This window comes from Schistocerca nitens, chromosome 2 (assembly GCF_023898315.1).
Source record: "Schistocerca nitens isolate TAMUIC-IGC-003100 chromosome 2, iqSchNite1.1, whole genome shotgun sequence".
Lineage (NCBI taxonomy): Eukaryota > Metazoa > Arthropoda > Insecta > Orthoptera > Acrididae > Schistocerca > Schistocerca nitens.
The window spans coordinates 597,340,712-597,917,427 of NC_064615.1; the positions used below are offsets into that span (position 1 = coordinate 597,340,712).

The 576,716-nt window shown below is 43.1% G+C and overlaps 2 protein-coding genes and 2 pseudogenes across 2 annotated transcripts; 1 reads left to right on the plus strand and 3 right to left on the minus strand.

Annotated features, from left to right (window-relative positions):
• Positions 1-26,101: 26,101 nt before the first annotated feature.
• LOC126234509 (proto-oncogene tyrosine-protein kinase receptor Ret-like) lies at positions 26,102-124,472 on the minus strand. Its single transcript, XM_049943203.1, has 10 exons — positions 124,439-124,472; positions 110,416-110,545; positions 99,688-99,805; positions 91,951-92,065; positions 78,420-78,609; positions 57,227-57,353; positions 55,366-55,495; positions 42,426-42,627; positions 27,643-27,821; positions 26,102-26,680 (listed from the first exon to the last, which is right to left on the minus strand). Exons 2-10 carry the CDS (start codon positions 110,481-110,483, stop codon positions 26,337-26,339), a joined length of 1,473 nt encoding a protein of 490 aa, XP_049799160.1. The 5' UTR covers positions 110,484-110,545; positions 124,439-124,472; the 3' UTR covers positions 26,102-26,336.
• Positions 122,343-479,496, minus strand: LOC126235185 (uncharacterized). The gene is made up of 13 exons (XM_049943915.1): positions 479,171-479,496; positions 281,108-281,335; positions 229,963-230,105; positions 213,601-213,742; positions 207,880-208,118; positions 191,309-191,465; positions 177,979-178,067; positions 161,645-161,761; positions 161,460-161,560; positions 154,306-154,494; positions 138,879-139,072; positions 124,439-124,654; positions 122,343-122,365 (listed from the first exon to the last, which is right to left on the minus strand). Exons 1-13 carry the CDS (start codon positions 479,226-479,228, stop codon positions 122,343-122,345), a joined length of 1,896 nt encoding a protein of 631 aa, XP_049799872.1. The 5' UTR covers positions 479,229-479,496.
• On the minus strand, positions 184,974-185,091 carry LOC126238469 (5S ribosomal RNA; annotated as a pseudogene).
• An 8,557-nt stretch (positions 479,497-488,053) lies between the features above and the next one.
• Positions 488,054-488,171, plus strand: LOC126238435 (5S ribosomal RNA; annotated as a pseudogene).
• The last annotated feature ends 88,545 nt before the right edge of the window (positions 488,172-576,716 follow it).

The window sequence follows — 576,716 nt, forward strand, 5'->3', positions numbered from 1 at the left end:
ACTCCTCCGGTGCTCGCGCAAAATTCCTTTTGTCTGCTTACATCAGGGCTGGGCAAGTACTGTTTCGCGAGCGCGGGCGCTCGCAGAAGCCCGAAAGACGTGCCCGCGGCTCTGCCCCACTCTGTCAGCCGTCAGCCAGCAGTACCCCCACCAGCTACTCGCCTAGCCGCGCACGTCACTGCACTGCACGGAGCCACTCGATCCGTTTACTTTCTGTCGTTCCTATCGTCTGTGTAGACATTGCGTTCGGTGTTTGGGATAAAACAGAACTAGTGCGTGGAAAATGTCTGAGGAGTCCTTTGAACCCATACTCGTTAATCCACAGTGGGAAGAAGAGCACTTTTTTGTTGGAACGCAAGGCGGACCTCAGTGTTCGATTTGCAATGCAACGTTGTCTTCGCGGAAGAAGTACAATGTGAAGCGGTATTATCAACTGCTTCACCAGGAGGATAGAGTCGGTCAGAATAATGAAGATAGAAATGCCAAACTTATCGAACTGCAGCAGAACAAGGAGAAAGACGTACTTATAGATAATTATGACATTGATTCAAATGATTACTGTTATTAAAAATATGTTATGTTCATTTTCCGGCACTTTTATTTTCTCCTGTACGTATTTACAGGACGAAAAGCACATCATCCACAACGATGCAGCGATGACAGTAAGCTATCACGTAGCTCTTAAAATAGCTAAAACAGCACGGCCCTTCGACAATGGAAAATTTGTGAAAGATTGTTTTGTTGCTGCCGCAACAATTTTGTGCCTAGCAAATCTTCCTATTTTTGAAACCGTTCCTCTTTCGCGGATAACGGTTTGCAGGCGTATTGAGGAAATGAGACACGATGTGAAAGCTCAGTTGAGGAGAAACAGGATCAAAGATTTGGTTTTCTTTTCATTGGCATTGGACGAAAGCACTGATGTATGTGATGTTTGTGCAGTCTTTTTGTGAGGAGCTGATGCTCACTTTAATGTTATTGAGGAGCTCCTCAATTTAGTGCCAATACATTACACAACAACGGCCGACGATATATTTTTGTGCGTATAACATATAATAGAGAAATACGAGCTATGTTGGGAAAAACTTTCATCATGTGCAACACATGGGGCTCCTGCAATGATTGATCGTAAGTTTGGTGTCGTTGCTTCGATACGAAAAAAGATGAAAGCCGTCGGTGTCCAGCAGGAACTAGCAGACATACATAGCGTTCTTCACCGTGTTAATTTGCTAGCAAAACGTGCCAAACTAGTTGGCGTCATGGATGTGGTTATAAAAACAGATAGCATTCTCAGATAGCACGCTTTAGGACACAGACAATTCAGATCGTTCCTGGCAGATTTCGAGTGTGAATACGGCGATGTTCCATATTTTTATGAAATACACTGGCTGAGTCGAGGTGTTGTTTTAGAACGATTTTTTAGTTTACGTAAAGATACAGCGTTATTCATGGATGCGAAAGGAAAACCGGTGAAATAATTGGACGAGCCAGTTTATTTTAGACCTTGCGTTTTTAACTGACGTAACCAAGCATCTGAATACCTTGAATGTAGCGAAGTGTTTGACACTGTTTTGGGATTCAAGAGAAAACTGCTTTTGTGGGCAAAGCAAGTGTCAGAAATGTCTGTGTACAGTTCCCGAGCGTTGCACTAGTTGTTAGTGAAAACAGTTTGGTACAGGAGAGTCACAAAGAACATTTCGATGTGTTTGTAACGGTTCTATAGTCTCTCGAAGGCATTTTTGATAGTGGACTTGAGAACTTAAATTGGCTGGAATGCGATGTCAACCTTCCTGCGACACCTCTGGCAGTTAACGTTGAAAAAGTGCCTTCTGAAATTCAGTTGGAACTCATTGACTTTCAATGCAATCATATGCTGAAGGAGAAGTTTCGCACTGCAGAAGCCTTGGAAAGCTTCTACAAATATTTCCCACGTGAACAGTTTCCATTGCTTTAAAATTGGTGCTCGTGTGTATAGCTTTTTTTTTTTTTTTTTTTTTTTTTTTTTGAGCAGCATACTTGTGCGAAAGTGTTTTCTCCATAATGAAACTGACAAAATCGAAGCTTAGGAGTAGTCTTACTGATGTTCATCTGTTCATCTGACTAGTGCAATGCGCCTAATGACCAATAATTTCACACCAAATATCGAGATGCTAGTTCAGAATCATTGAAAAAACATCCAGGATGATGTAAATTAATGCCTACATCGTATTAGTACGTAGTACCCCTCCTCTGAACTACACACGTATGTGTAATTATTACGTAACGTTTGCAATACAAATGTGTTAGTTTCTTAATCCTACATCTACATATATACTGCGCTAGCCACCAAACGCTGTGTGGCGGAGGGCACAATTCGCGCCAAAGTCATATCCCCCTTCCCGTTCCACTCGTGGGTCGCGCGAGGGAAAAACGACTGTCTGAACGCCTCAGTACGAGCTCTAATTTCCCTTGTCTTTGAATGATGATCATTACGCTATTTGAAAGTTGGTGGTAATAATATATGCTCTACATCCTCGGTGAAGACCGGATTTCGGAATTTAGTGAGCAGCCCCTTCTGTTTAGCGCGTCGTTTATCTGCAGGTGTGTCCCACTTCAAACTTTCTATGAGATTTGTAACGCTCTCGTGAAGACTAAATGTACCAGTCACGAATCTTGCCGCTCTTCTTTGGCCCTTCTCAATCTCTTGAATGAGACCCAACTGGTAAGGGTCCCATACAGACGAACAATACTCTAAGACTGGACGAACTAACGTATTGTAAACTATTTCCTTTGTTGAAAGACTGCATCGCTTCAGGATTCTACCAATAAACCGCAATCTAGAGTTCGCCTTACCCGTTACTTGTGTAATCTGACCATTCCATTTGAGATCATTTCGAATAGTCACACCCAGATACTTGATGGAAGTTACCGCTTCCAAAGACTGGTAATTTATTTTGTACTCGTACATTAATGGAGGTTTTCGCCTTGTTATACACAGTAGGTTACACTTACTAATATTGAGAGATAACTGCTAGTCATTACACCACGTATTTATTTTCTACATATCCTCATTGATTTGTTCACAACTTTCGTGTGATACTACTTTCCTGTAGACTACAGCATCATCGGCAAACAGTCTAAGACCGCTGTCAATACCATCAACCAGATCGTTTATGTAAATCGTAAAAAGCAGAGGACCTATTACGCTGCCCTGGGGCACGCTTGAAGTTTTGTTTCTGTTGAAGTTAACCCGTTCAGGACGACATACTGCTCCCTGTCTGTTAGAAAACTTTCTATCCAACCGCATACGTCATCGGATAGACCGTACGCGCGCAGTTTTTGTAGCAAGCGACAGTGCGGAACTGAGTCGAACGCCTTTCGAAAGTCGAGAAATATGGCATCAACCTGGGAACCGGTATGTAGAGCCTGTTGTATATCATGCACAAAGAGGGCCAGCTGTGTCTCGCATGACCGCTGTTTCCTAAAACCGTACTGGTTTCTGCAGATGAGCTTCTCAGAGTCTAGAAAGGTCATTATGTCTGAACACAAAATATGTTCCATGATTCTACAACAAATCGATGTCAGTGACATTGGCCGGTAATTCTGTGCATCCGATTTTCTACCCTTTTTATAGATTGCTATGACCTGGGCCAGTCTAGCGGTTCTAGTCGCTCAGTCCGGAACCGCGCGACTGCTACGATCGCAGGTCCGAATCCTGCCTCGGGCATGGATGTGTGTGATGCCCTTGGGTTAGTTAGGTTTAACTAGTTCTAAGTGCTAGGGGACTAATGACCTCAGAAGTTGAGTCCCATAGTGCTCAGAGCCTTTTGAACCATTTTTTTTTACCTGGGCCTTCTTCTACGATTTTTTTTTTTTTTTTTGCAACTTCCACTGACGTAGAAGCCGCAACGCCACTGTGGTCGCTAATACCTTCTTCTAGATTAACTTCCTCAAAAAGATCAGATCTGTTTGTCGCCAAGATATTTAATATGTTCCCATCTCGAGTTGGTTTTCTAACAAACTGCTCAAGGTTGTATGTTGAGATCGCTCCTAGAATGACTTCACACGAATCTTTGCTTCTGCCCCCTGTGATAAACGTGTAATGTTCCCAGTCAATGGATGCTAGATTAAAGTCTCCACCTATAACTAATGGAGAATTTGGATATTTACTTGCTATGTACTCAAGACTTTCCGTGAAACGTTCTGCTACGTTTGTTGCGTCTGTATCCTATTTGTGGCCATTAAAGTAGAACGTGTTACAATGGTTTGAAATTGTAGTTCATCAATATATGGCCAACCGTTACGTGGCACAGGATACACAAACTTCGGATGAGCACGTTTGACAGTTACGTTTCACGTCACACACACGCATTTCGTGCCACATATGACTGGCTTCCCGCGGCTCCCACAGCGGCACGGTTGCCCCCCTTAGCAGTGAGCGTACCCTAGCGGCCAGCGACATCCCACAGCTCTGCTACCCGCACTGTGTGCCCCCACAGCTCCTCAGCGTTGCCCTCGCGGCTCACGGTGCCCGCGGGCAACCAAGCGGGCTGCCCTCGTACCCAGCCCTCAGTTAGAACTTCCTGATGTAGAATTCTCGGCGCAGGCGAAACGATGAACAAATGGGTGTGACTGATGTAAATATATGAATAAACTTGGCCTTTCTAATAACTTTTATAACACTTTTTAATATACGGTTGGAATACACATTTTTAAACAATACTGGCACGACGGAGCTAGACATACGTCCACCCGCTACCACTTATAGAAACAAACAGGTGTAGATACTGGAATTAATCAATTGAAGGTCATATCTCTTCTCTTTTTTGTATCAAAACATTATCTTTCCCACAAGAAAGTCATTACATTGCCTTTGATTCATCATAAATTGTAGTCAGATTTGGTGCCAGTTCACATCATTACCCACCTTACGGCTCACATGAACTTCTGGGCTGTGACCTTTGTCCCCGTTGTGTCGACATCTTGCTGTGTGAAGCATCGCAGAACCCAAGAGCTACGTCGCAGAGCGCCATGATTTTGTGCTATTATAGAGGAAGGTAGTAGGCAGCACTGAGCCAAATTTCTAACTTACGCGTTGCAATGGGAGACAATTACGAGATTTCAAAGAAGTGATCCTTTAATTGTTTTGCACGGTGTAGTTGGACATAATAAGGAGTCAATAACCCAGTATATCGACATAATTATTTCATGTTCGTATGTAAACAGCTACGGAGACGAAAACCTCCTATATAATCAGAATCGCTTACTATAAAATTTAGTATTTCTTATTCTTGTTTGTGCTGCACGATACCGTAAGTCAGCTCTTTACTTCATTTGCGAAATAAATTTGTTATTACTTTTTTAAAAGCCATTGATAATATCTTTATAGAAAAGTCCAGTGACCAAAATTATATTACAAAACCAATAGTCAATGGCCTCTCAGACCATGACATGCAGTTCCTTCTGTTAAATGTTAATACTGAACAGGATATAAAATCTGTTAAATCTGAGCTCAAGAGGGTAATCAATAAGACAAAAATTGATTATTTTGGGACACTCCTCAGAGACATTCACTGTACTGATGTTTACAATTCTCATGGCATGAATGAAAAATATAACACTTTTGCTAATAAAGTGCTTACCTTATTTGAACACTGTTTTCCCCCAAAACTTACCAAGGTTATAGCAAGGTCTACAAAAAAGCCATGGATTAGTCGAGGAATAGGGGTATCTTGTAAAACAAAAATAAAACTGTATCTGTCAATCTGAAACAGTTCCGATTTTGATGCTGTAGCACATTACAAGAAATACTGAAAAATATTAAAGACTGTAGTACGGATCTCAAAACAAATGTATTACAAGGAAAAGATAGTCACATCAGATAACAAAATAAAGACAATATGGGATATAGTGAAGGAGGAGACCGGTAGAACCAGACATGAAGAGGAACAAAGAGCATTAAGAGTAAATGATACATTGGTGACGGATGTGTATAGTGTTGCAGAACTTTTTAATAAACATTTTATAACTGTTACCGAAAAGATGGGGTTGTCAGGTTCGGTAGATGCTGCTATGGAATACCTCAGACCAGAAATTTCAAGCAACTTCCATAATATGAATTTGACCCTCCCTACCCCAACAGAAACAATGTCCATCATAAAATCTTTAAAATCAAAAACATCTAGTGGGTATGATGAAATATCAACAAAGTTAATTAAAGAATGTGATTCTGAGCTAAGTAACATATGAAGCTATCTGTGTAACCAGTCATTTATCAGTGGAATATTTCCTGAATGGCTGAAATATGCTGAAGTTAAGCCACTGTTTAAGAAGGGAGATAAAGAAATAGCATCAAATTTCCGTCCAATTTCACTGTTACCAGCATTCTCAAAAATTTTCGAAATGTACAGTCGGCTTTATAACCATCTTATCTCAAATAACATACTGTCAAAGTCACAGTTTGGATTTCTAAAAGGTTTTGATATTGAGAAGGCTATCTACACTTACAGTGAAAATGTGCTTAATTCATTAGACAAAAAATTGCAGGCAACTGGTATATTTTGTGATGTGTCAAAGGCATTTGACTGTGTAAATCACAATATCCTTTTAAGTAAATTAGAGTATTATAGTGTAACAGGAAATGCTGCAAAATGGTTCAAATCTTATATCTCTGGCAGGAAATTAAGGGTGTTATTAGAAAAGAGACATGTATCAAGCTATCAGGCATCATCCAACTGGAAACTAATTACATGTGGGGTCCCACAAGGTTCCATTTTGGGGCTCTTACTTTTTCTTGTGTACATCAATGACCTTTTATCAGTAACATTACCAGATGCCAAGTTCGTTTTGTTTGCTGACGATACAAACATTGCAATAAATAGCAAATCAAGCGTAGTCTTAGAGAGATCAGCTAATAAAATATTTGTGGACATTAATCACTGGTTCCTAGCCAATTCTTTGTCACTAAACTTTGAAAAAACATACTACATGCAGTTCAGAACTTGTAAGGGGTGTCCCACGAGTATATGTCTAACATACAATGACAATAAGATAGAAGAAGTGGACAGTGTTAAATTATTGGGATTACAGCTTGATAATAAATTCAACAGGGAGGAGCACACCACAGAACTGCTGAAGCGTCTTAACAAATCTCTGTTTGCAATGCGAATTTTGTCAGACATAGGGGATATAAAAATGAAAAAGCTGGCATACTATGCTTACTTTCATTGCATAATGTCATATGGGATTATTTTTTGGGGTAATTCATCAAGCCAAGCTAAAGTTTTCCAGCCACAAAAACGTGCAGTAAGAGTTATATGTGGTGTGAACTCAAGAACATCCTGCAGAAGCCTGTTTAGGCAACTAGGGATACTAACTACTGCTTCCCAATATATTTATTCCTTAATGAAATTTGTCATTGAAAATATATCACTTTTTCAAACCAACAGCTCAATTCATGGAATCAGTACTAGAAATAAGAATAATCTTCACAAGGATTTAAAGTCACTTAGTCTTGTACAAGAAGGTGTGCATTATTCAGGAACACACATTTTCAGCAGCCATAAAAAGCTTAACAACCAATTAAATTCAGTTTAAGAGAAGCCTAAAGGACTTATTGGTGGCCAACTCCTTCTACTCCATTGATGAATTTCTCAGTAAAACCAACTGATTTGTATATATATATGCCAGGAAGTTTCATATCAGCGCACACTCCGCTGCAGAGTGAAAATCTCATTCTGGAAACATCCCCCAGGCTGTGGCTAAGCCATGTCTCCGCAATATCCTTTCTTTCAGGAGTGCTAGTTCTGCAAGGTTCGCAGGAGAGCTTCTGTAAAGTTTGGAAGGTAGGAGACGAGATACTGGCAGAAGTAAAGCTGTGAGGACCGGGCGTGAGTCGTGCTTCGGTAGCTCAGTTGGTAGAGCACTTGCCCGCGAAAGGCAAAGGTCCCGAGTTAGAGTCTCGGTCGGGCACACAGTTTTAATCTGCCACGAAGTTTCATAATCGTAGTTTGGTTTACATCATGTTGGAGGGCCAGTTGCCTGGAGCTTGTAGTAGGGTTGGTCTCAAAGAACACGGTCCTCCGAATCTGGTATACGCACAGTCAGCCGCCTCCCTGCACCTTCGACTTTCTGGCTGGTGTCTGTGAGGGTACTTGTCTTGGTATAGTCGTGTTGCCTGTCGACAGTTTCCACCTGCTTACCTGTATACCAACACCATCCCGACTTTTTCCCAACATGAATACCGGACCATTCTGCTGTTTACCGTACGCTGCGTCAGTCACACAGCATGCAACACACAAGTAACACACGGTATTTGGTCAGAGGAAATTTCATTTGTCAGTGCCATCTACCTTGACTACGACGCATTTCCGGACACATGTTCGTAGGACCTTTTTCCTACATTTTCAGTCAGGAATCCGCCCCTATGGTTTGTTGGTTTTATTAATGTTCACCCTGTGTATGTATTTACATTTCGTAACTTTTATATTTGTTTACTGATTTAGTGGATGTAAAACACTGTTAACTGCCAGGATACATTTTTTTAAAAACAGATAGGATGCACATCTCTCAACTTGGAGCAGGTAGTGGCAATCCTGAGCTGAGATTGTATACAGCAGCGACTGTTTATTTACGCAAATACTAAGCTGTTTTTCCTTCACATTGCACTCTCTGTATGGCATCCCGATTTTTTTGGTTCCCAAACGCCCATTCTGGACTACCGAGCCACTTGTTGAAGGTAGTTTTGGAGTCGGTGCGTCTGTCTGATCGACATACGTGATTTCCCTGGTTTCTGGGAGGGTACTATTTCACTGTTTTTATCTGAATCAAATTTGCCGCCTGATAGTACCAGCCGAAGAATCGAAGCCTCTGATTGCTCTCTGTGTGGATGGGAACTTGCTTGAGTTCAACAGAATTCCATTCAGATTGCAACCTCATTTGCTAGTGTCCATCTTAGCCGAAATGAAGTTCTGTTGTGTTTATAATTACCTCCATGGCGGAGTTGTTTATAGCAAAACCTTTAATAAGAACCTGCAGCACCTTGGGTAGGTGTTGTCCTGGTTTATGGAAGCATGATTAACAGTCAAAACCGCGAAGGTTAGTTTGGAACAGGTTGAGCTTTCTTTCCTAGTTCATCTAGTTTCTGCCACTGATAACAGTGCTCAAATGTAATTTATAATTTGTCACTCCTGTAACGCCGGAAATGCATATCCTCCTATTTCCATCTATTGTACTATAAATGTTTTCCTTATTTTGTCACCTGAAGATATGACGTTTCTGTCTCTTTATATATTGTAATTGTTTTACTGTTTGTATATATATGTATTTACGCGTTTATGTCGATGTATAATTGGTTTGTTTTGTAAATATTATTTGTACACTCCTGGAAATTGAAATAAGAACACCGTGAATTCATTGTCCCAGGAAGGGGAAACTTTATTGACACATTCCTGGGGTCAGATACATCACATGATCACACTGACAGAACCACAGGCACATAGACACAGGCAACAGAGCATGCACAATGTCGGCACTAGTACAGTGTATATCCACCTTTCGCAGCAATGCAGGCTGCTATTCTCCCATGGAGACGATCGTAGAGATGCTGGATGTAGTCCTGTGGAACGGCTTGCCATGCCATTTCCACGTGGCGCCTCAGTTGGACCAGCGTTCGTGCTGGACGTGCAGACCGCGTGAGACGACGCTTCATCCAGTCCCAAACATGCTCAATGGGGGACAGATCCGGAGATCTTGCTGGCCAGGGTAGTTGACTTACACCTTCTAGAGCACGTTGGGTGGCACGGGATACATGCGGACGTGCATTGTCCTGTTGGAACAGCAAGTTCCCTTGCCGGTCTAGGAATGGTAGAACGATGGGTTCGATGACGGTTTGGATGTACCGTGCACTATTCAGTGTCCCCTCGACGATCACCAGTGGTGTACGGCCAGTGTAGGAGATCGCTCCCCACACCATGATGCCGGGTGTTGGCCCTGTGTGCCTCGGTCGTATGCAGTCCTGATTGTGGCGCTCACCTGCACGGCGCCAAACACGCATACGACCATCATTGGCACCAAGGCAGAAGCGACTCTCATCGCTGAAGACGACACGTCTCCATTCGTCCCTCCATTCACGCCTGTCGCGACACCACTGGAGGCGGGCTGCACGATGTTGGGGCGTGAGCGGAAGACGGCCTAACGGTGTGCGGGACCGTAGCCCAGCTTCATGGAGACGGTTGCGAATGGTCCTCGCCGATACCCCAGGAGCAACAGTGTCCCTAATTTGCTGGGAAGTGGCGGTGCGGTCCCCTACGGCACTGCGTAGGATCCTACGGTCTTGGCGTGCATCCGTGCGTCGCTGCGGTCCGGTCCCAGGTCGACGGGCACGTGCACCTTCCGCCGACCACTGGCGACAACATCGATGTACTGTGGAGACCTCACGCCCCACGTGTTGAGCAATTCGGCGGTACGTCCACCCGGCCTCCCGCATGCCCACTATACGCCCTCGCTCAAAGTCCGTCAACTGCACATACGGTTCACGTCCACGCTGTCGCGGCATGCTACCAGTGTTAAAGACTGCGATGGAGCTCCGTATGCCACGGCAAACTGGCTGACACTGACGGCGGCGGTGCACAAATGCTGCGCAGCTAGCGCCATTCGACGGCCAAGTTCAAAGTTAAATCTCTTATTTCTAAATTGCGTAGATTCAAGTAGCTTTTGAAATGATTGTTGAGGTAGCCCAAGACTAACCTTATTTTATTGAATTTCGAAGTGCTTCAGAAACAAAGTTCAGTATTAATTTCAGTCACTAAATTAAATTTCAATTATACAGTTTTATTAATTCTTTTCCTAAATTAAGTCAGAGTGTAGCGAAATTTATTACTTCTGACAAACATTCAGTTTTCACACAACACGTGTCAACCTTCAGTTACCACGCTTTTAGTGCTAATTATACGTGCAATAACCTTTCTTTTTCAGTTATTATACACTCCTGGAAATGGAAAAAAGAACACATTGACACCGGTGTGTCAGACCCACCATACTTGCTCCGGACACTGCGAGAGGGCTGTACAAGCAATGATCACACGCACGGCACAGCGGACACACCAGGAACCGCGGTGTTGGCCGTCGAATGGCGCTAGCTGCGCAACATTTGTGCACCGCCGCCGTCAGTGTCAGCCAGTTTGCCGTGGCATACGGAGCTCCATCGCAGTCTTTAACACTGGTAGAATGCCGCGACAGCGTGGACGTGAACCGTATGTGCAGTTGACGGACTTTGAGCGAGGGCGTATAGTGGGCATGCGGGAGGCCGGGTGGACGTACCGCCGAATTGCTCAACACGTGGGGCGTGAGGTCTCCACAGTACATCGATGTTGTCGCCAGTGGTCGGCGGAAGGTGCACGTGCCCGTCGACCTGGGACCGGACCGCAGCGACGCACGGATGCACGCCAAGACCGTAGGATCCTACGCAGTGCCGTAGGGGACCGCACCGCCACTTCCCAGCAAATTAGGGACACTGTTGCTCCTGGGGTATCGGCGAGGACCATTCGCAACCGTCTCCATGAAGCTGGGCTACGGTCCCGCACACCGTTAGGCCGTCTTCCGCTCACGCCCCAACATCGTGCAGCCCGCCTCCAGTGGTGTCGCGACAGGCGTGAATGGAGGGACGAATGGAGACGTGTCGTCTTCAGCGATGAGAGTCGCTTCTGCCTTGGTGCCAATGATGGTCGTATGCGTGTTTGGCGCCGTGCAGGTGAGCGCCACAATCAGGACTGCATACGACCGAGGCACACAGGGCCAACACCCGGCATCATGGTGTGGGGAGCGATCTCCTACACTGGCCGTACACCACTGGTGATCGTCGAGGGGACACTGAATAGTGCACGGTACATCCAAACCGTCATCGAACCCATCGTTCTACCATTCCTAGACCGGCAAGGGAACTTGCTGTTCCAACAGGACAATGCACGTCGGCATGTATCCCGTGCCACCCAACGTGCTCTAGAAGGTGTAAGTCAACTACCCTGGCCAGCAAGATCTCCGGATCTGTCCCCCATTGAGCATGTTTGGGACTGGATGAAGCGTCGTCTCACGCGGTCTGCACGTCCAGCACGAACGCTGGTCCAACTGAGGCGCCACGTGGAAATGGCATGGCAAGCCGTTCCACAGGACTACATCCAGCATCTCTACGATCGTCTCCATGGGAGAATAGCAGCCTGCATTGCTGCGAAAGGTGGATATACACTGTACTAGTGCCGACATTGTGCATGCTCTGTTGCCTGTGTCTATGTGCCTGTGGTTCTGTCAGTGTGATCATGTGATGTATCTGACCCCAGGAATGTGTCAATAAAGTTTCCCCTTCCTGGGACAATGAACTCACGGTGTTCTTATTTCAATTTCCAGGAGTGTAGTAGTTGTCCATAGGACTGGCGACCGTAATTTTCTCCAAATCTCAAATGTCTAATTAATGGCAATTAATTGTTAACGTAACGACCGCACATTTACTTTCTTTATTAACTTTACCATTTTCTCAAAATTAATTTCCACAAATTTCATTTGAATTTTTCCTTTCATTTAGATGTAACCCTTTCTTCCCTCTTTACCGACAGATTAACTTCGGTGACGATTGCTTTTCCCAAATTTTCATTAGGTACACGCGGTTTAATTTTTTACTGTTATTAAGGTCGATAAGTGAGGGGGAGGTTACACGTGGCGACCTGGTGACAGGACAATCCTCAGATTTGAGGTTGTTCTGGACACGAATTTTGTATTGTGCAAATCTCGTAACAAAGTACTGGTTACGAACAGGCCGTTACGTCAGCGAGAATAAGTGGTGGGAGTAATCCTAATTATATTTGAGATTTGGCATTTATATTGGAAATTATTAAAATGAGTGAAGGCAACAATTACCAAAATTTGGTAGACTTGGATACGGAACAATCGGTCGAACAGTGGGAAACGCGCAGCGCGGTACCCATTGTTCAGGGGCAGGCGGCTAGCTTGAAAGACGTGACCGCCGAAACGCAACGAAGAGCAGAAATGGAATTCCAAACATTAGGAAATGTTACGGAATCGGAAGTGATAATCAAATCTGAACCCCTTCATGACGAATACGGAGGGACAATTAAAGAGACACCCGCTACGAAAGTAAAACCGCTGGTTTCCGGGAATTTAGCTGATTTATTGACTGTTTTGACTAACGAAATCAAGGCTCAGTCTAGCAAGATAGAAACTCAATCGGCAGAAATTAAGCTGAGTACTGGCTAGGCTCCATAAAACTGGCAAGACGGCACATTGGTAGTAAACAACATAAAGGGTTCTGACAGTAAGCTGGCTGATGCACTGAGTCGTATGCTTAGTGAGGTCCTGGAGGCCCCTGAGATCATACAATCAGATGATCATCATAAATGTAGTGTAGCTATACTAACAGAGATCCCGTCCTTCTTCGCGAATTTAGAAGAGCAGCAGAAGTGGCATCAAGTTCTGAATAATTTTAGGGGTCAGCTTCTTACTGGGAAGAAAGTAGCTGAGTATCTTCTTAAGAAACGTCTCCCATGTTATTGTACACATTACGAGGGGAAGATTTGTCCCCCTAAGGCGTTAATCCCGGCGGTGTTTACTTTCATTGTGCCTTGTGTGGAGATCATTTAGGGACCTTTAAGGGCATTATGAACATTAAAGAATATCTTACGCGGCCATCTCTTAATTCAGATGTTAAATGTAAGTAAATTGGTCAAGCAACGTCAGGAATGTCAGGCGGCCACCTCAGAGCCGGGAAGAGAGGTCAATGAATAAATTGTTTGTCGGTTATTTAGGGCGGCTTCCAAGCACTAAAAGTGGGAATAAGTATATTATGGTTGTGGTGGATGCTTTCACCCATTGTGTCTTTCTTTTCCCAAGGAGGAAATGACTGCAGATTTGGCGAGTTAGTACCATGGTAAAATATTTTCTCACTTTGGACATCTCAAGACATTAGTCAATGATAATACACCTACCTTTACTTGTAGGAAATTTAAGAAATTCTGTTTAGCTAATGCCATATCTCAAAATACTACCATCCCATACTACGTTCAATCCTTGTTTGCAGTATGTGTTAGTTGGAACGTGAAGTAACATGATTATTTATCATAACCAATCTCAGAGTATCTGGGAGAAATCTACAAGTCGAATGTCTGGACATATTTAAGAGACCCAGAGTAAAATGATTAATAACATTCACTTTGCACACAGGCGGGAGGCCTGCTGGTACACTGACCGCCGGCCGTTGTGGCCGAACGGGTCTAGGCGCTTCAGTCTGGAATCGCGCGGCCGCTACGCTCACGGGTTCGAATCCTGCCTCGGACATGGATGTGTGTGATGTCCTTGGGTTGATTGGATTTAAGTAGTTGTAAGTTCTAGGGGACTGATGACCTCAGATGCTAAGTCCTATAGTGCTCAGAGCCATTTGAACTTTTTGATATAATGACCGTATGTGGCCTACCTCGTTAGAGATTGGGGATCTTGTTTTTGTAAATAATTTTTTGGATCCACAGCATGGGAGCAGACAAAATTTCTTCCAAACTCTGTCTAATTTTGTTGCATGTATCAGGAGGCTTGAAAATATGACAGGGAAATGCTACAGATGAATTTAGAAACAGTGGGTGTCAGTAAAGTGAAATGGAAAGAAGACAAGGATTTATGGACAGATGAATATAGGAAATTGTCAACAGCAGAAAAAAATTGTGTAACGGGAGCAGAATTCGTTATGAATATAAATGTAGGGCAGAGAGTGAGTTACTGTGAACAGCTCAGTGATAGGGTTGCTCTCATCAGAATTGACAGCAAACCAATACCGAAACAGTAGGTAGTTCATATGCCAACATCGCAATCAGAATATGAAGAGACAGAGAAAATATATGAGTATATTGAACGGGTAATTCAGTAGGTAAAGGGAGATGAAAATATAATAGTCATGAGGGACTGAAATGCGGTTATAGTGCAAGGAGTAGAAGAAATGGTTACGGGAGAATATGAGCTTGGTATTAGGAATGAGAGAGTAGAAAGACTAATTGAATTCTGCAATAAATTTCAGCTAGTAATAGCGTATACTCTGTTCAAGAACGACAAGAGGAAGAGGTATACATGGAAAAGGCCGGGAGATACGAAACGATTTCAGTTATACGTTATGATCAAACAGAGATTTCTACATCAGATACTGGATTGTAAGCGTACCCAAGAGCAGATATAAACTCAGATCACAATTTAGTTGTGATGAAGAGTAGGATTAAGTTTGAGAGAGCAGTCAAGAAGAATCAATTTGCTAAAAAGTGGATATGGAAGTACTAAGGAGATACACTTGAAGATCTCTGAGACTATAGATACTGCGATAAGGAATAGTTCAATGGGGAAGTTCATTTGAAGAAGCATGGACATCTCTAGAAAGGGCAGTCACAGAGATTGGTAAGAAAAACATAGATACCAAGAAGATAACTGTGAAGAAACCATGGGTAACGCAAGAAATACTTCAGTTGATCGATGAAAGAAGGAAGCACAAAAATGTTCAAACACTTTCAGGAATACTAAAATACAAGTCACTTTGGAAGGAAATAAATAAAAAATGCAGGAAAGTTAAGGCGGAACGGCTGCACCAAAAATGTGAAGAAATCGAAAAAGAAGTTTTGCAAAAACAGACATAATTTCTGATGGGATAGCAACAATCAGTGAATGTATAATGCTACTTATAATCCGTCTTGATTGCAAAATTTTTTATTCATATGACCGGTTTCGGTTCATTCAGAACCATCTTCAGATCTGTAACGATAATGATACTAATTTACTATTTTACGGAAGCAAATCTTTTTCATCCTATCTAATCAACATCAAATGTACCAGAACGTACCTGATATATCAGTTACAGAAGTAACCTGTCCAAATGCAGCAACTTTCACATGCTGCGTCACATGAAATTGGTTGGCAGACTGCACGTCATTTATATTAATTATAACACTATTACCGACATGTGGCGTCTGGTACATTTGTTACATTCCATTTGCACATACTGCATTCGGTAGATTTTTTGATTAACTTTTATCTCCAAAAATACTTAATTAAAATATGTAGATGTCAAGGTGCCCGTAGTGAACGGATATACGTGTAAGTAGGTGATGAATATTTATAGGGAGATAAAGAAGAGGCAAATGAAACAAATAGTAGGAAGTCAAGTCGCAGTTAAGAGGAACAACAAGAAAAAATATGTGGCTCTCACTTACAGTGGAAGAATTACAGATAAGATTGAAAGATGATTTCGTAAATCCGACGTTAAAATGGGGTTCCGAACATATAACACGTTAAAATTGAAGCTCCGACACAAAAATGTATTAGCAGGAATAAATTTCAGGATTCAGGTGTATATAAGATAAAATGTAATGACTCCTGTAAACAATATATAGGGCAGTCTGGTAGGAACTTTGAAACGAGGTTCAGGGAGAACACCTACTCTCAAAACAAAACAGCTTTTGGGGTGCATATGGCTGCCACAAAGCACTTAGTCACGAACATTGAACACAATTTAGACATCCTGCATAGAGCTCATAAGGGACGGTTTCTTAACATTTTGGAAGAAATTGAAATATACACCCACAAAAATAAAGATCCGGATTTAATTCTCATCGAGCAAAGCGAATTCAATCATAATGCCTATTTTAGCATTTATGACGACTTACTAACATGACAACTGTTGCGTGTGGAGATGCAGGTCGAGGGATGAGAGATGGTGCGTGGTGGAGAAGCCGGAAGATACGTACAGCGTCTGGCGTCGTTGACGGGGCCCTCCTGCGCGGCCCTCTTGCCCACGGCGATGGACGTCAGACGACTGGGTGGATCGCAGCAGCAACACCGAAATGGCGGGAACCACGGAAGCAGACCGTAGAGGAAAACAAGTCCACACCAGCGCCATAGTTATATAAATCGCCCTATGTTTTTTAGATCGTATAAAAATGATAATTTTACTGTTTCTTAATTTTGATAAGTACAGATTTTAACCTTGACATCTACATATTTTATTTAAGAATTTTTGGAGATAAAAGTTAATCAAAAAAATCTACTGAATACAGTATGTGCAAATGGAATGTAACAAATGTACCAGACGCCACCTGTCGGTAATAGTGTTATAATTAATATAAATGACATGCATTCTGCCAACCAATTTTATGTGACGCAGCACGTGAAAGTTGCTGGATTTGGACTGGTTACTCCTGTAAATGAAATATCAGGTACGTTCTGGTACATTTGATGTTGATTAGATAGCCGGCCGAAGTGGCCGTGCGGTTAAAGGCGCTGCAGTCTGGAACCGCAAGACCGCTACGGTCGCAGGTTCGAATCCTGCCTCGGGCATGGATGTTTGTGATGTCCTTAGGTTAGTTAGGTTTAACTAGTTCTAAGTTCTAGGGGACTAATGACCTCAGCAGTTGAGTCCCATAGTGCTCAGAGCCATTTGAACCAACTTTGATGTTGATTAGATAGGATGAAAAATATTTGCTTCCGTGAAATAGTAAATTAGTATCATTATCGTTACAGATCTGAAGATGGTTCTGAATGAACCGAAACTGGTCATATGAATAAAAAATTTTGCAATCAAGACGGATTATAAGTAACATTATAGAAAAAGAAATTGTTGGAAAAATTCAAACAACCTTTGGTGTAATTAAAAACAAGAGTGGTAACATTAAGAGCGCAATGGAAATTCCACTGTTAAATACAGTGGTTAGAAAGGATAAGTAGAATGAGTACACTGAGGGCTTTTATTAGGGGGAAGACTTGTCGTCTGATAACGTGATAGAAGAAGAAACAGGAGTCGATATAGAAAAGATACGAGATCCAGTATAAGAATCAGATTTTGAAAGAGCTTTGGAAGACTAAAGAGCGAATAGAGCAGAAAGGATAGATAACATTCCATTGGAATTTCTAAAATGTTGGGGGAAGTGGCAGCAGAACGATTAATCACGTCGGAGTGTAAAATGTGTGAGTCTGGGGATATACCATCTGACTTTCTGAAAAAAAAACATCATACACATAATTGAAAAGATTGCAAGAACCGACAAGTGCAAGAATTATCGCACAATCAGTTGCATCCAAGTTGTTGACAAGAATATTGTACAGAAGAATTCAAAAGAAATTTTAAGATCTGTTAGATTACGATCAATTTGGCTTTAGGAAAGGGAAATGCACCAGATAGCCAATTCCGAGGTTTCGGCTGATAATGGGAGCAAGACTATAGAAAAATCAAGGCACCTTCGTAGCACTTGTCGAAGTGGAAAAAGCGTTCGATAATATAAAAGGGTGGAAGATGTTCGAAATTCTGAGAAAAATAGAGGTAAGCTATAGAAAAAGACGGCGAATGTACAATATGTACAAGAACCAAGAGAAAAACAATAAGACTGGAGGATCAAGAACTAAGTGCTCAGATTAAAAAGGGAAAGTACAGGGATGTATTATTTCGCCCCTAGTGTTCAATCTATACATCGAAGAAGAAATGTGGCAGATAAAAGAAAGGTTCAAGAGCGGAATTAAAATTCAAGGTGAAAAGATATCGAAAATAAGATTCACTAATGACATTGCTAGCCTTACTGACAGTGAAGACGAATTACAGGATTTGCTTAATGAAATGAACAGTCTAACGAGTATAAAATATTGACTGTTTATAAATCGAAGAAAGACAAAAGTAATTAGTTCAAATGGTTCAAATGGCTCTGAGCTCTATGGGACTTAACATCTGAAGTCATCAGTCCCCTAGAACTTAGAACTATTTAAACCTAACTAACCTAAGGACATCACACACATCCGTGCCCGAGGCAGGATTCGAACTTGCGACCGTAGCAGACGCGCGGTTCCGGACTGAAGCGCTTGGTACCGCTCGGACACACCGACCGCCCAGTAATTAGTAGCAGCAGAAATGAGAAAATCGAGAAGCACAACATTAGTGTTGGTGATCACGAAATAAATGAAGTTGAGGAGTCCTACTCTTAGGCAGCAAATGATCAATGACGGACGGAACAAAAAAAAAGGCAGAATAGTGTTGACAAAAAAGACATCCCTGGCCAAGAGAAGTCTACTGATACCAAATGTAGGCCTTAGTTTGAGAAAAAGACTTCTGGGAATGTACGTTTGGAGCATAGCATTGTAGGGTAGTGAAACACAGACTGTCAGAAAACCCTAAAAGTAAAGAATCCAAACATTTGAGATGTGGTGCTACAGAAGAATGTTGTAATTTAGGTGGACTGATAAAGTAAGGAATGAGGAGGTTCTGCAGAGAATCGGCAAGGAAAGGAATTTATGGAAAACACTGACAAGAAGATGGGACTCAATGGTAGGACATCTATTAAGACATCACGGAATAGCTTCCATAAATAATATAAAACGTGCAAGCTCTACTGTGAGATAAAGAGATTGACACAGGATAGGAATTCGTCACGGGCAGCATGAAACCGATCAGAAGGCTGATGAATCAGAAAAATGTCAGATTCTAAAGATGACCACCACGGCAAGGGGTACACCCTAGTCCGTCGCCTTGAGTTAATGCTGCCTCGGATCAGCTCGGCCTCAGTTGTTCTGACCGATTACAGGAGGATGGGCATCCAACGGCGGCAGCTGGCTGTAACGTGGGACATGGATGCTGCGGCCAACTGCTGGAATTAGATAGCTCTTTGAGAGAAAGTCTGCGTTGCCTGAGAAACACGACGCTAGAATCTGGGGAGAGACAGGCTTGGTATTACTTCTGTTGTTTGGCGTCGACGGAAAACTGCAGGCAAAGGGCTCTGCTGAGCCATATGGACCTCCTTGCCGAGTATCTTAACGTGTAGACTATACGAGAAACTATTTGAAGTTATCTACTGTGCTGTGGGGCTCTTACGCTGTATGTTCCAGGCTCCATTTAATCTCAGTGTTGCTAGGAGGCGTTTGACGATCGTTACATTCCTAAATGTTTTTTGTTTCACTCTTATTTATTTATATTGCCTTGGGGTCTGTGGTTAATTCATCAGCGTTATGAACTGTATCTGTAATGTGTACTCAGCATAAAAGCAAGCTCAATTTTCCTTCCTTGAGTGAAACTGTGTGGAGATTCTGGTTCACATTATATTTACACACTTTTTTATATCCTTTTTTATAGGAATTTCACAAAATCAAGCTAAATACACTGCTGACAGTTTCTGTCTGTTATATCACAAATACTCAGGTTTACTGAGCTCGAGCCTGAAATGTAATTTAGGGACATTATTTTGGCTAGCTTGTTTACGCAGTTAGTTGAAGCCAGCCGGGCATGGGCTCTTAAGTTTATTTGTGTCTGTGTTCTTATCGTTGCCATTTGTTTTATAGTTTTCTTCAGCAGAGGCTCATTGCTTGCTCTGAGCTTATAACTAAATATCTTAATGTTCGATAGTGCGTTTGTTAGTATGCAATATCTGGTAACGGAAATTTTTTCTCTGTGTTTTAAATAATACTGTGCTTTTTAATCTGCGTCGAAACAGAATCACTGGAGTCAGGTGAAGATTAATAGTTTTCTGTCTGTAGGTAAATTGCTCAATTTTTAATTCCAAAATTGTACTGTTAATCTGTATCCATTTATTGAAGTTTCTCAGAATTGTCAAAGACGTGCTACAGAAATTTTAAAAAATTTGGAGCACCATTTTTATAAATAAATTGTCTTCTCAGCAAATGTTACTTTCCTGAACCCGGCACCTTACCAATCCCAAAAATGGTTCAAATGGCTCTGAGCACTATGGGACTTAACATCTTAGTCATCAGTCCTCTAGAACTTTTATCAATCCCAGATCCTCGCTGACTAAAGCACTTCAATGGCAGTGAAGCAGTGACTTCTACTGCGAGAACCCTTCATAACTGATGATTGTTCAGATAGTTGTTCAGATGTTCAGGTGTTGAGATGTGTGTTGGGAATTACGAAGACAATGATCTAGTTAGAGGTGGATAAGTGGCATCAGAAAACATGAAGTTCTGACATGGATGGAGGAATCTGGAATGGAGTATTATCTAACTGTCGATATTAAATCGCTGGGGATGTAGGTGATGGTATTAAATAATTTCAAGAAAACTTCATTAACATTACCTGGTTGTTTATATCTGCGCTGCTAGGAAAAAATGCAGTACCCTCAGGGACAAGGTTGTTTTATTGAGAAGTGATGAGTCAGGTAGTTCATCATTGCAAAAGTATAGGACAACAAATTCAGACGAAATGAAACATACATGTCAAAGCAAAGGGTGCCCAAACAGTGGCATCAATACCTGATGTACCCCCTCTCTGGCGGCAACGCAGGCCTGTATTCTTTCATACCAACTACGTAAAAATACCAAACGTCATCCTGCGATAGATTTTCCCAAGCGTCTTCCACCTTTTGTTGCAGTTTTTCGATGGTTTTTGCAGGCTGTGGAAAACGTGTAAGATTCCGATTCCCCACAACACATACGCGTTAAATTGGCGAAAGATCCAGTGGTCTCGATAGCCACGATAGTTATTGGACACCACGAAGAGCACGTTGGGTCGCAACATCCGTATATGGAAGTGCATTGTGACCCCACACCATGTTGCCTGAGATGGGTCCTGTGTGAGTGAGAGGAAGCACTCCGGAACAGGCCGCTCACAAGGTCAAGTGTTTGTCTCTGATTCGCTTAAGGACAGGACGTACTCTTGTCACTGAAATCAGAGCACCATTCCACATTCCAGTCAACACTTCCACGGCACCAGAGCAGCCGTGCTTGGCGGTGTCGTGATGTCAGTGGTAACTTGGCCGGAGACGCATGTGACCTTAGTCCTGCCGCAACCAGACGCTTCCCAACACTGCTTGGTGACACAACAGGTACATGTGCCCCAATTTCGGCCTTGGATGATGTTAGGCAGTCCACCGTTGCTCGCAGAACGTGTTGATCTTTAAGTGCGTCTGTATAATCCGAACGTCCAGAACCAGACATACAGGTGTAGTAATGTTCGACAGACCACTGATAAAAGCAGCGAGACACCACGATAGGTTGCCCAACATGTTCAGCAATCCGTCGGTACGTCCACCCAGCTTCCCTCAGGTCCAAAATGCGAATCCAATTAAATGGCTGAAGGAGTACGTACTCGCTGGCAGGGCATCGTTGTAGCTTAGAATGAATGCTGCAAACACTGTTCATGTACAGTTAATAGCCGCAGAGTCAAAACAGAGGGTGCACAGGCAGTCCTCCTGAGCGCCATCTGACCCCCGATGACCGTGTCAGATGGACCACTAACACTACAGTTCTTCAGTATCCACATATTTTGTTATACCCTCATGACATTTAACACAGTCCTTCAAGGCGTTGCTTCCTTTCGGCAGCCTTGGGCTTCAAGATATTGCAAATTTAATAGATTATATTCTGGAGAGGTCCTTATATACACATCACAAAAAACTTTTGCATCACCCCAGTCCCAGAATTCCTGAAGATAGACGTTGACTGTGGACATTGTATCACAGACACAGTCTCTTTCAGACATGTCACTAAACCCGTCCAAAGATGTAAACAACCATGCATGTGCAGCGCCTATTAAAAGGAGGGGATCCACAACCGATCAGTTCCAGTCATTCCACCATGAACGAGGTATCCAGCTCGTGTTGTCCGTAGTTCAACAATGCCTAGAAGGTCAATACCGCGGTTCGATCGCGTCTGCATTGTTACTTTGTGCCATGTTGGGCTCTCAACAAGGGAAGTGTTCAGGCGCCTTGGAGTGAACCAAAGCGATGTTGTTCGGACATGGAGGAGGTAGAGAGAGAAAGGAACTGTCGATGACTTGCCTCGCTCAGGCAGCCCAAGGCAGACTATTGCAGTGCATGACCGCTACCTACGGATTACGACTCGAAGGAGCCCAGACAGCAACCCCACCATGTTGAATAATGATTTCCGTGCAGCCTCAGGACGTCGTGTTGCGACTCAAACTGTGCGGAGTAGGCTACAAGATGCGCAACTTCACTCCCGACTTCCATGGCGAGGTCCATCTTTGCATCCACGACACCGTGCAGCGCGGTACAGATGGGACCAACAACATGCCGAATGCACCGCTCAGAATTGTATCACGTTCTCTTCACCGAAGAATGTCGCGTATGCCTTCAACCAGACCATCGTCGGAGACATGTTTGGATCCAACCAGGTCAGGCTGAATGCGTTAGACACACTGTCCAGCGAGTGCAGCAAGGTGGAGGTTCCCTTTTGTTTTGGGGTGGCATTACGTGGGGCCAACGGACGCCGCTGGTGGTCGTGGAAGGCGCCGTAACGGCTGTACGATACGTGAATGCGATCCTCCGACCGATAGTGCAACCATATCGGCAGCATATTGGCGAGGCATTCGTCTTCATGGACGACAGTTCACGCCCCCATCGTGCACATCTTGTGAATCACTTCCTTCAGGATAACGACATCGCTAAACTAGAGTATTCTCCAAACATCAACTCTATTGAACATGCCTGGGATAGATTGAAAAGGGCTGTTTATCGACGACACACCAACCACTCTGAGGGATCTACGCCGAATCGTCATTGAGGAGTGGGACAATCTGGACCAACAGTGCCTTGATGAACTTGTGGATAGTATGCCACGACGAATACAGGCGTGCATCACTTCAAGAGGACGTGCTGCTGGATATTAGAGGTACCGGTGTGTACAGCAACCTGAACCACCACATCTGAAGATCTCGCTGTATGGTGGTACAACACGCAATGTGTAGTTTTCACGAGCAATAAAAGGGCTGAAATGATGTTTATGTTGATCTCTATTCCAATTTTCTATACAGGTTCCGGAACTCTCGGAACTGAGATGATGCAAAACTTTTTTTTATGATTGTAATTATCATAATGCTGTGCAACTAAAAAAGCGGTTTGTCATATCAGTGCACCATGAACGAAATAGTATGATAAGTAACAATGTAGTGGTTGACCAGAGTAATAAGGGCTGCCTGAAAGCTATCAAGACCCAGACAGTTCTAAAACAGTAGAAGTCTGTTTTATGATGAAGAGTCTCAATTTCATTTATTTGCAATTTCCTAGACTTAGCTAAGACTATAAAAATGGCTCTGAGCACAATGGGACTTAACTTCTGAGGTGATCAGTCCCCTTGAACTTAGAACTACTTAAACCTAAGGACCTCACACACATCCATGCCAGAGGCAGGATTCGAACCTGCGACCGTAGCGGTCACGCGGTTCCAGACTGAAGCGCCTAGAACCGCACGGCCACACCGGCCGGTTGCTAATACTATAACCTTCACGTAATAAAAAATAAGTCAGTTGGCTAAATAGGGAATTTCTTGCTGGAGCTTACTATTGTGCGACTGTTTTTCAACATTTTCTTGCTTCCCGCCGAAAGACAAAATCGCTGAACTTCCCGCGTAATTTCAACTATAAAAGGTAATGGACAAATGTTTTGAGTGGTAGAAGAATGAAACAAGCGTATGTCGAGGTTCTACTTTGAACGTGGCCTCACTAATAGAATGTAGTTGCTAAGCACATCAATTTGATCCATATTTCTATATTTTTGTGTCACATCAAATGTCCTACATTTAAGTTGAACACTTTCGTAGCAAACTGCTCCCCCACAGCTACAGCTGGCAGAGTTTTAAGAAAATTCTCACAACCTAAGAACACAATCCAAACTTGAAAAACAGTCGCCCCCTCCCCCACTAAACTCCCGCGTTGCATATTTACTTAGTAATCCGAGCAGTCTCCCTTCTTTCGTGATAACGTAATGATAGTACTTTTCTTTAAAGTGAAGCTATTACCGATTCTGTTGCAATATATCAGACTGAAAGGACGCTTCCGTAGAAGTTTCCCTGGGTACTGTTCGTCACTCCACCTGGCAATATTGCCTCATAGCGATACAAACGTATGTTACAGCGGCCATCCTCATTCAAACTGATTTAGTGCTGCACTTGAAATTAAGAACAGCAAAGAAAAAAAAAACATGCATTCTGAAACCCTTTTCCTACTTATTTAGCAAATTATCTCAGAATATTCACTTTCATCTAACATATTTAGGAAACGTTATTCGTTCTGAGCACATAACTGGCAACTTTTTTGCAAGTTAGTGAGACTGTCTTTTCGCAGTCACAGCGTGTTCTGCAGCTGTGTGGAGCACTTACGTTTAAGTATTGTTTTGCACCTTTTTATGACAACGGACATTCCTTACATTGATTTGATATTGTCTGAGTGTGTGTGTGTGTGTGTGTGTGTGTGTGTGTGTGTGTGTGTGTATGTTTACATCTCATGCCTAACTTTAGCATTGCATAATAGCCTGGGACCGAAACTGGTCGTGAAAATTGTAATTCATCGTAACTGGAGCTAATTTTTTTTATTCATTTGCACTTCTAGTTCATGAAGTTAAACTTTGAAGGGTTTCAGGAAAAATTACTTACAGTAGATACGAGGCCATGAGAAATATTTTATTTTTGTGGAGTACGACCGTGTTATAGGTTAAAAATGCGGTTCCTTTTGCACGCAGTACCCGTAAGGAGTTACATTCGCCAAGTTTTTCCTGAAAGTACATTTCTGATTGAAGCGCAATTCTGGAAACTCCCCATAATACAGATCTCTGGCCGTCAATAACTTTCAATATATCTATGGAATGTATACGAACAGCGAACTTTCGTTTCGATAAACCGTCCAGAATAACGTGAATAACGAATTTGATGACAGAATGTGAGGAAAAGGAAAAAATACGATTACTTTAAAAACAAAACTATTCTTCCTATAAAGTTAACGCTTGATTCATTTTATTTGTAACACACTTTTTTTGTCTAAAATGTGTAAGATGCACTACGTGCTTTTCACCTTTGAAAGCACACTTACCGAAAATCGTAAGTCTTCCGTGAAAATTTGCTTACATCGGATGCCTGTGAATATGAAGTACCAGTATCCAGTGAGTGTTTATTCGACGTAGAAAACATCACATCTGCTGTTGTTCCTTTGGGAGTGAACAGATTGTCACATGAAACAGTCACTGACAGGAGATACGTGTAATAGATATGTTTCATTATATGTCATGGAAAACAGCTTTCATACTTTATACAATTATGATAATTGCAAAAAGGTGACGGAATGTTTCAATAAAAAAACGCAGTCTTCTGATGTGTAAAACTTTATTTAAAAAAATGTTCTTCGCATGTGTAAGGGCAGTATGTTGTCCAATAGGTCACACACATGTACGCAGACATTCAGGAGTAGCAACTAACTCGCAATAAAATGGAATAGACGCAGCCTTTAAGAGAATAAGGTTGTAAAGAAACCTTATGACGGCATAAAACGATTGTATTACACCTTGACTGATCTCACCCGAATCGTTTCTAGAGCTCCTATTTCGTGTTCCTTCCCTCTACAACGTCGTCATATTAGAGGAAGAAGGGCTGGAGACCTCACTCACAGCCGTGTAGGAGACGGCACTGTTCCCACTATCTGACTTTGATTTTTCTGCATCACTTCTTCCAACCATGTTCATGTAGGGTGACAAGCGCGCTTTGCTCTTGACTATTCGTACAGGACTCAAATAACTGTTCCCCACAGTACTGAAAAGTGAAGACTCTTCCTGCTTTTCGGTCAAACTGGGCAATAGACCTTCATGGAATTCAGTTTGTTGCCAGGAATCACTGGGTGGCATAATGTCTTTGATCACATCCAGTGGTACTGTCATCATTGTTCCGTGCTCTAGGCCATCAGTATCTGAAAAACATGAAAATATAGTATTAGATACACATAATGCAGTGTTACTAAATACTTCATATGTAATAACAGAAAATTAAATAAATATCCATCATTAGCCAATGTTGTAACTGCTAATTCTACGAGGGCTATTCGGAAAGTAAGCTCCGATTGGTTGCGAAATGGAATCCACGATGAAAGTCAAAAATGTTTTATTTGAAACATGTAGCTACATCTTCCAGCTACTTCACTACATAGTCGCCGCTCCGACTCAGACTTTGCCGTACTTTAGTACCAACCTACCTATACCCTCCTCATAGAAGGTAGCCGCCTGTGCTTTCCGGCAATTCTCTACGGTGGACTGCAGCTCGTTGTGTGCGCTAAAATGTCTCTGTAGCCACTGGTTCACGTGAGCGGAGATGAAACTCAAAGGGAGCCAAGTCAGGATTATATGGTTGCTGGCCACTCACTTCCGATCAAGAATGCTGCAGGAGCGTTTTCAGTGTCCCTGCAGTGTGCGGCCGACAACTGTCATGAAGAAGGAAATGCGTGACAGTTACGTTATGTGGGCTGAATGAAATCAGGCAAAATCTCTCACCAAGCAGTCGTACTTGGTGGGCATCTTTACGTGCTCACTGTGTGCTCAGAACTGAAAAGAGTGACGTGACATCATCGACGGGCACACTAGAGACACTGATTAACGCACCTGTGCAAAGCTTCATCGGACTTTCGTTGTGGTTTCCATGTCGCGATTGATCGAACCTTACTTTCCGAATAGCCCTTGTATCTTGCAGTGACGTAAGAAAAATGGAAATCGTTTATGATGTTGAACAGTATACGAAAATTCAGTGAAACTTTCAAACTGTAATTTATTTTGTGTTCCTTCATTCCAGACACGGACACACACACACACACACACACACACACACACACACACACACACTCGCGCACGCACGTTTCAGCAAACAGCATTATGGACTTACTTAGTTTATCTTGGGAGAGAGTCGTTGAGTTGAAGTAAGCGTAGTTTTGAACTACAAGGGCATCCAGGTTCAGATATTCCACTGAGTCTTCTAGCATCTTCTCAAACGTGTACGTCAGTTCCTTAAATGAAGGACGATCGGACGGCTCTTCCAGCCAGCAGCGCCTCATCACTTTGTACCTGAAAAGTTGGTCACCACAAGTAGTACAAGTACTCATCCACAATGGAGGGAAATTGAAAAATGTAGTAGCCAGCTACGTAGTAGCGAAACTTAGTTCTGTAGGAACGTAGCTTTTAGTACTTTACACACGACTATTTTCCGGGTTTCCCAGCCTATGTCATCAGTTTTATTAAATAGGATACGTCCTAAATGTTACAGGTGATTATTAATACGTTTCATAATAGGCAAAATAATGGTCTACCTGTTCTATGAAGTAATTTAACAATTGTGTATGCTCCTATTTACACTTAATTTTGCGCTTTTTAGACAATTAATTATAGTGAATGCTTTTGGGTCTTTTTTCTTAATGACTAGACATCAACTAATCTTAGTAAGTTCTGGGTTTTGACGATTTGTTTTGTTACATATGTTGGTTACCTTTAGTTCTGATCCGTTAGTTTGTTATAGAGGCGATATTTGAGAATCAGCTGTGAATGCTCAAAAGTAGTTATGGCTGAAATAAATGGTGCAGTGGTGGCTCTATGGAGACGTTCCACATAAAATTCTCAAATAATGTAAATGCTTTTGGAGACTCAAAAGAAATTAGGTATCTCTTGGAAGAATATACTCCTACGACTGCGAGCTGGTACATTGTGCTCACTCCATTCCTCGAGTTATCTACGAGACAGTACTGATCACGAGGTCTGGAGCGTCATGTTTTGTGCAGAAAATCTCTGTATAGGAGGAGCGCGTAACGTTACTTTAGTATTAATACTTAATATTTGTGAAGCCAGTACATTAGCAGTGTAATAAATGTCAAAGGCATTGCACGCTTTCTACTGTTCTCAGTAACTGCGACGTCAAAATAAAATAAAAAACGAGACAGTTGGGAAAAAACCGGACAGATGCAAGTAGAACTTGAGCTCTGAGGGTTCCAGACAAACTTAAACATGTGTATAGATGTTATGCTATAGGTTTTGATGAGTGAGTTCCAGAGTTCCAAAATATGTGACATAAATGGCCGTTCTTTTGACTGGATTGACTTTGAACCTTAAATTTCTTACACCGCCAATGAACCGTAGACCTTAGTATTTGACATAAATTTCAACTTGGTACCTCAACCCATTCCTGAAAAACGGGCTCTTAACAGACGGACAGACGGACTAACAACGAAGTGATCCTATAAGGATTCCGTTTTCATCGACTGGGTCACGGAGCCCTAAAATGTAAATAAACTATTTATTATTTCGAAAGCCTTAACTGTTTAATGCGTATACCCCACTGTGAGACAAGACGGTCAGTGCCTTCACGGAAAAATATTTGCGGTTGCCTACGGACCATGATTGTACCCAGGAGTGCAACTCTTCTTTCGAAGCAAATCGATGGCCACGAATGTCTTTCTTCAGGACTCCAAAATATGCAAATCGTCTCAGAAGAGATCGGGACTGTAAGGAGGATGTGTAAGGCCTTCTCGGCGAAAGTTCTACACTTTAGTCGAATCATTTCTGGCAACATGTGGGTGGACATTACCCTGCAACAGAATGATTCCGGCCCTCAACATTCCTGGGCGTTTGGACTCGAAAAGCCGCTTCAGTTTTTACAGTGTCCACGTACCTCTGTGCGTTAATTGTGGTGCCGTGTTCAGGAAGTCAATGAGCAGCGGACCCGTGCAGTCAAAGAAGATGGTCATCCCGGAATTGTCGTGCACGGTTTCGCGTTCTTTAGGTGAAGATGAAGCCACGTGCTTCCATTGTTGGCTCTGACAATTTATCAACGGCTCAGAATCACGACACGGTGTTATATCTTCCGTGACAAAACGGGACAGGAAAGAATATTCTTCATCGTGATATCGTTCGAGGTGCTGCAGTGATTTAGTTAATTTGTTCATGTATCTCCTCTGCCAGACTGTTGGGAGCCCACTACGCACAGATTTTCCGGAAAATCACATACTCTGCAAAATCACTTTGCGTCACGAGAGGTTTACTGTTGAAATTGCGAGAGAGCACTTTCCGGGAAGTGTCGGACAACATATTACTTCTTCCCAAATACGTCTCGCGAAACGACCACGACGAGATATTCGAGAAATTAGAGCTAACACAGAGGCTTACCGACATTCGCGAGTGGAAAATGGAAGGGTGGATCAGTTAGCGGTACCAGAAGTACCATTCGCCACACACCGTTAGGTGGCTTGCAGAGTATGATGTACACTCCTGGAAATTGAAATAAGAACACCGTGAATTCATTGTCCCAGGAAGGGGAAACTTTATTGACACATTCCTGGGGTCAGATACATCACATGATCACACTGACAGAACCACAGGCACATAGACACAGGCAACAGAGCATGCACAATGTCGGCACTAGTACAGTGAATATCCACCTTTCGCAGCAATGCAGGCTGCTATTCTCCCATGGAGACGATCATAGAGATGCTGGATGTAGTCCTGTGGAACGGCTTGCCATGCCATTTCCACCTGGCGCCTCAGTTGGACCAGCGTTCGTGCTGGACGTGCAGACCGCGTGAGACGACGCTTCATCCAGTCCCAAACATGCTCAATGGGGGACAGATCCGGAGATCTTGCTGGCCAGGGTAGTTGACTTACACCTTCTAGAGCACGTTGGGTGGCACGGGATACATGCCGACGTGCATTGTCCTGTTGGAACAGCAAGTTTCCTTGCCGGTCTAGGAATGGTAGAACGATGGGTTCGATGACGGTTTGGATGTACCGTGCACTAGTCAGTGTCCCCTCGACGATCACCAGTGGTGTACGGCCAGTGTAAGAGATCGCTCCCCACACCATGATGCCGGGTGTTGGCCCTGTGTGCCTCGGTCGTATGCAGTCCTGATTGTGGCGCTCACCTGCACGGCGCCAAACACGCATACGACCATCATTGGCACCAAGGCAGAAGCGACTCTCATCGCTGAAGACGACACGTCTCCATTCGTCCCTCCATTCACGCCTGTCGCGACACCACTGGAGGCGGGCTGCACGATGTTGGGGCGTGAGCGGAAGACGGCCTAACAGTGTGCGGGACCGTAGCCCAGCTTCATGGAGACGGTTGCGAATGGTCCTCGCCAATACCCCAGGAGCAACAGTGTCCCTAATTTGCTGGGAAGTGGCGGTGCGGTCCCCTACGGCACTGCGTAGGATCCTACGGTCTTGGCGTGCATCCGTGCGTCGCTGCGGTCCGGTCCCAGGTCGACGGGCACGTGCACCTTCCGCCGACCACTGGCGACAACATCGATGTACTGTGGAGACCTCACGCCCCACGTGTTGAGCAATTCGGCGGTACGTCCACCCGGCCTCCCGCATGCCCACTATACGCCCTCGCTCAAAGTCCGTCAACTGCACATACGGTTCACGTCCACGCTGTCGCGGCATGCTACCAGTGTTAAAGACTGCGATGGAGCTCCGTATGCCACGGCAAACTGGCTGACACTGACTGCACAAATGCTGCGCAGCTAGCGCCATTCGACGGCCAACACCGCGGTTCCTGGTGTGTCCGCTGTGCCGTGCGTGTGATCATTGCTTGTACAGCCCTCTCGCAGTGTCCGGAGCAAGTATGGTGGGTCTGACACACCGGTGTCAATGTGTTCTTTTTTCCATTTCCAGGAGTGTAGATGTAGATGGTGTGAGCGATACCGTGACTGATACCGTACATGAGCTTAATCGGTATGCACTCAAGACCAGAAGGATCGTGTTAGTGTCACTATCCTAAAGTACGGGATCAAAGTATGAATATTAAACACTTACTCCTGATTAGGCAAATGGAACTAATCAGTTAATTCTTTTTGCATTTGATGTGGCCGACGGTGGGCTTGATGGGAGGCACCATTAGTTCATGGGCGGTTCATCGGAAAACCACAAAAGGTTTTTTCTACTATATTTTCGCCGACGGACTAAAACCCAGCCGAGGATTCCAAGATGGCTACACACAGAAAAGGCTGAAATTTTTGTAATGTCTTCCTAACATACTGATCTCGACCAGACTTCAAAATTTTTTTATATCTTTGTCCGTTTTCGAGAAACACAGGTTCAAAGTTAACCCCACTTCTACATGTAAAATCCAGTAAGATGCGAAATCTAAAGAATAAATAATTGCAGAAAATTGCTCCAATTTTAAAGGTATATTCTCTAGGCGTTTTTCTAGAAAAGCCATTTCTACGTTTTTAAAATTCTTTATCCGTTATTGAGAAGCACGCTAAAAAATTGTTTTTTGGTTACGAAAACTCAGCCGCGGATTCCGAGACGGCTGTGTACAACAAATGGCTGTAATTTTTTTACGATATATTTCTAAGATCCTGATCTCGAACAAAGTTGAAAATTTTCTTGGTATCTTTATCCGTTTTCGAAATACAGAGGTTCAAATTTACTGTACCTGAGCACGTAAAATACGTACATAAGATCCGTTGTGAAGCAGAAACGCAGTTTATAAAGTGACGTATCACAGAGAAATAAGATTTAAAGTGCCTCCGTTATCATTTGTGAACCCCATGTTGTAGTACTGAAGCACATGCAAAATATTTTGCACATTAAATCAGATCTGCAGGGTAAAATTAGTTTTGCGTCACCTCAGTTTCACGTAAGTAAACTGCCTAAATTTTAATGACCAATACATTTCTTTTAAAATGAGTGACATGTCCTGATGCAGTAAGGGAAAAAAGGGAACAAGCGGGAAAATGATCCTATCGGAGGTCGAAAAATGCTAATACTTTCCCGTTTATTTAAAAGACTATCTGAAAAGTGGGTTACCACCTGTTTCATTCTACCGTCCTTAGCACCCTTAAAATTCTCCCAAAATTTTTGGTATGCGAACATATTTCCGCTTTGTATGCTGAGAGAGAAGAATACAGTGGCAGTGGCAAGGAGACGGAAAAGTAATGAATCTAGAAGATACTATCTTGTGGTCGTGTTGTAGAAAGAGCAAAGGAGACACCAGGAGTGAGAGAGTGAGAGAGAGAGAGAGAGAGAGAGAGAGAGAGAGAGAGAGTCCCAGTAGAACGTAGTCGACAGTAACGGAACAATGACAGGAAAAGAGTGAAGGAGACAGTGCCAGAAGCGAGGGGAGGGGAAAGGGGGGAGGTGGAAGGGGGGAATGGGTAGGTGAGAGGGAGGCGGGAATAAAGAGCAGGTAAAAGCGGAAGTAGGTGAGAGCCAGTGATAATAAGAGACAGAGTGTATGATAAAGACAAAAAGGAAGAGAGAAGTGGTGACAGTGAGAAGAGACAGCAGCAGTAGGAAGAAAGGAATGAGATATTAGCAGTAAGAGAGAGCATGAGGTATATAATGACACTGAAAGGAGACGGTAGAAGTAGAACAAACCCAAGGGGACTGGACTGTAGCTGAGACAGGAAATATGACAGAGAGACACAAAGAGATACTGACAATCTGTCGCGCTGAGTGAGTGAGTGAGTGAGTGAGTGAGAAAGGGCAAAGAGGAGAGAATGGCTATGAGCGACGTGGTAATTCACTAGTGGGTGGGAGTGAGTTACGGCTAGGGGAACTTGAGGGAGTTTGAGGTGAGTTGCATGATAAAAAAAAGGGCGAATATGTTCGCATGCCAAAATTTTTCGGAAAAATTTTAAAGATACTGAGGAAGGTAGAATAAGGCAGCTGGTATCCCACTTTTCAGTCAGAGTCTTTTAAATAAACAGGGATATATTGGCATTTTTGGTGCTCCAATAGGAGCATATTGCCGCTGGAGTCTTCCTTCTCCTCCGTCGGTTATTTCCCTAATGCCGGTTCCAACGCAGCAATGACAGAATGGTTAGTTTTCTCTTCGTACATCCATATTTAAATTGGATGATGGTGGGACATCAGCTGGTATAATTTTTATTAAAAATGAAACTCCTCCAGCTGCAGTAGCTAGTTACTGCCTGCCATCCATATGGAAGACGTATTGGTCTCACCACGGACTTTTAGTACTCAGCAACACACAATTGATTTCATCAAAGTGTACGGGCCTGAAGATGGCGTTGATACAACGTCGAAACTAGTAGCCAAAAAATATGAAATCTTAAGTACATTTTTAATAAAAATAAAGAATGGTCAATGGAAACGATGAGCTTGTGCTTGCCGACTGCTCTCTTTTAATGATACCCGACCTTCTAGAATAATTTATTCCACGTAAACACACCCGCACGTGACATTACTATGTTCGCCGTACACAGCAGATATTCGGCCATGAATTTCACTCCTTGACACTCCTGCAGTCAAAACCTGCACAACACCTCGCTGTTCTCTGTCCCGGTCTCCATAGTGAAGTCTACGCACACAAGACTCGCTGACATCAAGTCGAGCTTGTCTAACAGACGTAACAGACAAATGGCACAGCAGTGAATGTTCGTGCTTTTCCCTTCTGATTCCAAATAGAGCGCATTTCTATACAAACACCACACCTACCTGAGTTACCAACGTCCGTACGGCGCTCGTTATATAGCCTTCCTCATTTTCATTTGATTACCTCTGAGATTAAAACGCACCCTTAGGCCAAGACTAATCTCATGCGAAATTGAAAATGATTGTCCGATCTAAAATAAACTGGCAGATGGAAAATGTTACGCCATAAACGCCCTGACCGAATGTTATCAAACAGATACGCCTGTGTTTCTTCATATTTTCCAGGTGAATCGAATATTCTGTTGTCTATCAGGCATACGTCTCGGAAACAAGCCCGAAATTCAGTATTTATATTTCTGTGAAATATATAGATTAAAATAATATCTTTCTGAGAGCTATTTCCAGTGCAGAATGAAGCCATTCGAACAAATGAAGAATGATTTGAGTACATAATGATTGCTGGGTATGTAAATAGTTATTGCAACTTTTCAGCTGCAGATCGCAACATAACATCCGCAGAAGGTCGAAACATTGGCATGAGGCTCATGGGACCGTCGTACCGACAGATCGCACAGGAAGTTGGCTGTAGATGGACTCTAGACAACAGTGAGGCAAGGAGAGCAGATGTAGTCCTTCCAGAAGAACTACACTACGAGAAAATGCTAGGAGGGTTCTGCCTGCTCTGACGAAACACGGATAACAACAGCTGAGATCCAAGCAGAGGTTACAGGCAGTGAGTGACCACGGATCGCCACGACCAGATTATTGTGAGCTGTGCTGAAATCTCGAGTTGGCATGCATCGTCCGACACCGACACCATACCAAAAACAACAAGGACTGGTCTGGTATAGAATAATTGTGAACTGCGTCATTGAGTGGCATTCTGTGGTATTCATCAATGACTCTCACTTCTACACATGGTGGTCAGGCCGACGCTAAATGTCCCCGAACTGATGAAATGTCACAGGAAGCAGTGGTGCTACATACCAATGGTTTTGTTTTTTTGGTGACTAAACTCTTTTGAAATACTAAATATTTTGCGAAGTCTTAAAGTAAGCAAACCATGGTTTTATGTTCATCATTTAATTATAATCACTTACATCATCCAAAAAGAGATACATTATACATTTTCTCTTCTACAACAATATACAAATCATAAAATAATACAATACACAAAATAACGCTGTATTGATTATAGTGTAAATTAATAAAATTGTTTCCATTTAATGGAAGGTATGAGAGTATGGAATGTCGTCGAATTAAATCAGGTGATTCTGAAGGAATTAAATTGAAAAATGAGACACTTAAAGAAGTAGATGAGTTTTGCTATTTGAGTAGCAAAATAACTGATGATGGTAGAAGGAGGGAGGATATAAAACGTAGACTGGCAATGGCAAGAAAAGCGTTTCTCTAGAAGAGAATTTTATTAACATCGAGTATAGATTCAAGTGTCAGGAAGTCCATTCTCAAAATATTGGAATGGAATGTTGCAGTGTATAGAAGTGAAACATGAACGATAAACGGCTTAGACAAGAAGAGAACAGAAGATTTTGAGATGTGGTGCTAAAGAACAATGCAGATGATTAGGTGGGTAGATCACGTGTCTTATGAGGTACTGAATGGAATTGGGGGGAAGGGAAATTTGTGGTACATCCTGACTACAAGAAGGGATTTGTTCATAGGATACATTCTGAGGCATCAAGTGATCACCAATTTAGTACTGGAGGGAAGCGTGGGAGGTAAAAAACGTAGAGAGAAACCAGGATAAGAATACAGTAAGGAGATTCAGAAGGATATAGGTTACAGTAGTTACTCGCAGCCGGCCGCGGTGGTCTAGCGGTTCTGGCGCTGCAGTCCGGAACCGCGGGACTGCTACGGTCGCAGGTTCGAATCCTGCCTCGGGCATGGGTGTGTGTGATGTCTTTAGGTTAGTTAGGTTTAAGTAGTTCTAAGTTCTAGGGGACTTATGACCTAAGATGTTGAGTCCCATAGTGCTCAGAGCCATTTGAACCATTTTTTTACTCGTAGATGAAGAGGCTTGCACAGGATAGAGTAGCATGGAGAGCTGCATCAAACCAGTCTTCGGACTGAAGACCACAACAACAAAAACATCAAATTATTTTAATTTTTGACCAACTGAACGCCTGGCAGAAGACAGTTGAAGATGCAAATCAGATTCAGCATCCCGTCTATTGCTGTATTTTATCTCTGTAGCTATATATGCTGAGAATCCCACACAAGTTTGTTGCTGCGAACGGGAAAAGAACAGTTGGACCCAGTGTAGCAAGTTGTGTGTATTCATCACGAACTCTTCACCAAAACTCACCAAATGACCTCGTCTTGAGCAATGGTTCCATGCTTGAATCTGATATCATTTCTAAAAAGCATTCGTAGATGTAATTTGATGTATTTTCTAGCTTCTGCTAATTTCTTACAGAAGGCTCCTGGCCCCATGGATTCTGTTCTTCAGAAAAATACATCTCAAAATATGCGCACATACCATAGAGACACTGCACTGATTCTTCAAATATTTCATTTGGTACTTCTGCAGTCTCACCAACGAACACATTCAGTGTGAAAAACCTATCTTGTTTCTCTCTTTACAACGCAAACAATCCACAAATCTGGTTTTTAAGGCGGTTATTTTGTTATTAGTATTGATACTGTTGTTTGTTTCCCATGTAAACATATATTTATTTCATTAATTTTTTGAAGTATGTCTGCCTAAGAAACTAGTCTGAACAATCAAGTCACATTGCTCAAACGGTCTTTTGATTTAAAAGGAATGCCACTCATGAAAGTTTGTAATTCAGCTCTTGGTTCGAATAATCTCGTTAAGATCTTGCCCCGAGATAACCATCTATCCTCGGTGTGAGGCAGTACGGTAGTGTTTTATGTCTGTTCCTATAACCTTCGCACAATATTGACAACAGTCGTCACTGCAGAGGGTGGGATTTAACGTAACTGATTATTTTCACTGATTCATCGAGAACCAGTTTTAGATCTGCCAGTTTCTTCTTTAATACAAGTGCTTGTCTATGCGGGATACAAGGCCTGGAACTGCAGCTTGGCTCTTTCCTTTTAATTGGCGACACCCCTCCTGCTCGTTCACCAGCCATTGCCTTGGCCCCATCTGTTCAAGTATCTATACAATCTTTCCAATCGAGATAGTTATTTTTTACAAAAACTCCCAATCGTGTTAAAAATTTATTTTTGGGTAGTTTTAGTTGGCAGTGATGCGAACGTAAGTAAGCCGTCTTCCCATGAATGTTGATATGGGTTTCGTACAATTATCAGCCGGACGGCCAGTCCAGCAACATCTGCCGACTCAGAATTTGTTGTGTTGAAGGAACCAAATGGACCTCGTTTGATACAGCCTACGAGATCATTAATTCGAAGCGAAACAATGTCGTTTGAAAGCGGCATTGCAGGAAGATGCTTCGCACATCTTCCATTTGGCATATATTGTGTTATGCTTGCCACATGCGGTTTTCGTAAGTTCTCAGCGATAATATGCACTCCAGCTGCATGTGCAGTGCGATAGCTGATCAAATATGATGCGTCTGTGGCGTCGTGACTCACAGTTTGGGTCCCATTCTTAATAGTATTTTGACTTCTTAATAATTGTTCTTTCTTACGTGTAAAAATTTCTTCATTTTGGTCTCTGAAACAGTTTCTAAATGTCGGCTCATCTTAGTAGATACCATGGAAGTATTCGGAAGGTGCTTTCTGCGTAAACATTCAGTGAGGTGCACCGTTAGAAACTAAATCCAGAGTTGACGTAAGACCTTTTCTTTTTTCACATTTAGTAAGTCTGTAGATACCGTATTGTAGGCAAACACTAAGTTTGAAGTGGTTGCATCATCTTTTTGAATAAAATAGACTCGATCAGAAATTTTTGAGGTTGGTACCGTATCTTCCAGGCAAACCCCCTTTGAATTTTCGATGAAAGATTTTGTTACAACACCTTTAAACAACGTTCCATTCTATCTTTAAAATCAACAGTTTAATTTTAAAATAGAACAAACACAGGATAATATCACCACAAGATACAGAGTTTTACAACTGTAGTCCACAACGAACGCTAATCGAATATCGGTGAGCCGAGGGTGATAACGCAGAGTCACCGTGCTGAATTGGATTCGCGTTGCGACCGCGAACTCGAGTAGGAACTGTATTCTGTGCTGCATGGCACAGGTTTATAGAGCCCTGGGTGCTCAAGCGTATCTAGCAAAACAACAAAATCCTTCGAGGCTGTTCGAGGTTTTTATGGATGAATAAGAGATGGAAAGAGCGTATTGGAAAGTTCACAGCGTGTATAGGTGGGACAGTGAGCAACGTGAGAGAGGAGAGAGAGAGAAAGAGAGAGAGACTTGCATGCACTTGTAGCGATGAGTATCGTGTCGCCACATACAGGGAGACAATTACTGAACTATACGAAATAAAATCGTCGTAACTTCTGAACGGTTTGCGTTAAGACGATCAAACTCCACGTTTGACCGCGGGGCATGGTGGTAATTAGTATGCGCACGCATGGTTTGGTTTAGCGACGAAGCCCACTTTCATTTGGATGGGTTCGTCAATATGCAAAACTGGCGCATTTGGAGGGCTGAGAATCCACATTTTGCGATCGAGAAGTCTCTTCACCCTCAACGGGTGACTGTGTGGTGTGCAGTGTCCAGCCACGGAATAATCGGTGCGATATTCCTTGACGGTGCAGTGACTACAGAACGGTAGGTGAAGATTTTGGAAGATGATTTCATCCCCATTATCCAAAGTGACCTTGACTTCGACAAGATCATGTTCCTGCATGACGAAGCGCGACCTCATCGAAGAAGGAGAGTGTTTGATGTCCTGGAGGAGCACTCTGGGTACAGAATTCTGGCCTCGATTGGCCGCCATATTCTCCGGATCTGAACACATGTGACTCCTTTTTGTGAGCTGCTTTAAAGTCAAGGTGTACAGCAATAACCTCAAAACCATTACTGAGCTGAAAACAGCCATTCAGGACGTCATCGACAGTATCGGCGTTTCGACACTTCACGGGGTCTTGAAGAATTTCGCTAATCGTCTGCATCACAACATCGCCAATGATCGTAGGCATATCGAACATGTCATAACCTAAATTCGAATATCTGTAGTGACGTTACCATGTAGACTAATGTGTGGATGCTGTAGTTTGTAACTAATTTACTTTTTTTCATATAGTTCAATAATTATCACGCTGTACCTACTCGTACAGGGTCACATGACCAGGGTACCAAATAGCATATACTAGCAGGATAATGTAAGACCCCCACTGCAGATCACACCACCGACGCCTTCAGGAATGTACGGACCTTGAATGGCTTGTCAGGTTTCCTGGTCTGTCACCTATAGAACACGACTGGACGTGATGAGAAGACAATTACTTTCATAGCAGGCTACAGGCAACGATTTTTATGAACTGACTCAGCATGTGTTGCTGTGCCAATAATTTTTATCTGAAGACATCTTCGGGTGTCACGAGCAACTCAACTAATCTTTTGAGACCAGAGGTTGGTCTCATACGAGTATTTTACAGAAATCTCCTTTCTTCTATTAAAAAAAATATTGGCACAGCTATGTATTTTAAAACGCAGTTATTTACTTTCTTGAAAGCTAACCATTAAAGCCTACACGAAATATTCCTCTAGACGACTTTCACAGGCCGTTTCCAGCCATGCCACAATCAAAGCAAAAGTGGGTTCGTGACCGTGCGGGTCATATCTCATACTGATGATCGTCGACATCAGTTACAAATGGAATGTAAGTTCAATCATTAAGTATCCATTGTGTGGTGAATCTCTAGAAGGTGTGATAAATGACTACTCAGTTTCAGTCAGTGTACTCACAAAACTCTTTACAGGGTTTTTGACTGTAATAAAGTTGTTGTCAAAGTGTGTGGTCGCTTTTTCACTGTGCTTAACATGACATGTCCATGTTTAAATGTTTTTGGTATCATTGTCAAACCTTATACCTAGCATGACGTTACACAATTACACTATATGATCAAAAGTATGCAGACACCCCTATACGGGACTGAGCACTAGATGTCACGAGATGCGAACCAGACAGTGTAAAAGGAGGCGGGAAGTATTGGGTTGTGAGTAGAGAAACAGTAGCAGCAGAATGGGTTGGTCAGAAGACCTCAGTGAATTCGAATTTCGACTAGTCATTGGATGTCACCTGAGGAACAGATCCATCAGGAAATTTCAACCCTTCTAAAGCAGACTGTTGGTGACGTGATTGTGAAGTGGAAACGTGGAAGAACAACCTTCTCTGTCGACGGACGGGGACGGTTGAGCATTGCGAAGGGTGATTGTAAAAAAAATCGTATGAACTCAGGGGAAGGAATCACACGTGAGTTTCAAAATTTTACCAGCAGGCCAGCAACGTAATGACTGTGCGCAGGGAATGAGATACAGCTCCTCATAAGCCACGCATTTCTGTAGTCAGTGCTAAGCGACGGTTGAGATGAGGTAAAGAGCGACGCCATTGGACAGTAAATGACTGGAAATGAGCGATTGGGAGTGATGAACCACAGTACAGCACATGGTAATCCGATGGAAGGATTTGAATTTGGCAGCTGCCTGGAGAACGTCACCTGCCGTCACGTGTAGAGCCGACAGTAAAGAACAGAGAAAGGGTGCTACTATGTTGGGGAGTTAAACGATATAATCCCTTTTACCACTTCAGAAAAAGCTAAATGGCAAAGGATATTAACACATTTTATAGCATTGTACGAGGGTAATCCCAAAAGTAAGGTAGTTTGGCTCTGAGCACTACGGGACTTTAACATCTGAGGTCATCAGTCCCCTACAATTTAGAACTACTTAAACCTAACTAACCTAAAGACATCACACACATTCATGCCCGAGGCAGGATTCGAACCTGCGACCGTAGTCGTCGCGCGGTTCCAGACTGAAGCGCCTAGAACCGCTCGGCCACACCGGCCGGCCCCAAAAGTAAGGTCTCCTATATTTTTTTTTAAAGTACAAAACTCTGTTTGTGTGGCAGTTGGTGACATTGTTATGTGGAGTGCTTCACGCTCTGTGTGTAAACATGTGCACGCCGCGCTGAGGTGCTCATTCTTGGCTTGGCAGCCTTGAGAATGGAGCTCCCTTTGGTTGTTACTGCCAATTGCACATTGCGCGCAATTATTCGGCTTTTGAACCCCAAGGGCACTGCGCCGATTGAAATCCATCGGCAATTGACGGAAGTGTATGGTGAGTCGTGCATGGATGTCAATTTTCGTAAGTGGTCTAGAGAGTTTGCAGCAGGTCGGACCGAAATTCACGACGAACGAAGGAGCAGGAGACCGTCAATTTCTGCGGAGACAGTGTTGAAGGTTGAGCCACTGGGACCACAGTTACCGCTGACAGGTACTGCGAGACTCTGAAAAAACTCAAACGAGCAATTCAGAACCGGAGAAGAGGGATGTTGAGTATGGACGTACACATTCTCCATGACAACGCTCGCCTACACATCGCCCGGCAAACTATTGCTCTCCTGCAGCAGTTTCAGTGGAACATGATGACCCACCTACCCTATACTCCTGACTTGGCGCCCAGTGACTATCACCTGTTCCCTAGGTTAAAAGAACATTTGGCCGGAAAACGATTCAGCTCCGACGAGGAGGTGAAAGTAGAGGTTCATAACATCCTGGCGGCGAGCTGGTATGACATGGGCCTTCAAAACGTGCCACAGCGTCTGCAAAAATGCATCGAAAGAAACGGTGATTATGTCGAAAAGTAGCTAAATGTTCAAGTTGTAAACTGATGTGAACTAGTATAGAAATAAACTTATAAAAAATAGGAGACCTTACTTTTGTGATTATCCTCGTATATTTGTAGAGTAGGGGAACAGTTCGGAGACGATGGTTATTTGTATCAGCATGAGAATGCAGCTCTCATAAACAAGGGTCTATGAGGCATTGGGCTTTGGGCAATAACATTCCTGAAATGGACTGGACTGCGCAGCGTCCCTACCTGAATTGAATCGAACACCTTGGCTCGAGACAGCAGCGTTCGTGCACACTATCCTCTCTGGTTTAAGCCCTTGTGAAAGGCCACCACAGACAGACATCTCATTGAAAGTGTCCCCAGCACAGTTCAATAAAAGCGAAGGCTAGACGGGACCCCATATTAATGTGCGCTAGTTGGTGTCAATATACATTTGATCAGATAGTGTGTATCTGGCTGTATGCATTGAAAGGTCTCCTTGAATAATAGCGGGAATTTAACGTGCATCTAGGACACTCACAGTGCGGGCGAGCAGCTGTCGGGCCGCTCCATGCGGTAGCCGGCCCTCAGCAGGCTGAAGAGCTTGTGCAGCGCGACGCCGGGGTAGGGCGAGGCGCCCAGCGTCACCAGCTCCCACAGCAGCACGCCGAACCCCCACACGTCCGACTTGCTCGTGTACACGTGGTCCGACAGCGACTCGGGCGCCATCCACTTCACCGGCACTACGAACACAAAGGCGAGTGTCCTCACGTAAGAGTAAACTGGAAAAATACTTACAACATTTTACAGCATCTCACCTATAAACTTTGAGGATCGGTAGGTCAGTGGGCATCTGCTAAGACATTCAGAAAGAACTGATTTGGCTCTAGTACGAGCACTGGAGGGGAAAAGGAAAGCTGAGGCAGAGTACTACCTGAATCTGCAAATCTGTACATTAGTTACAGGAAGTAGACAGAAATACACTACTGGCCATTAAAATTGCTACAACACGAAGATGACGTGCTACCGACGCGAAATTTAACCGACACGAAGAAGATGCTGTGATATGCAAATGATTAGCTTTTCGGAGCATTCACACAAGGTTGGCGCCGGTGGCGACACCTACAACGTCCTGAGACCTGACATGAGGACAGTTTCCAACCGATTTCTCATACACAAATAGCAGTTGACCGGCGTTGACTGGTGAAACGTTGTTGTGATGCCTCGTGTAAGGAGGAGAAATGCGTACCACCACGTTTCCGACTTTGAGAAAGGTCGGATTGTAGCCTATCGCGATTGCGGTTTATCGTATCGCGACATTGCTGCTCGCTTGGTCAAGATCTAATGAGTGTTAGCAGAATATGGAATCGGTGGGTTCAGGACGCTAATACGGAACGCCGTGCTGGATCCCAACGGCCTCGTATCACTAGCAGTCGAGATGACAGGCATCTTATCCGCATGGCTGTAACGGATCGTGCAGCCACGTCTCGATCCCTGAGTCAACAGATGGGGACGTTTGCAAGACAACAACCATCTGCACGAACAGTTCGACGACGTTTGCAGCTCGGAGACCATGGCTACTTTTACCCTTGACGCTGTATCACAGACAGGAGCGCCTGCGATAGTGTACTCAACGACGAACCTGGGTGCACGAATGGCAAAACGTAATATTTTCGGATGAATCCAGGTTCTGTTTACAGCATCATGATGGTCGCATCCGTGTTTGGCGACATCGTGGTGAACGCACATTGGAAGCGTGTATTCGTCATCGCCATACTGGCGTGTCACCCGGCTTGATGGTATGGGGTGCCATTGGTTACACGTCTCGCTCACCTCTTGTTCGCATTGACGGAACTTTGAACAGTGGACGTTACATTTCAGATGTGTTATGACCCGTGGCTCTACCCTTCATTCGATCCCTGCGAAACCCTACATTTCAGCAGGATAATGCACGACCGCATGTTGCAGGTCCTGTACCGGCCGTTCTGGATACAGAAAATGTTCGAGTGCTGCCCTGGCCAGCACATTCTGCAGATCTCTCACCAACTGAAAACGTCTGGTCAATGGTTGCCGAGCAACTGGCTCGCCACAATGCACCAGTCACTACTCTTGATGAACTGTGGTATCGTGTTGAAGCTACATGGGCAGCTGTATCTGTACACGCCATCCAAGGTCTGTTTGAGTCAATGCCGAGGCGTATCAAGGCCGTTATTACGGCCAGAGGTGGTTGTTCTGGGTACTGATTTCTCAAGATCTATGCACCCAAATGGCGTGAAAATGTAATCATATGTCAGTTCTAGTATAATATATTTGTCCAATGAATACCTATTTATCATCTGCATTTCTTCTTGGTGTAGTAATTTTAATGGCCAGCAGTGTATGTAAGCACAAAAAAACATTACCGTGCCCTAAACGGTGTAGGCAAGCCTTGCCACATAAAACTGATCTCAGTCGTCTCGGAATAGGTAAATACAAGTCCTGTATAGTTTTCAAAGGAATCTTATACCGTTATTCCTGCTAAATATTTGCAAGTTCGATGATGTAGTTGGATCGCAATCACTCACCCTTCTCTCCAAAACAGACCATGAGGGCTCAACAATCAATAATACTGAGACCTGGTGACAGTGACGGCTAGGATACGAAAATTCATCCTCGTGGTCACAAAACCAGTCTTGGACTATGCGACCTGTGTGAACAGGTTCCCTGTGGAGCACAGCGTCACCATTGGGGAGCAAACATTTGTATCATGGGACGGACCTGATTAGCCAGAATGACCCCACAATCCTTGGCAATAATGAGACCCTGCAGAATACCCATGCGACCCATGGAATACCACTATTTGGCTGCTCATACCATTGCTGAGCCCACGCCACGTTTCACTCTTTGGACGTAAACTCGGCCAGAAGTTGGAAACAGTGTGAAACAAGACTCGATCAAAATGACATTCCTCCATTGCTCCGTAGTTCATGTTTTGTGGTTTCAGCACCACTTTTTCTTATTATGCGCATTTGCATCACTGATGTGTGGTTTTTGAATTCCAGCTTGCCCTTCAATTCCCTGCTTTTGGAACTCCCTGCGTGTTGTTTCGGCGCTGACAGGGTCCTCGAAAGCGGCATTCAGTTCTGTAGTCACTTTAGCTGTTGTCTGCCTCTCACTTTCCATCACAATCGTCTTCAGTGAGCACCCGTAACGATCACTCAACTCACACTTTCGTCCGCGTTGTGATACAGTGGATGATGTTTTACGCTTTTCCTGCTTACGGTGTAAATCTTCGACACGGCGCTTCTTGAAGCACTGGACACTTCCGCCACTTTGGTTGCGGAAGCACACACAGTACCAACATCAACAACTTGCTTGCGTTCGACTTCAATTAGCTCCGACATAATGCACTCACAGCTATACACAACACTATTCTGACCACGTCTGGCAGTTGCAACGTATGAGAACATCGAACAGGTGTCATCCATGGTCAAACACAACAGCGCACCCTGCAGGTTTGGGTGTCATCTGCATTTATGTTCATTCCTCGCAATGTTTCCAAACTACTGTCCAACCCCTCTACGTAGAAATAGCAAGATTAGCACATTGCAGGAAAAGATGGAGGATAGCATCAAACCAACAGAAGGACTACTGATAAATCTTCCGGGTTGTGTGGTCGGGCTCCACGAAACTTTTCCATTACTAACGTTTCGTCCAGAGATGCGCTGGACATATTTCTTTCTTCTTTCTTTCTGAAAAGTATTATCTTTGGTGACCACGTCTAAACTTGTACCATGCCCCTTTTCCACAGCACACAACCTTTTGGGTCAAATTGTAACAGCCGATAGTGGGTCCACAGCCGATTATATTGAGATAGAGAGCCAATGGTCGAAAGTGAATATTTATTGTGTTATGGACAGACACAGCGTACACAGCATAACAACGTAGCGCATAGTAATTGTTCAAAGGGACAACCGTCAACTTCAGTGAACGTATTGGGACGGCGCATGCAGCTCTGGCGCACTCACCCAGGGTGTCTGTTGTACAATGGAATAGGTAGTGTAGTCTGTGTATACCCATAACACAATAAATATGCTTTCCCGACAGATGGTTCCCCATCTCAATATAGTCGGTTGTGGACCCACTGTCACCTGATTCAATTTGACCCAGAAGACATAATGTATGTGTTCCCCTCCGACGTCCGTCTCATCAGTGGGAAAGACTCAAAGGGACCAAGGGCAGCTCTGAAGATGTCCAGCTCAGCTGTGGACGAAACGTTAGCAATGGAAAAGTTTCATGGACAACGACCATGCAACCCGAAAGGTTTCTCAGCAACTAAGACACCAGGTCGTGAAAGCCATCATTCTGTAACCGAAAGACGGATGCCTATTTTATGACCCACATACATTGGATCTCATTTTGATAAGGTAAATACGATTTCTTTAAATGTTTTTCATGAAAGCGATAATGAATAGCACTAATTGTACAAAAATTATATTTGGTAAAGGCATCAGGGAATAAAATTTAGGAGCAGTGTACAAACGTTTTGGGGTGAGCCTCATAACATGCCACATACTTTCGCGGAATTGTTGTCCAGTGCTGTCGAATATGGCAGAATTCTGCTTCATGTCGTGAAGCCTATAATTTATTCGAAAACCAGCTAAACTCTAATGGCAACGAAAATAATGTTTTAATGTGCCTCCATGCGCCCTAAGAATAGAAATTTCAAACTCGACAGCTTGCTTGCCAGTCAACGTTAAAAGGTGCAGAGGTCCCATCATATTGAATCCACCACTTGCGGTTCACAGCAAGCTTTTCTATGTCCAGTAGTTCAGTAAGTGTGGTATGTACAGTTTCATGGCAGCCTGTTACATTTAGGTGTACTGGTTGATATACAGGTCCTAGAAATTGATAATCAATCATTCCAGCCATTGTTTCACATAGCATCTTTGTTAACAATACATAACATCAGTCATATGTGGATTCTCACTACTTCAAATGTGACTGTTACTATTGCTAAAATAACTGGCACATTTAAAGCAAGCAACATTTCTGAATAGACGTGTACATTGGACTCAGCACAATCACCCTTTTAATATATAAATAAATAAATAAGATTTCCTAATATCATTCGAGTTGTGAAGTACGGTTGCCCTAACGGTGGCGCTTTCTAAAGGTGGTACGCGTGTAACCCTACAGAACCCTCCAAAACTAAACATGACATGTGCCCACGGCACATTACATAGCACACATGTGCTATAGCGTGAGTACTGGTTGACACTGGACTACTAAACCTCTCTATCACCAAATTCTCAGTTTGTTTACGTCATGCTTTCCACCGCCAACATTCGCAGAAGAAGACTCCCTTTCCTTCGAAGGTGTGGGTTCAGTAACGCGTATTGTGAATGCCTAATTTTAGAACTGCAATATTCACTGGTACGACAAAGATAATTATGTTCCGTTGCCCCTTGTTTCACTATAACACACAGTCAGTGACCTCAAAGAACGCGTAATCCTTGCTGCGCTCAGAACTTCGCATGTAAATAACTACGAGTACTAGTAAACCACACTAAAGGCTTAGAAAGCAGAACCACTACTAAGAAGGGCTAGACAGCATCAACTTATTGAATGGTTGTGTTTTCTATTGACTCATGATGGTCGGAGATGAAACTATTTCATCTTTGGGCTGATCACAGTGCTCCTGACTCATAAGCATAACCAATTAACGACGGATTGAAATGTTAATTCTTTGTTTATAACGTACCGTTCTTGATAGATTCTCAGAGAAATCTTGTAACGTCACGTATATAACACTAATAAGCACAATTCTACAAACATTTATATAACTGGCGATCAAAAGGTTTCTGTTTGAGGGCGTTGCTGCAGTATGTATACAACCTGTCGCTATTCCGCCGCGAGTGTATAAACACTGACGTTTAGGCAAGGGATCATTGTGACATTATTGCCTTTCCTGCGTGCGTGCAGTAAATGCAGAAATGTGAGCTATGGCAACGTTACTACCAAATGCGTCCGTGCGGAACCAACGTCCTGTTATTCGTTTCTTGGTTGCCGAAGGGCAAATACCGGTAGACATCCATCGGAGAATGAACAATGTGTGTGGGCAGCATATCTTTCGATGGTGCGCCAATTTCCGAATTGGTCGTGATTCGCCACAGGACGCCGGTCGATCTAAGAGGCCAGCCTCATCCATTACGGCCAGCAGGCGGGCGGATGGTGCGATTTCGGCGCACCGGCCCATAACCACTCGCGCGCTAGCAAAGGATCACATCACGACACAAGCTTCGGTAGCGTGCAGTACATTATCGGGCAGGAAATAGGCTGCCGTAAGGTCTGTAGCCAGTGGATAACTCCGGCGCTGAATGACGAAGTAAAAGCAAACCGGATGGCTGTTCGTGTGAAGCGCTTGATGCGTTTCAATGCACGTTCCTTGAGCGCTTTGTCACAGGCGGCGGAAGCTGGTGCCACCACTGGGAACCAAAGTCGAAAGGATCGACGGTGCTGTGGTGTCCCCTCCTTCCAAGAAGTTCAGGAGCCAGCCATCTGCTGGAAAGGTGATGCTCCCTCTGAAATGAAATGAGCTTACGGCATTGTGGGCCGGGCCTTGCGGCGAAGTTCGGCCGCCGAGGGCAAGTACTTATTGCATTCGACGCCACATTGGGCGACTTGCGCGCCGGAGGTGGGGATGAAATGATGATGAGGACGACACAACATCGAGTCTCTGAGTGGAGAAAATCTCCTGCCACAGCCGGGAATCGAACCCTGGCCCCTTGGCGTGGTAGGCTGTAACGCTACCGCTCCGCTACGGAGGCGGACGATGCTCCCCTATTGCTTATTGATTTCGAGGAACCCGCTGTCTCCATCACTGGGGAATAGTACAGCTCGACGCCAGAGACATTACGGCGTGCAGTTAAGGGGAAACGTCCGGGAAAACTACGACAAGGGGTGTTGTTGCTATAACGCACTCCCTATGTAGAAAATGCCATAACACAGAAGTCATGCTAACTCAAGTTGGAGACACTCGAACACCCGCCCTACAGTCCTGAACTCTCTCCATTCGATTACAACACTTTCTGTGGCTTAAAAAAGGCCATGAAGCGTCGAAGATTCCCGTCGGACGTGGATGTGAAGCCAGCAGTTCGGGACATCTTCCCGTAGCAGGACACGATGTTTTACAAACGGGTATCCTCAACCTGGTGCCTCCGTTCAACGATTGTCTCAGTGCTCACGACGATTATCTTGTTTGGCATACCGATTAGCGATTTTATGACCTACGAACAACTCCTTCTGATTGCCCCTTATATCATAAGAGGGAATACTGTACGATTATCAGCCGTAAACATGAAAGCGCTCTGATTTCATAAACAGCGTGACATACTTTCCATTCGCTTATAAGATTCTGGGATACACTTTTGCCTATATAGTGTGATCCTGTTCAAAATGGCTCTGAGCACTATGGGACTTAACTTCTGAGGTCATCAGTCCCCTAGGACTTAGAACTACTTAAACGTAACTAACCTAAGGACATCACACACATCCATGCCCGAGGCAGGATTCGAACCTGCGACCGTAGCAGTCGCGCGAATGCAGACTGTAGCGCCTAGAAACGCACGGCCACTCAGGCCGGCTGTAATCCTATCTAAAGATTCAAAATATGAAACAAAAAGTCTTGCCTGACCCCAAGCAAGCACAGTTTTCGAACCTTCGTGAGATGTTCTAACTGTTAGCAGTCTTTCGTGGCCAACCTACCGCCAAATGTGCTGTTGTAAGAGATCTGGAAAGTGTGGAAACGGATTTTTGGCAACTGAACGTTTGAGTACGTATTCGGCACCGAAATTTATACGTTTCCCAGTCCCGGCTTGGCAAACGGTTGTAAGTTGTCACAAGAGTTAATGATACTGTGTTTTCTGCTGGAGAGTAAACACATGTCAGTAGAAACATTACTGCTGTCTGGAAATGCGTATTGTGGTCGTCACTGGGATTGAGTCACGTAGATTCAAAGAAGTCATGTATCTCTCCAAAAAGAAGAATTATCAGCTCTTCTACGTCAGGGAAGGTGTAATACAAGGTCCAAATGACTCTGGGACTTGTTCACTCACAATCAGTTACGGGGAGCATGCTGTTCGCGGTAAGCCAAAGAGGCGGCTTAGCCTGGTAGCATGTCTAGCTTTACGGCAACAAACACTGTCCTCTACAAAAAGGAAACAGTCATCAATGGTAACAACCCGATGCAGAATATAAAGTTGGAGGAATATGATTCTAAACGTTAACATTTCGGGAGACATAAAGATCCTGTGAGACTGACACTGCCATGCTCAAATATTCTGCAAAAAACTGCGCAGTTTTCCCCTGTCGAAACCTTCCTCAGCTGTAAAATCGCTGGTTACCAAGCTCGTCGTGAATTTGTGACAAGACAGATCAAAACACGGCTTAGTTCGGTGTATGCCCTTTCCTGACATTCCTCCTAACAAGTCCCACAGGCAGTACAGCATCCTGTTAGTGTGGAATCAACAACATTAGAATATGCGTATACACACGTTGTGTTTTTATTTCGGATTGTATTGCTGTATGCAATGCTCACTGTATTTGATTTCATTTGTTCCATTTGCTCCATGCAGCTGTTCGTATATTAGAATATGAAGATGGACTCTGGTTTTAGTTGCCTGGACTGATCATCTATATTCTGAAAGCAAATCCACCGTGGACCAGAATGATTTTTTACTCTGTAATTGATTGTGCTCTCATTTGAACATTCCTGTCACATTAAAACTGTGTCCTGGACCCTGATTCGATCCAGCGACCTTTTCGTTTCACGGGCAAACGTTCTGCCGAATGAGTTATGCAAGCACGACTCGTGAATGAGGGAGCAGACGTGCCGCTAGAAGTGACCCTGCGACGGTGTACCATCAATCGTACTTGGATAGAAGCAGCACAGGATCCACATAGACCGGAAACTGTACTGTCAATGTTCTGGTATAGACTTTTCGAAATGGACGAAACAGTAACGTACAAATATGCCACATGAGGAGGCACAAGACCTAACAAGCAGGAATCTGATTCACTTGGATCTTCGAGTCTCTCCGTGCGCGGAAGTGAGAGCATTAACATACTTGATGTGTAATTACATACTGTATATGATAAGAAATAATGTAACAAAAGGCTGCGGTTTCCACGACCAAATAATGAAAGAAATATGAGAAACACTAACAAATCAGAAATTGTGACCGTTATATAAACCATACATATACGCCATAACATAGAACCGGGAACAAAGTCAAATCATTGGTAGTACTAACATTCTAGCGAAACCTTTCTTCAACTTATTTCTAAAATGAGTTCCACCTTTAAGACACATAAATCTCACCTCATCGCAAAAGGCGTTTTAGATTGCAACCTAAAAACACAAAACAGTGGCAATTGAGGTGAAACATACCCTTTACGACTCCGTTATCGTTTACAGTTTCTGTTCTCTTAATGTTTTTCATCGCTTACGGTAAGATTTTAACAAAAAGTTTAGTTATAAAACTCAAATCGTCAAGAGGAAGTCAGTTTTATATTTTCGTTTCTTTTAAATTTCTTTCTTCGCTTTAGAATATGTTATTTGTATTAATGGAAGAGAAAAGCATTTTAATTTATTGGTGTGAGAAAAGAAATTTCGCTTCATTTTATAATATAATTGTGAAACTAACAAAAACGCAGGATTTTAGTTTTATCAGCATATGCTACATATCATTTACTCCACGAATAAGTACTCATTTTCTTTATAAATACCATGTCTAAAGGAAAACATAATTGCCAAAAAAACTACTGAAATTACATACCGGAAATCATTTTTGGAAAATGTAGTGGAGAAGCTCGCCGATGATTACATAACTGGAGAGAGAAAAAAGAAAAATGAAAAAAGATGTATCGGATCGACAGAGAAATTGTGGCAAAAGGCACAGTTTTAACCTGCTAGAAATTTTCAATCTGCCTTGTTTCAAGACGTCAGTCTACCTCCATCTCTTTTTGACTTGTGTTAATCTTTTCATCCCTGTATATCTTGTACACTAAACCTCCTCGATGATGCATATTACATCCATTTTTATGTACTTCTACTTCATACACTCCTCTTCCTCTCCGTTGTCATTTTCAATACTAACTTGATTCTTTCTGGTTACCAGAGCATATGTCGGACTAACACTTCCACTTATTTGGTAATCTTTTCCTAAACTCGTTTCTTCGTCTGGTAGCTTCTCATTTCTAATTATATTTTGGCATTATGTTGATACCTCTTTAGAAACACATTTCAAAAGGACCCTGCGTAGTCTTCTCTACGTTACCCTAGTACGCATAACATTTCCGCAATGACATAACCACTCGACGTTTAGTTTCACTATTACTTTCCACAATTTCATATTTGAAACGTTTACAGATATTTCATTGACGATACTTTCCTGAAGCCACACTATTGATTCAATACCTCTTCAGTTTTGCGTTATGTTTCTGTATGTTATTCTAGTGAGGAATATTCAACGATAAGTCCACGACAAACACCTGTCATTTAGAATTTCCATGGTTTTCCTACGCATCTTCGAAATAACAACGTGGCATTTCATGAACAATGCCTGTGGCTTTTTCATCCCACATTTTCTTCACCTGGGCCAACATTCAGTCTCTGTTGATTAGACACTGAAATCACTATTTTTTCGTAAGAGTGGCGATTCTTTTACTACAACACAACTCTGCTGTTAACGCGTTATGAACATCATATCGAGGAACTTAGTTTTTACACCTCCTGGTTTAGTAACTCCGGAGGTACAGGGTGACAATTGTTGAACTAGACGAAATAAAATCTTCATATCTTCTAAACCGTTTCTTGATGACGTTCAAACTGCACTGTTGCTCGCGGGGCGTTATTGGAATTAGTATGCGCATGCATGGTTTGGTTTAGTGATGAAGCTCACTTTCATTTGGATGAGTCCGGCAATAAGCAAAATTGGCGCATTTGGGGGACTGAGAATCAACATTTCGAGATCGGGAAGTCTCTTCACCCTCAACGGGTGACTATGTGGTGTGCAATGTTCAGTCACAGAATAATCGATCCGATATTCCTTGATGGCACGATGCATACCGAATGGTACGTGAAGGTTTTGGAAGATGATTTCATCCCCATTATTCAAAGTGCCCCACTTCCACACGATGTGGTCACACAAGACGGAGCTCGACCCCATCGAAGCAGGAGAGTGTTTGACGTCCTGGAGCAGCACACTGGGGACCGCATTTCCGCTCTCGGGTACCCAGAGGCCACTGGCAAGGGCCTCGATTGGCCGCCATATTCTCCAGATCTGAACACTTGCGACTCCTTTTTGTGGGTCTATATTAAAAACAAGGTATACAGTAATAACCCCAAAATCTTTGCTGAACTGAAAACAGCCATTCAGGAGGTCATCGGCAGCATCGATGTTCCGACGCTTCAACGGGTCATGCAGAATTTCGCTATTCGTCTGCGCCACATCACCGCCAATGATGGCAGACATATCGAACATGTCATAACCTAAAACCGAATATCTATAGTGACGTTTACATCTTGAATAAAGTGTTTGCATTCCATAGTTTGTAACTAATTTACGTTTTTTTCATATAGTTCAATAATTGTTACCCTGAGCATGACCTATTCTTACTGAGTTATCTATTCTAGAATTGTCAAGTGCAGAATTTCAAGCAGCATTTGTGACGCTCCAGACAGTGATGCTGAAAAAGCATTTACTCGCACATGCTATGACTGACTATGTTACGTACGGATATCTGTGCAACAGACATCTGTCAGTCAGCTAGCTGAGACGCTGGGCCAACTTCCACCTGCACTAAACTGGACACCAGCAAAGAATTCCGAGGACTACTCTACCACGGTGATCTTCACGGGAACTATCAGTCCTAAGACCCTAATTGCTGATCCCATGGAAGTTAGGGGAAAACAGTTTAAATTTGTTGACGTTTATTGTTCACAGCGACTACTAGTTATTGTATAGTAACTCTATTTAATGAAGCAATGACGTACACATAATTTATTCACTTGTAAACGATGACGACGTCTTAGTCATTCTTAGCCTTGTTCTTGATGTTATACACCCAGTAATCCGTCCTAAAGAGTATTCTTGTGAAAATGTCCGTTAACTGACACCTCATCTACTGGAGTAGCGTACAGCCAGTAGATAACATAGTGGTAGTAAGGTCATCGGTCCCTGTTTGCTAAAATGCCAGAATCGCTTATGCTCAGATAAATCATATGCAACTGTGACTTTGAATAAGGTCATTAGTCCAAATTAATTGGTTTCTCACACAGACACCAATTTACATTCGTTGAAAGAATCTGAATGCAAAATTATTAAATGATTTACTACTGAGAATTATATTCCATTGGTATTTATAGAATGTTTCTAATCATAATTTTACTGCAGGAGATCTTACCCAAGTATTATATGTATATATATATACACTCCTGGAAATGGAAAAAAGAACACATTGACACCGGTGTGTCAGACCCACCATACTTGCTCCGGACACTGCGAGAGGGCTGTACAAGCAATGATCACACGCACGGCACAGCGGACACACCAGGAACCGCGGTGTTGGCCGTCGAACGCTGGTCCAACTGAGGCGCCAGGTGGAAATGGCATGGCAAGCCGTTCCACAGGACTACATCCAGCATCTCTACGATCGTCTCCATGGGAGAATAGCAGCCTGCATTGCTGCGAAAGGTGGATATACACTGTACTAGTGCCGACATTGTGCATGCTCTGTTGCCTGTGTCTATGTGCCTGTGGTTCTGTCAGTGTGATCATGTGATGTATCTGACCCCAGGAATGTGTCAATAAAGTTTCCCCTTCCTGGGACAATGAATTCACGGTGTTCTTATTTCAATTTCCAGGAAAATATATATATATATATATATATATATATATATATATATATATATATATATATATATATATATATATATTACTTCTGCATGAATGCATGGTTTCACGGCGATATGAATTAATAAAATTTTCTCGGGCTTCCAGCAGCGTCAGGTGGTTAAAATCCCACGAGCAGCGAGGAAGAGAGCACTAGTCACAGCTTTCAGCACTGCTATATAACGACGCGGCCACGGCGACACAGCAGTCAGTCTTACCACTTGACAATGACTGAGGAGAGCTCGATCGAAAGCTCGTGGGATTTTAACCATCTGACGCGGCTGGAAGCCCGAGAAAATTTTATTAATTACTTATGCATTCTCCGATTATTCGGAAAGCACCAAATTTTTCTACAGTTTTCCTGTTAAGGCAAAAACAATGACCATAACTGAAGCATAATTTGACATAATTTTTGTTTCGAACAGTAGATTTAGTGTACGTTTCTCCACTGCTTCAGCATTTTGATATTTTCCCCTTCATGTCTACGCGTCTTCTTGTACATTTCACATATACAACATTAAATACAGTGGTAATGGCTATTCATACCTCTCCCTTTACTCTTCTTCAGGTAGGCATCGTCTTCGTAGACGTCTCTGGTGAGCCCAAAATCGGATATTTTGCAGACGCCGCCCGAGGCTACCAGGACGTTGCGTGCAGCCAAATCACGATGAACCAGCTGACAAGAGAAACGTTTATTAAAACCACATACAATCATTTTTTCTGTAGTCTTATGCACAACATGCAATATTCTGAAGCTGCAGTTATCTCAAAGTTATTAGAGTTTATCTTAGCATTAAATAATTTTAAACTGCTAAAATTCAGAAAGATGTTCTATACATTCTTGATACATATCATGATTGAGACGACAAAAGTCAAGCAAACGAAATGGAGTACAGATGCTTGCCCACTTCGTATTAAATGAGCACGTTTTCTACATATTTGTCTTATGAATTGTTTATCCTTCGTTTAATTTCCTACCCTACACCAGCTCCCGAAACATACTTATTTTTCTTATATAGACGTCAGTTTCCTATTACTACTACTACTACTACTACTATCTAAACATACTTCTTTTTCTTATGTAGACGTCAGTTTCCTATTACTACTACTACTTCTACTAGTATTTCATTTCATTTCATTTTGTCTCATTCATAATGAGACTAATTTTTGGCACTGTATATCTCTATTTTTATGTATTTGGACACATCCCGATAAGAAAGTGTCAATCGAGAGGGAAGACCAAATAAGCGACATTCGCGTACATTCATACAAGTGAACTATTGTATTTTATACTAGATATTTCCAGTTCTTAAATGTGTCCTCTCTGTCTTCTGAGCTCTCCAGACAGGAATTGTGGACATCAGCCGATGAAGTAGAGCAATCAGGGAACACTCAATTTATTCGGTACAACAACTTATATTAGTTTACTAGAGCTTAGCGTGGATTCAGAATACATTCTATGGCAACAGTGTGAACTGTATTCCTTTGAAACTTTAGTCATTTAATTCTGTCCCTTATCAAACAACAACAAAACAATCCGGTTGTCAATTCTTTTACAACTAACACAGAATAAGTTCGTCAGATGGATTGTAATAATATGACGAACACATTACGTTCTTAAAAACTCTAAAAAGATGTTTATACCTTGGATAGCAATTATTTTCCTTTTTTTCTAGCAAATGAGAGGCTCTTTAGTTCATGTTCGTGAGTACGTCTGGGCAAATGTGTCTACAGCAAATACCTATAATTTTCATTTTGAACGGGTGTGAAATTTCAAGAAGAGTTGAAATTTTTTATCGACACACCGCGCAATGTTGGCAATTGCATTTCAAGGCGACCATCAAATGGCTGACGAAAAACACAGTGGAGTATGCGACAGATAACAGTGATACGTCTCCAAATACAGCCTACAGCTTAGTTCTCAATACGTGGAATACCATTTACGCCTTACTGTCAAGTGAAAGAATTAATGTCTCCTGTACTCACTGCTTCGTGGCTAACATAGGGAGCTCAACTCCAGATCAATCTCTTACATGAAATGCCGAGCAAAATGGCCAGAAGAGGTTAGCAGGTACTAGAATTCCTCAGTACGTCTCTGATATAAGTCCTATTGATAATGATTTTCTCCTGAAGATGAATGAAAAATGACGTAGAAATGCATCAGTAACTTCACAAGTACAATTTTTGCTGTAGGACAACTTATTGATATTCTACCAAAAATTATTCTCCGTTGTGCATATAACCACCGCTTTCCACGGCTTATTTTTTCCAAAGAAAAGTCAACGGATAATAACACTAACAAAGATACTGCTCGTCTGAAATGGCCTTTCTTTGCAAGACTTCATAGTAATAAATCTGTAACAGAAATAATTACATATTTTACTTGTTGTATAATAATTCTATATACCTTCATGTCGCTGAGGTAAGCCATGCCTTTAGCGATCTGCCAGGCAAAGTTGAGGATGTCCCGAGGGGTGATTCGGCTCACAGGGGCGGAACTCAGTTCCAGATGTCGAATCTTCCGTAAGTAGTTCCTGTAGATAACAGATAATTAACCGGTTTATATTGCAGAGTAATTCTCTTTTCGTTAGAAACAATTTTATTTGACTGCTCTTAAAGCTGCTAAAATTCAAAAGTATTTCAGTCCTTTAGTTTCTTATAAGGATTATCGCACCAATACACTTAAAATGTGGTCCACATCACGTTTTCACAAATTCGTAGAATTCAGATGAATAACATCGCGCAGCGAACATCTATTTTGTCACATAAAATGGTTCAAATGGCTCTGAGTGCTATGGGACTCAACTTCTGAGATCATTAGTCCCCTATAACTTAGAAGTACTTAAACCTAACTAACCTAAGGACGTCACACACATCCATGCCCGAGGCAGGATTCGAACCTGCGACCGTAGCGGTCTCGCGATTCCAGACTGCAGCGCCTAGAACCGCACGGCCACTATGGCCGGCTGTCACATAAAAGCAGATGCAATGGGCAATAACAAAATTACAAAAGATGGACACCGCATAGTTTCAGTATTGTGCAACTATGTAGCTGGAGTGATTGCGTATAGAGTTCGAATTTGGCTTCGTTCTTGTTTCACAAGCAACTATGATCGACTATACAGAAATAACGCTCTTCTATACTGAATTCCAAGCAACAGGAAAGTTCCCTTTGACGTATTATAAGAGGCGATATAAATCAAACTGACAGCCAGGAGAGAACAGTCGTATGACTTCTCAAGGGCCTGAAGAAAAATTACATTGTATTCAATAATTCTTTTTACATGGAAAAAGAAACACTCTGGTCGTAACAGACTTGAGCCTATGCTTTACCTATTCAAGCTGAACATCAAAGACAGCCGAGAGGATTCGAGCAAGGTAAAAATCAAAAGAACGCATTTAGATTTTTCGAAGGATATACAGACTCACATCTATGTGTCTAAGTGATGGGGGGAGGAGAGGGGGGGGGGCGTTTGGAGCAAATGCAATAGCCCAGTGTTTAGTGGCTCTATTGTTACTTTTTCTTCTAGAGTCTTTGACAATACGCTGCGCCTTCATCGGAAGACACTCTTTGCTATCAGGTGTCTATGGAATGCTTAAGTTCGCATTGTCACGGAAATGCTATTCCATCAGACCGTAAACTCAGACGCGTGATTCCCAGGTATGTTGATGAATCAATAACATACAGGTCGTTGATGCAGAGAGTGAGCGCTTAATGTTTTTAAAGTCTTTCACAATTACCAGATCTCAGTCCTACTGCGCAACCCTCGGACTAGCTCCAGTCAATCGATGTCTCGCAGCCTCCTCATCGATTCTGTGACCGGGCGAGCTATCTCACTGATTAAGGTATTGGACATGCAATGGACTGCAGTGGCGTTCATACCAGGCGATCCACATTTGGGCTCTCTCTGGTTGCTCTGAATCGCTTGAGGAAAATGATGGAGTGGTTTCTGCGAAGAGGACTCGGGATTCGAAAGCAAACATTTTCATTCGGGATTGGTATATAACGATACTACTCTTTACTACAAAGCCACTTCGGACAGAATGTTGAGCGAAGAGGAAAGGGAGACTCTGCATTATATGAAGTAGATTATAGTAATAAAGTGGCCGTGGAATGTATTCGCTTAGACCTGAGACCAGCTCATTACTGCAGTGTTTACAATAAATTTGTTAAATTTTTTGTAGAGCATCCGTTTCAATTTTCCGTTAACAAAATTCCATCAGTCCACATGGTTTTCAGCAAGGAATCTAAGATAGTGCGCCAGGTGTTGAGAGGCGTCGTTTGCAATTCTAATGCTTTAACAAGGTACTAGTATCGCGTAATGTGAGAGCCAGTAGGAGCTAAAGAGGTTTTCCTTCTTAATTCCTGGGAACTAAGAGAATCTTCATGTTCACCCATAGGGCTTCAATTGTTGCTGCCCGCACATGTTTTCTACTACGGGAATATACACTGGGCTGGCAAAGTCGCGGGATACCTCCTACTATCGCGTCGGATCTCCTTTTGTCCGGTGTAGTGCAGCAACTCGACGTGGCATGGGTTCCACAAGTCGCTGGAAGTCCCTTGCAGAAAATAGTGCCATGCTGCCGTCCATAAATGCGAAATTGACGCCGGTGCAGAATTTTGAGCACCAACTGACCTCTCGATTATGTCCCATAAATGTTCGATAGGATTCATGTCGGACGATCTGGATGGCCAAATCACTCGCTCGAACAGTCCAGAATCTTCTTCGTGTGACACTGCGCTCTGTCATCCATAAAAATTCCTTCATTGATTGGCAACATGAAGGCCATTAATGGCTGCAAATAATCTCCAACTGGTCGAACATAACCATTTACAGTCAGTGATAGGTACAGTTGGGCCAAAGGGCCCAGTCCATTCCATGCAAACACAGCCCACATCATTATGGAGCCACGACCAGCTTGCACAGTGCCTTGTTGATAACTAGGGTCCATGGCGTCGTGGGACCTGCGCCATTCTCGAACCCTGCCATCAGCTCTTACCAACTGAAATCGTGCAGATCTGAGCAGACCACGGTTTTCCAGTCGTCTAAGGTCCACCCGATATGGTCACGAGCCCAAGAGAGACGCTGCAGGTGACGTCGTGCTGTTAGCAACGGCACTCGCGTCGGTAGTCTGCTGCCGTAGCCAGTTAACGCCGAATTTTGACGCTCTGTCCTAACGGATACGTTCGTCGTAGGTCCCACATTGATTTCTGCAGTTATTTCACGCAGTGTTGGTTGCCTGTTAGCAATGACAAGTTTGCGCAAACTCCGCTGCTCTCTGTCGTTAAGTGAAACCCGCCGGCCACTGAGTTGCCCGTGGTGAAAGGTAATGTCTGAAATTGGATGTTCTCACACACACTTGACGCTGTGGCTCGCGGAATATGGCTTTCCCTAACGATGTCCGAAATGGAGTGTCCCACGGGTGAAGCTCCAACTGTCACTCCGCGGTCAAAGTCTGTTAATTCCCGTGGTGCAGCCATAATCACCTGGAAAGTCTTTTCACGTGGATCACCTGAGTACAAATGACAGCTCCACCAATGCATTGCCATTTTATATTATGTGTACGCGATATTCCCGCCATTTGTACACGTATATGTCGTTATCCCATGACCTTTGTCCCATCAGTGTATTCGCAGTGGACCACGATCCTTTCTACTTAGTTTGAAAGATATGCACTGCAAAAGATGCGATTTTGACACTCTCGCCATATTTTTTACAATGGCAGTCGCATATTCAAAAAAATGGTTCAAATGGCTCTGAGCACTATGGGACTTAACTACTGAGGTTATCAGTCCCCTAGAACTTAGAACTACTTAAACCTAACTAACCTAAGGACATCACACACATCCATGTCCGAGGCAGGATTCGAGCCTGCGACCGTAGCGGTCGCGCGGCTCCAGACTGTAGCGCCTAGAACCGCTCGGCCACTCCGGCCGGCAGTCGCATATTCATAGAAGCCATTCAATAAAAGGCAGTCCGTCCTTTACATTTCACAAAATTGAAACAATGACGTTACAACCGAGGCCGCAGTACTTTCATCCATGATCGTAGGGCTTCAAGGCAATGCTAATTCAGAAAAAACGAAATAATTGCAGTGAGACAGCATTTTCCATTTATCTCATTTTGTTTGTGGTTCTTAAAACTAGAAACGAAATAATTTCATCACTTTTTAAGATGTGTTAGCTAATAAAATATTATTTCTTCAATTTCTCCTTTAAACAAATTTCTTCATATTGTTTCATAAAATATTTTATCTTGAATTTTCTTCTCTAAGCATTTACTTACTTCGTAGAACTCTTTCTTACGGTGTTATGTGGATAAAATACGTCGACGCTGTGAAATGCCGCCAGCTGCACGTAAATGTAGCTACGACGAACTCAAATTGCACACTGTCCAATAACGCGACACACTTTGCAGAAATGTGTTGCTAGGACTAACAAGGCCATGAATCCTCACAGTCCAGAAGTACGGGACAGAGAAAAAAATTGATTAAAGATGTACGAAACAAAGATAAGCTACGAGAACAGTGGACATTTCTGTATCCTCTTCTGCTTTATGTTAACAAATTTTATTTTGTATTATGTAATTTTCAAGGACAATAAGCTTAACATCAAATGGAAAGCTGTTGAGTAAATTTCTATGAGTTATGTTCCACTTCTTTGTAGATTTGATTATTTAGGATGGACGATGATGAGATTAACTATCCTTTCGTACTGCATTATATCTGTGGCAAAGACTAAACAATTGCCTCTAAAAATGGTTCAAATAGCTCTGAGCACTATGGGACTTAACTTCTAAGGTCATCGGTCCCCTAGAACTTAGAACTACTTAAACCTAACTAACCTAAGGACATCACACACATCCATACCCGAGGCAGGATTCGAACCTGCGACCGTAGCGGTCGCGCGGTGCCAGACTGTAGCGCCTTTAACCGCTTGGCCACTACGGCCGGTCAATTGCCTCTAATGACCTTTATTGACGGCGTGATGAAAGTGAAAAAATGTAGCTAAAAGAAATCGTGTAATTAGTGTCTGAAGCTTTCTCTTACTGACCACCGATCCAAATATACCAGAAAATATCTATGAGGAAAAACATGTTTCAGCGAACACTATAGGTAACATGGATTCAGTAGTGGTAGGCGGCTGTACATTCTCTCATAGCGTTCGTATTCAATTTGATTTACTATAAGGCAACAAATGTAGTTCTTCAAATTCACGCACAATAAAAATAGGTATGTTGTCGTAGTACAGTTGCAATGCGCGCCAGAGAAGACTAACGACAACGCATTGACAGAGAATGCAAGGGTTTAAGTTTTCGAGCCCTTGGAGTTACCGTTTCTGAAGAAAGAGGACAGAGCGTTTCAGAAGACACTTAAATGGCAAGTAAACTGTACTGGTATATTGCCAACGGCATTTGGAAGAGATTAGGACATTTTTTCGAAGGTTCTTGAGGATAATGCGACTGCCATTACGTGCGTTTCCATTAACGACGATTTACCTCGACGAATTTTCCTCCGTTCACTCTCAAGCATAAACAGCCAGCGCTCGGGCTAATCTCGGGGCTGGAAAGGGAGGAACGTCTCTCTCAAACAGTTGCTGAGGCGGCTGGAGGGGTGGACGGTGAAGGAGGCGCGCCTGCCGCACTAGCCGGCAGCGCAGCAGCACCGCAGGGCAGACACATCTGCGTCCACTCACCTTCAAAGAGTCTAACAATGTAAGAAGTACCTGCAGGCAATCGTCGACGTCGTACTGGCTGGAAGCTAGGGTTGTATTTTCTCTGATTTTTCAGTGTTTTTACTGACTTGATGCCTCCATCTGTCTGTCACTATGGTGTGATATTTATTTCTAATCCGTAACAGAGTGAGGTGGCGCAGCGTTTTGGGCACATCTTCAGAAACTACAGGGTCCAGATCCTTGTCTGTGCATCCTGATTGAACTTCCCCCGATTTTTCTAAATCGATGAGCGGTAATGCCTGAGTCCAACAAACTACCAACTCTCTCAATCAGAAACTAAAGCAATATCTTCTGGAAGAAAGTTAAGGAATTATTAATGAAACATATTTTTTATTCTGTTGATGAGTACCTGAAGGTAAACTTTCATTAAGTACTTGACTTTATAGCCTCCCTCACAATGCTCAACAATGCTTATAATTACTTTTTATGTCTGCCATCCGCTTTCAGCAGAATTTCTATTTGTCAGGGTTTCGTAGAGTTATATAAAAATAATACGATTGCAACAAGATCTATTAAAATATTAGCATGTATCTTCTATATTTTAATATATTAAAACACATGCTGAGACTTAAGGCATTCATGCTATCTAGCTACCATTGTATATTGCAGAATATGTGCGCTGAATTTTCAAGTACATTTTAATATACCGGGTGATCAAAAAGTCAGTATAAATTTGAAAACTCAATAAACCACGGAATAATGCAGATAGAGATGTAAAAATTGACACACATGCTTGGAATGACATGGGGTTTTATTAGAACCAAAAAAAAAGGCATGCTTGGCCTCCCAGATCCCCAGACATCAGACCGTGCAATTATTGGCTTTGGGGTTACCTGAAGTCACAAGTGTATCGTGATCGACCGACATCTCTAGGAAAGCTGGAAGATAACATCCGACGTCAATGCCTCACCATAACTCCGGACATGCTTTACAGTGCTGTTCACAACATTATTCCTCGACTACAGCTATTGTTGAGAAATTATGGTGGACATATTGAGCATTTCCTGTAAAGAACATCATCTTTGCATTGTCTTACTTTGTTATGCTTATTATTGCTATCCTGATCAGATGATGCGCCATCTGTCGGACATTTTTTGAACGTTTGTATTTTTTTGGTTCTAATAAAGCCCCATGTCATTCAAAGCATGTGTGTAAATTTGTACAGTCGTGCTCAAAAGTATCCGAACGACCTGAATTGCATTTCGCCTGATTCGCATGCAACTGGCATAACTCAGCTGTGTAGCAGGTCCTCTAATCGCTCGTTGGTACAGTCGTTTGACTATTGAAAATGGTTCCAACAAGTCACCACTAGAAAACACTGCTCTGTATCGCAATAACTCAAGATCTAAAGTAATACCACGATACTACAAATATCAGGAAACACCTTATCACAGATAAGACTGTCCTTAAGGCATGTAAGCTCACATTTATTACAATAAATGACATACCTGAAATGTTACCACTCTCAGTATTACGTCAGATAGATAATGCACGTAGTAAGTTCGTCGTATTCATGATTTAATCTTGGAAGTAACATACCGTACTTATTATTTAACACAAAATGACATTAAAAATTTACAGAATGAGAGCACCTGCCCGCGAAAGGCAAAGGTCCCGAGTTCGGGTCTCGGTCCGGCACACAGTTTTAATCTGCCAGGAAGTTTCATTAAAAATTTAAGTTATTCACAAGCAGATAGTTGAGAATATGTATGAACTTGAAGTGACACGACGAACCGTCTCGTTCTGCATATGGATTCAAACCCAGGTAATGCAGACTAAGCAAAGATTTCGTGACTGACGGAGACTGTCATTCCCGATTAGGCATACAGGGAGTGGTATACCTCGATTTTAGACAGTATCAGTTAACAAATATCAACTTTAAATTACATAACGCAGACATTTTTAACGGACGCGAATTCCTACCCTGTCCCTGACAACGAACTACGAGAGAAGTTAAATATTGCTTCTTCACAAGTAACTTACTTGAAATGTCGTGAGGTAAAGCTTTGTGTTGGACAGGGATTCGAACCCAGAACCTAATCGGATTGATATCGAAGCACAATCAACTGTGACATACCGGATTTTCTCGGCAGAAGCTAGATGTTTTAACTGAAATGACGAGACGAAACATTAATTTTTTCCTTAACAGGACTCCAACCCGGCACCTATCGCTGTTATATTCTAGAGAAACAGAACGTTAAATATGGGTTTGTAGCAACAGCAACGACATGTGAGCATGTTTGAACTAGAAATAATGTGACGAAGAGTTCAGTGCTGACTGGGAATAGAGCTCCTTACATATCGTTGTTGACTACACACAAAGAGACGTCAGTTACCGAATTTTTCTCCACCAGCAGCTCGGATAACATCTTGAACTTACAGTGATCTCGCAAATAGTTCTGTCTCTCACTGGGAGTCAAAAACGTCAAATATCGTTAGTGTTGACAACGAATAAAAATACATTAAACATCAAAATTTTTATCCACCAGCAGATAGGTGTTCTCATGCTAGAGCTTGATAATACAAAATGAAATCTTTAGTGCCGGACCAGGATTCGAACCCATTCACGCGCAACATGTGGAGATGTTGAGGAATCTGCAGTTTTGAACAAACAACAAATTGTAGCCGAGCTGTATTGTCACGAAGGGATCAAATTCTGCGTTAAGGGCGGTCTGAGTTGCGTTCCCAGTTCAGAACCAATTTTATCGACATACAGAAGCTCAAATAAAAGATGGAATAAGTGTCCTGTGACCCTACATAACGTTTGTTTCGTAACTAGAAATAAATAACTAGTATAAGAAACGTTACTGGTGATAGAGTTCCTACATGTCGCCACTCCAGATTTTATTGTGGTTAAACTAACGTCTACTTGGTAGAGAAGGAATATCATTTTTAATGTGAATTTCAGACCACAGTGCCATTATATCTTCTTCACTTGGTGTATGTTCCAGTGAGAGAGAGCACTGGCAAACAGTCTTCGCTACATTAGGTTACTTAAACCGGTGTCACTCTGAACTAGAATTTATGGTCAGCGTCTAAGTGTAAAGTCAATGAGTTGAATGCGAGTTTTCAACTGTGAAATACTTTCCTACATTATAGAAGCGAATATTAAATCTGAACTAATATTGCGAAAATTTTGTACTTGGATAGCTTAGAATGAAAATTTTTCTGTTTATTGCAAAGGAGAACAATTGATTTGCTAAAGCATTGTCTGTCATACACAACTTGAAATAGGTCATGTCGACCAAATCATATGGAAGAACTGACAGCGACGAATATCAGAAGGCCGTAAGATCTCTTGCCTTTTGGTTTGGCAGTACTCGATAGCCATTTATAGGCGCAAGTAAATGAAGAAAGGCAGCGTGTTTTTGTTATCAAGTAACGTCTTCATCAATTACTTTAGTTTTAATGTAATCTTCGAGTAATTGCTGATGTTTGATATTAACATGAAAAGGATTCCGCAGACAGGGAAAGAACCTATTCTTGGGAAACAACTTCTACGAGGGCTGTCCAGAAAGTAAGTTACGATCGGTCGCGAAATGGAAACGACTACGAAAATCCGATAAAGCTTTGCAAAGATGGGTTGGGCAGTGTCCCTAGTATGACTCTAGGTAGAATTATGTCACTCTTTTCATTCCTGAGCTCTTAGTGAGCGCGTAAAGATGTTATAGAAAATAGTGTCTCCCGCCAAGTACGAGGGCCTGGTGAGAATTTTCCCCTGAAGCTATGCAACCAACATTACATAACTGTCGTGCGGTTTCTTCTTCAAGACAATTCTCAGCCTCATTCTACAGGGGCAATGAAGATGTTCCTGCATCGTTTCAATTGAAAATGTTTGGTTACCCACAATACAGCCCATAATTGTCTCCCACTGAGTTTCATCTCTGCTCAAACGAACCGCTGGCTATGAAGACAACATTTTGGCACAGACAACGAGCTTTAGGCCAGCGTAGAGAATTGGCGGAAAGCACTGGCGGCTGCCTTCTATGATGAGGGTATTGGAAAGTTGATACAACGCTACGACGAATGTCTGAGTCAGAACGGCGACTACGTAGAGAAGTAGCTGAAAGGTGTAGCTAACTGTTACAAATGAAACATTTCTGATTTTCACTGTGATTTTCATTTCGCGATCAATCGTAACTTACTTTCTGGACAGCCCTCGTATAATGACCAAAAGGCATTAAATGATCTTCAAGCACATGTGTTCCAGCAGCGGTATGAAGAAAATGATAGTAATAATGACGGTAATAATCGATTTATCCGGTAACTTCACACTTCACAGTGGATTTTCTCGAACTAAGAAATTTGCTGAATTTGTGAAAATTTCAAAATGGCTAGCCTATGATGCCTAGAAGAGTCTTCACATCCTGCTGACATGAGAATAGCATAATCTCCGCGTCAGAAGCTTGCTTCTAGTTAACCATTGAATATACTCGCATTTTTTCCACCGTGACTAATTTTGTAAGCTAAGCACATCATTCGTTACAGCACACTACTGGGGCTGGGAAATGTGGCCGCAATGGTCTGATGGAACAAACTATCACAGGTGCAATGCGTGGGTTCAGGCATTTACTTTTAAGAGACACGAACAGATTTGCTTTACCTCTGGTAACCTCAAGAGAAAGACGTTATAATCCAGAATCCGCATTAAACATCACGTTCCTTCATTACCAACTGGGCAGAGCCGGTTTACGTTGGGAAATGACATAGCGGAAGTCATGGTAAACAGAAATACAGTCGCCAGTTAACTTACTTACATTAGAAAATTTTATTTTATTTGATGAACCGATAGCCATTTAAAGGAACAGGACTCTTATTTTACTGGTACTTGATTGAACTAGAGACGTTGAAAAATTTGGTGCTGGACTGTGATTAGAATTCGTATCTCCTCTGTCGAGGATCTGAATCTCTCGGAACAGTATAGTTCAATCATTTCGTTCCTTTTCCCAAGACTGCAATCTTCTCTAGGTCTCCTCCAAAGGTAAGTATGTGGGTCGGATTCTGATCCAGTACAAATATATTCATAATATCATATCAAGCCCCATCACGTGCATACCGGCCTTCTAGTGAAAATTAACGTGCATTTTTAATGTCTGTTAATGTGTTGACAACAATCGCATTAGGTGCCGTTATTTCTGGTCAAACATGCACACATCTTATTGTTGGTGAGTAAGCAGCTGATACTTAAGCTATATTCGTTGATGCACGGTAGGTGTGCAGTTCGATTGTCGCTTAGGCACGAAAGTTTGTATCCTTATTTTAGATTCAAACACCTAGCAGCTGGTATGAAAAACCTATACGCAACATTTGATTTTACTTAGTTAACAATCCGATTATTTGTTGGGTTTTTATCTCCGTCACAGAACTCCACATCATGCACTTCATCGTTAAATGCATGCACACTTTGTTACTTCAGAACGGAGGTATATCAGACATCTTTCGTGATTAGTTAACAGGGACGAAAGGGTCTTGATAGGAGTCCCGGTTTATTACAAAACGGTTTATTCCAAAAATTGTCGTCTTTTATTGTCAAGTTTAGATTTGGTTACTAGAATTGGCAAAAGTTTCGGTAATTCATGACTCTTCATTGCTATTTCTCAATAAGATATGATTAGATTAGATTACATTAGATTAATTCTTGTTCCATAGATCATGAATACGACATTTCGTAATGATGTGGAAAGTGTTATTTTAATGAAAGATTTCTGTACATACCATGATTCAGTTTCTTTGCAACAATTTTTTACTCTCTCTCATTCTTTTTGATTTTTATCTCTCTCTCTCTCTCTGTGTGTGTGTGTCACACACACACACACACACACACACACACACACACACACACACATTCTTTTTTTTATTTTTATTTGTTTGTTGTGCTCGACTATCAGCGAGGCACGAAAATTTCTGGGAATGAGTTCTTAGTTTTGAGCACACTTACGAAAGTAATATAAAAACAACTATGAGAGTTACTGATTTATGATGCTTAGTTAGCAGTCATTTCTGAGTATTATTAGTAACTACGCTCCAGTCCCTAAACCTAGTTACAGAAATGCGAATCGATGCATTACGTATTCCAGGCCGTAGCAGCACCGACTTGGAGACGCCAGCTATGGTCACTTCCCAGCCCGCTGTAGGATCACATCGGTTCGTCTTTTTCCTGCTGGTACTGTAACTGAGATTTGGCAACAAGGCAGGGTATATTTGGCAACTCTGTGATCGACGAGTTACTTCCTGGTGTGCACGGAAATAAGCCTCAAAGTTCACTTGATTTTACCTGTCATTTCCATTGAATAATCTGAGTTATTATCGCTTGAGGTGTAATAAAAGTTTGTAAATTTACGGTTTTCAGCCCAGGAAAGTCGTTGCACGTGGAAATCGCAACTAATCGCGTCCTTTAAATAGCGGTTTACAAGTTCTAGCAACCATTGGCCTATACCTCTTCGCCAGCTCTTTGGTAACGTGCTGACCCGTGAAAAAGCGTCTGTTATGGTTCGCAGTTCCAGTCTCACTGACTGTAACGTTTTTATCGCTTCTGTGGAAGAGCTACAAGCAGTCAGATCAAACATCGATAAGGAAATCGTAAGAAAATACTTTCGGCTCATAGTGCAATGGTGGAAAAACTTACAATGCTACACAACAGGAAACGCCGCTTTCCGCTGCTGGCAAGCAACTTTTGGGTTCTAGGAATACGTAACTTTATTTATGAAATGCCACATTTTTATACCCCTTCAGTATGTCACAGCATACCAATTAAACACAGACCCAATCAAAATCTAAATGAGTAGTATTTTACTAATTCGTGTCCATAGAGGCACGCTTGTGTACAGATACTCAGTTTTATTAAAACAGACTATCGTCGTAAGGGTATCGTGGGTAGTTTTATTTCATGTCTTATAATACAGTGCACAATTTTCGTACGTTTTCCTTTAGTGTTGTTAAAACAATAGTAATCATGAGAGAGATATTAATCATCAAGGATATATGCGAATTCTCTGATGTTATCTATAACCGTCTGACAATGCACATGCAGTTTATTGATTACTTGCATGTAGAAAACTAGTTCTGGGTTAAAGCTGTCGAACAAGGTTTGAAGAAGAATAAAATGCCACTACCACAGGACAGCTAATGTAGAAAATACTTTTCTGACCTATTTTGGCACGATGCGCTCCCCCCATACATAATACCAAAGTTTCGAGATGCATCTGCTGCCTGGCTGTCTATCAAACCTGAACAGAACCAAATGTCGCAGAAGTTAGCCCTTTTTTGACATGCGACTACTTTGGGTTGAGAAGTGAAGGGAATTATGTTCAAAGTTCCATTACATTGATAACTTTAGTAGACAGCAGAACTACGTTTTAAAAAACGTAGCAATGAATGTATTCGAACACGCGTCATCTTATCTACAGTGCGCGACACTTACCATGAACTCAACAATTCCTCCAGAACTTCTGCATTCCACTGCGCTGTGAGATAATGCATATGGACAGGTCTAGACTTCTGAGAGACAAACAGTTATAGTTTTTTTTTTTTTTTTTTTTTTGCACTGCACGACGTTTTCAACAAACAGAAAGCGCAATAGAGTAGCTCAAGTGGAAAGGAATACTTCCTATTTAAATTTCTGCATCCATCACTGTTGGCTGTTCTGTATAGGTGGCAGTTATGTGATTTTATTTCGGTGATTACAAAATAGAGTCGAATGCATGCACTGGGTAGCCGAGGCAGCTAGTTCATGGTGATTCGGTCAACCAAGTAAATGAATTTACTGAACATGCTACAAATTACTACAAGGAGCCTGTGTGTCAGAATTCTCATCCAGTGTGGCACAACGGCGTTACGATAGAAAAATGAGTTACACAGAAGAGTATTTGGTGGTCTGTTTGACTGATGATAGGTTCATATACCTACGGTCTGGGTTCGATTCCAACTCCTGTCAATGATTTTATATAGGGAGAGACAGATTCCATTCTCTTCTGGCTACACCAAGTGAAGAAGATATAATGGCACTGTAGTCTGAAATTCACATTAAAGATGATATTCCTTCTCTACCAAGTAGACGTTAGTTTGAACCACAATAAAATCTGGAGTGGCGACATGTAGGAACTCTATCACCAGTAACGTTTCTTATACTAGCTATTTATTTTATTTGAGCTTCTGTATGTCGATAAAATTGGTTCTGAACTGGGAACGCAACTCAGACCGCCCTTAACGCAGAATTTGATCCCTTCGTGACAATACAGCTCGGCTACAATTTGTTGTTTGTTCAAAACTGCAGATTCCTCAACATCTCCACATGTTGCGCGTGAATGGGTTCGAATCCTGGTCCGGCACTAAAGATTTCATTTTGTATTATCAAGCTCTAGCATGAGAACACCTATCTGCTGGTGGATAAAAATTTTGATGTTTAATGTATTTTTATTCGTTGTCAACACTAACGATATTTGACGTTTTTGACTCCCAGTGAGAGACAGAACTATTTGCGAGATCACTGTAAGTTCAAGATGTTATCCGACCTGCTGGTGGAGAAAAATTCGGTAGCTGACGTCTCTTTGTGTGTAGTCAACAACGATATGTAAGGAGCTCTATTCCCAGTCAGCACTGAACTCTTCGTCACATTATTTCTAGTTCAAACATGCTCACATGTCCCTGCTGTTGCTACAAACCCATATTTAACGTTCTGTTTCTCTAGAATATAACAGCGATAGGTGCCGGGTTGGAGTCCTGTTAAGGAAAAAATTAATGTTTCGTCTCGTCATTTCAGTTAAAACATCTAGCTTCTGCCGAGAAAATCCGGTATGTCACAGTTGATTGTGCTTCGATATCAATCCGATTAGGTTCTGGGTTCGAATCCCTGTCCAACACAAAGCTTTACCTCACGGCATTTCAAGTAAGTTACTTGTGAAGAAGCAATATTTAACATCTCTCGTAGTTCGTTGACAGGGACAGGGTAGGAATTCGCGTCCGTTAAAAATGTCTGCGTTATGTAATTTAAAGTTGATATTTGTTAACTGATACTGTCTAAAATCGAGGTATACCACTCCCTGTATGCCTAATCGGGAATGACTGTTAGTCTCCGTCAGTCACGAAATCTTTGCTTAGTCTGCATGACCTGGGTTTGAATCCATATGCAGAACGAGACGGTTCGTCGTGTCACTTCAAGTTCATACATATTCTCAACTATCTGCTCGTGAATAACTTAAATTTTTAATGTTATTTTGTGTTAAATAATAAGTACGGTATGTTACTCCCAAGAGTAAATCATGAATACGACGAACTTACTACGTGCATTACCTATCTGACGTAATGAGAGTGGTAACATTTCAGGTATGTCATTTATTGTAATAAATGTGAGCTTACAAGCCGTAAGGACAGTCGTATCTGTGATAAGGTGTTTCCTGATATTTGTAGTATCGTGGTATTACTTTACATCTTGATTTATTGCGATACAGAGCAGTGTTTTCTAGTGGTGACTTGTTGGAACCATTTTCAATAGTCAAACGAATGTACCAAGGAGCGATTAGAGGACCTGCTAGACAGCTGCGTTATGCCGGTTGCATGCGAATCAGGTGAAATGCAATTCAGGTCGTTCGGATACTTTGGAGCATGACTGTATCTCTCTATCTACATTATTCCGTGATTTATTCAGTTTTAAAATTTATACTGACTTTTTTATCACCCGGTACTTAGCTGTCTAAGATAAATGTTAGGTAGTTGCTGTCATTGCTAAACATCCGCTGTTGTTTGCAAACAGCCGGCCGTGGTGGCCAAGCGGTTAAAGGCGCTACAGTCTGGAACCGCGCGACCGCTACGGTCCCAGGTTCGAATCCTGCCTCGGGCATGGATGTCTGTGATGTCCTTAGGTTAGTTAGGTTTAAGTAGTTCTAAGTTCTAGGGGACTGATGACCTTAGAAGTTAAGTCCCATAGTGCTCAGAGCCATTTGAGCCATTTTTTTTTGTTTGCAAACATAATATGTAAAAATGAAATTAACATCAACCCCATATCTTTGTGGTTACAAAGTACAGGATTTCTGGCATTCAAATAAACAAATAACAATTCGATTCTTCGTAAGGGACATAGCCCAGTGCGCATCCTATCCGATCTCGTGCTCCGTCTGTAATGACATCATTGTCGAAAAGACATTAACCGTACACTTCCTTCCTTGCTTTTACATCTACATCTACAGTTATACTCCGCAAGCCACGCAACGGTGTGTGGCGGAGGGCACTTTAGGTGCCGCTGTCATTACCTCCCTTTCCTGTTCCAGTCGCGTATGGTTCGCGGGAAGAACGACTGCCGGAAAGCCTCGATGAGCGTTCGAATCTCTCTAATTTTACATTTGTGATCTCCTCGGGCGGTATAAGTAGGGGGAAGCAATATATTCGATACCTCATCCAGAAATGCACCCTCTCGAAACCTGGGCAGCAAGCTACACCGCGATGCAGAGCGCCTCTCTTGCAGAGTCTGCCACTTGAGTTTGCTAAACATCTCCGTAACGCTATCACGCTTACCAAATAACCCTTTTAACGTACTGCCGCGTGGGATTTGCCGAGCGGTCTAAGGCGCTGCAATCATGGACTGTACGGCTGATCCCGGCGGAGGTTCGAGTCCTATCTCTGTTATGGGTGTGTGTGTTTGTCCGTAGGATAATTTAGGTTAAGTAGTGTGTATCCTTAGGGACTGATGACGTTAGCAGTTAAGTCCCATAAGACTTCACACACATTTGGACATTTTTAACGTAATAACTCAAATCAAGTTAATAGGTATTAACGAAGTCCGATATTTAGTTGTTCAGACTAAAATCAACATATTATCAATTAACCATTAATGGTCGCAAGTGTGTTGTTATATTAACGCCAATTTTCTTCCCATTTCTTCTTTGCTACGGCCATGACCGCATCGCGAATCAAGTTATCCTGTTCGTAGGAGTATCAGAGAGCACGGATCCAGGGAATGGCGCACAGCCGCATCCCTGTAACTCGGCGTAAGATCCTCACAGACAGTGGCAGCAGGCATGTGTCACTGTGTCACGCACTGTCATTGACAATCTGTTGCAAACCTGACAGGATTTGTTGTTGTCGCTGAAAGCAGTTCTCAACCAGTCTCCAGGTGAACATTGCGAAGGGAAATGTATGCGACGTACGTTTGGAGTTGTGTACCCCAAAGAAAGCCATTGCTCACAGAAGCACATAAAACTGGATGTCTTTTCAATTGGGCAAGCTACATGGAAACTGGACATTAGTAGACTGGATACGTGGAGTAGGATCCGACTAGTCGCGTTATCCTTCCTTTTTTTCCTAAATAAGAGAATTCTTCAACAGTTTTTGTGCTAGGGTGGTACAATTTCGATATAGGTATAATTCCGATTAACCTAAGGTTTCGCGTCATTTGTCATTTCCGTAGTGATGGTAGCCCTTGCCTTTGTGTCGCGTTGCAGAGCGGAAGATTTCTGCAGCTACTCCTGTCTTTTCCTGAACACATCCGTTTGTGCTATAGACGTAAAAAAGTTTTCTTGTTGAGAGATAAGTGAAGTTTTATGCCCTCTTATAAGCTGACTAGTTTCAATGTGCTTGTAAATTCTATATTAGTGAGGTTAGAAACCTGTTCCGAGACGTTTACAGGGAAAGACTGTGTGACATATGCTGTCATCTCTTGGCACAGTTCAGTGCTATTTACTCGTGATTTCACTCTCGCCAACAGCACATTTTAGATAAGAAAAAAGTACAATTTCGATAACGTAGAACAGCTTCGATCGATGCAGTTCTTTAATTTAGTCCGTCAGGACTGGTTACTGTAAACATATTATACACAATTACTACAAGTAAGTTGTGTACATTGAAACAAATTCTCTCTCGCGAGTTTTTAAAGAAAACCATTTTTTTCCTTAGATGCCTCAAAACGACCAGAAAAGATACACCTACAATAAATAGAGTCTTGCATGAAGCAATAAAGAGTGTTATGGACGGCCATTGGAACCTTCGAGTTGCATCAGAATTACACAACCTTCCTTTCAGCACTCTGCATGGTAAAGTTACCTGCTGGTTCCATTACAGAGATGAGTGAATCGGGGTACACCACTGAAGAACTGTTTCTGACCTGGCTTCGCACTTCACGAAATACAAAACAGTGGGTAATATTACAGCTTTTATTAATGACAATCATGGCAGCCACACCAGCTTGGATGTTGTAGAGTATTTTCGGGAACCTGGGATAAAACTTTTGGGATTCCAACGATACGGTACACTTGTGCTACAGACATTAGACAGAACTTTATTCATGTATCTAAAGGCTCTATCAGAGAAATGCAACTTAGTGGATTCATCGTAATCCCAATGAAAGCATTACAAAACAAAGATTCTGTACTATTTCTGGAGCAAAACTATATATGTTGGGTGTGAAATCAAGGGGTTCCAATGCACAGCATAATGCCCTTCTGCAAAGACGTTGTTCCCGAGGAGAAATTTGCACCTTCACCTTGTTCGTCACTAGTATGTCATCATCCCAATTCCCATCAGCAAGTAGGTGTGTTGTGAAGTCTAACATTTTGTTCGTTAATGTCCTTTAGGATGATCTTCTTGACAACCGCTGATATTGCTACGTGGTGATCGCTTAAGGCTAATTGATTTTTTATAATCTCCCTTACCATTTTCAACACATTCATAACAAGATTGTAAGTTATATACAGTGTGAACCAGGACTCCATCGACAAATATTCAGTGGTGGTAATGTGGACCAAAACAAGAAAAAAAGTGCGGTAAACATTGGCATCAAAAACCATACCTTAAGACCTATGAGTACTTGTTCAACTTCGATACAATGAATACATATCTTCTACTGCGAGTTCTTGGAAGGAGGTACTGTGGGCCAAAACAAGGAAATGTGTCCCGTAAACATGGGCTCTAAAATGCATACCTTAAGTGGAAGAGATGTGTTTCACAGTAGCGAAGATTAACAGGTGCTCATAGCTCTTCAGGTATGCACTTTAGAGTCCATGTTTATTCGACATTCTTTTCTTATTTTTGGCCCATACTACCTCCTCTCAAAATACAGAAAGCAAAGTGTTATCAGTAGAAGAGATGTGTCCGACAGTAGCGAACTTGAACAAATGCTCATAGCTCTTATTTTAGAATCCACTTTTACTAGACACTTTTATTGTTTCGGTTCATAGCATCGACTCTGAAATTTTATCGGTGGAATTCTGGTTCATCCTGTATATTTTCACTGGTACATCATTATCACCTCGTGGTGTGGTATTTAACTTGTGTAATGATAGCTGCTGTTGGTTTCGTTTCAGCACTGACAAAAGGATATACACCGACGAGCCAAAACATTATGACCACCTCTTTAATAGCGTGTTGCTCCATTTTTCAAACACAGTACCGCAGCGATTCTGCTTGAGACGGGTTCTACTAGGCCTCGGTAGGTTTCCAGAAGTATGTGGCACCGGATGTTCACTCACATGTCGCTAAATTCCCGAAAATTATGGGGCGGTGGTTTGTGGACACGTAGCTGGCGCCCGATGAGTGTAACACTGGGTACATATCAGAGGCATTTGCTCATTAAGACATCAGTGAGTTCAGTACCATGCTCCTCAAACCAATGCAGCACGATTCTGACCTTGTGTCGGAGTGTTGTCCTGCTGAATGATATCATCACCATCAGAGAAGACTTCAACTATGAAGGAATGCAGGTGGTCTGTAATCAGGTTCACGTACTTCACAGCTGTCGTGGTGTCTTCGGGTACTACCACTGATCCCATAGAAGTCCAACTCAATGTACCCCATTGTATAATTCTGCTCTCACTAGCCTACATCTGTGGCACGATGCACGTTTCAATCAGCCACTCGCCTGGGTGACGGCGTTTAAGGACTCAGGCATCCACTTGGAGTGACAAGAAATGCAATTCATTTATTACTCCACGGTGAAAACTCAGCGATGGAGTGCCCACTACAATGGCAACTGACGATGTCGTTGGGTCAGCACACAACACATAGGGATTGTGTGATGTGGAGCTCTATGTTCAACAATGGCGATTGAATGGTGTGCTCCGAAACACCTGCGCCTGCACCAGCACTGTACTCTGACGTCAAATCTGCCACAGATCGCTGCCTATCCTGGCTTACACAGTGGGGGATCCTCCTACCTCTATGTTTTGTGATGAGACGTTCACGTCCAGTACCATGCGGCCTACACGTTATTTCACCATCCTTAAATCACTTTCGATAGGTGTTCACGACAGTTGTACGCAAACAGCCGACCAACTTCACCATTTCAGAGATTCTCGTTCCAGTCACAGAGAATCAAAATGTACCCTTTGTCAAAACCGCTTATATCAGTGGATTTCCGCATTTGCGGCTCGTATCTTGGCTATCACTAGCCATTCCTCTCTCTTCCGTTTACATTCTTTCCTTACGGCGTCATGTGCCTGCAACACCACCAGGAGGCATTCAATCTCGCGGCTGGTGGTCATAATGTATTGGCTCATCAGTGTAGATACTGTACTGCTTGTATTTTCTGATATTGTTACCCACTTTCCTATTTCCATTTTGTGTCATTAATCTCTACTACTGGTTTGTCCATCTCTTTCTTCATACTTTACAATTTTTTCTCATAGTGTTCAAGGTTCTAACATTTCGAGTCGCGAACATAATTCGTCAACCTCTTCCTCAAAGCCTAACGGAATCAATCAATACTTGCGTATCTGAACCGGTGACTGATAGCCTACGGAAATTTTTAAAAATAGGGGATTGTCACGAGATTATTTTGACGGCAGCACATCATATGTATCCACATTCTTTTGTGGTTAGTGAAATGGTTTACGCACCAAGTTTCTGCACTACCGATTTTTCTATGTTTAGGAGCAGTTTCCTACCTCGAGGTAAGAGGGCGCCCTGCAGCGATCTTTAATCATCCGCCGTCTTTTTTTAGAAAAAAAAGCACTCCGTCTGCAGGCTACAAGTGGCCCATCGGGACCATTCGATCGCCGCGTCATCCTCAGATGAGGATGCGGATAGGAGGGGCGCGTGGTCAGCACACCGCTCTCCCGGTCGTTATGATGGTTTTCTTTGACCGGAGCCGCTACTATTCGGTCGAGTAGCTTCTCAGTTGGAATCACGAGGCTGAGTACACCCCGGAAAATGGCAACAGCTCATGGCGGCCTCGATGGTCACCCATACAAGTGCCGGCCATGACCGACAGCGCTTAACTTGGGTGATCTGACGGGAAGCGGTGTATCCACTGCGGCATGGCCGTTGCTGTCTTTTTTAGAAAACCGTTGACAAAATCATATTCGTACGTTGTGCCAGAAGTTTTCAGTTGTCACATCCCACAATTCTTATCCAAACGCTTAGGAATAACTGAAACAAAATCCAAAACATTTCGATTATCAAGAAGTTGAAGATTGTTATTACTAATCCGTGTAAACTATAGCAAGCAGAGAAGGAGAGGAAAAGTTTGGGGACTATTGATCAACAGAGAGACAGTATGTTAGCTCATTTACACTGGGATGGGAATAAATGTAGGAAATGTGGGTTGATTGTAGCTTTATGGAAGGAACAAGGCAGTAATATGTTTAGCAACATCAATCAACCTTGGAGCCGGATAGCTAACTATTGGAAAAGTTTTTTTTGTCACATTGCGTTGGACTTTCGCACGAACGTCGTGAAACACCTTCGACGCTGCCTCTGCACAACATTGAAGTCACGGATTGCTGTCCTCCCTAGCCCTCGTCCGGTGTGACCCTGGCAGCGTCCGTGAGGAAATTGGACGAGGCCCGCAATCAGCTTTTACGAGAGTCAGAACGGCCCCTGAGTCGGCCGTAGCCCCGCCGACTGAGCGAGCGGGGGAACGGCGCTGCGCGGCCCGCAGTACCTGAGGGAGCCGTGCTCGGCGAACTCGATGATGAGGTAGAGCGGGCCGGCGGGCGAGGTGCAGGCGCCCAGCAGGCGCACCACGTGCGGGTGCGACACCGCCTTCAGCAGCTCGTACTCCGACAGCAGCGCCTGCTGCTCGCTGCCGCCCGCGCCCTCCTTCAGCGTCTTCACCGCCACCGTCGTTGCACCTGCCAGGCCGACATCAATTACTCGTTTCTAAATTACTGAAATTCAAACAACGGGAAGAATCCAAGCACATAAAAATGCTAACAGACAAGCCAAATATGATCTCAGAAGAAGAAAAGAGAGAACATGGGGACTAATTAAAAGAGAAGGAGAGGATAAAGCTACATGAAATCCAAGAGATTTCTACAAATCAGTTACGTTCTTCAGAAACGGATATAAAATATACTACATATGTACACTAGTGGCCAATAAAATTACTACACCAACAAGACATGCAGATGATGAACGGGTATTCATTTCACAAATATATTATACTAGAACTGACATGTGATTACATTTTCACGCAATTTGGGTGCATACACCCTGAGAAATCAGTACACAGAACAACCACCTCTGGCCGTAATAACAGCCTTGACACGCCTGGGCATTGACTCAAACAGACTTTGGATGGCGCGTACAGGTACAGCTGCCCATGCAGCTTCAACACGATACCACAGTTCATCAAGAGTAGTGACTGGCGTATTGTGACGAGCCAGTTACTCGGCCACCATTGACCAGACGTTTTCAACAGGTGAGAGGTCTGGAGAATGTGCTGGCCAGGGCAGAAGTCGAACATTTTTTTCTATCCAGAAAGGCCCGTACAGGACCTGCAACATGCGGTCGTGCATTATCCTGCTGAAACGTAGGGTTTCGCAGGGATCGAATGAAGGGTAGAGCCATGGGTCATAACACATCTGAAATGTAACGTCCACTGTTCAAAGTGCCGTCAATGAGAACAAGAGGTGAGCGAGACGTGTAACCAATGGCACCCCATACCATCACGCCGGGTGATACGCCAGTATGGCGATGACGAATACACGCTTCCAATGTGCGTTCACCGCGATGTCGCCAAACACGGATGCGACCATCATGATGCTGAAAACAGAACCTGGATTCATCCGAAAAAATAACATTTGCCATTCGTGCACCCAGGTTCGTCGTTGAGTACACCATGGCAGGCACTTCAGTCTGTGATGCAGCGTCAGGGATAACCGCAGCCATGGTCTCCGAGCTGATAGCCCGTGCTGCTGCAAACGTCGTCGAACTGTTCGCGCAGATGGTTGTTGTCTTGCAAATGTCCCCATCTGTTGACTCAGGGATCGAGACGTGGCTGCACGATCCGTTTCAGCCATGCGGATAAGATACCTGTCATCTCGACTGCTAGTGATACGAGGCCGTTGGGATCCAGCACGGCGTTCCCTATTACCCTCCTGAAACCACCGATTCCATATTCTGCTAACAGTCATTGGATCTCGACCAACGCGAGCAGCGAAGTCGCGATACGATAAACCGCAATCGCGATAGGCTACAATCCGACCTTTATCAAAGTCGGAAACGTGATGGTACGCATTTCTCCTCCTTACACAAGGCATCACAACGTTTCACCAGGCAACGCCGGTAAACTGCTGTTTGTGTATGAGAAATCGGTTGGAAACTTTCCTCATGTCAGCACGTTGTAGGTGTCGCCACCGGCGCCAACCTTGTGTGAATGCTCCGAAAAGCTAATCATTTGCATATCACAGCATGTTCTTTCTGTCAGTTAAATTTCGCGTCTGTAGTACGTCATCTTCGCGGTGTAGCAATTTGAATGGTCAGTAGTGTTTGTTATAGAAATAAAGATTTGGAAAGAAAAAAGGTACGGAAATTTGGAAGGAATATTTTGAGGAGCTTCTAAATGTTTAAGACGAAAGTAAAGAAATGGAGGGACAGCATAAATATCAGAACGTAATTCCTTAGTTGTATTGTCGACAATGAAAGAGACAGTAAAAGCACTGTAAATACTAAACAACAACGAAGCTCCAGGGTGAGATGTAACAGCAACTAAACTACTTAACAAGGGAGGAGATACAATTTGGAAACAAATGCACGAACTCGTGACCAACATTTGTGTCGAAGAAAGAATTTCAGATTCTAGACTGGATGGGCACAACGACAATGGTACCGATCCATAAAAAGGGCGATAAACAGGAATACAGTACTTATAAAAGCATCTCATTAATTAGCGCAGCCAACAAAGTATACTCCAAGATTCTCCAGAAAAAATTGGAAACATTTTTGAAAGAAGTAACAGATGATAAACGCGCGGGATTTCTGAAGAACAGATACACCACTGACCAGATATTTGTACTGAAACAAGCCGTATTAAAATAGTCGAAAATCAACAAAATATTGGCGTAATTCTTTGTTGATTTCAAGAAAGCCTACGATAATATACAGAAAAATGCTGTGAGAGAAAATGTCAAACTTTGGAAAAGCAAAGAAGGTTACGAACGTTGTAAACGTTACACTGGAAGGCTCGAAAAGATTAGTGGAAATGGATGAACACTGCAAGGCTTCTCATATAAAAACAGGAGTCAGTTAAGGAGATGGTATGTTATCCCTCTTATTCAACATTATAATAAACTAAGCACTACGTGCAGTAAGAAAGGCAGAAGAGGCAATTCGTTTAGGAATAAAACTATGTTTACTGGGCTTTGCAGATGATGTATTACTAATCACCGAAAATCTGGTCACCTGAAAATACTAGCAAGAAAGCTACCTAAAAAATCAAAGGACGATGGATTAGAGTTAAATAACGAGTTACCAGAATTCATGAAGGTATAAATAAACTATAAAACAAAAAGGCGGAAAACGCTCCAGGTTAACTATATGTTTGAAGAAATAGGTGAACTTAAATATCTGGCCGTGCTAGCAAACAACAGAAATTATGAGAGCCAAGAAATAGAATCGAGGAGCAATGCGCCATAGAGAGTGTCATAGTCGCTCAAAAATTTACTGACGGTCAAAATTTTTTCAAGAGGAATCGAAATAAGGATACATAAAAAACTCTAATCAAACAAATACACACATAAAAAAAAGTTTTGCATCATCTCGGTTCGGAGAGTTTCGGAACCTGTACAGAAAATTGGAATAGGGATAAACATAAACATCATTTCTGCCTCTTTTATTGCTCATGAAAACCACACTTTGTATGTTGTACCACCATACAGCGAGACCTCCAGAGGTGGTGGTCCAGATTGCTGTACACACCGGTACGTCTAATACCCAGTAACAGGTCCTCTTGCATTGATGCATGCCTGTATTCGTCGTGGCATACTATTCACAAGTTCATTGAGGCTCTGTTGGTCCAGGTGTCCCACTCCTCAACGGAGATTCGACGTAGATCTCTCAGAGTTGTTATTGGGTCACGTCGCCCATAAACAGCCCTTTTCAATCAATCCCAGGCATGTTCGATAGGGTTCATGTCTGGAGAAAATGCTGGCCAATCTAGTCGAGCGATGTCGTCATCCTGAAGGAAGTCATTCACAAGATGTGCACGATGGGGGCGTGAACTTTCGTCCATGAATACGCCAATATGCTGCCGATATGGTTGCACTATCGGTCGTAGGATTGCATTCACGTATCTTGCAGCCGTTACGACGCCTTACATGACCATCAGCGGCGTACGTTGGTCCCACATAATACCATCCCAAAACATCAGGGAACCTCCACCTTGCTGCACTCGCTGGACAGTGTGTCTAAGGCGTTCAGCCTAACTGGGTTGTCTCCAAACAAGTCTCCGACGATTGTCTGGTTGGAGACATATGCGACACTCATCGGTGAAGAGAACGTGATGCCATCCTGAGCGGTCCATTCGGCATGTTGTTGGGCCCAACAGTACCGCGCTGCATGGTGCCGTGGTTGCAAAGATGGACCTCGCCATGGACGTCGGCAGTGAAGTTGCGCATCTTGCAGCCTATTGCGCACTGTTTGAGTCGTAACACGACGTCCTGTGGCTGCACGAAACGCATTATTCAACATGTTGGCGTTGCTGTCAGTGTTCCTCCGAACTATAATTCGTAAGTAGCGGTCATCCACTGCATTAGTAGCCCTTGGGCGGCGCGAGCAAGGCATGTCATCGACAGTTCCTGTCTCTCTGTATCTCCTCCATTTTCGAAAAAATTCGAGTTGGTTCACTCCCAGACGCCTGGATACTTCCCATGTTGAGAGCCCTTCTTGGCACAAAGTAACAATGCGGACGCGATCGAACCGCGGTATGAACTGTCTAGGCATCGTTGAACTACAGAGAACACAAGCCGTGTACCTCCTTCGTGGTGGAATGACTGGAACTGGTCGGCTGTCGGACCCCCTCCGTCTAATAGGTGCAGATCGTGAATGGTTGTTTACGTCTTTGGGCGGGTTTAGTGACATCTCTGTACAGTCAAAGGGACTGTGTCTGCCATAGTCAACGACTATCTTCAGGAGTTCTGGAAACTGGGGTGATGCAAAACTTTTTTTGATGTCTGTATTACTATATCGGACAGAACTATGAAGAATAGATAAGTCTACAGAGAGAAAGAGGATTTTGAAAATAAAATCTCGTGAAAAACATTTTGAGTAGCTTATGAAGGTGGAGAATGGCGAAGGAGAAAGAACTGAGCGCTCAGGGCGAAATACAATGAGCCAGATGCTGTTGCGGAAGCTACGACAAGGAGACTGAGATGGGCCGTCCGTGGCTATAGGAGAAGGAAAGATCAAGATTGAGAGAAGTGTCAGAGAAGAAAGATGGAGAGACGAGATGGCCAAGGATGTTCATATAGTTGGAGCGAGGGAAGAAGATGCCAAGGAGAGGGAGGAGGCTATTTGAAAAGGCCAAAAACCGACTGCAGTTTTTGGGATCAGGAGACTAAGCACCGAGAGAGGTGGTGCAGTGGTTAGCAGACTGGAGTCGAATTCGGGAAAACGACGGTTCAAAGCCTCGTTCGGCCAGCCAGACTTAGGTTTCCCGTGGTTTCCCTAAATCGCTTAAGGCAAATGCCAGGACAGTTCATTTTAAAAGGACTACTCCTTCCTTCCGTAATCCGAGAATGTGCTCCATCTCTAATTATCTCGTTGTCAACGGGGCGTTAAACTCTAGTTCCCCTCTCCATTCTCCCCTCCGGCCCTAGGCACTAAGTAAGTAAGCAAACAGCATTGAATATAGCTGGACAGCTACACATCAGCCTAAAACAATTTATGACTTTTCGTCAGCAATAGCCCAATATCATTGTTTTTTGGGCACACTCCACATCTGACTGTAGTTTTTATATCATGCACACCTTTATCACACTGTAATTTGCATGAAAAGTGGTTTAAAATTCATTGTGACATGTAAACACTTCTTTATTGCATAGGAATTATATGAGCGCTTTTTGAAGTCGCAAACACAGAACCACAGTGAAAATATGATTTTTGCGCCTTGCGTAGTGTCTCTAGTACGCCCGTCCATCGCGTCACGTGGCATTTGTCCGTTCTGAGCACGTAAAAATGTCTAGAAGAATAGCGCCTCCAGACAAGTGTGAAGTGCGTGTCGCAATTTGATTCCTTTATGCTGAAGGGTGCAATGCAGCTGAAAAACGTAGATTAATGAGAAATGTGCAAGGTGAAACTTTCAGGAATGACAGAAAAGTGCGGTAATAGTACAGGAACCTGAAAGCATGACGTAGAAGACATTCACGTTGCAGGGGGTCAGGAATGGGCCAACTTATTCGGCGAGCGGATCAGGCGATTCGAAAGAAACGTCGGTTCAGAATTTTTCTGTTAATGATTCGTTTTCCAAAATTTCAAGGTTGTTGTTGTTGTGGTCTTCAGTCCTGAGACTGGTTTGATGCAGCTCTCCATGCTACTCTATCCTGTGCAAGCTTCTTCATCTCCCAGTACCTACTGCAACCTACATCCTTCTGAATCTGCTTAGTGTATTCATCTCTTGGTCTCCCTCTACGATTTTTACCCTCCACGCTGCCCTCCAATGCTAAATTTGTGATCCCTTGATGCCTCAAAACATGTCCTACCAACCGATCCCTTCTTCTAGTCAAATTGTGCCACAAACTTCTCTTCTCCCCAATCCTATTCAGTACTTCCTCATTAGATATGAGATCTACCCATCTAATCTTCAGCATTCTTCTGTAGCACCACATTTCGAAAGCTTCTATTCTCTTCTTGTCCAAACTGGTTATCGTCCATGTTTCACATCCATACACGGCTACACTCCATACAAATACTTTAAGAAATGACTTCCTGACACTTAAATCAATACTCGATGTTAACAAATTTCTCTTCTACAGAAACGCTTTCCTTGCCATTGCCAGTCTACATTTTATATCCTCTGTACTTCGATCATCATCAGTTATTTTGCTCCCCAAATAGCAAAACTCCTTTACTACTTTAAGTGTCTCATTTCCTAATCTAATTCCCTCATCATCACCCGACTTAATTCTACTACATTCCATTATCCTCGTTTTGCTTTTGTTGATGTTCATCTTATATCCCCCTTTCAAGACGCTATCCATTCCATTCAACTGCTCTTCCAAGTCCTTTGCTGTCTCTGACAGAATTACAATGTCATCGGTGAACCTCAAAGTTTTTATTTCTTCTCCATGGATTTTAATACCTACTCCGAATTTTTCTTTTGTTTCCTTTACTGCTTGCTCAATATACAGATTGAATAACATCGGGGAGAGGCTACAACCCTGTCTTACTCCCTTCCCAACCACTGCTTCCCTTTCATGTCCTTCGACTCTTATAACTGCCATCTGGTTTCTGTACAAATTGTAAATAGCCTTTCGCTCCCTGTATTTTACCCCTGCCACCTTCAGAATTTGAAAGAGAGTATTCCAGTCAACATTGTCAAAAGCTTTCTCTAAGTCTACAAATGCTAGAAACGTAGGTTTGCCTTTCCTTAATCTTTCTTCTAAGATAAGTCGTAAGGTCAGTATTGCCTCACGTGTTCCAGTATTTCTACGGAATCCAAACTGATCTTCCCCGAGGTCGGCTTCTACCAGTTTTTCCATTCGCCTGTAAATAATTCGTGTTAGTATTTTGCAGCTGTGGCTTATTAAACTGATTGTTCGGTAATTTTCACATCTGTCAACACCTGCTTTCTTTGGGATTGGAATTATTATATTCTTCTTGAAGTCTGAGGGTATTTCGCCTGTTTCATACATCTTGCTCACCAGATGGTAGAGTTTTGTCAGGACTGGCTCTCCCAAGGCCATCAGTAGTTCCAATGGAATGTTGTCTACTCCGGGGGCCTTGTTTCGACTCAGGTCTTTTGGTGCACTGTCATTCTCTTCACGCAGTATCGTATCTCCCATTTCATCTTAATCTACATCCTCTTCCATTTCCACAATATTGTCCTCAAGTACATCGCCCTTGTATAGACCCTCTATATACTCCTTCCACCTTTCTGCTTTCCTTCTTTGCTTTGAACTGGGTTTCCATCTGAGTCCTTGATGTTCATACAAGTGGTTCTCTATCTCCAAAGGTCTCTTTAATTTTCCTGTAGCCAGTATCTATCTTACCCCTAGTGAGATAAGCCTCTACATCTTTACATTTGTCCTCTAGCCATCGCTGCTTAGCCATTTTGCAATTCCCGTCGATCTCATTTTTGAGACGTTTGTATTCCTTTTTGCCTGCTTCATTTACTGCATTTTTATATTTTCTCCTTTCATCAATTAAATTCAATATTTCTTCTGTTACCCAAGGATTTCTACTAGCCCTCATCTTTTACCTACTTGATCCTCTGCTGCCTTCACCACTTCATCCCTCAAAGCTACCCATTCTTCTTCTACTGTATTTCTTTCCCCCATTCCTGTCAATTGTTCCCTTATGCTCTCCCTGACACTCTGTACAACCTCTGGTTCTTTCAGTTTATCCGGGTCCCATCTCCTTAAGTTCCCACCTTTTTGCAGTTTCTTCAGTTTCAATCTACAGGTCATAACCAATAGATTGTGGTCTGAGTCCACAACTGCCCCTGGAAATGTCTTACAATTTAAAACCTGGTTCCTAAATCTCTGTCTTACCATTATATAATCTATCTGATACCTTTTAGTATCTCCAGGATTCTTCCATGTATACAACCTTCTTTCATGATTCTTAAACCAAGTGTTAGCTATGATTAAGTTGTGCTCTGTGCAAAATTCTACCAGGCGGCTTCCTCTTGCATTTCTTAGCCCCAATCCATATTCACCTACTACGTTTCCTTCTCTCCCTTTTCCTACTACCGAATTCCCGTCACCCATGACTATTAAATTTTCGTCACCCTTCACTATCTGAGTAATTTCTTTTATTTCATCATACATTTCTTCAATTTCTTCGTCATCTGCAGAGCTAGTTGGCATATAAACTTGTACTACTGTAGTAGGTGTGGGCTTCGTATCTATCTTGGCCACAATAATGCGTTCACTATGCTGTTTGTAGTAGCTTACCCGCATTCCTATTTTCCTCTTCATTATTAAACCTACTCCTGCATTTCCCCTATTTGATTTTGTGTTTATAACCCTGTAGTCACCTGGTCAGAAGTCTTGTTCCTCCTGCCACCGAACTTCACTAATTCCCACTATATCTAACTTTAACCTATCCATTTCCCTTTTTAAATTTTCTAACATACCTGCCCGATTAAGGGATCTGACATTCCACGCTCCGATCCGTAGAACGCCAGTTTTCTTCCTCCTGATAACGAGTAGTCCCCGCCCGGAGATCCGAATGGGGGACTATTTTACCTCTGGAAAATTTTACCCAAGAGGACGCCATCATCATTTAATCATACAGTAAATCTGCATGCCCTCGGGAAAAATTACGGCCGTATTTTCCCCTTGCTTTCAGCCGTTCGCAGTACCAGCACAGCAAGGCCGTTTTGGTTATTGTTACAAGGCCAGATCAGTCAATCATCCAGACTGTTGCCCTTGCAACTACTGAAAAGGCTGCTGCCCCTCTTCAGGAACCACACGTTTGTCTGGCCTCTCAACAGATACCCCTCCGTTGTGGTTGCACCTACGGTACGGCTATCTGTATCGCTGAGGCACGCAAGCCTCCCCACCAACGGCAAGGTCTATGGTTCATGGGGGTCAGCTCTCTATATTATCGAGAGTGAGAGACTTCAGTACCGAAAACTCTGTGCCAGATGGGTTCCCAAGCTGGTGACCGACAATCACAAAACAAAGCGAGTGGGCACCGTCTTAACGGTTCTCCAGCGCTACGAATGATGAAGGAGCAGATTTTTTGAACAGAATTATCACAGGGGACGAGACGTAGGTCCATTTCGAAAATGGAAAAACAAAAGAGCAATTCAAAAAGTGGGTACATTCTCACTTCCCGAGTAAATAAAGAAATGCAAGCGAACCTTCTTCATCAGAAATTGTATGGCCAGTATGTTCTGGGACTGAAAAGGAGTTTTGTTGGTGAGATTCATCGAACGTCGCTCGACCATCGCTGCAGCCTCATACAGCGCGACTCTTTAGAAGAAGCGAAGAGGAATGTTGTCATTAGGCATTGTCCTTGTTCTTGACAATGTTCGGCTGCACACAGCAGCTGCAACAAAGACGCACCTCCAACGTTTTCGTAGGGAAGTGTCTGATAACCCAACACGCAGCACGAGAATGGCTCGCTCATATTTTCAATCCTTTGCTCACATGAAACACTAGTTACGGGGACAGCATTTTGACATACACTCCTGGAAATTGAAATAAGAACACCGTGAATTCATTGTCCCAGGAAGGGGAAACTTTATTGACACATTCCTGAGGTCAGATACATCACATGATCACACTGACAAAACCACAGGCACATAGACACAGGCAACAGAGCATGCACAATGTCGGCACTAGTACAGTGTATATCCACCTCTCGCAGCAATGCAGGCTGCTATTCTCCCATGGAGACGATCGTAGAGATGCTGGATGTAGTCCTGTGGAACGGCTTGCCATGCCATTTCCACCTGGCGCCTCAGTTGGACCAGCGTTCGTGCTGGACGTGCAGACCGCGTGAGACGACGCTTCATCCAGTCCCAAACATGCTCAATGGGGGACAGATCCGGAGATCTTGCTGGCCAGGGTAGTTGACTTACACCTTCTAGAGCACGTTGGGTGGCACGGGATACATGCGGACGTGCATTGTCCTGTTGGAACAGCAAGTTCCCTTGCCGGTCTAGGAATGGTAGAACGATGGGTTCGATGACGGTTTGGATGTACCGTGCACTATTCAGTGTCCCCTCGACGATCACCAGTGGTGTACGGCCAGTGTAGGAGATCGCTCCCCACACCATGATGCCGGGTGTTGGCCCTGTGTGCCTCGGTCGTATGCAGTCCTGATTGTGGCGCTCACCTGCACGGCGCCAAACACGCATACGACCATCATTGGCACCAAGGCAGAAGCGACTCTCATCGCTGAAGACGACACGTCTCCATTCGTCCCTCCATTCACGCCTGTCGCGACACCACTGGAGGCGGGCTGCACGATGTTGGGGCGTGAGCGGAAGACGGCCTAACGGTGTGCGGGACCGTAGCCCAGCTTCATGGAGACGGTTGCGAATGGTCCTCGCCGATACCCCAGGAGCAACAGTGTCCCTAATTTGCTGGGAAGTGGCGGTGCGGTCCTCTACGGCACTGCGTAGGATCCTACGGTCTTGGCGTGCATCCGTGCGTCGCTGCGGTCCGGTCCCAGGTCGACGGGCACGTGCACCTTCCGCCGACCACTGGCGACAACATCGATGTACTGTGGAGACCTCACGCCCCACGTGTTGAGCAATTCGGCGGTACGTCCACCCGGCCTCCCGCATGCCCACTATACGCCCTCGCTCAAAGTCCGTCAACTGCACATACGGTTCACGTCCACGCTGTCGCGGCATGCTACCAGTGTTAAAGACTGCGATGGAGCTCCGTATGCCACGGCAAACTGGCTGACACTGACGGCGGCGGTGCACAAATGCTGCGCAGCTAGCGCCTTTCGACGGCCAACACCGCGGTTCCTGGTGTGTCCGCTGTGCCGTGCGTGTGATCATTGCTTGTACAGCCCTCTCGCAGTGTCCGGAGCAAGTATGGTGGGTCTGACACACCGGTGTCAGTGTGTTCTGTTTTCCATTTCCAGGAGTGTAGATAACAATGTACAGACCAGCTTAGAGAAATCAATGAAAGCCCAGGCGACTGCCCTCTATGATGAGGATATTGGAAAGTTGGAACCACGCTACGACAAACGTCTACTATGTAGAGAAGTAGCTGCCCGGTATAGCTAAATACTGCAAATAAATCATTTTCGATTTTCATTGCTGTGTTCATTCGCGACGTCTCGCGGGTTAAGTTGAAACACTCTGAAGATCTGTCTCGTGGTGTTCGTCCGTGATCACCAACACTTGCAGATCACCGCTACCTGCAAATTACGTACCCGAGGAGATTGCAGCAGCACTACGCGCAGTTTGCCGGAGGAGACTCGGAACGCGCGCGATAACGTCAACAACACTTTCAATTCGTACCTTACACACCCCAAATAAACACGATACGAAACCAATGAACACTACATAGACACAACAAAACGTGAAATGGTGGCAGAAACTCTGTGCTTGGCTGACAAACCACACAAAATGTGTGTGTAACGACAGCAGCAGAAGCTTGTTAACGGGACACAAGCAAAGAAAAAACACATCAAAAACCGCAAATAACACACTAAATAACGCGATATATAGCGATTCCCAGTCAGAAATGTACAATAAACAGAAAAACAAACTACGTTTCGTTGTTTGTAGATGCCAAGTCGCAGACTGCTTGGTAGGTGGAAAGCTACCACCATACACATTATGTGAGGTATGTAAACAGATGTATATATCGACATTATTTCCAAATTAATACAAAACTAAAATCTTTAAACATATCGTACATGGACAACATGCAATGCCTAAACTCCGTGACATATGTCTCAACGTTCTACTGCTGTGGAAACTACTGTAACATACTTAGCACTTAAAAATCGCTCCGTTTTCAAATAATTGCTGAAACATGTCGAGGTAAAACAGAACTATAAAATAGTGTCTTGCACATGACGGAATTCCTCTCCAGGTTTCTGTTTAGCTTCGTAAGGCTTTGTCTTTCATTTTCTGATTCCCTTGAGTCTCAGCTCACACACGTTCTAAGGTAGGGCCAGCCGCGGCGTGCTAAACCTAATGCATTCAGTGTATGTGGGCCACAGTTAATTGTTAGAGATGAATGGGAATGACAGAGGAAGGGGATGAGTGTTGTCAGGTCGCATAAGCAGCGAGTACTGCATATTTGCTATGAAATGACGTTGCAGTATCAAACAGAAAGAATGTAAAGATTTAATTGACAATGAAAGAGCAAAAACTTACAATGATCGACAGGTAGGATTCATTGTTCTGTATATCACAAAGCACTCTGTGATGAATTTGGAGGCGTGGAGGACGTGAAGAAATTGATGGTAGGAATAGTGAAATTTCTGAAGCGGTAGCATTATTCCATTGTCAGGTGCAACAGTTTACAGTGGAACTGAACGAAGAGTATGGAGATTCCACATATTACTGTAACATCAAGGGGCATGTCTGGAACGATTTTTCGACTTAAAACTCGCTATCGTAGAATTTATGAAGGAAAAATGAGCGCAGGAACGAAAACTAGAACACCCAGAATGGAGTGCAAATTGACTGCACATGATCCATAGTAAGACATCGCAAGGTAACTTCTTTCTGATTTAATGTGGACACATTTAAAAAGAAAATCGCGTTTTATAAGGGACACATTCTGACAAAGACAGTCTTGTTTGCTACGTTCACTGGCGTTAACGAAAACCTGACGTCTGGGGAATTCGTTGTGGTCTTGAAAGGATCACAAGAAAAATTTCATAAAGATTTTGAGCACACTGTCAACCTTACACCAGTTGCCCAGCTGTTTCCGAGACCGTTTGCCGTTTCAGTTGAAAGCGTCGCTATTCATGTGCAGATGTAACTGAATGACCTGCGAGGTAATTCCCGTCTTAATGACAAATCCTTTTAGCTTCAAACTGTCCAGAACGTGTACATTGCTTTCCTCAGGTAGAGTTTCCAATCTTTATAACGAGGTTGGAAAAGTGCTACAATATTTTGATCGAAATATTTGTGTGAAATACAGTTTCTCGACTATGAAACTAAATAAATCAAAATTTTGTGGCAACATGAGTGCGAAAATCAGTGAAATTGTCTGCGTTTTCTTGTGTGCCAACGGTCTGTACCAGGTAAAAATTATGCCTTCAGCGCGCTGAAAATAATTAATTAATACTGAAAATTTGTTTTGTTTGTGACCTATGTTGTTGACAAATGTGAAATATAAAACCAAGTAGTATGCAGTGCAAGTGTTCTGCCATTTAAATGTGGCGCGTTCGCATTTTTCCCCTCATCCTCCTCCTCACGGTCAGAGAGAGTGACGTGGCGGTGGGGAAAACGTGAAGCGAGGCTGGGCGCTTTCGCACTCGTGCCCGGGAACGGCCTCCCCTGTTCTAAGGTATACAGGTGGTACAAACGTTGTCCTCACCCGTGACGCCGGCGATGTCGATGGCCCTGGCGCGCAGCACGCGGCCGAACTCTCCCTCCCCCAGCGTCTTCTCCAGCAGCAGGCGAGAGCGCGGAAACTCCCACTGCGGGTCCACCTGCAGCACAGCCGTCACACTTACTGGAGGCTGCTGCCTTGTAATCATATCACACACTTCCACATGTATAACACGCATAAACCAATACGTTCAGTTAGATGTAGATAACAGTAATAATGAAACTGAATTACTGGCTTTACTCTCACTAATACGATACTTATTAGCTCTTACAGCACGGTGGAATAAATAAGATGTTAACTAGATAATTTTGATCTCCATATACTTCCTATCAAGCTGATAAAAGTGCATAGCGATGTATTTTAAACTCAAATATTGGTAACCAGCACATTCGATATACTTTTTGTTCCACAGAACCATTGTGAGCGGATCTACATCTGCATGGATACTCTCTAAGTCACACTTAAGTGCCTGTCATATGGTTCATCGAACCACCTTCACAATAATTGTGTATTATTCCACTCTCCAACAGCGTGCAGAAAAAATGAACACGTATCTCTTTCCATGCGAACTCTGATTTCCCTTATTTTATTATGATGATCGTTTCTTCGTATGTACGTTGGCGTCAACAAGTATTTTCATCTTCATAGGAGAAAACTGGTGATCGAAATTTCTTGAGAAGATCCCGCTGCATGACCATACTATAGTTGTATTATTACTAATTACAGTAGCTGTAGGGTATGCCCTAAGCTATATACTATTTATTGCCTATAAAAACCGAAATATACTTCACAGACATTTAACTGAAACCATCTGAACAACATTACCAACCACGCCTACGTTTTAATGAGGTCCACCCCAAATTCTGTATCATGTCCGTCACGTGACTGAATGACATCTATGATACTGCAACTATTTCCTTCGTGGGGGTTTGCTCGATTCCTCTCTCGGGTAGAATGTTTCTGGCACGGTTGGCTTGACTGTTGTCGAAGAGCGCTACTGACCCTTCCCTCCCGCCTCCCCATCACGTTACTTTCAAGTCCCCAGTGAGCGCAGCATCTGATACACTGTCCTTGTTTTCTACTTCCTCTCTCCCCTACCTACCACCACTGTGTAACACAACGAAATTTCCTGATTACTACTGAGTAACTGCTTCGTTTACTGTCCCTTCTTGTCGACTTCCGGTTGCTTAGTGGTGTTTGGGGAAGCCGTGCCGGGCCTCGTATGGTAGACGCCTGCCCACTCCATTCCCCCCGCCCCCTCCTGCCATAGTACCGGAAGAGCTCCACATGTGCTCATCTCCCATCATCCCTACCTGCCGTCTCCTTGCAAAGAAAGATCAGTTTTCCCCATTTGCATTTTCTGTTTTGCTATAACTTTGGAAGTATAGTTTATATTTCCCTTTCATGTTACCCTACAAAAATAAAAAAAATTAAAAAAGCGAGAAAGTGCTTAAAGTTGTCAGCACAGTTGACTGCCATTTCGAGGACCCGCGTTCGATTCCCGGTACGTCAGGGATTTTTACTTGGTGGGAGGAATGATGCAGGATGCACTCAGCCTCGTGAGGCCAACTAAGCGGTTGCTCGACCGATTAGTAGCGGTTCCAAAACAAAAAACCCGACAACGACCGGAAGAATGTTGATTATCAAACAGTTCAATTCGCGAGTTTTTGTAAAAAAAGTAATTACTTACGATTTGCTGATATGCGTTTTCTCACATCTGGTCTGGAGATCGCACAACCGCTTTTATCTCTGTCATATAATCACATCTTGGTGTTATTGCCTTCCACACAAAGATGTGATTATATGGCAGTGATAAAAGTGGTAGTGCGACCTCCAGACCAGATGTGAGGAAACGCATATCATCAAATCGTAAGTAATTACTTTTTTTTACAAAAAATCATTAAGTGAACTGTTTGATAATCTGTAACTAACAAAACTGTATCGTTATAGATCCCACTGATGATGTCTTAGAACAGGAGAAGGGGAAACGCGTATGGGATAAATAAAGTAACTAGCAGCAGGTAAAGGCAGTTTTATTTACAAAACAAGTACTGCTGCTCTTGGTCGTTAAGTGAAGGTCGTTGGCCTCTGCATTGTCCATGGTGAGAGGTAATGGCTGAAATTTGGTCTTGTCGACGCACTCGTGACACTGTGGATCTCGGAATATTGGACTGCCTAACGATTTCCGAAATGGAATGTCCCATGTGTCTACCTTCAACTACCATTCCGCGTTCAGAGTTGTTAATCCCGTCGTGCCGCCGTAATCACGACGGAAGCCTTTTCACATGAATCACCCGAGTACAAATGGCAGCTCCACCAAAGCACTGCCCTTTGATACCTTGTTCACGCGATAACACCGCAATTTGTATATGTGCATATCGCTAACCCATGACTTTTGTCACCTCAGCGTAGCCTGTATACAGGGTCATTCAGCTGCCACTGCCGCTGTCCTTTTATGCAACCCGCAACGTTCATTAACCATGCGTAAGTTTTTCGTATTCTGTCGCTCGCTATGCACAAACTACTAGAGTACAGAAAAAATGAATAGGATCTTTTTTAGAAAATTTAATGGAGTTAAATTTTTACGAGAATACGTTTTCGCTGGAGGCCATGGTTTTAAAGCTATTCAAGAAAAATGTCAGAAGTGACCTTTAAATGCGCCTTCACGCCTACACTCATTCTCACCAGTCTGTTTCTTGCTCGTAGCACTCCCTCCTAACAATGTACGAAAATATCCGACTACGCGAACTATTCCCGATATTCGACCGTTTTTGTCTCTATTTATTGGCTATCAGCATAGTCGACTATTTCTTTATTGCTATTAATTTGAACGTTCCCGGGTAATGAAAGAGAAACGACTTCTGTAAGATTTACAATAAAACTAATTACGTTGACAATTCGATCCAAACTTAACCTTTACAAGCACAGTAGTTTCGTAGTGAGAGTGCATGACGAATACAACAATGCCAGTGTCTATTTTATGCTGTTAAAATCTCACAAAATCTATAAGTAAAATTTACAGAAACATCACTTTTATAATTTCTAAGTGCTCGACTAAGCTGATGTCATAATAAGATCAGTCAATGAAGGCCAGAAAGATCAGATGCGGGAAATAATTCGTAATAATTCGTACAGTCCCTAATTTTTGTACATTCGTAGGAGGGAGTACCATCAACAACATACTATAAGAGAGTTTGATCGGTGGGGGTTGAGTGTGGGGTCACTTTAGTATATTTTCTTGAATAAGCCGGAAACTGCGGCCACCAGCTGAAACGTGTCCTAGAACAAATTTTAACTACGGTACATTTTCTACAAAAAGGTCCTGTTCATTTTTTTATGAAGAACCGATAGTTTTCGCTTCGCGAGCGTGAGAATATGAAACTCCGCGCGTGGTTTTTGAAGACCAGAAATAACACTGTAGGCTGCATAAAATGACATCGGTAGGGATAGCTAAATCAGCCTGTATAATTATTACTGCATAGACTTATGCTACCTTAGAGTGTTGTGTTAAACTATTGTTCCAAAAATTCTTTCTAAGGGAGAAGGTTTTCTTACATATGTATCGACGAAGACATGCATGGATGCGTGAACCGTTATTTCAGGCAAATTCTGAGGCGAAACAATGCTTTCTACTTGTTTACGTACTAGAAAACAGGGCTTTTATTTGAACACTTTACCTTTTTCCTGTTAAACACCACCATATCTTTTTCGGTGTCAATTTCGTGGTGGTAATGATTCTTTCGACTTATCGAATATGGTAGATAATTTCAGAAAAGTATCCGAAAGAAACAAGAATAAGTGCAATAAAAATTAAACAGATACACACAAACTGTACACAGCCATATAACAAATTATTTTGGACATCGGAAAATACGAAAATTATAAAATATCGTTAAAGGATAGATCACTTCAAGTACAAATTATATTTAAGGTAAACAGTAAAGAAACTCTTTTTTGTAAGTATTATGTCATCTTTATTTTTTAAACTCTTTACTTACTCTGGGAAATTACCGGTATCAACGACCAATAATTCACAGTTCTTTTTCATATTATTCATCGTTTTTATGCTACAACTGAATTACATTTTATTTATTAATGTAACTTAAAAGTAAAATTGATAATTTTTCTTCAATATAATTAATAATTTTAACCAGGTAATCTGTGAAGACTCGGTAGCTTTGGCAAGTTTCAATATAGTTCTTGTGAACAAGTTTTAGTCCAGTATCCGGATGGGGGCAATAGCTTTAAAGCAGGACCTAAAGTCACCACACACTTCATAACTTTTTACAGCTCTCTCTATCCTGTTGTCCGTCTTCATGTATTACTTCTTCCTCTTCTTTCCTTCAAGATTCATTTCCACTTCATGCAGATGCAAATTATGAGCTCCTTTTCCTTCCTCAAGCATTCCACAAAGTTCTTTTTTTTTTCAGTGTGATCTCCAATAATGTTATTTACTTTGTTGTGCCACGCTGCAATGGCATTCGTCGTTGGGTGGATTTTTCCGTATCATTTCCACACTGCGATGGGAATATCACAGTTCTGTAGGGAGGTATACACAAAGAAGTCAAAAAACTGAGGGAGCCTTTCGTTATCAGGAGCTTTCGCATGAATCTCAACTCAGCCACTACTTACGTCCGCTGGATTTACAGATGCCAGCGCTACACCATGCTGAGGTGAAGTCTTAAATCTTCGTTCTGACGGTAACCGTCAGTAAGATCGAGATAATGAATATTTGTCTAGAAGGTGATAGATTAGAGGACAGGATAGACATTTTTAATGGAAGGAACGAAAAAGAAATCTTGAAAAAGTCTTCCATTTTTAGGAATGTAACATATAAGAGCTTCAGCCAACAGTTTGCACAAATCTGCGCCATAAATGAATGCGGAATCAGAAGGCTCCAGCGGAAAATTCTTCCTATTGTATGTGCCGTGCTCTTATTAAGAAGAACATCACCTATGTTAGCGTGTTTCGTCTGATTAAACAAGCAGTTTATTTACCAGTGGCGGCAAAGAAAAGTGAATGTCGATATTGACGCAGCTGTAATATTGACCCTTAAAAAGTTTTCCTGTCAAATGAAATAAGTGGGTGTTATTTCCATATGAAAATCAATTTCAATGTAGTTCTTGGGCTATTGTGGGTTCTCCACGTTTGACGCCACTGATAAAGCAAGGTGCTTTTCATGTTTGTCTGAGTGAGATGTAACAAAAATCTTATCTTTATTATGAAGAGCCCTCAGTTCATCCACATATATCTCTGATAAGGGCGCAACACTAGACCATCGCAGACATATGTATCTGTAATAATCACGCGGGAGCGACCTCTCAAGTCACTTGAGCAGCGCATCCATGTTAATAAGGCGGGAACGATCGACAAATCTCCGGTGTCCGCAATTATTTACACAATCGAAGGCTTTTACATAATCTATAAAGACTAAATGCTTCCCTGCATTACATTCGCACCTTCTCTCTATTAACTGCTTCGAACGTTCACTACTCAGTATAACTTAGTGGGTGCTATTAGCCAGTCATTGAGCGATTCACATCTCCCTATCTCAGAAAAGCTCCAGGACAGGCTTTTTTTAAAAAAATAAAAAATTGCATTTGCCGAGTAATTGCATTTACTCCTATGGAAGTAGTCCCCTCGGCCGTCTATATACAGTAGCCAACGTTTCTGAAGGTCTTGCTAGCAAGCGAAGGAATTTTCAACTGCGATGCCTCTGAGCTCATTTGATATACCACGCTGGACATCTGCGATACCTTGATGAAGTTTTTCTGTCAGCCGCCCTTTAACTTGTGGAAACAAGAAAAAATCGCAAGACTAGAGGTGAGGCGAGAATAGCGGATGTGGAATGGTAATAACGGAATGTCTGGCCTGATACACGGTAACAGATGGTGTTGCATTTGGATGCCGTAAGAACCAGTCCTGAGAATGCTACAAATCATGGCGGCGACGTCGGATTGCCTGTCACAAACGTTTCAGGACTTCGATGTAAAAAGTTTGGTTCACTGTTTGACCTAGACGAATATAATCATGGTGAACTAATCCTTTATTATCAAAGAATGCTATCAACACTGTCTTTGTTCCCGTAGGTTGTCGTTTGAGTTTTTTTCGAGACTGGCGGTGCAGAACTCCGCCATTCAGCGATATAACGCTTCGTTTGAGGGTCATACTGGTAGCACTAACTTTCATCACCACCAATAATCTTCGACGGAAATGAGGTATCACGTCTGGTTCTGTCCAGTAGTTCCGCAGGAATTCTCAGTATTTCCTCTTTCTGTTCGTCTGTTAGTGTGTGAGGGATGAGTTTTGCATTAAGTTTCCGTTTCCCTCAATCGTCGCGTAAAATCTTATGACACATATCATTATTCAAATTAAGTTATTCCGGTATCTCACGCACAGTTGCATGACGGTCTTCTTGCAATAACTGCCTTACACGCTCCGCGGTATGTGCTGTAGATGGGCGACGAGCTCTGGGATAGTCTTGCAGCGATTCTCTGCCTCGACGAAACCTTTCGTGCCACTCGAAAGCACGACTTCTTGAAAGTGCCTCGTCTGCACATGCTTACGTAATCATTGTCCACGTTTCACTAGCGGTTTTCCCGAGCTTAACGCAGAACTCTTTGCTCACAATTAGCATACATTGCGTCACCGTAATTAATGCGCCAACAACCCAAACAGTTTGTTGCTAAGCACAGCCCTGCCACCTAGTGAGTTTGCGCGGGAACGTGGCCAAGGTCATTACGAGGACGCAAATACACCAGGTGACATAAAAACAATTTCTTTTCCTTTTTAGTGTAGCAAACTCGTAAATAATTGAAACTGCGTGTCGGGCCGAGACTCGAACTCGGGACGTTTGCCATTTGCGGGCAAGTGCTCTACCAACTGCGCGTCGTCCTCACAGCTTTACTTCTGCCAGTACCTCGTGTCCTACTTTCCAAACTTAACAGAAGCTCTCCTGCGAACATTGCAGAACTAGCACTCCTGAAAGAAAGGATATTGCAGAGACATGGCATAGCCACAGCCTGGGGGATGTTTCCAGAATGAGATTTTCACTCTGCAGAGGAGTGTGCGCTGATATGAAACTTCCTGGCAGGTTAAAACTGACTGGTCGTGAGTCGTGCTTGCGTAGCTCAGTTGGTAGACCACTTGCCCGCGAAAGGCTCAGGTCCCGAGTTCGAGTCTCGGCCCGGCACACAGTTTCAATCTGCCAGGGAGTTTCATATGAGCGCACACTCCGCTGCAGAGCGAAAATCCCATTCTGGAAACGTCCCCCAGGCTGTGGTTAAGCCATGTCCCCGCAATATCCTTTCTTTCAGGAGTGCTGGTTCTGCAAGGTTCGCAGAAGAGCTTCTGTTAAGTTTGGAAGGTAGGAGACGAGGTACTGACAGAAGTAAAGCTGTGAGGACGGGGCGTGAGTCGTGCTTAGGTAGCTCAGTTGGTATTGCACTTGCCCGCGAAAGGCAAAGGTCCTGAGTTTGAGTCTCGGTCCGGCACACAGTTTTAATCTGCCAGGAAGTTTCATATCAGCGCACTCTCCGCTGCAGAGTGAAAATCTCATTCTGGTAAGTAATTTTTATAAAACCGGCCTGAAACGTTTCTGCCAAATTTCTCCGCTCGCGGCAGAAGTGAAAGACGAAGACGCAAGTTGTGCGCCTCACCAGAGGTGCTGCTGCTTCAGCTGCTGTTGGCTCGGGCTGCCTCCAGTAGTCAGCGGGTACTCACCGGCGGCCTGTCGTCGTGCGGCAGCAGGCAGTGCGCGCGCTGCACGTAGTCCGAGGCGGAGGCCGCCGCCGCGCCCGCCGCCGCCAGCTTCCGCTCGCACTGGGCGCGTCTGCACAGCCTGCGACACCACACACAGTGCGTCGCGTCAAAACGCTTCACTGCAATGTCCGCAGCGCGTCCGCTACTCGGACGACATTGTTCTACAGTGGTAAAAATGAATGATGTATATGGCCGAAACTTTAACACTGCACGTTGCGGCCCAGAAAGATGATCTCAGTAGATTGGTTGGTTTGCAATGTAATTCTAGCCCATGTTCCTACCGTGAGAGGGCAGTTGTGTAGTATGAGCCAACCGTGTCACCTTTAAACATTGCACTACCTGCGCTGTGTGTCATTACAAGTGTTGTGTTGCTTCAGGATGGTTCGGACAACAATCGGAGGCTTCATACAGTCACTCTGATGGAGCTGGGAATGAAACAGGTAGACATCGCTGTGAATTAATTTGATGTCTCTAGAATATGGAGCAAGTTCCTAGCGACAGGATCAGTTGAGGATCGTCAAAGAAGTGGCCGCAGAAAAAAAATAACAGGTGTGTGGGAACCATGTCTGCGTATTACAGTATGAGGTAACGGGCGAGTTGTGGCGTCCTGGAAATATTATATGTTCAGAGTTGGGGTGGCCGCTCGGCCAGCCGCGGCCCGGCAGCAAACATGTGGTGCCATACGTTAGCCGGACGAGAGGGGTAGCCTCAGCGCATGGTCCAACCGCGTGGCTGGGAATTCCGCTGTGACGAGGACGGTGCTTTGTGTCGATGAAGGAGATGTCTATTCCGGGAGTGCCAAAGATGGCGTACTTTGAGAGACCTTAATGGCAACATTTCACACTTCGTATAGAAATTAATAGTAGCCAGAGGAATCATGATACCTCAAAAAGAAACATGTATATTACCATTATTTGCACGACGCTTCTGATGGTGTAATCGGATATTCAATATCTTTATTAGTTTAAAGTTTAGTATCTGACTGTAAATTAGACAAGTAACACCCAGCAACGAATTTCCAAAATGTAAACACTTCATCCGATTTTGTAGATCGACGTGTCTTTAGGAAGCTATTAGTGTAAACCTAAATTGGTATAAATTACAGGCATGTAACTTGAATAGTACATGAGTTATAAGAGGTCACCGTGGCCGATTACTATCGATCGCGTCAGGCCATAAGTACACCACAGCTACACGAAAAACCGGTAGCTGTATGCTTATAAATATACTTATTCATCTATGCCTTTTTTATATCTGATATATACTATTCATGAAGAAATTGGTGAAATATTTACTGTGTTTTTGAAAGCACGGAGACATTAGGCTCCTGGCCTACCTTCTGCTTCTTTTCTTTTGATATATGTTTATTTAATTGTTTATGTATTTAATAATGTGTGTTAGAGCATGTTTATGGTCCAGCCGTGAGAATAGTTATTTAATTTCAAGTTATTTAAATGTAAATCCAGTATTTCGTATGTACTTAAATATGTTTGTGGGTGCGTTAGCTTGAAGACATGGCGCGAGCGCTCTAGCCAATCAGAGCGCTCGTGAATGGGGAGGAGACTGGATGGAAGCGGGGAAAAGCGTCGTTTCGAAAGAGGACAGGGAGTTCTGAAGAAGATGGCACACGACACGAAAAGTGCTGGACGCAACGGCGCGACGGAAGCGGAGTCGCGGCAGAGACTCGGAGAGTGTGGAGCCGTTCGCGTGGTCGCGTCAGATAGAAATACTTCGGAGTGCCAACTTGCGCACTTGTGAGATTTCCGTGGCTTCTGCAGTGAAGACGTAGTGTGCGTTTAGAAGTGAATATCTCGCGAGCTAAGTTGTTGTACATAACTAATTACGTGCAGTAGGAATCTATTGTTTCCCTGTTATTCAAGTGATGTTTTATTCAATTGCTGGACCACCGACACCAGTAAGAGTTTTGCAGAAATATACCAGTTCTCAAAAGTACTCCTACTATCGCACTCATCATTTTAAGTCGTTAAGACAGTACCTGCAGATTTTATTTAATTGCAATCTTTCATTTATAAATTTATATGTTACATTCATAATTCGCAATTGCCGAGTGATATAAACCTTCGACCATTCGATTCATGTGTGTATTCCTATCGTAAACTGAACAATCAGCAGTATTTGGTCTGTAATGCGGCAACTACGTATCCCAGCCTCTAGACAATGAAACCAGCCAAAACTTTTAATATTTCAACTCAGAGTCGGAGGGTGCGTAGTAGTCTGAAATCCCGCAACAGAAAGCAGGAATGCTCAACACAATGCCACACTTCTACGACGATAGTTCCAAACAGATACAGGAGATCACTTGTCAACACAAGCTACATAAAATAGGCTCCATAAGCAGAGATTACGTCCAAGAATACCTCTCAAGGATCCTTATCTGAATAGTGTTCAAAGAGGGGCTCGTGTCGGATGGTTACGATACCACTCTTCGTGGTATAGCCATAAGTGGGACACAACGCGCTTTTATGACGAGATCCGTATCATTCTCCGCCCTGGGAACACTGATATTCCTATGTGGAAAAACGAGGACAAAGTTTACTCCCTAACTGTATCTTAGATCGCCACCTTATCAAGGTGGTTCAGTTAAGTTTAGTCCACAACCGGTAGCTGAGTGGTTAGAGCGACAGAATGTCAATCCCAAGGGCCCGCGTTCGATTCCCGTCTGGGTCGGAGATTTTCTCCGCTCAGGGACTGGGTGTTGTGTTGTCCTAATCGTCACCATTTCATCCCCATCTACGCGCAAATCGCCGAAGTGGCGTCAAATCGAAAGATTTGCACCCGGCGAACGGTCTACCTGACGGGAGGCCCTAGTCACACGACATTTCCAGTTAAGTTTTGGGGCAGAATCATGTACAAAAGCAGGACACTCCCTTGCGCCACTACAAGCGAGAATGACCGGTGTGAAGTACTGAGACGGCATCCCTGCACGGATTGTGGCTCCATTTGGTGAACATATTGGAGCAGCATTAACGCTTATGGACGACAATGCACGCCTCCCCCACCCCTCATGACAGTCTTGTGAACACCTTCCTAGTGGAGCACAGAATCGGTTCGATGGAATGGCCTCCATGTTCTCCATATCTCAGTTGCATTGATAATGTATGGATCATGTTGAAACAAGCGGTTTGTAATCTTCCATCCTACCTGAGACCTTACAGTGCATCACCGGTCGCTGTGGAGGAATGGGACAATATTCCACAGGTCAACCTGGACAACTTGGTAAGAGTATGCCTAACCGCATTCAAAAGTGTCTCCAATTATGAGGAGGACCAATTAGCTCAAAAAGAATGTGTTAAGCAAGATGACAGTGAAACAATTCTGTAGCGTTTGCACTGGAATCTTTTGTAGGGCCTTGTTTGTGTTTATCAAGTGGAAATGTGTTTATCTTCATTATTTTTGTTTTCTTATGATTGTTCCTTACAGAAAAAATTACCTATCTTTCCTATTACGTCCATTTTGACAATAAAGCAATATGCAGCATGTATTATCACCACTGTATATTAACAAATAGGCAAATTTTTAATCTCAGTGATTTGAATCATGCCATTTTGATTAATAAGGGGATAGCGCCTACTCGCCATTACCGATTTCATCAAAATTTATGTCATAATCAGGTCACGCAGGTCTTGGCCAGAAATGAAAGTGACGCAAGTGGGAGCTCCATATCATCAAGCGTTTATACAAAAAGAAAAAAAATAGCGTTTATGGCGCGGGTTGGCGAAGCGTCAGCCATTTGCGTTAGTGTTGATTCCCGGCAATGGGACGATAATCCGAGATCCGTGGGGTAATCAGAGGGTCGTGAGGTCGAGTCCGTATGCGAAATATCCTTCTTTTTTCACTTTTTACGTTACTTACACTACAAATAAAACGAAAATTAACAAGGTAACTTACTCGTCTGCAGCTCAGTAGGCTATAGCCCTTTCTGCAAAATTATTGCCTACAATCTGTGTATGGCTGTACTGGTTCTTTTGTACAGCGGATTTAAAACACCGTGGATAAGTACGCGGCAAAATATAGGAATGTCGTCTTTACTTCGGCAACCCCAGGGAAACTTACAACAGCCTTATATAAAGTTTTTTGACTCATATGATGAAACCCTACGTGCAGAACATAATTCTTCTGTTAATTGTCTCGTGGGGAAGACAAACAAATCCACAATTATCCGACGAGATTTTTCAAGACGAAGGATTGCTGTCATGTAGTATTAAAATGATTCCCTCGAAATGCACTCATCTACTGCTGCCCTGCGACGTCTATGTTTATTGTCAGTTAAAGAACTTGATCAAAAAGCTTTAAAACCGCTCATCGAGAGAGAAAAAGAAGTCACATCCCAAGGAGATTGCATCAAAATACATTCCATTGTACACCATCAGCTGTCTTCTCCATTGCTTGACGAAATGATGCGTTACGCGTGGTTAGATGCCTTCTATGAATGTAAATCAAGTTTGTTTTTCTATAGAAACTTTAAAACAAATACGTAATTGTAAAAGTGCGGCATTATAACGTGTGCAAGATGCCGAGAAAAATACTCCTTCCCCTGTTTCTAACGATGAACATCCCCCCCAGCACGTGTAAATCGTCAACTATAATGTAAAAGAAGTATCTACTTTTATATACAAAATTATAGTGCGCACCTTATATCCCTTCTTGGAACTTTGTTTCGAATCACAAATTTTCCTTTACCTTGTGTTTTCATGTCTTTTTATGAAAATATAAATACAATATACTGAGCATTATTTAGATTTTTTTTTTTTTTTTTTTTTTTTTTTTTTTTTTTTTTTTTTTTTTTTTTTGCTCTAGGCCAAGCCCTCCATATACTATAGATGTGAACTAAATCGGTGACGACAAGTAGGCGCGTTCCCCTTGTAAGTGGGGACTCTTTTTCTACTCCTTTCCACTTTTTATGTTACAGTTTGTTTTAAGTGTTATTCCTCTTTTTCTGCGTCTAGTGCTATACCACGTGAAAGTGTGCGCGGAAGTTTTCCAAGTATTTGCGAATCGTGTAACTGAGTAGCGATACGGGAGCCCCAAAATTCAGGTATTCGGCTGTGGGAAACCATCTGAAAAATCTCAACCAGACTGGCAGACACATAGACTCTCGTCGTCAATCCACCGATTCGGGTTCGCCTGCTCAAACACCGGTACTGACGTTTTAACGCTAACCGGGCGACTTAGTTAATGATGTATCCGATATCAAATATAAATCTTTATATAACATCTATGTCGTTGTGTGAACATTATGTAAAACAGAGCGCCATATTAGATGTAAGAGAGGATCTGATGGCTCTAATCTTACTAGTGGCTTGTAAATAAATTGATAAATTATAATAAAATAAAAATATTTCGACTGAATCCGATTAATTAGGGCTTGAGATCCATGTTGATACTACCGTCTATAAGACCGATTTGGTTCCTGAAAAAAACATTTGTGGGCGTTCTACATCTTCTGGGTGAAAACAGTTTGTCTCCTTCCTTCCTGATGGCTTTATCATTCATCGAAACATCGGGAGCCACACGGTTGTACTACTGCGGTTCGACAAAAACGTGGAAGCACTGTGAGAATAGCATGCTTGAACGTAAATAAAGCTTGTAGGTTGCTAAAAACCATACAACAGCCAAGATCGCATAAAATATTTCTTTGTTTAAGACAGCCGGTTTCAACAGACTATGCTGTCATCTTCAGTTAAAATCTTTTCGTTGTAAAACACGTTCATTTTACGCTGACTTCACGCACAAGAGGTCAGCCTAAAATCAACGTGTTTTACAACGAAAAGATTTTAAGACATGAAGATGACAGCACAGTCTGCTGAAACCAATCATCTTAAATAAAGAAATATTTTATGCGATCTTGGCTGTTTAATGGTTTTTAACAATTAAACAACTCGCCCTTCAGTACTCTCAAAATGAGAAAATTCAACCTGCAGGTTGCGCTGTTGTATTTGAATCTTCTTAATACGTTGCAAGTATCAGTCGTGGCCAGAACAATGTTCTGAGTAGTTGTGAGCTCACCATGTCGGAGCTAAGTGAATTCAGCCGTGACGAATTGGTGGATGCTTCCGTAACCAAAGGAGCCGAAGTGTTTGGTGTTTCAGTAGGCACCGTATCGAAGATTTATACTGCATAGAAGGAAACCGGAAAAAAATCATAGGCCAAGACACAACGCGGACGCAAGTGTGTGTTGTGTGATCGTGGCGGACGGTCAGTGAAAAGGATCGTGCTGAAAAGTAAGAAGACGACAGCTGCAAACATCACTGCAGAAGTGAATGTCGCACTCGCAAACCCTGCCAGCTGCAAAATAACACGAAGGGAGCTGCAGAAGCAAGAAATTCCAGGGCGAGATGGAATTCCAAAACCACTCGTCAGTGATGCAAATGCTCGTAACAGAAAAGTGTACTGTCTATGCCATCTAATGGAGCAATTGAAGGAAATCATTTGGTTGGGGCAGTTTACGTCCCAAGACTGAAACATGGTGGCGTTCAGCGATAATTTGAGCAGTCATATCGTTTTATTCCGTGAACTCAATGAATAGTCTGCGATGTCGCATTACTGCCAACGATTGTGTGACCATTTTGGCTGATCAGGTCCATCGCACGGTAAAATGTTTGTTCCTCAACGGTGATGCTATGTTCCAAAATGACACAAACCCTGTTCACACAGCTCGCGTAGTCCAGAACTGGTTTTGTAAGCACGAGGATGGTTTATCGCATCTTCCTCAGTCACCACAGTCACCAGATGTCAATGTTTTTGAGCCTTTGCGGCCTGCTTATGAGAGAAGGGTGCATCGTCGGTATCCGCCTCTATCATCGTTCCCTGAACTTGCCACTATTTTGCGGGATGCACACAGAGACAGTATTTGTTCATTCCGACGCGACTGTAATCTGTTTTGAAGGTCAACTGTTTTCCTACACCGTATTATGGATAGCAATGTTTTTTTTCCTTTTTTTTTCTTTTTTTTTCCACAGTTCTGTCCACCCCGTGCATCCTGCATTATTCAACAAATCTCTGACACTGTAAACATTGTTCAAAATTTCTAATTAATTTGTTGGCGTCTGCTATTTATGAAACCTGTTTCTAAGTTACTATTTCTTGTGTGCAATATATTTCTACTGAAAGATTTTACAAAGAGCTATTGTTATGTGGGCTGTTGTTATGGCCGGTATCTCGTACCGGGTGGTTATAAATAATTAAAGTGCGGCTACTCACAGAGGCCCAGTGTGGGCTGCAATTAACGTATGACAGTGAAACTTGGTAGATATTCTACTGCGTTAAAGAGGCACCGAGTTACGCTAGAAAAATAACAGTTCCAATTTTGACCACCAGGCGCAAATCTGGCGCTGTGAATACAAGAAAGACAGAGAAGTGTTTCTATACGTAATGGATTAGGAATGGGACGTTGGCAGAAAAGATCACTGAAGTGAGAGAGGAGTAATGTCGATTTTATTATTAACCGCTGCTTCCACAGTTTGTTCAGTATGAGCAGTGGAGAGATTTGCACCCTTACTTGCTTACCTAACTTCCTTATACTGGCCACACAAACGGCAGCCGGTCCTTGGCTTTCCACATTTTCCTGTCATCTGCATCTTCATCTCCCAGACCCAGTATCTGCATGTCTCCAATGGTATCATCCTTCCATCTCATTCTCGGCGGTCCCAGTGATCTCTTCCCTTCACGTTCTCCATCCATCACAGACTTCACTACCGTGTTCTCCCCTCTCCTTCTCACATGTCCGTACCATCTTAGTCTCTTAATTTTCACACTGCCGCGCGGAATTAGCCGAGCGGTCTTAGGCGCAGCAGTCATGGACTGTGCGGGTGGTCCCGGCAGAGGTTCGAGTCCTTCTTCGGGCATGGGTGTGTGTGTGTTTGTCCTTAAGATAATTTAGGTTAAGTAGTGTGTAAGCTTAAGGACTGATGACCTTAGCAGTTAAGTCCCATACGATTTCACACACACATTTTTTTCACACTCTCTGCGACGTTTGGCACTGTGTATAATTGTAAGAGTTCTCTGTTTTTTCTATTTCTCCACTGTTCATTTTCTTCACTGTTGCATATACTCGTATTTTTCTCAGTACTTTATTTTCAAAAGTGATGAGTTTTTCGTATGTTTTCTTTGTCAGGGTTCATGTCTCTCTTGCATAGCACACTATTGGCTTGATGATGGTCTGATATATTCTTATTTTTGCCTGCCTAGATAGTAACTTCGATCTTATGCTATTTTGCATAGCTCCTAGACACCTTCCCACAGCTTGAATTCTTGTTACTATCACTTGTTCTATAAGGTTTTGTTGGTTGATGTTGACACGTTAATATGTTTGTCTTCAGTATTGCTAGATTTTCGATTTTTAGATGGTTTGGTCCTAAATGAGCTCTTCTTCCTACTACCATGAACTTTGTTTTACCTTCATTTATACTTAGACCTACTTCCTTAGTTTCTTCCAATAGCACAGTCCCCATTTTCACCAGGTCTTACGAGTTCTTTCCTATCAGCACAATATCATCCGCAAAAATTAGGACATTAATCTTTTTTCCTGTGGTGACTCCTGCACTTTCACATGTTACTCTCCTCGGGGTGTTGTTGAGGACCAAATTGAACAGGATTGGTGATATAACATCTCACTGTCTCACTCCTGTTTTTACTTCAAATGCTTCTCAAAACTCCCCCTGTACTTACACTTTACACTTTGATTCAATCACACACATTTTAGTTAGCTTTATAAGCTTTTCAGGTATCCCATACTCTGCCATTATCCTCCACATTTCCTCTCCTACTATGCTGTCGTGTGCTTTGTTGAAATCTATAAACAGGCAAAAGTCATGCTGATTGTGCTCCCAGTTCTTATCTAATATTTGTCTTAGTGTGAACATTGGGTCGATTGTTGATTTACCTTTTCTGAACACTGCTTGTGCTCTGTCTAATATTTCCTCAATGTATAGGTTGAGCCTGTTCAGTATAATTCTTGATATTACTTTATAGCATAAGAGAGCTATCCCTCTGTAGTACTGTGTCAGCATTTTGTCTCCTTTGTTGTATGTGGGACATACAGCAGCAGTTTTCCATTCCTCCGGCGTTACTTCATTTCGCCGTACCTCTTTTATTGGTTTGGCTAACCATTCATGTATCTTCACTCCCCCTTCTTTGATGAACTCTGCTGATATCATGTCTATGCCAGGGGCCTTCCCATTTTTAAGTCTTTTTATTGCCTCGTTCACCTCCATCAGAGTTGGTTCTTCGACTAATGGTTGTGCGTTCTGATAGTTTTCTGCCTTGTTTTCATTGTTGTAGGTATCTATCCTGTTGTTCAGCAGTTCTTCGAAGTATTTCCTTCACTTCTCTAAATTTCCTTCATTCGTAGTGATCAGTTTTCCATTCTCGTCCTACATTATCACAAACTTAGCTCTGTACTCTTTCCTGTAGCTATTCATTGTCCTGTAAAACTGTTACCAATGTTTTGGTTATAGTCCCCCTTAGCCTCCTCTGTTTATACACGAATGCTCTTTTCTCTCGCCTTATTATACTCTTCATTTCTTTCGTGGCTTTCCTCTATGTTGTTTGGTTTTCATGGTAGTTATTGTTCATCATTGCGTGTCTGGCTCTCTTCCTGTCCTGTACTGCTTTTCTACATGTGTCTTTGGACCATTTGTCCTAACATATGTTATTGCCCATTTATGTTTTTTCTCTGTCAAAACATGGTCTATTTGGTTCCAGTTAATCCATCCGGTGACATCAACGTTACTTTATGTATGTCTTTATGGAGGAATGATGTACAGTACTTGCTATTTTCATGTTTCAGCCGCGCGGGATTAGCCGAGCGGCCTATGGCGCTGCAGTCATGGACTGTGCGGCTGGTCCCGGCGGAGGTTCGAGTCCTCACTCGGGCATGGGTGTGTGTGTTTGTCCTTAGGATAATTTATGTTAAGTAGTGGGTAAGCTTAGGGACTGATGACCTTAGCAGTTAATTCCCATAAGATTTCACACACATTTGAACATTTTGAACATGTTTCAGGCTGTGGCGAAGTTGATAAGCCTTATACCATTGTCATATGATTCGGTGTGAAGGGTGAACATGTCTATATATGGCTGCCGTTGCTGTTCTTGTCCTATTTTGGCATTTAAGTCTCCCAGCACAATTTTGATGTCATACTGTGGTAAACTGGAATACATCTGGTCTAAGGTGTCACAGAATTCGTTTTTTATGTCTTCCTTCTTGTCCTCAGTTGGGGCTTGGACATTCATTAATGGGGTATTTCTATATTTGCCTTTGATTATGATGTAGCTTGTTCTTTCATTGACATTTCATAGTGTTATCACACTGGCCATTATTTTATTAAGAAGCGCAAATCCTGCCGCAGATATATGGTGACCACGCTTGTTTCCGCTGTGTATGATCGTGCAGTTTTTCTCCCTGTGCATACCTTGTCCCGGCCATCTTATCTCCTGTAGCGCAGCAGGTGGCCAAAATTGGAACTAAATTTTTTCCATCGTAAATCGATTCCGCGTTAACGCCTTAGAGTATCTACCAAGTTTCGTTGCCAGACGATAATTACAATCAACACTGGACCTCCTTCAGTAGCTGCACTTTAATTATAACCACCCGGCACCACCGACACACACAGTTGTAAGGAAGTCGTGATGGCAGCTGAGCGTGGCTCAGAGCCACGCTGTCGCACTGACCTGTACCTCCAGTAGAGGGTGGCGACGGCGGCGGACAGCAGCAGGGCGCTGCCCGCCACGACGGCCATCACGCAGACGGCGCCGCAGCTGGCGCGGCTGCCGGTCGCAGACACCAGCGCCACCGGGGACTCTGCAACCAGCGACCGATGCCCGCTTTTTATCTCGCGTTCCGCCCATTGGTATACAATCTATACAAAATCTTCATTCAGTTTCTGATTTTTACCAGCATTAGCCGCGTGGCTGCGCAGCGTTGCTTGTGCACACAGTCTAGTTAGATTACCACGGCCACCTGACAGAGTCCGGAGGGACCTCCATTCACTGCTCAAGAAGGGCAGAAAGCGAAGCATTTAAATTGTACCCTTTTGAAACTTAATTGCATAAATTTTCTTATTGCTATTACTTCGGGAAAATATGTGGACCCTCAGAAAAATCGCGCTCAGACAAATTGCAAGGATTGAGGCCTGCCGGCAGCGGTGGCCGTGCGGTTCTAGGCGCTGCAGTCTGGAACCGCGGGACTGCTACGGTCGCAGGTTCGAATCCTGCCTCGGGCATGGATGTGTGTGATGTCCTTAGGTTAGTTAGGTTTAAGTAGTTCTAAGTTCTAGTGGACTGATGACCTAAGATGTTAAGTCCCATAGTGCTCAGAGCCATTTTTTTTTTTTTTGATTGAGGCCTTCTGTGGAAGACAGACGAAAGAAACAGCTACGGTATTTTTCCCGACGGAATACTTGCCACTCCGAGCTGTGAGGAAGGTGTGGTGCTGTATGACGACAGATTGTACAAAGCCTGATACGAAGTGTTATTGTTATTAAGGGCACTGTCTTACAGGTTAGGTGCTATAACATCTGAAGGACAGCCTGAATAACAATCTGCGGCTCTTTGCTGATGGTACTGTTGTGTACGGCAAGGAGTCGCCGCTTAGACACTGTAGGAGGATACAAGATGACTTAGACAATATTTGTAGTTAGTGTGATAAATGGCAGTTTGATCTAAATGTAGAAAAATGTGAGTTAATGAATATGATTAGGAAAAAAATCCCGTACTTTTATCATACAGAATTACTAGTGTACTGCTTGATACAGTCACCTCCATTAAATACGTCGCACAGCAGAAAAAATTTATTGTGCAAGCTGAAAAATTTGATTCAAATTCCATCAGGAGAGCTCGTAATGGCAAAGATTGAGCTGAACCAGTGTGCCAATTATTATGTCAATATGGCGTACAGCCAATGCAACAGACTTCGGGACAGGGGCAGACAGAAATTAACCACCACTGTACTACTTAGCAAGGCACTGTGAGGTAAAACTGCGTAATTATGCAGCCGAGCCCCGTTACAAAGTCAAAAATCGACAGGAAAGCCGAGCTCGACGGCCTAGAACCATACTAAAAGTTACAACAGCGAGGCATGGAGCGCTGACAGGTCCGATGAAAGGGAACCAATATAGTCATGTACTCAGAGTCACTGCGTCGAAAGCTGGGGCTCAGTGCATAAATAACACAGCTTTCGAAGGACAAGAGCATTCTGACGTTCTTCCATTCCGTACGTGTCGAAGAATCGTAGAGAATGACAGTCTAATGAGTTTCAGTCAAACCATGCTGAGCTGTTGGACGATGGCCAGCCTACTGCCTCTTTGCTGACTTCAGCACTGGGCAGTCAAACTTGATGTATACCAAAGACGTAGTCTGCCACTGCTGCCGGCTGGCTCATCGCGGATGAGAATACTGGTGAGCAGCCAGCCCTCCTCCTCCACTGGGTCATCGCGAATGATTTATGAGCTGCCTTTTTCGCACAGACCAGGCAAGGAGTGTCCACGCAACCTCGTGGACGACTTGTGAACATCTGCTGCAGTCTCGATAGGTCCATGGTGGATGACTATGACCTCTCTGCACGACTACCGCTAACTTGGACCACTGCCGGCAGACACCATCTGAGCATAAGACGGGCTGATCGTCGAGAACGCTGTGAGCCGGACAGCGGTCATCGGATCATGTCAAGCGGACCGCGACTGCTTCGCCCGATGCCGACGCCCGCTCTACAACGCCAGTAAGGTAGCAACGTCTCACCGCGCTGACGAGGCGTCAGCATTCCTTTGTGGCACACGCGTCTGTGCCCAGCTGCGCTGTGGTTCCGAAGAACCTAAAACCTTTGTAAACTCTGATATACAGGACACAAAATCCCGTCTCAGGCCTGCGCTCATTTTTGTGTTAATAATTGGCAACCCATGCTGTACAATCGCAATAAAGTCATGAGATGTTCAATTGACTCTTTCATTAGAACTTGTTACGCTTTTCGGGATTACACCCATCTTCAGACACACAAAATTCAATTCCTTCCTAACCAACTAGGCGTACAGCCATGACAACTCAAAGAAAGTGTCCAATAACATAATTGAACATCTCATGACTTTATTGCGATTGTACAGCATTGGCTTCCAATTATTTTGAAATGGATTTACAGATGACGCTATCTCACTGACGCCTCCAGGCCTGCACTGGACTACCGGTTTTTACACTTTGTTGGTGAATTAAATAAAAATTTAGTTTCTACAGGAAATCATATAAATTTCTTAGCAAATGCCTTTCCGAGATTGACGTCTGAAATACTCCTCTGTGATACATACAAGAGGGAGATTGAGTCAATAGTTAAATCACTGAAAACTAAGGACTCTCATGGTTATGATGGAGTGTCTAGTAGAATATTGCACATGTTAGCCCTGTATTTAGCCATATTTGTAATTTTTCCTTTAGGAATGGTCAGTTTCCTGAGCGATCAAAGTACTCAGTAGTAAAGCCGCTTTATAAAAAGGGAGAAAGGGATAATGTAGATAATTTTAGACCTATTTCTATGCCATCAGTGTTTGCAAAAGTTATCGAAAAGGCTGTGTATGTAAGGTTAATTGATCATTATATATCACACGATTTGCTATCAAATGTACAGTTCGGCTTTAGAAGTCGTTTGACAACCGAAAATGCTATATTCTCTTCTCTCTGTGAGGTACTGGATGGGCTAAACAAAAGTTTCGAATGCCTGGCGTATTTTTTGATTTAACAAAAGCATTTGACTGTACAAAATTGTTAAGGCTCTCGTGGCCACTTGTTGACAAACTGCCTATTGTCTTCTGTCACGGGTTATTCGGCCGACGTTCATCTAATGATTTTTCTGACGTTTCGCCAGCACGAGTGGCTGGCTTTGTCAAAGCTTCACCTTCCATTGCCGGTGGTGAACTGGAGCCGAGCTCGCGGCCGCAATGTCCCTGGCGCGCCATACATTCCCAGAGTGACGGACAGAATCAGCCGTATATTGCGCAAACATGGCGTAAAGACGATTTTCAAACCGACAAGGAAGATCAAAGAGTGTCTTAGATCGGCGAAGGAGAAAAGAGACCCACTTGCAATGTCGGGAATATACCGTATACCATGCACATGCGGAAAAGTTTATGTCGGAATGACTGGACGATCCATTAACACCAGGATCAAAGAGCATAAGCGATATTGCAGGTTGGGGCAGGTGGAGAAATCGGCCGTGGCAGAGCACGCACTGAATGAGACCGACCACGTAATAAAATTCGCCGACACGGAAGTTCTGGCTGTAGAGGAGCACTATCACACGCGCTTGTTCAGAGAAGCTGTAGAAATACAAAAACACGCGAACAGTTTGAACAAGAAAGAGGAACGCCTGAAGGTAAACGGATCCTGGCTTCCCGTACTGCAGCGAACGACCGTCGCAGGTAGCAAGAGGAGAACCACACCGGAAATGACCACGGAGAAGCCCTCGGACGTTGGCGCGCCAGGTACATATAGTCTGCGGCCGCGAGCTCGGCTCCAGTTCGGTGTCTGGACATTTGCCACGCCGGACATTTGCCACGGTTTTACCTGCTTCGAAGGGTTCGGTCCCTTGTCTCCCCCACCCCCCTCCTCCTCCTCCACCTCCTCACCTGCCCGCCCAGTTTGCTTTCGAAGTTCCTGACGTGACCATCAGTATGGAAGTTATTACAACGAACAAGGGCAGGCCTCCTGCTCATTAGAAAGGTTTCGCGTATCTTAAACAGAGGGAATCTAAAGAAGGTGTTGTTACATGGATGTGCTTACGCCGAAAAGCGGATCATTGCAAGGGAAAGCTGCTTTCGAGGAACGGAGAAGTGTTGAGCGTATTAGAACATCTCTGTGGACCACCTGACGATGCAGCTCTGAAAGTGAGAAAGCAAGTGGAAAGAGCGAAGAGAAGGTCTCGAGAAGAAACTACACAGTTATCGGAGATATACGCGGATGAAATGGGAAATCTACATAATAAAGTTTATGACTTTGTTACAGTGATGCCTAATTCAGAATCTATGAAAAGAAACAATCGTCGTCGATGGAGTCAAGAGCAGGGGAACCAACAATAGCTTAAGAACTCTTATGAAATTGATCTTCATGAAGATCTATTAAAAATTGGAGATGGCAGTAGTTTTCTTCTGGAAGACGATAGATTAGAGACGAGAATAATGATTTTTAGTGGAAGCAAAAGAAAAGAATGGAACATTTAAGAGATGCAGCAAGCAGTTTGCACAGATCTACACCATACACGTAGACTTAGGAGGCCCGATCAAAGAAACAAACATTCTTCCTACTGTATTTGCACTGCTCCATAATAAGAAGAAAGACACATATGTTCGTTTGTTTCGTCTGATAAAACAGGCAGTGTCTGAGTGGTGTCCTAAACAAGTAAAGGTGGACTTTGAGGCAGCTGCGATATCGGCCATTCGTTAAGTTTTTCCCAGAACTGAAATAAATGGATTCTGTTTCCATATGAAGAAGAGTTTATGGCGAAGAACTAGAGTTTTCGGTCTAACTGGGGAGTACCGCTAGAACGAGGATTTAAGACTTCACATCAGCAAGTGTGCAGCGCTGGCGGTTCTAAAACTGGAGGACTAAGCAATGGATAGATTGAGATTCATGCAGAAGCTCCTTATAACGAAAGGTTCTCTCAATTTTTTGACTACTTTGTGGATAACTGGCTAGAAAATGATGATATCGCAATAGAAATGTGGGACTGTTACGGAGAAAGGCACCGAGCGACGAATGCTGTTGAAGGGTGGCATAACAAAACAAATAGTATTATTGGAAACCCTCACCCTAAAATCAACTATTTGGTGAAGTGCTTGAAAAAGGAAGCAGAGTTCACAAACTGCATGTACATGAAATTGGAAATGAATCTTGAAGGTAAGAAGAGGAAGAAGAAGTACTTGAAGCTGGACGACAGGATAGAGAGAATCGTAAAGAATTATGAAGGGACTGGCAACATTAGGCCTTGCTTGAAAGCCATTGCCCATATTTAGAAACTGGAATAAAATACGTTAAAAATAATTTATTAAAAACTATGAAGACCACTGAGTCCTCGCAGGTTACTGAGATAAAATTATTAAAAGATTGAAGCAGAATTATCGGGGCTAATATTAAGTTGTAATTGTAAATAGAGTGTACATTAGTTAAGCGTGTTTAGGCTGATTTTACACACGCCAGAATGGTAGATGGTCATTTATCATTTTCACGGTCCAAAGCCTGTGCAAAGTGTGATGTGAATCAGCCTTTAATGTAAAAATTAAAAAGTGTTTCAAGCCTCACAAAAGTATCCCTATTGTTGTCACGTTAAGATAAATTTTTTCTACCTTCCAATATTATGGTCATACTATTAAATAATTGTGAGTTCTAAAATAATTTTCTGAAGCTTCAGAATCGCAACTATCACCTAAAATATCATGGTTTCTTAAACTGATAGTATACGCTTCCGTAAAAGAAAATGGGAACTGAACCTTTGAATTGCAACTAAAATTGACATCCCAAAACTGATCTGATGCTAAGGTTAACAATTTTGGCACTTCAAATATTTTTTATTTACGTTCAGCTGCAAACATTTATAGTAGATGTAAATCTACTTAAGTACATTTAGATATAGTCCTTTAAAAATTAAAATTTCTTACTAAATTGTTGATTATCTTTAAACAGGTCAGTAAAAGCAAGGAGCTTACTACTGAAAATTAATTGTTACTAAAGAACATCACAAACAAATGTATTAGACCTACTTTTCTTATACATTAGAGACTTTTTGAAAAGATATTTGATCATTTCCTCTCTCACTGACAGTGTAATTTCAGTTGCTTTGCAACACTAGGAATATCTATTTCTAAATTATGTTTGCAGTTGTTCTCATTTCGAATTGTGGAATATTTACTTCGTCTTCTTTGGTGGAGGAATTTCGGAAAATGCATTTACTAACTCCACTTTAGTCGCACTGTCATCAGTTACACTACCGTCGCTGTCGCGCAGTAAAGGTACTTACTGAGCCTTTCCGCTGGTTTACTTAACATGGGACCAGTGTCTCTTTGGATTTTCCGCCACATTTCTACAGTGAGTTTCGTTGTGGAAACTATTAAATGCATCTCGCATTGAAATCCGCACCAGATTTCGAGCCTCAGTAAAACTTCACTAATCTTGGAGATTTTGCGTTCGTCTAAATTATACGTGCCTTTTGCGGTGTTCCTGCAACAGCTTTCTGTTGTGTTTCGTGTACCATGGAGGATCAGTTCCTTCTCTTATTAATTTATTTGGTATGAATATCTCGAGTGCTGTTGATACTATTTCTTTGAACTTAAGCCACATATGGTCTTCATTTACATAGTTTGGAAGGATTGGAAACTATCTCTTAGAAAGACGTCACCCGAATTTTTAGCTGCTTTTATAAATAGATATATTTCGCGTTTAGTTTTGGTGAATTTCTTTGTTACGGAAGTGAGCCTCTCTACGACTGCGTGTTCACTAGTCCCTGTATCCGTCGTGATGCTCAGGATTATTTGTGGCTAAGAGGTCAAGTGTGTTTTCGTAACCATTTACAATTTGAATGGCCTCGTCAACTAATTGTTAAAAATAAATTTAAAAAAAAACATTTAGAACAGTTATGGAAGTTGTTTCCTTTTTACAATAGGGTATGAAAAGGTATTTTTGTCAACATGCGGAAGGTAGATTGAAGTAACTGCCAACTATAATTGTATGAGTAGGGTACCTATTTGTGATGAGACTCAAGTTTTCTTTTCTTTGAACTGTTCAGCAACTGTTTCATCTGAGACAGGGGGTCGGTAAAAGGAGCCAGTTATTAATTTATTCCGGTTGTCGAATATAACCTCTGCCCATACTAAGTCACAGGAACTATCTGCTTCAAAGTCGATAGTGAGCTTACATTATTTTTCCTTAAGTTGTCCTTCTTGTTTCTGTTCTAGTGCAGATAATTACGGCTTTTCCCTCCAGAACCTAAGATGTTTTCTCTGTGACCCTGTAAATACCAGAGCTAAACACTGTAGAACAACAACGTACGTTACAAGCGTAGCATTTTGTATTACTTCATTTCCTTGTTTCTAACATTTTAAAATTGTAAGCCGACTTTAGATGACATGTCAATCATAGATATTCTTATCTCTATTTAGTGAACGTGTTTTCAGTTATGTTTTGAACATTGTCCCGCTACACTTTATTAACTAATGTTTTTAGAGAGTAAATTAATATGGAGTATGTCGTTCTTCTTTTCAAACGTTCACAAACCCATTTATTCTTTCCCTATTGTCTTTTGAGTATGCAGTTGTAGTAATTAAAGTAGGCACAAATACAGTGATAAAAAAAGAAATGATTAGCGTACATTTGCATTCTCGTTTCATCCTTCCTTTCTTGTTGCTCCCATGCCGATGGAGTGTTTCTATCGCAATCAGTAAGCGTGAAAGGAAGCTACCGTACAGACAGAGGAATCTGTATTTATACTTGACAGAAATAATTACATACTGACATAATCGTCGATATTGCTTTCGTTTCCCACAAGTTATAAATATTTCGATTTCGGGAAAGAAGCTCTGTATTTGGCCATGATGTCGAAGAAGAAGGTCCCTTACGTACTGGTTGTATCGAGTAAGATGTGGAGAGGGCGGTTTGAAAGCGGACAGAGGTAGTGCAGGAAGGGCGTCCCTTACCTGAGGGATCGCTACTCAAGCTACCTGGCGAAGGGGCAAGTGTGGCAAATGTCCGGCGTGGCAAATGTCCGGTGTGGCAAATGTGCGGCATTCCTCCAGTTCACCACCGGCAATGGAGGGTGAAGCTTTGACAACGCCAGCCACTCGTGCTGGCGAAACGTCAGAAAAATCATTAGATGAACGTCGACCGAATAACCCGAGACAGAAGCAAATAGGCAGTTTGTCATTTGACTGTGATGATCTCACAATATTGCTCCAGAAGTTGGACCATTACGGAATAAGGGGAGTAGCTCACAATTGGTGCGCCTCTTACTTTAACAACAGGCAGCAAAAGGCATAAAATGTTGATAATGGCTGTGATGTGGGATCTAAGTGGGGTACTGTCAATTGGGGGGGGTGCCCCAGGGATCAGTGTTGGGGCCGCTCCTGTTCCTTATTTATATAAATGATATGCCCTGTAGTATTATGGGTAACTCTAAAATATTTCTGTTTGCTGATGACACTGGCTTGGTAGTAAAGGATGTTGTGTGCAACATTGACTCGGTTTCAAGTAGTGCAGTACAGGACCTCAGTTCATGGCTTGTAGAAAATAAACTAACGTTAAATCACAGTAAGACTCAGTTTTTACAGTTTCTAACACACAATTCAACAAAACCTGACGTTTTAATTTCACAGAATGGGCATATGAGTAGTGAAACTGAACAGTTCAAATTCCTAGGTGTTCAGATAGATAGTAAGCTGTCGTGGAAAGCCCACGTTCAGTATCTTGTTCAAAGACTTAATACTGCCATTTTCACTATTCGAACGGTATCGAAAGTGAGTGTAACTTCGACACGTAAATTAGTCTACTTTGCTTATTTTCATTCACTTATGTCGTATGGTATTATGTTTTGGGGTAACTCTTCCCATTCTAGAAGGATATTTTTGGCTCAGAAACGGGCGGCTCGGGCAACAAGTGGTGTGAGTTCACGAATCTCTTGTCGACCCCTGTTCACGAGTCTGGGTATTTTGACATTGGCCTCTCAATATTTATATTCCTTAGTGTCGTTTCTTGTTACCAATATTAGTTTATTTCCAACAATAAGCAGCTTTCACTCGGTTAATACTCGGCAGAAATCAAACCTCCATTTGGATCGGACTGCCTTAACTCTTGTGCAAAAAGGTGTGCAGTATACTGCTGCATCTATTTTCAATAAGCTGCCACTCGAATACAAAAATCTTAGCAGTAATCCACGCGCTTTCAAATCGAAACTGAAGAGTTTCCTCATGGGTCACTCCTTCTATTCTGTCGAGGAGTTCCTTGAAAAATTAAGCTGATTCTCATTGTATTGCTGATAGCGTTTTCTTAAACTTATGGACTGATTTTCTTTCAGGTTCATGAACATTTATTTTTATCTGTTATTACTTTTATGTTGTAAGTTCATGTACTGACACGTTCCATGACCTTGGAGATTTGCTCCTCAGTTTGGTCCTACGGAACTTGACATGTAAATAAATAAATAAAAATAAATCAATAGACTTAATGATAACCCCAGGGCCGAGTCGTAACGTTGGTGTCAAGAAGTGGCTGTGACACGTAATGTTGGTGTCACAGTAGCTGTCACCTCAACTCTTCGGTGGGAGTAAAGCTACGTCTACAGCGCTGTCTAGCAGTACCAGCACGATGTACTGTGGTGAGTGAAATCTGTTTCTTCATTGAAGACCTTCTTTCAAGTGTGTTGTTACTGTGGGCTGTGTCAGTTCTTAGAGATATCGCAGCTCTCTTAAGTTGTCGTTTGTTAAACCAGAGGAGTCTGTTGCATTGTCATTGTTTAAAGACAACTTAGAGAAACATATCGGGTGCCAGTTAAGTGTAAATTTTGTAAACTTTCTGAGCATGGGCTACCATGGCTACTAGGCTGTGCCACTCACTTACGACACTTGTTGGAGGTTTGGACACACGGTACAGGATTGTTCTGAATCGCGTTGAGCAGCGATATGCTGGAAATATTAGTATGTAGTCAGTGTTGATGTGTTGAGGTACACTTTTTGCATTACGTAAAATGCTAGACACACTTTCCGCTACTACGGGTAAGACTGTTGCCGCTTTGACAGAACAGGTGCGAATACTATTAGGGTTAAATTGAAAGCAACAGCAAATAAGGAAAGGTCACATAGGAAAGGAGAAATGAATTGTGAATAGAGGCGCCGCATACTCTTTTGAGACTGCGTTATCAACACTTGTCAGAGTTTGAAATGAGCCTCATCATGGATTTCCATTTCGCCAGCTGGTCCAATCGTGCATTATCAAAATTTATGGGGCATTTGGATGTGACAGTGGTCTGAGACTGCATTAGAACGTGAGGGGAAGGAATATTCGGGATTAAGATTCCAGTCGATCACATCTGACCAACGGATTGCGCACCAGTCACATCATAACCCCTTCATATCTGCACCTGCCGTCCTAGAACAAGTAATGGATTCCCTTGGAACATTCTGTCATCCGTTCCATTGTTCATGGACTTGCAGCAGCCAGGCTAAAAAGTACCGTTCCACATATGGGGTGCCGTTAACACACAACATAAACGTTTGTGTCCAATGTAGTGCTGTGAACGGGAAGCATGGACCGCTGATGAATGGTGTCGTACTGTCTTAAGTCTGCACTATTGCGGATGGCCATCATAAGCGAATATGGTAGCGGCATGAGGAGAGATCCCATTCTCCCAATGTTTTGGAGAGGCACAGCAGTATTACTCTTGGGATCATGGTGCGGAAAGTCATCGGTCACGACTTCAAGTCACTGCTGGTAGTGATTGAGAAAATTATGACGGCATAACGGTACAATATGAACATGCTGCGTCCTCAAGTGTTACCTATCATGCGTCAGTATCGTGGCGTCTCTTTTCAACCGGACAATGCTTTTCCAAACGTCATACCTGCCTCTATGAACCGTCTGCATGGGTTTGAGATACTCCCGCGACCAGTAAAATCCCCAGATCTATCCCCTGTAGAACATGTGTGGGGACAGCTCGGACTTTGTCAGTATCCGGGACTCACACAAAAGTTTTGGGCCAGCTTGCCAAAGGAGAGGATAGAACGGCTTTTTAACACCTTTTCCAACTATTGCATGCCCCCAGACTAGAGGGGGTGCAACGTCATACAGATAAACAGACTCATACTTCCAAGTTATATTTAATTTCACTTGATTTTTTAATCAGTACAGTAGCATCATACCGAGCGAGGTGGCGCAGTGGTTAGCACACTGGACTCGCATTCGGAAGGACGACGGTTCAATCCCGCGTCCGGCCATCCTGATTTAGGTTTTCTGTGATTTCCCTAAATCGCTCCAGGCAAATGCCGGGATGGTTCCTTTGAAAGGGCACGGCCGACTTCCTTCCCCATCCTTCCCTAACCCTATGAGACCGATAACCTCGCTGTTTGGTCTCTTCCCCCACACAACCAACCAACAACCAAGTAGCATCACCTACCTTCCCAACGCATGAAATTTCATTGCGTTTCCTCCTCCCCTTCTGGTGCTTCAGTTTTTCTTGTCAGGAAGCATATTTTGAGATGAGCAGTTTCTGTTAATGTACTAATACAGATAGACCAGAGATTTCTAAACTTTTTCTCATGGACACACCGTTCTAATAAATACAGTTTCACGAGACACTCTTCCGCTAATATTAATAAAAGAGATTCCGTTGTAACAAATAACCTACTGCAGAAATATGAGTTTTAGTATTTATTTTTTAAGTACAATATAATTCTACATTAAACACTTCTTCAGAGATACAAGATCTTCTAGTGCTATTATGAATTCAATGACTCGTGTGGGGTTGATGAGCATTATGAATCTGCTTTGTATTTGCCCGGATGATGGATAAATTCACATAATTCAAATGCTTGCCCTCATCTATCTTTCTCAAACTTATATTGGTCATACAAGAAAATGCACTTTCACACGACTGTGTTGCAGACATCTGCAGCAAAGCGATAAGTGCTCTTTTTTTCGTAAGTAAGAGTAATCTTTTTGAATAGAAATCCAGCAGCTACCTACATCTGATTCATGCCACTTAAGTTCTAGAGTGTGGTTGTTCTTCACTTCTTCCAGTTAGTCGTCGTCAGCAAGTTGAAGTTGATAAGCATTGGAATTCAACACAGCGATCTCTCGTTTAATGCATGATCTATGGGTATGCATATCAACTTTCTGAGCTACTAACAAAAGTAAACGACTTTAGTCTATCATGTGGATCATATGCCAATCTCATGAAGTCAAACTCATGATAAATGATTGAGGAGCACAGGTCCAACTAACAGGCCGGTTAAAGGAAATGGAAGTCGTGCATTATTTCACCTAACTTTGGTGATCTATCTGCGGCACGGGAGCCTGTGAAGATGAGATAAGAAGACGGATCATGCTATAACGAGTGGCTGAGAAAAAGTTCATAAAATATCTGGCAGAACAGAGCGGTAACGAACAACACAGAGACATAGCTTCTTGAAAGACTCGTGTTTTTCATCTTCTTTTACGGCTGCGATACGTGGATTCTTCAGGCGAGAGACAAGCATCATATTGATGCAGTTGAACTTTGGTGCTGGCGCAGGATGTTTCGCATAAAATGGAACGAAAAAAGACCAAATTATTCAGCAACTTAGTATCTCTGGGCGTCTTTCTTTTCATGTTAACCAAAAAGTTCTCCTTTTCTTTGGCCATATTGCGAGAAGAGACGGAGAAAATCTATAGAAAATAATCATGGAAGAGAACATCTAGTGCAAGAGACCAAGCAGCGAGCAGGTGGATAGGTCGCATAATGAAGATCTCAGGTCTACCTCTTCGGTAGGCTTTATGAGAAGCTGCTAACCGTCCGGGATGGAAATGCTTAGTTCATGGGACCACGGCACTCAGCAATGAGCACGACGTTTGATGATGGTTACATTGAACAAAGAGGAGGATGTTTTGTATTATTTTATCACAGGTTTTTCATTTGTTTTGCTTTCTGAATGCACTGCTCCCGCGACACCCTTGGTGCTACTACTCGAAACCCAGGGGTGTCGGAACACCCCGTTTGGAAAGCTCAGTGGAGATTGCAAGGGAATACTCGACATGATTTTAAGATTGCATAAATTGACTATGAGATTGTCTCGTCTTTACCCTCAGATGCGATTGTGCGTGCGCTTACTGTCTCAACACTGGCAGATGAGTCAGCAGCTGTTCTGATGGCTAGAAAAGCGTGGTTTGACAGGGTCACATTAGGCGACGGCTGGTGGAGCCCAAAGTATGAGTAATCCTGACTACGGGACAACTAGCCTGACACTCTGAACATGTGGTGGAAAAAACCCGACCATTTCAATTGACCAGTAAGGGTAGCAGCCATGATCTAATCAACTAATAAAGAAAACATAGAGTAAGGGAAACTGTAAATAAACGCTGAGTCAAACCAGTGACAGAAAAACCAGTCACATGGTTTTTAAGACAAAAAGTAAGACGAATGCGAGAGTAAAGATGTGCCATCGATACCAGCTATTAAATGTTAAATGTCTTGAGTATAAAATGATCTACAAAAATTAATAACTCACTAACGCCTTAAGCGATTTACAGTAACTTAGTATCAATAGATAGGGCTCAGTGGGCACTATTCAACTGTTCTAATGGATTTTATGTAAACATTTCGTATTTCAAACCACAGGCCGTAATGTATATGCCGCACATGTAAAAGTGAATTTTCTGGCAAATAAAAATGGAACAGTGCAAGTAGCGGCAGCATTAGTAAATAGACGAAATTAGAGATTATGACTGTGATCGAGTTTAATTGTTTAATATTTATTGATGGTATAACGACTCAGCGTCCATGTGAGCGAAAATACTATTACTGATAAACCAATTAAGTTATACAAAAACCAAGAGCAGCATTGATAAGCTGACGAAATTTACGTCCAAATTCATGTGTAATATGTCTATATAACGTTAAATTTGCACTTTAAAAATGTTTTAGAAAGTCGGAAATACTCGAATGCTATGAGAGCGCACAGTGGCTGCAGCGCAGGCGGCTTACCTGAGGACGGCGCAGCCGTGGTGGTGGGCGCGCCCTGGCCCTGTCCCTGGCGCTGGCCGGCGCTGCGCGCCTCCCCCGCCGCCGCCCCCGCCCCCGGATCGTCGCGGCCGGCCCTGGTGTGGCACCAGCAGGCGGCGCGGCTGCACACGCCGACGCCCACGCAGCTGTACAGGCCGCGCCTCCCCACGCCGAGCTTGCCCGTGCCGAACGTCAGGTCTGTCGACACACGTGCCGTCGCGTACCTCAGTTTACGGAGTTCTTTTTCCCCCTCCGTGCTACGGTGTGATCATTTGAGTGACAGTATACAGCATTTGTTAAGAGAAGGGGCGAAGCAAGAGTATGGCATCACCATTTCACTCACTTATATTGAGTTACAGACCGCGCTAAACACATCCATCGAGGTCCTCATAATGCCTTGAACAATAAAGTTATCCATTTTGCTGCTATGTGGACGAGTGCCCCAAAGACATGACACTGCAATTAGACGCCTGTTTTCACCATATCCATGTGTCTAATGCGACGATCATCTGCTAGCTGCAAAGCTGTGTGCGGTTTCTCATCGTTGAAAAGTCAATAAGACATTTTGGCTGTTCTCGAGGAATCTCGGACTTCAGTCCATGTTTGCCATATTACTGGTGCACACCAACAACGAGTATATTTATTTTTACAATGTACGTTTTTATAATTAAGTGCAGGCACAGAACAGTTTAGTGGATAAACAAATGTAGCTGTAGCCCATTCACTTATCCTTGACCTGAGGCTGTCTCAAATCATTTTGAATGTCATTATACAGAGGGGTCCAAAAAATGTATCCACTGTTTAAAAGCCCATAACTTGCAACTAATTGACGGAATTGTCTCATTTTTGGTGAAAGTGTAGCTTAAAGTCCAACTTAAAGGTATCACTGTAGGTGTTCGAAATGGTCACCATTAACATCCACACACAAACGATGCCGCCGAACTGCAGCACGAACTACTGACTGCAACGTGTTCAGTTCGATATTTGCACATGAATGTACGATGGATTATCGAAGTTCATCCAATGTGCGTGACTTTTGTCGATAAACGAATTCCTTTAGTGTTCCCACAGGTAAAAGTCCACAGAAGTTAGGTCTGGGGAACGTGGTGGATACTCTACAACACTTCCGTCTGGAACCACATGACCGCTACGGTCGCAGGTTCGAATCCTGCCTCGGGAATGGATGTGTGTGATGGCCTTAGGTTAGTTAGGTTTAAGTAGTTCTAAGTTCTAGGGGACTGATAACCTCAGAAGTTAAGTCCCATAGTGCTCAGAGCCATTTGAACTCCACAGCACCTCTACGGTCTATCCATCTTCCTGGTAGATTTTCGTCGAGATACGCCCTAACACGATTTCGGTAGTGGGCTGGGGCACCATCTTGTTGAAAGTAAACTCTTCCGTCTCCATACAAGTCCTGGGTGGCAGGTAAAATGGATGTCTGAAGCTTCTGAACGTACACCTCAAGAGTAACTGTGCAGTCAAAGAAGAATGGTCCTATCAAGCCCCAGTAATTGTAGCGATTTACTGTACCATTGCGTTTGAACTGTGCCTCATCATACCACACAGTCATCTCTGCAAACTCTTCATCGTTGCGCACCATGTTAGTAAACCACTCGCAGTACTCCATTCTGCGATCTGGGTCGTCCTCGTTCATTCCGTGTAGCAATCGTGGGATGTAGCACTTCCACTTTGCTGTCTTCATAATTCGCCGAACACCTGAGCGACTCACTCCAGTTTCACAGGCACACTGCCTCACAGACTTCTGTGGTGAGGGAGTGAATTGTTGTAACACACGACGGGAGTTAGCTTGACTTGTTACTGTTACAGGTCGTCCAGATCGTTGTTTGTGTACATCTTTAACACAGCCTTCGGCTTCAAATTTGTCTCGAATGCGACGAATTGTTAAACGTGTCGGTGGCTCTGTTTGATACTCATTTCGCCATTGCCGTTTAACCTCATTAATGTTTTCGTACTTAAAATACCACTTCAAAACCGACTTCCCTTCATCGAATGTAAGCCTTGCGCCAGCCATGTTTACTCGATTAACTAGGTGCAACTAAGAACAAAACACTGACTCTGGTGGCTGTCATCTGACAAAACAAAACAACGCAATACACGGCTTCTGTGGCGATTGCCGGAACTACAAACTAATATACTGCCAAAGATGAGACAACTCCGTCAATTAGTTTGCCAGTTATGGACTTTTAAACAGTGGATACATTTTTTTCGACCCCTCTGTTTTTGTGTAGCTCCAATTACTGGACCACCTTCTTTCAGTTTTACACTAAGCATGATTATTGGTAGTACTATTATTATTATTATTATTATTATTATTATTGTTATTATTATTTCATTTATTTTGTTAGTGCTCCGTGTGAGCACTACCAGAAGCTTATAACCATCAAAACAGTTGTTTTCCTTCTTTGATTTAAGCCACATGTTTTTCATCAATGTATTGACTAACTTCGTGACACAACTTATTTCATGATAACAGATACGTTCTTTGTCCGTAAGTAAGGTGAGCCTTCTACACACTGTTCCAACCGTCCTCAACAAATGGCAGGAATCTCTTCACACGGGAAAGACATTCTGGGCAAGAATGAACGCTGCGTACGAAACAGGTAGTTTATTGTTTGTTGTATGGAGGGAAATACGTCGTTTCCTGAGCTCATCCTGTAATAGTTTCATTAACGTAAGTTGTTCAAGTAATTAGTCAGACACTTACATGCAGCTGTATTACTAGTGGAACATACTTGTATTCACAATCATCATAGCTGGATTTAAAGACCTTATTACTGAATCATTCGCTTAGGACAACGGCAACAACTGTTAATGTTTATGTCCATTTCAGGAGCAATGGCTCCATCTCTAAGAAAATGTGCGAAGGAGAAGAAGAAGCCAAAAATGGGTCATTTGAACAAGATAAGATAATCCTGTTCAATTGATGACCTTTGAGGAGCACTTTAGAAGGTTTCGCAAGAAAATTGGTCGATGTACGAAGCTGCTAAACATTCCTAAATTCCATGGAGTAGTTAAACAGACTATGTAGACCGCAGTGAATGTGACAAAGACAATGTGACTGCTGGCAAAATGGGAAGGCTGTTTGTCCTTACGAGTGAACTGAAAGTTAGGTTAGTTAAATTTATAATGCAAATGTGCAAGAAATGAATGTGAACCCAATAACCCACTAACCATTCTAGCGCAATAAAATCAGTGCCTAAGGTAAAACAGAAGTCAAAGAACAAAAGAAATTATGACATCTGTGCCACTTGTAAAGAGTGCTGCAGCTGTGGAAAGAATAAAAGTGCTTGGATTCAGTGTTGTGTAATATTTGTGCAAATGTTAGTAACAGTGAACCGACGCTGAAATGAATGAAAAATGCGTTAAGTGAACTTAACAGAGCAAAATAAAATTATCACGGAATTAAGCATATCATCATGAAGTTAAGTATATAGTATCACAGAATTAGATATGCTACAACGAAGTTAGGTAGCACGCCCACTTCGTTTACTACATTTTATAAATTCAAGAGTTTTTTAATTCTCAACTGTTGTTTACCATAAGTTAGCAGAGCGGTGTACCGGTCTTTTACAAGTAAAATATAAAATTTCTAGAATGAATATTTGTTTTGCTTTTCCATTTACAATCCTCAGCGTTACAATGTTAGGTAGATTTACCCTATAATGTTGCGGTTCATCTGGCCATTTGGCATCATTTGTTCGTTTCTAACCTCAGAATGTCCCAAATGTCACTATAACTGTCGTAAAGATATCTTGGCTTTGCACATCTACCAGTTGTAGGCTGTACACATGTCCTCACGATTTTTTTGACGTTTGTGGTATTGTTGTTTCCGTTCTCGAGTCGAAGCTGTGGCGTTTCGTCCATTTCGAACCATTCATTTTTCTTACTTTTCCACAAAACTGAATTCTGCTTTGATTACTGTGTGCGTAACTTCTTTTCTATTTTGGACTATACTTCTTGCTTGATTATTTATGTAGATTTCGTTTTTTAAAAGATTTTTTTGAGCCAGCACATTGTGGATGACCTTTCTCTCTTTCCTAATTCTGCTAATAATCATCTCTGAGAGAGAATAAAACAGTCGTTTGCACATAGACGCACAGGATTTATGATGGCTATAGTGAAGAATTTTGGTATTTGTGGAAAAAACTTTTGTGTGGTTTGGAAACCTAGTTCCATTTCCCTAGTTCTTGCTTGTGGTGGTAGATCCCTACTGTCTTCCTCTCAGCATACACTATCTCATCAATGTTTTCAGATTCATATATTTTCCCCCATTTTATGCTAGACTTATTGTTCTAGTCGTTTTAAGATGGATAATGACAGGATCTTGTAGTTCACTGTGTACCGAGATGCCACATAATTAATCACCCCGTAGCGTTTAATTTCTTTTGCAGAGGTAGAATAAATGCTTCCAGTCATATTTTAGTTCCTGTTTCTCCCAAATGATACTATGGTTTTATGAGACATGTCTATTGCTTCTTCAGCAGCAAGTCTCCAAGACTCTGTTATCCTTGAGTCATCATCATCATCTTCTTCTTCTTCTTCTTCTTCTAGTCATTATTATTATTATTATTATTATTATTATTATCATTTATTAGTTTGGCCTACTGAAGAAGACATGCAGTAATTTACATCTTTTTTGTTCCTGTGGTTTTTGATTCTTTCCCTATGTTTTGAAAGTTTTTACTTTTGCCGTGAACTTTTCTTTGTTCCTTATTTCTTCCTTGGTTATTTCCATTTCCCTCACGTCCACTTTAACTTATTTGATCGAATTCATTGATGTTTTTCAGTTTCTGTCAAAAAGTTAAAAATTGTTTTTGTTATTCTTTCTCACCTAGCGTTTTTATGTTTCCATCGAATTCAACTCCTCTCGTACTCATTGTGTCTAGTATTCATTCTATGATTTCGTAAACTTCTTTATTACTTCTTAGATTACGTTTCCCATTGTCAAGTTGTGCTCTCAGTGTTTTTCTACTTTTTCCTTTCTTTCTTTTCTATTTCACCTGGCTGTATTTAACAAAATACAGTCTGAAGTATAAAAGCATTCTGTTGTAATGATAATGTAGTACTGCTGGAGTTTTTCATTTATGGATAAACACTTCTTGTTATACAAGTTCTTTGTTATTTGAAAAGCCACTACCATTTTCCTTGCCCTTGGTATATTAGCTTCTTTGTCCACAGGTTTCGGTTGTATTACTTCACGTAGATATTTAAATTACTATTATTTGTATTTTCGTTTCGACTAGCTTACGTCCGATTCAAGTCAACGCTAGTTACGGTTCTCATGGGTCAGCTGAGAAGCGTGCTTTAATGAAAGGGACTGTGATAAGTGTGTATAAAATGTATTGTCTATTTGTATTTTTAGAGTTAATCAAAACCCGTTGTGGTACATATCGCCAAGTTTACCATGGCCGTACGATGGATGAATCACTCTCAATAATGTCTTGCGCACTCATTCCATCAAACACAGCGGGGGATTTTACTGGCAGTGACCGACGTCACCTCTGCCTCGCTTGGTGGTCAAACAGTGACGACGTAAATTCCTTCAGCCAGCTACATTTGACTCGGCTGCGTCAGAGCCGAGCGCCAGCACAAAATTTTGTTAATATTTCCGTTACAGCGGCGCCCATAAAAAAATTAAATGACAATAATCTGCTGCATTGGCTGTCGTAAAATGAATTAGAGTATCCTTTCATTTTGTCTTCCTCACTAACACACAGTTTCGGCTGTGTAGCCATTTTCAACTGTCTGAACTATATGATAGATGTGACACCGTTAAAACTCAAATGTAAAATGATATTATTTGTTTACCTGACGGAAAAAAACTAAAATAAAATGAAAGAGAATTTACGTGGTGTAACTCGTCTTCGGATATATTTGGGCTACAGTCAAAACTGAAGCAGCGATACGTTGTGAAACTGCAATTGTATTGCCTGATAGGCAATAAAATTCGAGATGAATTGAAAAGTGTCGGCAAACAATAACGGATGACTCTGTATAATAAATTATTTGATTATATTAACTGACTTAAAAATAAACAACATGGCACCAAGTATTTCTTGAATAGCTGTGACGTAATACATCACTTTCAAGTCTAAATAAATACTACTCCTTCTTTCCCTTTCTGGCATTCTTTCATGTATTATGTCACTTTCCTATATACACTAAGGTTACTGAAATTTGTACAACACGCACAGCGTATCTAGTAGCTCTATTTTATAAAATAGTCTATGTCAAAGCAAAGTAATCTGACGCGAATAGCTAAGTCTCTCCCTGTGTGGGAGTCACATGAATTGTTTAGGATCGTAGACATTCGGACATATGGAGGTTTGGGTCGGTCCTGGAGGCGTGCTCGGATTACTGAAGTGGTTAATGTGAACGCTGGCGATAAGCGGTCAAAACCGGGTTCGAATCCCGGTCCTACACAAATTTCCTTATGCTCCTAGTAACTCGTATAGCAGTTGTATAGCCGTATTCGCAATTTTCCATTTCATTTCGTAACTTTATTTCATCTCAGACCACATGGTCAAGAGGTGTCCCTGTTCATAGCCCAGCACTCTATTATACTTGCAAGTGGTATGTTACGTCATAGCAACTCTGAATCATTCATAATCAACGAATCTACGGACATCCAGCAAGAGTGGTTTAAGGCAGAAGGGTGACAGTAATCCAGCTAAGTGACGGTTGATTCTAGACTGAGATTCATTGGAGTAATTCTGAGAAAATGCAATTATTTCACTTACAAGTGCTGTTAGTCGGTCTGTAATTCCAAACAATTTGGGTAAACGGAAGACATAGCGGAAAGTTATAAAGAGTAGCTTCATTCGTAAGATACAAGATAAGTTAGTATGAAATTGTCACGGATATATTCGAAATAGTGAATGAAAAACGCTACCAGAATGGTGTCTGTACTTCTACATTTCACCCTTTATCGACCATCGCTCCCTGTAAGCGTGTTCTTGAGTTTTTTTTACCCAATTACCTTCGATGGCCAACTGCCGAGTGCCTTTCACGACTTCACTCACCTATTGCTTATTGCTTCTGAGATCTACCTATTTGATGCGACTCTTCAGAACCTCATACAATCAAAGGTTCATTCTGAGGTGTAAAAAAAAAAAAAAAAGAGAGTAAACATGTCATTGCCGTCGAAGACTTCTCGTCTCCATTTCATTGATAGTGATTGGCTGAGTAATTGGTTTTAGCCGCCTGCATTTCTACGTAGCACCACTGGAAATGTTGCTGAATTGTACTCCTTTCAAAATTACTAGAGATAGCGCTAGAGTTCATAATTATTTTTATACTTAAGTATGTTTTAGGTATAGGCTGCAGGGAGAGGCGTGTAACTTACAACATGTTTAAGAACTAAGAGAGAATAATAAGAATGGAAAAGAAGAATGAAGCTCTTGGATTAGAAAGGATGTAACACAGAGATAATGTTTTTCACCCCTGCTATTCAATCTGTGCGTCTATGAAACAATGACGGAAGTAAAAGAAAGGCTCAAGAGCATCATTAAAATTTAGGGTGAAGGGATATAACAGATAAGATTCGCTGGTGACGTTGCTATCGCCAGTGAGAGTGAGGAAGAATGACAGGGCCTGTAAAATGGAATGAACTGTCTAATGAGTACATATTGTCAATTAAGAGTGAAGCGATGAAGGATGAAAGTAATGAGGAACACCAGAAATGAGATTAGCGATGAACGTAACACCTAAACTGGGGACCAGGAAGAAGATTAAGCAAAAGAATTCCGCCACTTTATAACGTGGTGCGAGGGTTTATTGACCGTGTGTCCCCTTCTAGAGAAATAGCTGTTGCAGTAGTTTGTAAAAGACATTGATAATGGATGGCGGACTGCAGCTCGCATTCCCATTTCCCTGGCCCATACGACTCGGTTCAGATACGGATTCCTCGCTGACCAGACCACGAGATACAAATCTTCACTATCGAGAATTTCGGAGAGAAAATCCCTTTTATGTAAGATTCCATCTGATAATTTTTGTTTTACTCCAACACATATCAGGACTTTCTGCGCTGTTTTTTGTGGGTTTTTAGTTACTTTATTTCTCACATGGCACTAGCAGTTATATATGTTCATAGGTTGATGTCTACGATGCATTTCACAACTTAAATTACTTTATTTATCACATGATGCTAGCAGTTATATATCTTCATAGTTTGATGTCTACGATGCATTTCACTACTTTTTTTTATGCGGACTTGTGTCTGTTGTGTATTACGTGTTCAAACAATTATTTCTTTTCATATTGTTGAGATCTAGCAACTATAGAGGAATCACACTACTATGTACAGCTTATAAGATGTTTGGCATGTTGTTACTGAGGCGACTAACACTACATGTCGAGAAAGTACTGGGATTCCAACAAGCAGGTTTCAGAAAGGGAAAGTCATCTGTAGACCATTTACGTACAACACGGCAAGTGCTAGCAAAGAGCTGGGAATTCCGCAAAAATGTTCATTGCCTTTTTGTGGACTTCCAAAAAGCATATGATAGTGTGAATAGATAAGCAATATGCCAAGAACTCGAAAGGGCTTAAGTTCCCAGAAAACTCATAAAACTGACACAGATTTGCACTCAGTAGACAACATGCATGGTGAAAGTAAATGGAAACATATCAAAGAAGTTCAAGGTGAGGACTGCAGTGCGACAAGGAGACTGCCTCTCCCCTATCCTGTTTAACCTGGTACTGGAGAGACCCCTGAGAAAGGCAGCAAGCCTAGAGACAGGAATACAGCTGGGAAGAAGGATGAACACCCTGGCCTATGCGGATGATGTAGTTTTAATAGCAGAGAAAGAGCAAGACCTGGCTCAGATGACAAGAACATTAATGGAAGAGGCAATGAGAGCAGGCCTGAAGCTGAATGCGGATGAGACAAAATACCTCGTAGTTAGCAAAGAAAATGTTGTCAGGCCCCTGAAGGTGGAGCACAAAGACTTTGAAAGGGGGAAAAGACTTTAAATATCTTGGGGCTATACTCAATGAAAGGAACTACCGCACGAATACAAGCAGGAAATAGGTCAATGTTTGCTCTGGGAAAGCTGTTAAAGGCCCGGCTTCTATCGAGATCCTCAAAGACCAAGATCTACAAGACAATAATACAACCTGTAGTGTTATATGGAGCAGAGACCTGAACCATCACCCAAAAGATAGAAATAAAACTCCTGACATTTGAGAATGCCATCCTCAGACCGATGTTTGGGCCAGTGAAGGATGGAGATGAGTGGAGGAAAAGAAAGAATTGTGAATTGAAGGAGCTATACAAGTCGATGGGCATCGTGGCAATGACCAAAGAAAGAATACTGAAGTGGTATGGACACGTAAGGCGTCGAGAAGGCCAGATCATCAGGCAGGTAGTGGAGGAAGGTATTAGAGGCAAAAGACTACGGGGAAGACCACCACTCCGATGGACTGATCAGGTCAGAGAGGATATGAGTACGCTGGGGCTGACTGAAGAAGAATACATGGACCGAGGGTGTTGGAGTAGGCCGATTGGTGAGGCCAAAGACCGACTGCGGTTTGTGTGGCCAACGCAGTAAGTAAGTAGTATTGTTGTCTTTAGTCGTTACATATGCATTTTGCGCATTTTGCAAACGAACGACAGCTAGCTTATAATCACAAGACTGAAGGCGCCAACTCCAGCTACTTCACGGCATTTGAAATGGTAACAGGTTGGCGTTATCTTCTGCAGCTTCAGTCAGGAGCTAGCGTATTTGTAAACTTGAACCACATCGCCTGACTCAACAGAGATGATATTCCATTGAAACTATGTGTTCAGCCACATTACATTTCCCCTACTAATTAAAAATCATTTCACCTGTGTTGAATAATTTAACGTAAATTACTGCATTTAAAAACTCACAAAGTTAAACCAGAAAGTTTTTACTGCCTTTACATAAACGCCACTTTTTTAAAAATACTGATTCGAGCAGCGTTGCACTGAGTCCTTACTTTCAACTATACTATGTTATGTGGATTTGTCTGTACACAGGATGGGTTTGCTGATACGTTTTGTAAGTAAATGTGTTTCTTCTGTTTACATCCACTGCTTTCGAGATAATATCATTTAACTGCATTCTTTTGAACTGAATCCTTTGCCAAGCAGCCCAGAATCGCAGTGCTCAACGACGCTTCATCGTGTTCAGTTAAGTAATCCCCTCTCTAACGATTGGACTTTTGACCTTCCCATAATCCGTTCGAAGGCTTTTAAATTGAATTGGAGGTCTACTTACACGTGAGATTAGCTTCAGACTGCGTTTCTGTTCCACAGATTTCATTTTGTTGTCACATTAATGGTGTAAACGGGTCTGTGTAGGCCGGATACAATGTACTGCGTGTGTTAGTTAAAGAAAAAAAAAGTTCAAATGTGTGTGAAATCTTATGGGACTTAACTGCTAAGCTCATCAGTCCCTAAGCTTACACACTACTTAACCTACATCATCCTAAGGACAAACACTCACACCCATGCCCGAGGGAGGATTCGAACCTCCGCCGGGACCAGCCGCACAGTATTTAAAGAAAAAAATGACTATCTTGCTATAGTTGCAGTACTTCATTTGTGTACCTCTCGGCGTTCACAATATTCTTTTGATCACTATCACCAACAAGTATTTCTCCTCTTGCCAACCAGACTTGATGCCTCTACATACCAGATCCATTCACCACTAAGATTGTCTCTTTCTATGGTATCCCTGATGCTGCACTTACAGTCACCTACCCTAAAGAGAAATAAAGGACAAAATTCATCTGTTAATTGAAGAAGAATTCACATAAATCCACTAATTTAAGAGTTCGTCTCTGTTGTTATGGGCGAAAAATATATCTGACGTCTGTAATTCAGACCAACGACTGTGAGTGCAATACTCTGCTTGTTCATATACTGAGACGCCTAATACAACAACCGTAGCTCTGCGGACATAGTAGGATTTAAGCCAAATATCGTTCTAGTTGCGTAGTGGCTACTCCTCATGATGTCCTGTGCTACGAAGAAGACATTGGTTGAAGTTTCACTTCGTGCCATATACATCTTTGCTCAGAGTCCTATCTGTGTGCGAGAGTTTCAGAGGAAAAACAAGTCCCAAATGGATTACAGCAACTACAGAGGCATATCACCAGTCATTCGCCCCGCACTCCACACCACATTGGGACAGGAAAAACTCTCTAATATATCGTACCATGCTAAATACCCTCTACCATGCACTCCATATGTACTTCACAGTGATTTGCAGAGTGTGTAGATTCATCAGTGCTTTCTGTTATTATGACCGAACGCGGTGGCGCAATGACACTGGAGCCGCCTTCGGGTGGACGATGGTTCAAATCCCCGTCCGATCATCCAGACATAAGTATTCCGTGATTTCCCTAAATCGCTTAAAGGAAATTCCGGATGGTTATTTTGAAAGGGCAAGACCGATTTCCGTGCCCATCCTTCCCGAATCCGAGCTTGCGCTCCGTCTCTAATGACCTAATTGTCGACGGGACATTAAACTCTAATCCTCCTTCCTTCCGTTAAGATTGTATCATTTGCCTGTTCGATGCAAAGAACACTTCTTTTATACACTAGCAGCATAATTCCGATTCGTGGGGAAACCTCCACGGTAATTCATAGTGATTATTCACCTCTTCTTTCATCATTTCTTCTTTTTCTATTACTTTGGCAAAAATTTGGGCTGCTGTTATTACTATTCATCTTTTTTTTGAGGAAATCTCGGTAATAGTCAAGAAAAAGAATTTTAAGCGTACTTGATCGATACTTTCCACCAGCAGAAAGTCAAGAGCTCTCAAGAACAACGTGTTTGTGGATTCGGGGGTGAGGCCACTCTTATTGCGGAGAGGGTGAACAATGCGTTGGTGGAAAGGGGGGCAGGAGGTGAAAGTGTGTGTTGCTGTTTAAGACAATAAAGACGAGTCAAACCTTTTTATGTGAATAGCAGAGACAGACTGATTCAAAAATAAGAAAACGATGTTTCGAACGATTGTATGTGGCGATCATATTCTGAATGTTTAGCCCATTTTAAATGTCAAAGTATTTATGGAGATGAAATTTATTGAATCATGTATTACATTATATTACTGACAGATTAGGCCTGTGACCATTTTAAAATGCAATTAAGTCGGTGAAGTCTATGCGTCACATTTAAAAACAGTTTAGTGCTATGCTGGAACAGAGACTTTCTCTCTCACTCACTCTCTCTCTCTCTCTCTCTCTCTCTCACACACACACACACACACAAGCGCAATAATCTTCAAATACAGACTTGCACATCACGTACTGCATACGTCTACGTCCATCGTCTCGTCTGATAATCAACTACTGCGTCTCACCTAGTTTTGTCTCCCTCGGCCTAGAGAAAGCCGGCGACCGTCTATGGCTCTCCGGTCTCCTTTTCAGACTCTAGACTCTAGGCTCTAGACTTACTTCCATTTAGTTATGTCCGTCTCATTTGCGCCCTTCCTCTCTAACCACCAATCCTCTATTACCATTAACAAAACCGATTCCTGTACCTTGTCTCACTGCAGGACCCAAGGCTCCGTCCTCTCCTTTATCTCCTCTGCACTGCAGATATGACCAAATCACATCCACCAGTCTACCTCCTTGAGTATGCTGATGACATCGCCTTCCTCGCTCTCTACCCTACGCTCAAAAATTCCAGTGATCCCTCCATGACTTCTACCTGACAATTTACGATCGTTCTATCCAGTTAACTAATGAACTAAAATATCTTGGACTAACCATTGCCCGGCAACTGACGTGGATACCTCGCCTATTAACAATCCAACAGAAATCCCTCAATAGACTAAAATTAATAACAACTTGGGGATTGCACCTCTCTACTGTACTCCACACATATAAAAGCTTGATGCCATACACCCTTTGCTATGCAAATGTTGCTTGGATATCCGTCCCACCCAAGTTCTATAAATCCCTCCAGGGCATGGAACGCCGAGCACTTAGCCTCGATTCCCGTATCCGTTTACCTTTCCCCAAAAGGATCATTTACCAAAGCATCAGTTTTGGTCCTCTCCTCACACACATTGAACACCTCTGAACGACCAACACCATCCGCAAACTCGACTCCAATAACCCTATAGTTTCCCCTCGACCTTCTAATCCTCATACGCTTCTGCGCTTCTACTGACTCACCCCACCAGCCCCACGCCTACATACTCTGTGCGTACTCTCCCAGAGAAATGTCACCCAACTCCCTCTCCCAGACAATGTGATCTGCCCCGATACTTATCCCTCCCACCAACTTTTCTCTACCTATCCCACTTCATATCAGGTCTACTCTTCCGCTCAGTGCAACCCTACCTCTTTTCTCTTAATACCACTACCCTACTCACACACCACACTCCTCCTCACCCTTTTCTTTCATACCTTTGCCTTCTCACTATCAGCCCCCTCCTCACCAACACCTAATTTCATCTCGATAGTTTCTTACCTAACAGACCCCTATCTTTTCTATACACATCCCTCAACCACTATAGAATGTATTCTCTCATCCCGAAATCCTTCTCTCCCAGTGAAGGTCCTTCCGATTCTAAGTAAATAGTTCTTTTTTTTTTTTTTTTTGAGAATTGCACCTTCCTGCAGTGTTGTTTTAAAATGTACTATATACTGTATTTTCGATTTTTTAGCTGTTCATCCTTTGATTTTTTTAATTTAAAAAAGAAAATATGTCCACGATTTTACATTTTGTTTATTTTTTTTAAACCATGTGTAACGTTTCTCCTTAAATAACGTTTCTTATCGTCTCTGTTAGCTTCAAAAGTGCTCGTGACTGAAGTGGGAATATTGTACTCTTGGCAGCCCACCCCCAGCCCATATGGGGCGCGGAGGGTGAAATAACAATAAAGGAACGAAAAGTACTGCATACAGGAAAGCCGTCTGTAAAACGTCAAACAACAGATTTGCTACTGTTTGTCTTGCATATACCGTATTCACTAATTTTGTGTTACAGATTGGCAACAAAGATGCAAACCGCAAACACCAGAGACTTTCAATTTGTGAGCGAAGGGGAGCAAAATCGACAAATAAGTGGCTTTGCGCTACTATCAGACTGTTAACAAATTACATAAGTTTTCTGAGTATCGTACCGCGTCATAATGTAAAAAACTGTACTGGAGGAATCATCCTTTCGGCCAGGGTTGCAGTGGCATTTTTCTGGGTCTACTGGTTGGTTCAAAAAACTTTTACGCCAGCGGACTCTGGCCGCGGCAGCCTACGCAGTTATAGTTTATTAATGAGCTGGCAGCCTCCCATGTAGGCTGGGACAAGAAGTCAGTAACACCGGAGCGAATACATGTAGGCGAAAAAGATAACCAATTAACCGATTTGTAGGCAGTCGTCAGGAACAGCAGTAAGTGAACGTTCGTAGGTACTCACTGACACAATCCTGGGGACAGAGGGCAGAGATCTGCTCCAGCGGGTCGCAGAAGCCGTCCGGGCAGTGGTGGACGTCCGGCGTGCAGGTGGCGTAGTGGGCGATCAGGTCCGTCGAGAAGTTGGCCTCTGCGCCCCGCCACGCACAGCCGCCCAACGGCGCCACCTCGGGACGCGCCGTCGAGTTCCTGCCCTCGCTGCAACACAAAGTAGTAAAGTCGTACGACATGAACGGCGGGGAGGCCACGAATGGCTCAGAGACCCCTAAGGGCAGGTGCAGCAGCCAAATTCGAAAGGTTCCTTCCCGCCTGCAGGTACCTTTCTTTCGCGAATTACGAGGGAGGTTCAATTAGTAATACAAGACGTTTTTTCTCGGTGAAAAAAAAGAAATTTGGTGTGGGACATCGTAGAATATTTCAGCTTCAGTCCTTATCCTTATCCTTGTATATAAAATTCTCGTATCACAGTGTTAGTTGCCATACTCCTTCGAAACGGTTCGCGATCGATCTGATGAAATTTGACGTGTATATTCGGTAGGTCTGAGCATCGGTCGTAATCCATTTTTCATACCCCTAAGTGATAAGGGTGGTCCACCACAAATTTTTTTCTTATGTTTTGGACAGAACTTTATTTTTTATTTTTTTATGATGTGGCATTAAAGAATACACGTAACCCTAAATTTTCACCCTTCTACCACCAGCCCCTATTTTTTTATAGTGATTTTAGTAATTTCATAATTTTCAACCCCGGTCGATAACTGATCAATTATCATTTAATTAACGGCTCCATCGATTCTTATGAAATTTTACATGTATATTCGGTAGGTCTGAGAATCGGTCGTAATCTATTTTTCATACCCCTAACCAATAAGTGTGGTCCACCCCCAAAAAGTTTTTCTTATTTTTTGGACAGAACTTTTTATTTTTATTTTTTTATGATGTGGCATTAAAGAATACACGCAACCCTAAATTTTCACCTTTCTACCACGAACCCCTATTTTTTAATAGCGATTTTAGTAATTTAATAATTGTCAGCCCTGGTCGATAACTGATCAATTATCACTTGATCAGTTATCCCCGCCAGGTGCCTACCGGTGACAGTCTTTCACTATTCGATAGATAGGTAATTGAAGAAAACGTACCAAAAGCAACGACTAGGATATACCTCTTTGAATCGAAGTAACTAGACCGAGAAGTTTAACTAGGTAGCATGCGTCATTCGCCAAACCGACATTTAGGCCTAGCGCACACGCATCGATTTTTATCGTACGGAAATATATCGTACGATCAAATTCTTTCAGTGGAACAAAGAAGTTCCTGTGCTCTCCTTTGTTCCTCTAAAAGAATTTAATCGTACAATATTTTTACGTACGATAAAAACCGATGCGTGTGCGCTTGGCCTTATTCATAATGCTTGCGAACACCTTTCGACACGAAACTGCCGCTATGTTTGTATGCTCATGGACGAGCCGCGTATCGGCTGCAATTGTTAAATCCGCCCGATCGACCGTAGAAACGCTAGAACTAATAGTGGTCGATACTGCCGGACTTCCCCCTAACCCTATTCTCACTCCTTAGACAGTTTTGGGCCATTATTATTGTTTGTGTCATGAGCTCCCACCAACAACGGCTATTGTGTTACACGTTTACATTGTGTTACACGTATATACTACTCTTATAGACTAGAGATAATTTATATGGCAAAACAACATTTGCCGGGTCAGCTATAACATATAAAGATTCTCAGAGGAGAAACGAAGTTCGGCGGTATACGTTGTGTTACACGTATAGATTATTCTTATAGACTAGAGATAATTTATATGGCAAAACAACGTTTGCCTGGTCAGCTACCGAGCGAGGTGGCGCAGTGGTTAGGCACTGGACTCGCATTCGGGAGGACGACGGTTCAATCCCGCGTCCGGCCATCCTGATTTAGGTTTTCCGTGATTTCCCTAAATCACTCCAGGCAAATGCCGGGATGGTTCCTCTGAAAGGGCACGGCCGACTTCCTTCCCAATCCTTCCCTAATCCGATGAGACCGATGACCACGCTGTCTGGTCTCCTTCCCCAAACCAACCAACCAACCAACCTGGTCAGCTATAACATATAAAAGATTTTCAGAGGCGGAACTAAGTCCGCCGGGTATACCTGGTAGTTCCTACAGTTTCACGAAGTTCTGATACGTAGTGGCTCTATACGTAGGCTCCCAAGTGGCGTCTGCAGCGGAGGTGCTTTCTTAGCAGAGAGCAGTTATTGAATTTCCTTTGGCGGAAAACCAGAGGATCGCAGACGTTCATAGGCGCTTGCAGGATCTCTACGGGGATCCGCCATCGAACAAAAACACGGCGAGTCGTTGAACGATGCATATGTCAACATCGCAACGAAGTCGCCCAAACCTCTCCGATCTCCCCCGTGCCGGCTGGCTGCACACAGCTGTGTCTCCTGTAGTGCTGGAACGTGTAGACACTCATTCAAGATGATCGGCGGAATACAATCAGACACCTCGATGCTCAACTGGTCGCATCTGTTGGTAGTGCTAACACACTTGTCCACCAGTTGGGGGTACTCAAAGGTGTGTTGCCGCTGGGTTCCTCGCCATCTAATAGGCGACTTTCATCTGATTGGCCTAATGCACTCCACAGGAGGCAGTACGTGGATGGTGGGGAGGTTACTGATGCAACAGGACTTTGGCTCCGACGTCGACCAGTAGATGGTTCAAATGGCTCTGAGCACTATGGAACTTAACATCTGACGTCATCAGTCCCCTAGAACTTAGAACTACTTAAACCTAACTAACCTAAGGACATCACATACATCCATGTGCGAGGCAGGATTCGAACCTGCGACCGTAGCAGCAGCGCGGTTCGGGACTGAAGTGCCTAGAACCGCTCGGCCACAGTGGCCGGCTCGACCAGTAGAGTGGCACCATGCAGGCACAGAGGCTCTGCCAGTAAGGTTGCCTACGGTCGTCGCATTGAACGGAGATTATGTTGAAAAAGAGAGCTTTGAGGGCAAAAGATTCGGGAATAATATGGGGTATTGGAATCCTGACTAAAACCAACTTTCTTTCAGCAAAAATATGTGTTACATTACTTATTGCACTCTTCTCATATGAGATCCGTGTGGGTGTTTCTGTTAAGGGTAATTGTCTGCAATGGGGTTGGGTACAGCGTAGTATTGGGTCCGTGTTGCAGATGATGAAACACGGAAGAGGGTGAAAACCATTGCCGTCACACAGCCCACTCCTCTCGAGATCACCAAGAGGGCAACGGAGCTTAACGTCGCCATCCGACGGGCGGATCCAGCCAACAGTGTCGCTTGCATTCACTTCAAGAGACACTGCGGAGATGTTTATAATTTAATCCAGGACGTTGGGGCTAAGATTGGCGATCAGGGCCTTCACTCCAACACTCCTTTGCTGTAAAGGCAAAGCGGAGAATGTCAACAACGTGCGTAGTACCCGGACGGTCAGCCATCCAAGTACTGGCTGCGCCCGGTGGTGCCCAACTTCGGTGATCTGACGGGAATCGGTGTATACGCGTCAGCACGATCGTTGAAAAAGCAAAGAACATGGTAGATGAAACACGAACCCATACTGTGCACACTGGGACATCGTATTCTCGCACTGAAAACTAATCACTGCTGCGAACTAGCTACAGTGACTCACATTCTGTGTAACACCTAATTACCTCCAAAAAAAGAAGCTGCAGGCTTGGAATTTCTTGATTCAAAAAATGGTTCAAATGGCTCTGAGCACTATGGGACTTAACTTCTGAGGTCATCAGTCCCCTAGAACTTAGAACTACTTAAATCTAACTAACCTAAGGACATCACACACATCCATGCCCGAGGCAGCATTCGAACCTGCGACCGTAGCGGTGGCGCGATTCCAGACTGTAGCGCCTAGAACCGCTCGGCCACTCCGGCTGGCGAATTTCTTGATTGTGTCACTCTTCAATGTGATATATTTTTCCCAATGATTGATTTGGCGGAGACTTTGGTTGTAGAAGTCTGCATTTTGCCTCTTCACTGTCCACATCGAAAATTCACCTCGTCCTAGTTCTAGAAATGACTGTCAGGAAATGGTTTATTCATAAGGGGAAATATTAAGTAGTCACTTGGTGCCATGGCTGGAGAAAAAGAGGTCTGGCGAAAAAAAGCATAAAGCGTAGAAGCAATATATATGTGTATGTCCTGTATAGAATGGGCAGGGGGCGTTGTCTTGGAGGAGAAGCACTGCTTTGAACACCTCGCTGCGACGCTTCATCTTGAACTTACCCATAAACTCTTCAGGAAATTTTAGTAATATCCTCCTGCGACGGCCGGCCGATGTTGTCGAGCGGTTCTAGGCGCTTCAGTCTGAAATCGCGCGACCGCTACGGTCGCAGGTTCGAATCCTGCCTCGGACATGGATGTGTGTAATATCCTTAGGTTAGTTAGGTTTAAGTAGTTCTAAGTTCTAGGGGACTGATGACCTCAGAAGTTAAGTCCCGTAGTGCTCAGAGCCATTTGAACCATTTGAACCTCCTGCGACGGTTTACTCATTAAGAGAATAATCTTTTAGCGCAACACGATGCAAGTCCCAAACAGTAACACCATGTTTCCCGACGATGGCTGAATCTCCGTTTTTTCTCAACTCTCATCCATGGAGATAAGGAGGATAAAGTATTAATCTAGACTAGTCTCACGCGCCTGCAACATTTCCGCTGTTGTCTTGGTCCGCGGAACCTTTTGAATAGGTATGAGCAGTCGCGAAAACTAGTGGGCGCCACCTTAATGATATCCAAAACGTCGAGCCGCTTGCTGAAAACTGCTTCTTTTTGACTGTCGCTTTGATTGTGATACAGCAGTCCTCGAGCATCAGGGCATCCTCTTCACGGAGAGGCAGTCCGCTACTTCGTTTTCATCGTCCAGACTTGTTTGATGACACTGGTAGCGTCTGGGCCGCATCATCACTTTGCCAAAATGACACTGCATTGTTACGGTACACTTCTGACAGCTCAGCGTAAGTTGCTGCAGCGTTGTTCCTCTTCAAATGGAGAAAACTAATTATTAAACAAGACTATGCTTTATCAACGGGCTGTACGATTTTGTTTTGGCTGCTACTTTTGCGCGGGAATACACAATAAATTAATTTTGGGGAAAGACACAGCTACAAAATACATATACACATCAGGTTTGTCTTCTTGTTGTTACTAGTTAGAAGTGACGTTTTAATAGTGTGTTAATGTTACAGTTCTCGCCACCATTAACATTCCGTGCACTTTATTTTTTAGATCAATTTTGACGACGATGTACAATTACTCATGGCACGCGATTTTTGTATGAAGATACGAGAACGATGCACCCACATATGTTATAGATGCTCTTGAAACTGGGCCATACTCCAAGACAACAGTGCTTGAAAGATACATTTTTAAAATACAGACCTATGGAATTACGTCTTCTTCAAATTCATCGAAGTTGTGGTATTCACCGAGAAGAGAATAAATTAACAACGTTATTTTGTCTACATCTACAGCGACACTCCGCAATTCACCTTACGACGCTGACGGAGGGCAATCCGTACCACCACTGATCATTTCCATTCTTGTTCCACTCGCAAATAAAGGAGATAGTTAAAATTGCATGATTGCCCTTCCCATGATGGTACTGTTTTAGATGGAGAAGATGTAAAGTCTGTTACTGTTGTATTTCCGGTAAACTGCAACCAGGCCATTATCCGAGAAGATGCCGTTGGACTGGCACGTCTTTCACAACGACTGCAAAGAGTCAGCAACAGCGGGTGCCGTAGTCTAAACCTTCGATCTCGCTCCTGCCTCCGAAAAATGAGACCATACCATCCGGCGGATTGTTAGTAAAATAAAACAAATGCAACAACCGATGTTTTCTACTCTAAGACAAAAGCATTCATTGTAACACAGCAGTTACCAAAAAAACTGTGCTGGTTTCGCTCCTCAGTAAGACTTCTAGTTTTTCTGCTATCTAATGGACTGTAATTAGACGTAGTGAAAGCCACCATGCAGAACAATAATAATGGGTAAGGTATATACCCAGCAAGAGACATACTATGATTAAAAACAGTGAGCTACACTACAAATAAGCGACGACGGTCCTTCAAAAGAACACAATTAATAGTATTGTACTACAGAGAATATTCGCTAAAGAGCACACTATATATAAGGCCAGAACACTAAAGAAAAGATGAATATGAAGTACTGGAATGCAGTAAACAGAAGTATTGTAGACAAATACAGCTGAATGTTCTTTAGACGCCTTGGTTTCAGAGATTAAAAGAGTTAAAAAGTTTTAATTTTCACAATCCGCATCATATTTAATCACTGATAGTTCCCAGTTATCTACTCCGAATACACCTATGAAGTAGTCCCTGCTGTGGATATCGCAGAAAAAATAGTAATCACATTTTCCTCTCATATATGCAGTATCGAAACCAGAAAATGTAATTCTTAGAACAATTAATCAGATGTTATCTACAATTACACACTAATACGTCAACACCCTTCATCCTGATTGTGTATTGTAAAAACAATAATAATTTTTTTAAAAATAAATCCAACCTTGTCCTGAAAACTCCTTGAAAACACCAAAATACTAAGAGATGGTTGTATGACATATAACCAGAAGTTAAAAACCTTTAATCAAATTAAAATAAACTACTAATCAACGGCGCAGTCACGGGCAGGAAACCCTTTGCAATTTATGAAGCCTTCATCATCCGCATACAGTTGTAAAGCTACTATTATCTCGCTAACGGATCTGCCCTCTCATTGGATATTTTGTGGATTGTCATTCTCAAGTGTATGAAGAACTCTTAAGAAAAATGATCCTTCACGCCAGTTTGTCTGTGTATATGCTCGATTACTAAGGACACTCACGTACAATGCTTTGTACCGATCGCAGTGTGATGGTACCTAACGTATATGCCAATAACCCGCTCAGATTTTAATGCTGACAGTAACACAATTATACAAAGAAAGTATATGTTCAAATTGTTTAGTTCACGGTTTCAAAAATAGTAATTTACAATTACTAGCAGTATTTCCATGACACAAACGGTCCTCCATTTAGAAATATCACGAATAACCCTCATTTATTACCTTGCCGTCTATAGTTACCACCACTAAATTAAATATAAAAATAGAAGGACGCAAAACGGACCCAACCCCTCCCCTCACGCATCGGGTTACCTGGCGTCATTAAAAGGCTGATTCAAAGAGTTGACTCAAGGTTACTGAAGAATTATTAAATAAAAATCTCCATACTATAATAAACACAACACGTGTACACTGATGAGCCAAAACACTATTATCACCTACTTAGAAGCTTGATTGTCCGTCTTTGGAACGTAATACATCACTGATTCTGCGTATCAGGGATTCGACAGTTTGTTGGTAGGTTTGTATGACATATAACCAGAAGTTAAAAACCTCTAATCAAATTAAAATAAATTACTAATCAACGGTGCAGTCACGGGCAGGAAGCCCTTTGCAATTTATGAAGCCTTCATCATCCGCATAGGTATGTGGCATTGGATGTCTACGCATGGGTTATGTGCTCTACGTAAATAATGGGCCGCATTTGCGTACGTGGTTAGGCGCCCTACAGAGACCCAGATGGGTTACATAACATTTACATCAGGCGAATTTGGTCACCGAGACCACAACATGAGTTCACTATATTTTCCTCAGACCACTATACCTCAATTCTGGCTCCGAGACAAAGACAGTTATACTGCTGAAATATCACATCGCCGTCGGGAAAGACATCAAGTGTGACGGGATGCAGGTAGTTCGGAGCTATCAGCTGCGGTACCGCAGGTCACACGCAAGTGCAGAAGAATATCTCCTTTAACATAATACTGCTGCCACCAGCCTGTGTCCGTGGTGCACTGAACGTTTCGTGCCGCCGTTCATCTCGATGACGGCATTTGTGGAGACGACCAGTGACCTACAGTAGCAAAAATGTGATTGCCCCAAAGAGCCTAAACGTTTCTATTGATCGACGGTCGAATACCGATGGTCCCCTGCTCACTGCAATCGTAACTGACTTATGTCGTCTGGTCAACATGTGATTACGTAGGGATGGTCTGCTGCGGAGCACCATGTTCAACAATGTACGATGAACGGTGTGCTCCGAAACACTTTTGCGTGCCCCAGCATTGTGCCCTTTAGGTAGAGATGCCACAAATCAACATATATCCTATTTTACAGAGCAGACAACCCTCCGAACCCTGCGTTCTTTGAAGATCCATGAATGTCCAACGATTCAGCGTCTACTGGTAGCTTCACTGACCTTTTATCTCTTTCAGCAGATGCTCACGACAGTAGCACGTGAAAATTTGACCAACTTCGCCGTATTCGAGATACTCGTTCAGGGGTTCTGCGTAATAATAATGTGCCCTTTGTCAGAGTTGCTTATCTCAATGGATTTCCCCATTTTCAGCCCATATCTTCCGTGTCTGCTCCGCTTACGTACTTTTTTTACCGCGTCACGTGCCCGCGACGCCACCAGGCGGCATCCGACGTCGCGGCAGGCAGTGGTCATGATGTTTCGGTGCGCAGGTCAACGTTCTGTTGCAGTGGACGAACTTACAGCGGTGAAGTATGATAAAGGTAGTTACCTGATTATTTTAAAAGAGTGCAATCTGATCGAGGTTCAAATTCTTCGATAATAACGACATGAAAGGTAAGGTGTCCATGTACTACGCCTGTGGTTACTTTACAGCTGTTCTAGATCTACTGAAATTATCAGATGGCATATGGCATCACTGGTCGGGATACGGTGTCTGGGGTGATTCGGAAGCGTGGTGCATATCTTTCTATTTGACGCTAAATCGGCACTGGAGAGTCGTTGGAGACGAGATTAAATGACTTGGACAGCATAAACACCGTCCCCAACTGAAGAAAATCTCCGACACGGGTGAGAAACGAACCTGGAATCCCGCGATCTACAGGCAGTGACGCTAACCATTGGACCAAGATCTGAGGACCTAAAGGTAGCGAAAAATCAACACTGTCACCATCTATCAATGTTCTTTGCTATGGACATAGGAACAAGACAAACATCACTTTTGTCACGAGAGGAGAGTAAAGAACGAACCGCCCAGCAATAGCTATCCTACCAAATGTTCCAGAAAACTTTCAGGAACGCTTAAAAGAAGCAATGCAGTATGAATCAGCTAAAACAGACCACCCCAAGTACATCTAGAATGGATAAATGTATCAACGTGCAGTTTCCACCAAGCTATAACGGACAATTTCGAAGGTAATTTTTATAGTTTATAGTTTCCGAACTTTTTTTATAATGTTTGCAAAGACAGATCGTGAGTGCTCGGTACGATTTGGGTACCTTTCAGTACACAGTCATACAGCTGCTCTAATAGTTTGGCGATATTCGCCATAAACGATATTCACTTTCTCAATTGTCGTATACGTTGTGAACGTCTCAATAGCGTTACTACCAAGTAACCTGATTGCTACAGAAGCAGAACACAGGCTGGTGGGTTTCAAGAGCACAGGTAACACAGGAACTGTACCTCAATTAGGTGTTTGATTACAGTTGCTATAATGGGGCAGACGTTTGTGGAACCTCTCCTCCTGACGGCAGGACAGTGGTTTGCGGTGCTGTTAACTTGATAATATTTGATCAAGTGCCATACATGTTATGTCACTGAAGATCTCTTAGAAACTTCTTTCTGGTGTCACAGAAAGAAGTATATTCTTTCTTTAGAAAAAAGGGACTATAAAAGATAAAAATTACTTTCAAACATCAGGAAACTCAACATATTTTCCGCTATAACTTGGTGAAAATCACGCCTCGACATATTTATTAATTCTGGATATATTTGGGGTGGCCTGTCTTAGCTGCCTCTGCCTATAATGAATAATTTAAAAACTGGGTTGTTTTGGAAATCAGCCTTATGCAAACACAATTAGTTTATTTTTATATTTCCCCAGATTTGTTTCGACACCAATGTGTCATCTTCTGTGGGTTAAATTTTATTTTCTGTAAAGTACAATATCACATTTGTAATAATTTAACTACTGTAGGCCTAAGAATTACAATATTTCCAATTTGCTTCGTTTTGTTTGGACACTCACCCTAAAATTACATCGTTAATTGAACTGTATTATTATACATCGATTTTAGTGTTAGTTTTCGCCGGGTTTTTTTTTTTCAGCATGTCATCTGCAAACTAGACATAAAGAAAATTATTGCGTATTTGTGGAGAGCTGTTTCGAGGTTAGAGGTTATGTACGTTTCTGTTCATACATTTTCCGTCCTGTATCGTGTCCCTGGTTGTTGTCTCAGTCAAGATGACAAATTGGTGTCGAAACATGTCTGGGGAAATATAAAAATAAACTAATTGTGTTTGCATTAGGCTGATTTCCAAAACGACCCAGTTTTTAAATCGCAAACACGGAAGAAACGAAAATGAGTATAATGAATAATATGCCAAACAAAGTATTAATAATCAGTTTTATTTCTGTAAACAGCATTTTATTTGCTCATAAGAAGACTGTCAAATATTAAAAATAGGCGTATTTATGATTTGTTTATGTCTCACGTGTCTTTTTATGTTGTTTTACTTCAAAACTAACGTTTTTGAGTTCTCTATGTAGAAAAAATAAAGAAATATCGTGTAGCCATTCAGGTCGTTTATTCTTAACAAAAACGTATACATCATGGCATTATTCGGATGCGATGCTTCAGGCCTTCTCAACTGAACGGCTTTAAGTGTTGCATTGTACAGCATATTGCGTGTTCGCGACTGAATACTCATTTTGCCATCGTAGCACTGCACACTGAATGGGAGACAACACCGCCTACTGCGAAGTTGGGAGGGTTGCCACCATTACAGGCGTCAAGGTTTAACAAAAATAGTTTCTTAAGTAAGGCATAGCCCGTTGTAGCTTCGTAAGTGTTTCATCCATCAGCAACTACTAGTCGTCTGGTTAGTGTAGCTGACTCCCGATCACAAGGCCCCGTGTTCGTTTCCCGTCGGGTCGGGGATATCACTGCTCTAGACTGTGTGTGTGTGCGTGTGTGTGTATGTGAGTGTGTCAGGGTATGGGTGTTTTGTCTTCACGATCGGATCGACGATGCACAAGTCTAATAAAAAGATTTGTACCAGTCGGTCCAACTCCCCAGAAGGGAAGTCCCGGCTAAGAGTGCTACATGAACATTTCATTTCATTCTTTGCACTAGCAAACCGGATTTTGGGAGTACAAAAGTGGAGCCTTCATCATCTAGTTTTCACGTAATCTTTCATTTAAATTACAATCGATTTGTACTTCTGCTTACTGATTCTTTTTTGCTTTTAAGGGACTTTGGCCAGTTCTCATTTTTTTCGAACTCTTGAAATGCACTTTCCCACCTTTGGCTTGTACTAGTGAACTGTTTTCGTAATTCTGCTATACCCCGTCCTACTTACCCGCTCCTTCCTTCATCAGTTCACACTTTCCTACTTGCTAAAATGTTATCAATTATCGATCTCAGGAATTTCATCTCTATGTAGATTTTGTGCTTTTTTGGTCATCTTCGCTCCCACAAAGAAGTACTGCTGCAGCCATAACTTTATAAAACTTGAGATGAGGTTCTATTCTAGTTTTCCCTTTCACATTGCGTTTAGTTGTTCCTCACTTAGCTTAGAATATGTTTAATTTTAGCTGCTTGTGGTAACTAAAATTTCAAAATCATTTGACTGGCTTATTGACAATAGTAATTTTTAGCTCTATGTATCTTCTGCCTTTTTGGTCTTTATCCTCGTTTCGCTCCCTTAAAGAAGTGCTACTATAGCCGCAGCTTCACAAAGCCGGAGAAGACTTTCTCTCCCATTTTCCCTTTCAGAATGCGTTAATTAAAATTGTCTGACTGCCTTCTTTTCATAATTATTTTTAATCTTCGTAGGTATTTTCCTACGGATCCCATGTTTTTTTTTTGTATCGGTACACTGTAGGCAGAGTGGATTGCGACTGATTTATTTATTATTAATTTGGTTATTGATTATTGATTCACTGTCTTAAGCAGCGCAAAGCATAAATTATTAATTACAAGAACGGGATATAATGAAAACTGCTGAAATATCCCTTTTCGAGGTAGTGTGGATTTTTTATGATTTTACTTAGCATTTTCTTGCTTTGAGCGAATCAGACTCATCGATTACTCCATTGAACTCAAATTAGCAGCTGTGTCGCATTATATCAACAAGATAACTGAATCTTACACTGATTTCACTTCTTTCAAGTTAAATGAACAGATTATATCTATCTATAGACACAACGACAAACACAGCCCAGAAGCACAAGACTCACTCCTGAATTCTCATTTATTCAAGACAGCAGATTTTTTATTTACTTTCGCAGCAGACTGTACCAACCGAAACTTGGGAGCAGCAAAAGCCGACCTGTGATACCGTAAAATACCATTGGCAAGTGGCTGCAAGAACATCATTGATGAACCTGAGACAGCTATGGAGGCAGCATCTCTCTGAACCAAGCACACTGTTGCCACATAAACCGTGTTAGTCATAGACGACAGTTCGGAAAATTCGCTTCCTTATGGTGCAACTTGGACAAAACGACACTGTATAAATGACAATGTGACAACAGCGTGCGTTCACTGTCGTTGGTCGAGGACAAGGCTTCTTGTTGTAGCCAGGTGAGAGGAAAGCGAAGTTAGGAAAACTCGCGTGCATCTCACGGACATTTTCACCCCCTCTGCGTTGAGTTACCGCTGCGGGCCTATTTCGCCACACCTCCGAGGTCCGATGTTTGGGGTAACGCAAGCCACAGCTGCCAGCACTACAGCAATGTCGTACGGTCATCAGTCGTGGCCAGCGGAGCCGGACACCCCCGATCAAATTTCCACCTGAAACGTGACGGTCCGTTTTCTCGCCCTGCTCGCATGGTCGGAGGCCCCATGGTCGCCGAACTCCAGCTCCAGACGATGCACGACAACGCCACATATTTGCTTCCATCAACATATCGAATGGCATGTACCCTTGTCAATGGGATGAACCTGGTGGCATCTTGCTGGCCGATCCCAAATTTCCACTTCTTGAACGTACTGGTAGCGAGCAGCACACCATCCCCACCGACAGAAGATGGCATCGCATCCACGCAGTGGCAGCCAAACAATATCCCCTGCCCCCTTCCCCCCCCTCCCCCACCCAAGGAGCTTCGAAGGCGATGTCACCACCGTTACTTTTAGAATTATATCAATACCTTCAGCTGCTGACGGCCGTTGATATATATCAACGGGGACAGGTGAAAATGTGTGCCCCGACCGGGACTCGAACACAGGATCTCCTGCTTACATGACAGACGCTCTATCCATCTGAGCCACCGACAGCACGGAGGACAGCGCGACTACACGGACTACCTCGCGCACGCCTCCCACCGACAGCACGGAGGATAGCGCGACTACACGGACTACCTCGCGCACGCCTCCCGCGAGACCCACATTCTCACCTTGTATGTCCACACACTACATTCGTAGTGCCCCACCCCAACACACTCATTAGTCGTGGAAGACATTCTTACCAAGTCCCGTAAGAGTTCGGGGAATATGTGTGCATCCGTACAGAATAATGTCATGGCCGGTATTGCCAGAACTATATACTTATATGGATATGGTATGGTAAGAATGTCTTCCTCGAGTAATGAGTGTGTTGGGATAGGGCACTACGAAAGTAGTGTGTGGACATACAAGGTGAGAATGTGGGTCTCGCGGGAGGAGTGAGCGAGATAGCCCCTCAGTCGCACTATCCTCTGTGCCCTCGGTGGCTCACATGGATAGAGTGTCTACCATGTAAGCAGGGCATCCCGGTTTCGAGTCCCGTGCGGGGCACATATTTTCACCTGTCCCCGTTGACATATATCAACGCCCGTCAGCAGCTGAAGGTATTAATACACTACTGGCCATTAAAATTGCCACACCACGAAGATGACGTGCTACAGACGCGAAATTTAACCGACAGGAAGAAGATGCTATGATATGCAAATGATTAGCTTTTCAGACCATTCACACAAGGTTGGCGCCGGTGGCGACACCTACAACGTGCTGACATCAGGAAAGTTTCCAACCGATTTCTCATACACAAACAGCAGTTGACCGGCGTTGCCTGGTGAAACGTTGTTGTGATGCCTCGTGTCAGGAGGAGAAATGCGTACCATCACGTTAACGGCTTTGATAAAGGTCGGATTGTAGCCTATCGCGATTGCAGTTTATCGTATCGCGACATTGTTGCTCGCGTTGGTCGAGATCCTATGACTGTTAGCAGAATATGGAATCGGTGGGTTCAGGAGGGTAATACGGAATGCCGTGCTTGATCCCAATGGCCTCGTATCACTAGCAGTCGAGATGACAGGCATCTTATCCGCATGGCTGTAACGGATCGTGCAGCCACGTCTCGAACCCTGAGATGGGGACGTTTGCAAGACAACAACGATATGCACGAACAGTTCGACGACGTTTGCAGCAGCATGGACTATCAGCTCGGAAACCATGGCTGCGGTTACCCTTGACGCTGCTTCACAGACAGGATGTTGCACTCGACGACGAATCTGGGTGCACGAATGGCAAAACGTCATTTTTTTCGGATGAATCCAGGTTCTATTAACAGCATCACGATGGTCGCATCCGTGTTTGGCGACATCGCGGGGAACGCACATTGGAAGCGTGTATTCGTCATGGCCATATTGGCGTATCACCCGGCCTGATGGTATGGGGTGCCACTGGTTATACGTCTCGGTTACCTCTTGTTTGCATTGACGGCACTTTGAACAGTGGACGTTACATTTCAGATGTGTTACGACCCGTGGCTCTACTCTTCATTCGATCCCTGCGAAACCCTACATTTCAGCAGGATAATACACGACCGCATGTTGCAGGTCCTGTACGGGCCTTTCTGGATACAGTAAATGTTCGACTGCTGTCCTGGCCAGCCCATTCTCCAGATTTCTCACCAATTGTAAACGTCTGGTCAATGGTGGCGGAGCAACTGGCTCGTCACAATACGCCAGTCACTACTCTTGATGAACTGTGGTATCCTGTTGAAGCTGCACGGGCAGCTGCAGCTGTACATGCCATCCATGCTCTGTTTGACTCAATGCCCAGGCGTATCAAGGCCGTTATTACGGCCAGAGGTGGTCGTTCTGGGTACTGATTTCTCAGGATCTATGCACCCAAATTGCTTGAAAATATCATCACATGTCAGTTCTAGTACAATATATTTGTCCAATGAATACCCGTTTATCATCTGCATTTCTTCTTGGTGTAGCAATTTTAATGTCCAGTAGTGTATAATTCTAATTTCGTTCCAGACGGCTGCAGGTCGGGGTGTCTGTTCTTTCGGACACCATATCCAGATAAGTCGGGTTTTGTGCTTTGAGAGAGAGGCTACTCACTGCAGGTGGTTGACGGTGTAGTTGCGGGCGCCGGTGCCCAGGCCGCAGAAGGCGTTGCACTCGGCGAGCGACTTCCTTGTGGCGCAGGGCCTGCCCTGCCTGGAGCCGTTCTGGCAGGCTTCGGAGGCGCCCTCCAACACGTAAACCCTCACCGTTGCTCGCCCCTCAGACCCCCACGTCACCGTCACGCTGGAACAACAAATGCACACGTAAAACACTATGAACCTCTTATACTGGCCAGTTTCTCTAAAACAATGAGCCATCAGTAAAGCAAGACCAACAGGTGAAAATGAAACATAATACCGCGATATTACCTCATCTCTGTATGGTGTCATCTTCACACAGACTAACAGGACAAGATATCAGTCACTCACCTATAAACTCAGCTTGCAGGCAGAGTCAATATTTCTGAGTTTTCGGAGAGCGTTTGACACGATGACCTATTGTACACTCCTAAAGAAGGCCCGAGCGTACGGTACAGGTTACACCATATGTGAATAGCTCGAAGAGTTCGTAAGTAATAGAACCCAGTACCTTGTCGTCGACGACAAGTGTTGATCGGAGACAAGGATATTGTCAGAGGTTTCTCCCGCAACAGCGCACGGGTATTAAGCACATGCTTCGTAGAATCTTATCCCTGGAGAGAAGACGATGCTCTTTTCGCGAAACACTGTTGTGAAAATTTAGAGAACCCGAATTCACAGAAGACTGCAGAACCGATTCTGCTCACGCCGATGTATATTTCGCCTAAGAACCACGATGACAAGATAAGAGAAATTAGAGCTCGTAAGGAGGCGTATAGACAGTCGGTGTTACGTTGTTTCGATTGTTAATGAAACAGGAAAGGGAATGACTAGCAGTGGAACAAGGATGCCGGGATGGTTCCTTTGAAAGGGCACGGCCGATTTCCTTGCCAATCCTTCCCTAAACCGAGCTTGCGCTCAGTTTCTAATGACCTCGTTGTCGACGGGACGTTAAACAACCACCAGTGGAACAAGGTACCCTCCGCCATGCACCATACGAGGGTTTGCGAAGTATGTTTGTAGATGTCAATGTAGATGGCACGAGCATACTGATCACTTTTGAGTGTTGCACTAGTGTAGAACTGGTACCAGGCAGTCATGTGACCCTCCAAAATGGTTCAAATGGCTCGGAGAACTATGAGAGTTACCATCGGAGGTCATAAGTCCCCTATAACTTAGAACTACTTAAACGTAACTAGCCTAAGGACATTATACACATCCATTCCCGGCGAAGGATTCGATCCTGCGTCTGAAGCGCCTAGAACCGCTGCCAGCTGTGGCCCTACACTGCTGACGTATTTCATGGTAATGAAGTGGTGAGTATGTGCAGGTCGATTGTGTGGCATCGTCACAGTAAGAGCGATATGCACAGTGGTAGAAAGAAACTTTCATGTTTACGCATGTCCATGACCACACCATGAATGGAGTCACCCGATTTATTTGTGTGTCAAAGAGGACTGTCCAACGTGTCTACAAAGAATGACTGCCAGTCGCGGCCATGAAACACGGGATAACACTAATCGTAAAAGGAATCGATTGCGAGTGTCACGCCTTGTCAATGACAACTAGAAAGGAATTGTTAATGTTAGTAAATGCTGAGATATTTCACCAGTTACAGAGCTAACATTGCGAAGGAGACTGCAAGGAAAGAACATTTGGCGCAGTGTATCTAGCAAAAGGCCATTGCTCGCAGCGGTAATAAAGTTGGGCGTCTCCATTGGGCCAAACGACACAGAAGCTGGACCGCAGCTGAATGGAGGTGTGGACTGTGGTCCGAAGAGTCGCGGTTTTGCCTGTTTTTCAAATACATTCTAAGACATAAGAAAACGACGTGCCACGAAGGAATTATCCTAATGGGATGGAAACCGCTATATGTGATATACATGTGCAGACAAACAAATGATTACAATTTCAGAAAAATTGGATAAGTGATTCAAGGGAAAGACCTTTACAAATTGTGCAAGTCGGTAACACGTTGATCCACCTGTGGTCCTTGTGCGTGCAGTGTTTTGGCCTGGCATTGATTGATATAGTCGGATGTCTTCCTGAGGGATATCATGCTAAATTATGTCCGACTGGTGCGTTGAAATTCCCGAGCTGGTTGTAGGTCGCAGCTCATAATGCCCCAAAGTAGTCCTGCTATGAAAAGAAATGGCACCACAGACCATCTCTTCTTCTTGTCGGGCGTATGTCGGGCGACAGTCAAGTTGGTAGCTCATCGATGTCCATCTCGTCTCCAGACACGTCCTCGGTGGTTATTGGGGCTCTGTTCGAAACGGGACTCATCACTAAATCCTATTCCAGTCAATGATATTTCAGGCCGTAGACGTGTGTGAAGACGCCTCAGACAGCGCTGAAGCCGGCCTTTAGGGCCGAGCGGTTCTAGGCACTTCAGTCCGGAACCGCGCTGCTGTTACGGTCGCAGGTACGAATCCTGCCTCCGGCATGGATGTCTGTGATGTCCTTAGGTTAGTTAGGTTTACGAGGTTCTAAATCTAGGGGACTGATGATCTCAGATGTTAAGTCCCATAGTTCTCAGAGCCATGTGAACCATCTGAACAGCGCTGGATACCAACACTGCTGTCGCCCGTCGAACGTCCCGACAGCCACATGATGGTCTGGCGTACCATATCTTTCCGTAGCAGGATCCCTCTGAAACGTTATGAGCAGGGCCCCCCAAACGGCTCGCGATTTTGACGATTTAACGTGCCAACTGGACGGAATTTGGCACGATATCCCTCAGGACGACATCCAACAACTTTGTCAATCAGTGCCAAGCCGAATAACTGCGCGCATAAATCATCCAATTTTTCTAAAATTGTAATCATTTGTTTGTTTGCACATGTACATCATATCTACCGATTTCCGTCCCATGCGAATAACTCATTCGTGGTGCGTTAGGAACGCGTAGTGTGAGTAGGGTGTCACTTTTATAGTGACCGACATTTCGATCCTTCTGCTGGCATCATCTTCAGGATTTCACTGGTATCATTGAATGGCTGATGTTTTTTGGGTGTCCTCGTATCGTGACTTGGGCTCACTAATTCGTAGTACCGTGAAAAAGAACAAGGATGTTTATTTAAACATTTTCGGCGAAACAGTGTTGCCCTTTCTTCCGCATCTTCATGATAAGTATGCTGTGGACTCTCTTGTACTCCGAGGTGATAACAGCCGTGTTCACAGGGCTGAATATACTCAGGCAGCCTATCGTGCCTCTATTGGCCCGCTAAATTATACAAAAACAGCCTCAGATTCTTTTATTGATTCATTCATTTATAGTGGCGATGAATTTACGTGACCTGTTCCCTGGATGCCCGCAGCAGGTGTTAATACAATTATATGTAGTACAATTGTTAGAATTTTATGATATTTTCAGCATAGTAATAATAATAATAAATATAATAATAAAAGGAAAAAGATTAATTACTGAAAAAGTAAAAAAAACGTTAAAAATGTACTAATTCTCAAAATTAATTCTAACTTAAAACTTCTGTTACACAGTAGACCGGATCCGTGCCGGTCCCTGCAAAAGTGGAATCACAACACTCTCTTTCCCGTTAGACGTGCTTTTGAGGAACTCAGTCGAATTCGAGTCGCCGGGTCATAAGGTGTCTGGTTATGTCGTTCACAACTGCCCAGAAATCACGAGGCACACCACGTACTGCTAACTAACTGAGTTTATCTGTAGCAAAAATAAATAACATGTGTCTTCCAGTTACACTTTAGGGCAGAGGTACAGCAAGAGAAGTAATCTTCCCGAGCGTATTTGTGGGCAGCTTCTTGAAATTTCTATACCTAGGTAAGAGGCATCATGCGCCGGGACTTACTGCACGGCACGAGAGGTAAAGGTGCAAAACATATGACGTGACTTCCTTGTGACGAATATGGCGGAGACCATTCAGAGAGAGATAGAAGGGAAATCACCCGAAGAAAACGTGCGGATAAGCACATTCTGCGCGTGTAACCATCCGCAGCAGTAATTCTTTGTAGTCGTGGGAGTAAGTCAAAGTTTAATTCAGTTTCATTGAGATAGATGATGTAGCATTGAGAAATGGGGTGAGTCTTCCTGACACTACAAGAACACCGCTGTCCTTCCCGTGAAAAGATTTCTTTATTCTGATTTTTGGGATGCAGACCAAGACTGACGTAGTAGCCAGACATTTACCATATGGTATTTAAAGTCTGTCATTGCAACTACGAAGATAAGCTTTTTTATATCACCGCATGCGTTTAGGTTTATTCACATAAAATTTAAAATATAGTTTTGTGGTCTGGAATAGTTTACTTTCTAGATCTAAAACAATTCGCTGTGAGAGACACACATTTGTTTACGTTCTCCATGTCACGCGGACGCCTGTGTGTGCGTGTGTGTGTCTGTGTGTGTGTGTGTGTGTGTGTGTGTCTGTGTGTGTACGCGCAAGTGCGCGCACGCGTAGTCATGGCAACTTATCTGATAATTGTGTTTTCACTATTTGAAAGTGTTCTGTTGATATGTATTCTGCCATATATCTATTATGTGATTTTATTTACGTTTATTCATTTAATATGTAAGTGTGATGGATTAGTGTGTGTGTGTTGTAGACATAGATGATGGGTAGTTGTGAGGAGGTGGGCTGTAAACCAAAAGCAACTTATGCCAAAAATCATAAGAAATGCATGGGAAATGCGCAAACAGATGATTCTTCCAGATTTAAACAGAAGTCAGGAACGAAACGATGTAATAGCAATCACACTTGAAGAGCTTTTCCGGGTAATTGTATTAAACCTAGAAAGCAAATAAATACCGTAAATGTGTGCCATACCAAACCACTAACAATCTTTAATGCTAAAAAAACAACACGCGTGTGGTGATATAAACAGGCATTTATTAGTAGTTACAAATATATACTTAAAACACCTGTACTAATGCACCGATGAGCCAGAGAAACTGGTACACCTCCCTAATATCGTGTAGGGTCCCCGCGAGCACACAGAAGGACCGGAACACGACGTGGCATGGACTCGACTGTCTGAAATAGTGCTGACGGGAACTGACACCATGAATCCTGCAGGGCTGTCCATGAATCCATAAGAATACGAGGGGTTGGAGATCTCTTCTGAACAGCATGTTACAATGCATACCAGATATGCTCAATAATGTTCATGTCTGCGGAGTTTGGTGGCTAGCGGAAGTGTTTAAACTCAGAAGAGTATTCCTCGAGCCACTCTGTAGCAATTCTAGACGTGCGGGTGTCGCATTGTCCTGCTGGAATTGCCGAAGTCTGTCAGAATGCACGATGGACATGAATGGATGCAGGTGATCAGAGAGAATTCCTGCGAACGTGTCACCCGTCAGAGTCGTATCTAGACGTATCAGGGGTCCCGTGTCACTCCAACTGCTCGTGCACCACACCGTTATCAGCTTGAACAGTTCCCTGCTGACAGGCAGGGTCCAAGAATTTGTGGAGTTGTCTGAGTACTCCTACACGTCCATCCGCTCGATACAATTTAAAACGAGACTCGTCCTAATGGTTCAAATGACTTCAAAACTATGGGACTTAACACCAGAGGTTCAAATGGTTCGAATGGCTCTGAGCACTATGGGAGTTAACTTCTGAGGTCATCAGTCCCCTAGAACTTAGTCCTACTGAAACCTAATTAACCTGAGGACATCACACACATCCATGCCCAAGGCAGGATTCGAACCTGCGACCGTAGCGGTCGCGCAGTTCCAGACTGAGAGACTCGTCCGACCAGGCAACATGTTTCCAGTCATCAACAGTTCAATGTCGGTGTTGACTGGCCCAGGCGAGGCATAAAACTTTGTGAAGTGCAGTCATCAAGGTTTCCGAGCGGGCTTTCGGCTCAGAAAGCCCATACCGATGATGTTTCGTTGAATGGTTCGCACACTGACACTTGCTGATGGCCCAACATTGAAATATGTAGCAATTTGCGAAAGGGTTGCACTTCTGTCACGTTGAACGATTCTCTTCAGTAGTCGGTGGTCGCATTCTTGCAGGATATTTTCGGGCCGCAGCGATGTCGGAGATTTGATGTTTTATCGGATTCCTGATGTTCACGGTACACTCGTGAAATGGTTGTACGGGAAAATTCTCACTCCATCGCTTCCTCGGAGCTGGCAGCAGCTTAGTATGCCGCTCTTCAGCCTACAGACTTTGTTTTAAAAAGGTGAAGATAATATATAATAAAAACAAGTGATAAAATCGGAGACTTAAATGGTAACATGGCGAAAAAATCGTGGAACTTAAAACATAGAACAAAGGGGTGATGGTGCTAATAAAATACATATGAACAGACATGTAAAATAATAGACAGACAATTAAAGAAACACGGCTACAGTCTGGTTTCTATTCGCAAAAGACATAAAGTTCACACCCAGCGACAGCATGGTTTCTGTTTGCAACACTTGGAAAGACGAAACAACACTGAACAGTCACTGGAACACTGCACTAAAAGGTTGGCAAATATGACATACCACAGCCGAGAGCAGGTGGGGGGATACTGGACAGATGATGGGAAAATAAAAAAGGGGGGAAGGAGAGGAAAAGCGAAGGGGGGGGGAGGGGGGAAAGGAGCCGGTGGAGGATGAGGACCCATAAGAAGGGTGGGGGGTACTGGGCAGATGCGACAGGGAGTGGGGAAAGCAGAGGAGGGGAATACAAAAGGACTCTGGGGGGGGGAGAAAGGAGGTAGGGAGAGGTTAGGCAGGGAGGAACACAGCTAGGGAAAGGACGGCGGAAAGGAGTGAGGGGGGGGGGGTGAGGATCAGAGTTGATAGGAGGGATAAGTGGAGGGAGAGAGGGCATCATCTGGGAGGGGCAGTTGATGGAAGCCACCTTGGGAAAGGAGATGAAGGGTGTAGAGATGGAGGGTAGGGGGGACACAACAGTCAAGACGTGGGAGAGGGCGGGAATTGCAGAGGAGAGGAGCAACCAGGGGAAACGCGCTAGACACTTGTTGTCTTATATAGGCGTTTCCGACCGCAGCGCCGTGTTCTGCCTGTTTACATATCTATGTATTTGAATACGCCTATACCAGTTTCTTTGGCGCTTCAGTGTAGTAAAGCAAATACGGATACAACGTTGACACATATGAAGAATTTACAGTATGAAATACGGATTAGCGACTTACTTGTAGGCAGTCGTGTTGGGATCGAGCTTGTCCGGGTTCTTAAGGAAGATGATCCCGGCGACCCTGGTGACGCCGAAGGGCGACGAGTCGCCGTCCGGCGGCTGCGGCGAGACGGCGGCCAGGCGGAAGGCGAGGCGCGGCGCGGCGGCCAGCAGCCGGAGGTTGGCGGGCTGCGCGAGGCGCGCGTGCGCGTTGGCGCCGGCCAGCACGGCCGCCTCCGCGGGGTACGACACGGCGGGCGCCGGCACCCGCTGCGCCGCCGCCTGCGGGCCCTCTGCGCGCACGCGCACCTCGGAATCCGCCTGCAACACACGTTGTCTGTCAACAGCCTCTTCCTTCAAACGCCCGAATACAGGCTGATTCAAAAAACATTTACGCACATGGCACAAGGATCAGTGATCACACAGGAACCGTGGGTCCCAGTCGCCACGAGAATAGGGTACGATCACGAGATCGAGGCTTCACAGACAGTGTCCTCTTCACCGATGAGGCTCCGTTCTCACTCGATGGTGTGATGAACGTTCATAACCTGCATACGTGGTTGGACGTCAACTCAGATGCTACACGTAACGCATGTTCACAAAGCAAATTTACCCGTAACGTGTGAGCTGACATAGTCGGAGTCTACGGACACACGTATCTCTTATTTTCCTGCGAGAGGCTCTGCCGGATATGCTAAATGATGTCACCATGCCTATTCGTCGCCGCATTCGATTCCAGCACGACGGCGTCCCGGCGCATTTCAGCACACAGATCAGGGTACATCAGCAGGTAACCTCTCCAGGTCTTCGACTGGTTGCGGTGGGTCAGTCGCATGGCCACCGCGACGACCCAATATGATTCCAATCGATTTTTTCGTGTGGAGATATCTGAAGGGCCTTGTGTATGAAACACATGTTACATCGTCGGAGGACCTAGTGGGCAGGATTGTTGTGGCAGTAAGATGTCTTCGAGGTACACCAGATATCTTTGTGGGGGTGCGCCGTTCAATTCAACGTCAGTGTCAGGCGTTTATTGATGAATCTCGACAAAACTTTCAGCATCTCCTCTTATTTGTCGCATGTGATAAATAAATGAAACATTTAGTAGCCCCAGATGGCCTTTGCCATCGCCGGTTCCTATGTAATTACTGATCCTTGGTGTATATCCGATGAGCCAAATCACCCGGTACGTAGCTAGACAAAAAGTGATACACCCAGAAGTCATGGTTGGATGTCAGTATAACTTTGTACACGTGCACGCCATCAGCAGGTATCTTAATTGATTAGAACTGCACGCTACGGTCGCAGGTTCGAATCCTGCCTCGGGCATGGATGTGTGTGATGTCCTTAGGTTAGTTAGGTTTATTTAGTTCTAAGTTCTAGGCGACTAATGACCTCAGAAGTTAAGTCGCATAGTGCTCAGAGCTATTTGAACCATTTGATTAGAACTGCAGTTCTTTGTCTTAGGTAGAACGGCCTCCAGAGTGCAATGTTTGTGTTTACCGTTGGTACCAGGCCTGGTACAGTCTACATGGGTCGTAAACAGCGTGGGTTGTTGAGAGATAATTGTGGAGAACATCATATTCCGCGTACTCACGTAAGGCAGCGTCATCAGCAACTGACGTGGTTTGAAAAACGCCTCGTTGTTGGTCTCCCTTTGGTGGCTGGTCGAATCGTGCCGATTTGTGTAACATTTGAAATTGACAGCGATCAATTTTTGGACTGCATGGGAACGTGAGAGCAGGCATACTCGTCGTCAACGTTTCGGTAGATCAGGTCTGACCACCGCAAAGGATGATCGCCGTATCGTGCATCAGAAACCCTTCACATCTCGTCCCACTATCCGAGAACGAGTAATGGACACCCTGCAACATTCTATGTCATCCCACACTATTGGTTGGAGACAAACAGCTGCCGGACTATGGAATTATTGTCCCATGCTTTCGCTGCCGTTAACATCATAACACAAATGGCTGCCATTGAAGAGGTGGCATTACCGGGAAGCATACGCAGCTGATAAATAGCGTCGCATTGTATTCATTAATTAATTGCGTTTGTGCACTACAATGGATAACCGTCGTTGGCGACCATGCCAGAAATCTGGGGAGATGTCCCATTTTTCCATTGTTTTGGAGGGGCGCCGCTGTGTTACCCTTGGCATAGTGGTGTGGGGATCCATTGAGTATGGCTTCTGGTCATGCCTGGTAGCGATTATGGGGCCTTTGACGACACAACTGTACGTCACGAATATGCTGCGTCGTTGAGTGTTACTTCTCAAGTGACAGCTTTGTCATCTACACATGGCACCCGTGTCTAACACCTGTGTGCATGTTAGCCTTCCACGGCCACTGCCATTTTGAATTATGTGGAGGTACTCACGTGGCTAGCAAGATTCCCAGGTCTGTTCCCAATAAAAACGTGTGGAAAAAGCACAGGTGTCAACTCCATCCCAGAGCTAATATCCATGAAATCGAGGACCAGTTACAATAGTTGAGGGCCAGGTTGCCTCAGGAGAGCATCCTACGGCTTTATGACACCTTTCGCAGCAGAGTCAGAGCATGTATCTCGGCAAGATGGGATGTAACGTCACACTCCTAAGTGGACTCTTACTCTTAACTTCTTTTTAAGTTTGATTTTAGTTATCGATTTTACCTAGGGAACGCCGTAGCTGTTTTCGTAAACTACACTGTAGGAAATATTGCAAGCAGCCCCATGATTTTTGAAATGATTTTATTGTACTGTTACCTGTTTCGGGCCTGACCCGTCGTCAGACGGTAGCATCGACTTCTTTGCAAGTTTTTCATCTGCGTCCTCAAATATAACGAAGTTATTATGATTACATAGATTTACACTTTAGGATAATGGCCCAAAACATTATGGCCACTCACTTAATAGCTTGTTCGTCCGTCTTTGGAACGAAATACATCATTGATTCCACGTATCAGGGGCCCGACAGTTTGTTGGTAGTGGGTGGGGTATGTGGCATTAGATGTCCACCAACATGTCGTATAATTCGCGTAAATAACGGCCGCTGTTTTGCATATGCGGTTATGGCGCCCGATACCGACCCAGGAGGGTTTCATACGATTTAAATGAGACGAATTTGGTCGCCAAGACATCAAAGTGAATTATCTATAATGCTCCTCAAGCCACTGTAGCATAGTTCTGGCTCCGAGGCACGGAAGATGGCATCGCCGTCGGGGAAGATATGAAACGTGAAGGGATGCAGATGTCAGCATGTCGTCGATTACTACCACAAGTCCCATGCAAGTGCAGTAGAATGTGTCGTGTAGCATAATACTGCTCCCACCAGCCTGTGTCCGCGGTGCGTTGAACATTTCGAGCCGCCGTTCACCTCAATGACGGCGTTTGTGCAGACGACCTGTGACCTAATGTAGCAAACATGTGGTTCCAGCATGAAAATGTGGTTCAACCGAAGACCCTACAGGTTTTCATTGATCAATGGTCGAATCCCGATGGTCCCCTGCCCACCGTAATCGTAATTGACGATGTCGTTTTGTCAACATGTAAAATTGTAAATTTGTGGTAAGATCTTATGGGAGCAAACTGCCTAGGTCATCGGTCCCTTACACACTACTTAATCGAACTTAAACTAGCTTATTCTAAGGACAACACACACACCCATACCCGAGGGAGGAGGATTCGAACCTCCGACTGGAGGAGCTGCGCGGACCGTGACAAAGCGCCCCAGACCGCGCGGCTGTCAAAATGTGATCACGTTGGGGTGCTCCACTGCGGGTCTCCATATTCAACAATGAACGATGAACGGTGTACTCTGAAACACTTGTGCGTGCAACAGCCAGAGATGCCACAGATCAACATGTACCCTACTTTACAGAGAAGACAAGCCTCCGTACCTTATATTCTGTGAACAGTCGTGGATATCCAACTACACTCCTGGAAATGGAAAAAAGAACACATTGACACCGGTGTGTCAGACCCACCATACTTGCTCCGGACACTGCGAGAGGGCTGTACAAGCAATGATCACACGCACGGCACAGCGGACACACCAGGAACCGCGGTGTTGGCCGTCGAATGGCGCTAGCTGCGCAGCATTTGTGCACCGCCGCCGTCAGTGTCAGCCAGTTTGCCGTGGCATACGGAGCTCCATTGCAGTCTTTAACACTGGTAGCATGCCGCGACAGCGTGGACGTGAACCGTATGTGCAGTGGACGGACTTTGAGCGAGGGCGTATAGTGGGCATGCGGGAGGCCGGGTGGACGTACCGCCGAATTGCTCAACACGTGGGGCGTGAGGTCTCCACAGTACATCGATGTTGTCGCCAGTGGTCGGCGGAAGGTGCACGTGCCCGTCGACCTGGGACCGGACCGCAGCGACGCACGGATGCACGCCAAGACCGTAGGATCCCACGCAGTGCCGTAGGGGACCGCATCGCCACTTCCCAGCAAATTAGGGATACTGTTGCTCCTGGGGTATCGGCGAGGACCATTCGCAACCGTCTCCATGAAGCTGGGCTACGGTCCCGCACACCGTTAGGCCGTCTTCCGCTCACGCCCCAACATCGTGCAGCCCGCCTCCAGTGGTGTCGCGACAGGCGTGAATGGAGGGACGAATGGAGACGTGTCGTCTTCAGCGATGAGAGTCGCTTCTGCCTTGGTGCCAATGATGGTCGTATGCGTGTTTGGCGCCGTGCAGGTGAGCGCCACAATCAGGACTGCATACGACCGAGGCACACAGGGCCAACACCCGGCATCATGGTGTGGGGAGCGATCTCCTACACTGGCCGTACACCACTGGTGATCGTCGAGGGGACACTGAATAGTGCACGGTACATCCAAACCGTCATCGAACCCATCGTTCTACCATTCCTAGACCGGCAAGGGAACTTGCTGTTCCAACAGGACAATGCACGTCCGCATGTATCCCGTGCCACCCAACGTGCTCTAGAAGGTGTAAGTCAACTACCCTGGCCAGCAAGATCTCCGGATCCGTCCCCCATTGAGTATGTTTGGGACTGGATGAAGCGTCGTCTCACGCGGTCTGCACGTCCAGCACGAACGCTGGTCCAACTGAGGCGCCAGGTGGAAATGGCATGGTAAGCCGTTCCACAGGACTACATCCAGCATCTCTACGATCGTCTCCATGGGAGAATAGCAGCCTGCATTGCTGCGAAAGGTGGATATACACTGTACTAGTGCCGACATTGTGCATGCTCTGTTGCCTGTGTCTATGTGCCTGTGGTTCTGTCAGTGTGATCATGTGATGTATCTGACCCCAGGAATGTGTCAATAAAGTTTCCCCTTCCTGGGACAATGAATTCACGGTGTTCTTATTTCAATTTCCAGGAGTGTATTTAGCGGCTAGTTGTAGTTTCACTATCCTTGTACATTTATCCGTAGTTGCTCACGACAGTAGCACGTCAACATTCGACCAACTCGCCGTTCTCGGGATTCTCATTTACAGGTTCTGCGTAATAATAATGTATCCTTTGTCAATTTCCCATTTTCAGCCCAAATCTTAGTAGGGTGATCCTCCCTCCGTGTCTGATCCGCTTACATACTTTTGCCACCGCGTCTCGTGCCCGCAAGATTACCAGGAGGTATCCAACGTGGCGGGGGGCAGTGATCATAATTTTGGCTTATCAGTGTACATGCTCTAAAAATTGTACTTACTTCATGAAAACCTCTCCTTTACACGCTCATATTATAAGACAGAGGTCTGGTTTTCTTTTACAATCCATGCTGATCTCTGATATGCGCTAAATACAAGATGACGGATACATTTGTTTACATAAGCTGCTGATTTGATGTGCAAAGCACGTGATATGTATACAGATATGGCACACTTCTGGAATTAATTTACGCAAATTATTTAGAAACATCCTTTTTCAATATCAATATGACAATAAAGAAAAAGACAAACAAGAATCACATATTACAGACCCAGTGTGGATGACACACTGATCTTATTTAATGGCACAGTATAAATTGATTACTTTGCAACGGAGCTTTATAATCTCTACCAAAACTAAAAATTTACTGTTCATAATGAAGCTCATAATGGCAGATATTTCTTGGGTATAAAAATTAGTAAATACAGTGGTAAAGATAAATGTAAAATATACAGTAAATACACTAAATGGACGTCCCAATTGACAGCTCATCCTGCCACCCCAAGCAACACGAAACAGCATATTATAGGGCAATGCTCAACAGAATGGGAAAAATCCCTTTGGACATTGGAGATAAACTACAAGAGCTAAAAATAGCCAAACTAATAGCCCACAATAATGGTTACAGCTCTGACAGCATCACTAAACTTCACAATACATTAAAAACAAATACAGTAACAAAGATAGCTCTAAGTCCAAATTACACAGCAGTTTAGCACAAACAGCTCCTCAAAACTCAGTGAAATGTGTCTTTTTTGATGAAGTGTCATAACAGATTGCAAACTTCTTCCGTGCCAAAAACATCAAAATTAGTTTTTCCTCAAACAATAAAATGAAAGACAAAATTGTTCACAATATAAATTTACAAAAAAATTAATTACACCACAGGTCTGTCATTTATAAACAAATTTTTTCTGTTTGACCCAGATTTTTCATTGACCAATTTGGTAGGAAATTCAAAGTATGATACCGTGAACACATCGATACTCTCAGACTCAACAACGTACATGAGTCAACATTCGCTGCCCACTTTGGCCAACATGGAAACACAGCATCGATGAAAACTTTTAGCTACCATATTATGCCAAAAAAGAAGTAGAGGTAAATTTGTAGGACTAATTAGAAATAAACAGCCACATTCACACTAAACCCGACTGTATCGTTAATGACCAACTAAAATTACAGAACAAATGTAGCTACAAGCTTCCATACAACACTTATAATTTGAAATACTAGAACTAATAATTAACTGTCAGAGAGAAAATTCTTCATTGGCCATTACTAACATCTTTCAAGCCTAAGTAATTAAATATATAACCATAAAAGTTATCTGTATTACGAGGCAGTATCTTTGCATTAATTCCAGAAGTGTGCCCTGTGTGTGCACATATCAAGTTCTTTGGCACATCAAATTAGCAGCCGGTAAAAACAGATCTGTCCATCATATTGCATTTAGTTCAGTTCATTGATCAGCGTGGCTCGTAAAAGAAATCCAAATCTGTGTCTTATAATATGTAAAGGAGAGATTTTCACGAAGTAAATACATTGTATAGAGTATGTATCAATGTAAAAGTGTGTAAAACTATGTGGTCACAAAAACTTTGTTATATCTTAGGACGCAAACGTGAAATCCTTTGTAAATTATTCAATCACGAAAACTTTCTTATATTTTAGGGCACAAATGTAAAACTGGCAAATAAATCAGTGCTACCGTCCGACTATGTTCTCAGGCTCGGAACTAGTAACGATACAATAAAATCATCTCAAAAAACTTCAGGCTGGTTGCAACATTTCCTACAGTGTGATTCCATTTTTTAATTTAGAAAATAACAGCGTTCATGAAGTTTCATTTCGTTTCCTCTTCACTTTAGGGGTGTTCACGTTTTTTGTCAGGTTAACGAAATGATACCGATAAGCTGGTGGGCTTAAGATCGGGTCTTGAACAAACTGAGCACTGGAACCCATGTCTGGAAGCGTCACCCAGCGACGCCACCGAGAGTCGAGGCTACAGGGGTCACTCATTCTATGGAAAACACGACTTTATATGCTGTCTGACCCATAGCCGAACTCCTCTAAATGGGCAGTGTGCCATCGTTAACCCTGCTAACACTTTACATGAACTTGTGGTGTATGGTATTTTTTCCCATGTAGCGACACCTTGCTGTCTGAAGCATCGCTGAGCCCGAGTGTAGCAACACAGGACGCCACGCCTTTTTCACTATTAAGGAGAAACGTTGTAGGCACCTCTGAGCCGAATTGCAAACTTCTGCGTTGCAGTGGGAGTCAATCACGGGGCTTCTAAAAAGTGATCCTTTAATTGTGTTGAACAGTTTTGCTTCATGAGACATAAGTTTTTGAACTTCGTTGTCACAAACACCGAGATACACAAGTGAATCAAGACAGAATAATTCCGAATGTAGCAATATTTCAAGCTACATGTCAGTGATTTAAAATAAGTTAAATCTACTTTTCCGATTCTGACATTATTGCATCATTTCTGAATGTGTGTGTCTTCTGTACAGTGCTAAAGAGTAAATGAATATCAATCATGGAGGGCATTGTGAGGTCATGGAGACTACAATGTGTTGTACTCCCATTCTGGTTGACCTTCATTGCCAGTCTTCATATGCGTGTTTCAGTTAGTCGGTCACTCCTTGTCCTCATGGAATTCAGTCTTAGAACCTGTAAAAAAGTCATCTGCCAGATGGCCATCATGAACCAGGAACAGAAAATATATACCAAAAATCGCTTCTCAGTTCAATACACCCTTGATTATCAACGATACTTCCCTGGCCAGGAGCCCATCACTATTAATCAGTGAGTTTAATGAATTTTCTATTAACCTACCGGCTACCACTGTCCCTCCAGACGAATGTACGGGTGCTGTCATTGTCGAAATTGAAGCGGGATTTATCTGCAATGAACACATTCCCATTTGTGACCAGCCTCGATAACTCAGAACCCTCAACAAACGAGATTGCCTCTGTATAGATATGAACGGGACTGATGAACGTTCGCAATATACATCTACTGGCTGCTCCGGGTCTCGGGTTTGGGAGGAGGGCTGTACAACTCCTTAGGCAGTGTTAAGTGCCACAGGCTATTGTCTTGTAGACGTTAGATTTCATTGTGCAGTTAAGATGATACATGAGTGTTGTTTTAGAACGGCATTCCTTGGTCTATTATGTTATTCGTGCAAACATTCTTGTACTTCGACCCCGTCGTCAATGGCTTGGTATGACACTTTTTGCACCTTCGATACTTTTCAAAAATGTTCAAATGTGTGTGAAATCTTATGGGACTTAACAGCTAAGGTCATCAGTCCCTAAGCTTACACACTACTTAACCTAAATTATCCTAAGGACAAACACACACACCCATGCCCGAGGGAGGACTCGAACCTCCGCCGGGACCAGCCGCACAGTCCATGGACTGCAGCGCCTTAGGCCGCTCGGCTAGTTCCGCGCGGCTCGATACTTTTCCGACAATTCTGTGTTTATGACTGGCATCATAGTTTCGGAGATCCTCTTTGTTCTCTTTGTCACTCCACGTTTTATGATTTGCTAATAAACTGTCTACTGCTGTTGACAGAGTGCAAGCACGACTGACACGCTGTGGGTCAAATGGACTGTTTTTATTTACTTTTGAATCGCTTCCTATTTGTAACAGGAAGTTCTTCTATAGGTGACGGCATATGATTGATTCCCGCTGCCACAGGTTGAGAATTCGAATCGACAGCGCCTCATCCCATGCCAGCCATTTCAACGCAGGGCTGTACCAACTATGCTCGGCAGCAACCAGTTTCAGCCATTACCATGGGTGTTATATGGAAACCACCAAGAAGTATCAAAAGCTGGTTCTTTACAGATTTGAATTGTTGACATGCTGGTGTAACTCATCTTTTATTTTCTACTGTGTTATGCAAGGCTGCCCTTCTGTATAGACCACGTATAGACCACGAGAAAAAATTTAAAATTCTTGCAAATAAAATGCAGATTTTGATCTGATGACAGCAGATGCCACCTGGAGGATAGTGGATATTCTTATAATGGCTTCCACGTCGTCCACCAATAGATGGTGTAGTGGCGTAGTCATCAGAGCGCCTTCGGCATCTGCCTTTTAACAAGGAATGCACGTGGCCGAAAGGCTAATTGTGGCGCAAACGTGTGGAACAAGCACTCGTGCTTCCTACAGACAGTTGAGAGAATTTGAGAACGGTCAAAATGCGACCTTCCGAGTGGTGGGACGGTTGTTCCGGAAAACTGCAATAGTTGTACGACGTGACACGTCTATAGTGCAGTGTTGCTGGCAATTTTGGGCACCTCAATAGTCACAACATTGTGGACGAGATACTGCAAGCACACGCAGCACTTGTTTCATTACTTGATGTGCTATTCCTCAATTTGATTGTGATGAATGTGACGTGCTCTTCAAACGAGATTTCTTGAAAGTGTTTAACACGTAGGCCCACTGCGAGCTGTTAACGAGTGGCTGATCATACGGAATATGCACCCCGAGATGTTAGTGGCTCGAAGACTATTTTAGTAGCAGAACCCAGTACGTTGTCCTAGATGGTGGGTGTTCACCAGGCACAACGGTATTGTCAGAAGTAACCCAGGGAAATATAAGCGCTCTAATTCTTTTCATCTAAGGGCCGATCAAAAAGTTTCGGTTTGAGGGTGTTGCTGCAGCGTATATGCAGCGTAGCACGACTCAGATGCGGCTATATAAGCACTGACATGTAGGCAAGGGATTACAAAAGCACCGGCAGATATCCACTGGAGAATGAAGAACATATATATAGCGCAGCATGTCTGTCAAGAACCACCGTTGTGGAATGGTTCGCAACAACGGGGACTGCTGCTTCATGACAACGCACGTTCCTGTGTAGCAAATTCTTAATGGAGAAGTTATGCCAACTCATGTGCGAGACATTCGTGCACCCTCCCTATGCTCCTGATTCCCCATGCGATTATCACACCTTCGGCCCATTCAAAGAAGTCGTGAAGGATCAAAGAAGATGTCCAGCGAGCATGTACGGACTTCTTCACGCAGCAGGACCGGTGTTCTACCAAACAGATGTCTTCAACCTTGCGCGTCGGTGGGATGATTGCCTCAATGTTCACGGCTATTTTGCCTGACTGGCAGAGCGATTCAGAACTGTATGGCTTCATATCGGAAACTTTTCGATCGCTCCTTATACATAAATGATGTGAAGGATAGGGTGAGCAGCGATCTGCGACTGTTTCCTGATGGCGCTATGGTATACGGGAAGTGTCGTTGAGTGTCTGTAGACGGATACAAAATGACTTAAACAAAATATCTAGTTGATAACCCTGTAATGGTCGAATACAGTATTAGATATTTGCTGCTTGACACCGTCACTTCGATTAAATATCCAGGTGTAAGGTTGCAAAGCCATGTGAAATGGAACGAGCACGTAGGTAGAAGGGAAGACGAATGGTCGATTTCGGTTTATTGCGAGAATTTTAGGAAAGTGTAACTTATTTATAACGGAGAACGCATACAGAACAGTAATGAGACACATTCTTGATTAAAGGAAGACATCGTTGCATTAAAGATGCATGTTGCTAGATTTGTTTCCGGCAGGTTCGATCAACATGCGAATATTATGGAGATGCTCCGTGAACTCAAACGGGAATCCCTGGAAGGAGACGTGTTTTCCGCGAAACAATATTCAGGAAATTTAGAGAACAGGCATTTGCAGCTGACTGCAGGACAAGTCTGTTGGCGCCAACATACATTTCGCCTAAGGATCACGAAGAGAAGAGAACAGAAATTAGGACTCGAACGAAGACATATAGTAAGTGGTTTCTCCTTTGGTCCATTCGCGAGTGGAACGGAAATGTAAACGACTAGTAGAGGTAAGAAAGAGTATTGTACCTTAGTACAGATTTCACACTGACGTCTCTAGCCAACCCTGTAATAGAAATTTAATATGTTTTCGTATACCATTTTAAATTATGTCAATCACTTTTTAGTGCTGCAGTTTTTTTCTGAAATTACAAAACTTAGTCCTGAGAATTACTGTCTTTCCAAATGTGAAACACGTCCCAAGGACGTCAAAAGGACAGATCGAATTTTGTTGTACGGATTCAGACGACAGGGTGTGGGACATTAACTATGTCGAAAATGACGACAGCTCAGCTTTCCTTAACAATGGTTCAGAGGCTGAAGAACCTCTCCGTGGCGAAGAGCTTTCACCCTCGACCTCCTGCTAAGACAACTGTGAAGGTTCTCATTCGACACTTGCCACGAACCTTGGAAAACCTCAAAAAATACCAACAGGTCACATAGAACAAGACGAACAACGAATACCGCACAATCTCAAGGGCCTTCTGATCGCCCTGAACACATTTCAATGATTTTTTTTTAACTACAGTACCCGCCAGTACCCTGCGAAGATTTCGACACCGATGGCAACGAGATTCGCGTGACCGCCACTGATGAAAATGGGAAAACTGGAAATGGACAGATGAGGATGTTTCAGTTTCGTACAACCAAAGTAAAAATGTCGAAAATTGAATCCACTAGTTCGAATAAACGAGTGCTCAACTTCAAAATTCATGGTTGATTTAAAATATTGAACTAATTCTATTTCAAAAAAGTACGGGTAGCTATAATAATAAGCAGAAATTATATTTTCTTGAAGAATTCATTGCCTGTTCAAGCTTTTTAGTTCATATTGTTATTTATAAATTGAGGCAGAAATTACTTTTGTTCAAATGTTATTTCTTAGAAATTTATTCTTTCAGAAAGAAGTTACCAAAAGTTAAAATGTTTTTTTCTCAAAAATACCCGTGCTATGTCTAAATATCCCAGTCCACATCAGTATATGCCAACTCACTCCTAGTGGTATCCCTACCAACTACTCACCTTCGTGTAGCTGGTACAGTTGCAAGCTTGCAGGAAAAGTGTTTTTGTGGTTATCTAAATACGTATTTAGTTAATGGAAGCAACATGATTTTGTAGTCAAAAAGTTAAGCAATCGGAGGCAATCACCGGAATCTGTCCAAGTATTGTACAAAAACATAGAAAAATCAAAAACCAAACTCTATGCCAACTAGCCCCTGCGTCCGCTATACACGGAAAAATCACACATACAAAAATCTAAGTTCAAAAACTATCAGAAGACACAGGGCGCGATAAACTTTGTGAGTCACACTTAAATCACATATGATTGGCGCGCAAGGTACTGCGGAAAACAGAATATAAGAAGTGTTACCTCCAAAAATCACGCCCGGTGGACACGTTTCAGTTATGAATACTGTTAGCCCACAAAAGGGTGCTCGGGCTGATCCGCGGCGTCAGTTCATAAATTTTGTGTCGGACATTCTTCACGTGCCTCGGAATTCTGCCTTCCCCATCGCTCTATATGTACTCTGTCACGGGACTTGGTGTTGACAATAATGAATCAATTTGAAAAACTGCAATATTCATTCAGTGTGCACTAGACGGAAAACTGATTCCACTCACATATCACCTCCTAAAGTTAGTACAGCAAAGTGTACACTATTCTGCACGTTTCATTTTTTGCACGCTTCCAGCAAAACTGTAAAATATCTTTGATAGCCCCCAGGTCTTCAAATCTGAGTAGCAAGGTTTCATTGCCGCACATCCCTTCTATCCTGTACACTAGTGAGAACTTTCCTCTGTAATGTATTTTATTCGTATACTCTTTCGGAGGAGAAAATTGGTGGTTCAGATCTTGTGGAAAGATCCTGTCACAGCGAAGAAGATCTTTGTTTTAAAGATTACCACGGCAGCTCGTTTATCATATCCGTGACACTCTCACGCCTATTTCGCGATGAAACGAGATCCCCTTCTCGGAACTTTTTCAATGATTGCAGTAGCACTGGGACACACGGTCGCACGGAACTTGATAAACAAATAAAAATAAAATAAATATAATTCAAGACATAAAGGAATTATTGATATTAGCTGCCAGTGAGTGTTGATTTATATCAACGGGGCGAGTTGAAAATATGTGTCAAACCGGATTCGAACTCAGATCTCCTGTATACTAGGCAGATGTGCTGAGCGCAATGCTTTCCAGACACAAGGGTCACTATAAATGCACGCACTACTCTAGAATGCATCCGATCAGATCAGGATTCTCAACTTACACAACACTGCTGGTGTAGTGCCCGTGCTCATTAGGGTGATGTCGTCAGTCATACGACCACACCGCCACCTGAGAGATCGATCCGCCGGATGCGACTCTCTCGATAAACAGAACAGAAGAACGGCTGTGTTAGCCAAAGAGTACACAGCCAGTGGCAGTATTTATGCTCGCCGCGAGGCCACCTCATGTGCAGCAGGAGAGTAGTGCAGTTGTGCCAGTCTACAGTCGTAGCCGCGCTAAGTGGTCAGCCAACGACGAGGTTAGTCAGTTATCGTCTGCAGCTCAGCCATTGCTGCCATCAAGTTTTTGTAGCTCATTTGTAAAGTTCCGTAATAGTACTACAGTAAAGTCAACAGTACTAAGTTGGCAGTTATAAACAATTCCACTTCTGTCGTGCTGACAGCCAAGTTTGTCTTGAAATTCACCGGATTCCACATTCAAGATTACGAGAGATTAATTCGTCACTGCAAGATTTGTAATTTCCAAATCATGTCATTCTACAGACGCTTAGTCTAGTCGCGTCTTCCATAATTGTCAACCAACAGATCATGGACTACAAAAAATGTTAAGTAATAAATACTTTCTTATTTTGTACTCCTGCTAATTAATTGTGTTTTCCTGTTGTAGCTGCTAAGCAGTCTTGGCATAGTAGAACCCACGTTTCCACCTCCTTGGCTACCTCACATTTGCTACCTCATGTCGATGGACTCGGTTATGGTGGAAGATCGAGAGCCATCAATTAGCCTCATTACTCGCGGCGTCTCACCGATTATCGTAAGAGTTCGAGCTTGTTGTGCATCTGCACTGAAGAGATCGTTAACTATCATCACCTTAATTATAAAGGTTTTTTGGACATTCCAATGATTCCAGCAACCCATTGTGTCCATGTGGCGCAGTGATCAGCGCATCTGCCTACTAAGCATTAGACCCATTTCGTATCCCACTCTAGCACAAATTTTCAACTTGCCCCTTAATATAAATCAGTGCCTACCGGCAGCTAATGTCTTTAATTTCTTTGTGTCTGCTGCAGGATCAAAATGGTGTCTGTTCTTTCGGACATGTTCGAAATAGACAGAAACCAGATATACTCTACTGGGCATTAAAATTGCTACACCAAGAAGAAATGCGGATGATAAACGGGTATTCATTGGACAAGTATATTATACTAGAACTGACAAGTGATTACATTTCCCCACAATTTGGGTCCATAGATCCTGAGAAATCAGTACCAAGAGCAACCACCTCTGGCCGTCATAACGGCCTTGATACGCCTGGACATTGGGTCAAACAGAGGTTTTATGGCGTGTACAGGTACAGCAGCCCACGCAACTTCAACAGGATACCACAGTTCATCAAGAGTAGTGACTGGTGTATTGTGACGAGCCAGTTGCTGGGCCACCATTGACCACACGTTTTCCATTGGTGAGAGATCTGGAGAATGTGCTGGCCAGGGCAGCAGTCGAAAATTTTCGGTATCCAGAAAGGCCCGTACAGGACCTGCAACATGCGGTCGTGCATTATCCTGCTGAAATGTAGGGTTTCGCAGGGACCGAATGAAGGGTAGAGCCACGGGTCGTAAAACATCTGAAATGTAACGTCCACGGTTCAAAGTGCCGTCAATGTGAACAAGAGGTGACCGAGACGTGTAACCAGTGGCACCCCGTACCATCACGCCGGGTGATACGCCAGTCTGTCGATGACGAATACACGCTTCCAATGTACGTTCACCGCGATGTCGCCAAACACGGATGCTACCATCATGATGCTGTAAACAGAACCTGGATTCATCCGAAAAAAAACACGTTTTGCCATTCGTGCACCCAGGTTCATCGTTGAGTACACCATCGCAGGCGCTCCTGTCTGTGATGCAGCGTCAAGGGTAAACGGAGCCATGGTCTCCGAGCTGATAGTCCATGCTGCTGCAGACGTCGTCGAACTGTTCGTGCAGATGGTTGTTGTCTTGCAAACGTCCCCATCTGTTGACTCAGGGATCGAGACGTGGCTGCACGATCCGTTACAGCCATGCGGATAAGATGCCTGCCATCTCGACTGCTAGTGATACGAGGCCGGTGGGATCCAGCACGGCGTTCCGTGTTACCTTCCTGAACCCACCGATTCCATATTCTGCTAACACTCATTAGATCTTGACCAAGCGAGCAGCAATGTCGCGATACAATAAACTTCAAAGTCGGAAACGTGATGGTACGCATTTCTCCTCCTTACACGAGGCATCACAACAATGTTTCACCAGGCAACGCCGGTCAACTGCGGTTTGTGTATGAGAAATCGGTTGGAAACTTGCCTCACGTCAGCACGTTGTAGTTGTCGCCACCGGCGCCAACCTTGTGTGATTGCTCTGATAAAGCTAATCAATCGTTTGCACATCACAACATCTTCTGCCTGTCGGTTACATTTCGCGTCTGTAGCACGTCATCTTCGTGGTGTAGCAGTTTTAATAGCCAGTAGTGTATATTTCTTTTACTGTCCTCTTCACCGTAACGTGTTCAGTAAACGTTACTGACATGATAGTTTCCCTTTCTGTACTGATGGCACAGTTCTTGTTTGTGAGAAAATCTCGAGGATCATTTACAGTTGCAGCTCTACTCTTCCCCTGCTTTTTCCCGCCTATGCTTAGCTCTTGGAGATCAGTGCATTAAAATGATGGTGAATGTGACACAGTGTGAGTAATGGAAGAGCTTGTGCACGGCTACTGGGCAGCGGCATGTCGGTACTCACGTAAACTTGTGGGTTTGCGGCGTCCTGCAGCCGCAGCACCGTCCGGTAGTCGCCGCCCGCCAGCTGCTCGTCCCGCGCCGCGAACACACCTGCCGGCAGACAGTCGTGAGACGAGTGGGGAGGACTCGCAACCAGACAGAGGGCGTGCAACAGGCCGAGGCGGATGGCTCTCAGCCTGGCAGTGAAGTGGCTCGCTTACGTTGAAATGCGCTTACACTACACGATCAAAGTATTCGGACACCCCCACGTAAAAGGGACCACCACATGTGGTCCCGTCTGAACAAGAAGCAGGGGGGGGGGGGGGGTTGTCAGTCTGAAGAACTCAGTGGCTCCGAAAGCACGCTACCCACCTGAGTAGCAGATCCAACAAGAATATTTCACAGTGAACACATAGTACGTAGTGGGGGGCAATCACACTGTTGTAGAAATAATTCAATAGCCAAGAACGCTTAAATACTGTTTACTGGATAACCGGCTTCAACACACTAAAGGTGCCATCATCGGATCTGTGAAGATATAACATGAGAGGTTTGAGTGAGGGCTTACATTAGTTACACGATATGCATTACTGTTAGTACAGTACCACATACCTGAATGTAGATTAACATTTATAAATCATTTGGATATAACGATACATGAGGCAGACCAGCTGATATAACATTCATTGTCACAAAAAATAAAGAACAACTGCTCTCATGGTCATTCTTTTCCATAATATATGTATAACGACAGCCACAGGATAAAACTATTTGGTACATGACCGCTGCTCGACTAACAACGGTCGGCATCACACTGCCCTATTCCGCGCAGGTATACCTGCTGCGATTCTAGTGGCTCACAACCGGCCACTAGATAGCGCTGTCACAGCAGTGCACACACAGTCCCACGGTATAACCACTCATTACTACTACAATACGACTTTACTGTTACTGCTAATCGAATACCCATGCAAAGAATACTTTCGCATACAGTTACTGTACATACTATACATACTATAAAGTACATCAATTACAGAGTAAAAACATCTGAAGCAAAGGGATTATCCATATTAGCGCCATACAAAACTACCTTATTATAGTATGTATAGTACGCACACTATGTGTAGTATGTACACTAGGTGTATGTGAAAGTGTTCTTTGCATGGGTATTCGATTAGCAGTAACAGTAAAATGGTATTGTAGTAGTAATGAGTGGTTATACCGTAGGTCTGTGTGTACATTGCTGTGACAGCGCTATCTAGTGGCCGGTTGTGAGCCACTAGAATCGCAGCAGGTATACCTGCGCGGAATTGGGCAGTGTGATGCCGACCGTTGTTAGTCGAGCAGCGGTCATGTACCAAACAGTTTTATCCTGTGGCTGTCGTTATACATATATTATGGAAAAGAATGACCATGAGAGCAGTTTTTCTATATTTTTTGTGACAATGAATGTTATATCAGCTGGTCTGCCTCATGTATCGTTATATCCAAATGTGTTATAAATGTTAATCTACGTTCAGGTAAGTGGTACGGTACAAATAGTAATGTATAGAGAGTAACTCACGTGAGCCCTCCCTCAATCCTGTCATGTTATTCCTTCACAGATCTGATGATGGCACCTTTAGTGTGTTGAAACCGGTTATCCAGTAAACAGGATTTAAGCGATCTTGGCTTTTGAATTATTTCTACAAGAATATCTCATCCCGTCTAAAGCTGCCCATGTCAACTGTTGTCAATGTGATTGTGAGGGAACAACTGCAGCTAAACAAACAACAGGCCCACCTCATGTACTGACGGACATAGAACGTGGAGCACACCGGCGACTGGCTGTAAAAAAAATCACAGCGGAAAGAATCATTGGTGAGTTCTGGTGTGCTACGAGCAGTTCAGCTAGCACAGTGACTGTACACAGGGAATTAAAAACTATGGGGTACAATGGTCGAACAGTTCCCCATAAACCACGCATGTCAACGCTAACAGGCGCTTGAGGTAAGTATAAACAGCGAAGTCATTGGACAGTGGATGACTGGTTCAAATGGCTCTGAGCACTATGGGACTTAACATCTTAGGTCATCAGTCCCCTAGAACTTAGAACTACTTAAACCTAACTAACCTAACGACATCACACATATCCATGCCCACAGCAGGATTCGAACCTGCGACCGTAGCGGTCGCGCGGTTCCAGACTGTAGCGCCTAGAACCGCTCGGCCACTACGACCGGCAGTGGATGACTGGAAACGTTTGATTTCGAGTGATGAATCACAATATACCCTGTGGTAATACGATGGAAAGGTGTGGGTTAGGCGAATACCTGGGGAAGTTTACCTGCTATAATGTGTAGTGCCAACAGTGAAGTACGTTGGAGGGTGGGGATGCTTTCCGTGGTTCCCGTGTGATCTTTTTATCACTCTTATGAAAATGCTAACTCCGGAAATACATAAACACATTTACAGTACTGTGTATTGCGTACAGTAAAGGGACAGTTCGGGGACGATAACTATAGCAGCATGCGAATGCACACTGTCATAAAACAGTATTTGTGAAGCAAAGGTTTGTGAATAGTAACTTTCCTGACATGGATTGGCCGTCCTGGAATCCCGACCTAAACCTAAAGGAAAACTTCTGGAATGAGGTAGAAAGTTTTCTTCACTCCAGACCGCAGCGCCCAATATTACTGTCTTCTCTGGTTTCAGCTCTTGAGGAATCATGAGCTGCAAGTTCTCCAGAGTTATTCAGACACATCATTGAAAGTGTCCCCAGCAGCGTTCAAGCTGTAATAAAGGCGAAGTGTGGACACAGCACATATTAATGTGCACTAATATGTGACCGGATTTTTTTTTAAGGAGATGGTTTACTTATCAAGTAGTCCTCTTTCGCTTCACTACAGTCGGTTTACGCAATAAATACACTCAATCCTGAAGCGCAACTCTGCAAGCTCTGCAAAATATCATGTTCCCAAACATCAAATTCCTTAGAGATGATGTAGATGGAAGTTAGAAGAGCACCAAATCTGGTGAACTGGCTTCAAGTCCCATCCAGTTGTGTTTAAAATCTCTTTGTTTTTCCATTTCTAAAACACCAACGTGGACAGATTCCTAATGAAACATGATCAACTTTCTCTCTTTTCTTCTGCACCTACATATGCATTACCACTGCTGCAGCCGTCGTGCGGTGCCTGGCTACAGGGTGCTTGGCACAGCATAATCGTATCCCCTCCATCTGTCTCACTGCGGACTATTCACTGAAAGAAAGGTTATTTCTCCAGCTCTCTATGTGAACAAATATAACTTTTTTACTGAAGTCATTTTGTGAAATATGTTTTTGAAGGAAGATTTTGAGGGGCTAGGGGTGTTACTTTGTAACGTCTTCCTCAACAGTTCTTTCGGGATCCCAGTGACACTTTCGCTTTGAATGAATAAGTTTTTGACTATTCCAGTGATCCAGCACGGTAAGAGTCCCGGACCGACAAACACGGCTCATAACAACAGAAGATTTTATAATAATCTTCTTCGCGAGTGGATTGCACATTCTCGGGAATATTCAAGTAAATCTTCAGATGAAATTTGCCCTCCCCACGGCTATAATTACGTTCTCACTCCAACTTGTCTCGCTCTGGCCCAGGTTGTAATTGATTCCAGTGGCTGACCGCCAATTGTTTGCTAAAATTATGTCAGATCGTTTCGTCTACTTGCATTCACTCACGTTGATGTTCACCTGCTACTCTTTGCATCACGTCCTTGACACTTTCAGTACAGCTGCATTACGAGACTGTTTCCTCACGTTTGCCGGCCGGAGTGGCCGGAGTGGCCTAGGCGCTACAGTCTGGAGCCGAACGACCGCTACGGTCGCAGGTTCGAATCCTGTCTCGGGCATGGATGTGTGTGATGTCCTTAGGTTAGTTAGGTTTAATTAGTTCTAGGTTCTAGGCGACTGATGACCTCAGAAGTTAAGTCGCATAGTGCTCAGAGCCATTTCCTCACGTTTTTACTACATATCATACTGTCGCGTGCGAAAACCATTATCTGCCAGGTCGTTAACATGGTACATACCGTGAACAGCGAAGGTACTGTCATAATTCCTTGAAAAGTACTGGAAAGCGATTACGGTTGTGACTGTCCCTCCCCTATAAGACGATTTACTTGTTCTGTTACCTATAAAATTATCAACCCAGTCGCACAACTGTTTTGATATAGCGTGGGTACAACTTTTATTCATCAGGTGACGGTGCGGAACTACAATCCAGTCCCCTTGTCTCCAACTCTTGCACAATAGTCGCCAGTTATTGTTCCATCTAGTATAACATAATCAACAACGAGAATGTCACTTGCATGTCCGTAAACGTAGTCCATAGCCTTTCCAGAGGATGAAATTAATTTTGGCGTTCACAGCTATCAGTTACCACCAACGCCTTTCTTTTGCGTAAAGTGGAATATTTACGTTTTAGCGACAATAGCAAACTGGCACACAAAATCGACTGTATTATTTTCAAATCTGGAAAATAACAACTGAGAAAAATGGAATTCCGCAACACTGGACAAGGGCCCTAAGAAATACAATGCAGTTGTAATAGAAGCGGGGAATAAAATAAGTAAGAATGGCGTTATGACCAGCCAAGGAATTAAACACATTTCCCATTTTATTCCATTTATACAGGGTAAGCTTTTTTGCCTCGAGTCAACAAATATCGCAAAGACTGCTCATCGGATTAAAAAAAGGCAAAACATGTGTTCAGTATTTTTACAAATTGTATCCAACGATGCCAATGCTCAGTCCCCCCCCCCCCCCCCGCCGCCCCTTCCCTATCCTCAGGTGGTGGGCGGGGGCAACTTTGAAACCTTAAATGGGAACATCCCGTTTTTATTGAAGACTCGGATCCTTCGCGAAAAAATAAAACTTTAGCATGTGACACTTTTGTCGTTGCGAGACAGATGGCGGCAAATATACAGTTAAGTTCGAAAACGGTATTATCTCGAGAAAAACGCATTGGATCAGAAGCAGAAAAGAATTTTCTCCGTTATAACGTCAACTAAGTCAGCTAGTCTCGTACTGCAGGTGCGTTCTACGAATAATCTCCACAGCTTTAACACTTCACAGTACAGAAAACGGACCACTTTTGTCATTTCCTCCTTGGTGCATACATTATCTGATCAAAAGTGTCTGGACATCTGTTGGTGGACATTAATATGAGGCGTGTCCTACCTACGCATTTCTGACGGCGTGACCTCTGGCCACTGGGGTGAAAAGGTATTCCATGTCCATATCATGAATGTTGTTGTCCACGAACCATTTGTAACGAAGCAGGGTTGCCCACTGCTATCCTGTTTTGGTTTTACACTCCTTCAGTAACTTAGTTAAGCAATGAACTTTTATTTTATTTTTTTTTTTTTCATTTTCACTACTCAGATTCCGACTACAGATTCTGTGGCCTTCAGCCACATAGTACAGAATTCAGAAATAGTTAAAATAAAATTCTCCTAGTAAAATCTATTATTTCAGTACATTCTAATGTCTATTCTGAAAGTAATGAGCTAATTAGTTTTATTGGAAATGCATCCTATTAAAAGTTATGAACAATGACGTATATTGTGCAATACATATTAAGTAAAATTCGAGTGAGCTAATAGATCGAATTCAGCTATGACTGCATCCAAAAGAAAGTCTATATTTTACTGATTCCAGCAAAGTGTTTAAATTAACCTAAAGTATATTAGTTAAATAGACATTAAGACTTGAAATCTCTAGTCTGTATGACTTTCAGTGCCAATTGTGACCAAACAACTAAATAATTCCGAGATCTGTTTCGATACTTTTGCTACCTTTATTTTTCTACGTAAAATGACTCCAGTCTCAGCTTTGTAAGTGCATTAATTAAGAATTAAGTAAATTTGAATAAGTAAAAATTATTGTTCAAGAGGGCTGCCATGGTTATAAGTCGTGAATTCCCACTGCGGATGCACGAGTTACTTCCGCCTATTTAAATTGATACAGCTCACTCATATTATTTAAGTAATAAAACCCAATAGTTAACTTCAAAACCAATTAGAAAGGATCATTTTAACCCTGGGAAATTATAAACTATAATATATTAACAGAAATAGTCAAATATTCAAGCGCTCGTCTATATAAGGTCCGAGCTGGTGCAGTTCTCAGTTAGTTCTCGGTCAGATTCTCATGGAGCAAAAGTGCGCACAGTCGGATAATTTTTCCGGTCGGTACCAAAAAAGTGTAATTGTGAACATTGTTAAAGACTGGAAGTGTTTGACCTACCTAATGTGACGATTAAGTGTAAGAGGCCTGGTCACATGAATATTGTGTGTGTGAGTGATAACAAATAAATCACACTGTGGTTGTCATAAATCTAGGATCCTGGCTTCTTAATTTCAGTGTGATTTAGGTGAGACGGACGCAGCTACCGGGAAAACAATATTGAATAAGCAAAGCAAGGTAAGTCGGGAACACTGCGCGCTATCTACTGGGTGAGGAAATGTTTCAGTACATCCGGTTGTGACGTGAACTTTAAGTGGCACTAAAACAAGGATACAGCCCGGCACGTTACACATTGACTCACTAATGTTGCTCTATGGCAGGGTGCAATGTCATGCTGATAGAAACGATCTTCGTATACAAATTGGTTTTTTTTATAGTGCGCAGTACAAAATGGTGTAAAACGTGCTCATATCCTTCCGAAATTAGCGTTTTTTTGTACTAAACAGCGGGGACAACATCCCAATCGCGAAAACAAGCCCATACCGAAACAGTACCTCCTCCTACTTCACTGTTGGCACTACACAAGATACACTACACTACACTCCGTCCCAACAAGCCATGAAGGACCAACGGTACCGACCGGCCGCCGTGTCATCCTCAGGCCACAAGCGTCACTGGATGCGGATATGGAGGGGCATGTGGTCAGCACACCGCTCTCCCGGCCGTATGTCAGTTTACGAGACCGGAGCCGCTGCTTCTCAACCAAGTAACTTCTCAGTTTGCCTCACAAGGGCTGAGTGCACCCCTCATGCCAACAGCGCTCGGCATACCGGATGGTCACCCATCTAAGTGCTAGTTCAGCCCAACAGTGCTTAACTTCGGCGATCTGACGAGAACCGGTGTTATCACTGCGGCAAGGCCGTTGACCACTACACAAGATGGCAGGTAAAATTCTTCAGGGATTCGCCAAACTCAAACTCTTCCATCGGATTGCCACAGGGTGCAGTGTGATCCATCACTCCAAATCACTCGTTTACAGTCATCTACCGCTCAGTGGCGTCTCTCTTTACATCATCTCGAGCGCCGCCTAGCATTCACTACAGAACTACAGATATGTGTGGATCATGAGCAGCTGCTCCACCATTGTACCCCAGTCTTTTTAACCCCTGTGCACAGGCACAGTGCTAACTGGACTGTTGGAAGTACTTTACGAGTAATTACATAAGCTGATCTTACGTGAATTTTTTGTCTCCATCCGTCGCAGTGCTCCATGTTCTCTGTCAGTCAGAACGTGAGGTCTGCTTGGTTCTTCATTTAAAAGTGGTTGTTCGTTCGTGTTTCCACTTCAGAGTCACATCTTCAACAGTCGTCTTGGGTATCTTTAGGACTGAAAAGTCCTTGATGGATTTGTTAAGTGACATCCAACGGCTAGTCCACGTTCGAAGTCGCGGAGCTCTCTTGACCGACCCAATTTTCTGCTACTGCTTCTCCGCTGACCACAGAATACTCCTCGACTGATATTATACTGGTGTGTCCGCATTAAACACGGGTGTCCGGATACCTCTGACCAAGCAGTGTATGAACAACGGGGCACACATAATGGAACGCCCTGAAATCAGTATGAACAGATGTATTCATGACGCAACACAGCTAATGCACGAGGACGTCAGTGGGGATAAGACTCGCCATTTTTGAGTCAGAGGTATCAGTCAATGGATCTGAAAAAGAAACTGGCTGTCTTGTCTTCCTTGTCTTTTTTTTTTCCTTTCTGTAAAGAAAGAAAAATAACGCAGAGACCTTCGCACAACTTATGAGTTATCAGATTCAGATAATGTTGCGGCATAGCTCTGCAGAGTGAGTTTCTTTACTGTGTGTTTGGCACGTTACATTAAAGCCTAGTTTACACGACGACATTGGGTTGCGCCACTCGTTGCGTGGAATAAGTTGAAAGCAAACGGTTTCATATTTGACTGTAGTACAACGACAACACTTCAGTTTCGTAGTTTTGTGGGCTCCTGACTCACGTCTGAAATGAAAGTCTTAGCAACAGCACGTGGCACAAATTGTGATGGAGTTAAAGCATGTTGCGTGGAATCGCTGCATAAGAAAAAAAAATAAGAAACGTGTTTTGATTCGTGACTCGATTGCTCAGCATCCTTGATGAAATAATTTATAATGGAAGACCCAAGAAGTTTATTTAATTATCTTAGAATGTCACCAGAACTGTTCACGTTTCTTCTAAACGGAGTTAATTATGCGATAAGGAATAAAGATACTGTAATGCATGAAGCACTGTCTCCAGAACTGAAATCACATATCACATTGCGTGCATTGCAACCGAGAACACTCGGCATGGAGAAGATGCGGTTTTAGTTCTTGATGACGCTTTTTCATTAACACTAATGATTATTAAAATTAACGGTAATAATTATTGACATTAACAGCAATAATTATTCGAAGCAGGCTGAATTAAGAAGCGAATGGTTTGCAGACTACTGTCTTGAAGATAGATATGCACAGTGGCAATATTTCAAAATTAAAACACATGTGGATGGGGAGCACTGCGGCGACGTTTTAAATAGATGAATATTGAATAAGGAATGCAGCTTCTTGATTTGTGCAGCCTTACCTCCTGTCAACAATATTCCTTAACAAAGCGTCGGCCAACTCGAACGATGGGATTTTAGTCTTGAAGACGAGAGCATTTCCAGGCTACAATGACACTTACTTAATTTTCCTTAATTCAGTTGTATATGTGCTCCTAATTCAATAAATTTTGCCCTGCAGCTCAAATATTGTCAAACCATCTGTGTTCGGATCGCACATGACGGGCTCAGAAGCAGCAATATGTTGCTTATGTTTGTAAGCAGCATCACTGAAACCCCACAACACATATGCAAAGCATAGATATTCAAAAAGCGGACATTATTCTCCGTTCCCCACCTCATATTTCAGTTTGTCTACACTCTGCGAACATACCTAATCTCAAAACTCAAGCAACTTTTTTTTTTTTTTTTTTTTTTTTTTTTGTCATCAGTCTAGTGACTGGTTTGATGCGGCCCGCCACGAATTCCTTTCCTGTGCTAACCTCTTCATCTCAGGGTAGCACTTGCAACCTACGTCCTCAATTATTTGCTTGACGTATTCCAATCTCTGTCTTCCTCTACAGTTTTTGCCCTCTACAGCTCCCTCTAGTACCATGGAAGTCATTCCCTCATGTCTTAGCAGATGTCCTTTCATCCTGTCTCTTCTCCTTATCAGTGTTTTCCACATATTCCTTTCCTCTCCGATTCTGCGTAGAACCTCCTCATTCCTTACCTTATCTGTCCACCTAATTTTCAACATTCGTCTATAGCACCACATCTCAAATGCTTCGATTCTCTTCTGTTCCAGTTTTCCCACAGTCCATGTTTCACTACCATACAATGCTGTACTCCAGGCGTTCATCCTCAGAAATTTCTTCCTCAAATTAAGGCCGGTATTTGATATTAGTAGACTTCTCTTGGCCAGAAATGCCTTTTTTGCCATAGCGAGTCTGCTTTTGATGTTCCCCTTGCTCCGTCCGTCATTGGTTATTTTACTGCCTAGGTAGCAGAATTCCTTAACTTCATTGACTTCGTGACCATCAATCCTGATGTTAAGTTTCTCGCTGTTCTCATTTCTACTACTTCTCATTACCTTCGTCTTTCTCCGATTTACTCTCAAACCATACTGTGTACTCATTAGACTGTTCATTCCGTTCAGCAGATCATTTAATTCTTCTTCACTTTCACTCAGGATAGCAATGTCATCAGCGAATCGTATCATTGATATCCTTTCACCTTGTATTTTAATTCCACTCCTGAACCTTTCTTTTATTTCCATCATTGCTTCCTCGATGTACAGATTGAAGAGTAGGGGCGAAAGGCTACAGCCTTGTCTTACACCCTTCTCAATACGAGCACTTCGTTCTTGATCGTCCACTCTTATTATTCCCTCTTGGTTGTTGTACATATTGTATATGACCCGTCTCTCCCTATAGCTTACCCCTACTTTTTTTCAGAATCTCGAACAGCTTGCACCATTTTATATTGTCGAACGCTTTTTCCAGGTCGACAAATCCTATGAAAGTGTATTGATTTTTCTTTAGCCTTGCTTCCATTATTAGCCGTAACGTCAGAATTGCCTTTCTCGTCCCTTTACTTTTCCTAAAGCCAAACTGATCGTCACCTAGCGCATTCTCAATTTTCTTTTCCATTCTTCTGTATATTATTCTTGTAAGCAGCTTCGATGCATGAGCTGTTAAGCTGATTGTGCGATAATTCTCGCACTTGTCAGCTCTTGCCGTCTTCGGAATTGTGTGGATGATGCTTTTCCGAAAGTCAGATGGTATATCGCCAGACTCATGTATTCTACACACCAACGTGAATAGTCGTTTTGTTGCCACTTCCCCCAATGATTTTAGAAATTCTGATGGAATGTTGTCTATCCCTTCTGCCTTATTTGACCGTAAGTCCTCCAAAGCTCTTTTAAATTCCGATTCTAATACTGGATCCCCTATCTCTTCTAAATCGACTCCTGTTTCTTCTTCTATCACATCAGACAAATCTTCACCCTCATAGAGGCTTTCAGTGTATCCTTTCCACCTATCTGCTCTCTCCTCTGCATTTAACAGTGGAATTCCCGTTGCACTCTTAATGTTACCACCGTTGCTTTTAATGTCACCAAAGGTTGTTTTGACTTTCCTGTATGCTGAGTCTGTCCTTCCGACAATCATATCTTTTTCGATGTCTTCACATTTTTCCTGCAGCCATTTCGTCTTAGCGTCCCTGCACTTCCTATTTATTTCATTCCTCAGGGACTTGTACTTCCGTATTCCTGATTTTCCCGGAACATGTTTGTACTTCCTCCTTTCATCAATCAACTGAAGTATTTCTTCTGTTACCCGTGGTTTCTTCGCAGCTACCTTCTTTGTACCTATGTTTTCCTTCCCAACTTCTGTGATGGCCCTTTTTAGAGATGTCCATTCCTCTTCAACTGTACTGCCTACTGCGCTATTCCTTATTGCTGTATCTATAGCGTTAGAGAACTTCAAACGTATCTCGTCATTCCTTAGTACTTCCGCATCCCACTTCTTTGCGTATTGATTCTTCCTGACTAATGTCTTCAACTTCAGCCTACTCTTCATCACTACTATATTGTGATCTGAGTCTATATCTGCTCCTGGGTACGCCTTACAGTCCGGTATCTGATTTCGGAATCTCTGTCTGACCATGATGTAATCTAATTGAAATCTTCCCGTATCTCCCGGCATTTTCCAAGTATACCTCCTCCTCTTGTGATTCTTGAACAGGGTATTCGCTATTACTAGCTGAAACTTGTTACAGAACTCAATTAGTCTTTCTCCTCTTTCATTCCTTGTCCCAAGCCCATATTCTCCTGTAACCTTTTCTTCTACTCCTTCCCCTACAACTGCATTCCAGTCGCCCATGACTATTAGATTTTCGTCCCCCTTTACATACTGCATTACCCTTTCAATATCCTCATACACTTTCTCTATCTGTTCATCTTCAGCTTGCGACGTCGGCATGTATACTTGAACTATCGTTGTCGGTGTTGGTCTGCTGTCGATTCTGATTAGAACAATCCGGTCACTGAACTGTTCACAGTAACACACCCTCTGCCCTACCTTCCTATTCATAACGAATCCTACACCTGTTATACCATTTTCTGCTGCTGTTGATATTACACGATACTCATCTGACCAGAAATCCTTGTCTTCCTTCCACTTCACTTCCCTGATCCCTACTATATCTAGATTGAGCCTTTGCATTTCCCTTTTCAGATTTTCTAGTTTCCCTACCACGTTCAAGCTTCTGACATTCCACGCCCCGACTCGTAGAACGTTATCCTTTCGTTGATTATTCAATCTTTTTCTCATGGTAACCTCCCCCTTGGCAGTCCCCTCCCGGAGATCCGAATGGGGGACTATTCCGGAATCTTTTGCCAGTGGAGAGATCATCATGACACTTCTTCAATTACAGGCCACATGTCCTGTGGATACACGTTACGTGTCTTTAATGCAGTGGTTTCCATTGCCTTCTGCATCCTCATGTCGTTGATCATTGCTGATTCTTCCGCCTAAGGGGCAATTTCCCACCCCTAGGACAAGAGAGTGCCCTGAACCTCTATCGGCTCCTCCGCCCTCTCAAGCAACTAGTGTCGCCAAAGTTGGAACACGCCGAAAGTGTTTAATTTCACCAACGAGTTGCGCAAACGCGCGGCGCGCATGCGCCGTGGCCGGTGGCGCAGTTGCCTGCAACCTAGTGTCGTCGTGTAAACTAGGCATAATACTAGTATACAGGGTGTTACAAAAACGTACGGCCAAACTTTCAGAAAACGTTTCTCACACACAAAGAAAGAAAATATTTTATGTGGACATGTGTCCGGAAACGCTTACTTTCCACGTTAGAGCTCATTTTAATACCTCTCTTCAAATCACATGGAAACACACAGCAAAAGAACGTACCAGCGTGACTTGAAACACTTTGTTACAGAAAATGTTCAAAATGTCCTCCGTTAGCGAGGATACATGCATCCACACTCCGTCGCACGGAATCCCTGATGCACTGATGCAGCCGTGGAGAATGGCGTATTGTATCACAGCCGTCCACAATACGAACACGAAGAGTCTCTACATTTGGTACCGGGGTTGCGTAGACAAGAGCTTTCAAATGCCCCCATAAATGAAAGTCAAGAGGGTTGAGGTCAGGAGAGCGTGGAGGCCATGGAATTGGTCCGCCTCTACCAATCCATCGGTCACCGAATCTGTTGTTGAGAAGCGTACGAACACTTCGACTGAAATGTGCAGGAGCTCCATCGTGCATGAACCACATGTTGTGTCGTACTTGTAAAGGCACATGTTCTAGCAGCACAGGTAGAGTATCCCGTATGAAATCATGATAACTGGCGGTGAATCGAGGAAGTACAGTACATACTGACGAAACTAAAATGAGCTCTAACATGGAAATTAAGCGTTTCCGGACACGTGTCCACATAACATCTTTTCTTTATTTGTGTGTGAGGACTGTTTCCTGAAAGTTTGGCCGCACCTTTTTGTAACACTCTGTATTTTACTGTTAATGCGGAAGGCGGCGATACGTACTGCAGCTGATGATCGTCGTGACGAATGTGCCGTTGATGGCGCTGGAGGAGCAGTTGGCGGCCAGCAGGCCCCGCGAGTCGTTGAGGAAGCGCCAGCTGTAGCGGTTGACCGCGGGCGAGTCGGCGTCCTGCAACACCACCGTGCCCAGCAGCTCGCCCTGCAACAAAGGACGGCATCGCCACGTCGCCACCAGTATCTCGCCCTCCACGCACAGCGGTAACTGTGCTCGTTTTTTTCTGTGTCCTCTTGTCACAGAAGTTCTCATCTATTTAACAATGAAATTCGTCAAACAGCCGTGCTATTGAGAAGTTATTTTATTTTATTTTATTTCCTCTACCAGTTTCGGTAATTCATTCCCCATCTTCAGGCCTCATATGCACATCTCAAAAATAATCGATATTGGCATCTGGGGGCGTATGTTTCTGGATGTCGTGAATTCGTACTTCAAGTGTTTCCTTCGAATACTTGACTGCAAGTCTTGACTTGACTTGCAGTGAAGTCTTCGAAGGAAGCACTTGAAGTACGAATTCACTACATCCAGATACATATGGCCCCAGTATGCCAGTATCGATTATTTTTTAGAGTTGCGTATGTGGTCTGAAGATGGCATAATGAATTGCCGAAACTGATAGCGGAAATAAAACAAAATAACTTGTCAGTTGCACGGCTGTTTGACGAATTCCATTGTTAAATGTTTGACTAGACGCTGTTCCATGTCCACAACGTATCAACATAGATTGAAATTCTCGTCGGTCACTTGCACGAACTATCAGCTTAATAAATCATGGCTGCAAAGTAGTGACACCAATTATTTGCAGAAAAAAGGAAAAAAACTAGTAGATGTTGACGTCAGGGAAAAACAATTTGGTTTCCGGAGGAATGTAGAAACACACAAGGCAATACTGACCCCACGATTTACCGTAGAAAGTTGAAGAAAGGCAAACTTACACTTACACTCGTATCATTAGTACACTTATAGAAAGCTTTTGACAACGTTGACTAGAAAAGTTTCTTTGAAATTCTGAAGGTAGCAGGAATAAAATAAATTTAGCGATATCTTACATCCAACTTGTACGGAAATAATACTGCGGTTACAAGGATTGAAGGACATGAAAGGGAAGCAGTGATTCAGAGGGAGTGACACAGTATTGTAGTTTACTCCATTGTTATTCAATCTGTGCATTGAGCAAGCAGCAAAGGAAACCAAGGGCAATTTAGAAAGGGAATTTAAGTTCAGGGAGGCAAAACAAAAACCTTGTAATATGCCGGTGACAGAGTTATTTTGTCGGAGACAACAAAGGACATGGTAAAGTAGTTGAACGGAATGAATACTGTGTTGAAAACAGACTGAAAGATAAAAATCAGCAAAATCAGAACAATGGTAAAAAGATAAAAAATTAAACCAGGTGACGCTGAGGGAACTAGAGACAATAAAAGTAGTAGTTTCGGCTTACATGCATTTCTATACTCGAAGATACGATTTTACAACTAATTTTAGAATCCGTTAATAATAAATTAACTAGAAGAAGAATCATTCGAAAAATACTTGTTCAGTTAAGGAATACACAGCTATGGAAATTAAGAAGTAATGAAGAAGTATATCGCCACATAGAAAACGTAACTGAAACGCTACGGAAGGAGCGACTACTATTTTTTGGGCATTTATATGGAATGAACGGCAAAAGATTAACCAAACAGATTTTTAAATTCTTTGGGACAAGAAGTCAAAAACAGCTTGGAATTCAGAAAGTTAGGAAAGATTTGGAAATAAACAACATAAGTGAAAAAGACGCAATGGAAAGAGATATTTTTAAGAAAAAAGTGCTAAAAATTGAAAGATTCCAAGGCAGGAGGACGAAGAAGACAGATTCAAAATGGTATAAGGAGAGATAAAGGATACATGGTGAGAAGGTGAAATAATACTGGAGGAAGAAGAAAGAAGCTCAAAGGAGGAAGCATTCAAATTGGTGCGTGGCCCTTGGAAACGGAAAAAGAAAAAATTAATTAGAGCGCGTCGCCGTTGAAACTTTCACACAACAGTTATCCAGCAACCTGTCGTGAAACACAAAATTTAACAACTCCACAACTGCAGTCTTTCCTACTAGATGTTACGGTGATGGCCAGATTGATTGCTGAATAACGGAGAAAACGAAATACCATATGCCAAAAGCCACATGAGAGAAAGCTGATTTAAAAATAATGAATTAGACGCTGGTCTGTAAGTACCTTCAGTTTCATTATAAAAACTTCAGTGAACTGGTATCGAACACGTGTATGTGCAAATAGTATCCTATATGCGCTAACGAAAAAATCGTGTAATATTTGAGGACCTTCACTGAAGATATCTTATAAGTAAGGCGAAACGTATCTGAGTGCACAAGTTAAATAAAAGACTTAGTGCGCAGAATGCAAAAGATGTTTTTCTTTTAACTACTGCAATTTACCATATACATGTTTGCGAAAAAGGCTATACAAAAATTAAGGCAGCCCCGAATAAAATTTACTAACTAGCTACAAATTATGCCAGTGAGACATGGATTTTTAATGAGAAAAACCTTCAAAAGTTCAGTGCTGCTCTTGAAAATTGCAGACTTACGGTACCCGTTGAGAATTACTGGGAGGAAAAGGCAGACAAACAAATGGACTATGTAACAAGCTGTAGTAAACGACAGTAAAGAAAGTGAAACGGATGAGGTCAGCAGATGTAGCCAAGTGAGAGGGTAGTGAAGGGATCAAACAATTTTTCTGCTGGATTAAAGTCATCTGAAAACACGATGAAGCAAAAACTACGCGTATGCCTGCAGAAAGAAGTCTGGAGAAGGCTTGATATGACGATATACTTCACTCATGACGCAATGAATACCACGTATCACTTCCAACTCTGTATAAATGGGATACGAAGCACTCAGATTCAGCAATTTGAACTTATAAAAGGCATGAAAAATGGTTGGTGATTCGAAAAGAGTACGTGGTATGAGAGTTTATTAAACGCTGTTTAATACATGTTGTTTACAGGGTGACAATTACTGAACTATATGAAAAAAAAACATAAATTAGTTACAAACTACGGCGTGCTCACACTTTATTCAACATGTAAACATCACTACAGCACTACAGGTATTCGGATTTACGTTATGACAGCAAGGGGAAACTACAGCCGTAATTTTTCCCGAGCACATGCAGCTTTACTGTATGATTAAATGATGATGGCGTCCTCTTGGGTAAAATAGTCCCCCATTCGGATCTCCGGGCGGGGACTACTCAAGAGGATGTCGTTATCAGGAGAAAGAAAACTGGTGTTCTACGGATCGGAGCGTGGAATGTCAGGTCCCTTAATCGGGCAGGTAGGTTAGAAAATTTAAAAAGGGAAATGGGTAGGTTAAAGTTAGATATAGTGGGAATTAGTGAAGTTCGGTGGCAGGAGGAACAAGATTTTTGGTCAGGTGATTACAGGGTTATAAATACAAAATCAAAAAGAGGTAATGCAGGAGTAGGTTTAATAATGAATAAAAAAAAAATAGGAGTGCGGGTTAGCTACTACAAACAGCAAGATAGACACAAAGCCCATTCCTACTACAGTAGTACAAGTTTATATGCCAACTAGCTCTGCAGATGATGAAGAAATTGATGAAATGTATGACGAAATAAAAGAAATTATTCAGGTAGTGAAGAGAGACGAAAATTTAATAGTCATGGGTGACTGGAATTCGTCAGTAGGAAAAGGGAGAGAAAGAAACATAGTAGGTGAATATGGATTGGGGGGAAGAAATGAAAGAGGAAGCCGCCTTGTAGAATTTTGCACAGAGCATAACTTAATCATAGCTAACACTTGGTTCAAGAATCATAAAAGAAGGTTGTATACCTGGAAGAATCCTGGAGATACTAAAAGGTATCAGATAGATTATATAATGGTAAGACAGAGATTTAGGAACCAGGTTTTAAATTGTAAGACATTTCCAGGGGCAGATGTGGATTCTGACCACAATCTATTGGTTATGAACTGCAGATTGAAACTGAAGAAACTGCAAAAAGGTGGGAATTTAAGGAGATGGGACCTGGATAAACTGAAAGAACGAGAGGTTGTAGAGAGTTTCAGGGAGAGCATAAGGGAACAATTGACAGGAATGGGGGAAAGAAATACAGTAGAAGAAGAATGGGTAGCTCTGAGGGATGAAGTAGTGAAAGCAGCAGACGATCAAGTAGGTAAAAAGACGAGGGCTAATAGAAATCCTTGGGTAACAGAAGAAATATTGAATTTAATTGATGAAAGGAGAAAATATAAAAATGCAGTAAATGAAGCAGGCAAAAAGGAATACAAACGTCTCAAAAATGAGATCGACAGGAAGTGCAAAATGGCTAAGCAGGGATGGCTAGAGGACAAATGTAAGGATGTAGAGGCTTGTCTCACTAGGGGTAAGATAGATACTGCCTACAGGAAAATTAAAGAGACCTTTGGAGAGAAGAGAACCACTTGTATGAATATCAAGAGCTCAGATGGCAACCCAGTTCTAAGCAAAGAAGGGAAGGCAGAAAGGTGGAAGGAGTATATAGAGGGTTTATACAAGGGCGATGTACTTGAGGACAATATTATGGAAATGGAAGAGGATGTAGACGAAGATAAGATACTGCGTGAAGAGTTTGACAGAGCACTGAAAGACCTGAGTCGAAACAAGGCCCTGGGAATAGACAACATTCCATTAGAACTACTGACGGCCTTGGGACAGCCAGCCCTGACAAAACTCTACCATCTGGTGAGCAAGATGTATGAGACAGGTGAAATACCCTCAGACTTCAAGAAGAATATAATAATTCCAATCCCAAAGAAAGCAGGTGTTGACAGATGTGAAAATTACCGAACTATCAGTTTAATAAGTCACAGCTGCAAAATACTAAAGCGAATTCTTTACAGACGAATGGAAAAACTGGTAGAAGCCAACCTCTGGGAAGATCAGTTTGGATTCCGTAGAAATGTTGGAACACGTGAGGCAATACTAACCTTACGTCTTATCTTAGAAGAAAGATTAAGAAATGGCAAACCTACGTTTGTAGCATTTGTAGACTTAGAGAAAGCTTTTGACAATGTTGACTGGAATATTCTCTTTCACATTCTAAAGGTGGCAGGGGTAAAATACAGGGAGCGAAAGGCTATTTACAATTTGTACAGAAACCAGATGGCAGTTATAAGAGTCGAGGGGCATGAAAGGGAAGCAGTGGTTGGGAAGGGAGTGAGACAGGGTTGTAGCCTCTCCCCGATGTTATTCAATCTGTATATTGAGCAAGCAGTAAAGGAAACAAAAGAAAAATTCGGAGTAGGTATTAAAATTCATGGAGAAGAAGTAAAAACTTTAAGGTTCGCCGATGACATTGTAATTCTGTCAGAGACAGCAAAGGACTTGGAAGAGCAGTTGAACGGAATGGACAATGTCTTGAAAGGAGGATATAAGATGAACATCAACAAACGCAAAACGAGGATAATGGAATGTAGTCAAATTAAATCTGGTGATGCTGTGGGAATTAGATTAGGAAATGAGACACTTAAAGTAGTAAAGGAGTTTTGCTATTTAGGGAGTAAAATAACTGATGATGGTCGAAGTAGAGAGGATATAAAATGTAGACTGGCAATGGCAAGGAAAGCGTTTCTGAAGAAGAGAAATTTGTTAACATCGAGTATAGATTTAAGTGTCAGGAAGTCGTTTCTGAAAGTATTTGTATGGAGTGTAGCCCTGTATGAAAGTGAAACATGGACGATAACTAGTATGGACAAGAAGAGAATAGAGGCTTTCGAATTGTGGTGCTACAGAAGAATGCTGAAGATAAGGTGGGTAGATCACGTAACTAATGAGGAGGTATTGAATAGGATTGGGGAGAAGAGAAGTTTGTGGCACAACTTGACTAGAAGAAGGGATTGGTTGGTAGGACATGTTTTGAGGCATCAAGGGATCACAAATTTAGCATTGGAGGGCAGCGTGGAGGGTAAAAATCGTAGAGGGAGACCAAGAGATGAATACACTAAGCAGATTCAGAAGGATGTAGGTTGCAGTAGGTACTGGGAGATGAAGAAGCTTGCACAGGATAGAGTAGCATGGAGAGCTGCATCAAACCAGTCTCAGGACTGAAGACCACAACAACAACAACAACAACATGTTGAATATGTTTGATATCATTGGCGATGAAGTGGTGGAAACGAATAGCGAAATTCTGCGTGACCTGCTGAAGTGTCGGAACATCGATGCTGCCGATGACCTCCTGAATGGCTGTTTTCAGCTGAGCAATGGTTTTGGGTTTATTACCGCGCACTTTGTCTTTAATATAGCCCCACAAAAAGGAGTCGAATGTGTTCAGATCCGGAGAATATGGCAGCCAATCGAGGCCAGTGGCCTCTGGGTATCCCAGAGCGAGAATGTGGTCCCCAAACTGTTCCTCCAGGACATCAAATACTCTCTCGCTTCGATGGGGTCGTGCTCCGTCTTGGATGAACCACATCTTGTAGAAATCAGGATCACTCTTTGTAATGGAGATGAAATCATCTTCCAGGACTTTCACCTACAGCTCGGTAGTCACCGAGCCATCAAACGATACCGCATCGATTATTCCTTGACTGGACATTGCACACTACACAGTAACCCGTTGAATGTGAAGAGATTTCTCGACCGCGAAATGCGGATTCTCAGTCACGCAAATACTCCAGTTTTGCTTATTGATGAACCAATCCAAATGAAAGTGGGCTTCGTCGCTGAACCAAACCATATTGACATTCTAATTCCCATCATGCCCCGCGGCCAGCTGTGCAGTTTGAACGTCCTAACGCAAATCGTTCAGAAGATATTACGATTTTATTTCATTTAATTCAATAATTTTCACCCTGTACCTCTAAGTTTTTGCTAAGGAAAATTGTTCGGACAGATTCTCCAGAAAGTGATGGCATACGATGCATGTAGCACTCACAAACCACTCTGACAAAAGGTTCGACTCTTTCTGATTTACTAGATTTCTTTCCTAATGAGAAGCTTATCAATAAAGAAACATTTCCATAACTTTGACTCGCATTTCTGTTTACATTGCGTGAACCGTTGTTTCACTCATGCCGTGGGGACGAACATCCTGGTGTAGGGAAAAGTGAAAGTTGTTGATTTTATTTAAGATTAATACACTACAATGACTTAAAGTAGTGAATTATTATCGTCTTATATTGATGATTTTAATTACATTATATGATTCTGAAGATAAGGCCGCTTCACCTGTAAGTGCTTTATTTATAGGCACGACCGGTTTCGCAGCATTTTAGCTGCATCAGCATGTGCAATAAAATCAACTTAGGTTCGAATCGAGAAAAGAGAATGGGATAATCGAGCATTCATAGCAATTTTTCGCTAAAGCAGCTGAAGCAGTCTTACCTTCAAAATGGTCTGCCCTGACTTTAAAGTCTGCTGCAAGTACATTATTACCTAATGCGTTATTTTACGAGTCCTGCGAAGATAACTACTCATTGGAATAAAAGAAACTGACAAATACAAAGCTATTTAATGTACTGGATTCCACTATATTACCTACAAGATAAACAATACTCCCTGGCAGATGGCTCGCACAGATTCCTGTTATATGAACTATGTGCTAATTTTTGAGAGAAAACAAATGCTGGTATCGACAAGGAACATAAAAGACTATATGTAATGTGAAAAAGTTGGCAAGCTAACTTTAAAAATAGTTCTTTTGAGAACTTTCTAGAACTAACATCACACATCACATATTATTCTTATAACATCGTTCTGTCCTTTAAACGCGAAATCTTTAAGTCAGTTAACTGTTATAGAATTCATCAGAGGAGGTAAATTTACAGAATAACCTAATTTATTCATTTTTAATTTACCTCTATTTATAACTTAATCTTGCTGCGAATGCAGATGATTTAAAAGACTTCATCAAGACTAAGGTGTAGATTATTCTATCGTGATCTGTACTAAAAGCAAATTTTTCTATATTTTGCATTTCATTGTTTAAATCAATACTTTTATGTTCTGGCGCTTTGTAAAAAGATCAGATTATGTTAAAATTCACTTCTGTCCTTGAAAATCTGGAAAAGTATTATTATTTATTGTATCGTTAGGAGTTGATAGACAAAGGTAAAGTATAGACCGAGGTGTATTCCTGTCTGACCGAGGTGGTACAGTGGATGAAGAGGTCTGCCTGTAGGTCTACAAACAAGAGACAGTCTCGCGAGTCCCATTCGGCTGCTGTTCCGTTACTGCTGTGTGGACTCGATGGCGGTTATCCTTTGCCATTCTCAAATTCAGTGGTTGTAGAGTACGACCTGCTTCTGTCAAGTGTCTCACTGTATTATCAGTGTGCCCTATTAGAGCCAAAGTGCCACGACATGACAAAACGTTCTGTCGCTCTAGAATTCACGTGCTCATTTTGCCCCTTTGACATCGACGACGCATAGCAGCACACGCTATCACGTTTACGCTCGGCTTAACGCGGCCGCGGGGCGGTTTGAGCTCGCTGAGTCCAGCGAGTCTCGCCGTGGCTTTAACGTGGGACTCAGCCACCGGACGGCGCGCTGTTGGCTCGTACGTGCGTGGGTAGTCCGTAGCTATACTCACTTATTTGCGAGCCATGCTCTGCACGTACTGAGTACTGATACGACGAAGGTGATACAGCAATCTCCATGAGAAAGGATCATACATGAGTTCACAATATTTTACACGCTTTGTACGATAATTCCGAAAACTGTCCGTTATGTAACAGGTTCGTAGTGAGAACTGACAGAAAGGCGCAGGTAGGCATGCACTGGTTGATAGGTAGCGCAGCGTGGTGCGAGTCCGGACACAGGCAAGAGTAGCTAGCGAGGAAGTACGGCGTAGAGCTGTCTTTCTGACTAGCAGACGACATATCGACCTCTGACGTTGTCGGAAGATGCGGGGAACACGAAGTTAGCCGAGTGTCAAAAGGGCAGCAAGCAGTTTGAAGGGCGTTCCTCGGTCGAGTGTCTGCTGCCGGTCAGTGCGCGATGAGGCGATGTCACCATCGTCCAAATTCAGATCCTGCAAATTATACGGCCGCCGCATAAGTAAAAGCCATATCAATATACAGAACGGACAATGACAGACGTACTTCCTAGGAAGTCGTCTAAACATCCACTCACTTTAGATATTGTGAAACACATGAATGTAGATCCCAATTTTAAACGTTAATAGCAAACGCCTACCGAGCTCTTCAAGATAAAACGTAAGCAGACAGTGGTTGGAGAGCACCACCGAAAAATAGTTTGAGTTATGAGCTGGAATGTTGATTCGGAGCGTTAAAAAACTAATTTTGGTGCAAAATAAATTTTAAAACCTTGAAAATGGCTGGATGCAGCAGCCGCGGAGCGGAATCTTTGTGAGGGTAAAGTGAAATATAACCAGTCATTTGCAAAAATGAAAGGTTTATTCATACCCTTGACCTAGGTTTCGACGTCTTTAAAAAATGCCTTCTTCAGAAGAATCAGTGGTTATATTGGTTAAATGATATTGTGGAGATACGTTAAAATTGTAGCCATGATGCATCAATCAAAGATCAAATTCACCTCCATAATAGTAAAAGCGTGCAAATTATACTGACTGTCATTAGCCAGTATTTCACAAGTGCATCTAGTTCTCTTAACTTTAACGTACCTGCACAACGTTATGTAACCAGCATAGTCTCTGATACTTTTCAAGAAGATTTTTTTTAAAGACGCGAAACCTAGGTCAATGGATTTGAATGAACCTTTCATTTCTGCTACTAACTGTCGGAATTTCACTTTACCCTCAAGTAGCAAAATAAATTGCAAAACAAGAAACTTAGCGACAGTACTACATAGCAGACTATAGTCATCTGTAGACATTTAATTCTCAGTAGATTTAAATGTTGCTAATGTTGACTATTTCGCCGAATAAGATGCAAATAACTCCAAAACCAAAGACATTGCAAAAAAAAAATTAATGTCACCTCGGAAAAGCAGGAATTCCAGCCCAGATTCATGCATAATACTTTTGCGCTAAATTTCATGTAATTTTATTCGTTATAAGATCGTATGCAACCAACGATAGACACGTACGAATGCATGTTTTCGCGGCGATATCCGTTAGTAAAACATTCTCTGGTTTTAAGCCGCGTCAAGTGGTGTACTGCCCACGAGCTTTCGGCAGAGATCTCCTCTGCCAATGTCAAGTTGATGACTTGACAATGGTAGAGGAGATCTCTGCCGAAATCTCTTGTGCAGTACATCACTTGACGTGGCTTAAAACGAGAGAATGTTTTTTTTAACGATAGACATTACGCTATAGTGTCTTATACAAAGACAATGACACTGCTATTTTCAATAGCTGAATCACCGTGCAAACGCGAATCAAGTAGAGCTTTTACATGTGTAGTTTATATGGTAACATGTACAGTGAGTGTAATTTTGTGGATTTTGCAGCGACAGATGGAGCCTATATGACGGCAACGGCCGTTTGGGCTGCGGGCACTTCGCTTTGAGAGGTCGGATGTATGACGATGAGCGGCGTGTCAGATGCGACTAAAAGTGTTCAAAAATTTTCGGGTGACAACTCTAGGTGTAGATTCTGCAAGAGTTCGGGAACTCAGAAAAGTTTCCAACATTTGCACTTTTGGAGTTTATCTGTGAACAGCAGAGCAGCGTTAGAATTATGAAAATTTGTGGTTAGGTTCGTGGACTTTAACTCAGAACTGCAGCGTTGTGTTTAGAGACTTGAAATTTCAGCACGTGTTTGTGGACTTTGAAAAGCTATCCTCAACCGATTTTTCGTATTTTAACTTCAAACAGCAGCGTGGGGGGCCGGATTTAGTGCATTCTTCATCAAGTAAGTAACTCACTCTTTCTTTATGCACACAGTATTAATCAAGGGCTGAATAATTATTTTCATTACTCAGCAATACCCAGCTTTAGTTAACGACGTTTATTCCTTTCATCAGCTGCAATTTCATAAAGTAATAACTGTTAATGCAATAGGTGTGGGGCCGACTCCTAGACGTATATTCGACGCGAACGAACTTAAAATTCAGTCACGCACTTAGTTAATCCCATTGACATACAGAGACAGTACGACGAAAGATTTAAACGTCACAGTGGCGTATTCTAACTAGGTATCAGAGACGGCAAGAAAGAAAGAGAGAACGTTTTATGCTGATTAATTTTCCAAATAAACTGAACACTATTCTGGCATCGTGTGGGAAACAACTCTATTGGTTTCGGGAAAGCAAAAGAAGTCTAAATTCAGATGACACAGTCTAAAGTCTACTCGCTCTAACTCTACCATCCTTTGTTTGCGGTGCAATGTTCGAGCAAAATAATTTGGTACATGTGTAGATACGCATATTCATTCTCCGTCCTAAGCGAGTTTATCCCCACTATTATCATTACTTTGCTGCCACCTGCTGAGATTTGCGCTTTGTGCGTTATAAGCAGCTGTCTCAGTTGTCGATAGCTACACTGATTGTATTATCCGGTATTCCACTGAGAGGCAGCTGACCGTCGATTTATTGCTGAAACTGGCATATCATGTTAATAAGATCGTTTGCAGACACGCTACCTGTTACTGAGAATTTAAACTTTTGAATAGGCTTTTGCTGTTGAATTTCAACTCCTGTAGCGCGCAGTGGCCGTACGCAGTGAAATCCTCACCGCTGCCATTGTCCCGTCTCCTAACAGTCTATCCGCACAGGTACAGGACAAGTTATTTTCTGTGCTCTCTAAATAGAAAATTCTCTCATAGGAACATCAGTTTTAAATAAGCAGCTGCAGTAGCCTAAAGTGCTTACCAAGAAGTAACAACTGTGACAGCAACACTCGTAAGTTAAAATGTGAACACTTCTATATCATAGTACCTTAATTACAACGTATTAAAACACAGGAAGTAAGTATGGCACAAGGAGCTACAACAAGGTTTTAAAACCTGTTTAAATTGGGCAAGTTGTACAGAACCACATATCCTCGAAAAAAAATGGTTCAAATGGCTCTGAGCACTATGGGACTCAACTGCTGTGGTCATAAGTCCCCTAGAACTTAGAACTACTTAAACCTAACTAACCTAAGGACAGCACACAACACCCAGCCATCACGAGGCAGAGAAAATCCCTGACCCCGCCGGGAATCGAACCCGGGAACCCGGGCGTGGGAAGCGAGAACGCTACCGCACGACCACGAGATGCGGGCACACATATCCTCGTTTATTCATTTTTCTCTAGATACAATATGCCGTGTGGCTAACGCCCCCCGTCGGCTAGGCCGTTCGCCTGGTGCAAGTCTTTCGAGTTGACACCACGTTGGCGGCTTGCGTGTCGATGGGGATGAAGTGATGATGCGAAGGACAACACAACACCCAGTCCCTGAGCGGAGAAAATCTCCGACCCAGCCGGGAATAGAACCCGGGCCGTTAGATACGACATTCCGTCGTGCTGACCACTCAGCTACCAGTGGCGGACTTTCTGTAGATGATACCGCATACTAATTCAATTATTTAGGCTTCTTCCACGACTTGCTTCTGTGAATTTATTCTGGCCACCGCTATGTACAAAGAAAGCTGTAAATATGCTGATGTGTGTGTAATTAAACTAATCTGACAAGGACACTACACGGCAATCGGATTTTTATATTTTTTTTTATATTTTAGCACACAAAGTTCAGAGCTCAAATACGACACTCCCAAAGCAACTTGATGCAACTCTCAGAAATTCTCGAGAAACTGAAGTTTTTCGAATGTCTTTAATACCGTAATATAAGATCGTTATTTCGAAGGGGCTGTGTGGCTCCATGGTAGAAAGTCCACCTGCTGCGTAGGTGGCCCGGATTCGATTCTGGAAACAGGACATATTTTTAAACAAATATCCAAGTTCTACGAGGAATTTCATGAAGCGTAAAATACATGAAGATAGTTATCTTCATTAACAATCTTTTATAAAAGATTAGTAATCAAGAATTTATATTGGTAATGAAACCTGGGTTTCTGCGTACGATATGGCTTTTAATGAGTGAGTTTTACGAGAATCAAAATATGTGACATAAATGGCAGTATCATTTAATGGAATTGACGTTTAAAGACTGAAATTTTTACACCACCAAAGGACTATAGACCTCAGCATGTGGCATAAATTTCAATTTGATATGTTTACCCGCTCCTGAGAGAAAGGTGTCTTAACAGACCGACGGACAGACTCTTTGATAACAAATGACAAAAATATTTTTCGTGTGATACAATTACAAATGACAGTTTTCGGATTTTCCCGTTGTTTGTGGTGTAAAACCCTGCCTATTGGCAACTGTTATGATTCAAGGTCAACGGGAAGTACACTGTAGGTTCTGATGAGTGAGTTTGCGAGTGCTAAAATATTTGAGATAAACGATCGTATCTTTTGACTGTATAGGTATAGGTGTTTCACTTTTTTACAGCTAAGGGACTATAGACCTTAACATAAGACATAAATGTCATCTTGATATGTCTATCCGTTCCTGAGGAAAAGGGTTTTGTAAAATCAAACAGACAGACGCTTAGACATACCGACAACAAAGTGATCCTACAAGAGTTCCTTTTTTCCGACTGACATATGAGACCATAAAAATTACAATTGTATACGTGTTGATCAGCATATATTTGATGACATAGGTGTTTCAATTGAAGGAAAAGCAGCGAAACAAATATCCTATACGAGATTCCAACCAGCAATTACCAGTCTCGATCGCTACCAGTTCTTCTAAAATCTTTATGCATTTAACGTATCGCGGAAATACTTGCGGAGCATGCGCCACTACTCAGAAATCTGCGTTGGCCAGGAATCGATCCGAAGCCACCAACATGACAAGCGAGCATTCTCCCATATAGCCACACTGCACTTCGAAAAAAGGATCTTTAACTTCAAAGTCGATTTTCTTGACAATTTTTGGGAGTTTCATCGAACTGCTTTGGAATATTGATATTTCTGTTATGAACTTCGTGTACTATGAATGTAAAAAAAAATTGCTAAATTCCAGTTACCGTGTTGTCTCCGCTGTGAGCCAAACTATGAGACGATGAATAAAATCTTCCGCAATGGCTGTTAAAATACTTTTGTTAGAAAACTACCGGTTTCACATCAGTAGAGATGATAAATTTACTAACGTCACGGCAGACCGTCGCCACTGCACTCCTTATGAATGGCAAAACCCACGGCAGAAAGTACCAGGAACCATTAATTAGCACGTGATCCGGCAGAGGAAAATCATCACCTCAAAGCACCGTTTACAATGTCAGAACTTACTGCAGCCATTTCCAGCTTGAAGATTAACAGAGCTCCTGGTATCGATGAACTTAGAGTCGAGCAAATTAAAAACTTTGGCAGTAATACCCTACAGTGGCTGCTAGATTTGATAAACGCATGTGTAGAAAGGCTCCATATTCCAAAGGTGTGGAGGAAAGCCCGAGTGGTTGCACTTCTGAAACCAGGAAAGGACTCTGATGATCCAAAAAACTTCCGATCTGTGTCTCTTTTTGTCACTGTTTTAAGATCTTGGAACGCCTGACGCTAAGTCGCATGGACAGCGTCTTGGAACAACAGATCATCCCACAGCAGGCAGGTTCCCGACCAGGCAAATCGTGCTGCGGTCAAGTCCTGTACCTGACTCAACATATCTAGGATGGGTCTGAGAGGAAAGAGATCACGGGAGTGGCATTCATAGACCTTTCAGCTGCATATGATACTGTAAACCATCGGAGGCTCCTTAGAAAAGTATATAATTTGACAAGAGATTACCATTTAACATCTCTGATAGGTACTTTCCTTCATAATAGGAGATTTTTCGTCTGTCTCCAGGGCAAGAAGAGCAGGTGGAGAAATTAGAGGAATGGCCTACCTCAGGGAAGCGTCCTCGCCCCAGCTCTGTATAATATAAATACAAATGACCAACCAGTGCCAAACATCACGCGCCAATTTATGTATGCCGATGGCACTGCAGTTGCAGGCCAAGGTAACAATTTTATGGATGTAGAGGAGAAATTAACCAGTACCTTGGAAGCTCTTTCCCAGTATTATGAGGCAAACCACCTAAGGTCGAACCCTTCCAAGATGCAGGTCTGTGCATTCCATTTAAAGAACAGGGAGGCAAATCGTGAATTAAATGTAATATGGGGAGGTGAACGTCTCGAGCATTGTAAAACGCCCAAATATCTTGGTGTCACGTTGGATCGCACACTGACCTATAAACATCATTGTAATGCCACAAGGGAAAAAGTCTCAACTAGAAACAACATCATCAGGAAACTAACCAGCGGGTCCTGGGGTGCAAACCCAAAAGTCCTGAGAACTCCAGCCCTTGCGCTCAGTGTGTCAGCCGCGGAATACGCCGCTCCAGTATGGTCTGCATCAACACACGCGAGAAAAGTTAATGTTGCGGTGAATGAAATGGCACGGATTGTTACCGGATGCTTGAGGCCAACCCCAGTGCACAACATGTACTTCATCATGGGGATCGCACCGCCCAACATACGACGTGACATCGCTGCCGAAGCCGAAAACACCAGCCTGCTGACCGACGGCTTTTTTCGAGGAAGACTTTCCTCTCACGTACCTGAGCCCTGGAAGGGTCGGCTGCAGAGAATCGTTTGAAAAGATGGGAAATCGACCTGAGAAACCCCCATAAAGATGTAAAAGAAGAACTAGCGCCTGGTGAAGACCTACCATACACAGTCTGGAGAACCCTAAACCGTATGAGGGTAGAAGTGCCAAAGTGCAAGACAAACCTGCAGCAATGGGGTTTCCTAAAAGAGAATGAGAACACTCTCTGTCTGTGTGGTTCTGTCCAGGATCCTCAACACCTGCTTATCTGTCCAGATTTAGATCAGCCCTGCACAATGAATGACTTCTGGGAGGCAAATGACAAGGCCATACTGGCTGCTGATTTTTGAAAGTTTGAAGTCTAGTTCAGGACACGGAAAGTAAGTAAATCAGTAGAGATTCATCTGCAGGTGGTAGCTTTTCAAAAAGTCATGGTGCGGTGAAGAAGATGCTTGCAGTCAAGTCCCATCGTTCATGTCTAGGTATGGGTCTTGGCTATAAGCAACCACTTTGTCGCGCCATGATTTTTTTAAAAGCTACCACCTGAAGAAGCATCTCTGTTGATGTGAAACCGGTAGCGACTTTTTAATAAAAAGCCTTTTAACAGCTAGAAGATTTTATTCACCACGTGCAGTTTTGTCTCCGGCTGCCCAACTTCTAAAACAATTTATTAAACTCTGAGAACTATCAATGAAGGCTTTTACGACCGGCTGTAATAATTGCTGATGCGTCTTGTGGGCTGTACGGCCGTAGTCGAAGAAACTTTTCATCTCCTAACGTTCCGTCCAGAGCTGTGATGGACGTCGTCGGAGGTGCTCTTGGCAAGACTCATCGTCATCTGGAGAACCTCCGTAGACGCCCAGCGCAGCTCTGAACGAAACGTCAGTAGCTGAAAAGTGTCTTCGACCACGGCCGTACAGGCTGGAAGACTCATCAGCAACTCTGAGGGTTAGAATCGTGATTTAGATGTACGCACCCCGCTATTGGGCAGTACCTGGCCTCACCTTGTGCAGGAGTCCGCCAGGGCGGCTGCTATAGAGATGTCCGTCGTTGATGGTGGCGGGCGCGCTGTCGCCGGCGTCCAGCACCTCCAGGGACAGCGCGGCGCCGGCCGCCGCCATCCGCCGCCACTGTGGCTGCTCCAGCTGCGGGTCCTCGCGGTCCAGCGGCCGCGACGTGAGCGCCTCCAGCGCGCCGCCCAGTGCCGGCGGCCACGAGCTCACCGACACTCCGTCCAGTGAGGCTGCGCACACCACACACCTGTGCCTGACGGCTGCCAGCAACTCCTGTGCACTAGGCTCCCAAATGAGAACAGGAAATGGAAAGAGAAAGGTGAGCAGTCACTGCACGTATCGCTGAAATTCATCCGCGCGCATAAACTCTGTCGCCTGCATAGCAAAGATGCATGGCGTAGGTTTGTCTTCAGATACCGAAAAGCAGAGCACTATGCCTATCGTCACAGCGTGGAAGCGCTGTAACAAATATGTATTAAAAGACCGTACGAAGAATCGCAGCTTGGGCGCGGGGGAGGGGTGGGGTCTGTGCTCGGTACCTATTTAAGCTAGGAACATGGGGTGAAAATCTTTTGTTGAGGCCCGGACCAGCGGCCATTTGTATAGCCTTTCGAATATCCGTCTCACTGTAACTATGTTACAGTATATTATGCAAGTTTTGAGCGACCAACTCGAGCTGACGCCCAGGCAAATTGTGCGAATCGATTAATTCCTTTTGTAAAAGATTTTAATTGGGCTGAAATGAATATTCAGCAAATGGGACCGTTTGTACGTGCACCGTTCGGATTTTACGTACTAAAGCACTCAGCGTCGTTCGGATTTTACGTGCAAAAACAGTCACCCTTAAATAACACCGGATTCGAACGACACTGATGGTTCAAATTTGGTCTACCAATCTATCGGACCTTGGTCTAAGATAAATTCTAACCGTTTGAAAAAATCTTGCATCGTTTGGATTTACGTGCAAAAAGAAACGTGTTTCTCTGGGAGGTTTTTGAAGCGTACCACTTCCATACTTTAAACTTGTACGAATCGGTTCAAACTTTGCACAAAGGTAAAGGAATGGATAAAGTGAAAACTACATCTTTTTTTATCCAATAATCCTTATCTATTGTCGAGATGCGGTGGTTTAATGTAGAACTAAATGTCGCACGTAAAACGCATTCTTACGTGAACTGAATGGGCTGAGAGTGTTTAAAGTGATCCAGATGCATTAAAAAGCATTTTAGGGTAAAATTGAACACTCGATTTCAAAAATGTAGTTCCACTTGGATTTTACATGCAGAAAATACGTTTTTTGTCAGCGTTTTTACGTGCGTCACTTCCATGTTTCAGACTTGTGCGGATCGGTTCTCATTTTGTAAGAAGGTAGACAAATACGTGTAATTAATGGTCCTCTAGGCGTTTTGTGAAAACTTTATCCATTGCCGCGATAATAAAGAAAAAGCTGTACCGGATCAGGTCGAGGCCCGAGTCAACTAAAATCTACATCGGTTGCCAAGCTCTTGTGGACTATTATTAGAACTGTGGGAGAGTAAAAGTTGGGAACCAGAATGAAAAATGCTCCTAACATAGCACACAGTGCCCCTACTTGCCCAGCGCAGTGAGCTCTCCTAGCTGCAATGTGCTGGCACACTTGCAGCTTGCAATTCATGGATTCATAACTTAAAATCCCTGATCCTGCGCCCAAAATCCACAATATCCGCCAACATTCGTGTAATAGCTAAAAGAGTTTGGGGGTGAATTAAAATCACGAATATGTCAAGATGTTTTAATTCCAATGTCTCTGAAGGTGCCAGATAAGTCGAAAACCTAGTTCCCTTGTTTTATAACCCCAGCTCTGGCCAGGACATACTCGCCTTTTTTGTGCTATGATAAGAGCATTTTTCGTTCTAGTAATACCTCTGTCGTGATAGTATGATCTTTTGCGAGGATAATGACGTCTGTTAATGAAGTACGTCACATAGTGTGACAGCGATGCCATTTGACATGCTGAACCAGGTCAGAACATACCGTAGTCTCAGTGGGTTCGATCCGCATGGTATTTCGAGGCTTTGTACAGAGGACACAGCCGCGCGGGGTAGCCGAGCGGTCTCAGGCGCCATGTACGGGTCCGCGCGGCTCCCCCCGTCGGAGGTTCGAATCCTCCCTCGGGCATGGGTGTGTGCGTTGTACTTAGCGTAAGTTAGTTTAAGTTAGATTAAGTAGTGTGTAAGCTTAGAGACCGATGACCTCAGCAGTTTGGTCCCATAAGACTTTACCACAAATGCGAAATGCGCAGGACACAATAAATGACTGTACTAGACCAGTACGAGATCGGTCAACAGAAAACACTCTGACACACGACCACCAGCAAGTATTAAGTGGATTATGGAATCTGAAGACGCCTACAGTACCAGCACCTGCCACAAACGTTGCGGTTTCTCTGCAAACAGTGTTCCGAGGCTCGGGGCAGCTGCTGTTTATGCTCAACGTACAGCAGTGTGCAGACCGCAGAGACGGTACCCATTAATTCGGAGTAGAGCAGTCTGCAGGCCATTTCACGTGGTGTTCAGTCGGTTACGGCTTGGTGCAGAGACGGTGAATAAACTTCGCACAGTTTCGTGCATGTTGCCGAAGTCGACCGTTATCTCGCCGCCTGCGCAGCTTGCATCGCCACGCCGAACTAACGCTGATGTGCATGAGCCACGAAGTCGTAGTGTCTGCAGGCTCCAAGCGATTCCTGTGCACCTAGCGCTGCGTTGTGAAGTTATTAACTGCCATGTTTCCTTAAATGCGGGGAAAGAACCACACGGACGTAAGTCCCAGTCGGTAAGTGCTCGTCCGCTTAAAAGCGAGTGAGGCCAACCCGTGTAGGTAGTAAAGGGTGGAGAACGATTACCGCTCACTCTGCTTAGCCACGCACGTGCAGTGCTCCAATGTGGATCATTAATGAAGAAATTTCCTCTCCACAGTCGAATCCCGCATCACTTTAGAGAATTATTCTTGTCCAACAGTCGTCTAACTATATCAGTCGCATGAAACAGTTTGGTGGGGATATAAAGTAAACGTAAACGGGTGTAATATTTAATGTGGACTATTTTGAAGAGAATGAAGTTGAAGTAGGGGAATAAATACTGTTCTTAAAAAAAAAAAGAAAAAAGAAAAAAAAGACCTTTGTTAATCGAAAACTCTTCGTATGTTTTGGTCATCTTTATATGTCAAATGTGGTGTGGTTAAGTTTTATGCTGTCTTGTAACACTTCAGTCACCTTTTCAGAAAATTTAAAATGTTCTCTCATTTATTGACTTTGGCCAATGTCTGAAATGTACTGAAGTTTCGAACGGACAACCGTAGAGGAACAAAATAATCACCGTTTTATTTATGAACTGTCCTGCCATTCACCTGACGTGTTTAGGTAATCTACCAATAGACCATACAAAAAAACCTGGAAATATAAGTCTAGTCTCTTAACTGCCAAGCATTTTGTTCAGAGTCCAAATTATGGCTTTCGTTACTGGAATACTGCCATTTCCAGCATATTTTGGAACATGACATGTTGAAAGAACTGGCTAGGATCATAACGTTTACGGTACAAAGATTCATCGCCAAAAAAAGACACTTAACTAATATATTATATGTGGCCCTGACAAGCAGCCAAGCATTTGAGCTGTCTGAACACATCACGCAACCTCGTATCTACTGATACCTCTTTCCTCCTGGCTTTCCAGAAATAATGGTAAATATTACACATAGCGCTGAGAGTTCCTAATTAATTTCTTTGGGATTAGTAGCTAGCGGTCAGAAACAAATATTTAGTCTTTTCTTTATGGCAAAAAGCTGGCAGCAGCTTCTCGGAATTACGACTGTCAACCTCACTAAATGCACTGCAACGGCTCATAAAATGTTGCCGCTCTTAAATATCCACGTTGTCTGTTGTACAATGTGACAGACAGCTAGGACTTTACCATCCACTTCCTCTTCTGTTTATATTGACTTTTGGCACACCAACGACTTCATGTAACACCGCAGAAACAAGTTCACCGTGAAGGTCGATGTAGAAACACACTGTCCAGGCACATTAATGTGACAACCTGACAAGAGCCTGAATAACCATCTTTTGCAGCGCGGTCGTGAGGGAAGAGAGTCAGTGAGGTTTGGTAGGCAGCGACAGGGATGTGAAGCCATGTCGACTGCAGTGCCGTGGCCAGTTGCAATAGGTTTCTCGGTTGAGAATCCGTAGCGCGTAGATCCCGATCGATTTTGTCCTGAAGATTCTCGATTTTGTTTAAATGCAGGGAGTTTGGTGACCAGGAGAAGCGGTAAATTCAGCCTGGTTTTCTATGAATCACGTACGTACACTGCGTGGAGATGGTCTCCAGCAATAGACACATACTTTTGTTGACCCACTGCGCCTTCCAGAATGACGAGGTCATCCAGGAAATGCCACGAAAACACACCCCAGACCATAACGCTCCCTCCTCCGGGCTGCACCATACCAACGATTGTTACTGGGCGTTTGCTTTCAGACGTTTCACGCCGTACAGGCCAATGGATAACTGTCCGAAACAACATAAAATGTGATTCATCTGATAAGGCTACCTGTCCACTTATGGTATTGGTGTACAAATTCCAGCACTCGTCGCTGACGAACAGCGGTCAGCATGGGTTCATGAGCCAGGCACCTGCTACGGATACCCATTCGCAGCAACGTTCGCTGAACGGTCGTTAAGCAGACGGTTTTGGTAGCCCCTTGGTTCACTTGGGAGCGCAGTCGGTCAACAGTGGCATGTCTATTTGCTCACATCTCCGCAGCCGTCGATTACCCCTGTTATCTATGGCCCGTGGTGCACCATAGTTGACTTGATGCAGGTTCTGGATAAAGCCAGTTGACCAAGTTCTGTATACTTTAACCGCGGAGGCAAATGAACAGTTTACGAACTTAGCCGTTTCAGAAATGCTTCCACTCTTTGCACTGAAGCCACTGATCATGTCCTTTTGGTCATCAGATAGATCGCTCCCTGTTTCCTCATTACGACAACGACTGCACTGTTATCCCCTCTACTCTTGGTTAGTGCACGCAGACGTCGAACACAGTCGGGGGCTACAATAATGTTACTGGACCGCGTATACACACTTGTTTCACATGTAATGCTCATTCTATACTTCGGCCGCCCGGAATATTCATTTCTGAGCATTGGTTCCTCGTCTCAAAATAGGTTAGCACGCTGTACTGCCTGTATAATTTCGACCGTACTGATTTGTAGCATCCTACACGTGTCTCGAAGGTGGGAGGTACCAAAACAATTTGTGTGACAGTGTCCGATTTCCAGGCAGACGATTCGAACCTCTGCGTTGGAAATATCTTCATGTCGCGAGTTAGACCGTGAAGGGTTCTCGTTCACCAGATATTGCGTAAGAGAAATTTAGTCCGGTGTCTCTACGCAGTGTCTCATGTAGTGACGAGGAATGCTGGTAGTGATCACTCAAACGCACAGGAATGCAGAGTTCGTCAGGGACAGCCTAGAGGAAACGCTGTACGGCAGCAGCAGTTTCACTTTCTCCCTGCGCTGTCATCCATCGGATCTTTTTCCGCGCTACCAGTGGTACACAATTGATTCTCACTCCTCTCTCCTATTCTCTCCGCCTAACCTGAGTACACGTGGCTTCGTTGCCTTCCCCCTAGCAGAGGGGACAGCAGCTTGCATGCTGCTACAGCTGCAGGACACGTACCGTTGAGGCCGGCGTACAGTCGGTGGCAGCGCCCCGTCCCCAGACGCAGACACAGAGGCGGCGGCCCCAGCGTCCCGAGTGGCGTGCCGGCTGGCAAGTTCTCCAGCACCCGCAGCGTCGCCTGCCGCCACAGGCACGCCTCCTGCAACACACACCACACCAACTCCACAACTCGCACTGCACTCTTAGAGGGTTACAATTATTGAAAAATATGAAAAAAACGTGAATTACTTACAAATTATGGCGTGCGCACACTTTATTCAATATTTAAACGTCACCACAGATATTTGTATATAGGTTATGACATGTTCGATATGCCTGCCATCACTGGCGATGATGTGGCGCAGACGAATAGCGAAATTCTGCATGACCCGCTGGAGTTTCGGAACATCGATGCTGTCGATGACTCCTGAACGGCTGTTTGTTGCTGTGCGCTTTGTCTTTAATACAGCCCCACAAAAAGGAATCGCATGTGTTCAGATCCGGAGAACATGGCGACCAATCGGGCACATTACAGTGACCTATGAGAACTGCAGAGCCAGAATGCGGTTCCCAACGTGCTCCTCCAGTGCATCAAAAACTTTCCTGATTCGTCTTGCATGAACCACATCTTGTTGAAATCAGGGTCACTTTGAATAATGGGGATGAAATCGTCTTACGTACTGTTCGGTAGTCACGGTGCCGTCAAGGAATATTGCACCGATTATTCCGTGACTGGACACTGCACCCGTTGAGGATGAAGACAATTCTCGATAGCTAAATGCGGATTCTCAGCCCACAAATGTGCCATTTTTGCTTATTGACAATCCTTCCAAATAAACGTGGGATTCGTCGCTAACCCAAACCAAGCATGCGCATACTTCACTCATGCTCATAAATTAAGGATAAATGCAGAATGTGGTGCCACGCAACGTGGCACTACACAAAACTGGCGCTAATAGCATTGACACGTAGGGAACACACACGACACAGATCTGTAAGTCCACTGTATTGGTGATAAGTTGAGAAAACCGTCCGGAAACACACGTGCTGCAAAACGCCACTGTTTCCTGCGCACGTACCCCGACATTAGTATGGGATATGACCACCGCGCACACGTACACAGGCCGCACAACGGGTTGGATTACTCTGGATCAGGTGGTCGAGCAGCTGCTGGGGTAGAGCCTCCCATTCTTGCACCAGTGCCTGTCGGAGCTCCATAAGTGTCGCAGGGGTTTGAAGACGTGCAGCGATACGTCGACCGAGAGCATCCCAGACGTGCTCGATGGGGTTTACGTTTGGAGAACAGGCAGGCCACTCCATTCGCCTGATATCTTCTGTTTCCAGGTACTCCTCCACAATGGCAGCTCGGTGGGGCCGTACGTTATCATCCATCAGCAGGAAGGTGGGACCCACTGCACCCCTGAAAAGGCGGACATACTGGTGCAAAATGACGTCCCAGTACACTTGACCTGTTACAGTTCCTCTGTCAAAGACATGCATGGGTTTACGTGCACCAATAATAATCCCACCCCACACCATCAAACCTCGGCCTCCATACAGGTCCCTTTCAAGGACAATAAGGGGTTGGTATCTGGTTCCTGGTTCACGCCAGATGAAAACCCGGCGAGAATCACTTTTCAGACTATACCTGGATTCGTCCGTGACCATAACCTGGGACCATGTACACAGGCTCTCCTGTGACCAGGGGTCAGTGGAATGCTCCTTGCAGGTCTCTGGGCGAATAAGCCATGTCTGTTCAGTCGTCTGTAGACTGTGTGTCTGGTGACAACTGTTCCAGTGGCTGTGGTGAGGTCAGGTTTCCTGTCTGCTGGATTTGTTGCCATAATCTTGAAATCACACTTTGTGGCAGACAGAGGGCCCGTGCTACGACCTGCTGTGTTTGACCAGCCCCCAGTCGCTCTCGTATTCTACCCCTCATAACGTCATGAATATTTCTTTGAGCCATTTTCAACACACAGTCACCAGTAGCCCGTCTGAAAACGTCTGCACACTTACACGCTGCACCGTACTCTAACATGCACCAACACACCTCTGCGTATGTGGACTGCTGCCAGCGCCACCATGCGATGACCGCAGGTCAAATGCACCGCATGGTCATGCCCCGAGGTGATTTAAACCCGCAAACTGCCCACCAGAGCGTTGTTTCGCCGTGTATCAGCATTATCCTTATTGTATGAGCTTGAGTGTAATTCCCATCATGACGCGCGGCCAACTGTGTAGTTTTAACGTCCTAACGTAAACTGTTCAGAAGTTATGACGATTTTATTTCATATAGTTCAATAATTGTCACCCTCTGCCTACTACTCGGTTGTGCAATACTTAAGGACAAAAGTAACTTTTGCAAGATGTGTCACTCCCAACTAACATTGCTCGATGAAACTTGGACCATACAGAAAAACAACTGCTACACTATAGTACGGAAGATTGTTGACAGAAATATGCAATAGGACGAACAGGAGTGACACTGTTATTCAAAGTAAATAATTACACTAAAGTCACCACGATTCATTATGGTCCCCTAGACATTACAAAAGGCGGGACGTGGTCCTGAATAAGGTGTGTGATCATGACGGACGGAAATGCATTCTCTGCAACGCGCTCCCATGCTGGCCAGAAGGTGGGTAAGGAATTCTTGTGGTAGTGCGTTTCATCCCTCCAACAATGCGTCTGACAATTGCCGGGTGGTCATTGATACATGTGAACGTGCAGCAATAAGTCTCCATATCCCATTCCACATTTGTTCGGTAGGATTTAAGTAAGGCGAACGGGCAGGCTAGTCCATTCGCCGAATATCCTATTGAACCAAGACGCCTTCCACCTCCACAGTTCGATGCGGCCGCACTCGTCATCCACAAAAGTGACGTAGGGGCCGTATGTACCTCTAAAAAGACGCACATGGAAAAGCAGTCCAGTGTAAAACTAACGTTGACTGGTGAGTTTTGCAGCCCAGTATGTCCAATAAACATCACGAGACAGCTACTTTCGTCGTTATGTTTTGCCTCTCACCGAGGCAGCTGACATTCGTTTGTGCGGATTCGAGCCACCCAGGGATAACTGGATCTTTTTTTATTCACACGAAGTAATGAGTGCCATCAACTAGGGATCTAAATTTGATTCCATATTTCTAATTTCCAGAAGGATTGTGACATCGTTCATCACAAGCGTCCTCTAATGAAATTGTGTGCCTCTGGAGTATAGTCTATATCAAGCGACTGGATTCGTGATTTCACAGTTCGTAGTTTTTGACAAGTCATCTAGTGAAATCGAAGTGATATGTGGCTTTCCTAAAGGAGCATTACAGGGCTTCTGTTCTTAACCTATATGCATTATTTAGGAGGCATTCTGAGCAACGATCTTAGTTTGGTTGGAGATGATGCTCTCATTTAACCTTAAGCAAACTCATCAGAATACTAAAAAGATACACAAATTATTTAGACAAGATATTTGTGTGATCTGGAAATTGGCAGTTGATCCTCAACAATAAAAAGTGTGAGGTTCTCCAAGAGAGTACTAAATACATTCTTTTAAATTTCGGTTACACTGTAAGTAATACAAATTAAAATTTTGATTCAGCACAATACCTTAGGTTTACAATTATGTAGATAACATTGTGGGAAAGGTGAAACAAAGACTACGTTTTGTTGGTGGAACCCATAGAAGAGGCAAAACAAATCTTCTACAGAGACTTCCTATACTGTCCTTGTCATTCTCTTCCCAAACAGTGCTGGGTGTTATTGGATTCTTATCAGGCAGAACTGACAGAGTAAGTACAAAAATTTCAGAGAACGTCAACTCGTTTTGTATTATTATGAAATAGAGGAAAGAGTGTTGCGGATATGATAAGCGAGTTCGGATGGGAATCATTAAGCGTAAAGTTCTTTTGGATGCATCTAAATCTCTTCAAGGAATTCCAATCAGCAACTTCCTACTCCGAATGCCAAAATGCTTTCTTGATTCTCACGTACATGGGGAGAAATGGGTATCGCTATAAAATAAGAAAAATCAGAACACGCAAGGCTAGATTTATGTGTTCATTTTTCCCACACACTATTCTTGAGCGAAACGATAGAGAAATTGAAAGTGGTTCTGCTATCATATGCCAAGCACTTAAGTATGAATTTACGAGTAACCATAAAGATGTAGATGTGCTTTTCACCGCCAGTTTTTCACCTGCAGCGGGAACAAATGTGGTGGCATGAATTCCAAGCCACCAGATACACGCCAGTGTCCTGGCTTAAACTTTAAACCTCTTGCCAGTGTCTGAGGGGAACTCTAAGCTCTTTATATAAGTGATGAGGATTTCCAAAACTCCTTATATTCTTTATAAAACTGGTGAGGATTCCAAAACTCCAACGCCCATCGCTCCGCGATTTCAGCATATTCAGATAAACGCAGTCATGCTTCATCATAAAAAAAGGCTAGCAGTTGTGGATCAACCTTTCCGCCGTGCACAGATTTCAGTATGTAGTTGCAGCAGCGACATCAGACAAGACTACCTGAATGGGTCAGTCGATGCACTACTATTACGTTGCAAGGTGTGGATTTGAGTTTGTGCCCAGGTCAGTGACAGATGCCGCTAACATACCGCTGTGAAATGCTAAATATTGAAACAAATTTCTCGCATTTCTTCCTTAGATCCGTCATAAGTCGTCTAGTTAGTTTCCCGGTTGGAACGAATACGCCACTTGTCAAATTGTCCGCGCAACCCACCGGAGTATCATACGGTTCTCAGAAGTGGCTTTCTGGGGTACTGGAAACCGCGCAACGCCGGGAACCGTTTCCATCGCGCGTGTAATACCCTCTAGTACAGATCGCGGAAGTAACTGTGCTAAGTGTATTAGGCAATGAAACACATGAATTAACACACGTAGCGTTCTCATCTCTGGACGAAAAAGCATATCTACTAGCAACTTTGAGAAACCTCGTCCTAAAGACGAACAGAGAATGTTAGATACATCGTTAGTTCAGAATAGAGGACAATACCACATCTAAATTTAAAGATGTCTTCTTTTCAGGAAATAACACATTCTCTTAAAATGAGAAACACTGTACTTCATACGTAGCAGCTGTCTATACTGAAGCACTCCCGCTGGAGTAAACAAGTGGTATAATAATAATAATAGTAATAATAATAATTTCGTTTGGTTCAGCAGCCTGGTGCAAGTGTTTCAAATTGGACACAACTTCGGCGATTTGTGTGTCCCTGACATACCACAATAATCCTCCCTGGGAAAGATGATACGCAGTTTAACTTGAAATCCGAATCACGCGTCGTTACTGGCGATTCTTCAAGTCAGTTAGAGGAAAAGGTTAGGTTAAAAGTAGACAAAAAAATGTCGGTGGTTTGACCGGGAATCGATTCCGCAGTTGCTAAGTTTGCCAGCACGCGTTTTACCACTGGAGCAGACCCGACGACCGAGGAGTGAGGATTTATGATTATAAGAGGTGACAGGAGGCAGGCTTCCCCACAGCTTCTTGTTTCAACCAACGTGGCTTACTGCGTCTCGCTGTACTCCTCAACCTCCCCTCTGCTGCCAGTTGGTTGTAATATCTGTCAAACATTACCCTTTATTCTCTCTTTGGCCTAGTACCTGGAATAAATAATGTCCTCATGTGTTGATGTGCAGATCTACTGTTATTCCAGAATGAATATACTAGAAATTTGAAACATTTGAGTAACAGTGGCTACTACCTCAAAGCACCATTTTATTACTTTTTTTATTTGAATTACTAGTGCCTTTCGCATGAAAACACCGATGTTATTGCATAACAAGGCCTCTAGGTGTATACCTGGGTACTTCTACTAATGTAGCAGTCATTTACAGGGTTCAAGGTAATAGTCAGCGCGAAGATCATTCTACGTAATCGTACGAGACGTGTGTTTCTTTCCATAGCGACCATGTTGAGGAAATCATAGACAGGGAAAGCAAACACATCTAAAGTTATTGCAGCACGAATTTCTGTTTGTAGTACCGCTTTTATGACTGGTTTAGAAATGAAACCGCTGGGGCAGTATGTACTTTTGACACAAATTTATTATATTTTAGGTTCATTTTTGCTTGTTACTTAGAATTACAATTTTTTTCGGTATTATGAGGTAATGGTACTTTCGAGATGTGGGACTGAGTGCGAAATTGCTTTCAAACATATCACATGAAATGACTGGCGATTGAAAACCGAGAAAACCTTATGTCCCAGTGGTCTCAAAGTGAAAACGCGTCCTTAAAACAATTGATTATTTACTTTTTTTGTAATTTCTACTTGTATTCGTTGTTTACTATGATAGTAAAGATTAATTTTGTGAAAAATTTTAAAATAATATTTTTTTCGTATTGGTGGGACTCAAAGGGTTAAGAGAAACAACCATATCAGAAAGCTCCAACTAAGTAGAACTGTTCCTGTGCCTTTAAAGTTGTGAGATTTTTGATGTTACTCATAGGGGAGACTCCTGAGGACGGAGGAGAAACAAAGAAAAGGAAGGTTAAAACTTGAAATTCCGTCAACGACTTGGAGAACGATGGAAGAACAGATGCAATCAAAACAATTCTGCTGTGTATTAATATTCGCTGAATTAATTAGTGATGCGTATCCAGAACTTAATGAAAACTCGGAGCTGGATCAACTTCTTTTTGTATCTTACGCAAATCTAAGGAACCCAGAAGTACAATAAAACCATATTCTATGGCTACAGGCTTTTTAGGGCACTGGTAGCACATTACTAGGACGGTAGCAGGCGTAGAAAAAAAGGATTTAAGGTTACGATTAGTGTAATCATCTTAGGCTTAACAAGGACGATGGTGGTATAATCGGTGATTTATAAAAAGGAGATGGAGCGAGGACGGTAAATCGCAGAATCCCCAAATCAATATGGTCAGTACGGGAATTGAACTCTGATCTTCACGAGAGTTATTATTTCACACTCAGAATAATTATTGCGTTTGGACCCCATTTCGCCGACTAGTGTCTTTAACCTATTCCAGTGACCCTCCTGCGGAAAGTGTACCTAAAGTTTAACGTGTCGACCCTGACGAATATTCATATAATCGAGAGGTGAAGATAGTTAGAAGGCAGATTGAAATATTCCGTGGCACGATAGGGATTCGAATCCGCGACCTTCCGTTTTCCAGACAAGCGCTTTGCCACCAAATCACCAGGACAGACATTTCACTGCTAATATAAGTTCCCAGTCGAAGGATCATATGCCGGTGGTTACTAAAGCTACCGATAATTTGTAGTTAAAGTAACAAACAAAGTGAATAAATTGTTGGACTGAAAGAGTATGAAAAATGTACAGATAGTGAGTGACTATCTAAAGCTCGGAACTGGATATGCTTTTAACGTCTGTCTACCTTCTCGCAGAAAGGAGACGTCGAAGATGTTACCTTACCGGCCAGCATTTCGACATTGATGAATGCCTATCGAACACGCTATCGGCCACCACCCCGAGTCCAGTTCATTCGTCAGGGCAGCTACATCATCAACGTTTTGTGGACGGGTAACTTATTTGCGAAGGAGATAGTAGACACGAAGAAGGGAAAGGATGTATTGCATACCATCATAAATCACTGTTGGTCATTTACTAACTTGTTGGATTTCAGCTTACTAGAATATCTAACGATGTGAATGATTTATTTATACTTATTTTTGCATTTAGAACTCTTGGAACTCCCGACATCCAATAAGCGTCATGGAAGTTTATAAAGCTTTTTAATTTTTATTTATGTAGATTGTAGTGTCCTCATATTAGCGTCTACTTTTATGCGATCAGGATGGCTGGACCTTGGAAACACGCCTTGCATGTTATGAATTTCTATCCGAGTAACCGTAAACACTAGCATATACGCAACAAATTTAGAGATGTTCGTTAACTCTTCAGCTTCCATCTGTCCTGAAAATAATGTTACGGTAATGCGTCATTAAAGTGTCAGAGCGACATCAGTTCTTAAAGAAAATGTAACAGAGAATTTGCGTATTCGTGACACATACTGCATTTTGTTAGATGGTTCCATTTAATAGTTCAGACGACTCTTATTGAAGTAAGCATACAACGATGACACGTTAATTTTGGCGTGGAGCTGTGGAGCACATAAAACATAGATGATAAAACACATAAAATTAATAAATATTGTTATTCATTCCTTTAAAACGAGATACTTTGACTAACAAATATATGAGTCGAGCTATTTTCTTGTGATTCGCCGCCAGTTTAAACAGGGAGACCTTTCGGTGAATCTTTCTCTGGAGGATTTTTGATGTTACTGGAGATTCCGTACTACAGAAACTCATTTGTGGCGAGGCATTCATAATGCAGCAGCAGCCAGGGAGTAATTTAGCGGTTAGCTTTTGTTTTTTAATTGGGGACTGTTTCCATTTCGTGGAGCGGCAACTTCATTTCTTAGTTGGCTGCTCATCTAGGGTGGCTGGAATTTTCAGTAAAAGAGGACGAGGGATGTGTGCAGAGACAATGAAGGGAGAAACAGAAGATTCGCAGGACACAGAATTGAGCGACATGTTAGCTCCGTGTAGCACCCGCCGCCTAAACTGGTGAATAAGTAGGCACTAGCCGAATACTGCATGCTACACCTTGTCGGTCACTCGCAAGCTTCTTCGTTTCCGACGAGCAGCACTAAGCTGCGACATCTAGAGGCGGCACTGAAGTATCTGACGTTTGGAACCCAAACTGAGTAAAATCTTCAACACCGGTTCCATGCTGTTGTCTCGTATAATGAACATAAAGCTGTCATCGACTTGAAAGTACTTTAACAGACAAGGTTTTTCTGGAAGCGGTATACTCTTGCCTCCTACGATCTTTGAACTGATTTAACTAGCTATTACAGGGATATTTACACTTTAACTCAGAACGACGTCATAACTTGTCATTCATGAAACCAACGAGTCATGTCCAGAGGTGAACGAAGCGACACGTGACAGAAAAAAATCTAGTCCTCAACCCCGGACCTTGTGATTTGTAGTCACACATCACTTAGCAACCAAGACACACAATGAAGCAGTCGTCAACCGAAGATTGGTTTTAATAGTACACTGGAGGTGGTCGTTCCCTGTTTCCCTCTGGACTTTGAACAGACATTCCCAGCCATTTATCGAAGAACCTATAGTGTAACAACACTGAACCAGGTTGCAATTTGAGGTTTTTCCACTTAGAAATTATTATCAAAAGTAAAAGAAGCGACAAGTGACAGGCGAAAACAACTTCTTTATTACTAAGCGGCTATCCTGGAACTCGGAACTCTAAGCGGCGACAGCTAACTTGTAATGGCTTCCAGGGTAACAAAAATTAGATTTTCAATATATCGCATGGTTATTGACCGAAAATAAAATTTTTAAATGCTATCGTAAGGAAAATATTGAGAAGCGTAATCATATTTTAAATATTTAACACAATAACACAAGTATTACAGTTGGAAGCTGCGTATGTATCTTGAGGCAGACTAGCTGACCCGCAAATACCCGGACTTAATTCATCCAGTATTTTAGAATGAGAGCAATCGTTAAGAAACTTTTTCTTGTTCGCAACCACCACCAAACAATGAAGTAAAGCAAAGTATATCACATAATACATTTTCGCTGTCTATGCAGTAAAATCCAGCATCAGACACGACGTTTTAATTTATTGCTTCTTTACCAATGACTCCATTCGCAACAAAATTTGTAGACAGTATCCACATATACCACTGTATGTACCTGCCAAATTATTTCATTTTATGACACATAATTCTGAAGATTTGACGTTATAGACATTTAGATCTGTGAAAAACCAGTTTGTGCTTCAAATGGCGCGCAGTATAACTTCAGCATCAGACGTCTTTTAAATTGGTACTACTTTACTACTAACTCTATTCGCAGTACACTTTGCAGATAGTTTCTGTATATATCACTGAATGTACCTGCACAATTATATCATACTACGACACACAGTTCAGGGGATATGGCGTCGTAAACATTGAGATGAGTAGAAAGCTTGATATTGCTTAAAATGAAGCTCAAATTACCTAGACTGTTTTCATCCAGTGTTTCATAATGAGAGGACTTAGTAACTTTCAACAAACTTTAAGCATGATTTCAAAACTTTCCTAAACTTTTCCTCGCTTCTTGGTTAACATCAAATATTTAAATCAAAAGTTTGACGCTGCTTTATACATGGAAGTTCGATTCTGTAAAAAATCAGGGTTTACTAGGTACTAAGATCAAAAACTCGGACGCCTCCAATTGCAATCCGACACTTTGCCACGTAGACATTTAGCAACCGAAGATAAAAAACTTGACGCGACAGAAATCATCCAACAGGCAGCCAACATTGTGTGGGATCCCTGTATCCTCGATGAAGACCAACAGTTCAATGCGATATTACCTCTCAACTGCCGGCCGGGGTGGCCGAGCGGTTCTAGGCGCTTCAGTCTGGAACCTCGCGACCGCTACGGTAGCAGGTTCGAATCCTGCCTCGGGCATGGGTATGTGTGATGTCCTTAGGTTAGTTAGGTTTAAGTAGTTCTGAGTTCTAGGGGACTGATGACCTCTGAAGTTAAGTCCCATAGTGCTCAGAGCCATTTCAACCATTTCAACCTCTCAACTTTACTAGAACACGTTTTTCAATATATCCGAGATACTATGCATTATTTCAGGTTGTTCAGCATAAACATGACAAAACCGAACTGTCTCTTTAATGTTTAAATTTAGATCCCGTACCGCGATAGAAGGGAACAATGTAATAAGACACCTAGGAATGTCGAATGAATATAGAGATGAATATAAATTCCCAGGAATACAAGACTAACATAATCAATAGTATGAAAGCACATTTCAAACATCCCTTTGCAAAAGAAAGCGGAGGTGAAGAAGAAGAAGAAAAACAAGAAAAAGAAGGTGTGCACTGAATATACTTGTCGAAAACTGTGGATCGCTTACAACGATGACACAACAAGACGAGATCGAAAGAAATGGAAAAGAAAGGTATTTACAATCGTGCCGGACTGTCTTTAAAATCCATTTTAAAGAGTTATTTAAAAAAGGAAAACATTTCGTTGTAGAATAAATTATTTTTAAAGATCTTGTTACCAAAATTTACTTTCTGCTCTTATCGTACAATACAGTCATTGACAAGAATCTGGTACCCTGATAATTACGACAAGACGGTTCTAGACGAAATTAAAATGTAATAACATTAACATAAAATTCCGAGCTCTCCATTACGCAGTAAGTACAGGCACACTACGTCATATGGCCTACAAATTTTTCGAATGACTTCGAATGTTGATTCCCGTTGTTAGAAGTTAATCGGAATGGCTTAGTCTTTACTTCGAAGTTGAATGTCGTAAGTTGTTTTCATGTGCATTCACCGCCATTTTCAATACCTGTGGTAGGTTCACTCGTCTTACTGTACCACTATCATGAGATATACTTCAAAATGGTTCAAATGGCTCTGAGCACTATGGGACTCAACATCTTAGGTCATAAGTCCCCTAGAACTTAGAACTACTTAAACCTAACTAACCTAAGGACATCACACACACCCATGCCCGAGGCAGGATTCGAACCTGCGACCGCAGCAGTCCCGCGGTTCCGGACTGCAGCGCCAGAACCGCTAGACCACCGCGGCCGGCAGATATACTTCGATGAGAGCTTGTCCAGTGCGACGTGTTAATGTTTTAGTCGTTTTAGTGCTCATCAATCCGAAGACTGATTTGATGTATCTCACCACTGTAATCTATCCCGCGCAAGTCTCTTCATCTGTGCGTAACTACCGCAGCCTACATCAGTTTGAACCCGCTTACTGTAGTCAAACCGTGGTCTCCCTCGACATATTGTACCCGTCACACAACTCTGTTACCCCACTGACTAATCCTTGGCGCCTCTGTGCGTGTCATATCAACCGATCCCTTCTCTTACTCAAGTTGTGTCATAAACATTTTTTATACGATCTATCCACTGATATTCAGCTCATTTTCAGAAACTTCTGTTAGTTTCTTTTCCAAATGGTTCGAAGTCTAGATTTAACTTCCGCGCGAAGCTAGACGCCATACAGCCGTGCAGGGTAGCCGAGCGGTCTCAGGCGCCATGTACGGGTCCGCGCGGCTCCCCCCGTCGGAGGTTCGAGTCCTCCCTCGGGCATGGGTGTGTGTGTTGTCCTTAGCGTAAGTTAGATTAAGTAGTGTGTAAGCTTAGGGACCGATGACCTCAGAGGCCTTACCACAAATTTCCAAATTTTCCTAGACGCCATACAAATACCTTCAGAAAATACTTCCTAACACTGAGATTTATTTTCGATGCCAACAAACTTCTCTTTCCCATAAACTTTTTTGTTGCTACTACCAGCCTGAATTTTATATCCTCTCTGTTTAGATAGTCCTTAGTATCTTTTACCGGCCAACTAACAAAACTCATCTACTATTTTTAGAGCTAATTTCCCAATATAATTCGCTCAGCATTGCCACATGAAAGTGGACTACATATTCCATTACCCTTGTTTACTGTTATTTATATTAATCTTTACCTACATCTACATCTATCTTCGCAAACCACCTTGTGGTATGTGACGGAGGATACTTTGTGTACCATTTCCCCCATTTCTGTTCCAGTCGCGAATAGTTCGCGTGGATAACGGTTGCCGTTCAGCATCCATGTGGGCTCCAATCTAATTTTATTTTCATTGCCTTTTCGCGAGACATACATAAAAGGAAGCAATATAACCTGGCGGAAAAAATCACTATATCAAGAAGGAGTTATGCGACATAAAACGAATGTTGGTAGGCGTGTTTCTACATTTGAGAGATAATGTCTATTCAGATTTCATCGTAGTAGCATAAGAGTGGCACCAGTAGCGCCACTATGAGGATACAAATCAGGTTTGCTTTAACTACACGCTGTAACGGTCGTGAGCTTTAGTTACCTTTGAGACTGTACATGGTGAGATGATTTAGTCAAGAATGCCCTTAAGGGCCGCGCGGGATTAGCTGAGCGGTCTCGCCGGCACGGTAGCTCAGCGTGTTCGATCAGAGGGTTTAGCTAGCCTCTGTAATAAAAAAACTGAGTGAACGGATCAACGAACAACCAGAACGGGTGTCATCGGACGTCCGCCACGAACAAATTCAACGAACAATGTAGAACAAAATGAGACTTTTTTTTAAAAAAAAGAAACGGTCTAAGGCGCTGCAGTCATGGACTGTGCGGCTGGTCCCGGCGGAGGTTCGAGTCCTCCCTCGGGCATGGGCGTGTGCGTTTGTCCTTAGGATAATTTAGGTAAAGTAATGTGTAAGCTTAGGGACTGATGACCTTAGCAGTTCAGCCCCATAAGTTTTCACACACATTTGAACTTTTTTTTTTTTTGCGCTTAAGGCGACAAAGACGCCATTATCAACACGTGAGTTTGAATGGGGTCGTGTAATAAAACTACTAGAAGCTGGATGCTCCTTCTGCGATATTGCAGAAACAACTGGCAGGATTGTAGCCACTGGCAGCAGTGGTCACGAGAACGTACGGCCGCAAGAACCCCGGGCTCCGGAGAGCCACGTGCACAGAGGGAAGAGCATAATGTTCGACGTATGGCTCTTGCGCATCGTACAGCATCTGCAGCAGCAAGCGAGCAGCATTTGGCACCACAGCGACACAACAAACCTGTTGCAAATCGGTAATTTCAAGGATAGCTCCGAACCAGATGCCTTACAGCACGCCTTCAACTGAACCCAAACAACCGCCATTTGCGTTTTCAAGCGAGAACTCACTGGAGAGCAGGGTGGAGGTCTGTTGTGTTTTCTGATGAAAGCTGATTCTGCCTCGGTGCCAGTGACGGCAGCGTGTTAGTTAGACGGAGACCAACCTGTCTGCGTGCTAGACACACTGGATCTACAACTGACCTTATTGTTTAGGGAGCGATTTATTATGACGGTAGGAGCACTTTCGTGGTTACCTTACGTGTGCGTGACTGCAAAGTTGTACGTCAATCTGGTGATTCTGCCTGTTGTGCTGCGATTTATGCACAGTATTTCAGGGGTGTTTTCCAACAGAATAACGCTCGTCCACCTACCGCCGTTGTATCCCAACATGCTCTACAGGGTGTCAAGATGTTGACAGGGTGTCAAGATGTTGACAGGGTGTCAAGATGTTGCCTTGGCCTGCTCAGTCACCACTCTGTGTCCCAGTGTCCCATCGAGCATAGTGGGACATCATCGGACTGCAACTCCAGCGTCATCCACAACCAGTATTAACCATCGCTGTATTGAATGGCCAAGTGTAACAGGCGTGGAATTCCATCCCACAAACTGACATCTGGCACCTGTACAACACAATGCATGCACCTTTGCAAGTTTTTATTGAACCTTCTGGCGGTTACGCCGGTTATTAATGTACCAGCAAGACAAATTTGCAATAGATTATCTCGCACTTACATTAACCTGTGATCTTGCGACGACAATCACTCGCGCATATTACCTAGAGAAATGTATTCCTGAAATTACATTATTCTTCATTAATCATTTTTTGGTGTTCCGATTTTATTTCCGCCAGTGTATCTGCAGGCTCTTCTAGCTACGTACGCAGTCGGAACTTCAACAATAAGCCACACCTTGATACAGAATGCCTCTCTCGCAGAGTCGGCCACTGGAGTTGGTTGATCATCTCTGTGACGCGTTCGTGCTTACTAAATGATCTTCTCTGTTTCCTTTATCAACAATATCTTGATGGAATCCCATACCAACGGTCGGAATTCAGGTATGAGTAGAACGAGTGTTTCGTAACCTGCTTCATTTATTGGTGGACTAAATTTCCGGAGGATTCTACCAATGAATCTCAGTCTAGGATCTTCATCACTTACGATTAGTTTTATGTGGTCGTTCCATTTTATATCGGTTCGTACGCATATTCCTTGGTATTTTGTGAAAATAACTGCTTGCTGTGATCGTTCTGCAATTGTGTAATCATGCAATAAAAGATCTTTCTGCCTGTGCATTCGCAACACTATACATTTGTTTATGTCTATGGTCAACTACCACTCCCTGCACGAAGCGCCGATCCTCTGCCGGTCATCCTGCATTTCGCTACAACTTTCTAGTGTCGTGACTTCTCTGTATACAACAGCATCGTCCGCGAAAAGCCTCACGTTATCTGTTAGGTTAAATAAAACGAAAAGTAGTGGGGATATAACACTATCCTGGGGCACGTCCGAATTTACTTCTACGTCTGAAGACTCCTCTTCATTCAGAATGACACGCTAGAAACTCTTCAGTCCTGTCACACAGTTGGTCTTATATTCCGTACGCTTCATTAGGCGCCAATCTGGAACTGTATATCATACCTTTCAAAAGTTAAGGAATGCTGCATCTTGCAGGGTACCTGTATCTACCGCTTTCTAGTTTCGTGGGCGAACAGAGCGAGATGGATTGGATCTCACCATCGTTGTTCTCGGAACCCAAGTTGGTTCCTACACAGAAGATTTTCGGCTCCCAAAGACGTCACAACAAACGAGCGTAAACTATGTTCCAAAATCCTACTACTGACCGACATCAGAGTTATGGGGCTATACCTTTGTGAGACTGTTCGACTACTTCTTGAAAACGGGAATGACCTATGGTTTTTCCGATCATCAGGAAAATTTAGCTACTCTCTGCTGCTACGAGAGGGGAAAGTTCTTCCGCATAGGCTATGTACAATCGTATTGGTATCCCGTCAGTTCCAATGGTCTTCCCTCTGTTGAGCGATTTCAGTTGCTTTTCGATATCAGCGGTTTTGAAACTTCCTGGCAGATTAAAACTGTTTGGCGGACCGAAACTCGATCTCGGGACCTTCGGCTTTCGCGGGCAAGTGCTCTACCGACTGAGCAACCCAAGCAGGACTCACGACTCAACCGTTTTGTCGTTCTTGTGACGCTTTAAAAAAGCACTGCAGTGCGATCTTCCTCTGCGAAACAGTTTTAGAAAAAGACGTTTAGTATTCCAGCATTTTCTGTTTCGTACTCTGTTTCACTGCCATTATGGTCACAGAGTGGCTGGAAAGAACGCTTGAGTAGTTTACTGACTTAACATATGACCAAAGCTTCTTAGGACCTTCTGTCAGGTCGGTAGTCAGAATTTTACTTTAGAATTCATTGAACCTCTTTCGAGACACTGTATTAATAGTGATTTCGAATCACCCCGAGTTTAACGTCTTCTTCGGGAGGAAGGACCACCAAAAAGAGTGTTCTGACCACGAAGCACAGTAATCTGGATATTTGTCTCACAATGTATTCTACTAACGGAAATCTCTCGAGATTCCTAGCTCGGAGTCAAACGTCCCCGTGTAAAAAGGTGACCGGGAGCGTAGCCTGCTTAAAGACGAGGCAGCGCAGTGTTGGCTGGATAGTGGGTACGTCACCTGGGGCGGCAGGCTGCAGGCGCCGCTGCCGGCGGCCACAAGACGCACGGTCGCCACAGCCCACGGCGGCGGCGGCACGTCCACCTCCGCGTCGCCTACGCCGTCTTCCATGGCGGTCACCGTCACAACGACTTCGGTATTGCCTGTAACCAAACATTAGTCATCACAACAGGCACACTGCCACCACAGGTTAACAGCTACCTGCACAATTGCTTAGACACACACGACGACCACTGGTTTACTTTTGTACTCGTATATCGAATTATAAGGAAACTGCATCGTTAAATACAAGTGTCATACCTCATGGGAGTGAAAACAGTGAGTGAACAACCTATAAGGGTGGAATACACACAAGAAGCCCACGATTTTACTCATGCTGGTTTAGTACGATACAGTTCTCAAGTATTGACAAGAAGTCGAAGTTCAAAATTTTACAAACATGTTGAATACCATACGAGAGCGCCAGCCGCCTAAAAGCGGCGTTAGGGCAACCGGCTAAGTCACCAAAGTACTTGTTTTGTTCGTACTGCCTTGAATTCTCGACCTCTATTTATTTATATTCCTCAAATTATAAACCAAACTTTCACACAAAGTGTAGTATTGTTCAGAGATAGCGATGCCACACCGAAGTCGACAACGCAAATCGATAATACAAACATTACCCAGGTCTTACTGCAATCCCCAAAGACGTATCGGAGGCGCTCGTGAAGACCACGCCTCCCTTCTCAGCACTGCAGCGCCATCATACTGAGGTCAATATAGAGCAGAGCATGGAACAGCTCTGCCCAGTTTGTGGTTCCAGCTTCAGCTGTCAACATCATCCAGTAGGACGGAGTTAGGCGAAGTCTATTTGAACGTTTTACTTCAAGAGACTATTTGTGATTGCATGCATCGAGTGATGCTTTCATAGTCAGTGACAGTTGTAAGTATTCTACGCTCTCCTGTGGCAAAGAACTGTCGCCAGAATCTACAAAGCAGTCGCGAACAATTGTGGGCCGCTGGCATGACGCATTGCCACCCATAAAAATTCCATTGTTGTTTAGAAACATTGAGTCCACGAATGGCTGTAAATCGTCTCCAAGTAGCCGAACATAACATTTCCAGTCAAAAATCGGTTTTGTTGGACAAGAGGACCCTGTCCGTTCTATGTAAACACAGCCGATGGAATTGTGGTACCACCACCAACTTACACAGTGCCTTGTTGACAACTTGAGTCAGCTCTTACTGACTGAAGTCAGAATTTATGTGACCAGACCATGGTTTTCCAGTCGTCTATGGCCCAACCGATATGGTCAAGAGCCCAGGAAAGGCGATGCAGGCGATGTTTTGTTAGCAAAGGCACTCGCGTCGGTCTTTTGCTGCCACGGCCCACTAACGCCAAATTTCTAAATTCTTTCATGATCTGTATAGTTTTCTTCCTGTGTAGGCTGTCGTACTCTTGCTTAAAATCAATGTACAACTGAAGTAGTTGCGTGTCATACTCATAAAACTTCTCTAGCACTTGTCTTAATAAAAATATCTGATCCATCGTGGATATGTACCTCCTAAATCCAGCCTGATAGTCCTCCAATATTCCTTTTATCATCCCTTCAAGTCTGGAGGCTGAAATTTTACTAAGTATCTTATATGTTACGTCCAAGAGAGTAATTCCGCGATATTTACTACATTCTGACTTTTCGCCTTTTTTATGTAACGGGCAGATAATTCCCATGTTCCAATCGTTAGGCATTACCTCATTTAACCATATTTCCTTTTACAATTCCTGGACTGCATCCTCCATTTTCTTTCCCCCATATTTTAATAATTCGGCCTCTATGCCATCTCCTGCTGCTTGATTATTTTTAGGCTCTTGATAGCACTCTTCACTTCATCTAGCTCTGGTACTACTTCCTCTTCCTGATCCTCTACATCTGATTCCTGTTCAGAGTCATGTTTCCTTTCATTCTCAATCACGGTTCCTTCTTCTTCAACCCCTTCTTTCCAATTCGGTAAAATACTCTTGTCACCTTTCTAGGACTTTGCTTTTATCTCCAATTAGATTTCCGTCCTTACCCTTATAGAAAACTGCTCGTGGTTGGAAACCTTTCTTCAAATCTCTTGTTCTTTCATAGAACCTTCTGATCTCTTTATTGTCTCCCATTTCGTCCAGCTATCCTTCTCCTTTCGTGCTGCCTCTTCTTTACCCTACAAAGCTTATCCGCTTTTTTCCTCTTATCTCTGTGTTCTCCTGCCACTAACCTCGTGTTCCTTTGCAACATTCTCCGTCTCGCTTCATTTCTCTCTTGTATTACCGTTAAGCATTCCTCGTCGACCAACTTAACCACCGTTTTGCGTTGTACTTTCCCCAGTATCTCTTCTGCAGCTACGCTAATGGCAGTTTTAACGACTCCCATTTAGTTTCCACATTATCTTCATTCCCTGTGTTTCTCCCTGTTTCCAACATCTCTTCTAATTTCTTTCTATATTCTTCCTGTGTTTCCTTCGTTTGGAGTCTTTGTATCTTGTGTTTCATTCTAATCTTCTGCCTATTGTAATGTGCCAATGTGCCGTCTAGTGAATTCCAGGCACAGTCAAGGCGCAACGGTAGAGAAAGTGGACGCTTATGCCAACTGTGGGCCAGAATCGAAGGCAAAGCGGAAGTGCTCCCGCCTGGTCGCAGCTAATTTAAAGAACGCTATGCGGGAGACAGCGTCTGGCTTGTGCTGCACTCTGACAACGAAATAACAAAAGAATTAAACTAAATAATATTGTTATGTGTAGTAAAAATATAAATGTAACATTACTTTAATATATGAAAATGACTGTAATTGAATATTGTAATGCTATGGTATGTTTAATTGTAAATAGAGAACTTGGCGTAATGTAAAATAATGTTGAGGTGTGGGGGGAATCTCCGAGAATGAGAACAGTGTACAGAGTGGCGCGTAATATTGGCGGGAGAAGTAAGTTGGTGTAGCTCTGAGGCAGAACGAATGTTAAGTGGCGTAAAAGTGACTGCCGGTGTGTGCTGCGGTAACGTTGCTAACAGATCATTTAGAAGTGAGCTGAAAACAGATATGGACTTCGTTTATCGTATAGCTACAAGCTAAATGGACACTAAGACTCATAAGACGCGGTATTTCGATGGAGATGGGCTGTGAGCTCAAAATAGTACGGTTTCCCACTCTGAGGTACATGACACTGCATGGTGCAATGCTGTGTTAATTGCGACGAGTTGATTGTGCCAACGGCGAGGTGTGAAGTAACCAGTAGCCGCATCCAACAGCGTATTGTGATCTCAATAACTGATGAAGTCCATTAGTGAGCTCACTTCGGTAGCAACGAAATAGAAGTTATCTTACAAGAGTATTATTATGAACAGTGGTTGTTATACCGACCCCATTACCAGTACGTTTATTTTTGTGAATCAGTTTGTGTAATAGTCAAACAAAGTTCTCTACAGTGTGTAAAGTTTGGGGGCAATAATAATATTGTGGTTTAAATTGCATTCCCCGAGTGTAAGCAATTATTTAAACGAAATAGCTCATTATTATCCCATATCCAGTGATTTCTATGTGCTGCAACATCAGTGAAAAGTTATGGTGAATGAGTATCGGAATAGCTATATTACAAGAGAAAATAGTCGGAATTAACGCCGAAATTGCCAGCAGACGTCACTTCATGCAACGGATGGAAGATACCAGGTACTGTGCCACCTTAATTACTATTCAGCTCGTTGTGATGGCTTTTCAATACATTGCCATAGTCAAAAATTACTCGGTGCCGTCCGAGCAACGTGACTCTCAATTAGTGTTTTCAGTAACTATATTGACAAGCAGATCTATATTGTTCTTTAATTAAGCGTTCAAGGAAATTGCTGCCACCACAGTACACATTGTGCCTTCAGCACAATGCAAGCTGAATAACATTAAATTCAGTAATTACAATTTGTGTAGTTTACATTAACCTAAAACAAGCTAACGTGTTTATCATATGTGTTTATGTATTGTGAAACGGTTTCAGGCTGTGGTATTGTTGTAAATGAATAATGTCCTCCGGCTAGGCAATATAAAACATACAGAATTAAGTGCTCCATGTTCAGTCTCTTCAAAGAGATTATCAGTGCTACTAATTATAGACGTAAAAATAAGTTTTTTATGCGCCATTATCATTATTTATTCCAAAAATTCCGTGTAATAGTTGGATCACCATAGGTTGTCTATTCAAACCTATTACACGCGAGAGCCGCTTTCCGGAAGTCCGATGCCACATGGTCTAATAATAATACAGTAAATTCGGTTAGTGGTATCGCACTATACCTAATTCCATCTGCCCCTCTGCAGCTTCTAACTTTCATAATATCTGATGCATGCCTTTTGTCTATGAGTACGTGATCTATTTGGTTTCTTGTGTTTCCATCTGGTGATACCCATGTACACTTCTTAATATCTTTCCTTGGGTGGTAAGTGCTTTTTATTATCATGTTCTTCCCTCTGGCGAAGACTATCAGTCTGAGCCCATTATCATTACTGTCATTGTGGAGGCTTTCATTTCCTATTATACTTCTATATACCTCTTCTTTCCCTATTGTTGCATTTAGGTCTCCAAGTATTATTTTCACATCGTGCCTTTGAATTTTACCAATTTCTTCTTCCAATTTGGCATTAAATATATCCTCTGCATCTTTGTCTGCCTCCTCCGTAGGGTCACAGATATTCACTATTGTAACGTTAAAAAATTTTGCTCTTATCCTTAGAGTACACATTCTGTCACTTATTGCCGTAAAACCAATTACATTAGCCTTCATAGACCTATGTACAAGGAAACCAGTGCCATAAAGGCCTGTATCTCCACCGCTATACATCATTAAATGTTCCCCCGACGCTATTGTTCCTTGCCCTTTCCATCCAGTTTCATGTAGTGCTGCTATTTTCACTTGATACTTAGGCCTACATAATTTATTCCCAATTTCTTGTAGCTTGCCAGGCCTCTTGAGTGTCCTCACATTCCGGGTGGCTATCCGAATATCCATGTTCCTTTTCTTTAACCGTTTTTCTCGCCGGGTCGTCAACAGGCAATCCTTTCCGTACCGGGGCATGTGTATAGTATCCGCAACAACACTTTTTTTCCAGGGTGGGTTTGTTAGCCTTACGCCCAACCTCCGACTTGGAGGACCTGGACTTTTTAGGGTTTATTCCCCAAGGAGGGTTGGCCTCTCTACGCCTATAGAGCCCCCCCCCCCCCTGCCCTAGGTTGTGGAACACACTTTGTCTCTCTCCTCCATCGAGACCAATTCGGCTTGGATGACCCGGCCAGTAGCTACGCTACGGCCGGCACAGCTCTCGACTTCTTCAGAGGGTGCAAACCCTCCCGCCGGGCACTGAAGGTGCCTACTATAAGGTGGTGTCCCTTGGGAGGGAAAAAAACTAAATACATGACGAAAAACTCGAACGCAGTACTGGAAGCTTGTAGTGTGTCGCCTTATTTGGCTGCACTAAAGCCGGTGCTCAGCAGCCTGCGCTCTCGTATGGGTTCAACAGGCTCGTAAAGCTTTGAACCTTGATTCCTCGACAACACTTGAGAAGCGCCGTGTACCAGAGCACCATTGTTTACGTCTAATTATGACTCTTCTGGTGAAAGCTTTCTTGTTAGAATTAAGAACTGCGTGGAAATACTGGGAAACACGCAACCGCTAGGCATGAGGCCGTGTTCACAAAGCGCGCCGGCGGCGTACAAGGCGTTTCATATTTCCGGAACGAGCAGCGGCGAGGACAGACTAGGGGAGCCGCCTTTGCACTTCTGTATAAAATCTCTTAGAAGTCTCCCGTCTTTTTAATTGTAGTTATTATTCTGCCTTCGGCCACTCTACTCCTTTCACAAATACCTTTGGAATGACGTGGATACATCGTTACTGTTTTAATTTTTTTCCTAAGAAAAAAATTATCTGACTGTTTTGATATTTCAGACTAAAATATACATTGCGCATAGTCTCCTGCGATAAAACAGCAATACGAAGGGGCAGTTTTGGCCTCAGACATCAGTATGACATACAGTCATGTAGTAAAAGCAGCCTGATTGTGTGCACCGACACCTTCAGTATCAAATATGTTGATAAAGCTTTCTTCAAGTGGTTATCTACAGCCGATAAATATTTGGAAAAAATGATTTTCTGCGCCGACAGTTGTCCAGAAATCACAGGAATAACGTGGGCATTTTCAGTTAAAAATTTCAACTGTGATCTGAGGCTTTCCCGGCGTATGCGCCGTTTGATGGGTTCTCTGGTGTCCAGCGGGATACGATCGTCGAATACCCGTGATATTTCGGCATATAACCGTTCCGCCGTCATCAGGTGGTACTCATGCAACGATGTGTCCAATTTCAGCCGTCCGCTGTGGCCGAGCGGTTCTAGGCGCTTCAGTCCGGAACCGCACTGCTGCTACGGTCGCAGGTTCGAATCCAGCCTCGGGCATGGAAGTGTGTCATGTACTTAGGTTAATTAGGTTTAAGTAGTTCTAGTATTTATCCCTCGCGGGTCCAGGTGCGATACCATAAAATTAGAGGAAATGTACCATGAAATGCGAGGAATGAGGTCAGTTGGGGGTTCCCACATACTCAATCCCGAGAAAAGCTTAAAAATTATGCTCTGGCTGCATTCACTTTTAACCCACCCCCTCCCCCTGTAAACTACATGGGTTTTCGTAACACATACTTCAACAAAGGCGACATAAGTATTACATAGAGGCGCCATATCGAAGCACGTAAAAACCTACGTATCCCAATCCATAACTGTGTTATCACACATGCACTCGAATATAGAATTACGGTTAGTTCTCACAAGCATGTTATTCCTTAAATATTAAGCAAAAGAATCAGACTTAAGCCATTCCCAAGAGTGTTTTCTAGGAGATTGGACTTATGCCACGTATATCGCCTTTAATAGTGTGAGAGGGGTGTACTCGAGAGATATGGCGTTAGGAAGAAATTGTTATATTATCGTACACATGAGCAAAGCTACCTAACATCAGACCAGGACTACTTTGTGCAAGAGGAATGCTACCAGAGCTGTGGTGATGCTACTGTAAGCACCAATAAGACTGTTACATCTCCTTCGGCTACTGATCTTGGTGCTTACTCACTCATAAGAAGCTTGCTTCTTCATGTGCATATTCGTGCAGCAGGGCGTGGGTGATACCTCATTGTATCAGCTATCGTAAATATGCATTTTAGTTTTTCCTCACTCTATTTCCTAGTGAGACACAGCCGTACCCATCAAAACCAATACTACTGCTACTAATAATAATAAGCATGACTAACCTGGGAAGTGTGATTGAGGGTACGAGCGTTTCTGATTTAAAAAGCTGTATAAAGTACATTAATTTCCTAAGAGACAGAACAGCAGTCTCCTGACCGTTCTACTTGGTTTATAAGCAGCTCGAGCAGTGCATACACACTGACGCTGCCTTCTTAGGACAGCAGAATAGTGTAGAAGGAAGTAGTTTTATCACTTTAAAGTTTGTCACCGTAGTGATTGGGGTTGGAAACTTGTGGGGTGGTTGTATGTCTGATGTTGGACAAATATATCCTCTGTTAGTGTATTAAGAGCGTTGCGTTCTGCACAACTATTATTTCAAAAACAATATGGCTTTAACAATATAGCATTTTAGGTGTAGAACCGTGCAACCATAGAGGTTTATGCTCTACGATCATTTTTCTCATGCTGGCGCGTTCCTGGTACTGCCTCCGGACAGTGGAATAATGCTTCAGAATTCATAGCACTGTTGATTTACATGAAATGTTTCAAAATCCATCTGTCTGGAGCTCCATCATGTACAAATCACACGTTTCTTCTTAACTGTCTGTTATATCACCGCAGTGCCCTCATGTCGTCTATACAGCGATAAGAGGTGCTACCTTCCTCGACACGCATGCATTTGGAGAGATCTTGCGCATTTAGGTGGGTGTCTTGCGTAAGATTGGTGTTACAGGGAGGATTCGTCAAAGACAATGTGGAAGGGATCTGTCAGTATCCGACTTCATCCTACGAAAGCGAGAATACTGTGTGAGACCCATCCATCCAAGGAAAGATGGTCCATCTTAATCGTAAATTCTGCACTATAATCACTGCGCTGGAAACATGTATATAAGCTAACTGCACCGGTATAGGACACCGTCTGGTATACTTTGATGTATATGGTGGAATGGACGTACTGCACAGTCATCTCTCTGCATTCACAATCTAGTATATGGTACTTGCAAAACAGTAAATCGTCCCACATCAACAATGTCTTTCCTATCCTATCCTCCCAGAGCTATTTGAACCATTTGAACTGGTAGAAAAACAAAGTGTACGGTGGTGTACAAACCTATAGCCGTACACTGCTTGCATGTGTTCCAGCCAAAAAAACAATGTATTAAATTGCTTATGAAGGACCAATACAGAAACCCTCTCGTGTGATTGATAGTCTGTTGGGTATGATCTCCCTCCAGTACAATCGACAAAACTTTACGCAGATCTGTGCAAGCAACCTCGAGCCCTAGCGACCTGTTCCAGTGGAGCGATACGTGTGTATGTAATACACTCGGTATCAACATGCTGACAGTATTTGTTTTTTGATATGTTGGAAGAGATAAATGCGGTAAAATCTTATATGAGGGTCTACTACAAGTAATGGTACAACTGGTTAAAGTTTGGATGTTCTCTCAGAACTATGCCACTTTTGCTTATAATAGAAATCAGCTGTATCTATTCTCATGGTATCATGAGTGTTTTCATTATTATAGTCATGATTGCGTGTTTAAAAAATAGCTGTTACCGCAAGTCCTGTGCTATTTCGTAATTCATAACCTCTAATTATAAAGTAGACACCATCGGAATTATAGCTCATTGTGGAACCTAGAAATGGTAGTATTTTTCCCGAAATGTGAGTGTATTTCCTGAAACAGGCTGTAATGATCAAATTGCTTACAGAACTATAAGGCAAGAATCTGCTGTATGACAGAAATTACAGACATGTCGGCATAGGGGAGTTATGGAGTAAAAATGTCAAAACAGGTTCTCACAATTTGTTTCATAAACGGAAGTGTGATACAGCTTCGTATTGATAAAATGGGACTTGTCATAGTATAAAAAACAGCAACGTTCTCTTGAATTATAGGTCCTCGTTGTTGAACATAAAATGATTTTTTTTCCGACATGTGAGCTAAAGTGAAGTAATGGTATGGAAGATTGTATTCTCTAATGTTATTTCATGTGTTTGAAATGTTTGTAATACAAACGTGCATGGCAGTTTATTTACGGCCAATGATTTGAACGTGAGAGACGCTCTCAGATCGAGTAATTTGTGCATCAAGATGAAAGAAATTGCTTAAGATAGATGTTTTTCTTCAGAGTTTAAATTCTCGCTTTTTCTTTACTCTGATGACAATTTCGGAATAACTAGGTCATTCCGTGGTAATCGATAGTTTTCACATCAAAACAGTGGAAGTTTTTTTCCCAGTTTTACGCAGGTGAATATTTGTAGGGGATGTATAGCCTGACCTGTGAATTCTGATCATATGTAATCGGCAGAGATGCACTTCGTTGGATGTTGCGAAGTATTGAGATGCTAATTGTATCCTACAGTCAGACATAAAGACTATACTGAATTAGCTGAAAATACTTAAAAGAAAATGGACTGCGCCCATTTTCTTGAAAAGAGAACCTTTAGTATCATTACGATTGTGTTTTCCTTTTTAACAGATGCTCGATTATAAGAGATGCATTGACTTTAAATACAATTGTTACAGTGCAGTGTCTCATACTCAGAATGGCGGGCATTTGTGGGGGCAGTGTGGAGACAATCCAGACTCTGTGTGTGTGTGTGTGTGTGTGTGTGTGTGTGTGGTCGCCCCAAGGCAGCTGTCAGCTGTCCCCCGACCAGGAGGCAGCGTGTGGGGCAGGGAAGTGCTGCTAAATTTTGCTTTTGTGTTGGAGGACTGTTGCCTCAAGGCGGGCTGGGTGCCGCTCGTCTGCTGTCGGCTGAGAGGTAGGCTGCAGATAAATACGCTGCACACCATTTGAAAAAGCCTGCGTCCTCCTGTATTTGGAGGGAGGGAAGGAGGCGAAGGGATGAGGGGAGGTAAGAGGGCCTCTAATTTCAGCAATCTGTGATCGTACATTGAGGAGAGCACACATTCAACTACCGCCACTCTGCCGTCTTTTGAGACGACGATTTTCCCCTGTACATATGTTGCAGTATGACCTGTTTATTAAGAGTGCTGGTTTTTCTTCACGACAATTTCGATGTGTAATTAGAGCAGTGAATCATTTTCCATCAGTTGTGGTAGCGTGTATTGGCTTCGATTAGCTGGGCTGCAGGGTGATTGTCGAGAAGGCATCTCTAGCGAAGTCGTAAGTCAAACAACGATAGGTACGGTCCTCAGCTGTATGCTTACAGGTAATACATTCATTAAACTCCTCCATGTCCAACACCAGCATCTCGTCAGTTGAATATATTTCCCGCAAAAATAAATAAATAAATAAATGAGGATAGTACCTCCCTCTGCAGCCTTTTTCCCCTCAGTTTTTATGTGAAGAGAATAATCAAAATTACATCACCAGAACAGGACAAGTCCAGCTTATAAGCAGGAATGGAACCCCTGCCTTACGAATTTTTGTGGGTCTCATAGTCGCTCTGGCGCTCTGCAGCGGTACAGCACACATTTGTAGGTGCAGCAAGTAACTCCGGATCGCATTGGAGACTTTGCCAGGTTGAATGTTTTCTTTGCAAGCATGTAGGTAAGGTGCTGTCAAAATACTTTACGTGTCTAGCAACTAACATTTACAATAATAATAATCATCCTAATAATAATAACATTCCCGAGTGCCAACTACCTATAGTAAGCGAACCCAGTGACTGTAATTTATCATTGATAAAGTGTTCACGCATACCGGCAATTTAGCGCTGCATATACAGAATGTTTCACACTTCCTATTGCAGGCGTCTGTGGGTTGTAGAGCGTACTTACAAGGGGACCGTCAGACCTGTTAATCACGGATTTTGATGAGTCTTTGGTACGTCATAGAGAGACCTGTCCTGAGAACCTGGACAGCGCCTTTTCATGTGACAGGCCCTAGTTTCCGAAGTATGGATTATGTTTTATGCTTCCCTTCTGTACCTGTAACACTGACATTAGTTCGGCAAAGCAAGCGTAACGCAGCGGCTAAGATTCTCGGCTACCACACTGATAGTATACTTTCAAATCATGCCTGTGTACTTTCTTTTCAATTTCAACCTACAGAATATTACTAAATAGTAACCTAAATGTCATTCCAGATACTGATGAAAGTATCTCATCTCTAATTTTTATCTCGCTTATGTAACAAACCAGCTGCTTGTGGCAGTCGACGTACAACAGACCCCTTGCGGAACAGGTAGCGACAACCGTCTCTGTGGAGAAAAAAGATACGAACAAGGTCAGCAAAGTATACTATAGCTGTATCAGGGAAGATGGTCCTTTACGTTTTCTGATATGTGCAAGAACCATTCTGGAAATTTGGTCAAATTGTTCAAAAAAGAGTAGACGAGTTTACTCATAAATTGAAACATGTAATTTTGACCTGCACGAAAACAGGGAAGTTCGTGAATGCACTGTATGAAGCGTTTTTAAAATTTGTCGTTCTTATGTACGTGCAACAAGAAAAATTTCTGTAAGTTACTAATTCACGGGGAGGGCAGACTGCTCACACACTTCACGATCAATCCACTATAGATGACAAGAAAGCATGCACATGCACCGTAAAAGTTATGCCACTCAAATTTACTCCACTTTACCAACCCTGTGACGTTCATTTCTGCAGGGTAGTTAAAACTACCTCTATTTTTTTTTTTGAAAAACGTTTCTTACTTCGAGTAAGATTCCATAAAAATACATTCTTTAGTTTTATATCAGTTTAGTACACCTGCTTTCACAGAAACGAGCAAATATCCGCTTTTCGTACTGAAGATGATCGAATAGAGAACTATCATTTTTACTTTAAACGATCTGTGTTTCTGGTGTCGCTTCCGAAAAACGCGTGCGCCTGTGAGCCCGTAGCCTTCATTAAATTTGTGTGGTGCTCTACAAATTTGTGTTTCAGTTTTTCCTACCATCAGAAATACTATTCTAGCACAGCAAGCGATTCAAGTGGTAGCGAGTAAGACGATTCTGTAATCTATTCCGTAAGAAACGGAATACACATTTGAATAAAGTTAGCTACATTGATTGTTTTAGTAATTAAATTACTACGGCTAAAACGATTACTTCTGAATAATCCTGCATGACATGGTATTTACTGTTCTTCTGTATGATGAAGCGAGAAAAAAATTAAGGGCATTGGCAGGATATGTACCCGTACCACCATCGTGGTAGTGAGGCTTCGCCACTCCGCTACTCTCGCTTGGTCGAAAAGTCGTTTACATTATGGATGCAACTCGTTTGCATAAAACTTACATATTTATTATCTCTGGAAGTAGGGTCCTTCGCATGAAAAGCCGCTAGCCAGTCACTCAGGCCACGTCCTTCTACAACATACATTAGGCTCACCAAAATCCGTGATTAACAGGGATGATAGCCTCCTTGTTAATACAGAAAGTTTTGATGGGGGATCAATGTCCGGAAATGTACTGTTTGGGAGTAAAATAAGTTTAGAAATCGGATTACTTTGAAATCTCTGGCTTCGCGTAAAGTAGACAGAGCAGGGAATGAGCTCTGGCCTGTGCGCTCTACAGAGGTCCACGGCATGGGCAGTGTTTCGAGGACTCATCGTCGAGTTCTCTTCTACCTGCCGAAGAACGTGCACTTCAAAGACGAGTTCAGTGCGTTCGTGTAACACCACAGTCAACCCTTCTAGTTGGGAAAGCACCATTTTCTTGTAGCCGTATCGGATGAAAATGACAAATTTGGAAATGTGTGGCAAGGTCTTATGGGACCAAACTGCTGAGGTCATCGGTCCCTTAGCTTACACACTACTTAACCTAACTTTAACTTACGCTAAGGACAACACACACACACTCACATATCCGAGGGAGGACTCGAACCTCCGACGGGGGGAGCAGCGCGAACCGTGACAAGGCGCCCTAGACCGCTCGGCTACCCCGCGTGGCGAAAATGACATGTGGTGTCATAACAGTGAACGACGACGGCACCCTCTCTTCAATTTGTGTTCGCACCGCGAAGCCGGAGGTCTTAAAGTGATCCGATCTTCAAACTTGGATTTCATATCGAAACAGTACGTTTCGGACGTGGGTTCCATACCAAAACCTTATCTACTAAGTCCCTTCTACAATCTCTGGAAGCCTGTACCAAGAATTTTGAAACATCCTGTGTATGAGCCTCGCATGACAATAGCAGCGGCGCTACGAAGCCGTATACAACGACCAACCAGAATGTTATGACCACCTACCTAATAGCCGGTATGTCCACCTTTGACATAGGTGACAGCGGCCACGCGTTGTGGCATGGCAGCAGTGATCTTTGTAGGTCACTGGAGGGAGTGGGCACCATATCTACACAGACAAATCATCTAATTTCCGTCAGTTCAGGGGAGAGGGGCGATCAGCGGTGACGCCACGTTCAATCACAGCCCAGACGTCTTTGACCCGCTGGACCTGATGGGACACCAGTTCGATTTTACACAGAGTACGCGAAGGAACTTGCCCCCCTTCTTGCAGCGATGTACCGTAGGTCTCTAGAAGAGCGCAGCGTTCCAAAGAATTGGAAAAGGGCACAGGTCATCCCCGTTTTCAAGAAGGGACGTCGAACAGATGTGCAGAACTATAGACCTATATCTCTATCAGTTGTAGAATTTTGTAACACGTATTATGTTCGAGTATAATGACTTGTCTGGAGACTAGAAATCTACTCTGTAGGAATCAGCATGGTTTTCGAAAAAGACGATCGTGTGAAACCCAGCTCGCGCTATTCGTCCACTAGACTCGGGGGGCATAGACTCGGGTTCCCAGGTAGATGCCGTGTTTCTTGACTTCCACAAGGCGTTCGACACAGTCCCCCACAGTCGTTTAATGAACAAAGTAAGAGCATATGGACTATCAGACCAGTTATGTGATTAGATTGAAGAATTCCTAGATAACAGAACGCAGCATGTCATTCTCAATGGAGAGAAGTCTTCCGAAGTAAGAGTGATTTCAGGTGTGCCGCAGGGGAGTGTCGTAGGACCGTTGCTATTCACAATATACATAAATGACCTTGTGGATGACATCGGAAGTTCACTGAGGCTTTTTGCGGATGACGCTGTGGTATATCGAGAGGTTGTAACAAAGGAAAATTGTACTGAAATGCAGGAGGATCTGCAGCGAATTGACGCATGGTGCAGGGAATGGCAATTGAATCTCAATGTAGACAAGTGTAATGTGCTACGAATACATAGAAAGAAAGATCTCTTATCATTAAGCTACAATACAGCAGGTCAGCAACTTGAAGCAGTTAATTCCATAAATTATCTGGGAGTACGCATTAGGAGTGATTTAAAATGGAATGATCGTATAAAGTTGATGGTCGGTAAAGCAGATGGCAGACTGAGATTCATTGGAAGGATCCTAAGGAAATGCAATCCGAAAACAAAGGAAGCAGGTTACAGCACGCTTGTTCGCTCACTGCTTGAATACTGCTCAGCAGTGTGGGATCCGTCCAGATAGGGTTGATAGAAGAGATAGAGAAGATCCAACGGAGAGCAGCGCGCTTCGTTACAGGATCATTTAGTAATCGCGAAATCGTTACGGAGATGATAGATAAACTCCATTGGAAGACTCTGCAGGAGAGACGCTCAGTAGTTCGGTACGGGCTTTTCTTAAAGTTTCGAGAACATACCTTCACCGAGGAGTCAAGCAGTATATTGCTCCCTCCTACGTATATCTCGCGAAGATACCATGAGGATAAAATCAGAGAGATTAGAGTCCACACAGAGGCATACCGACAATCCTTCTTTCCTCAAACAATACGAGACTGGAATAGGAGAACCGATAGAGATACTCAAGGTACCCTCCGCCACACACCGTCAGGTGGCTTGCGGAGTATGGATGTAGATGTAGATGTAGATGTAGATCGGGTTCAGATATGGAGAGTTGGGGGCCAGGAGATCAACTGTGTTCCTCGAATCGCTCCATCACTCTCCTAGCCTCGTCACATGGCGTATTATATTGGCGCAAAAATGCCACAGCCGTCGGGAAACGTGATCGTCATGGAAGCGTGTACGTGGTCCGCAAACAGTGTACGATATTCCTTGGTCGCCATGGTACCTTGCACGAGCTCCACTGGCCCACGTGAATGTTCCCCAGAGCATAATGAGCCGCCAAAAAATTGTTCAAATGGCTCTGAGCACTATGGGACTCAACTGCTGAGGTCATTAGTCCCCTAGAACTTAGAACTAGTTAAACCTAACTAACCTAAGGACATCACACACACCCATGCCCGAGGCAGGATTCGAACCTGCGACCGTAGCGGTCTCGCGGTTCCAGACTGCAGCGCCAGAACCGCGCGGCCACTTCGGCCGGCAATGAGCCGCCACCAGCTTGTCTCCGTCCTGCAGTACACGAGTCGAGGAGCTGTTCCTCTGGAAGATGACGCATTCCCGCTCTCCCATCGGCATGATGAAGAAGGTATCGGAATCCATCGGACCATGCACGCTATGCCACAGCGCCAAGTCCAGTGCTGATGGTCACGTGCCTATTTTAGTCATAGTTGCCGATGCCGTGGTGTTAACATTGGCACATGCACGAGTCGTCGGCTGCGGAGACCCATAATTAGGAATGTTCAGTGCACTGTGTCTTCAGACACACTTGTACTTCGCCAAAATAAGTCTGACGCTAGTTTAGGCACAGTTCGCCGCCTTGACTTCTGGACGCCATTTCACCTCGGTTTCACCACATAATGAAGACACTCACCACAGCACTCCTCGAACACCCGACAAGTCGTTCATTTTCCGAAATGCTGGTGCCGAGACTCCGGGCCGTCACAATCTGCCCTCCGTCAGACTCAGATAGTTCGCGCGCCTTCCCTATTCTACACACGGACAGCACGGTCACTGATACTACACGTGCCGTGCGTGTGTCTGACCAGCAGTCATTCCTCGCCAGGTGAAGCCGTTATGTCCTGGACGGATTTATATCGATAATAGGTCGGCGGTCATAGTTTTCTGAGTGATCAGTGTATACGTTACCTAGAGTGATTACGTGTGTTGATGCCAAAGTGTGACATCCACTGTTGACTGCGATATATTTCTCGCTTTGGTGCCAGGCATGATGTAGAGGAAGAATTTTCGATAGATTGCTAGTAAGAAAACTTAAAATAAATAAATTCTGCCAAGTAGACTCGAAATAATTTTGGGGGTGAAACACCATCATTTTCGCGACTCCTGCCAATCTTTTGAACCTACTCTGCTCATACGGAACGCACTTCATCTCTGTCGCTGTGTTGACAATAGAATAGATATAAATCAGGTAGGTAAAACGGACCAACAATCAGCTGATCTTTAGGTCTACGAGGGTCGTTCAATAAGTAATGTCCCACATTTTTTAAAAAATTCTTCCTCTACATCATGCCTGGCACCAAAGCGAGAAAGTCAACAGTGGAGATCACAGTTTGGCGTCAACACACGTAGTCACTCTAGGTAACGTATACACTGATCAGCCAAAAACTATACATAGACAAACGTCCTTTTTTGTGCTTCACATTTGATGTTTGTGCTGTGCCCCGGTGAAGTTTCGAACCGTTCTGGCAGATGACAGAGCCGTAGTACAGCGTCGAAATGGCGTCTACATACGACTCACGTTACTGTCAGCGTGCTGTTATTGAATTCTTGTGTGCAGAAAAAGAAACCGTGCTTAACATTCATAAACGTCAGTGTGCAGTGTATGCTGAAGCTGCAGTTGATAGGAGTACAGTTGAGAGATGGGTAAAGAAAGTTACAGCCTCAGAAAATGCAGAAACACAATTCCATGATCAGTCACGCTCGGGAAGTCCTGTCACAGCCACTGCTCCAGACATGTGAATCGTGCGGATTCCATTATTCGTGCCGACCGGCGCATCACAACTCGACAGTTGGCTCTACAGTTGCCGGTCAGCATTGGAAGTGCGACTGCAATGATCGAGACTCTCAGGTATTCAAAGAGGTGCTCACGACTGGATCCACGACCAGCGGACCACAAGAAAGGCCATTTCATCTGAATTGTTGGATCGTTTTGAGACCGACGGACAGGCCTTTCTGTCACGGATCGTTACGGGGGACTAAAGCTGGGTGTACCTCTCTCCGCCGGAAACAAAACGGCAGTCCATGGAGTGGCATCATCCTCATTCACCACAAAGGAAGAAATTCAAGACAACCCCCGCTGCGGGAAAAGTCATGGTGACAGTCTTCTGGGATTGTGATGATGTCATTCTCGTGAATGTGATGCCAAGAGAGTCAACGATCAATTCGTAGGCTTACGTGAAGACTCTCAATAAACTCAAGAACCGTTTCCGACGTGTTCGATCGTGCAAGAATCCAGCAGATATCTTTCTCCAACACGATAATGTACTTCCACACACAAGTCTGAGAACTCGAGAACACATTGCCAAATTTGGTTGGACATCATTACCTCATCCACCCTACAGTCCAGATCTGGCACACACTGACTTCTATCTCTTTAGGTAACTTTAAGATTCTCTGCGGGGAACACAAAGATGGCGAGAGTGGCAGTCATGCAGTGAAAACGTGGCAACGCCTACAGGACAAGAGCTTTTCCCAGCAGGGAATATGTGCTCCTCCACAACGTTGGCTAAATGGTTCTGAGCACTATGGGACTCAACTGCTGAGGTCATAAGTCCCCTAGAACTTAGAACTACTTAAACCTAACTAACCTAAGGACAACACACACATCCATGCCCGAGGCAGGATTCGAACCTGCGACCGTAGCGGTCGCGCGGTTCCAGACTGTAGCGCCAGAACCGCTCGGCCACCAGCGGCCGGCCAACGTTGGCGTACGGCCATAGAACGTAATTGAGATTACATAGAAAAATAGGACATGGATAACACATGTTGACGTAAATGGTCATCAAATTCTGACTCTTAACAATAAATATCTTCTGAGGAAAAAATGTGGGGCATTACTTATTGAACGACCCTCGTACATTACAGTTCGAAGTGTGCCGGCAATTTATGTATTTACCGTACTCCGCACTGTTTAGGCACCAGCAGGGCTGAAAGAGTTCCATAAAAGACGATGAATAAAACTAATGGCCTTTGCGAAATATGCACTACTGACCAGAGGCACGCAGCACATGTTCGGGTTGCGATACTGGTCGAGCATGCTACGGGTTCTTGAATACATCAGCCACACTGTATAACGTCCAGGCTCGGGTCCAGAGTGTCATAATCCATCCTTCCCCCCCCCCTCCCCCCCCCCCCCACACACATACACCACAACAACAAAATTTTACTAAAACGTTTTATATATTTACGTGTATTGCTTTGCAATTTTTTAAGGCAACTTTCGGAGATTACAGTATCATGAGGACTAAGAGTCTCGAAAACGGCAAAAAATTCCAGAAAATTACTAGCTTCGTTAAACACAGCCTATTTTCCAGTTGCATTCCTGACTGTCAGCTGACGTGGGGTGGTTTGCGTCAGGACTAGCAGTAGAAAACATTGCAGCTAATAGAAGGCCGATCACACCTACTGCCAACAAGAAATCTAACGCCGTTTGTGAGTCCACAAGTAGAACTGGAAAACACAAAGGAAATTGAGGGAAGGCAAGGTAGGAGGGGAAAGATGTTCCCCTAAGAAGAAAAGAACACAAAGACTGAATTTCACCAACATAGTGGAAACGACAGCACGATTCAGTATCCCCCCAACTTAGATGGTCGTTTAGCCATAGGCTGCGGATCTGTATTCAAACTCTTAGACCTAATTGGAATAATAATAACTGTGAGTGCACGTTTCGATTTCATACTGCATACATTATGATGTTGATAAAGTTGTGGAAGTTTCCTGCTATTATATGGTAGTTTTTAAGTGAACCAGGTAGGATACACGAGCTTGCATAAAATGGTTATACCTCTTTAAGTTCTCAGTGAATTTCAGTGAATATTTTACTGCATATAGTGTGTATATTAAGCAAAATTTGTGCAAATTTTCTTGGTTCTAGTTTGTCAAATTAAAAAAAGATATTTAGTTAATAAATATTAATTTATTAAATATAAAAATATAGACCTATTTATGTACTGCTTTTTCATATTATCGTGGTTCTTCGTTGCCAAATTCTAAATATAAAAGTAATTAGTTAAAAAATATTAATTTTAAAGATAAAAATATAGTCCTTTTTATGTAAGATTGTTTCAAAAAGTAAAATGCTATTTTATGAATCTTTACATGTTGTTTTTATGGTATATTCTTGAGATTTGTGGGAAGAATATGTCTTTAGCACAAATAGTTCATCTGTTATAATATTTTTTGTTTGACGAAGAAATTATTTGAAAATTTTGCTTTCTTTTTTCTCACAAAGCATGAACTTTAAACATGTAAATGTTGCAGAAAATATAGTGTGGGTTATTTAAAATAGTTTTGTCAAATTCCAGTTTTATATCTCTTGTAGTTTTTGAGAAAATGTTTCTTAAATAACAGAAAATGTAGTTCTTAACAATACTTATTTAAAGAAATATTTTTATTGGTTTCGTTGCCTCAGGACATTTCAGTTCCACAATCATTTTAATTTGCACCTGATGTTGCTCTTGGCTTCTTTGAAGTCTTTTCTCCACTCTTGTCTCTTTTGAAAAAACCTCTACAGATCAATCTGCATAGGAAATTCGCTGTTCACCAGTCTGACGAAGAGCTTCGATGGTGTTCATTCCTGACTTCATTCCAGGTCCATAGGAAACGTTTGTCCCGCTTGTGCCACCACTACTGAAGCACAAAGCTGCATCATACAACCCAGTTTGCATAAAAGTGGTTCAAATGGCTCTGAGCACTATGGGACTTAACATCTTAGTCATCAGTCCCCTAGAACGTAGAACTACTTAAACCTATCTAACCTAAGGAGCCGGCCGGTGTGGCCGAGCGGTTCTAGGCGCTTCAGTCAGGAACCGCGCGACCGCTACGGTCGCAGGTTCGAAGCCTGCCTTGGGCATGGATGTGTGTGATGTCCTTAGATTAGTTAGGTTTATCAAGATTTTAAACATGGCTGCAGCAGCAACTGTTAAAATTCTTCACGATAAAGGATGACAGCCAGAAACAGTTGCAGGATAGAATTTTTTTTTTTATTAAAATTCTTGACCACGGTTTCGGTACATATAAACATACCTTCATCAGAAGTAAAACTTCCTGAACAGAAAGACACATTCATTAGAAAAGCCATGTCAACGAAAGTGAGAAACAGAAGCTTAAGTAACAGTGAAATTACTAAAGTAATACAGGCACAAAATCTTTAGTACTTACTAAAATTACATCATGCCATGGAGAATAATAAAATAATTATGCCAAAGGCGTCGTCAGTAATTTAAAACATCATCTCCATTTATACGACATGTGTAATGGGCACAAGATCATAGCGAACAGTTTAACATCGTTGCTTCGCCTATGAACTATTGAGACACGAGTGTGAAAGCACTAAGGCAGACTGTTTCGCCGCGAGAGGGCACTTGCATGTGCGAGACTCGCGTATATTAAAATCCATAAATACATACATAAGCGCATCAAAAAATATTAAAGGTTGTGTTAATTCAAACTCTGTCTTAATAATAAAACGTATCAGGCCAATTAAAGACACTTATGTAAAATAAAATAAAAATATAGAACCAAATTTGCCTGTGTCCTAGTGTCAGACGGATAAAGCTTGAGCTTGGGAGATCTAACGAGAGAGGGCACAAGTGTAATGCGCGAGAGTCTCGCGTATCGTAGGCATGAAATACATACTAGCGAAACAACCAAAATGTTATAATAAAATGAAACCATCTGTCATTATGAATAAAACATAGTAGTCATTTAACCACACATACACATTAAAATACATAACTAACAAACATCACAATACTTAGAATCCCAACAAGACAGGAAAAGCGCATTTCACCGGCATCAACAAGTTAGGTTTAAGTAGTTCTAAGTTTTAGGGGACTGATGACCTCAGATGTTAAGTCCCATAGTGCTCACAGCCATTTGAACCATTTAACCTAAGGACATCACACACATCCATGCCCGAGGCAGGATTCGAACCTGCGACCGTAGCAGTCCCGCGGTTCCGGACTGCAGCGCCTAGAACCGCACGGCCACCGCGGCCGGCCCAGTTTGCATAGCTTTCGGAAAACCACAACAAGATTCACTTCATATAGGGCACGGCTTATGTTGCGGTTTGGCACCTGTTGAAGGTTAAGCATACAACTAACATGTAAAACACATTTCTCCTGCGAATTTATGCAACAAGGAAGCCAATACTGCCACTTTCGTAGCTTCTAGTGGGATTACCGTGACATATTTGCAAAAGATATGTTTCTTTATCTCTAAGTCGGCCAGCCCCGCAAAGCTTTTTTGTCAGTAAATTTCTAATATTTGCCCAAAGACATGTGACATCAGCTTACCTCCATACCTCCACTAGACACAACATAGTTTTTGTCACATTTATGAGCAGGCACGTCATTGTTACAACCTTGACAACAGTTTGTTAGAACAGTTTGTTACATCGATAACTTTACTGGTATCAAATGATGTGATAGCAACAACACCAAGATGAGAGGTGTGGTCACATGTCTACCATGCCCCATGGACAACTACACAAATGTCATTCATTCCATCATTTGTTTACACAGCTTCTTATGTGACAATTCACTTACATCTCTCAGGTTTCTTAGAATTTCATCATGTTAATTGAAAAACTTGGATGGTAGTGAGGGCGAATCCAGGATTCCACATAATAATTCTGTACTACCCTGTCCTTTGGCAATACATCTCATACCATAAACCATTCTTAAATTTATATCATAGTAGTTGGGTCTTGAAGGCTCTGAAGTTCTTGTTGAATTATATTCATTGCAACTTTACTCAACACCAACTCGCTACACTGACCAAACCTAACACTTTTATCCTCTACTATGGCAGCTGAACAATATTTAGAACGAGTCTTATTATTTGCAAATGTGGAAATAATTCTATACTAACAATATTACCACAATTTACAGACTGGGATTCCACAGTAGGTCTATTTGAATTTTCATTCAAATTACAATGCTTCATTCTCGACGTGCTTGGTGGAGGAGCAATAACGTGTGGAACTGTTTCTTGTGACAGACTAGTATTTTTATTTTCATTATCTTTACTGGTTGCTGCGTGTTCTTTCGCTCTAGTGTACATATTACCCTGAAATTTTTGTTTAGGAAACAATTTTTCAGTACATGGTGTTATAAAAGACTAAATACATTTACACAGAGGACACAAGCCACAGCACGATTCCAAATACAACACTCTTCTGTTTAAAAGCTCAGACGCCATATTAAAACAAGTGCATGTCGTTATACGTAAAACAGGTTAGGCACACATCTGAGACGTAAAACAAATTTCTCCCTCGAATTTATCTTAAAAATTGGCGTAGATATTCCATTGAAATAAATGGACGTGGTAAATAGGTGATTTAAAGAGACTCTTGCGTGTCTAAATTAATTTTTTGTTGCTAGTTATGCAAACAGACACAATAAAGTGGACATTATCTAACACAGAAAAGAATGGGGAATTTTTTGACGTTTAAATCTCAAAACGTCTTTTTTCAAAAGATATCCTACTTGGTTCTCTCAAAATAATGCTTTTCACATTATGTATTTATCTGAACTTTGGTTTCTTGGAACTTACGCTGAAGCGATGTATGAAGCACAGACGTAAACGTATTATATAAAATGTTTTAATTCAATAATGATAATATATTGGTACTGGTTTTAAAATCCAAGGTATCTGTGGCTCATTAAAAGCGAGAGTGACGGACGCTCCCCGCATCCACCCCAAACCGAACCCTATTTCCGCACCTGACAACGTCTGCCACCATATTGCACTCTCGAGCCCATATACACTGAAGCTATATCATCATATCGACATCAAATGGTCAGTGACATAGAACCTACGCTAGGGAGAATATTCGTATCACACCTTTCACCTCTGCCGTGTTCATTTCCCGTGGCGAATCACTGTCGCAGACAGATTTGCTCATAATGTGGATAGCAGAGTTAGCGATCCGCCACGAATTCCTTTATTGTGTCAACGTCTTCATCATCTCAGAGTAACACCTGCATGCTGCGTCCTGTAGGATCGCATGTTCTGTCCTTAACCAAACACTGTGTTCGACATAACAAGATGTAGTCTTGAGATAAATGGGAATAAAGTACAGACTGAGAGGAGAAATTTAAAATTTCAGAAAGTGGTATTAATAAAAGTCGAAACTCAAAAAAGATATGTCAGTGTCAGGAAGGGTATAAGACAGCATTATAGTTAATCGGCCCTGTTGTTTCACTTGTATATCGTGAAAGCAACGTCCAGCAAAGCAGCCTTTGTTAAATTCACGGGCAACATACCCAAAAGTAAAGACTTAGACGTACTTAGTTGTATGAACAACATTCTTAGAGCAAAATATGGGTTGAGGGCAAAGGCTGAAGCGAAGTGTTCAAGAGTAATGGGAAGAAAATTGGTACTATTTGAACATCAGACTTGCGAAAACTGCAGTAGCAGTGAAATAAACCTATCTAATGAACAGGTTTACAAAGAACGGCCTAGAAAAGAAAGAACTAATGAGCAGGTTTACAAAGGATATCCAAGGGGAGGAAGTAATCAGAAGTAGGTTACTTCGTAACCTCTACTTACTGGGTACTGGGCACAAAAATATTTCTTATCCAACAGGTAAAACCCTGCAAAGCTGACTGCATCAAGGAAGTAAATATTCGCTGTGACGTCCTGTAGTGCATGTTCAGAAGCAGACTTATGTAGATGAAATAAAGCTTCCGTCAGCAAGAGAAATTTTTTGGTACCAAACAGTGACATAGAATTAAGGAAGGAGTTCTTGGAAATATCCCTGAATTGCAGCATTGTATGTAAATTGGATGTGGATCAAGGAGAAACCAGATAATAATAAACTGGACGAAATTTACTTTTGGTGCTATAGAAAGATGTAAAATGAAATTAAATGTGGAACGAAGAGCTACTAGAAAGAATTGGCGAAAAGCGATGAGAGACATAAGGAGGAATCTCGTATGGCATCCAGGAATAATTAACTTGTCCCTGGAAGTAGTTATCCAGTCGCTTTCTCATTGTCGACTGCGTACAAACCACTGTGTATTGTATACTGTATTTTCGAGAACCAGCGTCAGGTATAAGTAAATTAGTACGAAATCGACAGCTCTGACACACATTTGCATATATTACGAAATTTAGCAGAAGCTTCGAGTTCTGTATGACTGTTTCCCTTAATTTTAGTAAGAGTAATACATTAAACAGGTTATCGATAAAGCATGGTAGGCGATTCATAGATATGAAAAGATTGGTTCAAAAAAGGAAGATTTGGTTGTCAGGATAAAACGTGTAAAACTGAAACATGTAAAATATCAAACAACGGTAAATGCATTTCCGATTGTGATCCAACTATTGTTACCTACTAACCGATTAATCTGGTAAGAGTGTGCTACGAGCTTGCATGAAGATTCTTCCCGATCGTCTCTTCACCACTATTCCTAAATATTCTATGAACGTAACTATATACATTTCTCAAGTTAAACCATTTACATCAAGTACACGTATTTATACATTTATTTAGATTATTTCGTGCAGTCGTAGTAAGTAGAAAACTTGTTGAGGGGGTTTTATGTTTCTTATTACGAAGGTCCTACAGAAACTATGGGCATCCTCTAACAGGAGAACGAAGCAGTTCAGCCCGCAGCAACGTGTACGCTACGATGTTCAAGCGCCATTTAGCAGAATACTGAACGTGCCAGAGCTGTATCTGCTTGCTTCTTTCACTAACAAATAATATAAACGACATATTCACGGGGTGACATTTTGATTGACACATAAGTACTTTCCACCATGTCAAGACTTCATCTTGTGGAGTTTCTGTGCTTAATTGTTGATTACCGTCTTATAGATCTCGACGATTGTACAAATAGCTGCTATATAATCTTTCATTTTACAGATTGAAACAGCGAAATGGAGTTCCTCAGCTCTAAGAAATCTCCTACTTATTCCTAACAAGCCTGTTTACATTAGAATGTCATCAAATCATGTTAATCTCTTTCGTCACATTTATGAAACTAATAGAGAGGCACATATTTGTTAGCAGATTACACAAACGTAAAATGAGATGACAGTTTGGAAGATTTGCTTTAATTACAAATTAAGATAAACTGTGCATTACAGAGATATCTTGGACTCTTTGCAAGCCAAAGGAAGTGCAGTATTTTACACCCCGCGCATTCCATCGCAAGAGGGGCCGCCTTCTGGGGGGTTTACTGGCTGGGACAGTAATTACGAGCATCGATCTTAGGGCACAATTTAGAGCGTCCTCGTCGCTAAGAACAATTGATGGTCTCTCCCTCAACTTTTAGTGGAGATATATCTCCGGTAAAGGCAATACTGATCCCAACATGAGAGTGGATGAAATATAAGTCTGTAGGCGACAGCTTGCGGAATAGCCAGTCGCACCGAATGAATTTTTGGATATGGAAAGCAATAACAAGTGTAATATAACGTGATGAAGAAAACTGAAAGTTAAAGCTTAATAAACCGTGTCCCAAATCTATCGAAACTGCAATTTTCCATGAAAACAGTACACCATAGACCGAACTGATGTAATTTCAGCTATCCTTTAATGAAAAACACAATGTTGATCCTCGAAATACCTAGGGTCTGTCGAGTAGTAGGAAAACACTTGGTCACCTCAAAACTTCAAATTACACCTTTTGTTCCATTAACTACAGCTCGGGAAGATGAACATCCTATGTGTGGAAATTGTTTATGCTAAGTTGTAAACATTCGATGATATCATCGAAACAATCTTTGTAGAATTGACTATTGAACGATAATTAACGAAAGAAACACCACGTTTGTTGTACAGTGGAAGTGCTCAAAAACTTTTTGTAGTGGTTTAGAGCGATTATTATTATTATTATTCTTTACTTTCTCAGACGTTAAGTCTGGTTAAAAATGGAAAGTGACGCGGACCTTGATCAGGCGTCACTTCCTTTTAACTGTATGGTATGTGTTATATTGCATTTAGGAACTTTCGGGTAATTGAACATGTATCAATAATTACTGATTTCTGTAGTTGTATATATACGTTTGGATGTAGCTCTATTGCATTGATGTACTGGTGGATATTGTGTGGTATGACTCCTGTAGTTGATAGTATAATTGGTATGATGTCAACTTTATCCTGATGCCACATGTCTTTGACTTCCTCAGCCAGTTGGATGTATTTTTCAATTTTTTCTCCTGTTTTCTTTTGTATATTTGTTGTATTGGGTATGGATATTTCGATTAGTTGTGTTAATTTCTTCTTTTTATTGGTGAGTATGATGTCAGGTTTGTTATGTGGTGTCGTTTTATCTGTTACAATGGATCTCTTCCAGTATAATTTGTATTCATCATTCTCCAGTACATTTTGTGGTGCATACTTGTATGTGGGAACGTGTTGTTTTATTAGTTTATGTTGTAAGGCAAGCTGTTGATGTATTATTTTTGCTACATTGTCATGTCTTCTGGGGTATTCTGTATTTGCTAGTATTGTACATCCGCTTGTGATGTGATCTACTGTTTCTATTTGTTGTTTACAAAGTCTGCATTTATCTGTTGTGGTATTGGGATCTTTAATAATATGCTTGCTGTAATACCTGGTGTTTATTGTTTGATCCTGTATTGCAATCATGAATCCTTCTGTCTCACTGTATATATTGTCTTTTCTTAGCCATGTGTTGGATGCGTCTTGATCGATGTGTGGCTGTGTTAGATGATACGGGTGCTTGCCATGAAGTGTTTTCTTTTTCCAATTTACTTTCTTCGTATCTGTTGATGTTATGTGATCTAAAGGGTTGTAGAAGTGGTTATGAAATTGCAGTGGTGTAGCCGATGTATTTATATGAGTAATTGCTTTGTGTATTTTGCTAGTTTCTGCGCGTTCTAGAAAGAATTTTCTTAAATTGTCTACCTGTGATAATGTAGGTTTTTTATGTCGATGAATCCCCTTCCTCCTTCCTTTCTGCTTAATGTGAATCTTTCTGTTGCTGAATGTATGTGATGTATTCTACATTTGTGGCATTGTGAACGTGTAAGTGTATTTAGTGCTTCTAGGTCTGTGTTACTCCATTTCACTACTCCAAATGAGTAGGTCAATATTGGTATAGCATAAGTATTTATAGCTTTTCTCTTGTTTCTTGCTGTCAATTCTGTTTTCAGTATTTTTTGTTAGTCTTTGTCTATATTTTTCTTTTAGTTCTTCCCTAATATTTGTATTATCTATTCCTATTTTTTGTCTGTATCCTAGGTATTTATAGGCATCTGTCTTTTCCATCGCTTCTATGCAGTCGCTGTGGTTATCAAGTACGTAATCTTCTTGTTTAGTGTGTTTTCCCTTGACTATGCTATTTTTCTTACATTTGTCTGTTCCAAAAGCCATATTTATATCATTGCTGAATACTTCTGTTATCTTTAATAATTGGTTGAGTTGTTGATTGGTTGCTGCCAGTAGTTTTAGATCATCCATGTATAGCAAATGTGTGATTTTGTGTGGGTATGTTCCAGTAATATTATATCCATAATTTGAATTATTTAGCATGTTGGATAGTGGGTTCAGAGCAAGACAGAACCAGAAAGGACTTAATGAGTCTCCTTGGTATATTCCACGCTTAATCTGTATTGGCTGTGATGTGATATTATCTGAATTTGTTTGGATATTAAGTGTGGTTTTCCAGTTTTTCATTACTATGTTTAGATACTGTACCAATTTAGGATCTACTTTGTATATTTCCAATATCAGTAGTAACCATGAGTGGGGTACACTATCAAAAGCTTTTTGGTAATCAATGTATGCGTAGTGTAGTGACCTTTGTTTAGTTTTAGCTTGATATGTCACCTCTGCATCTATTATCAGTTGCTCTTTACATCCTCGCGCTCCTTTGCAGCAGCCTTTTTGTTCTTCATTTATAATTTTGTTCTGTGTTGTATGTGTCATTAATTTCTGTGTAATGACTGAAGTTAATATTTTGTAGATTGCTGGTAGGCATGTTATGGGGCGATATTTAGCTGGGTTTGCTGTGTCTGCTTGATCTTTAGGTTTCAGATAAGTTATTCCATGTGTAAGTGTATCAGGGAATATGTATGGGTCTGCAATGTAACTGTTAAATAATTTAGTTAGATGTGAATGTGTTGAGGTGAACTTCTTTAGCCAGAAATTTGCTATTTTATCATTTCCAGGGGCTTTCCAATTGTGCGTAGAATTAATTGCTCGGGTGACTTCATGTTGCAAAATTATCACTTCAGGCATTTGTGGTATCATCTTGTATGTATCTGTTTCTGCTTGTATCCACCGTGCATGCCTGTTATGTTGTACCGGGTTTGACCATATGCTGCTCCAGAAGTGTTCCATGTCTCTTATGTTTGGTGGATTGTCTATTTTTATGTGTGTGTTATCTATCGTTTGGTAAAATTTCTTTTGGTTTGTGTTGAATGTTTGGTTTTGTTTCCTTCTATTTTCACTTTTTTTGTATCTTCTAAGTCGTTTCGCCAAAGCTTGTAATTTTTGCTTCTTTTCATCTAATTGCTCTATTGCTTCTTGTTGTGAGATTTTACCTAACCTTTTTCGTTTTTTGTCTGATATTTCATTTCTTATAAATTGTGTTAGCTCTCCGATGTCTTTTCTCAGTTTTTCTATTCTGATCTGTAGCCTGTATTGCCATGCTAGTTTTGTGGGTTTCTTCTGTGAGTTGGTTGGTTCTGATCTCTGCCTAGTGTGTATATTTAGTGTAGTGAGTGCTCCTACATAAACCGGTAGTTGTAACTCTTCCATAGTTGTGTATTCATTTATTTTGTTGTGTATGATTGTGTTGATAGTTTTTATTGTTGTTTCGACTTGTGGGCTATTTGGTGGTCTATGCAAGAATGGTCAAATGTCTGTATTTGTGTCTTTGTATTCTATATATGTCAACTGAAATTTTTCTTCTATATCTAACATGTGTGTCACTTCATGTTCTATTTGTGCTTGTGCTGGTGGCTGTCTTAAGATTTCATTTTCCTCTGATTGTTTAATTGATGCGTGTTGTTCTTTGTTTGTTTGCTCTGGGATGTTTGAGTCCATTACTGTATTTTCTTCTTCTTCTAATTGCACATTATTTTGTTCCAGTATTTGTTGTACTTGTTGTTTGATGTTTTCTAATTCTGACTGGGGTATCCTGTTATTTTTTATTATTACACGAATCTGATCAGCTAGACGTTGTTCTGTTAAAAATTTTAATTCTGGGTATCTGGTAATAAATGTTGTGTATACTTGTGTTCTGTATCCAGTTGTGTTGGTTCCTAGGTTTGTTGCTTGGTAATAACAGAACATGAGGTGTCGATTAACTTCATCTGACCATCTCATCCTCTGTCTTTGTTTTCCTTCTAGGGTGGTTGCAGGAAGCATATCCTGCAAAACACCTCTATTTGGATTTAAATCATTTTCCAGTTGGCTAGCAGTGTCATTACCATTGTGGGCGGGCATAGGGTTCAAGCGCCGTCCCCGACAATGACGGCGCTTGTCCGCGGCTTCTTTAGTTCTGTCCTGAACCAAGTAATCACACTAAAAGGGGGGTTAGCCCTATTAGTGGTTTGTTCTTTTCGTCGCCTTTTACGACTGGCAGAACATACCGGAGGCCTATTCTTTATTATTATTATTATTATTTTCAAATGTATTTGTGATATATATGTTGGACATAATGTTTTTCTCCAGAAATTATCACAAATCGAATCTTCCATCTGCTTTGCCACAGTGTGCCCATGTCAATTTCCTTCGTTCCCACACATTGCTTGAAAAATTTAGATCAGTAACTGTCCCGTCAGTTAATAATTATTCTCATTCTATGCGAACGTAATAGGTCGTTGCTTGGAATAAGATATAATAAAGTCTTCCGAATACGGAATTGAGCACCTTGCTGAAGACTGCCGGCAGCAGAAAGCGAAACATCTGTTTTTATCGTCTGTTTACAAGACTACTAGAGTAGATTACTAGGCGATCTTTCATGCTCCATACTTACGATTGAATGAATCTATGATGGGAGATCCTCTCACAACGCAAACGTACTTTTCGTTAGTCGACGAGGGGCGTCAGATAGCGAAACACGGACATAATACAAAGAGTAGATAGCTAATACTGAGTGAACAGGTAAGAAAGGAAACAGTTTAAAAATATGAAAAAGAGCCTTTCCGTTGTCAGGTGATTTACTGCCCACGTCCAAACACGAAAGTGAATTACAAAAGAGCAACGCAATCTACCAGCCCTGGAGAAAATTTTTAAATTAAAGTCCGAGAACAGCGAATAGAAAAAAAGACCAGAGGTTCAGGCTGCTGTGTGACTGGAAACTTACGACTAAAGCGTAACGAAGTTCTTATTTAATTTCGCGTTTGAATAACTAAGAAACAAAAACATTAACTTTTTCTTCTTTTTTCCTCTTTCCACTCATGGTTGTAATCAACATTTTTCCCGCGTGATTTTACTTGAGTTTCCCACGGTCGCCAGAAAAATGTCTTCCACCTTTTTAATAACGGGACTCCCACAATTATGCTTTTTTTGCTGAATATTTCTGTTGCATCAGCTTTCACTTTCTTGGGCCATATGATTGCGACACTTGAGCTGACAGTAACCATTCTGAACATGAATATCTTCAAGAATTACCCGAGTAGAGAATTCGATGACAGAGGAGGAGGAGAAGGCGTAGGCAAATTGCAGCTCTCGATATTCCGTGTATGAGACTGGTTTATGAATTCTGAGACAAAGTTGCTTCACATATTGCTGAAAATAGTCTAACTAGGCGGATGCCTTGATGCTTTACGACAGAAGTAAGACAACGTTCCAGCACCGAATGGAACGGAAGTAACTGAGCCGTGGCGCGAATCGATAGGTCGTGTCACGCTCTCAGTAACACTCATCTTTGGCGAGAGGGCGTGATTGGCGGAGTCATAGGCCGCGCCGGCAGCGACGTCGCGCTCTTGAAGTACGGTTGTGGGACTGGGAGATTGGTCGAGGAGCAGAGGCGGGAGTAGGGTCGCAAATCCACTCGGTGTTGGGTCGAGTGGCCTCATATTCTGGATCCGTGGTTCGTCACCGCAGTCCCTCCTAGAGGACGCGAGGCGTGCTGGCCGTGGCAACTTGGACGAATCAGAGTGGAACCGACTGCAAAGAGCAAGTCGTAGCAGCGTTCTTGTAGACAGCGGCTAGCAGAGAAGGAGTCCTATCACTGTAGGTCGCTCTCACACCGACGTCAACTTGCGTTTTCTGGCAGCTTGCCGGATTTTGTTAGGGCTGACCACGTTTTGAAACTTTTCCGGTAATAAACGTCGTTGTGTCGCAAGTTTTGGTCTCGATGCAAGAAAGTTTGCTCTGCGACCAATTATTTCAATCTCTTCAGTGCTTCTAACCGACGGTGCTGTGTATTTTGTTCCTCGTGTTGCTGGCTGGGACAGATCTGATTTTCTGGGGTCGAACAAGCAAGTTTTAGACAGCACTGTGCAACTCAGACTCCCTTAGTATCACTGTTTTTTGTAACTGTTTTAAGGACTGTTATCTTTTAAAATTTGTAGTTCATAAAACAGTTCTGCAATGCACTCTCTACTAGTGCTTCGTTTGAATAGGCTGTCTGATTCGGGTAATTTTTGAAAGGAATTTGTGAATTAATCCTTCTCCTTTCTGGTGAGCTGATGCTAGCTGCCTTTCGCTTGGCACAGTAAATCGCGGTACAGCAGGCCCTAGTGATTGCTCACACGGCCGAGCCGGTTCGGGTGCAACGGATGTCGGCATTTACCTCACTTGTTAAAGAACTTGATTTTTATCAAGCTATTAATTCTAATGTTACTTGAAAGCCTGTTCGCTCATTATTGAACTGTTGATTTTAGAGTACTACACTAACTCAGCCTGTGTCCTCTGTTCACGTGCGAGTGCACTTGGATTTATTTTTATTTAAATCATTCGGGTCCAATTGGAGTTTAAATACTTTTCTAAATTTGATATCAAGTGTTAAGCTTTCAGTTCTTGAAAGTTTCTGGCAGATTAAAACTGTGTGCCGGACCGAGACTCGAACTCGGTACCTTTGCCTTTCGCGGGCAAGTGCTCTACCAACTGAGCTACCCAAGCTCGACTCACGCCCCGTCCTCACAGTTTTACTTCAACCAGTACCTCGCCTCCTACCTTCCAAACTTTACAGAAGCTCTCCTGCGAACCCAGCAGAACTAGCACTCCTGAAAGAAAGAATACTGCGGAGACATTGCTTAGCCACAGCCTAGGGGATGTTTCCAGAATGAGGTTTTCACTCTGCAGCGGAGTGTGCGCTGATATGAAACTTCCTGGCAGATTAGGTCCCGAGTTCGTGTCCCGGTCCGGCACACAGTTTTAATCTGCCAGGGAGTTTCATATCAGCGCACACTCGGCTGCAGAGTGAAAATCTCATTCTGGGTTTCAGTTCTTGTCTAAGCGTGAGTGTGTCCGTTAAGTCTCGGACATCTTGTTGTCAAATTTTGGTGCGTGTCCATCTGTACCATCTGATTTTGTTGGTTATATACCTTGGGGTGCGCGTTTTGCTCACCGTTTGGAACACATATGACAATTAGGGGTTATTGGGAGTTGATTACATTCAATTTCAATTAAGTTTTCAGAGAAAAGATTTTCTTATTGTTACTGGCAGTATCTAAGGTGTAAATCTGATAAGTCATCACACGCACTTTTATCTAATTTACGCCTGTTTTACAATGAAATGCTCTCGATCTTGCCTGACCAATCTAGCATATGAAGCGTCCCAATTAGCCGATGGTCTAGGGATTGAAACTTATTCGATTTGGCTTCAGTTGACATTTTTCATTGTGTTGTGAACTTATGTATATTTCTCAAGGAATTAGGCCCTTGTAATAAAATGTATTTAAAATTTATTTATCATGAAGTGCTTTTTGTCCAGTCCTTCCATCGGCAAGACAACCAAGCGGCACGCCGTGTTTCAGTAAGAACTAGCCATCTTCCCTATGACAACACAGTATTTCCGCCTGGCGGTTAAGCGCACACTGAAATTATGACTTTTCTTTTAGTGTTAGTGACAACACAACACTTGATGTAGATGGAACACACCGACTATAAGAATGCTCTCGACGATTTGGCTGGTGACAGCTGCTGGATCGATAGATATTTAAAGTTATTGACTGGTATTGATTTCTCTCTTCTAGTTACTAGGTCAGCTAACTGACAACACTGTAATTAATGCGTCTAAACGTCAATAAATACGATTATTTCAAACTCAGTTACCTATAACATTGTTAACTCTGCGTGCCACTTCAGTTCCTGTAGAGGCAGATGGGCACAACTTATTGTCTGCCAATTAATGTTGGCAACAACCACAAAGCAAACGATATTGGTCGACGTCTTTCGATTTGTAAATAGCTCCCACCAGCCGCGTTGCAGAGACTTAAAAGGTGACAGCGCCTACTGCTCATCCCCGATTTTGTCCAAATTAACGGTATGTGCAGGCTTGGCCAGAAATGAAAGTGAAAGAAGTGGGAGCTTCAGATGGTTAAGGGTTGAATAGCGCTGGCGGGAGACGCAATTTCCAGGCAGCGGCTGGAAGTGGAAAGAGTTCGGAACGGTGATTCAAGGGTCGTGGAGTCGCGTACGTAAGCGGAAGTTTTTGTCAGTTTTTACATTACTTGCAATGCAAATAAACCGAAATAACGCTCACTATTTTGTATTTATTAGTATTTTCATGATGTCCATGTAAAGGAGAGGCAAAGGGAAATTTGGAATTGCAAATAAATTTCCAAGAAAGGTTTGTATTTACAGCGTTCGCGTCTTACTCTGGAAGAAACTTTCAACGAATGGTTGTAATTAAAGCTTACATGCGTATTCCGCTAGTTTCATTTTGATCTTCGAGCAGTTCCCAGCAGCTGCACCAACTATCGGACGTTGGAGTTGGTCTTTCGATTGCTAGTTCTCGACGGAGTAACGTGAATTTTTCGAGAATACTAAGAGAACACAGTGAAAAAAATGGCTCTGAGCACTATGGGACTCAACTGCTGTGGTCATCAGTCCCCTAGAACTTAGAACTACTTAAACCTAACCAACCTAAGGACATCACACACATCCATGCCCGAGGCAGGACTCGAACCTGCGACCGTAGCAGTCGCACGGTTCCGGACTGCGCGCCTAGAACCGCGAGACCACCGCGGCCGGCAAGAGAACACAGTGACAATGTAGTCAAAAATATTGTGTCGACCGAAAATGTCTGAGTATACAAGTACAAATATTGATGCACCTGGAACATCGAAAAAAGAACAGGAATGCTAACACAGCCAAGTGACGACTGAAAATGGCGCTGGATTATACCGGGTGATCAAAAAGTCAGTAAAAATTTGAAAACTTAATAAACCACGGAATAATGTAGATGGAGAGGTAAAAATTGACACACGTGCTTGGAATGACATGGGGTTTTATTAGAACAAAGAAAAAACACCCCATATTGCTAGACGCGTGAAAGATCTCTTGCGCGTGTCGCTTGGTGATGATCGTGTGTTCAGCTGCCACTTCCGTCATGCTTGGCCTCCCAGGTCCCCAGACCTCAGTCCGTGCGATTATTGGCTTTGGGGTTACCTGAAGTCGCAAGTGTATCGTGATCGACCGACATCTCTAAGGATGCTGAAAGACGACATCCGACGCCAATGCCTCACCATAACTCCGGACATGCTTTACAGTGTTGTTCACAACATTATTCCCCGACTACAGCTATTGTTGAGGAATGATGGTGGACATATTGAGCATTTCCTGTAAAGAACATCATCTTTGCTTTGCCTTACTTTGTTATGCTAATTATTGCTATTCTCAACAGATGAAGCGCCATCTGTCGGACATTTTTTGAACTTTTGTATTTTTTGGTTCTAATAAAACCCCATGTCATTCCAAGCATGTGTGTCAATGTGTACCTCTCTATATACATTATTCCGTGATTTATTGAGTTTTCAAATTTATACTTACTTTTTGATCACCTGGTATTTTACATCTTTTGGCCGAAAGCGATCTGATCGCATCAGAAGGTTCCGCTGTAATAACTGAAGAGCACATCGAAATTGGAAGTTAAATACACGAGTCTGGAACCGAGCGACCGCTACGGTCGCAGGTTCGAATCCTGCCTCGGGCATGGATGTGTGTGATGTCCTTAGGTTAGTTAGGTTTAATTTGTTCTGAGTTCTGGACGACTGATGACCTTAGAAGTTAAGTCGCATAGTGCTCAAAGCCATTTTAAGTACACGAGAAAGTAGTGGAACTTTTATCGGATTGTATGTTTGAGTGGGACGATGAGTCAATTTTGTGCGAAGAAATTGACGATCGAGATGAATATAAAAAAATGGAGGGTTACTCTCGAAAACTAAAAACAAAATTTTCCGCATATAGACTCGAATCCACGACCTTCGGATTACCGTTCTGTACTCTTTCCTCTGCGCCAACCTCCACGAAGCTCTTTTGTCATTTTCATTTCTGTCCAAATCCTACATATATCATAGATTTGAACGAATCGGTGATAAAGAGTAGGTGTCGTCGTCTTGTTAGTGTGTATACAACACCATTTGTCTCTTCTCATTTCATTTGCGGATACTAGACGGGAATAATAGCCATCACGATGTCTTCATACGAGTCTGCGTATCTTCAGTCTTACCGTCATAGTCGATAAACGACATGTATGTGTGAGAAAGTAAGAAAGGTCCTAAGAGCAACCACAAACGAGCGTTTCCCGAAGCATTTCTGAGACAATTTCGCGCTGACTCCAGAAGCGCCTGATCAGCCACGCAGCTTTTAGCTATCTCCAGCATCTATACGGCTGTCTTGAGTTTCAAGAATGGCGAGCACTACTCAAGAATCGGTCTGTCGTGAATATTGAAAACTAAGTTTTTCGTGGATACTAGTGAAGAGATGTCAGTAATTTTTGTAGTTGGTACTGGATCAGTTATTGCTTGTTGATATTTTAACAAAAAATTATGTCATATTTTACGGGCATATATCACATTTTCATATCATATACAACTCTTTTGCGGTTTTCAACTATTCTCCAAATCCTTGGCGTTGTTGTATAGAATTTAATCGTCCGTAATTTGCTTGAGGGACCTTCCAGGGTTGTCTGCGGCCTTACTTGTCTACACTGTGAGTAAACGGTAACGGTCTCATCAAATTTCTTTCTGGTCATCCAGACTTTACTACCCTTTTTAATGTCTTCCCTATTGTAGACTGGGTATCGTTGTCTGAGTTTCTCTGGTTTGCTCGCTATTGATATTCGGTATAGAATCAGCTCTGCAGCTGGACTGTGTATTCCTTGTTTTCTGTAGAGTACCAGAACGACTCATCTAGTCCTCCCCGTACAGTGCAGCAGGCTACGGCCTTGCGTGTGCTTGCGGGCTCGACTGGTCGGAGTACACGTAGCATAGAGCACAGTCTAATAAATCATGCCACAGAGCTCCACCAGCTTCCCCCGTCCCTTGCGTACACATTATCATATATCAGCTATATGCTCCTAGAAACACGTGTCTTTTGTGGGCGAACGAGCAAAGGCAGGAGTGTAGAAACATGCTATATTTGTATCCTGCTACATATATAATTATCTTTTGTGAAACGCAATCAGCTTTTCTTATCAGTCTTCTGACTGGTTTGATGTAGACCGCCACGAATTCCTCTACCTTTTCATCTCAGAATAGCAATTCCAATCCACGTCCTCATTTATTTTCTGGATGTATTCCAATCTCTGCCTTCCTCTTCTGCTTTTACGTCTACTGTTCCTTCTAGTACCATTGAAGTTATTCCCTGATGCCTTAACAGATGTCCTATCACCCTGCCCCTTCTTCTCTTCTGTTTTCCATATGTTCCTTTCTCGCCGATTTTACGGAGAAACCTCTTCATTCCTAACCTTATCAGTCCCCATAATTTTCAAAATTCGTCTGTAGCACGACATCTCAAATGCTTCGATTCACTTCTGTTCCTGTTTTCCCACAGTCCATGTCTCCCTGCCATATAAGGCTGTGCTCCAAACGTACGTTCTAAGAAATTTCTTCCTCAAATTAAGAACTGTTTGATACTAGCAGACTTTCCTTGGCCAGGAATGCCCTTTTTAGCAGTGCTATTCTGTCTTTTATATCCTCCTTGCTCCGTCCGTCATAGGTTATTTTGCTGCTAGTTAGGAGAACTCCTTAACTTCATCTACTTCATGATCACCAATTTTAAATTTCTCGCTGTTCTCATTTTTGCAACTTCTTGTTACTCTAGTCGTTCTTCGATTTACTCGCAACCCATACTCTGTACTCATTAGACTGTTCATTCCATTCAGCAGATACTGTAATTCTTTTTTATTTTCACTGACGATACCAATATCATCAGCGAATTTTAACACATATCATTTCACCTTTCATTTTAATCCCATTGTTGAACTTTTCTTTTAGCTACATCGTTGTTTCTTCAACGTATAGATCGAACAGCAGGGGCGAAATGCTACATCCCTGAATTACACTTTTTAACACATACACGTCGTTCTTGGCCTTAAAGTTTTATTGTTCTTTGTTGGTTCTTGTACATATTGTGCACTATCGGTCTTTTCCTAGAGCTTACCCCTATTTTTCTCAGTCATTCGAACTTCTCGCACCATTTTACACTATTGAACGCTTTTTCCAGGTCGGCAAATCCCATGAATGCTTCTTGATTTTTCTTCAGTCTTGCTTCCATAATCAACTGCAACGTCAGAATTGCCTCTGGAGCCTTTACCTTTCCTAAAGCCAAATATCATCGTCTAACACATCCTCAGTTTTCTTTTCCATTCTTCTGTAAGTTAGTCTTGTCAGTAACTTGGGTGCATGAGCTGTTAATCTGATTGTGCGATTGCTAACTCTCGTAATCTTCGGAATTGTGTGGACGATGTTTTTCAGAAAGTCAAATGGTATATCGCCAGTCTCATACGTTCTACGCACCAACGTGAATAATCGTTTTGTTGCCACTTCCCCCAATGATTTTAGAAATTCCAATGGAATATTATCATTTCATTATGCCTTATTTAATTTTTATTTAATTTTAAGTCTTCCATAGCTCTTCTACATTTTGATTCTAATACTGGATCCCCTATTTCTTCTCTATTGACTACCGTTTCTTCTTCTATCGTCACGTCATCAGGTAAGTCCTGCCCCCCTCCCCACCCCCCCTCGTAGAGACCCTCAATGTACTCTTTCCACCTCTTCTCTCTCTCCTCTGCATTTAACAGTGGACTTCCGTTGCACTCTTAACGTTATGACCTTTGCTTTTAGTTTCATCGAAGGTTGTTTTGACCTATATGCTGTCAGTCCTCCCGTCGATCACTTCTTTTTCGATTTCCTCACGTTTTTCATGAAGCCATTTCACACTAGCTTCTCTGCACTTCCTATTTATTTCATTCCTAGATCACTTCTATTTCTGTATTCCTGAACTTCCCTGATCGTTTTCGAACTTCCTTCTTTCATCAGATAACTAAAGTATTTCTTCTGTTTCTTTGCAGGTAACTTTCTTGCGTCTATGTTTTTCTTTACAGCTTGTGGGATTGCCCTTTTTGGGGATTTCCATTCCTCTTCAACTGCATTGGGTACTACGCTAGTCATTATCACAGTACCTGTAGCCTGAGAAGTTCACGGAGTTCTCTTCATCCCTTAGTACTTCCGTATCCCACTTCTTTGTGCACTGATTCTTCCTGACCAGCTTCTCGAACTTCGAAGTACTCTTCATCATTACCAAAATGAGATCCGAGTCTATATTTGCTCCAAGGTATGCCTTACAATCCAGTATCTGATTTCGGAGTCTCTGTCTGGCCATGATGTAATCTAATTGAAATCTTTCCGTATCTCCCGGCCTTTTCCATGTATACCTATTCCTCTTGTGATTCTTGAACAGAGTATTCGCTATTACTAGCTGAAAATTATTTTGGAACTCGATCAGTCTTTCCTCTCTCCAATTCCTACCACCAAGCCTATATTCTTCCGTAAAACTTTCTTCTACTCCTTCGCCCAAAAACCGCATTCCAGTCTCCCACGACCATTAGATTTTCATCTCCATTTACGTAATGAATTATCTTTTCAATATCGTCGCATACTATATCTCTTCGTCTTCTGCTCGCGACGTCGGCATGTATACCTGAGCTGTTGTTGTCGGCATTGGTTTGCTGTCGATTCGTATGAGAACAACCCTGTCACTAAACTGTTCACAGTAGCTCACTCTGTATCCTATCGTTCTATTCACAACGAACTCTACTCCTGTTATACCATTTTCTGCTGCTGTTGATATTATCGTATAGTCATCTGACCCATGTATCCTTGTCTTTTTTCAGTTTTATTTCACTGACGCACAGTATATCTTTACTGAGCTTCTAATTTTCGGTTCAAGATTTTCTAGCTTCCCTAGCATTTACAAAATTCTGACATTCCACATATCGACTCGTAGAAGGTTGTCCTTCCGTTGATTATTCATTCTCATGGTCACCTCCCACTTGGCATTCCGCTCCCGGAAATCCGAATTAGGGACTAGTCCGGAGTCTTTTGCCAATGGAGAGATAATCACATTTTCTATTATAGACTACATGTCCTGTGGATACTCATTAGTGTGTTTAATGCAATGGTTTCCATCGCGTACTGCATGTACATGCTGTTGTTGATTGCTGATTCTCTTGCCTCTTAGGGGACTTTCCCACCCCAAGGGTGAGTGAGCGCCCTGAACTTCCACCCACTCATCCGTCCTCTTTGGCAAGGCTGTTGGCAGAATGAGAGTGACTTCTAATGCTGGAAGCCTTTGGCTGCCATTGCTGATGATTTTTATTCAAGATTTAAGCAGTGATGGGACCGAGAACAATGTGATTTGTAATCATAGACTCTACGTCTAGAAAACAGGTGCTACATAGTATTTGGAAAAGTATATTTAACAGAAGTGACATCAGTCGAGACCATATACAATGGCGTAAGAGAAAACGAAAGGAGCACGCGTTTTTGCCTTTTAAATAGGAGTAACGCTGAGGTTTTTCTTGATCTATGATAAGTACGGTACAGAAAAGTAGTCTTTTTATCCAAAACAATGGTAAGGCAAGACTACAGACACTGATAGTTAGCGCCCCCTCGGAGTCTTATTGCTTCATGGAGTGACACACGAGGGCAAATCTGCGAAATATTGTTCTAGGCGTTGAAAGAAAGTTGCAGTCAAAAAAAGCATGAGAAAATGCCACAGAAAAGACACACATATGCGCAGCGGAACATAGTGACTGTCGTGAAACGAAATTCTTTTATTGCAGTTCTCCACCCCGTGTCTCCGAAAGTGTAACCACTGATTTCGACTTACTGACAAATCATCATCAGATGAAATGTTTGAAAGGAAAGAAAAACGGGTTAGTACAATACTAGGAAACTGACTGCAAATCAAACTAACTGCTATATACAACCAGACGTACTTGAAAACGTTACATGTTAACTAGTCAGCAAACCAACCCAAGGCAGGCGCTCACCGTGAAAGCGGATTTGATCTCTGATGGGACTGAAACAGTGCAACGCTTAAATAGAAAATATAACATTAAAAATATTAACAATATAAACCAATGATACGAACCATTGTCAGAATGAAACCTAGTAAAAAATTACGTAACTACTGGTTTGAGTCAGACAGGCGTGTACTAGATGCAAGACAGATGGTCACCTGCAGACACGATCCGCGAGTAACGTATTAGTAGCTAGCGTTCACGTGTGTACACATAACGATAACAAACACAAACTACTGTTACATCATGCTACTGTTAAAGGATTTGAAGCTGGCGTATAATGAAGGTAGAAAGGAAAAGACAAAAATATACGGATATCATAACTGATCAGAAAACACTTCGATAAAGGATTTGAAGAAATTGCTTTGTGCATTTAACAAATTTTGTGGTGTATTAGAGAAAATTTTAATCTCTTAGAGCGTTATTTTATTCATAGTTGTTATTTTTCAGTAACTGTAATATACAGGGTTTCTCTCCAAAGACTCGTCAGGCAAATTTTCTCTTGTGGTTCGGCAGATACTTGCAATTTCGTTTTTCCAACGTCTAGCTGGTGTCAGACCAAATAAATTCTGCTCTCATGTATTTCATACGATGCCCAGCGTCGATGGAAAGCTTCCGTTTGTTTTATTTTTAAAGCGGCGTTTTACGTGCCTATTCGACAGAGCAGTCCCAGATTACTCTAGGGCAATATTCGCTTTAACGATGTGCATTAACAGGGACAGTGAAACACCAGGAGTACGCCAGCAGAGCCGCCCTGGCCCGCACTGACTGCTTCCGCCATCCTGAAGCGCTGCTAGGTCGCTGCTGGAGAACTGATTATTCTTTGTTTTACTGTTACTGTTAATACATATCCGTGAAATGAATGTCGGACTAGACTAAAATTCCGATTTAAGAATCATTTTGCTTGTAACGGGAAATAAACCAACGCATTCCGTCGATGCAGGGCGTCGCATGAAAGACATGATGAGCAGAATTTGTTTGGGCTGACACCAGCTAGACGTTGGAGAAACGAAATTGCAAGTATCTGCCGAAACTCCAGAGAAACGCGTCTGACGACTCGAAGGGGGGACATCCCATATATTTCAGAATAATCTTCAGTCTGGGTTGCAAATATATTTTTATTTCGCTTTACCAGTTTCCAGAAGTTAATTTGTCAGCTTAAAGTGTTTCTGCTGTGTTTAAGCCAGACGCGGTAGGAGCCGCGCTGAGTGGCCGCGCGGTTTGAGGCGCCATGTCACGGATTGCGCGGCTCCTCTCTCGGGCATCGGTGTGTGTGTTGTTCTTAGCATAAGTTAGTTTAAGTAGTTTGTAAGATTAGGGACCGATGACCTCAGCAGTTTGGTCTCTTAGGAATTCATAGACACATTTCAGACGGGTAGATACGCAACACCACACTCCAACCACTCTAGTGCGGCGCCACACTTAATATGGTCAGTGGCTTTCTAGATGTCGCATATATGCTTCCGCTATGAGACATTCATATAGGCCATTTATTCCGCAATAGTTACGTTTGTCACGACATAGAGCGCCGAATCCCGGAAGTATCTGATGCATGCTCCAAGCAGACCGCAGCTGCACATTAATAGGCTGAGCACAATATTTAAGAAACCGCACGCCTACACTCGGCCAGTTCCAGCAATCGGCAAGTTCCCGTTAGTTAGCTTTCAGCTTCCAACAGTTGTCGACCAGTTCCCTATAGCAGTTACCAGCAATCTACAAGTGCCAACCAGTTCCCGTCATTGGATAGTTAACGCCAAATGTCAAAGATTAGACGAAATGACTGAGACTGAACTAAAACACTCTTATTGCAATCCAGACGGAGCTTCAATGTTAAGGGGTAGTAAAATGAACACGAGACACATAGAATAAAAGTAAGTACACTCTTTATTACTTCAACAACAATCGGTATAGCTGTTAATCACTTTATCCCACTGTGAGATAAGGCGGTCAATGCCTCATGCAAAAACATTTGCGATTGGTTACGAAATGATATCGTACCCAGGTATACACCTATTTGTCCGAAGCAAATAGTCTGCCACGAAAGTCTTTCACCAGGGCTCCAAAAACGTGGAAATCAGATGGGAAGGTATCGGGACCGTATGAAGGACGTGTATGGGATTCCCAGCGAAATTTCTGCAGTGTAGTCGAACCAATCTTGTCAACATGTGAGCCTGCCCACACCCTCCCTACAGTCCCGATCTCTTCCCATGTTATTTACATGTTTTTGGAGCCCTTAAGACATTCGTGGCCGTCGATTCGCTTCGGACGATGAGGCGCATGCCTCGGCGCAATAATGGTTCTGTAGGCAACCGCAGACACCTTTCCATGAACGCATCCTCCGTCTTGACTCACAGTGGGATAAGTGTATTTACAGGTACGGCGATATCTTTTGAAATAATAAACAGTTTACATACTTTCCCTTATTGATCAGTTAGTTATCATCTATTGTATTGATTAGATTGTGTCTGAACTCTACATCAGCGCCTTCTCAGAACGCAAAAGTTGAGTATGTTTTAATCTAGATTTTTAAAATAAATGATTGTTCGCTTTACTCACGTGTTACCGCAATTACTCTCTTTTAGATATGTTGCTTTGTGACTTAAAGCGTCGTAAACGCATGTAGGCCACATTCCTATAGCGACGGAACTCTAAAACTGGGTTCGTTTCCTACTACCTTTCTTGGGCGCCTAATTTCTTGGGGAGTAGAACAGTATACAAATGGTGTGCTTTAATACTCGATGACAGATGTCCAAATGGTTTACACATCTTACTTCATGTCATCATTTTTTTAAATAGAACCAAAAGCTGTGTGATTACTATCTACGTTCCATGTGTTTGCCTTACATTTTCTTTGCGATTTAAGATTTACCAGCTTTATACTATTTCGCAGTTAAGTGTAGTCTTCAGTCCCAACAAACAGAGCGTAAGTATGTTCAGTGTCAATACCTCTCCTCGGCTGTTCAGCTGACGAACTGCCACGTACAATATTCAAGTGCATATAAGTATGTTGTTGTTGAGGTCATTATTCCGAAGACAGATTTGATGCAGCTCTCCACAACGGTCTATCTTGTGCAAAAGTCTTCATCTCCGCATAACTACTGCAACCTACATCCATCTGAGCATGCTAACTGTACTCAAATTTTCATCACACTCTGCAATATTTACCCCCACACTTCCAAATTTACAGTTCCTTGATATCTCAGTATGTGTCCTTTCATTTAGTTAAGCTGTGCCATAAATTACTTTTCTCCCCATTTCGATTTGGTACCTCATCAGTTATCTAGTCAACTTTCTACTTTTCGGCATTCTCCTATTGCGTAGTTTAAAAGTTAAACATCTTTTATTCTTCAGTAGGCTACACTCCAGCAACACAATAAACTGATGCTCGATATCAAAAATTTCTCTTTGCTTTTACCCATAACGGATACAACGTCTAAGAGGTCGTGGTTACAGTCAGTGTGAAAATTACGGCTCAACCGACTGTGCAAAGGTGCTTGAGCCGACATTTCCCTGCTTCTCTGTTTCAGAAATGCCTTTTTGTTATTTTACATCACCTCTACTGCGGCCATCGCCATGTACAGGGCTATTACAAATGATTGAAGCGATTTCATAAATTCACTGTAGCTCCATTAATTGACATATGGTCACGACACACTACAGATACGCAGAAAAACTCATAAAGTTTTGTTCGGCTGAAGCCGCACTTCAGGTTTCTGCCGCCAGAGCGCTCGAGAGCGCAGTGAGACAAAATGGCGACAGGAGCCGAGAAAGCGTAAGTTGTGCTTGAAATGCACTCACATCAGTCAGTCATAACAGTGCAACGACACTTCAGGACGAAGTTCAACAAAGATCCACCAACTGCTAACTCCATTCGGCAATGGTATGCGCAATTTAAAGCTTCTGGATGCCTCTGTAAGGGGAAATCAATGGGTCGGCCTGCAGTGAGCGAAGAAACGGTTGAACGCGTGCGGGCAAGTTTCACGCGTAGCCCGCGGAAGTCGACGAATAAAGCAAGCAGGGAGTTAAACGTACCACAGCCGACGGTTTGGAAAATCTTACGGAAAAGGCTAAAGCAGAAGCCTTACCGTTTACAATTGCTACAAGCCCTGACACCCGATGACAAAGTCAAACGCTTTGAATTTTCGGCGCGGTTGCAACAGCTCATGGAAGAGAATGCGTTCAGTGCGAAACTTGATTTCAGTGATGAAGCAACATTTTTTCTTAATGGTGAAGTGAACAGACACAATGTGCGAATCTGGGCTGTAGAGAATCATCACGCATTCGTGCAGCAAATTCGCAATTCACCAAAAGTTAACGTGTTTTGTGCAATCTCACGGTTTAAAGTTTACGGCTCCTTTTTCTTCTGCGAAAAAAACGTTACAGGACACGTGTATCTGGACATGCTGGAAAATTGGCTCATGCCACAACTGGAGACCGACAGCGCCGACTTCATCTTTCAACAGGATGGTGCTCCACCGCACTTCCATCATGATGTTCGGCATTTCTTAAACAGGAGATTGGAAAACCGATGGATTGGTCGTGGTGGAGATCATGATCAGCAATTCATGTCATGGCCTCCACGCTCTCCCGACTTAACCCCATGCGATTTCTTTTTGTGGGGTTATGTGAAAGATTCAGTGTTTAAACCTCCTCTACCAAGAAACGTGCCAGAACTGCGAGCTCGCATCAACGATGCTTTCGAACTCATTGATGGGGACATGCTGCGCCGAGTGTGGGAGGAACTTGATTATCGGCTTGATGTCTGCCGAATCACTAAAGGGGCACATATCGAACATTTGTGAATGCCTAAAAAAACTTTTTGAGTTTTTGTTTGTGTGTGCAAAGCATTCTGAAAATATCTCAAATAATAAAGTTATTGTAGAGCTGTGAAATCGCTTCAATCATTTGTAATAACCCTGTATTTCTCTGTCCAAATAACAATACTTGTGAAATGCTTGTAGTGAATCATTCCCTAATCTTATTCCTTCACGATCTGATTTAATTCGACCGTATACTTCTTTTAATTTTGTTGATGTTGATTCTCTAAACCCTTTAAGACACAATCCACTCCATCCAACTGCTCTTCCATGTTCTCTGATAGAATCAGAGTTGACAACAAATCTCATTGTTTTAAATTCTTTTGATTTCCTTTCCAAATTTCTCTTTAGTTTCTTTCACATCTTTCTCAATATACAAGCCGGGAATAGGCTACAACCCTGTCTAAATCTCTTCTCAACTACTGCTTGCCGTTCATATCCAACACCTATAGCTGTAATCCGGGTTCTGTACAAGTTGTAGACAGACTTTCGCTCCCTGTGTTGAAGGACGTGCTACCTCATAATTTCACATATGTCGTGTGTAGAAGTTAGTTTGATTTGTAATCTAGTTTCCTAGTTCTTTACTAGATAGTAGACTAAAGTTTAAGAGAATCGGCGGACAGAATAAAGGTGGTAAGTGCTGTGCCGCAGCTCATAGCCCTCCAGCATAACAGCGGTGCACCACGGGTTGCCTAAGCCAAAATTTGCAGGGGCTACAACAGCGAACACCGCCGCAGCAGTTCTGAGCGCACGCCTCGCCGATAGTCGGTAGCGGCACGGCTCCAAGAGTGAATAGTCAGTGCGGACCTACTCGCTTCCGCAGGATCACGTATTCGGAAACTGATCCACCATATACTGGCTGTTCAACAGTATCTATGTAGGTCGGCGCGTGACTATAGCGGGGCCGGGCGAAGTGGCCGAGCGGTTCTAGGCGCTTCAGTCTGGAACCGTATGACCGCTATGGTCGCAGGTTCGAATCCCGCCTCGGGCATGTGTGTGTATGTGATGTCTTTAGGTTAGTTAGGTTTAAGTAGTTCTAAGTACTAGGGGACTGATGACCTCAGATGCTAAGTCCCATAGTGCTCAGAGCCATTTGAACCATTTGACTATAGAGGGTGAGTTCTCGACGGGCTTTGCTTAGGCGGGCGCTGATGACCGTGCAGTTGAGCGCCCCACAAACCAAATATCATCATCATTATTGTCCCGATAGCTGAGTGGTCAGCTCGACGATTGCCGTCCTACGAGCCCGGGTTTGATTCCCGGTTGCGTCGAGGATTTTCTCCGCACAGGGGCTGGGTGTTGTGCTGTCTTCATCATAATTTCATCCCCATCCGGCGTGTAGGTCACCCAGTGTGGCGTCGAATGTAATAAGACCTGCACCAAGGCGGCAGGACCTGCCCCGCAAGAGGCCTCCAGGCCAATGACGCCAAACGCTCATTTCATCATCATCACCGTCGTCGTCAGGACTTGGCTTCTACAGCACGGATCTCTCGGAATTTTGATACTTTGGCTCATCACAATGTTTGTATAATAAAAAACAATCAGAATGAAATTTTCACTCTGTAGCGGAATGTGTATTGATATGAAACCTTCTGGCAGATTAAAACTGTGTGTCGGACCCAGATCCGGACTCGGGACCTTTGCCTTTTGCGGGCAAATGCTCTACCGGCGGAGCTACCCAAGCACGACCCGTACTCAGAGCTCCACTTCCGCCAGTATCTCGTCTCCCACCTTCCAAATTTCACAGAAGCTCTCCTACGAACCTTGCAGAACTAGCACTCTTGAAAGAAAGGAGGTAGAGCACTTGCTAGCGAAAGTCAAAGATCCCTAGTTCGAGTCCCGGACTGGCACACGGTTTTAATCTGCCAGGAAGTCTCATATCAGCGCACATTCTGCTCCAGAATGAATATTTCATTTTGTAAACATCCCCCAGGCTGTGGTTAAGACATGTCTCCCCATATCCTTTCATCTAGGAGTGAAGTTTGGAAGGCAGGAGACGAGATACTGGGGAAAGAGGAGCTGTGAGGAGGATTGGTCAGTCGTGCTTGCGTAGTTCAGTCGGTAGTCACGAAAGGCAAAGGTCTCGAGTTCGAGTCTCGGTCCGGCACACAATTTTAATCTGCTAGGACGTTTCATATAAACGATCAGTTCTTCACGAACCGATACTTTGAGTTTACTAATTGTGATGCAGTTCGCAGTGACTGACAGTCTATTAGTATTGCGTATCTCACCCACTTCAAAGGCAAAGACTTAATTGTGAATTATTACTTGTGTTGTGTAACTACGCTCTCAAGAAGAAGAATTAAAGTTTCATGTTAATTTTCCAAGTTTTTGGCAGACTAACATTTTCTCTTCATTGTAGTATATCTAAATCTACGGACGTGACCACTGAGGTATTAATATACTTATATGAGACATACAACAGGCTGAGAAGTTGACATCAGAGAAAACGGCTACTATCATCACCACTCCACCACATGTCTCCACACCTTCGTCTCATATTGACTTATTGGTAGAGGGATTCCAGGCGTTCGACAGAAAATTGGAGCCGTATGCCAGTTACGTCGCCCGTCCTGTTCATCACCCACGGGATCCCACGAGATATCTAGCGGCGGGTGCTTTATTCCCCTCCTACGACGGTCAGAAATCTATCATCTCTTGCATGAGCTCAATCTTAACGTCGAACCTCATGCTTTGCCTTGTACTAAAACTTCGTTTGCTGGGCTATTTTTATGCCCAAGTGCTTGTGGCTACTACCTACAGCTTTTCAGCTGCAATAAACAAAAAAAGTAATATAGGGAGTGGATAGTCCATTTAGAAGGCCTCTTTAGGGTTTTCCATTTCCGGTGTTTTAATCGTGAATGCAAACAATCTTAGGCTGTATCTCTGGTTAGGACTATGATTCTCATTCACTCTCCAGATGAAGGACTCCGGAATGATCTATCTTTAGCTGCATACCTTCCCCTTATCGGCAGTAGTGCAGGATCCATCGCAGGTGCTTGCCACCTGTCCATCTCGCCTGATCAGACACAGTCCCGTCTCAAGTTGGCCTACATCGTTGGCCAAGACCACCTCTGGCAAAGGCATCATGGTTGGATGGTGCACCGAGCAGTTACCTCTCTCCAATTACCTTTATGTGATAACTGTTTTGTAACACATCAGTGCTAACAGTGCTACTTTCGTAGGGCAAAATGCACAGCCTGTGGAAAAAACGGACTCAAAACTGAAGTGTACCGATAGTCTATAAAGATTGTCAGTTATACCCGAGTAGACTAAAGGGATTCTGATTCGGACGATTTTATCTGCATCTACACTCCTGATGTGCTCCTTGTCTAGACCTGTCTCCGTATCTCTTATAGGTTATTAATATTGGAAGTTACAATCAATACCACCCCAGTTGTTTTTCAATATGATAATGAGTCTTCAGTCACTATTGTGTATTGGGAGACATATTGTCACATGGTCTCCCTTCCACTATAACCTTCTTCTAAGCAGCTGTAAATCTATTATAACGACACCATCGTGGTGAAGGGTCAGTTCAGAGTTCGGGTTCAGTACCAAGCAGTTTCCCTATCAATTCACATCCTCATGGTCGACATTGTGGACCACGAACATTTTGTGTTTGGGTCTGTTCTGTGTCCTCGAACAAACTGCATTCTACCATTAGTGACAAGCTTCTACCTGTGGACCTTCGTTCAAAATACAACTCAAATTTATTGCTTCCATCAATCGGCGTCACAGATTTTGAAGCACATGTCTCTTTATTGCCTTTGGTGAGGCAAAGGTTATTTAAAGCATAGAATGTTCCCATTGTTCTGGGTTACAAGCTTGATCTTGAGCTGCAATACCTACAAGAGGAAGGAACTCTGGCACCTGTTACAAGCAGTCAGGTGGGCCACACCTACTGTGACCATTGAAAAAACGTAGAGATCACTGAGGGTTTATGGAGACAAGAGAGATGCAAACAAATACAGAGGAATATCGCTACAAGAGGTCGGATAAAAGGTGCTGTCAAAACTTTTGCTCAAGAGAGTAGAAGAACAGGTAGAAAGTACAGTTGACGACTACCAAGCGGGATTCAGGAAGGGGAGAGGACATATAGAAATGATATTTATCCTGAAGCAACTGATAGAACATAAAACCTTAAAAAACAAAAAGGCAGTAATAACCTTCATGGACTTCACAAAGGCATATGACTCCATCGACAGACAGACTCTTGTTAGGATCATGAAGAACAGAGGACTAGATGGAACTACATGAGAACTTATAAAAGACACAAAAGCAAGGGTGAGATTCAGAGGAGCAGTGTCAGAAGAACTTGAGATCAAGACTGGTATTAAACAGGGAGATCGATTGTCACCATTGTTGTTCAATACAGCACTGTACGAAGTGATCAGGCAGTGGAGAGCAATAAACGAGGAAATGGGAATACCAAAGATCCATGTGGGGGACAAAAAGGACAACAGGACTCAAGTGGACTGCCTAGCCTTTGCAGACGACATAGCAATAGTAAGTGAGACGGAAGAAGACGCGAAGACACAACTCGACAACTTAAGTAAGGTAGCCAGAAAGGTAGGAATGAGGATCGCCTAGAACGAGACAGACATTAAATACCACTGCAGGCTGGGAAACAACGGAAGGCACTGTGCAAATGGTGGACAAATTTAAATACCTGGGCCCGAGTTTGGTGAGATTTCTTTAAAAGTGTGATGTATATTGCCTCAGTGGCTTATTGAAATCTTTCATGTGTGGCAATTCTGACCACGCTGTTGCAAGGTCTTGTGTAAAACTGATGTCAGGTGGTCTCTGTTATCATTCAGCGAGTGCTTGTAGTTGGTTGCTTCCACAACAGGAATCCTTTGTTGAAGGCGGTGTTTTAACCATTTGTTTTCATAAGTTTACACTCTTAAATAATTTTCTATTTGTTTTATGTAACAAATTTTTAAACTCGAAGTTCGCTTCCACTGGTTGGCCTATTTAAGCACCTTACACTACACAGCCTGACATTTATTCTGTGGTCCTTTTATGAGTAATTCCGTGTTTCTTTTTACGTCTTTGCTTTTTGCATAATTCATTTTGATGCGTTTGCGATTAACTGAAGTAAGTAAGTAATCTGAATAGAATAGTGTAATCAAAGCACAACGTAAGGTGATTCTAAAGCTTAACGTAAATTGAACGCAGCACAGAGAGGAACAGCTGGGAAACATTGGAAGGAAATATGGGCAGGATGACAGGACCTTTGTTAAGATGTCAAATAATAACTTCCATAGTGCTTGATGGAGCAGGTAAAATTTTAATGGAAGGCAAAGATCGTAATATATCCTACGAATAATAGAGCTCTTGCGTGCAAGTGCTACTGTGAGATGTCGAGGTTGGTATTTTACTTTCCCCTTTTTCTCTTTTTCTGAACAGAACATATTATTACGACTTGTTAAGAGGAAGTAATTGGTAGTAATACTGTTTGTGTGGCCCAAGACTGAATCAGACAGTAATTTTTAAAAAATGAAAAGAAAAAACAAAAGAGGTACACATCTCCAGGGGACTAACTAGAAGAGAGGTATATTTCGAAAACCACAGTCGTTATTACAAACCCTGTGTTGCGAACTGGGGAGCGGCTACCAGGTAGAAGCGGCCAGAGCTGGAGTCGAGCTGCAGCCAGGAGGGCAGCGAGCTGTTGGCCCGGAAGCGCGCGGCCGCGGAGCCGTCGGCAGGCAGCGCCCGCAGCTGCAGCAGCGTCAGCGGCAGCCGCGACTCCGCTGCCAGGTCCAGCGGTAGCGCCGCCGTCACCTCGGCGGGCGTCACGTACACCAGCGACGCACCTGCACAACACGTGTTCTGTCACACAGGCCAGCCGTAACGTAGCGCAGCACCTGAACACTCGTACTCATGCAGCATATTGCAACAGATCCTAGGTTTCTTTACACCGGTGCAATACATGAAAGCAGTAAGAGGGGCGTTCAATTAATGCAACGCATTTTTTTTCTCAGCCAATATCGAATGCGGAATTTGTTGTGGGACATCGTGGAATACTCCCGCTTCAGCGTCTATGGTTTCATGCAGTTCCGGCGGGTGACTACACAATGCGCAGCCTTCAAAATGGCTGCGTTCCAATCAGAGTAACACATAGGAGCTTTCAGAATGTCTACGGAGACCTGGCAGCGAACAAAAGCACGGCGAGTGGTTGGGCGAGGCGTCTGTCATCATTGCAACAAGGTCGCGCAAACCTGTCCGATCTCGCGCGTGCCGGCCAGCCGAACACAGCTGTAACTCCTGCAGTGTTGCAACGTGCGGACACTCTCATTCGACGTTATCGACGGATCACACTCAGACGCCTCGCTACTCAAGTAGATGTCTCTATTGGTAGTGCTGAGAGACTAGTCCACCATTTGCGGTATTCAGAGGTGTGTGCGCCCACCTAACAGAAAACCATGAAGAGCGACAGAGGACCATCAGTGCGGAATTGTTTGCGCGTTGTGAGGCTGATCGCGATAATTTTTTGTCTAACATCGTCACAGCCGATGAAATGTGTTTACATCACTTCGAACCACAAATAGAATATTAATTCATGGACTGGCGCCACACCACCTGTGCTCTGGTCCGCACCGATAGCTGAGTGGTCAGCGTGACGGATGGCCGTCCTACGGCCCAGGTTCCATTCCCGGGTGGGTTGGGGATTTTCTCCACTCATGAACTGGGTGTTGTGCTGTCTTCATCATCATTTCATCCCCATCCGGCTCGCAGGTCGCCCAGTGTGGCGTCGAATGTAATAAGACCTGCACCAAGGCGGCCGGACCTGCCCCTCAAGGGGCCTCCAGACCAATGACGCCAAACGCTCATTTCGTTTCTTACCTCTCCTCCGAACAAAAAGTTAAAAGCGTGATCCTCAGCCGGTAAAGTCATGACGACATAGGACTCTGAAGGGGTAATTCGGTTTGAAGTCATCTCTACTGGTGCAACGATCAACTCGAAAGATTTTAGCGCTACCCTCGGGAGATTGAGGAAACGACTCCAGAGTGTTCGCCACAAGAATGGAAAATGGTTCAAATGGCTCTGAGCACTATGGGACTTAACATCTGTGGTCATCAGTCCCCTAGAACTTAGAACTACTTAAACCTAACTAACCTAAGGACATCACACACATCCATGCCCGAGGCAGGATTCGAACCTGCGACCACAGCAGTCGCGCGGTTCCGGATTGCGCGCCTAGAACCACAAGAATGGAAAGAACTTCTCCTTCTGCAAGACTGCCCAAGGTGTCACACAAGTTTGCGTTCGCGAAAGGAAGTCACAATATTTCCCTGGATTGTTCCTTCTCATCCATTCCACAGACAGGATCTCGCACCTTTCGACATCAGCTTGACTCATTAAGGACGTATTTCGAGGGATTATGGGGAAGCTATTGATGCAGAACGACGTTGCCTCTGACGTCGACCAGTAGAATGGTACCATGTGGCCATAAGGACCCTTCCTGTTAGGTGGCGTAAGGCCGTCGCATCGAATGGAGATTATGTTGAAAACCAGGGTTTTGCAGCCAAAAGTGGGGAATAATATCGTCTATTGGAATCCAGTATAAATCCAGCCTGCTTTCAGGATGAATATGAATTGCATTACTTGTTGAAAACTCATTGCAATGAAACCCAGCAACACACTTGAACAGCACAAATTTTCTGATATGACCAATATTGCTCCGTTAACAATGACATGCTTCGTTCTATCTGGTAGTGAGTTCTCTGTCCAATCACTACGCTTCGTCTATGTATGGTAAGCCCACATTTTGGTCACTTCGTGCCCGAACGGAGCAGTATCCAATGTTATCCGAAGAAGGAATCACCATGATCGTCGCTACCTACTGCCTTCTCGATCAAACGGACAAACATTTCCACAGTTTTAGTGTTCGATGAATCTGAATTCATTCCTACTGAGGAGGATTCTGGTCTGCAAAAGGATGAAAACATGCTTACATAGGGAGCTTTCCGATAAATTAAGAAACCCGAGTGGCTCCCGGCTTAGTGCAAGCCTTCTGTAATTCACACCATTTTCGCGGTTTAAAACAGTTCAGTAACATTGGTTCAAAATAAGAAGCTGACATAAACCAGATTAATAACGTATTTCTATAGCACATTTGTATAGACTGTAGAAAATGTATCATAAAAAAAATTGCTTCTGGAGTTTTTCATAATTCAAGCTCATAATTCACAGTTATTCTGAAACGCTGCTATTTGTAATCCAAAAGTGTTATTTAAAAGGCTTGCTTCCTTTTTGCAAGGCAACAAAATTTACTTATACACTCCTGGAAATTGAAATAAGAACACCGTGAATTCATTGTCCCAGGAAGGGGAAACTTTATTGACACATTCCTGGGGTCAGATACATCACATGATCACACTGACAGAACCACAGGCACATAGAAAAAAAATGGTTCAAATGGCTCTGAGCACTATGGGACTCAACTGCTGAGGTCATTAGTCCCCTAGAACTTAGAACTAGTTAAACCCAACTAACCTAAGGACATCACAAACATCCATGCCCGAGGCATGATTCGAACCTGCGACCGTAGCGGTCTTGCGGTTCCAGACTGCAGCGCCTTTAACCGCACGGCCACTTTTTTTGTTTTTTTTTCTTTTTTTTCGTTTTTTTTATTTTTTTACACCCTAGCTGCAAACAGGCGTTGATGTACTTCATTGGGGGCATGTTGAAAATGTGTGCCCCGACCAGGACTCGAACCCGGGATCTCCTGCTTACATGGCAGACGCTCTATCCATCTTTTTTTTTTCTTTTTTTTTCTTTTGCGGGCAAGTGCTCTGCCAACTTTTTATTTTTTTTTATTTTTTTTATATATATGGACAAAAGGCGTCTTTCAGGTACAACAAACAAAATTAGAAAATTACAGCCGTAGCAACAACAGAACAATAGTTCTTTCTAAACTATGAAAAAGAATTTGAAACTAATAGTGTGATGATAGATAATAACGAAAGAAAAATGTAACCAAATCCCGCACGCCATTCCATGTGCATGGCCCCTCGGCGTACAGATTTCATGTTCCAAATTGTTACAACATTTCGCGGCGTGTGGAGCCCCATGTCGGCGGTCATCCTCTGCCCGGTATACTCCCCAACTGTGAGGGGGGTTGTCGAAGACACTGCGCAAATAGTTCGCAAATAGCTGTCGGTATCGGGGTGTACACTCAAGTGTGCTATGACTGTCCTGGAGAAATTGCCAGTAATCAAGCACCATCTTCTCATCATCGCGAAAGAGGTAGTATATGGACATGCCTTTAAACCATGTGAGAGCGTGAGTCTTCGCAGGTGGGAAATAAGTATCCTCTGCACAAAGGAGGAGCCGTGGCTCAATTGTGCGAGGCGCGATACGTAGGTAGCAGGCGAGGATCTTCTGCACTAGCAGCCATACGTCTAACGCCGTTCCACATGTTAAACGGTGTTCGTCAGTATCCACGAGGTGGCAACGTGGGCAAAGGGGAGAATCCGTCATCCCTATAGCGTGCAGCCGTTGTCGTGTTACAACCTTCCCGTTCACCACCTGGTACCACGCGGCTCGTACCCGCGTGGGGAGGAAAGGCTTCTGGACCGCTCTCCACACTGCCGACCATAGGGTCGTAGGGCTCTTCCTCTCAATCACATTCCGAGGTATGGACCTTAGCAGCAGTCTGTAAACGTCTCTCGCCTTGGGAGTGCGAGTGTTTGGAAGGTCTGGGTGCACGTAACTATATTCAAGAATAAATGCCGAGAGGTGCGAGAGTGGAGGTGTAATGTGCGTAACCGTGACAGGTGGCAGAAGAGACGCCGGCAGCAATTCCTCTAACAGACGTCCCGTAAGGGAAGCATCTTTGTGGGTCCACAATTTCATCATTGTGCACAAGTATAACGCTGTAGCTCTTGCTCGTACATTTATAAGTCCCAGTCCGCCATCACGCGGAGGGAGGGTGAGTGTTTCGTAGCGGACTTTGAATAGGTGTCCGGCGGTAAGGTAATATCCAAACGCTGCTTGCAATCTGTGTGCCATCGCTGTCGATATCGGTAGGACCTGGGCCATGTGGATCATCTTAGTCGCCACGTGAAGGTTGAGGTATTCCACACGCTGTAGGAGGTCCACCCGTCGAAGTAAGTTCCGGCGAACTTCTGTGCGTATGGCCTGTAGTAATCGTGCATAGTTCATTGCAGCCGTGCGGCGCACATCCTGTGTAAATGTTATGCCCAAGAACCGGATCTTGTTAACTAGTGGGAGTGGGGCTAAAGCGTCCTCCTGTAGTCCTCTCCCAATCGGCATCGCTGCCGACTTGGCCACATTCAGGAGGCTGCCCGCTGCTAATCCATATCGATTGATCCATTGTTTCACCGATCGTACCTCGTCACCAGATCGGACAAGTAATAGAAGGTCATCAGCATATATCCTGCAGTGAAAGGTGTGATCCCTCAATGACAGTCCCGAGAGCCCGTTTTTCAACCCTCCGACAAGTGGTTCGAGTGCGATCGCGTAAAGGATCATGGAGAGTGGGCATCCTTGGCGAACTGACCGTCGGATCGGAAAGGGACCCGCAATTCGTCCATTCACCAGTACACGGGATGCAGCTCCACGGAAAAGGCGCTGAAAGATGTCGAGAAAGTCAGGCGGGAAGCCCATGCGGGCCATAACGGACAAAAGGAACTTGTGGTGAACTCTGTCAAAGGCGTGGTCGAAATCAATGGAGATCAGAGCAGCCCGAACGCGACAGCATGTGGCGATGGCTATTAAATCCCTGCATTCGCTGGTTGCCGTTTGCATGTTGGTCACTCCGCCCTGTGTCGTTTGCTCCATTGAGAGGAGTAGGGGCAGAACCTGCTTTATGCGGCTGGCGAGTAGTCGGGCGAAGATTTTATAGTCCGAGTTGAGCATTGTAATGGGCCTGTAGTCCTCGACCGTTCGACCTCTGGAAGGCTTGTGTATCGGTATAAGGAGACCTTCCACGAATGCAGGTGGCACGTGGGAACCGGGGGTCATCAGTTCTTGGTACATGCTGATCCATCGGGGCATCATTAGATCGCGGAAAGTCCGATAAAACTCGAGCGGCAGTCCGTCTGGCCCGGGAGATTTGTTGAGTGCTCCCTTGTTAAGCGCGTCCTCGATGTCGTCCCGTGTAATTCCATCTAACAGCGTCGCCGCTGCTGCATTGTCGAGGGTGTGCGACACGTGCTGCAGTATGTCGTGATCGTCCGCTTCCTCTTCCTCTGTATTCACCTCGTCGTAAAACTGGCGATAGTGATCTGCAAAGGCTTCTGTAACCGCGGCCTGAGTCATTACGACCCTACCCCCTGGCAATACGAGGTTCGTGATCAGCTACTGTCGGCGTCGGCGGCTGTCGAGCACGATGTGATGCATAGACGGGTTTTCTCCTTCCGCTCGGTCGTGACGTCGCGATCGCACGACGACCCCCTCCAAACGTTTCCTCGTAAGAGACAATATTTGACCTTTAATTCGGCGGCTTTCCATTTGTCGGTTTGGAGATGGTGGTTGGCCGTCGAGTTCGCGAAGCATCGTGTAATAAAAGTCCAATGTGTGACGATGCCAAGCTGCGATATCTTTACCGAATTGAGTTAGCACACGCCGAAACGCTGGTTTTGCACAGTCCACCCACCATGCTAGAGTCGAAGGATATCGGGGAAGACGACGTTCGCAATCCAGCCATGTGTTGGCGATAATTCGACGGCATTCCGGGTCTTGAAGATGTGCCACATTCAGCTTCCAGGGTCCTCGGCTGCGCCATATTCGCTGCTGTTGTAGAGTGAGTGTGCATATGAAAGCGCTATGATCGGAGAAGGCAAGCGGCCAACGTTCGGCGTCCAAGACTCCCGGCGCTAGAGCTCGTGAGACATAAATGCGGTCTAGGCGACTGGCCGAGTGGCTAGTAAGGTATGTCGGCCCGGGACGGTCACCGTGCACTGTCTCCCACGTGTCAGTGAGAAGCAGATCACGAACCAGGAGCCGAAGTTCTTGACAAGTCGAGAAGTGTGGGACTTGGTCTTTGGGGTGGAGCACACAGTTAAAGTCGCCGCCGAAGATATATTGATCGTAGCGGCTGATAAAGAGGGGGGGCGATATCCTCCGAGTAGAACAGCGATCGTTCGCGGCGTTGGTCAGTTCCTGATGGAGCGTAGATGTTAATGATGCGTGTGCCCAGTGCTGTGATCGCCAGCCCCCTTCCTGACGGAAGGTAAGTCACTTCTTCGATGGCAATTCCGTCGCGCACTAGTATTGCCGTACCGCTGCCATTTCGGTCCGCCGGTGACATATGTGTCACGTAACTGTAGAAAACGGGGAGGGCCGCTATATACACTTCTTGCAACAGGGCAATGTCAACATCCGAAGAACGAAGCATCTCACGCAGCAACTGGATCTTCAATGCCGTTCGTATCGTGTTGAGGTTAAGCGTGGCGATACGATAAGCTTGTTGCCGAACCGCAGGTGTTAAATTATCCATTAAGACTGGAATTGCCTATGGCGCTTCTGACTCTATTGACACCTCCGCATCCCCACAAACCTCACCTGCCGTCCTGTCTAGAGACCCGGCGCCAATGGCGTGGGCCCTGTTGGCGTAACTTGCATGGTTCCGTCGTCGTCGTGGTCATCCGCCCACGTCGGGGAACTCAATGCAAGATCTGCTTCCCTAGCGTCCTCAGGACTCGGCATGGATGCTTGCACTCCAGAAGGTGGTGGGCAGCATCTGTCCTGCATATCGGCATCCGATGTTGCCACTGTAGGTATATGTGGTTTGTCCTCAGTTCCGTTCGGTGGTGCCACACTGCAGCAAATTGCGGCTGCCTCTGTGGTAGCGTCGTCATTGAAGGTGGAGTCTTCGTCCTCTGGAGGCTGCGTCGCATCCCGTTCGGAAGTTGCTCTACGCCTCCGCTTCCGTCGCTTCGGGGAGCGTTGCTTCCTGGAGTGTCCTTCTGTGTCAGACGACGGCAAAGATTCCCGACGTTCCGGCACAAAGGCAGCTGTAGGCACAATAAGCGAGTCTACGGCCATGCTATCGTCATGTATGTTGTTATCCGTCGACGGGGGCGGCGGCATCGGAATTGAATCCGTAGCTTGTGGAACGGGTGTGTCTTCATCGCCCTGTATTGGAGGATGGAGCCGCGACCCAACAGTGGATGTCGGCTGTCGTGGTGAAGTGGTAGCTGTCGTGAGGGCTGCTGCATAAGTCACGGGAAGCAGCGTCGGCTGCGATGGCGGGTCTGCGTCAGCCGGCGGCAGTTGCGTGATTCGACGTTGGAGACATTCTGATCTAAGGTGTCCCTCCTTCCCACAACCAGAGCAGGTCTTTGGTTGCCCATCGTAGATGACGATGGCACGGCAGCCACCGATAGTCAGATATGAAGGTACATGTCTTTTAAGTTCTATTCGGACCTGGCGGACTCCATTCAGCACAGGATATGTCTGGAATTGCGTCCATTTTTCCGCAATATGATCATGGACCGTGCCGTAGGGGCGCAGCGCTGTCACGACGTCCTCCGCCGGTAATTCGAAAGGAAGTTCGAAAATTCTGATCGTGCGAAGTCCCATGCCAGAATAATCGACGTGTACAGTCCCCACATTGCCATCAGCATGGCAGAAACGGAGGCCCTGTTTCGTGTCCCGAAGGATCCGTTCACATGTTGCGTCGTTGATGATCTTGACATATACGATACTACACACAATGGACAAGTGAATGCCGAGAATGTCGGTCGCCGGGATTTTAACTTCTTCTCGTAGAAATCGTTCGACTTCGAGTGCTTTGGGCCGTGCAAATTCGTTGCGGAACGTAAATTTGAGCGTCGATTTTCTGTATTGGTGCGCCATGGTGATCTATATGCTGAGTACGACACGCGCGAAACGGCCGAGTACGATGTAAACAACACAAACGCTCGCTCCGCGGCAGGAACACAAACAGCGCGTCCTCACCGCAGCACAACCAAAGGCCAACTATCTTCGGCCGGCCAGTCACATAGACACTGGCAACAGAGCATGCACAATGTCGGCACTAGTACAGTGTATATTCACCTTTCACAGCAAATGCAGGCTGCTATTCTCCCATGGAGACGATCGTAGAGATGCTGGATGTAGTCCTGTGGAACGGCTTGCCATGCCATTTCCACCTGGCGCCTCAGTTGGACCAGCGTTCGTGCTGGACGTGCAGACCGCGTGAGACGACGCTTCATCTAGTCCCAAACATGCTCAATGGGGGACAGATCCGGAGATCTTGCTGGCCAGGGTAGTTGACTTACACCTTCTAGAGCACGTTGGGTGGCACGGGATACATGCGGACGTGCATTGTCCTGTTGGAACAGCAAGTTTCCTTGCCGGTCTAGGAATGGTAGAACGATGGGCTCGATGACGGTTTGGATGTACCGTGCACTATTCAGTGTCCCCTCGACGATCACCAGTGGTGTACGGCCAATGTAGGAGATCGCTCCCCACACCATGATGCCGGGTGTTGGCCCTGTGTGCCTCGGTCGTATGCAGTCCTGATTGTGGCGCTCACCTCCACAGCGCCAAACACGCATACGACCATCATTGGCACCAAGGCAGAAGCGACTCTCATCGCTGAAGACGACACGTCTCCATTCGTCCCTCCATTCACGCCTGTCGCGACACCACTGGAGGCGGGCTGCACGATGTTGGGGCGTGAGCGGAAGACGGCCTAACGGTGTGCGGGACCGTAGCCCAGCTTCATGGAGACGGTTGCGAATGGTCCTCGCCGATACCCCAGGAGCAACAGTGTCCCTAATTTGCTGGGAAGTGGCGGTACGGTCCCCTACGGTCTTGGCGTGCATCCGTGCGTCGCTGCGGTCCGGTCCCAGGTCGACGGGCACGTGCACCTTCCGCCGACCACTGGCGACAACATCGATGTACTGTGGAGACCTCACGCCCCACGTGTTGAGCAATTCGGCGGTACGTCCACCCGGCCTCCCGCATGCCCACTATACGCCCTCGCTCAAAGTCCGTCAACAGCACATACGGTTCACGTCCACGCTGTCGCGGCATGCTACCAGTGTTAAAGACTGCGATGGAGCTCCGGATGCCACGGCAAACTGGCTGAAACTGACGGCGGCGGTGCACAAATGCTGCGCAGCTAGCGCCATTCGACGGCCAACACCGCGGTTCCTGGTGTGTCCGCTGTGCCGTGCGTGTGATCATTGCTTGTACAGCCCTCTCGCAGTGTCCGGATCAAGTATGGTGGGTCTGACACACCGGTGTCAATGTGTTCTTTTTTCCATTTCCAGGAGTGTATTAAAAGACATTACTGCATCGAACAAAACATGATAAACTACTGGTCATTAAAATTGCTACGCCAAGAAGAAATGCAGATGATAAACGGGTATTCATTGATATACTAGAACTGACATGTGATTACATTTTCACGCAATTTGGGTGCGTAGATACTGAGAAACCAGTACCAAGAACAACCAACTCTGGCCGTAATAACGGCTTTGATACGCCTGGGCATTGAGTCAAACAGAGCTTGGATGGCGTGTACAGGTACAGCTGCCCATGCAGCTTCGACACGATACCACAGTTCATCAAGAGTAGTGACTAGCGTATTGTGACGAGCCAGTTGCTCCGCCACCATTGACCAGACGTTTTCAGTTGGTGAGAGATCTGGAGAATGTGCTGGTCAGGGCAGCAGTCGAACATTTTCTGTATCCAGAAAGGCCCGTACAGGACCTTGAACATACGATCGTGCATTATCCTGCTGAAATGTAGGGTTTCGCATGGGTCGAATGAAGGGTAGAGCCACGGGTCGTAACACATCTGAAATGTAACGTCCACTGTTCAAAGTGCCGTTAATGCGAACAAGAGGTGACCGAGTCGTGTAACCAATGGCACCCCATACCATCATGCCGGGTGATACGCCAGTATGGCGATGACGAATACGCGCTTCCAATGTGCGTTCACCACGATGTCGCCAAACAGGGATGCGTACCATCGTGATGCTGTAAACAGAGCCAGGATTTATCAGAAAAAATGACGTTTTGCCATTCGTGCACCCAGGTTCGTCGTTGAGTACACCATTGCAGGTGCTCCTGTCTGTGATGCAGCGTCAAGGGTAACCGCAACCATGGTCTCCGAGCTGATAGTCCATGCTGCTGCAAACGTCGTCGAACTGTTCGTGCAGATGGTTGTTGTCTTGCAAACGTACCCATCTGTTGACTCAGGGATCGAGACGTGGCTGCACGATCCGTTACAGCCATGCGTATAAGATACCTGTCATCTCGACTGCTAGTGATACGACGCCGCCGTGATCCAGCACGGTGATCCGCATTACCCTACTGAACCAACCGATTCCATATTCTGCTATTCTCGACCAACGCAAGCAGCCGGCCGGAGTGGCTGAGCGGTTCTACGCGCTGCAGTTTCGAACCGCGCGACCGCTACGGTCGCAGGTTCGAATCCTGCCTCGGGCATGGATGTTTGTGATGTCCTTAGGTTAGTTAGGTTTAAGTAGTTCTGAGTTCTTTTTTTTTTCTTTGTTGATTTTCAATTCCCCCCGAAGGGGGCGGGCTGGCAGCAGCTTACTACGCTGCTCTACAGCCTACAGACTTTTTTTTATAAAAAGGAAGAAGAAAGAAACAAGGAAAAACAGGTAATAAAATGGTGACTTAAAGTGTAAAATGGCGTAAAACTGCGGAAAGTTAAAACAGAATGCAAAAGGAGTTGGCAATGTTGTTAAAATACACAGGAATCAGACAAGTAACATAGTAGACACACAATTAAAAAACATGGCGACAGTCTGGTTTCTGTTCGCAAGAGATAAAAAAAGCACACCCAGCGACAGTATGATGGCTGTTCACTACACTTCCCAAAAGACACAACACGGAGCACACACTGGAAAACCACACCGTAATACACTGCACGAAAATGGCGGCACAAAGATGGCTCTCCCGATCCAAGGCATAAGGGGGGGGGACCTGGAGTAGGGGGAGAGGAAAAAACGATAATGGGGGGGGGACCAAGGAGGGAGAGGACTAATAAAAGGGGGAGAAGGGCAGACGCGAGAGGGAATGAGAGGAGGCAGAGGAGGTAAATGTAAAAGGACTCAGGGGAGAGAAGGGAGCAAAGAGAGGGGAGGTGGGGAAGAAAGAGGAGGGAGGGGGGGGGGGGGGAGAGGGAGCCCAGGAAAAGGACAGAGGAAAGGAGGGGGAGTGAGGATCAGTGTTGATAGGAGGGATAAATGGAGGGAGAGAGGGCATCATCCGGGAGGGGGAGTTGATGGAAGCCACCTTGGGAAAGGAGATGTAGGGTGTAGAGATGGAGGGTAGGGGGGACACAATGGTGAAGACGTGGCAGGGGGCGGGGATCGGAGAGGAGAGGAGCAACCAGGGGGTGAGGGGGTTCAAGACGGCAGGAGGTGTAGAGGATGCGGATATGTTCGAGGAATAGGAGCAGATGGGGGAAAGGAATGAGATCATAGAGGATCCGCGTGGGGGACGGGAGGCGTATACGGAAGGCGAGGCGGAGTGCATGACGCTCAAGGATCTGGAGGGAATTTGGGGGGGGGGGGGCAGATATCCAGGCAGGACTGGCATAACAGAGGATTCTAAGTTCTAGGGGACTTCGACCTCAGAAGTTAAGTCCCATAGTGCTCAGAAACATTTGAACCAACGCGAGCAGCAATGTCGCGATACGATAAACCGCAATCGCGATAGGCTACAATCCGACCTTTATCAAAGTCGGAAACGTGATGGTACACATTTCTCTTCCTTACACGAGGCATCACAGCAACGTTTCACGAGGCAACGGCGGTCAACTGCTGTTTGTGTATGAGAAATCGGTTGGTAACTTTCCTCATGTCAGCACGTTGTAGGTGACGCCACCGGCGTCAACCTTGTGTGAATGCTCTGAAAAGCTAATCATTTGCATATCACAGCAACTTCTTCCTGTCGGTTAAATTTCCCGTCTGTAGCACGTCATCTTCTTGGTGTAGCAATTTTAATGGCCAGTAGTGTAGTACAAAAATGGTTCAAATGGCTCTGAGCACTATGGGACTCAACTGCTGAGGTCATTAGTCCCCTAGAACTTAGAACTAGTTAAACCTAACTAACCTAAAGACATCACAAACAACCATGCCCGAGGCAGGATTCGAACCTGCGACCGTAGTGGTCTTGCGGTTCCAGACTGCAGCGCCTTTAACCGCACGGCCACTTCGGCCGGCAGTGTAGTACTTTCCCAGAGCTAGAACATTAGGCAGTTTTCTCTCCAGGACGAATGTTCTCGTATAATCTCGAACTGGGTCCGCAGTTCTTATTGTGATACTGACACTGTGACCCACATCTGTCCAGTCACCGACAGTTTAGTTACTTTCGTTTTCCATCGATCATTTTGCACGGTAAATCGTAAAGATCTGGAACGTTTCATTTGACATTAATTTGTACATACAACATACTGAACATTTCTAAGTGACTTCAAAAACCAAGAAAAGGATAGGGATATATATATATATATATATATATATATATATATATATATATATATATATATATATATATATGGTCCATTGATAGTGACAGGACCAAATATCTCACGAAATAAGCATCAAACGAAAAAACTACAAAGGACGTAACTCGTCTAGCTTGAAGGGGGAAACCAGATGGCGCTATGGTTGGCCCGCTAGATAGCGCTGCCATAGGTCAAACGGATATCAATTGCATTTTTTTAAAACAGGAGCCCCCATTTTTATTACATATTCGTGTAGTACGTAAAGAAATATGAATGTTTTAGTTGGACCACTTTTTTCGTTTTGTGATAGATGGTGCTGTAATAGTCACAAACGTATAAGTGCGTGGTATCACTTAGCATTCTGCCAGTGCGGACGGTATTTGCTTCGTGATACGTTAACCGTATTAAAATGGACCGTTTACCAATTGCGCAAAAGGTCGATATCGTGTTGATTTATGGCTATTGTGATCAAAATGCCCAACGGGCATGTGCTATGTATGCTGCTCGATATCCTGGACGCCAACGTCCAAGTGTCCGGATCGTTTGCCGGAAAGTTACGTTATTTAAGGAAACAGGAAGTGTTCAGCCACATGTGAAACGTCAACCAAGACCTGCAACAAATGATGATGCCCAAGTAGGTGTTTTAGCTGACGTCGCGGCTAATCCGCACATCAGTAGCAGACAAATTGCGCGAGAATCGAGAATCTCAAAAACGTCGGTGTTGAGAATGCTACATCAACATCGATTGCACCCGTATCATATTTATATGCACCAGGAATTGCATGGCGACGACTTTGAATGTCGTGTACAGTGCTGCCACTGGCACAAGAGAAATTACGGGACGGTGACAGATTTTTTGCACGCGTTCTATTTAGCGACGAAGCGTCATTCACCAACAGCGGTAACTTAAACCGGCATAATATGCACTATTGGTCAACGGAAAATCCACGATGGCTGCGACAAGTGGAACATCAGCGACCTTGGCGGATTCATGTATGGTGCGGCATTATGGGAGGAAGGATAATTGGCCCCCATTTTATCGATGGCAATCTAAATAGTGCAATGTATGCTGATTTCCTAAGTAATATTCTACCGATGCTACTACAAGATGTTTCACTGCATGACAGAATGGCGATGTACTTCCAACAAGCTGGATGCCCGGCATATAGCTCGCGTCCGGTTGAAGCGGTATTGAATAGCATATTTCATGACAGGTGGATTGGTCGTCGAAGCACCATACTATGACCCGCACGTTCACCGGATCTGACGTCCCCGGATTTCTTTCTGCGGGAAAAGTTGAAGGATATTTGCTATCGGGATCCACCGACAACGCCTCACAACATACGGCAGCGCATTGTCAATGCATGTGCGAGCATTACGGAAGGCGAACTACTCGCTGTTGAGAGGAATGTCGTTACACATATTGCCAAATGCATTGAGGTTGATGGACATCATTTTGAGCATTTATTTCATTAATGTGGTATTTACAGGTAATCACGCTGTAACAGCATGCGTTCTCAGAAACGATAAGTTTACAAAGGAACATGTATCACATTTGAACAACCGAAATAAAATGTTCAAATGTACCTACGTTCTGTATTTTAATTTAAAAAACTTACCTGTTACCAACTGTTCGTCTAAAATTGTGAGCTATAAGTTTGTGACTATTACAGGTCCATCTATCACAAAGCGAAAAAAGTGGTCCAACTAAAACATTCATATTTCTTTACGTACTACACGAATATGTAATAAAAAATTGGGGTTCCTATTTTTAAAAAACGCAGTTGATATCCGTTTGACCTATGGCAGCGCCATCTAGCGGGCCAACCATAGCACCATCTGGTCTCTCCCTTCAAGCTAGACAAGTTTCGTTCTTTGTAGTTTTTTCGTTTGACACTTATTTCGTGAGGCATTTGGTCTGGTCACGATCGTGTGTGTGTGTGTGTGTGTGTGTGTGTGTGTGTGTGTGTGTGTGTTATTTAGTAGTATTCATCCTCCATCTTTTACACATTCAATAATAGAAACAGAAGGAGTTGTCAAGGAAAAATGTTTTCAGTTTCTTTTCAAATTTTTCTCTTCTATCTGTCAGACAATTTATATCACCGCATAAGTGATCAGAAATTTTTGCTGCAGCATTGTGCACCCCTTTTTGTGCTAAAACAACCTTGATGTTGAGTAGCGAACGTCATTTTTCTTTCCGTTATTATAATTACGTACATAATTGTCCTTTCTGAACTGTTGTGGATTATTTACAACAAACGTCATAAGGGAATATATATACTGTGAAGCAGTAGTCAGAATGCCCAGCTAAAACAGAAGTCTACAAGATGACTGTGGGCGAGCACCACATATTATTCTTACAGCACATTTTTGAGGAATGAAGACTACTTCTTAAAGATGAATTACCATTATTGAGTCAAAATATGCAAAATATGTCATCTTAATGATTTGTCTCTCCACAAGATTTTCAATTCTTTTAAGGAGAAATGTGGTTGAAGTTAGTTGTTTTAGGAGTTCCAAATTGTGCTTTCCAAGTGTAAATTCTCGACGATAAGGACGTCTAAGAATTTTGAAGTTTCCTCCATTTTCTTGTTATTTTCTTACCATGTATTAGACTTATCATTGGTGTAGAACCTCAGTTGTGCAGAACTGAATTTGTTGTGCCTTCTTAAAATTGAAGGGGAGACAATTCACAGAAAAACAGTCAATGATACTTTTAAGAACATTGTTTACTATTTCTTCTTTTTTTGTGTGTATGCTTCGAGTTATTACAGTTCTAGTACCATTTGAAAAAAAGGACTAATTCTGTTTGTTGTGTATTGGACGGAAGATCGTTTACATATGAGGAACAATAGTGGACCTAAGATTGAGCCTTGGGGAACCCCATTAGTGGTTTCTCCCCAGCCAGAATTACGTCCCTGGACTATAATGGTTGAATTACTGAGTACAACTTTCCGTATTCTTTTTGTCAAATATGACTTAACAATTTGTCGGTTGTACCATTAATTCCGTAAGACTTACACGGTGCTATTTTATTATGTAATGCTTGAAAAATCTGGTGAATGAATATGTAAATGTCATTCTCATTAGAGCAACTCTTCCGAAACCCTATTTATGATTTGTTGAGGATATTATTGTTGCTGAGGTGAAATGCTATTCTAGACTACATAACCTTCTAAAAAAACTTTGGAAAATGTCAGCAGTGAAACAGGACAGTAGTTATTGACATCTCCATCGTCTTTCTCAAAGAGGGCTTTAACAACAACATACGTCAGTCTCTCTGGAAAAATGCCATGAGTTAGTGATGCATTACATATTTCAGACAAGCCTGCGCTATTTATATGGGAGCAAATCTTTAGTACTCTATTGGAAACGCCATCAAAAGGAGAAATCAGAAGGAGAAATTGGTCTTACATTCATAAGATTCAGTTTTTATGAGTTAATTTTTCAATGTACTTCTGTAATTTTTTCCCTTGAACTGTTTGTCCCTTTGTTTCCTATTATATTTAGGAAATGATTATGAAATACATTTTCTACCTATGAGTGATCTTTTATAGCCCTTCCAGTAAGTTCAGAAGTGATGTTATCCTGTTCTGTAGCGCGTTGTACTGTCTCTCGTTTCACTAGATTCCCTACAGTCTTAAGTCTGTTGCCGAAATTATTTGTTTCTGATGTTATGTGTATGTTCTTTGATTTTTAATAACCTTCCTTAATAATTATGAGTAGTTTCTGTAGTGAGCAACAACTGTTGAACTTCTAGTTGTTCTTGGCAAAAGATATATTTCCCTGTTCCTTTCGCAAGATACGTCAATTCCTCTAGTAATCCAATGCGAGCGAATATGACTTCTGGATATGCTGCATAACACCTGCCTGCACACGTTGGCATTCAGCGGCTGGAAGGTCTCGTCCAAGTGTATGACACGTATATGGCTCATAATTAGGCCTTTTTCTTCTGGAAGCGGTACACCTGTTGCATATACTAGCCTAGCAGTACTTTTGTCAGGAATTTGTGACAGACGGAACTGTAGACCACGGTTTGGGAAACGGTACGTCAGCCAGCTTAAAGGCCTCTGCAGACCACGACGTACTGGCCCATATCGTAGGCTTAAGTTCAACACTATTCCTTTCAATTTTTGTTTTCAACTACCTCTGTTTCTTTCTCCTCACACGTTGTGAGGAAACCATCTGAGTAATAGATAGTGGACATAACTCCCATTCATAGAGATGCTAGCGCAAATGTGACGCCAATGCATAATGATACAATTTGTCGCAATATTTACATCTGGCTTCTGTTTTTCGTCGACAATTCGTGCTCATTCTGATTACATACGCTGCCACCAGGCCGCGTTGCTGCAGAAGGCTTGATAACTACAATGGCCAGAGACACATACATACCTGTGGAACAAGTAAACAAACACGTCATCGGACCAAATGCTATTAATAAACCTAAACATGGTCCATTGTAGGCTGTTATGTGATTTTTATTTAATAGTGCGATTAGCTGATTTCGATCATTTGTCATTGTAATTTTAGCAGATTCTCGATCTTTCACTTCATCTAATAAGCGTTACCCCATATAGGAGTGTTTCACTACCGCCAGGGCACAACGATTTTGCGGCTTTCAGGAATTAAAGCAACCAAATTAACCTGGTATAAAACCATTTATAACCATGTTTATTGTAATTAAAGCGTTTTACCTGGTGTTCTTACATCTATAGACTAAGATGAAGGATTGTGTGTGGGGGGGAGGGGTGAGAAATGAGAGGGGATGCTAGCGCATTGCCCGAAGGGGCCACCGAGTTTGACGTCTTGTTCACCATCAACACTGCAGCATGCCCTCACATTTTGACACTCTGTGAAATGGTTTAAAATTTAATCCAGGGCATTGACGCAATGTCTGTTGATCATTAAATTTATGCCGCCACCTGTTCTCCGCCTGCGGGCCAAATGCTAGCCGTAAAAATTTGTGAAAAGAGCGGCATTCGCACTGGCTGCCTACAAGCAGTGCTGCTTCAAATGACATGATGATAATTAATGTTTCAGTAACATATCATTTCGTTTATCATGGATTTCTCAAGGACTTATTCACGTATTTTCTAGCACCGTACTATTTGTGTTTGACTGGTTTATTTAATTTTTAATATCTTTCCGTGGAACTGTATTTCACATGCTTTCAGATCATACTTCTCCAATTTTTTGCAGTCCATGTTTTACTGTCATAAAATGCCATCTTTTCACCAGATATGCTGTATTGGAAGCTTATTCCTTAGATTTATGTCAATATTAGATATTTTCTGTTAAAGATATCTTTCTTCGCCTCTTCCAGTTGCTTTTTACACATCCCTTGCTTCGGTCACTAGACATAAATTATGTTGATTTCTTATCTGTGTATCCCTGAATTTAGATCCTACCAATGTAACTATAACCCCTACTATCAGCCTTTATTACTTCAGTTTTTCCTTTGTATATCCCCAAAGAAAATTCTGACATTCACCCAATCTCGCTGAAGAAAAGCACTTCTTTTTACATTCTCAAATTGACATTGGATCCTCGCAAGATATATACAGTAGCTAGAAGCTAAACAGCACATAAAAAGAGCCCCGCACAAGTTATATAAAATATCTCGATTCTAAGATTCCAGTTTATCGCTTTGCCATATGGATGTAATTGTCCTTGTTAAAATAACCAAAGACAGATTAACCTTACGAAACAGGTAGCACTTAATAAACGAAATTGTGGTACACAAGGGGTTTTATTTACTGTAGAAAGAGGTCGTTTCTCATTCGTAGGGTTATCCGTATTTCGTTAATTGAATTCCATTGTACCTAGCGCGAGCACGAAACAAACGCAACAACATCGCTCTCTGAAAACGTCAGACTATTCGAGAGGAGGAACCATAGCCACTGACCAGTAGTAGTAAAATCCCTTGCTGATGTACGCCTGTGCCATTCACACGAGGGATTGGCTAGTCCACAGATGCACCTTGCACCTTGCAACTGTTCCGGTATTTCGACACAGTTCATAGCTGTGGATACCAGTGACTTCTACAATGTATCTGATCTGACGCCTCAAACGGCTGCACCAGCTTTCAACCCTACAAGACACCAAAAATATCTTCTCTGGTAAGATAATCTGTATGAGTCTACTAACGCTGTATTGCTATGACTCCACTGTCTCCTGGCGAGCCGGCCGTTGTGGCCGAGCGGTTCTAGGCGCTTCAGTCTGGAACCGTGCTACCGCTACGATCGCAGGTTCGGATCCTGCCTCGGGCATGGATGTGTGTGATATCCTTGGGTTAGTTAGGTTTAAGTAGTTCTCAGTTCTAGGGGACTGATGACCTCAGATGTTAAGTCCCATAGTGCTCAGAGCTATTTGAACCATTTTTTTTTCTCCTGGCGACTTCAGTAAGATCGTGATTGTCGGAGAAGAGTTGCAAGGATTACAGACATCAGTTAACTTGGAAATCTGTTCTTAATATGACGCCAATAGCCATATAGAGAATGTAAAATAACTATGTTTATAAAACTAGGATTTTTTTTAGGAGAGATAAAAAGACACTTATGTGACAAAAATGACATTGGTACGCCATTTCCCCGCTAGGGTTATACGAAGATTCTGATTCTAGTTTATACGGAGGTTTTGACTCTAGTTTATACGAAGGTTTTGTTTGACTCTAGCGAGTTCAGAGACGGTGTTCAAACTGCACCGTGATGAATATTGTTTTAGAGATGTTGCTGAACATGTAGTCCGTTTACTTTAACCCAAGGACATGGCATTTTAATACGCTACTGGTTGCTGTGAAATCAGATATAATACATACTAGCTATTATGATTGTTCCACATGTCAGATAGTGTGACTGCTTGGTATGGCAGACTTCTAAACAGTCTTCTCAATATAGAGCAGCACCACACTTTACACAATCATCCAGTTGCAACGTCGTGGTTTCTATGAACACGTCCTCCAGAAATAATTTTCACTCACACGTTTCCTCTCTTAAAAAAAATTGTTCCTCTACTGGAAAATCTGCATTTGAATCAGTAGTATTATACGAATCCAACAGGTGGAACAAATATTTTCAGCATCAGGATTGATTGAAAAGTAGTTTATCAGTCAAAATTCGATATATTGGCACTTGTTTGATACAAAAGAGCACTGCCGAGCCCATACCAATCTTCAGTTCTAGTTTCAACACTCACACATTATCAGGCACCCTAATAGCCATTTTATGGTAAGGAGTCTAACCCGTTAGCGAAAGGATTACCAAACAGATTATCTGTGGCAGAAAGCTCCCTCAAATATTATACAATTTGCCCGCTGCAAATGTTCAATTTGCTGTCACGGCTTGTGTAACCCGCTACATGGATTTTGGTTATTCAGAAGTCACAGTTTACATATTAAAATCGGAGTTTTTGTCACACGTTCGCTTCCACTTGGCGGTACTCCACGATCAAATTTTAATCATCATTCTGCAAAATTATCACCCCTGTTCAGAGTCCCTTATATTCTTATCCGAACACGGTGATGGCTGAGTTCTGAACTGACTTTTTAGACTTCACAAGACCATTCCTTAGTCCACAAAATACGAGCTACTTTACTGTAGTCTACTTGGCTAATATACATCATAGCCAATCAGATATCAGTGATAAACCGCGTCATTTACTTTTGGCCAATTGCAACTTAAAGGCTTGTATGAAAATTAACTAAATGAAAAAAATTATAAAAGCCGCAAGTATCAAAGTAACTTCCTCTTTAAATAACAGCATTATCGTGAAACGTTCCTTGTTTCCTCAGTCCCATAAACCGGCTAGTTTGTTACAAAATTCCTCTGATAACACTTTTTCTGTACAATCACAGTTCTCACGTCAACGTGTACTCAGTTAATAGGAATAACAATATTCATTTAATACCTTACTTGCCATTTACATCATCATTCACAGTGATAAACAAAATAGTAATAATTAATGACAGTCGTAATAATCACAATAACTCCCGTTTCCTTTCTAAAATATGATTTGACTACTTCATAATTTCATAGTACGTAACAAGCTGACACCTCTCGGCCACAGTCATAACTACTTGCAGCTAGATACTGGATCAGAACGCATCAGTCATGTGATAACTATGACTCATTGTGTGAAGCTATCTGTCCGCTACCGTCTCTTACATAACAAAGGTGCGACATGAAGCGCTACGCCACACACTTCCGTACAGATCTTCATTTGATGCGATTGGGTTAATGGACAAGTACCATATACGTGCTAATGATTGTCTAACGCGCTTAAAAAACACAGGTGTTACACGAATAATGGCTGCAGCTTTAGATAAATTTGAAACCAGATCTTCTGAAGTGTCTCATACAACTAAATGTGCAACCATATCTTCTGAAGTGCCTCATACACCAAACAGTTCATCTTCTGCACCAAAGAAGGCCATAGGAGTGAGGTCGGGATAATGTGATGGTCATGGTACGGACCCACACATTCCAATCCAACAACTAGGGAATAGATCGTCTAAATGTTCTCTGTCACCGGATAAATGTGGTGGGGTTCCGTTATGCAGGAACCTGACTGCTACCGGGACATTCACCAACATTTCTGGTAATACTTCACGGAGAAAGGTATGGCAACTTCCTCCACCGAGCGTGTTAGGCAGAAGATACGACCCAATCAGATGGTCGTGGATATTGGTAGCCCACAGATTTATGGTACATCTCTGTTGATTGAGGAACATACGATTTGCCGTAGGATTTTCCGACTCACAGGCATGGCTGTCGTAGATGTTAAATATTCCTTCCCTTATGAAAGCAGCCTCGTCAGTAAACAAAACACACGTTTGAAACTCAAGGATGTTTACAATCTTGTGTAGATACCGTTTGCAGAATTCCTTGTGCCGAGGACAGCCATCAACTGATAGGTCCTGTTCCTTTTGAGAGTTGAATGGATGTATGCCCATATCGTGCATGACTATTCACCCATTAGCGTTGGAGGTACTTCGTTCCTTGGCTATGGATTGTACGCTTGCACTGGAGTTGTCCTCAATTCGCTGCAACACAGTTTCCCGCAAACACTGTAAGGTCTACCAGTTTCCCGTCGGTCTGGTCGAATGAACCGTGTGTTATGAAGAAGGCCGTCAAAACATGTTAGACATGTGCATCGCCACTTCAGTTGTGAGGCTTTTGTATTTAAAGTCACCACCGGTTTCTGGCAAAAAAATGTCCGTCATTATGCGCTATTAATCGTGCGCAGCGACTCTGAGTGCCACGATGATACGCAGAGCGGAGGCGGCGACCACGGAGTGCTCAGATGGTTCAAAATGGTTCAAATGGCTCTGAGCACTATGGGACTTAACATCTGAGGTCATCAGTCCCCTAGACTTAGAACTACCTAAACCTAACTAACCTAAGGACATCACACACATCCATGCCCGAATCAGGATTCGAACCTGCGACCGTAGCAGCAGCGCGGTTCCGGACTGAAGCGCCTAGAACCGCTCGGCCACAGCGGCCGGCACGGAGTGCTCTGCGCTCCCTTGTGGTGGTCGCCTCCGCTCTACGTATTCTCGTGGCACTCGGGGTTTCAGCGCACGACTAAATGCGCGTAATGACGGACATTTGTTAGCCGGACACCGGTCGCGAATTTAAAAATAAAAGCCTCAAAACCGAAGTGTTGATTTCTGCACCTATTGCGATACTGACCTGCGGATGTTCCTCCAACGGGATTCTTTGCATCAAGATATTATTTGGTAACCTCCTGCTTGGAAGTCGTCCTGCATAAGGGCGCCTTCCTTTCAGCTGTTGCATCGTGGCTCCCCACGCATGAGACGCATATCAGCTAAATCGTTTACTGCATAATCAGCCCTCAAGAACTCGCAAACATCAATAGAATCTTTCACGCAAACAATAACAATGTAATTGTTTATACAGGATGTGGACATCCCTAGCAGTAATGAAAAATTATCCTTCATAGCAGTAAGATGTAACTGTGCTGAAAATCAGATTTCAGAGTACATATGTCGCATACAAAGCACTGAAAACAACTGTGAACGTTGGCCTAAGGTAAGTATAGAGGGGAAACGGAGCGCCTGTGACATCTGTGTTACCTAACAAAAGTTTTTCTTTCTATTTCTTCTAATAACTCTACAGACGTTTTATGAAGTTTCCTGACAACTTGAAACTGCGTGCCGAATCGGGACTCGAGCCCGTGTCTTTGCGTTTCGTAATCAGTGGGCACACGGCATGACCCATCTCACAGTTTCGTCTCTCTCTCTCTGTCTCTCTCTCTTTTACTTTGCAATTTGTGGTCTCCTCCACATCTTTCTAGATTAATGAAACAAGGACACGGCGAAGAAACTGCTAAATTACACAGCAGCGGTTGTATTCAGAACGAATGTATGGTCATCCCATACATTCTTTGGCGGAGTGTAATATCTGTTATGAAGTATTTTTCTGTGGAAGCTGTGATGCACCACAGCTCTAAGCCTAAGTGAGTAGTTCTTCTGGGTATTACACCGTTATTGCGCAGTTCACGGGTAGCACACTCCGTAAATCAACAATACGCAATACGCAGCTTGCATCCTGCCGGTGAGCAATCGATATCTGCGTGCTGTTAGCTGCACGCACTGAGCGGAGTCTCCTCGAGTGTTGCTGACGATAGCTCTATGTGGCTGTGCTCAACACTTCTGCATTGCGCGAGGCATTAATCGACCACACGCATGCGGCCTGTAAATTACGACCTGTTTCAAGATACTCGCAGTGACGCCTAATCCATTCTTCTCTGCCCGATATCCAGAAGAGCGGCAGTTCCCACTAAACAAGGTGAGCTGCAACACGTTGTCAGGATGCTTACCGTGTTAATAACGTAGCTGAGCAGCCTAAGCGTTTGTTGCTCAACAGTCCTGAATTATAAGGTTATTTCTGAAGAGTTTACCAGTTAGGTCACTTATTACAAGGCACAAATAACAGTTACGAACGACTAAATTATTCTGTTTATTTCATTTTTGTTCATATCGAGCACTACTGAAAAGTATTTCGTAGGATAGTGTCGTACGTAATCTATTTAGCAGATATGCTACATTTCATGCCAAGAAATTTAAGTGCTTGTAAAGGAGCTGTGGTCATCAGTCTTCTGATTAGTCTGATGCAGCTCGCAACGAATACCTCTCCTGTGACAACCTTTTCAGCTCAGAGTAACACTTGCATCTTACGTTCTCAATTATTCACTGAATATATTCATATCTCTGTCTTCCTCTACAGCTTTTACCCGCTTCCGTTCCCTCTAGAGCCATGTAAGTCATTCCCTGATGTCTTAACAGATGTTCTACCATCCTGTGCTTTCGTGTTGTTAGTGTTTTCTATAGATTCCTTTCCTCGCCGATTCTGCAGAGAATCACGTCATTCCTTACTTTATCAGTCCACCTAATTTTCAACATCCTTCTGTAGTACCACATCTCAAATTCTTCGATTCTCTTCTGCTCTTTTCCTATAGTCCATGTTTCACTACCATACAGTGCTGTACTCCAAACGTACTTTCTCAGAAATTTCATCCTCAAATTAAGGCTACCAGTAGACTTCTATTTTCCAGGAATGCAGTTTTTGCCTGTGCTGTCTGCTTTTTGTATCCTCCTTTCACCGCCCGTCATATGTTATTTTGTAGCCGAGGCAGCAGGATTCCTTAACTTCATTTACATCGTTATCACCAATACTCATGTTAAGTTTCTCGCTTTTCTCATTTCTGCTATTTCTCATCACCTCGTAAACCTTGTTCTATACTTATTAGACTGTTCATTCCATTCAGTAGATCCCGTGATTCTTAAATTTCACTAAAGATAGCAATGTCATCATCGTATCTTATTGATATCCTTTCACCTTGAATTTTAATCCCACTCTTGAAACTTTCTTTTATTTTCGTCATTGCTTCTTCGATGTATAGATCGAGCTCTAGGGTCGAGAGTTTACATCTATGTCTTACACCCTTTCTAATCCGAGCACTTCGTCTTACAGTCTTATTGTTCCCTCTTGGTTCTTTTACATATTTTCTGGCTTCCCTACCATGTTCAAATTTCTGACAATCCATGACCCGACTCGTAGAACGTTGATTATTTTGTCTTTTTCTCATCATCACCTCCCCGTTGACAGTCCCCTCCTGGAGATCCGGATGGGAGACTAGAGCGGAATCTTTTGTCAATGGAGATATCATCATGACACATTCCAGTTACATTCCAAGTGTCCTGTGGATACACGTTATGTGTCTATAGTGCAGTGTTTTCCATTGCCTTCTGCTTGGCGTTGATCTTCACTGATTCTTCCGCCTTTTAGGGGCAATTTCGCGCCCCATGGGCGAGAGAGTACCGTAAACCTCTGTCCGCTCGTCCGCCCTCTCTGGCAAGGTCTTTGTTGACAGAATGAGAGTGACTTCTGATACCGAAGTCTTCAGCCACCATTGTTGATATTTTATACAAAATTTAAACACTGACAGGTTTCGAACCTGGGACCGAAAACATATTAATTACCAGTCAAAGACGCCACCCTCCTTTCTTTTCCTTTTCCTTGACTTTGTTCGTTATTCTTCGTGGCATCTGGGCTGGTCGGGCGTCACATTGCACCTGTTCAAGTTCACCGTTGATCCCTCTGACTGAACCCCTGAGCAATTGTGCCGGCGACCTTGGACCAAGGGTGCGATTTTACTCATTATATTTAGTAATAAATGTCAGTACATTCAGTTATTATAAATACATCAGTCTGAACAGTCAGTGTGCTCCCTGCCGCCGTTGGATAAGCAGCTGCAGCAGCAAGTCGTATACTCCTAGCTCACTCATTTCTTACATAGTTTAATTCTTAATTTCTTTGCGTGTTTTTGGTACTTGCATTGTTTGATACATAAATTTCGGGCGTATTATAGTATTTGAGAGTTGTAGCATCGCGTTTTAGTACCTGAATAGTGTAAATTCGAATAGTCGTTTGTCTTTTGTTTTTGTTTTGAACGGCCAGTGTCGGTTGGTCACAGTCAGTGTGCTCCCTGCCGCCGTTGGATAAGCAGCTGCAGCAGCAAGTCGTATACTCCTAGCTCACTCATTTCTTACATAGTTTAATTCTTATTTTCTTTGCGTGTTTTTGGTACTTGCATTGTTTGGTACATAAATTTCGGGCGTATTATAGTATTTGAGAGTTGTAGCATCGCGTTTTAATACCTGAATAGTGTAAATTCGCGTAGTCGTTTGTCTTTTGTTTTTGTTTTGAACGGCCAGTGTCGGTTGGTCACAGTCAGTGTGCTCCCTGCCGCCGTTGGATAAGCAGCTGCAGCAGCAAGTCGTATACTCCTAGCTCACTCATTTCTTACATAGTTTAATTCTTAATTTCTTTGCGTGTTTTTGGTACTTGCATTGTTTGATACATAAATTTCGGGCGTATTATAGTATTTGAGAGTTGTAGCATCGCGTTTTAGTACCTGAATAGTGTAAAATCGCGTAGTCTCCTTCCGCTGCCGAGCAGTGTGTCAGCAGTGCGCAAGTAGCAGCATTACTGCATTTACTAGGCAATCTTGTATTTTAATAACCGTTTAAATTTTGTCGATTTGTTTGCGCTCTCTGTAGATTAGTTCAGACGTTCTTTGCAAAACAGTTTTTAGCATGGATAGGGACTGCAACTGCTGTGTTCGGATGCAGGCTGAGTTGGCATCCCTTCGCTCCCAGCTTCAGGCAGTGTTGGCTTCGGTCACACAGCTTGAGGCTGTTGCCAATGGGCATCACTGTGGGGGTCCGGATGGGGGTTTGTCGGGGACGGCCAGCTCGTCCCTCGCATCCCCCGATCGGACTAAGACTGTGGTTGCCCGGGATACTGCCCGCATTGAGGCTGATCCCTCACCTGTGGTAGAGTGGGAGGTCGTCTCAAGGTGTGGCAGGGGGCGAAAGACATTCCGGAGGGCTGAACGGAAGGCCTCTCCAGTTTGTCTGACGAACCGGTTTCAGGCTCTGTCTCAGGCTGATACTGATCTTCGGCCTGACATGGCTGCTTGTCCTGTTCCAGAGGTTGCCCCTCAGTCTGCAAGATCCGGGCGGTCGCAGAGGGTGGGCTTACTGGTAGTTGGGAGCTCCAACGTCAGGCGCGTAATGGGGCCCCTTAGGGAAATGGCAGCAAGAGGGGGGAAGAAAACCAATGTGCACTCCGTGTGCATACCGGGGGGAGTCATTCCAGATGTGGAAAGGGTCCTTCCGGATGCCATGAAGGGTACAGGGTGCACCCATCTGCAGGTGGTCGCTCATGTCGGCACCAATGATGTGTGTCGCTATGGATCAGAGGAAATCCTCTCTGGCTTCCGGCGGCTATCTGATTTGGTGAAGACTGCCAGTCTCGCTAGCGGGATGAAAGCAGAGCTCACCATCTGCGGCATCGTCGACAGGACTGACTGCGGACCTTTGGTACAGAGCCGAGTGGAGGGTCTGAATCAGAGGCTGAGAGGGTTCTGCGACCATGTGGGCTGCAGATTCCTCGACTTGCGCCATAGGGTGGTGGGGTTTCGGGTTCCGCTGGATAGGTCAGGAGTCCACTACACGCAGCAAGCGGCTACACGGGTAGCAGGGGTTGTGTGGCGTGGACTGGGCGGTTTTTTAGGTTAGATGGCCTCGGGCAAGTACAGAAAGGGCAACAGCCTCAAAGGGTGCGGAGCAAAGTCAGGACATGCGGGGACCAAGCAGCAATCGGTATTGTAATTGTAAACTGTCGAAGCTGCGTTGGTAAAGTACCGGAACTTCAAGCGCTGATAGAAAGCACCGAAGCTGAAATCGTTATAGGTACAGAGAGCTGGCTTAAGCCAGAGATAAATTCTGCCGAAATTTTTACAAAGGTACAGACGGTGTTTAGGAAGGATAGATTGCATGCAACCGGTGGTGGAGTGTTCGTCGCTGTTAGTAGTAGTTTATCCTGTAGTGAAGTAGAAGTGGATAGTTCCTGTGAATTATTATGGGTGGAGGTTACACTCAACAACCGAGCTGGGTTAATAATTGGCTCCTTTTACCGACCTCCCGACTCAGCAGCGTTAGTGGCAGAACAACTGAGAGAAAACTTGGAATACAATTCACATAAATTTCCTCAGCATGTTATAGTCTTAGGTGGAGATTTCAATTTACCAGATATAGACTGGGACACTCAGATGTTTAGGACAGGTGGTAGGGACAGAGCATCGAGTGACATTATACTGAGTGCACTATCCGAAAATTACCTCGAGCAATTAAACAGAGAACCGACTCGTGGAGATAACATCTTGGACCTACTGATAACAAATAGACCCGAACTTTTCGACTCCGTAAGTGCAGAACAGGGAATCAGTGATCATAAGGCCGTTGTAGCATCCCTGAATAAGGAAGTTAATAGGAATATAAAAAAAGGGAGGAAGGTTTATCTGTTTAGCAAGAGTAATAGAAGGCAGATTTCAGACTACCTAACAGATCAAAACGAAAATTTCTGTTCCGACACTGACAATGTTGAGTGTTTATGGAAAAAGTTCAAGGCAATCGTAAAATGCGTTTTAGACAGGTACGTGCCGAGTAAAACTGTGAGGGACGGGAAAAACCCACCGTGGTACAACAACAAAGTTATGAAACTACTGCGAAAGCAAAGAGAGCTTCACTCCAAGTTTAAACGCAGCCAAAACCTCTCAGACAAACAGCAGCTAAGCGATGTCAAAGTTAGCGTAAGGAGGGCTATGCGAGAAGCGTTCAGTGAATTCGAAAGTAAAATTCTATGTACAGACTTGACAGAAAATCCTAGGAAGTTCTGGTCTTACGTTAAATCAGTAAGTGGCTCGAAACAGCATATCCAGACACTCCGGGATGATGATGGCATTGAAACAGAGGACGACACGCGTAAAGCTGAAATACTAAACACCTTTTTCCAAAGCTGTTTCACAGAGGAAGACCGCACTGCAGTTCCTTCTCTAAATCCTCGCACAAACGAAAAAATGGCTGACATCGAAATAAGTGTCCAAGGAATAGAAAAGCAACTGAAATCAATCAACAGAGAAAAGTCCACTGGACCTGACGGGATACCAATTCGATTCTACACAGAGTACGCGAAAGAACTTGCCCCCCTTCTAACAGCCGTGTACCGCAAGTCTCTAGAGGAACGGAGGGTTCCAAATGATTGGAAAAGAGCACAGGTAGTCCCAGTCTTCAAGAAGGGTCGTCGAGCAGATGCGCAAAACTATAGACCTATATCTCTGACGTCGATCTGTTGTAGAATTTTAGAACATTTTTTTTGCTCGAGTATCATGTCGTTTTTGGAAACCCAGAATCTACTATGTAGGAATCAACATGGATTCCGGAAACAGCGATCGTGTGAGACCCAACTCGCGTTATTTGTTCATGAGACCCAGAAAATATTAGATACAGGCTCCCAGGTAGATGCTATTTTTCTTGACTTCCGGAAGGCGTTCGATACAGTTCCGCACTGTCGCCTGATAAACAAAGTAAGAGCCTACGGAATATCAGACCAGCTGTGTGGCTGGATTGAAGAGTTTTTAGCAAACAGAACACAGCATGTTGTTATCAATGGAGAGACATCTACAGACGTTAAAATAACCTCTGGCGTGCCACAGGGGAGTGTTATGGGACCATTGCTTTTCACAATATATATAAATGACCTAGTAGATAGTGTCGGAAGTTCCATGCGGCTTTTCGCGGACGATGCTGTAGTATACAGAGAAGTTGCAGCATTAGAAAATTGTAGCGAAATGCAGGAAGATCTGCAGCGGATAGGCACTTGGTGCAGGGAGTGGCAACTGTCCCTTAACATAGACAAATGTAATGTATTGCGAATACATAGAAAGAAGGATCCTTTATTGTATGATTATATGATAGCGGAACAAACACTGGTAGCAGTTACTTCTGTAAAATATCTGGGAGTATGCGTGCGGAACGATTTGAAGTGGAATGATCATATAAAATTAATTGTTGGTAAGGCGGGTGCCAGGTTGAGATTCATTGGGAGAGTGCTTAGAAAATGTAGTCCATCAACAAAGGAGGTGGCTTACAAAACACTCGTTCGACCTATACTTGAGTATTGCTCATCAGTGTGGGATCCGTACCAGATCGGGTTGACGGAGGAGATAGAGAAGATCCAAAGAAGAGCGGCGCGTTTCGTCACACGGTTATTTGGTAACCGTGATAGCGTTGCGGAGATGTTTAGCAAGCTCAAGTGGCGGACTCTGGAAGAGAGGCGCTCTGCATCGCGGTGTAGCTTGCTCGCCAGGTTTCGAGAGGGTGCGTTTCTGGATGAGGTATCGAGTATATTGCTTCCCCCTACTTATACCTCCCGAGGAGATCACGAATGTAAAATTAGAGAGATTAGAGCGCGCACGGAGGCTTTCAGACAGTCGTTCTTCCCGCGAACCATACGCGACTGGAACAGGAAAGGGAGGTAATGACAGTGGCACGTAAAGTGCCCTCCGCCACACACCGTTGGGTGGCTTGCGGAGTATGGATGTAGATGTAGATGTAGAACACAAATGTTTCAATGTATCTTTATGTACATTTGCTATAAGATAACGTAATTTGACTATCGAAACTAAACAGTCGATTAGTAGGGTAGGTGACGACACTTGCGGCCTGCTGTCGTGACGGCATGACTGGTTGGTGAACTTGATTGTGTGTGGACACGAATAAAACATTTAAATTAAAATGTGCACCGTACCAATACGAATTGCAGAAAACAGAGTTCATTATTTAGTAAACTGTGAACTGAGTACTGTGTTTTTATTCTTGGACGATCTACGTTCACGCGTGCGCAATGGACACAGAGCGTTGGGTCCTTGATGAAACAATGCATGTGCGTGATATCAGACTTCAACCTTACGAAACTTGTGGTTTGATGTGAATGAACTGAAAATGTCTCGCGGGTACCATGGAGTAGGACATCGTATAGACAAATATACTCCGTAAATACAAGAGTGCTGCGTTTTTCGCATTGTGCACACTATGGAACTGCAGTACCACGCCATGAAGCTCCCGACTACATTTGCGACAGTAAGAGTCTTACCGTTATCCTGAAAAGATACATGAGGAATCCGGAGAAATTATTTTCAACGCAGAATCGTTAAAAACCGATTTCACGCGTCATCATTGCTACACTAATGCTATCCTCTCACGGAAGGTACAAACTCACGTTGACAAGGAGCTGGTGACATCACAGCGGAGAATTTCACGTACCACTACACTGTGAAGCGATAAGTAGAGAATCTGCATGCCTGTTGGAGAGGAACGCAGCCAATGAGATGCGACATCGTCTTAAGTTACAAGCAGAACATGGGAGCCACCGTATTGTATGGCGAAAAACATCGTATTTGGTGGGCTTCCTTTCTCACAGAGTATACGATATGAATATAAGCTGTTTCAATACATCAGCAAATTGAGGATCTTTCGAAATTGTGCCATTTTATCTACGATTTGTTATAATAAAATGACAGGAAACTACTTACCGGTAGGTAAAGACTCCCTGTAGTTGATATTTTTAAGTACTGTTACAACTTGCGTGCCACGGCACAATGATGATCTATCAAAATCGCATCTTTTTAGTACAATTTACATATTAAATTTCAAATAATGGTATTTGTAGATATAGTCTTTGCGTAGCATTTACTGAGGCCTGGTTATAATGTCGAAGTTGTAGCGTGGTGGACAGCGTTGTGAGTGCTGGAGTTGTGAAGAGGAAGGTCGTACGTTCACGTCCACTTACTTCCAAATTTTTTTCGCCTTTTGTTTTCTAACAGATCCTGGGTCTTTCTTATTCATTTAATACAATTATTACGCCGAGAGTTGTCATTTATTGTAAATAATATATCTGCTGCAATTCTTGTTCCAACGACTGGAATATTTCCCCACTAGCCTGACATCTTAACGCGACTGCCAGTCTGTCTGAAAGTAAACACAAGCTACACACTGGAAATTATTGCTATTTTGAAACTATATACACTGATGTGCAAATTTAAAGTAACAAACGGAAATTTCGCAAAGTTTGCGTTTATTTTGCCACAAAATAGTATAAACAGGTGAAAGCAAACCAGAAATAATGCCAAGAATACATAACGTAATCAACTGCAATATGCAGAACAATAGAAGAAAATAGTCTTTGTTTCTTCGAACTTAACAGATTTGCACACACTTTCCGGCAATTGGTTAATGTGCTCACTGTTGGGTGTGACCATCTCTGGCATCAAGTACTCGTGCTCTATGAGGTCGAGTGTCCTCGTCCATCAATACGAAGTCTGGCCGCACGGCACCAAGCAAGAACCGTTCTAGGAGTGCCAAGATCTTGTCACGTTACGTGACAGCAGTTAAACCTTTCCGATTCACCCGTACAATTTCATGAAGAGGTGTTCCAGTAGTGAACATAACCCCTGCCTACACTATTAGCGATCCTCCTCGATATCGGTTTCTTTCCGCAATGTTTGGGTCTCAAAATCGTTTTCCACATTTCCTTCAGATGCGAATCCGTTGAGAATCAATATCCAGACCAAATCGGGACTCATCTGTGAAAATATTAATGACCCACTCTTCGAATGTATAGGTGGCATGTTGACGACTACACTCTAGACATTCCCTACTGTGAAGATGCGTCAGGGGCACACATACAGCAGGTCTCCGACAGTAAAGGGCACTCTGTCGAAGCCTCCTCTACACGTCTGCCTCGATACAACACGTCCAGTGGATGCCGCGAGATCCGATGCCGGTTGCTGCGCAGTACTAAGGTCGTACCGTCACGCCCTTACAGCCAAATAACGGTCCTCTCTTTCTTATGTCACACGTCGTCGGCCCTGCGCTGGTCTTCGGGGAACAATTTCGATCTTTATTAACTGTCGCCACATCAGAGAAACAACAGAACGACTCACGTTAAGCCATCGGGTGACTTGAGTTTACGACTGTCCTGTTTCGTTAAGCCATCGGGTGACTTGAGTTTACGACTGTCCTGTTTCCATTCTTCCTATGGCCCTCCATGGCAGAGAGTCTGGTAGGCGTCTTCTCTGTGCCATACCGCGCAGCCTATGATCGTGTACATAGCGACTGTGGATGTGGCGCTGTCCGACAAACATTACCCCGTTTGATAGGTGCCCTGACGTCGTTATTGGCGTGGTTTTCCGTGGACAGAAATGCCATCTTCCGTGCAGAACACGATCGTACGAACGTCTGTTGACAGTTTGCATGATTATATCGTGAATTAAACACAGGACGGGGAAACAGCGGTTTCTTAATTTAATTGTGGATACCAATGAATATATATATATATATATATATATATATATATATATATATATATATATATATCTGTGGGATTATGGACTGGCTCATGTTTCTATCTTGCCAGTAAATATCTTTCTCAGTTATGGTGAGCAGCTTCAAAAAAACCTCCTCTTCCATTCGAATGAAATTACAAAACGAATCTCGAGCTTTAAAGCTTAGTGAAGAAGCACATTATTGTATAGCATTGATAGTCAAGACAACATCGAGAATATAGATATTATGAATGTACAAACTAATATTAGTCGCTATAAAAACAAACTAACACCGATCGAACAGGCCTTGAAGACCCAACAGTACCGACCAACCACAGTGTCATCCTCAGACGATAGGCGTCACCGGATGCGGATACGGAGGGGCACGGGGTCAGCCCACCGCTCTCCCGGCCGTTGTCAGTTTTCGTGACCGGTGTCGCCACTTCTCAGTCACGAGCTCCTCAGCTGGCGTCACGAGGGATGGGTGCACCCCACTTGCCAACAGCACTAGACAGACCTGAAAGGTGACCCACCCAAGTGCTAGCCAAGTACGACAGCGCTTAATTTCGTTGCTCTGACGGGAACCGGTATTAGCACTGCGGCAAGGGCGTTGGCACATTAGACGCAATACCTTAGCTATATTCAACTGAAAACCGAAAATGGAACGAAAATTCAATTGAATTAACGAATAACTGCTAATAGTAAGCACCTCACATCGTTGTACAGCATTATGCAGTGTTCCTTTATCAGCAGGTCGCTGTTTAAGCAATCGACGAATCTAGAATCTTCTTCGCAGTTTTGTCCACTGTCCTTCGACAACCGCTAACAGAATTAACGCAGCTATTTTACGCGCGTCAATTTTCGTAAAGAAACTATGTGGTTTGCGAGCCAAATGAAGCCGGCAACGTCCGCTGAAGAGCGCTGAGAGTGCAAATCGTGTTAACCAACTCGTCCCGCGTACCGATGGTGCCATCTCTGGTGAGGTCGAAAGTCCTGTCCGCGTGCACGTCACAACGTTAGCTGCCTCGTATCGTGTGAGGATGGCTTAACTTGGAATTCCACAACGAGGTGAGTTGCAGCCAGAGCGGAGATTTCTCAAACGACCTATTAAATAGGATTATGTTTTCAATTTCAAAAGTTGTGTATAGGTTGCTGTTTAAAATAAAATGTTGTTCCACTTGCAATATTGTCTCAGATCGAACTGCCGCAAAGTGCTGATATATTAATGTAGTGTTTGCTCCGCATCCTCTTCCCGCCCGTTGCCGCGCCTCTATCGCTCTATCCCTCCCTCTCTCCACCTCCACACCCTCAATCTCCTTCATCAGGGCAATTTCCAACGCGTCCCCCTCCCGGATGACGAACTTCGCCGTGACATCTACCCTTCCTTCCAACCACACTCCTGGAAATTGAAATAAGAACACCGTGAATTCATTGTCCCAGGAAGGGGAAACTTTATTGACACATTCCTGGGGTCAGATACATCACATGATCACACTGACAGAACCACAGGCACATAGACACAGGCAACAGAGCATGCACAATGTCGGCATTAGTACAATGTATATCCACCTTTCGCAGCAATGCAGGCTGCTATTCTCCCATGGAGACGATCGTAGAGATGCTGGATGTAGTCCTGTGGAACGGCTTGCCATGCCATTTCCACCTGGCGCCTCAGTTGGACCAGCGTTCGTGCTGGACGTGCAGACCGCGTGAGACGACGCTTCATCCAGTCCCAAACATCCTCAATGGGGGACAGATCCGGAGATCTTGCTGGCAAGGGTAGTTGACTTACACCTTCTAGAGCACGTTGGGTGGCACGGGATACATGCGGACGTGCATTGTCCTGTTGGAACAGCAAGGTCCCTTGCCGGTCTAGGAATGGTAGAACGATGGGTTCGATGACGGTTTGGATGTACCGTGCACTATTCAGTGTCCCCTCGACGATCACCAGTGGTGTACGGCCAGTGTAGGAGATCGCTCCCCACACCATGATGCCGGGTGTTGGCCCTGTGTGCCTCGGTCGTATCCAGTCCTGATTGTGGCGCTCACCTGCACGGCGCCAAACACGCATACGACCATCATTGGGACCAAGGCAGAAGCGACTCTCATCGCTGAAGACGACACGTCTCCATTCGTCCCTCCATTCACGCCTGTCGCGACACCACTGGAGGCGGGCTGCACGATGTTGGAGCGTGAGCGGAAGACGGCCTAACGGTGTGCGGGACCATAGCCCAGCTTCATGGAGACGGTTGCGAATGGTCCTCGCCGATACCCCAGGAGCAACAGTGTCCCTAATTTGCTGGGAAGTGGCGGTGCGGTCCCCTACGGCACTGCGTAGGATCCTACGGTCTTGGCGTGCATCCGTGCGTCGCTGTGGTCCGGTCCCAGGTCGACGGGCACGTGCACCTTCCGCTGACCACTGGCGACAACATCGATGTACTGTGGAGACCTGACGCCCCACGTGTTGAGCAATTCGGCGGTACGTCCACCCGGCCTCCCGCATGCCCACTATACGCCCTCGCTCAAAGTCCGTCAACTGCACATACGGTTCACGTCCACGCTGTCGCGGCATGCTACCAGTGTTAAAGACTGCGATGGAGCTCCGTATGCCACGGCAAACTGGCTGACACTGACGGCGGCGGTGCACAAATGCTGCGCAGCTAGCGCCATTCGACGGCCAACACCGCGGTTCCTGGTGTGTCCGCTGTGCCGTGCGTGTGATCATTGCTTGTACAGCCCTCTCGCAGTGTCCGGAGCAAGTATGGTGGGTCTGACACACTGGTGTCAATGTGTTCTTTTTTCCATTTCCAGGAGTGTATAACCTGGCCTTGTTCCCCCCCCCCCTCCCCAGGGCCCCCTTTTCCTCTTTCCTCCTTCTCCCAGAGCGGCTTTTCCTCCATCCCCCCCCTGAGACCCTGCACCCCATACTTGCCTCTTTCCTTCCCACATCCCTCCCTCCCTGGCCCTCTTCAGCGCGACCCCCCGCTCATCTCCCCCATCTCTTCCCCTCCCTCCCTTCTTCAGGTCTCCCTCATCTCCTAGCGCCTGGCAGATCCTCTGTATTGATCATCATCAGTGTGCTACATCAGTGTTGTGTTTAGTGCCGTTTCTCGTGTGCGTCAAGAGGTGTGATCTTAATTGTGTACTGCCTTGAGGTTTGCCGTCAGTGTTACGTTATGTGCTATGCCATCCGTCGCTACCTTTATGCTCCAGTCATACTGTGCCTTGTGTTCTTTTAACCGTCGCAGTGTGGCTTTTTGTGTGGGCTACTTTTAAACAGTTTTTTATCTCCATTTTACAGTCACCCCGTCTTTTGTCTATTGCCTTCCATCATTTTCCCCCTTTTTTATATCTATGTTCACCTTATTCTCTCCTTTGCTGTTTTTAAATGTCTTCTATTGTTTTGTTCTATGTCTTTCGGCTGAAGGGCAGCGCCTATGCTGCTGCCAGCCCGCCCCGATGGGGAATTGAAATACAATAAAAGAAAAAAAAAAATCCGCATCCTGGCACACGCTACGTGGACTTTCGCATGCCGGAGATCGTTGCCATCAGTGTCTCGTGTGTGTGACGTCGTTTTGTGTTTTTAGTGTCCGCCGTCACGCTTCTACGTTCACTTGTGTCGTCGGATTCATCAGTGATATGTGCGCCGTGTCAACGTCTTTTCAGTGTCGTTATCGTCGAGTGAGAACGGCACCGTGTTTTTGTGTATCTGTGACCACTATTCTTTGCCTGTCACTATGTTCATTCTGATTCTCCATTCTGTGTTCTGTTATTGTCAACACTATGGCTGAAGAGCGGCGTAGGATGCCGCTGACAGCCTACCTGATTGTTTAGGTATTAAAATAACAATAAAGGAAAAAAAAACTCTGCATCCTTGACCTTCCGCAAACTCGATCCTCCTCATCCGCTTGTCTCACCAATCCTCTCCCACCCCCGCCCGCTGCCGCGCCTGTATTCCCACGTCTCACCCGGTCTCCATCTCTCCACCCTCCTTACCCTCTCCCAAGGTGGCTTCCGCCAGTTCCCCCTCCCTGATGATGTCCTCCTCCCCTCCATCTACCCCTCCTATCAACTTTGATCCTCCCCCCCCCCACTTCCTGTGTCCTTTCCTTTAGGCACCCTCCCTCCCTTCTCTTTCCTTTTGCCCTGTCCCCTTCCTCCACCCCTCTTCCCCCGGGCTTCCCTCCCCCTTCCCCCTATCTCCCCTGCCCATGGCACCTGCTCTCCTCTCCCCTCTCCCTCTCCCACCCCCCCCCTCCTCCTCTCTTGGCAGGTGGAGGAGGAGGAGAGGAGGAGGAGGAGGAGATTAGTGTTTAACGTCCCGTCAACAACGGGAGGGAAGGATGGGGAAGGAAATCGGCCGTGCCTTTTCAAAGGAACCATCCCGGCATTTGCCTGAAGCGATTTAGGGAAATCACGGAAAACCTAAATCAGGATGGCCGGAGACGGGATTGAACCGTCGTCCTCCCGAATGCAAGTCCAGTGTGCTAACAACTGCGCCATCTCGCTCTGTTCTTGGCAGGTCCCTGGACTCGTACACGGTTAGTGAACATTCGCGCGCTGGAGATCAACGCTTCGTGTTCTGTGTGTGCCGTCGTTTTGTGCTTTAGTGATTCAGTGTTATTCGTTTTGTGCACCTACGTTCACGTGTGACAATTTTCGTCTCTGTCTGTGTCCAAGTGTCTGACCAATTTTGTCTTGGACTCTACGCCCGTGAACGGCACCTTGTATTTTAAAAAAGTGTTTGTCTCCGTTTATATGTCCACCATCTTTTTTTCTCTAATTGTCTTCATTTGTATCTTTTGTGTTTCTCTGCGGCCGAAGAGCGGCATAGTATGCTGCTGCAGGCCTGCCTGTAAACAGGTTTCAAAATAACAATTAAAAACAAACTCCGCATCCTTCCCTACAATTTTTCTGTCAGTTTGTAAAATTTCCTGTAAATTCAGATTTCTCACGTAATAAGTAATTTAAATTCTGATGTGGGCAGATTCGCAAATCCCCACTGTGCGGCGTGCGCGCGAACCCATAAATGTGCTTTGTTCTGACTGACAGAGAACCGCAGCAGGCGCTGGCAGTTGATTTATGCGTGTTCGGGTCTGCTTTGTTTTGCATATCAAGCGATTTGCCTGGTTGGTTCGAGTGACTGAGGTCCTCTCTCTCTGGTTACGTACTTAAATAACAATATGCGAAATATACTTGTGATAACTATACTAAAGGCCACGTAATGATGTTTATTTAATTCTCTTGTTTCTGCTTTTTGTATGCTTGAATAAAGTTACAGGGTGAGTATACAACTGCAGCTTTATTGGTTTTGAACTAGACAACAAATTTAATTTCTTCTTTTATTACATAATCCCGCGCGGAGAATAAGCTTGCCAGGCCACATTGCTAGGAGACCAGTCACCTCTCGGGCAAAAGCCGTACTTATGGGAAGATCTGATGATACCCTTCCAATTGGAAGACCCAGGAAGCGGTGGGAAGATGAGTTACAGAAAGACTTTGCCAGCTGGGAGTCCGTGACAACCGGATCCACAGTGCACAAGATCGCCATCTATGGAACAGTATTGTGAGGTCGGCGCATGATCTACAGGATCCTCGATCGACGATTTGATTGATGATTACAGAATTCCACACGTGGAGTTAATCACTCGCGACTAACACACTTAATCATTCTGTATAAAATAACGAAATTTGGTCGTCACTTGATTACATTGTCATTTATGCTATATAAATTTAGATCCACCATTTTTATTGTTCCTTCTAGTTCATAATGCGTTTTGCACCAGCATCTTGGTTTTTCTTTTTTTATCATTTATCTTTTCCTCACTTTTCTTTCGGCAAAAGGAAATCGCTATGCACAGCCACCTGCATAATGGAAGTAAACGAAAACCAGCGTTATAGTGTAGTTCAGCAGAGCACAGACTGTCTCCAACACTGATCGGGACAACGCGAATTACAGACCTGTTCAGTCTGTTAGAATGAAGCAGGCCGGGGTGGCCGAGCGGTTCTAGGCGCTACAGTCTGGAACCGCGCGACCGCTACGGTCGCAGATTCGAATCCTGCCTCGGGCATGGATGTCTCTGACGTCCTTAGGTTAGTTAGGTTTAAGCAGTTCTAAGTTCTAGGGGACTGATGACCTCAGATGTTAAGTCCTATAGTGCTCAGAGCCATTTGAACCATTTCTTAGAACGATTCGAAGGACTGTTTTATGCTCTGGTCTGCGCACATCGACACGACTACATAGGCTCTCATCATGGGAAGTAGCCCACCGAACCACAGCGACGTCATTCGCCATTACGAACCAGTACAAAACCCTTTAAATGCGAACATTTTAGGTTGGCCTTGACAGCTTCCCTTACGGATATCAGTTCACAGAACACATTCCAACACCGCGTTTCGTGAAGAATATGGGCAAGGGAACATCTGGATGTAACCTAGATCAGTGGCGTTGGATTCTCTTCAGCAGTGACGAGGGTCTCCGACGGCAGTAATACGGATTCATGAGGCAGGTGGGTCAGTCGTATTTTAATATCGGATGTCGGACGCCTACCGAGGGCAATGGGGCCTATGCATTATCGGGACAGGATTGTTCACTCTATCTTGGAGCACAAAAGTCAACATTTCGGCTATAGGCTCGTCCTTGAGGAGAGGAGCACAAGACGCTAACTTCGGGATCACTTTCTTCCAGGAGGCAGGAAGCAAATGAATGGAATGGCCTGAGGTCTCTGTTGAAACGAACCGAAATGAGCCTACTTGCGCGCAGTTGAATCTTTCATGCTTGAGCTGTATGTCGATCACCTTCTGAACAGCATGCCAAGGAGGATCCAAGCCCGTTACGATGCACAGGATGCAGCAACGCCGTACTGCATCCCACTCAGCAGAATATTTTAGTTTTAAAGATGCTTTCCAAAGGACTGCTTTTGTTTTGGTTATTGTTTTGTTTTTGCATCCAATAAAGTTCATTTTTTTGTTTCAAAATACATAATCCTTCCTCCCTGCTGCCGATTGATCTAAGGTTACACTGAAATGTTTCCATTATATCCCTTTCAAGGTACTTAACGTATGTCATTCCTGCTCCTCATTATTTTATGGTGTCTGAAGCAGACCTCGAGAAAGTACAAGTGTGTCAATGTGTTTCAGCGTACTCCTGTTCTTCCGCATTCTGTAAGTCAATTAGAATGAACGATAGCGTTCATAAATGTTCGTTTCTACTTTTAGTCCCTTGTTTATCTGGGGAAATCATGTATTTTTTGTTCTTTGAGTGAAAGATAGCGGGTCTGCTAACATAGCTTTGCCAGTCCTAAAATATTAGCGCCTGGACAACCTGTACAGCTGGTTCGGTGTGTAGAAAACGGCTGTTTTCACGCAAAGTTGGTAAGGGCACTTGAAACTTCTTAGTGGAACATCTCGCTTCACAGCCACGAGCGGCGAGTGGAGTGGAAATCGCCTGGAGAGGAACTTAAGGGCCAGGGATCAGGTGAGACATAGGTAGACCCGCTCTACTACAGATTTTGTGCTCTGACGATACTCACATTCTTAACTTAGCACGTTTTTAGACTGTTTAATGCTTTTTCTTTCAGTGACTATATTTTAATTGATGTTTCAGTGTTCAGATATAAGCAAGTCAGACATTTATAAGCACTTCCGTTCATTTGCATGAGTGGTTTGTTTAGAAGACCATTGAGTCACGAGTAACCGTCAATACGGAGGAAGTGGACACGCTTCTTCCTACAAACCATTTTTTCTGTTTCGACGAATAATTACCGGGATCCAGTGCAGTTCACGCGATTGCGAAATTTATAGCCATTTTCGTGTTACAGAACTTAAGAATTCTGTATCCATTGCCAATGTGCAGTTAATGAGTAACGTATATCACGATTCCAGTTTGGTAATTTGTATAGCGCATCGCTTGTTAAATACTGAGTGATAACAATTAAAGTTAAACTTTCAAAACGCTTTAGAAATAACACCACTGGTCAGAACGACGTCGAATTGCAACGGAATATTATCGGAGAAGGGAGAAAACGTATGGCAGAAGAAAAAATAGTGTGTAAATTGATCAATAAATGGCTCTGTATGTCTCAGAATAAGTAAATGAAAACATCTGTTATGCGCACGACCCATTGAAGTTGGTATAAACATGCAGGGTACACGGTTTTTCCTACTTTCGCGTCGGCAACGTTCGCCATGACTGTCTCAATGCAGGATCGAGCTCTGCATGGAAAGCTATATAAGATGAATGATGACTGTGCACACGTCGCTCTGCAGAAGTTCCGGACACTGAAGGCGTTAGCCCGATTACTGCCGTGGGTCTGGAGAAAATAATTCGGAAATTCGAAAAGACGGGTTCTTTTGGTGTGCAACCTGGTAGAGGGAGGAAACGAATTGATTCGCCGTCAGTGGAAGCAGCGGCCACAGCAGTGCAGCAGGAGACGACTGGTGGTGTGCAAACGTGTAGCGCACGGAGAATTCCCCGAACATTAGACGTACGCATGAGCACGGTGCGTAAAATCCTACGAAACATCCTTCTTTGCTATCCATTCAAAATTACCCATGTGCACGAGTTGCTTCCTGTTGACCTGCCAGCAAGAGAGACCCTTGCTTTAGAATTTCTTGCTCATATGAAAGTGGACAATGATTGGCCGTGGAAGATTTTGTGGACTGACAAACCCCACTTCCATCTGACAGGATATATCAGCACACAGAATTGTCAAATATGGGCAACTGAAAATCCACACGCAAATCAGCCAGTAGCACTTCATCCTGAAAAGGTCACTGTGTGGTGTGGGTTTACGGCATCATTCATCATAGGGCTATATTTTTTTTGAAGAGACAGGTGCTTCCCTTCCCTGTTACCTGTACCGTCATCGGTAAGCTCGGGGGGACAGCCGAGGTTGTTAGTCAAAGCGGGCTGGGTCTGCAAGTGTTGGAACGTGGAAGAGAAGATGCTGCGACCACTACTAGAGCGTCTGTGCCAAGCAGAGGTCTTAATGGCTGCGCCTGGTACGGGAAATTGGCTCTACTGGTTTTGGAAGGACGTGACGGGCCTAAAGCATCATATTGTACCGCTGTTGGAGCAGCAAGAACACTGCAATGCGGGAAAGAGGGATTTGGTTGGTGGTTATCTGTAGAGTGCTGCACAGCTCTGTGTTTGACTGACTACCACTCGAAGGAGGTCAGAGAAGTAGCCGGTCCTACATGACTCTCATAGGTCACGCACTCGCCCCGCCCATTTATGTTGTCCGGACTCCGGATATGCGCATAGCCGAGCATGACCGATCCTCGATAAAAGTTTCACCTTGTCTCGCTTCACTCCAATGTGCTGCACAAAACCAATGCCTGTCTCTCTCTCTCACTCTCTCTCTCTCTCTCTCTCTCTCTCTCTCTCTCTCTCTCTCTTTGTGTGTGTGTGTGTGTGTGTGTGTGTGTTTTTCTCTCTTTTGTAATACAAAAGAAACATTTCCAGGAAACGTTACGTGAGACAGTCAACACCACACAGCACGTAGAAAATAATTTGATGTTTAAGTAGAAGCACAGAAAAAAGATTAATCGTTTTAAAACTGAAGATTTATTCTGTCCGTCATTAATAGGGAAGTATGTACACATCAAGTAAATATTATCCCTGAAATCTAGGACATGACTGTCTTCGTAAGAAAAATATACGAATAACAGTTATAGCAATAGCTTTTCTCACTTATCACTTTTATTAAAACTTCCACAGTAACAGAAGATATTATTCGTTTCAAATTGCAGCATTATATTATATTATATTATTATTTATATTGGATGTGGCATTAAATCTGAAACGCTAATTGCTACATAACGTGCACCTAGATCTATTAATTATTTGCCTAGTTCATTTAAACCTTCACCACAAACAGAATTAAAGGGTCTTACACCTTTACCGTACATTGCAACACATTTGTTGTTATACTACTTTTTATTGCTGCCTGTATCCCTGAAGGAGCTGTGTCAGTGTGAGATTTCTGAAAACTGTGTTTCTTTAAATGATTCGTTCCCGACTCGAAACAAAATAATGTAGACCAGTTTCCGCACGGTGTGTACTCATTGGAGTTGCTGTTTTCGTCTACAACCGATAGAAATTTATTCCACACATCGGTTTCTATGTGTACGCAATGGTTTCAGTCCTTTTCGTATAACACTGGCTACCTCACGCTACATTGCTATAGACAGACAAACCTGAGCTGGTTGTATTTGAGCACAGATAAAGACATGTTAAATGTATGTGGAATCAAATATTGTATTGTATTGTAGAAACGACGGGGAGGCTCCTTCCCCGCCGCAGCCGCAGTGGTCCACAACCCCACGACGACTACCGCAGTCCACTTCACCCCTCCGCCGCCCCACACCGAACCGAGGGTACTGTGCGGTTCGGCCCCCGGTGGACTCCCCGGGGAACGTCTCACATCAGACGAGTGTAACCCCTATGTTTGCGTGGTAGAGTAATGGTGGTGTACGCGTACGTGGAGAAATTCATTGCGCAGCAATCGCCGACATAGTGTAACTGAGGCGGAATAAGGGACAGATGGAAAACCGCCTAGAAACCATCCACAGACTGGCCGGTTCACCGGACCTCGACACAAATCCGCCGGGCGGATTCGTGCCGGGGACCAGGCGCTCCTTCCCGCCCGGAAAGCCGTGCATTAGACCGCACGGCCAACCGGGCGGGCGGAGTCAAATATTACTTAGGATTCCATCATGGCTTCTATGCTCGGCCGCCACAGCCGGTACGTGCATCGTATCCTGCTCGGCTATGCTCGGCCCACCACGCATTTTGCGCTTGCTTGCTCCGACTGTAGCCAGCAACCAAGACGGAGTCAGCTGGGATCCCTTGCAGCCGCGCAGTTTCTAGAACCAACGGGCACGTGGGGCAGTTGTGGACATCGTCGACCAGAAAGGCAGTCGGTGTCTTTCCCTAGTAAGAGAGAATGACAGGATACGCAGAAGACTAGTTTTACTAATACTGTAAAAGCGGGGCAGTAGGATTGTGATGTACTGGCCTGCAGTGATACTATGTCAGCTAATAAGTGGTCAAATTCAGAGCTGTGTACGGCGAGCACTGAGTACAGGGAAAGACAGTGTGTATGTGTTTTGAGTGCAACGGTTCATTACTATTATCGTATTACAAGGCGTGGCCGTAACAGCAAAATTCTCTGTCTTCTATGGTGTTTCTTCACACGCCACTGACATGTGTTAACATTCCTCAAAACGAGAGTTCTGTACATTGTTTGCAACGCTGCGGGAGTAATACATATTGTATATACAGCACCTGTGAACTCTGAATTTTTAGTGAACACTGTTGTTCATAGCAGACGTGCATTCGTAGCACGGTTGATTGTAGTAGTAGCGAGTAGTTAGTGAAGGTGCTGTCCTGCAGAGGTACACCTTATTCTGATTTGATTCATTTACTCTACTATGATGAGCTGGGGCCCGAGTGTAACGTCTCTGGGCTGAGAGTGAGAATATTTTATTCTGTATTTGTTATCCTCGTTTGATGGCCCCTTTAAGTGTCACTAGGTCTGTATCTAAAATAAAGTTGATGGTACAGAATCTTAAATTTATTTTGCGATTATTTGATGCCCAATTTGTACAAGTACTAGCTCTGGGTAATATACCATTGATCTGTCATTATCGTTTAACATTCTGCTCTTATAATTCGTTTGTGTAATTTTTGCTATTAATAAACGTTTTGGTAAAATAATCCCACACCCGCACAGCCACTGCTCCTGCCTGAGACCGGACCACACTCCACCCAAATCCTACCGTACAATTATTAACGATGCTCGGAGCCTAAAAAAATGGTTCAAATGGCTCTGAGCTCTATGGGACTTAACTTCTGAGGTCATCAGTCCCCTAGAACGTAGAACTACTTAAACCTAACTAACCTAAGGACATCACACACATCCATGCCCGAGGCAGGATTCGAACCTGCGACCGTAGCGGTCGCGCGGTTCCAGACTGTAGCGCCTAGAACTGCTCGGCCACCCCGGCCGGCATTAAGGCACCACATATAAAAATACCTGCATTCATACCCGTTACACCCTGTATTTCTAATACCTACATTAATTTACACTGAAAATTTTGACATAAAGCGAAAATTGGTTGTTCATAGGCCTGAGCTGATGCGGGTAACGTCACATAATTCCTGCTTGTTGCCAGACAGGGGGATCGTTAACACGAATGACGAAATACGAACATCCTCGTTATAGAGGCCAGGCCCACATCTGTCATGTGTACGGCAGTTAATGACTAGCTAAAATGTCAGATTACCAGTGCTGCAACTGTCGCGAAAATTGAATAGCGTACCTACACTCCAGAGACTCACATTTTAATCTGGTAGCAGTGACAGCAGCGCCGTTAACATTTTGTAACGGCATACGCAGCGGTAACGGAGCACCAAGGATGACAACTGTCAGTCCGAGTTCGCTTCTCTACGCCTGCATTGCAGACGTGAGCAATGATATTCGGCAACTCACCGCTACCACATTCATCTGACTGCATCACTCGTTTCACGAACAATGTGAAACTCAAATTACCATACGAAACAGCATGATAACGAAATAGTAATTGAGGAATGCAATGACACAGCTCCATTCACAGAAAGGATAAAATGTGTGTCACTAGCAACCGACACCATATTTCTGACGATTTAATAAGTATGAATGGGCGTGTAGTCGTATTCTTGTTTGTTCTAAAATCAGGAATTGTATCCATTATACAGAAAATACAAGTACATGCACACGAATAATGTATCCACTCACCGCCATTACTGCAATAAAAGGGAAGCTACTCAACAGAGAGAAAAAAAAAAGTAGTTTTAAACATGGGTGTTTCTCAGCAACCGTATATAAGTTTCAACATAGGAATAACACAGCGAACCGGTTGCAAATAGCTGTTTGGTACATTGACCTAGGTTTCGAGACTTCTAAGGATGTCTTCATCAGAATGAAATTTTGAGAAACCCTATAAGATAATACATAGCAAATCAAGTATGACAAAAAGCATTAACCAAAATGACGATTGTCATGACGCACAACGCTTACTTACGTAAAATTACCCTGCGGGGAAGCAATGGTCCGAAATAAGAGTGGATATGCTCAAGTCAAAAAGATAAAATGAAATATGGCACGTGTGCCTAGCTAGGAACATCGGATTGATCGGCCCAGTGCCACGAAAACAATATATGTTGCATCGGCTATCGGGCACGGACCACGACATTGCTCGTTTGAAAAATTATGACAGAAATAATTGAAGAAAAAATTTAATTTGATAAACAAACTACAAAGGGAGAGAGCTTAATGCGTGTTTGAAATGCACAATAACCAAGGAGATAAAGTATAAGTAAGAGCCATCTATTACGCTTTACAGATATTACTATTACGTTGAAGACAGAATAATATATAAAAATTATACAAACAGCTGTACAGTCCAAAAAAATATATGCATGAAGGTAACTTTAGTAGTACACATATATGAGATTCGAAGAAAATGTTTCTGAACCACAGGCAGGAAAATATCGTAAAAAATAGAGGAATCTAAATTCTGCGAGTGGTAGATTAGAACCACAGAAAAAATTTTTGTTACGGAATTGTAACTGTTCATTGAGGATGAGGCCATCGTTCTTAGAAACATGCTCGAAAATCTCCAGCGATTCGAGTACGTCGAACATACTACCTTTCTTTTCTCTACATAAAATGGAAATTTCTTCAACGCTTTTCGGAATGTGACCGAAAATTAACCGATGGGCAACAAAAATGGAGTTGTATACATTAGTGCCTCTTTTTCCCAATAAATGTTCCTTTTACCTTACATTAAAAGATCTTCCAGATTGTCGTAAATAATAAATGAACACGTATCACAAGAGATTTTACACACTCCTAAACTGTGTGTAGAAGCAACTTGGACCTGAGATTGTGAATGAGATTTTTTTGCAAGTCATTATCAGTGGAAAAGTTAACTTGGCATCCATATTTTTCAATTAGAATACTACGAATTTTGTACGAAATACGGCCTAAAAATGGAATCGAGGAAACATTTTTGTACTCGTTGCTGTCAGTAACAGCACTGATGCCTACAGTGCCCAATTTAGCGTCAGTTCTAATTTTGAAGATCTTGTCAACCAACGCAGGATAATACGCGTTATGAACTGCAGTAGTTTTTATTATATTCATTTCTCCATTAAGCTTGTTAGATGACAAAGGTACAGAAACTTCACGATGAATTGAAAACTGCTTTTTTATGGGAATGAGGATGCACTGAACTATCGGGCAGGTCTGTATGAGTGGCTTTTCGTGTCAATAGCAATACTGAGGTTCAAGTAATTAGCTGACTATGGTTATTTTCTAATTCACAAGTGAAGCTGATTACCGGCCGGTGTTACCGAGCTGTTCTAGGCGCTTCAGTCTGGAACCCCGCGACCGCTAGGGTAGCAGGTTCGATTCCTGCCTCAGGCATGGATGTGTGTGATGTCCTTAGGTTAGTTAGGTTTAAGTAGTTCTAAGTTCTAGGGGACTAATGACCTCATATGTTAAGTCTCATAGTGCTCAGAGCCATTTTAACCATTTTTGAAGCTGATTTTTTCATGAAGACTATTAAAAATTTCAAACAAGTGCTGAATTCCTTCCCCGGAACCACTATATATAATCCAAATGTCTACGTACGGAGAATCAGCAGCTGAAAAATTATTGAATTTCTCTTCCATTGAATTAATGAAAATTTCGTCCAATATGCCTGCCAGTGGGATTCCCATTGCCAGGCCGTCAGGCTCATGGTATAGTTTGCCATTGAAAATAAAATAGTTGTATTTCACTACTATTTTTAGCAAACGAATTAAGTCAATGATTTGCTCATCAGAAATATATTTTTTAAAAGTACGTAGGTTTTTTCCATCATTGTCAATGATTGTTTGAACCGGTACGTAATATCTAATGAAAGCTATTTAGTATCCTGATCACGCTTCAGATCTTTGATTTTACTGACTACATTTTGGTTACTGACGACAGAGTAGTTATTTCGAAAAACAAAGCATTTGTTTTATTTTTTCGTGAAAAAACCTTGCTAACTCATGATATGCACTGTTCATACTATTCACCATAGGGCGTATCGGATGGCGAATTTTATGTACTTTAAATTGGTATCCCAACCTGGGGCCTTTGGATTCACATATTAATACGAATAATAATCTGTTTGTTTATGAAACGGTTTACGCAAATGCGTAGCGCTGTTTTTTTTATCATAGGGGCGGCTCCTCATCTAGCTCCGAAACATGAGTCTCCTCAAAAACTTAATGTTCTAGACACGCATTCGTTCTGACTGCAACAATCACAGCATTCCCTTTGTCAGATTTCGTTAGAAGGGCATCCTTTTCTTTCAGTGTTATATTAATACTTTTAATAAATTTATTTTCATAATCACATTGACAGAAGCTTTTAACTGCATGTTCCTTAAGAATACTACATACATCATAAGCTACCCTCGTTTGTCGAGAACCATCTGTTTTGACGCTATCAGAACCTGTTATAAGATCTGCAATCATACTTTCTACTACATTTTTGTCTGATAGGTTAGGCAATACACTGTATTTGTCCTTTTTTCAATACGGTAGTTTCTTCTGGCGTAAAAAAAACTATTTCAGTCTTGTGATTCTTGAGTTTCTCCCGGCGTATTTGATAATCAAAATATCTACGGGTGTGCTGCCGGTCTATAGTGTCCAACGGGCACAATATTTCGGCGATCATACATGTCGCCATCATCAGGTGAACTGACGGACTGAGCTCCTGTGAACGTGCCGGCACGGAGATCCGTACGCTATGGCTGCTCAGAGGGAACTAGGTTCGGTCGCGGCGGCGGCCGATTTAAATACCCTCCGCCCGCGGCGCGCTCCCTCCGCCGTCCGCGCCCCGCGCCACGGTCGCGCGGTGGAACAGATTGCGACGGCGTCTGAGATGACGTCGGTGTGATGGCTCTGTCCGCCGTGGTCGTCACAACTATATGTTTGCTCGATTTACTCTTGATTAACCCAATCGCTGGTTCCCAAGCCTTGCTAAGATCATAGCCACAGTCACGGTTTATGTGGTCGTCATTGGTGCGAATTTCGATGGCCTCTCTAACAACGCTGTCCCAGTATCTCGACGTCTGTACCAGAATCCTCGTGCGGTCATACTCCATAGCGTGATTTTCCGACAAACAATGTTCAGCGACCGCCGACTTGCTCGGATACATCAGCCGAGTGTGCCTCTGGTGTTCACGGCATCGATCCTCGACGGTACGCATCGTCTGACCAATATACGTCTTGCCACATTGACACGGAATCTGGTACACGCCGGCCTTCCTCAAACCGAAGTCATCTTTGGCGCTTCCCAACCAGTGCTCGGGTTTTATTCGGAGGACAAAACACAGTTCCGACCCGGTGTTTCTTCAGAATGCGGGCGATTTTCCCCGAGAGTGCGCCTGTGTATGGAATAAATGCAGTGCCTAACTCCTCCCTAGTGACTGCATCCATCTCAACAGGTTGTGCTGCAGTGGTTGGGTGGAGAGCACGTTGAATCTGCCACTCTGAGTACCAATTTTTTTTTCGAAATACAGTTCTCAGATGTTCCAATTCCTGGGGTAGACTCTCTGCGTCAGAGATTGTGCGCGCCCTATGAACTAGAGTTTTAAGTACCCCATTCCTCTGTGAAGGGTGGTGGCAGCTGTCTGCGTGCAAATACAGATCAGTGTGCGTTGTCTTCCGATACACCCCATGACCTAGGGTGCCGTCAGCCCTTCTCTTGACCAAGACGTCAAGGAAAGATAATTTACCCTCCGTTTCAGTCTCCATAGTGAATTTGATGTTGGGGTGTATGGAGTTTAGATGTGTAAGGAAGTCAAGGAGTTTATCCATATCATGTGGCCAGATGACGAACGTGTCGTCCACGTAACGGAAAAAGCAAGTAGGTTTCCATACGAATGAAGACAGGGCTTCCTCCTCGAAGTTCTCCATGTACAAATTCGCTACCACCGGTGAGAGTGGGCTACCCATGGCGACTCCCTCCGTTTGTTCGTAGTGTTCTCCATTAAAAAGAAAATACGTGGAAGTCAAGACATGCCTAAAAAGTTCAGTGGTCTTCTCGTCAAACTTCTGACTAATCAATTCTAGTGACTCTCGCAGGGGTACCCTCGTAAACAAGGAAACGACGTCAAAACTCACCATGATATCTGACTCATCCAACCTGAAGCTATCAAGGCGTTTAACAAAATCCACGGAATTACGGATGTGATGAGGGCATTTACCCACATAAGGACTTAATATTCCCGTCAGGTATTTGGCCAACAAATATGTAGGTGCCCTGATGTTGCTGACAATGGGGCGTAATGGTACCCCCTCTTTGTGAACCTTCGGGAGTCCATATAGTCTAGGCGGTACCGGACCTTGGGGTAACAATTTCTCAGTGTCACCCTCCGGTAAATCTGCGTCCTTGAGAAGCGCCCTCGTCTTGTTGTCCACCTTCTTTGTAGGGTCAACGCTGATCTTCCGGTAGGAATCGTCATTTAGCAGGCTCTGCATCTTATCAGTGTAGTCCTTATGGGAGACAACAACTGTAGCATTGCCTTTGTCAGCCGGTAAGACAACAATTTCAGGCAAGTCGTATATTGGTCAGACGATGCGTACCGTCGAGGATCGATGCCGTGAACACCAGAGGCACACTCGACTGATGTATCCGAGCAAGTCGGCGGTCGCTGAACATTGTTTGTCGGAAAATCACGCTATGGAGTATGACCGCACGAGGATTCTGGTACAGACGTCGAGATACTGGGACAGCGTTGTTAGAGAGGCCATCGAAATTCGCACCAATGACGACCTCATAAACCGTGACTGTGGCTATGATCTTAGCAAGGCTTGGGAACCAGCGATTGGGTTAATCAAGAGTAAATCGAGCAAACATATAGTTGTGACGACCACGGCGGACAGAGCCATCACACCGACGTCATCTCAGACGCCGTCGCAATCTGTTCCACCGCGCGACCGTTGCGCAGGGCGCGGACGGCGGAGGGAGCGCGCCGCGGGCGGAGGGTATTTAAATCGGCCGCCGCCGCGACCGAACCCAGTTCCGTCTGAGCAGCCATAGCGTACGGATCTCCGTGCCGGCACGTTCACAGGAGCTCAGTCCGTCAGTTCACCTGATGATGGCGACATGTATGATCGCCGAAATATTGTGCCCGTTGGACACTATAGACCGGCAGCACACCCGTGGATATTTTGATTATTTCAGTCTTATTCACAATTCTATTGAAAAATTTATGCTCAGACTTTTGAATACTACTAACAGGCTTTTTACACGTAAAATGCTCTTAAGATTAGTCAGTTTCTCTTTGTGTCTTTTTACAATATAATTCTTATAGTTAACTAACCCGTCATTAATAAAATCCCAGAATGAGATGAATATACGTAATAAAAACTACTGCAGTTTATAATGGCTATGATCCCACGTTAGTTGACAAGATATTCAAAATTAAAGCTGTTGACGCTAAAGTAACCTGACAGTAACGAGTACAAAAATGTTTTCTCGATTCCATTTTTAGGCCCTGTTTCGTACAAAATTCATCGTCATCTAACTAAAAAATATGGATGCCAAGCTAACTTTTCCACTGACAAAAACCTGCCAAAAAATCTCATTCACAATCTCAGATCCACAGTCGCTCCTATACACAATTCAGGAGTGCATAAAATCACTTACGATACGTGTCCATTTATCATATACGACAAACAGGAAGATATTTTAGTGTCAGATAAAAGGAAAATTTACTGGGAAAAAGAGGCACTAATGTATACAGTTCCACTTTTTGCTGATGATCGGTTAATTTCCTGTCACAACCCGAAAAGCGTTGAAGAAATTTCCATTTTACGTAGAGAAAAGAAAGTTAATAGACGCTACGTACTCGAATAGCTGGAGATTTTCAATCATATTTCTAAGAACGATGGCATCATTATCAATGAATAGTTACAATTAGGTAACAAAAATTTTTTCAATGGCTCTAATCCACTCTTCTCAGAATTTTGATTCCTCTATTTTTTGCTATATTTTCCTGCCTGTAGTTCAGAAAGACCATTTTCTTCGAATCTCATAGATGTGTACTGCTACTAAAGTTACTTCATGCAGATATTTTTTGGATTGTACCGCTTTTTGTATATTTTTTCTATATTATTCTGTCCTTAACGTAATAGTAATTTCTGTAAAGCCTAATAGATGGCTCTTAGTTGTACTTCATCTTCTTGACAACTGTGTATGTCAAAAATACATTAATCTCTCTGCCTTTGTACTTTGTTTTTAAAATTCACTTCCTTTTTTAATTATTTCTGCTCTAATGTTTTAAATGGGTACTTGTCACTGTCCGTGCCCGATAGGCGGTACAACTTGTATTGTTTTCGTGGCAGTGGGCCGGTCAGTTTGATGTTATTCCTAGCTAGGCTGGAACATATTTTATTTAATTTTTTTGTCTCGAGCATATCCGCTCTTAATTCTGACCATTGCTTTCTCGCAATGTAATTTTACGTAAGTAACCTTTCTACGTCACGACAATCGTCTTCTTGGTTAATGCTTTTTGTCATATTTAATTTTCTATGTATTATCTTATACCGTTTCTCAAAATTTCATTTTGATGAAGACATCCTTAGAGGTGCCGAAACCTACGTAAGTGTACCAAACAGTTATTTGCAACCGGTTCGCTGTGTGATTACTATGTTGAAACAATAATGTGTCTCTTCACAACAGTTAGAGATACGGGTTTTGGAATGGAGTAATGGAATGTGGCCCTAACAAATTCATCGGTAACACGCCAGCAGCCCGTTTCCTTTACGTCTGGACCTCTCAAAAGTATTTCCACAGCGCACTAACCCTAAATCTGCTACTCTCATCCCCGTATGCAGACACAGTACTAAAAGCAACTTGACAACCAGTTCCAAAAAAACTGAAGCAGTCACACTGAAGAATAATATTTCTATTGCAAGAATTTATTATTACTATTTTATATCATTCTTCTGAACATTAGCTGATATTAAAATTAGATTAGAAACATGAAATGAACCTCACATTTTAGGCTCGCACGTATAGTGCTTGCCTTGAAAAGAACAAGAGTAATTATATCTTCAGTGTTTTGAGTTTTGAAATGTGCATCTGACAGGGCTGAGCTGGTAGTAACGTGTACATTGTGAGGCACCTAACTTTTTCACTCAAATGACTTTCAGCCGTCAAATATTTTAAAATCTTGTTTCGCCAAGATGAACAGTGACCAGGGGCTCGTCAAACAAATAACAATGCATCCTCGCAACATCGTTAGTCACCTAGAATTAGGTACCAACTTCGGTTTTTTTATATGGAGTTACACAATTTTTTCCACCAGATGCCAAGGAGATATATTCACTGATTTATAGCTGCCTAGTAGCGAAACATACCAGGTGAGGTGGTGCAGTAATTAATACACTGAACGCATTCTGGTGAGGAGATGCATTAAATTTCACTGGAGTAATTGTCTTGAAAGTTTCTCGCAGTTTCTCGTGCTATTGATTGGGTGGTACTCTGGCGTATCCTCGGACTTTCACTATATTTATCCAACTTAGTTGGCATTTCATTTCTTGAGACTTCTGTTTTTACAGAACGTTGAAAAATGTAAAAATGAAACAAATCGAAGAAGCTTGCAGCATATGCACGACTACATAATAAGACGTAGAAGTTCGAAGAGTTAATTCATTTTCTTAATCTTCATTTGAGTCTCATAACCAAAAATTAATGAAATTGCATGTTATACGAGTCTTTGGCATTCCTGTTTATAATTTATTTGCCAAATGATTCGTCTGTTTCGTTTAAAATACACTCTAGGACAAAAAAGATACAACGCGAAGGAATTATCCGAATGAGACGAAATTCGATGTATGTGATGTATATAGACAGACTAACAAACGATTAAAATGTCAGACAAACTGGATGATTGATTCAAGGAAAGAGTTTCACAAATTGAGCAAGTTCAAAAAATTTTCAAATATGTGTGAGTTATTAAGGGACCAAACTGCTGAGATCATCGGTCCCTATACTTACACACTACTTAAACTAAGTTAAACTAACCTATGCTAAGAACAACACACACACCCATGCCCGAGGGAGGACTCGAACCTCCGGCGGGAGGGGCCAATTGAGTAAGTCAATAAAGCGTTTGTACAACTCTGGCCCTTAATATCCTGCATGAATATCTTGCTATCCTGCATAAATATCTTGGGAAAAGCCGGCCGAAGTGGCCGTGCGGTTAAAGGCGCTGCAGTCTGGAACCGCAAGACCGCTACGGTCGCAGGTTCGAATCCTGCCTCGGGCATGGATGTTTGTGATGTCCTTAGGTTAGTTAGGTTTAACTAGTTCTAAGTTCTAGGGGACTAATGACCTCAGCAGTTGAGTCCCATAGTGCTCAGAGCCATTTGAACCATATCTTGGGAAATTCTGTCCGATCGGCGCTTTAGATCTTCACAATCTCGATTTGGTACCGGTGACCTTGATGGTCAATTTAGGGTTTGGCAAGCACGAAGATAAGCAGTAGAAACTGTCTTGCAGAAATGTAAGCCCAGCATGGCTTGCGGTGAAGGGCAGCAGTACTGGGTGTAGAATATCGTCGACGCACTATTGCGCTGTAAGGGTGGTGCGGATGACAACCAAAGGGGTCGTGCTATCAAAATAAGTGGCACCCTAGACCACTCCTGCTTGAGGGGCTGTATGGTGGACAACAGTCGGGTTGGTATCCCACCGCTGTCTTGAGTGTCTCCGGACACGTCTCCGCTGGTAATCGGGGCTCGACGCGTTATTGACTTGGTCAATTTGTGAATTTTTTTTCTCGTGAATCAGTTATCCAGTTTTTCTAAAATTATAATCAATTGTTTGTCTGTACATGTACTTCACTATCGATCTACCTTCCCGTTTAGGTAATTCCTTCTTGGTGCGTCGTTTTCTTTGGCTTATTGTGTAAAGTTTACTGAAAAAACTTTATGCAGATTTTTCGTTGATTTCTACACTTTAGATCTTTCTCGAAGTGTTACAGAAAATTTCTACTGTAGCAGTCTCGTCTCTTCAAACGCTGGAAATTGATATTATTAACCGTCAATGAAACTGGAGCTCAAGTAGAGGAACTTAATTATTGTTGATGAGAACTCACACTGGCTCACTTTTACAGGAATTATTGAATTACAGATACCACCCGTCAGCTTTGGGTGATGACGTCATTAAAATGGACATAAACCACGCTTGTTTTGAAAATCGTTTATTTCCTGCCACAATCACACACAATATCTATAAGAGATTACCTGATCCGGCCGTCGCCAATAATATTCAGGTTATAAGACGGATGCAGTAGTTGACCCTGCAGTAGTTGACTCCACTTAACAATGTGGCTTTCTCAATCGCTGGAGAAAACTACTGCATCCGTCTTATGATCTGAAGATTGTCATATATGCATCCACAAGTATTCGCATAAACATCAAGATAATTACACATTCGTGGAACTCCGTTCTTAGTCTTACCTCAGTAACGAGTTCTAATTTTAAAGGTTGTCCTGTGGCCCCCAAGAGCCCCCTTGCCTGGTAAATTACGCTAGCAGCTTATCGTCCGACCTGTGTACTGAACCACGAGGCAAGCCGAGCTGACGTAAAGGTCACGCGCCGTCGAGTCGACGCTTCGCAACACGAACGCTGCGGGGTAAGAGCAGAGTGCGACCTGCAAAACGATCAATCACTTACTTGCCACTTAGTCGCGCTCCGACACTTTTCGCACGCTATAAATACTGATCGATGGTCAAAATACCAAGGGAAATGAGCAGTTCACAGCGTAAAATTACACTTCAATGAGGCGGTAGCATCCTTTTGGATCGCATCTACAGTGGATGGAGGGTGCAACCTAACAAACAACATTCAGGCTGCGGAAGATGACCTGCAGTTCCGTCTCCTTCTATTTTCTTACAAATGTCGTTATTTCCAAACGGGCAAAAATCACTCATCTGAGTCCATTCATAACAAGCGCGTGATGTGACACTCGTTCGCCAACTCATAAACTATCACTTTGCACCTAACCCATACTGCGAAAGATGGTCTGCAGTTCTGTATCCTTCCATATTATTAGAAACGTCACCGACCATCGCGACAAAACCAAGAGTAACTTCCTGTTGCATTCAGTGGTAGCTTGGGCCGAAACACCAACATTAGGAACTGTATGTCATGACTCAGAAAACTCATACGTTCAGGGACAGTGGTCATCATATGTCAAACATGACAGAGCTAACCTTGTTCTAGCACATCGCACGCAAGCGCAGCAAACGGGGACACTAGAAGCACTAGTAACTGGGTGCCAATGATAAAGCACGTAGTGACACAACACCAAATATCCTTCCACCAAGTGCGTGTCTGTCACGTGCGTGGGCTGCGTCATGTAATAATATCTGCACTTGTCGCTACGACGGCGGGAAGCCAAGCTGTGTGAACTGCTTCGGCTTACAGCCAGATTAGACTTCCATCTCCTCAGACGAACGAGTCTAGAGAAATCGGAAACTGTGCGTCTCATACGTTCACGGGTCCCTACGTGCCCGGTCTTATCTGAACGTCCCATGCGACGGACGATATCACCATACAGGCAACCACTTCTTTTCTGAGTAAGCCATCTACTGTCCGGTTTGACACGACCCGCCTCGAACTCCTTCGTCATTTAAGAGTAGCACTTGCACCCAGAGTCCTCAATTATTTGTTGGCTGTACTCCAATCTGTCTTCCCCTGCAATTTTTGTTCCCTACAGCAACATTAAAGTTATTGCTTTATATCTTAACAGATGTTGCATCTTTTTTTCTCTTCTGTTTGTCAATATTTTCGACACTTCCTCACCGATTCTCATTCCTTAGTCTTCAAAATCCTATAGAACCGCACTGTACATTTCACAAGTGGTCCGCTTTCGAACTTTGTCAACCGCATCAAAGTTCGTCGATTGAGAGTTCGAGACACGTTGCGTATCCTCTGTGCTCTAAAAGTTGTCACATCCCAAATTCAGTGACTTGGCGCATTGGTTAAGACAGAGGAGTGGTATTCGTGTAAGCGATTTGCTTGTAGGAGTACAGCGTGGGAGTCCCTGTTAAAAGTCGTCAATGCATGTCAATGCATTTTTCTGATGTTTCATTCGATTTTCGCAGATCCGTTTTTGCAATGTGTAACTGGGGTCAGCCGAAATAAACATTGCTTATCACGTATATCATGCGATGCCCAGTGTCAACGGAAAGCGTCAGTTTGTTTCACGTTGCAAAAAAAAAAAAAAAAAAAAAAAAATTGGCCCATGCCGAGTGCTACCGCCATGCGGCACCGTTTTTCAGTCACTGCTGGAGTACTGATTATTCTCTGTGTTTTATTTTTATAACCATAGAACAAATGGCCCATTAGGCTAACTTGGGGACGATCTATCGATTGGCCACGTAAAATTCTACTTTAAAAATAGATGCCGCACGGGATTAGCCAAGCGGTCTAAGGCGCTGCAGTCATGGACTGTGCGGCTGATCCCGGCGGAGGTTCGAATCCTCCCTCGGGCATGTGTGTGTGTGTTTGTCCTCAGGATAATTTGGGTTAAGTAGTGTGTAAGCTTAGGGACTGATGACCTTAGCAGTTAAGTCCCATAAGATTTCACACACATTAGAACATTTTTTTAAATAGTTTTGCTTGTGACGGGAAACAAACAGATGCTTTCCATCGAAACCGAGCATCGCATAAAAACTAAATTGCAAATATCTTCGATACACCAGAGGAAACGGACCTGATGACTCTTAGGAGGAACACCGTCTATGAAGTGAGACCATTTTTATCTGGGTTTGCTCTACGTGTCGTCATTAATTAATGTGGACCTTCTGAGACCATATGGCGTATATATATATATATATATATATATATATATATATATATATATATATATATATATAATGTGTGTGTGTGTGTGTGTGGTCGGGGGGAGGGGGTACGCGACACTGTGAGGCATAATTCCATTTGATATAAGTTGTGGATGAAGGGAAGACTTGACGGGAATGTTCTTCTTTTTTGACAGTCTATCGAAAATGAAGGATGCAAACAAACATACTTCTTGTTGCACCATAGTTAACTACAGTTCAAGAATAAATAGCTGTGCAGGCAAACTGCTACACACTTTATTAACAAATATGTTGATAGAATGCATATTCTGGAATGTAACCTAACTTCTAGACATCTGAATCAACTCTAGATGAGTTTTGTAAATTAAGTTGTAAATAATCCAACGCAGTCTCTAAAGAGTGTCTGACATCTTAAGCGAACAGACACGAAGGAAATGTATGAGACTGGAAACGCCTCTATCATGTAGCAAGCAGAAAGGATCATTTACTGTATTTAGTTGAAAGTTTCCATAGTATGTCTTCTGACTGCGAGGAGGAATCCCAATTCATAAAGCTAGATAATTAAAGTCGAATGGTGGCCCTACAGAATGTAGATCAGGTTCCCACCAGTAACGCTGTTCGCGTGTAGCGCTGCACTTATTTCTCAATGTAGTTCCGCTATTAAAATGAGATGCAGCTTATCTTCTTGATTGAGCTTAATGTACAAAGTTTCTGTTGCAGTACAGAGAAGCGCTGTTACAAAGGCGATTAATACTTGTGAAGGAAATTGATATATCTCATCATAGAGCACCTCGCCCTACAGTTAAGAATTAGCCGAGACTTCATAGGTGTATAGCAACTTTGTGGAAAATCAAGTGGGCGATAGGTGAAATAGAACGGTAATTGTTTCAGGCACATGTTTCTAAATCGCACTTCCCGTCGTGAAGGAAGGAAAATTACGGATTAATATCCCACCGACGACGACGTTATTAGAGGAGGTTCCCTTATGAAGTTCGTACTTTAGCGTGTAATCTGATTATGCAAAATACTGCTTCATACACTTCCAGAGATTACCGTGTCTCCTTGTGAAGCTTTATTGTGCCGTAACAACACACAAGATTCAATATGATTTTCTCGAGAGTATGTTAGGCCGAGTTTCTACTGCTTGTGAAATGCCAAAAGCTCTATTCCTTCCGGTCACCATGTGGCCTACAAAGTCGTCACTTTCGAAAGTTCAAATAAATGGAGAAACGACAAAAAGATTGTGATGTACAAAAACTTCGGTCAAAAAGTTTATATGTAGCTCTAACCAATAACACAAAGATCACTCATAAAAGTATCAGATGAGACATTGAAACAATTCTGGCATCTTCCCTCTCTAACTCTTCTGTTCTCCTTACATTATGTCAGATGCGCGTAGTCCACTGTTATCATTGGCCTCGTCAGAGTCTATGCCGTAATAGACTAGGAAACTTTATATCTGAGCCAGCATGCAAATGACAGATCTGTAAGAGAAAACATTCTCATTAATTTCCAGGTTTCTTTTCGGTCACCAGCTCTACCACAAAATTTCCTCAGAAATTTCCAATGATACGAAGCTCGATCCCTACTGTTTCCAAGATGTTTAAAATGTAGCTCAGCCAACTCAGTTCACATTTTCGAACTTAGCTTAAAACACCAAATTTCATTTTTAATTTAGATATACACTTTTCCTCAAATGTTGACCTTTACTGGCTTGAAACAACTATCGTTTCTATTTACGCGCATTATGGAGTGACTGGGTACCGCGAAACTTGGAGTGCACTAGTTGTGCAAACGTCCCATTTTCGATAAAAAGTCGATTCATTGGCTTCTGAATTTAGATTTATCATTAAAAATACCAATACAGAAATATATTCCTCTCTCTCTGAAAAGCCTGTTTCACTTAAACCCATACGCAGTGATATACACTGATCAGCCAGAATATTACGACCACCGGCCTACCGTCAATATAAACCGGTGCAGGCGACAGCAGCGTCACCTGGCGAGGAGTGACTGCTAGTCAGACACACGCAAGGTGCGGACAGTATCAGAGAGCGTGCTCCCCCTGTGTGGAATGGAGAACGCGCGATCTATGAGTTCGACCGAGAGCAGATTGTGATGGCCCAGAGGATCGACACAAGCGTCTCGGAAACTGCACGACTTCTTTGGTATTCGAGGAGTGCTGTGGTCAGTGTCTTCGGAATCACGTCCAGACGTCTTGGGATTGGGCGGCCGTCCTTAATTACAAACGTCGGACGTCGTAGACTGGGCAGACTGGTAAAATAGAGCAGGTGGCGAACTGTGGCGGAACTAAGATCAGACTTTAATTCTGAGCAGACAGTGCACCCAACACTCCGAACGATGGGCCTCCGTAGGCACCGACTCGTGTATGTGCCAATGTTAACATCACGACATCGGTACCTACGACTTAAATGGGCACGTGATCATCGGCGCTGAAATTTGGCGCAGAGGTAGAGCGTTTCAGCGTAAGTAAGCTGTTAAGGTTTTATGTTGGTAACGCCACGTAGCGCTCTGTATGAAAATCACTGACTGAGCTGTGTGCAGTCCTTGGCTGGTTGCCGGCCGGGGTGGCCGAGCGGTTCTAGGCGCTTCAGTGTGGAACCGCGCGACCGCTACGGTCGCAGGTTCGAATCCTGCCTCGGGCATGGATGTATGTGATGTCCTTAGGTTAGTTAGGTTTAAGTAGTTCTAAGTTCTAGGAGACTGATGACCTCAGCAGTTAAGTCCCGTAGTGCTCAGAGCCATTTGAACCATTTTGTGGCTGGTTGGACTCATTGTTGGAATATTCACTTGTGTAGTGTTGGGCAGTTGAATGTGAACAGCGCATAGCGTTGGGCAGTTGGAGGTGAGCCGCCAGCGGTGGTGGATGTCGAGAGAGAGAGAGAGATGCCAGAGTTTTGAGCGGACGATCGGGACGTGTGTCCGTCAGAAAAAGGAAATTTGTAATTATTTATAAAAAATGGTTCAAATGGCCCTGAGCACTATGGGACTCAACTGCTGTAGTCATCAGTCCCCTAGAACGTAGAACTACTTAAAGCTAACTAACCTAAGGACATCACACACATCCATGCCCGAGGCAGGATTCGAAACTGCGACCGTAGCAGTCGCACGGTTCCGGACTGCGCGTCTAGAACCGCGAGACCACCGCGGCCGGCTAATTAAGGTAAATACATTGTTTTTTCTCTATCAAAATCTTTCGTTTGCTAACTATCCCTATCAGTAGTTAGTGCGTTCAGTAGTTAGAATCTTTTGTTTAGCTGGCAGTATTGGCGCTCGCTGTATCGCAGTAGTTCGAGTAACAAAGATTTTAGTGAGGTAAGTCATTCATGAAAGGTATAGGTTATTGTTAGTCAGGACCATTCTTTTGTAGGGATTGATTGCGTTGCGCTAAAAAAAAATATTGTGTGTTAGTTTAGTGATGATCAGAATAAGTAAAGAGAGAACTGTCTGAGTACGTTCAGTTTTACTCAGCTGTCTTTGTATCAAATAACGTAGAAGTTTACCACAACAGTAATTCATAATTTTTCTAAGGGGACGTTTCACCTTCTTCATCATGCCGATGGGAGGGCGCGAATCCGTTGTCTTCCAAGGCAACAGCTCCTAGACACGTGTTCTGGGCGATGGAGACAAGCTGGCGGTGGCTCCATTATGCTCTCGGAACCTTCACTTGGGCATTTATGGGACCAGTGGAGCTCGTGAAAGGCACCGTGACGGCCAAGGAGTATCGTACACCACTTCATGACAATTGTTTTACGACGACAGTGGCAAGATAATGCGCCTTGTCACAAAGCCAGGAGAGCGATGGAGTGGCTCGAGGAAAACAGCGGCAAGTTCCAATTGATGTTCTGGCCCCCAAATTCGTCGGATCTGAACCCGATCGAACACTTCTGGTATGTGATTGAACGCGGCACCAGAGCTCATCCAGAATTTATGGGAGTTAGGTGATTTGTGTGTGTAGTTGTGATGCCAACTCTCTCCAGCGACTCACCAAGGCCTCCTTACTTGCACGCCATGACGTGTCTCTGCTGTTATCGGTGGCAAAGGTGGACATACCGGCTATTAGGCAGGTGGTCATAACGTCCTGGCTGGTGTATGTGTATCAGAATTTTTTATCAGCTTTAGATTGCCTTATGGTGACTAATTATTCTAAAATGTACACTTTGGAGTACCCGTTAATATGTTTTGCGACAGATGGTCGATTTGTGGAAGACAAAAATTCTTCGTTAAAATTTACCGACGTAAAACTTGGCATGCCGAGGAATTTTTTTAAATTTTTTCTCAATATTTCTTCTACCCACAGACAAATCACTGAACCAATGCGAATCACCAGTCGAAATGCTGCGTGAATTGTTAGCATGAGATTAACTACGATTTACTGGTATCCCAAGCTCCATGTTTATAGGTCAGCGTAATTAAGGAGTTTTGTGAAACTCGGAAAGCTTCAAAAATAGGGCACAGCGATTTCAATTTCAGAATAGATTATGCCTCATTCTCATTTTATTTTGATCATGCGAGTCATGCGATCGTTCAGATTCAGACACGCCAAGAGACTGAACAATTCACAGAACGCCAGTGAGGATGCTAAAAAATAAGTGTGCAACAAAGGGCGCATGAGGAGTCAGGCATCGAACTAAGATATAAACAGCTACTCGAGCCACCAGTACCTCACTTTTCAGACATTCAACCGGTTCAGCGTACTGTCGGATGTAGCCTTTGACCAAAAACATAATTATGTGCCTTGTCCCTTCATATAGAGCAGTACACAAAATATTTGTTTTCGTTTCTATTATTTTCTGGAATGTAATTTGTGTGACACATAGCGTAGCGCGACGTATAGATTAGGTTGAAAGCTGGTTGTGAACTGACGGAGGCAACGACTGTGATGTCATGAGAATAGCTAAACTTCTCGCCATGGCACGAATTTTACGCATATTGGATTTCGATGAGTTAATTGTGCCAGCCCCTTTGATGACATTGTGGGTCAAAGCAGACTAGTGGAATACGCGGCAGTTCCTGACAAGGACGATATGATCAGTCATCGAAATAAAATGCAGAAAAATATTTAGTCGTTCCCAATGTCTAATCAATAACGTCTAAAATTTCGGAAAATCAGACTTTCATCTCAATATGGCCATATTAAACTAACAATTATATTAAGCTTGACAGTAACTGATTTCATGAAGATCGTTTTAATCAATTTTAATGTAATAAAATTTGATTGCGAAGACAAGCTGCGCAAATATTCATATGGATATCGTGTTATCGTGTTACCTTTGGCCCTGAAAGGTAACACTCAGTAAAGAATTACCTTTACAACATACAAGGAAAACATTTCCGCCTGATGATGAAGAGTTAGTTTCCCTGTCTTTCTATATACACTGAAGGGGGAAAAAAAACGCACTCGAAAAGATAAGTAATGTAGTGCAATCAAATTTTGGGAATAAATTTGTCTAGCTAAGATATTTAAGTGATTAACAATGCAAGATCACAGGTTAATGAAAGCGCGAGATTCGCCATTGCAAATGTAAAAATCTGGTACATTAATAACCGGTGTAAACGGCAGAATGTTGGATGCAAGCATGCAAACATACATGCATTGTGTTGTATAAATTTTGAATGTTAGTTTGTGGGATAGGGTTCCATGACTGTTGCACTCGTTCGTCAATAGAGGGACGGTTAATGCTTTTTGGGGGGCCAACAAGAACTTGTGACGTCAAACTGGTAGGCTTGTCCGCCACACTTCACGAACGCTCGCTCCGGGCAGGGCCCATGGGAAATCAAAATGTAATGGAAAAGGTAGCGACTAAAGGTCTTAATTTTGTCGCGGGCTATCGAGAACTTGCATGCACTTAAACTCGCAGTCTGTAATTATTAAACTCGTCTCAAGTAGTTGTTCCCTGCCGGCCACGTTTACTAGCACTCGTTTAGAATGATGTGACACTTATGTAGGCGAACATTATCTTGCGGTAAGTACCCACTAGAATGATGCTCATTCATGGGGCAGCACAACAGGCCGAATCCCCACATAGATTTACAATTTGACATTTTGGGTGCGTGGAATAACCACGAGGGTGGCTCTGCTGTCATACGAAATCGCCCTCAAATGGCCTCCATCTAACCAACAAAAGCCCATCACTAACAATGGGCAGAACCAACCTTTATCAAAAAACGCTACTGATCTGCACCCTGCCCTCCAATGAACTATCATTTGACACCATTGACGTCACAAATGGCAGTCGTTTGGGACAAGTGGAATGGACGCTACTGGGCGTCTGGCTTGCAGCTGTCTCTGAAGTAACAGATTTGTGACAATTCGTTGTGTCACTATGGTCCCAACTGGTGCTCAATTTGCTGCTGCGGATGCAGTACGATGAGCCAGAGACACACGCCGAAAACGATGGTCTTCCCTATCGGTAGTGCCTCGTCGTCGTTCGGAGACCGGTCTTCTTGCGACCGTACATTCTCATGACCACTGCAGTCATGTACAGTGGCTACATTCCCGCCAAATCTTTCTGCAGTATCGCAGAAGGAACATCCAGCTTCTCGTAGCCCTCTTACACGAATCGTTCAAACTCAGTGAGGTGTCGATAATAGCATCTTCGTCGCCTTAAAGACATTGTGAACTAACATCAACTCATCGTGTCCAGTTTCAATGTAATTAATGCTCATGACCTTTGCCACATGTATTTAAAGCAAACCTAATTTGCATCCTCATAGTGGCGCTACTGGCGTCGCTCTTATGCAACTGGCGCAAAATCTGAATAGAAACGCGCTTACCAACTTTCGTTTATGTCGCACAGCACCTTCTTGGTGTTGCGACTTTTTCCCGTCAGTATATTTATCCTTTATCACCGCCAAACAAATTTGCCTTTCTAAGTCTTTCTAGTGGTGTACCCTGCGGCAGTGCAATGCTTCATTCCCCTGGCGAAGGCAACTGCGGCTCACCTAATATGCGGCGTCAGCTGCGGGGAACGGCCCAGCCGCCGCCCACGCTACGCCAGGCTGCGCTGCGCATGTGCTGCCCTGCTACAGACATTGCGACATCTAACCTCTCATTTCGCTACGACTGCTTGTTTAATGCAACAAGCAATGCTCGTAGAAAACTTCAGAGCTATGCTACTCCAAAACTAAAACTCCAAGACAGTAGAGTACTCGGTGAATAACGTTCGATGTGCTGAAGATTAATCGTTGTTAGCAATCTCCCCCTAAAACGAGAGATACCTCATACAAATCCCGATCCGCCATCCCGATTTACAGCAATGTCCAAAAGTCAACACAACTATGTAGGAGAATAGTCCCTGTTTCGAATATAGTCCGGTTTAAAGTAGTTGGTACTTGACAGCAAGTCAAGTACATGACTGCTCCCACTACCATTACACCAATGGGAGTCTCCACTGTCGGTGCCCAGTGTGTTGACACCTCGACGGGATAAGATACTGTCCCCACCTAATCCCAAGTAGGAATCTTTCCGGACACGAAAATGTCGGCTGTATCAAAAATGGAACTCTGGCCCCAGTTCAATTTAAGAATTATTACATGATGTTTGTAGGAAGTGAACACTTTGAAACTGATACTTATTACGAAGTAAATATTGCTAGCATACCAAACGCAGTGCGATACGTGATTTCGGAAAAAATGGTTGCTGAGGTATTTTAGTAACCAACGAAAAGAAATGTATTTCTGTGACTTCTAAGGTTTTCGAGGTACGACGTGAAAAGTAGCCTAAATGGGAATATATTTGTAAGTAGGCTGTTTAGGTTTTCTTATTGGTAACGCCACGTAGCGCTCTGTATGAAAATCACTGGCTGTGCTGTGTGCAGTCTGTGGCTAGTTTGCATTGTTGTCTGCCATTGTAGTGTTGGGCAGCTGGATGTGAACAGCGCGTAGCGTTGCGCAGTTGGAGGTGAGCCCAAGTAGGCTGTTTAGGTTTTTATATTGGTAACGCCACGTAGCGCTCTGTATGAAAATCACTGGCTGTGCTGTGTGCAGTCTGTGGCTGGGTGGCACTGTTGTAATATTCGCTATTGTAGCGTTGGGCAGTTGACTGTTAACAGCGCGTAGCGTTGCGCAGTTGAGGTGAGCCGCCGGCAGTGGTGGATGTGGGGAAGTGAGATGACGGATTTTTGAGAGCGGATGATCTGGACGTGTGTCCATCAGAAACAGTACATTTGTAAGAATGGATGTCATGAACTGCTATATATATTATGACTTTTGAACACTATTAAGGTAAATACATTGTTTGTTCTCTATCAAAATCTTTCATTTTCTAACTATGCCTATCAGTAGTTAGTGCCTTCAGTAGTTTGAATCTTTTATTTAGCTGGCAGTAGTGGCGCTCGCTGTATTGCAGTAGTTCCAGTAACGAAGATTTTGTGAGGTAAGTGATTTCTGAAAGGTATAGGTTAATGTTAGTCGGCGCCATTCTTTTGTTGTGATTATTGAAAGTCAGATTGCGTTGCGCTAAAAGAATATTGTGTCAGTTTAGTGTTGATCAGAATAGGTAAAGAGCGAAATGTCTGAGTACGTTCAGTTTTGCTCAGCTGTTTGAAAATCAAATAATGTAAGAGATTTATCAGCACAGTAATTCAACAATTTTTCTAAGGGGATGTTTCATATTCTATTAAAAAAAAAAAAAAAAAAAAAAAAAGAACATTTAGTCTGGCCTTAATTAGAAAAAAAGGAATTTTTGAGATGACTAGAGACACTACTCAAATGTGTACCACGCGTGAATTTAACATTTTAGAGTTTCGTAGAAAATAGAGCGAGTAATATGATTTTTCTACCGTCTCCGAGAGTGCAGCGCTGTGTCGCGGTCTGAAACTCTGAGCCTTAATCTGCAGTTAGTCGCGCGAATTTAACAGGTGCAAGTCTAAAAACTTTTCTCGTCTCCATTCCATTATGTCGTAGTCCTATCTCAGTTTTTAGCTCATGGGTTTACAAAGAGCCCAGGTGCTTGTAAACTTCTTTCAGTGGTGCAAAAATTGTTCAAATGGCTCCGACTTAACTTGTGAGGTCATCAGTCCCCTAGAACTTAGAACTACTTAAACCTAACTAACCTAAGGACATCACACACATCCATTCCCGAGGCAGGATTCGAACCTGCGACCGTGGCGGTCGCGCAGTTCCAGACTGTAGCGCCTAGAAACGCTCGGCCACCCCGGCCGGCTTTCAGTGGTGCAGCGGGACTATGGGTGTGAGAACGAGCGGCGCGACTAACGGAATGTTAAACGTCAGAACCCTCTCTCTGTTCGTCCGCGAGCCCAGAAAGCAGCAGTACCGACGTCCAGGTTGATGGCGTGTTCCTTGGCTTCCGGAGGAGTACTGTACCGCCGCCTAAAAACTCTCACCATACTGGGGCTCTGACGCACTTTCGACTTTCGCGGTGACCCATAAAGACGCCATTTGTTGGATTGGCGTTTCAGTTTTGGCTTCGTGACATTCGCTTCAGAACTGTTCCAGAGATTCGACAGGCAGTAGACCGCTCCATTCGCACCATCAACAGAACAGGCACTGCTAACGGAATACTACGCCTTCTACATCGCTGGCAACGGTTCTACACAACGCTGGTGACTACTTTGAAGGACAGTAAAAGGTACAAACATGCAACTCTTTTGTATCGGTTGTTAGTAAATAGTTGCCACTATTTAATTTCCAACCCTCGTAGTTCGAAGAAAAGATCTCTGAATAATTTGCTGAATTATCAGAAAAATTGCTTTACTGTTTTTGATGATCGTTTGTGATTTATCTTAAAATGTATCTATTGTTCAGAATACTTCCATTCTACGCTCTTTCTTGCACCCTAGGTTCCCTTGTCCCTTTATTAGTGATTTTTCTTTATGCCATTGGACAGGAGTCTTACGTGGGCTAACCCCCACGGAAATGATGTTACTATCTCCCATAGTATCACAGAGTTCATTATACAAGTGTTGATCTCGAGCGCTGCTTCATTTTTTACTATCCCAAATCACGAAGACATCGAGCGATGCATTGTCATATGGTGGCACATTTTGTCACGGTTCCTCTTTGTTTTTCATTATATTGCAGATTGTTTATACTCATTGATCTTTACGCTCAGGTCTTATACTAGAGCTCCATTACCCGAAGCTTAGTCTTAGCACACCATGTCACGTTTTTATACATACTGTATGTTATACAGGGTGTACAGAAAGTCCGGGAACACTTTCAATTATTTATTGCACGTGAACTAAACATTGTACAGATGTAATAAATACTGCATTTTAAAGAAAAACTCTCAAGGTTTTTTTTTTTTTCAAACATTCAATATGCGAACCTTGACTGGCCCGGCAAATGTCAATACGGTAATCGAATTCTTGCCATACCCGTCGCAGCGTGGCATCGTCGACCGTGGCAGTCGCTTGCCGTATTCTCTCCCGGTGCTCTGCTACATCACGTAGTAGAGGCGGTACATACACCAGATCTTTAATGAGTCCCCACAGAAAAAATTCACATATTCGTTGAACAGCTGTAGCACACTTGTTTTTGTCAACTCCAGCTCGCTCCGCACCTGGACTCGCAATGTTTGCGACTAGCGCTGACTACCGCCAAGTTACCAAACTACGCTGTGGCGGTATACATGAAAAAAAACCTTTCAGGGTTTCTCTTCGAATTGACATATGTATGACATCTGTACAATGTTTGGTTCTTGTGCAATAAATAATTGAAATTGTTCGCGGACTTAATGTACACACTCTATTATGCAGTATTGCTTCAGAACATTGTACGACTCCCTTATTATGTTATCTGAACGTTATAATGCTGCAAAAGTATAGGGGTACTTCTCATTGCTTTTATGCTTCCTTATGTCGGTTGCTATATCTACTGTATATGGAATTTAAGCTCGGTCATGTGATAGTGGACTTAAATCACTATATTTCAGGTCATTGGAGACACTTATGAATCACTTAAATGGTCTTTCAAGAGGTCTTTATTATTCTAAACACAGAACTTGGGCACCGTGGTACATTAGCACCTAGACTTTGCATTGCTCTGCTCTGGTTATGTAAAACTGTGACCTGTACATGGCATCGATGAAAGATATCATAAGTGAACTTCTGAAAGTTATTTCGTTGATATATTTTCTACATGAACACGGCACATAACTGGCTTCAGTACATGTATTTTAAGTGATATAATGAACATACAAGACTTTCTGTTATTATTTTATGAGGCTCTAAAATTTTAAAAAATATGTAACTTCTTTAACATTAAACAAAACTTTATGTAATACACTCTGGCTTGCATTACTTCTTGTTATATGTACAGACAAATTGTATAATTGGATTGTATAACTTTTGAATGTTGTTTTACCCTTCCACATTATATGGTACAATTTATTCCGTCACTATTACGATGGCGCCTGGCGGTTGGATCGTAGCAGATGTGCTGTTTACTTTAGAATCTCACTTTTCATGTAATTACTGTACGAACATGAGCATGTATGTATAGTTGATGCAGTATGCATGGCGTTTTTATGTAACGTTTGTTTTATACTTGATATGCCGATATACTATGGTTTTCATGTTCTTGAATTGCTTTTTTATGACGTGGGATGGTATAATGAGCGCATGGACGTTGAAATGTATTGCATGAGTCTGTTGCATACATCCATGTTATTTAAAAATGTATCATACCCAATTATACAGAGTGTCTCGCCTAACTCTGCCACCTCAAATATCTCTGGAAAAATAGATATTCGAAAACGGTTTCCACCAGCATTAACGTACGGCAGGGGCTTAGGAAACCAAATACTATGAGAAATTTTAAAATGTAAATACTGTTATCAACACAGACGTGTGTTTTAAATGGACACCCCCTATTATTTGATATGCAATCAATAGCATGAAAAATAATAAAAATAGTGGCGTTGGTTGTATCGCAATACCTCAATTACATCCCGAGAAATTGCGAAGCGAACTTGACGCTTGAAATAAGCACGTCCTGAAACTCAAGCGTGCACCTCACGCTGCCTGTGTCAGGGGATCACGCAATGAGATGGTATGCACAATCCACAAAAATAAACAAGTAACACGTCCAACGCAAAGTTACGTTTTTCAAATTGTAAATGTACGTTTATTCTAGCGAAATGACAACTAGAGCCACAATTAGAGATACCACACTTGAATTCGCTTTGCTAAACACACTTACTAGTGCCCTGTTGTCCACAGAAACTGTATCGTTGTGCATTACATCCAGCATAGAAAATACACCCACATCTTGACCGATGAAACTGTGTCACGTCAACATATGTTCCAAGTGCCCTCCGTTTGCATCAATACACGTTTGGAGACGGGTAGCGAGACAGTGTTCAGGGATTGTAGAGTTTCTACAGATATTGCCGCACACGCCGCAGCAATACGATGTTGCATATCCACTACTGTCGTTGGGTGCTCTTGATACACTCTGTCTCTCACAGCGCCCCAGAGATACAAGTCTAAAGGCGTCAAGTCGGGGGACCGTGCTGGCTGTCCCACAGTACCTCCTAGCCCCATTCACCTATCTGGAAATGTGGCATCCACAACGTCTCTGGCAACTTTTGCATTGTGTGCGGGACATCCATCATGTTGGAATCACACCACATTAATAGACGAGTTTCCAATCCTAGAACCTCCATGAGGAGCGCTAGTGTGTGTTGAGGAAATGATGCACATCGCTGACCATTCAATGTTCCACGGGAAAAATAGGGACCTACAACACAGTTAGCAATGATATCGCATCAAACATTAACACTCCACTGTCGTTTATGAGCAACTTGGCGAATGTAGTGGGGATTTTGCACGGACCAGAAGTGCATGTTCCGCAGGTTCAAAAATGGTTCAAATGGTTCTAAGCACTATGGGACTCAACTACTGAGGTCATAAGTCCCCTAGAACTTAGAACTACTTAAACCTAACCAACCTAAGGACATCACACGCATCCATGCCCGAGGCAGGATTCGAACCTGCGACCGTAGCGGTCGCGCGGTTCCGGACTGGAGCGCCTAGAACCGCTTGGCCACTCCGGCCGGCCCGCAGTTTCACATTACCAATATTTGTAAATGAAGCCTCGTCCGTAAACAACGTATTGCTTAGGAATACTGGATTACCTTGCAACTGATGAAGTGCAAAACGACAGAATGCAATGCGGGATTCAAAGTCATTCCCGTACAGTTCTTGATGCAGTGAGATATGGAACGGATGAAACCGATGCCGATGCAAGGTTCTGCACACACTACTGTGGCTCATTCCTGCACTTCGTACAATATCTCGTACATCCACCGGAGGATTGTGCGGTACAATAGCCAGAACAGCACTTTCGTTTCCATTGCCAGTCGCTGGAATTGTACGGCGACGTTTTGTGGGAGACCAGCTTCCTGTTTCCGTGAGTGTCTTGCAGATGTTGCCAATGGTTCGACGTGACGGACACACCAGATCTGGGTAGCGTTCCGCATACAGTGTCACAGTTGTGGTTGCATTTCTGTGACATTCGCCATAAATTACTGAAGGCCGACATATCGACTAGATGATGGCAAATGCGACAAGCCACAAGGAAACAGGTTTTAATGTGACAACATATGTGAATTACGTTACAGTATGAGAGCAGCTCCGCAGACCAGATTAGGAGACACTTGTACACTGAAGACAGAGGGTGCCGTGGTGACATTGTTACGTTTACGGCAGGATAAAGGCGCCAGTGCAGGCAACCCCTGCTCTGGGCACAGTACTACATGCGATGCATTGCGTCAGAAACTGTGACGCCGTTACTATCCTTTACAAGCCACATATTTCAGAACTTGTGAGGTTTAGAAACATGAGACCAAATCTGTTACCACTAATTGTACCTCTAGTTGTCATTTCGCAACAATAAACAATATGCGCAGGACATTCTGATACCGCATTATTTGACACATTGTAAGAGGTGGACCGGTTCAAGTAAGGTACAACTCAAGAAGGAGCTAAACTTTCCCCCGTTAGGAGTGCCATCAATGAAATATGAGCCAATGATGTGTTGTCATACAATACCACACCATAAATTAACGCTCCACTGACGAAGTAAGTCAACCACATTGCGATGCAACCAACGCCATTATTTTTGTGATTTTTCAAGCTATTGATTGCATATCGAAAAAAAGAGAGTGTCTGTTTAAAAATTTTCTGTTGAAAGTAGTATTTGTTTATGTTTTAAAATTTCGCATAGAATTTGGTTGCCTAATCCCCTGCCGTATGTTCATGCAGCTCAAAACCGTTTTTGAATATCTATTGTCGTTCCAGAGATATTTGAGGTGGCAGAGTTAGGTGAGACACCCTGAATATGAAATTATTGTGCTTACAATTACGAACTATGCTTTACAGATCAGAAGATGGCAACTTAGTTTGCTAAAACCAGTAATCCAAATAAATGGTGGAAAATAGCGGTGTTACCGGTTCGAAGTATACTTCTAATTTCACCAGCAGAAAGGGGAAGTAATTTCTCTTGAGAATAGTGTGTGTCATTCACTGTTAATAGTAATTTTTCTCATAATTAATGCCTTAGTAAAACTGTACAGTTTTACTAATTCTGTTTTTAATCATTGACGCTGAGATAATTATTGCACAATCTACTGTGACATATCAAATTAATCAGCACGAAAAGGTCATCTTCCTATGTAATTAGTTTCAAGCTAACAGTAAGGCTGCAGAATTTGTATACTTACACTGATGCAAATCCGAACCTAATGTACGATAGTTACGCATAGTCCTGGCCGAGGATACATAACGGCTGTCCAGAGACTCAAGTGGCACTTACGACCTATGGTTGCGCAGCCGTACGTTTCAGTTCGAACAGGATCTTCGCGCGTATGCTGTCGGCACTCGTAGTAATTTCGTTGATGAGGTGCAGTTTCGACTCAGATTTCATTCCACGCTTTCTCGGACTTTGCTGACATTTTAGAATGCGGTTCCGAGAACTTGAATGATTTTCAGTAGTGTATGCTTAACAGGTATTGTACTGTATTGTTACTTTCTTCTTCTTCGCGGATGGATCACTTAGGACCACGCGTAATCAACATTTGTTGGCCTTCCTTTTCGCCCAGTATTCCTTCATAAGCAACGAATGGGCTAGCTTTCGTTGCGTAGACCATGTATGTCGGTTAGTTTTTCTCTCTTCTTCCTCAAAACCCCGTGTGTTTGTGATTTTTCTGATTTCATTTCTATCACGTAGATTTGGAGACCCTAATTCTCTCAGGTCTTTTTCCGTCTGTTTGTACCAGTTCGGTCTTGTAGTTTTGTTCTTTAAAAATGTATGGATTTTGTGCGTTAACCTGTTTGAGTCCATTCTTTCTAAGTGCCCCATGAATTGGATTCTTCTCATGCGCATTGTGTCTGTTATTTTGGAGATATTTTTATATGATGCGTAGAGAGCTTCGGGTCTAATTACTGTTGTGTAGTGTCGTATTTTGCAGTTCCACGAGAGACTCTTTTTGTTGTAAATGTTTTTTGTTAACTGAAACGCCGTCTCCATTTTCTGGACTCTTGATCTGACAGATTTCTTTTCATTACAATTTTCTGCAATCCATTCACCTAAATATTTAAATTCTTTTACTCGAGAGATGTAGTTATTACCAATTTTGAGATCAGAAGGTGCGTCTTTGACGTCAGTCATAAATTTTGTTTTTTCAAATGAAATTTGTAATCCTATTTTAGCTGCCTGTTCTTGTAATAATTCTAGCTGTTTCTGTGCATTAGTAATGTCTTGTGCGATCAGTGCCATGTCATCAGCAAATGCTAAACAGTGTAATTCTATGCCCTTATGTCTTGGTCCCAGTCTGTGTGCTGGTGCACCTGCTTTTTTCCATTCTCTAACAACTTTTTCAAGAGCACAATTGAAGAGCACTGGGGACAGTACATCCCCTTGTCGTACTCCTGTGTCTATTTCAAATTCTGTGCTCAATTCTCCCATAAATTTTACTTTGGATTTGGTCTCCGTGAGTGCTTCTTTTATGATGTTTGTTGTCTTTTGATCTAGTCCAAATTCTGCTAATACTTCAAAAAGGGATTCTCGGTCTATACTGTCATATGCTTTTTTAAAGTCGACAAACGTGATGACATAACTTTTGTTTGAAGTACTATGTAAATATTTCATTGAGTTTTTCAAGTTAAGGATCTGCTCTACGCAAGATCGACCTTTTCTGAACCCACCTTGGTATTCGCCTAGTTTTGAATCCAGCTGAGGTTCTGCGCGGTTTAGTAGGGCTTTAGACAGAATTTTGTATGTTATTGACAATAAAGAGATTCCACGATAGTTGTTGGGGTCTGTTTTACTTCCTTTTTTGTACAGAGGATGTATGATTGCAGTCTTCCAATCTGTGGGGATTTTTTCAGTTTTCCAGATTTCATGTATAATTTCTTTGAGTTTTGCAATAAGATTTTCTCCTGCATTTTTCCATAATTCTGCGGTGATTTGGTCTTCTCCTGATGCTTTGTTATTTTTCAGTGACTGAATTATCTCTTTAATGTCTTGTAAACTTGGTGGCTTTGAGTCTGGGTTTCGTTGTGTACGATGGAACTCAAATTTTTCTGCAGGCTTTTCACAATTCAGTAATTTAGAAAAGTATTTTGCAAGAATTTCACAGTTTTCGGTGTTGGTATGAGCAATTTCCCCATGGTCATTTTTGAACTGGAGTGATGGAGGAGAGTACTTTGTTAATTTTTGTTTGAATACTTTGTAGAAATTTCGGGAATTGTTTTTCTTGAAATCATTTTCTATGTCTTGCAATTTTTTGTCTTCGTGTTGTTTACGGACTGTTCGTATTGCTTTTGTGACTGTTTTCCTGGTATCTTTGAGATCTTCCAGGGTCTTTTGATTTTTGTTGCACAACCAATTTTGCCACGCCTGTTGTCTAAGATTTATCAGTTGGTCACACTCATCTGTCCACCATGGGTGTTACATTTATTTGTCGCTCGTTGAATTGTTGTCACTTATATTTATTTCCTGATTGTCGAACACTGATTTATTTTGAGTGTCAAAGTTCAGTTTACACTTTATTTGAGATCAGAAATAACTCTACATACTTAAATTTTTATTAAGCAGATTTGGCGCAGGACTGATCGTGTCTGGGAAACGTCCACTTGAGGCTCATTGTTCGCACCAGTAACTATCACTGATCATATTCCTTAAAAAATACTCGGTTATTTTATGACCAACAGATCGTTTCGTTTACAGCGATTTGTAGTAGCGGGGCCTATCACCATCCAATCATTTAGTTACTGTGCACTCTTGGGAACTTTGTTGCAACTGTTCTATATATTGAACAGACCGTAACATATGCGACCAGCTCCCTAATCCCATAAACGACGAATAGCCGAGAAAATGTGTTTGCATCGTAGTACAATCAGCGAAATTCGAGCTATGTTGTAGGTTACACGCTGAGGTGACGGAAGTAAGCGAGAAATGATATGCGCATTTACAGATGGCGGTAGTATAACGTACACAAGATACAAAAGGGTAGTGCATTGTCGGAGTTGTCATTTGTACTCAGGTGATTGGTGTGAAAAAGTTTCAGACCTGCCGATGGCCGTACGGCGGGAATTAATAGACTTAGAACGCGGAATAGTAGTTGGAGCTACAGGCATGGGGCATTCCATTTAGGAAATCGTTAGGAAGTTCATTATTCCGATATCCACACTGTCAAGAGTTTGCCGATAATACCAAATTTCAGGCATTACTTCTCACCACGAAGAACGTGACAGCCGACGGCCTTCACTTAACGACCGAGAGCAGCGGCGTTTGCGCAGAGTTGTCAGTTTTGACAGACAAAAACACTACGTGAAATAACCGTATAAATCAATGTGGGACGTTCGTCGAACGTATCTGTTAGGCCGATCCGGTGAAACTGAGCATTAATGGGCTATGGCAGCAAATGGCCGACGAGAGTGCCTTTGCTAACAGCACGACATCGCCTGTAGCGCTTCTCTTGGGCTCGTAGCTGTATCAGTTCGACATTGTTGGTGTAGTTGTGGTCTTAAGTCCAAAGATTGGTTTGATGGAGCTCTCCATGCTGCTTTATCTTGTGCTAAGCTCCTCATCTCCGAATAACTACTGCAACCTACATTCTTCTGAATTTCCTTAGTTTATTTATTTCTTGGTCTCCCTCTACGGTTTTTACCCCCAGCACTTTCCTCAAATACTAAACTGATGATCCCGTAATGTCTCACAATCTGTCCTATCAACCGATCCCTTCTTTTGCTCAAGTTGTGCCACAAATTTCTTTTCTCCGCAATTCTATTTAATACTTCCTCACTCGTTACGTAATCGATCCATCTAATCTTCAACGTTCTTCTGTAGTACCATATTTCGAAAGCTTCTGTTCTCTTCTTGGCTAAACTGCTTATCCCCCATGTTTCACTTCCACACATGGCTACGCTCCAGACAAACATCTTCCGAAAAAACTTCCTAAAACTTAAATCTGTATTCGATTTTGACTAATTTCTCTTCTTCAGAAACGCTTTTCTTATCATTGCCGGTCTACATTTTATATCCTCTCTACTTCGGCCATCATCAGTTATTTTGCTGCCCAAATATCAAAACTCATTTACTATTTTAAGTGTCTCATTTCCTAATCTGATTCTCTTAACATCACTTGATTTAATTCAACCATTCCATCATCTTTGTTTTCCTTTTGTTGGTGTTCACCTTACATCCTCCTCCAAGAACTGTCCATTTCGTTCAACAGCTTTTCCAAGTCCTATGCCGTCTCTGACAAAATTACAACGTCATCTGCAAACGTTAAAGTTTTAAATTCTTCGCCCTGAACTTTAATTGATTCCTATCCCAAATCTTTCTTATGTCCTTTACTGCTTGTTCATTGTACCGGTATACACTGAATAACATCGGTGATAGGCTACAACCCTGTCTCACTCCCTTCTCAATCATTGCTTCCCTTCGACTCTTATAACTGCCTTCTAGTTTCTGTACAAATTACAAATAGCCCTTCGCTCCCGGTATTTTTCCCCTACTACCGTCAGAATTTCAAGGAGAGTTTTCCGGCGAATATTGTCAAACGCTTTCTCTAAGTTTACAAATGCTATAACTCTAGGTTTGCCTATCCTAACCTATCTTCTAAGATAAGTCGTACAGTTAGTATTGCCTCGCGTGTTCCTACATTTCTCCCGAATCCAAACTAATCTTCACCTACGTTGGCTTCTACCAGTTTTTCCATTCTTCTGTAAAGAATTTATGTTAGTAATTTGCAGCCATGACTTGTTAAACTGATAGTTCGGTATTTTTCACACCTGTCAGCAACTGTTTCCTTTGGAATTGGAATTACTACATTCTTCTTGCACTTACGGTACCACCATCAGTATCACTGAGGCACCTGAGCCATCCCATCGACGGCAAGGTCCATTACTGATCCTAAGTAAACTCCGCCCGAACAGGACGTTAAGGCCGAACGGTATCGACCGGCCGCCGTGTCATCCTCAGATCACCGCGTCACCGGGTGCGGATATGGAGGGGCAAGTAGTCAGCACACCGCTCTCCCGGCCATTTGCCAGTTTATGAGACAGGAGCCCCTACTTCTCAGTCAAGTAGCTCCTCAGTTTACCTCACAAGGGCTGAGTGCACCCCACTTGCCAACATTGGTGACACTAGGTAACTGGAAAACCATGGCCTCGTCAGATGAGTCCCGATTTCAGCTGGTACGAGCGGTTAGTAGAATTCAAGTGTGGCGCAGACCTCACGAAGCCAAAGACCCTGGTTGTCAAAAGGGACTGTGCAGGGTGGTGGTGGCTCCATTATGGTGTGGGCTGTGTTTACATGGAATGGACTGTTTCCTCTGGTCCAACTGAACCGATCATTGGTTGGAAACGGTTGTGCTCGTCTACTTGGAGACCATTTTCAGCCATTCACGATGTCCCCTAACAACGATGTCATGTTATAGGGCCACAATTGTTCGAGATTGGTTTGAAAAATATTCTGGACAATTCGATTTTGCCACCTCGATCGCCCGACATGAACGAATATTTAGGGGACGTAATCGAGAGGTCAGTTCGTGCACAACATCCTGTACCTGCTACATTTTCACAATTCTGGGTGGCTGAAGAGGCAGCATGGCTCAATATCTCTCCAAGGTACTTCCAACGACTTGTTGAGTCCATGCGATGTCAAGTTATTGCATTAAGTCGGGCAAAAAGAAGACCGACACAATATTAGGAAGTCTCCCATGACTTCTGTCATCTCACTGTATGTAACATTGCGGGGTAACGCTTACGTCGTAAGAGCACAGCCATGTCATAAATGTGCTTCAACTTTCATTTCAAGGAATCGAAAATAATTGCGAGTCACAGGAAATGTTCATATAAGATCGATCAAATGTAATCATTCCACATAGAAACCTTTTCTGGCCCGAACGATCCGGCGAAATGAAACGGTTTCTGCAAGACAATTGTGTATTTCCAGCAAATTACGATCCGAACGTTCAGAGAAACTGATCTGTACGCCAAACGTTCGTTAATGACGAGACTGATCCGTTTACTCTAAAACCGAGATCGTCCACAATGTATTATGAATAAACACAGGTATGTGGGCTTCGTAGAGAAATCCGCCTTGAAACTGCAGAATGACTTTCGTCTCACAATTATCTGGAACGAAAATGGAAGGCTTTAAAATCACAGGAACATAATGGAAAGTTGTTTTGAAAGAAATTACCGCCATTTCACCGCAAATTATTATTCATTTATTTCAAACAATCATGATTTCGGATTTATAGTCATTCTACGAGTAAAGGGCAAGTTCAAATGTCTCGAAATGTCCGACCTTTCTAAATGACATGTCATCGTCCAAAAACACATATATCTGGTCTTATACACCGGTCGTCAGTATATTAGTACACATCAAAGATACATAAAGTAGCTGGCATTGTGCACAGCAAATAAACATTAATCCAAAGAGAATTAAATGTGCATTTGAGAGCCATTGGTTCGCTGTGACCTGCACTCATTACGTCCATATATCAACTGCGGGTAAAATTTTTCGAAAATGTTCCCTCACGATTAAAAAATCATGGGAAGAAGCACTGCACTGCACGCATTTCTCTAGCAGTTACTTCTTTAGACCTTCAATTTACTGTGACTGTGTACTAAAATATGCCATACTGTTGTGTGAGGACTAGCCGTTTCCAGATTGCACCGTTTGTTCGATCTCGATGAATTCTTTAACAAACTGAGTTACTCAATATCAAAATTTACGACAATTCTTTCCGTTCTACGCGGTTCGGTAGTTGACCGCCATTGAATAAGTAGTAACAAACCTTTCATCCACACGATAAATCGTTGTCATGGTAGGACTCGTCCTATTCGTTCGCAGTCTTTCGTCGGACTACACTTCATGAACACATTCCATCATGCTCGCAGCCACTACTCTTGGTTATAGTCTTAGTTCGACATTATCTGTGAAATCCCATTTGTGTGTTAAGGAAATTATTAAATACCCTGTTTTTTGCATTAAACAGAAGTGGCAACGTTATAATTATCATAACGTTACAATTATCATTGCGCAAAGAATTTAATTACATAACGATGTCGGACGATGTATAGGACCTTTCGTATTTTTACTTATGTTTAATTTATTAAACAGTGTGCCGAAATTGCTACTGTCTTTATGAGATCTGGGTTTGCAAAGCTGTATAGTGAAAGTTGCGTGTTAGACGGCATTTTCAATCTTGCTGAATTTTTCTTTAATTCGCGATTCGATCTTTGACCATTTTCGCAAAGATGTTCCGTAAACAGTATCGATAAGGTAGACTGTTTAAGCGGTGTCTCGCTCTGAGGCAATGCCGTGCAGCGTTTATACCTTCGTCTGAGTTCCGGTACTCTTTCAGCCAATGAGAGAGCTTAACTGTTACCTTGGCCACGCTTTCTAGTGACTTGAAATCAGACTTAATCTCCGGTCGTTTAGAGACAAGTTGTGGCACTTCAGAGGTAGTGGCAGCAGATCGGAGATTCGATGTGATCGTTTCACTTATCTGCAGTGATTCCTAATAAATAGGATTTTGAATCACATCATTTTAGTGATATTCATATCTAACAGTTATTCTGCTATTATTTCGCGTGCTAAACTGGTGACGAATTATGGAGGCGGACTGATATTTAGGCATGAGATTTTACAGAGATTCCGAGTCACTGTATTTTTCGTAAGTTGGAAGCTAGTTGCTGCATCGTGTCGTACTCATTCAGTCCGAAGTACAGTGCACTCAGTTTTGTCATTATCTCTTGCCCTTTAGGTTGTTCTACGTTTTGATGGAAATCGAGTTTGCAGAACTTGAATATTTGCGATTGGTATAATTTCAACTGCCTGGCGCTCCAGATTTTCTCTGCATTGTGTGTAGGCATATATGTTCCCATTTGCACGAAATTACTTGCACCGAGCACGATAATGAGCTTTTCACTACTTCGTAACAGCTCATACGAAGCAACGTCATTATTCAAGTAGTTTGGAGAGGTGTTACCAGCAATTTGCAATTATCATGTTAAAGGACGATGATTACAATCAAGGACCACGACCCCATTGTACCGTGCTCCGCTATATGTTGAACATTCCCACACTATAATTTTAATTAGATATTATGAGCGATTTTTACAATATTTGATGTTTAATTATGCAGACTGTGCCTGCCAATTCCTAGTTGTACGATTGATTGTAAGTGGGTGCTACTGTGACTATACCTTTTCTATCCTGGATGTTACTGGCTCATGAGTTTTTTGATTACAAGACAGACTTTCAATAAAAAAAGGGTCTTGCTATGGTAGTCCAGTTTCTAAACCAATATACCACGTATAATACGGTTTTATTCATATCACCTTTGACATTTTTTTTCTGTCACGTAATCTTACTCCTGTCAACCGAATATAGCTGCATGATATGGACACTGTCCTCGAGTAATATGTCCACAAATCACCGACCGCTAACCTCATCTGCGGCAGACCAAGTTCTACGGCCAGAGTTGTACGTTTGTCCTTGGACGCAGTTGTCTTGTGCGAATACTCGTACTGTTCCGCTTCACTTATTTCTGGCTACTGTTTGTGGGATTTGAGACACAGAGTCTTACACCCAGATGCGTTCCATTTTGCATGGCGTCTTTGATGAGTGTGCCAAACATTTCGTTAACACGTACGCTGACATGGGGATTTCCCGAACCAAAATATTGACATTATGTTTTGAAGCTCCGTTGAAACTACGTGCAGCTCTTATTCGTAACCTTCCAGAGATCCTACTTCTGCTGCAACAGAATGCACGAGCGCTGGGTGACAGTGTTTTGTAAAATAATTATTTCACACATTCTCATGCACGGTTTGATTTTTGAACATGTTAGGATATTCTACTTCCGAAAGAAACCTTTTCCAACATCGCTATTTGGAACAAAAAGCAGAGAGCGTATCTTTACTATTTCTTCTTCTTGCACTCTTTCCCGTTCAGATTAAAAATTGTATTTATTTGGTTCTAAAGGAAATCTGCAGTGGTTCTCAAAAAAGATTCGCATGAGCAAAAATGGAGTAAAGGCGAATATGTACTGCTCAGGAGGCCATAGCCTGGAGATAAGACAGACGACCGTGAACAAAATCGAAATCGAATCAACAAGAACGAGAAGAGATGGTTGAGAAAGAAGCACTGGACCCAATACAAGAACATTCTGTTACAGTTTTAAACATGGCTGCGTTGTCAGCGACCGTTACAAAGTAAAACTAAAGCAATAACAGCCCTCCGTCGCAAAAATTGAGTCTTTTTTGACCTAGGTTTCGGCCACTATTAAGAGTGCATTCATCAGAAATAAATCATTCAAACTGGCATGTCACGTGTAAAATAAACCGCAGCTCCACATGTGTGAGCAGCCCATAGTGGCCCGCCATCTATGTTTCCTATTTTAAAATTTTGTGACTAAAGCTTTATCCCTTGCTATTTATTTTATACGTGACATGCCAGTTTAAATGTTTTATTTCTGATGAAGGCTCCCTTAGTAGAGGCCGAAACCTAGGTCAAAAAGACTTAATTTTTACGAGCGAGGGCTGTTATTGCTTTAATTTTACGTTTTGTTACTTATTACACTCGCTCAAAATAAAAAATAAAGAAATGGAAATAAAAATCTGGCGAGAAGGATTCGTGCATTGGGGGTTCCGTACAAACTTAATTATGTGTATGGATAGCACATTCATTACGGGGATCGGAGATCTCGATGGTTTCTGCCTATTATCGACATCGATACGGGCAAGATATAGATCCCAGGAAGTAAAAGGCTGTCGAGAACGTTTTAATTTCAAGTTTGAAGTCCATCCCAGACGACGAAATAAATATTTTTAGCAAAAGACATAATATTTTAGCAACAGGGAACACAACACTGATGTAGGGCCACAGACCTCGATGCAGACTATGTACGAGGGTCGTTCGTTTAGTAATGCAACTTTTTTCTGAAAAATAGGTTGTTTTTAGTGAAGATTCCAATACAAGATATTATTCCCCACCCTTTGGCTATAATCTCTGTTTTTCAGCATAATCTCAGTTCAGTGCCTGATTGCATTTTATCAATGATAAAGTGTGCAAGTAGAACAACAGTTTAGCGTTGCATATAAGGGATGTTTCACAAGTTCTATTGCTAGCTTCTAGGAGTTGTAGAGCGGACTTACTACAGAAAGTTTTGGTGAGGTAACCATGTCCGAAAACGTACTGTTTGGGTGTAAAATAAATTTGAAGTCGGATTACTTTCAAATCCGTGGCTTCACGTAACGCAGACAGAGCAGAGAATGAGCTCTGACATGTGTGCTCTACAGGAGTCCACGGCATAGGTAGTGTCTCGAGTACACATCGTCGGGTTGTCTTATAAGTGACGAAGGAAATGCTCTTCAAAGTCCAGAGTCCAATGCGTTCGTGGAACACAACAGTCACCCCTCCTAGTTGGGAACTAAAATTGGCCGAGGAAAAAAATGTTACATTACGTATTCAACGCCTCTTGTAGAAAAATACACTCCTGGAAATGGAAAAAAGAACACATTGACACCGGTGTGTCAGACCCACCATACTTGCTCCGGACACTGCGAGAGGGCTGTACAAGCAATGATCACACGCACGGCACAGCGGACACACCAGGAACCGCGGTGCTGGCCGTCGAATGGCGCTAGCTGCGCAGCATTTGTGCACCGCCGCCGTCAGTGTCAGCTAGTTTGCCGTGGCATACGGAGCTCCATCGCAGTCTTTAACAGTGGTAGCATGCCGCGACAGCGTGGACGTGAACCGTATGTGCAGTTGACGGACTTTGAGCGAGGGCGTATAGTGGGCATGCGGGAGGCCGGGTGGACGTACCGCCGAATTGCTCAACACGTGGGGCGTGAGGTCTCCACAGTACATCGATGTTGTCGCCAGTGGTCGGCGGAAGGTGCACGTGCCCGTCGACCTGGGACCGGACCGCAGCGACGCACGGATGCACGCCAAGACCGTAGGATCCTACGCAGTGCCGTAGGGGACCGCACCGCCACTTCCCAGCAAATTAGGGACACTGTTGCTCCTGGGGTATCGGCGAGGACCATTCGCAACCGTCTCCATGAAACTGGGCTACGGTCCCGCACACCGTTAGGCCGTCTTCCGCTCACGCCCCAACATCGTGCAGCCCGCCTCCAGTGGTGTCGCGACAGGCGTGAATGGAGGGACGAATGGAGACGTGTCGTCTTCAGCGATGAGAGTCGCTTCTGCCTTGGTGCCAATGATGGTCGTATGCGTGTTTGGCGCCGTGCAGGTGAGCGCCACAATCAGGACTGCATACGACCGAGGCACACAGGGCCAACACCCGGCATCATGGTGTGGGGAGCGATCTCCTACACTGGCCGTACACCACTGGTGATCGTCGAGGGGACACTGAATAGTGCACGGTACATCCAAACCGTCATCGAACCCATCGTTCTACCATTCCTAGACCGGCAAGGGAACTTGCTGTTCCAACAGGACAATGCACGTCCGCATGTATCCCGTGCCACCCAACGTGCTCTAGAAGGTGTAAGTCAACTACCCTGGCCAGCAAGATCTCCGGATCTGTCCCCCAGCCGGCCGAAGTGGCCGCGCGGTTCTGGCGCTGCAGTCTGGAACCGCGAGACCGCTACGGTCGCAGGTTCGAATCCTGCCTCGGGCATGGATGTGTGTGATGTCCTTAGGTTAGTTAGGTTTAACTAGTTCTAAGTTCTAGGGGACTAATGACCTCAGCAGTTGAGTCCCATAGTGCTCAGAGCCATTTGAACCATTTTTTGATCTGTCCCCCATTGAGCATGTTTGGGACTGGATGAAGCGTCGTCTCACGCGGTCTGCACGTCCGGCACGAACGGTGGTCCAACTGAGGCGCCAGGTGGAAATGGCATGGCAAGCCGTTCCACAGGACTACATCCAGCATCTCTACGATCGTCTCCATGGGAGAATAGCAGCCTGCATTGCTGCGAAAGGTGGGTATACACTGTACTAGTGCCGACATTGTGCATGCTCTGTTGCCTGTGTCTATGTGCCTGTGGTTCTGTCAGTGTGATCATGTGATGTATCTGACCCCAGGAATGTGTCAATAAAGTTTCCCCTTCCTGGGACAATGAATTCACGGTGTTCTTATTTCAATTTCCAGGAGTGTAGTACAAAAAAAAAAGTTGACTGGTGTTGCACGAAATTCTAACTCTTGAGATTACAGATGTTCAGAGAAAGAAACAGTGGGGCATTATTTACTGAACGACCCTCGTAAAACTAAAAAAAGCACTTTTCAATCAACACAATGCTTTCATTTTTGCTGAATTAAAAAGTGTGAACAAGTGCCGCAGTTAGTCCCATCTGTCAGTATTACTACATAAACCAGTACACTTACACAGTTACTGTGAAGTTCTACAAAAACGCACTCAGTGTAAGAGAGAATAAGACATTACAGACAACGAGAGGATTGGGAATAAATTACAGTGAGAGGCGAGTAGTCTGTAACATCTGCAATAACAAAGTGGGAGCAATGGAAATGGATCATGGCAGACTAGTTTGTATCACAAATGATATTCGACAGGTGCAGTTTCTATCCATCACAGCCCGTTTATATTTCTATGAAAAAATAAACGACTATAGACATTCTCAGTACGGTGGAAGGGGAACCAATACCAATGCTGAGATTCACGCATAGCATTCCTGGCAGGAACTGATGAGGATTAGAAGAAGTATTGGATCAAACAGATAAGCTACTTTACAAATAATCTGATGAACAGAAGACAGTAAATAGCTACAAGGTAAAGATCAAAATTGGGTAAACACAGTGATCATAACCTGGCATCAAGAAAGTAATGTTACTACTGACGAAATAGGTATGATATCAGAACTAAATTGGCGCAAATGAAGAAAGTTCGATTTTACAACAAAGGAGGACTACTGGTATCAGACTTTGAGTAGATATCAAACTTGGACAGTCGTAAATGGAACAATATGAAACAAAGTATTTCATATTGGTGCTACAGAAGGTACTAAATGAAGAGAGAACGGAGAAGAGGTTTATGGAAACTGTTGTCGTAAAAAAGGCATAACAGTGGAACAGACGTTTTTTTCTTCTTTGTTTTTTAGGCCTCTCTTCCGCAGTCTCCCTTACAAAGGCGCTCGTTTTTCAGCTCATTGCACTATACTAGTCTCAAGAGAATAATATAAGGAGCCGAAAACACGTGAGTGAGCACTGTTTATGATCTCCTTAAAAACGACATGTAAACAAAACCACAGTTCTTACAGTGACCGCTGGCGACGCTTTTAAATAAATCGAAAAACATTTGGTCTAAATAAGACTTTATGCAGTCACAAAAGACAGCACAACTGCCACATTATATGTACTGGAACATGTTCTTAAGATATCGAAGAAATAGAAACTTGACATCCATAAAATGCATAGAAAGTCTGTATAGAGATAGAGAGATTGACTGGATTGGTGATGAGGCTGTATGTAGTAAGAGCCCAGAGATAATGACGGAGATCATAACGGAGGAAAGACCAAGACGCACAGAGACGCCCACGCAAAGCCCCCAGCACTTTGTGTAGGGATCGAGCTACACGCTTTGCCTCGCTCCTCCACTCGGTAAACGCAGCGCAAAGTGCGCGTGGGTGCGGAGCCAGCCGCCCCTGACCTTTCTGGCCCATCCCTTCGTTAGTGCAATGACGTAAGTCATGGGTTTTGGCTATGGTCCGAGTGAGGGAAGTGGTGAGGAGGGTGTGATTGTGACCTCCACCCCCAAAGTGCATTTCACTACGTACGCCCCCTTAGTTGAGTGGTCAGCGCGTCTGACTGCTGTGCAGCGAGCCCGGGTTAGATTCCGGGTCGGATTTTTCTCCCCTCAAGGGCTATGTGTAGCGTTGACTTCATCATCATCGACAAGCAAGTCGCCCAATGTGGCGTGTACTGAAAATATTTGCAACTCGGCGGCCCAACGTCCCCAAGTGGATACTCCCTGTCATCAATGCCATTTCATTTTACTACAAACCGTTCCTGTATTCACGTACATCAAAGGCCAGATTACTCTGCTAACATCTGAAGAATAAAACAGAATGAATACTAGAATCTAAAAAATGGACATAAATTCCTCAAAGATAAGAGTAGTGTTCAACACACGACAGGTTGCAATGATTTCCTGAGTGCTAACCTACCTGGACGAGCTTCCTTCCGGACAGACTACAGAAAACATTCCAGACAGGTGAAGGCGACCGCCCATGGGCTGACCGTACCCACTACCAACGGCAGATCCGACACGACTAGGCAGTAGACTGGCAGAGCGAGAACACGCCAGACTATTCTGTAGGAAAATACAGAAATCGAAGAGCCTCCGCCAAGAAAAGAATAACATAATTTTCCTCGAATATGAGTGGAAACAACTGAAAGAAACAGTATTCCCCGTTAGCCACACACTCGCATGCTCGTTGCTGGCATATCTGCCAAATTATGATAGTGCTGACTGCACATTTTGTTTTTCCACAGAGGTTACAAAATACGTGGGATTGGTCCTAATATCGTGAAGGAACTCCTTTAGCTCAGAGTATTGCAGCAACTCGAAATGGTATGCACTTAACAAGTCGTTAGAAGTCCTCTGCAGAAATACTGTGCCCATGCTGCATCTATAGCCGTCAGTAACAGAGAAAGTGTTGGCGGTGCAGGATTTTGTGTAAGGAATGACCCCTCAATTATGTCCTACATATGTTCGATTGGATTCATGGTGGCGATGTGGGTGGACAAATAATTCGCTCGGATTGTCCAGAGTGTTCTTCAGACCAATCGCGAACAACTGCGACCCCGCGACCTGACGAACTGTCATCCATAAAACTTCAATCGTTGCTTGGGAACATCAGGTAAATGAAAAATTTTAGAAATTTGTAATAAGGTTTTCGGGGCCAAACTGCTGAGGTCATCGGTCCCTACGCCTACACACTACTCAATCTAATTTAAACTAACTCACGCTATGGACAATACACACACCCATGCCCGAGGGAGGACTCGAACCTCCGACAGGGGGAACTGCACGGACCGTGACTAGGCGCCCAGACCGCGCGGCTACCCCGCGCGGCTGAGGTCCATGAACGGCTGCATATGGGCTTCATGTAGCCAAACATAACCATTTCCAGTCAATGATGGGTTCATTTTGACCAGAGGACGCAGCCAGTTCCAAGTAAGCACGGAGCCAAAATCAGCTTGCACAGCGCCTTGTTGACAACGTGGATCAATGGCTTCGTGGGGTCTGCGCCACACCCGAGGCCTACCATCAGCTCTTACCAATTGATATCGGAACTTATCTGACCAGGTGACGGTTTTCCAGTCATCTAGGATCCAACCGATATGGTCACGAGCCCAGGAGACGCGCTGCAGGCGATGTCGTACTGTTAACAAAGTCACTCGCGTAGGTGATGTGCTGCCACAGCCCATTAACGCAAATTTCGGCACACTGTCCTAACGGATACGTTCGTCGTACGTCTCATATAGCATTCTGCGGTTATTTCACGCCATGTCGCTTGTCTGTTAGCACTGACAACTCTACGCTGCTCTCGATCGTTAAGTGAACACCGTCGGCCATTGCGTTGCCTGTGGTAATAAGTAATGCCTGAAATTTGGTATTCTCGACATACTCTTGACACTGTTGATCTCCGAATATTGAAATCCCTAATGATTTCCGAAATGGAATGTCCCATGGATCTAGCTCCAATTACCACTCCATGTTCAGCCTCTGTTAATTTCCGTCGTGCAGCCATAATCACGCCGGAAACCTTTTCACTTGAATCACCTCAGTACAAATAACGGCACTGCGAATGCACTGCCCTTTAATACTGTATACGCGCGATGCTACCGCCATCTGTATATATGCATATCGCTATCCCATTACTTTCGTCGCCTCAGTGCATACCGTGTAAATTATAATGTTGCGAAACTTGTTCGAATTTGTTACTACTACACCTCTTAAGACAATTACATGACACATGCAGCCTCCAAATTTTCGAATGAGTGCTTTTCACATAGTGTATTCCTCTGGTTTCCAATTTTATTTTAAGACATGTCAGTCCACTTCCGTAGCTCAGCAGTCAACGTGTCTGGCTGATATGCAGACGACCCGACTTCGATGCCCGATACTGTCAGGGATTTTTGCTTGGTGGGAGGACTGAAACGGAGCGCGCTCAGCCGCATGAGGCCAACTGAGGAGCTACTTGACCGAGCAGTAGCGGCTCTAATCCCAGGAAACTCAACAACGGCCGGGAGAGAGGTGTGCTGACCCCATGCCACTCCATATCGCCTCCTATGACGCCATTGGCGGAGAATGACACAGTGGTCGGTCTTGAATGACCCGTATGGGCCAGAACGAGGAGCTTTGCTTTTTGTAAAAGTCTTATATTTTATCGTTTTTATTATTAAAATCATGGGGCTCTGAGGCACATTAAAAGTGGCGATGATGCCAAGGTATTTATGGCGGAGGGGGGGGGGGGGGAGGGGAGGAAATGGGGGGCGAAGGGAGACAGTAACAAAATGACTCCCCCTCACCCTCACCAACGAAAAGAAATCTGAATCCGCGCTTGATGGCGGCAGTAAGTAACAAGCTCAGTTTGGAATGGACAACAACTTTTTCTTCAGTCTGCAAAACTCAGAGACATTTACAACATTTTGGCAAACAGAAGAAATTATTTCGGTGAAACTAAAGTGAGGATTACACTTGAAGAAAAAACAGTCTATGAGCGGGTGAGAAAAGTAATGCGACAGATATATTATCTACGAAAGTTTTTATTTTTTTCATAAAACAGTATTTTCCCTTCAGAGTAGTTCTCATCGGCAGCTATACAACGCCGGAGACGTTGTTCTCAGTCGTTGTAGCAGCGCTGAAAGGCTTCAACTGTTATGGCCTTTAACATGTCGTCGCATTCTTTTCAATGCTCTCCAGAGTCCAAAAATAACGTCCCTTTAATACATTGGTTCAAATGGCTCTGAGCACTATGGGACTTAACATCTGTGGTCATCAGTCCCCTAGAACTTAGAACTACTTAAACCTAACTAACCTAAGTACATCACACACATCCATGCCCGAGGCAGGATTCGAACCTGCGACCGTAGCAGTCGCGCGGTTCGGGACTGAGCGCCTTAACCGCGAGACCACCGCGGCCGGCTCCTTTAAGACATTTTTCAATTTCGGAAAAAGAAGTCATAAGAAGTCATATCAGGTGAACAGGGGGCTGTTAAACAACAGGAATGCGTTTTGGGGTCAAAAATTCCTTGATGGGCGTGGCTGTGTGATATGGGGCATTGTTATCACATGATGCAGCATCCAATTGTCTACAATGTCTAGTCTCCCTCGATTCACCCTTCTCTTGAGCCTTTCAAGGAAATATTTATAAAACACTTGGTTGACAGTTTGTCCTGGAGGGACACTCTCACAAGAGCACGCACACGTGCAATGTTTTCGTCGGTTTTTGGATTTGAAGGTTTCCCTGAGTGAGATTCATCTTCAACGTGTTCTCTGTCTTACAAAAATGATTTGTGGCTGCGAAACACTTGTGCTCTTCATAAGGAATGTCCCCCATAGGCCTGTTTCAACTTTTCAAAAGTCACACTCGCTGATTTCTCAAGTTTAACACAAATTTGGTGGCGTACGTTGCTTTAAATTTCACTCTTCGATTTTCGTAACACGCAACAAAAAAACCACTGATAGCGCTCTCGAAAATCACGTGATGGCTGTAGGGATCTGAAACTCGGACTGAGCGTCTGGAAGGGTAGAACGCACAGGCCTACACAAGCAGAACAGCACAGCGCTGCCAGATCGCTCGCAGTCCTGTCCGTCTCATTACTTTTCTCACACACCTCTTAGAAAGCACAAGTCATTTTTGTGCGATTTAGATTTCTTTCCTGAGAATAATAATAAAAACTGATCGCTGTTTTTCCCAAATGTTTAAAAAAATATATATAGTGGCAATAGTTACAGTAGGAATTGTGTAGCAAAAAAGTGTACTAGCAGTACTATGTTTCGGATATTAGGGGCGAGTGTGAAGACGGCGAACTGAAGACACAGTGCGACTGCTCGTGACGACACTCCAAACGCGTTTATAGCAGAGAAGTTGGAATATTGCTGATAGCAGTAAATATGGATAGTTTTGTTTCGATATCTGTGGTATAGGTATTGATAACGAGTGTTCGTGTGGAGGTCAGCTAGTCAGTTCCTAACGTAGACGCAAGCTCTAAATAAGGAAGCCAACTTTTACCTGATGCATACGACCGATGGCAGTCCGCAACCACCAACGGACCACCAAGTACGCAAACACCGCTGCCTTGACTCAAAAGGAGATCACGGCATGTGCTATAATGCGATTTCCCAGGAACTTCGCTCAGCGGAAAGAAGGGTCAAAATAAGCGCACACGTGCCTCGGCTTATCGGTAGACACTCGACCGTTTCTGAGAAGACGACCGTCAAAATTTTGGAGGTGCTGTATGTCTCTTTAAGTGAGTAAACAGTTCATCCAAACGCTGCTTCACACTCCTGCGCCCCGTATTCCAAACCCGATTATTATTTTTATTTTTGTTTTTCCTTTATCTACCCACGTCCGTCGAAGATTGCTACCCCAATGTTTCTCAATGTACATTGATATAACGTTGTTCCTATTCGTCTGGTCAATGAAATAAATAAAAACTGCAAATGAATGAAAAAAAAAATTTGAAATTGTATTCGGTGCAATCTGTGTAGTGTATCTTGATTTGTAATCAACTGCAAGCGCCAGTTTTCGGAAAAGTGATCCGTGATGTGCGGTCTTCTGCGAAATTACTGCCAACACGTTAAATCTTCAGCAGTGTTAATGACGTTTCTTTCTCGAGTGAGATTCGTATTAAAATATGTCGCTGTGGTAAACCTGTGTTCGCGCGGTGCTCGTGATGTTCCGAATTTCTATGTTTCGAAGGTTTCTGCGATCCGAGGGAATGGCCAAAATCTTTGTGAAGAATTAACATAAAAATATAACGTAAGAACTAAGATCTGATATAAGAATATGAGAATTTAAAGATTGTCACTCCACAAAATACTACACACACACACACACAGTAGTATCTTTTAGATTTGCAATCTTTTTAAATTCACATATTCTTAAATGAAATCTTAGTTCTTTCGTAACACGCAACAAATATATATATGAAGGGCCTATTTCAATAGTGGTACAAGTCCATTTTTCTTCATTGTGAGATACAGAGTCCTAAAGTTAAATGAGCGCTGAAAAATCTGGAATTGAGGTACCAGAAATATCGAAGCATACGGCTTCTTGCTAGAGATGAACCTTTCTTTCTGTTTGTTTGGATCATTAACTGCAGAAGCATTATAGGCAGAAAGGGGAGGTAATGAACTTGTACTACTATTGAAATAAGCCCTTCGTATATATACAATAAATGGATGATTGGATGATACTTACTGTGAAACCATTCTTATATCAATTCTTAGTCCTTATATAAGGGGCGTTCAAAAAGAAACGAACCGGAGGCATAGTTACAGAAACCAGTACCTGTATATTTGAATTACTGACCCTGGCTGTTGAGACACTTGTCCCACTGTGACACAAGGCGGTTAATGGCTGTCTCATAAAATTCCCGGGGCTGCGATGTTAACCAGTTCCACACGTACAGCTGGACGTCGTCGTCCAAGGTGAATCGTTTGCCCCTCTGAGCCTTTTTAAGGGGACTAAAAATGGCGTAATCACAGGGAGAGAGGTCCGGACTGTATGGAGGGTGACCGACAACCTCCCATTTGAATTTCCCCAGGAGTGCCGCGACTGTGTTGGCCGTATGAGGCTTTGAATTGTCGTGGAGCAGAATGACCCCACGAATGAGATTGCCTGGCCGTTTTGATTTGATCGCTTGGCGAAGGGTGGTCAAGGTTTGCGAGCAACGCTGGGTATTCACTGTTGCCCCTACTGCAGGAAGTGAATCCGAGAAAAACGTCAGCATAACCATCCCTGCATTTGTGTGTATGGCGACGTCCAGCTGTACGTGCGGAACTGGCCAACATCGCAGCCCCGGGAATTCTATGAGACAACCATTCACCACCTTGTGTGACAGTGGAACAAGTGTCTCAACAGCCGGGGTCAATATTTCTAACCTACAGGTACTGGTTTCTCTAATTATGCCTCCGGCTCGTTTCTTTTTGAACGCCCCATATAAATGAATGATACTGTGAAAACCAGTTGTAATTTTACAATTAATATAACGCCCTCGTATTCCCTTGCTGGTAAGAAACATTCGTATAGTAATCTTCTACGGACGTGAGGGGATAACTGAAAAATAAACAAATAAGTAAATACACACAATAATCGGGTTAGAACGCGGGACGCAAAAAGTGACAAGGCGCTAAAAGACGTCTGAAGTACATCGAAAAGTTTGACGGTCGTTTTCTTAGAAAGGGTCGAGTATCTACGGATAAACTGAAACACGTATTCGCTTACTTTGGCTCCCCTTCCACTGAGCGAAGTTTCTTGGAAAATTGGGTTATGGCACATGCCGTGTTTTCGTCAGTCTCCTAGTACGTTCAGCAGTGCACTCTTCCACTCAGCCCGACATACATTAGAGGCCAAGCCTAAAAAAAAACATGGCTCTGACCACTATGGGACTTAACATCTGAGGTCATAAGTCCCCTAGACTTAAAACACACACATCCATGGCCGAGGCAGGATTCTATCCTGCTACCGTAGCAGCAGCGCGGTTCTGGACTGTAGCGCCTAGAACCGCTCGGCCACAACTGCCGGCGCCAAGCCTCACACCACGCGGAGTACACTTCTCCGAAATCGTGTCAGGTGACAGCGGCTGAAGGCCCCTTCTCCTCTATTCGGCGGCACTAGAGGAACTCTCGCCCTCTGCAGGGTGCGTTCACAGCCAGGGCGCGCCACAGCGGTCAGCAGCGCAGCGCACTTTAAGCCGTGGTGGGTCAAACTACTGCAGGCTGTGAGCACTTGGCTCAAATGTGACTAGAACTATTTAGATGGAGATCACAACACAGCATGCCTGGACGATGTGCACCTGCAGCTCATAGTCTTCTTTTGGGCTTTAACTGAGGTCCAATCGTTGACATGGGGATATGAGGCATCGTAATGACTGATTGCACAGACAGTTGACTGAAGAATAATGACAGCAGAACGAATGGTGACGAGGTGGAGGGAGGACAATAGCCCTTTCATCAGCACTGAGTACACCAGGAGAATATCGTACGGTTGTTTGACTCGCTCTTATAAACACAGAGACAGAGCAGAAGTTACAGGCAATGTCACAACAAACTGCTGAGAACATGTTAGTGAAAACTGGGTTGATATCTCGAGTTGCCATGCGTCATTACCAACAGCAGCAGAAAATGGCGGCATGGAGTAGAGCCAGAGTCAAGAGGGACATCAAGGGGCATTCTGTGGTGTTCAGCGATGACTCTGGCTTTTGTTTGTGGAGATCAGATCGACGCCAAAGCGTCCCTAGAGGAACTGGAAGCAGAGATTCTCCAGAGTCTGCATAGATTTTTTTCGTTTTTCTTTAATCGAATTTTATGTTGTTCACAAATTGCAGCACCTTCTAAACTTTTTACCCGGACTAAGGCCATAGAATTTCTGGAATTTACTTCTGACCAAAAAGCGATTCTGGTAGCTGGAGTCCAAGGTCTTTGTTAATCATGCCTTTTGCGTTCTTGTGGTGATATTTCCATAGAAGCTTTCATCCTCTAACACATATTTCCTTACATATAACCGAGAAGTGAAGTACCAGTTTTCATAGATTTAGCTCAAAATTTTTTTAATATAAAGAAATATTTTCTTAAAAATTTTCAACCCCTGTTTCACCCCCTCAGGGGTTGAATTTGCAAAAACAGTGAAACAAGTTTTTTTTTATTTCTGTCTGAGAACTCAAAAACAAATTCTCATAGATTTAGCTTCAAAAATAATTTCATAATGAAGTACTTCATGAAACAGTTATCCCCTATTTCACCTCCTTAGAGGTTGAATTACCAAACGCGTATTTTTTATTTGCAACTGAGAAGTCAAATATCAGTTTTCATACATATAGCTTTAAAAATATTTTAGTAATTCTTTAATAATGATTTATTTTCAAAACAAGAACTTTCATCCACTACCTCGTCCCAATAGGGACTAAATTTCCAAAAAGGCTGAAACACATATATCTTTATTGCTAACCGAGAAACCAAATGCCAATTTCGTAGGTCTAACTACAAAATTGCCTTAATGGCGATATATTTCCACAAAGACTTTCTTCCCATAATTGACCCCTTTCGATGTGGTATTTCGAAAAATCGCTTCTTAAACGACGCCTACAGTATAATCCCTACATATTCTCCAAATTTCAAGTTTCTATCCTTAGAGGCTTGGACTGAGCGATTATGAGTCACCCAGTGAGGACATTCGCTCCCAGGGGACACCGCCTTATAGTAGGCACCTTCAGTGCCGGGCGGGAGGCTTTGCGTGCTTCGGTGAAGTCGAGAGCTATGCCGGCGGTAGCATAGCTACTGGCAGGGTCTCCCAAGCCGGACTGGTCCCGACAGAGGAGCCAGACAAAGTGTGTCCCACAACATAGGGCAGGGAGGGCTCTAGAGGCGTAGTGAAGCCAGCTTCCCTAGAGGAGTAAACCTCATACAAATCCTGGTCCTCCAAGGTGGGGGTTGGGCATGGGGCTAATAACCCCATACTGTAAAAAAAAAAGAATATTACCGAAATTCAACAGAAGCCTCGGAAACTGGATGGAAAGCATGTATCACGACACCGGCAAAGGAAACGGATAAAGGATCTAACAGTAGCATCATGGAATGTGAGGACAATGCTTCAGCCTGGAAAAATGAAAGAAATAGCCAATGAAATTTTAAAATTCAAATATGATATTGTAGGGCTACAGGAAATAAGATGGCAGGGGAATGGGCAGATAGATAAACCTGAGTAATCATTGGTATACAGTGGACCAGAAGAAAGAACAGGCCAACTTGAAGTAGGGTTTATAATAACTAGGGAAGTTAGGAAAAGCCTTCTAGAATTTGAACCCATAAATGAAAGGGTGTGCAGACTCAGACTAAAAGGTAAATTTAGGAATATATCAATAGTTAATGCACATGCACCAACAGAGGAAAAAGAGGATATAATTAAAGAACAGTTCTACGAAGACTTGGAATAAGTACAGGGCTATTACAAATGATTGAAGCGATTTCATAAATTCACTGTAGCTCTATTTATTGATATATGGTCACGACACACTACAGATACGTAGAAAAACTCATAAAGTTTTATTCGGCTGAAGCCGCACTTCAGGTTTCTGCCGTCAGAGCGCTCGAGAGCTCAGTGAGACAAAATGGCGACAGGAGCCGAGAAAGCGTATGTCGTGCTTGAAATGCACTCACATCAGTCAGTCATAACAGTGCAACGACACTTCAGGACGAAGTTCAACAAAGATCCACCAACTGCTAACTCCATTCGGCGATGGTATGCGCAGTTTAAAGCTTCTGGATGCCTCTGTAAGGGGAAATCAACGGGTCGGCCTGCAGTGAGCGAAGAAACGGTTGAACGCGTGCGGGCAAGTTTCACGCGTAGCCCGCGGAAGTCGACGAATAAAGCAAGCAGGCAGCTAAACGTTTGGAAACTCTTACGGAAAAGGCTAAAGCAGAAGCCTTACCGTTTACAATTGCTACAAGCCCTGACACCCGATGACAAAGTCAAAAGCTTTGAATTTTCGGCGCGGTTGCAACAGCTCATGGAAGAGGATGCGTTCAGTGCGAAACTTGTTTTCAGTGATGAAGCAACATTTTTTCTTAATGGTGAAGTGAACAGACACAATGTGCGAATCTGGGCGGTAGAGAATCCTCACGCATTCGTGCAGCAAATTCGCAATTCACCAAAAGTTAACGTGTTTTCTGCAATCTCACGGTTTAAAGTTTACGGCCCCTTTTTCTTATGCGAAAAAAACGTTACAGGACACGTGTATCTGGACATGCTGGAAAATTGGCTCATGCCACAACTGGAGACCGACAGCGCCGACTTCATCTTTCAACAGGATGGTGCTCCACCGCACTTCCATCATGATGTTCGGCATTTCTTAAACAGGAGATTGGAAAACCGATGGATCGGTCGTGTTGGAGATCATGATCAGCAATTCATGTCATGGCCTCCACGCTCTCCCGACTTAACCCCATGCGATTTCTTTCTGTGGGGTTATGTGAAAGATTCAGTGTTTAAACCTCCTCTACCAAGAAACGTGCCAGAACTGCGAGCTCGCATCAACGATGCTTTCGAACTCATTGATGGGGACATGCTGCACCGAGTGTGGGAGGAACTTGATTATCGGCTTGATGTCTGCCGAATCACTAAAGGAGCACATATCGAACATTTGTGAATGCCTAAAAAAACTTTGAGTTTTTGTATGTGTGTGCAAAGCATTGTGAAAATATCTCAAATAATAAAGTTATTGTAGAGCTGTGAAATCGCTTCAATCATTTGTAATAACCCTGTATACTGTGCAGTACCTAAATATGACCTGATGCTAGTAATAGGAGATTTTAATGCAAAAATAGGGAGGAATGAACATCCGTATGGAGTTTCTGGAAAATATTCACTACATGAAGAAAACAATGAGAGTTGGAGACTTACTTTGCCAATTCGCAGCAAGGAATAATATGATTATTAAAAGTACCTGCTTTCCACATAAAAGGATCCATCTGGGTACTTGGAAGTTTGCAGCCAATGGAGTAGTCAATCAGATTGACCATATTTTAGTGATTGCACGCCACTCCACGTCAGTCACGGATGTACGGAGCTGCAGAGGACCAAACTGTGATTCAGACCACTTTTTGATAAAATCAGTCTTGAGAGAGAAACTGTCACTAACAAATGGCAACAGAATGGTAAAGATGATGAAATGGAATACAGACAAACTGAACATCCCTGATGAAGTAAAAAAATACCAAGTAACACTAAGCAGAAAGTTGAGCGATGAAGAGACCACAGTAGGAATAGATGAAAGTTGGAACAGGTTTGAAAAAGCCGTTAAGGATGCTGCAGAGGAAATAATAGGCATAAGAAGGAACAAAAGAACCCAGGAGTGGTTTGATGAAGATTGCAGGTCAGCAGTAGAGGAAAAGAACAGGGCAAGAACAAAAGTGCTACAGAGAGAAACCAGAAATAATGTGGAACAAAATAGAGAATTAAGGAGAAGAGCTAACAGACTGTGCAAGAGAAAGAAAAGAGAGTGGAATAACAAGAAATTTCAAGAACTAGAAGAACTAAAGGAACAGAGTGAAATAAGAAAGTTCTATCATTCCATAGGCAAAATGAAGAATAGATTCCAACCAAAAACAATGGCCTGTTCCAGTAAAGCTGGGAAAATGATAAGAGAGGAAGAACAGATAGTGGAAAGATGGGCAGAGTATTTCAAAGATACACTAAGCACCAGCCTAGAAGATGAAGAGACAGCTGCACAGGAGGGAAGAATGGAGCTGGAAGTAGACAATGAAACCAATGAGGCAAGAAAACCAACACTACAAGAGGTCTCCCAGGCTGTGCACAAGTCAAAAAACAATCGAGCCCCTGGGGAAGACAGCATAATAGCTGAATTAATAAAAACTGGTGGTGAGGCTGTAATAAAGGAACTGCACACATTAATATCAGATATACGGGAAACAGAAACTATGCCAGATAATTGGAAAATTGGAATAATAGTCCCCATTTATAAGAAAGGGGACAGAACAGCATGTGAAAACTATAGAGGTGTAACACTCCTAAGTACAGCTTATAAGATCTTCACAAGTATATTAAACGAAAGGATACGGAAGTGTGCAGAAGGCGTACTAGGGGAATATCAGTGTGGCTTTCGACCAGGCAGAGGAACAACTGATCAAATATTTGTGATAAGACAAATGATGGAAAAGTTCTATTAATATGATATAGATCTGCATTTCTTATTCATCGATTTCAAACAAGCCTTTGACAGCATAAATCGGCAAGAACTATACAGAGTACTGAAAGAAGTTGGTATATGTGCTAAATTAATAAGACTAATCAGAATAACAATGACAGAGACAAGAGCAAAAGTAAAGGTCCTTAGCAGAACAAGTGAAATCTTTGACTTTAATAAAGGTGTGAAGCAAGGGGATAGTCTCTCCACTGTCCCATTCAACATAGCCCTGCATAGTGCAGTAAATAAAATCAACAAAAGAGGCACCATATTTATGAAAACTAGCCAGATATGTGCATACGCTGATGACATTGCTATAGTAGGAAGAAATACCAATACACTCCTAGAAACATACCGGGCAATGGAAACAGAAGCCTTAAAAATTGGCCTCATAGTAAATGAAAACATAACAAAATATATGGTAATGTCACAATCTGAGGCCAGAAGAACCTCTAAAAACCTAAACATCAATGGGAAATGCTTCAATGAAGTGTCCTCTATTAACTACTTGGGAGCTCTAATAACAAATGATAACAGTATTGGAAAGGCTATAAGGGAAAGAATACAAGCAGGAAACACAGCTTACTTTGCAAATATGCAGCTTTTCAAAAATAGCCTTGTTACAAGAAAAACTAAACTGCTAATATATAATTCCCTAGTCCGCCCAGTTATCACATACGGCTCAGAGGTATGGACGTCGACAGAACACGATAAAAATACTCTAAGAAGCATTGAGCGGAAAATACTACGCAAAATCTATGGGCCAATAAGGGAGGAAGAAGGCTGGAGAATACGCTACAATGCCGAATTACAAGAGTTAATACAAGGCAGGGACATAGTAAAGAGCCGGCCGCAGTGGTCTCGCGGTTCTAGGCGCGCAGTCCGGAACCGTGCGAATGCTACGGTCGCAGGTTCGAATCCTGCCTCGGGCATGGATGTGTGTGGTGTCCTTAGGTTAGTTAGGTTTAAGTAGTTCTAAGTTCCAGGGGACTGATAACCACAGCAGTTGAGACCTATAGTGCTCAGAGCCATTTGAACCATTTTTGACATTGTAAAATTTGTGAAATCACAGCGAATATGATGGCTAGGACACTTGGAGAGAATGGCAGAGGATAGAATTCCAAAGAAAATTTATGAACCATTCAGTTAGGCGAAAAGGGAGGTCTAGAAGAAGATGGATCGATGAGGTAATAATGGATATCAGCAATATGGGAGTCCGGGGGTGGAAAAGAGCAGCAAATAACCGAGAAGTGTGGAGGAAGATTGTTGAAGAAGCCAAGGCTCACCAAGGGCTGTAGAGCTACTGAAGAAGAAGAAGAGCAGTGAGTACATTGCCTTGTATAAATGACAACTGATTTGATAATCATTGAAGATAGACCGAATGCTGGACAGTCCCTGGCAAAAATGGTAAACGTGTTGTCATACACTTCATGACCAGGGTACCAAATTGCGTACCCCAGAAGAAAAAAGTGGGTTGCCGCACTGCAGTTCACACCACAAACCCCTTGAAAAATGAACGGACTCTTGACTGACCTGCCCAGTCCACTGTTTTGTCAGCCATGTTTTGTGTCTGGCATGTGATGGGTAGACCAGCCACCAGTCAGCACTCTTGATGACCTGATTCAGCATGTGTTCCAGGCGTGCCAAGAAATCCCTCCATATGGTATTCGAAGACTATTTAATTCCATATCACAACGAATACAAATGTGTTTTCGTGCCTATAAGAATCACACCTGGTACTGATTTCGGTAATGAGCATGGACTGGAATGAAAGCTTAATCATATAATATCCGTAATAAGATAAGCATGTTCAAAAAATCGATGTTTCATGATTCAGCGTTTTCCATCCCCGTCTCTATGTTCGTCCTTTAATGCTTACATTTGCGCTTCGCTTTGTACTGAAGCTGGTTCATGCAAACATTGCATAATTTCGATATTTCGCCTTCTGTTCTATATATGTACCTACGTAGTAAACAAGAGCTTAAAAATAAATAACAAACAATACGTAGCGATACTGGACAAACGACTTTTCACTAGATATTATCTCGGTATCGATACAATTTTAGGTATTATTATTGCTATGAATTACCAAGGCTCTACAATATACAGTAGTAGTCTTGTTACAATTACAGACCAAGTAAAATTTTATCAACTGCCTCTATGTAGGTCGGCAGAATCGGCCGAGCGGTTCTAGGCGCTACAGTCTGGAACCGCGCGACCGCTACGGTCGCAGGTTCGAATCCTGATTCGTGCATGGATGTGTGTGATGTCCTTAGGTTAGTTAGGTTTAAGTAGTTCTAAGTTCTAGGGGACTGATGACCTCAGAAGTTATGTCCCATAGTGCTCAGAGCCATTGTTCAAATGGCTCTGAGCACTATGGGACTGAACTTCTCTATGTAGCTATTTACTAGCGCGCAAGACTGTAAATATGACTGTGAAAGTAAATTAACAGTGGCCAAGTGCCGATATTTTCGACGTTCAACTTTGTGATGTTCGAAAAAGCTTAAGTATCAGGAAAGGAAACTAGTGCTACAAATTGGATTCATTATCAACGTCTGGTTTTGTAACTGTTAATCAGTTTCCCTCAGCGTTACCAGGTTTTCAACTTGTCATCCAAGTTGCTGGCTCGAGAAAGTAGACAAATAGAGAACACAAGTACACATTGCCTAGGTTCAAGAGGTAACATAACCTATTGCTTGCCACGTCATGTGCATTGTAAGTCATCGAACCCAATATAAGTTCCTTGGAACCATAGTGCTACCTTGAGATGTTAACTGCTTAAGTTGCACCCAAATAGTACCACATAACGCGATATGATGATAATGAGGTGCCGCAAAATGCTGAACTTTATCGTCAAGGCGTTAAAAACAGAAAACCAAGAGCATTCTGACACACAGGTAAAGCAGTTCATATAGTTGTCATAAGCGTTTACATGTTGTCACCTTATCGAGCAGCAGGCTAATAGCTACATACTTTCATCATAGACCGTATCATTGAACGTCTTTTGTAAATGTGAGAAAATAAAACGCCTACAGCCGTCCTTATGATTTTATTTATTGTGTTGTAACTGGTTTCGGCGCTTCAGTGCGCCATCTTCGGGCTGTAGTTGATGCGGAAGGGGTTGATACGATCCCTATATATATCGGATCAGTGGCCAGCATAACTGGATACCCCAGATCATCTGAAAACGTAGATGTCAGCACACGTATATCAACTGCCAACTCGTTTGTTAAGGTGTGTGTCCCAAGCTGTGTTACACGTAATTACTGTTGGAACATCCTGTCCTTTTCACATTCCCTAGAGTCGCCGCATATCTGTGTTCCATAAATAACTAGCAGTTCCAAAATAGGATTATAAAGCCTTCCGGTTGCAAATAACTGTAGGTGCAACTGACCTAGGTCTTGAAACCTACTAAGGGTGTCTTCATCAGAATGAACCTTTTGATAATCAGTAAAATTACATTGCGAAAAATCAATGGTCAGATATTAGAGCAGCTATGCTCAGTCAAAACTAAAATAAAATGTTCCAGCCTTTGCCACGTGCGTCTAGCTAGGAACAACATCAGACTGATCGGCCCAGTGGCCTACATTGCTGCCACGAAAAAATGTCAGTTGCTCCTAACAGTTATTTGCCACCGATTGGCTATATAATCCTGCGTTGAAACTAGTGTACGGTTGCTGGGTAACAGCCATGTTTAAAACTAAAAAAATTAAAATAAAAAAAAAAACGATTCAGAACAGTTTACATTTGGCGCAAAGACTGGCCACTGACCCTCGATACACACAAATTTCAGTACGCAAAACACGAATAGAGCAACGGCAAGCAGTTTCTAGGGTCAATAACAAAAGTCGAACGCCTAGGTTTCCGGTGTAATTTAAGACAGAATAACCGAAATCTCCATGTTGTGGGACAAAAGGCCATCTGTGAATCATTGACAGAATACTAAAGAAGTTTAAGCACGCTATGATGCAGACCGGCTACCAAACACTCTTCGACGGCAGCACGGAAGCGCTGCAAGAAATGTCTGAGAAGGACGCGCGTGTTACCGAAGTTTGGTCGGTCTTGATGCTCGGCTCCTATTTGAGCTGGGAAAAGGGGGTAAAAAATTTTTGAATTAGCCAATATCAGCAGTCATTTATGTAGTCATTCGAACATTCCTATAACTGTAGTTATGTTATACAAGCAGTCATTTGTGTAGTCATTCAAACATTCCTCTTACTGTAGTTATGTTATACACTACTGCCCATTAAAATTGCTACACCAAGTAGAAATGCAGATGATAAACGGGTATTCATTGGACAAATATATTATACTAGAACTGACATGTGATTACATTTTCACGCAATTTGGGTGCATAGATCCTGAGAAATCAACACCCAGAACAACCACCTCTAGCCGTAATAACGGCCTTGATACGCCTCGGCATTGAGTCAGTCAGAGCTTGGATTTCGTGTACCGGTACAGCTCCCCATGCAGCTTCAACACGATACCACAGTTCATCAAGAGTAGTGACTGGCGTATTGTGACGTGCCAGTTGCTCGGCCACCATTGACCAGACATTTTCAATTGGTGAGAGATCTGGAGAATGTCCTGGCCAGGGCAGCAGTCGAACATTTTCTGTATCCAAAAAGACCCGTACAGGACCTGCAAATGCGGTCCTGCATTATCCTACTGAAATGTAGGGTTTCGCAGGGGTCGAATGAAGGGTAGAGCCACGGGTCGTAACACATCTGAAATGTAACGTCCACTGTTCAGAGTGCCGTCTATGCGAACAAGAGGTGACCAAGACATGTAACCAATGGCACCCCATACCATCACGCTGGGTGATACGCCAGTATGGCGATAACGAATACACGCTCCCAATGTGCATTCACCTCGATGTCGCCAGACACGGATGCGACCATCATGATGCTGTAAACAGAACCTGGACTCATCCGAAAAAATGACGTTTTGCCATTCGTGCACACATGTTCGTCGTTGACTACACCATCGCAGACGCTCCTGTCTGTGATGCAGCGTCAAGGGTAACCGCAGCCATGGTCTCCGAGCTGATAGTCCATGCTGCTGCAAACGTCCTCGAACTGCTCCTGCAGATGGTTGTTGTCTTGCAAACGTCCCATCTGTTGACTCAGGGATTGAGACGTGGCTGCACGATCCGGTACAGCCATGCGGATAAGATGCCTGTCTTCTCGACTGCTAGTGATACGAGGCCGTTGGGACCAGCACGGCGTTCCGTATTACCCTCCTGAACCCACCGATTCCATATTCTACTAACAGTCATTGGATCTCGATCAACGCGAGCAGCAATGTCGCGATACGATAAACCGCAATCGCGATAGGCTACAATCCGACCTTTATCAAAGTCGGAAACGTGATGGTGAGCATTTCTCCTCCTTACACGAGGCATCACAACAACGTTTCACCAGGCAACGCCGGTCAACTGCTGTTTGTGTATGAGAAATCGGTTGGAAACTTTCCTCATGTCAGCACATTGTAGGTGTCGCCACCGGCGCCAACCTTGTGTGAATGCTCTGAAAAGCTAATCATTTGCATATCACAGCATCTTCTTCCTGTCGGTTAAATTTCGCGTCTGTAGCACGTCATCTTCGTGGTGTAGTAATTTTAACGGCCAGTAGTGTAGTATGTTATAGTATGTTTGAACGGCGACCCGGAGTTTGGAAAATTATGCGAATCGATTAATTCGTTTTGCAAAAGATTTTAATTGGGCTGAACTTAATGCTCTGCTAATGGCCCCATTTCTATGTGCACCATTCGGATTTTAAGTGAAAAACGCACAAAAAACACATTTTCCTGGGAACTTTATGAAGCGCGCCACTTCTCTATTTTAAACTTGTACGAATCGGTTCAGACTTTGCACGAAGGTAGGTAAATGGATAATGTCAAAACGAATTTTTTTTATGCAGTAGTCTTTATCAGGTGTTGAGTTACGATGGCTTAAAGTCTAGCTAAATGTTCAACGTAAGAGTCGTTCTTATGTGAAGCGAATGCGCGGAAATAGTTCAAAGTGTATCAGATAAACAAAAAATGCGTTCCAACGAAAAAATTGAAAACTCACTCTCAAAACTCTAGCTTTAATCGGATTTTGTGTGTAAAAAAATTAATTTTTGTGAATTTTTTCTCGTGCGCCAATTCTTTGTATTAAATTATGTGCAGAAAGCACATTTTTTTTTGGAACGCTATTGAAGCGAGCCACTTCTATACTTTAAACTTGTGCAAATGGGTTCAACCTTACGTGAAGGTAGATAAATGGATTAAGCCAAACGAATTTTTTCATCCAGTAATCCTTATCCGTTGTCGAGATATGATGGTTTAAAATCAAGATAAATGTAGCAGGTAACAACCATTCTTATGGAAACTGAATGTATGGAAACGGTTTAAAGTGATTCATATGAACAATAAATGCATTCTTGTGATAAAATTAAAAACATTCTTCCAAAACTCTAGCTTCATTCATATTTCACGTAAAATATTTTTGTTAGGTTTTTTACGAGATCACTTACATATTTCAAACTTATGCATTTCAAAATTTGTAAGAAGGCAGACAAAATCATGTAATTAATGGGCGTCCTGTAGTTTTGCGAAAATTTTATCCGTTTTCACGATATAAGCAGCTTGATTAGAAAGACAATAAAAAAAACTTAAACCGAATCTGTTGTTGCCTGAGGCAACCAAAGTCTACACGGGTTACCAAGCTATAGCGGCTTAATGTTAAATTCATGGTAGAGTAAAAGTTGGGAACCAGAATGAAAAGTGCTCCTCTCAAAGTAGAAAAAATGGCGAATATGCCCTTGGTAGAGTAAGGGATGTAAAAGAAGCTTAAAAGACGTTCAAATCAAAAGATCTTGCTGTATTCCTGTTTTTCACGAGTTAACCCTACCTTCCCAGCGCAGTGAGTTCTCTTAGCTGTAAGGTGTTGGCACACCTCCATCTTGCAAGTTATAGTCTAAAGTTCCTGATTCTGTCCAAAATCCACAAGATCCGCCAGCCTTACTAATAAATATATAATATCATGCGGTTTAGAGTATACATGTAATAGCCAAAGAAGTTTTTCTGGACGGTTAAAATTTCTGAGGATGGATTTGTTCCTGGGGAGGGCGGGGGGGGGGGGGGGTATGACATCATGTATCTTATTACTTTAGTCTAAAATAGCACGAATGTGTCAAGATGTTTTGATTTAAATGTCTTTGAAGCTGCCAGATATTTTACATCCCTAAATCGCAAAATCTGCTCAGGATACGCCTTTTTTATGATATGGTAGGAGCATTTCTCATTCTGGTTCACTATTGTTTGTTAATGGGATATTCTGCGAAATAGGTTAAGCGAAGGCGTAAAGAAGATTCATAGAACAGCTGGTTGTTTCGTAGTGGGTTTGTTTAGTCAGTGCGAGAATGTCACAGAAATAGTCAACAATCTCCTATGGGAACCACTGAAGCAAAAATTTTGGATGTCACGAACACGCCTTCCTATTAAAATTTAGAGTGCTAGTGTTTCAAGACGAGTTAAGAAATATATAATTCCTTCTGAATGCGCGGCATATTTAGAAAAAAAAAAGATCTGTACGAAGTGATTACAAATTTACAGTGTCAGTAGTGAGGGTGAGAAACTATGATAAGCACCCTAGCATTCGAAAAGTTAGAGGAAACTTAACACGAACGGCCTTACCGTGACTCGAGATTCGGTGTTCACGATCTACATCCCACGGTTTTGTCGCAACATTATACATGGATATGTGTATAATTCCAATACATACTGTTATGATGACTGAACTAAGCCGGTAATATTTGAACCTGAATCACGTGGGATTTCCTGCAATCAGGGCTAACAGTGCCAGGATAAAACATTATGTAAGCGAATGTGATAACCACGCGAGACCAGTATATTGCCGATTAACAAGGTTTCATCCGAAACATGCTGGCTTCTTCCGCTGCTGAATCTTCTAGTGGATTTTTTATGCTGACAAAATCTATCGCTATGCTATATTCTGACAGCAACTATTGGTCTTCATTACCAGCGACCTAGGCATCATTGCTGAGAGGAATGATACATGAGTCACAGTATATAGGATGAACCAATTTTCATAGGTCGTAGTACCAGCTAAAACATGAAAAAAGTGTCTAGTAACCACAGGTTCTAGATTGCATACATAAGACCTATAAGAACTAATTTTCGATACTGTGTAACACATCTCTTCTGCTACAAGCCCTTAATGGTAGGCGTAGATAAGATTCATAGAACAGCTTGTTGTTTTTCGGTGGGATTGGTTAGTTAGTGGGAAAGTTCTTTGTTTTTCATGTTTTGGGAAGATATAGGGACCAAATCAAGAAAACAATGTCCAGTAAACATGGGCTCTAAACTGCATGTCTTAAGGGCTATGAGCACTTGTTTAAGAGAAGAGGTGTGTTTCGCTGTAGCTAAGATAAACAAGTGCTCATAGCTGTTAAATTCCCGCTTCCGAGGCCATGATTGCTGGATTTTTTCTTGTTTTTATCCATATTAACAACTCTCAAGATATAGAAAGCAAAGAGCTTTCAATAAGAGAAATGTGTCTCATAGTAGCGAAGATGAACACGCACTCATAACTCTTACGTATGAATTTCAGAGACCATGTTTACTAGAATTTTTTTTTCTTTTTTTGCTACTCATCATCACCTCTGAAAGTTTGTTGGTGGAGTTCAGGTTCAAATTGTGTACAAATAAGGTTATTCAGCTAAGCTGTTCACCTCAGATATTTCCGGAACCGTTTAAGATATCTTAATATGTTTACACCGAGTGACTGCAAGAAAGTAGTCTCTTTTCATTCCTATATTAACTTCAGAGATATCGATCGGTATCGACTTCACTTTTTTAAAAAGAACTATAGTAATTTCTGCTGCTAGTATAGTAATTCTAAAAGATACAAATCCAATGGCGTTTCGCTCTTCAGAATCCGTTTACTGCTTTCCCGTAAGACATCATTCGGTTTGACGTTCGAAACAGATAAATCTTAACCTCTAATTAATGTTATTTCTCCGAAACCACTTCCCAAATTTCGGATACTGAAATTCGGTTGAATTAGAGTCTTAGATATGAGACACTAACATGAGAAATTCAATATGAAAAAGTAACATTGATACAGATAACTCTGTAATTAATATAGCAACTATAAGGAACTAAACGTCGTTTAATGAGGTCTTTCTTACAAGTCATCTGGTTAAAAATAGAATTAAGATATTTCAAGCAGTTTCAGATATACGAGTTTAGCTGAATGACAGTGTATAATGTGAAAGATAAATGTTCTCAGTGTTCCCAGAGTGAAATTTTCACTCTGCAGCAGTGTGCGCTGATATGAAACTTCATGGCAGATTAAAACTGTGCGCCGGTCTCGGCAAGTGCAAGTGCTTTACCGACCCTTTTTCAATTTTCTCCTTAAAGAGCGAACGCTTTCCCATTATTTTTTATTTTTACTTCATTTTTTTTGTTTTTATTAATTACAGTTTCTCAATGCTTGAAATAAGAAAAACATCTTCCTTTTTAATTATTTTTTTCCTTTTTTAATTTATTTGTTTATTCCTTTATTTATTTGTATTTTCTGTTTGTCAGTGGCACAGTCAGCTACAGGGCAGAGGAGACAAGGTGGGCAGGGATCGAGTCCCGAGGCCTGGCCACAATGCCTCCGTCCTCACGCCGGCGTGCTGCACCTTCACAGTGCTCATATAAATTTTACTCATTTATTATTTAATTTTCTTGCACATGTATACACTGTAAAAACAAAAACTATTCTACCCATCGGGGACCCTGGAAATCCCGCCATTCCAAGGTGTAGACGCGTTATGTTTCATTCCGAATCGGGCGAGCACCTGCCACGCCGGGAACACGACAACTTTGTTGAGGCGTGGTAGAAAGGCTGTTAAGATAATTGGCAAAATACGCGCTATAACGGGAACTGCGCGCAAATTCCGCTTGTGCAGTCTGCAAGTATTCCCAAAAATCAAGGCGCGAGTGACGAGCATTTCCGTATAGATATGCCAAAGTCCAGCCCTTTATCCAGAGAACCAAGCCGTGACTTTGCTACAGGAAAATATTGCACCGCTGGGTAAAGAAATGACTCTGAGTCAATAACATGTGGCGGCACTCACGGAAAACACGCGATCTTTTGTCGTCTCAACAACTAGACATGCGCAACCGCTACACACTTGAATCGGTGATGATCATCGTCGACGCTATGACAGACAGCGCACAGGGCAGGCATCGCCAGTCCTATGCCATTGAGCTGCTGATTAGCTGGATACTTCCCACTGGTCGTATAATACCGAGTCGATCTGACATGCGTCGGAAAGAAGCTGTGATGAATGTGCCGCCAAATGACAATCCACAGCAACAATGGGAACTTGCGTCCTACGACATTACAGGCACACTACGTGGGAAAAGGACATAGAAATCCTTTACCAGCGGACGGCGCGTTCGTGGGAGTTCGGCGCGAGCATAACTGAGTCCCAGAGCAAAGGCCGCGATGTGTGCAACCGCGGGCCTGGTGCTAGCGACGGGGACCGTCGGGGAGAACGGCACTGGCACAACGACGGCAAGTAAATGGTGCTTGATGGAGGTCTCGAGACTGCGCAATTGTTTATACTTTGTGGCGATGTAAAGTGCTGCAGTACAATAGTGGACGTTCGTAAGACGAAGCCCTCCTACACGACGGGGCCGAGTAAGTGCGTCACAGCGGACTTTAAAGATGGACCCAGCCGTCAGCAAAAATCTGAATGCCGCTTGAATACAGCATCCTATCGTAATTGTCAGCGGCAGAAACTGCATAACATGAACCATTCAAGATGGCACATAGGCATTCAGGTAGCCAACACGCTGCAAAGGATGGAGGCGGCGTAGGGAGCTGTGGCTGATCATGGTACGGGTAATTCTCATACCTTGACGAAAGTTGACCGCCGCTGTACGGCGCGTTGACGACGTAAAGGTGATCCCTAGACTGCGGAGACGTTGGACACAAGGCAGGGGCACCAGATCATCCGGGGATAGCCCGAGACCAATAGACAGCGCCGCGGATTTGCGCTCATTTATCACACTTCCATCCGCTTTCCCATGAGCCGTTATGGTGTCGAGGACCCGTGCGACCCCCCCCCCTCCCCCCCCCCCCCGAAAACGAACCAGAAGCACAGAAGGTTACCTGCGTATGCACATCGGAAGGTGTAACCGAGTAAGGAGAGTCCAGACAAATGCGTCGCCAGCAGGCTTATGAGCGTCTCCAGCGCCACTGCATGAAGGTACATGGACAGGGGGCAGCCTTGTCGGACCGATCGTTTAATCGGTATCTGACCAGCCACTTGCTCATTGACTTGGAGCAACGAATGCGGGCTGCTAAAGAGCTAATGAACCAGGTAGGGAAGACATGGAGCACCCTGTCAAACGCGCTTCGTTGCACAAAGTCTGCACGCCTCTGCCAGCGCAATCACGTCACGACAGTCTCCAGTTGCTGTCTGGACGTTAACTGTGCCACCTGGCGAACGTTGCGCGGTGGAGAGCACACGTGGTAAGAGGTGTCTGCAGTGCGCCACCAATAAAAGCGCAAAAATCATGAAACAATTATTTAGTAAGGTTATACGGCAGTGGTGACCCGTAGTAATTCCAGGCGTCGGTTTAGAAACGGGAAGAATAGTGCCCTCGACAAAAACTGGCGGAATGCAAGCTGCAGACATGATCAGTTCATTATACATCTCCGTCCATCGTGTAAACATGAGACCACAAAACGCACGATGAAATTCAATAGTGTGTCCGTCGATGCCTGGTGACTTGCACAGCGCACCCCTGAAGATAGAAGATGTGATCTCCTCGGAGGTGAAAGTTTAAATTAACGTAACTTCCTCCTCAAGCGGAGAGTGCGTGGAACGTCCACGGCTACAGGATCCTTGTCCAGGACGGCCCCATCATCAATACGGTAGACTCGGCGACAGTTGTCGCCAAATCTATCGACTATGCCGGCTTGGCAGGTGACCCGCTGTGCACGATCTATGAGTTCTGTGACTAATTTTTGTCTGCCGTGTCAGCGATCGTGCACAATGTGATGCATATGACACACCATATTAGGTCTGCGGGCACACACCACAATCCCCTGTAGTTTCCGGCGAGTAATCCCTAGTAGCTTCGCCTTAACGATGCTGCGTTCAGCTTGCACTTCTGGGGAAGGTGGTTGGCTATCAAGGTTGCGGAGGGCGCTAAAGTAGAAGTCAGTAGTGTGTCTGTGCCAAACGACCACCTCCCTGCCGTAAGCGACGAATGTGCGCCGGAGCATCGGTTTGGCACATTTCAGCCACCACTCCGCCACAGATGCGTAGGATGAGAGACGCCGCATTTTGCCCACATCTCAGTGATACGTTGGTGACAGTCAGGATCCTGCAGATGATGAGTGTTGAGTTTCCACGGCGCTCGACTCCTCCAAACCTCTTGACGGGGGAGGGGCAATGTATATATGTACTCGCAGTGGTCAGAGAACACCAAAGGCCAGCGCTCTACAATGAGCACCGTATCGATTAGCCTACGGGAGAAATCAATGCGGTCTTACCGACTAGCCGAGTGGCTCGTGTGAAACGAGCATCCCAGGTCGTCTGCGCTCCATACCTCCCCGGTATCCTGTAGTGCTAAATCAGAACAATGAGATGTAGCTCCTGGTACGGTGTAAAATTCGGGTAGTGATGTCTCCGGCCGAGTACGCAGTTTAAGATATTCATGTTGACCTAAGAATAGTGGGGCAATCTCCTCCGCATAAAATAGTTCTCTTTCACGCTGACGGTTGGTATCAGAAGGTGCATAGAAATTCATGACATGTTGTTGTTGTGGTCTTCAGTCCTGAGACTGGTTTGATGCAGCTCTCCATGCTACTCTATCCTGTGCAAGCTTCTTCATCTCCCAGTACCTACTGCAACCTACATCCTTCTGAATCTGCTTAGTGTATTCATCTCTTGGTCTCCCTCTACGATTTTTACCCTCCACGCTGCCCTCCAATGCTAAATTTGTTATCCCTTGATGCCTCAAAACATGTCCTACCAACCGATCCCTTCTTCTTGTCAAGTTGTGCCACAAACTTCTCTTCTCCCCAATCCTATCCAATACCTCCTCATTAGTTACGTGATCTACCCACCTTATCTTCAGCATTCTTCTGTAGCACCACATTTCGAAAGCTTCTATTCTCTTCTTATCCAAACTAGTTATCGTCCATGTCTCACTTCCATACATGGCTACACTCCATACAAATACTTTCAGAAACGACTTCCTGACACCTAAATCTATACTCGATGTTAACAAATTTCTCTTCTTTAGAAACGCTTTCCTTGCCATTGCCAGTCTACATTTTATATCCTCTCTACTTCGACCATCATCGGTTATTTTACTCCCTAAATAGCAAAACTCCTTTACTGCTTTAAGTGTCTCATTTCCTAATCTAATTCCCTCAGCATCACCCGACTTAATTTGACTACATTCCATTATCCTCGTTTTGCTTTTGTTGATGTTCATCTTATATCCTCGTTTCAAGACACTGTCCATTCCGTTCAACTGCTCTTCCAAGTCCTTTGCTGTCTCTGACAGAATTACAATGTCATCGGCGAACCTCAAAGTTTTTACTTCTTCTCCATGAATTTTAATACCTACTCCGAATTTTTCTTTTGTTTCCTTTACTGCTTGCTCAATATACAGATTGAATAACATCGGGGAGAGGCTACAACCCTGTCTCACTCCTTTCCCAACCACTGCTTCCCTTTCATGCCCCTCGACTCTTATAACTGCCATCTGGTTTCTGTACAAATTGTAAATAGCCCTTCGCTCCCTGTATTTTACCCCTGCCACCTTTAGAATTTGAAAGAGAGTATTCCAGTCAACATTGTCAAAAGCCTTCTCTAAGTCTACAAATGCTAGAAACGTAGGTTTGCCTTTTCTTAATCTTTGTTCCAAGGTAAGTCGTAAGGTCAGTATTGCCTCACGTGTTCCAACATTTCTACGGAATCCAAACTGATCTTCCCCGAGGTCGGCTTCTACCAGTTTTTCCACTCGTCTGTAAAGAATTCGCGTTAGTATTTTGCAGCTGTGACTTATTAAACTGATAGTTCGGTAATTTTCACATCTGTCAACACCTGCTTTCTTTGGGATTGGAATTATTATATTCTTCTTGAAGTCTGAGGGTATTTCGCCTGTCTCATACATCGTGCTCACCAGATGGTAGAGTTTTGTCATGACTGGCTCTCCCGAGGCCATCAGTAGTTCTAATGGAATGTTGTCTACTCCCGGGGCCTTGTTTCGACTCAGGTCTTTCAGTGCGCTGTCAAACTCTTCACGCAGTATCTTATCTCCCATTTCGTCTTCATCTACATCCTCTTCCATTTCCATAATATTGTCCTCAAGTACATCGCCCTTGTATAAACCCTCTATATACTCCTTCCACCTTTCTGCCTTCCCTTCTTTGCTTAGAACTGGGTTGCCATCTGAGCTCTTGATATTCATACAAGTGGTTCTCTTCTCTCCAAAGGTCTCTTTAATTTTCCTGTAGGCAGTATCTATCTTACCCCTAGTGAGACAGGCCTCTACATCCTTACATTTGTCCTCTAGCCATCCCTGCTTAGCCATTTTGCACTTCCTGTCGATTTCATTTTTGAGACGTTTGTATTCCTTTTTGCCTGCTTCATTTACTGCATTTTTATATTTTCTCCTTTCATCAATTAAATTCAATATTTCTTCTGTTACCCAAGGATTTCTATTAGCCCTCGTCTTTTTACCTACTTGATCGTCTGCTGCCTTCACCACTTCATCCCTCAGAGCTACCCATTCTTCTTCTACTGTATTTCTTTCCCCTATTCCTGTCAATTGTTCCCTTATGCTCTCCCTGAAACTCTGTACAACCTCTGGTTCTTTCAGTTTATCCAGGTCCCATCTCCTTAAATTCCCACCTTTTTGCAGTTTCTTCAGTTTCAATCTGCAGTTCATAACCAATAGATTGTGGTCAGAATCCACATCTGCCCCAGGAAATGTCTTACAATTTAAAACCTGGTTCCTAAATCTCTGTCTTACCATTATATAATCTATCTGAAACCTGTCAGTATCTCCAGGCTTCTTCCATGTATACAGCCTCCTTTCATGATTCTTGAACCAAGTGTTAGCTATGATTAAGTTATGCTCTGTGCAAAATTCTACAAGGCGGCTTCCTCTTTCATTCCTTCCCCCCAATCCATATTCACCTACTATGTTTCCTTCTCTCCCTTTTCCTACTGACGAATTCCAGTCACCCATGACTATTAAATTTTCGTCTCCCTTCACTACCTGAATAATTTCTTTTATCTCGTCATACATTTCATCTATTTCTTCATCATCTGCAGAGCTAGTTGGCATATAAACTTGTACTACTGTAGTAGGCATGGGCTTTGTGTCTATCTTGGCCACAATAATGCGTTCACTATGCTGTTTGTAGTAGCTAACCCGCACTCCTATTTTTTTATTCATTATTAAACCTACTCCTGCATTACCCCTATTTGATTTTGTATTTATAACCCTGTAATCACCTGACCAAAAGTCTTGTTCCTCCTGCCACCGAACTTCACTAATTCCCACTATATCTAACTTTAACCTATCCATTTCCCTTTTCAAATTTTCTAACCTACCTGCCCGATTAAGTGATCTGACATTCCACGCTCCGATCCGTAGAACGCCGGTTTTCTTTCTCCTGATAACGACGTCCTCTTGAGTAGTCCCCGCCCGGAGATCCGAATGGGGGACTATTTTACCTCCGGAATATTTTACCCAAGAGGACGCCATCATCATTTAATCATACAGTAGAGCTGCATGTCCTCGGGAAAAATTACGGCTGTAGTTTCCCCTTGCTTTCAGCCGTTCGCAGTACCAGCACAGCAAGGCCGTTTTGGTTAATGTTACAAGGCCAGATCAGTCAATCATCCAGACTGTTGCCCTTGCAACTACTGAAAAGGCTGCTGCCCCTCTTCAGGAACTACATGTTTGTCTGGCCTCTCAACAGATACCCCTCCGTTGTGGTTGCACCTACGGTATGGCCATCTGTATCGCTGAGGCACGCAAGCCTCCCCACCAACGGCAAGGTCCATGGTTCATGGGGGGGATTCATGACATATGTGGAATGTATTGTAAATAGCATACCCCTGGCAGACGTGAGATACATGACGTCTTCAATTAGGGTGCCTTTACGTACACCGACCCTCCACTGGACAAGGTGATCGCCATGAGAAGCATAGAAGTCGTATCCAGCTATCCGATGGTATCCAGGGTAGCACTGCTAAACGCACCTCCCTCCTGTACCGAAACAATGTCTAGTTCTGAAACCCACATCATTTCTTTCAGAAGATGGATCTTGACCAGCAGACGGATGCCGTTGACATTCTCTGTGGCGATACGGTATGCTGGAGCTGTTCCCTACCAGAATGGGGGCAGAAGGTCGCTCTTGATGCTGGGGCACCCAGCGGCAGGCGCTGCTGGTGCCCCTCGCACGGCGCCGAAATTGGCACCTGCAGGTCGCCTACCCTAATGGTGGAGACTCCTGTATGGGATCTGCTGTTTCTTCAAAATCCTCACTCATCGCCCGTGGTGGCTCCATCGCCGTGGTATCCATATGTTCGACGACTGCCGACATATCCAGATCTGCTGGTATCGTGCCTTCTTCTGTAGAGGTTTCAGGGGCAGGAACATTCCGTTCCATCGATGCGAGAGCTAGTGTGGGCGACTGTTGCACGGACGGACTGACGACGCCGTCGCCCACGGTCTCAGACGCTGTAATGTTGATTTCCTCGACAAGTAGTGTATTATCTGGATAGAGCGAAGAGTCTCGTTCCGACGTCGTACGGCGCCTCCTTTCGCGTCGTTTTAGGGATCGTTGTTTACGCGATCGTCCTTCCACATCCGAAGACGGGAGGGAGTCGCACCGGTCAGATAGAAAGGCCGCTGTCGGAACAATCGGAGCGTCGGTCACGAGCGCAGCCAGAGAACCGTCAGAATTGGGGACATCTTCAGTCATCTCGTCCGAAACCGGTTCAGGAAGAATCGGAACACTATCCATCAGCTGTTCACGTGATTCCGAGAGCTGCCGCGCGCCCGGTGGCGACTTAAACGTCGTCGCATATGTGATCGGAAGTTCGTAGACGACGAGAGAAGTACCACTCCTCCAGTTGGTAGATTCAGATTTAATGTATCCCTCTTTACCACACTCAGAACAAGTACGTGGCTGTTCGCCGTACATGATTACGGCTCGACACCCACCGATGGGCAGAAAAGACGGACCATGACTGCGAAGATCAATTGTCATCTGACGCACTCCGTTTAAGAACAGGGAACGAGCGGAAGTGGGCCCAACGTTCTGCCTTATGATCATGAACAGAGCCGTATGGCCGGAAAGCCTCTATGGCGTCCTCTGCTGGTACCTCGACTGGCAGTTCGAACACGCGAATAGTTCTAACGCCTAATCTCACCTATTTCACTTTGACCAGCCGACGTTACCGTCAGCGTCACGGAAACGGAGTCCCTCCTTGGTCGCTTTTAAAAAGCGCTCGCACGCAACATCATTGATCATTTTCACGTGTTGCTGAAAATCGAACTGCGGATACCCAGAAGTTCCGATGGAAGGATCTTCACCTCCTCAAGGAGGAAACGTTCCACATCTAAGACCCTTCAGTCGTGCATATTGCGGGCAAAAGTTGATTTCCTGAACTTATTTGCCACGATCTCGGTGCGCGAAGCCCGCGCGCATGCTAAGTCGCAATATAACAAACACGAGCTCACACGCTCCGCAGGGGGAAGTGCGGCACGTCTACTCCGGGCGGCCGCTAAAGCCATACTGCAAGCACAGCTCACGATCTGTTCTCACGGCTTTACTTCCGCCAGTATCTAATCTGCTACCTTCCAGACTTCACGGAAGCTCTCCTCCGAACTTTGCAAGGTTATCACTCCTTGGAGAAAGGATACTGCGAAGACATGGCTTAGCCACAACCTGGAGGATATTTCCAGAATAAAATTTTCTTTCTGCTGTAGAGTGTGCGGTGATATGAAACTTCCTGGCAGACTAAAACTTTGTACCTGACCGAGACTCGAATTCGGGACCTTTGCCTTTTGCGGGCAAGAGCTCTACTGACTTTTTTTTTCCTTTCGCGGTAAGTGCTCTACCGACTTCCTTTTTAATTGTGTAATCTGTCTGCCAGTTCCCAAAACAGAAGTTCCTTGAATGAAGTAAGTAAATGAGCTCTTCTTGAAACAAAAGATGATCTCTTTCTTATAGAGAACAAAAAACATCTATAATATGAGCAAGATGTTGCAGATAATGAGAAAACAAATAAAAATCTCTACAGTTTGAAAATGAAAGACGACGTTCTTCATAAAATAAACACTATTTCCTGAAAACGTAAGTGAGTATACTTTCTCAACATCACTCTTTTTTTTAACCAGAGTGCATGAGAAAGAAAAAGAAATAAGGCTGCAGATGCAGAGCCATTCGTGAATAAACATGCGTAAAGAAAAAAATTTAGAAGATGAAGGGAAAAGGGAAGTTTAAGAAACACTTGCTGCGCCATGCGCCACATTATCGCACCTTCAGAAGAAAGTCCGTTCCATCGTTGTAAGGGGGACGTGGGATCGTCCCCTTCGGTTAACGCGTTTCCTCGCGTTCCAGCTCCTGGGCGGTTTGGTGAAAATACTCTGTAAACTGTTCGTGAAAGTGGCCCTATAGTGTCGATGTCGGCGCAGGGTGTGGCGTTGCACTTGGAGGCGTGCCCAGAAGTCCGCCGGAACCACGATGCTGTGCCGGAAGACGTAGCTGATGTGATGGAGTGCTGCTTGGAGAATGGAAAGGAGATCGAATCAGGGTAGGACAGACGAGATGAGGGGGTACTCGAAGGTAGAAAGCCACGATCTTTTGTACAAGGGTTAAGACGGCTACTGTTGCCGTAAATCTGTATCTTTGACATTACACTTGAGGCACATGGATGAGTCCAGCAGCCAGCTGCGCGATGCGATGTGATTTCTGTCTTGTAGTATACTTGTCGTTGCCAAGAAAGTACCACGTCGCGGTGGTGTCAGGTGTGGTATGGCTGACGCATAGTTTTCCCAATTGTAGGCCATGAAACATGGGGCTAACGTGCTCCGACGGGGTACTGGGGTGGGTACAGTCGGAGAACGCGGTAGATGTCGCGGGTGGTCGTCTTCCTGGTCCTGGAGAGCTCGGTACATATGTAGCTGTATTCCAAAAAGAACTGGCTAATGTGTGACATCGGAAGTGGAATATGTGCCAGACGTGGGAGGGCGTCTCGAAACAGGTGCAAACTCGGTGTTCAGTATTCCACTGAGACTAGTATTTTTGGCTTTTCCATAGCCGAATAATAGTATTGGTGTAAAGTGCCGTGGTCCTAGCTCTCACGTTAACCACATCGAGGCCACCATCCCGCTTCGGTAAGGTGAGGGCATCATACGGGACTTTGAAGATGTGTCCGGAACATATAAAACACCAGGAAGCCGTCTGTAGTCTGGCTGCCATTGTCGCAATGTTGGGAAGAATCTGCGTGATGTGGGGTACCCAGGCTGCTAGATGGGTATTGACGAAGGTGACTTTAGCACATATCCAGCGGGAGTAGTAGGTAATTCCGTATGTTTGCCCGGATGCGTTTCAGTAGGGCCCGAAAACTGACCGCCGAGGTGCGGCGAATGTCTCGCAAATACTCCACTCCAAGACAGCAGAGGATGTCCACAAGTTGAAAGAGTGCTACACTGTCTGTGCGAAGACATGGCGCCTGATTTTACGACGTTCATAGCGCTTCCCGTCCCTGCACTGCAACGGGTAATCCATTGCATCGTAGCTTGTGCGTCGGCCGCTGAATGTACGACGAGGGCCAAGTCGCTGCACAAGCTCGGCAGCGGAACACTTGGTCCTAGGGTGGAATACCTGCCAAGCGATGCCGTAATTCGCAGATGAGTGGTTCCATCGCAATGGCATAAAGCACGGTCGACAGTGGGTAACCCTGTCGTACTGAGCATTCGATCCGTATAGGCTCTGTAAGTCCGTGGTTGACGTGAAGCATTGACGTTGCTCCTCGAAGGAGCGGCCTAATCACCTGCGTGACGTCGGGGGAATCGCCAACCGGTCCATCACTGCACTGAGGAATGCATGACTGAAATGGTCAAACGCTTGCTGAAGTCGATGGAGATTAACACGTCAGCAGTCGCGAGTGTGTTGCCACAGTGATCACATCTCGATAGTCACTGGGGGCAGTCTGGATGTTATTATCGCCGCCTAAACATGTTTGTTCATGGGAAACATTTTCTCGTAATACATGTTTGAGTCGCACAGTTAGAAGGCGTGTGAAAATATTCAGCTCAGAATTTAGTAACGTGATCGGCCGATAACTATCAAGCCGCGTTCCTCCAGCAGGTTTCGGGACTGGTATGAGTAAGCCTTTCATGAACGTTGGTGGTGGGAGTGCCGCGCCGGACAAAAGTTCCCAGTACATGTCTCTCCATCGTGGCAACATCAGATCTTTGAAGGCGCTGTAAAACACGACCGGTAAACCATCCAGGCCGGGAGACGATTCAGTGATACCTTGGCCACAGCGCCAAGTACATCGTCGGTAAGGAGGATTGCTTCAAACGGCTCTGAGCACTATGGGACTTAACTTCTGAGGTCATCAGTCCCCTAGAACTTAGAACTACTTAAACCTAACTAACCTAAGGACATCACACACATCCATGCCCGAAGCAGGAGTCGAACCTGCGACCGTAGCGGTCGCGCGGTTCCAGACTGAAGCGCCTAGAACCGCTCGGCCACTCCGGCCGGCAAGGAGGATTGCTGTCGTGGCGTCTAGTGTACGATGGATCTCCTGAGGAACCTCAGCAGTAGCCTCTGCACCTGCCGGTACTTCTTGATAGACACATCTGTAGTGCGTTGTGAAGGCATCGGCGATGGGAGCTTGCAATATCAGCCATCGCCCATCAGGTATGTCTAAAGTTGACATTAAGGCCTGTCGGCGTCGGTGAACATTTTGAATGATACGATGCATAGAAGATTCATCACCGTTAATCCTGTCTTGGCCGCGTGCTTGTATAATGGCTCATTTCAGACGGCCCCTGGTCAAGCTTCAAATTTTCGCATTAAATCGTTGAGCTTCTTTTTGATGGTCCGGGAACAGGGGATAGTCCATGTGCTCGCGTAGAGCGTTGTGTTAGAAATCTGATGTGTGGCTCCACCTAGCTTTGGCTTTGCCACATTATGTCAAGGTGCGTCTGATGGCCGGTTTAGCACACAGTATCCACCATTGCAGGGTGGTCTCGTAACGCATGATGCATTTAACACTAAGGTATCACATGTCTGTGACTGTTGTCGACATTCTGGGTTTCACAGAAGTGTGATGTAGAGTTTCCAAGGTCCTGCACTGCACCACATAGGTTGAATGTACAGACGTAGATGTTATGATCCGAAAAGGCAGACGGTCAACATTCTGCGTCGAGAAGATCGGGTTTTTGAGCGTAAGCGATATATATTCTATCGCGTCGGCTAGCGGAGTGGCTCTTGCCGTGTGTATGCCCTGAATGGTTCAAATGGCTCTGAGCACTATGGGACTTAACATCTGTCATCAGTTCCCTAGAACTACTTAAACGTAACTAACCGTAGCGGTCGCGCTGTTCCAGACTGAAGCGCCTAGAACCGCTCGGCCACAAAGGCCGGCTGTATGCTCTGAGCGGTCATCTTGTACCACTATCCGAGTGTAGGCGAGACGAAGGTGCGGACAAGGAAGCGAAGTTCCAGACGTGTGGTGAAATGTGGTATTGGTTTGTACGCTCGAGAACACAGTTAAAATTTCCGCCCATGATTGATCGTATCTGCCGAGAAATACCACTGGGAGCGATCCCTTCGTTTATCCGTGCCTGATAGGTGTAGAGATTTATGATTCAACTGTTAGGGCCACCCTTCACGCCGTTGGGAGATGTGCGACATCGGAAACTGCAATCCCTTCTCGGAGGAGGACTGCTGCGCCCGTGTGTTCCATATCCGCCGTGGTGTTGCACGTCTCGTATCAATAAGACCCGGACCAAGTTGCTGTCCTCAGTTCTTGTATCAGGGCGATGTCGATGTCCGCTGCTCTTAGCGTGTCGAGGAGAAGATGAAGTTTGACGTGAGAGCCAATATTATTAGTGTTGATGGTAGCTATTCGCTATGCCTGGTGGGGGATCCGTGCTGTCGATATGCCCATAGCTGGCGAAGGTTGTCGTGGAGGATTGTAGAAGTCTGTAGTGGTCGCACGAGTCGTCGTAGGAACATCCTCCATTCTAGTGTTGGTCTAATGATGGAACAGATCTCATTTCTACATTGAGTGGAGGTGGTAAATCCCCATCTTCTGCCCATGAAAACGGTCCGTCAGTTTCAACATTGGTGAGAGGTAGCACCGCTGACCGAGTCGGCTGTATCGCTTCGGCGATAGCGGGTGTGCTATGTACCATGGCTTCTAGGCGCGGTTCTTACTCATAATCTCTGTTGGACGGCTCACCGTCTTGTGGAGAACGCGTCTCCGTGGCAGCAGAAAAAGGTTTATCGTGTATTCCGTCAGATTTTTGCGCCGCCTCTGCGTCCTATGGTGATGGCTCAGGGGCCGATTCTGATATCTTGTGGCGTTTCTTTCAGCGTTTAGGCGACGTCTGCCTCCGGCGACGTGTATCTGTGTCTGAGGAAAGAAGAGATTCGCTTCGTTCCGGTACAAAAGCCACGGCTGATATTATGCGGTCTTCAATCTACACAAGACTCTCGTGGGTATCCTTGTGAACTTCGAGCGTGGGTGTGTCCGAACCATGTTCGCGGGCGACACTGCCGGTGGGAAGGACCTGCGACGCCTCCGAGTGTATCGGACCTGAGAGACGCCCATGAACTCCGTCTTGTGAGGGCTGGAAGTGCAGTGTTGCCGCGTAGGTGATAGGAAGGGCGGTTGTTGTTCGGTCGGTGTTCGTATCGTCGTGCCGTAGTTGTCTGATGCAGCGTTGCGTTCATTACAGACGTGACCTTCTTTTCCACAACCGGAACATGTTTGAGGTTGTCCGTCGTTAATAGCCATTGCTCGGCAGCCGCCTGTAGAAATGTATGATGGCACGTGCCGTTTGAGATCTATTCTCACACCATTAAGCACCGGGTACGTCGTAAATAGTGCCCACGTCTCGGCTACATGATCGTGAACTTATCTATACGAATTAGCGTCGAGATGACTTCATCTTCATGCACCTCGGAAGACACTTAGAAAACGTTGCAGGCAGCGTCGGAAGTCATATTAACATAAACGGCGCTGCTAATGATCGATAGGTGTATGCCGATGAGATCGTCACGGGAGATCTTAACATCTTCACGTAGGAAGCGCTCAACGGCCAGTGCTTTGGGTCGTGCGTATTCAGTCAAAAAGGTGAACTTAAGAGTGTTCTTCCTGTAAGAGTTTGTTCGACTAAGAAACGTGCTGACGTGGAAGTAAACAAACACTCCGCGCACGCAGAGGCGTGAACGGCCGAGAGCGGTCCGCACTGCTGCCCTGCCAAAGACAAACTGTCCGACTGAGCAACCAAAGTACGATTGACACCCCGTCCTCACAGGTTTGAAGTCTGGAAGCTAGGAGACGAGGTATTGGACTCCATGCTATTCATATGACAGATTCACCATTGAGCCCTCAGTGCCAAACTCTGGACAACGATGAACACCGCCACATATGCTGCCCTCGGCAGAAGTGTGGCGCCTGGCGACACAAATGATCGCTTTGTTTCTTCGAATGAACCATCTTCCCAGCGGGACATACTACCCACCTACCAAAACGATTGCCGTAATGTGGCCTCGAGGACAAACAGTGCTTTATTTGTTCGGAGATGGCCCACCGAATGTAATGGACTTTTGGACCTTTTTATAGGAACGACATCTAAAGATCATGAGCAATCCGAAATACCGACAATATTTCTCTAACTTTCTATGGAGTGTGTTTCTTCGAATGAACCATCTTCCCAGCGGGACATACTACCCACCTACCAAAACGATTGCCGTAATGTGGCCTCGAGGACAAACGGTGCTTTATTTGTTCGGAGATGGCCCACCGAATGTAATGGACTTTTGGACCTTTTTTATAGGAACGACATCTAAAGATCATGAGCAATCCGAAATACCGACAATATTTCTCTAACTTTCTATGGAGTGTGTTTCTTCGAATGAACCATCTTCCCAGCGGGACATACTACCCACCTACCAAAACGATTGCCGTAATGTGGCCTCGAGGACAAACGGTGCTTTATTTGTTCGGAGATGGCCCACCGAATGTAATCGACTTTTGGACCTTTTATATATGAACGACATCTAAAGATCATGAGCAATCCGAAATACCGACAATATTTCTCTAACTTTCTATGGAGTGTGTTTCTTCGAATGAACCATCTTCCCAGCGGGACATACTACCCACCTACCAAAACGATTGCCGTAATGTGGCCTCGAGGACAAACGGTGCTTTATTTGTTCGGAGATGGCCCACCGAATGTAATGGACTTTTGGACCTTTTTTATAGGAACGACATCTAAAGATCATGAGCAATCCGAAATACCGACAATATTTCTCTAACTTTCTATGGAGCGTGTTTCAAGAGTCACCGCATAGCTGGTACGTCCCGAGTAGGGGAATTATCGATGCGAAGAAAGAACGAACGGTGGATACCATATACTTACGAAAAGATATGCCCGGGTGACAATGCAAGAGGGGGGGGGGGGGGAGGGTTGAAATACGGTTCTTTCTTGAAGTAATGAGAGAATAATGTTAAGTTTGCTAGCTTTCAAGCAATACAGAAATATTATTTGTGTTGTGACAATGAAGTGATTGATACTGAAATTTAACTTCACTTAACTGTTACATGTGAACCAGGACTTGCTTTAATTTTGAAAGATATTCATTGAAATTTCAAGCATTCTTTGATAAGTACTTTTTTTCAACATAATTTTATTGTTTTTCGTTTCCGACGTATGTTTCAAAAATGGCTCTGAGCACTATGGGACTCAACTGCTGAGGTCATTAGTCCCCTAGAACTTAGAACTAGTTAAACCTAACTAACCTAAGGACATCACAAACATCCATGCCCGAGGCAGGATTCGAACCTGCGACCGTAGCGGTCTTGCGGTTCCAGACTGCAGCGCCTTTAACCGCACGGCCACTTCGGCCGGCAAACGACGTATGTTTAACTTTCAGAAGTTTACTACTTATTACAATGTTAATTTTACGTCAGTCTGGGTTATAGTTATCCCGTTCAGCTTATATATGTATATACATAAAGAAATTGTTAATCTCATTTTGTAATTCCAACAAACAGGTAGTTTTTAGTTTTCTATTGTTCCTGTTTATTTGCAAAAAAGGCAGTAGAGCACTTGCCTGCAAAAAAATAAAATAAATAAATAAATAAAAAGGAAAACATAAAATTTATTCTTCCCTTAAAAATGGTTAGGTGACCAAAAAACAAAAAAGAAGAAAAAAAAGATGACACAGTGGCTAAGGCACGTGCCTCGTAAGCAGGAGATTAAAAAATAGAAAAAAATGTCGGTACAGTACATGCCCACGAAAGGCAAAGGTCCCGTGTTCGAGTCTCGGTCCAACACACAATTTTAATCTGCCAGGAAGTTTCGTTCTCACTGTTATGAAATTAAAATATTTTTCGACTATAGGTACTTATATGTAACTGGACAGCATGTGGTTATTTGTAAAGATGAAAATCTTTAATATTATGTAAACAGATTCTTTGCGCTCTCAAATATCAAATAATCTTAAAGAAATAACTAGATGTCTAAAAACCTGTTACCAAAAATTGTGTTTAATACACTAGCTACGCTGTTGACTTTGAACAAAAATTTAAAATGAAGCCTCTTCATTGCCTGACATTTGGATAAAATGTGCCTAGATTTTATCAATCTCTAGTAAAATTGTGGCTGAGTGCTAAACTTCATGAGTAACTTCAGTCCAAGGTCTCCTGCTCTTGTGCCATGAGTCTTTCCACTATCGCAAAAATCCCCTGAAGTCTCTTCTGCCCTTTGGACTTTTTCCTCAAACTGTGTAGCATTCAGCTGACAGGCATTCTTTCAATACCGGCACTGTATTTTTCTTATATTTACTGTCGTATTACGGTACTAATTTGACTTTTGGTGCTTCATAAGTGAGTCTAATTTCGAGCAATTTCTGTACGCAACTCAGGCAGTGCATTTCTGATACTTGTATTTTGTAATCTTGTTTCCGTTCCGCATATTAACGAAACGCCATTATGAGGCTTACAGAAAAATTTCTTCCAACCTTTATTTTTCTGATATAGTCCCACAAACGTGGTAAAATAATTTTATTAACTGGATTTTTTAAAATATATTATTTGTACAATAATTTTTCTCGCTCCTATTTTTCTTTTTTACTGCTGCAGTTATTATCTTTTTTGTGAAGACGTGTACGCAACATTCTCAGAATTTTGTTGTTCAATGTAGAGAGAGAATGTTGAATATCTTTCTGTTTTCTGATAAAATTATTTGATCGACTGCAAATAAAACTGGTTGCGCTAAAATCTTAAGTCAGTCCTCTCTGACATTTTTATTTCCATAATTTTACTGCTTAATCTACACATAGGTTGATAATGGTTTGGGAGAGGCTTCATTAATGGCGTATGTTAAAGTTTCCAGATTTAAATGAAACTTCCTGGCAGATTAAAACTGCATCCAGAAACAGGATTCGAATCTGGGATGCGGACTCGCATTTGTCCGCAAAAGGCAAAAGTCCCAGGTTCGTGTACCGGTCCGGAAGTTTCAAATCAGTGCACTCTCGGCTGCACACGGAAAATGCATTCTGGATCGTTGTTCATGACCATAGAACTCATACAGTAAGATGGAGAGTCTATGTGAGCAGGGTATGTAAAATATTAAATACTCTATAGGTAACTTAGAAACTTAAAGTACCTCGTTTAATACCAGTTTCAAATTGGGAGGGCTCAAAAAAAAGGTACACACAGGTTTTATGGAGGAGCTGGGTTCATATGGGAGTGCTATTTCATGTTTACTGTGGTTTCTCCAGTTTACTTAAGACGAATGCCATTTGATACATCCGACAGAGCATTTCTCGATTATTTCCGTCCTTAAATTAAGACCGAGCCAGTGCTCTGCCCCTCTGACAATTTTTTGCCTTCCAGGCTTTTAACTCTAGCCTTCGTGTCTTCTTTTTTGAAATGAGGGAGGGCGACAAGTTCAGCCGTCGCCTCATCAGCATTATTGGGCGCTGCTCTGCAATGATGAAAGCTGGCGCCAGGACTGGTAAGAAGGGTACGAGACAAGACAAGACAGCCAAGGCGAACCTCGCGTCTTCCTCCCTAATGGCGACACTATCGTCGTGGCACGATATGGGGATTAGGTGCCGGTGGAGGGGCTGATGCGTTCCGAAATTGGGTATCTCGTGCTACGTAGCTACGGCCGTGCTCGCTACAAGAAGCTTTCTGCCCAGTATGACTTTTTTACTCTTGATGGTGTTATGAAAAGAGCAACACACGATACAAAAATGAATCACAGAATTACATAAATACGAGGGCGTGCTGAAAAGTAATTCGTTCGAATTTTTTATGTGAGAACTCTTGAACATTATTAACATATTACATTTTTATTCTCCTTCCTCTACAGATTCATTTCACTACATAGTCACCATAGACGGACATTTTTCTCCCAGCGAGAAACCAGTCTCTGTAGAATGTTTGACATCGGTGACGTAGCCATAACCTCACCTCTGTTTGCACCGCTTCATGACTGTCAATGTGTTCTTAAGGTTTCCGAAACAGATGAAAATCGGATGGTGCCAAGTCAATGACAGGGGACCTAAGGCGCCGGCCGCTGTGGTCGAGAGGTTCTAGGCGCTTCAGTCCAGAACCATGTTGCTGCTACGGTCGCAGGTTCGAATCCTGCCTCGGGCACGGATGTGTGTGATGTCCTTACGTTAGTTAGGTTTAAGTAGTTCTAAGTCTAGGGGACTGATGACAGATGTTAAGTCCCATAGTGCTTAGAGCCGTTTGAACCATTTTTGAACCTAATGGAGATACTGCAGCGCCCGTGTGTGATCTGACATTGTCGTGGCGAAGGAGATGGTGTGTATCAACTTGTCGAATTCATCCATTCTGTTTTCTGAGGGTTTCTCATGCACCGACATAGTTACATTACACAGTGCCATGTTACACTCTACAATTCAGGGCCCTCTAGCGACAGAGTGTTGCAACTTGCTTCTGCGAAGCGGGAAAGTCGACCGAGTAATACACTCCTGGAAATTGAAATAAGAACACCGTGAATTCATTGTCCCAGGAAGGGGAAACTTTATTGACACATTCCTGGGGTCAGATACATCACATGATCACACTGACAGAACCACAGGCACATAGACACAGGCAACAGAGCATGCACAAATGTCGGCACTAGTACAGTGTATATCCACCTTTCGCAGCAATGCAGGCTGCTATTCTCCCATGGAGACGATCGTAGAGATGCTGGATGTAGTCCTGTGGAACGGCTTGCCATGCCATTTACACCTGGCGCCTCAGTTGGACCAGCGTTCGTGCCGGACGTGCAGACAGCGTGAGACGACGCTTCATCCAGTCCCAAACATGCTCAATGGGGGACAGATCCGGAGATCTTGCTGGCCAGGGTAGTTGACTTACACCTTCTAGAGCACGTTGGGTGGCACGGGATACATGCGGACGTGCATTGTCCTGTTGGAACAGCAAGTTCCCTTGCCGGTCTAGGAATGGTAGAACGATGGGTTCGATGACGGTTTGGATGTACCGTGCACTATTCAGTGTCCCCCCGACGATCACCAGTGGTGTACGGCCACTGTAGGAGATCGCTCCCCACACCATGATGCCGGGTGTTGGCCCTGTGTGCCTCGGTCGTATGCAGTCCTGATTGTGGCGCTCACCTGCACGGCGCCAAACACGCATACGACCATCATTGGCACCAAGGCAGAAGCGACTCTCATCGCTGAAGACGACACGTCTCCATTCGTCCCTCCATTCACGCCTGTCGCGACACCACTGGAGGCGGGCTGCACGATGTTGGGGCGCGAGCGGAAGACGGCCTAACGGTGTGCGGGACCGTAGCCCAGCTTCATGGAGACGGTTGCGAATGGTCCTCGCCGATACCCGAGGAGCAACAGTGTCCCTAATTTGCTGGGAAGTGGCGGTGCGGTCCCCTACGGCACTGCGTAGGATCCTACGGTCTTGGCGTGCATCCGTGCGTCGCTGCGGTCCGGTCCCAGGTCGACGGGCACGTGCACCTTCCGCCAACCACTGGTGACAACATCGATGTACTGTGGAGACCTCACGTCCCACGTGTTGAGCAATTCGGCGGTACGTCCACCCGGCCTCCCGCATGCCCACTATACGCCCTCGCTCAAAGTCCGTCAACTGCACATATGGTTCACGTCCACGCTGTCGCGGCATGCTACCAGTGTTAAAGACTGCGATGGAGCTCCGTATGCCACGGCAAACTGGCTGACACTGACGGCGGCGGTGCACAAATGCTGCGCAGCTAGCGCCATTCGACGGCCAACACCGCGGTTCCTGGTGTGTCCGCTGTGCCGTGCGTGTGATCATTGCTTGTACAGCCCTCTCGCAGTGTCCGGAGCAAGTATGGTGGGTCTGACACACCGGTGTCAATGTGTTCTTTTTTCCATTTCCAGGAGTGTATATGAAATGCCTCAACTTATATTGAAAACAGAATAAAATATTCTGAGGCATTACTTTTCAGCACGCCTTCGTTTCTATGAGAATTCCAGAACACACTTTCACCTTAAATATGGTGAACAATCTTGTAACAAAATGCCTTTCTCCATTGAAAGCATCACTGATTCAGAAAATGCCTGATCATCTGAAACTCACCTGGAACGCTTCCTTCTTGATATCACTAGTCATGAATAGAGGCAGCTAGATGGAATCCGTTTTTCTTGTCTGTCTAGAAGTTTATGATTCATACACACCTGCTATTGGTGAAGAAACCGAGCAAGGTTTGTGACTACACCGATAAAACTCAGCCACCTACAATGACATAAGTAAGTTCGCGCCTGACAAGCGAAGGGTGATGAGTCTTTCTCTGTGGATGGCATAACACTAAACTCAGATTCCTTTGCGTGTTGTACTGATCTTACAGGAAACATCTTACATCTTTTCAAGTGGATTCCGTACATTTACTTGCTACTAGACGTAATCAGGTCCGACACTGTATGACGTTGAAGTATTATGTAGACGCGCCCATCTTTTCTAAAACAAGCTAATTACAAGTAATGTAGCACAATTTGTACTATTATTTGTCTTACAGTAATTAATTTGCTAAAATATTTTGAATAGTATTGTAAACGGAATATGCACTGTCTGCGTGCAAAAGCGTGAGAACTGTAACATTTACTGAGAAAACACGAAAATCGTTGTTTGTATCAGATATGGTAACTCCTGCTAGTAACCGTCATTAAAAGTAGGATTTGCAATGGCTGTGATGACCGCTCTCGTTGATCTCATAAGTACAAGGTGACGATGCGAAATTACCAACATTACCAAGGCAAACAATACGAGCTGCGGTGTGCTCATTCTCAACACCATCTGAGCTGATAGCGCAGCAGAATGGCTGTAATTATGCTTATTACCAGAAGAGAGCAAATCCACTGAACTGCTCTCACGGTATCAGCTTCAGAATTACAGAACAGATTCAGATGAGCTTTGTTTATACATGTTTAGCATTTTATTCACCAGAGTCATTGTGTTGTTTTCTGTGTTCCTGGAAGAAGAACTCAATAGCTTCCATCGTTGACGGTAACTCGTGTAATACTGATGACAATGTTGATGCCAGCAAATTCACGCGAGAGCAAGCGTATTAACATTCAGAGCGTAATTTCTGCAATGCACCTATGCGGTTGTTAGAGCAGTTTGATTTTATTTGATACATTCACATGGTAGAACAGTAATCCATTTATTAGCATTTACTTAATGCGCTATTCTCATAAATGCTCCTGCAATATTATGTGCTTTCGTATAACTATAGAATATGCCTGTTGATATAGGTCTGTAACTTTGTAACACTCTTCTTTAATTGTTTACAAATATTCTGCAATCGTGCTAATATGAACGACCAGCTGCAAAACTAAACCCTATTACGGTTAAATGCCTCCTAGAGTGGCGCCTCCTCCTCGCCAGGTTCAGCAGACTCCCGTGGAGTAAGCGTCCTGATGATGACCACAACTGTGGTCGAAACTGGTCACCTGTAAATAAATAAACGTCTATGTGCGGTTGGAACTGTCCTATTTTTCCCAAAGATTTGTTACAGAAAACACGAATTTTGACTGTGATCGTGCAATGATCATGTACCCTTGGATCTTTTTAAAGCAATCGGACTTCACGGAAACAATTTTTAAACAGAAAGTAGCCAAACTGCAGATGAGTACACGTAATAATGTTGGAATAAACGAGTGCTCAAATTACGGCTAGTAAAATTACGATCGCCATTACGGAAATGTGCTATTTTGCACAGTATGACTGTTGGTTGAATTAACTACTTATTTTTCACTTGCTAATAACCACAACAGAAAATATCCATTTATCCTTGATAAACAGGTTAAGTAATTATCTTTGTTTCAGCAAGGAAAATTAATTTAATGAGTCATCACCTCATAATAAAAGATACTTTCTGAATTTACAGATTAATTATGGGGTAATTGATTTAACGATCCAAGTGCAATTTTGGAATGATAAAAATGAACAGAACTCGTAACTAACATTTACCAATATTACACTAAAATTCAATTAAGTACTCGGAAAAGCAAATTATCTCCTGTAAAATGTTCTAGGTAATTCAGTGCCCGTTAAATATTTTAAATTAACGTGGTGTACTGGGTCAAAGAGACACACTTAAAGACCGTGCCATGCACCTATAATTTAAAATGCTGTTATAATATACTCACTAGGAGGTATAATCTTAAGTTCAGGATTTAACATAGTGAGACAAGTATCGCAGCTAGAACCAGTGTATATGTCTTAAGGCAACGAATTTCACGGCGCGCAAATTAGCCAGACTATATTCGTTCAGCGTTTGAGAAAGAGAACATTTAACAACTTGGAGCAAACTTTCAACATAATGTCAAATTTTTCCTAAACTTTTCCTCACTTATATACTTAACGGCAAATATTTGACACATTAACCTATCTGTAAAGTAATCAGATTTCTGAACCTGTTTTTCACGTGGTGTTAGAGTCTTCAAAGAACCAGGAGTGAGGGGTTTACTGGTCACAACACTAAATCAGTAGCCTACCTTCAGGCGAGGAAGAGGTGGAAGAGGTGTCTCGTCGCTGTCGTCCGCTTGTCTTCACTACTTAAACAACTTAACACATGGCTCTCCTGAATAACTGCGGTATACCACGGAGCTTACGTCGCCTTTTCCATCTTCCAAGAGACGGAACCAATCATCATCCGAGACTGTTTCCAGAACTTTTAGCAGCTATGACGCCTCGCTCAACCAAGAGGGGCTTGCGGCTTGTCATTTCCTGTACGACTGCTCCAGTATGCTGTACGGTATTCCACTGGTGCGCACTCCACCTCTGATTTTCTTGCTCTTCTACCTCAGCACCACAGAGGGCCTACCCCCCGTCTTTTACCATATGCTTATCCATTCCTATACACGGACCAGCAACATCCCAATGTCCAATATAAAACGGCACAGTACCTATGCACTATTTCAAGAAGATACACAACAGTGTGATTCATTAACAGGAGCCATCAGTATAAAAAGGCATATATCGATAAAAATATTACTTATGCACTATTGTATGTAACATATTGTTTTCGTGTTACAACTGTATCATTTGATTCGAGGTTTTTCACTAAACTGCATTCCTCTAAACTAACACTGTGCTGAACCAGCGTTGCTTCAATTTGTACAGCGATTAATTGGCACCTAACTGTTATTCTAAACCATAGTTAATTTCAGGTGATATTTGCTTCTAACTGAAAGAGGTGAAATACTCTATTGGGTCACCATTAATCTAGCCCATATTACTCCGACTGACATTAACAGTGCCTAACAGAGGTCTCACGTGTTAAGACGCATGTCTGAATGTGCATTTTTGAATAACGGATGGGCTACATACTATAACTCAGTTGGCTTAAGGGACTGGGCTTTCTCATTACAGAATGGCCAATTTTTCATGGAGTCACTGATTTTTTTATTTTTCATCTCAGCTATTTTTGTAAAAGAATATTAATTTTACACCAATATCTACATAACCAACAAAATGATGATACATTGATAACTTCTTATTGCATAAATTATCTATGCAACTAAATTGAAAGGGTGTTTTTGATAGCTACACGTGTGTCGTTTCTTTCATATTGGAAGCAATTTCAGTGTCGCGTATATATTTTTTGTTTTTTCCGTATTTACAAATTGCATACGTGATGAAATAATTCTGAAATTGTTCCTACGTTATAGTATTTTGGCTGTTTTCGTTTAGAAATAACTTTTTGGTGCACAAGTTACTGTAAGTGCCAACTTGCTTGCTGCCACTTGCTATTTCGTTTAGTTCTTTTTACAAAAGTTTGTTTGCTTGTTGTATACAGTCCAGGATGTCCTTTTCTTATCATCTGAATCGTGAAATATAATAGTGAAATGCGCAAACAAATGTAAAGAAAAGGACACGCTGGACTGTGTACACTGCTTTGTTATATCGTGTGTGTGTGTTGCATCAGTTAAGTACGATCACTCCTAGCATATCTCTTATTTATTTTAACTGATCCACAGATGTTCTGTAGCTAACAAAACCTGCTAACATTGCGATATTACGCTGTAATAAAGTAGATGGTAATAACATTACTTTTATTCATTGGTTCTTTTATATTTGCTGTTTTTATTCATCTTATTTCGTGTAGACAATATTTCCGTTATCTTTCTATTTTGAAACTGAATAAAACATTCCCCGTTTATTTAAACCTACATTACTAAATGTTCCTAAAATTTACGACTACGGTTGATACCAATTTTCTGTCTCCCCCCCCCCCCCCTAATTGTAGTAGCGTCAGTATAGGGAGTAAAACATTACCTTTTGTACTAATTTTGTATGTGGCATACCACGGGAGACTTTATAATCGTAATTAACTACGAGTAGTACATACACTATGAATTGTGACGTCCTTTGAATAAAATATGGAGTGCTAAAATTTGCGAGGATTAGTGACAATGTAACATTCCCCACCCCCTTTCGGTGTTCTAGGGTTAATGTGTGTCAGTTTTGTTTTGAGGGGTTCATTCTGTTTACGAGACGAAGCGCACATTGCCCCTAGGAGAACGACACACTCTGCTGTGGAAGGACGAGGCTTACAAATCCGCCCTAATTAGCGCGGCTCTTCTCCTCCCACACCCCGGCAGCAGGTGACGCCTTCCATTAGTCAGCAGCCAGCAGGGGGCGCCGTCTCCCTGCCTGCCTGCACGCAGCCCCAAGGCCCAGAGCTGCCACGCAATGTTTGTTTTCTTGTGCTGCAGGCGCCGATCTGTTTGGTTCCGCGTGAATCACTGCCCTCTGACAATCTCACTGCTACTTCCCACAGACAACTGAATCACTTTAGACAGATAATCCTGGAAGTTAGGTTTTAAAGCATTCTGTCCCTGTCGTACTCCAGTTTTAGGAAGCAAGTATTTTTCTTCCTCCAAGTGGTCTGTCGGTCAGTACCTACTTCAGGCCTCGGGAAACAATGGCTGTCTTCCGCCTTTTCATGCGGTCTGTCGGTCACTGCCCTGCTTAAGAAAAAAATGGCTCTGAGCACTATGGGACTTAACATCGATGGTCATCAGTCCCCTAGAACTTAGAACTACTTAAACCTAACTAACCTAAGTACAGCACACAACACCCAGTCATCACGAGGCAGAGAAACCTGCTTAAGAGATTGCTGTTATTGTCGAACTATGAATAAAGTTTACTCGATGTTTTTTACGGTGTTATAGTCTGTCTTCGTTAACTGTGTTTAGTAAAAGTAAAGTTTATTCTGCATTACAGAACAGATACATCAATGTGCAAATTATCAGATACTTCAAAACGTTACATTCGATTAAGGATACCACTGGATATAAAGGTTGTAAAAGATTACCTTTTACACCGTCCCACAGGAGTGTAGGGGAAGTCGAGACGAATAACATGCTACAGGTCACTTGCGATCTATAAACCCGGGAAACAGCCTCAAACTGGTCTATAAAACCCACCTAAGCTACAGCGATTGCGCGCTACTCGATACTTTCAATATCTTCTCACTCTACATCTATTCACTTCTGTCATCTGTTTCCGCTTCCAATGCTGAACAGAGAGCGGTTCTGACCGCCTTGTTTCATTCCTGGATAGATTGGGACAAGGTGCACTTTGAAGAACAAGGGCAACTAAGAAGTTTGTGGATGGAAAAGTAGGAGCTATGGCTTTGAAACTCGGCATTAGGATCGGCGAGTGGTGTACAAGTGCCGTCCGGAGTGGCCGAGCGGTTCTAGGCGCTTCAGTCTAGAACCGCGTGACCGCTACGGTCGCAGGTTCGAATCCTGCCTCGGGCATGGATGCGTGTGTTGTCCTTAGCTTAGTTAGGTGTAAGTAGTTCTATTTTCTAGGGGACTGATGACCTCAGATGTTAAGTCCCATAGTGCTCACAGCCATTTTTTTGGTGTACAAGTAATTCCTTCCAATGACGCAATAGGGGTTATGGATGGGACATAACAGTGGTCAGTACAGCAATGTACGACTAGCTGACAGCGTTACAGCATTGAGATTATCTGTATCTGCCAATACAAATACACTATGTGATCAATAGTACCCGGACGCACCCAAAAACATACGTTTTTCATATTAGGTGCATTGTGTTGGCACTGCCAAGTACTCCATATCAGTGACCTCAGTGGTCATTAGACATCGTGAGAGAAGAGAAAGGGGCGTTCCACAGAACTCACGCTCTTCGAATGTGGTCAGGTGATTGGATGTCACTTGTGTCATACGTATGTACACGAGATTTCCACACTCCTAAACATCCCCACTGTTTCCAATGTGATAGTGAAGTGAAAACGTGAAGGGACACATACAGCACAAAAGCGTACAGGCCTACCTCGTCTGTCGACTGACAGAGACCGCCGACAGTTGAAGAGGATCGTTATGTGTAATAGGCAGACATCTATCCAGACCATCACACAGGAATTCCAAACTGAGTCAGGATCTACTGCATGTGCTATGACAGTTAGGCGGGAGGTGAGAAAACTTGGATTTCATGGACGAGCGGCTGCTCATAAGCCACACATCACGCCGGTAAATGCCAAACAACGCCTCGCTTGGTGTAAGGAGCGTAAACATTGGACGATTGAACAGTGGAAAAGCGTTGTGTGAAGTGACGAATCACGGTACACAATTTGGCGATCCCAGAGTGCGGGTATGGCAGATGCCCAGTGAACGTCAATTGCCACCGTGTGTAGTGCCAACAGTAAAATTCGGAGGCGGTGGTGTTGTGTTGTGCTCGTGTTTTTCATGGAGGGGGCTTGCACCCCTTGTTGTTTTGGGTGGCACTATCACGGCACAGGTCTACATTGATGTATGAAGCACCTTCTTGCTTCCCAATTTCAACACGATCGAGCACCTGTTCATAATGTACGGACTGTGATGGAGTAGTTACACAACAGTAACATCCGAAATATCACGTTGGCAGGGGCTAATAGCTAATATTTACAATCACGCACATTATTTTTGTGACATTGCTGATGATAATGTGCTCGTTAGATTGTGACGTTAAGCCCAGCGGACCCCTCGATGCTATTCGACAGGCGTAGGTATGTGTCAACGCATGAGTTTCACTTTTTCTTTTCTCTCTTTAACATACAACAAAAGCCTTACACCTCACCATACACACACCCATTACAGTCAACTAAGGTCAACAGATACACTTTAGACACAACTATCCTATAACGCGAGGAAATCGTCACTGTTCATTAAGGAAAAATTCGTTTTTCGAATAACTTGGCTATAGAACCCCTCAGGGTCTACCAGGCAACAATGTTGTACTACTCTTTCTTCTTCTTTCTTTGCTTCTTTCTTGGCTTTATACGTTGTTTCTTCCACGTTCGTTTTGTGTTACAAAGCATCATACATAATTGGAAAGTTATTGTCTTCAACAGAAATTAAAAGTGACTGTTCCTCGAGCAACGGTTCTAGCACAGCGCTGGTTATGTTGGAGGATATAATTAAAGTGCAGCAACTTATGGAGGTCCAGTGTGGGCTATAATTATCATGCGGCACTGAAGCTCGGTTGCTATGATAACGAGTTAATGCCAAAACCGATTTACGCTGGAAGAAAATTAGGTCCAATTTTAGCCAGCAGGTGCACTGTACAGCACTTCATAGATCTCTCCGGTGCTCATGCTGAACAAACTGTAAGCGGCGATTAATAATGAAATCAGCATTCTGCATTTCTCACTTGTTTGGTCTTTTCTGCCTACGTCCCGCTCCTAATCCATCACATATGGAAAAATTTATATACGTCTTTCTTGCATTCACACAACTAGATTTGCAACTGGTGGGCAAAATTGGAACTAATCTTTTTTCAGCGTAAAGACTTCCACGCTAACGCCTCTATATATCTACCGAGTTTCGCTGCCATACTATAATTACAGCCCACACTGTACCTATGTAAACGGCTGCTCTTTAATTATAATCACCCGGTACGAGTAGCACGCTGCCTTGAACGAATCTCTCTTCTGTTTACAGTTAGCTGCGCGTTCGTACCGTCGCGCTCTTCAGTGCCACGAAGTAGTATTAGACGCTCTCGAATTCTAAAATCCCTTTCTATGTTAACAGATTCTGATTGTTTCGTATATTTTATTTTTACTTGCTACCGTTTACAAATGACCTACGGCGTGTCGTGTTTTCACAATATTAAATTGTACCTAAGCAGAACATGAAGCTATTCGATTTCTACTAATTTTAACAAAGTTTAAAAATCTTATAGCTCATCTGCATTTTGTGTCGTATAGCTGTTTACATAATCACACTCCTTCCCCTGTGCCGCCCTACGTCGACCGAGGTGGCGCAATTGCTTACATTGAACACGTTATCAGCGGAACGTATTTCAAATCACCGTCTAGTTACTATGAATAGTATGTCCGTCGTTCCTCTAAGACATTTCGTTCAACGCGGCCAAGACAGATTTCTTCATCGCCGACATCATTCTTGTGGAACTGGAAAGGAAGGAAGATCAAGGTTGAACGACAAGTTGAAGACGAAACTCTCGATGCGTAGATGAGTAAGTGTGAAAGGTATATGGTTCTCTTTTCACGTTTGACGTCTCCGAGGCGTAAAGCATTCATCTCAGAAATACTTGTAACCCAGAGAATTTTCCAAAACTTTTAGAGGATTTAACGAAGCCCCAGTGGCTGTCCAGTCAGGTCCCAGCTCTGACGCCACGTTCAATCACATCCTAGATGTGTTCTGATATAATCCATTATGGAGTCGAGGTAGCAGTTGTCGTTATACTGGTTATCACATTTAGCATTCAACCGCGATTTTGATATATATTTTAACAACGCGTTTCGAGAGACAATGCTCTCATCATCAGGTTGTAAAATCTATGTCGCGAAATTAAACGTACTAAAAAGACAAATTGGTGATGGTATTTTGTCTTTTTAGTACGTTTAATTTCGCGACATAGATTTTACAACCTGATGATGAGAGCATTGTCTCTCGAAACGCGTTGTTAAAATATATATCAAAATCGCGGTTGAATGCTAAATGTGATAACCTAGATGTGTTCGATCAGGTTCAGATATGACGAGTTGGAGGGCCAGCGGATCAATTGGAACTCTGCCACTGTAGTTCTCCAACCACTTCATCACACTCCCGGCCCTGTGACATGGCGCATTATGTTGTTGAAACATGTCACTGCCGACGGGAAACATGATCGTCATGAAGGGTTGCACGTGGTCTGCAACCAGTGTACGATACTCCTTAGCCGTCATGGTACCTTGCACGAGCTGGATACATGGATGCTCACGTGAATGCTCACAAAGCATAATGGAGCAGCCGCCAGCGTCTCGCAGTGTAGGTGTCAAGCTGTTCCCCTGGAAGATGACGGATTCGAGGCCTCCCATCGGCCTGAAGAAGAAGGTACCTAGATTCATTAGATTATCAAAAGCTCTGCACTGCGCCAACGATCAGTGCCAATCGTAACGTGTCCATTTCAGTCGCAATTGCCGATGTCGTCTTAACATTGGCACTCGCATGGGTTGTCGGCTGCGGAGGCTCATCGTAAGGAGTGTTTGGGGCACTGTGTGTTCACACACATTTGCACTCTGCCCGACATTAAAGTCTGACGTTGGATCCGCCACAGTTGTCAGCCTGTCCTGTTTTACCAGTCTGCCCAGCTTATGATGTCCGACTTTTGTAATGAGGGGTGGCTGCTCAACAGCACGACGTCTGGAAGTGGTTTCACCTTGGTTTCGCTACGTGTTGAAGACACCCACCACAGCACTCCTCAAAGACCTGATAAAGTCGCGTAGAAACGCTCATGCCGAGTCTCCGAGGCGTCACAGTCTGCCCTCATTCAAACTCAGATAGATCGTGCTTTCTCCATTCTGCACGCGGACAACACGCTCACTGATACTGTATCTGCGTGTGACCTGCAGTCATTCCTTGCCAGGTAACGCTGCTATCGCCTGGATCTGTTTACATCGATAACAGTCGGTGATCATAACGTTCTGGCTGATGAGTGTAAGTTGGCTTCTGGAAGCACACAGTTGTGCGCCGTCCGCCGTAATAAAACAGCTGAGGGACGCCCTCTGTGCCTCTGTTCATTGCTGTTCTTGGTAGGCATCACTTTGTGACAAGCACTAATGCGGTAGCTGCCGCCTTTATCGCGCTGCTTGTGTTGGTTTCCATCACCTCGGAAGCAACCACGCACAATGTCGTTTAGCTTTAGCCAATACATTGGCAGTAGAATTCTCGTAGAACGTTCGTCCGCGATTAAGCTGCAAATTCTCTATTTGCGCTGAGACGAATTAGTTTGGAGTATCTACAATGCTAGAGCGGTAATGTGTCGCCTTGCTCCTGACAGCGTGCTCTTGATTCGTGGTTACTCTTGGCTCAAAACTACACTACTCCACGCAGATGACGTGCTACAGACGCGAAATTTAACCGACAGGAAGAAGATGCTGTGATATGCAAATGATTAGCTTTTTAGAGCATTCACACAAGGTTGGCGCCGATGGCGACACCTACAACGTGCTGACATGAAGAAAGTTTCAAATCGATTTCTCATACACAAACAGCAGTTGACCGGCGTTGCCTGGTGAAACGTTGTTGTAATGCCTCGTGTAAGGAGGAGAAATGCGTACCATCACGTTTCGACTTTGATAAAGGTCGGATTGTAGCCTATCGCGATTGCGGTTTATCGTATCGCGACATTGCTGCTCGCATTGGTTGAGATCCAATGACTGTTAGCAAAATATGGAATCGGTGTGTTCAGGAGGGTAATACGGAACGCCGTGCTGGATCCCAACGGCCTCGTATCACTAGCACTCGGGATGACAGGCATCTTAGCCGCATGGCTGTAACGGATCGTGCAGTCACGTCTCGATCCCTGAGTCAACAGATGGGGACGTTTGCAAGACAACAACCATCTGCACGGACAGTTCGATGACGTTTGCAGCTGTACGGACTATCAGCTCGGAGACCATGGCTGCGGTTACCCTTGACGCTGCATCACAGATACGAGCGCCTGCGGTGGTGTGCTCAACGACGAACCTGGGTGCACGAATGGCAAAACGTCATTTTTTCTGATGAATCCAGGTTCTGTTTACAGCATCATGATGGTCGCATTCGTGTTTGAACGCACGTCGGAAGCGTGTATTTGTCATCGCCATACTGGCGTATCACCCGGCGTGATGGTATGCGGTGCCATTGGTTACACGTCTCGCTCACCTCTTGTTCGCATTGACGGCACTTTGAACAGTGGTTTTACATTTCAGATGTGTTACGACCCGTGGCCCTACCCTTCATTCGATCTCTGTGAAACCCTACATGTCAGCAGGATAATGCGCGACCGCATGTTCGCAGGTCCTTTACGGGCCTTTCTGGATAAAGAAAATGTTCGACTGCTGCCCTGGCCAGCACATTCTCCAGATCTCTAACCAACTGAAAAAGTCTGGTCAATGGTGACCGAGCAACTGGCTCGTCACAATACGCCAGTCACTACTCTTGATGAACTGTGGTATCGTGTTGAAGCTGCATGGGCAGCTGTACCTGTAGACGCCATCCAAGCTCTGTTTGACTCAATGCCCAGGCGTATCAATGCCGATATTACGGCCAGAAAAAAATGTTCAAATGTGTGTGAAATCTTATGGGACTTAACTGCTAAGGTCATCAGTCCCTAAGCTTACACACAACTTAACCTAAATTATCCTAAGGACAAACACACACACCCATGCCCGAGGGAGGACTCGAACCTCCGCCGGGACCAGCCGCACAGCCCATGACTGCAGCGCCCTAGACCGCTCGACTAATCCCGCGCGGCATTTCGGCCAGAGGTGGTTGTTCTGGGTGTTGATTTCTCAGGATCTATGCACCCAAATTGCGTGAAAATGTAATCATATGTCAGTTCTCGTATAATATATTTGTCCAATGAATACCCGCTTATCATCTGCATTTCTACTTGGTGTAGCAATTTTAATGGCCAGTAGTGTATCACTCTAGATTCTAAATTCTTAGATTTTTCTCTGATTTTCTGATCAATACTCCCTCTAGGAAACGGACAAATGATCATTAGAATGTGTTCTGTGTCTTTTCATTTACATTTGTCTTAACTGCCATCAAACCTTTATATCGCCGTACAGTCCATAATTGTGGGGTACAAAATTCCTACGTTATGTAACGAGACTGCCCCGCATTTCTGTGTTTCGTTAATAATGTATCAAACTCAATTACCACTGTCTGTCTGTTACTAGTCTGTAGCCTCCGTCCGGTTTCCTTCACTAACTAGCTAATTTATTTATCTCGGCAACTGAATACCCTTCAGTATGGCGGGAGATTCGTTGCCTCCACGGTGAAGGGAGCACAAGCTTATCAGGAGAGGTCAGTTTAACTTCATAACAGAGGAAACAGTAACAGGGGAAACTCCTGTATTTCTCTTAACTCAATTTCACCAAAATGTTGAAACTTATTAAAACGGGTCGGATTCACATTTGCAGTGAGAGAGAAAATTAACATAATCGTCGTCAATGGATGAAGCATTCGTTGCAAACCTCCGGGACTCGTCTCTCACATAATACTGAGAACCGACAAGTTGTGCCACTCGACATAAAAAGTACGAGAATTTCTAGCAACCGGAAAGTTAAATTAGTAGGTGGAGTGTTAGGTCCACCAATGTTCATAACGACTCTTACTGCGAAAAGCTGAAATTAACTCATCTTTTAATTTGTATCTTAATGTTTCTGTCAGTAATTTTAATTGCATTCTGTATGGTAGCTCCATAGAATTCGGCCAGCAAATTTGTAGTTAATTTAATCTTTTCATTTTCAACATAACAATCGCCCTAATTCCGCCTACTGGAATTATGTAAGTAACCAAAAAAGCTGTGCACATATTGTATCTGTTTTCGCTAAACATCTGTGAGATAATTAAAATCCTGAATATTTTCTGTGTGTGGGCAAAGAAGGGGAGAATCCCATTTATATGACAAAAGCGGCAACAGGAAGCTCTGTGTGTACATTATTTATGCCTTACTTTATCGGAAGCCAGCCTCCATTTCCCACGGCGGGGGCGGAGGAGGCGGGCTGCCTGGCGGTGGCCACCTGCGTCCACCTGCGCGCGGCGCTGCCCGCCTGTTTACAGGCCGAGTTAATAGAGGGCTCGCGTTTCACAAGGCGCGCCCCACCGCCGCTCAAATAAACGCCGCCCGGAAAGGGGAAGCCCCGAGCAGCATTCGTGCCAACGTTCCCCCTATACACAAGAGGCCACACAGGCCACGAGTGGTCGCTAGCAAACCAGGAGGAAGACGTAATCTGCGCACCGATGATTAAGTTTGCACAACATTTAAAATGTTGTTCGCCTCCCATTTATTCATTTTTTTTTTATTTTGTAAACAGAAGAATTACAACGTGTACTACAGGGGATTTGTTCCATATAATAATTTACCACCCTCTTCCCCATGGCTTCACCTGTGTGGTCATTCGATACACATATTCTCCCATCCTTCTCTGTGTCCACATCTTCCTCCCTCTGCCTGTCCTACCCATCCTCCAACGTTTATCAGTCTCCTCCACCCCATTCTATATTTCCCTTCATCTCCTCCTCCCCCACTCTTTGTCCATTTGTAAGTTTACTGTCATATCGCTGGCTTAGTTGTGGAGTATCTTTGCGGGCAGCCGCATCTGGAGAGAGTTGAGCACAGGACACGAAACTGTTATGTCGTATAGTGTGTAGCTCTGCATGTGAGAGGCATTGTTAGTATGGAAGTTGAAGTGTTGCTACAAGTGATATTACAGTAAAGTTATGATATATGGAAATGGTTCAGAGGAAAGTGCGTCAAGAAGTAACTGAAAATGAGCAATGCCGTCAATAACGTATTTATGTATCCTCTCGTTGCGTGTCGCATAGCATCGATCATCCGCGCCGTGTTCGGTCTCCCAGAATGAACTGATGTGAATCAGTAGAAATTAGTTACCATAAAAGAGTGCAGTCAAGTACCAGTGTCTTGTAGCGACCGTGAGGACGTGCGTTCGATCATCGCGTTTCCGCATTATCAACAATCAGCCGCGCCGCGATGGTTATGCGCACGCTCGTACAAGTGAGAACTGAGAACTGAAAAATTAACTTTACGAACAGTGTTATATCATTACTAGTGATAAGGAGGACTATTACCAGATATCTGTAAGTGTGACGAGCGTAAGAACTTTTGTTCGATCATTCGGCTTCCGCATCATCAACAATCACCTGCGTCGTGTCGGTTACGCGTACGCTCGTCGGCATGATATTTTTGCCTGTTAATCATCAAGATTATTAATTGGGATAAAAATTTACGATTTAGAGTGTAAACAGTGCAACCTGCGGTTTCCATATCGTTTCAGAATATAGATGTTCATACCAGACATAGGAAAGTGTATAAAGGCACATTTGCATGCCGAGCGTGAGTTTCCGCGGAAACGCGAAATATTAATTAAATAAATAATCAGTGACAAATAAATAAAGCCAATGGCACACAACTGCAGCGCTGTGTCGCTGATAAAACAAAAGGATAATTACGTTACTCTTATGTTTGATTAAGAAGAGAGAGCTCTGGTAGAAGTGGTGCGAGAAGCACGTATTTTATTTTATTGTCTGGCACACCGCCATATTTTCATGTTATAGAAGAATACTGCGAGTTGCAACCACACTAGGCACTCGATTCTGAAAAGAATTTGTATTTGTAAAAGTAAGTAGGATTATGAACTGTAGGCAATTTCATTGAATATATCTGATTTAACTAACTATGTAACTTTTTTATGTTCAGTAGACAATCACCTCTGTACGACGTATTGGCATGGCTGGCAAATCATTGTAATATTGAGATTAGATTATGAGTCCGTACCTACCGCAGCAGTCTTTGGAAACGATTTAATTACGAAGTCCGATTATTTCAGTTTTATTTCACGGTCAACTACGAGTAACATTGCCTTTACCAAATAGCCATTGTCAAGGGTCTGATTCCGAATAATTAAACGTCCACGTTCCAGATAAGGAATTATCAATTACAACCAATCACAATCATATACATCACAAATTATCAACAATCAGCCGCGCCGCGATGGTTACGCGCACGCTCGTACAAGTGAGAACTGAGAACTGAAAAATTAACTTTACGAACAGTGTTATATCATTACTAGTGATAAGGAGGACTATTACCAGATATCTGTAAGTGTGACGAGCGTAAGAACTTTTGTTCGATCATTCGGCTTCCGCATCATCAACAATCACCTGCGTCGTGTCGGTTACGCGTACGCTCGTCGGCATGATATTTTTGCCTGTTAATCATCAAGATTATTAATTGGGATAAAAATTTACGATTTAGAGTGTAAACAGTGCAACCTGCGGTTTCCATATCGTTTCAGAATATAGATGTTCATACCAGACATAGGACAGTGTTGTGTTTTAATGTTGAGTGGCTCCTTCCTAAACCCGCTTGCACATTTTGATAGATAATTTCAGGCAAGCCAACAGCAGCGTGGAGCAGGACAATACGACCGCCACAGGATTATCAGGTACGTGGTGTGGACAGGGCGCACGGTCACGAAACGAGAAGTCAATTTAAAGTACCCCACCCATTTGTATTCCCGGGCGTGTTACACATTTACTGCATTCCCTCTCTTTCTGCCCATATCTTTCTCCCCTACTTCTGACCGTATCCTCCTGCCCCCATTCTCTTTCCATAACCACCTGCCCCTCTTCCTTTTCCACTTGCCCTCTACCCCTCTACACCTTCCACCTGCCTCATGCGTATCTCCCCCCCCTCCTCTCTCTCTGTCCATTTCCTCCTCCATTTCGCTATGTGCACCCCCCTCCCCTCTATCCATATTAAGATGTCTGCAGCATTGCTCATTGGCAAATGTAGACCCTGTAACCCATTTCAATAAAGCATGCTGGTACTGCTCCCACAACATGCCTGTCATGATGGACAGCCTACGTGTCAGGGTGCAGTAAACTGTTTCTTGCCCCTGACATGCAGGATGCCCTGCAAAGCAAGTTTATTTGGCAGTCTGATACTGTTCCCACATAACATGGCTGTAGTGCAGTGTAGCCAATACAGCAGAGGCTGCAAAACGCGTTTTTGCTCCATCTCCTTTCCTATTGGAGCTAGGAGGTTATGAACTCCACAGTGCTGATACTCATGAGGCCTGCTGTTTGTGTGGCTTTATTTATTTATTTGTCTATATTTCACATTTATTTTCAGTGGATTTAGATGGTAAATCATTCACTCTCACCACAAGTACTTTTTGCAACTAATTTCTATATCCATCAACATGCTCTCCATTTGCTCAGATTTGTCTGTCCCTAAGAAATCTTGTATATTATCACAATAATTTACACTTCATTTGAGCTCCAGAACTAATTTCTCAAAATAATAAATAGCACAAATGGCTAAAATCTTACATGACAACTTACAAAGATTGAGAAGCAATTATGCTGTAAGTTCCAGCAGTAAAGCAACAGCTTTATATCTTCACTGTCTGGACTGCTTGCCATTAGGTACACTCTCATCTTGTCTTCAAAAGAAAAAGTGAATATCGAAAGTGAGTCCATTTCAGAGCCCAGTCTTCAAATCTGTTCTCCTTGTATGACGGGCTTTCATTCTGTTACGTATTTTCATTTTGTAGATCTTAAAACAGAATCAGGTAACTATATTTACAATAAATCACTGCCGATTCGCTAGTTAAAAATTCGAAGTTTGAGATTTTATTTTAATTTGATGCTTAACGCTAACCAAGAATATCTGCTCGAAAAACTTCTCTCCCTCCTAATTTATTTCTTCTGAGTGTTTTTTCCCTTCCATAGTCGCAACTTTCACTCGTTTGCACATCATTGTATTTGAGGTGGAGCATATTCACAGCGTTCTTGCATTACCATTTGGCGAATGCAGTAGCTGTTGCTAGATTAAGTCCACATCAAACCAGACCAGCTTAACGCCAATTATACAAACGCAATGATTATCGGTTCCCTTCGTTCAATTATACACTACTGGTCATTAAAATAGTTACACCAAGAAGAAATGCAGATGATAAACGAGTATTCATTGGACAAATATATTATACATGAACTGACATGTGATTACATTTTCACGCAATTTGGGTGGATTGATCCTGAGAAATCAGTACCCAGAACAATCACCTCTTGCCGTAGTAACGACCTTGAACGCCTAGGCATTGAGTCAAACAGAGCTTCGATGGCGTGTACAGGTACAGCTGCTCATGCAGCTTCAACACGAAACCACAGTTCGTCAAGAGTAGTGACTGGCGAACCAGTTGCTCGGCCACCATTGACCAGACGTTTTCAATTGGTGACAGATCTGGAGAATGTGCTGGCCAGGGCAGCAGTCGAACATTTTCTGTATCCAGAAAGGCCCGTACAGGACCTGCAACATGCGGTCGTGCATTATCCTGCTGAAATGTAGGGTTTCCCAGGGATCGAATGAAGGGTAGAGCCACGGGTCGTAACACATCGTCCACTGTTCAAAGTGCCGTCAATGCGAACAAGAGGGGACCGAGACGTGTGACCAATGGCACCCCATACCATCACGCCGGGTGATATGCCAGTATGGCGATGACGAATACACGCTTCCAATGTGCGTTCACTGCGATGTCGCCAAATACGGATGCGACCATCATGATGCTGTAAACAGAACCTGGATTCATCAGAAAAAATGACGTTTTGTCATTCGTGCACCCAGGTTCGTCGTTGAGAACACCATCGCAGGCGCTCCTGTCTGTGATGCAGCGTCAAGGGTAACCGCAGCCACGGTCTCCGAGCTGATAGTCCGTGCTGCTGCAAACGTCGTCGAACTGTTCGTGCAGATGGTTGTTGTCTTACAAACGTCCCCATCTGTTGACTCAGGGATCGAGACGTTGCTGCACGATCCGTTACAGCCATGAGGATAAGATGCCTGTGATCTCGACTGCTAGTGATACGAGGCCGTTGGTATCCAGCAAGGCGTTCCGTATTACCCTCCTGAACCCACCGATTCCATATTCTGCTAACAGTCATTTGATCTCGACCAACGCGAGCAGCAATGTCGCGATACGATAAACCGCAATCGCGATAGGCTACAATCCGACCTTTATCAAAGTCGAAACGTGATGGTACGCATTTCTCCTCCTTACACGAGGCATCACAACAACGTTTCACTAGGCAACGCCGGTCAACTGCTGTTTGTGTATGAGAAATCGGTTGGAAACTTTCCTCATGTCAGCACGTTGCTGACATGATGAAAAGCTAATCATTTGCATATCACAGCATCTTCTTCCTGTCGGTTAAATTTCGCTTCTGTAGCACGTCATCTTCGTGGTGTAGCAATTTTAATGGCCAGTAGTGTACTACTTATACAACTGTACTGATAGCTGATATTTTGTTTGTCGCCCAGCTACTTCAACTGACACAGACAAAAGCTCTGTTCACATGCTGTTTTCTCTGTGTTTCAGGGCATACCGTTTCCACCAATTTCCTGAACTAACACGTAGTTGGAGGACTCCGCTACCATGCTGGACGTGTCGTTTCTGCCACCAACCTCGCACTGTCTCTCACAACAAGAGAAATATGTTTATGACAATTATTAGTCCACTTTTCCAACATTTAATCTGGCAACCCTAAACAACTACATTTACGAGACAGTCATATATTTTGCCAGCTTCTAAAGCTGCTCTTCGAGACGACAAATAAAATGAGTTTCCCGTTGGATCGCCGCAACTTGTTTCTTATTATAAACCGCAAAAATGTTTATGATAGTGTTTATTATAAGAAAAACACAAAAAATAATTTTCGATGATCAATAACTTGTATTTCTCCTTAATTTTGTATATTTCACCGAAATCATTAACCAGTGTACACGTTAGGGATCACCCAACCTCCATGGTGGAGGTGCTCTGTAAGTTATATTGTCGCTCGGCGCCACGATGTGTGAGTGAGTCGTCTCCAGACCGTGTACAGCGGGCCGGACTCAACCAGCTCACAATACGCGAGCCAGCCCGGCTGTAGTGGGCTGACACGGACTAGACCGCGCGATGCGCGTCTCACACCCCGATCCAAGTCCATTTGGAATCCGGAATACTTTTTTTCTGCCAAACAAAAACAGTCTTCATTTATATCGAAACTATCGCACACTAGCTAAATGGACTACGAAACCTTATCGCAATGCGATAGCAAATCAGTGCCTCAGCAAACAGTATTCAGAATTCAGAGCATCGTAGCTACAATTTCAACTTCATTACAAAATATGTGAAACAAACTATGGCGACATAGCACTGCGGTGGCTGAAGTCATGGAATGGCGACGTGGACAATATACAAAATGGTTCAAATGGCTCTGAGTACAGTGGGACTTAACTTCTGAGGTCATCAGTCCCCAAGAACTTAGAACTACTTAAACCTAACTAACCTAAGGACATCAAACACATCCATGCCCGAGGCAAGATTCGAACCTGCGACCGTAGCGGCCACGCTGTTCCAGACTGTAGCGCCTAGAACCGCTCGTCCACCCCGGCCGGCGGACAATATACAGAGGACAGTAGTAACGCGTACACATGGTAGAAAAGGCCTATGCATTGGCGGGGCTGTCATCAGGTGATTCATGTGAAGAGGTGTCACATGTGATTATGGCCGCACGACGGGAATTAATAGACTTTGAACGCGGGATGGTAGTTGGAGCTAGACGCACAGGACATTCCATTTCAGAGATCATTAGGTAATTCAATATTCCGAAATCCACGGCGTCAAGAGTGTGCCGAGAATACCAGATTTCAGGCATTACGTCTCACCAAGGACAACACAGTTGCTGACGACTTTCACTTAACAGGGTTTGCCTAGAGAAATTTGGAAATTTGTGGTAAGGTCTTATGGGACCAAAATGCTGAGGTCATTGGTCCCTAAGCTTACACACTTAAACTAACTTGCGCTAAGGACAACACACACACCCATGCCCCAGGGAGGACTCGAACCTCCGACGGAGGGAGCCGCGCTGACCGTGACAAGGCACCTCAGACCGCACGCCTACCACGCGCGGCGTTTGCGTAGAGTTGTCAGTGGTAGCAGACAAGCAACACAATGTGGGACGACCGACAGTCCTATGCGTTACGACAGTGCGGTGAAATTTGGCGTTAATGGGTGTGATAGCAGATGACCGACGCTAGTGCCTTTGCTAACAGCACAATATCGCCTGCACAGCCTCTCCTACACTAGTGACGACTTCAGTTGGACCCTAGATGACTGGAAAACCGTGGCCTGGTCAGATGAGTCCCGATTTCAGTTGGTAAGAGTTGACGGTAGTGTTAGAATATGGCGCAGAACCCATAAAGGCATGGACCCAAATACTCAACAAGGCACTGTGCAAGTTGGTAGTGGCTCCGTAATGGTGTGGGCTGTGCTTACGTAGAATGGACTGGGCCCATGGTCCGACTGAACCGATCATTGATTGAAAATGATTATGTTCGTCTACTTGGAGACCATTTGCAGCCACTCCCGAAATTCATGTTCCCAAATAACGATGTCATGTCACCGGGACACAATTGTTCGAGATTGATTTGAAGAACGTTCTGGACATTTCGAGCGTATGATTTGGCCAGTCGAATTGCCCGACGTTAATCCCATCGAACATTTATGGAACAGGACCGAGAGGGCAGTTCGTGCACAACATCCAGCAGTGGTGACACTTTCGCAATTATGGACAGCTCTAGAGGCAGCATGGGTCAATATTTCTGCAGGGGACTTGTTTAGTCCATGGCACGTCGAGTTGCTGCTCTACGCAGAGCAAAAGGAGGTCCGACACGGTATTAGCAGGTATCCCATGACTTTTGTCACCTCAGAGCATTCTTCCTGATAGAAAACAACACGTTTGCACATGGTCAATGGATTAGCTTGAGTGAAGTTCCCTAAGACAACGTAGCTCGCAAATGAATAGCTGCTACTAAGAACCCCAATGCACCTATATGCCAAGATAACATTACAAGAGCGCCGAAATTTTATAAAAGGACTTTCGTTGTAGTTCGCCGTACATAACATTAGGAAGTTATGCATTTGTTACGCGCCCAGACAGAAAAATGGTTCAAATGGCTCTGAGCACTATGGGACTCAACTGCTGAGGTCATTAGTCCCCTAGAACTTAGAACTAGTTAAACCTAACTAACCTAAGGACATCACAAACATCCATGCCCGAGGCAGGATTCGAACCTGCGACCGTAGCGGTCTTGCGGTTCCAGACTGCAGCGCCTTTAACCGCCCAGACAGACGCGGGCGGTAACACGCCGCTTTCGGGATCGGGACAAGCAGTGGTCCCGGATAGAAACTGCCTTGCGCATCCGATTAACGACGAGGAAAGGCGTGTCGGTCAGCCTGGATGTCATTTTTAAGCGGTTTTCCTCACTCATGTCGGTGAATACTGGGCTGGTATTTATGTCCAGCCGCTGTTACACGATTCGCAAACATTCGAAAATGTTTTCACGCGCTACATGCAGACAGATGGAATAAACAATTTCCGTCCCAGTGATGGAGGGAGAGCGGAGGGAACATATGTCCATCCTCTGCCACTGACGTTCACATATCCGGACCGCTTGCAGACACAGAATAAGGGAAAGATAACAAGAATGTGAATTTCTTGAGCTACGGCACTCATATTCGACAGATCAGGATCTCCGTCCCGCCATCTTAATTTAGATTTTCTGACGGAATGTCAGAATGGTCCCTAAAAGGCTGTAGTTCAGTCTTTAATCAATTATTCAAAATGACAGTCATAATCGCATTATTTATTTTGCCGCCAACAGGTTTCAGCCCGCGATGGGGTCATCTTCAAAAAATGGTTCAAATGGCTCTGAGCACTATGGGACTCAACATCTTAGGTCATAAGTCCCCTAGAACTGAGAACTACTTAAACCTAACTAACCTAACGACATCACACACACCCATGCCCGAGGCAGGATTCGAACCTGCGACCGTAGCAGTCCCGCGGTTCCGGACTGCAGCGTCAGAACCGCACGGCCACCGCGGCCGGCGGGTCATCTTCAAGGCAATTTACACTGTAAAGTTATAATATTGGTAAGTAATCATGTACGTCATCTACAATCAATTAGTCAAAGTTACATAAATAAACAGATTTTTATACCCATTTGGTCGCTCGCTGAAGTCGTCACCCTGCCTGTGCACGGTTGGTAACTATGCATGGTTGGTTCTCTGCTTGAGCTTAAATAACGACCAACAACACGTGGGCAAACGGTAACGCCCTCCACAGTGACCAACGGTAGTTACATGCTTAAGTAAGAAATCGTAAATTTTAAAGTTGGTTCCAGTTGTAATATAAAGCATAATAAATAATAATTATAACTAATCAAATCTTGAAAAATTTACAATTACTTAAAATTCAGGTCTCATTCATTTCTCACATCATTTGTGGGTAGAGTAGAGCCGTCTATCTTTTGTGGTAGGGACGCCGTTGCCATGGGCGATAGTATATATCAAGCACCCCCTAGCCTGTGTGGTTGGGACGCTGTCGTCATGGTAGCCGCTTCGTATAAGTCGTCTGCTGTAATATCATCTTTGCGCGGCGTTCGTTGTTATGGTAACGGCGTACCATAACGATTATTCCGCCATGTTGTTGTCAATCCATATGGTCTTCTGCTGCGGCGTTATCTCTGCACAGCATGTCGTGGTATGTTCTGGCTGCTATCCATAAAAGTTGTTCCTAGTAATTAGTATAAAGCTTTAAAATCAGTGTATTCTCGGTTATAAAATTAACATATTAGAAAAAAGATGTATATCAAGTGCCCCTTAGCCTATGTGGCTAGGATTCCGTCGTCATAGTAGACTCCTCGTACGTGTCGTCTGCTGTAGCATGGCATTCGATATCGTAGCATCGGTGTACCACAATCCACTCTTCATTATGCTGTCGTCGATTCACATAAATCGTTATATTATGGATACTCATCCACAAAGTTGTTTCTGAATTATACTGTATATTAATATTTTAAGACTTATATAAGGTAATCTTTAAACTCTGTAGCCGGCCGAAGTGGCCGTGCGGTTAAAGGCGCTGCAGTCTGGAACAGCAAGACCGCTACGGTCGCAGGTTCGAATCCTGCCTCGGGCATGGATGTTTGTGATGTCCTTAGGTTAGTTAGGTTTAACTAGTTCTAAGTTCTAGGGGACTAATGACCTCAGCAGTTGAATCCCATAGTGCTCAGAGCCATTTGAACCATTTAAACTCTGTAGGCCCTTCAAGGGTCAATTCTGGTGTCCGATACCACCCGTCGGCTTTGACCAATGTCGTAAAGTGTGATGTTATTTCGTTTGTGCCGCAGATTGCTGTCGATGAAACTTTAATGATTTCTCTGGATTTCCTCGTTACGCGCGTATATTAAAAATTCGACGTAGATTGTTTTGTTTTCATTTCGTAATTTCTTTTCGGCATCTTTTGTTAGTGAAAGTAGTCGTGATTTATAAGTAGTCGTGATTTATAAAGTATTGATCTCTCACGCTGTTCGTTATGGATGAGTCAGTTGTTTTTACTGCGAAAATTCTGCTCCAGAAAATGAGTGACCGTAAATCAACTATAAAATTTTTGCAATCGTTGGGCGTCATTGCTGAATTTTTCAAGTGCAGTGTCTGTGGAAATTATATGGTTTTAACGAAGGTTGGGTCATCACGATCTTCCGACGAATACATATGGAGGTGCAGAAAAAATAGCATAAGGAGATCCACACGAAGGGGTACGTGGTTCGAAAGATCAAGGCTGAATTTAGAAGTAATTGTCATGCTAACCTACTATTTTTGCTATGAATATTCTTGCAAATCTGTCATGCACCAAGCAGGGGTTTCGTGTGGCACTGTAGTCGACTAGTTCTCGTTTTGTAGAGAAGTCTGCGGGGAATTTATAAAGTATAGTGGTCATTGTTGCCTGGGGGGGGGGGGGGGGGCAGGGGCTATAGTTGAAGTAGATGAGTCACATTGTATTTAGGGTTGTACGAAATCGGACAAAGGAAGTCTTGACATCTGTAATAGAAAAATATGTGGAAGAAGGTTCTTTAGTCATGTCGGATGGGTTTGCTTCGTACAAGGGGTTGGGTGAAAGGGGTTGTCATCGTTTGGTCGTGAATCACAATATTCAGTTTAAAGATTATAAGACGGGGGCATGTACTAATACTGTCGAGGGGTAGTGGGGGGCTGTAAAATCTGTTTTCGGGCGGGGAAAGAGAAGGATTCCAGTGTTGCAAGGCCATTTTGATGAATACTGTTGGAGGAAGAGTATTCCTAAAGGCTAATATTCATTTCTTGTATTTATGAAAGTAGTCAGCAAAATGTATAAGCCTCGTTTTGTTAGTTAGGTGTTGGTGGATCTGATACTTTTTTCTTGTTTTACGTTGCGCTTTTTATGTTACTGTATTGTGCGAGTGCTACTTCTTTGTTTCTCTGGAGGGAGATTTTTCTGCCGTTTTAATATTTTCTGGTTACAATGGTGGGCCGAGGGGTAATGCTGTGTCTCCGCCGGAGGGATTATATGATTGACTCGTGGTATCATTTTTTTTATTATTTTAAAATTTTGCATTGATTAGGGCGGGTGGTAGGGAAGAACTGATTTGAATGGTACTACATTCGTGCCTGGCAGTTTGTGTTTCTTATTATTTTTCTGGTTAGTTATTCTGGATTTTGCTTCTTTCGTTACAGTTTGACCTTCTAACATTATTATTTCTTGTTATGTCCTTATTTCGTTCTTGTCAGCCTCGATCTTTGACTCCTTTGGAAGTTCATATGCGGTAAGTTTCTTTTTATGTAGCCACTTTTATGTTTTGCTTTTCGATGTTTTTGCTATACTGCTCTTAATTTTACTTTCATTCCTGCTGTATCAGTTTTACTGAGAGTTGGTTAGGAGTTACTGTACCTGATATGACTTCCGTGTAGTATAGTTATCGGTTCCACGGTTTGGTCATTTTTGCGTTTTATTTCTTTGCGTGTACAGCAATGTGTGTAAAGATTTTCATTTTTTGAAAGTCTAGTCGTATTCTGTAGTTAACTAACAAGATCATTTTTTAAGCACGTTTGTGATACGTTATAAGATTTTTGCGCAACAGACAGTAATATTGGAATCGGTAACTAGAAATGACCTCTTACATAGGTTGCTTCTAGTTACCGATTCCAACTATTCGACGGTTCATTATTTAGATCGTTTTTGCAGTACGTGTGGAAAATATAATATAATATATGCACTTGTAATTGCTCTCTTATTCTTATTTATTTCAGTCATCCTCAACTCGTTTAAATGAAATTCGCGCGTAAATAATAGTCGCGTCAAATGTATTATTTTATGGCATGCTACATTCGTTTGTTTACGACTATGATCCGTTCCATTCATAGATTGTCCATTGCAGCATCTTTGCCTTACGTATGACGTCATTGGTCAAAGCCGACGAGTGGTATCGGACACTTCAATATAAAATTAAAACACTATAATAAAATTAGTATCAATATATATCGTCATACAATATTAATATAGCTGAGAAGGAGACGCAGTATCGTCATGAACTAATAATATTTGCGAAGATTTCAAAATAATTATTATCACAGTTTACTATTTGTTCATTAAGAATTGCCGCTGGGTCCTGTTTATTGTGCAGGAAGATCTCTAAATTTTCCAAGTGTCCATCATGGGTCCCTTCTGAGCTACATACAATACCATTAGATTTTCTTCCATATTAATTTCTGTGTGTTTCTCGGCATTTAGGTGTTGTCCAAATAGCGATTTATTGCGTGCTATTCTCGTGGTATGTTCTTGTGACGTCTTTATTGGTCCGACATCTAAGGGACGCTACATTCTAATTTTAATTTGTTTCACATTGCAAGTAGATTACATTTAAGGTGCAGCAATAGTTGCCCCGAGTACAGCGTGATACTGTGAATGACTCTAAATCAAGAACTACCTATTTTCGTGAACATCAAATAGAAAATAATGTTAATGATAAGGCAAAGTGGGAAGTTAATATTGCGAATGTGATGTACACATATGCTATGAATCGCAGACTAGTACTGAGAATTTTGCCATGAAATAGTAGCAGGAACAATAAAACTTAAAACAGGCGAAGACAAAGACCGGAACGTGTGGCAAAATTACTAACGATCTTAAAATACGTACACAGAGATGAAAAGGCCGAACAATACGTTAAAGGTCGAAGAGGCAGGCACAAGTGGACAACTTTAACTTAAAAAAAGAAAAGGTGCCATACTTAATCACGTCAAAGTGGACACATTTTTCGGAACAGCTATACGGCTTACGAAGTCACCGAGGAACAATGGGCGACAAAAAGAGAGCCTATAAGAACTGAAGAGGGACCGTCTGGATGCCGCCTTTGTAGTTGGTAGTGCAGACTGCTCCATCGTCTCGGAAACACGAGCGTGGTACAAGCTCTGGAGCGGCAACAAAAGATTAATGCAGCGGCGGCGGCGGCGGCGGCGGCGTTTATAACGAGCGTGGCTGCTGTGCATTTGGCAGTGGGCCCACACCTTGTTGTAGGGAAGGGACGAGGCGTGTCCAGCGGCAGCCACAGCCGCAGGCGGAAGGCGCGCCGAGGCAGCACTTCGCGGAGTGGACGCTGCCGGCGAGCTTTTCGCGGGTACTGCCTGCGTTTTACTGTCTAGCAAAGCACGGATTATGTTATCTAGTAAATAGCCTCTGACTTTCTTCATTTTGAAATAAAATATTTCAATAAGTGACATTACTTCATAGGTGCCTATGTTTCAGCAGCCAGTACCAAGTAGAACAAAATCCTTCTGCGTGCAACAGTGCGTCATGCTGTAAACATAAGACGTGCTGATGATTCGAACGTCTTGTAGAAGTTCTCTTCTAGAAGTTTAAATTAAATTACTGCTGCAACAGGTCGAATCGTGGTCACGTAATGCATCTACTGGATCAAAGGCATTTGGCTGAGTCAACTATAATAAGTTTTTAGGTTTTTGTGGGGTGCGGCGTTCAGCACATGCCTTTTTTAGTTTCTATTAATATTTAAGAAACAGGATGCTGAAAGTTACACCAGTATTACTTCTGAATACATTGTGGGAGCAAACAGTGATCAGTGTTATTACTAATATTTACTATCAAAAACAGCCTTGATCACAAATTATTTATGCTGGTGACCGGTTTCGACCACAACTGTGGTCATCTTCAGACCAATGAGCAAGAACCTCCTTCTGGTTAGTCCTTTTACAGATTATCGTCAAGTCGATTAAAAGAAGTATCGACAGAACAAACACTGAATTATTTTTTTGATAATTATAGACTGGTTTTGCACAAATGGGCTAGCTAAAAGCTTTGAGAAACCACAGCGCATCCAATTTTGTACTGTCAAAAATTGCCCATCTGCTTAACATGAATGTAACTTACCAACAAAAAACAAACTAGCTAAAAAATTCCGAGTTCGTCGGTGTGCTTACTGATGAAAATTGACATTGGAAACAGCCATATGGTAGAGCTGCTGAAACGTTTAGGTTCAGCTATTTTTGCCATAAAGATAACTGCCAACTTTGAGAACACAATAATCAGTAAGTTATCGCATAGTATGTTTTCATTCACTTGTGTCCCAGAAAGTTCGCGCCTACGTACAGAAGGTTGGGCTGAAGGTGAATCAAGAGAAAACGGTATTCATGCAATTAGGAAGAAAACAAAAGCAGCAAAAATTTGAGATAGATGCCATGAGGTTCAAGAAAGTTCACCAATTCAAACGTAGGATTATGGTTTACCAGTTATGGCAGCATCGTAATGGACCTCAAGGAACGAATAGCAGTGGGGATTAAATGCATGTATTCCCTCAGGGAGAAGCCCGCTCAAAATCATATGAGTAAACACTAAGATGAGAATATATAACACAGCGATGTGCTCAGCAGTCATGTACAGTTCGCAAACCTGGAGCGTGACTAAAGGAAAAACTGTTAACATCTGAAAAAAACTATTTATATCTGAAAGAAGAGTAATGAGGAAGATATGGGGATCGATCTCAGATAAAGGAGAATACAAGAGGAGGAAGAATGAGGAAATCTACCTCTTGATGTAGCAACCAACAATCCTACAGAAGCTGACAAGCAAAAGAATCCAGTGGGCAGGCCGTGTAGCCCGTACGCCAGAAGAAAGACAGGTGAAGAGGCACTCAAGGGGAAAGTAAACATCAGACGTCCCATAGGATGGCAAGACAGCGCTGGATGGACGACCTGGCGAAGGACATGGCCACCTTGGGGATCAAAGACACCTGGAGCAATCGAGCACAGAATAGAATGGAACTAGTTTGTGGAAGCAGAGCGTTGTCTGCAGGGTCTGTGATCGCTGGATATGAATATAGTGTCCTATGTAATAATATTTTGAACTAGTATATTAAAAAACTAGAAACCCGCCTCGATTGCGAAAAAAGCACCTAGTGTTAACCTAGGTTTCGGCGTAGATAACTACACCTTCTTCAGAACAATAAAACCCACAAGTGCCTAAGAAGAGCTTTGTCAATGATTAAAAGAACACCATAGCTATACATTTATAAACGAAAAAACTGGAAACACAAACAGTACATGTGTACAAAGTCTAAACCGTTACTTAACTTAATGGTGTAAGCTCCACCTCGCACCGGCCTATGTTCGATGGGCCATGACCCGCCAGGTGCTTTTTTCCCAATCGAGGCGGGTTTCTAGTTTTTTAATATATTAACCAACGATTGCTGACGCGTTGCGATGTTGAAGGTTCTTAAATTTTGAACTAGCCCCTCTCTTAGGCCAAAAGTATTATTGCACGAAAGAGACGAACGAGAACTGTTTGCGGGCTTCACACACTTACTTTTTGCAGCCATCTGTTTAAAGAATTGAGTATATTATTCGCAGTGGATGAAATTTGCTGTCAACAATCCCTAACAGATGATATATACTGATGGAAAAACAAATCGCAGCTCCAAAAAATAATTAACGTATAGTAATGAAATTTCGGGAATACTTTCATCTGGGCAATATTGCAAGGACACAGGTTAATTTATGTTCCAAATAAGCCACTGTAAATGTGAAATGCTGGTACTCTAACCAGTGTAATTGCCAGAATGTTGAATGCAAGCATGCAAACGTGCATGCACTGTGTTGTATACTGGAGTCGGACGTCAGTTTGTGGAGTCCAGTGCCTGTTTCACTGGGTCGGCCAATATAGGGACGCTTACTGCTGTTTGTAGGTGACGCTGGAGTTGTCGCCCGATGATATCCCAGAGAGACTGGAGACAAGTCTTGTGATCGAGCAGGCCAAGGCAGCATGTAGACCATATTGAGTTACAACAGTGGTATGTGGGCGAGTATTAACCTGTTGGGAAACACTCCCTCGAATGCTGTTCATGAAAGGCAGCACAACAGGTAGAATCATCAGATTGACGTGCAAATTTGTAGTCAGGGTGCGTGGGATAACCACGAGAGTTCTCCTGCTATCACACGCAATAGCACCCCAGCCCATAACTCCAGTTGTGGATCCAGTGTGTGTAAGTAAGCAATTTTCATCTATAAAAAAAAAGAAAAAAGAAAGAAAACAGACCTCCACCTTGCCCTCCAATTATCTCTTGCTTGACATCACTGAAATCGCAAATGGCGGTGATTTGGGATCTGTGGAATGCACGCTACAGGATGTCTGGCTCGAAGCTGTCTTTGATGTAACCGATTTGTAACAGTTCGTTGTGTCACTGTGGTGCAACTGCTGCTCACATTGCTGTTGCAGATGCACCCAAACGTGCATGCATTCTGTGGTAGTGGGACCGAACGCGATGGTCTTCCCTCTAGGTAGTGCCACGCCGCCTTCTGTAGCCCGGTCTTTTCGCGACTATACATTCTTGTGACCACCGCTGCCAGCAGTCATGTACAGTGGCTACAATGCTCTTCAATAATTTACCCATTGAAATTCATCTGACAAACAGCGGAAGTGATTTGAAATATACAGGGTGAGTATGATAGTAGCTGAAAAGTTTGTGGGAGATATGTTGCATGGGACAATGGGGGCTATAATATGACGTTGGTTTTTTGTTGTTAGGTGGGATCATGTCAGAGATATGAAGGTCAACTTTGTCTTTTTAAATGGGATGCTATAGTTTGGTACTTATTTCCTGATAGCGGCTATCAAGATGAATCCAATGATGTGTAACACTAAGGTCTTTGAAGGTCAACGAAGATCACAAAGGTGGCATGAACGTCCGCTTACAGAAGGTGTTCGAAGTGATGACCATTGGTATCAATGCAGTGCTGCAATCTTATCATGGATTGAGTTGTATTCTTTATCACACTGGCACTTACCAAAGCACGTTCTCTGACAATTCTTTTTCGTATATCGTGCAAATAGTAAATATTCGCCGAATACGGCGTATCCATCTAACGTCCCATTGACATGTAACACCGTTCGGCAGCTTCGCAATACAACACTAATAGGGACGGTAAGACTAGTATCGTCTAATCAAGCGAATGTGAATGATATATTCCTTCGGAGGACAAGTCGATATGCTTCTCATTTACGGAGAATGTCAACGAAATTCAGTGAGAGCTAGAGACTTTTACGCTGAAAGACATCCTCAACGTACTCACCCTACACGTCGTACATCTAAATATGTGTATGATAACTTGAGAACAACTGCATCTTTAACGCATCGGAAACATATCCAGCAAAGGAAAGTTACTAACGAGGAAATGGAAATTGGTATTCTTGCCACTTTGGTTCTAGATCATTGTGTTAGTTCGCATCAAATCGCAGAGGAATCTGGCATGACCCAGAGTAGTGTTGTTCGTGTTCTACATCGCCATACATATCATCCTTACCATATCAGCTCCACCAAGAATTGACTCGTACAGATTGTATGCGTCGCTTTGAATTCTGCAGATGGGCTCAATTTCAGATTCACAGGGATGACACATTTATTGGTTCAAATGGCTCTGAGCACTATGGGACTTAACAGCTGAGGTCATCAGTCCCCTAGAACTTAGAACTACTTAAACCTAACTAACCTAAGGACATCACACACATCCATGCCCGAGGCAGGATTAGAACCTACGACCGTAGCGGTCGCGCGGTTCCAGACTGAAGCGCCTAGAACCGCTCGGCCACCAGGGGCCGGCAACACATTTATTAATTTGATTTTATTTACTGAAGTGGCTACATTCACGAAGCATGGAAATGTTAATTTGCGTCACACACATTATTGGGCAACTGAAAACCCATGTTGGCTGCGGCAAGTTGCACACCAAAAACTGTAGTCGGTGAATGTATGGTGTGGGATTCTGGAGGACAGAATTATAGGCCCCTATTTCATCGAAGGAAATCTTAACGTTAGGAAGTACACCACATTCCTGCCAGAAACATTAGGTCTGTTATTGAAAAAAATAACTTTAGCGACAAGGAAAAGAATGTGGTATCAACACGATGGGTGTCCGGCACATTTTTCGCTGATGGCTAGAAATGAGTTGCAGAGACAATTCCCAAATCGTTAGATTGGACGCGGAAGAAATATGTCGTGGCCGGCTCGTTCGCCAGACTTGATGCATCTGGATTTTTTCCTGTGGGGATTCGTAAAAGACATTGTTTATAAAGACGTTCCAACTGCACCTGAAGATATGCGAGAATTATCAGAACATGTGCTTCGATAAGTGCCGAAGTGATAAGGAATACCACTGAATCCATGATAAGAAGATTTCAGCTCTGCACTGATACCAATGATCATCACTTCGAACTCCTTCCATAAATGGACGTTCATGCCACCTTTGTGACCTTCGTTGACCTTTAATGATCTTACCGTTACACATCATTGGATTCGTCTCGATAGCCGCTATCAAAAAATAACTACCAAACTATAGCATCCCATTTAAAAAAACAAAATTGACCTTCATATCTCTCAAACGACCCCACCTAGCAACAAAAAACCAACGTCATATTATGGTCCCCGTTGTCCCATGCAACTTTTGTCCCACAGACTTTTCAGCTACTATCATACTTTTGGAGTTATTCTTGGTGGCAATAGTTAGTGACTCACCCTGTATATTAAAGACGCTTCTCCTTAAGAACTCTTCAGTGCAACCGGAGCTCACGTATCCCACAGACGTAGAAAGGATGGCGGCTCTAAACATTATAATATTTGCACACCCATGCTTCATTTGGACAAGAGACGTGCAAGAGGACGATGAATGTTGCAGCCACATAAGAAAAAATTGAAATGATCCTGCTTTACGGAGACTGTAGGATAAATTTTGCGGATGCTTTGTATGTCGAGCTTTTTCGTCAGAAAACTCCCTTTCGTCTGTTCCTTTACAAGGTTGTGAACGCATTTATGTCTGATGGCAGCCTGCAGACCAGCAAAAGAAAACAAAGCAGACGTGTTACAGAAGAAGCTGATGAAATAGCTATACTAGCGGCAGTGCATCACAGCCCACGGATAATCGGCCGGCAATTACAGCACGATTTCGGTATGTCCGTAGGTACTATTGTCACAACACTGCATCGTCATAAGTGTCATCCATAACACGTGTCACTGCGTCACACGATTTCCATAACCGGATAGTGTTTTGTGAATGGGTACGTCAACAAATGAAAAGAACCCCCATGTTCTTTGGCGTGGTAGTATTTTCCTATGACTCCACATTCACAAACCATGGTAGCGTTAACCAGCGTAACAGGCATCACTGCAGCGTTGGCAATCCACACTGGTTACGGCAAGCATCCTTGGTCGGTTAACGTATGGTGTGGCATCATGGGGAACAAATTCATTGTTACGTATTTTATAGGCGGTACGTTAAATGCACGCAAATATCGAACGTTTTTGGAACAGGAACTACCGGTACTACTGCAGGATGTGGCCCTGGACGTTCGACAACGTATAGTTTCAGCATGACGGTTTCCTAGGGCATTACGCAATTGAAGCACTGGAGGTATTACAACGTGCTTACACTGTTCGGTGGGACGACAGAGTGGCCCTCTAGATCACCGGATTTGACGTCGCCGGATTTCTTTCTGTGGCGATATTTAGAAAATAAGGTGCACCAGAATGTTCCAACAGGTCATGAAGACATGGTCGATGGCATCAGAAACTCCTGTGCTGAACATTCCCGCAGATACGCTTCTGTTCTATGTACGGTCATTTGAAAAGCGAATCACTAAGTGTACTGAAGTTGGCGGTACTACGTCTGAACACTATGATTGGGAAAGTAGAGCAGCGTTCGCCACGAGCCATGGCAACAACGACAAGTCGAATACTCCTCTGTTCGATATGTCACGGGATTACAACTTTGCGAATGGGGTTTCCAGTTATAAGTTATGAAATACTGGCCTGTCCTACCAATTCAGCATGCAGGTGGGATCCAATGTGCCATTAGATATTCAAAGGCCAATGAGTAACGTGTCGTAAATTACAATACCCATTTCTATTTCTCCGATTACAGCACCATCTGTGACGAAAAGAAGCAAACACTTCACCCAAAACGTATGTATATTTTGCCGTAGAATCGTAATCCGGAGTTCCCACTGAAGATTTCAAAGTTGCGCTCGCCACCCGCCCAAAGGATGGGGTGGCGGTTCGAGTGTGGTATCAATGGATGTCCCCCTCCGAGAAACAAAAAAAGTGGAATCGTAACTTCTTTTGGTCCGATGTGTAGTTTTCGAAATGTTTCTGTATCTTTGGTACAGATTTGGTGATAACTGGTACCTTAATATGAACCCACTTCAGTATGTTAGTTGTTTCTTCCCTGCATCTAAGAGTGTTACCGCAAGCATATGACATAATTTACTACCTGATGTTTTCTGCATGGTCGTAACTGTGCCAGGAAGTGGATTAACCTGGCAGTACAGGTCATCTGTTTGGCAAACACGTGTCCGTACTTCAATAAGGAACCTCCTGCTGAGGGCAATATAAATATTAATGGCTTGTTTGTGCCGTACGTACTTGAAGGTACTAAACAACCTAGAAACATACTACTCGTAGTAGCTATAATTGTGTCTGCAAATGAAGTAAGTATTGATGTAATGTCATTCAGTACACTTTCCTCAGCGATCAGTACAAATATCTGCACTTATATTTATAACGCCCTGTATACTGTGTGTGTGTGTGTGTGTGTGTGTGTGTGTGTGTGTGTGTGTGTGCGTGTGTGTGTGTGTGTGTGTGAGAGAGAGAGAGAGAGAGAGAGAGAGAGAGAGAGAGAGAGAGAGAGAGATGGTGTATATTCTAATTTTCCCCGTAAACTTTTGTTCAGCTAACATGTTCCACATCAAAACGTTTCTCGTCAATATACTCTATGGAACGTGGAACGTAACTAGTGAGTGTTGAGGCGTGACCTGGTGGCCGTTTTCCCGCAGCTGTGGATCCCTTTGACGAGGACGCAGTTCCTCTACTGCCGGCGAATAGAGCAGAAGTGGCCATCAGCTGATATCACCTGCCGCGTTAGCAGAGAATGTACTTTCGCGTTTAATTGCTGATGTGAGGTGCGGCAATATGTATGTCGAACTGGTTGGTTTTGAAGACGTTGTTAATGGAAGACTGCACTGTCGAACATAGTACAACGCTGAGTCAAGGCCAGCGGGGTTTGTGAACTGAGCGGTCCGTTGGTAGTTGCGGAGTGCCGTGAGTCGTATGCATGAGGCAAGTCCGCCTGTTTAAAGCTTGCCTCTACGTTAGGAACTGTCTAGTTGACCTCCAAGCGAAGGCGGTCAATGTGTGAGTTAGTGCTTTTTCCGGAGTGTAGTGAGATCACGTCTTGAGAAATCGAGTTTTGGTTGATGATGTTATTTCCTCAGTTAGTGAGTTTGGTTGTTTCGGACATGTACTTTTATGGTCGCACTCAAACCGCCGGGAAACGTAGTCGCTAGCTGCATTTGTTGGTTATTGTGCACTGTCTAGTGTTGATTGATGCCGTTGAGTTACGGGCATTGGAATTAGGGCTCAAGAGTATTCTTCTATTACGGTGGCTGTTAGTTTTGTGCACGCTGTGGATCGACGAAGATGTATTCTGCAAGTCATGCAGTGGAGCGTCGTAATTGAGTTAGTTGTTTGTTACTTGAAAAAATAGCAACGTACTGAGTATAGTCACACCATCGTTGGCTAAACGGTTTTCCGTCTGATATCTGGGCGATGATCGTGAAATTTCTTAGATTCTATTTTATGTATCTTCGTTTGTTGACTTGACTTTGATTTATCTAATTTAGTCTGTAGTGAATGCATATGTGTTGAAAACGTGTTGTCGTTTCTGTAGTTGCGACTTCTTGGTCTATTGCACTCATTTCATACTTGGTGACTTTTGTCAACTGTAAGCGTTGGTTATCTCGCCGTGTTTAATTCTAAGTGGAACCTAAGGAAGAGGCGCCGTAGCGCAGACTGTTCGTCAGTGGAAAATAGCGTTAGTACACTGACACTGTCTGGTCTCAAATCAATGTTGTTCTTTAAGAATTAATTGACTCACACCAATACATATGTGGAAAGAGAGGGACCACTCTCCGTAGTTAACTGAGGTGCATTTAGTATCGCGGACAGTGACGCGTCAGAATAAATGGGTTTTGTCCGACACCTACAGTAAAAGTTACTGTTAATGGCCATTGCCGTCTACTCAGCGATACTAAGTTAAGAATCATCTAACGCACGCTATAGAATGTTCTCTGGTTGTCTCACAGCGTAGTAAGTGGTTTTAGTGGTGTGGTTACAGCACCAGTAGCTTTATACTTAGCTTATACAGTTATAGTGTGTAATCTAACCATCGTTGTTACTGATGGTTTTCACTAGTAGTTACTTCTGTTGATTATCCGTTTGTGATGCCTTATATTGGTGTTTTGCGTGGGGGGTGGCGTGGGGCGATAGGTAAATGTTTGAGGTATTGTAAATTTGTTATTATGGCTTAAAGGAAGTCATCCACGGGTATTTTTATAACGTTATCGAATGCAGTCGTTTTGGGTGTTTTAGAGAAATTTATTTACTTTAAAGGATACTGAAGAATGTCATACAAGTGTTTAAATCGTTGGAAATCATCGACGTTTTCTCGTTTTACGGTGCCAGTGAATGTTTAAAATATTTCCATCTGCCGAATATGCAGAGCTGCCATAAAGAATGTGTCTGTTAGACAAGGCCATTCAATTTATTAAGTTCTCTGTTTCAGAGTGAACTGTTTGACGAGTTCCGTTGCATTCCACCGGCAGCCCTCGTGCAGTTGCGGCGCTGCTGGCCCCAGCGGCGAGGAAGCAGACCAGACGTCCCGAAGACTGATTTTCCATTCAAGAATTAAATCAAAGATACATTCAGCTCAACCGATTAACTCAATAAAACCCAGCTGCCCACTCCCCAGTCACGTTATATGACACATCAATTAATTCAGAAAAAAAATGGCTCTGAGCACTATGGGACTTAACATCTGTGGTCATCAGTCCCCTAGAACTTAGAACTACTTAAACCTAACTAACCTAAGGACATGACACACATCCATGCCCGAGGCAGGATTCGAACCTGCGACCGTAGCAGTCGCGCGGTTCCGGACTGAGCGCCTAGAACCGCGACACCACCGCGGCCGGCAATTAATTCAGAAGATTCTTATTCAATTTGCTTACTTTTCTTAATTTTACGGTGTCATACTTCGATGTAACGAAAGGACTGCTGTGAAAACTACACGACTCTCAAGGCCTCAAGCAGATGAGGAGTGAACATCCTTTGAAGTACCTCGTCTGCTACGATTCCTTAGATGTTCTGCCGATTTTGAAAGAAACTTACCCTTTAGAGAAGCCTGCCCAGAACAACTTTCTTTCCTTGAAAAAGCAACGTAAGGATGTAGCAATCTGCTGGCTTGCGGTTCACGTTGGAATGCGTGGTGATGAGGCTGCAGAAGCAGCATCCAAATAGGCATGTTAGGAAATTGGTGTGACTGAAAGTGGAAGTTCAGCAATGTGACTGAAGGAGAATAGTCGGTGATATATCGGAAAGAGAATGATTGGATATGCGAGAGATAAGTTCCGATTGGTTAAAATACACTATCTGACTGCTACTTTTCTCCCAGTCACTTAGACGCAAGAGGCACAATTAATTCACCTCGGAACAGGCGACTGTCTTAAAATTCATAAAGCCCTCAAGTGTCGAGAAAAGTCACCACTGTGTGTGGCTACCTGCTATACGTACTGCCTTCTAAAGAAATGTGGTTCACATGCTGAGAAAAGAGCAATGATTCTTGTTCGTTATATGTAATTCCACCAACCAGTGCTGCGGGATGACACAAAAAGTTGCAGGCAGTCCATTACCTGTTATCGGATGGCAGGCATAGATGTACTCCGTCTTCAGGCCACGAGTAGCCTACAGGGACCATCCAGCCGCCGTGTCATCCTCGGTGGAGGATGCGAATAGGAGGGGCGTGGGGTCAAGACACCGCTCTTCCGGTCGTTATGATGGTTTTCTTTGACCGAAGCCGCTATTATTCGGTCGAGTAGCTCCTCAATTGGCATCACGTGGCTGAGTGCACACAAAAAATGGCAACAGCACATGGCGGCCTGGATGGCGACCCATCCAAGCGCCGACCACGCCCGACAGCGCTTAACTTCGGTGATCTCACGGGAATCGGTGTATCCACTGTGGAGGGGTTAATATGTGTTTGGCGTACAATACAGCTACTGTCCCTTGTGGTGGTCAGACTTGGTCCACCAGATCCTTGACGAGTGTGCCTGCATTCACATTCCCTAGCAGTTCAACATCTACCAGCTGCCACTTCCTGAGTACGATTCGGCAAGACGGAAAAGTGAGGACCCACAAAGAGGTCCCTCTCAATTCCTGACAGGTGTCGATAATGCTGTGTCATAGGAGTACGCGGTATCCCCATGCACTTCACAGTGATCACTCAACATCTGATGCTGTTAACTCACTTTATATACCGTACCACGGCTACACTAAAGATGAATAACACAAATGAACTCTGGTGGACGTTCTGCGTGTCACAGAGTACTGCGACGCTTACGTACTCGGCGATGGTGCACACGTGTGCGAAACTTCATTGGCATCCAACCGTGTCCGGCGTGTGCTTCACATTTTTGTTAGGCAGCACAGTTGCTGACATCTTATCATTGAATGCAGTTTAACGAAAGAGAAAAATTCGTGATATTCTGTAAGGAAACATGCTTGAAGAAAGTAGTTTAAACATATCACGTCACGCTTCGGTGGTAAACTTCGGTGACCAGTAAATCCCTTGCTTTGACTACATCTCTGGAATAAATTTAGTATGCGAAGGCGAATCGGCAGTAAATTCCAACCCTAACGACAGCCATAAACCTGTTGACATGTCTCCCGACATCGAATCGCCAGAGGTAGTTTTATGCGTTCTGTAATATGTGTTTGGAAATCTTAAACTTCGTAGCCGAGATTCTTAATGCACGCTAGTGCTGTGTCGCTCGTTCCAGAGGAAGCTGACGTAATAATTCGATTTGCTCTTGCCATCGTAGCCTTTGTTGTTGTTGTGGTCTCCATGCTACTCTATCCTGTACGAGCCACTTCATCTCCGAATAATTACTGCAATAATTTCTGAATCTGCTTACTGTATTCATCTCTATGTCTCCCTCCTACGATTTTACCCTCCCCCCCCCCCCCCCCCAAACACACACACACTTTTACCCAATACTAAATTGGTGATCCCTTGATGTATCAGAACGTGTCCACAAAATTACATTCAACTATGTTCATCAGTATTCCGGACGTCGCTGTGCAGTACAAAATTAAGACCTCAAATGTTAAGCCTATTCATTCTTCAGATCATCTCCGATGCAACCTTTCGGACGCACTGCAGTGATCTGCTTTAGAAGCACCCTTCCGGAATTGTGTAAGTCCTTCACTTTTACTACCGAAAGTATAAAACTGAGCTATTTGCTGCACTTTTTACACTATGGCCTTGCGTACTTGTGCTTTGAGCTTCCATTTGTTCCGCAGCAAACTCTAATGCAAGCAATCATTATTGACTCTAAATATATGGTTGTCATAAGACAGTACAACAATGATACTACTGTAAAGCCTCCAGCAAACACAGTCCTTCTATTTACTATGTGCCAGACGTAGTTTCATCTAAGCTCCGGCTGACAGTATAATCCGACTAATGCAAGTATGAACCTGAGAGCAATAACGGTGCTCTTCAAAACTGCCTCAGGTGTGCCAGTGGCCTGTATTATGTGGCAGCTTATGACCAAACTGACACGCAATATATTTCGAATTGTCGTACACACATGCCCATGATCAATATAATCGACTGCGTAACGCTGCATAATAACCACAGACAATATTCAATACTACCAGTGGCTGACCCCTGTCATTTTCTGCAGCCTTGAGAGATTTTTCTAGCTGACTCACAACATGGGAGTTTGCTTAAAAGCACCAGGGAGAGTTATATATTTAACAGAGCTGAAAGCTGTCCTTGAGGCCAGGTAGACAAAGCAGAATTCCCTTCGTTCCACATCTGCACACCGGACGCCCCAAAGGGCGTAAAATAGCTGTAAAATAACACTGCTCGAGACCCAGGAGGAAGTGTTTTAGGAAATATACAGCCTAAACCAGAGTGTGAGACCTGATGTTTTTCTTGGCAGCCATTCTGCAGAAGAATGTTCATTTAAAATCCTTTCATCCAGCTTCCTAATAGGTTCATAATTTTTATTTCTGTACACTGCACATTTATACACGTGTGTCTATGTGATTCATCAGATTCAGAATCCTGTCATGGATTAGGAGAGATTTTCTGTCTTCCTCCCTATGTTATGGCAACAATGGTTAATTATAACAAAATCCACAGCAATAGGAGTTTCTTTAGCTTATTTACAAAATTATTACCCACCGGAACTTGCAAGGACTGCCGCAATTGACCGGCGATATCCCTACACCGGCAGAAACCGCCAAATTTCAAAGGTTCAAGACAGACAACACCTGCTGCTGGGGGATGGAAGAGAAAAGACTTGCTTGCTACCAGGTGGTCACTGAGACGAGACTTTCTGTCATACAGAAGGCTGTCTCCGCTTTAGCACTCGTCGATTCGTCGTGTGACTAGGGCCTCCCGTCGGGTAGACCGTTCACCAGGCACAAGTCTTTCAATTTGACGCCACTTTTGCGACTTGCGCGTCGATGGGGATCAAATGATGTTGATTAGGACAACACAGCATCCAGTCCCTGAGCGGAGAAAATCTCCGACCCAGCGGGGAATCGAACCCAGGCCCTTAGGATTGACATTTTGTCGCGCTGACCACTCATCTACCGGAGGTGGGCTTAAGTACTGAGTACAGAGGGTGATCTGGACTCAGAATTGCCAGCCTTTACTGCTGCCGTCTTCCTATCTTCCACAATCACGTTCTATGAGAGAGATAAGAATGAGCCAGCGATTTAATCACCAAGTCTAAGGGGATGTGATGTTACTTAACTTTCATCACGTGCGAATTGCACGGTTTTAATCCTTAACGTATAAAGCGGTTTCGTCTAGGGACCCCACACAGTGATTTTTGGTGATACTACTGAAACTATAAGAATCAATTTATTGTTGATTTTTATGTATGTCCTGCATCACTTTAAGATATAAATTACATAATTGTAACTATGAAGTCTTTGTTAAAATAATGAAAAAATAAATAAAAACACAGTTGGGGTCCTGGCAGGACCTGGTTTGGTACGCCACGTTATGTATTTTGATGGATTTACTTCTTGTTACTTTTCATAATGTGAGCGCCATAAATTTTCAAAAATTGCCGAAAGCAGATCTCAAATGATGCCAGTCTTCAGATTTTGGGTGATTGTGATCTCAGTGACGCAGAAAATGTCTAGAGTGAACCTAATGAAGCCTTACTGTAGAACGAGATGCGTCACAAATGGAAGATAACCTTAAAGTGAATTCAGAAAAAAGGCACATTGCCAGTGAAAATTCTGATGTGGATTCCGATGAAAGAGATGAGTTTATTGCAAAGCCAGGACGAAAATGGATAAGTTCAGTGTCCCCGTGGCTCGCTGTCATCGATAAAACATTGCCAATGCATATCCCAGGCCAACGAATGCACGTCATCGTGCACACACAATGTCCAAGGTTTTCAGTATGTTCTTTGATTACTACATTGTAGATACTTTATTCACCTGCACCATTACTGACGCGTCACACGTTGTTCAGCATTACATTGCAAATGCTGCTCTGAGACTTAGGGCAGATGTAGATTCCGCCTGAGTGTTTTTTGGTGTGATACTAATTGCTAGAGTACTTCACCACCGAACGGAATCAATTTCTGGAATGTGGGCAACAGACGAAAATATTTACTGCTGCCTTGGCACGAAATCGATTTGCACTTTTTTTTCATTTTATCAGGTGTGACGGTAAAGCAACACGTCAACAATGATTATTTAGTTTAAATATACTTTTAGACACCCAAGAACATAATCTGAGTAACCTTCTACACTGTTGTGTTGAGAAATTAATGAAAAGAAGTGGCGTCCCCAGAAGACTGCAGCTTCGTAAACAACGTTGACGATTTAGACTTGGTAAGTTAAGCGTTAATCTTTGCAGCCAGCCAACTGATCTCGTCATGCGCTCTGGCAATTCTGCTGGTGTTCATACTCACTTTTCCGTGTTCTTTCCTTAAACCACTAACCATTCTTGCAGTCAGTCGCCGTATTCGCGATTTATTCTCATAATTATGCTTTTACTGCGCTCACCCACCCGTGCCAATGTTACATTTCACAATTATAGTCCAATGTCCATTCATTAAATGTTCACTTACTTATCTCAGCCGCGCGGGGTAGTCGCACGGTCTTGGGTGCCTTGCCACGGTTCGCGTGGCTCCCATCGTAGGAGATTCGAGTCCTCCCTCGGGCATGGGTGTGTCTGTTGTCCTTAGCATAACTTAGTTCAATTTAGATTAAGTAGTGTGTAAGCCTAGGGACCGATGACCTCTGCAGTTTGGTCCCATAGGAACTTACCACACATTTCCAATTTTACTATCTCAGTGGGTAACTCATATGTTGATACTTCACTGTAACAAACGTAATTGTTACAGTGACCGCTTGTTTTCGTTGTACATAGATGACACTCTTTTATTTATATATCCATGTGTGGTTTGGTACCCGTATTTTCATGCTTTATTGGGTCACACCTAGTAAATATCATTAAATAAGACGTTTGCGTTGCGCGACACTGGTATTTCATTAAAATTTCTGTGACCTTATGGGGAGCTTCACTTCTCTGTAGGTCGTCAGGGATCGGACTTATAGCATATTAGAGGTATGCTAAACGGTTCAGCCACCACCTAACTCCTGTACGGTGCGGAACTAGCTGGCACCAGCTGGCTGTCACCTCTTATCGCTTCCCTGAGCTGGTCGGCAGTTATACTTATTAACTGGCACAGTGTAGGCATCTGGCTCAACATTTACTAATCTTACCTGTGCTTACAGGTTGCGCATCATCAAATACACGCCTCGCCCGGTGTCACATCCGTCGATTTCCGTGAGCTATTTTTTAGTCTAAGTAAGACAGCATTTTACTCTTGTTTCAATAGGTACTATGAAGCTCGTCAGTAAATGGAAATGCCGTGTGGCTAGGGCCTCCCGTCGGGTAGACCGTTCGCCTGGTGCAAGACTTTCGAGTTGACGCCACTTTGGCGACTTGCGTGTCGATGGGGATGAAATGACGATGACAAGGACAACACAACAGCCAGTCCCTGAGCGGAGAAAAACTCCGACCTAGCTGGGAATCGAACCCAGACAGTTACGTATGACATTCCGTTGCGCTCACCAATCAGCTACCAGGGGCGGACAGCTCGTTAGTGATAATGTAGGTAACAGTTTTAATTCATCACAAATGAATATGACATATGGTAGTCTAGAGTCTCAGTTTGTGACAAATATGCAGCTGATTTGTCAGATGTGACGTGCTCTTCTTCACACGCTATATAAGCTTCATTTGCGTGAAAATAAAGTCTTGAAACCTAGAAACCTGACAGGTATTGAAAGCTACGGGGGCTGAAAGGTACACTCATGTTCAGAAAAACAGAACACCTAGAACGACTAGAGGTAAGACGCTCATATTCACACGACATGTTCCGTAAACATCAACGTCGGGAAAAATACCTTGAAGTTTGAAATCAAGTGGTTCAAATGGCTCTGAGCACTATGGGACTTAACATCTTAGGTCATCGGTCCCCTAGAACTTAGAACTACTTAAACGTAACTAACCTAAGGACATCACACACATCCATGCCTGAGGCAGGATTCGAACGTGCGACCGTAGCGGTCTCGCGGTTCCAGACTGAAGCGCCTAGAACCACTTGGCCACACCGGCTGGCTGAAGTTTGAATCTTCAATTAAAAGTTGCCTGTGGTATTCTGAAACACATGTGGCGCTATGTCTTACATATAAATGAAATATGCATTGTGCTGTGTTTTGGATTATATTCACAAATCAGCGAACTAAATTTTTCAAAGTCTTCACTTATGTTTATATCGAACCTAATCAGAAATAGTTTCTCCTAAATATGTTATCACGCTTGAGTCATTGTCCAGGTCAGAGAGAGATACATGGCCACTGAAGAGGCCTTGGAACTCTCGGTTGATGGAAGCTACTTTAAATCGTTTGATCATAAAAAGAAGTCTCTACTATAAACTCACCAGTGCTACATAGCAAACATAGATATTACGTTTATCGAATGTCTGCATCTACATCCACACTCTCAAACTACAGTAAAGTGCATGGCGGAGGGTACTGCTGTGTCCCTCCTACAAGACAGCAGCTTGCAACACACTTGCATCCCGCAGGTGGGCAGGCTTTAGACATCGCCTGCCACACCAAGACACAAGCGCCTGCAAGCCAAGTACTGATCTCTCCTCGCCTCGTATGTTGGTACACGTTCTGGACGACAACAGCACTCCGACTTGTCCTCGGAGTTTCTGAGAACCCGGTGGGCTTCCACAGCTATGGCGCCTGCGATCGTCGGCCTATTTTTCTAAACGATGTGAAGTGCAGCTAGCAGGCCGCCCATCAGAGCGCGGCGACAGTATTTAGGCCAGCACCACACCGCGGAGTAGCAGTGACTACTCCCAGCTTCACGTGGACACCGACATCCCACTCCTGGACGGTCGCTTCCGTCAGACTGCTCGTCTTCTCTACGAGAAAGCGCGGCAGTCTGACAACATCCTCATCCGACATCTGGGATACCACATTCATGTTCGAGTGACCTCTCGACGGCCGGACTTGTTGCGAGAATGAGGGACATCTATAACAACTGGGGACAACTTCTTGGACGACTCACCCAGTGACGCCCATCCTCAAGGTGACGCCCGTCCCCAACGTGACGTCACAAGCAAAAGTCAGAGAACGTCAGGACTGCGGGAACAGCGCCCGCATCTCGTGGTCGTGCGGTAGCGTTCTCGCTTCCCACGCCCGGGTCCCCGGGTTCGATTCCCGGCGGGGTCAGGGATTTTCTCTGCCTCGTGATGGCTGGGTGTTGTGTGCTGTCCTTAGGTTAGTTAGGTTTAAGTAGTTCTAAGTTCTAGGGGACTTATGACCACAGCAGTTGAGTCCCATAGTGCTCAGAGCCGAGCCGAGCTGCGGGAACAGCGCCCGACTGCTTAGCCTCCGCAACACGAGGCTCGAGGGGGCCTGACCTACCTTTGTCAGTGAGTGAGTGAGGAAACAGAAGTTCGGTCTCAGGTATCTAAGTAGTTATTCCTGCGAATTCTCTGGGCCAGGCATCAACCACAGTAGCGGTCAATTAGTCAGAGCTCTCACTAGGAACGATAGCAGGACAGTCGGCGTGCAGTTTTTTAACTTCTAATTCCTGCCGAGCTTAGGGCAGTGACTCTACCTCTTCAAACGGCTGCCTAACGTCAACAAGGTGCCCGTGGCCTCCCTGTTCTGAAACCGAGAGTTCTAGTGGTCTCTAGAACTTTCTAAGTGAACCTGGACCTGAACATCTTTGTTCCTCATTTTGGCCTCTGGCCATTATTTACCTTTCTTGTTGGGATTCAAAGTACCAAACAAACTTTGATTTGTTTATAACATAACATTCAAGGAAGAAGATTTTTGTTCATGTACTTATTAATAAACTTGTTCTATGTTGTCTACCAGGATAGTGCTCTCATTGTGCCTCAACCGATGCGCAACAAATCAGGTATTTCCTATTGCAGCACGTATTAAAGTTCCTTCTCATTCCATTCACGCCTGAAAGCGCGGAAAGAATCATTGCTTAAATGGGTCTGTGGGTATTATAAGTATTCCACTCTGCTCTTCGTGGTGTGGATACGTGCACAGAGGGTCAGTATAAGTCTACATTCCTCACGTAATACTGGTTCTTGAAATTTTGTCAGTAGACTTTCACGGGATAACTGACGCCTCTCCTCAAGGCTCTAAAAATTCAGGTTTTTCAATATTTGCGTGACATTCCCTCGAGTCCATCCAGCCTTGGGCTGGCCTTCTTTGTATACGCTCAGGATCCCCCGTTAGTCCCAGATATTTGAGTAATGTTTCCAGGATGGCTCGCAAACGTGTTTTGTAAAAGTCAGAAAACGTCAGGACTGCAGGTACTGCGCCCGACTGCTTAGCCTCCGCAATACTAGTCCCGAGGTGGCCTGACCTACCTGTGTTAGTGAGTGAATGAGGAAACTTCTTTGAAAATTCGTTTCATTTTAGCAATATACTACCAATGAGCCAAAGTCTGCCACCAGCGCTACCTCCCACTGAACCTAAGTGATCGTTCCATTATTAAAAATTAAAAATTGTTACACCTAAATGATTGTTCAATATGACTAATACTAGTTGTCACTTATTGATATTGTATTCATGTGATACCACGTTCATGCGATTTTGTATAGTACAAAATTTTACATTTATGGACATTTGAAGCAAGTTGCCAATCATTGTACCACATTCAATGTTTATCGAGATATACTTGCATGTTTGTGCACGTTTTTTCAGACTGTTATTCGTTATAGACAATTGTATCACTCGCGGAAAATCGGAGTTACTATTAATATTGCCTACGATGTCATTAATAGACAACGACAAGACTGTCAACATACTTCTGTGAGACGCCTCTGAAGTTAGCTCTACACCCTTTGATAACTTTTCAAGATTAACAACGATCCACACTAGAATTCCTGCAAAACCAATCAAATCTGCAGATACCAGACGCACCGACTTGTGAAAACAGAACGACCGTCTTGTAAAAATGGTTCAAATGGTTCTGAGCACTATGGGACTCAACTGCTGAGGTCATAAGTCCCCTAGAACTTAGAACTACTTAAACCTAACTAACCTAAGGACAACACAAACATCCATGCCCGAGGCAGGATTCGAACCTGCGACCGTAGCGGTCGCGCGGTTCCAGACTGTAGCGCCAGAACCGCTCGGCCACCAGCGGCCGGCCCGTCTTGTAAAAGAAAGGTGTGACATTAACTCGAAAAATATAATTAAAAAATTTCATTCAAACAAAACTAGTTCGCCATTATCAATAGTATTACGCTGCAGTAAAAAATTCCGTCTTCCATGGAGATGACGTCATTTGCACACCGTCACTAAGGAAATATACGCCCGCAGGAGATTACACCAGCGGTATCGAAAGGTTTAGATCGAAAGTACTTGTAGAATACTGAGAGCAAATATCTCGGGAAATTTTGTTTTTGAAACCTTTCGTTGGATTCGGGAAGGATACAATATATAGCTTTCAATTATGTTTCTGTGCAAAGGAAAATGCTGAAAACTGAAAATTCTTTCCCCCTTCGTGCTTTAAACACTGTAGCCAGTAAAGTACTGAACAACTAGTTATGGGGGATCCAGGTTTAAAAACTGGTCTTAACTTAGGTTTTTGTAGTTTTTCTAGGAGAATTTCGATACTGTTCTCGCAGCGAGATCACCGCCAGTTTTTTTCCCCAGCGTATGCCTGATCCCTGCAGTCGCTCAGTCTCTAATGATCTTCCATGTCGTTAAACTCTGACAAAGGGAGGTCTTTCTAAGCAGTCGATAAATCAGCAGCTAAGATAACGCCATCCCGGTAGCCGGCTACTGGACTCGTTGTCGAGCCGCCGTAGCAAACACGCAGAGGCCGTAAGCCCTTGGAATGCTTCCTTTAGCAATGCGATGAGCTGAAAAGGGGAAGGTTTACTGCCTTCTTCAGGGAAACAACTGCAGAGAAACATAATTATTCCAGATCTAGTTTCACCAGTGGCTGTAGCGCTGTGAACAACGAAAATTCTGTTAGGATATTAAAGATATCTGTAAAAATGCACTTATGAATATCAATTTAATTTTCCTTCATAAACTTTGTACAAATTTTTATTTTCTTCTGGGATGGTTCAATACACAAGAAATCAGGTACAACCCTTCCGCCATCGGATTGAAAGTTGGGGTTTCGGTAGTTGGCTAATGATAAATAGTAGCATTCAGTCTGCATAAAGAACAATATTACTTTGCGATTCGGCCTAGAATTAAAAATCCCGTTTGACGTAGAGGATAATAAAACAGTATGTAAGAATGCACAACGATTGTGAATCAACACGTTCCCATCTGCTATCGATTGAAGCAAAGGATAATTGCGTCTATATTGCCAAGAAAATGAGGTAAAATATGTAAACCTCCTAGTGCTTGCAGTTCGCCCTTGCAGAAGTAGCGAAAGCAGTTATTACGAAAGCATGTACAACGGAAAGTAATCCGTTTGTAGTTTATAGTGAGGACACAGAGTTTTTAAAAAGATTCCTGTTTATTCTGTTTCCTCTGCTTTGAAGGTGTCCTCTTATGTTTTTCTACCACGTACCAATCTTTTCATCTCTGATACATTGGCAATAGGTCTGTTTTTCGTATTGTCATTGGACAACTAACCACTTCTCTCTCCGTTACTTATCGATTTGTGGAAGAAGTGTTGAAAAACACGTGAAAGCAAATTACGAGCTTTCCGTGAAATGATGATGAACTATTTCATTGCTTATTTACCAGTAATTTGTTTCTTCTCTTGTACAAAGCTGTTGGCTACATGGTCAAATTACCACAAACAAAAAAAAAAAAAAATCTAGCGGTTCTGGCGCTGCAGTCCGGAACCGCGGGACTGCTACGGTCGCAGGTTCGAATCCTGCCTCGGGCATGGGTGTGTGTGATGTCCTTAGGTTAGTTAGGTTTAAGTAGTTCTAAGTTCTAGGGGACTTATGACCTAAGATGTTGAGTCCCATAGTGCTCAGAGCCATTTGAACCATTTTGAACAAACAAAAATACAGGGTGAGCACAAAGTCTTGCCCTGATTATAAAAATTTATAACAGAATAGCCGTTTGACATAAGTTACATTTGATGCCGTTACACAGGTTAGTTTCTTTTAAGACCACTTACGTCAGTAAACCTCAACGTGTGCTCCCTTGTTAGCTCGGAGAATGTCGAGGCGGTATTCCATTTCCGGACAGGTGTTTCGTAACATGTGTTCTGTCACATTACCCACAGCAGCTTGTATCCTAGCCTTCAGTTCGTCGGCGTCAGCAACTAGTGTGACGAAGACTCTGTCCTTGATATAGTCCCAGAAAAAGAAGTCAAGGGGCGTAATGTCTGGAGAGCCGGGTGGCCAGGGTGTTGGACCGATCCGGACATTACTCCCCTCTCCAGACATTACGCCCCTTGACTTTTTTTCTGAGGCTATATCAAGGACAGAGTCTTCGTCACACCAGTAGCTGACCTCGACGAACTGAAAGCTGGGATACAAGCTGCTGTGGATACTGTGACAGAACACATCTTACGAAACACCTGGCGGGAACTGGAATTTCGCCTCGACATTCTCCGAGCTACCGAAGGAGCACACGATGAGGTTTACTAACGTAAGTGGTCTTAAAAAAATCTAGTAACACTAACCTATGTAACGGCATCAAATGTAACTTAATACGTCAAACGGTTATTCTGTAATAAATTGCTATAATCACGGCAAGACTTTGTGCTCACTCTGTATAACAAGAAATTAATTTCGGACGAATACGCCTACACAACGCAGGCAGTAATCTGTTGCACTACTCTATGCCAGTGGGCATTGTATGATTAGAAACAGTTGATTCCAAGTGAAATTTCAGTCTCAAGCTCCTTGCAATATTCCTGTAGCACTTACCTAAGCCACAACTGAAATACTGCACACTTCCAGAATTAACAAGCGGCTGCAAGCTCGCGAATCAATACATTGGGTCAAGTTGTGCTTAAGGTCACCGGAGGAGATAATATAAGAGAAGTATCTGCTTACGAGGCACGTCCCCTCTACCGTTCAAGTCTCCCCGTAGGCGGGCCCCCGAGGGTCTCTCCGCTTCGCTTTCTTATTAGAAAAAAGCCATAGGGTGTCACCCGACGTTCGTCTTCAGTTCACGCAGACGAAAAGATAAAACACCTACTCTTTCCCTTTTTATGTAAAGTGGTACGTCGGCAAGAGATTTATAATACACATTCATGTCTCAATTTTATTACGACTGAAAAAAATCATTTTCCCCTTTTTCACTTCTGATATTGCTCAGATTCCTAAACTTGGTTAAGAAACTTCAGCCGTGCAGGTAGCACACATACTCTTGCAGGTGTGCCGTTGTTTTCCTGCTCTTTTGTATTGTGAACCACTTTCGGTTAACAACTTCTGATCCTAAGAGACCGTCTGTCATTTTTCAGAATAATGTAACAAGCAAATTCCTGTTCTTCTTGTAATTTTTAATTGCGTTTCTTGTTCCACGGATCCTTATGTTTTGTCTAATGTTAATATTACTGAGGAATGGTCTATTACATGCATTCATTACATGCTTTAGCAAACGACTGGCAAAACTTTGACACATGCAGATCCGTCACTATTCGAACCTGATTCAAGCCAGTGATCCATCATGGATATACATGGTGCAGCAAAAGACTTTGGCCAGACATTCAGGAGTCATTCCTCACAAGGAGAGGAAGAAAATGTGTTATTGGACATGGTTCGGGAAACACTTTATTTCCATGTGAAAGCTCATTTTGTACTTTTATTCACAATCACGTTAATCATGGGAAAGCAGCAGGGCGTACCAGCATAACATGAAACGTTCTTACATGAAATGTTCAATATACCCTATTGGTTACAGTATGAAACACTTTCCTGAATGTAATGTTCAAAATGCTCTCCGTTTGCAAGATGCACTGTTGTATCCTTGGAGAATAACGTCATCAACAAAGATTTTCTGTCAACGGCTGTTGGTGACTGTTAGGGCCTCATGTTCTTCTCTCTTAGAGAATACTCTACTCATTCTGGTACAACATGTGCCTTTACAAGTGCGACAAAACATGTACTTCATGCACGACGGAGCTCTTCCTCATTAACACTGAAATGTTCATAGGATTGTAAATAAGTGGTTCTATGACAGATGGATAGGTAAAGGTGGACTAATTCTTGGCCCTCCACGTTCTCCGCATTTAAAACAAGTAGATTTTTCTTTGTCGGGCATGTGAAAGCACTGTGTAGTTATACCCGGCACAAGATGTACAGGACGTGCCCCGTATCGTGGAAGAAACAATACGCAATTCTCCAGCGATACATCAGTGCATTAGGGGTTCACTGCGATGGTGGGTTGATGCGTGTATTCTTGCTAATGGAGGGCATTTTGAACTCTTCATTTAGGAAATTGTTTTATTCTGTAACCGGGAGCGTATGTTGAAAATTTAACGTGTGAAAATATTTCAGGTTATGCTGGTACGTTCGCCGATGACATTGTAATTCTGTCAGAGACAGCAAAGGACTTGGAAGAGCAGTTGAACGGAATGGACAGTGTCTTGAAGGGAGGATATAAGATGAACATCAACAAAAGCAAAACGAGGATAATGGAATGTAGTCGAATTAAGTCCGGCGATGCTGAGGGAATTAGATTAGGAAATGAGACACTTAAAGTAGTAAATGAGTTTTGCTATTTGGGGAGCGAAGTAACTGATGATGGTCGAAGTAGAAAGGATATAAAATGTAGACTGGCAATCGCAAGGAAAGCGTTTCTGAAGAAGAGAAATTTGTTAAGATCGAGTATAGATTTAAATGTCAGGAAGTCATTTCTGAAAGTATTTGTATGGAGTGTAGCCATGTATGGAAGTGAAACATGGACGATAAATAGTTTGGACAAGAAGAGAATAGAAGCCTTTGAAATGTGGTGCTACAGAAGAATGCTGAAGATTAGATGGGTAGATCACGTAACTAATGAGGAGGTATTGAATAGAATTGGGGAGAAGAGGAGTTTGTGGGCACAACTTGACTAGAAGAAGGGATCGGTTGGTAGGACATGTTCTGAGGCATCGAGGGATCACCAGTTTAGTATTGGAGGGCAGCGTGGAGGGTAAAAATCGTAGAGGGAGACCAAGAGATGAATATACGAAGCAGATTCAGAAGGACGTAGGTTGCGGTAGGTACTGGGAGATGAAGAAGCTTGCACAGGATAGAGTAGCATGGAGAGCTGCATCAAACCAGTCTCAGGATTGAAGACCACAACAACAACATGCTGGTACGTTCTGTTTCTGTGTTTCCCACGATTAATGTTATTATGAAGAGAAGTAGAAAATTAGCACTGACATGGAAATAAATCGTTACCGGATCTATGTCCACAGAACATATTTTCTTCCTCCATGTGTGAGGAATGTTTCTTGAAAGAACGGCCCTACCTTTTTTGTTACACCCTGTATAAAACTCAAACCCAGTGCGCAAAACTATCTGGAAATTAGTTTGCCTGTTCGACGACGAATACAGCTTTAAAAAGGGGCCGGAGGGAACAGACCCGCCACATAATTAAATATAAAAATTTTAATATAAAAGACAAAGTAATTACCTTTAGTGCAGAAGCAATTACCCGCTATCGGGTATTTAAATCTCTGAAGAACGGCAGCTCCAGCGTCAGCATGTATTTCTCTTAATGGTTTTTTTAAGGTCCGATATAATCCAATGACAAATCTCCATCTCAGCAGATAATTATTAAAAAGGATCCCAAGTTAAAGACGGAGAGTGAGGATACACTAACAGGCAGCGGTCGACGCGTTCACCATTTAATGTACATAGATCTTTTTTTCCATTTTATTCTTTCTGTTGATAGGACTCTCACTAGAAACAGCAAAGTGTTTGGCAAATACATAAATAAGCTACCAAATTGACCCAAATTAATTCCTAAAGCAAATCTAAATGTAACGTAAGTTTTCAACATTTATGAATTTTATTTGATAACGGATGTGCGAACTAAATTCATGACATGCAGTTTGTATATTTAACTTGGTGTTCAGCTACTTCAGGAAGAGCGGTGTACCAGCTGTTATTAAACGTATTTCTTGATTAACGAACTGAGGTACGGCTTCTCTTCCAGTTGCTAAAAGTGTAAGCTAAATTTCCTTATAGCAAAACTATAATCAGATCATCCTTAATGTGAGACAATGTGATGTGAGGGATTCATTTCGTTACGTAGTATTTCCACAATATCGATCGAAAAAGTGCTCTAAATATAGCAGAAGCAAAAACATTTATTTTTAATTTTTGTTCAAAAACTAAAATGTATACTGAAATATAATCTCAAAAATTGGTGATGCCAGGTTTAATTTATATAAAATATGGTTTACACATCTTCTACTTAGACAATGAAAGGACATCATTCAGTTCAAATATTATTGACGTACAGTTTAAACTGATTGCAAATCGCCGGCCGTGGTGGCCGTGCAGTTCTAGGCGCTACAATCTGGAACCGCGTAACTGCTACGGTCGCAGGTTCGAATCCCGCCTCGGGCATGGATGTGTGTGATGCGCTTAGGTTAGTTAGGCTTAAGTAGTTCTAAGTCTAGGGGACTGATGACCTAAGATGTTAAGTCCCATAGTGTTCAGAGCCATTTGATTGCAAATCATGTTCTGGAGAAGTGGATTAAGGACGGAAAAGACTCACCGTGGTGTCCGCAGCTCGTGGCCGTGCGGTAGCGTTCTCGCTTCCCACGCCCGGGTTCCCGGGTTCGATTCCCGGCGGGGTCAGGGATTTTCTCTGCCTCGTGATGACTGGGTGTTGTGTGCTGTCCTTAGTTAGGTTTAAGTAGTTATAAGTTCTAGGGGACATAACCATAGCTGTTAAGTCCCATAGTGCTCAGAGCCATTTGAACCATTTGACTCACCGTGGTTTAATTACACAATTCGGTGAGGTAGCAGAGACTATTGCACTTTCGTTTAAAAAAACAACGCCCTAATGAGGACAAGAAAAGCTCAATAGAAATTCGAGCGTCTGTAAAAAGAGCGATGCGTGAAGCATACAGCTTCTACCGTCATATACCTTAGCACATGATTTTGCCGATTACATGACAAAATTCTTGTCCTACTTAAAATTGCTGTGCGGTTCGAAGTCTTCTATCCAGTCACTCGTTGACAAGACTGGTGTTGCAATGAAAGACAGTAAAAGCAAAGCAAAGTTTTAAATTTTTCGTTTAAGAAATCGTTTGCGTAGGAGGTTCGTACAAACATACCGTCATTTGACCGTCGCACAGGCTTCCTTAGGGAGCACATAGAAATAGGAGGCATCCTTGGCGTAAAGATACAACTGAAATAATCTAATACAAATAATTCGCCGCGTCCGGATGGAACCCCAGTTCGGTTTTACAGAGAGTATTGTTGCGGCATTAATCCCTTACTTAGCTTGCATTTGTCACGAATCTCTCATCCAGCATGAAGTTACAAGCGACTGAAAAATATAAGAAAGGTAGAATAACGGACGCGCAGTTACAGACCAATATCCTTAACATCGGTTTGCTGCAGAATTCTTTAACAAATTCTGAGTTCGAATCCAGTAAATTGCCTTCAGACGTAACTTCCGTCCACAAATCAGCACGGATTTAGAAAATGTCGCTCGTACGACATTCAGCTTGCCCATAAATGATCTGACAGACAGGGTCTGCAGCAATCTGCGACTGTTTGATGATGACTGGCGTACGGAAAATTGTCGTCATTACGTAATGTAGGAAGATACTCGACGACTAGACAGAAATTCTAGTTGGTGTTATGAATGGCAGCATGCTGTAAATGTAGGAAAATGTAAGTTAGTGCAGATGAGTATGAAAACCAGTCCTGTAATGTTCGTGTATTAGTGTTGGTAGTGTGCTGGTTGACAGTCACAATTAAATATCTAGACGTAATTTTACAAATCAATTCAAAATGGAACGAGCACGTAAGGATAGGCGAATGATATATTTCGATTTAGTGGGAGAATTTTAGGAAATTGTAGTTAATCTATAAAGTACATCGCATATTGAACACTAGTGCGCCCCATTCGTGAGTGTTCGGGAACCCCAACAAGTCGGATTAAAGGAAGACATCGAAGCAGCACGGAGGCGGGCCGCTAAAATTGTTACTGGCGGTTTCGCTCAACACGCGATAACTAGGGCGATGCTTTGTGCGCTCGACTGGGAATCCCCGGAGGGAAGAGGGACATTCTTTTCGCGGAACACTATTGGGAAACTTCAGAGAACCGGCATATGAATATGACTGCAGAATTATTCTACAACCGCAAACATAAGTTTCGCTTAAGGCCCACGAAATTACGATAGGACAAAATAGGGCTCGCAAGGGGGCACATAGGTAGTAGTTTTTTCCTCACTCGATCTGCTAGTGGAACAGGAAAAAAAAAACGACAAATATTGGTACAATGTACCCTTCGTCGTGGGTCGTGTGGTGGCTTACGGAGTACGTATGTAGATTTAGATGTAAATGTAGAGGTAGTCAAAAGTTTGTTATTTAACAACTGCGAGTAAGATCACAGTGGTCAATTACCCCAAATTTGAAAAATGAGCATTGCCAGAAACACAAGCAAAAGGCTTGCAAGACCGCATGCGTGCAGCGAATCAGAAGACTGAAGCGGCAGTGTTCTACTTCTGGAAGGCTTTATTAGACGTCATGTTCAATATTTTGTGCAGAAACTGAATTCTGCGAACTTCACTGTAAATATGATCTCCACTGTGACAGTACAACGCGAACGGTCAGTTACTTTGCTTGCTTTGCGTTCTGTTATCTCGAGGGTGTTATATTTTGGTGCAACTCTGCGCATTCATGAAGAACATTGTTAGCCCAGAAACGTGCGGCCAGACTGATAAACGGTGTCAATTTGATGTTCCAACATGGGATTTGTTATTGACAATATTCTACATCTACATCTACATCATTACTCTGCAATTCACATTTAAGTGCTTGGCAGAGGGTTCATCGAACCACAATCATACTGTCTCTCTACCATTCCACTCCCGAACAGCGCGCGGGAATAACGAACACCTAAACCTTTCTGTTCGAGCTCTGATTTCTCTTATTTTATTTTGATGATCATTCCTACCTATGTAGGTTGGGCTCAACAAAATATTTTCGCATTCGGAAGAGAAAGCTGGTGACTGAAATTTCGTAACTAGATCTCCCCGCGACAAAAAACGTCTATGCTTTAATGACTTCCATCCCAACTCGCGTATCATATCTGCCACACTCTCTCCCCTTTTACGTGATAATACAAAACGAGCTGCCCTTTTTTGCTCCCTTTCGATGTCCTCCGTCAATCCCACCTGGTAAGGATCCCACACCGCTCAGCAATATTCTAACAGAGGACGAACGAGTGTAGTGTAAGTTGTCTCTTCAGTGGACTTGTTGCATCTTCTAAGTGTCCTGCCAACGACACGCAACCTTTGGCTCGCCTTCCCCACAATATTATCTATGTGGTCTTTCCAACTGAAGTTGTTAGTAATTTTAACACCCAGGTACTTAGTTGAATTGACAGTTGTACTATTTATCGAGTAATCGAATTCGAACGGATTTCTTTTGGAACTCATGTGGATCACCTCACACTTCTCGTTATTTAGCGTCAACTGCCACCTGCCACAACATACAGCAATCTTTTCTAAATCGCTTTACAACTGATACAGGTCTTCAAATGACCTTACTAGACGGTAAATTACAGCATCATCTGCGAACAACCTAAGAGAACTGCTCAGATTGTCACCCAGGTCATTTATACAGATGAGGAACAGCAGACGCTTCCATGGGGAACACCTGATATCACTTCAATTTTACTCGATGATTTGCCTCTATTACTACGAACTGCGACCTTCCTGACAGGAAATCACGAATCCAGTCGCACAACTGAGACGATCCCATAGGCCCGCAGCTTGATTAGAAGTCGCTTGTGAGGAACGGTGTCAAAAGCTTTCCGGAAATCTAGAAATACGGAATCAACTTGAGATACCCTGTCGATAGCGGCCATTACTTCGTACGAATAAAGAGCTAGCTGCGTTGCACGAGAACGATGTTTTCTGAAACCATGCTGATTACGTATCAATAGATCATTCCCTTCGAGGTGATTCATAATGTTTGAATAAAATATATGCTCCAAATCCCTACTGCAAACCGACGTCAATGATATAGGTCTGTAGTTCGATGGATTACTCCTACTACCCTTCTTAAACACTGGTGCGACCTGCGCAATTTTCCAATCTGTAAGTACATTTTTATCGGTGAGCGAGCGGTTGTATATGATTGCTAAGTAGGGAGCTATTGTATCAGCGTAATCTGAAAGGAACCTAATCGGTATCAAGCGATTTTAGTTGCTTCGCAACCCAAATGGTTCAAATGGCTCTGAGCACTATGGTACTTAATATCTTAGGTCATAAGTCCCCTAGAACTTAGAACTACTTAAACCTAACTAACCTAAGGACATCACACACATCCATGCCCGAGGCAGGATTCGAACCTGCGACCGTAGCAGTCCCGCGGTTCCGGACTGCAGCGCCTAGAACCGCATGGGCACCACGGCCGGCCTTCGCAACCCCTAAGGTATCTACTTCTAAGAAACTCATTCAGAAGAAATTGCGACACTCATTGAGTAAAGACTGCACAGAAAACGATATACCCTTGGACAACACTTCATCTCGCACTGTACAGAAAGATGTGCACTAACCAGCAGGTTTCATTTTCAATGAGCTCCCAGCAGTTTATTTAAAAACTGCGAGTAAAAGCACAGTGGTCAGTTACCCCAAATTTGAAAAATTGTCTTGTAGGGAGTTCCTCGTGGTAGTTGAGAACTTTTCTGTATAACGTGTTATTTATTAAGTACTCTGTTTTTTCGTGTTTTGTTAATTCTTTAATTCTTTGTTTATAAATTTTCTAACCAGCATTGTGTTAACTATGTACTGCTTTGTTTCAAGACCAAGTGCTTCGGCTCGTCAAGAATATTCTTAGCCCAGAAACGGGCGGTCAGACTGATACGCGTTGTCTGTTCGTGAACTACGTGTAGGCGGTTGTTCAGACGTCTTGGAACCAGTCATATAAATAAATAATAAGTAAAAAAAATATTCTTTAGCCAACATCTATAGCATCAAGCTAACGTAAACAGATGTCCTAATGTACATTTTACTGTATATAATGATTTTTAAGGGTTAACAACCATCTTTGAGAGCTACGTATTAGGACATGTCCATGTGCACAAAGGTGCTTTTTGATTATACATGTTTTATTGCTGACAAACCTTTGCTTTATGTACTACATTTTATTCCCTGATATGACAATTTGGCATGAGGTTCCAACACACAATGAACACGTTTCGTAACAAAAATTTTTGAAGATCAGAAAATGACAGCAAACTCCGTCGAAGCCGGTTGTCGGAAATAAAGAATTATTTATGTGATCGTGGCTATAGAATTTTTTTTACCTAGTAAAACGGATCGCTCCTCCTTATTTCTCAACATGATAAAAATATATAAAAAAGGGCATTATCCATCATTCAAGCAGATCAATTCACAATTTAAATGAGTCAACTTTCGTACCTGATTCATTTTTTGTCTTAGTAATAAATATATTCTCATACTTGAATCTTACGATACTTTCATATTTCTGTCCATCTCGAGAGGTGCTTTCGCGCTTAAAGGATACATTCGTTCTACTACATTAACTATGCACATTTCCCCCCCCCCCCTGTCTGTAACAGTACTATCCGTTCCTGAAATGCAAATTAATTTTAGTACTAAAGGTTATAGCGTCGCCAGAATCATTGCCCTTTAACAAGTTCGCAGCTGCTGTGGAAGTAAAGGAAAAGGAAGTTCACTCATTAAGCTACTGTCTGACCTCATTAGCCTATTCTGCCTTTAAGTGCCTGTGTCATCGATAGCATCCTGTTAGTGCCAAAGACAGAGTACCGTCACTCCATTCATTTAGTTTTAACGGAAACGATCCTCTTGTCTCAGACATATATTTTACTCTGCGGCGTCTTCGCTTCGTTCCAATATCGTAAACGAGGTGTGTTTGGCAGACGCCAGTCCGCCGTAGTGTGACGTCAAAGGCAAGTACGCGTCTTTACGCGCCGTTTGTTGTCATCTGGTGTGACGCAAACGCGGAAAGCGGCCAACTGGCGGGCGACGCGGCGGCGGCAGCAGCCACACTGGGGCAGACGGCACTTGCGCTCGCGGTCTGCCTCGCTCGCGGACTGCGCTGCTAATTTTAGCGGGCAATCCGCGGCCGCCGCATCCGCGCGCTACTCGCCTAGCGGCTATCCGCCAGAGGTCAGCGAGAACCGCGTCCCCGCGTAGCGCCACCGCCCTGTCTGCCGCACGCGCGCGGCAGACCCCCAGTATTTCTCAGAACGGCCGTCGCACATGTTTAGCACGCCGGGCTACTCACATTATCCCTTCTCGCGTAGCGTGTAGCGCGCCACGTTACGAGACTGGGACCTCTGCCAGACTAGCGTCGAATTTGCTCGCCGGATTAACGACTGTTGGCCTACTTGAGCGAGTCGACGCCCCGACTAGCCAAACGTTTTACTATTGACACAGAACTTCCTTCTGTAAGACCAGAGCTTTTTGATATATGATTATGTCTGCAGCGGACACGTGTAACAAGTAAAGAAATTTTAATCTGCGAGCTAAGATCTTTATGACTAACTAGTTCAGCGCCCGCTCGTTTGTTCACATAGCACCGTTTTTATCAATTAATTCATTTATTTATCTGTTGTTGCTTTAATCGAATTTTAAAGTTGTTCACAAATTGCAACATTTTCTTCAATTTTCACATTAATTAAAAGGCGAATGTTCATCTGACCAAAAAGCTATTCTGGTATCTGGAGTCGAGGTCTTTGTTACTCATGCCTTCTGTGTTCTTTTGGTGATATGTCCATAGAAACTTTCATCCCCTAATACATATTTCTTTATATCTTATTGGGAAGTGAAATAAATTTCCAATGATTTAGCTTTAAAAATATTTTAATAGAACGAAATATTTCCTTAAAAATCTCATTCGCTATTTCACCGCCTTAAGGGTTGAATTTCCAGAAACAGTCAAACACATTTTTTTTATTTCTAGCAGAGAAGCTGATACGAAACTTCCCGGTAGATTAAAACTGTTTGACGAACCGAGAGGCCGGCCGCGGTGGTCTAGCGGTTCTGGCGCTGCAGTCCGGAACCGCGGGACTGCTATGGTCGCAGGTTCGAATCCTGCCTCGGGCATGGGTGTGTGTGATGTCCTTAGGTTAGTTAGGTTTAAGTAGTTCTATGTTCTAGGGGACTTATGACCTAAGATGTTGAGTCCCATAGTGCTCAGAGCCATTTGAACCATTTTTTGACGAACCGAGACCCGAACTCGGGACCTTTGACTTTCGCGGGCAAGTGCTCTGTCACTTGTATATGGCTTGAAACTTCCTGGCAGATTAAAACTGTGTGCCGGCAGTCCCCTTTAGGGACTGAATTTCCAAAAGTGCCGAAATAGGAAACCAAATTCCAGTTTTCGTATTTCTAGCTTAAAAATTGCCTTAATAGCGATTTATTCACACAAAGCCTTTCATCCCCTTCTTCATCCCCTTAGAGATGTAATACTAAAAAATTCCTTCTTGAACGACGCCCACAGTGTAAGAGCAACACTATCTGCACTATCTGCAAATTTCAAGTTTCTACTTTTAGTGATTTTGGGCTTAGTGATGATGAGTCAGTAAGTTAGTCAGCCAGTCGGGACGTTGTCTTCTGAAGCGCCACAGAAACTGCTATAGGCATGCATATTCAATTACAAAGATATGTAAACGGGCAGAATACGGCGCTGCGGTCGTCAACAGCTATATAAAACAACAAGTGTCTGACGGAGTTCTCAGATCGGTTGCTGCTGCTACAATGGCAGGTTATCAAGATTTAAGTGAGTTTGAAGGGACATAGCATCTCTGAAGTAGCGATGAAGTGGGGATTTTCCCGTACAACCATTTCACGAGTGAATATCAAGAATCTGATAAAACATCGACTCGCTGACATCACTGTGGCCGGAAAAAGATCCTGCGAGAACGCTACCAACGACGACTAAAGAGAATCGTTCAACGTGACAGAAGTTCAACCCTTCCGCAAATTGCTGCAGATTTCAATGCTGTGCCAGTGCAAGTGCCAGCGTGCGAACCATTCAACGATATGGGCTTTCGGAGCCGAACGCCCACTCGTGTACCTTGATGACTGCACGACACAAAGCTTTACGCCTCACCTGGATCCGTGAATATCGACATTGGATTGTTGATGACTGGAAACATATTGTTTGGTCGGACGAGTCTCGTTTCAAATTGTATGGAGCAGCCGAACGTGTACGTGTATGGAGACAGTCTCATGAATCCACGGACCCTGCATGTCAGCAAGGGACTGTTCAAGCTGGTGGAGGCTCTGTAATACTGTGGGGCGTGTTGGAGTCATATGGGGCTCTTGATACGTCTAGATACGACTCTGACAGATGACACGTACGTAAGCATCCTGTCTGATCACCTGCTTCCATTCGTGTCCATTGTGCATTCCGACGGACTTGGGAAATTCCGGCAGGACAATGCGACCCTCCACACGTCCAGAATTGCTACTGAGTGGCTCAAGGAACACTCTTCTGAGTTTTAACACTTCCACTGGCCACCAAAAAACATTATTCAGCATATCTCGGATGCCTTGCAATGTGCTGTTCAGAAGAGGTCTCCACCCCCTAGTACGTTTAAGGATTTATAGACAACCCTGCAGGATTCGTGGTGTCATTTCCCTCCAGCATTACTTCAGAAATTAGTCGAGTACATGCCACGTCGTGTCGCGGCACTTCTGCGTGCTCGCGGGGGCCCTACACGTTATTAGGCAGGTGTTCCAGTTTCTTTTGATCTTCACTGTAATAGAGATTAATATCTGAGTGTGGATTTTGGGCGAATCCCGGAACAGTTACGGCCCAGTAGTTCTATGCACTACTTCAACACGAGAACACGCACTGACCAAAATTTGAATGATTCATAAATAGATCAAGCATGAAACTTCTTCCCACCTTAGACTAAAGTGAGTTAGCCACAGAAAGAACTCGATAAAGCAAAGATGAAAAGCAGACCGTATGTCACAGTGAAACTTGCGCAGATCTGGGGATGTTTTGGACCACAGAACTACCTCCACATCATGTAGACAGCTCATAGAGACGTAAAATGTGTGGACGATTATTGTACAGTTAAAAAATTGCGCTATGATACTGTTGCATGAGAGGTAACACATGAGGATGCAGGTTTTCCGTGGTGTATCGTTATCTCGTCAGAGTGCCCTCCTTCAGTACCAACCGTGACCGCAAGTCATACATGATGGCTCCCTACACCATAACGCCAGGAATAACATCGCTGTGTTTCTCCAAAACATTGGAGACTACGACCTCTACCCAGGTCGTCGCCATATTCGCAGACGGCGGTCATCCGGGATGGTGCAGAACCGCGGGTCATCACTGAATACATTGTGACTCTATGCTTCTCGGTTACGGCACCACTCCGAACGCAGCCGTTTTTGTTGTGGCGTTAACGGCAGCCTAAGCACGGGGTGGCCGCTGTCGCTTCCGACCAATGATGCGGAATGACACAGAATGGTGCAGTGAGTCCATTACTTTTTTCGCCTTGAAGACGCTGAAAAAAATGGTTCTGAGCACTATGGGACTCAACATCTTAGGTCATAAGTCCCCTAGAACTTAGAACTACTTAAACCTAACTAACCTAAGGACATCACACACACCCATGCCCGAGGCAGGATTCGAACCTGCGACCGTAGCAGTCCCGCGGTTCCGGACTGCAGCGCCAGAACCGCTAGACCACCGCGGCCGGCGAAGACGCTGAAGTGAAGGGTTGCGATGTGCTTAGTGCAGAAGTAGTCGGCTCACTGTCACATTCGAAGGCACGATTCGACTAGCCAGCCAACTGGAGACCCACAATGAGGCCCTTTTCAAACTCTTGTCAGGCGGTGTAACGTTGCTTCACGTGAATAGGCCGTATCTCTGTGCCTGCACAGTAATCTCTCAACCAGTGACACTGTTCACGCCCCTCACATACATCTGCTTACAACACGGTGGTGGACGTAGCCATGTATGGACGCTCCGAGAAGAGCGAATACTGCCAGGTGGATTCGTCATCGTCATTAGGGCTCAGCCCGTGACGTGTTGGTGTGGGGTGTGGCACAGGTAAACAACACGTTGATATCTGCTTCACATAGTCGGTGATTTACTCATCAGCCGTTACAGCTGTAGTGTGTTATGGACGGTGATCCTACCCTCCCGTCTTCCGATAACATAACACAAGACCGTATGAAATGACACATTGTCAGAGACTTTATTGGTCTCATACGGATATTATTTTACGTATATAGATTGAAGCGGCAAGTGAAAATTTGTACCAAGGACGGGAAACGAGCCAGGTTCTCCTACTTATGGGCAGGTTCATTAGTCTCTAAGCCACCATGGCACAGCGGTTCGACACAACTGCACGGATTACCTGGCACACCTCCCTCCTCGATCCAAATTCTCACTGCCGCGGCAGTCTACTTTAAATTCCCCCTTTCTGGTCGTGTTACACTCGAACAGAAAGGGGGAATTTAAAGTAGACTGGGGCGGCAGTGAGAATTTTGATCATAGAGGGTGGCATGCCAGAGTAATCCGTGCAGTTGTTTGAACCGCTGTGCCAAAGTGGCTTGGGGACTAGCCCACCTGTCTAGTAAGCAGGAGACCCGGGTTCGATTCCAGTCGTAGGAACAAATTCTCATTCGCCGCGCTAGTCTATATACAAAAAATCAATACCGCATGTTTCCCGTGGTTTCGCCGGCCGTTGTGGACGAACGGTTCTAGGCGCCTCTGTCCGGAACCGCGCTGCTGCTACGGTCGCAGGTTCGAATCCTGCCTCGGGCATGGATGTGTGTGATGTCCTTAGGTTGGTTAGGTTTAAGTAGTTCTAAGTCTAGGGGACTGATGGCCTTAGATATTAAGTCCCATAGTGCTCAGAGCCATTTGAACCATTTTTTGAATCCGTGGTTTCCTGACAGCCCTCGATGCCGAGGGTGTTCGACTGTTGTCGTGGCCAGCACGTTCTCCAGGTCCCTTACAGTATGAAAACATCTACTCATAGATTTCCGAGAGACTGGCGCTCCATCACTCAACAACCAGTACGACTGACAAACTCCAGCGTCGAATGAAGAAGCAGGGTCGTATGCTTCTTTAAAACATGTAAGTCCCATAAACTCTTTATCAAATGAACGAAGCAATTTCAGCTACCCGCTTACCGCTCTAGTAGTATGCACGTCGATAGATGATACATGGAAGAGGCAAACGCAGCCATCTATCGACGCCAGAGATGTTCACAACAGCGTTACAAACTTTAACATAATTGTGCAAGCTATGATATTAGCCGAGACATAACAGTTAACAACAATTGTGTCATAATATCCACAGATAATTACATTTTGCGCCAAATTCTGTAAAGTGGAGCTACCGCTCTAATTTCACTGCAGTAAAAACAAACGGTAGAATTCACTTTCCGTGAGAATACTGCATTTCTGTGATCTTTAAATAAATCTAATACTTTGGAAAATATACGTGAATACAGCTTCGTGTAAATAACGCCAGCAGAGGAGGTCAGATAGTAAAATAGATTTAACGGTTGCCTTACGCTCAATATTAAACAAATGTGAATATATATATATATATATATATATATATATATATATATATATATATATATATATATCCAGAAAGCAACTAGGTATAAAACTGATTTTGCTGCAACATTATGAGCTGTATAACGAGATGGCGCGTGCCATGTTGCGCTGGGTAGCCGCCTTTCGGGGACAACATAGGCATCTATGTCTCGCATCCTGTACTGCGCTGTATTAGGACCAAACTTAAATGTTTGGCTACATTACATTGGCTTGTGAACGCTCGATCTGCCAAGATCGGTTCTTATTTTTCTCACAAATATGGCGGGTTCGTGAGGAACTTGTCGCGCAAGGCCGGCCGCTGGTGGCCGAGCGGTTCTGGCGCTACAGTCTGGAACCGCGCGACCGCTACGGTCGCAGGTTCGAATCCTGCCTCGGGCATGGATATGTGTGTTGTCCTTAGGTTAGTTAGGTTTAAGTAATTCTAAGTTCTAGGGGACTTATGACCTCAGCAGTTGAGTCCCATAGCGCTCAGAGCCATTTGTCGCGCAAGCAAGTGCCAACCATCGCCAACAACTTGCCCTTGTCAACTGTTTTCTGGGCCGTATTTTATATCCGTACGGACTGGTGAGCCAATTTAAACCAACATCATCTATACGACGCAGCTGCCACAGGCGTAACTCTAGCGGAAATTATGCAGGCAGTAATCGATTTCCCTTTTTTTAAAAAAATGTTTTATACTACATGTTTAAAGTGGAAATGGGTTCTCATCATCCACTGGTAGGGACCAATATGAAACAGACACCCGTAGAGGCTGGTGCAACATATCGCTGCATGTTTACCATCTGCTTATCAAACAGAAGTCAAGGATGTAATGCACTGCCGCATCGACGGGCCGTATCTCATACATTAAGATAACAAGAAAATCATTTCATTCCTCCGGAGGTGAAATGTCGCGTATCTGTGCTGCGATGTATGCACTAAACTGTAAGTCAAGTAGTGAACGTTACTCGTATCACTCAATAATTTTCCACATTTATTACTCGTAACATAAATTGAAAAGACTGTATGAAAAAAAATGTAGCTCCTATATTACTCCAAGCGTTTCGAGAGAAAACTGTTATGATGGCTTGCGTGTGTCCCACCTGTCAAAAGCATTACTGTATAGCTTCGATGCCGGCCGAAGTGGCCGTGCGGTTAAAGGCGCTGCAGTCTGGAACCGCAAGACCGCTACGGTCGCAGGTTCGAATCCTGCCTCGGGCATGGATGTTTGTGATGTCCTTAGGTTAGTTAGGTTTAACTAGTTCTAAGTTCTAGGGGACTAATGACCTCAGCAGTTGAGTCCCATAATGCTCAGAGCCATTTGAACCATAGCTTCGATGAGTGAGAACAGTAGTTGTGCAGTGTTGTATCTACATCGTTGATGTTGGAGATACGAAGGAGGAGAAGGCTAATCATATATCGATACATAACATATAATTCTCGAGAACGGCAAAGAGATTTTAGAACTTAAGGTGTCCGCCAGACGAACGAACCAGCTGTCTCCAGAGCAAGCAGTCTGTAAGGATGCGGAGAGGTTTTGAATTTAGCTCAGGACATCGACGCACCCGACGGTAAGTACAAATCGTACGTCGATATCTCTCCTCCCCTTGCTAGTCACGTTTCGATTATATAAATATCTTGCACTATCTGGATTACATCCGAGCGCCTAAGAATCTATTGTACGCAATATAGCAAACTCGGCCAATTAAGTGAGGTTTTGTAGTGCTGAGAAGAATGATGAAGAAATAGAAATCGAGTTACAGGATTGGGAATTCTTAAATCTAGAAATTTATTACATTCGTAATTTACATAATACTCCTGACAATCAACTGCACTACGAATAGTATAACGTAGATTCTAGTGGAAGGCCCTTTACCAACATCAAACATATGGCCATTCGATTTATGTACTCGGATCACAGGAGTAATTTTAGCGAAGTGTGTAATGTTGAACTGCAGTTTTTGTCCAAGAATACAATAAGTATTTTCTCGAATCATTAAATTATCACTCCGTACTGCTTGATTCTGATTTTTCAACTGTCCGAATTTTACTCTGTAATTCAAGACTTGAGCAAGATTAAGTAAATAAATATTATTAATATGAATCTACAAAATTTCCATAGCTGACATAGCAGAACAGAATGTTTTCACATCAGTTAATGGAAAAAAAGGCAAGCGACTTCGATACATCATCTTCTTGAGATCTAGAGTGAATAAACACTTATGAATTAGTCTTTGGATAGCTGTATTCTGCCACTAAGTAATAATGGAAAAGAGATATACTCTACATACATGAATGCACGAAAGTAGCTCTTATTGCAGATCAAGTACCCGTCATCTCAAATTAATCCCAACACACGATCTCACTTATGTAATATCCTAGCTATGTCTGTTCATAACAGTATGGCAAACACTAACTAGATAAAGAGACAGGATGACAGGAGATACGTTGTATTACGGAATAATGTTTGTAGTCAATGCTAGCTTTGTACATTATTACTGAACATGTTTGCAAAACAGTAACGTACAACAAGGATAAATCGAATAAGGCTGCACTCTTTCGAACAGATCGGCCCTGTATCCCTGTGCACGGACGCTACAGTGTCTATCCAGTCATCCTCACTATGCTTCTCTGTGGTTTTGCCACATTACTTCAGGCGAACACCAGAATGGTTGCAGCTATAAGGCTACAGCCGACTACCTGTTCCATGCATGTCAAAACAGGTTATTCTTCATTGTTAAACTATAGTACCATGACACGGCCATTAGGCATGTAAAAGTGTCTCATGGATTAATAAAACTAGCACTACTACTACTTCTGCTGCTCTTACTACTATTAAGACATTGTGGAACAAGATTCTTACAAACGAAGTGCGTGACCTCAAACGTTCATAACTGCATAACATGTGCTTTGAATATAAATCGCTCATCTAAAAAATAATGGTGTGAGCCTTTCGCATGGATGTGTGTGTTGTCTTTAGCGTAAGTTAGTTTAAGTAGTGTGTTAGTCTAGGGATCGATGACCTCAGCAGTTTGGTACCATAGGAATTCACGCACATTTGAACATTTGAGCCTTTTGCATCCAAAACTCAGTTGTTCTGTTGGTGCCATTTGACGGTGGCATGTTTGACCGGCAATATGAAATACTTACTCTAGTTTTGTGAACAGTAAAGCGACAGTAGGAAGCCGCCTTTTGGAGTATTCGGTTGTGGGTTGGACTGGAAAGAATGAACACCAGTGTTATGAGGTGAATAAATCCCACGAATGTTTTCCAAAACTTAGGGGTAAGGCTGTGACGTGCTGCGTACCACAAGTAAAGTTACACGATCGTTATTTCATCATTAGACTACACTCTATATTATACAGTCTGCTTTCTTCACCGAATTACGAGCCTTTATTACAATATGCTTCGCAAGAGGCAGGTCATATCTTTCACATATTAATACCATAATTTCAAAATGTAATTAGTGTGGTGTTTGATATTTGGCTGCTTGAACGTAGAAGTGATGTTGACTGAGAAAAAGTGCTTTTAATCATATGTGCATACTGTTCTGCTCCATTTTGCATTGACCTCTTCACTGAGATAACATATCTGTAATTACGAGACTGAATAGCTCCGGAACGTTATCAAGTCAGTATGAAACATTTGTTGTTCAAATAGAGTAATTATTTTTTACCAGAGAGAAATGTAGCAATAATAAATGACGTTGAAATATTGTGAGTTTGGTCCTATCAAATCGATATTTAGTTTTTTCGCACTACCGAAGTTCTTCTCTTAGACCTTGAACACGTGATCATTCTATTGTCTGGACACGTTTTGCACGCGAGTGAATCATAGAAATCTGGGATGGAAGATTTATAATTCAAGCACCTTTTCGGTCGGTTCTGAGCTTCCGACGTACTTACCTCGTTAGTACGAGAGGGAGCCAAAGAAGCAAGAAATTTGGGGGAAAATGGAGATTGAAATATTCTCGGTGTCCCAGAAGGAATAGTCAGTGTTCAAGGATGTGACAGGAACGATCATTCTAAGCGAAAAAGTGTGGTAAACATTGGCTCTAAATGCAGACCTCAAGAGTTATGAGCACTTCTTCTACTGCAAGTTCTTTGCTTTCCATGTTTTGGAAGGAGGTAGCATGGATAGAAACAAGAAAAAATTGTCTAGTAAACATGGGTTCTAAAATGCATAACTTAAGAGCTAATAATTAAGAGCTAATAATTCCAATCCCAAAGAAAGCAGGTGTTGACAGACGTGAAAATTACTATCAGTTTAATAAGCCACAGCTGCAAAATATTAGCACGAATTCTTTACAGACGAATGGAAAAACTGGTAGAAAGATCAGTTTGGATTCCGTAGAATCTTGGAACACGTGAGGCAATACTGACCCTACGACTTATCTTAAAAAATAGATTAACGAAAGGCAAACCTACGTTTCTAGCATTTGTAGACTTAGAGGAAGCTTTTGACAATGTTGACTGGAACACTATCTTTCAAATTCTGAAGGTGGCAGGGGTAAAATACAGGGAGCAAAAGGCAATTTGTACAGAAACCAGATGGCAGTTATAAGAGTCGAGGGGCCTGAAAGGGAAGCACTGGTTGGGATGTGAGTGAGACAAGGTTTTAGCCTCTCCCCGATGTTATTCAATCTGTATATTGAACAAGCAGTAAAGGAAACAAAAGAAAAATTCGGAGTAGGAATTAAAATACACGGAGAAGAAGTAAAAACTTTGAGGTTCGCCGATGACATTGTAATTCTATCAGAGAAAGCAAAGGACCTGGAAGAGCAGCTGAACGGAATGGACAGTGTCTTGAAAGGAGGATATAAGATAAACATCAACAAAAGCAAAACGAGGATAATGGAATGTAGTCGAATTAAATCGGGTGATGCTGCGGGAATTAGATTAGGAAATGAGACGCTTAAAGTAGTAAATGAGTTTTGCTATTTGGGGAGCAAAATAACTAATGATTGTCGAAGTAGAGAGGATATAAAATGTAGACTGGCAATGGCAAGGAAAGCGTTTCTGAAGAAGAGAAATTTGTTAACATCGAGTATTGATTTAAGTGTCAGGAAGTCGTTTCTGAAAGTATTTGTATGGAGTGTAGCCATTTATGGAAGTGAAACGTGGACGATAAATAGTTTAGACAAGAAGAGAATAGAAGCTTTCGAAATGTGGTGCTACAGAAGAATGCTGAAGATTAGATGGGTAGATCACATAACTAATGAGGAGGTACTGAATAGAATTGGGGAGAAGAGAAGTTTGTGGCACAACTTGACTAGAAGAAGGGATCGGTTGGTAGGGTACATTCTGAGGCATGAAGGGATCACCAATTTAGCATTGGAGGGCAGCATGGAGGGTAAGAATCGTGGAGGGAGACCAAGAGATGAATACACTAAACAGATTCAGAAGGTGGCATTAGCTACTGGGAGTTGAAGAAGATTGCACAGGACAGAGTAGCATGGAGAGCTGCATCAAACCAGTCTCTGAACTGAAGACCACAACAAGAAGAGCTACGAGCACTTGTTCCGTGGAAGATATGTGTTTCACAGTAGCGAAGATGAACAAGTGCTCATGGCTCTTAAGGTATGGATTTAAGAGTTTGTGTTTACCAGACTGTTTTGCTTCGAATGATCGTTCGTCCCGTATCCCTGAATATTGGCCATGCCCCCTTGGGACAACCAGTATTCAACAAATAATTCAGTTAATTTGATGTAAGAGGTGGGCACAGGAAAGGAAATCGTAGGGGGCTGCTTCAAACAAGCCAAATGATTCCCATCACTCTCTAACTCCCGTCCCACGTGTTTCAAAAAATAAAAAAATAATAAAAAAACGTGAGCCCAGGCGCAGCCGTCCCTTAAGAACGCGCCACCGGGCTTAGACTTACCTTGGCGCCAGCAGAGCGCCGCCAGCCACACGGCAGCCAGCGTCCCCGCTGCTGTCATCACGTAGCGACGCCGAGCTACTTACAGGGCACCTCAGCACACCACCATCCCGTACCGCAGTTTCCGTGCACGCCTCACAAGCAGCTACTGTCCTATTATGATCGTCTGTAAAATTTCGGGGCTACAATGCAACAGAAGTTGTTCACGAAGACTGTAGCGAATGCCTTGCCTTCCGCGACGACCTGAAAGGCGGCGAGCCGTGTGGGGAGCGGGCGGCGTCGCGGAGCGGACTGCGGCGCGGTGCTGGCTTCGCGGGCTGCTGGACGCGGTGCGGTGCGGCGCCGACACTGGCGGCAGCGGCAGCGGCAGGTGGCCGAGCAGCCGGCCGGCGGGCCCCTCCACGGCGTCGGGACGCCGGCGCCTGCGCACTGCCGCTTCCATCCCAGCACTACTGCTGCTGCATTAGGGGTGGAAAGCAGTCGGCTCAAACAATAAGGAACATTTCCAGTAATGCGCCGTCAGCAGGAACTGCCAGCCTAATTTAAAATCTTGTAAGCAAATCACAGGACGTGTTTACTGAAGTTCTCCTGGCGAATCGAATATTTCGTAATTTTTCGGGAGTATATACGGGATATTGTTAACTCGTGTACCGATATTTCGGCGCAGCTGTCATTTGTACTCACGTGATTCCTGTGAGAAGTTTTCCGATGTGATTGTGGCCGCATGGTAGTGGGGGCTAGACGCGTAGCGCATAGGAAATCGTTAGGGCATTCAATATTCCGAGATCCACAGTGTCAAGAGTGTGCCAAAAAGATCATATTTCAGGCATTACTTCTTACCACGGGCAACGCAGAGGCCAAAGGCCTTCGCTTAAAGACCGAGAGCAGCGGCGTTTACGTAGAGGTGTAAGTGGTAACAGACAGGCAATACTACGTAATAGAAAAATTGTTCAAATGGCTCTAAGCACTATGGGACTTAACATCTGAGGTCACCAGCCCCCTGGACTTAGAACTACTTAAGCATAACTAACCTAAGGACATCACACACATCCATGCCCGAGGCAGGATTCGAACCTGCGACCGTAGCAGCAGCGCGGTTCCGGACTGAAGTGCCTAGAACCGCTCTGCCACGGCGGCCGGCTTACGTGATAAATGGTTAAAATGGCTCTGAGCACTATGGGACTTAAGTTCTAAGGTCATCAGTCCCCTAGAACTTAGAGCTACTTAAACCTAACCAAACTAAGGACATCACACAAATCCATGCCCGAGGCAGGATTCGAACCTGCGATAGTAGTGGTCGCACGGTTCCAGACTGAAGCGCCTATAACCACACGGCCATCCCGGCCTGCGCTTATGTGATAGAACCGCAGAAATCAATGTGGGTGAAATCTGGTGTTAATCAGCTATGTCAGCAGAAAAGTGACGCTAGTGCCTTTTCTAACAGCACGACATCATCTACAGCGCCTGTCCTTGGTTGGTGACCGTATCAGGTGGACCCTAGACAACTGGAAAACCGTGACCTGGTCAAATAAGTCTCGAGCGGATGGGAGCGTTCTAGTGTGTCGCAGACCCCACGAAGCAATGGACTCAAGTCGTCAAGAAGGCATTGCTCAAGCTGGTGGTGGCTCCATAATGCTGCGAGCTGTGTTCACCTGGAACAGACAGAGTTCCCTGGTCCAACTGAACCTGTCGTTGACTGGAAATGGCCGGCCGTTGTGGCCGAGCTGTTCTAGGCGCTTCAGTCTGGAACCGCGCGACCGCTACGGTCGCAGGTTCGAATCCTGCCTCGGTCATGGATGTGTGTGATGTTCTTAGGTTAGTTAGGTTTAAGTAGTTCTAAGTTCTAGGGGACTGATGACCTCCGATGTTAAGACCCATAGTGCTCAGACGAGACCCCGTGTCACCGGGTTTCAATTACTGACACCTAGTGTGAAGAGCGTTCTGGACAATTTGTGCGAATGATTTGACCACCCAGATCCCCCGACAAGAATCCAATCGAAAATTATGGAACATAATCGACAGGTCAGTTCGTGCACAAAACCATGCATCGGCAACAATGTCGTAAGTATTGGTTCAAATATTTCTGCAGGGTACTTCCAAAAACTTGTTTAGCCCGTGCCACGTGGAGTTGCTGCGCTATGCCATGCAAAAGGAGATCCGAAACGATACTCGGAGTTATTCCACGACTTGTCACCTTAGTGTAAAGGTGGTATGCGTCAACAGCAGGAACTGCTGACATAATTTGAAATTTTTTAAACAAATCACAGTGTGTGATTCTTGAAGTTTTCCAGGCGGATAGAAATATTCCGTCATTTTCCGGGAGTGCGTCGGGATATTATTAGCTTGTGTACCGATATTCAGCTGACAGCCTTTCAGTCATTCTGAAGATGAGTCGCCTGCAAGATTTCTAACGCACTTTACACTACATCTACATATATACTCCGCTAGCCACGAACCGGTGTGTGGCGAAGGGCACAATTCGCGCCAAAGTCATATCCCCCCCCCCCCCCTGTTCCACTCCACGGATCGCGCGAGGTAAAAACGACTATCTGAACGCCTCAGTAAAGCTCTAATTTCCCTTATCTTTGAATGGTGTTCATTGCGCGATTTGAAAGTTGGTGGTAATAATATATGCTCTACATCCTATGCGAAGATAGGATTTCTAGGCTCTTCAGTCCCGAACCGCGCGCCTGCTACGGTCGCAGGTTCGAATCCTGCCTCGGGCATGGATGTGCGTGATGTCCCTAGGTTAGTTAGGTTTAAGTAGTTCTAAGGTCTAGGGGACTGATGACCTCAGATGTTAAGTCCCATAGTGTTCAGAGCCATTTGAATCATTTGAGATCATTTCGAATAGTCACACCCAGATACTTGACGGATCTTACCGCTTCCAAAGACTGGGCATTTATTTTGTACTCGTACATCAATGGGGAATTTCGCCGTGTTACACTTACTAATATTGAGAGATAACTGCCAGTCAATACACCATGCATTTATTATCTGCAAATCCTCATTTATTTTTTTACAACTTTCGTGGTACTGCTTTCCTGTAGACTACAGCATCATCGGCAAACAGTCTAATGCCGCTGTCAATACCATCAACCAGATCGTTTATGTAAATCGTAAAAAGCAGCAGACCTATTACGCTGCCCTGGGGCACATCTGAAGTTACTCTTGTTTCTGTTGAAGTCACCCCGTTCAGGACGATATACTGCTCCCTGTCTGTTAGAAAACTTTCTATCCAACCGCATATGTCATCGGATAGACCGTAAGCGCGCACTTTTTGGAACAAGCGACAGTGCGGAACTGAGTCGAACTCCTTTCGAAAGTCGAGAAATATGGCATCAACCTGGGAGCCGGTATCAAGAACCTGTTGTATATCATGCACAAAGAGGGCCAACTGGGTCTCGCATGACCGCTGTTTCCTAAAACAGTGCTGGTTTCTGCAGATGAGCTTCTCAGAGTTTATAAAGGTCATTATGTCTGAACACAAAATATGTTCCATGATTCTACAACAAATCGATGTCAGTGAAATTGGCCGGTAATTATGTGCATCCGATTTTGTACCCGTTTTATAGATTGCTATGACTTGGGCCTTCTTCCAGTCCCGTGGAACTTTCCGCTGTTCTAATGATCTCTGATAGACGATGGATAAGAATGATGCTATATTTGTAGCATAGTCAACATACGGGGATACCGTCTGGGCCGGATGCTTTCCTGGCGTCTGAGGATCTTAACTGTTTTATAATCCCACATACACTAAACACTATGTCAGCCATCCTTGCGTTTGTTCGATAATTGAAAGGGGGAATGGTGCTAAAGTCCTCTACCGTAAACGAGTCTTTGAAAGCTAGGTTTAGAATTTCGGCCTTCTGTTTATCATCATCAGTTACATTATCCGTACCGTCAGCAAGAGAAGGTATTGAATTATGGGGTAGCGTTCATACATTTTACGTACGACCAAAAATTTTTGGGGTTGTTTTCAGAATCTGCAGGTAAAATATTGCTTGCAAATTCGTTAAAAGAATCTCTTACTGTCCTTGTGACAGCTGCTTTCATTTCGCATAATTTCTGTTTGTCAGCGGGGCAGTGACTACGTATAAAACGACTGTGCAAAATTCTCTGCTTCCTCAGCAACTTCCTAATGTAATTGTTGTACCAAGGTGGATCCTTTCCCTCCCCTACATTTTTGCAAGGCACATACTTCCCTAGCACATGGTGGATAATACACTGTGGAGTAAACGCGCGTGTGGCAAAGATAATACTGTTGGTAACAAGAGTGTCAGTCATACATAAAACTTTACGCCTCTAAGATTAAAACAGTGCAAGCGCAGTCAGCGAATCCACAGTGCTTATGAAGTATTTGGTGGAGTTTTACGGATGGCACGAATTGTAATGCTAGGCAACAAAGACCTCGAACAATATTTTCTTTGACACCGCGGATGAGAAATGAGAGGTTTCCACGATTTGTCGATCTGGAAACACTCGTCCCGCTTTAACATGTTTTCTACTAATTGTATTTCCCCAGCTTCCTTGACACCTGGATTCCAGCAGGATGAGGCTGTAGCCAGTATCTTAACTTTTCCATAATCTTTGGAATCGTCAGTGGAAATATGGTGCTGAGCCACTGCAGATTTGTTGGGCTGTTGTAGGCGAGTGTACTGCTGGTGGTTAATGCAAAGTTCTTTTACAGTGCGTACTGCTTATCCTCTGTACTTTGTATCACACATAAGGAATTTTGTATGTAGCCGCCTTTCGTACAAGCAAATCGTCCTTCACACACACCAGAAGAGCTTCTGCGTTGGCCGGCATTAGGAAGATCACAGCCACTTTATTCTTCTTCATTATTCTTGCAGTTTTTGAAGAAATATTTCTCACATACGGTAGAAAGGCCGTAGACTTTATATCTCTGTCTCCTTGATCTTCTTTTGATTGGTCTGGCGTTCTTGTTTGCAAAGGTCTCTTAATTTGATATTTTGGCTATCCATTCTTACGGAATATTTCTTCCAGACGTACCATTTCACTGTGTAGGCTGTCAGCGTCGGGCACTGCGTGAGCTCTGAGTACTAAAGTTTTATGTGCGCTCATAGTTTACGAAGGCTGGTGGCAGCTAGGTGCCTGCAAGTATAAATCGGTATGGGTTAGCTTACGGTACGCGGGATGCACTAAAAACCCAGTTTCCTTTAGTCGAATTAAAACATCCATAAACGTTGCACAGCCCTTCATCTCGCGTTCCATAGTAAACCATTTTAAGTTTGATATTTTTGTGAGTGGAGTTTAGATGTTAACGAACCTGAATCAGTTTTTCCTCGCCATGGGCCCAAAATATGACTGTGTCACTGACAAGTCTCCAGAACGCTGTCGGTTTCAAAACTACAGAGTTGAGTCCTTCCTCGTTTTTTAAACGACAGGCCCATATTAGATGATTCAGATCTGCTTCGTCAGTTTGATTATCATCGCAGTGTGCAGAAACTATAACTTCTATTCGATGTAAATGCCGCAGAGTAGTATTTGCGTCCCAGCCTCATACAAATGATGGACGTCACATCACGGTCGAGGGGAGAGGTGCGGTCGTACGGTCGGTTTTAAATCAGTGTGAGGGATTCGTTTCAGACGGAACTGACCTTCAGTAATGCTAGGTTGTCGACTATTTCTCTATGTAAAATTCTGCGCTCTCCTTTTATCTATTCCTTTGAAAGGGCACGGCCGATTTCCTTCCACATCCTTCCCTAACCCGAGCTTGTACTCCGTCTCTAATGACCTCGTTGTCGACGGGACGTTAAACACTAATCGCCGGCCGCGGTGGTCTCGCGGTTAAGGCGCTCAGTCCGGAACTGCGCGACTGCTACGGTCGCAGGTTCGAATCCTGCCTTGGGCATGGATGTGAGTGATGTCCTTAGGTTAGTTAGGTTTAAGTAGTTCTAAGTTCTAGGGGACTGATGACCACAGATGTTAAGTCCCATAGTGCTCAGAGCCATTTGAACCATTTTTTAAACACTAATCTCCTCCTCCTCCTCCTCCTTTTATCTATAGCGAGTACCCGTGAAGATACGGCGAGATGTACAAGTTTTGTTCCATTCTAAAGACAGTGTCTTCTGCAGCCAAATACCAGATGAGCTGGTAGTAGGGTACATGTAGTTCCAAATGGGAATATTTGGGAAGCGCTTTATCATTTCTGGCATTTATGTTTCCAGGAAGAAAACCTTTCTCATGTCTCGATATGAGCTATTTTTAATGTGATTCAGAAACAATATAAGCCGTACAAAAAAACACACACACACAGAATTCTAATGTATGTGTAGAGCCATCCTCACACGGGACGTGGCGAAGCACGCCAGACGTGCTCTCTGTCGTGGTTGCTGCACGCTCTGAAAAGACTTGCTACATCTCACGGAACGTAACGTGCTCCTCATCGCAATTTACGACCTCAGCGCTCTTCAGTGGCATTCTACGGCATCTGACCCGTAAATCACACAGTTTCTTTACGAGAAGGGTCGCGCGTAAAATAGATGTGTTAACTCTCTTAGAGATGGTCGAAGAAAAGCAGAGGAAATTACGAAGAAGATTCTGTACTCGTCGATGGCTTGAACACTGAATAATGCTGTGTAACGATCTGACGTACGTGCTAATAGAAGTTATTCGTTAATTCAATTGAATCTTTATCCCATTGTTTGATTTTAAATTGAGTATAGTTGAAGTGTAGTGTCTAATGTCAGTTTGCGCATCCGTAATATCCATATTCTCTATGTTGCGTGGACTACCATCACCCTGAAGTAATGTACTTCATCGCATAGATTTCAAGATCGAGAACCGATTCGTAATTTCATTTGGATGAAAGAGGAAACTTTTTCGAAGCTGCTCACCATAATTGAAAACAGGATTTACCGACAACGTATAATGATGAGGCAGTCCATAAAACCAAGTGGTATATTTTACACAAAGTCTCATAATGGCAAGAACTTTCAGTGGGTAACTTGTGTTTACTTTCTGAGATAGTCTGGCACTTACGCTAATATTTCTGGCCACTGGAGAAACATCCCAGTCGTTAGCCTTTGCAACAATAACTCCACCAAATACATTATACGTTAATTACTACAGGTTAAATTTCTATTAAATTAATAAGAAAGACCCGAAATCTTTTAGGAAATAAATGGTGCAAATAAGTAGGAGGGAGGCGCGAACTTGTTCATTTTACTATATAGCTCACGACACTATTAACTGAGCTACGGGTTTAACGGGGAACCACGCTCCATATATGGTATCCTCTGTTTAAAGACTGTATTGTAACTGTCATTAATTGATACTTATCTATAGCAAACTTTATTAGAAGAACTAGTTTTTGGTAGATCATCATTTTGCCGTAGCATTGAAACGGTATACTTACGTAACACACAACACTAATAACACCAATTACAGGAAGTCTTTATTAACGTACATATAATTATGTGTCTTTTATTACAACAAATCGTATCTAAAATGACGCGTTTTCATGAAATCCCAGTATGCTGATGGTTGGAAACAGCTTACATTCACACCACATATTCCATGATAAAGAAAACCCACCAAAAACGTAGTTCAATTCAGTACAATATGGCCGGCTCCTCAGCTCTGCTTGCGACGAAAAAACGATGTTGCATCTAATTGGCCACGTTCCTCTCCTTGAGGCAAAAAGTCTGACATGCCAGATTCTTCATTTCACGTTCCACAGTGCAATGGAAATTGGAATTCCACGCTGCGTCATCAGTTCCTTCTCCAAATGCGTGCGGTGAGCCAACGGCTTTGCTGCAATTTAAGAAGCAACAATAAAATATTGTAAAGTAGTGCTTCATTTGTAGCAATACGCGCCGGCACGTTGTTCCGGTACCTCTTATGAAAAAAAAGTCAGAACAACAGATTTTGAGATGTGGTTTGATAGAACTTTTGCTGCAGTTGAAGCAAAACCGTTGTATTCACGCTTTCAGTGTGCTCAGAAAAGCGTTAAAATTGCGTTTTAAGAAGTCTATATTTCACAACGCCCCCTCCCCCCCTCTCCCATAGTGTCACAGTACCGGAACGTCTTTCCTTACAAAGTAAGCACTGCTCTAAAGCATAGAAAAGTTAAAGTAAACAAGTGTTAATAAACTTCTCTTTTCTAGAAAAGCTCAACTTGCTATTACCAGTCAGGATTTAATATTGTCTCTACTTCTGCCATCATTGTTTATTTTGCTGCCCAAATAGCAATACTCATCTATCACTTTTAGTACTCATTTCCTAATCTAACTCCCTCAGCTTCGCCTGATTTACTTCCGCTACACTGGATTTCCTTATTTTACTTTTGATGACATTCATCTTATAACATGTTCTTAAGAAACTATCAATTCCGTTCAAATGATCTTCCGATTCCTGTGTCGTCTCAGACTGGATTACAATGTCATCAGTAAAGCCTCAGAGTTTTTATCCCGTCTCCCTGAACTTTAATTCTCTTACCAAATTTCTCCTCGGTTTCCTCACAACTTGTTCAGTGTACAGACTGCGTAACTTCCAGGCTTGCCTCACTCCCTTCTCAACTACTGCTTCCTTTTCATGTCCTTCGACTGGTGTAACTGCAGTGAGACATCTATACAAGTTCCCCCTCTCTACCTTAAAACTTCAAAGAATGTATTCCAGTCGACAATGTCAAAAACTTTCTCTAAAGCTACAAATGCTGTGGATTTACCTTTCTGTAACATATCTTCTGAAATATGTCGGAGGGTCAGCATTGTCCCGCGTGCTTCTTACATCTATCTGGAACCCAAACTGGTCTTCACCGAGGTCAGCTTCTACTAATTTTCATGTAATTCTGCAAATAATTCATGTCAGTATTTTGTAAGCATGAATTATTAAATATATATGTCTCATATGTCGATGGATGGCAACGGCCTTGCCGCAGTGGCTACACCGGTTCCCGTCAGATCACCGAAGTTAAGCGCTGTCGGGCGTGGCTGGCACTTGGATGGGTCACCATCCGGGCCGCCATGAGCTGTTGCCATTTTTCGGGGTGCACTCAGCCTCGTGATGCAAACTGATGAGCTACTCGACCGAATAATAGCGGCTCCGATCAAATAAAACCATCATAACGACCGGGAGAGCGGTGTGCTGCCCACACGCCCCTCCTATCCATATCCTTATCTGAGGATGACACGACGGTCGGATGGTCCCGATGGGCCACTTGTGGCCTGACGACGGAGTGCTAGTGTGCATATGTCGATGGGGGGAGTGGGGTGCGACATCGACACGCATGTGAAAAATGGAAAAGTGTCGCTCGAAGACCAACCAGTTCAGCAACACCCTTGGTGCCACTTGCTCTCCTCTGTTGAACACTAAAAATCTACCTGTAATGAAACAAGCTGTGACGGTGTCCCAGGCGCCTGCATGCTGCTGCTCTAGACCCTGCTAATGCTCTGGAGGTATCTGAGAAGTGTCAGGGGGTTGCCTACCAATGGGCGCCAAAGACTCCATCAGAGCTTGTTTTTATACAGGTAGATTTTCAAAGTGGTTAACAATCAAAGGCGGATAGCACCGAGAGTGTTGCTGAATGAGATGGTCTTAGATGTATCCTTCGCTGTTCTACTCAGGCACGTGTCAGTGTACCACTCCCGCATAATCAAATCACAGGAATCGCGAAACAGCAGAGCTGAAAAAGCGTGAGCACCTTTTGCTTCTTTGGATCACATTCAGATTTCGTCGAATTGGTTTGAAGCGTCCTTAGTTGTCCTACCCTGTACACCAGAGCACAAATTTCGGTCGCACTGCACTCTAAAGGGGTGGGGTCACATTCAGTGGGGTTGCTGGACCATAAGTCCCTAGAGAGGGGTGAATCGTCCGACGGGTGTCATTGGTGTCGAAGATGGTAAAAATGTCGTCCCGCTACTTATCGCACTGCGAAACGTCGTTTATGACCACGAAATGTGTACAAGTCGAGTTCGAACTTTTGTTTACGAGCATGGAATGTTTGGGAATCGACAGCCCAAGGAAAGGGGTAGTTTCATTGACGCGCATTATCCCACCTGCTGAAGCTTTTTCGAATCGATTCTGAGCAGTATTGTGTTTGAAATGGTTTTCACGGCCATCCATAACAAAACCGCGTGATTTCTACGCTGGGTGGCGCGGTTCGGATCTCCGCCGCGGACGAGTCAAATAAGGGATGAAATGTGTATAAGGAGGGGTGCTTTCCATGCCCCAAGTGACATTCCCACAGTGGCGTCGAGAAAATTGGCTGTGAAATCTGGTGCCAATGTGACATCGTAAACTACCTTACAGCTTACCTGAACATACGAGCTTTGTATTTTTCTTTTTTTTCGCATGTATCTACACCTTGCTGTTAGAAGCGTCGCCGAAACCGAGGGGGCGTCGCAAAGCGGCAAGCTTTTACACCATTACAGAGAAAAGTTGTAGGCACCTTTGAGCCAAATTTCAAACTTTAAAGTTTCTATGGTTGACAAGATAGCTTTCGAAAAAGTGGGTCTTTAATTTTGTTGCGCATTGTATTATCTTACATATTCTCTCTGAATGTAACTGACAAAAGATGGATTCTTACCAAACTATGACAAAAACTCGTAGTAAAGGTCACTTCTTTACTAAATACAAGTTACTCTTGGAACCTCTTTACAAGACTGTAGACGGAAGGAAATGCACACGTTTTGCAGGAGTGGCGCACTACGTGGCTAACGGATGGTAGCTATTGTATTGTATGTTAAAGCTCCTGTGAAAAATTCCCCAAACAGGGCTAGTCCCGAACTGCAGTTTCGTTCAACGAGTCCACTTTCCACTGATTCAGTTGATCTGCAAACAGTCGATAAAATAATGGAACATAGAATCATGAATATTGAGGAATACACGTCGAATTTATCTGTAAAATATATTTGAGTTTTACTCATAGATCGGAAACATTTTTGCCTACTACTAATCTTAACATTAATCTTCAGTATCGTCCACAGTTCGGACAATACTTTCACAATTAAAAAGTTTCTCTAGTGGCGTATTTTAACAATATAAATCATCTACCCACATTCGCTCTCCCAACCAAAATCTCCAAGAAGATTCATTTCTCCTCCTTAACGTTCCAGGAGTGAAAACATCGCCGCAGTCCATAGAACATCTATAACATTGTTTCTTATCGGCAGCGGTCGTTAAACACGATCTCTGGCGCGCAGCTTGCGCCCACTCGTAAATTATTGAAACTGTACATACTGATTACAAGATATACTACGTAAACCCCCCCAGGGGAGCAGAATCTTAAGCCATTAATATTACTGCTACCATTTTATTAGCGTGAACTCAGCTTTAAATATAGTACCTGTATTTAAGCATTTTCTCCTCCATGTCCAGAATGCGAATTATTTTGTGTTTGCTGGTGCGCATCTATATTGTTACATTCTGATCCGGGGCTCGAAGTCTGTGCTTTTTCAACATCGTGTAATTCTTGTTGGCACTCCTGCAACGCCCTGGCCCTCCCCCTGGACCTCCATTACTGAGCTCCGTACTGACAGTTGCCAACGGCCTTACCGCAGTGGTAACACCGCTTCCCATCAGATCACCGAAGTTAAGCGCTGTCGGGCTGGGCTAGCGCTTGGATGAGTGGCCATCCGGTCTGCCGAGCGCTGTTGGCAAGCGGGGTGCACTCAGCCCTTGTGAGGCAAACTGAGGAAGCTATTTGATTGAGAAGTAGCGGCTCCGGTCTCGTAAACTGACATACGGCCGGGAGAGCGGTGTGATGACCACATGCCCCTCCGTATCCACATCCAGTGACGCCTGTGGGCTGAGGATGACACGGCGGCCAGTCGGTACCGTTGGGCCTTCATGGCCTGTTCGGACGGAGTTTAATTTAGGTTAGTACTGACAATTTCAACTGTTTCCCCGATTTTGTTCTTCCACGGAGAGAAATCGGAACCTATCTGTTTCCTTATTTCTCTCAGTTCATGTTTCAATTTCTTGCGGTGGGGGCATTTCATTTGGCAGATTGTTAACAGCAGCCTGTATTTGTTGACTCACACATTCTGCGATTTGTTCCTCCTTGGCTTTGGCCCAAGCATCTAGATCTGCTGAAACCCATTGTTTATGTGCGGTGAACTTTTCCTCTACAATCTCTTTCTGACCAGTTGACAAGCTGGTTACTCGTTCGGAAAGTTGAGTTGCTGTATTAGTTAAGGATTCCTGTCTGTTCCAAATGTTATTAACTTTGGCTGTAAGGTGTTCCACAACAGCCAGAATTTGCTCTTGAGCTTTTAGTAATTCTGCAACTTCATTTGCTAATTCTCTAATTTGAGTGGTCATTTAGTTTTGTTCAGTGGTCATTTCGTTTTGTTTAGTTGCCATTTCGGCTTATTTAGTAGTCATTTCGGTTTTTTGAGTTGCTAGCAGTCTCAGTTGTCGCAAAAGTTTGATTAACGGATCTGTATCTTGTAGGTTCGCTGCCCATGTTTCATTTACCTTCTCAACCGACTGAAAATTTGCTACCTCTGGATGATCCATTTTAAACTGAGCATGATTTTTTACCATAACAAATGAAAGTCTGATATATCCTATCAGATGTAACACAGTTTCTCACTAACACCAAGTCGGATATGACACCATACAACACATATAAGTTATTCATTGGATAATAAAAAACCACACAGAAATATATATTACTACTTACTCTCTCAGTAGAATGTTACACAGAAAACAGTGAGAAGGAAAATCTAGTTGTACCAGTGGAAATGATGATAGCACCAAGTCAATAAAGTAACTGGAAGGGCCGCAATTCAACAATTTGGTACAGACTTTGATTTCTGTTGCTGCAGTGTGGAGTTCGTTTGAGATGGACCTTGCTCAGGCACTGTCTAGACTTGTATCCTTCAGCCCGGTTTCTCAAAGCGTGCAGCATTAACATATTACAGTGGTTAACAATGGATACAATAAATATAGCACATATAATGCACAGTCCTGCCTCACCGGTAGACAACTTTAGAACCACAAAATAGGGTGTATGTAGTGGTTACTGCTCTTTGCTAATAAGACTTCAGTACGATTAATTATGCTGACTAATGTAACAATTATCTTATTTACTGCCTTTAACACAACCGGCAAAAAGTGGAATCCTCCCAAGTTGTGACAATATCTCCTAGTAAAGACCACTTCTTCACTAAATACAATTTACTCTTGGAAACTGTTTACAAGTTTGTAAACGGAAGGAAGTCCACACATTGCGCAAAAGTGGTGCCCTCAGTGGCTAATGGATCGTAGCTGTAGCAGTGTATGGTTTAGTTTATAGCCTATGACGTCATAGGTAAGCCATAGATGATGCATGACAAATATTTGAAAGCATAAACGAGTGTTCAGAACCAAAAAAAAAATTAGAACAGGCGCCATAGACATACATCATGTAAACTCATGGAGGAAAAAAAACAGGGCAGGTGGTACTACAGACTTGCGCTGTTCGTCGAATTGAAGCCAAGGTGTACGGGGGCCTGCTGGTATCTTAAGTAGTAATATCAATTTACACGGTAAAAAAACGATATAATTTTTTAAACATCTTCCAGTATCGTGGAATGCTATAAATGTGATTAAGGGAATGGTCTCAAACCTTAAGGCACCATATAATGGTTATCTTGCTTTGACATGTACATGAGTATTTTTTTGGTAATGATTACCTGACGTAGGCCTACCTTTCCAACAATAGCCTATTTGCTTCTTTTCCAGGAATATTTCTCGCCAGTAACTCTGTCAGTTTTTGAGGAATAACCAAACATAGCACAACTGGAATTTACATCTAATTTGATTATCTGCTTGACTTTACTTTTGAATTTCATTCTGAAGTTTTCTAAGTGTATAAACCTCTTCCATGCTTTGTGATATACCAATAGCTAGTTAGTTACTTTGTTAGTTTCACTTTCCATGTACCATTTGCATGATAAATCGTAATGATGTGGAGCGAATCATTACACACTAACATTTTTTTAAAAATATGCCCCCATGCTCATCACTTATTAGCTTTCTGTTTTTTAAATAAAAACAGACAGATGTGAGACAATAATTCCTACCCATCACCCTTTACACGTTTCAATAATAGATGATCTTCTGCGAAATAGCAGACGTTTCCAAAGAGAAACGTCTTCCGTTTAGTTTCAAATTTTATTTTGCTGTCTGTCAGGCATTTTATATCAATGGGTAAGTGACCAAAACCTTTGGTTGCAGCACTGTGAACCCCTGTTTGTGCTGCTAACAACCTTAATGTTCCATAATGAATGTCAGTTTTTTCTTCTTGTATTGTAACTATGTACAAAATGTATCCTGTTGAAGTAGAGTGGATTATTTACAACAATTTCATAAGACAATAACTATAGCGTGAAACGAGACAGATTGCTACTCGCATACCGAACAGGGGGCAGGCACGACGAAAAATGTATTCACATAAGTTTTCTGGCAAAGCCTTCTTCAGAATGGAAGTAAAACACATGTACACATTCATACAATCATACACACAACTCACACGCACATGACCCCTGCCTCCGGTTGTTCAAGCCAGAATCTTCGTTAAAGAGGGAGGCAATGTGAACAATGAATAATTATCGGCGGCAGGAATTTAAAGCCTGAGATGCTGCCCCAATAATCAGCGCAGTCACAAAGGGGTGTCTTGCGAGCAGATGAGACCGTTGATACAGTGTCGCCCACTATCTGGGGGCAATGAAAAACACAGTAATGAATAAAAGTAAATACCAGAACTATAATTCATGTATTAAAAAAATGCTTGAATGTCTCCACTTACGAATGAAATGTGATTCCTTTAAACTCCAGACTACGATCGGATTCAATAGTACGTCCGTAAACAACGCAAGCTGGAATTTTTCATGAATCAACTACCTCTCCACTAAATCAAATCACCCATCACGGTCAAAATTAGCCATGGGCACATGAGAGTGACGTCACGAGGAAGCATCAACGCGGTGAACCGTGGATGTACGAATGCGGTGAACCTAATGTTTTGGGCTACTTAAGATGGTGGACGTCAGCTTCAAAATTTTGTGACATAATGACAACTACTTTCTTTTCTTACCTCCATGTGTAAATCCATACTTGTAATATTATAATGTAACAAAAAACCAGAAAAAGAAATGTAGCACAGTGAACAGAGATCGTAAACGTACATCAACTAAACCTATAAATCTAACAGAATCTTATATAACGAAAAAATATTAAAAGTCCGTAATATATATGACATTAATGGGACAGACGCAGGAATTAGGCGGTTTCTGGCAAGTACTACCTAAAAGCAGAACTACAAACATAACCACAAAAGAAAATATTAATAAGAATATCAGAAAACGTATTATGCAACATTAAAAATACGGAAAACCGATCACTGGTATCCATTTCTTCAACTGAGGAAGAGAATACGAACTTACACGTGAAGAAAAAAGCAACCAAACAAACACTGGTATTACAAACGGCGAAATAAGGAACCCAAATCGATATCCTGTACTTCAGTTGACCTATATAGATGAATTTTTTCTTCATATTATTTCTTAATATTTTATGTCCCTTTATTCTATGGTGATTCTGATTTAAACATTTACCACATTCACTTGTAATAACAAGCCATGTGTATTGATGGATGCCATAGAGAGAATGCTTGTGAATTACAAGATCTTTCCTTGTAGGCTGATCATCCTTTCCCAATAACTTTCCTCCATTTCCTGTATTTCCAGCGTATTATCACTTCCCACCTCTTCACAATTTACACTTCCAGCATTGTCTCAATACCAGCACCATCACCAGCTCGTCCACCAAAAGTGTCACCACTGCCATCTCCAGCACCAGGAACTATGACCTATGTCGTCATCATCCTTGACTTCTGGTAATGTACGCGCCAACATTCGACAACTGCTTTCCTTCAGCTCATAAATCCCAACCCACCCTCTCAAGAGACCTTCTAAACGAAACAGGCCAAATTCCCACATAAAACTAACGAAAAGAGAGAACTCAGAATATGTGGCTACAATACCCAACTAACCCGACTCAGTATCACTCTAGCCTATTCCCATTTCTGTCAGCCACCTCCCTCCACAACATACACTATTGTCTTTTCCAGAAATGATCCATAAGACTTCCAAGGAGTTCATTGAAAAATTAAGCTGATTCCTGTGTTATATTGTTGATTGCGTTTACTTAAACTTATGGCTTTACTTTTTTGGGTTCATAAACATTTTATTTTATCTGTTTTTACTTTTATTTTGTAATTTCATGCACTGGCAGGTTCCATGACCTTGGACATTTGCTCCTCCTATGGAACTGGACTTGTAAATAAATAAGTAAATAGAAGTCATAATCATGAATCTCTAGTCGACAAATTCCTTAAAGACTGACCTAACTACTAAACCTTTCAAATGATCCCACGACATAAAAAAACTCTGTCCTCCTTAAAACCACAGAATCACGTTTTCCCACACATCTCCGCCAGTCTCACTGCCTGTGGTACCTACACAACCATCCATCCACTGTACTCTCCATATACGAACATCCACGCCCCATAATCCCTACACTTCCTTTGTCAAAGATGACAATTCCACGAAAATGGACCAAGTGTCGTGTCACGGAACCTACTTCGAATATTGACACAGAATTCCGAATCGTAATCCGTATTTCTCACAACCATGACACAATCTATTAATTTCTCCTTTTCATGGAACCCCAGCCACCCTCGATCAGAAAATCCGATACGGAGACTTCATTTGTCTATAATGTCACAAGCTAGAATCACCTAATGTCATCTCCAAGTCATTCGACGCTGCTACTGCCTCAAGCACAATTACCACCAAACACAATGATACAACATCCCACTAACCTGCTCTCACGTAATGTAATGGTTCAAATGACTTTATTTCTTCATTTTGGTAAGTCATTTTTAATTATTGTTGTTTTCTTGTCAAAACAAACCACAAAGAAACCTAAATGAATTCAGTTTTGTACCATGTTATACTACAAACCACTAACGATGTAATTAGTAAGGGGCTTTATTGTTAGCCAATAACAAATTAAAATAAATGAACCTGGGAAATGCTTCTCTATTTGTAGATGTGGAAAGGGCGTGTAAGCTAAATGAAAAGAATTACGGGTTTTTCAAGAGACAGCTGTTTTATTTGCACATACCGTAAATGCTGCACTTCCTGCACACGTGTGCGTCAAAGCAGCCTTATAGAAATTCATCCGTGTCGCTTGCTAGCTTTATTAATCTACTAAATTAATTTCTTAACTGAGGCAGTGAAAGCAAGCAGGAATCTAGTGACGCAGGCTTAAGACGAAGACAAAGGAATTCGTTTCATCCAGCCAGGAATCACGGATTTATTTGGAAGTAAACTCAATAATCAGAATTTTTTCAGAAACCTTACAAAACATCTGGCTTTATGCCTTACATACTTGCAGTGTTCGAAACATTCAAAAAATCGGTGATACTTATTTTACCTTTCAGGAGGAGACTGCAGATTTTAACTAATACAATTCAAATACCTAAACTTGCGAATTTCGTCACTGCGACCGATGTTTATTGGCTCCTGACACGTTAGTCAAATCTACGACCGTGCGTGAGCAATCTTGCATCAATTAATACGTTCACATGACGTATTTACATATTATATCAGAATGTAACAATATGGATGCATACCAGCAAACACAAAATAATTCGCATTCTTCACATGGAGAAGAAAATGCTCAAATACAGGCACCATATTTAAAGCAGAGTTCACGCTAATCGAACGGTAGCTGCGATGTCGGAGATCTGATGTTTTGCCGTATTCCTCATATTCACAGTACATTCGTGAAATGGTCGTACGGGAAAATCCCCACATGATGGCTACCTCCGAGATGCTGTGTCCCATCGCTCGTGCCCAGACTATAATATCACGTTCAAACTCACTTAAATCTTGATAACCTGCCATTGGAGCAACAGTAACAACTGCGCCAGACACTTGTTCTCAACGAAATACCAAGACGAAATACCAAGACGATACCACCCCCATGTTTAACAACAGTAAATAGCCAGTCCGAAGAATAAACTTCTTTGGACGCCCGCCATACCTAAACACTATTTATTTTATTTTGCCTTTTATGGCTGTCATTGGAGCCATGATTGATTTACCTTCGTAAAATATGAAGAATAGAACATCATAGAACATCAGCATTCAGCAGGATTTTTGTTTAAAGAACAATGCATTTACAACCCCAGGGCTCATTTTCTTCATTATTTGTAAATGATAGTTCCCATTGGAATGCTTCTGTTATCGTTGCAACAGAGTTGAGAATACACAAAATGTACGTTGTGAAAATACACATTTTGCACGTTGCGATGGGTATTCATAAAGCTTAATTGTCACCTCGAAAGATAAAGTTATACAATTTTTTTTTTCGTTTGCAGATACATGTCTGCAGTTCTGGTACACATTGAAATTCCCGGGCCACAGTACCGCAGCACATCACAAGAGAAGCAAAAACAAAATGGCGTAGCCCTCTGATATAACAGAGTACGTACGAGACGTAGTCGTGCAGGTTTAATTATCACCCCGAAAAAATAAAGTTATGTAATTAATTTTCCATTGTTTGCGAGTGCGCGCTTGCGGCTCTAGCACGTTACAACTTCAAGCTACCTGCCTGCTCCCTATCAAAACTTCTTCTTCTGCCCTTCAGGCTTGTGCCTGTTCCGTCTGAAGTTTTCACTGCCACCTCTTTCTCGGTCTTCCTGCGTCCCTTTTTCCTCTTAGCTAATACATCATGGTCAGATGTGAGACTTTCTCTGCACTCATTCTTTGTAGGCAATGTTTTATAAGTATCTAGTTCATTCCTAATATCATCATTCCTTACACGGTCTTCCCTGGTGACACCTCTAACTTCCCTAATACATCTCATTTCCGCTGCTTGTAGTTTGCTTTTATTCGGACCTTTAGGATCCATGGCTCACTTCCATATAGCAGTACAGGTGTAGCCGAGGTTTTTTAACATTTTTAATTTTGTTCCCTTCCATATTTTGTTCTGGAATGTTTCGTTTATCGTTCCAAATATTGCCCGATTTTTGTTAATTTTATTTTCTATGACCCTGTCCACATCATAGCTCATGTCGCATGCTACAAAAATTGAAGTTGGAGACCATCTCAAGTGATGTATTATCTGTTATTATTTTTCAGTGTGTCGGATTTTTCCCATGATGAGCCATGACTTTAGTTTTCTTTGTTGATATTCGTAGGTTATGTTCTCTTTCCCCTAACTGATGTAATTTTTAAACTGCATTTTGTAGCTGATCTCCAATTTCTTCCAGAAAGATAGCATCATCTGCATACATCAGAATATGCATGTATTTATTTCTATTAATCCGTATACCCCAATTTTCTTCCTATCTCCAGTTTTTTATCAAATTATTTAAATAAGGCTGGTGACAGGCTATGCCTTGTTTGAGTTCCTTATTGGATGTAATTTCTTCAGTTTTTATTGATATTAACTTTTATTATTTTTTGTGTCTACGTATAAGCTTTTTGTAACTTCAGTCAGATGTTTGGGTAGCCAGATTGAACCTTTATGTCCTATAGTTTCATTCTTTTCAGACTGTCAAAAGCTTTTTCGAAGTCAATAAAAGCTATGTGTGTTTTTAAACTCTCGTCGTTTCTCTACAATAGTTTTTTGGTAAATACATTATCATTGCATGAACGATCTTTCTCTAATCCACATTTCTGTCCTAACAGAAGATTCTCTGTTATGGTTCTTAAACGATTATTATTTTTTCAAATATTTTATAGACCGAGTTTAGGACGCTAATTCCTCCGTAATTTTCACAATTGTTTGTTGACTTTTTAAAAAAAATTTATATCGTTTCTGATATGTTCCAGGAGTTTGTAATTTTACGCCATTGCCAACATTCATTAAATAAATATAACAATCTAAAATCACAAAAGGAGCCAGCATATTTTAAAAGTTCCATGTTGATGCCCTCTGTTCCTTATGTTTTCATGTTTTTCGTACTTTTTAAAACTGCTTGTAGTTCTTCTATTGTGATTGAATCAATTGTTCTATTGTGTGATGTGATATTCTCCTCCTCCTTAAATTCTGGATCTACTATTTACCACAGTTGTTTATAAAATTCTTTCCAGTGATCTTTGCTAATTGTCTTTAGTTCTGCAGTTGCTTTATCCGTAAGTGTTTCATTAGTTCATAGCAAAAAGTTTGTATCCAATGTATATCTTGTTCTACTTAAGTTATAAAATGATCCCATGGCTCTTGGTGTGCTACCCTACTTATTTGTTTTACATGCTTCCGTTTTTGCTTATATTCTTCAGTTTCTAGTGTTTTATTTTGTAGGTTTTTTGTGGGCTCTAAATTTTTGTTCAATGGCTTTCTTCTTTTCCCCTAATGTCTCATACGCTGCTCTTTCTATACATTCTTTAATATTTTGCCTTTCTTTCTCTATATCCTGTACAGTCGGAGTGTCTAGCAGATACTTCTGCAGCCGACTTTGATATAATTTCCTAATATCTTCATGTCCCAGAAGATACAGGTTAAAGACATCCTCAAGGTTTGTTTGTCTTCTTAGCCTAAGTTTCTTCCATTTAGCTACAACTGCAACTGTTGCGATGTCTAAATAGTGATCAGAACAGATATCGCCCTTCGGTGTACGTGTACATATTGAACCTGATTACATATCCTGTCGTTTGCGCTTATGTAAACTATTATACATGAATAACCTCTAGCACTCCTAAAAATGTCTGTTAGTGATGTTAAGCTGGTTGGAAGTTGCAGGGTGTCTAAGTTCATCAACATTTTCATTGATGTCTTTTTCTCCGAATGTACCCACAACTCCTGAGATAGGTATGTTGCCTACTGTAGCATTTAAATCTCCACAAAAGAGAACCTGATACCTCTCATGAACTTTATTAAGAACCGTTTGCAGTTTGTCATAGAACAGATTTGTTACTGTTTTCTTCCCTTCGTCGAGTGCCTATACACCTATAATGACTGCTTGTAGTACATGAGACCGTTCTTTCATTGTTAAAAGAATACTCTATAATTTTTCTTGTCCACAGTTTATTAGGATTGCTACCCCACATTTCGCAGACACTCTGAGGTACTACGCTGTATATCATTGTGCCTTTTAATTTCTTTTTTGTTTCTGTTCTAACAGCTATATCAATTTATTTATCTCTTAATTTATGGAATAGTTCCATTTCTTTGTTTCCAACCTTTCTTACGTTCCATATAAAAATTTTCATCCTATCTGTGACACCTAATCGTTTATCCTTAACTTCCTTAGGTTGTCTTCATGATCCATCCTTTTTCATCTGTGGCTGTAAATTGTGACGAGAGCCATACTTCAGTTTACTATTCCTAGGCAGATAGCCTGAAGCGACGTCTTCCGTGTCGTCTACCGTTGGGATGCCATATCATCTTCATCCGCCATCTGAGCCGTTCACATGAACCACTCCCTCAGGCCACGAAGCCTAAAACTGTTTACGTGGAAAAAACAAGAGTTGGCCAAGAGAGGTCGATAGGAAAGAGAACAGAAGATGTCTGACACAAGTGAGTGGAAGCAATGTCAGACATAGGCAAGAGCCCATGTGGTTGCTGCCCACATCAGCCCAAGAAGAAAGCCCTCTAGGAGAACAACTCTTTTTCTTGTCTCTCACAAGCAGATCAGTCTGGCATAGGTGACCCTACCATGAGCATAGCTTCCACCAGCATAGCTCTATGGATCACTGAGACACCCCCACCCCCCCCTCCCAACAAAGTTAAGGTGGTAGTCCACGTGGAAGATCAAAGTTTTAAACTATAATAACTTCTGAACAGGACGTCGTACAAATATGGTGACAATTTTATTGATTTCTATGGCTTTCGCCGATTTCACTTACATCCGTACGTTCTCTGTAGCTCAACCGTACGCAGTTTTGACTATATTAGTGAATATCGAATGCTGTCAGTGCAGCACTCTCGGTCGCCAAACCAACTAGTCATTCATCCCCTCCCCCGCCAGGCATGTTAGCTTCGGTGTTTCCACATCGCAGCGCCCTGCCCGCACACTTGCTGGTCTTCGCCGTCCATCTCTCCGGACTCATCTCGCCCGGCCACACACAGCAACAAGGCGGTTCGCCGCTGCCCGCCTCAATACTGCTCTAAGCTACCTGGCCAAGCCACTCGTATTGTCACGATGCTTTAAAGAAGATCTGTAGTCGACATCATGACGGGTGCAAGACTTCAGGCCCATATAGTCGTATTTATTTATTTATTTATTTATTTATTTACACGCCAAGTTCCGTAGGACCAAATTGAGGGGCAAATCTCCAAGGTCATGGAACGTGTCAGTACATGAAATTACAACATAAAAGTAATAACAGATAAAAATAAAATGTTTATGAACCCAAAAAAAGTCATGCCATATGTTTACGTAAACGCAATCAACAATATAACATAAGAATAGCTTAAGTTTTCAACAAACTCCTCAACAGAATAGGAGTGGTAGCTTATTGAAAATGGATGCAGCAGTATACTGCACACATTACTGCACAAGAGTTAAGGAAGACCGATCGAAATGCAGGTTGGATTTCTGCCGAGTAATGACTGAGTGAATGCTACTTATTCTTGAAAATAAGCTGATATTACTAACAAGGAACGACAGCAAAGAATATATATATTGAGAGACCAACGTCAAAATGCCCAGACTAGTGAACAGGGATCGACAATATCATTCTAATATATCGTTGCAAGTTGAACAGCGACTGCTTCAGTGAAAGGTAGTCACTATCATTCTTGGTGATGTCTCATTACAGTAAGAGATATGCTTGCAATCGTTGGCAGAATCCTAAGCTGAGAAAAACCAATTGTTGAAACACCTAGAAAAACTGCCGCTTACCTACACGAACCTCAGAAATTAGAGACGACTTTTGTCACCATCGCCGGCCGCTGTGGCAGTCCGGAACCGCGCTGCTGCTACGGTCGCATGTTCGAATCGTGCCTCGGGCATGGATGTGTGTGATTTCCTTAGGTTAGTTAGGTTAGTAGTTCTATGTCTGGGGGACTGATGACCTCAGATGTTAAGCCCATAGTGCTCAGAGCCATTTGAACCGTTTTTTCACCATTCATAAAACATAATTTGTCCTGTAACTAGTCTTTACCGAACCTTAAGTGTTCAGCTCGGAACCACCGAGTTTGCTGTGAAAATTTGTGTAAGGTGTCTGTAACATTCAATTCTTCAATTACACTCTGTGTTTGATTCACTGGTTTCTCAGTTGGCAGACTCCTCATTAATTCTCCTTACATATTATACTTTAATTATTCTTCTATAGCCCAAAATCATATACATCTAGGTTCGTGCTCGTATCGATGCCTAAGACTAAAAACTTTCTGCGCCTCCTTCTCCCCCACCTCCACAAAAAACTTTCATTTCAGTCACATCAACAGGCAAAAAGAGAACCGATTAATACGTTTGATCGAAATCACATTGAATTCAAGAGTAGACTAAGGTAACCACTCTTGTTACCGTTGCTTCTATCCTTTAGTACTGAAATACCGTAATTTCCTCTGTATGTTTTCCGTGTGTCCGCTATTCGTCCCATTTTCCCTACATCTTCTTTAATTTTTTCCCTATTCTTCCGCTTTTCATCAATATGTTTACGTGGGGCTCCCAAAACTGGATTTTGTAAAACCGATTTCCTAATACCGCTTCTGGTTGATCATGTAAACAATCCAACACCGATTCTAGAAATGCGGTTCTAGCTACCGCATTTCTGCTTCCACAATCGATTTGCTTCCATTTAAACATGCAACCGTTTTTAAAAATTTTCAATTAAACGTGACGGATTGACTTTTTGTGCAGTAACGTCTGATATTTAATTGTCGAGAAACAGCTGCTGTACTGAGTAAATCAGGAACTGGAATAGATGATTTTTCAGACGCCGAATGTAATCGGTCTAGCAAAACCGCTTCGGGCCTTAACATGTAAACACGACAGCAAAAAACGATTTCCGAAGTTCGGTATTCATCTCTCGCCGGTTGTGCCGAAATTTTCTTTTTGTTTCCTTAATCAAGTCATCAATTAACTCGGGTTCTAAAGTCAATTCACTTATTACAGCTGACACAAAAGTTAGTACCTCATGTTGATGTAACTACTGCGTCGCGAGCAATGTGTTATATCACCTTGGGAGGGTCAGAAAGAACCATGCTGTGCCGGCCGAAGTGGCCGAGCGATTCTAGGCGCTACAGTCTGGAACCGCGCGACCGCTACAGTCGCAGGTTCGAATCCTGCCTCGGGCATGGGTGTGTGTGATGTCCTTAGGTTAGTTAGGTTTAAGTAGTTCTAAATTCTAGGGGACTGATGACCTCAGATGTTAAGTCCCATAGTACTCAGAGCCATTTGAACCATTTTTTGAACCAAGCTGTTGGACTGTGCCACATGACCGTGACGTAGTTCCGGTCGTTACTCGACACCACCGTGTAAATACCGGCGCCACATAGCAGTCATTCATTTATGCTACGAGGTCTATTGTCTTGAGCCATACAGTACATAATATAAAAACTTTGCATTACTATGGATTTGTTTTCCTGTCCAGGGTCGTGTATAATCAGCTTTGGAAGACAAGCGCTTCTTATTCGATTTACGCTTTATAAAGGATATCACTTCGTGGATCCATTGGTTTAAAAATTAAGTGCTATAGCAGGAACTACGCCGGCATCTGATTGAAATAATTTAGGAAAACCAAGGAAAACCTAGACCAGGATGGTCAGTGAAGACTGGAGACTTCCCCTCCCGAATACAAGCCCAGTCTGTTTAAAACAGTGCTACCTCATTCGGTTTATTCCTAACTTGCAATACTCTTTTATATAGGTGTCATTTAATAATGCAAAAGGCTAGTGCAACGCTGTTCGTTCATTTCCCACTCCTAGTCACTGCGCACACTACACTATACACATATTGTTTCGTAATGTAAAACTACACACGCTATCAAATGATGTCAGGGCCATGGTGACGAAGTTGCCACATCTTTCCTTTCGGTAGCCTGGGAAACTGAGACAGTATCCCTCCATAAAGAGTGAGATTGTTCAGTGTCGACATTACCTCCTTCACGCAGCTTATTTGTTTTCCTATGGCTAATGTAATATATCTGTTTCAATCTTCTTTGACTTATCGTATATGTAAATAATTATTCTTATTATGTGAAAAGTTATTTAACAGGAATTAAATTGCGAAACTATGTTCTTTTGTAATATTAAACTGTCAAAGTACCTTGTGTAAACTGGCTCCTGCTTATGGAATGTAGAATAAACTACACGAAAAAACTGTACATGGGAATGTAAAAGGTGGTTTGGAGTAAAGTACCGGAAGAAGTCTTTGTGGACAGATAGTCTATGGTCAGCATTCTAACAGTTAACATTTTGAACGCTAAAGGAAGCAAGAATAGCAGCAAGATTGAATTAATTATGCCTCGGATGTGGATGTATAGTGATTGTTAAATTATGCCGGTTATTGGTTTGCTCTGAATCATAAAATTTCGGCGCCAAGAAGACAATTTAAAGAGAAGTTTTACATCAAGAGCCATGATCATGTATGACAACTTCATACTTGTGCGACAGGATATCGCAACAGCCACCACCTTCAAGAATAAGTAAAGTTTAGCACAGTATTTATTTCCATGGACCAGTAACTTCCTTAACGTGCAAATAATAAGTAATATAATTTCAGCTTTGTGTTAAGAACACTGACTTATTCGTCAGTCACTTAACTCGGTAGGTTTCTTTTCTAGTGATGCAATAATTCTGCGTGTCCGACTTATGATGAACTACTGGATCATTACCGTTTTTAGAGTGTTCATTGACTTTCGTGGAGCTGCGATTTTGGTAAGAGTTTAGTCAGCCTTTTGTATGAAATGCTACAAGAGATCAGTAAAAGTAAGCAGTCAAAGTACTTCAAAAGAATGAGTGCAAAAAACTCCTAATAACATTATTTAATTCTCATTCTTATTAAAAACTTTGCTCAGAACTAAAAGTAACAGAAAATGATTGTCATTATAAGACGCAATAATTTGCCATTACAGTTTAAGGGCTTACACAATTACTATTTACTTTGCAGGTTTGTAATAGTACTTTGATTCATATAATTATGTTTATGTGTGTATTCTTCTTGTGTTTTGTTTGAAGCGGTTGAACCAAACCTAGTCAATAGGTAGAACAGTTAGTGAGTCCCGCCACCAGTAGTTAGTAAGTCTCGCAGTGAAAGTGTTTATGAAGAGCAATAATCATTCTAGAAACATCTGTGTTCTTGTAAATATAACTGGCAACGACTTATTGAAACCACAATGGATTTAGGATTTCACTTATACCCTACATAATGCAAAGACGTTTATGCTCTGTTTGAAAACAAATAGCAAACATGTCAGTTAGCAGCATAGTTTGACAATTATTTCTATTTTACTGTCTTTTTAAATGTCCAAATTTGCTGTGCTCCTCTCTTACAATGTGGTACCTTGTAATAAACACTATCCTTCTTGCTTTAGTACAGACAGTGCACTTTGGTAGGAGACAATTTGCTGCCAAATAGTTTAAGCTCATGGTTAGCTGCCTCTAAGAACACTTGCTAGATTTTATTGTTATTTTCGTGTCCAATTTATAAAACAGATTTAAGTCCCAGTAAAAGTTACATACAGTAGTCAGGTTCTTTATTAATAGTATATTTACTTGTAATCAAATTGCCTAATTAGGTTGGGAACCATATTTTATTTACATGACTACAGTTTCACTTTGCAACCACGATAACATTGGTTTGATTGGCGTTATATTATCTACTACTCCCTATACAAGTAATCTTTCTAATAACGAAACGATGTCCGATTTCTTAACATCACTACACGATCACAGTCAGCTTAAAATCTTGTAATAAGAGTAACATTACTGCAGCTTTTCCTTGTTGTGTGAATAATCGATAGTGAAAACTAAGTTTTAGCGACGTCACTGTTACATAAAACATTCTTGGACTTCTTACCGCAGCAGTTCACGAATTGAAGCGACAAGAAGTCCGAGAATGTTTCACATAATAACTGATAGTGCAATACTTGTCTTTTCTCCGTAACAGGAGTAGCAGTAGTAGTCGCTAGTGGTATGAGATGTTAAACTTAAAAATGGATAAGTTTTTCCAGAAAAGAAAAAAAAGGAAAACCATAGTGTGAAATTGTTACGTGAATTGATAAATGTTTTATTATTGTTCTTATTTATTCGTGTATCATTTTTTAACAGACGTTTCAAAATTGCTGATGTGGATGATTCATTTATTACGTTTGTTAAGGGATTCTGTACAATCTGTATGCATTTGTTCAGCGCACATATTTGTAATTCATCTAAGCTTACTGACTTTTATTTTTTAGGTTTTGTACGTTTTACTGTCTTCGTGCTGTGTGGTTCGTAGCAACATAATCGTACTTAGTGACCCGTGTCGTACTTTGATACAAATTCGAAAGCATGTATAATCTCTTAGCCGGCGTAGTTAATTAACTGCCCTCCTTGTCCCGCCAGGCGCGTCAGTTTAACGGAGTTGCCCATGAGCCCTGTCTCAGTCATTTACCGCCTATAACTGCAGATTGACCATCCAAGGAGAAGTGCTATCGGTCTTGTATTACGTAGTTGCTATGAATTGGTGCTATGAGCCTCTGCCGAAGTTGGATATGACTTTGAGTGGGCGTGGGCGTCTCTACTCTACCAACTTATACCACCAAGAAGCATGCCGCTTGGACTTGGTGAAAGATGGCCTTGGGAATTTTTCTGCTATTTGTGGCTACAGAATTCACGGACAAAGTGGGCTTATTGAGTCGTGGTCGATGGTGATTATTGCACTTGTCTGGTGAGCACTCTGTGTGCAGTCTGTACAAACAGTTATTTGGAGCTACTGGCTGGAATGTAGGGTTCTTTATATTACGTGTGTTACACTGTTTGAGTTAACCACGATTTTATTTAAACAGTTTACTGGTCCCAACCTGGCTAAACTGCATTGCTAAAATTGTTTCTGTTACAGTTATTCGGGACGGATTGCCTAGCTTCTGTCTATCCGGATTTGAGACCTGTTAGTAATTTATGAATATTATTTGTGCCGGTTATGTGTAATTTATTTGGTACTATGAATTTATATAAGTATAAACATCCTTTTTTAGTTTGAGCTATGTGGCGGGGTGTATAATTTTATGTAGGGTGTTTTACTGAAATAGCATTAGTTATCATAAATTAAAAACGAATTCCGTACGCCGATTCATTCTCTCTTCGTTGAGACTGCACTCTGCCTGAATCCATGTTTGAATATCTGTTCCTAATCTCGGGCTGTTTAAGGAGGCAACAGCAAACTATTTCTGAAAGTTCAGCCTCTTGTGATCTGGTGCGTTAACCAAATGTTTATTCATGCTTTATGTATTATTCTGGAACATATGTTAATTGAAATATTTTTGTGTCTGTTCTAGTGGTGCCTGAATTCACACACTGCTTAACTGAATTTATTTTGAGACAGAATCATCTACGTAAGGTGAAACTCTACACAAGGTCAAGATTTAGAACCTCAAATTAATCAAATCTGAAATACTAACGTCTTTTCGTTTTTTTCACTTCTTACAAATAATTACATTCATCTGAGCTTGTCAAATTTCACTTGTTAACTTCATAATAACAGTTTGTTCAAATTGGTAAATAAAATTAATTTACCTTTTGTGAGTGACTTGTTATAATGTTACCACTCCCAGCTCCTCGGATGTTAACATTTTCTCTTAGAGCTTAATATTTGGGAATTGTAGTAAGTTCCCTGCAGTACTTGAAAAATGCACATTTACGAAGTCTCGTAGGCGATGTGGATCATTTATTACTTTATACCCATCCCTTGTCAATGTTTCGTCCTTCTCTGTTTCTTTTTAATGACGTTCCCAGACAACTTTGCTTTTGTACTCTGCCTTGTACATTACTTTGTCATTAAATGACTTTTTTGCAAAATTCAACACCTTCCTACTAATCTTTTTGTACCTATGATAAAAGTTTAAGAACTGTAGCTTATTATGACACTTTGTCATGGAAATGAGATACTTAAGGGTTGCTTGCTGTTATCCATTTGTTTTTATGAGTACTTGAGGAAATGCTTTTTCAAAGTTCATTTCAAATAATGTTGAGAATTTAAGTAATTTTGTAATTAAATTCTTTCGCCTACATACTTCGCCCCAATTTTCATGTCCTAGTTCTCTTGAAAAATCATCAAATTTGATTTCTGATAAATGTCTTTTGTAGTCTCCAGTTTAGGGAATTTTTCCATGCCCAGTTTTACTGACGTTATTTAGCAGACATTCCAAGATCTTTTACAGCCTCATCGTACTTTCCTTGTTTATGTCTGTCGTCACTTGGCCGATTATTGATACAGTCATTGTAGTAACCCTGGTTGTACTACTAATCAACAGAGGCACGCTAAAAGTCTAAAAGATATTTATGAGAGTGCTACTAGTTTTATTTATGATATTTTTCTTTCTGTCCTCACAAAAATAGTTGACTTTTGTACTTGAGACTTTTTCTAGAACTCCTGTTTATTGATAAGTGTCCACACTATCACTGGGCCGTCGATATGTATTCAAAATTATTAATTTCTTGGTGATTTCAATTAATTCAATAGCTGGTGTTTCAAAGAGCTTGTCTTCACTTACTGTAGTAAGGGCATGTCTTTATTTAAACCCTGTTCCATTTCTGTCTTTTCATACAACGATAATACTACATGTTGCATTAATGTGCCCCTGCTCGAGTGCTCAGTGACACAAACTTCTGTGCAGTTCAAAGACTGAAGATTAACTTCAAACTTCTGTACTTTATTACTTTTTTTTATGGTTTCTTTTGCTTTACGACATGTAGAGCGTGTGTCGTTTGGTGTGTTAGAATTTCTATTGTGAGTAATTATTTCAGCCTTTTTTAAACTGCTGGAGATATTTTTTAGGCAGAGGAATCTGTTGCCTGGATTTATCCTGCCCACGACAACTGGTATTGACCATGCGTAGCCCGAGATCCACCATCCATACTTAATGAATCAGCTGAACCAGTCTTTCCTTCTCTGTGCTCTTTAGGTGTAGGTGCTGCCCAGTGAAACCCCATGTACAGACAGTCCCGACAGATACCAGAGCAACATGCACGAAGTCGGCTGCCATGAGTGCCATTTGTAACCACATTGATCCGCCTCACAGCTCGTAAGACATGGCCGATCATGACGCTGGAACAGCTCGCTGAAGCATTCATTGGTGCCGCGAGTCAGGGTTGCTGTCGTATGCAGGTCCCTATCTACATCATATTTTCCATTTCTTTCTAAACTATTTCTCATCCCGCTCATCATCAGTACACGCTCCTCTTCTGAAAATCCTTGATAAAGACCGTAATTTCTACATCGCATGACTTATCCTTGCATTTACTCTGAAAATACTAGTCGCCTGGTACGATGAACATAAACTATCTTGTAACTGAGGGCCTACTCCTCACACATGGCTACCACTTAGCAGCAGCATTTTCTTATTCCTAACACTTTGCACATTCCTGGGCTTCCTTCTCAGCTGAAGTGTGTTACACATTGATATTACTCGACAAAGTGAAAAGTAGACCCAGTCGTAACGGAAATTAACTTGGTCCCGTGACTAGGTACAGACACGTTTCAATTCATAATATAGCGCTTAATTACTTCACAGAGCAAGCTCATAAAGTAATTGCGGAAAATGCCTTCACGAGCATTCACAGAGGCTAACTATTAATGTAATGAAATTTATTGACAATGACACGGAGAGAGCAATGGCGCAGTGCTGTCAGAAAAGATGGCGGAACATGCAGGCAAAATATTAGCATAAGCGCCGGCCGCTGTGGCCGAGCGGTTCTAGGCGCTTTAGCCCGGAACCGCGTTGCTGTTACTGTCGCAGGTTCGAATCCTGCCTCGTGCATGGATGTGTGTGATGTCCTTAGGTTAGTTAGGTTTGAGTGGTTCTAAGCCTAGGGAACTGATGACCTCAGATGTTAAATCCCATAGTGCTTAGAGCCATTTGAACCATTAGAGTAAGCCTATAGTGCGCTAATTATGGCAGCAGGAATACGGTGCTGAGCCGAGTATCTACACCGAAGAAGAAGATGCCAGTTACACACAAGAAATATCCCATTGACGACTTCGATAAATATGTTATTAAGAAGCAATTTCTCCAATAATATGAAGAACGCAAAGAACTATGAACTTCACCGCTTTTAACGCACAGACCAGTACTTCAACGTTTGTTGGAATACTCTGAGAAAATGGTTTTGTCTGTGGGAACTAGTAGTGCAGGGTGCCAAGAGAAACGGGTCATCATGTGAAAACGAATTTCAATAAAGATATACAGCATTATATTTTAAGAAAAAATGAAACATTGGAATTAAAGTGGCCAAAAGTGTTTCCAGACAAACCATTTATCCATACTCATTACATTGCCAGTAAGTGTTTTCTCAGTGACATTATTATAAAAGACTAAAGCAATCTGACTGAAAATAAGTTAATCTTGTATTGCCAGCGGTAAAATATCCCCGTGCTTGTATCTGCTGAAATTACCTTTTTTCGCTAATCAAAGAATAAACGTGTCGTCAGAGGAACATATACTTTAAGGAGCACCATAAGAATTAGCTCTCGGCCCGTTGCGTTCTGTTTAATATGTCAATGATAGTTATTTTAAGTTCATGCGGTTACGATCTATCTGCTGATGACCTCCACCAAAATTTAGTGTAAGGAGTACTGCCAAACGAAAGAGCCGGTAAGCGTTCATTGGTTGTAATATGCAGGGGATTGATGTACGGACGTATAGCATGTGACAACGCTCCACTTGTAACACTACTGAAGTGTACTCAGTCATTGCCTCCACTCCGTATTTCTCCGGCGTAAACACGACCTTCCCCCACCACGGCTAGGCCCCCGTTCGTTCTGTCGGCTAATACCCTGGTATCCGACGCAGTACCAAAAGATGTACTCCTCATTGTTAATATGAGATCATTTCAGTTAGTATTATTTTCATTGTTGTATGTTCTTGTTCTCTTCAGCCCGGCGACTGGTTTGATGCAGCTCTCGAGGCTACTCTGTTCTGTGCAAGACTCTTCGTCACCGAGTAACTACTACAACCCACATCCATTTGAACCTGCTTAGTGTAGTCGCCTCTTGGAGTCCCTGTTCAATTTTTGCCCGCCACACTTCCCTCTAAAAATTGACGATTATTTGATGTCTCGGAATGTGTTCTGCCAACCGATCCCTTCTTTTAGTCAAGTTACTCCACAACTGTGTTCAGTACTTCCTTATTAATTACGCGATACGCCCATCCAATTTTCAACATTTTTCTACAGTATAACATCTCAAAAGCTTCTGTTTTTGTCTTGTCTGAGTTGTTTTACTTTAATACATGGCTACACCCCATATAAATAATTTCAGGAAAAACTTCCTGACACTTAAATCTATACTCGGTGTTAACGAATTTCTCTTCTTTAGAAAGCTTTACTTTCCATTGGCATCTACATTTTACATCCTCTCTGCTTCAACCATCATCAGTTATTTTGCTGCCCAAATAGCAAAGCTCATCTGCCTCTTTAACTGTCTCACTTTATAATCTAATTCCCTCAGCATTACCTGATTTAATTCGACTCCATTCCATTAGCATTATTTTGCTTTCGTTAATGTTCATCTTATATCGTTCCGTCAAAACACTGTCCGTTAGGTTGAACTTCTCTTCCAAGTCCTTTGCTGTCTCTGACAGAATTGCAAGATAATCTGTAAATCATAAAATTTATATTTCTTCTCCATGAACTTCAATTCCTTTTCCGAATTTTTCTTTGGTTTCCTTTATTGCTTACTGAATGTACAGACTGAATAACATGGAGAATAGGCTATAACCTTGTCTCACTCCCTTTTCAACCACTGCCTCTCTTCCGCTCCCTTCAACTGTTGTAACAGCCGTCTGATTAACTAGCCCTTGATACGAAATACACTGGTAATGTGACGGAATTATGTTAGAGCTGCTCCCACGCAAATTCTATGGCCACGAGACACCTCAACATTACGCAGACAATTCATGGAGACACGTCCCATGCGTGGACGACCATTGTCCTGTTGAAAAACCGCATCACGATACTAGCATTTGAGGATGTCTGTGACATACTGTTGTGCCGCCACAGTTCACTCAGTCACTACCAACCGTAGCCTGAAGTCATCATGAAGCCAGGAGTAAAACCCCTGTGTCTGTACAAATTTTTTTGAAGAATGGGACATATCCAGATGTCACCACCACACTCGCTTACGGTGGTCATCTGAGATCGTACAGAACAGTGGTTCATCAGTGATCGCAATGCGACCCCATTCATCGGCTGTCCATGCTTCTCAGTCACGAAACCACTCTAAACGCAATCGTTTGTGATTTGATGTTGCGGCACCCTACACATGCGAATGTAATTCCATACTCAGGCTGCTGCTAGTCGCCTACCAATGGTGCCGAATGACAAATAATGCTGTATGGAATTCATTGCTTGTTCTAGGATGGCAAGCGCAGATGTAAAGGGGCTACGATGTGCTTGGTACACAATGTGGCGATCCTCAGTTGTGTCGTCAGGCGTGCTGGACTAGAACCATGACGACGCCTGCCCTCACGTGCCTGAGTCCACCCACTGTGCCACATTCACATACGAGTGCCCCACTAATCTGGATATTGCGCAAATCGACCAGCCGCTCGCATCTAGATCCACAGTGAGACCCCTTTCAAACTTCGTAAGATGATGACGACGCTGCCTCGCACAAGTGTACGTCATTTCCGGTCCTTCACAGTGATTCTGTTCACGCGGCCAATGAGGTGGCGTACTGGTTATCAAACTAGACTAGAATATTTTAAACATAGCTGCACAACAGCAACAGTTTCACGTAATAAAATTATAAACAGCCGACCAGTTGCAGTGGATAAAGAAATTCTTTACCTAGGTTTCGACAAATATAAATTTGTCTTCTTCAGAAGGTAGTGATTTTATATTAGTAAGGACTAATGTACCATCGCCGTTTTTACAGTTGTCGGCATAGATCCATGTATCAAAAATAAAATATAGCCCTAGAATTAGGGTGTGTCACGTAAATATAAAATAGCTCATGGATCTCGTAGAGCTGACAAACCCTAATTCTAGGGCTATATTTTATTTTTGACACATGGATCTATGCCGACAATTGTAAAAACGGAGATGATACATTAGTCCTTACTAATGTAAAATTGCTACCTTATGAAGAAGACAAATTTATATTTGTGGAAACCTAGGTAAAGAATTTCTCTATCCATTGCAACTGGTCGGCTGTTTATAATTTTAAAACTAGACTAGCATTCGGAACGATGACGGTTCAAATCTCCGTCCGGCCTTCCAGACGTAGTCCGTCCTGATTTCCCTAGATCGCTCCAAGTAAATGCTGAGATGCTTCCTTTGAATAAGGCACTGTCGATTCCTTCCCAATCCTTTCGTAATCCGAGCTTGTGCTCCATCTCTAATAACCGCACTACCGATGTAACATTAAATTCTAATCTTCTTCTTTCCTTTTTTCTGTCTGCCAGTCAGGCCTGGTAACAAGACTAAAGATGAACAACACAAATGGACTCTGGTGGCCATACAATTATAGAAAATTACAACTTTACTCAGTTACACACCCATCGATGGTGTGTGCGTGTACGAAGTTACACTGACATGTGCCATGTCTTCTGGATGCTTCTGGATGCGTCTTCCAGGATGCTTGATAAGATGATGTAAGTGTCAGGAGACCGTGATAGAGCCAAGTAAACATATTTTTTTCTAACATTCGTACATATATCTTTGAAGTTACTTCCGTTAATATCACAAACGTTGCCTTCCCCCAGAACACGTATGTTGTAGGAATAGAGTGTGTTCTGTGCTAAGAAAGTTTTAAGGTAGATTTATTCAAAATTATAGCCGTGGCGTAAAGTTTAGGGCACATCGTGTATCATACAAAGTATGATTTCACTTTATATTAATTTTTATGTTAATAGATAATGTAATTTATATTATCTATAAGTAATTTTGTCGAATGTTGGTGTTGTTCCATTGGTATTACGAGCATAAAATTACATATATCAACCACATAACGCTTCTGTGTCTTCTCGTAACAGTTCTATTTCCAAGTCCCTTGCTGCTTTTACTGGCACAAAAGTAATAGCGTAGCCCTAACGAGAAGAACCAAAGGGGAAGTTTCTGGAAGAGTCGAGCTCAAATCTAGAGAAGATCAAAGGACGGCAGGTCACTGTGCGGCCTGCCACGTCTTGCTACCTCATCCGCTCGTGTTTCTGTTTCGCAAGCAGGGTGCAATGTACTCGTTACCTCCATATCGTTAGGCACCAATCACACACATCAAATCTCACATGGCACGGTCACAGCATCACAGAAATTCAGTCCACAAATAACAGTAACGATTTACTTGAGAAACTTGGACTTAACAAGCAATGTAGAATTCGAATGACAGCATATTTGCTTTGGTTGCGGTACTAAGTATCTCCTCGGATAAATTTTGTTTCGACTCTATCTTTAGCACATGAAATACGAAAATGCCATGCCCGAAGTACCAAGCCATTATGCAAACAAGACTCTCATACATCTAGGTGGAAGCAGCGGCGTCAGCGTTATCGGCACGGTGCTGAACACCTCAGACTCACCTCACATAACCGCCCATCTTTTCGACGATGACGAGGTGGTTCACGTGTTAGTAAGTACTGCTGCCCTCTACTGATTTCGCGGTAACAGTGGTATTAGTCACACTGAATAGTCTGGGATGAGACGACGACCTAGTTGTAATGGGGCTGCAATATTCCTGTGCAGGTTGGCGCAGCAACGGCACGTACGGCCTGTCGTCCCAGAGGCGCTGCGAAGCTGCTAATCACGCAGCTCACAGGCAGTGGCCTGATTCTGTCCTGCACTGCTGGTTCTAAGCAGCGTTTATAACTGTATCATTTCGTTTATAACTTTATCCTCCCTTCTACAAGCAAAATTCGGCATCCTGTTTTGCTGAAACATAAAGACTCGTCTAGCTACATTATTTACATTTTACATTTATACCTCCATTCAAGGCACACTTTGTCCTTTGGCACTATTTACATCATTTGTCCAACTGCACTGGTACTTAGTTCTAAATATATTTGCTCATGGTTCACTTTCTCCTTCTTCAAATTGCTTTTGTGACTAGTTTGAACCCGTAGGATGAATTGACAGTATGTTGTTGTTGTTGCTGTTGTTGTGATCTTCACTCCTGAGACTGGTTTGATGCAGCTCTCCATGCTACTCTATCCTGTGCAAGCTTCTTCATCTCCCAGTACCTACTGCAGCCTACATCCTTCTGAATCTGCTTAGTGTATTCATCTCTTGGTCTCCCTCTATGATTTTTACCCTCCACGCTGCCCTCCAATACTAAATTGGTGATCCCTTGATGCCTCAGAACATGTGCTACTAACCGATCCCTTCTTCTAGTCAAGTTTTGCCACAAGCTCCTCTTCTCCCCAATTCTATTCAATACCTCCTCATTAGTTACGTGATCTACCCATCTAATCTTTAGCATTCTTCTGTAGCACCACATTCCGAAAGCTTCTATTCTCTTCTTGTCTAAACTATTTATTGTCCATGTTTCACTTCCATACATGGCTACAATCCATACAAATACTTTCAGAAACGACTTCCTGACACTTAAATCTATACTCGATGTTAACAAATTTCTCTTCTTCAGAAACGCTTTCCCTGCCATTGCCAGTCTACATTTTATATCCTCTCTACTTCGACCATCATCAGTTATTTTGCTCTCCAAATAGCAAAACTCCTTTACCACTTTAAGTGTCTCATTTCCTAATCTAATTCCCTCAGCATCACCCGACTTAATTCGACAACATTCCATTATCCTTATTTTGCTTTTGTTGATGTTCATCTTATACCCTTCTTTCAAGACAATGTCCATTCCGTTCAACTGCTCTTCCAAGTCCTTTGCTGTCTCTGACAGAATTACAGTGTCATCGGCGAACCTCAAAGTTTTTATTTCTTCTCCATGGATTTTAATACCTACTCCGAATTGACAGTATACGATTCCAATTTTTACAGAAATCATACAGGTAGCTGAGGTTGATGCTCCCGTAAGTACTAGTCACTGCTGATGTTCATTGCGGCACTTTTTTACGTTCTCTAAAAGTTGTTCCATTGACATGCGGCCATGCTGCATGGCTAACATTCGATCTTGGCAGGCGAGCAAGAGGTACGTCTGGTGCATAAATCAATGTGTGGATTACATTCAGGGTGGTGCTTCCTGTCATTGTGATAGGTAATTGGAAGGATGGTCCGGATGTGTCATATTGGGTACCACTGATGAGGGATGATCATTTAGTTCTATATTCTGTGTGAAATTTTGCCTTTCTTGCTCGTAACAAGTACAGATAACGATTGTTTGGTTTGCTACGGAACATAACCAGTGTAGACCCACTCTTTGGAAAAACTGTTTTCTCTGACATTACTTCTTTTGCACATGCTGTAGCAGGAACTTCCTGGCAGATTAAAACTGTGTGCCAGACCGAGACTCGAACTCGGGACCTTTGTCTTTCGGGGGCAAGTGCTCTGCCTACTGAGCTACCCAAGCACGACTCCAGACCCGTCCTCACAGCTTTACCTCCACCAGTTTCTCGTCTCCTACTTTCCAAACTTCACAGAAGCTCTCCTGTAGCGCACACTCCGCAGAAGAGTGAAAATTTCGTTCTGATTCTGTAATAGAATTGCGAGAATGGGACAAGGAAAACTCACATGACCTCGGAGCGTTATGTACCTGTTTTGCAGGACTGGTGGTGACTGATGGGCTCAGCAGTGTAATAACTCCTGCGTGGACAGCAGGGCATGAAATTGTCTGTTCAGTGCCCCCAGTAGTATTTCGTGAACTTTCAACTCTACAAATTTTTGGTGGGTCTTCCATGCCACGGGGTATGCACGAAAAGTGTAACACTCAAATCTACAATACTTACACGTAAACAGTATCTGAAAATTAATTTTCAAACGGGTGCCCACTTGCTTACTTATAACGGTGGTAAAAGCTCTATTGCTGTTAGTAATTCTAATGGTGCAGGTAACTGAGTTTCGTTTTTCCGCGAACCTTTCAGGAACTGATCCAGTGGTAACAATATTGGTGTTAAATGATTGCAAACAACGTGTAACAAGGCTTCCTGCTACCCTGGGTGTGCCTGTGCACACGGCACGTGTTTGCATGATGTCAATCGAGTTCGAAATGGAATGTTCACACATAAAAGTGAATTAAATTACCCCTATCATTGACAACCTGCAAGCGGAAATAGCATGTGAATAAGTCCACAAGCTATGATAATAGTCTAACTTAATCAGGATCAATACTTGGAATCTAATCTTAGGAAAAGTAGAACAAGTGGGTACTGTGAAGATATTTATATTAAAAGAAACAACACTCATAAACTGAACAAGTGTTGACATAGAATGATACTTTCTACTCATTAATCTAAATTTGAAATCGGCAAAACATCTATGGTTTGTCTCGTACTGGCGCCCTTTTTATGCGACGGACACACTAAGTAGTTGTTACTGATTAGTATTGAAGTTAAGAAAGTCTTCACCCTGACTGGCACTGGCAGTAAAGAGCTCAGAGATCAGACAAATGGAACTTAACAAATTTACTATTAAAGATTGCCTATTTGCCAACGTGGTGCGTATATCACTATATTCAGTGTTGGGAAGAGCAATTCTACAACGCCAGTCTACGAAACGCAGCCGGCCGTCTTGTAGATGAAGTGCGTTGCGTATCTGTAAATTCTATCAAGCAACTCCGTAGAAGTGTTAGTATCAGTCCACACAATATCAACTAATAAATGATTAATACTTCAATAATCCCACCTAAAATGCGATCCCATAGTAAGTAGATATGAAATAAGCATTGGCAAAACTATTCACGTATGGTGACAAAATCTTGCCGTCTGACCCTGTAGTTCCATGGTTTCAATGTGTGTATCAGTGATACCATCGGTACATCGATGTACTACCAGTTGCGAACTAATTTGGCAATCATTAACTGTATGTTTCTCTAGACGGTCCCTGAGTATGCCGAGGTCACGATTAGTCATATCAGTTGCCCCCTGAAAGTGGGACGTTGCCACTGTGGCCAAGGAGCAGCTGTCTAGTAATGTGTACGATGTCTTTTTCCAGACTGTGCAAGTCCGCTGTTTCCAGGTTACCGCTTGTACCTGTTGCAACGCCTTATTAACCCTTTCGCTGCTACAGATGAGCTCTTTGCATTCCGTACAGAGGCGTCTTTTGTTACGGCTGTACTGCTCGCCAAATACTGGTGCCTGTGCTGAGAGACGGCGCTCCGGCAGATAACAAATACTTCTCACCCTATTTTTCGAAAATTATTAGGTTAAAAAGTTTGATTTCTACGCATCTTACAATCTGATATCCTCATTGGTACAGGTCTGAATCTGTTTTCGTTATATGCCATTGTTACTGTACTGCATCAAATTAAGTAAAACATTGGGCGAAATTTATAAGTTTTTGCAGAGATAAAAACGCATCTCGTAAACTTTCAGCATGGTTGATTTTAGAAATGTAGAAACGATTTCGAAATTTTATTTCAAGTTGAGAGCAGAACTATATCCCATTCCGTTCTCGAGTTATTGGGTTTTATATCCGACGGATGGTCGCGGGCGATGCGCCTATTCACATCCTTGCCTATCGTGAATCGTGAAGTCGTAACTGCTACATCTCCCACGGGGAGATACTTGACGAGAAATATTAATGCACAGCTAAACAAGAACAATGGTTTATTACAACCGCAGGAGAGATATTTAATAACAAAGAAAACTCTTCTTAATAAAAAATAATACAACTTCATAGACACTAGCAGCCATACCCCTGAAACACACAGTGAAAAAATATAGTAAGGCGTGAAGACTATGTCACTAATAATCGCTAACAATGGAGGTTGAGCGTTCGGCGTAGGCGGCCGACAGGCTCGTTTCGGGAAAGTCGTAGCTCCCAGTGTGGTGGCTTCCGACCGGGCTCTAACTGATGGGCTGGTAAGAGCCGGCGCATGGATTCGCCCACAGCTCCGATGGAGCGAACTGGCTTCGTTTCGGCTTGCGCTGCCCTATGTAGCCGGGGCGCGGATGGATTTGTGCCGATTCATCTTCGCACACGTGACACGGAGGAGGACCTCTGGTGGCGCTTGTCCTGCCGTCTGTCGTCCTTGATGTGATCGACGCAGTCCGGGGAGGCAACGCCTCTTAGATATGCAAGCCCGTGATGCTTTAGTGTCTGAGGGGTTAGCCCTCCCTGTAGGCGAATACATGGCTATAACACTCGTCATATCTCACAAACGATTCAAGATATCGGACGAAGTCCTCTGCAAATGACAGCACGCAGTGGGGTCCACGATTAATATTGGAAACTTCTTTATTCACCGAGATGTGGAAATAAATCGTCAGCAGCAGTGAGAGGTCTGCAGCTCAGGACACATTCACACGTTCATAGTGCTGTAGCAATAAACAAACGACAGGCGTATACACATCCACAACACCTGAGGAAAGTCATAGCAGGACGTTTATTCACACCCACAGAAGCGAAAAGGTCAATATTTTCTAGGTCCTCTGCGTAGTTTTTTCGGAAAACTATTGCGCGGTCCCTCTGGCCGCAGGTTCGAGTCCTCCCTCGGGCATGGGTGTATATCTTGTTCTTAGCATAAGGTAGTTTAAGTTAGTTTAAGTAGTGTGTAAGTCTAGGGACCGATGACATCAGAAGTTAGGAATTCACACACATTTGAACATTTTTTTGGAAAACTATCTTCAAAATTCTATAGTCTAAGTTTTGTCTGTGGCCGTGAAGATGCTGACCATAACAACTGATACTATCCCCGCGTAATGTTGAACCTTGTTTGGTTATTTATTATGAGCTGTAGTTTGCCAAATAGGTCTTTCAGTTTCCGAATTTCGTTCTCTAGGCCCAAATATTGCTTTCGTCATCCTGCAACACATAGTAAACTTCTCATGATGAGACTGCTCTTGTTCCTTTTCCCTTTCATTCTGAACACGATGCCTGGTGCTGGAAATGCTTCGTCTTGTCCTGGGGTAGAACAATGCACTCTAAAGGAAGAGGAAATTCTGTTTAGATTAGATTAGATTTACTTTCATTCCAATTGATCCGTAGTGAGGAGATCCTCCAGGATGTGGAACATGTCAGAAAAACAACAATACATGACAAATATTTACAACTAAAACAAATAAGCTAATGTACCATTCCACAGGTCCCAAGTGGAATGATCGTCATTTTTAATTAACACTAAGAGTCATTTTACAAATACTAATGCACTGAATTTAAAATAAAAAAGTTTTTTATTTATTTATCAGGTAATACAACTACTGTAATACTTATTTACAATGAACACATTACTGCACTGAAATGGTGCAGAAGTTAGATTATACTAACACACACACACACACACAGACACACAAATTTTCAATGAACACATTACTGCACTGAAATTGTGCAGAAGTTATGTTGTACTTATATACAAATCAGTTGGTTTTACTAAGAAATTCATCAATGGAGTAGGAGTTGGCCACCAATAAATCCTTTAGGCTTCTCTTAAACTGAATTTCATTGGTTGTTAAGCATTTTATGGCTGCTGGCAAGTTATTGAAAATGTGTGTTCCTGAATTATGCACACCTTTTTGTACAAGACTAAGTGACTTTAAATCCTTGTGAAGATTATTCTTATTTCTAGTATTGATTCCATGAATTGAGCTGTTGGTTTGAAAAAGTGATATATTTTAATGACAAATTTCATTAAGGAATAAATATATTGGGAAGCAGTAGTTAGTATCCCTAGTTCCCTAAACAGGCTTTTGCAGGAAGTTCTTGAGTTCACACCACATATAACTCTCACTGCACGTTTTTGTGCCTGGAAAACTTTAGCTTGGCTTGATGAATTAAGCCCAAAAAATAATCCCATATGACATTATGGAATGAAAGTAAGCATAGTATGCCAACTTTTTCATTTATATATCCCCTATGTCTGACAAAATTCGCATTGCAAACAGAGATTTGTTAAGACGCTTCAGCAGTTCTGTGGTGTGCTCCTCCCAGTTGAATTTATTAGCAAGCTGTAATCCTAAGAATTTAACACTGTCCACTTCTTCTATCTTCTTGTCATCGTATGTTACACATATACTCTTGGGACACCCCTTACAAGTTCTGAACTGCATGTAGTGTGTTTTCTCAAAGTTTAGTGACAAAGAATTGGCTAGGAATTAATGATTAATGTCCACAAATATTTTATTAGACGATCTTCCTAAGACTACACTTGATTTGCTATTTATTGCAATGTTTGTGTCATCAGCAAACAAAACAAACTTGACATCTGGTAATGTTACTGATGAAAGGTCATTGATATACACAAGAAAAAGTAATGGCCCTAAGATGGATCCTTGTGGGACCCCAAATGTAATTAGTTCCCAGTTGGAAGATGCCTGATAGCTCAATACATGTCTCTTTCCTAATAACACCCTTTGTTTCCTGCCAGAGATATAAAATTTGAGCCATTTCGCAGCATTTTCTGTTACATCATAATATTCTGATTACTTAAAAGGATACTGTGATTTACACAGTTAAATGCCTTTGACAGATCACAAAATATACCAGTTGCCTGCAATTTTTTGTCTAATGAATTAAGCACATTTTCACTGTAAGTGTAGATAGCCTTCTCAATATCAGAACCTTTTAGAAATCCAAACTGTGACTTTGACAGTATGTTATTTGAGATAAGATGGTTATAAAGACGACTGTACATTACTTTTTCGAAAATATTTGAGAATGCTGGCAACAGTGAAATTGGATGGAAATTTGATGCTATTTCTTTATCTCCCTTCTTAAACAGTGGCTTAACTTCAGCATATTTCAGGCATTCAGGAAATATTCCACTAATAAACGACTGGTTACACAGATAGCTTAATATGTTACTTAGCTCAAAATCACATTCTTTAATTAACTTTGTTGGTATTTCATCATACCCACTAGATGTTTTTGATTTTAAAGATTTTATGATGGACATTATTTCTGTTGGGGTAGTGAGGGTCAAATTCATATTATGGAAGTTACTTGAAATGTCTGGTCTAAGGTAATCCATAGCAGCATCTACCGAACCTGACAACCCCATCTTTTCAGTAACAGCTATAAAATGTTTGTTACAAAGTTCTGCAACACTATACACATCTGTCACCAATGTATCATTTACTCTTAATGCTATTTGTTCCTCTTCATGTCTGGTTCTACCGGTCTCCTCCACTATATCCCATATTGTCTTTATTTTGTTATCTGATATGACTATCTTTTCCTTGTAATATATTTGCTTTGACATCCGTATTACAGTCTTTAATATTTTGCAGTATTTCTTATAATGTGCTATAGCATCAACATTGGAAATGTTTCGGATTGACAGATACAGTTTTCTTTTTGTTTTACAAGATACCCCTATTCCTCGAGTAATCCATGGCTTCTTTGTAGACTTTGCTCTAACCTTGGTAAGTTTTGGGGGAAAGCAGTGTTCGAATAAGGTAAGCACTTTATTAGCAAAAGTGTTATATTTTTCATTCATGCCATGAGCACTGTAAACATCAGTCCAGTGAATGTCTCTGAGGAGTGTCCTAAAATAATCAATTTTTGGCTTACTGATTACCCTCTTGAGCTCAGATTTAACAGATTTTATATCCTGTTCAGTATTAACATTTAACAGAAGGAACTGCATGTCATGGTCTGAGAGGCCATTGACTATTGGTTTTGTAATATAATTTTGTTCATTGGACTTTTCTATAAAGGTATTATCAATGGCTGTTTGTGAGCAAGTGGCTATCCTAGTGGGGAACTTTATAGTGGGAATTAAGTTGAATGATAGTGTTACTAACTCAAATAAGTTCTTATTGGGAGAGTCTTTAAGGAATTCTACATTGAAATCACCAGCAACCACTATTTCTTTGTTTTTGGTTGTTAAATGGGCCAGTACAGCTTCAAGGTGGTTGACAAACAGATTCAAGTTACCTGCGGGTGCTCGATATACACTTAATATTATGAAGGATTTTTTGTGAAATTCTAATTCTGTTGCACATGCTTTCATATGCTGTTCTAGGCAAAATTTATGAATGTCTATGTTCTTAAATTTATGACAGTTCCTGATGAATGTGGCAACTCCTCCTTTCTCCATTTCTGATCTACAAAAGTGAGATGCTAACCTAAATCCTGTAACACTTAAAAGTTCTATACCAGTGGTCACATGATGTTCAGAGAGGCAGATTATGTCAGCTGAGTTTGAAGACTCTAATTCATCTATGCAGATAGTTAATTCATTAATTTTATTTCTCAGTCCTCGAATATTTTGATGCAATAAAGATAGCTGACATTTCTCATTGACTGAGTTAAAATTGGGTGGAGTTAAAATATCTTTCTCAAACTGAAGGTTTGTCTCAGTTCTAACCTCTCTTAAAATTTGCTTTGTTTCTGTCCCCCCTACCCTAAAAAAGGGTCTTTTCTGAATCCTATAACCACTGGTATTTTACCACTCATGACAGTGCCTCCCCCCTTTAACTTTCCTGCTATTTCCCCAGCCAATTTACCCTTCCCCTTCCTGTTGAGGTGAAGGCCTTGCCTAGTATAATCCCACCTACTGAGAGAATCAACATGAACCACACCAATGTGTGACCCCGCACCCGACATGATCAGCCGTTCCAGCTCCAAATTAACTCTCTTGACAGAAGAGTTCAAATGAGGTCGGTCATGACGCCCAAGAACAGATACAAACTCAACACTAGTATGCTTCGATGCTGATGCAATCTTCGCCAGGTCACACTCTATACTGTACCCAGGATCTCTGTCAATACTGTTACCTGCCCCACCCACTATAACCACGGTGTCTTCCTTAGTGAAATCTTTGCAAAGTGATCCTAAATCCTCTGTCACCTGCTCCAGACCAGCACTAGATTTAAAAAAATTGGTGACCTGGTATTCTGATCCTAGTTCATCCTGCAAAAGTTGGCCAACACCTCTTCCATGGGAACTACCTTACAACAACACTTTCTTTCTCTTTACTGATTTCCCTACATTCTTACTTTTCAATTTGCTGCTGAAAGTTTGTTGTGCCCTGTCTACACCTGCAACTGCTTGAGGCTCACCAGCTTCTAACTGAAGCAACAGGTCAAATCTATTTTCCACATTCACCATAAAGTTGTCAGACAAAGTTCTAGGCCTGTTCCTCCTGTTGCCTGTTGCCACTTCCCACCTCACTTCACCCTTCTCCCTCCTTAACCTGTCAAGATCTCCCCTGGCCTTGTCTAACTCAGCCTGAAGGGTGGCAATTTTCCCCTCCTGTTCTAGTATCTTCCTATCTCTACTACAAATCCTACAAAACCACTGATGAGTCTCATTTACTTCCCCTATTCCCACGCCACTACAGTCACCCACATAGAAAAAACTACAGCACCCATCACACCAAAGCCCCGACCTAACAATTCTACGGCAAGTCAAGCACTTTTCACTCATGATAAACGTAATAGTTTATTAAAAATAAGTCAGTTAAATTACAGATAAACACGAAAATATGGTTACACAAATTTGGCCTATACGTTGTTAATTTATTATTCTTGATCGTGGCGTAAGTGCGTGAAGTGTTGGGGTGACTACAGAGCTGCCGCACTTCTCTTGCCTAACATTTCCCTTCTTCTCCTTTCTCCACATTCTTCCACCTCTCTTTGGAAGACGCTGCCGACAGTGAAGGGCCGCGCGGGATTAGCCGAGCGGTCTCAGGCGCTGCAGTCACGGACTGTGCGGCTGGTCCCGGCGGAGGTTCGAGTCCTCCTTCGGGCATGGGTGTGTGTGTTTGTCCTTAGTATAATTTATATTAAATAGTGTATAAGCTTAGGGACTGATAACTTTCGCAGTTAAGTCCCATAAGATTTCACACACATTTGAACTTTTTTTTTTTTTTTTTTTTTTTTTTTTTTTTTTTTTTTTTACAGGGAAGGCAGCACATCTATGGATCACTTAAGAGGACGAATTCGACTGACATGAACAATCGTCGGAAAAGTTGGAATCTGTAGCTAAACATTAACAGGATGTCATTTCTATTACTTGAAATGGGCCCTGATGACGATTCACAAACTTCTTAGTTTTTTCCTTTCGGCACATACGGCTTGGTTATCGTAGCTCATCGATCTACATGGTACACAAGTAAAACTGCTTTCTCATTACGGACTCTGTCTTGTCGTTCTGGTCTTAACGCTTCAGGTATTCTACAGAGTCTTCCTCCACTTCAGTACAAAGCACGGAACGTTCATACAACCATGTGAAACTGTCAGAAATGTTCTTTCCTATGAATATTTTTCAGCTCACACGTCACATTGATGATTTTTTTCCGGAAAGACTCTGTCCGCGTTTTGCAATTCAATCGAGTCGTGGCAGCCATCCGAGCGTCGATGCTTCTGTTCCAGAGTCACGGTGTGCGGTACAAAATTTGCACACATTTTTTTCCTCTTCAAAATATACTGGAAAATTTCTTGAACACTTCATTTAGAGATGTTCCTCCATTGGAATTTCTGACACAAGTATTAGCACATTACGGCCGTAAGTCCACCAGTTAACACTTTCTGCTCACAACAGACTGTTCGAATGTGCATCTGTTGTTTATAGTTGTTAGAACAAGATGTTACCGTGATTACTTCACTTACGTCACTTACACGCTAGAAATAAAATCAGCTTCGGAACTTCTTGGACGGACGGTGTATTTGTACTGGACACCAAATATTTAACGTTTAGCGAATATTCTATTCATCTTGTAAAGGGTAAGCAGTAACGATGATTAACAATGTCCATGTCATAGTGACTGGTTCCTTGGATGTTACATATGTTACAATCTTCATGGAAGCGTATGCCAAGGAACCACGTCTAAATTTTAGTCTCTTACTATTTGCTGTTCTCTTCTTCCAATATTCATCTGCCTTTTAAATATGTTTCTTTTTATTTCCTTCTTCATGCCAATTCACTCATGTTCTCTTGGAATTCTAATTGTGACACCTTTCTTCTACGAACATTTCTTTCTGGTGTTTCTTCTTCTTTCATGCTGTGCGCTTCTAAATCTATTTTAACTTCCTGGATGGAGACTTGTTAATTTTATGTTCCAGATATACACGAAGATATTTTTCTGATTTTGTTGATTGCGTATAAATATCCCAAAACAGCAACGAAACTATTCCACTTGGTAAGCATGTAATGTGAGACAGAAAAAAAAATCCTCTAACTCCAAGAACGTGATAATTCCAGTTCCAAAGAAGCCAGCTGGTGACAGAAGTGAATATTAGACCCATCAGTTTAACAAATCATGATTGCAAAATTCTAGCTCGAGTTATTTACAAAAGAATGAAAGGTTCTTAGATCAGTTTGGGTTCCGGAGAAATGTAAGAACACGCGAGGCGACTTTGATCCTGCGACTCATCGTAAGAGTCAGATTGAAGAAATGGAAATTTAAAATTTATAGCATTTATAAAGCCTTTGACAATACCTGGAGTAGATTGTTAGAAATTCTGACGGTAGCAGGAATAAAACACAGGGAGCAAATATTTGTCTACAACTCGTTACAGATACCAAACTGCAGTGTCGAAGGACATGAATGGCAGTCACTAGTTGAGAAAAGACTGGGACAATAATGTACCCCGTCCTCTCTGTTATCCAGTCAGTACACTGGACATGAAATAAAAGGGTCCGAAGAGAAATTTGAGGGTTTAGGAAGGGGAAATAAAAACTTAAGAATTTGCCAGTGACAATAATTCTGTCAGAGACAGGAAAGGGATTGGAAGGGCAGCTGAACGTAATGGATGGTTTCTTGAAAACCGGTTATGAGATGAACGTTAACAATATTGGAACAAGAGTAACAAAATTTACAAGCAACATAGTCGGTAACATAACGGCGATCCAGAAAGTGTAAAATTAATTTCTTTTATCACGAAATTGTTTGGTCCTTAGACTACCGGTTTCGGTCAGTGATGGCTATCTTCAGATCTGTAGCAAAACGTGGGAAAACGAAATGAAACGAATGAACAGCATACATCTTAAAGCAAGAAAATAGGTCGTAATGAAAAGTATTACCTCCATACAAGTGGAAAATATGCGCTTAAAATATAATGAAGCATACCTGTCCTAATATATAAAGCCACAGTGGCATCGTCAAAAAATACACAAAATCAGCCTCGTATCGTCGCACATATTTAAAATATGGTGTAAACTAGTCAATAATGACAGCGGAGTCCTGGTGTTACCGGCGTTACTGTTCGTAACAAACAGGTCTACACATATTCGGCAATTATAAAATTGCACAGACTACAATAAAATGAAGAATACAAGACGTAATTCCGTAGTGGATTTACTAAGTTTATAAGTTATCGCAGTGATAAAATGTAATAAATTAAAACACGAATAAAGTTAAAATTTAAAATTGTTACAGAGGACCTGTTTCAGTGATAATATGTGGTTCTGATGCGTCCTTGTAACAAAATAATAACATATACAAAAATAAAAATAATAACACGCAGAAGGACAAGTTTATGGAGCTAACGAAATAATATGAAACTGGTAGGGAAATAAGCTAATTGCTTGAAACATAAGATTAAAGTAAGCAATCAGCGCTCTGTGTTGGCGTAGCAGCCAGACTGCAGCAAGAATCCGAAGAAATTTAACCCCCAGAGTCCCTGCCGTACCCCGCGCGGCGTTCCACGAGAAGAATAATAAAACATTGTACGAGTCACTTGATGAGATTGTCTCTTTAATGAAATATATTACGTAAACAGAGAGGGGAGAATCAAACACGAGAGCAATACGACGAACGTAAGAAAATGCATATATGTGATGTGCTCTGTGCTAGGTAAAGACAACGCAAGATACACATACATTCTGTGATCAACGTAGAACACCGTCAATTAAAGCTAAGCAGGCGTGGGGCACTCTTTCTGGCCCCTGTTTTCTGGCTATATAAATTTCAAGCTCTTACAAAAAGTTGGGAACATAGCCTTTATGTATCCTGAGGAGAATACAAACCCTGTTCCCAGTGCTTCCTATAGATGTAACATGAGCAGTTTCTGTTAAATGCAACTGAATGCTCCTTAAACCTTACGTTAGAAGGGCAGCCGGTTTGGCCGATATAAAATTTATCACAGTTTTTACAATCAATACAGTTATTGCAATCAGTAGCACGCTGGGCTCGCATTCGGCAATCCTGATTTAGGTTTTCCGTGATTTTCCTAAGATTGCTTTCGGCGAATAGCCTTGAACCGTGAATTTACTTTCAAAACTTTTTCTTAAGAATTTACTTTATTTACTTGCGATTCATCAAGAACATTAACACGTTTAATCACATTATGTGAGCGTGGAAGTAGTTGCCAGGGAGTAACTGATGAAATCAAAATGAAATTGCTTTTAACAAATGGCAATTTTTATTCCTAAAAGGTCTTTTTTAAGAAACAAATTTAAAATTGAAGCAGAAAGCACCTTCTAAATATCAAGTTACAATTTATTCAGAGGCAGAAAGAAACAAATTTTTGAGTGTATAAGTTTTCGGGCTGAGAACCTTGCCGCTCCCTTTTGACACGGCCGTAGTCACGACCGTTCACACAAACCCTGAAAGACTACACAGGTGCAAATCTGCAACACACCAGATTACCTTAAAGTAAAAGTTTTAACAATTCACACAAGCACACAAACTATGCACCCCGTAGGAGGGATGGAAATGTTACAAAACACTGAAATAAAAAGATTGACTTGCCACCGAAGGTGCAACTTGATTTGAACTTCTAAGAAAAGTCTTACGGTGAAAGGGTGGCAACTTTATATACTAAAATGACCATTTAAATAAAATCCCATGAAATGCAATCTTACATAAAATTATACAAGGATGCCCAAACATGCTCTACAGTACACATATACCGCCTCTCAAGATGATAGGCAAGATAAAAACATATTTCAGGAACTAGGCCGTTATACTTTAAGCAATAAATTCGTCAACACACCGAATCCGACAAACGTGGCAGAGGCAGCTATTAACGTACGGCAGATTGATAGGGAGATTACCGAACAACCCGAACCGCAGGTTGCTCTAACCCGCCCCTACTCCACAAGGGAAAAACGGACCAACCCAATTCATAAATAACCACCTTCCCGCGGGTGGGCAAACAGGGAAGAATGGTGGGACGACCCCAAAACAAAGCGTCTGGTGACCTCACCAAGAAAACAAGTAGAATGAAAATGAAACAACAAAATGAAACAACATATCACCAATCACTTAACTTCTAATAAACTGAGATTTCTGGCGAAGACCTGGCGCAGCACCCCCAAAACGCTCTCCCGAACCGTCCGCTGCCAGCCGCTTCAACGGACGCAGGAAGATGCGCCGATCTCCCGCCTCACGGCGTCGCAGCTCGCACCGGCCAGACCTATGTCGTGGGTTGACTCCTGTTGCTCTCGTATCGGCCGCGAAGCCACTACCCCTCGCTATATGGGGCGGCCCACTGGACTCACGTGGCGACCTCACAGGCGCCGACGCTCAAGGCGGACAAGTCATCTTGTGTCTCAGTGCGCGACCGACCAACCGATCGATCCAACCGCCAATGACCGTTGCCTGAGCAACTCGAGCAGACTGGCGGCCTAACGCGCAGACTCAGATGCAGGAACTAAGCCCCCGACCGGGCGACCACTCGTTGAGTTCTCTCACTGCGCCACAAATTCGGACAAGAGACAGACTAGCAAGCTGGGGGCGAGAGACTGACCCCAGACTGACTCCAGACTCACTCAGACTGACCAACTGGCGAGCTCATAGCGCCCCTTAAATGCACAAGAAACGGGCAACCTTTCCCCTTTCCCACCAGAGGGAGACACGGAAGCTGCGATTGCCACAGCGGCGCCACCGCCAGAAACGGAGGGCGACTGCTTCACACAACGCGCTGCGGCGCGCTCTTCAAAAGAGCAATTTTTACCACGGCTCAAGCCTATAAATTTAATAGCGGAAACTTACGCAAGAATGCATTAGTTCCGCAAGAGACAGCGTAAAGCGGTGCCATCTGGCAGTTCGAAATAATAACTATATCTTGATCGCCTGTTGGCACATAATACACGCATGAAATGAAATATGAGATCTCTTGGATTTGGCTCTCATACGTAAAGGAATGGGCACAAGAAGGCATTTAATGAATCAGATGTTGGGAATCATGGCATAAAGGAAGTATTTTTGCTGTGGAATAAACAATTTTATTCGTCAGGGAATTGAATGTGAGACTATATCACTACTTACAATTGACGTGTTACTAAAGTTACTTCATCACACATGCATAATTTTCTGCAGTTTGACATTCTTTTTCGATGACCAAGATGCGGAAGAGTCCTTTATTTTTATTTACGTATGCTTTAATCATCATCGAAGAGTACAGGGCGAGTCAAAAGTGCTTGGACACCTTCATAAGTTGGAAGATTAAAGGGAAAATTGAAATGTGATGATGGGAACATAGGTTTTATGTGGGGCCGAAACTTTTGGAGTGAATGTCATTCATGGCCGCCATCTTGAAATGCGCCATTTTAGATTCAAGTCTTTTTTTTTTTAATGGGAAGGGGGGTGTATGACACATGAAATAACACTCGCTTGCGCTCTGGAATTTAGTGGTGTAATTTGTTTTTGTCTATCTTGTACAGTTTAGAGGTTATTAATGTTCGAAGTTGGGAAATTATCTTCATACCGACTGCTACAACACATGTTCTACGTGCTGTCCATCCCGTGCAATGCACAACTGCAGTCGTCGCAACCACTCTGACTGCACACGGAGGAGTGTCTCCTGCAATTTGATCACAGGGGTGTTGTATGCGTTCCTCCATGTGTCACAAATCACGGATGCTCTCAGCATACACTGACTGCTTAAGATGCCCTCATAGATAAAAATCAAGGGACGTTAAGTCAGGGGATCTGGGAGGCCACTCCACGGGACCACGGCTACCAATCCACTTCTCTGACAGTTGTTCCTCTAACCATTCACGGACACCATTGCCACAGTGTCGAGGGGCTCCATCGTGCTGTAAATAATATGGGAAAATGCAGTGTGGAAGGGAACACAAGGTTCTGCAGCAGCATCCGATACTGTGGTGCAGTTAAGGTGTTGTAAATGAAAAATGGCCCAATGATGCGGGTGTCCCATATGCCACACCACACCATCACCTTCGCTGGACTATGTTCTCGAATTGAGGCAACCCAGTTCGGATTTGCGTCACTCCAGTATCGACAATTATGTAGATTAACCTCCATGTTCAAAGTGAAATTTGTTGGCCAATAAGAGGAAATAATTTTCGCAAACACCCTCTACAGCAGCACACTGACTCATCAGTCTATGGATCAATTTGTTTCTGACTTCACAAGTGCTTTCCAATAACAAATTACTAAAATGGCTTCTGAAAATGTCAGACTTTGTAGAAGAAAAGAATTTTCCACATTCATTGGTAAAAATTTTTTGCGTGTTTCATACTTTTTTACAGATATCTGAAAGGTGTCCGGGTTTTGATGATTTTGTTCAGTTGCTCAGTGTACTCAATTCTGCTTGTGGCCCAGCAAATAACATAATTATCTGCATTTCTTTGTGCAGTATCTACAGCACCTTAACTCCACCAGTGGCTACATTACAGATAGTCCTATTATTGACACAAACTGTGAGGTTCGTCATCTGCAGATCTTCCTGTGTAATAATAAATGCTGCAACATCAAATTCACGATTACTGCTTTGTGATGGGGATAACAAGCGGTTTATCATAAATGTCCTAAGAGCACTGCGCAATTTTGATGCATCTGGGGTAACATTGTTACCCCCTTTACCTCTCGCTGTGGCAAATGCATTCCAATGCTATCCTGCGTCAGTCTTCTGGTAGACAGAAATTTAAAATTAAACCTTTCTTTCAATTCTGACCACGAGGACTTTAGAGCAGTGATATTATTAATCCAACCTTGAACCCGCCGTGGATATTTTCCATCATTAAGAACAAAGAGCTGCTTTAAATTTTCCTGCATTTCCTACAGTTTCTGTAAATGTTTAGAATCACTGCAACGTGGTTTTCTATACTGCTTGGGATTGCTACATTCGATCACTTTGTTGCCGGTAATTATTGCAAACATATATGGCACAAATAACAACTCTACCAGCCATTTTCAGTTCATGAAGAAACAGAAACTATCTTTCAAGTAAGCTCTCCTACGTTTGTTAACATACGCCAGTCTGTTAGTAATCATTTCCACCTACCAGAGTATGTTGCAATCACTGTTACACATTCTCCACCACAGTTTCCGCTATTATCCTTATAGGCTATTTACTTTAGGCAAATACCGGGATGGTTCCTTTCAAAGGCACAGCCGACTTCCTTCCCTAATCCGATTGGGCCGATGACCTCACTGTTTTGGTCCCCTCCTGCAAAATCAACCAACCAATACTCCATCGCCATCAAATTTGTCGTACGCACTTCTTAACTCACTTTTTACACGAAGTTTTAAGGTGTTATTAACTTGAAAACCACATCTAACATCAGATTTTCTGAAGCAATTTTCTATTTGCTGGGGCAGATTGCAGTGAAGTTTCATTTGAATGGTTTTTGTTTTTCCTTTGCTGGGTGAGTATGAGTTTGCTTAGTACAGTATTTTTTGTATTGTTTCTTTAGCCTATTGTAATGGCGCATGACATTATTTACAGGAAAACCATTTGTTGTTGAAATTTGCTTTAAAATACTGAGGACAGCCAATGACTTACGGAGGTGAAAATGGCTTTTTTAAATTGTTGTGGAATGCATTAATTGGTATTGATGGTAATATTCGTACATGTAGGTTTTCTGAAAGTCGAAATTTTGTGTTCGTTGTCAACTTTAACAATAAGGTCAATGTTGTTAATGGTGTTCCCTCCTTCTACTTCAATACAAGAAGTTATTCTTGGGGATGTTTGCTGCTCATTGCTTGCGAAAATGCATTAACCTCATTGATGTTACCCTCTACCTGTAATAAAGTATCGTCAATCTACCGTTTATAATAAATAGCTCAGCTCTGGAAACTTGGCAAAACGTTTACCTCATAAATCGTTCACATAAATATCTGCTAAAGTACCAGCCAGACTTTCACCCATCTCAAGACCATCTTTTTGATATTTTGTAACTGAATGTGAAAAACCTATAAGCTAAAACAAAATCTAAAAATTGGATTAGTTCTGTACGTTCTGCAGTGCTGATCTTGTTATAAGTTAGCAGATTAGGTCTCATAATTTCTATAGCTTTTCTTGTCGGGACATTGCTGTAGAGGTTTTTTACATCTAAGTATATTAGCCTCGCATTATTTGGTATATGTATATCCTTGATTGCATTTGCCAGCTCGGAACCGTTTTTAACCCCAAAAAAGTACCGAACAGCGTTCATGGGATTCAGATAAGCCGAATTTGATGGCCAAGCCATTAACGAAAGTTCACTTTCATGTTCCTCGAACCATTGCAGCACGATTCTGGCCTTGTGACATGGACAGTTATCCTGCTGGAAGATGCCATTGCTATTGAAGAAGACATTTAAACATAAGAGGTTACAGGTGAACCGTAATCATGTTCACGTAGTCCAAAGCTGTCATGGAGCCTTCGATTACCACCGCAAGTTCCATGGAAGCCCAGGTAAATGTCCCCCATAACACAATACTGCTCCCACCAGCGTGTGTCCGTGGCGAACTGCCTGTTTCGTGGAGCCGTTCACATGGATGACGGCGTATTTGGACACGACCAGCGACCTGGTCTGACAATGAACGGGATTCATCCGACCAGACGACACGACTCCATTGATCCGCTGTCCAATCTCGATGACCCGGTGCCTACTGTAACAATACGTGGCGATATTGTTACGTCAGCAAGGGAACACGCTGGGGTCCTCTGTTGCGGAACACCAAGCTCAACGCTGCTCTCTGAACGGTGTGCCCCAAAACAGCTGTGCCGTCAGATCTGCCACAGATCGCCGCCTATCTTAATTTAGAGAGCGGGCAAGTCTCCGATCCCTACGTTCTGTGATGAGGTATGGACGTCTAACTTCTTGTCACCTACCCGTGGTTTCAGCATTCTTCAACGACTTCCCAAACAGCAGCACGCGAACAGCCGACCAACTTCGCCGTTTTCGAGATAATCACCCTCAGGCACTGGGCCACAACAATCTGGCTTTTGTCAAAGTCGCTTAAGTCGAGGGATTTTCGCATTTGCGCCACTTACCGTCGCTATAATGATTCCCCATTCGTGTCTGCTTCACTCATATACTTCTCTTGCCGCGTCACGAGTCCTCGGCGTCACCAGGCAGCATACATCCTCGTGGTAGTGTCATGAGTCTATAAAGGATGCCCATATGTAAAGTTCCAGTTTGAAAACAGTGTAGAAAGAGAACCACTGCTCAGAATGACGTCATATTTGAACAGTATGTTACTGAAGCTGGGGTAAACGCCATGGAGCAAAAAAATTAACGAAAATTTGATCAACAAATTGTGCTGTAAGCGTCAGAGTATGCACACCAACAGATGCATGACACACGAGTGTTCCTCAGTTTGCGTCCGAAACGTCCAACATGACTGTCTCCATGAAGGATCGCGCGCCGCTGGTAAAGCTCTTTTACAAAAGCTAGTAGCCCTGGAGTAGTTTTGGACCCTCAAGTTCATGAAAAGAGGCATTGATCCAATGTCTGCTAAAGGACTGGAGAAAATGATTGCAAATTTGTAAAAGACAGGTTCTATTGCAGTGCAATGTGGCAGGGGAAGGAAAGCAGGTTATCCGACATCTGTCGAAGGTGTGGTCACATCATTGCAGGAGGTATAAAGCCGTGGTGTGCAGACATGTAGTGCACGGACAATTGCCCGAATGTTGGGCGTGCCTGCGTGAAGGGTGCGGAAAATCCTAGGGAACATCCTGCATTGCTATCCATACAAAATCACTCATCTTCAGAAGTTGCTTCCTGCTCACCGGCACCAAGACATACGTTCACTCGGGAATTTGTTGTCCGGTTGGAAGTAAGCAGTGTTGTTGTTGTTGTGGTCTTCACTCCAGAGACTGGTTTGATGCAGCTCTCCATGCTACTCTATTCTGTGCAAGCTTCTTCATCTCCCAGTACCTACTGCAACCTACATCTTTCTGAATCTGTTTAGTGTATTTATCTCTTGGTCTCCCTCTTCGATATTTACCACGCTGACCTCCAGTACTAAATTAGTGACCCCTTGATGCCTCAAAATATGTCCTACCAACCGATCCCTTCTTCTAGTCAAGCTGTGCCACAAATTTCTCTTCTCCCCAATTCTATTCAATACCTCCTCATTAGTTATGTGATCTACCCATCTAATCTTCAGCATTCTTCTGTAGCGCCACATTTTGAAAGCTTCTATTGTCTTCTTGTCTAAACTACTTATCGTCCACGTTTCACTTCCATAAATGGCTACACTCCATACCAATACTTTCAGAAACGACTTCCTGACACTTAAATCTATACTCGATATTAACAAATTTCTCTTCTTCAGAAATGCTTTTCTTGCCATTGCTAGTCTACATTTTATATCCTCTCTACTTCGACCATCATCAGTTACATTGCTCCCCAAATAGCAAAACTCCTTTACTACTTTAAGTGTCTCATTTCCTAATCTAATTCCCTCAGCATCACCCGACTTAATTCGACTACATTCCATTATCCTCGTTTTGCTTTTGTTGATATTCATCTTTTATCCTCCTTTCAAGACACTATCCATTCCATTCAACTGCTCTTCCAAGTCTTTTGCTGTCTCTGACAGAATTACAATGTCATCGGCGAACATCAAAGTTTTTATTTCTTCTCCATGGATTTTAATACCTACTCCGAATTTTTCTTTTGTTTCCTTCACTGCTTGCTCAGTATACAGATTGAATAACATCGGGGAGAGGCTACATCCCTGTCTCACTCCCTTCCCAACCACTGCTTCCCTTTCATGCCCCTCGACTCTTATAATTGCCGTCTGTTTTCTGTACAAATTGTAAATAGCCTTTCGCTCCCTGTATTTTACCCCTGCCACCTTCAGAATTTGAAACAGAGTATTCCAGTCAACATTGTCAAAAGCTTTATCTAAGCAGTGAAATGTGGACGCTAAGCAGTGTGGATGAGAAAAGAACAGAAACTTCATAAATGTGGTGCAACACAGGAATGCTGAAAATTAGATATGTATAATGAATAAGCATAGGAGTCCGGATCTCAAACTCCTACAGTCCTCAGGAGAGAGCCAGGACGGATGCGGTGGAGAGGACCTAGTTACGCTCGAGAACGCCAAGAAAACATCATTTCCAATAACACAGTTATTGGGCATTAATAAAGGACTGTCTATCAAAGCGCCACGCCACAGCCCCTTCGACTCACAGTATCGCGAACACACTATAGGGTGGCGGCTGTTATGTCACGGCGCGGACCGCGATCCGGGGACTCCGAGATTCTCCAGCTCTATGAATTGACCTCCAAAGTGCACTCGCTGACGCTGAGGATTTGCACTCGGGAGCCCACCTGAAGCACTCGCTGGCACACAGGGGTCGGCTCTCAGCTCCAGTTTGGGGACGGGGGGCCAGCAACTTCAGTGTCTGCTACGGGAATGAGATGAGCTGCAGCAGTGCCCCTCCTTCTCGAACGCAGATGTTGGACAGCGTCCAGGTCACGCAGGTCAAGCCTACAGCAGACCTGCAGGGTGATGGCAGCCTCCGAGCCTCATTATAGTTGCCTCGAAAGTTGACAATGCAGCTGGCAGCAGCAGCGTCCTTCTACCCACACTCGTGGTTCAATAGACGATCGAAGACAGTTGGCGTGCCAAGGGTAGACCTCCATAGTCTCCCCTCTAAGTGGGTAGCTGTAACTGACACAAAGGCTTAGACTATTCACAGGGCAGTTGGTAACAGGCACTGAGCAATCACACATTTGTTAAGTGGGGTGAGGTATTTATGCTGGCGCTTCCCGTGCGCTCTGCAGCGGTTGGAATAGCTATGACATCATGTGTCTTGGTTTTCCCTCCCTGTCAGCTCTCCTAGTGACCTCTGACTTTCGCAGCTTCATTTTTCAGAGGGTGTTTCGGCTGGCTTGACACCTGAATACTTAGTGTTGCGTTGTATCTAGCCTTCCGGAACCCATTCTGCTCTATTACTAGGATGACGATTCTCTCGGCTTCCATGATGTCATTATGCTTCGTTTGCAGACTTGGGCGATCGGTCGTTGCCCCATGATGCAACAGCTCCACAACTCGCTCAGAATTTCCTTCTAGTTGGCAGCCTACTGGTCACTGACAAAGACGGTTCGTCTTCTGGGAGCTGTCAAGGTAGAAATTGGACAATTTTTAGCTCCGCCTGGGATACTGCCCAGAGCGTAACAAAGTAATCATAAGGTACTGAATCGAATCTGGGAGAAAGTAAAGGAAATAATCACATAAATAGAATAAGAAAAGAAATTAATGAGAGCACATATCTTGAGACATCTATAAATAGTTAATTAGGTAATAAATGCAAGAGCACTTTTTTGTGGTGAGGGTATGGAGAATTGTAGAGTGAGAGTGCCACCAAGACTTGACTAGAGTAAGCAGTAGCAAGTGGTTGAAGGTTGGAGTAGTAGTTATGTAAAGAGGAAGAGAAGAGAATTGCATTTTACACACTAGTGTTGAGAGCTGTAGCAAAAAAAATAAAAAAATGAAAGGCCCAAATGGCTCTGAGCACTATGGGACTTAACATCTCAGGTCATCAGTCCCCTAGAACTTAGAACTACTTAAACCTAACTAACCTAAGGACATCACACACATCCATTCCCGAGGCAGGATTCGAGCCTGCGACCGTAGCGGTCGCGCGGTTCCAGACTGAAGCGCCTAGAACCGCACGGCCACCAACGGCCGGCAGAGCTGTATCAAACGAGTTGTCAGATTCAAGAAATATCACCTCTTTAACATATTGTTCCATTATTTTCTTCTGTGTTTTGGTGTACCATTATTGCTTCTTAATTTCCTATATTCTGTGTTTCTTTTTGGACCTAAAATTTTTCTTGTGATTGTTCACTTACTCCTTCCAATTTATGTAATTCACGATTCAGTGATACACACTCGCTGCCTTCCTAGTTTGACTATAGTGTTATTACGAGGTACTTACTCATCAATTACTATTCTTTATTTCTCGCTGTTCCTCCAAAATTCATGCTCTCAGCCACAAAATAACAGTTGCTAACAAAGAACCCTATCTGCTTCTCTGCGATAGTCGCTGTCAACCGCATTACCTGTAGTCGATAGTGGCACAGGTACACAGCACATCTCAAGTCAGTCGTCGACATTATCCCGAGTACACACAAATAACCACCCTTGCGCATACATTAGCCTTTCATACTTTTTGGCTTATATTGTCCCAGAATGATATTCAAAAGAGATTTCATATCCCCGAGTTCCAATCGAAACTTGAGAGAGGTCTTCCTTGGTTGTAATGCATATGCGGGAAATGGAAATCTCCTACCAGAATACTCCCATTTGTGTCTTCGTACTCCGCACTACCAGTTCGCCTGTCATTTCGTTGAAAAAAAAAAAAAGACTCTGCAATAGCTCAGAACTTCTACAGCTGACTCTACCATTAGGGGTAGAAAAGGAAACGTATTTTTTTAAATGCTGTAATGTAGAGCGAAACGTACGTCGAACAAGTTATCGATTTTATTGTGTTACATACACTAAGATTTCATATTTTTGTCTAGAATGCATAATCCCCGAACCAAAATCAAAATAGTTTGAATCCCCTGTTTCTGACCAACATTATTAGGAGCAGCCCTTGGTTGCAAGGCAAATGTAAGATCCGATAATTCCCTCCGACGTATTTGCAGATTGGGAACCCGTCTGCCATGTTCCCAATATGAAGTCTGCGCAGAAGCCAATAATGACAGACGTTTGCAATAAATCGGCTTTGCATTCACTGATCTAATATCGGCTGGTGTATTTGCAGATATCCGCAACAACAGTCATTTTAAAGGACTGTGTAGTAATTACGATTTTCGTCCGTTCTCGTAATACAAGCGATTGATATTAATGATTATTACTGTCATTAAGTCAATACTGCTACCAACTGGAGCGGAGTGCCGGTCTATTTGCTTGACTGCGCGATGTCCTGGAAACATCAGATGCGTTGTTGGCATCTGGAGTAGCTGAAGATGGCGACATGCCGATCTTCCTGGTTTTCCATACAATTTGTAACTTTAATTCCTTTTCCGAATTTTTCTTTGGTTCCTTTATTCCTTGCACAGTATACAGACAGAATAACATGGAGAATTGGCTATAACCCTGTCTCACTCCCTTTTCAACCACTGCCTCTCTTCCACTCCCTTCGACTGTTGTTTTCTATCTTTCTCTTGCCGCTTGCAAGCTTCGTAGACATCTGCACTTTTGCGTGGTTAAGTCACTATTAAAGTCAAAACTATGATAATAAAACAGGGTCACCACCAGCCTCAGCCGTTTCTAAGTATCAAGAATGACTGGATTAGAACATCAGTTGAATAATTAATTCAGTGGGAAATATTTATTTCATTTAAATTAATTGGGACAATTGATGAACATAATTGATATGCCAGTCACTTGATATATTACCCATTTCTCTTTAGCTGAACATACAGGTCTCATGAATTGATCTGGTTACAGCCCATCCCAGGGAACATATAACAGGAGCATAAAATCAAGCAGGAGCAGAAAATCATTTTTTAAAGGGAAAGGCACTTAAATAATTATAAATGAGCAAATAGGACACAGGAGGTCAATTTTCACAACTCAGGTTTATTCATTGAAAGAACACACTAAATTTTGGTAGGCGAGGGGGGATATTCAGTTAACATTCTAGCCTGGCGCCAAACATTCACTCATCCATTCACACGATAGAACAGATCAAGACACAATTTACCACCACTAAATGCAAGCACGATCCAGCAAAGAGGTCTAACCAGTTTAGAATAGTTAACTAAAGTACGGGTAAGATCCAAGCACAATGAATCGCGCCAGACAACCGAGAGCCGACCTGTCCACGCGGCAAGGTACCATACTCATGTAAACGAATTGAAACGTTTCCAAGCACATAGAAACACCAAGACCAACGGAAAGTTATCTAAAACCACAAGAATAAACGATCGCGAGCCACACGTGAGAGAACTAACTTTGCAAAACTGAATACTGAGAATGGTTTCACGGTACACGTGGATGTCCATTGAACAAGGCAGCTCTCACAAATTCGCATTAACACTCAAATCTGGAAGTTCAAATGATCTACCGGCACAATTGAAATTTATACCCAATCAAGAAATACGATTACAAACTACGAGCAGCACACATGGCTCGTCGCCTAACGTATATCAAGTTCAAACACGAGTGTGGACTAGACACAGAAATTATACAGAAAAATACGGAGAATCATAAAAATAAAAGTGCACAAGCATGTAGATCGAATCACACCACATTTACTCGATATTTTGAGTTACTGGCTCACATTAAATACCCCTACTGGTGATTGTTCAACCCAAATGAACAAGGAAAGTTTCGCTCACTGATAAACTCCGAAAGAAACATATTACACTAAAAATACAGCGCTTCGGCTAACCTGTATGAACTTAAATACTTTCAACGATTACTACAAACGTACTTAACACCATATTCTAAGTCATCAGAAGGCTTACTTGATCCTATGATCATACTCACCGCCGACAAGACGAAGAGTACCGTTCTGAACAAAGCTTGCAGCTACCCCGGATTAGCGACGGAACTGACCAAAGAGCCTGTTTCCGCCACTAATCTAACAATAAGCAACCGCCGTGCATAAGGGGTAGACTCCAGTGTTCACGTAAGAGGGACTCTAGGTTGACCAACCTGTATTCAAAGCAGACGACAAGCATTTTCTCTTCTGCTCCGAGCAGACGACACTCCACGCAACTACTACTACCCAACAAACCCATAAATATACTTAAAAATGCTCATTCTTTCACATTCAGACACACATACAGTAAAATAAAAGACATGGTAGGCAGATGTCCGTATTCGGGTTTGAACGTAAAATGTGGAGCATAATCAACTGAATTGCTGATACTAACAAACACAGGTTGCTTGTAATCATGCCATGCAAGCATTAAATTTGTCTGATCTCTACCGCTCAGTGCTCCCGAGGTTGTTGAACAACTTAACCGCAAACCTGTGGTGTGCAAAAGTGGGTGGCACAAGATCACAGGAGACAACAGCCTTATGGAAAGGCTCTACTGAGACCTTCCAAATTATACGTATTATCACACTCAAAAGTATCCCAACGGCTTCCATTGCGTTCCGCTTCATTTAAATGCAGCCCACATAATATAGCATTCGTGTAGGTTTTCTGATTTCTTTTCGGTGCGGCCGTATGAATATACAATTTTTTTTACCGTAAAAGTTCCCTGGGCAACACTTCTCTGTTTGAGACCAACACAGATTTCAGTTAATGCCACGGTATTGCAAATATCAGGAAACATGTTATTAAAAATGAGATACTTCTTAGCGCTTGTGAACCCAAAGATATTACAATATGTAACATTTCAAAAATGTTATCACTCTCATTACTATCGAAGCCAACTAATTACTCGTAACTCCGTCACACAAATCATTCAGGAATTCGTAGACAAAATTAATTTTTGTGTGAATAAGAGGTTCTGCCAGAATATCTGGAAATCAAAAGTTCTCTGATGATTCGAAGCATTCTTGAACTCTAAAAGATTTTCCAACCACCTGTTGTGCCCCAGAATGGTAATCCGAACGGCTGTCAAAAATTTTTAAGTTTTCTCTGGCGGGCGACAGCGCCAGAGCTGAAGCGAAGGCAGGCAAGCTAGTAATCAGTATTTAGACTGGAATGCCAACAAGGAAGAACAGTCAACACTGCACGTAGCATGGGCACGCCATCGAGTTAATCGCTACACACCACCCGCTTTGGATGGCCAAAGTGCCGATGCACCAGAGTGATCTTACGGGGAAGGAAGCACAACGTCATTCTGTTGACCACATACAGTGGAATAACTCAGTCGTACGCAATAGTGGCCTTACAGCATACATATACTGCAGAAATAACCAAAGTGAAAGCCTAAAGAGAAAATTGGGACACAGCGAGGCGGTGCAAAGTGCTCACGGGTCCACAAAACTAGGGCACATATGGTCATGCTTGCCACAAGATAGCAGTGTTGGAATAGACCGACCGGTACAAACACTTTGACTGCCAAAGCCCAGATCTCAGTTTGCAGCTAACTAGTCCCAATGTGAGGCATATGACGCTCCAACCGCTGTCTGCCTAGATGACTTCGATCTACGATGCAACAGCTAGTCTAGCCTAAAGGACTTGGCTGCCGTGGGCTGTTGCCACCTCGTCTTTGCCTTCGCTGATGAGAAGACTCGGGTGCCTCCTATTACCAAGTTGCCTACATGCCTAGATTATGGTACCTGGTGAGATGCCAAGCTACCATCAAGCTGCCGCCCCCAACCTACTTCTATGAGCAGACACCGGCGTCGCTGGCCCTTCTCTAACTCTTCACCACTACAGCCACCTCGTGAAGAGCTGGTGGGTACCTTTCCAGGGCGCCGTCTACGATTTTAATGACAGGGTCCTGATAACCTGCTAACCGCGCTTCTGGCCACCGGGATCATGCATACAATGTCTGCAGTGCACCCTGTCAGAAACCTTCCGTGTGCAGCCCCGTCGTTGCAGCGTCCAAGACGTTGAGGCGCGCAGATATCATTGCATACCGGCCTTGGGTAAGTTTCACCTGCTCCCTGGGCTAGATGTCACCTCAAAGAAGACAACTGTGTATCCATGGGCAATAAAAATGTATTCTGTTAATGTCTTACTGGCGCCTTTGCGCGTCCAACTAATTCTTTCCCCCGCACTCGGTAACATGCTACCTGAAAACCATAGACGCCACAGCTCTCGCCCTCGATACATATGGATACTCGTGGTACCGAGGGTCGTCATGGAGGGAGAATATGGGTGGACGCCGTCCCCCCACTTTTTTCCGAGGGATACACAGTCCTCGCGTGACAACGTGATTTATTATTTTTTACACAAATTATGCATTGATAATGATGGAGTATTATAGTCGTAACGCGGTGGGCTTTGCTCAGAATAATTGATAATTTGGTTTTGATTTTGAGTTACATTAAACTGATGTTGTGGAAATTGTCCGTTTAATCAAAGTTAATCTTTAACAAAATTATTTGTCACTTTACTAACTGTAAGACACACAGATCTTAGAACATGAACATATACGTCGAAAACTGAAATAAACTTTTTCAGATTATTGCCTCTGCTAATTAGGTTTTTTTAATCAAGCATGAGATCTTTAATTATTATTTGCATTTTACCCACACACGGGCGAGAGAATTATTTCTTACCACTTTTAGAGTTTGTATTGCAGTCTGGGTCGTGGCTCTGGATCTCGGCTATTGTACTGAAAATAGAAATCTTAAAACCACGAGCTCTGCTATAACGTCTGGCGGCTGTGAAAAAAAATGTTATTATATTTGTAGCGGGCGAGTTTTCCGCTTCCGCAAATTTTATAAGTTAAGATTGCCACGTAATGGCGTCGTTGGCTGCAACGGCTGGCCGGCCACTGTGGTCTCGCGGTTCTAGGCGCTTCCGTCCGGAACCGCGCGACTGCTACGGCCGCAGGTTCGAATCCTGCTTCGGGCATGGATGTGTGTGATGTCCCTAGGTTAGTTAGGTTTAAGTAGTTCCAAGTTCTAGGGGACTGATGACCTCAGCTGTTAAGTCCCATAGTGCTTAGAACCATTTGACCCATTTTGCAACGGAGGCTGCAATCGTTCCGCTGTAAATTACTTAAAATGCAGGTTCTTCCATGGAAGCACACATGAGATAGGGCTCACCTCTTACAAATTAAAAGTGAATAATAACATGAAACTAATGTATTATCTGATTAAAGGTACAGTATTGCTTATATTCAACGGAACTCGCAACGAAGACAAGAAAAGAAGTGATAACGGCTAGAATAAGACAAATGATAGCTCCTTTTTCAGCTATCTGGTCCATTCTTGTTTCGAGAGCATCTTTATATTCTCGGCACTGGAAAATGATTCACAGGATTTTATATAATAATAATAATACGCATGAGAGAAAATTGTATCTCACGTGAGCGGTTAATGTTCATTTATAATCTAATATTAAAATGTTTTTTTTCTTTCACTGTCATTTTCAAGCCGGCCGGAGTGGCCGTGCGGTTCTAGGCGCTACAGTCTGGAGCCGAGCGACCGCTACGGTCGCAGGATCGAATCCTGCTTCGGGCATGGATGTGTGTGATGTCCTTAGGTTAGTTAGGTTTAATTTGTTCTAAGCTCTAGGCGACTGATGACCTCAGAAGTTAAGTCGCATAGTGCTCAGAGCCATTTTGTCACTTTCAAGTTATTTGTAATATTTCACTGGGGACAGTACACCCTTACCACTTTATACAGAAAACAATTTCTTACTACATTAATTAACTTACATTTTGTTCTCAATGACGAGTTATAATTCAGCTGTCAACTGAGCATCGGTAAAAGCCCTAGACAAACAAACAAAAATTAAAAAAAAAAAAAACAACGATGAACATGAGGTGCGTGAGATAGAGCGTATGGTGAGTTAGCGTATATTTTCACTTTAGTCACTCACAGCGTATAACGCGTCCCCCGAAAATAATGTCTGACAACATTTAACTCCCTTCTTCTTCATTCTAATGTTGCATTCTTTAATGATGTAACTAAATTTCACTCCTCTGTGAAACCTAACCTGTAAGATAAGACACTAGTGTGCGGGAACACCGAGAGCTTCGAGAGATAGGACCTGTCTGATGTCCAGGAAGAGGACGTCTAGAGGAGGAAAAGCAGAGGCTAGCAGAGGGTTCTTGATGGTGTGACTGTGTGGAAGCTCTGTAAATTCGCTCATTGCAATAAAACGATTCGTTTATAGCCGTGTCGTACATCTTCCGGTAGTAGTTCCGCGCAGCATGCCGTAGTAAGCTACTTCCACAAGTAAAATGAAAACTTTCTCCGCTTCTTTAATGATGCAACAACAATATCGAATGTCGCCTCTTGACTTCACCCTCCAAACTAAACTAAATTCCGTCCGAACAGGCCATGAAGGCCCATCGGTACCCACCGACTGCCGTGTCATTCTCAGCTCACAGGAGTCTCTGGACGCGGATATGGAGGGGCACGTGGCCAGCACACAGCTCTCTGGTAATTGTCAGTTTTCGTGACCAGAGCTGCTACTTCGAAAATAAGTAGCTCCTCAATTGGCCTCACAAGGATTGAGTACACCCTGCTTGCGAAGAGCGATCGACAGACCGTGTGGTCACCAATCTAAGTGCTAGCCCAGCCCGACAGCGCTTAACTTCGCGGACCTGACAGGAACCGGTGTTACCACTGCAGCAAGGCCGTTGGCTAGACTAGACCCTGTCTCATGGTATTATTATTGTGTAACAAACAGTAGACCTATTCATTATTTTCAGTTAATGTCGTGCCTTTCGTTTGTGTGTGTTTACAGTCCAATGGTTAACAGCTTTAATCGTTTGTCACAACACCACCGGCACGAGTAATGCAGATCAGTTTTCTTATCAGTGAAGTTACAGGCGTTGTAGCGAGGAGTTTTGTCGATTTATAAGGTTCTACGTATTGACATTACGTTGCTGTTTTAAAGTACGTCATAATAAATTTTAAAATGATAGTTGTCTGTATTGTGGAAGTAATTGAAAGGTGTCATTTTTCAGTATGAAATACAGTATAGTAGATTATTACAGAGAAAATAGTTCCGGGGTTTCAAGTACTATTTCAGTGAAATAGTAATGGCCCATCGCCGTAATATACGAACTGTAGCACCGCAACAGATATTGTTGAAGATAAAAGTCAACGATATGAAATGATTTCTTGTTATTCTTGAGTCCAGAATACTTCCAATTATCCTGATTGTTGGGACAACAGTACGTGGAGAGAATTAAGAGAAAATACGAGTGGTTGATGTGTAGAGAAAGGAAGTTGAGGTACTTAGTGTTTAAAGATGTGCATAATAGAAGTGTGAGTAAAGCACAGGGGCGTACGTTTCTAAAGAATGGAGTAGTACTTCTTCAGGAAAAAAATTCATAAATATAGAAATTCCGAAGTCCATTTAATTCTAAGAACAAAGAGAGGGAAAAACAGGGCGATATTCTAGAAACCCTTATAGCTGAATAACAAAAATTACAAGAAAAATGTTTCGCACAGCACGTTTTGTAGCAAAAAATAACAAACCAAATTTAGACTTTCATAAGCTTGTGGATTTGAAAATTCAGTATGTTATCCACATGGGCAAAACACAGCATAGTCAGCTCAGTTATGCTAACATCATAGACCGCCTAGCGGACACTATGAGGAAGAAGCTCTGTTCATCCACAACACAGAAGAATTCCAAGACCTCTGTGAGCCGTGTCGTCTGCTATCGATTTTGCGTGTGGTTACGCTCTTTGGCTGTTACCGAGCAACGGCTTTGCGCATGGTGCCCAAGAGGGTAGGCGCGGTGACTTACAATCCTTCTACAGGCCTATCAGGATGGAGTAGGGAAATCTATGCACGGTGGTCAAGAAGGAAGATTCCAGCTCGCAACAACAGCGACGATTCCAATCTGAGAGGACAAGCTGGGTGGCAGCCTTTAGAGCAGCGTGTGGCCGAGTGCTCGACGTTGACATCGGGGCCTAAGCGACAGGGTGTAAAGTGCACAGCCGTGCAGTGGGCCAAGGGATCTTTGAGTTGAAGGGTGCAGCCAAAGGAAGATTCGTGTACCCGTTGCCACTTGTGACAGCCCCTGTTCAACCAAAAAGAACTTAACTTGGTGAGCATGTTTCAGAACATTGCCTTTTGCTGTGCATTTATGCCACAGAGCTCTCTTCAGCATACCGTCCTGTCTATTTAGTACTATTTATCGGACTTCACTCCCCACTGAGTTGCAGTCGGTGTCTGATTTATGTCTGTTATTGATTCCGACAGACTTGAAGAGAAATGACTATCCATTGTTTCATGTTAAACTGCTTGTCCCCCATTAATTTGTTTCTGTTACCACGGGTTGTAATTAAATGTTATTTGTCTTAGGTTTAAACTGGTCATTTATTAGTTTAAGTGCCGGGATGTATGGGGAGATAGGTTTCATTGGTACAGCTGGTCTGGACTTGCTCAGTGAGTGCGTCCAAATTTCAAATTTTTATTATGTCAACATTTAACTCGTTCTAGTCGATGCTGTACCTGGTTACGCTTCCGTCATCAGCACTGTTTCTTTCAAGTTTTAGCCTAGTTGTGTTACGCTTGTACTTAGTTCACCAGGAGTTGTTGTGTTGGTTTATTATTCAAGAGTTAATACCTATTACGATCCGATACAAGCACTATAGTTTTAACTTATTCTTATATGTGGGTTTTAGATTATTTATTAGTATTGTGAAAGATTATTTTAAATATATATTTTGGGTGCAGCAATGCACTGAATTTAAAATTTTAAAAAAGTTTTTTATTTATAAGGTAATAAACATATAATAGAACTACTACAATACTTATTTAGAATATATCAGTTGGTTCTACTGAGAAATTCATCAATATAATAGAAGGAGTTGGCCACCAATAAATCCTTTAGGCTTCTCTTAAACTGAATTTCATTGGTTGTTAAGCTTTTAATGGCTCCTGACAAGTTATTGAAAATGTATGGTCCTGAATAATGCACACCTTTTTGTATAAGGGTAAGTGACTTTAACTCCTTGTGAAGATTATTCTTACTTCTAGTACTGATGAACTGATCTGCTGGTTTGAAAAAGTGATATATTTTTAATGACAAAATTCATTAAGGAATAAATATATAGGGAAGAAGTAGTTAGTATCCCTAGTTCCCTGAACAGGCATCTGCAGGATGTTCTTGAGTTCACACCACATATAACTCTTATTGCAGGTTTTTGTGCCTGGAAAACTTCAGCTTGGCTCGAAGAATTACCCCAAAAAATAGTCCCATATGACATTATGGAGTGAAAGTAAGCACAGTATGCCAGCTTTTTCATTTTTATATCCCCTATGTCTGACAGAATTCACATTGCAAATAGAGATTTGTTTAGACACTTCAGCAGTTCTGTGGTGTGCGCCTCCCAGTTGAATTTATTAGCAAGCTGTAATCCCAAGAATTTAACACTGTCCACTTCTATCTGCTTGTCATTGTATGTTAGGTATATACAGCTGGGACACTCCTTACAAGTTCTGAAATGCATGTAGTGTGTTTTTCCAAAGTTTAGTGACAAAGAATTGGCTAGGAATCAATGATTAATGTCCACAAATATTTTATTAGACGATCTTCCTAAGACTACACTTGATTTGCTATTTATTGCAATGTTTGTGTCATCAGCAAACAAAACAAACTTGACATCTGGTAATGTTACTGATGAAAGGTCATTGATATACACAAGAAAAAGTAATGGCCCTAAGATGGATCCTTGTGGGACCCCAAATGTAATTAGTTCCCAGTTGGAAGATGCCTGATAGCTCAATACATGTCTCTTTCCTAATAACACCCTTTGTTTCCTGCCAGAGATATAAAATTTGAGCCATTTCGCAGCATTTTCTGTTACACCATAATATTCTAATTTACTTAAAAGGATATTGTGATTTACACAGTTAAATGTCTTTGACAGATCACAAAATATACCAGTTGCGAGCAATTTTTTGTCTGATGAATTGAGTACTTTTTCACTGTAAGTGTAGATAGCCTTCTCAATATCAGAACCCTTTAGAAATCCGAACTGCAACTTTAATAGTATGGCATTTGTGATAAGATGATTGTAAAGCCAATTGTACATTACCTTTTCTAAAATTTTTGAGACTGCTGGCAAAAGTGAAATTGGACAGAAATTTGATGCTATTTCTTTATTTCCCTTCTTAAACAGTGGCTTAACTTTAGCATATTTCAACCAATCAGGAAATATTCGACTGATAAACGACTGGTTACACAGACAGCTTAATATGTTACTTTACTTGGAATCACATTCTTTAATTAACTTTGTTGATATTTGATCATACCCACTTGATGTTTTTGATTTTAAAGAATTTGTGATGGACATTGCTTCTGCTGGGTTAGTGAGTGTCAAATTTGTATTATGGAAGTTACTTGAAATGTCTGGTCTGTGGTATTCCATAGTAGCATCTACAGAACATGATAACCCCATCTTTTCAGTAACAGTTATAAAATGTTTGTTAAAAAGTTCTGCAATACTATACACATCTGTCACCAATGTATCATTTACTCTTAATGCTATTTGTCCCCTTTCATGTGTGGTTCTACCGATCTCCTCCTTCACTATATCCCATATTGTCTTTATTTTGTTATTTGATACAACCATCTTTTCCTTTTATATATTTGCTTTGATGTCCATATTACGGTCTTTGATATTTTGCAGTATTTCTTGTAATGTGTGATAGCATCAACATCGAAACTGTTTCGGATTGACAGATACACTTTCCTTTTTGTTTTACAAGATACCTCTATACCTTGAGTAACCCATGGCTTCTTTGTAGACTTTGCTGTAACCTTGGTTAGTTTTGGGGGAAAATAGTGTTCAGATAAGGTAAGCCCTTTATTAGCAAAAGTGTTGTATTTTTCATTTATGCCATAAGCACTGTAAAGATCACTCCAGTGAATGTCTCTGAGGAGTATCCTAAAATAATCAATTTTTGGCTTATTGATTACCCTCTTGAGTTCAGATTTAACAGGTTTTATATCCTGTTCAGTATTAACATTTAACAGAAGAAACTACAGGTCACGGTCTGAGAGGCCATTGACTATTGGTTTTGTAATATAATTTCGTTCATTGGACTTTTCTATAAATATATTATCAATGGCTATTTGTGAGCAATTGGCTACCCTAATGGGGAACTTAACAGTGGGAATTAAGTTGAATGATAGTGTTATTAACTCAAATACGTTCTTATTGGGAGAGTCTTTAAGGGAATCTATATTGAAGTCACAAGAAACCACTACTTCTTTGTTTTTGGTTAATAAAATTGCTATCGTGCACATGATGTCCATTTAACGGCCTAGCCCTACCACTCCCCAAGCACCCAGCTCACTGGATGTTCCACTCTGTATTCGTTGATGAGTCTACATCCGTGGCTTCACAATCAGTTTTAATATCGTATTTAAGGTAAGAAATTAGTTATGGTACTGTAAATACCTTCTTTTTGGATATCACTGATTTTCAAAGAACATGCAGAAACGATAGAAGCTGAACTTTAAAATATCTCTCGAGGAATGGTTTTTCTTCAGGTTATGTGAATGACGTTTGCTCGATCATGCAGTGATGGCTCTAGTGTAACGTTAGGTAGGATTCGTCTTAGCTGTTGTACGACATCAGGAGGGTTCGTGAAAGTCTGAAATTCTGTGGCAACAGTGTCGACTATTTCGTGAGGGCTAGTGTCCTCTGCAGCCTGCTCCACTCTGGTAGGTTAGCTTTTGAAGGTGACACCAGATCTTTCTCCATCTTTCTTCTCACTGAACGTGATGGGTCGTGCTGAACATTATGAGCGTGTGGGAGTGGTGTTTCAGGCTTCTCAGAAGAGATTACTCCTCGTTCGGTCGCCCTCCAGAAGGGCTCGTAACAGGGCAGTTCATCCTACGCCTCATTCCCCCTAGCTACAGTGTGCAAGATGGAAGAGACCATTTTACACGAGTGCATTACACGCACTGCTTGACGATATGGTACGACCGTCTCCTTCACCGCTGCTCTCTCTGACGCCTCTGTTTTATTGTCCGGTGCTCCTTCGGTGACCTCCGTCCCTCTAGAACGTGCTGCTGCCATCTCGGCTTTCCCACCGAGTAGACATGTACCTTGATCTTTCTTCGAAAAATTACACGTTTGCCCTTCACTCTCCGACGCACGTTGAAATCAACACATTACTTCGTCAGATTTTGGAAGCTTCATCCTTGGTGCTTTTGCCACTACTGCTACCCCAACTTCAGGGATATTGGTATTTGGTCGCTGCTCGTGGCTTGCTGCCGACATGGCCGCTGGCTTTTTTGGAAATTTGTGGTAACGTATTAAACTAACTGACGCTAAGGACGACACACACACCCATGCCCCAGGGAAGCTTCGACCTTCAACAGATGTGTAGGGGGGGCGGGGGGGGGGGCACGTGGACCGTGGAAAGATGCCTCAGACCGCGCCGGCGCGCTGGCGTTTTAGCAGAGGTCGCGTTTCCGTGTGTGCGCCTGCAGAATCCTCCTGCACATTGTCTGCTGGCTTCGCGGATCCCGCGAAGTCACCTCCCCCATATCGCCCCAAGATTATCACTTTAACAAAATGGTACTGACGAATTTTTAACTCAAAATGATATTCTTAAAAAATTCTGAACAAAATATTCGAGACGATTTTCCTGAAGTAAGAGGGGCTTTAACGCTCCAGAAGTGTATTCGAAATAGACGTGAGAAATTTGAAAGTTTTCCCTGGCCGGCAGCAGCGCCAGAGCTGATGCCAAGGAGGTTGGTACGGAACCAATTGTTACCTTATCACGAGGGCATAATAATTTTGTCGTCTCATTGACGTAAATTGTCATTCTATTTTGTTTCATATTATACTGTGAACATCTGGCGAATAAAGGAACATCACTGTGTACCTTTATTATAAATCAGCATATGCGCATCTTATCCTTTTCTCTCTATGTTGCTATTTATTATTAAAAGTTGAGTTGTCATATGGGGAAGATCGTCTGCTGGGTGACAGAGTATCGAAGATAGATTATCTGTTGGTTTCTGGTGGCAGTCTAAATGTTCGTGTGACTTCAGTCAAAGATGCAACTGTTTCCGTCTACACTTCAGGGGTTGGTAGCAGTCCCCCCCCCCTCCCCCGCGCCCCCCAATCAGGGAAAGCAGAGCGATCGTCGGGGGCGGTCGCCATCTTTTGGTTACTCGTTTCCAGGACTACAGAAGGTGAGAACGGAGCCAGTGGCGGTCTCTGCCATACGAAGATTCAGAGGCAACAGAGATGATGTTTTACATCATTTATGTGTCTAATCCATTCTCTTACAGGTGAATGATAGTTAAATTTTCGTTACGACCACCAATTGTAGTAATTTTTAATATTAAATTCAGCAATTAGGATTTTCGATTTCAGGTGTAAGCATCGAGCTTCCTGCGATCCGTTAAAATGAAGTCAATATTTCGATGCTCTAAATTCAATTTACTTTCTTACTGCAATTAATGGTTGGACCAAGCAGATTAGCCGAGAGCGCCGATGCGCTGCTTCCTGAACTCGGGTAGGTGCGCCAGCCCTGGATCGAATCCACCCAGCGGATTAACGACGCGGGCTGGTGTGCCGGCCAGCCTCGATCTGGTTTTTAGGTTGTTTTCCACATCCCACTAGGTGAATACCGAACTGATTCCCTCGTCCAGCATCAGTTACATGACTCGCAGACGTCTGAACACATTCACAGTATTTCGTGGATTCCACTAGACGCAGACAGCTGGGGTACGCTAATTCCGTCCTGGGAGGGGGGGGAGGGGTGGAGGTACGTGGTGGTGGCAGTAAGGGCATCCGGCCACCCCTTAACATTAACATTGCCAAATCCGTACCTAACCATGCAGACCCTGCGAAGCTGCAGGATAAAGGCACAAGCGAAAGAAGAAGAAGAAGAAGATTACGTTTAATGTTTCCAGTTTTGTGAGTTACTTTATTAGTAAATTGGGCCTCATCCATTATTTGAAGTAGCCATGTGGTCATAACGTGAATAACTTAGATGATTCACAGAAGTCGTGTTCAGCTGTTTAGCAAACGATGTAATCTGTGTGAAATACTTAAGAAATATCAGAGTGTGAAATAATTTGCTTTTCAATTGACTTTTCTAAAGTCGATCATTGTCTCCAATCTGTTCTCATGCGCAGCCCCAACAGGAGAACTGACTGCCAATATTATAATTTTAGTAAGTATGGATAAATCATGTGAAATTTTGTATTTAACGCTCACTGAGGATGGGTAAAGCACGGAACGTGTGGTTCGTTCAACAGGAATTTCAGTTGAAGCATTTACGAGTGACGATTTTGCTATAGTCCATGAGCTGTCATTAAAACGGTGAGCACCGAGCGACGTGGCGCAGTGGCTAGCACACTGGACTCGCATTCAGTAGGACAACTGTTCAAACGCGCGTCCGGCCGTCCTGATTTAGGTTTTACGTGTTTTCTCTTAATCGCTCAGGCAAATGCCAGGATGGTGCCTTTGAAAGGGCAGGGCCGATTTCTTACCCCCTCCTTCCCTAATCCGATGGGACCGATGACCTGGCTGTCTGGTGTCCCCTTCCCCGAATCAACCAACCAGCCAACTAAAACGGTGAGCAATCTACGAAACTGGCGATGGGCGCATAAAACTGGCAAGATGTTGTTGCATGCTCTTGCTGAAATTCAGGCTAGGAGCCTGTGCGAGTTCAAAGCAATTAATAAGATCTATTACTGTATAATGTATCTGTGTTACTGTTCATGACGGCTTGCCCCTTTCACCCGAGCTGGGTGGCCAAAGTGTCGATGCAGAAAATTGATCTCACAGGGTAGGAGCACAACGTCATTCTGTCGACCACGCACAGTGAAGTAACATTATGTAAGTCGTATGCAAGAGTACCTGTAAACCGAACTGGAAGCCTGAAGAGCTGGAACACAGTGGCACAGTGCAGAGTGCTGATAGATCCAGAAAACTAGGCCACATTCAGCTATTCTTGCCACAAGGTAACATCATTAGAATAGATCAACCTGTACAGATACTCTGATTTCCAAAACGCAGTTCTCAGTTTTCAGCTAACTAGTCTCAATGTGGGGCCTGTTGCACTCCATCTGTAATAATAATAATGAGCGTATGCCATTGGTGGCCGGCGGTTCGGCCGCCGCTACACAAGTTCTTTAACGCCACTACGGCGACTTGCGAGTGAATGAGGATGAAATGATGATGAAAGACACACAACACCCAGTCATGTCGAGGCAGAGAAAATCCCTGACCCCACCGGGAATCGAACCCGGGATCCCGTGCGAGGGAAGCGAGAACGCTACCGCAAGACCACGAGCCGCGGACACTCCATCTCTTATCCTCCTAGGCGACTGCGATCTACGATGCTACAGTCATCCCAGCCTGAAAGACTTCCAGCTGTGGGCTGTTGCCGCCTTATCTTTGTGTACACTTATGAGAAAGTTTTGGTGCCTCCTACTACCAGGCCCCCTGGAGGCCAAGATGAGGGTACTTAATAAGCTGTGAAACTACCATCATCCCAAGGCAGCGCAATAGCCGCCGCTCCTACTTCTACCAGCAGACACAGGCATATATTGCCTTTTTCCTCTCTGAGAGGCAGGGACGTAACTCTTCACGGCTATGGCCATCTCGCGCAGAGCCTCTGGGTACCTTCCAGTTTGGCATCTAGAGGTGGGTCGTTTGCGAATGAACGGATCCAAAGGAACAATACACTAAAGTAAACAGAAGGACCAATAAACAATTTCTCAGGAACAGTTGTCCACCATTCACTTCTATCGGTGCTGGAACAGTCGGAGCGGTCACTGCCGGTCTTCGTTCCCGGAACTATCGTAGCCGGTCCTCGTTCCAGGAATGGTCGCGGCCTGCCTCGTTCCCGCCTCCGTGTCGTTCTTTTTCGGGCTGTCACTCGTTCTACACTCCATTTGAAGTTGTTCGTAATTGTATAACTTTTATAAAAATTAAGTTGTGTATGGTATATGTTTTTACGTTTATTCGCGCATAAAACAAAGAAATTTACTAATCTCTTCGTCGTTTTGATTTTTTTTTTCTTCCAAGAAGTTTAAGTTTTCATCTCCTTAACTGAACAATTTGTGTTTAAGATAACTTTATATCTTTTTTATTGTAGTGCAAGAACGCTTACATAAAATTTGTGATTTTCGCATTTCTTCCAAAAATAAAACATAACTCTTAGAGAGCCTCTTATTTCTCAAGTTTAGTTGTATTCTTGTGCTGCCACCTAGTTTGTTTCCTTACACAAAAAAATAGCTTTTCGTGGTTTCGGCTCCGCAGGAAAATGGGAAGCAGTGCCTCTCCATTTGAAAAATCGTAGAAAGGCATAAAATCGTATTTACTTTTTATCTCAAAAAATATTGTTCATAAGTATGTTTTTATCGAAAAACTTATTACTTTCAACTTAATTATTAAAATTGTATTGCTGCATTAATTTTAACAATATAACTTATGAACCTACTAGTTACGAAGCGTGTGAGACAAATATGAGCGGAAAACCACATTTTCCTTCTAATACACTTATCCTTCAATGAAGTCTTTTTCTACCCTGGAACCTTAAGGGAATACTCAGACAGAAACTGAAGTATATATAGCTTCTGTTCCTCGTTTTTTTTTTTTTTTGGCTATTTATTTAATACTGTGTTCCATGAAGTTGACGCCTGTCTCAAGCGGATAACTTACAACGTTTAGTTTAGTAACTAGTGTAGAGAGTTGACATCTTCATTTACACGCCACTGTGAAGAATCTGCCTTACGTAACGTGTCACTCAGAACAAATTGTTTAAATATATCCTTATTTTACTAGAAGCGAGCAGTTAAATCCCATTAATCACAATTTTTGGGATTTGAACGAGTCCTAGTTAACTAGACAATTACCGGAGACTTAAACAATTCTGTCACTGTACATACTACGAACCCCTGGTTTGCACCATTCCAACCTTGGAGTACATAAGACCATTATGTGGATTAAGGAGCACCTCTGTTGACCTACGTTCTAGTATACTTTAGTTGCTGGGTCGAGTATCTTTCCAGTCCCCAACCAGCTCCCTAACATTGCATTTTTAATACAGAATTTTGTCGTGATCGTTTTCCGTTGCATTATAAAAGGAGGAAAAGAATTAACATAAAACATATCAGCTCTTGAGGGAGTATTGAACCTACAGCTAAAGCTGCATTGCCATCAGGAAACAAGCGCTATGACACACAGTTAGCGAGCCATTTCTGAGGTGAGCACTATCTTATTACTGTAGTATCAGCTAAGTCGGAGAGAAACTTAAACCTCTCGTGTAGTAGGAGATAAGTCGAAACCTAATTGTGCTATCTTATGTAAGAACTGTTCACAATATTTCACGATATGGCAAGAAAAACCAAGTGAATGTGATATTGCCAGTTCCAGCTGCTCGGGGAGACGAAATCTATCTGGGAGGATCTTTAATCATCTCGCACTCGTCCTGCCATCAGATGTGTTTTCTGGGGTAACTCATCACTTGGAAAGAAAGTACTGGTTACGCAAAAGCAAGCAGTAAAAATAACATGTGGTGTTGACTCAAAGGCGTCATGTAGGCACCTCTTCAAGGAGCTAGGGTTTTTAACTGCGCCGTAACTTAAAAAATTAAAAAAAAATGTTTTTAAGGGTAGTTACAGTAATAAAATAATAATGTGTTCATTAATGTTAACAATAATCATTATACATATCCCGTAAACTGATTCGTTCCACATCATTCCGGTAACAGAATAGATAAAATGATATATAGAACATGTAACTAACTCACTGAGCTGTGAAAATGTATTCCTCCTGCCGCTGGTGTACCCGCGAGTTGGCAACGTTATAGAGTAGTATGTTTGGTAGCTATGTGATTATCGACTTACTTTCTGGAGTAGCAGAGAACTGTTCTCCCACTTTCCCTTGATATTTCATTGTCATAAAATAATCCAACATGAAGTGCAACAAATTTATCAAATTTTTGATTTTGACTCCAGAGTACAGTTCTTCACAGAATCTACAATAAATCTCATAATTTGTTTTGTGAATTTTTGTGTTATCATTCACTATGGTAATGGAAGTAGAGCGCAGGCAGTGCCGGCTCACCAGCTAAGTGGGTACACAGTCCCATCTTGAAGCAGAGTTGACTTTGCTCTTGATTCGAATCTTTCTAGAGAGCTAGATAGTTTTACCTCTTCTCTTACCAAGCTACCAGATCTAAAAACATGAGGAAATTTTAACTTATCCACATAAAGTCTTCATGCAAATTGATTTAGGACACTCTAGATCTAAAGCATTCTTGCTAAAACTTACATTTTTCTGCATATATTGAAACAATTTTTAGTTTTTTGTGAATAGATAATTTGACTCATTTACGAGTAGCATTGAATAATTTGGTAACTGTGTTTGTTTAGGCCTTTACTCCCGCTACCACATTTCCATACTTCTGTGGTAGCCCTGTCTTCAGGAAGGACTGAAGGTAGCGGCAGGGTGGACATCCAGGTTGGAAACTTGGAAATAACAAGAGGAATAATTTCAGTTTAGGACGCATGTAATTCAGTGGAAGGAATACTGAGGAAAATGAGTACTAGGGAAAGTGATCAGGCTGCCAGGGGCTTGAAGGAACCATTCTAACAGAGTGATAGGGAGCAGAGAGAGGATGCATGTTATGTTATCAGGTCCGAGGTGGCGAACAGAGAGAGCTTTTCTGAGTTCCACTTTCCACCTGCAGCTGTCGGTGGCCCGACTGACGTCCTCCCCTTGTTATTGGTGGCTACCGTCTTCGAATTCTGCAGACTTACTTCGCCAGCAGTACGCGCAGCCCAGCAATACCAGGAAGAGATGCATAGCAGCCTTCCGACTGTACCTCACAATATGGACTCAATAAAAAATCCCCTAATTTTCCCACCAAGAGAGTGGCCCCTGCACAGCTGTAATGCTACTTCAGTATAACACAGGACTTCACAGCCCGTTTCGAGTTCAAAAGTGGGAAAAATCTTATTAATCGTTGACGATTTGGACACGGCCGTGTTATGGATTCTGCGTGTTTAATTAAGACGTTCTGTCATTGTAAGTTTATCGTGATACCTTTTATTTCATTTCATTCAGTATAGTGCATATTTTATAGCGATTTTTTTAGGTTATTGAACAATGCAGATAAAAAGAAGAGAGAAATTCGCATTACATTTAGTGAACTCACACTGGCATTTGCTTGAGATTTTTTTATTAAGGCCCAAACAATGATTTTTATGAAGTTAACATATGGTGGTTCAGTCCTCGCCTAGTCAATCTGACTTAGTCATCTGTTATTTCCTTAAGCTGATAAAGGCAAATGCTAGAGCATTCATTTGGAAGTGCGCAGCCAATTTCCTTATTCATCTTTCCCAATCTGAATTTCTGCTCCGTTTCTGATGACCTCGTCGTAGAAGGAACATTTAACGCTAATCATCCTCCCTTCCTTTTTCCCCAACATCTTCCAATGAATGCAACTGTAGCACGAATTTTATATGCTCGCAGTTCATCACATTTGCCAGTTATCTAGCAACTGTTGTGGGTGAAGGGCAACAGGCGGGGTGGGCAGCAATCTGTGGTTGTATGCTGATGATGCTGTGGGGTACGGAAAGGTGTCGAAGTTGAGTGACTGTAGAAGGATACAAGATGACTTAGACAAAATTTATAGTTAGTGTGACGAATGGCGACTAGTTCTACATGTAAATTGATGAGAATGAGTAGAGAAAACAAACCTGTAATGTTCGGGTACAGCGTTAGTAGTGTCCTGCTTGAGGCAATCACATCGTTTAAATGTCCAAGCGTAACGTTAAAAAGCAATATGGAATGGAACGACCATGTGAGGATTGTGGTAATGAAGGCGAATGGTCGACTTCGGTTTATTGAGAGAATTTTGGGGTAGTGTGTCTCATTTGTAAAGGAGACTGCGAATAGGACACTAATACGTCCCGTAGTTGAGAATTGCTCGAGTGTTTGGGATCCGTACCAGGTAGGATTAAAGGAAGACATCATTCAAAGGCGGGATACTGGATTTTTCACCAGTAGGTTGGAACAACACCCAAGCGTTACGAGGATGCTTCGGGATCTCAAATGGGAATCCCCGGAGGGATGGCGACGTTTTTCTCGAGGAGCACTACTGAGAATATGTAGACAACCAGCATTAGAAGCTGACTTCAGAACGATTCTGCTGCCGCCAACATATGTTTCACGTGAGAACCACGAAGATAAGATACGAGAAATTAGGGATTGTAAGAACGCGTGGAGACAGTCGTTTTTCCCTCGATCTGTTTATGAGTGAAACAGGAAAGGAAATGGCTAGTAGAGTTATAGGGTATGCTCCGCCACTCGCCGCAGTGTGGCTTGCAGAGTATGTACGTATATGTAGACCATGGTGGTAAACCGTAAAAACGCCCGTATCAAAGTCTGTTAGTCTTCTTGAATGTGGCGAGTAATTTACGTCAAATGCAACGTCTTGAAGTGAGAAAGCTATTTTCTGACTTGATTTCTTCGATGGTAATCTCCCATAATCTGCATGAGCAATGGCCACAACACTGTTGCCTACACAACTATATCACTTGAAAAGTGGTTTTAAAAAGCGATATTTCGGCTTCGCATTTACATTGCTGCACATTAATCACGAAGTCATAAAACTATGACTCACCAGCACACCTCAACTTGAAGGTCGCACTTCCAGTACAAACTTCCGCATCCTACAGTTTTGCCCCTTCGTGCAAATGAAAGTTATATGATTTCATTTCTGTGTTGGCAGCGCTGTGTAGCGCTTTGCATTGTATCTCTGACTGCGCTTTCTTTGTAAGAGACTCTGTGGCTGGTCGAACTCGTTGTTGGAAGCTAGTCGCCAGCAGTGATGGAAGTACTGTTGGGCAGTTGGAGGTGAACAACCAGCAGTGATGGGTGTTAGATGTGAGAAGTTAGCATTGATGGAGGCTAGGGGTCTGAAGTGTTAGCGTAGGCTAACGATCTGTACATGTTCGACTTGGAGACTGAATATTATTCATGCTTATATACCTTTGTACTAGATGTCAATGACGATTTATATTCGTGTTTGAACTGGACGTCACATTATTAAGGTAAAAAAATACATTATTTGGTTTGCAAAAAAATATTTCCTTTGCTAACCATATGCCTCTTAGTATTTAGTGGCTTTAGTAGTTAGAATCTTTTATTTAGTTGGCAGTATTGACGCTCACTGTATTGCAGTAGTTCGCGTAATGAAAATTTTTGTGAGGTAAGTGCTTAATGAAATGTATATGTTATTGTTAAGATTTCTTTTTAGTCAGGGCCATTCTTTTGAATTAATTATTTAAAGTCAGGTTGTAATTTTTTTGAGCAGTCAGATTGCGTTGCGCTAGAATATTGTGCGTCAGTGTTGACATGATAAGGAAAAGTAAAGAGAAAGTAGGTTCACTTGCACTCATTTTCACTCAGCAGTTTAAGTAAAACATTTTAATAAAGAAGTTTCACGTTGTTCACAATATCAAGTCCAAAGTATGCATTGGATAGTCGAGGCCGCTAGTGAATGTAGATGCTGTAGAACTAAGATATGAATGTACCGAAGAGGTTGCAATTCACCTCAAGGGAGTTAGAATTCTCATCCAGTGTTGCGCATCCTCCATTGCGATAGAAACATGACTTACGTTACTTGGATTTTGGGGACTTGTTGTACTGTGAAGCTATCTTGGTAAAATTAAAATACCTGGTATTGGACTGTGCTTAGTAAACGATACGATTTGGTGCTTAGTTCGAATCTCTATATACACGAAACTTCAGCTCAGGACATTTCGTCGCTGGCGCTCGGTGGGAATGTGGATCGGCCGTGCGGCGTGACGATATAGTCCGCGTAGTTTCGTCAGCGATGTGTCCCGGATGGCGCAGTTGTTAAAGCACCTTCCTAGCAAGCAGGAGTCCTGGGTTCGCATCCTGGTCCGGTATACATTTTCGCTCGTCGCCCCTGATTTCGCATAATGTCCCGCTGCAGCTGATAGCAGTGATCCACTTCAATTTACGTATAATGTCCGAAAGAAAAGCCACCGTGAATTCACATAATTTCACGTTTAAACATGTGTACGCTTCGTCACTTGTGAATGAAACCATACTTAACATCTTCCGTAGTTAATTGCTGGATAGGAGTCCTTGTCGAGTATAAAAATTTTCGACATTTAATTTCAAATGGACACTTGCCAACTTATTCTGCTGATACTGTCCCAAAAAATTTCTATTTCCCGTCTCTTTAAGCCTAGTCAGAAACGACTATCAGTTCTGTGTTCGAGTCTGTCAGGCACAAAATCTTTGCTTGGTTAGCATTGACTACAAGTACTGATTGAGTTTTGATCCATTGTTGTTGTTGTGGTCTTCAGTCCTGAGCCTGGTTTGATGCAGCTCTCCATGATACTCTATCCTGTGCAAGCTTCTTCATCTCCCAGTACCTACTGCAACCTACATCTTTCTGAATCTGTTTAGTGTATTCATCTCTTGGTCTCCCTCTTCGACTTTTACCACGCTGACCATTCAATACTAAATTAGTGATCCCTTGATGCCTCAGAACATGTCGTACCAACCGGTTCCCTTCTTCTTGTCAAGTTGTGCCACAAACTCCTCTTCTCCCCAATTCTGTTCAATTTCTCATTAGTTATGTGATCTACCCATCTAGTCTTCAGCATTCTTCCGTAGTGCCACATTTCGAAAGCTTCTGTTCTCTTTTTGTACAAACTATTTATCGTCCATGTTTCACTTCCATACATGGCTACAATCCAAACAAATACTTTCAGAAACGACTTCCTGACACTTAAATCTATACCCGATGTTAACAAATTTCTATTCTTCATAAACGCTTTCCTTGCCATTGCCAATTTACATTTTATATCTTCTCTACTTCGACCATCATCAGTTATCTTGCTCCCCAAATAGCAAAACTCCTTTACTACTTTAAGTGTCTCATTTCCTAACCTAATTCCCTCAGCATCACCCGACTTGATTCGACTACATTCCATTATCCTCGTTTTGCTTTTGTTGATGTTCATCTTATATCCTCCTTTTAAGACACAGTCCATTCCGTTCAACTGCTCTTCCAAGTGCTTTTCTCTCTCAGACAGAATTACAATGTCATCGGCGAACCTCAAAGTTTTTATTTTTTCTCCGTGGATTTTAATACCTACTCCGAATTTTTCTTTTGTTTCCTTCACTGCTTGCTCAATATACAGATTGAATAACATCGGGGAGAGGCTACAACCCTGTCTCACTCCCTTCCCAACCACTGCTTCCCTTTCATGCCCCTCGAATCTTATAACTGCCATCTGGTTTCTGTACAAGTTGTAAATAGCCTTTCGCTCCCTGTATTTTACCCTTGCCACCTTCATACACTCCTGGAAATTGAAATAAGAACACCGTGAATTCATTGTCCCAGGAAGGGGAAACTTTATTGACACATTCCTGGGGTCAGATACATCACATGATCACACTGACAGAACCACAGGCACATAGACACAGGCAACAGAGCATGCACAATGTCGGCACTAGTACAGTGTATATCCACCTTTCGCAGCAATGCAGGCTGCTATTCTCCCATCGAGACGATCGTAGAGATGCTGGATGTAGTCCTGTGGAACGGCTTGCCATGCCATTTCCACCTGGCGCCTCAGTTGGACCAGCGTTCGTGCTGGACGTGCAGACCGCGTGAGACGACGCTTCATCCAGTCCCAAACATGCTCAATGGGGGACAGATCCGGAGATCTTGCTGGCCAGGGTAGTTGACTTACACCTTCTAGAGCACGTTGGGTGGCACGGGATACATGCGGACGTGCATTGTCCTGTTGGAACAGCAAGTTCCCTTGCCGGTCTAGGAATGGTAGAACGATGGGTTCGATGACGGTTTGGATGTACCGTGCACTATTCAGTGTCCCCTCGACGATCACCAGTGGTGTACGGCCAGTGTAGGAGATCGCTCCCCACACCATGATGCCGGGTGTTAGCCCTGTGTGCCTCGGTCGTATGCAGTCCTGATTGTGGCGCTCACCTGCACGGCGCCAAACACGCATACGACCATCATTGGCACCAAGGCAGAAGCGACTCTCATCGCTAAAGACGACACGTCTCCATTCGTCCCTCCATTCACGCCTGTCGCGACACCATTGGAGGCGGGCTGCACGACGTTGGGGCGTGAGCGGAAGACGGCCTAACGGTGTGCGGGACCGTAGCCCAGCTTCATGGAGACGGTTGCGAATGGTCCTCGCCGATACCCCAGGAGCAACAGTGTCCCTAATTTGCTGGGAAGTGGCGGTGCGGTCCCCTACGGCACTGCGTAGGATCCTACGGTCTTGGCGTGCATCCGTGCGTCGCTGCGGTCCGGTCCCAGGTCGACGGGCACGTGCACCTTCCGCCGACCACTGGCGACAACATCGATGTACTGTGGAGACCTCACGCCCCACGTGTTGAGCAATTCGGCGGTACGTCCACCCGGCCTCCCGCATGCCCACTATACGCCCTCGCTCAAAGTCCGTCAACTGCACATACGGTTCACGTCCACGCTGTCGCGGCATGCTACCAGTGTTAAAGTCTGCGATGGAGCTCCGTATGCCACGGCAAACTGGCTGACACTGACGGCGGCGGTGCACAAATGCTGCGCAGCTAGCGCCATTCGACGGCCAACACCGCGGTTCCTGGTGTGTCCGCTGTGCCGTGCGTGTGATCATTGCTTGTACAGCCCTCTCGCAGTGTCCGGAGCAAGTATGGTGGGTCTGACACACCGGTGTCAATGTGTTCTTATTTCCATTTCCAGGAGTTTAATTTGGAAGAGAGTATTCCAGTCAGCATTGTCAAAAGCTTTCTCTAAGTCTACAAATGCTAGGAACGTAGGTTTGCCTTTCCTTAATCTTTCTTCTAAGATAAGTCGTAGGGTCAGTATTGCCTCATGTGTTCCAGTATTTCTACGGAATCCAAACTGATCTTCCCCGAGGTCGGCTTCTACCAGTTTTTCCATTCGTCTGTAAAGAATCCGCTCTAGTATTTTGCAGCTGTGACTTATTAAACTGATAGTTCGGTAATTTTCACATCTGTCAACACCTGCTTTCTTTGGGATTGGAGTTGAATGGTTAAACCACCCTATAGTTCGCGAATACTGTTCGATAGAGTATGCGTTTAGTTTTATCTGGTACCTTTTCTACAAGAGAGATGTGACGCTACAAGTCTAATGATGACGCTAATGGTTTGCAGGAGGCTCAGGAGTATTTCTCCTTGTCACGGATTGCGCGGCCACTCCTGCCGGGGGTTCGAGTCCTCCGTCGGGCATGGGACTGTGTGTTGTTCTTAGAATAAGATAGTTTAAGTTACTTTAAGTAGTGTGTAAGTCTAAGGACCGATGACATCAGCAGTTTGATCCCTTATGAATTCACACACACTTGAACGTTTAGTATTTCTCCTGTCTAGTGGTGTGAGGATGCCCCGAATGAAAGCAAAAGTAATGTGACACTGTAGACAGCTGTATGACACGCATTCCAGTGTCTTTGACAACACAGTGGTTACTTGGGACTATCCAGGACGCTTCCAGACACACACCAGCGGGATACGCAGAAAGGGGTTCATCTCTGAATACCACACGTCGCCAGTCTTTGCCTTTTCATGACTCCTTAACACGACCTCATTCCATCATTTGGGAATTCGATGAGTGGAAAAAAGAGAGTGTGCCTTGATCGATAGCGTAACACTTCGTTACGGGAATGTTTGGCTAGCGTGTGGTTGGACACAAGACGTTTAACTGTGGACTCTATGTTTGTCTCGTTTCTGAAAGCAGGGACGTTACCTACGACCTGCTGAGCAGTCGTTCCATTATGTCTGGTCTTTTCCTATCTCGATTTGCGAGATCCTTCTGTATGATGAGCATGTACTGCAAATATCTCCACTTAATCGCTATGCTTACTTGTAGAATTAGGAAGAACTGATTAAATTCTGTCGTCCACCAGTTCATGTGATTCAATAGTCAGAAGAAAACTGATATTCTTAAATACGATACAATCATTGCTTCCAGGTTGAAAGGGTATCGCTAATACGGCCCTGGTGTAGAGTAATACGTAGAAAGCCTCATGTGGGTCCTCGGAAATTGTAATGAGAGCATACGTGCACATTTTTCAGTACGTAGTGACTTCCTTAGTTGAGAGTGGTAGCAACTAGTGAATTCCTTTCAAATTTGTTTCAGTTACACCACAAACTGAATTAGCCTGCTCTTAGAGCAAGGCTTTGTTAAAACATTCATTAGTTAGTTACAATCGTAGTAATTTCCATATCTGTAGTAAATAAATGTTTATCTTTCACCCAGCAGACGTAAGAGAATAGCCAACAAGGTGTTACCTGTTCATGTAATATAGAAACTGTTCGTCTTCGAACATGGAGTCCTGAAGTATTATATTGCATACGATCAATGCTTGCAGTGAAACAGTCCAATTATCAAAAGAACAGCTGATGTTTTACGATCGTTGCTGAAACACAGCACATGCGAAAAGCTTTCGTTGCATTAACAGTTTTGCTGAACCATATTCTCGTAGGCAATCTTTCCTACAATCTGTCGTTATATGAAGTAAGGTACAAGCTTTGCAACTGATGCGAAACATTTTCGCAACTGGTCAGCACTTCTTGCGTATTATCACCTAGCTTTAGATACAGTGTTTGACAAAATCAGTGAGGTGTGGCATGTGAAATCGCCAGAATAGATGCTGCAAGGCAGGAATTATCCCTATCTGCGTCAAAAGTGACTATCGCATCATTTCGCCTCACCGTCTGGGCCGGTTGGATTTAGAAGGACCTGGCCCAAGCTGTCGAACGACTGTGATACTACAAACATCCTTGTTCGAAGATCGAATAACGCGAGTAAAAGCGTCAGCTGGCGTTGATCCAAGTAGGAACTGCTGTGATAACAATAGCTGTTTACGTTGTTGTAACACATCCGCAAAACGTCGTCAGATTAACATCCGGGCGAAAAACAAAGGGAGCTTTGCAGAGTAGCGACACAAAACCTCAGAGTTAAAATTCTAGAACAAGGGAAGAAGGAGTGACCACCGTCTCTCTCACACTCTATCCCGTACTGATGCTTTCGTTTAGAAGGTACGTCGTCCTTCATCGAACAAAAACGATTGCGCCAGAAGCAAGCAGAGAGTTTGTCAGTCACAACACTGATGGTAACAAGTGACTGGATTTTTCCATATTTTAAACAGCCTTAGATAGACAGAATCATTCCCACAGCAGTTCCTCAGTTACAATAAATATTTTTATTTTATTTTGCACTACTTATCTGCTTCGGCATTTGTGCCATTTTCAAATGGAAATATAACATGAAGAACTCAATAGGGACAGTTAAGAAATTATTAAATGTATACAACTAAACTACACTCCCCGAAAAAAAAGGCGATGCACACAGAAGGTGAGCAGGAAACGAAACTAAACTTCACATGTTAAGAGTGCATGTGATGTTATTTCAGTGGTTATACAATCGAGTCAAATTTACAAAAACCCTAGAAGTATGAGCCGACTTATCAGTATTACGTTGCACCCCCTCAGTCCTGGATGCACGCAAAAATTCGTTTGGAAAGGGTGTCATAAAATTGTTGTATCCTCTCCTGGGACATGCTGGCCCACAACTGTCACAATTCGTCCTCCATAGGCTGGATACTAGCAGTGGGACGGAGTCGACATCCAAGCTGCTCTCACACTGCGACAGATATGGGAATCTTGCTGGCCACAGGAGCACTTCAACATCACGTAAACATTGGTTCAAATGGCTCTGAACACCCAAGAACTTATAAGTACTTAAACCTAACTAACTTAAGGACATCACAAACATCCAAGTCCGAGGCAGGATTCGAACCTGCGACCGTAGCGATCGCGTGGTTCCAGACTGACGCGCCTAGAGCCGCTCGACCACACAGGCCGGCACGTAAACATTCCCTTGAGATGCGTGCCATGAGTGGACGAACACTGTCCCGTTGAAAAATGGCACCACAATATTGTCCAAAGAGAGGTAGTACGTGAAGACGCAGGATGTCACTGTTGTCCCTAGTCAACACCATCCTCTCCAAAACAATGGAAGAATGGGATGGAAGTGTTGTTTGGGGGCGGGGGGGTTGTCCAAGCGTGTTCTTACAGCTAATCTAGACTTTGTTAAATGATAAATTACTCGTACGTAATCAGAGTGGATACAAATACGGTAATTTGATGACAAGAATTTTAAACAACAGTAATAGAGTAATCTAACCTCAAAATATGGTAACAAAAGTATACCTCATAACTTACCCTAAATTACGTGCATACATCATTTAGGTAAAAGAATTGATGTTCCCTATGTCCACAGAGACTTTCCAAACGGGTAGCAAAATAAATTGACAACTTGCTTCTACCCATAAGTAACCTCATATGAGAGCACCAAACTAAACTGACAACTTTCTTCTGCTCATTAATAACTTAACAAGGCGGCACTAAAATAAAGCAGCACAAGCACGGTGCTGCATTCGACTACTGCCAACCTTCACAGTGTCCTAGACAAATGCTGACAAGACAACACAACCACCCAGAACTACACTACTATACCAGTCACAAAAAAGAATGAAAACAGGCCAAAATATAACAATTTATTGCTAACACACAGTTTTTGAACAATCAGAAATGGACACCACGTGACATCACAGCCCCGCTGCCCATATACACTTAACAACAGTTTTGGCACAATCAAACTCCTCACCACCTGGCCATGCATCTTTACACACATTTACAACTAACCAATTACATCTATCCCGGCGCATACCGCCTCACAGTAATCTAGTTGGCCAAACTCTGACAACTACCAAAGCTTGTTAATTGCAAACAAGGCACGCAAAAGCACACGTCAGTTTATGTTCTGCATTGTCTCATCATAACCAGAGTCTCCGCCTTACTTCTTCCCTGACTAAGAGTTGCAGTCTTCTTCTGGACGCCAGCCGGAAGGCATCATCCGCTACACTAGCTCAATGATATCCGCGCTGCAGGTGGTCGCGCCCCACGCCGACCGTCCCAGCTCATTGCTGCTGTTCCCAAGCTGCTCGCGGCTCCATGGCGCTCTCTACTCCAGGGTCTGCGAGTGCTCTCTATGGTGGCCGTCAACTGCCGCCCTGCTCTGCCACGCTACCTGACTCCGGCCAGACCGCCGCTCGCTTCAGTTCCCGTTCTCTGCTAGCGACCTCTAGCACAAAGCGCCACTGCAACATACTACGACAACTCACTTCCAGCATGAGACATTCAAATATGCCGCAATACGGGCACTATCTCACCTGCTGAAGCTCTTCTTCCCCCCCCCCCTCCCCCCTCCCGTCCTCTGATAGGGGCACACATATCGTAATATAACTTTACATGAGGAAAACATCCACCATTGCGGCCAAAGCAACGAGCTACCCACATGATTACACATCTTTTGGTGATATGCTGGCTTAAGCTGGTAAATACACTCTAGAACAAAAAAACGACGCACGACCAAGAAATTATCCGAATGGGATGGAAATAGGTACATGTGACGTATAGGCAAACGAATGATTACATTTCAGAAAAATTGTATAATATATTCAGGAGAAAGAACTTCACAAATTGAGCAAGTCAGTTAGTCCAAATTAATGAAACGTTCCGAGCTGTTATACAATGGTCGAATAGATTTCACATTTAAACCCAAAGTTCAGTCCCTATCTGCGGAGGACATTCCCAAGGGGGATCGTAGCTTCTTTGAGTGTCCCATCACACCATGGCTCGCTACTGACTGTGGCAAAACTCCGTTTACGAGTGCTTCCCCTCAGTGGCGTGACGTCATATGTTTTGAATACCTGGGCACAGTTGTCCGTTGTTGCTGTCACCCCATGATGGAAGACTGGTACACATCTTCAGCAGCAGAATCTAAATGTCATTCAATTTTACGCCTCCTCCTTCCTACTGAAATTCTTGGGGTGTTTTACAATATCTACGGCCTCTCTGTATAGCCTTTCATGCTATCCACTAGTGGCTGCCAGTACTTGAGTCCTTTCAAAATATGAGGTGGTTTCTTGGCTGCAAAGCATGTTCCGCTGCCAATCTCTATCCCTTCTGCAATTGCATTTGTGCTCTTCTAGATGTTTTTTGACCGTTCTTTTTGTAGCAAACACGTACTCCTCCCCGCAACTACACAGAATCCTATAAACTCTTGCTTTTCCAAAGGTTGGTAAGTGTCCTTGGCCAATTTTAGGTGATCTTGTTCTTCCGGGTGGGTTTGTAGATTACCGCGATGTTCCGCTTTTTCACCATTTTTCTATGCGGTCAGCAACGTCTTTAATGAAAGATAAGAAAACCTTCGATTTCACAGGCGCTTATGGATTGAAACGCCAAAGAAAATGGTACAGGCACGCGTATTCAAATATGGAGGTATGTAAACAGACAATATACGCGCTACGGTCGGCAACGCCTATATGGCGCAACAAGTGTCTGACGCAGTTGTTAGATCGGTTACTGCTGCTACAGTCGCAGGTTATCAAGATTTAAGTGAGACTGAACGCACTGTTACAGTCGGCGCACGAGCGATGAGACACAGTATCTCCGAGGTAGCTATGATGTGGAGATTCTCACTACGACCATCTCACAAGTATTCCGTGAATATCAGGAATCCGGTAAAACATCAAATCTCCGAAATCGCTGTGATGGGGAAAAGATCCTGCAAGAACGGGACCAACGACGACTGAAGAGAATCGTTCAACGTGACAGAAGCGCAACACTTCCGCAAATTGCTGCAGATTTCAATGTTGGACCCTCAATAAGTGCCAGCGTGCGAACCATTCAACGAAACGTCATCGATATGGGCTTTCGAAGCCCAAGCCACATGTCCATTCTGCATTCCGACGGACTTAGACAATTCCAGCAGGACAATGAGACACCCCACACGTCCATAATGGCTACAGAGTGGCTCCAGGAACACCTTTCTGGGTTTAAACACTTCCATTGGCCCCTAATTCCCCAGACATGAACATTATTGAGCATATCTGGGATGCCTTGCAACATGCTGTTCAGAAGAGATCTCCACCCCAGCGTACTCTTGCGGGTTTCTGAACAGCCCTGCAGGATTCATGGTGTCAGTTACCTCCAGCACTGCTTCAGACATTAGTCGAGTCCATGCCACATCGTGTTGTGGCAGTTCTGTGTGCTCGCCGGGGCTCTACACAATATTAGGCAGGTGTACCTGTTTCTTTGGCTCTTAAGTGTACATCGCTATGGTTTCTACGCGATAGTCCTAACGCTCTTTTTATCTCAGCGGACGAATAACCATTCTTGAGCAATGCACTAGTGAGTAGTAATTCTGCATCAAGCAGCTTTGGTTCGCAGATGTTTCTTGCTCTATCCGCCACTGTTTTTATGACGATTTTCTTTTGTTTTGGATGGTAGTTCAAACCCCGGTGTAGCAAACGGTCTGTGTGCGTGGGTTTTCGGTAAACCGAGTGGCCTAATGTACCATATTCTTTCCTTAAAACCAGCATATCAAGAAAATTCAATCTTCCGCCTCACTCCTCTTTCATGGTAAACTGCATCTTTGGATTAATCACGTTGAGGTTTTTGTGAGAACGACCTAGTTCCTCTCTGCCATGCCTCCACAAAACAGACGTACCATTCACGTATAGGAACCAGATATTCGGTTTCTTGTTGGCAGTTTTCAATGCCTGCTCCTCGAATTTTTCGCTATAACTGGGCTTAAGGGACTTCCCACAGCCACGCCATCCGTCTGCTCATGGTACTCATCGTTCCATTTGAAATACGTTGTTGTGAGGCAATATTTAAGAAGTTCTGCAATATCCGGAGGAAAACTCCGATTCAGCTGTTACACCGGAACCATAGTAAGTAACTGATACCACATAAAAACTACTATCTCCTCCGGCTGGATCACAATGCTGTTTAATTTACTGTTGAAATGTACCGAACACTTGATATACGATGGGGATGAAACGTTGGGTTTAAACGTGAAATCTGTTCGACCACGGTATAGCATCCCTGTACTGTAACTTTTAAGGCCATGAAAGTTAAAATTTTACAGAGTTGTTCGATTTCCTGAGGGATATCGTGCTAAATTCTGCCCAACTGGCGCGTTAGATCGTCAAAATACCCAACTGGTTGAACTGTTCTGCCTTTAATGCTCCAACACTGCATTGTTCTGCCCTTAATGTTCCAAACGTTTCAACTGGTGGGAGACCCGGCCACATTGCTGGCCAAGGAGGTGTTTGGCAAGCACGAACATAGGCAGTAGAAACTCTCGCCATGTGCGCACGGGCGTTATGTTGCTGAAATGTAAACTCAGGATGACTTTCCATGAAAGGCAACAAAATGGAGCGTAGACTATCGTCGAAGTACCGCTGTGCAGTAAAGGTGCCGTGGATGACAGCCAAAGGGGTCCTGCTATGAAAGTAAATGACACCTTAGACTATCTCTCCTGGGTGACAGGCCATATGGCGGGCGACTGTCACGTTGGTATCCCAACACTGTCCAAGAAGTCTCCAAAAACGTCTTTACTGGTCATCGGGGCTCACTTCGAAGCGGCACTCATCACTGAAGACGATTCTTCTCCACTCAGTGAGATTCCATACCGTGATGACCAGCGAAAACATGTCTGGAGACGCCCCGTACAGCGGGCCTTCCGACGATGGTTGCAGGGTGTTTGTTATCTGTCCAATGGGGCATAAAACGTGGCCCATTTGAAAAGGCCTCCCGTCACCACTCAGTGGATGTCCATTTGCGGTACTGGCGCGCAAACCCCAGCGTTCATCGCCAATGAACAGAGTAGTCAGCATGAGTGCATGAACCAGACGCCTCCTGCAGGGGCCCACACACAGTAACGTTTGCTGAACGGTCGTTGAGGAGTCGCTGTTCGCAACCCCTTGTTTCATCTGTGCGGTCAGTTGCTCAACTTATAGTCGAAATCATCATGATGGCGAGTCGCATATCGGTCATTGTTACGTCGTGTCGGCGGTTCCATCTCAAAATTTGGTGAACCTTGCCAATTTCTTTCAAAATTTCCAAAATACCCTGTGTTGTTACTTTGTGACTTTTCCTTATTTCTGAATCCCTCTTCCTGTGTCGGAGCGCGAGTGTCCTCTGAAATATGTAATTCTTGCATTACGTGTGTCAACTGATCTTGTACTTCCCGCATTTCTCTTTTGTATTGTGTATTGATTTGATTCTAATTTGTTTAAATTTCTTAATTTGCTCATACTCTTCTGTGTCGGTAAAGGCTACCGGTCTTGTGTCATTCAGATCATCTAACTTTGTAGATAAGTAAGTGAACAGATCCGAAAGTTCGGCTACTTTCTCCGATAATGAACTGAATTCCTGCGTGTGTTTTTCTGAACCAAGTTTCAGAATGTCCAGTTGTGCCGAAAGCGTATCTACTGTGTCCTTTAAGTTTTCCTGAGTTTTTGCAAGTTGCGTAACCGAATCGGTAGATGCGACTGAGTCAATTTTAACCTGTAAGGAGTCGTGATTTTCATGAACAATAGTTTGCAGTTCTTTTATGGCTGCTTCGTGATTCTGTAATGTATTTTCATGAAGCGAAGAAATAGGTTGAAATTGCTCACAAATTTGTGTTTTTACGTCATTACGGACTTTTTGACATTTAGATTCGATTTTAAGTAACTCCGCGGTTAAATCTTGGCGTGTTTGTTCAAGCGTTGTGTCTGACTTTTGAAGATTTTGTTCCACTGTGTCTAACTTCTGTGGCTTTTGAAGATTTCGTCCCACTGTGTCTAACTTTTGAAGCTTTTCTTCCATTTCTTGCTGTGATTGTTTCTGACTTTGTTCCATTCGTTGAACAAATTGCAATAACAATGTATTAGTGTCTGGAACATGTTCCTTTATGCTTTTCGGCAGTGCATTTGAACCGACAACATTCGCATTTTGAAAAGCAGAAAATGTGTCTTGACTTGATTGAAAAAAGGGTAATGACGCAAAACCTGAATCTAAAATTTTTCCAAGATTTTGTTAATTCATTACACGATGGTACTGATAAGCTACGCTCGTCGTCACTATCATTTCTCAATTTACTTTGCAGCCTAGTGTTTTTCATGCGCCATAATTGTCACATATTTCAGACGGAACACAGAAAAGCACAATTTGAAGAGCAAAATAAGAAAACACATTAAAATAGCACTGAAAATAATATCTAATTAATTGCAAGTGCGGCTGCGAAACACTTGTTTCAAATCTACATGCATGTCACAACTGTTTTACTGTACAACGATGAAAAATTACAACTAAAAAGGAAATTCTCTCTACAATTACGCCCTATCAATTAACAATAACTACACTAATTACTCATCAAAAGATTCCAGTGAGGTATCCTCGGCTAAGGGTCGACGTTTGAAACTTCCCCTTTGAATGTAAAGAAACATGAAACTTCCCCTTTGAATGTAAAGAAAGACTGTGCTGGTAAACTTCTACGTTATTTGATGCAGAAACAGCTGAGTAAAACTGAACGTACTCAGACAGTTTTCTCTTTACTTATTCGCCGGACGTTGTGGCCGAGTGGTTCTAGGCGACTGAGGACCTTAAAAGTTAAGTCCCATAGTGCTCAGAGCCATTTGAACCATTTTTGACTTTGGTACCTCGATGAATAAGGTGCTCCGCTGGAAAGTCTGATACTAATTCATAAAGCCTAAAACCGATAGCATAAAACCTATAACGATATGGAAAGCCAAAAAGTAATAGAAATACAGGCAGTATCTTATAATAATAAAAAATATAAGAAATATGCATATGTTAATGGAAAAAATTTAAAGGATAGTACAACTGCATTGTTATAAATGTTCTGCTTGTACGAATTTTGGCTAATCGGACTTCTTCTCTTAGATTTCTATTGTAATGCAGGCAGCCGACTTCAGAGACACCAGCGCAGGTCAAAAAATGAAGAAAATCCTCCTTACTTGCCTTCACTTCACTTCAATAAAAATACTTAATACTGTTGTTAAATATTGTCTTATTCCAACACACCCATAATACACTCCTGGAAATTGAAATAAGAACACCGTGAATTCATTGTCCCAGGAAGGGGAAACTTTATTGACACATTCCTGGGGTCAGATACATCACATGATCACACTGACAGAACCACAGGCACATAGACACAGGCAACAGAGCATGCACAATGTCGGCACTAGTACAGTGTATATCCACCTTTCGCAGCAATGCAGGCTGCTATTCTCCCATGGAGACGATCGTAGAGATGCTGGATGTAGTCCTGTAGAACGGCGTGCCATGCCATTTCCACCTGGCGCCTCAGTTGGACCAGCGTTCGTGCTGGACGTGCAGACCGCGTGAGACGACGCTTCATCCAGTCCCAAACATGCTCAATGGGGGACAGATCCGGAGATCTTGCTGGCCAGGGTAGTTGACTTACACCTTCTAGAGCACGTTGGGTGGCACGGGATACATGCGGACGTGCATTGTCCTGTTGGAACAGCAAGTTCCCTTGCCGGTCTACGAATGGTAGAACGATGGGTTCGATGACGGTTTGGATGTACCGTGCACTATTCAGTGTCCCCTCGACGATCACCAGTGGTGTACGGCCAGCGTAGGAGATCGCTCCCCACACCATGATGCCGGGTGTTGGCCCTGTGTGCCTCGGTCGTATGCAGTCCTGATTGTGGCGCTCACCTGCACGGCGCCAAACACGCATACGACCATCATTGGCACCAAGGCAGAAGCGACTCTCATCGCTGAAGACGACACGTCTCCATTCGTCCCTCCATTCACGCCTGTCGCGACACCATTGGAGGCGGGCTGCACGATGTTGGGGCGTGAGCGGAAGACGGCCTAACGGAGTGCGGGACCGTAGCCCAGCTTCATGGAGACGGTTGCGAATGGTCCTCGCCGATACCCCAGGAGCAACAGTGTCCCTAATTTGCTGGGAAGTGGCGGTGCGGTCCTCTACGGCACTGCGTAGGATCCTACGGTCTTGGCGTGCATCCGTGCGTCGCTGCGGTCCGGTCCCAGGTCGACGGGCACGTGCACCTTCCGCCGACCACTGGCGACAACATCGATGTACTGTGGAGACCTCACGCCCCACGTGTTGAGCAATTCGGCGGTACGTCCACCCGGCCTCCCGCATGCCCACTATACGCCCTCGCTCAAAGTCCGTCAACTGCACATACGGTTCACGTCCACGCTGTCGTGGCATGCTACCAGTGTTAAAGACTGCGATGGAGCTCCGTATGCCACGGCAAACTGGCTGACATTGACGGCGGCGGTGCACAAATGCTGCGCAGCTAGCGCCATTCGACGGCCAACACCACGGTTCCTGGTGTGTCCGCTGTGCCGTGCGTGTGATCATTGCTTGTACAGCCCTCTCGCAGTGTCCGGAGCAAGTATGGTGGGTCTGACACACCGGTGTTGTGTTCTTTTTTCCATTTCCAGGAGTGTACATAACACTCTGAATACTTCATATTTTAAAAACTACATCTTAATCCTCCTTCTACATACGATAGAGTGAGAAAAAAATAATGTACGAAGAAAAATGAATGATGACTTTTTTATCATTTTTCTGCACCTTACCGCGCATTCATAATTAACGTCTCTGCCAACGCTTATGGTCGATCGGTGTTTCGCTTTACGATATCCTGGGGGTCTTACGCCATGCACCTACACAGCAGCCAAAAGTTGCGGAAATTAACGAAACGCGGTAACAGTAACATCACTTGACATATATATCTCAACCTACATATATAGCTCACCTATATAGACAGAAATTGCAACAATGCGCAAAACGTAGTTTCGAAAAGACGGCTACATCAATATACACTGGGGTCCAAAATTAAAGTAACAAACCGCCATCCCCCCGTACTGTGTCTAATTCACGTCAAACAAACTGTCAACAGACGTTCTGTGTTCTGCACGGAAGATGGCATTCCGGTCAACGGACAACCATGCCAACGACGACGTCAGGGCACCTATCAAACAAAGCAGTAGTGTTTGCCGGGTAGTCCCACATCCGCAGTCGCTGTGTATACAGTCACAGGAGGTGCAGTATGGCACAGAGAATACGCCTACCAGACCCTCTGCGGTGGAAGGCCATAGGAAGAATGGAAACAGGACAGTTGCAAATGTGGCCCGGTGGCTTAATGTGAATCGTTCTGTTGTTTCTCGGGTGTGGCGACATTCTACAGAGGCCGAAGCTGTATGCCGAAGACCAGGGCAGGAACGAACACGTGTAACATCAGAAAGAGAGGACCGTTCTTTGGCCGTAAGGAGGACACGACGGTATCGCCTTATTACTACAACGCAACTGGCATTGGACAGCAGCATCCACTGGCCGTGCTGTATCGAGCAAATGGTGTACAGAAGACTTCGGCAGAGTGGCCTTTATTGTCGGAGACCTGCTGTATGTGTACCTCTGACGCGTCTTCACGGAAGAGGACGCCTAGAGTGGCGTCGTCAATACGCCACCTGCATGGGCGAGCAGTAGGCCAATGGTCTTTTCACCGAAGAGTCCCAAATTCGTCTGGAGAGTGATTCTCGGCGGATTCACATCTGGAGGAACACGATTTCTGGACCCAAACATTGTAGAAAGAGACTGACATCGAAGAGGATCCGTAATGATGTGGGCAGGGATTATGTTGGCAGCTCGAACACCTCTTCGTGAAAT

What these genes read in the sequence shown, in the direction of transcription:
- LOC126235185 (XM_049943915.1), bottom strand. Translation starts at nt 479,228, where the DNA reads ATGACAGCAGCGGGGACGCTGGCTGCCGTGTGGCTGGCGGCGCTCTGC. An exon ending in TACACCGTCAACCACCTGCA is followed by an intron (nt 139,073 to 154,305) that starts GTGAGTAGCCTC and finishes TTTGTGTTGCAG; the next exon opens with CGAGGGCAGGAACTCGACGG. An exon ending in CACGGCTGCGCCGTCCTCAG is followed by an intron (nt 122,366 to 124,438) that starts GTAAGCCGCCTG and finishes GCTTTGCTGCAG; the next exon opens with ATGTCTGCAACACAGTCGTG.
- LOC126234509 (XM_049943203.1), bottom strand. Translation starts at nt 110,483, where the DNA reads ATGGCCGTCGTGGCGGGCAGCGCCCTGCTGCTGTCCGCCGCCGTCGCC. An exon ending in CTTACCTCAGCGACATGAAG is followed by an intron (nt 55,496 to 57,226) that starts GTATATAGAATT and finishes TTCTCTTGTCAG; the next exon opens with CTGGTTCATCGTGATTTGGC. An exon ending in GACAGCTGCTCGCCCGCACT is followed by an intron (nt 27,822 to 42,425) that starts GTGAGTGTCCTA and finishes CCAACTTTTCAG; the next exon opens with GTACAAAGTGATGAGGCGCT.